This window comes from Lucilia sericata, unplaced genomic scaffold (assembly GCF_015586225.1).
Source record: "Lucilia sericata isolate MDLA Ls3-8-SP2 unplaced genomic scaffold, ASM1558622v1 Contig000160F_arrow, whole genome shotgun sequence".
Taxonomy (NCBI): domain Eukaryota; kingdom Metazoa; phylum Arthropoda; class Insecta; order Diptera; family Calliphoridae; genus Lucilia; species Lucilia sericata.
This window is the reverse complement of record NW_023994190.1, coordinates 1-569,792: the sequence shown is the minus strand read 5'-3', so window position 1 is coordinate 569,792 and position 569,792 is coordinate 1. Positions and strand designations below refer to the sequence as shown.

At 31.7% G+C, this 569,792-nt stretch overlaps 4 protein-coding genes and 2 long non-coding RNA genes across 8 annotated transcripts; 1 reads left to right on the top strand and 5 right to left on the bottom strand.

Annotated features, from left to right (window-relative positions):
* Positions 1 to 19,374: 19,374 nt before the first annotated feature.
* On the bottom strand, positions 19,375 to 19,800 carry LOC119601381. The gene is made up of 2 exons (XR_005231220.1): positions 19,646 to 19,800; positions 19,375 to 19,592 (listed from the first exon to the last, which is right to left on the bottom strand). It is a non-coding gene; the product is annotated as an uncharacterized LOC119601381 (long non-coding RNA).
* Positions 19,801 to 32,258: 12,458 nt separating this feature from the next.
* On the bottom strand, positions 32,259 to 33,110 carry LOC119601384. The gene has a single exon (XM_037952302.1). It carries the CDS (start codon positions 33,108 to 33,110, stop codon positions 32,259 to 32,261), a length of 852 nt encoding a protein of 283 aa, XP_037808230.1.
* A 238-nt stretch (positions 33,111 to 33,348) lies between these two features.
* Positions 33,349 to 35,250, bottom strand: LOC119601383. Its single transcript, XM_037952301.1, has one exon. It carries the CDS (start codon positions 35,248 to 35,250, stop codon positions 33,349 to 33,351), a length of 1,902 nt encoding a protein of 633 aa, XP_037808229.1.
* A 20,869-nt stretch (positions 35,251 to 56,119) lies between these two features.
* LOC119601382 lies at positions 56,120 to 96,592 on the top strand. Of its 3 annotated transcripts, none has more exons than XR_005231223.1 (9): positions 56,120 to 56,250; positions 56,348 to 56,381; positions 56,461 to 56,507; positions 56,566 to 56,621; positions 64,807 to 64,866; positions 65,221 to 65,294; positions 65,412 to 65,492; positions 96,338 to 96,463; positions 96,517 to 96,592. It is a non-coding gene; the product is annotated as an uncharacterized LOC119601382 (long non-coding RNA). The 3 variants fall into 3 exon arrangements; XR_005231221.1 differs by lacking the exons at positions 56,120 to 56,250; positions 56,348 to 56,381; positions 56,461 to 56,507; positions 56,566 to 56,621 and adding exons at positions 59,920 to 60,050; positions 60,148 to 60,181; positions 60,261 to 60,307; positions 60,366 to 60,421; XR_005231222.1 differs by having other exon boundaries at positions 56,461 to 56,621.
* An 85,759-nt stretch (positions 96,593 to 182,351) lies between these two features.
* LOC119601380 (neurocalcin homolog) lies at positions 182,352 to 502,911 on the bottom strand. Its single transcript, XM_037952299.1, has 5 exons — positions 502,710 to 502,911; positions 468,906 to 469,000; positions 452,920 to 453,038; positions 342,295 to 342,483; positions 182,352 to 182,606 (listed from the first exon to the last, which is right to left on the bottom strand). The coding sequence occupies exons 1-5, from the start codon at positions 502,757 to 502,759 to the stop codon at positions 182,412 to 182,414; spliced, it is 648 nt and encodes a 215-aa protein (XP_037808227.1). The 5' UTR covers positions 502,760 to 502,911; the 3' UTR covers positions 182,352 to 182,411.
* Positions 502,912 to 567,628: 64,717 nt separating this feature from the next.
* On the bottom strand, positions 567,629 to 568,513 carry LOC119601378. The gene has a single exon (XM_037952298.1). The coding sequence runs from the start codon at positions 568,511 to 568,513 to the stop codon at positions 567,629 to 567,631; it is 885 nt and encodes a 294-aa protein (XP_037808226.1).
* Positions 568,514 to 569,792: the final 1,279 nt, after the last annotated feature.

Below are 569,792 nucleotides of genomic sequence, written 5' to 3'. Positions count from 1 at the left end.
ATATATATAATTCTGAAGTGTAGACTTACAAAAAACGTAGTGCAACAAATGGGTAAAAAGCATCGCAGATAGAAAAAGGATGTAATTTTGTAAAATAATTTAAAAGTTTTATGAACTTTTAGTTGCATTTTCTGGAAAAGCTACTTATCTGGTGCAGGCCTTTATTCTATATTTGACTCTAGCCCCTGTATGAAGCCACTTTCAGAAAATTAGTTTTTCTTCAATATGTCGCAATTGAAATAAAATTCAACATAAATATTTTATTTGCTAAATAAAAACATTTTAAATAAACTCACAACTGGTGCAGGGTATCATATGGTCGGCCCAGTCCGGTTATACTTTCCTACTTGTTTAAATATTTATGTATATCGTGGTGTACTAATTGCACATTATATACCTTCGCCCTTTTGTATTTTTAATGAAAATTATATAATAAACTACTTTGAAAACATTATTGGGAGGTCAAAGATATTTTAAAAGATATAGAGAATTTAGAATAACTATAGAGTTCGGAATAATTGTGTTAAATTAAAAAGGAAAATATACTACCCAGAAGGTAGCTTTAAAATGAAAGGATACAAAATGCAAGATATCCTTAATCGATTTTTTTATCCTTTCATATTCTTCAAAGTTCCCACTTTTTTAACTTTTTATCATAGAGATAAAGAAACTCGGTTCCACAATATCAAATTTCTCATTTTCTACATAATATTTTAACAAAAAAAGGACTTTGAAATTTTCAGAGGAGAAAATTTTATTAATTTATTAAAAAAATATATATAAAAATATACATATAGCTATGAAGACCAAATTTTTTACTCTTAAAAATAAAACAAAATACGATATATAAATACTGCAATTGTCCTCTTTAGTTTGATACCCATATTGTTATAATAGGGTGGCTAAAAATATTTTATAAACATTTTTGAAAATTGTATGTACCACAAATTTGAAAGTCCTTTAAAAAGGACAAACGATCAGAAAATGAAAAACTGAGTACGCAGTTTACCACATAAATTATGTGCTTTCGTATGTAAGTATATGGTTTGGATCGTGTGTGAAAAATGGTGTTGGACGGTGTTATATTTGCATGTGGCTTTAAGTGTTAGTGCAAACTCTATGTTATTTTATCGGTTTCGATATGACTATACCATTTATTGTTAAAAAAAACAAAATTATCTTTCATTTTCAAATTTTGGATTTTTTGTTCGTGAGGAGCTTTTATTGCTTGGACAAAAAAATAAATACATTTAATTATATTTGTATTTTTTAAGTTTTTAATCGGATTTTTTGGAAAGATTTGTGATTTTTATTGAATTCCCTTTTAGTTATTATAAAATAAATGGGAAAATATTTAATAGATGAGTTGAGGCAAGCTTTGTACTACCGAAAAGAGGAGAACTACGTTGACGCTAAGAGATAAGGAAAAAAGTCTTGGTTTTATGGCCGGAACCTTGGATCGATCCTTATCTTTTGTCAAAATGCGCTTAAAGACAACAATCAACTGAACACCGTGGAAGACCAAAGAAAACATCAACAACGGATAATCGTTTAATTCTTATGGCAAAAAAAACTCTTTCATCTCTTTCATCTGCAGATAATGGTAACGTAATTTCGTCCCGAACGGCTCGTTGAACGGCCAGAAGAATTCATTTGCTTCGGCAAAAAATAAAGAAACGGCTAACTTTCGCCAGAATTCACTCAAATTGGTCCGGACCAAAAGGTGAAAAAATATGGCGTAATATCGTATAGACCGACGACACTAAAATTAATTTGTTCGGAAATGGCGTAGTAGGCAATGTATTTGTAGATGTTGTAGGCAATGTAGGGTTGTCTTGATGTACTTGCTTTGGAATATGAGGCAGTAAAGCTGGATTTTGAAGAATTTGTTGATCTGTATTAAAACTATCTTCTGAATTAGAATCGGGATTTGAACATGTTGGTGTGTCAGGTGATTGTATGTTAGTAAGGCGTAATTGGTTTATGTGGCGCTTAAATACAAACCCATTATCAAGACGAACAATATAATGTAGGTAACCAAGTTTTTTAACGATGGTACCAATTCTCCATGAAGGCTTATTTACGACATAATATCTGGCTTGAACACGATCTCCCTCACATAGCTGTCTAACTAGTGTACCTGAATTTGAAGTTTTGCAGGATTTTAAAGGTTTTAAGGCATCAAGTTGTATTCTAATCTGCCTTCCTAGATACTGCTCAGAGGGTGATTTTCCATTTCGCAGCGGTGTTGCTCTGTATCTAAAAAGTATCTCACGAATCTTTTTGGGAATAGGCGATGAATCGTCAGACATGGCCGCTATGCGCTTCTTAAGAGTCTGGACATTCCTTTCGGCCAAACCGTTTGTTGCTGGATGTCCAGGGGCAATAAATTTTTGAAAAATGCCAGAATTTCCACAAAATTTTGTAAATTCGTCACTTTTAAAGATGGTTGCATTATCCGATACCATAACATCTGGATATCCGTTTCTGGCGAAAATGTTTAATAACATTTCAATGGTTGAAGAAGAAGTTGGTGCGGAGGAGCATACGCCAACTTCTGCCCATTTTGATTTGGAATCAATGACTACTAGAAATTGATACCCTTGGTAAGGTCCTGCATAGTCAATGTGAATACGCTGCCAATTTTCTTGTGGTTCATCCCAAGGATGCAAAAAAGCTTTTGGTGGATTATTCTGTACAGAAGCACAAGCAGCACACGAACGGACGAAATTTTCAATATCTTTATTTATTGAAGACCAGAATACGTACCTTCTCGCCAGTTGCTTCATTTTGGTTATACCAATGTGAGTATAATGAAGTTCATTAAGCACAGCTTGTTGAAGTGAAGTTGGAACCATAACCCTTTTTCCTTTAAATAAAATATCAGAATCAATAGTATATTCCGTATCGGCAACATTTGAATGGCGTAATTCGGCGATGATTTTTGAAAGTTGTGAATCTCTATTTGTAGCATTTCGAATTGAATTATAATTTAATTCTAATGAACTTATTTGAAACAAGGTTGAATTACAAATAGTGTGCACTTCATCGTCTATAAAATTTATGTGATCCATACTTGTAGTTAAAGGGGCTCTTGACAGGCAATCAGCATTGATGTTTTCCTCACTTTTCTTCGTAGCAACTTCATAATTATAGCCAGTCAAAAACGCAGCATACCTCTGAAGTCTCGATGATGTCATTTGTGGTAATTTAGAATTTTGGTGGAAAATGCGGGATAATGGCTGGTTGTCAGTTACAAGCTTAAAAAGTCTACCATACAGGTATTCATGAAAATGTTGAACAGAAAACACAATCGCTAAAGCCTCTCGGTCAAGTTGAGAATAATTCTGTTCTGCTGGTATTAATGACCTCGATGCGAAAGCAATCGGCCTTTCCGTACCATTAACTACATGTGACAAAACGCCCGCTATCCCTGTGGGACTAGCGTCGCATGCAAGCATAACTTTTAACTCAGGATTGAATGGCATTAACACACGCTCACTAGCAATTTCCTTTTTCAGCAATTTGAATGACTTTTGGCAGCTAGAATTCCATTTAAAACTTACATTTTTACGTAACAAAAGTCGTAACGGTGTTGTTATTGTGGAGGCGTTGGGTATAAATCTAGAATAATAGGTCACCATGCCAAGAAATTGACGAACATGCTCCACACATTTTGGTTGGGGCATCTCAACAATAGCCTTTACTTTAGAAACAGATTTCTGGACTTTGTTGTACTGCACAGTATGACCCAAAAATTCGATTTCTTCCTTGTAGAATGTACATTTTGAAAGGTTTAAGTGAAGGTCGTATTTTTTTAATTGAGTCAAACAAGACTTTAAATTGGCTTTGCACTCAGCTAAAGATTCACCATGAACCACAATATCATCAAAATACGATTCTGTCTTCGGAATTTCACGTAATATTTGATCTATAATTCTATTAAATTCAGCAGGAGCTGTTTTGATGCCAAATGACAGGCGATTCATTCTAAAGGTGCCTCGATGAGTTGAAATAGTTTGAATTTCGGATGAAAGCTCATCGACTGGGACGTGTAAATAGGCTTTGTAAAGATCAAGGCGACAATATATTTTGAATCCTTCAGGCTATTGAATATTTGATCTATTTTTCGTATTGGATAATGTGCACTTACTAACCTTTGATTTACGCCCACCTTATAGTCTACGCAAAGTCGCACGCCTCCGTCAGCTTTTGGAATAACTACTAGGGGAGAACCCCAGTCACTATTGGCCACTTTGGTGATGATCCCACCTTTTTCCAATTCGTCAAGCTCCTTATTAACTCGTTCTGTTAATGCATACGGAATTTGGCGCTCTTTTGTGTAGCTAGGTGTGGAATTTTCACGCAATTGTAACGAAATTTTGTAGTTAGGGATACACCCAATTTTCTGATCAAAAACTGACGCAAATTCGGTCATTAAATCTTCAATTTGATTCGAATCTGTAATAGAATTAGTGACAAACATAGCTGAATTACCATTATCTAATTCATTAAGATTTATGCCTAAGCGACGTATCCATGTCCTTCCTATTAGAGCCGTACACCCGTCCGGTACCACATAAAGGTCATCAATTATAGAAATGTTGTGAATTTGACATGTACATGTACCTTGCCATCTGGAGTAAACGTATTTTGTGTGTAGGAACGGAACACGATATTTGTTGGGGTTATTACGTTAGACAAACGCAGTTCTTTGAACATACTTCGGGGTAAAAATGAATATCCAGAGCCTGAGTCTACTTCAAATTTTACAGTTTTTCCTTCTATTGAAATATTTGCATAGTAACGATCAGAATTTCTATTTGAGTAGTCATTGCAGTAAACATCAACAATTTTATAAATTCCGTAATTGGAATTATCACTTCGAACTTGATTTGTTGAGTTGCCTCTGGTACTCTGAGTGTTTTTAGGTCCGGCATTAGGACTATCCGCCAAAAGAGAAGCAATGCAGACTTTTGCTACATGCCCGTGCTTTGCACATAAATTACACTTTAATTTTGAACTGGATCGACAGTCTTTTGCAAAATGGTCATTCCTGCCACATCGCAAACATAACCCAGCAATACCCAATTTCTCGTAATTTACTTTACGCTTGTGTTGATGTTGAATTCTGGGGTGTATTGGTACTTTCCTCTTATTGAAAATTTTATTGACAGATGCGTTTGATGAATTTGCTGCAGCCTGCGATAATTCCTTTGCATCACACTTAGCTGCTTCGAGCGCCAACGCCTTTAACACAATTTCTTCAAATTTAGTTGCATTTGATTGCAGTAGTTGTTCACGAATGCCATTGTCATTAATGCCACGGATAAATTGTGCCCTTAAAAACACATCAGAAATTGAACTTTTGCACGCACAATCTGACACAAACTCACAATCGATGATATCGGTACGAAGTACTGCGACAAAATCTGCCACCGACTGTCCCTCACTCTGATATTTGGATAAGAATTTGTGTTGGGCCACAAGTACGTTCCTCTTTGGAGCTAAATAATTTTCTAATAGCTTTAATAAATCATCGTACTGTAGTTCAGCTGCAATTTTTGGTGCCGCTAATGCCGTCACCCTATCAAAATGCTTTGCACCAATTGAATTGAGGAGGAGCTTCGTACAATACTCCTTATTATTTTCGACGTTCTTCATGTTCACGTAATTTGTGAACCGCTGTATGTAATTACGGAATGTCTCCTTGGCCGTATCAAATGCTTCGAAGTTTGGAACTAATGCTGTGTTGATGATGTTACTGTTCGGTACTGCACTTGAGGAGGATGCACCAACAGTCAACTTGGATATTTGTGTTATCAAATCTTGTTGCGTCTTCATGAATATTGCAAATTGATTGGCATCCATCTTGATTTTTTTTTTTTTTTTCTAAGCTTGCACTTGCTTAAATACAAAAAAAAAATACAAAAACTTATTTATTTTTTTTTTTAATAACAATTTTACTCTCGTCGCCAACTATTGTATTTTTGAGTGCTGTTGAAATTTGGTAGTCGAATCTAAATAATAATGTACGTCTTCTGTTTATTATAACTATTTATTAATAATATTCAAAACTACATTTTATAAAGGTGTTATTAAATGGCGCTCAGTTTATAGAATAACGAAAGAACTACTCGATAAAAGAAAGTCAAAAGATGTTTGATGGTGTGGTTGCCATATTAATTTGTTTACAAAAGTATTAACACTACAACTGACATAAAAATATAACAAAAATTAATTAGGTTCACTTTTTAATTTATCTTCAATAAATATTTTAAGCTATTAAACAGAAATTTTACTGGTGTATTTTTTTTGTCCATATGTGTATAAAAAGAAAAATTGGAATAGATAATGCGGAAGATATTCTACATTATATTATAAATGATTAAATGTCTGTAACTCCTAAACCAAATGAGAGCAAGAAAACATTTTACACCAGTTTAAACACAGTTTCAAATTAAGTTTGCAACATCTGCACACAGGGCCAGAGAATTTGATTTTTGGCCAAGTCGTTCGCATAACCATTCACACCAATATGTTGAGCACGCTTTGAAGCAGGTTTCGTGAAAATCTTATATAAATCTAGCAGTGGATCTACATAATAAATAAATATCAGGGACGCTTATTAAGATTTTGTGAGAAAAAATTAAAATGGCGGATCTAAAATGGTGGTCAACACATATGAGTCACATTTGATTCGAATGCGAATTAAAATTTTCAAAATTTAACAAACTGAATCCAATATGACGGATCAAACATAGACAATAATTAAATTTCGGGGACGCTGATTAGCATTTTGTAAGAAAAAGAAATAAAAATTTAAAATGTCGGATCCAAAATGGCGGTCAACATTTTTAAAAAGTGGCTAAATGGAATATTTAATGCGAATACAGATTTTCAAAACTCAATAAACTGAACTCAAGATGGCGGATCAACAAAGCCTAAAATGAAAAAATTATTTTTTAAAAGTATTTAACATCAACAAAGTAAAAAATATATGTATGCGTAAAGTATATCGGGACATATACTAAGAATCTTAATTAAAAGATATAATGACAGATCACAATGATAAAAACTTTAAAGCCTCCAAATAAAGAATGCATACCTTTTTTTCCTCTCCACTTTAGTCTTAAAAACCATTAAAAAAATTGTGATATTCATAAACAAATAATAAACCCATAACAGCTATTGTGCTGTTTTATGTTTTTCTTGACAGCACTGTACAATTTGGCTGTAATTTTTGCGCACAATTTCATATTTTATTATACCCTACACCACCATAGTGGGGAGGGTAATATATGGTTGTGCTGATGTTTGTACGCATAAAAATATTGGTCCTACCCCACCTTAAAGTATACCGATCGACTCAGATTCACTTTTGGACAATAAAAAAGAACTTTTATGCAAAATACATATATATATGGCTATAATTAATGTTTATTTAGTTCAGATGTATAAATGTAACATATAATTTGTAATTATTATTAAAAGTATCCGAAACGGATATTTTGCGTCAAAATAAACATCACTATTGCACATTTTCTTATTTTTATTTATTTTCCTTGAAATTTTTGATAAATTTTTGGAAATATTGATAAATTTCTTTGATATTTGAATAATTTTAACCCGTCGAATATATTTTGCTTTAATATAACACTTATCAATATAATTTACATGATTACTTACTTTATGGCATTATATTTAACCAACAAACTTTGAAAAAGGCAAATCAAATGATTTTATCCATTATTTGGTTGACAGACGGGTATTTCGAAATTGCCTAAAAATATGCTGGCCAATTGAAAAATTGTCAAAATATTCATGCATTAATCCAATAATGCCTAGATTTGAGTTTTTTCCCAAAATATAATCGTTTAAAAATTTTCTATGATTTAATTTACAAATTTATATACGTTAAAATTTGAATTTTTAGATTTTATTTTAAAAGAAACCATACATAATTAGTTTTCGCTATCAACCTAAAATTACCGAAAAAACTTTATCTGAGAAAAAAAATTGTTAAAGATTTACTTATTGTTGGCTTAAAGAAGGGTCGAGCCTACAATAAAATTCTTATATTTGTCAATGGTTTATTGAAGGTGTTTTAAGCTATTTGACGCTTATGAATGCGGGTTTCCTGAAATTTGTCTAAAATTGTTTAATAAACCCAAAATAAGTTTTTATTAGATTAATAGATATCCAAAACTTAACGATTTTCATAGCAATTTTTGGCAAATTTTGCACTACTTAACAATTCTAACACCTTAGAATGGGTATAAGTGGAATTAAACATTAAGGTATTTCGATGAAATGTTAAAAATGTGCTAAAATAAGTAAAATTAAATAGAAAAAGACCAATAAGCATCGAAAATTCATGACAACTCGTAACGCAATAGAGGGTTTAGAGTTTGGGATCAATACACTGAAAATAATCCATGCCTAATATACACGAAAAATGTTGTACGTTGTACGAAATGCTTCGTGGTTTCGCACCACGAAATTCTTCGTAATATATACGAAATTGTACGAAATATTTTAGTAAAATGCAAAATAATTTTATATAATTTTAGAAAAAAAATTTGTTCATTTCACGATTTTTTTAAAGACATAAATATTTTAGTTCTTTTAAAATAATTATTGTAAATTTAGAAAAAGATTGCGAATTAAAAAAAAAAAAAATTTTTATGTTTTTTAAAAAACATACAAAATTTTACAGGAAATTAGGCAGCTAATTTCCTGTATATTAAAAATTACGTTTAATTTAACTCCCTTAAAATTGCGAAAATAACAAAAAAAATCGTAACAAAATAATTTTTTTATGAAATCAAAAATAATTCTTAAAATAATTCGTTAAATATTACATGCCTTAACGAAATTATTTTTGTAAAAGAAAACAAAGTTTCTTAATATATACGAAAAAAGATATCACGACAGGTTTTTGTACTTTCGTAAAATTAGAAAAGGGGTTGATTAAACAATACTGCGTATTATACACGAAATTTTCGTATATATTACGAAAAAAGTAGTTACGAAATTTTTTTTTCGTAAAGTTAAGAATGGATTATTTTCAGTGTACCATAGTAGAAATGATATATTCTATTAAATAAAAACCAAAATATTTGTAATAGTTTTCGTTAGATTATATATTTTGGGAATCTTATAAGCCTTTTTTATAAAAAATAAAGAAAAAATTTTGTTATATTATTTATTTAGATTTTATATCATATAAAAAATAGTTTCTATATTGAAATTAATTTCCAATGTTCAGTCCCCTACGACATTTTGATTTGTCAAGAATTATCGATACTTATTCGACTTTTTTGTATTAAACTTATTTTAGCATATTTTAAAGTTTTTATCAAAATACCTTTATATTTAAGTCCATGTTTTTCCTTCTAAATTGTTTGAATTGTTAAGTAGTATAAAACTGTTCTAAATCATTTCAAAAAATAGTTCTATAGGTGATTTTAATACTTTTACCAATTTATTTTATTTTTTTTTTTTTTATTTTTATTTATTTATTATTATTATTTATTATGAAATGTATAAAAAATAATAAAGTTTGCTGAGGTTAAAATTTATTATAATAGAAAATTGAAATGTACACTCTTAATTTCTCGATATGATGTATAAAATTTGTTTAAGACTCCCTATCAGTGCTTACGCTCATTCTACAACACTTTCTATTAGGGTAGACATTATAAATTTATTGATCATTAAAATGATCGAGAAGGCGTTTACGAAATAACCTGCAAGAAAAAGAAAACTTTCTAAGATTTAATGATTTTATAAAAGTATATTAAATTACGGAGTTTTATATACTGCTTGAAAGAACAGGATAGAAAGTTATTAATTATTAAGCATTAGATCATATACCGGCGGATAGAGAGGCAGATAAAAAAATCACCACTACACACACACTACCCTGCAAAATTTTTTGGAGTACTTGTTCCATTTTAAGTTAAACGGAGTAGTTACAATATGGTCCCATGTAATGTAGTCTTGGACCATGTTATTTTCAAACAATATACATATTAAGCAATGTGGAAACCCTAGCACGATATGTTTTATGAAAATAAAAATACACCATTGGTAATATTGGTGTCATCCATTTTTTAATATATTTCAAATTAATTAGTGTATATACAAATTTGAAAATAAAATTGAAAAAAGAGTGGAAAATTTTGTAATAATAATTGATATATTGTGTAATAATTAAATAATTGTGTAAGATAATGGATTGGAGTTCGCGTCACAAGAGAAGACTTGTGAAAGCGGAAAAAGAAAATTGTCTAAAAAGATTAGACAGCGCAAACGCGATAATTGAGTGCACCGAAAGGGCCGAAATTCTTGATTGTATTGAACCTGCAGGTGGAGAAGCTTTTATAGAAGAAGATGATGTGCCTGTAGAGTTAGAAGATACAATTAACATTCGAAATGATTTAAAAACTGATTTAGGGCAATGGCAGATGGATAGTCGAACTTCACATAGAAATATGAGAGAACTGTTGTGCATTTAAAAAAAATATGGTATGGACCTGCCGATCTCTCCAGTGGCACTTTTAAAAAAGAACTATACTAAAGTGAATATAGTGACAGTACAACCCGGGCAATACGCGCATTTTGGAATTAAAGAAAGCTTAATGAAAGCAGCCAATTTAATAGAAAAATATGAGGAAATAATTTGCGATATAAATATCGACGGTTTACCAATCTTTAACAGTTCAAATGCACAACTTTGGCCAATATTAATTAAAGTTATAAATATAAAAAATGTAAAAGTGTTTGCTGCTGGTGTATATTGTGGTAAACAAAAGCCGTATGATGTAAATGAGTTTTTAGAAAAATTCGTAGAAGAAGTATCTGATTTGCAACAAAATCCTTTGGAAATCGGTATTAAGAAAATAATATTTAAAATACGTGCCGTAATATGTGATGCACCCGCAAAATCATTAGTTTGTGGAATAGCTCATCATTCATCAGCCAATGGATGCTCAAAGTGCACACAAGTTGCAAAAAAAATTTGCAATGTTTTATCTTATAGCACAGAAAGTTCTGTAGTTATAAATGATGAGAACTTTTCTAAAAGAAAATATAATAATCATCACCAATTGAAGTTTATGAATATTAAAACACCTTTGGAGAAAATTAATTTAAATATGATTAGCCAAGTTCCTTTGGATCCCATGCATGTCATTGATTTGGGTGTTACTAGAAAAATGCTTAAAAAACTTATGCAAAATAAAGTGTCTGAAAGAAGTTCCAGTTTAGAAAAATTAAATATATCAAAATTGCTAGTTTCCCTAAAAAAAGCATTACAAATGATTTTACAAGACTGCCTCGGGGTTTAGACGAACTTGCCAACTGGAAGGCTACGGAATTTCGAACTTTCTTGCTGTACACAGGCGTATTAGTATTAAAAAACAATGTTAGTGATGACTTTTATTACACATTTCTGCAGCTGCATTGTGCTGTTAGATTATTGTCGTGCCCAAAAAATTTTAAAAATAACATCCAATCTGCAGAAGATCTGTTAAAACTATTTGTTCAAAATTTTAGTATTGTTTTTGGCCCTCAAGGTGTAACATACAATGTGCATAGCATGCTTCACATATGCGAGTGCGTCAGACAACACGGCTTGCTATACAACTTTTCAGCATATTTTTTGAAAATTTTGAAAATCATTTGCAGATGATTAAAAAAGATGTTCGCAAGCCTAATTGCATTTTGGAGCAATTGTATGCAAGAAATTTTCATACATGTATAGTAAAGGAATCAAAAAATTTTGGATTTAAAGAGAAAAACGGTGTAATATATAGCTATTCATCCGAGGAATTTAATTTGGACATAAAAGCTCCAAATAATGTGTGTTTGGCACTGCCTTATGAACCTATTACAATTAAATGCTTCAAAATTGGGCAAAATAATGAAACTTTGGTTATAGGAAAACGTTTTAAAAATATTCAGCCATTCTTTGAGGAACCTTTAAATTCATTGTCGGCATTAGGCATATGTTCGGCTGATAAACTGCTGGAAGAAGAAGAAACGACATTTGAAATAAATACCATTCACTGCAAGCTTCTGTCATTGCCCTATGAAAATAAAGTTCTTTTAATACCTATCTTACATAGCTCCACATAAAAATTATTACACAAATATTGACAATAAATTCAAAATAAATTAATAATCATTAAATAGCTATCATAGCTGCACTTAATTATTACAAATATCTACAACCAAGTAAAGAAATTTGAAAAGACTAAATGCTTGTAGCGAGCTCTTAAATTGTAAGTATAAAGTATCCATCCGTGCGATTACTCAAATATACAACAAATGAACAATGTGTCTTCTTTTAGATCGTACCAAAAAAAACCCTTGTAATAACTGTATCGAATTTAAAGGTATGTCACTAAAAACTATTTATACTTGTTCACTTTCAATAACATAATTTACTTACGTTACAGAAATGATCATCAAACAAAATCAGATCATTACAGAAATAAATGGCGAACACAAAGTTTTAAGAGAACAGATATCAAAATTGCAAAGTATACTATTATCTGCTTTTTAATGAAATCTGCTTTTTAATGAATCATTAAAATTACTTTTTTTAGCAACAATGGTTGACCAAAACAAAATAATAGTTGAAATGCTGGCTGAGCAAAAAATTCAGTTGCAAGGTTTACATAATGTACGGAAAAATATTAACAACCTAATAACGGTATATCCAATTAAAACTGAAGAAGATCTTCAGAAAATGAAAACTCAAATAAACGAAGCTAATGAAGACAAATATGTAATTATTGAGAAATGATCAACTTTTAAAACTGGCAGTGAATATTGTTCAATTTGTATTTTTTCAGATATCAGCTATTAAATATTTAGTAGATGGAAATGTTGTAAAAAATCTAGAACGTGTATTATCCCGAGAATTGTGCGTATTATATAATACAGACGGGATATGTGGAAAAAAGTGTTTAAGACATTATAAAAACGTATACAAAACTATTATATGTAAGCTTTTTATTAAAAATTAATCAGACTATTTAATCGTAAAGATACATTTAACTTCAGCTGCAATAAATAGTTATTCAACCAACGCTGAGAAAGAAATAAGGACCGCACTTCAAGTGGTAAAGAAACGTCACTTTCGTTCCGTTTGTGCAAAAAAAAAGGTATCTGCTAAAACCTATGTGGTTCTAGAAACTAATGAACTTTAAATAGAATTTTAAGTTTTTATAATAATTCCTTATTAACACAAAAATAATAATTAATAGGTGAATCATAATTATGTTTCACCAGGAATTAAAAAATTGAATTGAAAATAATGCATTTTTTGTTATTATTACATTTTATTGTTGTTATGTAATTTTTTAGTTTTTGTTGCTTCTTATGTGATCTTTATTTGAACTATTTGTATTACTTACTTATATTCTGTAAATAATATTGTTAAGTTTGCAATTAATATTTTTTTAATAAATTAATTAATAATTAATATAAATAATTTAAAAAGTAATTTTTTGGTGTGTTCAATTAAGTATTACCAAAGAGTAGTTTCAAAACTAGTTTTCTGTGGTATTCTATGGAGTATTAACATTGGAGTAGTTTAAAAACTAACCCTATGTTGATATTCCTTGGAGTATTACCATAAAATAGTTTCCAAACTAGTTTCCTGTGGTAATTCTCAGACTAGTGACATGGAGTAGTTTTGAGATTAGTCCGATGTAATGCATAGATGGATTACGTGGTCCTCACCTAGGACATCACAATGTTAAATGGAGTATGTTTTTTGTATATACTTGGATTAGTTTTGGACTACTCCTAGTCTTTTGAGGAGTACTCTTTTCACGCGTGTAGGGAGTAGCCTAAATTTTTGCAGGGTATTGGCATTTTTTCATTGAAATTGCACTGAAAAAAATATTTGTTTATTTTTAATTTTGAAGATTAAATTGCATTACTGTAAAATGCGAATATTTATAAACAAAGTGTAATCAATGTACTTAAGAATGATAATTTCTTCACATAGAAACAACATTTCTAATTAAAATGTACAAAAAAAGTATGAAACAAGATTAACTTATTTACTTTCATTGTTATGCATTCTAGAAAATTATTTAGAGTGTACATTGTTTTTGTAAATTATGCTCTTGCTTTTGCAAGTTGTTTTTGTTTTTTCAAGTTGTGTTTGCAATTTCTTTAACAAAGCGACATCAACCCGCTTTGTTGAATGCTGTCAAGCAACTAAATAAAATATTTGTATTTTTGATGCTCTTGTTTAGAGGTTCGTATGCGATCGTGTTGTGTACATGTAATTTGCCGAAAATCTTCGTTGTCAGAACAATACTAGCGCCGACGTCTGCATTAGATATGTGTTCATAGTATTTAATACAATAGACAAACCGTACAATTCTCTTGATCACACGATATATCCTACCTAAGATAAGAGAACTGACACCAGAGTAGACCTCAATACAGTAATTTATATGTGAGATTAACAGTGCGTGGGGTAGGGTAAATTTAACTTTTGTGGGGAAGTATATAACAAAGGGGTATAGTCATCTGAGTGCAAAAGTTAAACGAGATGAAACAATATCAATCTGTTCATCAAATTCCAGAAATTGGTCCATTACCACACCAAGACATTTAATAGAATCAACATAGTCAATTTGTTTGTTGCATAATTCAATTTTCGGATAAGTGTAATTTCTACGAGCTGTGCGAAACATTATAGCCTTGGTCTTAACAGTATTTACTACAAAAGAGTTAAGCATCATCCAATCATACAGACTATCAAGAGTAAATTTTATAATGGCCTCCAAAACATCAGGAAACTCCCTGGAGCCACCAAACAAAAGTTGTATATCGTCGGCATAAATGGTGTTACAAAGTTCGAATCAGAACATTCAGTGCATTCATTCATGTATAAAAGAAACAGAATAGGTCCAATAATAGATCCCTGTGGGACTTCACATGTAATATTGACAATGTCCGAATAGATTTCTTGTACACTAACATATTGAGACCTTCCTTGTAAGTAAGAATTAATAAGTCTACAAGCCATTGCAGAGAACCTAAATTTTTCTCTTAACTTACGAATAAGAACTGAATGATCTAGACGGTCTAAAGCTTTAGAAAGATCTAAGGAAACCATGACACAACTCTTGTTTTTATTTAAGTAATCTCTGATAGTTTCGGTTATACCTATAAGCATGCCAGTGGTATTGTGTCCTGTTTTGTATGCGTACTGAATATCACTAATGAGATTGTGTTGAGAAATATAATCAAGAAGGTAAAATGCTTATTGGCCTAAATTCAGTAGCGGAGTCTCTTTTAGGTACAGGAACGACGCGGGAAAGTTTCCATTGTTGAGGGTAAGTAGATGCAGTAATTATCATATTAAATAAATGCAAAACAGGCTGTAAAATACATGGAAAAATAAGTTTAATAAATTTAATTGTAAACCCTTCAGTTCCAATGGAATTTGATTTAACTTTGCATAGGGCAAAAAGTAGTTCATCCGCGTATATGGGTTTCAATGAAAATCCGTCAGTATGTCCACTCAAAGATCCGAAATCAAATATGTACATTAGTAACATTATTATTTACAACAAAAGACCGATTCAAAGTCTTTATATCAATTTCTGAAAAGTTAGATACATTTCTGTTGCCACATCCCGCATTATTAAAAACTCGCCACATTTTTCTGTTGTCAGCATTATCAAAAATATTAATATAGTAAAGTCTTCTAAATTTTCGAATTAACGACTTCAACTTGTCTCTAAGAGCCAATCTTTAGGTGAAAGATTAGCGATTAAATTAAAATTAATCCTCGAAAGATGTTTTTGAGTACTCAATTAGTTAATTTTGTTTGCAAGTTTAAGCGCCCAATGGAGGTGGTTTAATCTTAAGCACGAAATGCAAAAGTGTAAACAGCTGATGCAAAAAAATTAATAAAATTTTTATAAATATAAACATTAAAATGTTCTATTTATTGATTAGTATAAATTATGGACACTTCAAAATACATTTTTTGTTTTTAATTTAAGTTTTCATATTAAATTTACAATTGTCTTCTTCTTTTTTATAAAATATGCATTGTTTTGATAACAAACAGTGACGTTTTCTGTTGTTTTGTATGGCAACACTGCGAAGTTTAATCTTGTACTCAAAAACATCAAAGGGGATTAACATAAGATTAAATTTATTTTTAGATTAACTAATCTGATTATTAATTGGCATTTGATTACCACTTCAAAAACCCGCTTAGGCGACAGTAAATTATGCGATCATCATCTCTAAAATTTCTGTAAGCACGATTTCTAAGAGACCTAGCTACAATAGCTTCTCTCTTTCTCATCCATGGATCTTTTTTCCTCTTAATTTTAAATCTAATGATCGGAACAAACTGATACAATTCGGACAGAAGAGAGTTTAAAATATTTAGTTTATAATTTACAGAATTATTATTGTAAAATGAGAAAAAGTTAAATTGATCCACATGAGTTCTAATGATATTGATGTCAGTATCATCAAACTTTCTGTATTCGATGATTCGATGATTCTAGATGTGGTGAATGGCAATGAAATGTAAATTAAGGCATGATGACTGCAGAAACGGAACTGACGCCTGACCAGATAAGGAATTGTTACATTGACCACCAAAGTTAAAGTCACCCATTATCATTATATTTTCGTACTGAGAAAATATTTCTCCAAGCGTATCTTCCAATGCATTAAGATCTCCAGTGGGAAGATAAATAGTACCTATTAAAATAGAAGTGTTGTGACTCATAACTTCAATTAAAATAGCTTCACATAAATTATACGCATTGGAAGAGAAGACATGGCTACACTTTATCCTATTCGACACTAAGAGACCAACCCCGGTCGATCATTTCTATATAACGTATATCCTGGTACATGTAATGATTCATTAGGCATGTCTGGTTTGAGCCACGTTTCAGAAAGACTAATTACAAGTACGTTGGAATTAGTTAATAAATCACTTAGTTCATCAATTTTAGCATACTGTGATAGAGGATTAATGCTTTGACAATTTACATAGCAAATGTTTATATGATTATCACAATGGGTAAATATTCGCCCTAAAATAGCGCCATCACTGATAATGGGTCCCATATTACTATTATGGGACATCATGTAGAGAACTATAACAACCAACATCAATATCAAGAAAGAAAAAGTCTACAAATCTATCAAACATATTTTAGTGAAATACATAATTTAGGTAATATAGGAAAATGTGTCTAAAAAAAGAAATTATCATAAAAACAAGTTTTCTCAAAAATAAATATTCAATGATTGTATAAATAACAAATAAATAAATATATGCGACGATTCCTAATAAAATCTTTATATTAACTTTCTTTAATTTGAATTCAAAATTTAAACATCAAAGTAAATAATGTTTTAATATTTTTTATTTTAAATAAAATGTTATAAAGCTTCGTCACATATGTATGCATGTTAACACACTTAATTTAAAACAAGTAGGAAAGTATAGTCGGGCATGGCCGACCATATAATACCCTACACCATGAGTATATTTTAAAAATTTAAATTTTTCACAAAGAAACTTTTATGTTGAATTTTACCTTAATTCCAAAGTATTTAAGCAATTTATTGATAAAAAACAAATTTTCTAAATGAGGCTTTATATAGGAGTATAGGTCAAACATGGGCCGATCCTCATTAAATTTGGGAAAAGGATATATTGTTAAATAATAGTTAATTATGTTGAGTTTCATTGCGATACAAATGGTTACAAGTCAGTTTTAGACGTTTAAGACATTTTTTGAAGGGGGGTTTGTATGGGGGCTAGGGTCATTACGAAAATCTGCAGTGTAATTTATACTTATATAAAACTTATTTGTGCCAATTTTTAGAGAGATAATAGCATATTTGACGTAATTATGGCATAAAAAGCCCAAATCAGGAGGTACGGTTGTATGGGGGCTAGGTGAAATAATGGACCGATTTCAACCATTTTCAATAGGCTTCGTCCTTGTGCCAAAAAACATGCCTGGTCCAAATTTCATCAAATTATCTTGAAAAATGCGGCCTGTACCTTGCGCACAAGGTTTACATGGACAGCCAGCCAGCCGGACAGACGGACGGACGGACATGTCTTCATCGACTCAAAATGTGATTCTGAGTCGATCGGTATACTTAAAGGTGGGTGTAACATTTTTGTGTGTTACAAACATCAGCACAAACGTATAATACCCTCCCCACTATAGTGGTGTAGGGTATAATTAGGGTATATGTATATAAAATTTAATTGTACATAAGATCAGTGTAGAATTTCTAGACATTTCAAGCACTAATTAAAAATTAGCAGTTTGAAAGACATACAATTATTTTATATTCATGTTATTTAAGATATTTTGAAAGTGAGACTCGATTCAGCTGTCAGGTTCCATATATTCAATAAATTGCTGATAAAACTAACTTAAATGCGAAAAATCTAAGCAAAAAGTTATTTAATTTTCAGAAATACATTTCTATTTAAATTTTTTCGAAAGAAATGAAAAACAAATATTTTTCAAATATCGTTAGCTTAGTACGCAAACGTAACAAGTCTACTTTTTATAGAAATTAAGATTTTAATGCAGAATGGTAGTATAACTTGAAATACACAAGTTACAATAAAAAAAATCCTTATTTTTACTTTCAACATGTACTAAGTCCTCAAAACAATAAAAATATACAAAGAAAAAGTACTAAGTCCTTACAATTTGCTATTATAAACGCATTAATTAGTCATGTAAAAAGAAATAACAAGCATTTTGTACATCAACGTCTAGGAAATAGTTGTAGTTTGTAAAATCGATTCGATTGAATAAGAAATCATAGAATACTTTTTAAAGTAAAATAAAACAAGTAAATATTGCCAAAAAAAAACTGATTTTATTTAAGAGGGATGATATAGAGTATAGCGTAAATTATGGACTGAATCTCATAGTAGTTAGTACGGAAATTTTGATTCCTATAAAACTTATTAACGTTGAATTGCATTGCTATACTGATATTTTAATCCAGTTGTGCGCTTTAATATCGTTGGGAGTAGGGTCAAACATTCGGAAGGGTCAAACATATGGAAGCTATGGTCAAATATGGACCGATACTCATAAAAATTAAAATTAAGTTCACTAAAGTTTTGTCTATATAGAATTTCAAAGCTTACTGATGCATTTATGAGCGTTTTTTAAAATTTGTTATTTTACAAAATACATTTTTATTTGTAGTTTTCTTTTAGATTTTAATTTAGAAGTCAATTTTTATTCATTTTTCACCATAATTTTCTTTATAATCCATTTTCTTCGAAATTGAAAATAAACCAAAAAAAAATAGTTCTCATAATACATGAATGAAAATTGTCCAATACATTTTGACAACAAATTTGATTTTGTTTTAAAAACAATGAAACTCTTATATTAATACAAAGTATTGTAAAGTAAAACCCCTCAAGCGAAAAGTACTGTATGAATTTAACTTACATCGTCGTCGATTTCAATGCACTCATTTCTTTCAGTATGCTCCTGACTAATTGCAAACTTCAAAAGATCCTGAAAATTAATTCTTTCTATTATTAATTCATAAAATTACTACAATAAAAAACCTGCAAATTTTTTGGTGTTCGCTTGTCCATTTCAATACGACCGTTTATGTATTTATACAATACAATGTTTTATAAAAAAAAAAAATTTACACGTGCAAACTAATACCCGTTAACAAAAAAAATCTTTTGATAAAACAGCAAACCCTAACAGCTGTTTTCGATTGTTGTGTGGTGAGTTTCTATAAAAATATAAACAAAAACAAAATACATGACAAATTTATTTTGTGTTTACCCCATGTCTATATTAGACAAACATTTATTATACTAAACGTCAAATTGTTATCATGATACAAAATTAGCAGCATTTATTAGCGTTATAGCGTCGTTATGACAGTGTTGTCTAAACAATTGTTTAGACAACGTTGTCTTGATAACAAACGTCATTGTATTGTAAAATTTGTATAGAATTTTATTTTTGTCCAATTAAAATTGATTTTTAACATAAGTTTTAGTGAAATTAGTATTTATTTATATTTATTAGGTAAACGTCAAATTGTTATCATGATAAAAAATTAGCAGATACAGACGGAATTTATTAGCGTTATAACGTCGTTATGATAACAAAGGCCATTTTATTGTAAAATTTGTTTAAAATTTTATTTTTCTGCAATTAAAATTGATTTTTAACATAAGTTTTAGTGAAATTAGTGTTTATTTACAAAATTTGCATTTAATTTTAATTGTTTTTATAAAATATTTTCAATAAGATATCTGTGAGTTGTCGTGATAAAATCAACATTTTGTTACCCCTATGCATTAACATAAACAAAAAACTGACAATTTTCTGCCAACGTTTTGTCAAGTGCCGTGATAAATATTTGTCTAATATAGACACGCGGTTAGGGGTTAAGGCTCCGTTAGTTTGAAAGTTCCGTAACGTTTCCGTTCTGTGACGTTCCGTTGGCTGTTTATGTGTAGTCAGTTTCTACGTAAGAACGCTCTTTTAAGAATAAGCAAAAAATAAGCTCTTTTTAAGAATAAGCAAAAAAAGGCAACTTTGATTTGTTGTGTCAAAAATCAGAGTGGATTTTCTTTCTTTGTGTTTATAGATAAAGTAATATAATTTAATTAATATTGTTATAAATTAATTAATATTGTTATTAATATAATTATAAAAAGTAAAAATTTTTAGTTTCTTTCTTGGTCTTTTCTTATGGCGTATTTCATATTTCGGAGCTTTTTCTCTCTAACTTTTTAATTTTCGATTTTTTTATTTTTAAACTTCATCGCATTTAGTATGATAATTTTTTTAATAGATATTTACTAATTAAAAATGTACATTAATTTATATGTTTAATTTTTCAATTAATCATAATAATTACAATTTTCTGATGTACATAATTTTTAAAACTTTAAAAACACTGTTTTTTTTTCTTGTTAACATCTTTTTGAATTTTATGTCAGCTGTTTACAGCTGTCACATAACATTGCGGATTAAATTCTATTTTCTACAAGTTCATCTGCAACGTAACTTCAACGCTACGGCAAAACTAACGAATTACACAGGTTTTCGTAAGCCAAAAACGAATCAGCTGATTCATCACGCAGCGGAACGTAAAAACCAAAGGCTCAGTTAGTTGCGGATGAACCTGTAGAAAATAGAATTAGTAAATATTTATTAACAAAAATTATCATACTAAATGCTATTAGAAAATTTAAAAGTAAGAGAGAAAAAACTCTAAAATATGTCAAACGCATAATAGCCCCGTGTCTATATTAGACAAATATTTATTATGCAAAAAAAAAATAGCAGGTACAGACGGCATTTATTGCGTTATAACAGTGTCTAAACAATTGTTTAGCCATTGTTGTCTTGATAACAAACGTCACTTTATTGTAAAATTTTTTTAGAATTTTGTTTTTGTGCAATTAAAAATAATTTTTAACATACGTTTAGTGAAATTAGTGTTTATTTACAAAATTTGCATGTAATTTTAATTGTTTTTATAAAATATAGCATTATTTCAATAAAATTATCTGTGAGTTGTCGTGATAAAATCAGCATTTTGTTACCCCTATGCATTAACATAAACAAAAGACTGACAATTTTTCTGCCGGCGTTTTGTCAAGTGCCGTGATAAATATTTGTCTAATATAGACATGGGGTAAGAAACAAGTAAATGCTCACTTAGTTTCTACATTCCGTTCCGCGATGAATCAGCTGATTCCTTTTTGGCTTACGAAAACCTGTGTAAGTGGTTAGTTTTGCCGTAAGGTTGAAGCTACGTTGCGGATGAACCTGTAGAAAATAGATTTCAATCCGCAACGTTAAGTGACAGCTACAAACAGCTGACATAAAATACAAAAAAAAAAAATAAACAAGAAAAAATAGTGATGTTAATAATGTACATCCGAAAAATTTTATTTATTACTATTAATTGAAATATTTAATAATTAAACAAAAAAATTAATAATAATATTATAGTACATATTTATTAAAAAAGATATACTAAATGTTATGAACTTTAAAATTAAAAAAAAGCGAAAAATATAAACTAAGAGAGAAAAAACTCTGAAATATGTCAATGAAAATATAAGAATTGACATTAGTTTCAACATAAACGCCATAAGGAAAAAAAAAGAAAAGTCCAAGAAAGAAATTAAAAAAAATCGTGTTTAGTGTTTTTACTTTTTATAATTAATTTAATTATTAAAATTCGTTAAAAATTTATCTGTTAATCATTGGTCAAGAAGTTTGTAGATCGTTTTTTTTTTTAAATGGACGACGAGAAATTATTTTTTTTTAGTTGAACAAAATTATATTTTGTATAATAAATTTAACAAGGAATATAGATTGCCGGAAAAAATGATCGTGTGGACAAAAAAAAATTTCTTATATACCCTTTACCATGATGTGTTAAATAGAATAGCCAGTAAAAAATTAATTAAAAAAAATACCAGTTGTAAAACGAAAAAGTATCAGAAAGTCCCCTTTTATAGATTTTCGATCAATCAGGTTCCCTACAAGAACAGTGACAGTCATTTGATAGGTCATTTGACTGGCACTGCTGATGTATTATTTCTATCACAGCGTAAAGCAAAGTTTCTATCAGTTTCTTAAGGCAAATGGACAAAAGTGATGGAAACATTTGTGTACATGTGATTTTTCTTCTCCCTTGCACTTATGAATTCTATCGACTTTAAAACATATATTTGAGCTCCTCACTCTTTTGTTGTTTACTAACCAAGGATGACATAAATATTAGTCAGGATTGACTGATCATGCTTGATGGATATATCTATCACAGTTAACAAATTAAAAATGATGTAGTTTAGTTTAGTTTAGTTTAAAAGGGTTGTATATCAATGTATACATCCACTCGGAGACCCAATGGTCCATTGTGAATCCCTTTAATAAAGAACAAGGAGAAAACAGAAGAAAACAGAAGAAAGGAGAGATGAGAAGAGTGAGATTTTCCCTCCAAAAAGAGAACAGAAAAAAGAAGTGGTCATGGAAGGGAAATCCTTAATTGTCTATTAACTGAAAATCCAAAAAGTTCCCCTAATGAAGCCCATAATGTCGCCTAGGTTACACCCTGCTACATCTCCTAGTTCATCGTGGAATCCTTTACCTAGCCATTTCAGTCTCAGACTCTGTAATCTGGGACAGTGGCATAAAATATGCTCTACTGTCTCCAGTTCTTCTTCGTCCTCACACAACCTGCAAAAATCCTGTGTGTTACCGACCCCATTACCCCTAAAGGCTCCAATTGAGCAGTGTCCGGTTATTACCCCTACTAAAATCCTTGTACTCTTCCTGTCCAATCCTAATAGCATTCTGGTTGCTTTTGGATTTAACTTCGGCCATAGTGTCCTAGAAACCCTACAATCCAGTCTACTGTACCAGGATTGGTTGGTGGTTTTTCTGAAATATTCGGAAATTAGCCTATAGTAATGACAAATGGGGGGTTTTACCGAACTGACCCTTCTATCGAGCTCCAGATCCGAGCCCTGTCGGGCCAATTCATCTGCAATCTCATTACCCTGTATGTCACAGTGTCCCGGTACCCAACACAGCCTGAGTGTGTATAACCTGACTAACCCTTCCAGGTCTCTTTTGCAGCTGTTTACCAAGCTAGAATGTAACGTTTTACACTGCAAAGCTTTAAGAGCTGCCTGACTATCAACATAAATCGTCACTTCCGACCCCCTGGTAATGTGTGTCTTAATAATATCCACGGATTTCCATATAGCCAGGATTTCCGCTTGAAAAACGCTACATTCGTCCGGAAGTCTGTAGGACACTCTTATATTGTTGTCTACCAAATAAACCCCGGCACCTGTGCCAGAGTCCATCTTGGATCCGTCAGTGAAAACTGCACACCCCTCAAACAGTACTTCGGATCCTTCCCACTCATCCCTACTAGGAATCACTATTGAGGGTGTTACTCCGAAGTCCAGGGTCGTAACCAAATGATCAGAAATACCCTCCGTACTTCCCTCAATTCCTGTTAGACCTACCTCGTACAGTATTCTAGTGTGGCCTACCCGCTTTGGTCTTACTAGAGCTGATTCAAACAGTCTGAATAAGTTCCTAGCCGCTACACTCTCAACATATTTCTCAATTGGGAGCAGATTTAGAATAATATCCAATGCTGCTTGCGGTGTACTGCCCCTGGCACCTGTTATGCCGATAGAAGCACACCTTTGAGCCTTACTGAGTATTAATCTATAGCTGCATTTCCTCATTCCTACCCACCACACAGTACAACCATAGGTAATGATGGGCCTTACTACCGACGTGTAAATCCAATTTACCATGTCTGGTCGCAAACCCCAATTCTTACCAATAGAGTTTCTGCACGTGTAATAGGCATTGAGCCCCTTTTTAAGCCGTTCCTGTATATTCTTCTTCCAAGACAATTTTTGGTCGAGGAAGGTCCCTAGATACTTGGCTCCATCCGATAATTTCAGTTCAACGCCGTCTAATCTCGGCAAGCTAAAACTCTCAACTTTATATTTCCTAGTGAAAAGTACTAGCTCCGTCTTAGATGGATTCACACCCAACCCATTCCTGTTTGCCCAGGTTGATAGATCACTTAGTGCTGACTGCATGACCTCACTGATTGTCGGGAGAAATTTACCTTTGACCAGTAGCACCACGTCATCCGCATAAGCGACTATCTTCCTACCTTTAGATTCAAAGATCCTTAGGATAGAGTTGACCGCCAGTAACCATAGTAGGGGAGATAACACTCCTCCTTGTGGTGTACCCCTGGTAACTCGTTTGCGAATCCTATCATCCCCTAAGGTTGAGTTGATAATTCTGCTATCAAGCATCGATACTATCCAACTCACTAGGAAATCCTGAACTCCGAGTACGACTAACGACTCTCTGATGGCCTCTATTCTAATGTTGTTAAAGGCGCCCTCTATGTCTAAAAACGCGGCTAGAGTATATTCCCTATGCTCTAAACCGTGCTCAATACAACCAACCACCTCATGTAACGCACTCTCAACCGACTTACCCTTTAGGTAGGCATGTTGAGCGTTGCTAATAAGACGGGTATCTATATTGCTCCTGAGATAAAGATCTATCAGACGTTCTAAAGTCTTCAGTATAAAAGACGATAGGCTGATAGGCCTGAAATCCTTAGGTTTCGAGTGGCATGCCCTACCGGCCTTAGGAATAAAGATTACCCTAACCTCTCTCCACCTTCTTGGAAGGTATCCCGTGAGGAGACACCTCTTGAAAATATCAGCTAGAAGTGCCAATGCGTCTTCAGGAATATTACAGAGCATGGCCGGAAAAACACCATCCGGACCCGGTGATTTATATGGGTCAAAAGTGTTCACCGCCCAGCCCAATTTGTCCCTAGTGACTATTTCATCAATATGACCAGATGAATAACTAGAAGCCCCAGGTCCTTGGACCCCCTGACTTAAGTCCCTATCATCTATATCAGCACAACCTGGGAAGTGAGTTTCCATAAGTAAAGAGAGTGTCTCTGAGCTGGACTCCGTCCACGAGTTGTCTTCACGCTGAATGTAACCTAAGGCCTTGGGGTCTTTGGCTAAAATTCTACGGAATCTAGACATCTCATTTACGTTGCCAACAGATTCACAGTAGTTCCTCCATGATATCTGTTTTGCTCTTTTGATCTCTCCCTTATACTTATTGAAACTCACTTTGTAGTTGTTCCAATCTGTTGGAAGTCTAGTAAGCTTTGCCTTATTAAACAACCTTCTAACCGTCGACCTTTGATCACGTAGTTCCCTGGTCCACCACTTAGGTTGCTTATGCCTACCCGGAAATCTCAACGGGCAGGATAGCTCATAGCTCTCCGTTAACACACTGGTAAATTTGTCTACAACCTTATCCAATTCGAGGGACCGCAGAACATTTGTATCCATCTGCGAAAATCCTGACCGGACCCTGTTGTAGAATTTTAACCAGTCGGTTTTCCTACGGTCCCTAAAGGGTTCCTGCTTGGGATGTATGTATTTATGATGTATTTATCGGTCATTTTTGACTAATCATATGTGATGAATATATCCATCAAATTTGACGGCTATACCAATTTATAATAAAACACAATTTATTAATATATTAAGATATATATTTGTTAATTTTATTTATATAATAAGCATGTACATAAATTAACAATTATTTCACCATTTTACATACCTCGCAGGATCTTAAATCCGCTGATGCTCCTTTTAATTTGTGGAAATAAATTGTCTGTAAGAAATACATATAAATATCGAAATATAAAAATTAAAATTAAGTAATCATGTTACCATAGATTGATTAAACTCCGAAGTGTTTATCTTCAGCTCCACTTCCTGCACTATTTTTAAATTCTGTTTATAATAATTCTCTTTATTTTCAATAATTTATAGACTTTGTAAATTGTTAAATTTTTCGCTTCTTGATCTTTGGCTTTTACAGAAATAATTAATTTATAACGTCGAAAAATATAACTCTAAAACACAGTAACAGTCAAATGTAGTTGTTTCACTCTTTCATATGCAAATGAAACCCTTTACCACACATTAGGTACATCAACAGTCATTTTACCGGTCATTTGACTGTCATTATTGATGGAATTATCCATTAACTATTTTTTTTTTGCAATTTTATAAAAAAAATGTTGCAAGAGTGTTAGTGAAATCATTTTTTATGTGTTAGTTTCGGTCATACATTTCTTGTAGGGTTGTAGCGTATGTCCATAAATACCAAAGAGTGTACGATTCAATATTGTAGAAATTTCAAAAAGTACCTTTTGAAGAACGAAAAAGTGCCAAAATATCTCTCTTAATAGGTTATCTCTTACTCCGGGCCCCACATACTTAATTTTATGTCGCAAGGGTCAATATTAAATAATAATCAAAAAGTACCTTTTGAAAAACGAAAAGTACCAGAAAGTCCCCTTTTTATAGGGCCCTAATCCGGACCATACATACTTAATTTCATGTTTCTAGGTTCATTATTATAAATATTTTAAAAAGTACCTTTTGAAGAACGAAAAAGTACTAAAATATCCCCTTTTACAGGTTATCACTTACTACGGGCCCTATATACTTAATTTTATGTCTCTAGGGAAAATATTATAGGAAATTCAAAAAGTACCTTCTGTAGAACGAAAAAGTACCAAAAAGTCACCTTTTATTAGGGTTCTATAAATCGACTTTCGAATAATCGAACAATCGACTTTTTGTCGAAAAAAGTCGAAAAGTCGAAGTCGACTATTTTGTTCCAAAAAAGTCGATAACTCAACTATCGTCTATGAAAAAAGTCGACTTTGTAAATAAAAGTCGAAAAGTCGGAAAGTCGAAAAAAGTCGAAAAGTCGAAAAAAGTCGAAAAGTCGAAAAAAGTCGATAAGTCGAAAAAAGTCGAAGAAAGTCGAAAAGTCGAAAAAAGTCGAAAAGTCGAAATAAGTCGAAAAGTCGGAAAAAGTCGAAAAGTAGGAAAAAGTCGAAAAGTCGAAAATAGTCGAAAATTTTAAAAAAGTGGAAAAGAGGTCAAAAACTCTAAAATAGTCGGAAAAACTCGAAAAAAGTAAAAAAATAGTCGAAAAAAGTCGAAAAAAAGTCGAAATAAGTCGAAAATAGTCAAAAAGTCGTAAAAAATCGAAAAGTCGAAAAGTCGGAAAAAGTCGAAAAGTCGGAAAAAGTCGAAAAAAGTCGGAAAAAGTCGAAAAAAGTCGAAAAAAGTCGAAAAGTCGAAAAAAGTCGAAAAAAGTCGGAAAAAGTCGAAAAAAGTCGGAAAAAGTCGAAAAGTCGGTAAAAATCGAAAAGTCGAAAAGTCGACCATATATAAAATACTAAAAGTCGAAAAGTCTAAAAGTCGACTTTTAAGTAAATGAAAAAGGTCGAAAAGTCGAAAAATCGACTTTTCATAAAATGGAAAAAGTCGAAAGGTCGAAAAGTCGACTTTTAACTAAATGCAAAAAGTCGAAAAGTCGACTTTTCGTTTCAACTATAGAACCCTACCTTTTATAGGTTCTCACCTAATCCGGGCTCTACACAGGCCTGTCAGATTTGCCGGCATTTTGTCGATATTTTACCTTCAAAATAGTAAAGTGCCGATTTCCCGATTTTTGCTTCAAAAATGCCAATCAAACCCAATCGAACAAACTAACGAATTTATTATAATTTTACAAAAGCAAAAATTACATGGAGCTTTTAAAATTATTGGGAAAGGAAAATTTACATTATGGAGAACACAATTTGCTCCATTACCAATGTCAATTGGATCGATTATGAAAAGGAAACACAATTTATGTATGAAAATCCTGAATAGGTTCCCAAAAGTCTGATCTAATACCCCATTTACACATACACGAAATCTACTAGATTTCATTTAAAATCTTATACAAATCTAGACCGTTTACACTTACTATTTTTAACATTTAACTGCCGGTCCACACTAGGAAACTTTTTTTGGGAAAATTTGATTATGCGTGAGAGAGAAAGAGAAAAAATATCATTCATCTCTCTCGCGGCGGTACGGAGTTTCCCGTACTCGGAAACTTGTTTTGTTTTGTTATTCTTCTCATTCGTACAACAACAAATCAATGCAATTAATACGTAGTTTCTGAAACAAAAGTTTTCATGTGTGGACATTAAGGAAACTTCAATAGAGAATTAAGAAAAAGTTTCTCAACAAAAGTTTCCTAGTGTCGACCAGGTTTAAGCGTAATAATTTCGCAAAAGCAGTACTCTGTTATTATTGTGAAAAACATTATTAAATTTATCTGGCAACCTTGTTTTCCAACTTACGAAAAAACATAAGCAGCACTTCTTTCGCACGAAATTAAAACAAACAGCTGCTTACATTTCATTGTTTTTCCCAAAATTATTATTTCTCGAGTCAAAAAAATAAAAAAATTACAAAATCATTAAAAAATGATAAACAAAACACTAAATTTACTGCACAAGCGGTCAATAATATATTTTCATTAATTTTAAATAAAAACACTGAATAGTTTATATAATTAAGATTTATTTTATTTTCAGCTTTCAAAAAACATATGGTTTTTGTTTACGTATTTAAAGCAATGATGCATACTTTATAGCAATAAAAGCTAAAAACTTTCCAAAATCGCGAGATAGACTACATTTGTGGCACATCAAATTTTTCGCATGAAAAAACAATAATTTTTCGCAACTTTGAACAGAGTACCAGGCTTTAGGAAGATTTAATTTTTGCTAATATTTCATGTATTGTGTTTAATATGAAAAATAAGATGGAGAAATGGGATATTTATTAAAATTTTATTTATAATAAAAAATAGATATTTAAATATAACATTACCTTCTATTTTGAATAAACTTTTCATTAATGTTTTTCAATTTATTACAATTTTGTTGACATTTTAATTTTTTGTTTCCTTTTGTACGAGATTTTAACTTTTCTAAATTAAAATAATTTTCAATATTTTTTATTTAAACGGAATAAAAATCCTTAAACTCTTATGTAGGGTATTTATTTAAACCGTTATTTAATTTTATTAAATATTTGAAACTAATTACATATAATTAAATGTATGAAAAATCTTCTGTTCGCAGCGAGGCAGTAAAAGCAAGTGAGTTTTAATAATCATTTCAATTTAAAAAGAGCCAAAAAAAGTGCGTATCAATATTTAAATATAGCTTACGCATATAACATACATATTTACATACATGCGAATATGGTAAAAAGTGCGTAGCAAAAAACCAGTATTTTTCTCACTTCTTTTACTGCATTTACTTTAATGAGAGAAATAAATCTCATTTAAGTAAATCTGCATAGAACTACCAAAATTACACAAAAAAGCGCGTAAGCTTTTATGTGCATTGTTCACACTAGCAATGAAATTAAAAAAAATAACTTAAATTGTTAAAGAGAAAAATAACAAATTAATGCAAATAAAATAATACAAAATATAAATATTAAAGTTGTTCTCCAACATTCTCCCCCACTAAGGACGACAGTGCTTAAACCGAGGAAGAATCATCATCACCATGTAGTTTAAAGTTGTAATCATTTTCTTCGGCATTAAAGCTATCATTTGTAGGTAACAGGGCAACTTTAGAAATTGGGCGTTTAAATGTTTTTCTGTTTGAAAATAGAGTGACCACCCTTACACAACCATCTTTGCCGGGATGAATATCTTGGATTCGGGCAAGCGGCCATTCTCCAGGGGCACCTCGTTCATCGAATACGACCACTAAATCACCAATTTTAGGGTTTTCGGTTATTTTGAGCCATTTGGGCCTAGCTTGAAGTCGACACAGCCATTCGTTACACCAACGTCGCCAAAAAAGTTGCTTCAGCTTTTCGACGGTTTTCCATCTATTTAGTCGATCAATGTTGACATCCAGTAAATCTTCTTCCGGTACACATAGAGTAGGTTCCCCAATCAAGAAATGAGCGCATTGCAGTCAGATGGTTCGGAATTTAGAGGGCACAAGGGTCTGGAATTTAAACAGCTCTCAATCTGGGCTAAAAGCGTTGTAAGCTCCTCAAATGTCAAAATACGGTTCTGCATCACTCTCTTTCAGTGGTGTTTTGTAGACTTCACTCCAGCCTCCCAAAGACCACCAAAGTTTGGAGAGGCTGGAGGTATAAAATTCCATTTCGTACCATTTGCGGCCAGGCAGTCGCTTATCTCATATGAAATCGATGATTTGCTGCGATTATAAAGAATTTGTAGCTCCTTATTAGCTCCAACAAAGTTCGTACCACAGTCTGAGTACAAGTCGGTACAAGGGCCACGGCGGGACACGAAACGCCTGAAAGCGGCCAAAAAAGCATCGGTTGACAGGTTTGTTTCTGCTTCCAAGTGTAAAGCTTTCGTAGTCATACATCAAAGTAAATTTATAAAGTAGACTCATTTGAACAGCTGACTATTTTTTTAAACTTGCTATTTGTGGACTTACTTGTCAAAAATGTTTATGTTGCCATATTTGTTTTTATTTTAACGCTTGCTTTTGTACAAATTTCTGAGTAATTTGTTGTATTTAATGTGAAAAAGTGTATTTTAAGTGTATAATATTTTTAAAAATGTTCTAATTTTTAAAAAATAAAGAAAACTCTGTGACTTTTAATATAAATAACAACATATTTTTGGAAAGTACAACAATAATGCCATATTTTCCATTAATTATTGGTTCATTTTTGTAAACAAATTTTGACAAGTGAGTATTTCGAACAAAAACAAATTGCCTGTGGTTTTTGTAGACGTTTGTTGTACAACAACTCGTGTCGCTACTTTATTAATTTACTTTGGTCATACATATAAACAAACAAATGTAGCCCTTTGTAGTAACTGAGTTTCTTGCAGTGGATTGTTTTATAGATATTGGACCGGCATAGTCGACTACACTGTGCTTAAACGGACGAGCAGGTTTAAGACGAACACTAGGGAGATTTCCCATCATCTGCTGGGCTGCCTTTGCGTTATATTTGAAACACGTTATACATTTTCGCAAGACACGTTTAGCAATACTTCTACTTGGTATTATCCAATATTCCCGTAGGACGTAAGCTTGCATTTTGATTAAACCGCCATGTAAAGTTTCTATGTGTGCATCTAGAAATAATAAATTAGTCAAAGGATTTTGCTTTTTAAGTAAAATTGGGTGTTTAGAACAATAATCAAGGTCAGAATTTTGTATTCTACCGCCAACTCTAAGTATTTGAGAGGAGTCAAAAAATGGGCAAAGTTAAGCTAAAGCGCTATTTTTTATAATTTGACCTCTCTTATGAAGTTCAGAAATCTCTTGCAAAAAATCCACCTCTTGTGAAAGTTTAACAAGCCTTAAACGAGCAAATTTTAGATCTTCGGTTGAAAGAAACCCTGTCATCTTACCGTTACCTTTTATTTGTGAATGTTTATAGTTTTGAGTATTGTGTTTAAAGCGAAATATGTATGCAGTAACACGTATCAATTTGCAAAGTGAAGAAAATCTTGTTAATATTTCTGGATATTGTTTTATTTCAGCTACAACCGAGTGCATATTTAAAGTTGGTTCAGTAAAAACTTCATCCATTTCATTTAGATTTAGTTTCGGTTGTTTTGGCCAATTTTCTGCAGATTCCGATAGCCATTTAGGGCCATGCCACCATAGTTCATGTTCAACCAATTCATTCTTTTTTCCATAGCGTCAGGTAAGCGATCATTCTATTCAATGCCAAGCAACCACAAATTTTGAAATTCAATTTTAGCCAGAATTGTAGTAGGGGAAAGCCAGCCTAAAGGGTCATAAAGTTTTGCTGAGTCTGAGAGTAAACTTCTTTTGGTAACTACTGATGTATCTTCAATATTGATCTTAAATGAAAAGCAGTCGCCTATCGTGTTCCACTCGAGTCCAAGAGCCTTTACGGTATTAGGTTGATTTAGTTCAAATATATCAGATTTTTGTCTGTAGTCTACAGGAATCAATTCTAGCAATTCCTTCGAGTTTGTTGTCCATTTACGTAAATTAAACTTGCCTTCATTAAGTAAACTACATAATTGAGTATGCAAATGGTAAGCTTCAGATAGACTATCAGCTCCAGAAATTACGTCATCGACATAAGTATCTGAATTGAGCACACTACATGCCATCGGATATTTTTCCTTTTCGTCCAACGCTAGTTGTTGTAAAACCCTAATCGAAAGAAAAGGAGCGGGTGTAGTACCATAAGTAACCGTTGATAGCTTATAAATTGATATCTGTTCAGAGCCACTATTTCTCCACAAAATTTGTTGAAACTTTCGTTGTTCCTGTACCACAAGTATTTGTCGGAACATCTTCTCCAAATCTGCCCGAAACCCAATTTTAAAACGTCTCCACCGATTTATAATTGTGGGCAAATCATTTTGCAATGCAGGACCAGGTAGTTCCTCATTCAAGGAAGATTGAGCAGACCTTTTACAGCTACCATCAAAAACTACCCTCAATTTAGTGGTAGAACTACTCTCTCTTAACACACCATGATGAGGCAAAAAGAAACCATTTTTTTCTAAATCACGTATGTCCGAGACATTCATACTCTTTCATAAAATCTAGATAAAGTTTTCCAAAGTTCTTATTCAATTTACATTTTGACTCAACATTCTTTAAACGAGAAAGTGCTGCATAATCCATATGACCAAAGACTGGAAGCGGGAGGCCTTTAAGCAATGATTTAAATGGCAGTGATACGGTGTAACGCCCAGATGAATCACGAGAAGTAGTGCTTTTGAAATGTTGTTCGCAAAGGATTTCTTCTTCTGTCAAAGCTCTTTTTTACAGCAATTCTTCTTGTTCCCAAAAGGACAGCAATTGCTTATCTAATGAACAAACATTTACTGTGATAATGTGCTCAGATGAGTTATCATGTGAGGGGCCAGAAACTATCCAACCGAAATGTGTGAGTTCTAAGAATAAACCACTTTCAAATTTTAGTTGCTGAGGTAATATGATATCTCCTCCTAACAAAAGGTCAATTTCACCAGGTTTCGAAAAATAAGGATCAGCTAATGAAAATTTCTTTAAATCCGGTAATAATGTTTCGTTTATAGCCATAGGTTGATATGCCGTTATTTTCGGAAGAACTAAAGCCTCGCAATCTATTTTAAAATTTGTTTCGATTCTTGAGAATATTGCAAAATTAACGTATTGCTTTGAAATAGTAGATTGGTTTCCACCTACACCGCATATTTCTACAAAGTTCCTTTCATAAGATAAGTTTAAGGCATCTGCAGCCTTTTTGGTTATAAAGGTTGCTTGAGCACATTGATCAAGAAGAGCACGCAAAACAAAATCTCCCTGAGAGGTTTTTAAAACAACACGCATCGTAGCGAGGAGAACTTGGGGCCTTTTCCTCCTGTTAGATGTTTTACTATTGTCAACGACATGAGCGGTAACGTTTTCAATACCTTGAGAAGACGAGGATGTTTGAGAAGGTATAACAGGTTCAGGGGTCGGAGTATTAGAAACATGATTTATAAAATACTCATGATGAACATGACATTTGTTACTAAAGTGGCCTGGGGTTAAACAATTTCGACATATTCGCTTTGAATTCAAAAAATCTCTTTTTTCACTAGATGGTAAAGCAGAAAACTTGAAACACTTGAAAAGAAGGTGACGCTTATTGCAGCAGGGGCAGTTGTAGTCGGTACTTGTGGAAGCAGCATTTACATAACGTCGAAAATTGTTTCTACTTTTATTTTGATGTTGTGGGGTTTTTGGTTTCGAAAAAGGAACATTAGGGCTTGAATCAGTCTGATCAGAAATAGTTTCTAATGTTCGAAAAGTTGATTCCAAAAATTTGAACAAATCTTCAATAGGAGGGATTTGAGTCGAGGCATTAAGCGATTGCTCCCATTCCTTTCGGGTTTGTACATCTAGCTTATTTACTGTCATATAAACAAGCATAGCATGCTCACCTTCGGTGTTTATTTCTAAAGTACGTAGTAGGGCAATACTAGTTCGTGTTGTGTCTAAAATCGTCTGAATGCTTTTGGAAGAGCCATCAGACGAAGGTATAGCAAACAGTTTTTTAAAAATAGTATCAACTATTTTTCTTTTATTATGATATCTATTCTGTAGAGCGGTCCATGCTAAAACGTAGCTTGAATCCGTTGCTGGATATTCGTTCACGATATCCAAAGGAGTTCCTTTACAAGAATTTTTCAAAAAACAAAATTTTTGAACATCGGTTAGCCCAGAATTATTATGGACTAACGAAACGAACATGTCCTGATAAGACATCCAAGTGAGGTAATCACCACTAAAAACTGGCAAATCAATCTTCGGCAAACGAGCCTGAAGCGAAAAGGTTTCATTTCTAGAATGAGAGGGACCAGCAAACGTACTGGACTGAATTCCAGGAGAACGAGTAACAGAAGAATCCATGAAATCAAGCAATTGGCTTTTAAGGGTAAGAAACTCGTCTTGAAATTGATAATAAACATCGTCTTCGAAATACGGAATATTTTCTGTATTAATAGTATTGTCACGGACTACAGCGCATAATTGGGTATTCCCGTCTTTAAATTGCAAAAAAATTGATTCTATTTCGTCTAAAACAGATTGTGCGAAGCCATGCGTTTTATGCTGTCTTGAATTATATAACCTATCAGTACGTTTTAAATTTAAAAATAAATCTTTTTGATCCTCAATAAGATGGTGAATATCCGCCATTTTTGTTCAAAACACTTTTTTTATTTTCAGTATTGTATAATACAAAATGTTATGCATACATACAGTTTTCCAGAAACCACAAATTAAGGTAACTGTAACGCAGAGTTCCAAACCTTTTTTTATTTGTTGCAGCAAGTTTTACTTTTCAAAATATCTTCAAGACTACAAGCGATATTTCCAAGAAGTTCTAGAGCCAAGTTCCGATTGCAAAGCAAGCAGTTCTAAGGGCAATAAGATTCCAATTCGTTACTCCAAATAGCACACAATTATTCACCAGTCCCGGGTTTCGGCACCATATAATGTACGAGATTTTAACTTTTCTAAGTTAAAATAATTTTCAATATTTTTTATTTAAACGGAATAAAAATCCTTAAACTCTTATGTAGGGTATTTATTTAAACCGTTATTTAATTTTATTAAATATTTGAAACTAATTACATATAATTAAATGTATGAAAAATCTTCTGTTCGCAGCGAGGCAGTAAAAGCAAGTGAGTTTTTATAATAATTTCAATTTAAAAAGAGCCAAAAAAAGTGCGTATCAATATTTAAATATAGCTTACGCATATAACATACATATTTACATACATGCGAATATGGTAAAAAGTGCGTAGCAAAAAACCAGTATTTTTCTCACTTCTTTTACTGCGTTTACTTTAGAGCCAAAGAGCCAAAAAAGTGCGTATCAATATTTAAATATAGCTTACGCATATAACATACATATTTACATACATGCGAATATGGTAAAAAGTGCGTAGCAAAAAAACAGTATTTTTCTCACTTCTTTTACTGCATTTACTTTAATGAGAGAAATAAATCTCATTTAAGTAAATCTGCATAGAACTACCAAAATTAAACAAAAAAGTGCGTAACATAGAAAAATAATTAGAACTGAGACTGAGAATAAGAAATATTACTCTCTCACATGTACAGGTTCTGTGTGAATTTAATACAATTGTATGAGTATTTTTATTTTTGTTTACATAAAATAACAAAAATATGAAAGTACAAAATGTATCCGAATACATCATAGCCTACCACATTGCGAGTAAGTAGCAATAAGTTATTTAGTATTTTTTAATGTAGAAGTTATATTCAAGAGATTGATGTTTGCTTAATTAATGAATGTACTACTCATTATAACAATATATAGTCAAAATTTCGTATATATAAAATTTGTTGAGTCGAATTTTATAAATACCCTATTCTTGAATAGCATGTACCGCTTACAAAAAAGATCAATAGGCTAATTTATGGACGGATTACATCAATACATTGACGCAGGTATTACAAACTTTAAGACATAAACAAAATGCCGTTCCCATTAGTGTGGTGTAGGGTGTATTTTGACTGCATTTGGGCTGCTTTGAAATTAACAATAATCGTTCATATCAAGCGTTAATTTTAGCATTAGCACCATTCCTTTAGCAAAATAGCACCTGCTGCTGCAATAAACACTGCTAAAAGTTATGTTGTTCCTATAAAATTATTGAAAACATTTTCAGAAAAAAAACAAATTTTTCAATCGTTTTTATTTTTTTTAATATAATTTTCAAGTGTCAATATTGACTCAACCCAGCAAACACAAAGAGTTTATTTAAAATTAAGAATAATTTTTAATGAAGATCTTTCTTACATTGGTCAACTGATATTGAATAAAAATGGTTAATTCAAAACATTATTTCATAAAATATCGAAATATAATATCAAACAAAAATATAAAAACTTTTTAAACGAAAGAGACTTAGGTTTTGTCATACTCAGTTTCAGTTCTATGTATACCTTTTCTATGGTGCGTAAGATTTTATGTGCATTGTTCACACTAGCAATGAAATTAAAAAAAAAAAAAAAATAACTTAAATTGTTAAAGAGAAAAATAACAAATTAATGCAAATAAAATAATACAAAATATAAATATTAAAGTTGTTCTCCAACACCTTTGTTTTTCTCTTTTTTCTTGTGCAGCGTCGTATTTTTTAGTATTATTTAGGAAAAAACAGAGTTGCATTACTAAAAACAAGATTTTGGGTAGATTTCAACGAAATCTAGTTACGAAGTAGATTTTGTTTTGTATGGGAAATCTAGTTAAAATCAACTAGATTAGGCTCGAAATCTCACAAGTTCTAGATTTCGTGTATGTGTAAATGGGGTATAAGGGTACTAAAATTTTTAAATTTTTAAGAAACTTTTAATGGTTCTACACATTTTTGTAGAAAAGTTAAAAGATCTGGAGAAAATTTCTTATTATAAAAATTTACTCAGCAAAATCTTTACCTATCCGGTTTTTGTTCGACGATAACCAGGAAATAACTGATTACAAATGTGATTACCCCACTTTCCTGGATTTAATAACCTCTTTGCAGTAATTTTCTGTGCTTATTAGTCTATTCTCTTTCTCAATGCTTCATTAACAAGTTATTTGATCGTGCAATTTGGAATGGTTTCAACAAAAATGTAAAAAACAATATTTTTTCAAAAAGATTATAATATCGACCAGGATTAGAACCATTAACTAATTCCATATTATACACACACTCTAGACAATTATTTACAAATCCTATTGAAAAAATTAATTAATATTGTTGATAACGATCGCTCATTGTCAAGTAATGTATGAAATAATTACATCACTCATAACCAAAATTTGAAAATTTTTTACAGAGTTGTTATGGATACACAATCCATGCACAATAGTAAACTCCCGTTTGCTTGTTGATTTGTAAGTGTTATTGTTATAATACATAAATACATTGTCAGCATAAATAAATTCAAATATGAAAACAACTCATATTTCTTTCAGCATAAATAAATTCAAATATGAAAACAACTCATATTTCTTTTCAAATGTAAAACTGCTGACTGAATGTCTGTCAGAGTTTTAGTTGATAAACAAATGATATAATTTAAGTTAGTCACGACAATAAAGTCGGGAAAAAAATAAAGAAACGGTTTTTATTTAATTTGCGCAGTCGGTAGGATACTCGAGTATCCTCGTGTATATTTCGTATATATAAGCGCAAATTATATATGCTGAGAAGCAAGCGATATTAAGTGTTTCAACATTTTTCACCGAGTATTCGAAAAAAAAATATATATATATATATATATTAAGAACCGTTTTCACACGGATTCCGTTTTACGTGTTCCTTTAAAGTTGTGAAAACATGGCGGTAAACCAACCGAACCCAATCCTAGCAATCAGCAGGTATACGGACTCTAGATATTAATCCGCTAAAATATCTGGAAAAAATTCAAACCTTTGATGGAAGGAAGGAAGATTTGTGCACTTTTTGCACCAACGTTGATGATATAATTCCTACCATAATGTTGTATAATGAACAAGCACAAAGGATGTGCATAACATATAAAAAGCAAACTGATGGGTAAGGCTCGAAGAGCAATGGAAATACATCCACACTTAAATAACTGGAGTGAAATAAAGGCAATGTTGGAAACCAATTTTGGAGGTTTCCAAACAGCTGATCAATTGTATCAGGAACTGCGAGCGGCGCAATACAGAGGAAGTACAATAAACTTCCACAACTACATACTACAAAAGTTGGCAATTTTGAACCAAAAAAGCAGACAAGAAGGAAATATGCAGGATGTTGAAAGGAACATACAAACTGCACTAAAGGTGTTCACAACAAGATTACCCGTACACACGAGAACAGTTCTTTGTTCTCTAAAACCTCGAACCATGGAGGAAGCTATGCATGAGTTGGCCCAATCAGGGTTTTTGAATGAAGAAAAGGGCACCGATAGGAAGGAAGGAAGAAATAATTGGCAGCCTAAGACCAATTATAACAAACAACACAACAACGGGCAACAAAACAATAGATGGCTACAAAATAATGATCAACATAACAAGTGGCAACCTAAGCTATACTTACCAACAACACAGCAACAACCGGAACCGATGGACGTTTCAACAACTCAGACGAGAAGACAAAACCATCATGGTCAGCAGTCCAAGGAAGCGGAATGTAATTGTAAGTGTTTGAATTTTGATTATAAAAATTATGTTAGACAAGACAGACAGAGTTACGGGTCTCATGAACCAGGAAATTTTCCTGTAATGGCCTCTCACATAAAAGACCCGGGAGACTCGGACTCACATATATCCTGTTTAGAGGAAAATCAAGGTCCTTGCGACTATTAATTGACACATGATCGAGCGAAAACGTTTTAAATTTTGACCATTGTCCCCCACAATTTATCAAAAGGTTGGAGAACCCCATATCGATTAAAACAGCATCAGGAATTTTTAATATTTCCCACGAGGGTATTATACCAAAAGACAGTATGCAAATACCATTAGTTTCAGATACGACTTTCGGTTTATACGAATTTCATGATTTTTTCCATGGACTTTTGGGACATTTGACTTTAAGATTAAACAGAGAAACAATTAATTACGAAGAAAAAACTTTAAAAATAAATGGAAGGACATTAAGGTTATATTATGAAGGAGATGATGAGGAGACGACAGTTTCAGATGATATAAATCGGTTACCAGAATTTTATAGTATTGAGCAATTAGGTAATACTAATAATCCTTTACGTTTACACCATTTGAATTCCGAAGAATCAAAAGCTATTCGTATCTTAATTCAGAAACATGAAGATGTTTTCTATCATAAAGGTGATGATTTGACCTTTACAAATGAAGTAAAGCATAAAATTGATACAGGACTGACAGGTCCCATATATTCTAAAGCATATAGATATCCTAGTATTCATACAGAAGAAGTAGAAAAACAAATGAACGAAATGTTAGAACAAGGAATCATAAAACATTCAAATTCACCATATAACGCACCTATATGGATTGTCCCTAAAAAAGAGGACAAAGTAGGTAACAAAGAATGGCGTATAGTCATAGATTACAGCAAATTAAATCAGGTTACTAAGGAAGATAAATATCCTATACCACGAATAGATGACATACTAGACAAACTAGGTAGAGCGAATTATTTTTCGACATTAGATCTTACCAAGGGATTCTATCAAATAGAAGTAGAACCTGAAGACCGCGAACTTTCTCTACGCATAATGGTTATTTTGAGTTCGTTCGAATGCCTTTTGGGCTTAAGAACGCTCCTTCGACTTTTCAGCGCATGATGAACAATGTTCTTAGGGAACATGTTAACAAAATCTGTGTTATTTGCATGGACGACATCTTAGTATTTTCGACTTCTCTACAAGAGCACATTAGTAACTTAGAAAAAATATTTATTACATTGAGGAAAGCAAACTTAAAAGTGTCTTTAAATAAAAGCGAGTTCTTGAAAAAAGAAACTGAGTTTCTGGGACATATAGTTACGAACGAAGGCATAAGGCCAAATCCTAATAAAATAGAAGCTATTAAAAAACAAACCATTCCAAAAACGGTCAGGGAAATACAAAGTTTCCTAGGACTAAGTGGTTATTATAGAAAATTTATTCCCAATTATTCTAAAATTGCAAAACCTTTAACGATCCGCCTTAAAAAGGACGCAGTTATCAACGTAAATGATAAGGATTATAGGGAGAGTTTTGAAAAATTAAAAAATATTCTTATGTCAGATATGATATTAAGGTATCCTGACTTTAATCAGAAATTTATATTAACAACGGATGCGAGTAATTATGCCTTGGGCGCAGTACTTTCACAAAAGAAAGGGCCAATACCATTTGCATCAAGAACGCTAAATAAACATGAATGTAATTACTCAACTATAGAGAAAGAATTGCTGTCAATAGTATGGGCAGTAAAACAATTTAGACATTACCTTTACGGAAGAAGATTTGATTTACATACAGATCACAAACCTTTAATATGGATAGCAAACCTAAAAGAACCCAATTCTAAACTTATTCGATGGAAAATCAAGCTCAATGAATATGAGTTCGATATATCCCATGTACAAGGTAAAGAAAACAAAGTAGCGGATGCACTTTCAAGAATTAGGGAAACTAACGTAAACCAAAAATATTATTCACAATGCCAAATATGTGGTAAAAATAACAGAGATAAAACTAGCGAAAATCAACATATGTTGACGCATGAGGGAAAAACAAATTGCCCTTTATGTGGAAAAACTTATGCAACAATAAGTGCATTAAATAAACATTTAAGAGAAATACACTCTAGGGAAGATCTTGCGAAAAACCCAAGAAACCCTTATAGTAAAAAACAAACAACTAGTAGAGTAGACATTTTGGAAAGTATTCCAGTCATTGAAGATGACAACCAAACTGTACATTCTGCTGAAGAAGACAGTTCAGACTTGTTTAAGGTTACAGAAAAACCTTTTCAAAGTTTCAAGAATCAAATTATCCTTAAAAAAGGAGATTTATCTAAAATTGATGAAGATATAATATTTTCTAATAATAGAATAATATATAACTATACAGAACTTGATTCTGATCTGATAGCGCAAATATTAGACAAGATCATACTATTTAAAGCAGTGGCATTATATTGTCCTGACAAAGAGGATTTAATAAAACTCCAAAATGAATTCAAAAACAGAAAATCTAACCCTAATAATATTATTGAAGCTGAAGTATTCTTAACTAATCATATTATTGAAGAAAAGAATGTTGAAGAAATATTAGAAATAATAGCCAAACATCATAGGTTTGATAATAATCACCCTGGAATAAACAAAACTTATGAAGATTTAAAACAATTATATTACTATCCAAACCTGAAAAAAGAAATAACGAAATTGCCACATTTGTAACTTTAAACATGAAAGAAACCCTATTAAGCTACCTTTGGAGAAAACAGAAACTCCAACAGGTCCTTTTCAAATATATCATTCAGATATATGGTATATAAATAACAATCAAATGTACGTAACAATGATAGATAAATTTACAAAATACGCAATGATTGAAGAAATTCCTGAAAGAACAACTTTGACATTAATTAAAGCTTATTTAAAACTGTTTCTTTTGATGAAAAAACCGAATAAAATTATATTGGATAATGAAGGTGGTTTTAGGTCACCATTGTTTACAGATTTTTTGGAAAAACAAAATATTGAATATAATTTTACTACTCCAAATAGACACACAGGTAATTCTGATGTCGAAAGACTTCATAGGACCTTGAATGAACAGATAAGAATTTTGAAGATTAGGGAACAGGAAAATGACATTAACTTTAATATTGATTTACCCATACAAGCCTTAAGTGCTTATAACAATTTGACACATTCAACTACTGGCAAAAAGCCAATAGATTTACATTTTTCAAATAAAGTTGACACAAAAGAAATATATATGAGAATGGACAGTAAAAAACAAAAAACTTTAGATTACATAAATAGAAATAGACATGATCATAGTATTAATACTAAATATGCCAAAAACGTAGGAAAAGATGGAAAATTGAATCAAAAAATTAAGAAAGTTAAGGCAAAACAAATTAATCCTAGAAAGTATATTCATAAGGAAAATCTTTATCATAAAGATCAGTTTATTAAAGAGAAAAAATATATTTCTAGATCTTTGGAGGTTCTTGTTGACGATGCTGACGATCAACCTGGCCCTAGCACAAAAACTACTGACAACTGATTTGAGTTATGGAAACGGATTTACTTTAATACAAACGGGAGAAGTGGCTCTTATTGAAAATTATTTTAAAATACTACATATATTCAACACAGAAAAATATTCCGACTATGTGAAGGAATTGAAGTTTAAAATAGAACCATTAAAAGAACGAATACTTAAATCATCAAATCGAATTGAAATAGAAACTAAATTAAAAATCATAACAGAAAATAACAGAAACATTATCGAACTAGTTAATAAACAAGTTACAATAAACGAACATTTTGAAAATCAACTAGTAAAACTGTCTGACTTGGAAATTTACAAACTATATCTATTATACAAAATAAACAATTAATCAATAAAACTCTAACACAAGTTAGAAAATTCGAATTACAATACGAATTAGATCATATAGAAAAAATAATTGAACAAGTTAGAGAATTATTATTGGCTTCTAAATTAAGGACTCTTACTTGAGACATACTTACCGATCAAGAGATTAACGACTTTAACATTACAATAGACAAAATTAAAAACATCGAATTGGATGTTGCATTGCATGATAAAAACTTAATTTTTATAATTAGGATTCCTAATATGGAAACTGAAACATATAAAGAAATTGTTATCCAACCAATTCCAAACAAGAATAAAAAACAAATTGTATTAGATAATAAGAACTATATTGTTAAGCAAAACACTGTTTATAAAAAAAACTAACAAAAATCAGACTTAAAGAAAGTTCAAGATAACTGTATTCAAAATATATTTAATCAAAATCAAATGACATGTAATTATGAAATTAACACTTTAACGGAGGTGATAGAGATTGGAATTAATGCTATTGTAGTAATTAACGGAAACTTTGATGTAAATCATACTTGTAATAAGTTCCCACTTACTTTAAATGGAAACTATTTAATTTGTATTGAAAATTGTGAAATTTATTTGGATAAATGGTATAATAAGAAAAACTATCAAGACACTATTATTGTTCCAAATCCTATTAGAAATATAACCACTATCAAAACCTTTAGAAGAATTACATTACAAACATATGGAAAATATCAAAATTATCAAAGAATTAAAATATCATGAGAAAATACAGTATGTATCTATTGCCACTGTTATAATAATTATTATTGTTGTCTTATGTATCTACACCTATATTAAGATTAAAGAAAATAAGAAAACTCAAGTTACAGTTAACTTACCCATAATTCCTTTGGAAAATGGGCAAGCATCTTCGTCCGGGGGTGATATGGATACACAATCCATGCACAATAGTAAACTCCCGTTTGCTTGTTGATTTGTATGTGTTATTTTTATAATACATAAATACATTGTCAGCATAAATAAATTCTAATACGAAAACAACTCATATTTCTTTCAGCATAAATAAATTCAAATATGAAAACAACTCATATTTCTTTTCAAATGTAAAACTGCTGACTGAATGTCTGTCAGAGTTTTAGTTGATAAACAAATGAATTTAAGTTAGTTGTTTAAGAACATCACGACAATAAAGTCGGAAAAAAATAAAGAAACGGTTTTTATTTAATTGAGTAAATGTATAGTATTCCACAAATAATTATACATTTACATTTTTCTGCAAAGTGATACATATTGTAATAGATTTTTTCCAGTAAACCGAAACCGAAACTTCCGTACTCTTACAAAAGGTTCTTTTATTAGACCTATTCTGAATAAAAATTCCTTGAGTTATGTATGTAAAAACAATATTGTGATTTTTGAATTTATTTGTGATATGTTTCTTTGGTACAAAATAGTGTTTCTTTCAATTGCCGATTTTTAAAATGTAAGTGCCGATAAATGCCAATTTTTTAGAAAAAAACTGTCGATATTTCTACAAATTTATCTGGCAGCCCTGGCTCTACATACTAAATTTCATGTTTCTAGCATAGAATAGGTATACATAGAACTGAAACTGAATATGACAAAACGTAAGACTGCTGTCAAAAACCTAAGTCGTGAGAATGCATTAGTTGAAAAATATATAACCCAACAAACACAAACCCTATCATTTAAAAACTTTTAATATTTTGGTTTGATATTATATTTTGATATTTTCAGAAATAATCGTTTGTGTACGCGAAAATTAAAAGATGTTGATCGACTTGTTGTTATGTAATCATAAACTGACTTGTTATTTATTTGCAAGTTGTCCATCAACTTGTTTGTCTCATCAACAATGTTTATATATATATATATATATATATATATATATATATATATATATATATATATATATATATATATATATATATATGTGTATATATATATATATATATATATATATATATATATATATATGTTTGCATGTATATATAATTGATACAATGTAAATAAGGGACAAAACAATAATAATAGTAATAAAATCACTTAAGAGAGTGTCCTTTAAAAATATAAAGGTTTATGTATAAAGAGTATTGCAGTAGATGCATCGTATAATTTAACGGTTAAATTCTGGTTAAACATACATAAATGCAAAATAAGATTTTTTAAGAGAAAATTACGGTTTCTCAACAAATAAAAAGTATAAGTTTTTATAAAATTAACAAAATATAAAATATTGCATATATTAAAACATTGTCAACATCCCGCCAGCCTTGAACAGAGCATAGGATGTTCAACCATCTTTCGGCAAGGGGTATAATTTCGTCACAGGTCTTCGGAAGGTTGATGTTGCTGTTTTTACGGTAGCAACTCTGACTCGACCATCTGAACCAGCGTGGGTTTCTAATACACGACCAAGTTTCCACCAGGTGGGTGGTAAATTATCTTATCGTAGCAAGACGACATCATCGATTTGTAGGTTTGATTCTTCATTTAGTCATTTCGCTTTAGGTTGTAGGGACAAGAGATAATCACTTGACCAGCGGGACCAAAATAAGTCTCCATTTGGAAATAGCAGGCGTCTTTAAATGGGTCACATCAACTTCAGGTAGAGCATCTAGGGGCCTGCCTATCGAAAAATGCCTTGGGCTTAAATAAGGCATGTCGTCTGAGTCAGCTTGGACTAGTGGCCGTGAGTTCAGAATAGCCTCGATTCTTGTTAGCTTGACCAACGGTTCTTCTTAGATGATATTTTATACTTTTTACCTTAGACTCCCATGAAATGCCATTGAATGTCTTTAGTAGATAGAAAATTCGAAATATTATTATTAAATTCAAATTTTGTTACCGCTTTGTAAATTTCTCCCAATTTTTTAGCAGCGCCTTGAAAGTTGGTACACAGATTTTTTATTTGTCTTAATAATCTCGTTGTTTAAAACCTAAGTTTACAAATTTGATTAAATTTTTAATTGATTCAATTAGTTTTTTAATTGATTGAAAAAAATTTTCTGGCCAACTTTTCTATTTTAACTTTTTTTAAATATTTTATTTTGATTTCTTATGCTAACAATGTTTATAATTCTTAAATAGTCAATACGATTTTAGGCATATAATATTCAAGTTTCCTGACATTTTATAAAACACTTAATATGTTCAAATTTGATAATAAAGTGATATTTTTTGTAAATGCTCAAAGCATTGTTAAAGGTCAAGCATTCCTTTAACATTGTGAGTAATCAGTTAATAATTTGATTGTTTTAATCATCAACTTAATTGGTTTTTAATACATTTTCTACCAAACAAACTAATTCATTTGATTAATAAATTAATAAAAATTAGATTTTATTTTTATTAAATATTTAATTTATACAATTAATGAATTAATCAATTTTAAATTTTGTCTCAATTATTGATATTAATTGTTCTGATTAATTCGTTATTTGGAAAAAAAAGTATTTTTTTATTTTTTTTTTACAAATTTGATAATTGATATCATCATTGCTTGATACAATTATTTTAATAATTGAAACATATTTTTAGTTTTTTCTGTGTACCATTGTCACTGTGTATGTGACCACAAAGTCCTCTTCGTGCTACGAATCGGTCTAGAGCAGCTAGAAAGGCATCAGAGCTTAGATCGGTCACCAGTTCGAGATGTACAGCTTTAGTCACTAGACAGATGAATACAGCGATATATGCTTTAACTATATAGGAGATTTGCGTGCATTATGTTGCTTGTACATTATGGGACCTGCATAATCACAACCGACTTCATAAAATGGATAGGAAGCATTAACACGAAATTTGGGAAGGTCGCCCATAAGTTGGTCGTTAGCTTTGGCGCTGTAGCGTTGAAAGTCCGGACAATTATCACAAATTCGTTTAGCTAGTTCACGTAGACCCACTATCCAAAATCTTTGTAGGAGTGTAGCGACGAGTAGAATTATTCCAGCATGTAAATTCCTCAAATGACAATAATGAACAATTTTATAGGCAATAGGGCTGTCTTTATGCAGTATAATTTGATGTTGACTATGATAGGGTAAATCAGCTTTATTAAGTCTGCCGCCTACTCGTAAAATTCCATTGCCATCTGGAAAGGGGGATAGTCGTTTTAGTTTTTTACTCTTCACAGGGACCTTTTTTCCGAATGGATGATAGACATCAGCGAAATCAGATTCTTGGTAGAATTTGAAAAATTCATTTTCAGCATCCCTTATTTCATTCACTTGAAGTGGTTATTTATTTTTCGATTTGAATCGAAAAATGTTGTATGCTCTATAATAGTAAGCAAGTGCACGGACCATACGAGTGAAACGTGACATTCTTTCATTTAATATTTCAATCACATTCAAAGATAGTGTTGTAGTCAAAACAACCTGCTCTTCCAAACGTAATTCTTCATTAGTTTTTAAATCTTTTACAAGACTTGGCCAATCAGTTGAGTCCTTCAGTAGAAAAGATGGCCATTGAAACCACATTAGATTATCAACTAGATAGCTAAATTTAACTCCTCTACTGGCGCAATCAGCTGGATTTAATTTAGTTGGAACATATTGCCACTTGACATCAGGAAGTATGTAAAGAATATACCCAGTTCGATGACCAACAAAAGTTTTCCATTTGGTGGGATGTGATGATAGCCAGGCCAACACAGTTTTATTACACCTATAGCGTAGTAGGACTGCCATTAGGTCTTGTTGTAATACGGAACCTCTTAGTAAATTATCATTTAGAGATTGTCTGTTTGATGATTGGCTAGAACCATCAAAAACCACACGAAGTTTAGTGGTAAGACTTGAATCTTTTAACACAGCATGGTGTGGCAAATAGTACGCCTTTGCTGCGGGGCGATTAATTTCATATTTAGGAACAAGTGCCATATGGCCCAATGAAACATATTCATTCATAAATTCAGAATACGCATTTTTTTTAATTAATGTTAAATTTAAGCTTACGTTCCATAGAATTTAGTCTTTTTAAGGCTCCAGTAAAGGAGTTGCCCAGCTCAGGGGTTTGCTTAAAAGGCTATCTAACCGCATATCTTTCACCTCGGGTTGTTGTAGTGCAATATAAATCTTCTGCCGTTGATCTTCCGCAGGACGGCTTTTCAATATTGCTAAGGCTCTCGACTTCCCAAAATAATCTTAAGGCTTTGTTAAGATCTTCTTCAACATTAATTTGACTAGTTGCATTACATACAGTGACTGATTCTTCCATAGTATATCCGCTGCAAATTACCCAACCAAATGAAGTATTTTGAGCCAATAAATTGCCGTCCTTTAAAATCCTTCCCTTTCTAATTAGGGAAAAGAAATAGTCAAATCCAATTAAAATATCAATTTCTTTAGGAATATAAAATTTATTATCAGCCAGGAGGAGGTCTTTGATCTCATCCCAGCAATTAATTTTTAAATTTATACAAGGTAGTTTATAGGTTAATTTTGTAAATATATGAGCAAGCATATGAATAGTTTGGTCTTCGTAAATAGATTTTACTTCTAATTTGACAGCTCCTCGGGTAGCTCCAGCTTTATTATTGCCGAGTCCACTTACAAAGATTTTATTCGGTATTCGGGGCAGCCTTAGCCTTTGTGCACATCTTTCTGAAAGTAAAGTGTTTTGGCAACCAGAATCTAATAAAATGTTACATGTTTGATAATATCCCATATTATCTTTTACAAACACCCTGGCGGTTGGTAAGAGCATATTAAAAGAGTTTACCTCTGAAGACTCAGCCAAATTTACCTTTGTATCAGCAGCAATCGTAAATGTTGTATTAAGGTCTGATGAACTTGTTGAGCGAGCATCCGTTTGTTCTGGTCCTGGCTTAATTGAAACAGGCAACTTACTTACAGCTGTTGACGGCTTTCGGTCAATGTGGATTAGAGAGTGATGTTTACCTTTGCATGTCTCGCAAACATGTCTAGAAGTGCAATTGTATATGTTATGATTTTTTTTTATTGGACCAGCACTCAGGGGATGACCCCTACTTATGCGAAGCATTGTGTTGGAACTAGGAAAATAGGCTGTGGGAAGGAGGATAGAGGGGGTAGTGTTTGTGGACATTTGATTTAAATCTTCTTATATCGAAAGTGGCAGGGAATACCTCCGCAGAAAGTTTATTCCACATACGAACAGTGCGGCTGAAGAATGAATTTTTCCTGTAATGTGTTCTCTACCATCTATCAATATACCACAAATGGGTGTGTTCTTGAAGAAAGACGTGTGTTACGCAAGAATATACGGGTATCGGGAACAAGTTCCCTAATTTCAAAGGAACACATTCCATTATAGTATCGATAGAACAGTGAAATACACCCCACGTTGCGACGGTGCTCCAGTGAATCAATAGAGTTGGATACCCTACTGTCACCGATAAGTACCTTCGCCCTCTCCTGTACGCGGTCGAATAGCTCCAAATAGATGGAGTGAAGTATGTCTTACACCGTTTCAAAAAACCGAGACACTTGAATGCTTCTTTCGACACTTGAAAAATGTGTTTAGTCCAGCGGACATCGCACTGAATTTTCATGCCCAGAACATCAAGAGTTTCTGATTCCTTAATATTTACACCACCCATATATATAGACGGAACAACAATATCTGCCAAGCGTTTATGTGTTAAAAAACAACATTGAGTCTTACGGGCGTTAAAATCGACTCTGTTAACACGACCCCATTCGGAGACTTTTATCAAGTCGTGATTAAGCGATTCATTCATATTGCGCCTCATTGCCCCGATCACTAGAGGGCTTGGCCTATGATTGAATGAATAAGAATAGCAGATACTGCTGTCATCCGCAAAAGAGTAGATAGAGTTGGAAGTTTGACATAGAAGGGTAGGGGAAAGAACGGAGCCTTGCGGTACCCCTGAATTAATCTTGAACTCGTTTGATGAGATCCCATCTATAACAACTCGTATAGTGCGATCTCTGAGAAAGCTCGAAATAAATCGAGAGAAGTTATTACCGACACCAAATGCAATTAGTTTTGATACAAGTGCACCATGCCACACTCTATCAAACGTCTTTGAAATATCTAGAACCACCACTTTACTTTCGCCAAAATTGTGAATGGAATGACACCATTTCTCCGAAAGGAAGGCTAGTAAGTCTCCCGTAGAGCGACCTCTACGAAAGCCATACTGGCGGTCGTTAAGTAAATTGTTGGTCTCTAAATACTTGACAAGATGTAAATTGACCATAACTTTAGAAAGTGCTGAACAAATTGCTATTGGACTGTAATTTTCAGGATTATTAGCCTCTCCCTTTTTAGGAATTGGCGTTACATTAGCAATCTTCCAGCATACAGGAAATTTTCCGGCATGGTATAGAATGCTGAAAAGATTAGCTAATGGACGAGCTAGCGGCGAAGAGCACTGCTTCAAGACCAGTGCCGGTATGCCATCTGGTCCAGGAGACTTGTTAATGTTGAGATCTGTTAGAACCTTTTTAAAGGCACGCGCTCGAAAGAATATATTTGGCATAGTTACTGATACCCTTTCGAGCTCGGGCAGTGGTTGACCGCTAACCGGCAAGCAAGAATTGTTTGCGAATAACTCAGCTAAAAGGTTAGCTTTATCAACCGGGTGTGAATGTTTGGTCGTCCTTGAAAAGCGTCAGAATTGAAGAACTAGCATTATCCTTTACACTTTTAACGAACGACCAAAAGGTTTTGCTGCCCCTAGGAGCACTCTGACACACGAAGACCTCGTTTTTTGCGCAGCTTATCAGTTTGGACGTTTTTGTTATTACGCCAAATTCTGAAAGCTTTTCTCTGGATCTGATTGCATTTTTGCACTTCTGATTAAGCCAAGACTTTTGCCTAGGCCTAATCGACGATTTTTTTGATGGAATGAATATTTTCATTCCCAGCATAATTATATTTTCAAACATTCTCGCCATGGCATTGACATTATTGTCTAGGAAACAAAGTTTCCAATTGAATTGCCTATAGAATTAGTTGAGCTGAGCCCAGCGAGCCTTTTCGTAAATAAAAATTAAACGTTTCGGAGTTGTTTTTGAAACGTTACGAAGCTCAGAGAGCGAAAAGGATGGTGATCCGAATTTCCGAGAGGTGCAAGAATATCCACTTCATACTTATCAGGATGTGAGGTGAGAAAGAGGTCGAGGGTATTATTTTGGTGCCCTTCAACACATGAAATATGTGTTCGTTCATTCACTAATTGCGCAAGGTGGTTGTGCGCGGCAAATAACTCAACATATTGGCCTTCCGGAGTTGTATGACTTGAATGACGAAGCCAAGATGAGTTGTGAGCATTGAAATCACCAGCAACTACAATTTTACTGTTCGGACAACTCTCAAGAATCTTCAGTATGGAATCGGGAAGGGCGTCGAAGTTCAATATGGTAGCATCCTTTCCCGCGTTTGGACTTCTGTATCATTTGTGCCTAATGGTTGCTGGCACTGGTACACAACTTCATTGCGAACGTACATAGCAATGCCCCGATGGAAGTTGAAAAGCGATAGAAGGTGATACCCTGGTATATAAAAATCCTGTGGATCAGCATTCTCAGATACCTGGGTTTCACATAAGGCGAAAACATCCGGCTGATGGAGACAAACGTGAGCATATACAGAGAAAAAATTCACTCTCAACCCGCATATGTTGCAAAAGTCGATGCGAAAGCGACTCGCCATTACGATACAAGAAGAGATTCAAATCAATTGTCTATTTCCTATGATATAGTGTTCCTATAATTGATTATTGTTAATGAAACTGCTTGGTGACCTTGTTAATGAAACTGCTTGACCTTCGTCAATAAACAGTTCAACAACAATCAATATATAACACCAATATCACAAGAAATTAGTGGTCAGAGGATAGGGAAAAGGTTTCACAATGACGCAATTCAAAGGAGCCATAAAAGCCCTGATGTGGTCATTATGATAAAAAACGGCCTATTGTGTCAACACTATTAACAAGTGGCAACACTGTTGGAAATGATGATTTGTTCTGCTGTGGCTATTGTTGTTGCATTTAGCGATATTTTTATTTCTATTTTAAATTTCTCTTTCTGTTTAGTTGTGAAATTGTTCTTGTTGCATTTAAATTGCTTTTTTATGTTATTGTTTTGTATAAGAGAGTGTTGTATTTGTTTTCATTCCATATGTGTATTTATTGTGTTTTATTATTTTTAATTTTAAATATACTTCACTATTTCTTTTTGTTCTTTTTTGATTGTTTGTTTGTAAATTTTCTTGTTTTTCCTTTTTTAGTTTTTCCGACGCGGACACAACGGTGGGGACAATATAAACATTAAATCACACGATAAACAACGTTCAATTGCGGACAGAGTAAAAAACACATGTGAACAGGACAGTCGACAGAACACTACTGAACGTCTAGTTTGTTGAATTTGGGACAATACGATAGGTGATGGATTTGTCTACAAGCAGCACAGGCTTTTTTCATACCACTAGTGTAAGCACGAGCATGGCGCACCGCTTTTGAATTCATTTTATTTGATTTCTCAGATGTTGTTGGTTATCTTTCCAGTGCGTCACAACGTTCATTTATGAAGGTAAAAAATGTGTCCAGTGAAGGAAACGACATCTTACCAATGTACTCTGTCCAAGCTTGTAGAGTAATACGATCAAATTTCTTGCATAACAAGTTGATCAGCCAAGGATCTCTTTTTTCTGCGTCAGGGCTTTGGGCACGAAGACCACGAATTACATCATCCACGACATTTGACAACTTACGTAATACCATTGAATCTTCAGCCTTGGGAATTTGAAGAAATGTCTCAATAAGAGAATCCACAAACAGCAACGGTTTGTCGTATCGCTCTTGCAATTTTTTTAGTGCCTCCTCATAATTCTGATCAGACACTGGCAGATGGCGAATAAGATCCTCTTTTAACAATCCCTTCAAGTATTGAAACTTTTGAGCCGCGGACAAATAATGATTATTATGGATGGAGCTATAAAGAGGTCGAAAAACGATTTAAATTCCGAATATTTGCCATCGAATACCGGAAAGTTAAGTTTTGGTAAACGTACATCAGCGACAATATTTGAAGTATTCATCGTCTGAGACAGCGAGGCCTATGATACTGGTAATTGTCAGCTTGACAATTTTTCCAACAGGGCAGTTTGAGTTTCAACGAACATGACATCTAAGTTATTGGTGCGCAGTTTGGCGTCAATTAACTCACTACATTGGCCTTTAATTCGAAAATATTTTGCTTCGAATTCTTCGTACGGTCAGCCATTTGATCACCTTAAGCTGGCATTTGTATGTCCAATGCCTGAAACTGGTCATAAATATTCTCCAATTTTTCGAAACACGCGCGTAAGTCAAACAGCGAGGGTTGATCATTAGACTGCGATACGAAATTTTCTATGCGTGTCGCGGTACGCTTTAGATGTGCACGTTTGTTTTTAAGAATTTCCTATTTACTCATTGTTCACTTTTCTTAATAGTTCAATATATTATTGCAGCTATGGCATTTAAAAAGAAAAAAAAAAACACTAGAGTTTTCCACACACCAGTATTGTTTTATTTTATTGAAGCACAGTCAGGAAAAAAACTCGAACAACAACCAATTGACTTTTTTAATTTTCTTTGCAGCTAGGCGCGTACGTCACAAATTAATAAGTTCTTAAAACCGCATACAAAGATGTATGTGTATACTGCGATTTATGATCACGTCGGGGTCACCAAAAAATGTTCGCGAAAATTAAAAGATGTTGATCGACTTGTTGTTAATCATAAACTGACTTGTTATTTATTTGCAAGTTGTCCATCAACTTGTTTGTCTCATAATTGATACAATGTAAAAAAGGGACAAAATAATAGTAATAAAATCACTCAATAGAGTGTTTTTTAAAAATAAACAGGTTTATGTATAAACGGTTAAATTCTGGTTAAACATACAGAAATGCAAAATAAGAATTTTTAAGACAAAATTAAGGTTTCTCAACAAATAAGAAATATAATACTGCAATATTAAAACATTGTCAACAGTTTGAATTAGCCATTTTTATTCAATTTTAGTTGCCCAATGTAAGATAGATCTTCATTGAAAATTATTCTCAATTTTAAATTAACTCTTTGTGTTTGCAGGGTTGCATCAATATTAACACTTGAAAATAATATTAAAAAAATTAAAACAATTGAAAATTTAATTTTTTCCTGAAAATGCTTTTAATAATTTTGGGGCAAAAACACAACTTTTAGGAATGGTTATTGCTGCAGCAGCGGCTATTTAGCCAAAAGAATTGTACTAATGCTTAAATTAACGCTTAATATAAACGATTATTGTTAATTTCAATGCAACCCAAAAGCAGTCTATATACACCCTACACCACATTAAAGTGAACGGTATTTTGCATATGTATTGAAGTTAGTAACACTTACATGAAGTAACGACGTTATTCGTCCATAAAATAAGCCTTTTGAATTTCTTTGGAAGCGGTACATGGTATATAAGAATAGGCACTTTATAAATTTCGATTCAACAAATCTTATTTATACAAAAATTAGACTATATATTGTTATATTGAGCAGTACATTCATGAGTTAATCAGACAACAATTTCTTAAAAATATGTAGTGGTTGTGTATGTTTGGTATGGTAAAACCATACCAAAACAAAGGAAACTGGTGTTGCCAGAGTGGTAGCGGCGCTGGTATGCTCGCGTTTGCCGGGCTTCGAGCTCGCCGGATGGGGGTGGTTCTTGCTACCACTCTAGACATCTACACACATAAAAAATCATACCAGCTAAAAAAAAAATAAACAAAATAAAAAGATAAAGGGGCACCGAGTAGGTTTTTATCTGTCTCCCTGATGCAACGTACCTATGAAAATGTCTGGCAGATGTTGTGCCAGGTTAAACCCTGCCACTCGGGATTGGATAATCCCGCCATGACATCCTAATATTAGGGATGTCCCAAAATTTACCCTGCAAACTTTCCTTTCCCTACTTACCGCCGGTTATATTAGATTTAGCCGATCATTTTAATTGATTAAGACTTTTAAAGAATTCATTTAAACATTATAAACGTTAGATTTTATTATCGTAATTATTCCAAGTAAACTTTAACAATATTCGATTTATATTAAAAATTTAGTTTAGTTTTAATTTTAAGTTCAGCTTTAGGCTGAATCCTTACGAGGTAAGGATTCCTCAAGAATAAAGATATCTTGCCCTAACTAATAATTTCTTTTATAAAGAAAAGGAATTTTGTACGTCCGTCTTGTCGTCCAGGTAAAAACTTACAAAAGGTCGGAAAACCAAAAAAAAACCCAAAGCATCCCAGGCTTGGTGGTGCTGGAAAACAGCTTCTCCCTCGTTGTATGGAGTCGGTGTTGCAGTGGCTTAGCAGGTTGGTTTATGGTTTTTTATAAAAATGTTCTTTGTTTTTGAGTTTAAATTTTAAAATTTAATATATTTGACAATATAGAAAATAAATATTTAATTTAAAATAAAAGTTTGTTGTTGCTTTCTTTATTACGATGGCCACGGACTCCACCTTCTTTTTGTCTCCGAGCAAAAATCAAAAAGGAACGACATTTTCCCTTTTTGGTACCGAGAAACCTCGGTTACCAATATGGCTTCCCAGCTTTAATAAATTGCTCAGCCATTTGTTTGTCTATATACATTTTTTCTAAAGCTATTTGTTTTTGTTTTCATTTTCTCTTCTTCTTTCCAAACACAAAAAAAGTCCCTTTTTCTTACAGTTGCCACCTGTTTCATGTGCTTCTTCTTTAATTTAGTAGCTCTACTACAGGGTGCACACGACAAACCCCACCATTCCTGTTATTCATCCCTGGATACAGGATGGGAGGGAAAAAACGCACCCTAATTTTTCTGAACTACCCTAATGTCCTAGAACTTTTCTGGGATTTTGGGTATTTCATTATTCCCTTACAAAAAATTTGAACTATGGCAACCCTTATTCATTCGAGAACAGAAGTACAACTCTGTACCGCCGTCAGGCGGCGACGTACTCTGAACAGCTGCTTGAATGAATGGAAAAGGAGGAGGCAAATAAGAAAAATACTACGCGTGGTTGAAGAAGAAGCACCCAAACAAAAAAATTATCAATGGAGACAACGAGGTAAGTATTTTTTTGGTTAATAAACAATAAAATATTAAAAATATTAATTTAAATTGTTTAAAATAATATAATAATTTTTCCTTTTGTTTCTTTACAGGTTCTGGTGGCCAATAAAGGAGAGTTTAAACAAGGTAAGTAAAAGTGTTATACAAATGGAAATTTTATTAGTGGTGTTGTTAACTAACACAACCAAATTTTTTTTCTTTACAGGGGTCATGTTGGCTGCATTGGGCCTAAAAAAAACTTGATGGAAAAATGTGGAAATTATTTTAATTTTATATAAAAATTTCTAATAATTTCGTTTTAAATTTACAGGTTTTGTTCCCGATGGACCGGTGGACTAAGGATTAAGGTGGTTCCGGAAATTTAAGGTAAGTGAAATGAATTATTTTTGAGATATAAAAAGTTGGTTACAGTGTGTCAAAAGTGTGAGTGCCGGGTAAAAAAAATTAATCGAATAAAATAACAAAAATTAATAAATTTAAAATAATTTCGGTTCGGGTTTCGGAAAACGTGGTATCGGCAAAAATTTTTTTTTGGAAGTTACAGTGCGGGTAAAAGTAAACGGACGAACAAAAAAAAAAAAAATACTAGAAAAAAGATTTTAAAATCATTTCGTACATCTATATATATAAAATTCTAACGTTACTGACTGACTGACTGATTCACTGACTGATTCATCATCGCACAGCCTAAACGGTTGAAGCTAAAGAGCTGAAATTTGGACAGGAGGTTGGTCTCCCGCCAAATAGATCCACTAAGACGGGATTTTTGGAAATTCAAATGTTTAGGGGGTAAAAAGGGTAAAAACGGGTAAATTAGGTAACCTTATATCTCCTAAACTAGAAAAGATACAAAAACAGTTTAAAGCTTATCGCCTTTCATTTAAAAAATAAACGGACAGGTGTCTGGTACTTTTTTAAAATTCGGCCCCTTTAGGGAATAAACGGGTAAAAACTGTATTTTGGTACTTTTTTCGCACCCCATGTATCTTTTAAACCAGTGCAGATTCAAAAAATATTTTTGACTCCTTCATAACTTAACGAAAAAATAAAAATACGAATTTAGTACTTTTTGGATATTCGGACGTTTAAGGGGTTAAAATTGTACCTATTTTTGGTACTTTTTTCATAAAACATTGTTTTTGGTTTATTAACTTATACATATGAATACATAATAACGGGCTCACACTACGATGTTGCAACTTTTTGGAATAGAATTTTTATTTCGTTAATGGGGAGGAAAAAAGTATCAAAAGGGGTAAAAACGGGAAATTTGATTTTATTCAACCACAATGATCCAATTTAGATAAAATTTTTAAATTTAGAAACACTAAATATCCTAATGGGGTGTTATTTGGAACCCCGGTACCAAGTGATATTTTTTGGTACTTTTCATTCTCCAACTGGTCCTTTTTGAGTTTTCTATGATATTGAAATAGAAACATGAAATTAATAATAAAGGGACTTTTCGCTACTTTTTCGTTCTATACAGGTACTTTTTTGAGTTTTCTTTAAAATTAAAACTAGAAACATGAAATTAAGCATGTAGAGCTCGGAGTAAATGAGAATCTATAAAAGGGGACTTTTTGGTACTTTTTCGTCCTTCGACTGGTACTTTTTGAGTTTTCTATAAAATTTAACCTAGAAACATGAAATTAAGTATGTAGAGACCGGAGTAAATGAGAATCTATAAAAGGGGACTTTTTGGTACTTTTTCGTCCTTCGACTGGTACTTTTTGAGTTTTCTATAAAATTTAACCTAGAAACATGAAATTAAGCATGTAGAGCCCGGAGTAAATGAGAATCTATAAAAGGGGACTTTTTGGTACTTTTTCGTCCTTCGACTGGTACTTTTTGAGTTTTCTATAAAATTTAACCTAGAAACATGAAATTAAGCATGCGGAGGCCTTAGTTAATGAGAATCTATAAAAGGGAACTTTTGGTACTTTTTCGTCCTTCGACTGGTACTTTTCGAGTTTTCTATAAAATTTAACCTAGAAACATGAAATTAAGCATGTAGAGCCCGGAGTAAATGAGAATCTATAAAAGGGGACTTTTTGGTACTTTTTCGTCCTTCGACTGGTACCTTTTGAGTTTTCTATAAAATTTAACCTAGAAACATGAAATTAAGCATGCGGAGGCCTTAGTAAATCAGAATCTATAAAAGGGGACTTTTTGGTACTTTTCGTCTTTCGACTGGTACTTTTTGAGTTTTCTATAAAATTTAACCTAGAAACATGAAATTAAGCATGTAGAGCCCGGAGTAAATGAGAATCTATAAAAGGGCACTTTTTGGTACTTTTTCGTTCTTCAAAAGGTACTTTTTGTGTTTTTTATAATATTGATCCTAGAAACATGAAATTAAGCATGTGGAGCCCGGAGTTAATTAGAATCTATAAAAGCAATCAGGGACTTGAGTGAATGAAAATTTAAACTGGAATATTTTCTGGTACTTTTTGAATTTTCTATAATATTGAACTTAGGAACATGAAATTAAATAAAATAGCTTTCTAAAATATTGAATATATAAACATAAAATTAAACACGCAGTATCCCAATTGAACGAAAATTGAAAAAGGATACTCTGGTACTTTTTTGTTCTTTTACTAATACTTTTCGAATTTTCTATAATATTAAACCTAAAAACATAAAATTGGACATGTAGCTTCCTGATTATATAAAAATCTTTATGCGATTTTTTGGTTTCTGGTTGAAAATTAAACGTGCGTCATCCTGATTTAATGAAAATATATAAAATGGCACTGTCTGGTACTTTTTCGTTCTTCAACTGTTTTTTTTTTAATTTTCTGTAATATTGAGACTAGAATCATAAAATCAAACTTAGATTCAAAAAATATTTTTGACTCCTTCATAACTTATCTTGCCCTAACTAATAATTTCTTTTATAAAGAAAAGGAATTTTGTACGTCCGTCTTGTCGTCCAGGTAAAAACTTACAAAAGGTCGGAAAACCAAAAAAAAACCCAAAGCACCCCAGGCTTGGTGGTGCTGGAAAACAGCTTCTCCCTCGTTGTATGGAGTCGGTGTTGCAGTGGCTTAGCAGGTTGGTTTATGGTTTTTTATAAAAATGTTCTTTGTTTTTGAGTTTAAATTTTAAAATTTAATATATTTGACAATATAGAAAATAAATATTTAATTTAAAATAAAAGTTTGTTGTTGCTTTCTTTATTACGATGGCCACGGACTCCACCTTCTTTTTGTCTCCGAGCAAAAATCAAAAAGGAACGACATTTTCCCTTTTTGGTACCGAGAAACCTCGGTTACCAATATGGCTTCCCAGCTTTAATAAATTGCTCAGCCATTTGTTTGTCTATATACATTTTTTCTAAAGCTATTTGTTTTTGTTTTCATTTTCTCTTCTTCTTTCCAAACACAAAAAAAGTCCCTTTTTCTTACAGTTGCCACCTGTTTCATGTGCTTCTTCTTTAATTTAGTAGCTCTACTACAGGGTGCACACGACAAACCCCACCATTCCTGTTATTCATCCCTGGATACAGGATGGGAGGGAAAAAACGCACCCTAATTTTTCTGAACTACCCTAATGTCCTAGAACTTTTCTGGGATTTTGGGTATTTCATTATTCCCTTACAAAAAATTTGAACTATGGCAACCCTTATTCATTCGAGAACAGAAGTACAACTCTGTACCGCCGTCAGGCGGCGACGTACTCTGAACAGCTGCTTGAATGAATGGAAAAGGAGGAGGCAAATAAGAAAAATACTACGCGTGGTTGAAGAAGAAGCACCCAAACAAAAAAATTATCAATGGAGACAACGAGGTAAGTATTTTTTTGGTTAATAAACAATAAAATATTAAAAATATTAATTTAAATTGTTTAAAATAATATAATAATTTTTCCTTTTGTTTCTTTACAGGTTCTGGTGGCCAATAAAGGAGAGTTTAAACAAGGTAAGTAAAAGTGTTATACAAATGGAAATTTTATTAGTGGTGTTGTTAACTAACACAACCAAATTTTTTTTCTTTACAGGGGTCATGTTGGCTGCATTGGGCCTAAAAAAAACTTGATGGAAAAATGTGGAAATTATTTTAATTTTATATAAAAATTTCTAATAATTTCGTTTTAAATTTACAGGTTTTGTTCCCGATGGACCGGTGGACTAAGGATTAAGGTGGTTCCGGAAATTTAAGGTAAGTGAAATGAATTATTTTTGAGATATAAAAAGTTGGTTACAGTGTGTCAAAAGTGTGAGTGCCGGGTAAAAAAAATTAATCGAATAAAATAACAAAAATTAATAAATTTAAAATAATTTCGGTTCGGGTTTCGGAAAACGTGGTATCGGCAAAAATTTTTTTTTTGGAAGTTACAGTGCGGGTAAAAGTAAACGGACGAACAAAAAAAAAAAAAATACTAGAAAAAAGATTTTAAAATCATTTCGTACATCTATATATATAAAATTCTAACGTTACTGACTGACTGACTGATTCACTGACTGATTCATCATCGCACAGCCTAAACGGTTGAAGCTAAAGAGCTGAAATTTGGACAGGAGGTTGGTCTCCCGCCAAATAGATCCACTAAGACGGGATTTTTGGAAATTCAAATGTTTAGGGGGTAAAAAGGGTAAAAACGGGTAAATTAGGTAACCTTATATCTCCTAAACTAGAAAAGATACAAAAACAGTTTAAAGCTTATCGCCTTTCATTTAAAAAATAAACGGACAGGTGTCTGGTACTTTTTTAAAATTCGGCCCCTTTAGGGAATAAACGGGTAAAAACTGTATTTTGGTACTTTTTTCGCACCCCATGTATCTTTTAAACCAGTGCAGATTCAAAAAATATTTTTGACTCCTTCATAACTTAACGAAAAAATAAAAATACGAATTTAGTACTTTTTGGATATTCGGACGTTTAAGGGGTTAAAATTGTACCTATTTTTGGTACTTTTTTCATAAAACATTGTTTTTGGTTTATTAACTTATACATATGAATACATAATAACGGGCTCACACTACGATGTTGCAACTTTTTGGAATAGAATTTTTATTTCGTTAATGGGGAGGAAAAAAGTACCAAAAGGGGTAAAAACGGGAAATTTGATTTTATTCAACCACAATGATCCAATTTAGATAAAATTTTTAAATTTAGAAACACTAAATATCCTAATGGGGTGTTATTTGGAACCCCGGTACCAAGTGATATTTTTTGGTACTTTTCATTCTCCAACTGGTCCTTTTTGAGTTTTCTATGATATTGAAATAGAAACATGAAATTAATAATAAAGGGACTTTTCGCTACTTTTTCGTTCTATACAGGTACTTTTTTGAGTTTTCTTTAAAATTAAAACTAGAAACATGAAATTAAGCATGTAGAGCTCGGAGTAAATGAGAATCTATAAAAGGGGACTTTTTGGTACTTTTTCGTCCTTCGACTGGTACTTTTTGAGTTTTCTATAAAATTTAACCTAGAAACATGAAATTAAGTATGTAGAGACCGGAGTAAATGAGAATCTATAAAAGGGGACTTTTTGGTACTTTTTCGTCCTTCGACTGGTACTTTTTGAGTTTTCTATAAAATTTAACCTAGAAACATGAAATTAAGCATGTAGAGCCCGGAGTAAATGAGAATCTATAAAAGGGGACTTTTTGGTACTTTTTCGTCCTTCGACTGGTACTTTTTGAGTTTTCTATAAAATTTAACCTAGAAACATGAAATTAAGCATGCGGAGGCCTTAGTAAATCAGAATCTATAAAAGGGGACTTTTTGGTACTTTTTCGTCTTTCGACTGGTACTTTTTGAGTTTTCTATAAAATTTAACCTAGAAACATGAAATTAAGCATGTAGAGCCCGGAGTAAATGAGAATCTATAAAAGGGCACTTTTTGGTACTTTTTCGTTCTTCAAAAGGTACCTTTTGAATTTCCTATAATATTGAACCTAGAAACATAAAATTAAGTATGTAGAGGATGGATTAAGTGAGAACCTCTAAAAGGGGACTTTTGGTACTTTTTCGTTCTTCAAAAGGTACTTTTTGGATTTTTGTATAATATAGAACCTAGAAACGTGAAATTAAGCATGTAGAGCCCGGAGTAAATGAGAATCTATAAAAGGGGACTTTTCGTTCATCAAAAGGTACTTTTTGAATTTTTTATAATATTGAACCTAGAAACATGAAATTAAGTATGTAGAGCCTGGATTAAGTGAGAACATATAAAAGGGGACTTTTTGGAACTTTTTCGTTCTTCAAAAGGTACTTTTTGGATTTTTGTATGATATTGAACCTAGAAACGTGAAATTAAGCATGTAGAGCCCGGATTAAGTGAGGACCTATAAAAGGGGACTTTTTGGTACTTTTTCGTTCTTTAAAAGGTACATTTTGAATTTTCTATAATATTGAACCTAGAAACATGAAATTAAGCATTTAAAGCCTGGATTAAGTGAGAACCTATAAAAGGGCACTTTTTGGTATTTTTTCGTTCTTCAAAAGGTACTTTTTGTGTTTTTTATAATATTGATCCTAGAAACATGAAATTAAGCATGTGGAGCCCGGAGTTAATTAGAATCTATAAAAGCAATCAGGGACTTGAGTGAATGAAAATTTAAACTGGAATATTTTCTGGTACTTTTTGAATTTTCTATAATATTGAACTTAGGAACATGAAATTAAATAAAATAGCTTTCTAAAATATTGAATATATAAACATAAAATTAAACACGCAGTATCCCAATTGAACGAAAATTGAAAAAGGATACTCTGGTACTTTTTTGTTCTTTTACTAATACTTTTCGAATTTTCTATAATATTAAACCTAAAAACATAAAATTGGACATGTAGCTTCCTGATTATATAAAAATCTTTATGCGATTTTTTGGTTTCTGGTTGAAAATTAAACGTGCGTCATCCTGATTTAATGAAAATATATAAAATGGCACTGTCTGGTACTTTTTCGTTCTTCAACTGTTTTTTTTTTTAATTTTCTGTAATATTGAGACTAGAATCATAAAATCAAACTTAGATTCAAAAAATATTTTTGACTCCTTCATAACTTAACAAAAAAATAAAAATATGAATTTAGTACTTTTTGGATATTCGGACGTTTAAGGGGTTAAAATTGTACCTATTTTTGGTACTTTTTTCATAAAACATTGTTTTTGGTTTATTAACTTATACATATGAATACATAATAACGGGCTCCCACTACGATGTTGCAACTTTTTGGAATAGAATTTTTGATCCTTTTTGAGGAGCCCGGAGTTAATTAGAATCTATAAAAGCAATCAGGGACTTGAGTGAATGAAAATTTAAACTGGAATATTTTCTGGTACTTTTTGAATTTTCTATAATATTGAACTTAGGAACATGAAATTAAATAAAATAGCTTTCTAAAATATTGAATATATAAACATAAAATTAAACACGCAGTATCCCAATTGAACGAAAATTGAAAAAGGATACTCTGGTACTTTTTTGTTCTTTTACTAATACTTTTCGAATTTTCTATAATATTGAACCTAAAAACATAAAATTGGACATGTAGCTTCCTGATTATATAAAAATCTTTATGCGATTTTTTGGTTTCTGGTTGAAAATTAAACGTGCGTCATCCTGATTTAATGAAAATATATAAAATGGCACTGTCTGGTACTTTTTCGTTCTTCAACTGTTTTTTTTTAATTTTCTGTAATATTGAGACTAGAATCATAAAATCAAACTTAAAGAGTTCTCTAAAAGGGGAATTTTTGATATTGCAGATATATATACATTTACAATAATGATATTTATTTTATTCCATTACGATGAGGGTAGCGAAGCACACTGGGTATAGCTAGTATTAATTAAAAGTGAAAATGTTAAAAAATTATTTGATTGGAATTTACAGTGAGTGTCAAAAGTGTACGGACAAAAAAATATTAAAAATTTTAAAATTTATTTAAAGTGAAGTTGGAACATACCGTGAGTGCAAAAAGTAACCAAATAAAAAACTTGTCAAAGAGTGTTGTTTAATTGAAATATAAACAAAAACTTATACTGAGAACCAAAAGTGAAGAGACGAAAAAATTTTTTAGTGAACTGAATAAGTGAAATCGGAAACTAAAGTTTGAAAATTTACAGCGGTGAACAGAATTTGTGAATTAGTTAAATTTAAAATAAAAAATAAAAAAATATTTGTGTAAACAAAATTTAGTTAGTTAGTTTGAAAGGAGGATGTATATACATCAAATCTGAAGAAATACATCTAGGCCTCTATCGGGCCTGTTGTGCGCTCTTTAACCAGTGCCTCAGGTGGGAATCGAACCCACCACCTCCGGTCTAACAGACTAGAACACTAACCACTAACCTACCGGAGGCCACTACTAACTAACAACTAACTAACTAAACAAAATTTAAATGACTATTGACCAAAACCTTTTGTAACCAAACCAAAAGAAAAATTTTTAAAGAAAACTTAAAAAAAATTTAGACCGATCCTAAATGGATAGAATAAAAAAAGTGGAAATAAAATTATTTCTCCAATTAAAATATCTTTTTGCTTTAATTCAAAATTAATAATTTTATAAATTTTCTTTTACTTTCAGCTAATAAAATTCAATTGGACCTGGGATTTGGCCTTGGTTTACTGCTTCCGTTCAGAAAAGGTAAGTAATTAAAACTAAATAATAACAAATGAAATATAATTTCATCTATATTAAGTTTATTCTATATTTAAGACTTAATTGTAGGAAATTTGGTAGAAATGTAAGGACTAAGTTCACCAAAGCTCATAGACTAATGTCTAGAGACTTTGGCGAGAAATACCCCTTACAATTTCTCCAGAAATAAAGGTAAAAAGATTTAAAAATTAAATTATAAATAAAATAGAAAGTGTAATTTTCTAAAAGGAATAATAAATAAAAATTATTTGATTTTAGCTTGTAATTCAGTTTGTTCTTTTAGAAGATTACAAAAATCTAAATTAACTTTACTAATTATATTTTATTTATCTTCCACAGGTTATAAATTCAGATGGAACCTGGACCGGAAGACTACCGATGAAATTATTTGGATCAAATTATATTTCAAAAAGGTAAGTACTAAATAATAATAAGGTTATCTAAATCAATTGATTAGATATCGTAAATGATTTGTATCATTAAAACTTATTTTAGACCAAATACTAATCGTTTTGTTTTTCTTTTCACAGGTTTTAAGTTCCTGAAGAAAATCAACAGCATTAACTGTAAGATAGAGAGAAAAATATCTCCAATCAATGAAATTTTAATCGGTAAGTGAAAATTTTATATTTCTATTATTAACATCTAATTTTAAGTTATTCTGTCTAGTCTAATATAAGATTTCGTATTTAAATTATATTTAACAGCAAACTATCGATATATTGCCTTATTTCTTGATCGTTAAGATCATAATGTTTTCCATTAGAAAAAACTATTTTGCCAGGAATAGTTCGTGTTGTGAGAACAACTTACCGTAGCGATAGATTTCCCTGTTAACGAGTAATTCACGTGTTTCTACTCGAAACGCTTGTTGGATATTCGCCGTAGCTTTGCTCCCAGACAACTCAAATTGCCAAATTTTAGTCAGCGCTTAAATGACTAATAATTCATAACCCTGAGTGCATGGTTCCAAAGGGTGCTATGACTGAATTGCATCTATGACTAGCGTCTGACGACCACAACGTGGTCATAAACGAAAATTAATAGACTTATTCTGGTTGAGCACTCGGCGAACTATTCGTTAACGGGCAAACTATTGTTCCACAACACAAATGAACTTTCCAGGTCATAGGTTTCCACTAAAAGAAAAATAAACAACTGTTAGATAGAATCAAGGCAAAAATATATTAGTAACAAAATGTTTTGTGTATAAAAGTATCTACTAACTCATTTATACAAAATAAAGAAAATAAAATAGGTTTTATCATTTTGGTTAGAGCTAGGAGTAGGTAGAATCGTTGGGACTAGAACCACCAAAGATGTTGAAGCTATTGTTTCTAATCTTTGGCATGAAATACCCCCAGCGATTCTTTCATTCTTGGAAGGAAACTGCATGTCAACAATTTATTTTTGATGTTAATTAAAATCAAAATATCAAAATAATTAAAAAACTAATCGCACGATTTCTACAATATTTTTGCACAAATAAAATTGTTAAGAAAATTATTTTTGCGAAAACAGATTTTTGTTGTGGCAAAGAGGCCACTTAAAAAGAAAAATTTTTCATAAAAATATCGAATTAACACATGCAATGACAATTACATATTAAAAAAATTGAATAGTTGTAGAAACAATTACATATTATTCGTACACTATACTAGAGCTAGTATTGAGAAAATAGTTTTTGCGAAAATAAACTTCGAATTTTTCCAATTTACAACAATGAGCCAAATTTCGAACCCTACAATGTATAAAAACGAATCACTGTGCTGCCGTTGAAAAAAATCAAACTTTTTTGACCATAGCTGAGATCAAGTTTTGCGTTATCTTATAAGGACAAAAACTAATATTCGAGTAATTATAGATATATTTTAAGTAAAAAAAATTTTTTAGAATATATCCAAAAAAGTATATTTTTTTTGTCACATTTCGAATTCATGTGCTGTGAAACACGTTAATGGCCTGGGTAATTTGCAATAACTTTAAAATTTTTCAAGCAATTTATGTGCTTTATATCTCTCCTAAATACTTAGTCTCTGCACATTGCAATAAAGTGCAAAATGTATTACTAATTGGCCAAATTTGAACAAAAACTGAAAAAATCAATATTTTCCCCTTGTAAATATACTTGGAAACTTCAGAGCCTGTTAACATTATCATATCAGCCTAATTATTCCCTTCACCTTCGTGAGAAGGGTTTATATAAGTTTGTCATTCCGTTTGTAATTTCTATAATATAATTTTCCGACCCTATAAAGTATATATATTCTGGATCCTTATAGATGGCGGAGTCGATTTAGCCATGTCCGTCTGTCTGTCTGTATGTATGAAGTCGAAGTGCTTTACGTGAGTACCTGGCGTGTAGCCCTATCTCACGGTGGTACTTTTTCAACCACTCGATGAGTATCAAGTAAACAACTCACCACTGCCCCTTTGTGTTTGTTACACGCAGGTCGCAATTTTTGTACATGGATATGCCGGTCCATGTACCAGCACTTTGCTCAAGTACTCGAGCTATCTAATCTCTTGCCAAAGTAGTCACGTTGGGGAAAGACAGGTGTCATGAGCAAGCTCAATCTACCCCGACATAATGTCGCCCAACCACACTACTATGGCTCTGTTAATTCGGCAACAGCACCTAGGGGACGTAATTGGTAATCCGAAAAACACAGATCATATGTATTAATTGACAAGACTTTATTTCAGTGGTCACAAAGATCCACTATGATAAGTTGAGCTTGCACTCAACCATGTTGGAAAATCGCTTTTAAATTAAAGAAAGGGCAGTGACGACTTCGCACTCCATTGGCTTGCTAGACCGTAGTCTAACTCTCATTCATCGTTCATCTTACATCGGTTCCCCATTATCACTCATCCGTCAAATCCATCAATCACTCCATTCTCTTTATAGAATCAAAGTAGACATCAGAAACATCGTTCATCTTCGTCTACCAATTCTTCGCATTATCAGCTCAATTCCAACATTTTATTAATCCACTGTCATGCTCTGTAATTTGTACCGCTCCTTGCATCTAGGAACGATAACATAAATGTATCTTGAAAATTTATATTTCACCGTGTATCAGTCTTTTAACCAAGCACCCCCTTCCTGCGATTTAGGTTTCAACCACAGCCACTACGTGGATCACGAAGGAACCTCAACCAACTGATCAGCCAGGAGAAGTCCTGTGGGCAACTGGCCACCCGTAGTACCAGATTAAGTGGTGCTCTGGTTAGACCTCTTTCCAATTTATGCAAGGACTAGGCCAAGCAGTAAATTGTCAACACCAATTTATAGTCCCGGAAGACTACAGACTGCAATACACCAAGATGCGGTCTGACATCAAGGAAACATGCCCGGGGGGGGCTGTCTGTGTGTATGTTGAAATCAGTTTTCAGAAGACCCCTGATATTTGCAAGATCCGAATTTTCAATAATTCTATCGGAAACACGATCGAATAGAACGCTATTTTAAATCAGCCCAATCGGTCCATAAATAACGAAGATATGAGTAAAAATCCGAGACCACCTCTGAAAATTTCATGAAAAATTTACATTTTTCGTGCACGCTTATACAAAGCAATAAACAAACAAAAACAAAACACAGTATCAAACGGTAATTTTTTTTGTTATTGTAATTTCTTGTCTATAAACACAAAGCAAAGAATGAACATCACGTTACGTTGTTATTGCCTAGAAACATGAAATTAATTATGTAGAGCCTGGATTAGGCGAGAACACATTAAAGGGGATTTTTTGGTACGTTTTCGTTCTAAAAAAGGTACTTTTTGAGCTTCGTATAATATTGAACCTTGAAACATGAAATTAAGTATGTAGAGTCTAGTTTAAGTGAGAACTCATAACAGGGGACTTTTTGGTACCTTACCGTTTTGCAATTGGTATTTTTTGATTTTTTGTATTAAAATTCATACTGACTGTTTTTTAACACATCATGGTGAAGGGTATATTAGATTCGGCACAGCCGAATATAGAACTCTTACTTGTTTTTGGTATGACATAGTTTTACAACACAAAGAACAATTCTAGAGAGGCGGCCTGTCAGACAAGCTTGAATCACTCTACTGTTACATACTACTTACTAAATTTAACAAATGTTAAACTATGATAGGTAGGTAGGTCGATAGGATGTATACTACATCAAATCCGAAGAAATACACCTAGGTCACTATCCTTATCATGAAAACAAAAAAAAACTGAAAGAATTATTTTTCAGTGTTCAGAAACTCAGTTTCCTGAACGTAATTCCTAAGAATCTTCCAATCAGTGTTAGTCAGGAATGTTATTTCCGGAATAACATCACTTCCAAGATACTTGGATCTAACTTCGACGAATGCCTGGCAGTGGCAAAGAAAGTGCTCCAGAGTTTCACTGTCCTCTCCACATGCTCTACATTCGTCTGAATCCGCACGTCCAATTTTGCATAGATGTGCTTGTAGTCCTGTGTGTCCACTCAGAATACGTATCATAATACTAACTTCAGACTTGCTCTTGGGAGAGTATTCAGTTAAAGCTTTCTTACAATCCAATACGGTCTTAGATTTAGTTCTATCGCCTGATATCGCCCTAATTGCCTTCTGGCTGTCGGTAAATATATTAAGCGCTGTGGGCGCCATATTTATTATAATCCAATTTACACATTCCGTTATTGCTCGTACTTCTGCCTGGAAGCTTGTGTTATGATTTGGTAAACGGTGGTATAATTCTGTTTCTGGGTCTTCAATATAGAAACCCAGCACCACTTTGTCCCCCAATTTAGAGCCATCCGTGTAACAACGGATTCCTACTGGTATTTGCTCTAATGTTCCGCTTGACCAAGACATTCTATCTGAGATCAGCGTTTCAAAGTTTCCGACATATTCTGTGTCTGGTATACGGTCACGCATGTCCGATGATTGTGTATAACCTTCCAATGTGTCCAGTATACATTGATGACGTGTCCTATAACCGCTTTTGGCCAGTACGCCTAAAGTAAAGAGCCGTTCGGCTGTAAGCGCCGCCTCATATCTTAAATATGTTTCTATGGGTGGAATATCTAGCAACGTTTCCAGAGCTTTGGTTGAAGTAGTACACATGGCACCACTTATACACAATCAGCATGTCCGCTGAACTCACTGTAGTAGTTTGATATTGCACTTTTTGTCTAAAGCAGTCCACCAGATTATTGAAGTATAAGCTAGAATTGGTCTAATTACGCTTTTACAAAGCCAATTTCTCATAGTAGGACTAAGACGACATTTCATGCCTATAGTTCTCCTACATATCGCCCAGCACCGATATGCCTTGTTGATCCTATCCTCTATATGGTGTCTCCATTTTAATTTCCGGTCGAGGATTACATCTAAGTACTTAACTTTGTCTGTCACTGGTATCTTCTTGCCCAGGAAGCAAGGTTCAGTATACGTAGACATTTTTGTCTTTCTTGTGAGTCCAGCTCAAGGCCGTATTCAGAGTCCCCTCAGCTCTTCTACACAAGTAATTTGGATCCTTTCCCTTTAAAAGTATTACGACATCGTCTGCATAGCAGACAGGTCTAAGTCCTTTCTCAGTTAGGGTCCTTAGGAGGCTATTAATCATGGTAACCCAGAGTAAAGGTGACAAAATGCCACCCTGTGGTATACCGCGAAATACCTTTTTCCTGATAGTTATATCGTACATCTCGCAGCTTATCCATCTGTTCCTTAGCATGTGGTTGATCCAGTTACGGAGCACCCGGTCAACATAAAACTGGTCTAGGGATTGTATAAGGGTATCAGTGTGCACGTTATTGAAGGCGCCTTCGATGTCAATGCATACCGCCAGTGTATACAGTTATCTATCAAAGGATGCACCTATGTAGTGGACAACTTCGATTAAAGCGGTTTCCACCGATCGTCCCTTTACATAAGCATGCTGCTTAAATTTTAGGTCTTTGTCGGGTATACTGCTTTTCACCATACTATCAACTATCTGTTCCAAGGTTTTAAGTAGGAATGACGTAAGACTCATCGGTCGATAAGACTTAGGTGTCCTGGTTTAGGTATAAATATTACCCTTTCATCCTGCCATTTTATAGGAGTATATGTGAATTTCAAGCATGCAGTGAATATCTGAGACAGATGTACGGAAACCAGTCCCGCCTCCATCTGTAAGAGTGCCGGGAAAATGCCATCCGGCCCTGCAGCTTTATAGGGAGCGAAGTTCTTGATTGCCCCTTTAACCATATCAGATGTAATTACAATTTCCGTGTTAAACTCTCCTTCCTCCAATATCGGTTCATCTATGTTATTCGATATACCGGGTGGAAAATGAGAGTCAATTAGGAGTTTCATTGTCTCCTCCATATCCTCCAGCCTCCTGCCCGTATCATCGACCATAGATTCTGGTTGGACATGAGTTTTGGATAGGATTTTTTTTTATCTTCGATACGTCATTTACGCTGTCTACCTGTTCACAGAAAAGTTTCCAGGAGTCTCGTTTGGCTTTACGAATAATTTTCTTATATTCACCAAGTTTACTACCAAACTCATCCCAGTATACTGCGGTCTTTTTACGCCGTGCTCGGTTAAATAGTTTGCGAAGAGTCTTACCAAGGTTCCGGATCTCCCCGGTTACCCAGGGTTTCTCCTGGACAGATCTCCGCTCTCGCAGAGGGCAGCTGTCCTCGAACGATTCAACCAAGGCACTTGTGAGCATTTCTACTTTGGCGTCTATGTCCTCTTTATTTCGACATTGAAAAGTGTTCTGACATAAACGAACCGAACATTGTCCAATTAGTTATAGACTTATTCCGAAACTTTATCGGCTTTGGTGGCGGCCGTAGTATTTTGAATCTTATGTACCGATGGTCCGATGGTCCGAAACTCTCCAATCCTGAATTTCGTTTATAAGCTCTTCTGAACATATAGTTATATCTAATACTTCTTCTCTGATTCTATTGACGAAGGTAGCTTTATTACCTAAGTTCGATGTGATCAAGTCTTTAGTATTAAGGAAATCCATAAGGGCTTGTCCCCTGCGATTGGTGTTTGTACTATCCCAAGCTACATGGTGGGAGTTGGCATCACAACCTATTACAATTTTCTTATTTTGCCTTTGTGCCTCTTCGACCAGTTTCATCAGCTCCGACGTTGGTGGTAGTGTCGGAGAATCGAAAGGCAGGTAAACAGATGCAAGGTATATGTTGCCACGACCTTGCTTCAGTACCGTTGCATCCGATGTGGATAATCCGGTTGAGAGGAGAAAACATAAATTCTTGTGACATAAGATACATGTTATCGGTCGAGACCCTGTATCAGCGTAGAAAAGTTGGAAATTTACGTGATTTAATCCAGAAACCTTGTTGCGAATCGTCCAAGGTTCCTGGATTAAAGCTATATGTATCTTACCTGTGTTAATTTTAGCCATCAGAGCGTTGGTAGCTGTCTAGCTCCGATGGATGTTTATTTGGATAACCTCAATCATTGTCATCCATTTAAACTGTCTTCCAGCGAGTTAGTGATCACATCTACGCTCGTTGGATTTGACTCCTCCGGGTAACCTGAAGTGGCTATTGATGCAGTGGGTACCATTGATGGCACTGCGGTGTCCTTATCAGGCATAGGAAGAGCAGTCTTTTCAATCGACACTTTCCCAATTTTGGACAGCACTGCTGTTCTGTCTTCTGGCGAGTGAGGGATTTCCTCCTCGCTTTTAGGATTTGACTCCTCAAAATTACCAGTACTTGCTAATGATGCTTTGGGTACCGTCTTAGGTGTTTTGGTGTCCTTATCGGGGCCGGTTTTGACATCCCTTTCAATCGGCACCTCCCCAATTTTGAAAAGGGCGGCTGCACCTTCTTTTGGCGAGTTAGTGGTATCTTCCTCGCTTTTAGGATTTGACACCTTAACGTTATCAGTAGTTGCTACTGATGCTGTGGTCTTAGGTATTTTAGTGTCCTTTTCGAGGCTTGTTGTAACAGCCCTTCCAATCGGCACCTTCCCAATTTTGAATATGACAGCTTTAGAGGCGAAGTAAGCCCTACCTTTATTCTTGGCAAGACTAGCCATAGATTTCTGGTCGATACCTATTACAAATAAATTTCCCTCAGGTTCTTCTTTCCTGTAAAAGACGTCCCATTTTTCCACGGCCAGCTCAGCATTTTGACCACCAAGATTTTCCAGTATACGTTCATTAGCCAGTTTACTGCCCCATCCTTTTATGTAGATAGTGGACTATAAGAGCACCGGAAGCTCGCTCTTCTTTGCCAGTCCCAACTTGCGCCGTCCCAGGGAGGAGGGATACTTTCTACCAAGTTCTTTAGGGTGCTCACACATTGGTGAGATGCCAACCTCATCAACATCACGCCCATTCTGAACTCGCAGCTCACGCTCTCTATTGGTTGTTGGCCCTTTGAAGCGATTGCGTGGTCCACTATCTTATTGTTCACCAGATCTTCTACCTTACTCTGTTGGTCTATTAGAATTTTGCCTGTCGGATTACCGGCATCGTAAACTGCATAACAGAGATCGTCCCGGTGTCTCCTTTTGGCAACTTTGGCGTAAGATGGCGGCTCTTTTCCTTTTCCACTGTCAAGCCTACCTTTCCTCGCTTTTCGGGGTTTCTTTTGAGATACCCTTACCTTCGATGTTGATTTCGCCGACGTGATCGTCTTCGGAATATCTATCTTGGCGTTGTCATCCTTACTCTCAGGATTCTGACTTGAGGTTCCTTTGAGTGAAGTATGGCTTGGCTTCGACTGTGTATTAGAAGACGGGGAGCTCTTTTTCTTCTTAGGTTTATTCTCAGTTGTCAACTCTTCGGGAGACCTGATCCTCTTTGCCTCAGATCTTCTGAGAGAGTCCGATTTTTCCTTTGGAGTGTCGTTGGATTGACTATCTATGATTTCCTGAAGCATCTTTTTCAGCTTCCTCCTCTGTGCTCCAGATAGTCTTTTCTTAGTAATAGGTAGTTTAGCTATGCTATCACTCACCTGTTTCACCATTTGCCTTACTTTATCCTTTTTGGGATTTGCTATAATGGTGTTGTTATTATCTTCTGATGATTCAGAGTCGGAACCCTCACCTATATTTAAAGGCTGAGGTAGCTTAGAGCTCTCTCCGAGTACATCCTTCTCTTTCACCCCTATGTTTTTGCTAATGGTATGCTGTACACTTGACGCATTGTCCGCCACGGAGGCCAAGGTACCCACCTCCGTAGTATTATTTTGCTGACGATTGCAGGATGACGACGACACGTGACTCGCGAGTGGATCAACACTTGCCGCCGGTACTGGGTTATTTAGACCCTGCACCGTAACTTTCATCTTTTTATTTTATTTTCCATGTTGTTTTTTTCCAGTTTTTGGTCCGCGGGGAATTTAATATTCCCAGGTGGTGGACAATCTGCCCTCCCTCAGCTTGATTCAAACTAATACTGGGGGAGGACAGATGGTCCATCACCACCCCCTATCCGCCACCCGGGGACGCGCTCGGTAGGAAAAACGGGAAAACTCCCCCGAGCGTAAGAAACTTACGAATGTCTAATTTCAGCGCTGTACTCTTAATTTTAAGCCAGTAGTGAGCGTTAAAGTGTGGGGACAATATATGAGGGGTAGGGTCATTTAGGGGCCGATCCTCATAAAATGTTATTTATTTTCCACTTGTATGGGGGCTATGCGAAAACGTTGACCGATATTCCCCATTTTCAATACCAACAAACCTTACCTATGAGAAATATTTGTGGGAAATTTCAACTCTCTAGCTCTCTCCGTCCCACAGTGGGGCAGAATCGAAATTTTTTGGAAAAAAATCTGGTATTTCTAAACGGCTGATCCGATCGGGATAAAATTTGGCGTGAGCATAGCCAAGGAGTATTCGAGTTTAAGTTTTGAAGATGAAACCTGCAAATGCCCCATGGACGGCGCTGTGGCGGCTCAAAGTAGGGTACCTACGACATGTAAAATTTTTAAACTCGTGCCAACATGCTTGGACATACTACTAATCTCTTATAATATCCGAGTTATAGGCATTTAAAAATTTAGTGATACAAAATTTACCATACCTTGGTCCGCCTTTTTTGAATACCGGGCGTAATTTTGGACCAAATGGACTCAATTTTTTTCTTTCCAATAATATACAAAAAATTTCAGATCAATATCATTTACAGATCCAAAAATATACGTTTTTTAATTTAAAAATTCAAAAAATTTTAGATTTTTGCCGTTTTTTTGCCAAAAATGTGTCTTAACTCTTTTATTAATAAAATAAAATTTTCTTTAAGAATATATAACAATTTTATAGTTTTCTAAAAGGTATCTTTACGCAGAACGCTTTGGCGTAAAAAACTTGTCCTATTTTTTGAAAATGTTGCCACTGCGTCCTTCCGAATATGACCTATTTTTTATCAAAACTTCAACTTTGGGCGACATGTTCTAAAATCCCAAAGCTTGGATCAGAAAACTGAAAGCAGTTTTGGAAACCTCAATATGTTTTCTATTTACTCCAAAAGTATTTTCCCAGCCCTGAAAGAAATGTGGACCCTATGGGCAAAAATGTAAAAAATCCCATTTTTGGGATTTTCATTCCCATTTTCGGGAATTGCGGGATGCCCTTTGACCTTTTCAATTTTTTTTTGCATTTTCTTATTTGAAATGACAAATTTAACAAGCGTTGAAAATTTCATTGAGTTTTGTTCATAAATAATGATTTGTCATATATTACATATTTGTTTAATTTCTAAAACTATGATGTATATCAAAATTTTTAATAGGGTCGCAGATAGCTACAGCAATTTAGTCCATATTTATCCCTTAATATCTTTTTTTAGTTAGATATGGAAATTCTCGATTCTTTACAAAAATTTTCAAGCCAATATCTCAATTACATTCAAAAATATGTTCATTTAAACCTGTATCCTTTAATTTCATATTTTTCATATTTTAGTATTAAATATGACAGAACATATTTAAATCTTATATTTACCTATTTTCTATTTGTTTTCTTATCCTTATAATTGAAAGGTCCTATTATGCTTAAATTTTCAGAAATTTATAACAATTTTTACCTACATTTTTTCGTTCTGTTTCGTTTATGATCATGTAGGTAAAAATATACAGGTAATGATAATTTCGATTCATACACTAATAAGAAATATCAATGACTGAATTACAGGTTATAGTAATATAGTCCTAAATGTTAATAGGTAGACAATTCGTAATTTTTACTTTGGAATACCTGTATCGGAAATGACAAGAATTGGTATATAAGTGTAGTGATGGTCATGGATTATTATTTTTTAAACTGATATTTATAATACTTTATTATTTGTTAATTTTGTTTGATCTAGTAATGTTTGGAAATTCAATTTAAAAAAAGATTCATTTTTTAATTGTAATTGGATTAAAAATTTTATAAAATAAAGAAGCATTTTGCTATACAAAATAAAATAAATAAATATAAAAATAATAACTAAAATTGGCGATCCTGCCAGGAGATTTGTAAAACAACATATTTATGTTATAAATCTGTAATCTTCGATTACACTAAATTAAAATTGCCTCGATGATGATTATAATTATAAAAATAAGAATTTACAACTATTTTACTTAATTAAAATACCAGTGGCCTCTGAGAAAATTGAAACAAACGAGAAAAACTGCAAAACTTCTTAAACTTAATTTGGCGCAAACAATAATCATTATCACATATTTAGAATTATCACAGATTGTGAGAATCTAAAGGAAAACAACAAATGGAAACAAATAGAAGTCAAGATTCAAGATTGTATTGAAATTTCAAGATACTAATTACACGATCGAGAATCTCCACAAATTACGATAAGTCCTTCCAATTTATATATAATTATTAATTTCAATATAAAACATACATATAGATATAAGTTCTTACTCTTATTTTCACACTTTTTGGAACTTTAACATCATAACAATTTAGTTACAAGATTTTTTTTTGTGATTATCTACACAATTTTTTTTAAATTATTATTGTAAACCTCATTACGATTACCAATATGATTCGGTCCCCGGTTATTTCTCCAACTCGTTCTAATAATATAAATCCGCAAGTTTCCGGTAATAGTACTAATAGTTCATCTTTAAATGTTACATCTAATAATTTAAATAGCAATGCACAATTAGAAATTTGCGCTACTTCATTGAAATTACCTCCCTTTTGGGTCGATCACCCAGAAGCGTGGTTCATTCATGTTGAAACTCAATTTAATACTAAGGGTATAACTAGGGATAATACAAAATATGAACACCTTATTGTATCGCTTCCTCAAGATGTAATAGTATCAGTTATTGATGTTATTCAGAAAATGAAAATCGTTATTTAAACCTTAAAACAAAACTTCTTGAACGTCACTCTCTTAGTGAACAAAGGAAGCTCGATAAGTTATTATCAGATTCCGAAATAGGTGATCGTAAACCTTCGGAATTTTACAGATCTTTGATTCAATTAGCCGGGAATAATATAAATTCTGATTTTGTTAAAAGTTTATGGTTGCGAAAATTACCAAGAAATCTTAATATTGCGTTGGTAGGGTCTAATGTTGTCAATATTGAGGATTTGCTTAAATTAGCTGATAATATTTGGGAAGTTACAAATAAGGTAGAATTGTGTACCCTGGAACCCAAAGATTCGGTACAAAGTAATTGCAGGTTAGATAAAACAGTAGATAATTTGGTTAAAATTACATCAGCGATGCTAGATAAATTTACCCAACTATCTATGGAAATAGCCGACGTTAAACAATCTTTTCAAAATAGTCGTTCAAGGACACCATTTAGAAATAGGAGTCGTTCTAGGGGACGTTCATTGAATCGTAAATGGCTTTGTCGTTATCATTATCGGTTCGGTAGCAAAGCTAGAAGATGTGAACAACCATGTTCATATGAAACATCACAACAGGAAAACTAAATTGTCCTATTATCCTGACGGCTGATAATAGACACAATAATTCTACACGCCGTCTTTTTGTATATGATTCGGAAAATAAATTAAATTATTTAATAGATAGCGGCGCTGAAGTATCAGTAATTCCATTGTCTAAGTTTAGGATGTTTAAACGGTCATCAGATGTAATTTTAACGGCTGCAAATGGCAGTAGCATTAAAACATACGGTAAGAAATTACTAAAGGTGAATTTAGGTTTGAGAAGAGAGTTTCCTTTTATTTTCACGATAGCAAATATTTCCAAACCGATAATAGGAGCTGATTTTCTTTCGAAATTTGGTCTACTAATTGATCTTAAAAGGAAAACATTAATCGACCCTTTAACAAAAATATCCATTAACGCAATAGAATCATTTAGTAATATTTCTCTTCCAAAAATTTTTACAGTTGACAATAAATATACAGATCTATTAAAGGAGTTTAGTTCGATTACAGGATCCCCAGACTATAACAAAGAGGTTAAACATAACACAGTTCATAGAATTGAAACTAACAGTACACTTCCATTTTCGAAACCACGACGATTAGATGCAATTAAGTATAAAATTGCGAAAAATGCATTTGATTTTTTAGTGTCTTCGGGTATATGCCGCCCATCAAAATCACATGCATCATCTCCATTACATCTAGTTCCAAAAAAGGAACCAAATGATTGGCGTCCTTGTGGCGATTACCGCAGGTTAAATTGTGTCACTGTGCCTGACAGGTATCCAATTCCACATATACACGACCTTGGTATAGATTTAAGGGATAAATATATATTTTCTAAATTAGATTTGGTCCGTGCCTACCACCAAATTCCAGTAGCAGAATGTGATATTCATAAAACGGCTATTACAACTCCTTTTGGCTTATTTGAATTTGTTAGAATGCCTTTTGGATTAAGGAATGCCGCACAAACATTCCAAAGATTTATTAATGAAGTTTTTCAAGGTCTAGACTTCGTTTTTGTATATTTGGATGATGTTTTAGTTGCTAGTAAAGATGAGGAAGAACATGTTGACCACCTTCGTGTTGTTTTTGAAAGACTAAGTAAATACGGATTAAACATTAAAATATCAAAATGTGTTTTTGGAGTGCCAAATATTGACTTTTTGGGTTACAATATTTCACACGATGGGATAAGACCATCAGACGAAAAAGTGAAGGCAATTCGTGAATATGATAGACCAAAATCAGTAAAACAATTACAAAAGTTCGTGGGAATGGTCAATTACTATCACAGGTATATACCGAAAATAGCAGAATTACTAAGTCCTATACATAAAATGTTGAATGATGCAATTAAGGAAAAAGCTAAACTATTGACATGGTCAGAAGAGGCAAACGGTTCATTCACAAAGGTTAAGGATAGTTTTGCTAAAAATGTAATGTTGAATTTTTTTAATCCCGATGCTAATTTATCTTTGACTGTAGATGCTTCAAACATAGCTATCGGGGGAGTCTTACAACAACAAATAGGCAATAAAATTGAACCTATAGCATTTTATTCGAGGAAACTCACGCCTTCCGAAGTGAAATATAGTTCATTTGATAAGGAGTTATTAGCAATATTTTTGAACATAAAGCATTTTAGACATTTTTTGGAAGGGAGACCTTTTGTTGTTTATACAGACCACAAACCGCTTACTCAAGTTTTAAACTCACGTGTTGAACGTAGTCCACGACAGACACGTCATCTTGAATTTATTGCACAATTTACAGATGACATTAGGTACATTAAAGGAGCTTCAAATATTATTGCGGACACCTTATCAAGAACTCCAGAGATAGATTCTTTTGATAGTGACATATTAAACATAACCGAACTATATAATGAACAAACTAAAGACGTAGGTTTAAAAAAACTTATCGAAAACAGTCCATATAACTTAAGGAATGTTTATATACATACACATAAAGTTTCTATATGGTGCGAGGAGTCTAATGGGAAAATTAGACCATATATACCTTTGGAAATGAGAAAACGTATTTTCAATAAACTGCACAATATTTCACATCCAGGAACTAGAGCTTCAAGGCGATTAATTGTTTCGCGATATTTTTGGCCATCAATGAATAAGAATATAAATGAATGGGTCACTAATTGCTTGCATTGTCAAAAAGCTAAAATTTTTAAACATACAAAATCGGAAGTTAAAAAGATTGATATCCCTATAGGACGATTTGAACATATTCATATCGATATTGTAGGTCCGTTACCAGTATCAAATGGATACCGTTATATTCTTACAATAGTAGATAGAACTACGCGATGGGCAGAGGCTTATCCACTTAGGAATATAACTGCTAAATCTATATGCAAAATTTTTTTAAATGAATACATTTCTAGATTTGGAGTTCCCTTGCGTATTACAAGTGATCAGGGCACACAATTCACTTCCTTTATATTTAAGGAACTTTCAAAACTGTTAGGTATTGACAATATTGTGACTACTGCATATCATCCTCAGGCCAATGGGCTAGTTGAACGATTTCATCGTCAATTAACGCGTCAATGCATACCGCCAGTGTATACAGTTTGCTATCAAAGGATGCACCTATGTAGTGGACAACTTCGATTAAAGCGGTTTCCACCGATCGTCCCTTTACATAAGCATGCTGCTTAAATTTTAGGTCTTTGTCGGGTATACTGCTTTTCACCATACTATCAACTATCTGTTCCAAGGTTTTAAGTAGGAATGACGTAAGACTCATCGGTCGATAAGACTTAGGTGTCCTGGTTTAGGTATAAATATTACCCTTTCATCCTGCCATTTTATAGGAGTATATGTGAATTTCAAGCATGCAGTGAATATCTGAGACAGATGTACGGAAACCAGTCCCGCCTCCATCTGTAAGAGTGCCGGGAAAATGCCATCCGGCCCTGCAGCTTTATAGGGAGCGAAGTTCTTGATTGCCCCTTTAACCATATCAGATGTAATTACAATTTCCGTGTTAGACTCTCCTTCCCCCAATATCGGTTCATCTATGTTATTCGATATACCGGGTGGAAAATGAGAGTCAATTAGGAGTTTCATTGTCTCCTCCATATCCTCCAGCCTCCTGCCCGTATCATCGACCATAGATTCTGGTTGGACATGAGTTTTGGATAGGATTTTTTTTTATCTTCGATACGTCATTTACGCTGTCTACCTGTTCACAGAAAAGTTTCCAGGAGTCTCGTTTGGCTTTACGAATAATTTTCTTATATTCACCAAGTTTACTACCAAACTCATCCCAGTATACTGCGGTCTTTTTACGCCGTGCTCGGTTAAATAGTTTGCGAAGAGTCTTACCAAGGTTCCGGATCTCCCCGGTTACCCAGGGTTTCTCCTGGGCAGATCTCCGCTCTCGCAGAGGGCAGCTGTCCTCGAACGATTCAACCAAGGCACTTGTGAGCATTTCTACTTTGGCGTCTATGTCCTCTTTATTTCGACATTGAAAAGTGTTCTGACATAAACGAACCGAACATTGTCCAATTAGTTATAGACTTATTCCGAAACTTTATCGGCTTTGGTGGCGGCCGTAGTATTTTGAATCTTATGTACCGATGGTCCGAAACTCTCCAATCCTGAATTTCGTTTATAAGCTCTTCTGAACATATAGTTATATCTAATACTTCTTCTCTGATTCTATTGACGAAGGTAGCTTTATTACCTAAGTTCGATGTGATCAAGTCTTTAGTATTAAGGAAATCCATAAGGGCTTGTCCCCTGCGATTGGTGTTTGTACTATCCCAAGCTACATGGTGGGAGTTGGCATCACAACCTATTACAATTTTCTTATTTTGCCTTTGTGCCTCTTCGACCAGTTTCATCAGCTCCGACGTTGGTGGTAGTGTCGGAGAATCGAAAGGCAGGTAAACAGATGCAAGGTATATGTTGCCACGACCTTGCTTCAGTACCGTTGCATCCGATGTGGATAATCCGGTTGAGAGGAGAAAATATAAATTCTTGTGACATAAGATACATGTTATCGGTCGAGACCCTGTATCAGCGTAGAAAAGTTGGAAATTTACGTGATTTAATCCAGAAACCTTGTTGCGAATCGTCCAAGGTTCCTGGATTAAAGCTATATGTATCTTACCTGTGTTAATTTTAGCCATCAGAGCGTTGGTAGCTGTCTAGCTCCGATGGATGTTTATTTGGATAACCTCAATCATTGTCATCCATTTAAACTGTCTTCCAGCGAGTTAGTGATCACATCTACGCTCGTTGGATTTGACTCCTCCGGGTAACCTGAAGTGGCTATTGATGCAGTGGGTACCATTGATGGCACTGCGGTGTCCTTATCAGGCATAGGAAGAGCAGTCTTTTCAATCGACACTTTCCCAATTTTGGACAGCACTGCTGTTCTGTCTTCTGGCGAGTGAGGGATTTCCTCCTCGCTTTTAGGATTTGACTCCTCAAAATTACCAGTACTTGCTAATGATGCTTTGGGTACCGTCTTAGGTGTTTTGGTGTCCTTATCGGGGCCGGTTTTGACATCCCTTTCAATCGGCACCTCCCCAATTTTGAAAAGGGCGGCTGCACCTTCTTTTGGCGAGTTAGTGGTATCTTCCTCGCTTTTAGGATTTGACACCTTAACGTTATCAGTAGTTGCTACTGATGCTGTGGTCTTAGGTATTTTAGTGTCCTTTTCGAGGCTTGTTGTAACAGCCCTTCCAATCGGCACCTTCCCAATTTTGAATATGACAGCTTTAGAGGCGAAGTAAGCCCTACCTTTATTCTTGGCAAGACTAGCCATAGATTTCTGGTCGATACCTATTACAAATAAATTTCCCTCAGGTTCTTCTTTCCTGTAAAAGACGTCCCATTTTTCCACGGCCAGCTCAGCATTTTGACCACCAAGATTTTCCAGTATACGTTCATTAGCCAGTTTACTGCCCCATCCTTTTATGTAGATAGTGGACTATAAGAGCACCGGAAGCTCGCTCTTCTTTGCCAGTCCCAACTTAGCGCCGTCCCAGGGAGGAGGGATACTTTCTACCAAGTTCTTTAGGGTGCTCACACATTGGTGAGATGCCAACCTCATCAACATCACGCCCATTCTGAACTCGCAGCTCACGCTCTCTATTGGTTGTTGGCCCTTTGAAGCGATTGCGTGGTCCACTATCTTATTGTTCACCAGATCTTCTACCTTACTCTGTTGGTCTATTAGAATTTTGCCTGTCGGATTACCGGCATCGTAAACTGCATAACAGAGATCGTCCCGGTGTCTCCTTTTGGCAACTTTGGCGTAAGATGGCGGCTCTTTTCCTTTTCCACTGTCAAGCCTACCTTTCCTCGCTTTTCGGGGTTTCTTTTGAGATACCCTTACCTTCGATGTTGATTTCGCCGACGTGATCGTCTTCGGAATATCTATCTTGGCGTTGTCATCCTTACTCTCAGGATTCTGACTTGAGGTTCCTTTGAGTGAAGTATGGCTTGGCTTCGACTGTGTATTAGAAGACGGGGAGCTCTTTTTCTTCTTAGGTTTATTCTCAGTTGTCAACTCTTCGGGAGACCTGATCCTCTTTGCCTCAGATCTTCTGAGAGAGTCCGATTTTTCCTTTGGAGTGTCGTTGGATTGACTATCTATGATTTCCTGAAGCATCTTTTTCAGCTTCCTCCTCTGTGCTCCAGATAGTCTTTTCTTAGTAATAGGTAGTTTAGCTATGCTATCACTCACCTGTTTCACCATTTGCCTTACTTTATCCTTTTTGGGATTTGCTAAAATGGTGTTGTTATTATCTTCTGATGATTCAGAGTCGGAACCCTCACCTATATTTAAAGGCTGAGGTAGCTTAGAGCTCTCTCCGAGTACATCCTTCTCTTTCACCCCGATGTTTTTGCTAATGGTATGCTGTGCACTTGACGCATTGTCCGCCACGGAGGCCAAGGTACCCACCTCCGTAGTATTATTTTGCTGACGATTGCAGGATGACGACGACACGTGACTCGCGAGTGGATCAACACTTGCCGCCGGTACTGGGTTATTTAGACCCTGCACCGTAACTTTCATCTTTTTATTTTATTTTCCATGTTGTTTTTTTCCAGTTTTTGGTCCGCGGGGAATTTAATATTCCCAGGTGGTGGACAATCTGCCCTCCCTCAGCTTGATTCAAACTAATACTGGGGGAGGACAGATGGTCCATCACCACCCCCTATCCGCCACCCGGGGACGCGCTCGGTAGGAAAAACGGGAAAACTCCCCCGAGCGTAAGAAACTTACGAATGTCTAATTTCAGCGCTGTACTCTTAATTTTAAGCCAGTAGTGAGCGTTAAAGTGTGGGGACAATATATGAGGGGTAGGGTCATTTAGGGGCCGATCCTCATAAAATGTTATTTATTTTCCACTTGTATGGGGGCTATGCGAAAACGTTGACCGATATTCCCCATTTTCAATACCAACAAACCTTACCTATGAGAAATATTTGTGGGAAATTTCAACTCTCTAGCTCTCTCCGTCCCACAGTGGGGCAGAATCGAAATTTTTTGGAAATAAATCTGGTATTTCTAAACGGCTGATCCGATCGGGATAAAATTTGGCGTGAGCATAGCCAAGGAGTATTCGAGTTTAAGTTTTGAAGATGAAACCTGCAAATGCCCCATGGACGGCGCTGTGGCGGCTCAAAGTAGGGTACCTACGACATGTAAAATTTTTAAACTCGTGCCAACATGCTTGGACATACTACTAATCTCTTATAATATCCGAGTTATAGGCATTTAAAAATTTAGTGATACAAAATTTACCATACCTTGGTCCGCCTTTTTTTGAATACCGGGCGTAATTTTGGACCAAATGGACTCAATTTTTTTCTTTCCAATAATATACAAAAAATTTCAGATCAATATCATTTACAGATCCAAAAATATACGTTTTTTAATTTAAAAATTCAAAAAATTTTAGATTTTTGCCGTTTTTTTGCCAAAAATGTGTCTTAACTCTTTTATTAATAAAATAAAATTTTCTTTAAGAATATATAACAATTTTATAGTTTTCTAAAAGGTATCTTTACGCAGAACGCTTTGGCGTAAAAAACTTGTCCTATTTTTTGAAAATGTTGCCACTGCGTCCTTCCGAATATGACCTATTTTTTATCAAAACTTCAACTTTGGCGACATGTTCTAAAATCCCAAAGCTTGGATCAGAAAACTGAAAGCAGTTTTGGAAACCTCAATATGTTTTCTATTTACTCCAAAAGTATTTTCCCAGCCCTGAAAGAAATGTGGACCCTATGGGCAAAAATGTAAAAAATCCCATTTTTGGGATTTTCATTCCCATTTTCGGGAATTGCGGGATGCCCTTTGACCTTTTCAATTTTTTTTTGCATTTTCTTATTTGAAATGACAAATTTAACAAGCGTTGAAAATTTCATTGAGTTTTGTTCATAAATAATGATTTGTCATATATTACATATTTGTTTAATTTCTAAAACTATGATGTATATCAAAATTTTTAATAGGGTCGCAGATAGCTACAGCAATTTAGTCCATATTTATCCCTTAATATCTTTTTTTAGTTAGATATGGAAATTCTCGATTCTTTACAAAAATTTTCAAGCCAATATCTCAATTACATTCAAAAATATGTTCATTTAAACCTGTATCCTTTAATTTCATATTTTTCATATTTTAGTATTAAATATGACAGAACATATTTAAATCTTATATTTACCTATTTTCTATTTGTTTGCTTATCCTTATAATTGAAAGGTCCTATTATGCTTAAATTTTCAGAAATTTATAACAATTTTTTACCTACATTTTTTCGTTCTGTTTCGTTTATGATCATGTAGGTAAAAATATACAGGTAATGATAATTTCGATTCATACACTAATAAGAAATATCAATGACTGAATTACAGGTTATAGTAATATAGTCCTAAATGTTATAGGTAGACAATTCGTAATTTTTACTTTGGAATACCTGTATCGGAAATGACAAGAATTGGTATATAAGTGTAGTGATGGTCATGGATTATTATTTTTTAAACTGATATTTATAATACTTTATTATTTGTTAATTTTGTTTGATCTAGTAATGTTTGGAAATTCAATTTAAAAAAAGATTCATTTTTTAATTGTAATTGGATTAAAAATTTTATAAAATAAAGAAGCATTTTGCTATACAAAATAAAATAAATAAATATAAAAATAATAACTAAAATTGGCGATCCTGCCAGGAGATTTGTAAAACAACATATTTATGTTATAAATCTGTAATCTTCGATTACACTAAATTAAAATTGCCTCGATGATGATTATAATTATAAAAATAAGAATTTACAACTATTTTACTTAATTAAAATACCAGTGGCCTCTGAGAAAATTGAAACAAACGAGAAAAACTGCAAAACTTCTTAAACTTAATTTGGCGCAAACAATAATCATTATTACATATTTAGAATTATCACAGATTGTGAGAATCTAAAGGAAAACAACAAATGGAAACAAATAGAAGTCAAGATTCAAGATTGTATTGAAATTTCAAGATACTAATTACACGATCGAGAATCTCCACAAATTACGATAAGTCTTTCCAATTTATATATAATTATTAATTTCAATATAAAACATACATATAGATATAAGTTCTTACTCTTATTTTCACACTTTTTGGAACTTTAACATCATAACAATTTAGTTACAAGATTTTTTTTTGTGATTATCTACACAATTTTTTTTAAATTATTATTGTAAACCTCATTACGATTACCAATATGATTCGGTCCCCGGTTATTTCTCCAACTCGTTCTAATAATATAAATCCGCAAGTTTCCGGTAATAGTACTAATAGTTCATCTTTAAATGTTACATCTAATAATTTAAATAGCAATGCACAATTAGAAATTTGCGCTACTTCATTGAAATTACCTCCCTTTTGGGTCGATCACCCAGAAGCGTGGTTCATTCATGTTGAAACTCAATTTAATACTAAGGGTATAACTAGGGATAATACAAAATATGAACACCTTATTGTATCGCTTCCTCAAGATGTAATAGTATCAGTTATTGATGTTATTCAGAATCCACCGGATGAAAATCGTTATTTAAACCTTAAAACAAAACTTCTTGAACGTCACTCTCTTAGTGAACAAAGGAAGCTCGATAAGTTATTATCAGATTCCGAAATAGGTGATCGTAAACCTTCGGAATTTTACAGATCTTTGATTCAATTAGCCGGGAATAATATAAATTCTGATTTTGTTAAAAGTTTATGGTTGCGAAAATTACCAAGAAATCTTAATATTGCGTTGGTAGGGTCTAATGTTGTCAATATTGAGGATTTGCTTAAATTAGCTGATAATATTTGGGAAGTTACAAATAAGGTAGAATTGTGTACCCTGGAACCCAAAGATTCGGTACAAAGTAATTGCAGGTTAGATAAAACAGTAGATAATTTGGTTAAAATTACATCAGCGATGCTAGATAAATTTACCCAACTATCTATGGAAATAGCCGACGTTAAACAATCTTTTCAAAATAGTCGTTCAAGGACACCATTTAGAAATAGGAGTCGTTCTAGGGGACGTTCATTGAATCGTAAATGGCTTTGTCGTTATCATTATCGGTTCGGTAGCAAAGCTAGAAGATGTGAACAACCATGTTCATATGAAACATCACAACAGGAAAACTAAATTGTCCTATTATCCTGACGGCTGATAATAGACACAATAATTCTACACGCCGTCTTTTTGTATATGATTCGGAAAATAAATTAAATTATTTAATAGATAGCGGCGCTGAAGTGTCAGTACTTCCATTGTCTAAGTTTAGGATGTTTAAACGGTCATCAGATGTAATTTTAACGGCTGCAAATGGCAGTAGCATTAAAACATACGGTAAGAAATTACTAAAGGTGAATTTAGGTTTGAGAAGAGAGTTTCCTTTTATTTTCACGATAGCAAATATTTCCAAACCGATAATAGGAGCTGATTTTCTTTCGAAATTTGGTCTACTAATTGATCTTAAAAGGAAAACATTAATCGACCCTTTAACAAAAATATCCATTAACGCAATAGAATCATTTAGTAATATTTCTCTTCCAAAAATTTTTACAGTTGACAATAAATATACAGATCTATTAAAGGAGTTTAGTTCGATTACAGGATCCCCAGACTATAACAAAGAGGTTAAACATAACACAGTTCATAGAATTGAAACTAACAGTACACTTCCATTTTCGAAACCACGACGATTAGATGCAATTAAGTATAAAATTGCGAAAAATGAATTTGATTTTTTAGTGTCTTCGGGTATATGCCGCCCATCAAAATCACATGCATCATCTCCATTACATCTAGTTCCAAAAAAGGAACCAAATGATTGGCGTCCTTGTGGCGATTACCGCAGGTTAAATTGTGTCACTGTGCCTGACAGGTATCCAATTCCACATATACACGACCTTGGTATAGATTTAAGGGATAAATATATATTTTCTAAATTAGATTTGGTCCGTGCCTACCACCAAATTCCAGTAGCAGAATGTGATATTCATAAAACGGCTATTACAACTCCTTTTGGCTTATTTGAATTTGTTAGAATGCCTTTTGGATTAAGGAATGCCGCACAAACATTCCAAAGATTTATTAATGAAGTTTTTCAAGGTCTAGACTTCGTTTTTGTATATTTGGATGATGTTTTAGTTGCTAGTAAAGATGAGGAAGAACATGTTGACCACCTTCGTGTTGTTTTTGAAAGACTAAGTAAATACGGATTAAACATTAAAATATCAAAATGTGTTTTTGGAGTGCCAAATATTGACTTTTTGGGTTACAATATTTCACACGATGGGATAAGACCATCAGACGAAAAAGTGAAGGCAATTCGTGAATATGATAGACCAAAATCAGTAAAACAATTACAAAAGTTCGTGGGAATGGTCAATTACTATCACAGGTATATACCGAAAATAGCAGAATTACTAAGTCCTATACATAAAATGTTGAATGATGCAATTAAGGAAAAAGCTAAACTATTGACATGGTCAGAAGAGGCAAACGGTTCATTCACAAAGGTTAAGGATAGTTTTGCTAAAAATGTAATGTTGAATTTTTTTAATCCCGATGCTAATTTATCTTTGACTGTAGATGCTTCAAACATAGCTATCGGGGGAGTCTTACAACAACAAATAGGCAATAAAATTTAACCTATAGCATTTTATTCGAGGAAACTCACGCCTTCCGAAGTGAAATATAGTTCATTTGATAAGGAGTTATTAGCAATATTTTTGAACATAAAGCATTTTAGACATTTTTTGGAAGGGAGACCTTTTGTTGTTTATACAGACCACAAACCGCTTACTCAAGTTTTAAACTCACGTGTTGAACGTAGTCCACGACAGACACGTCATCTTGAATTTATTGCACAATTTACAGATGACATTAGGTACATTAAAGGAGCTTCAAATATTATTGCGGACACCTTATCAAGAACTCCAGAGATAGATTCTTTTGATAGTGACATATTAAACATAACCGAACTATATAATGAACAAACTAAAGACGTAGGTTTAAAAAAACTTATCGAAAACAGTCCATATAACTTAAGGAATGTTTATATACATACACATAAAGTTTCTATATGGTGCGAGGAGTCTAATGGGAAAATTAGACCATATATACCTTTGGAAATGAGAAAACGTATTTTCAATAAACTGCACAATATTTCACATCCAGGAACTAGAGCTTCAAGGCGATTAATTGTTTCGTGATATTTTTGGCCATCAATGAATAAGAATATAAATGAATGGGTCACTAATTGCTTGCATTGTCAAAAAGCTAAAATTTTTAAACATACAAAATCGGAAGTTAAAAAGATTGATATCCCTAAAGGACGATTTGAACATATTCATATCGATATTGTAGGTCCGTTACCAGTATCAAATGGATACCGTTATATTCTTACAATAGTAGATAGAACTACGCGATGGGCAGAGGCTTATCCACTTAGGAATATAACTGCTAAATCTATATGCAAAATTTTTTTAAATGAATACATTTCTAGATTTGGAGTTCCCTTGCGTATTACAAGTGATCAGGGCACACGATTCACTTCCTTTATATTTAAGGAACTTTCAAAACTGTTAGGCATTGACAATATTGTGACTACTGCATATCATCCTCAGGCCAATGGGCTAGTTGAACGATTTCATCGTCAATTAAAAGCGTCAATTTTAGCACGCGGAAATGTGATTAATTGGTCTGAGGAACTTCCTTTGGTTTTATTAGGGTTACGTTCAGTAGTTAAAGAAGATTTAAAAGCGTCACCGGCGGAAATGGTTTACGGACAATGTTTACGATTACCTGGCGAGATGGTTGTGAATTCCACGAAAGAATTTGATAATTCTGAATTTTTAAGAAAAATCAGGAATCATTTTAATAATTTTCGTTCCAATATTTTACATCATAAAAATTCATTTAAAGTTTTTATACCAAAACATCTTGAAAATTGCCAATATGTATTTGTTCGCGAAAATGTAGGAAAACCAGGTTTATGTTGCCCATATGTAGGACCATTTGAAGTGGTAAAAAAAAATCCGAAATATTTTAAACTTCAAATGAACAATAAAACGAAGAGTGTTTCAATTGATAGAATAAAACCCGCATTTTTAGAAGATGAATCATTAAATACTACAACTGGAAATAAGAAAACGGTTACCTTTAATTTAAATAATATTACTTTTTCGAAAGGGGGGGGGGGTAATGTAGTGATGGTCATGGATTATTATTTTTTAAACTGATATTTATAATACTTTATTATTTGTTAATTTTGTTTGATCTAGTAATGTTTGGAAATTCAATTTAAAAAAAGATTCATTTTTTAGTTGTAATTGGATTAAAAATTTTATAAAATAAAGAAGCATTTTGCTATACAAAATAAAATAAATAAATATAAAAATAAAAATAATAACTAAATAAGTAAACTTCTCAGATTTTAAGTACCACATTTATTAAATTTTTGAATTTTTAAATTAAAAAACGTATATTTTTGGATCTGTAAATGATATTGATCTGAAATTTTTTGTATATTATTGGAAATTTTGTTGTCTAATTAACAAAATTACGCCCGGTATTCAAAAAAGGCGGACCAAGGTATGGTAAATTTTGTATCACTAAATTTTTAAATGCCTATAACTCGGATATTATAAGAGATAAGTAGTATGTCCAAGCATGTTTTTTCAAGATCTCGTCGAGCGCTTTCAGAAAATATTAAAATTGTATTTGTTTTGGGTGAAAAACAAAAAAATTGCACGAGTTTAAAAATTTTACATGTCGTAGGTACCCTACTTTGAGCCGCCACAGCGCCGTTCCTGGGGCATCTGCAGGGTTCATCTTCAAAACTTAAACTCGAATACTCCTTGGCTACGCTCACGCCAATTTTATCCCGATCGGATCAGCCGTTTAGAAATGCCAGATTTATTTCCAAAAAATTTCGATTCTGCCCCACTGTGCGTCCGTGCTTTCAACAGACAGACAGACATGGCTAAATCGTTTTAATGCCAGATTCATATTTTAAGTAGCAATCCTTCATTTCGATTTATAAAATTTTTTGTTGGCCTGTGTTATTAAAAAATCAGTATAAATTAAACTTTTTATACAGCAGTTTTCATATGTTCCTCGAATATTCTGCCTAAAATCTAGGAATCATAGTGTATAAGAAAAATTCGATAAAATCACTCTGAAATATTTGTTAAAAAAATAAAACAAATCAGAATGAGACCACAAATAGAACTAATTATACCCTACACCATCAAAGTGGGGAGGGTATTATACGTTTGTGCTGATGTTTGTAACGCACAAAATATTAGTCCTACACCTTAAAGTATACCGATCGACTCAGTATCACTTTCTGATTCGATTAAGCCATCTTCGTCCGTCTGTCCGGCTGGCTGTCCATGTAAACCTTGTACGCAAGGTACAGGCCGCAATTTTCAAGATAATTTGATGAAATTTGCACCAAGCATGGTCTTTAGCACTGGGACGAAGCCTATTGAAAATGGTTGAAGTCGGTCCATTATTTCACCTAGCCCCCATACAACCGTACCTCCCGATTTGGGCTTTTAAGTTCATAATTATGTTAAATATTGTAGTATCTCTACAAAAATCGGCAAAACTTAGTTCTATATACGTCTTAATAATACTACCGATTTCCGTAATTATCGGACTTTATTTGACCCTAGCCCCCATACACAGTCCCCTTCAGAAAATTACTTAAATGTCCAAAATTAACTTATAAACAAAAATATCACGATGAAATTCAGCATAAATAAATGTTATATAAATATAAAAATATTCACAAAATTTTATCGGACTTGGTCCACATTTGCCTCTAGCCCCCATATAAAGCCTCTTTCAGAAAATTAGTTTTTCATCCATAAATTGTTTAAATGTATCGGAACAAGGTAATATTGAAGATATATGCTTTATTATGAAAAATAAATCACATTTAATATTTATAACTGGTGTAGGGTATAATATGGTCGGTCACGCCCGACTATGATTTCTTACTTGATTTTTCTCCTGATTGTTAAATATTAGTGTGTTCTGATAGAACAGATACACAATCACTTTATGTGAGAATAAATTCAATTTTCCAGCTTTATAAGTTAAAAGTCATGGGTCCAAAAAGTCAATCTTCATTTGTCACTTAAAATAATAATTTTTTTAGACCATTAACTTTAAAAATCAACTTTTTTTATTTTTAACTTTTAAACTTTTTTGATTACAATAAAATTAAGGACAATAGACCTGTTAAAAGCGGGATTTGTAGCAAAAAGCGGGATTTGTTATTAAAAAGGCGGGATTGAAATCTAAGTCGGGATCAACCTTTAAAAAGCGGGATAATCCCGCTTTTGGCGGGATGTCTGGTCACGTTAGCTATTACCAATAGGTCTGACAATTCGGCATTTTAAATATTTCTTGGCTAGTTTAGCATTAAAATTATTTTTGAAATCGCTTTGCTGAAAGTTGCGGCGATAAACCTCTTGACCTGGTGCAAACTTGACTTGACGGCAACGGGTATTGTATGTCTTCTCGTTTTTCAAATAAGTTTTGTGCAGATTCTCACGAATTTTGTGCCGTACTAAGTTCATTTTTATGGGTTTTGGTACTATATCGATTTCCGGATCATGAAGACATTGTAGTTTCTTAGCAAGCTTATATACACTTCCGTGCGAAATCATATTCATACCGAACAGTGCGAAGTACGGCGTAACTCCAATAGACGTTTGGACTGACGACCGCAGCGAAAACTCAATTTCGGACAGGTACTTATCCCACTCAGTGTGGTCCTCCTGCAGGTAGGAACGAATTGCGGACAGGATGGACTGGTTAACCCGTTCCGAAGCGTCGGCTTGTGACCAGTGTGTGGCAGTTTTTACATGCTTTACGCCAAAATTCGTTACTATATCCTGAAACTCTTTACTAATTTATCGGACAAAATCGTCTCAGGTGTACGAAATTTGTGGAACACTTCGGATATTAGAAACTTGATGACGTTTTTCGTGTTAGCTTTCGGCATAGCAAAAACGGAATCTACAACGGAACGGTCGTTCCCATTTGTGGTCTTAGGATCGAATTCGCGGGTGGTATCTCGCGACAGGTTTGGCAATTGGCCACAAATGATCGGACCTGAACATTCTGGTTGGGTCAGTAGAAAAATTCCCTTAACCGGTAACCGAATAGTTCTTCTGTGCGCTGGTCAATTTATGAGAGAAGAAAGCTACTGGATGTTCGCCGTCGTTTTCATCCTTCTGGAACAGAACTGCTCCCAAACCTATGTCTCATGCATCGCATTGGACATAAAAGTGCCTGTTGAAATCGGGATGCATAAGCACTGGTGCTGTTGTGAGGGCGGATTTTAGCTTGTCGAAGGCTTCCTTAGCTTCGTCCGGAAAGTTGAAACCTTTTCCTTTCTTAAGTGTGTTAGAAATAGTTGTTGATATGAAAGCGTAGTCGGGGATGAAGCGCCTATACCAACCCGTAGCTCCCATGAAGCTTCGGACCTGTTTGGCGGTTTTTGGGTAGGTATATTTTAAAATCGTATCTATCTTATCTGGGTGAGGCTTTAACTTCCCTCCTCCTACTATATACCCTATGTACTTCAACTCTTTGAAGCAAAATTTTGACTTCCCTACGTTGATGGTCAGACCCGTCGAATCCAGACAAAGCGCTACCCGATCCAGCAACTCCAGGTGAGTTTCAAAGTCTGGAGATACGATCTCCAGACAAAGTGATCCTCTCAGCACGAGAGGATAGTCTGACTAATACCTCTCTTGGTAAAGCACGGAAATTTTGCTACAACGACCTCTAACGACGCATTTTGCTCAGGAGTATGAATATGGGTTTTGGTTACATCCTTCGTCTCCTCAGACTCCGGACACAAATTAACCCCATTAGTAGTAATGCTACATAGACTAGGAAACAGACCAAAACTTTTCATAAAAAAATCTACCCCTAAAAATAGACTCCGAGTGTTGGTACCAAATATAAGGTAACTTCATTAGAATGATTATAAAATTTTATGACCGTTTTTACCCTTCCAACAATTTTATGTGGACTGCCATCGGCCGTTTTAACGTAGGACAGAAACTTTTTGACTGGTAGACCCGTACTCTCCACTAACACCATACAACCTTTACCCAGACAGGAAACGGTAGCTCCACTGTCCAATAGACCATCAACCTCATGCCCATATATAGGAATTTTCAAATAAATTCTGGCATCTTTACCTTCATACAAACTTGTTGACGTTATTTCATGCTTTATACTTTTTCTAATCTTGTACCGCTGCCTAGCTTTCTTTATCTTGTTAGAGACCTGCCCGAAAATTCTTAACTTTGCTTCATTATATTCATGTATTCTCTGATGTAGTGGTTTAATTACGTGAACTTGTGGCTTTTCAGCTTCAGGAGTCAAACGTACTGAATTAATTAGAATTTGGGAAGGTCTGAACGGTGTATCATCCGGGATTAGGCTTAGTTTGAACGAGTCTCCCCCGTTTGGAACTCGCTCCCCTTCAGGTTTCCCTGGCATTTAGGGCACTTAGGCGTGACTACATCATCCCTAACACATCTAAAACAAAATATACGTCTATTAGGTGAAGGACAATCCACGAAACTATGGCCTGGCTGCTTACAATTCCAGCAAATATACCGGCTACTAGTGGCTAAGGCGTCGATTTCGAGGATTGGTATAGGGACTTCATCTCCAACCTGGAGTTCATGGAATCGAGCTGGAACGGGTTGTCTAGACTGGAAAGTCTGTCTTTGACTGTTGATTAAATTTTCGGCTCTTTTCGCCTGTTAACAGAACTCATTGAGACTAGAAGTGGTCACGGAAAATAGTAGATGTGACAATGACGGCTTTAGATTACTTTTCATAATCTCCACTAGGTCTCGTTCAGAATAGGGATTTCGCTGTTGATTTCTTAGCTTCATTACACCATTGTAAAAACTCTCAAAACTCGTTCTACAAAGAAACTTAAAATCTCAATCCAAAAGGACCAAAGATAAATCTTGAAATCTTTCTAAACCAAATCTAATTAAAATCTAACATCGGCGGTGTATTTCAGGAAAGTAAAGTTTGCAGGTAATGTAAAAAAGTATTATTGTTCGTAGATATGTTTCTAATTGTTTATTTTCTATTTTGGTTTCAGGAGATGCAGACAAGGAAAAAGTAAAATGGATAAACATTTAGTAGTTCTTTTCCACAGAAAATTTTTAAAGGTGCAACTAGAAGATGGTTTGATAACCTAGAACCTCTAGGACTACCCTTACTACTTCACTGCGGACAAAACGCATGTTTTTAAAACAAATACTCTATGGACTATTGCTAAAGAGGGTGCTGGCCTTAGCTATTCTTTCTTCACAACTTGAGCTTTCTCAGATTTGCTATGGAAAGCTATTCTGAGAGCCTCAAATTGTTTGGAAAGGATCGTTTTTTGAAGAATCTATAATTCTGCATGACCATATTGTTCATACAACAAGTCGCAACGTGAACTAGACTAGGGTTGTCCTGCTGTTCGGGACTTACGTAGATATGCACAATATTGACCATGCACAATTATAGCTTCCCATCTATTGAAATGGAGAAAAGTAAAAACTAAATTTACTATTTCGTCCGACGACGTCGCTACAATTAGGGAAGTCCCAAAATTTACCCTGCAAACTTTCCTTTCCCTACTTACCGCCGGTTATATTATATTTAGCCGATCATTTTAATTGATTAAGACTTTTAAAGAATTCATTTAAATATTATAAACGTTAGATTTTATTATCGTAATTATTCCAAGTAAACTTTAACAATATTAGATTTAGATTAAAAATTTAGTTTAGTTTTAATTTTAAGTTCAGCTTTAGGCTTTACAATTTAGCTTTAGGTTTAAATTTAGATTTAGCTTTAGGTTTAAATTTAGCTTTAGTTTTAGATTTAGGTTTAGGTTTAAAAATTTAAAATTTAGATTTAGCTTTAGTTTTAGGTTTAGGTTTAAATTTAGGTTTAAATTTATGCTCTCAAATTTATGTTTACGTTTCAAAGGTTCATAATTTCGCTTTGGCAAATGCTTTTCTGCGGCAACTAGCTGGTTTACATAAGGCAATTATAGAGCGGGAAGAGGCGGATGAGGCTTTCCTGTCCGTATTAGTGTCCGTTCGGGTAAATCGGGTAAGTAAACAAAATATATTTGTTTTCACCTTATTCCTTTTATTTATTTTCAGGGAAACTACCTTTATAATATTACAGGAAACCTAGGACTCAAACACCTTAAACTACTATAATTCTAGGCCAGAGCTCTACCTTAATGTTCGCGTGGTTTGAATGAGAATTTGACGCGGGATGGTGGCGGTCAAGCAATACGAGGTAAGGATTCCTCAAGAATAAAGTTATCTTGTCCTAGCTAATAATTTTTTTTATAAAGAAAAGGAATTTTGTACGTCCGTCTTGTCGTCTAGGTAAAAACTTACAAAAGGTCGGAAAACCAAAAAAAAAAACCAAAGCACCCCAGGCTTGGTGGTGCTGGAAAACAGCTTCTCCCTCGTTGGATGGAGTCGGTGTTGCAGTGGCTTAGCAGGTTGGTTTATGGTTTTTTATAAAAATGTTCTTTGTTTTTGAGTTTAAATTTTAAAATTTAATATAATTGACAATAAAGAAAATAAATATTTAATTTAGGGTCCTTAGGAGGCTATTAATCATGGTAACCCAGAGTAAAGGTGACAAAATGCCACCCTGTGGTATACCGCGAAATACCTTTTTCCTGATAGTTATATCGTACATCTCGCAGCTTATCCATCTGTTCCTTAGCATGTGGTTGATCCAGTTACGGAGCACCCGGTCAACATAAAACTGGTCTAGGGATTGTATAAGGGTATCAGTGTGCACGTTATTGAAGGCGCCTTCGATGTCAATGCATACCGCCAGTGTATACAGTTTGCTATCAAAGGATGCACCTATGTAGTGGACAACTTCGATTAAAGCGGTTTCCACCGATCGTCCCTTTACATAAGCATGCTGCTTAAATTTTAGGTCTTTGTCGGGTATACTGCTTTTCACCATACTATCAACTATCTGTTCCAAGGTTTTAAGTAGGAATGACGTAAGACTCATCGGTCGATAAGACTTAGGTGTCCTGGTTTAGGTGTAAATATTACCCTTTCATCCTGCCATTTTATGGGAGTATATGTGAATTTCAAGCATGCAGTGAATATATGAGACAGATGTACGGAAACCAGTCCTGCCTCCATCTGTAAGAGTGCCGGGAAAATGCCATCCGGCCCAGCAGCTTTATAGGGAGCGAAGCTCTTGATTGCCCCTTTAACCATATCAGATGTAATTACAATTTCCGTGTTAGACTCTCCTTCCTCCAATATCGGTTCATCTATCTTATTCGATATACCGGGTGGAAAATGAGAGTCAATTAGGAGTTTCATTGTCTCCTCCATATCCTCCAGCCTCCTGCCCGTATCATCGACCATAGATTCTGGTTGGACATGAGTTTTGGATAGGATTTTTTTTTAAGTTTACTACCATACTCATCCCAGTATACTGCGGTCTTTTTACGCCGTGCCCGGTTAAATAGTTTGCGAAGAGTCTTACCAAGGTTCCGGATCTCCCCGGTTACCCAGGGTTTCTCCTGGGCAGATCTCCGCTCTCGCAGAGGGCAGCTGTCCTCGAACGATTCAACCAAGGCACTTGTGAGCATTTCTACTTTGGCGTCTATGCCCTCTTTATTTCGACATTGAAAAGTGTTCTGACATAAACGGTTCTTTAGTAAGGAACCGAACATTGTCCAATTAGTTTTAGACTTATTCCGAAACTTTATCGGCTTTGGTGGCGGCCGTAGTATTTTGAATCTTATGTACCGATGGTCCGAAACTCTCCAATCCTGAATTTCGTTTATAAGCTCTTCTGAACATATAGTTATATCTAATACTTCTTCTCTGATTCTATTGACGAAGGTAGCTTTATTACCTAAGTTCGATGTGATCAAGTCTTTAGTATTAAGGAAATCCATAAGGGCTTGTCCCCTGCGATTGGTGTTTGTACTATCCCAAGCAACATGGTGGGAGTTGGCATCACAACCTATTACAATTTTCTTATTTTGCTTTTGTGCCTCTTCGACCAGTTTCATCAGCTCCGACGTTGGTGGTAGTGTCGGAGAATCGAAAGGCAGGTAAACAGATGCAAGGTATATGTTGCCACGACCTTGCTTCAGTACCGTTGCATCCGATGTGGATAATCCTGTTGAGAGGAGAAAACATAAATTCTTGTGACATAAGATACATGTTATCGGTCGAGACCCTGTATCAGCGTAGAAAAGTTGGAAATTTACGTGATTTAATCCAGAAACCTTGTTGCGAATCGTCCAAGGTTCCTGGATTAAAGCTATATGTATCTTACCTGTGTTAATTTTAGCCATCAGAGCGTTGGTAGCTGTCTAGCTCCGATGGAGGTTTATTTGGATAACCTCAATCATTGTCATCCATTTAAACTGTCTTCCAGCGAGCTAGTGATCACATCTACGCTCGTTGGATTTGACTCCTCCGGGTAACCTGAAGTGGCTATTGATGCAGTGGGTACCATTGATGGCACTGCGGTGTCCTTATCAGGCATAGGAAGAGCAGTCTTTTCAATCGACACTTTCCCAATTTTGGACAGCACTGCTGTTCTGTCTTCTGGCGAGTGAGGGATTTCCTCCTCGCTTTTAGGATTTGACTCCTCAAAATTACCAGTACTTGCTAATGATGCTTTGGGTACCGTCTTAGGTGTTTTGGTGTCCTTATCGGGTCCGGTTTTGACATCCCTTTCAATCGGCACCTCCCCAATTTTGGAAAGGGCAGCTTCACCTTCTTTTGGCGAGTTAGTGGTATCTTCCTCGCTTTTAGGATTTGACACCTTAACGTTATCAGTAGTTGCTACTGATGCTGTGGTCTTAGGTATTTTAGTGTCCTTTTCGAGGCTTGTTGTAACAGCCCTTCCAATCGGCACCTTCCCAATTTTGAATATGACAGCTTTAGAGGCGAAGTAAGCCCTACCTTTATTCTTGGCAAGACTAGCCATAGATTTCTGGTCGATACCTATTACAAATAAATTTCCCTCAGGTTCTTCTTTCCTGTAAAAGACGTCCCATTTTTCCACGGCCAGCTCAGCATTTTGACCACCAAGATTTTCCAGTATACGTTCATTAGCCAGTTTACTGCCCCATCCTTTTATGTAGATAGTGGACTATAAGAGCACCGGAAGCTCGCTCTTCTTTGCCAGTCCCAACTTATCGCCGTCCCAGGGAGGAGGGATACTTTCTACCAAGTTCTTTAGGGTGCTCACACATTGGTGAGATGCCAACCTCATCAACATCACGCCCATTCTGAACTCGCAGCTCACGCTCTCTATTGGTTGTTGGCCCTTTGAAGCGATTGCGTGGTCCACTATCTTATTGTTCACGAGATCTTCTACCTTACTCTGTTGGTCTATTAGAATTTTGCCTGTCGGATTACCGGCATCGTAAACTGCATAACAGAGATCGTCCCGGTGTCTCCTTTTGGCAACTTTGGCGTAAGATGGCGGCTCTTTTCCTTTTCCACTGTCAAGCCTACCTTTCCTCGCTTTTCGGGGTTTCTTTTGAGATACCCTTACCTTCGATGTTGATTTCGCCGACGTGATCGTCTTCGGAATATCTATCTTGGCGTTGTCACCCTTACTCTCAGGATTCTGACTTGAGGTTCCTTTGAGTGAAGTATGGCTTGGCTTCGACTGTGTATTAGAAGACGGGGAGCTCTTTTTCTTCTTAGGTTTATTCTCTGTTGTCAACTCTTCGGGAGACCTGATCCTCTTTGCCTCAGATCTTCTGAGAGAGTCCGATTTTTCCTTTGGAGTGTCGTGTAACGGACGAAAACGACTTCTAACTTCAAGAAAACGATATGCTACCTATGGTTCCGGCTGTGCTCAGGGAAAATGGAGTGGATAACTTGTTTTCCGAAAATAGAATGCCCAGTTACAAATAATTAAAGATATATGTAGGTAGCTGCATAATTTTTCCAACATTAGTACCAACATAAACAAAAAAAACTAAAACTTGAAACAAAACAAACCAAACAAAAAAATAAAGAAGATACAAACGAAAGATGTTAATATCGTGAAGCATACTGTAAAGGGGAATTAGATGATGTTACCCCTTAATGTTCTTTACCCTCCCTACCTTTGCTATCTTTGCTTAACCCCATAAGATAGCCCAAATTCAGTAACTAGCTGTTTTCTAAACCTTTCGTGGAATAATTAACGATATATATTTAAAACATTATAAATGTAAACAAAATTTATTTAATAAAATTGATAAAATTTAAACAAGATTTCATATTCAAATTAATAATATTCATATTTGAAATGTCTTAAAAACAAATAATAATAATGTTATTAACATTGAGTTTGTTAGAATTGAAATTAAATTAAAATAATGTAAATAATGTTTTCCTCATATGTTATTGAAATCTATTGGGTTTCAATATAACATACTTATGTTATGTTAATAATTAACATTAAAAGGGTTTGTTAAATAATAATTTAAGTTTTACAGAATATTATTATGTTGTTAACATAACAATGAAACATGTTAGTTAAACAAAATATTGTGTCATTTGTATTAAAAAAATGAGAAAAAGAACAAAGTTAAATAAATTCAAAAACACTCACCAATCTTGAGTCCGATGATACAGCAGGCCTGTTGTCCATGGATTTGAGTTATTGAAATAGATGAAATGTTAAAGTTCTTTTCTCATTTTATGGCAATTTATGTGTAATGTTCAAAATAATGTGTAATGTTACTATATGCTGACAATTTCAAAATTTTAACATTTTAACGGCCAAATTATAAAAACAACAATAACAGACAGTATTATGACAAAAAAAAAATATATATAACAATTAAACAATTTACAAGTTAATATGACTTTTAAAAGATACTTATGGAAAACTTTTAGTAAATTATACTGTGATTTGTCGGACAAGGATAACACAACCAACACTTATAATGTTCCCGCACTCAATTTTTGGTTATATCATAAATTAATCAAATTCTCAGTTATTGCGATTAAAATACACAGATCTTGTTGTCATATTCCTTCCAATATGTGGAAAGAGGGAAAATTGTCCCAAATTTATAGATCACGAACGAGAATTTTAAACAGAAATTGCAGAATATGTATAATTTCGAAATATAAATGCCACTAGTAAAAGTGAGTCGGAATAAAACACTGAACTTTTATGAAATTTTAGGTTGTACGGCCAAATAGTCGATTAAAGGATCTCTCAGAACTGAATTATATGCGTTCTCAGTATAAGTTCACAATAGACTTCTGGTTCTCTCTCCCCACCTCATCAACTAGGAAGCGAATCGTCCTTTTCAAAATTATAGACTACTCCTTTGACCTCTTAGTATATTCCATACAAGAATATGAAGTCTAAAAAAAATTTTAGAATTTTCACCACATAATGTAGAAACCAAATTCAAAATCATCTTACCCTAATCCTTATATCCTTCTTCTTATAATAATTTCCTTCCAGATGTCTCAAAGAAAATGTAACAGAGACTTGTAGTAATAAAATATCTTAATAAAATTTCCGTGCTACTCGAGCCTTCAACGTTATATTTCAAAATGAAAATTTTCACAAATTTCAATTTAATTTTAAAGTGACAAAAATTTCAAAACTATATAATGAGAACAAATAAAATTCGAATTTTATGAAATAAACATTTTCCTTACATAATATTAGAGAAACCAGACCTCACAAAACTGATACTGCTTCGCTGAATTCAAGCTGATGAACATGATCAGGAAAAGGTCGAAATTAAATTTGCTAAATGGAACCTAAACCCAAATATCCTTCGAATGGTAAACACCAATATTACCACTTACTAAATCCTTCAATTCATAATAAACGTTACCAATCTTTTTTAAAACAACTGCCTTAATTCCAACAGGTGCCAATTTTGAATTGAAGTTATCAACTTTTGAACTCTGGGTAAAGTTTCGCCTAATAACTTCCTGTCCTGCATAAAAATTCTTATATCTAGATCTCAAATTATAAATTCTCTGGTTCTTTTCATAAGCTTGTTTCATTAAATTCCGAATATCATTTCTTAAAATCGAAAATCCGTCCTGTCTTTCAATATGTATGTCCGAATCTGCCAAAATATTTAATCTTTCCAAAAGTTTATAGTCTTGTCCATGTGTCAACATAGTCTGTCCGAATACAATTTGGTACGGTGTTCTTCCAATCGTTTGGTGAACACTATTCCTTATGAAACAGTTAATACTAGGAATATATTTATCCCATTCCCTTTGATCTCCTCTAATATAGGAACGTAATGCTTCGTTTATTGAGCGATTAACCCGTTCGCTCGCATTTGCCTGAGGGCTGTAAACTGCAGTCAAAACATGTTGTATACCAAATTTGGACAAAAGATTCTCAAACTCTTTGCATTTAAACTGCGTACCATTATCCGATACAATAATTTCGGGAACTCCAAAGCAATTAAATATTTCCGTTTCCAAATATTGTATAATTAATTTAGAAGTAAATTTCCTTAAAACTTTCAAAAATGTAAATTTGGAAAAATGATCCAAAACTATCAAAATGCCAATGTTTCCATCTCTTGTCCTCGGAAAAGGTCCAATAAGGTCGACATAAAGTCGCTGGAAAGGTCTTTCGGAATTCACAATCTGTCCCATAGGTGGTCGTAAAGTAGTTGTAGGGGTCTTCGAAGTTTTGCATAACTCGCAATTTTGAATATAGTCACGTACGTCTGTCACCAATCTAGGCCAATAAAAGTATCGTCTTATCCGTTCTAAAGTCTTTGCAATTCCGCCGTGAGATGAGTTCGGAACGTCATGAGCAGCATATATTACGTCATGTCTGAGTTCAGAAGGTACTAACAATTTCCATAAGTCCGATTCGTCCGTCTGTCCAGTTGAAAATTCCGTCCGCTTATAAATATAGCCATCAACGACCTTAAAGTCAGGAACATCATCCGTTATAGAATCCCTTAATTTCGAATATTCGTCACTTTTAAACGCATTAGAATTTAAATCAATAGATGGTAAACATTCTATTTCTACAGAATCCACATAAACTTCACCCTCATGTGCTCTTGATAACACATCCGGGACAACATTATCTTTTCCTTTACGGTGTTCAATTTTAAAATTGAAACCTTGTAACTCAAGAGACCATCTTGCTAGTCTTCCGTTCAAGTCTCTTTGGCCCATAAGCCAGTCTAGCGTGGTCTGTCACTACCTTAAAATCTTGTCCCTCAATGTACGATCTAAATTTCTTAATGGCCATAACAACTGCTAAGCACTCAAGTTCGGATATGGTGTAGTTACGTTGAGCCTTATTCAATTTGTGTGACATATACGCTATGGGCCTTTCCACACCATTCTCGTCTTCTTGGGCCAAAACAGCTCCTATGCCACAAGTGCTAGCGTCACATTGTAGGATGAAAGTTTTTGAATAATCCGGATGGATAAGTAAAGGTGCTGTAGTCAATTTAATTTTCAAGTTGTCAAATGCTTTTTGTGCTAAGTCATTCCAAACAAAGGTCTTCTTCTTGGTCAAAAGTTCAGTAAGTGGAAATGTCAACGTCGAGTAGTCTTTAATGAATCTTCTGTACCAGCCGGTCATTCCAAGGAAACGTCTTAGGTGTCTTATAGATTTGGGTTGTGGAAAATCTCTAATTGCCTTTACCTTATCATCATCTACTTGTAGTGTACCATTCCCAACTATATATCCCAGATATTTAACTTTGCTTAAAGCAAAACTGCTCTTTTTAATATTAATGGTTAAACCAGCCATCCTCAACCTACATGCTACCTCAGCAAGATGTCTTAAATGTTCATCAAAGTCCTTAGATACGATTAGTAAGTCGTCCAAATATACAAAAATATTAGTTTTTAAGTTAAACGGAATAACCATGTCCATCAGTCGGCACAACGTTTGCGGTGCGTTACATAGTCCAAACGGCATTCTTGTAAATTGATACAATGGCCGATTAGGGACTGTAAATGCTGTCTTAGGTCTCGAGGATTCCTCCAACTTGATCTGCCAAAAGGCATCTTTCAAGTCTATCTTTGAAATAAAGTATACTGGAGGAAGTCTCGATATAATTCCGTCGATGTTCGGTATAGGTTAATTTACGACTGTCCACACACATTCTGATCTTGCCTGGTTTCACTACGACTACTGTTGGGGATGACCACGATGAGTTTGGTGCCTCCTCTATCACTCCTAAAGAAATCATTCGATCTAACTCTTGACATAATAACTTTTCAACTGCCGGTGAAATGGGGTAGTAACGCCGTTTAATTGGTTTTGCGTCCCCTGTGTCAATAACATGTTCCAACAAAGTTGTACATCCTAAACCCTCAACTTCCGAATCCGGAAACATTGACACTACCTTTCTAAGTTTCTCATTTTGTTCAAGAGTTAGCGAAATTTTATCTGGCTCTGTTTCACTACAACTAATTTCACCAATCTCTGGGCACGAAATCTTAAGGCCAAATGCAATCCAGAAATCGTAACCACAAATCAAATTTTGACAAATACTTGGTACAACTAAAAATTCAAAGCGTCTTAATTGTCCTTGATAATTTACGTTCAAAGTCACTGTCCCTAGTACATGCTGTCTTTGTCCGTCCGCTGTCCGCACATTACCAAAAATTTTCTTAAAATCTGTCCAATTCTGTACATCCATCGCTAACTTCCCTCCTATAACACTCCTGTTTGCTCCACTGTCCAAAAGAGCGAAATAGTTTTCCCCATTCACTTCCAAATTTATATAAGGTCTACTATCTGATTCTCTCGAAACTATTGATGAAACAACGAATTTTCTGAACACTTTCAATTTATTATAAAAATCACGAATTCTCTTTGACGATCTATTTGTTTTCGTTTTATTAGTCTCATTAAATATCCTTGCCCTAACCTTTTCATAATTTGCCAATCGGATATGAAATGGACGTTGCAATGGATGTATATTCAGTTTATTATCTTCTTTAGAATTTTGGCTAACACTGGATGCCCGCTCTACTTTCGTCGGACATCCTGAAGTCCGTTTCCCTGAGATCTAATTCTACATTTAGGGCAAGTAGGTTTGTAATTATCCTTAAGGCCACAACCGTAACAGAACACACGCCTAACCTCCATACAATCCGTATACGTGTGTCCTGATTTCTCACAATACCAACAGTTTGGAATATTCTGAATTGCACAAAGGTCATTATCTAAATTTTCATCTAAAACCTCCAAATTTTCCTGCACTAACAATTCTGTTATTCTAGCCTTAACAGGTTTTCGCTGATTCGAGTTATTCAAATCTTTCATAAATTTTTCGTGTTTACGAACTTCACGTCGAAGATCCGAAACACTGGAGATATTCAGGTGTAACAATTCATGTCTTATTTCTAATTTTAAGTTGCGTATAATGGTCTCTACAAATTCAGTCTCAGAAATAGGATTCCTCAATTTGTCACACAAAGCAGATATAATTTCGAAATAATCATCAAAACTTTCGTTCGATTTTTGCTTTCGCTTACGAATGTCATCCAAAATGTCATAGTCACTGTACTCGGTCTTATATTGTCTACGTAAAGCGTTTGTTAGGGAAACCCAATCCAGATCATTGTCCTGTCTATGGTACCGCCAATACCACTCTAAGGCCTTCCCTTCGAACAAAATGTGAGCGTGTTTGCACAAGAGACTAAAGTCACCTCTCAATGTATTGGTAGTCAAAACATTAATACGATATACAAACTCGTCAACTGAAATCGAATCATTATGTCCCGTAAACTTTATCCTACAATTCCGAATGATGTTGAGAACTTTTTCCGCATAAAGCGGCTCTACTGAATTTTCAGGATTTGGATTAGGAGAAGTGTTCAAAGAATTATTAGGGTTGTCATTATTTAAATTATTTGAAAAATTAATGTTCCGCAACAATGTACTTAGTTGATCGGAAATCACACTAGTCATTTCTTCACGGAAACTACTCAAAGAGTTATTAATCAATTGTCGAATTCTAGTATCATTGTCATTGTTCGTATTATGCGAAGCGTTAGTTTGAGGCCTATTTTTAGGTCGAGCTCCTGTTTGAGATCTTGTTTGTATATTCGATTCTGTCCATGCTTCGTGTCAAAGGCATTATTAATTGAAATATTTATAATTAAAAAAAATCAATAAGTATATTCAAAATTCCACTACTCGATTTAAACAACAGCTAGCAAAAAATATAAAAAAAATAGACATATACTCCACGAAAACAAAACACAACTAAACAAAATTAAAATTTAATGTTCGAATACCAATCGGTATATTATACGTACGTCATACGTATATATAAAATCCAAAAATTGATACTCAAGCTAAAAGGATCCAAGTTATACATGTGAGTATCTAATCGATAAAAACCAAATAGATAAATCTCAAACACATATTAACTTAAACGGATAAAACAAAACAAAGTATTAGAATTTGCGAGTAAGTTATCGATAAATACCAATAACAAAAATCTCAAACAAATTTCCAACACAAAATAAATAAAATTCCCCTCTATTTAGGTTTAAAATTCGTCACTATAGACAAAAGTTAAAATTCCATAAAATATCAGATCATTCAAAACAAAAACATAACAAATTAAAAAAAATGTACCAATATCACAACAAGTTTTGAAGCTTCAGCTAGATATAAATAGTTTTTCAGATTTTTAAAACAAGAAATCAAAGAAAACAAAACGCTGAGGCCCCACGTTGGGCGCCATTTATTATTATGTAACGGACGAAAACGACTTCTAACTTCAAGAAAACGATATGCTACCTATGGTTCCGGCTGTGCTCAGGGAAAATGGAGTGGATAACTTGTTTTCCGAAAATAGAATGCCCAGTTACAAATAATTAAAGATATAGGTAGCTACATAATTTTTCCAACATTGGTACCAACATAAACACAAAAAAAACTAAAACTTGAAATAAAACAAACCAAACAAAAAAATAAAGAAGATACAAACGAAAGATGTTAATATCGTGAAGCATACTGTAAAGGGGAATTAGATGATGTTACCCCTTAATGTTCTTTACCCTCCCTACCTTTGCTATCTTTGCTTAACCCCATAAGATAGCCCAAATTCAGTAACTAGCTGTTTTCTAAACCTTTCGTGGAATAATTAACGATATATATTTAAAACATTATAAATGTAAACAAAATTTATTTAATAAAATTGATAAAATTTAAACAAGATTTCATATTCAAATTAATAATATTCATATTTGAATTATCCAATATAAAATGTCTGTTGGGTGTGAAAAAAAAAAAATAACTAATAACTAATAATAGAAAACAAATGTTAAATGTTATGTAAATGTCTTAAAAACAAATAATAATAATGTTATTAACATTGAGTTTGTTAGAATTGAAATTAAATTAAAATAATGTAAATAATGTTTTCCTCATATGTTATTGAAATCTATTGGGTTTCAATATAACATACTTATGTTATGTTAATAATTAACATTAAAAGGGTTTGTTAAATAATAATTTAAGTTTTACAGAATATTATTATGTTGTTAACATAACAATGAAACATGTTAGTTAAACAAAATATTGTGTCATTTGTATTAAAAAAATGAGAAAAAGAACAAAGTTAAATAAATTCAAAAACACTCACCAATCTTGAGTCCGATGATACAGCAGGCCTGTTGTCCATGGATTTGAGTTATTGAAATAGATGAAATGTTAAAGTTCTTTTCTCATTTTATGGCAATTTATGTGTAATGTTCAAAATAATGTGTAATGTAACTATTATACGGACAAATTATAAAAACAACAATAACAGACAGTATTATGACAAAAAAAAATATATATAACAATTAAACAATTTACATGTTAATATGACTTTTAAAAGATACTTATGGAAAACTTTTAGTAAATTATACTGTGATTTGTCGGACAAGGATAACACAACCAACACTTATAATGTTCCCGCACTCAATTTTTGGTTATATCATAAATTAATCAAATTCTCAGTTATTGCGATTAAAATACACAGATCTTGTTGTCATATTCCTTCCAATATGTGGAAAGAGGGAAAATTGTCCCAAATTTATAGATCACGAACGAGAATTTTAAACAGAAATTGCAGAATATGTATAATTTCGAAATATAAATGCCACTATTATTATGAAATTTTAGGTTGTACGGCCAAATAGTCGATTAAAGGATCTCTCAGAACTGAATTATATGCGTTCTCAGTATAAGTTCACAATAGACTTCTGGTTCTCTCTCCCCACCTCATCAACTAGGAAGCGAATCGTCCTTTTCAAAATTATAGACTACTCCTTTGACCTCTTAGTATATTCCATACAAGAATATGAAGTCTAAAAAAATTTTAGAATTTTCACCACATAATGTAGAAACCAAATTCAAAAGCATCTTACCCTAATCCTTATATCCTTCTTCTTATAATAATTTCCTTCCAGATGTCTCAAAGAAAATGTAACAGAGACTTGTAGTAATAAAATATCTTAATAAAATTTCCGTGCTACTCGAGCCTTCAACGTTATATTTCAAAATGAAAATTTTCACAAATTTCAATTTAATTTTAAAGTGACAAAAATTTCAAAACTATATAATGAGAACAAATAAAATTCGAATTTTATGAAATAAACATTTTCCTTACATAATATTAGAGAAACCAGACCTCACAGTCGTTGGATTGACTATCTATGATTTCCTGAAGCATCTTTTTCAGCTTCCTCCTCTGTGCTCCAGATAGTCTTTTCTTAGTAATAGTTTAGCTATGCTATCACTCACCTGTTTCACCATTTGCCCTACTTTATCCTTTTTGGGATTTGCTATAGTTAGTTAGTTAGTTAGTTTGAAAGGAGGATGTATATACATCAAATCCGAAGAAATACACCTAGGCCTCTATCGGGCCTGTTGTGCGCTCCTTAACCAGTGCCTTAGGTGGGAATCGAACCCACCACCTCCGGTCTACCAGACTAGAACACTAACCACTAACCTACCGGAGGCCGGGATTTGCTATAATGGTGTTGTTATTATCTTCTGATGATTCAGAGACGGAACCCTCACCTATATTTAAAGGCTGAGGTAGCTTAGAGCTCTCTCCGAGTACATCCTTCTCTTTCACCCCTATGTTTTTGCTAATGGTATGCTGTACACTTGACGCATTGTCCGCCACGGAGGCCAAGGTACCCACCTCCGTAGTATTATTTTGCTGACGATTGCAGGATGACGACGACACGTGACTCGCGAGTGGATCAACACTTGCCGCCGGTACTGGGTTATTTAGACCCTGCACCGTAACTTTCATCTTTTTATTTTTATTTTCCATGTTGTTTTTTTCCAGTTTTTGGTCCGCGGGGAATTTAATATTCCCAGGTGGTGGACAATCTGCCCTCCCTCAGCTTGATTCAAACTAATACTGGGGGAGGACAGATGGTCCATCACCACCCCCTATCCGCCACCCGGGGACGCGCTCGGTAGGAAAAACGGGAAAACTCCCCCGAGCGTAAGAAACTTACGTATGTCTAATTTCAGCGCTGTACTCTTAATTTTAAGCCAGTAGTGAGCGTTAAAGTGTGGGGACAATATATGAGGGGTAGGGTCATTTAGGGGCCGATCCTCATAAAATGTTATTTATTTTCCACTTGTATGGGGGCTATGCGAAAACGTTGACCGATATTCCCCATTTTCAATACCAACAAACCTTACCTATGAGAAATATTTGTGGGAAATTTCAACTCTCTAGCTCTCTCCGTCCCACAGTGGGGCAGAATCGAAATTTTTTGGAAATAAATCTGGTATTTCTAAACGGCTGATCCGATCGGGATAAAATTTAAGTTTAAATAAGTTTAAGTTTTGAAGATGAAACCTGCAAATGCCCCATGGACGGCGCTGTGGCGGCTCAAAGTAGGGTACCTACGACATGTAAAATTTTTAAACTCGTGCCAACATGCTTGGACATACTACTAATCTCTTATAATATCCGAGTTATAGGCATTTAAAAATTTAGTGATACAAAATTTACCATACCTTGGTCCGCCTTTTTTTGAATACCGGGCGTAATTTTGGACCAAATGGACTCAATTTTTTTTTTCCAATAATATACAAAAAAATTTCAGATCAATATCATTTACAGATCCAAAAATATACGTTTTTTAATTTAAAAATTCAAAAAATTTTAGATTTTTGCCGTTTTTTGCCAAAAATGTGTCTTAACTCTTTTATTAATAAAATAAAATTTTCTTTAAGAATATATAACAATTTTATAGTTTTCTAAAAGGTATCTTTACGCAGAACGCTTTGGCGTAAAAAACTTGTCCTATTTTTTGAAAATGTTGCCACTGCGTCCTTCCGAATATGACCTATTTTTTATCAAAACTTCAACTTTGGGCGACATGTTCTAAAATCCCAAAGCTTGGATCAGAAAACTGAAAGCAGTTTTGGAAACCTCAATATGTTTTCTATTTACTCCAAAAGTATTTTCCCAGCCCTGAAAGAAATGTGGACCCTATGGGCAAAAATGTAAAAAATCCCATTTTTGGGATTTTCATTCCTATTTTTGGGAATTGCGGGATGCCCTTTGACCTTTTCAATTTTTTTTGCATTTTCTTATTTGAAATGACAAATTTAACAAGCGTTGAAAATTTCATTGAGTTTTGTTCATAAATAATGATTTGTCATATATTACATATTTGTTTAATTTCTAAAACTATGATGTATATCAAAATTTTAATAGGGTCGCAGATAGCTACAGCAATTTAGTCCATATTTATCCCTTAATATCTTTTTTAGTTAGATATGGAAATTCTCGATTCTTTACAAAAATTTTCAAGCCAATATCTCAATTACATTCAAAAATATGTTCATTTAAACCTGTATCCTTTAATTTCATATTTTTCATATTTTAGTATTAAATATGACAGAACATATTTAAATCTTATATTTACCTATTTTCTATTTGTTTGCTTATCCTTATAATTGAAAGGTCCTATTATGCTTAAATTTTCAGAAATTTATAACTATTTTTTACCTACATTTTTTCGACAGATCATTTCTTTCTGTTTCGTTTATGATCATGTAGGTAAAAATATACAGGTAATGATAATTTCGATTCATACACTAATAAGAAATATCAATGACTGAATTACAGGTTATAGTAATATAGTCCTAAATGTTAATAGGTAGACAATTCGTAATTTTTACTTTGGAATACCTGTATCGGAAATGACAAGAATTGGTATATAAGTAAACTTCTCAGATTTTAAGTACAATATTTATTAAATTTTTGAATTTTTAAATTAAAAAACGTATATTTTTGGATCTGTAAATGATATTGATCTGAATTTTTTTGTATATTATTGGAAATTTTGTTGTCTAATTAACAAAATTACGCCCGGTATTCAAAAAAGGCGGACCAAGGTATGGTAAATTTTGTATCACTAAATTTTTAAATGCCTATAACTCGGATATTATAAGAGATAAGTAGTATGTCCAAGCATGTTTTTTCAAGATCTCGTCGAGCGCTTTCAGAAAATATTAAAATTGTATTTGTTTTGGGTGAAAAACAAAAAAATGGCACGAGTTTAAAAATTTTACATGTCGTAGGTACCCTACTTTGAGCCGCCACAGCGCCGTCCCTGGGGCATCTGCAGGGTTCATCTTCAAAACTTAAACTCGAATACTCCTTGGCTACGCTCACGCCAATTTTATCCCGATCGGATCAGCCGTTTAGAAATGCCAGATTTATTTCCAAAAAATTTCGATTCTGCCCCACTGTGCGTCCGTGCTTTCAACAGACAGACAGACATGGCTAAATCGTTTTAATGCCAGATTCATATTTTAAGTAGCAATCCTTCATTTCGATTTATAAAATTTTTTGTTGGCCTGTGTTATTAAAAAATCAGTATAAATTAAACTTTTTATACAGCATTTTTCATATGTTCCTCGAATATTCTGCCTAAAATCTAGGAATCATAGTGTATAAGAAAAATTCGATAAAATCACTCTGAAATATTTGTTAAAAAAATAAAACAAATCAGAATGAGACCACAAATAGAACTAATTATACCCTACACCATCATAGTGGGGAGGGTATTATACGTTTGTGCTGATGTTTATAACGCATAAACATCATAAACACCCACCTTAAAGTATACCGATCGACTCAGTATCACTTTCTGATTCGATTAAGCCATCTTCGTCCGTCTGTCCGGCTGGCTGGCTGGCTGTCCATGTAAACCTTGTACGCAAGGTACAGGCCGCAATTTTCAAGATAATTTGATGAAATTTGCACCAAGCATGGTCTTTGGCACTGGGAAGAAGCCTATTGAAAATGGTTGAAGTCGGTCCATTATTTCACCTAGCCCCCATACAACCGTACCTCCCGATTTGGGCTTTTAAGTTCATAATTATGTTAAATATTGTAGTATCTCTACAAAAATCGGCAAAACTTAGTTCTATATACGTCTTAATAATACTACCGATTTCCGTAATTATCGGACTTTATTTGACCCTAGCCCCCATACACAGTCCCCTTCAGAAAATTACTTAAATGTCCAAAATTAACTTATAAACAAAAATATCACGATGAAATTCAGCATAAATAAATGTTATATAAATATAAAAATATTCACAAAATTTTATCGGACTTGGTCCACATTTGCCTCTAGCCCCCATATAAAGCCTCTTTCAGAAAATTAGTTTTTCATCCATAAATTGTTTAAATGTATCGGAACAAGGTAATATTGAAGATATATGCTTTATTATGAAAAATAAATCACATTTAATATTTATAACTGGTGTAGGGTATAATATGGTCGGTCACGCCCGACTATGATTTCTTACTTGATTTTTCTCCTGATTGTTAAATATTAGTGTGTTCTGATAGAACAGATACACAATCACTTTATGTGAGAATAAATTCAATTTTCCAGCTTTATAAGTTAAAAGTCATGGGTCCAAAAAGTCAATCTTCATTTGTCACTTAAAATAATAATTTTTTTAGACCATTAACTTTAAAAATCAATTTTTTTTATTTTTAACTTTTAAACTTATTTTGATTACAATAAAATTAAGGACAATAGACCTGTTAAAAGCGGGATTTGTAGCAAAAAGCGGGATTTGTTATTAAAAAGCGGGATTGAAATCTAAGTCGGGATCAACCTTTAAAAAGCGGGATAATCCCGCTTTTGGCGGGATGTCTGGTCACGTTAGCTATTACCAATAGGTCTGACAATTCGGCATTTTAAATATTTCTTGGCTAGTTTAGCATTAAAATTATTTTTGAAATCGCTTTGCTGAAAGTTGCGGCGATAAACCTCTTGACCTGGTGCAAACTTGACTTGACGGCAACGGGTATTGTATGTCTTCTCGTTTTTCAAATAAGTTTTGTGCAGATTCTCACGAATTTTATGCCGTACTAAGTTCATTTTTATGGGTTTTGGTACTGTATCGATTTCCGGATCATGAAGACATTGTAGTTTCTTAGCAAGCTTATATACACTTCCGTGCGAAATCATATTCATACCGAACAGTGCGAAGTACGGCGTAACTCCAATAGACGTTTGGACTGACGACCGCAGCGAAAACTCAATTTCGGACAGGTACTTATCCCACTCAGTGTGGTCCTCCTGCAGGTAGGAACGAATTGCGGACAGGATGGACTGGTTAACCCGTTCCGAAGCGTCGGCTTGTGACCAGTGTGTGGCAGTTTTTACATGCTTTACGCCAAAATTCGTTACTATATCCTGAAACTCGTTACTAATTTATCGGACAAAATCGTCTCAGGTTTGTGGAACACTTCGGATATTAGAAACTTGATGACGTTTTTCGTGTTAGCTTTCGGCATAGCAAAAAGTCTATAAAAATCTTCTGGAACGGTCGTTCCGTTGTAGATTCAGCTCCCATTAGTGGTCTTAGGATCGAATTCGCGGGTTGTATCTCGCGACAGGTTTGGCAATTGGCCACAAATGATCGGACCTGAACATTCTGGTTGGGTCAGTAGAAAAATTCCCTTAACCGGTAACCGAGTAGTTCTTCTGTGCGCTGGTCAATTTATGAGAGAAGAAAGCTACTGGATGTTCGCCGTCGTTTTCATCCTTCTGGAACAGAACTGCTCCCAAACCTATGTCTCATGCATCGCATTGGACATAAAAGTGCCTGTTGAAATCGGGATGCATAAGCACTGGTGCTGTTGTGAGGGCGGATTTTAGCTTGTCGAAGGCTTCCTTAGCTTCGTCCGGAAAGTTGAAACCTTTTCCTTTCTTAAGTGTGTTAAAAATAGTTGTTGATATGAAAGCGTAGTCGGGGATGAAGCTCCTATACCAACCCGTAGCTCCCATGAAGCTTCGGACCTGTTTGGCGGTTTTTGGGTAGGTATATTTTAAAATCGTATCTATCTTATCTGGGTGAGGCTTTAACTTCCCTCCTCCTACTATATACCCTATGTACTTCAACTCTTTGAAGCAAAATTTTGACTTCCCTACGTTGATGGTCAGACCCGTCGAATCCAGACAAAGCGCTACCCGATCCAGCAACTCCAGGTTGCTGGATCGGGTTGCTGGATCACTTTCCAGGTTGCTGGATCACTTTGTCTGGAGATACGATCTCCAGACAAAGTGATCCTCTCAGCACGAGAGGATAGTCTGACCAATACCTCTCTTGGTAAAGCACGGAAATTTTGCTACAACGACCTCTAACGACGCATTTTGCTCAGGAGTATGAATATGGGTTTTGGTTACATCCTTCGTCTCCTCAGACTCCGGACATAAATTAACCCCATTAGTAGTAATGCTACATAGACTAGGAAACAGACCAAAACTTTTCATAAAAAAATCTACCCCTAAAAATAGACTCCGAGTGTTGGTACCAAATATAAGGTAACTTCATTAGAATGATTATAAAATTTTATGACCCTTTTTACCCTTCCAACAATTTTATGTGGACTGCCATCGGCCGTTTTAACGTAGGACAGAAACTTTTTGACTGGTAGACCCGTACTCTCCACTAACACCATACAACCTTTACCCAGACAGGAAACGGTAGCTCCACTGTCCAATAGACCATCAACCTCATGCCCATATATAGGAATTTTCAAATAAATTCTGGCATCTTTACCTTCATACAAACTTGTTGACATTATTTCATGCTTTATTCTTTTTCTAATCTTGTACCGCTGCCTAGCTTTCTTTCTGCCCGAAAATTCTTAACTTTGCTTCATTATATTCATGTATTCTCTGATGTAGTGGTTTAATTACGTGAACTTGTGGCTTTTCAGCTTCAGGAGTCAAACGTACTGAATTAATTAGAATTTGGGAAGGTCTGAACGGTGTATCATCCGGGATTAGGCTTAGTTTGAACGAGTCTCCCCCGTTTGGAACTCGCTCCCCTTCAGGTTTCCCTGGCATTTAGGGCACTTAGGCGTGACTACATCATCCCTAACACATCTAAAACAAAATATACGTCTATTAGGTGAAGGACAATCCACGAAACTATGGCCTGGCTGCTTACAATTCCAGCAAATATACCGGCTACTAGTGGCTAAGGCGTCGATTTCGAGGATTGGTATAGGGACTTCATCTCCAACCTGGAGTTCATGGAATCGAGCTGGAACGGGTTGTCTAGACTGGAAAGTCTGTCTTTGACTGTTGATTAAATTTTCGGCTCTTTTCGCCTGTTAACAGAACTCATTGAGACTAGAAGTGGTCACGGAAAATAGTAGATGTGACAATGACGGCTTTAGATTACTTTTTATAATCTCCACTAGGTCTCGTTCAGAATAGGGATTTCGCTGTTGATTTCTTAGCTTCATTACACCATTGTAAAAACTCTCAAAACTCGTTCTACAAAGAAACTTAAAATCTCAATCCAAAAGGACCAAAGATAAATCTTGAAATCTTTCTAAACCAAATCTAATTAAAATCTAACATCGGCGGTGTATTTCAGGAAAGTAAAGTTTGCAGGTAATGTAAAAAAGTATTATTGTTCGTAGATATGTTTCTAATTGTTTATTTTCTATTTTGGTTTCAGGAGATGCAGACAAGGAAAAAGTAAAATGGATAAACATTTAGTAGTTCTTTTCCACAGAAAATTTTTAAAGGTGCAACTAGAAGATGGTTTGATAACCTAGAACCTCTAGGACTACCCTTACTACTTCACTGCGGACAAAACGCATGTTTTTAAAACAAATACTCTATGGACTATTGTTAAAGAGGGGGCTGGCCTTAGCTATTGTTTCTTCACAACTTGAGCATTCTCAGATTTGCTATGGAAAGCTCTTCTGAGAGCCTCAAATTGTTTGGAAAGGATCGTTTTTTGAAGAATCTATAATTCTGCATGACCATATTGTTCATACAACAAGTCGCAACGCGAACTAGACTAGGGTTGTCCTGCTGTTCGGGACTTACGTAGATATGCACAATATTGACCATGCACAATTATAGCTTCCCATCTATTGAAATGGAGAAAAGTAAAAACTAAATTTACTATTTCGTCCGACGACGTCGCTACAATTAGGGAAGTCCCAAAATTTACCCTGCAAACTTTCCTTTCCCTACTTACCGCCGGTTATATTATATTTAGCCGATCATTTTAATTGATTAAGACTTTTAAAGACTTCATTTAAATATTATAAACGTTAGATTTTATTATCGTAATTATTCCAAGTAAACTTTAACAATATTAGATTTAGATTAAAAATTTAGTTTAGTTTTAATTTTAAGTTCAGCTTTAGGCTTTACAATTTAGCTTTAGGTTTAAATTTAGATTTAGCTTTAGGTTTAAATTTAGCTTTAGTTTTAGATTTAGGTTTAGGTTTAAAAATTTAAAATTTAGATTTAGCTTTAGTTTTAGGTTTAGGTTTAAATTTAGGTTTAAATTTATGCTCTCAAATTTATGTTTACGTTTCAAAGGTTCATAATTTCGCTTTGGCAAATGTTTTTCTGCGGCAACTAGCTGGTTTACATAAGGCAATTATAGAGCGGGAAGAGGCGGATGAGGCTTTCCTGTCCGTATTAGTGTCCGTTCGGGTAAATCGGGTAAGTAAACAAAATATATTTGTTTTCACCTTATTCCTTTTATTTATTTTCAGGGAAACTACCTTTATAATATTACATGAAACCTAGGACTCAAACACCTTAAACTACTATAATTCTAGGCCAGAGCTCTACCTTAATGTTCGCGTGGTTTGAATGAGAATTTGACGCGGGATGGTGGCGGTCAAGCAATACGAGGTAAGGATTCCTCAAGAATAAAGTTATCTTGTCCTAACTAATAATTTTTTTTATAAAGAAAAGGAATTTTGTACGTCCGTCTTGTCGTCCAGGTAAAAACTTACAAAAGGTCGGAAAACCAAAAAAAAAAAAAAACCAAAGCACCCCAGGCTTGGTGGTGCTGGAAAACAGCTTCTCCCTCGTTGGATGGAGTCGGTGTTGCAGTGGCTTAGCAGGTTGGTTTATGGTTTTTTATAAAAATGTTCTTTGTTTTTGAGTTTAAATTTTAAAATTTAATATATTTGACAATAAAGAAAATAAATATTTAATTTAAAATAAAAGTTTGTTGTTGCTTTCTTTATTACGATGGCCACGGACTCCACCTTCTTCTTGTCTCCGAGCAAAAATCAAAAAGGAACAACATTTTCCCTTTTTGGTACCGAGAAACCTCGGTTACCAATATAGCTTCCCAGCTTTAACAAATTGTTCAGCCATTTGTTTGCCTATATAAAAATTTTTTCTAAAGCTATTTGTTTTCATTTCCTCTCATTGTTGTTAATTTATGTAAACAAAAATAAATTTCCTCACACTGTTGCCAGATTCGACGATTTATCGTCATTTTGACGATTTTCACTGCAAAAAATGGCCTGTTGACGATTTGACGATTAACTCTATATTTGACGATTTCTTAAAATGGGATTTTTGTACTAATATTAATACATTTTATAATTTTTCTATTTATAATTTTAAAGAAAATCGATGTATTTAGTATATCCAATGAAAATGTTAATAAAACTGAACATTATAATGGATCTGTTCAATAACTGAAAGTTCTTACTAATTGTTACTAATTTTCACAAAAATATTTCAAATTTGTATTGAAATACCAAAACAATTTATGATAATTTGTAACAATTATTTGTTATTGAACATACATAATGTTTTAGAGTATGTCCATTGATCAAATGATTTACGTAATAACGAACTCAACATTTTTTGAGAATTTATCTTTTTATGGGCCAGCACATAGGGGTTATTGAATCTAGAATAATTGGTAGTGGAAAGAAGGATAGAGGGAGTAGTGGACATTTGATTTAAAGGAGGAAATTTGTTTTGTATACGAATAATTGAAACATTTAATATACATACATTTACTAGAGATCATACCAAGTTAGTTTGCAACTCAATGTAAAGTATTTTAAATCATCGAAGATCGTCTCATGCGTCGTTGCCATTATCGCTTTTTGCTCTGCCTTCGAGAGTTTTACGTTGCAAACCGCATTGGTCAAATGTGTGACATCGAATAACTGTACCGAGTTACGGTTTTTGAAGTGCATGTTGACCATATGCATTCGTGTTAACTTAACTTAAAATTAAAGTACAAACAAAACTAAAATCTATCGAAATTGATAAACATTTCTCGATAGTTAAAATAATTACTATAAAATCATAAAAATACAATCAAACACGTATATAATATAAATGGAAAATTGCTTTGACGATTTCGAAAAATCTGTCGATTCAAAACATCTGCCAACTATGCACAGAACCTGTACATGTGAGAGAGTAATATGTCTAAGAGCACTTTTAGCTGAGGGGTCATGTCGCAGGGTCTTTTCTCCATTCTTTTTTAAATGCCCTTCGTAAAATAATAAACGTTTAGATGGAGACTCAAAAGGCGTGCGACATTTTTTGTTAGTGTTGCCATATTTATGATTCTTAAATATTGTTTCTATTATTTTGTTTAATCCTATATATATAAAACAGACTGTTTGTTTGTTACGCTTTCACGGCAAAATTACTGAACCGATTTACATGAAATTTGGACCGCTAATAGGCCCAACCCCAAAAGGAACAATAGGCTATATAAGATCTTGATCGGATGCTACGCCCCTTTTTACGCCCACTTTTTGTGAAACTATTATTACACCAATTTTGCAACCACAATATGCAAAAACTACTAAATCGATTAACTTGAAATTTTGCATAACGATAGGTAAAAGCTTGGAAAGAACTATAGGCTATATATAAGAACTTGATCCGATACCACGCCCTTACCTATATCTTATCCTATACTTATATGAAAGAGAAAGTCTGTTTGTTACGCTTTCACGGACAAACTGCTGAACCGATTTTCGTGAAATTTAGAACATTTATAGTTCTATTTTAAAATGGAACAATAGGCTATATAAAAACATTATTTTTTGACTCTTTCACTACATGACTAATAAACTTATTTTCATAAAATTTTGCATTTAATAGGTCTAACCTCAGAAGTTAAAAAAACTCTACATGATATTGATTTGATGCTACGTACATTTTTATTTTTTGAATAACAATGAACAGCTGTAACACCAAATTTCTGGGCTAAATATAAAAAAACATGAACCGATTTTCAAGAAATTTGGCAACAGACAGTGTAATTTTAGAATCAACTTTCTGATCTGGATTTTATGCTTCATGAAATTTTGCATGACAACAGTTCTATCGTGGAAAGTTAGGTTAGTTTGAGGAAGAGAATGTTTAATACATTAAATCCGAATAAATACACCTATACCACTAATTTCGGGCCTGTTATACCAATTCAAGAAAAAATAATGATCCGTAATCACTCATATTTTTCATACAAAAATATAAAATTTAAATTTATTGTTAAATCGAGATAACAATAAAAATCTGCAATAAGTTAAAAAAAACCATCAAAAATTATCTTGATATAAATTCGGTTGCCATTTATTAAATGCAGCTCAAATCTGTATGAGTATTTGACTTCTCATTAGAGTGTCCTGAAAGACAGAACTTTTGCAAATCTTATATAGGTATACCTCTGAAACGATGCATATAAAACATTGTTCATATAAAATATAGATGAATTCATCTTCCAATATCGTTTTATACTTTTAGAAAATTATCCACCAAAAATTCTGCACGTATGTAGCACCGTATTTATTCCATGCTTTTCAAATAATAATGATTTTGAATAATTCCAGCACACATTTTCTTTGATCTTTAAACCTTTATTTCTTCGGATTTAATAAGTGGTGTCTAAATCAATCTAAAACTTAAGTGTGGATGCATAAAAGCTAATGAATAGAAATAATATTTATTTTTTGAGAAACAAAGACGAAAAACGGTGGCTTTACTATTTAATGAACAACTCAAAATTGTTTGTCAAATTGTTTTCTCTGTCAATATTTGAGGATTCTTCACATTTTCCTAGGGCAGAAAAAAACGTAATTTTGTTCTTTTTAAAGGAATTTGAAATCAAAAAGCCCAAATTTTGTGCAGAATTTCTCATAATCGTTTCAAAGTTTTTTTCAATTGCATGTACTTTTTCAAACAGCAAAAAATCGCTTGAAATTTTATATTATATAAAAACCGAAGACTTTTGCCTCTTCACACCAGGGGCACTACAATTCAAAGTACGGTTTGACGTAATTTAAACTGAACAGTTCTTTAAATCTACTGCAAAAATAAAACAAATCATTTGAAAGTGTCCTTAGTTCCCTACAAGTGATTGAAAATGCTGATTTCAGTATAATTTCTCAAAAAAAAGTTTTTTAAATTTTTCTACAAATTAGTCAAAATTTCCCAATTTAATCTTATTTTAAACTTCTAAACTTTTAAGGGCATTTTTGGTCCAGAAACTAACTTTAAGGATTAAAAAGAGGCAGAAAAATAAAATAACTATTTTATCGTTATAAGATAAATTTTGATATCTATTTCAAAAAAAGTCATTACGGATAGAAAAATATTTTCTTTAATTTTTGAAGAAACCCGGGCAACGCCGGGTGCACGCAGCTAGTAATATATATGTTTATTATACCCTTCACCTTCGTGAGAAGGGAATATATAAGTTTTTCATTCCGTTTGTAATTTCTATAATATAATTTTCCGACCCCATAAAGTATATATATTCTGGATCCTTATAGGTAGCGGAGTTGATTAAGCTATGTCCGTCTGTCTGTCTGTCTGTCTGTCTGTCTGTCCGTCTGTGTGTTTGTTGAAATCAGTTTTTAGAGGACCCCAGATATCGGCGAGATCCAAATCTTCAATAATTCTGTTAGACATGCTTTCGAGAAGATCGCTATTTAAAATCAGCAAAATCGGTCCATAAATACCGGAGATATGAGCAAAAATCCGAGACATCCTCTGAAAATTTCATAAAAAAGACAATTTTTTTCATGCTTTGATATACGCAACAACAACAACACTGCTATTCATTTAGTATTTCGTTTCATGTGTTTGGATGGCTGTGTGTTTCATTGCCTTGTGTATATTGTTTTTGTTTCTTGGTGCATTCAGTTTCGTTTGTTTGGATGTCTGTTGGTTTCATTGCGTTGTGTATTTTGTTTTTGCTTTTTTTTTTGAGTATTTCGTTTCGTATGTTTCATTGCTTTGTGTATATTGTTTTTGTTTTTTGGTGTATTCAGTTTCGTATGTTTGGATGTCTGTTGGTTTCATTGCGTTGTCTATTTTGTTTTTTGTGTATTTCGTTTCGTATGTTTGGATGTCTGCTGGTTTTACTGCCTTGTGTATTTTGTTTTTTTTTGTGTGTTTATGTCGTTTAGCGTTGTTGTTGTTCGTTTTGCTATTGCTATAATGATATAAACGGGAAAATTAAATAAATTAAAATTTTATAGAATTGATATTTTTAAATACACTGTGGTGAAGGGTATATAAGATTCGACACAGCCGAATATAGCACTCTTACTTGTTTTTTAAATATTTTTTAATTAAATGTTGTGTTAAATATGTTTAACAAATATACTTTAATAATTTATACAAATTTGGTGACATAACGACCAACTGATTATTAAAATATGGGTTTAGTTGAGAAATATTGTTATTTTTATAGTTATTTATTTAACTGTTTATATTTTTTATAAAAATAACTAAAATTTAACAAGCAAATATCTAAAATATTTATTATTTTTGGATTAAATGTAATGAAAATAAAATTCAAAATATTGATATTGATAAAATTCAAAATATTGCAAGTGGCAACGCTGATTCGAGTGATCGCACACGATCTTCACTATTTGACCACTTTTAGCTTAGGCGACACCAATGTGCGTCACGAGCCATGCGACACAAATTGGTCGTTATTTCACCAAATTTGTATAAATTATTAAAGTACATTTGTTAAACATATTTAACACAATATTTAATTAGGTAGGTAGGTAGATAGGAGGATGTGTATTACATCAAATTCGAAGAAATACACCTAGGCCACTATCGGGCCTGTTGTGCGCTCCTTGTCATGAAAAAAAGGGAACTGAATGAATTATTTTACAGTGTTCATAAACTCAGTTTCCTGAACGTAATTTCTAAGAATCTTCCAATCAGTGTTAGTCAGGAATGTTATTTCCAGAATAACATCACTTCTAAGATACTTGGATCTAACTTCGACGGATGCCTGGCAGTGGCAAAGAAAGTGCTCCAGAGTTTCAATGTCCTCTCCACATCTGAATCCGCACGTCCAATTTTGCATAGATGTGCTCGTAATCCTGTGTGTCCACTCAGAATACGGCTTGCTCTCATCAGGGTCATCCCATAGGATCTTCGTGGTTCTACCCACTGTTTCATTATTCCAAGAGGCCTTATGGGACTCTTTCACCCATATTTTTAGTTCAGCTTTTGTTGCGTCGAATGGTTTCACGTTTGTCAGGTTAACTGCCTCGAGCTCCCTACCTTTTAAAGCTATTTCATTCGCCCTTTCGTTACCGACTACTCCCGAGTTGGCTGGTACCCATATGATGTGAACCTTACCTCTGGGAGAGTATTCAGTTAAAGCTTTCTTACAATCCAATACGGTCATAGATTTAGTTCTATCGCCTGATATCGCCCTAATTGCCTTCTGGCTATCGGTAAATATATTGGGCGCTGTGGGCGACATATTTATTCAAATCCAATTTACGCATTCCGTTATTGCTCGTATTTCTTCCTGGAAGCTTGTGTTATGATTTGGTAAACGGTGGTATAATTCTGTTTCTGGGTCTTCAATATAGAACCCCAGCCCCACTTTGTCCTCCAATTTAGAGCCATCCGTGTAACAACGGATTCCTACTGGTATTTGCTCTAATGTTTCGCTTGACCAAGACATTCTATCTGGGATCAGCGTTTTAAATTTTCCGACATATTCTGTGTCTGGTATACGATCAGGCACGTTCGATGATTGTGTATAACCTTCCAATGTGTCCACTATACATTAATGACGTGTCCTATAACCGCTTTTGGCCAGTTCGCCTAAAGTAAAGAGCCGTTCGGCTGTAAGCGCCGCCTCATATCTTAAATATGTTTCAATGGGTGGAATATCTAGCAACGTTTCCAGAGCCTTAGTTGAAGTAGTACACATGGCACCACTTATACCCAAGCAGCATGTACGCTGAACTCCCTGTAGTAGTTTGATATTGCACTTTTTGTCTAAAGCAGTCCACCAGATTATTGAAGCATAAGCTAGAATTGGTCTAATTACACTTTTATAAAGCCAATTTGTCATAGTAGGACTAAGACCCCATTTCATGCCTATAGTTCTCCTACATATCGCCCAGCACCGATGTGCCTTGTTGATCCTATCCTCTATGTGGTGTCTCCATTTTAATTTCCGGTCGAGGATTACACCTAAGTACTTAACTTTGTCGGTCACTGGTATCTTCTTGCCCAGGAAGCAAGGTTCAGTATACGTAGAAATTTTTGTCTTTCTTGTGAAAAGACAGATTTCCGTTTTTGCCAGGTTGACATTGAGGCCTCTCGGTTGAGCCCAGCTCAAGGCCGTATTCAGAGCCTCCTCAGCTCTTCTACACAAGTAATTTGGATCCTTTTCCTAAGTCCTTTCTCGGTTAGGGTCCTTAGGAGGCTATTAATCGTGGTAACCCAGAGTAAAGGTGACAAAATGCCACCCTTTGGTATACCGCGAAATACCTTTTTTCCTGATAGTTATATCGTACATCTCGCAGCTTATCCATCTGTTCCTTAGCATGTGGTTGATCCAGTTACGGAGCACCCGGTTAACATAAAACTGGTCTAGGGATTGGATAAGAGTGTGTGCGGTGTGCACGTTATTGAAGGCGCCTTCGATGTCTACACATACCGGCAGTGTATATAGTTTGCTATCAAAGGATGTACCTATGTAGTGGACAACTTCGTTTAAAGCGGTTTCCACCGATCGTCCCTTTACATAAGCATGCTGCTTAAATTTTAGGTCTTTGTCGCGTATACTGCTTTTAATCATATTATCGACTATCCGTTCCAAGGTTTTAAGTAGGAATGACGTAAGACTTATCGGTCGATAATACTTAGGTGTCGAATAACTAGGTTTCCCTGATTTAGGTATAAATATTACCCTTGCATCCTGCCATTTAATGGGGTTATATGTGAATTTCAAGCATGCAGTAGTATTTTGAATCTTATGTACCGATGGTCAGAAAAGGAGTGCTCGTTCGAAACTCTCCAATCCTGAATTTCGTTTATAAGCTCTTCTGAACATATAGTTATATCTAATACTTCTTCTCTGATTCTATTGACGAAGGTAGCTTTATTACCTAAGTTCGATGTGATCAAGTCTTTAGTATTAAGGAAATCCATAAGGGCTTGTCCCCTGCGATTGGTGTTTGTACTTCCCCAAGCGACATGGTGGGAGTTGGTATCACAACCTATTACAATTTTCTTATTTTGCCTTTGTGCCTCTTCGACCAGTTTCATCAGCTCCGACGTTGGTGGTAGTGTCGGAGAATCGAAAGGCAGGTAAACAGATGCAAGGTATATGTTGCCACGACCTAGCTTCAGCACCGTTGCATCCGATGTGGATAATCCTGTTGAGAGGAGAAAACATAAGTTCTTGTGACATAAGTTACATGTTCTCGGTCGAGACCCTGTGTCAGCGTAGAAAAGTTGGAAATTTACGTGATTTAATCCAGAAACCTTGTTGCGAATCGTCCAAGGTTCCTGGATTAAAGCTATATGTATCTTACCTGTGTTAATTTTAGCTATCAGAGCGTTGGTAGCTGTCTCGCTTCGATGGAGGTTTATTTGGATAACCTCAATCATTGTCATCCATTTAAACTGTCTTCCAGCGAGTTAGTGATCACATCCCCGCTCGTTGGATTTAACTCCTCCGGGTAACCTGAAGTGGCTATTGATGCAGTGGGTACCTTTGATGGCATTGCGGTCATTGCATTATTAGGCATAGGAAGAGCAGTCTTTTTAACCGACATTTTCCCAATTTTGGACAGCACTGCTGTTCTGTCTTATGACGAGTGAGTGATTTCCTCCTCGCTTTTAAGATTTGACTCCTCAAAATTACCAGTACTTTCTAATGATGCTTTGGGTACCGTCTTAGGTGTTTTAGTGTCCTTATCGGGGCCGGTTTTGACATCCCTTTCAATCAGCGCCTCCCAGATTTTTGAAAGGGCAGCTGCACCTTCTTTTGCCGAGTTAGTGGTACCTTCCTCGTTTGTAGGATTTGACTCCTTAACGTTATCAGTAGTTGCTACTGATGCTGTGGTCTTAAGTATTTTAATGTCCTCTTCGAGGCTTGTTGTAACAGCCCTTCCAATTGGCACTTTCCCAATTTTAAATATGGCAGCTTTAGAGGCGAAGTAATCCCTACCTTTATTCTTGGCAAGACTAGCCATAGATTTTTGTGCCGGTGTTCTGTAACTCTCGTATCGAGAAATTTCTCGCATCAAACAGTGAAATTGAAGAAAAAACACTGTGAATTGAAACAAAATATCATTTCTCACACACAAGTGTTTCTGTGATTTATTTTTGTGAGAACTATCTATCATTTAAGTTTTTTGAAGTAGGATATTGGAAGTTTGTGAGTAAAAGTGTTTCTGTAAGAAAATTTTGTGAGAAGTTTCTCACATGAACTGTCAAAAAAACTCACATCTTAAAACGGTGCGGAAAGGAAAATTTTATGAAAAAAGTTTAGTTTAAACATGTATTGTAAGAAATACAGAAAAGATAATGCTGTTTTTATAATGAATTGAGATTAAAATTAATATTATTAACTAATTTTTAGAAAATAGGAATAATTTCTAATATACAGAAGCTAAAGCTGGAAAAGTACGTGGGCATAAACCTATAATTTACCTGGGGATAATTTCAGTGGGATAATTTTTTAAATATTTTTAATTTAAATATTTTTGTTTATTTAATATTTGTTTATAAATTTGTTTGGCAATTTTTGTTTTTATCTTTTTTGACAGGTATTTTATTGGAAATTTCCATGTTTCCTCTTTTCACTTTAAGTTACAGAAACACTTTTTTTACTCACAAATCGAGAAACGATGGAATTTTTTGATTTATGCCTACTCGATGCGAAAGCTTTTCGATCAAGTTACAGAACACAGGCACTGGTCGATACCTATTACAAATAAAGTTCCCTCAGGTTCTTCCTTCCTGTAAAAGACATCCCATTTTTCCACGGCCATCTCAACATTTTGACCACCAAGAATTTGCAGTATACGTTCATTAGCCAGTTTACTGCCATATCCTTTTATGTAGACAGTGGACTTTTAGAGCACCGTTGACGCATTGTCCGCCACGGAGGCCAAGGTACCCACCTCCGTAGTAGTATTTTGCTCACGATTGCAGGATGACTACGACACGTGACTCGCGAGTGGATCAACACTTGCCGCCGGTACTGGGTTATTTAGGCCCTGCAGCGCAACTTTCATCTTTTTATTTTTATTTTCCATGTTGTTTTTTTCCAGTTTTTTGGTCCGCGGGGAATATAACATTCCCAGGTGGAGGACAATCTGCCGTTTATAGTCATCACTGTTATAGTCACATTAGTCATATTGTCAATTTTATTAGATTTAAATGTCTCTATCGATCAATTTCATATAAAAATCTTGCTTTATAGTCCATTTTTGATATAAGCACTTTTTACATATATTCCATCTACCCGCGGCTATTAAAAGTCACGTTATATGAAAAAACTTCACGATATTGTCACACACGAATTTTTTTTCTAAAAAATTAGTTTTCAATGTGGCTGTCCACTACTACTACAAAGAAATGTATCGTAAATTAACTAGTAACGGTCCAAATGAAGAAGATTTTGTTGAAGAAAAACGACTTTCGATTAAGAAATTTTAAATGCAGTAGATATTTTGCGACATTTTTGCTTAGATCAAGTTATAAATTCAAATTTTTTATTTGAAAAAATATAAGATACAACTGTAACCAACATGCTCAAGCTAAAACTGACTAAAATTATAGATTTTTTTATATTCACAAAAAAATAATATATAAGATTTTCTTTATAAGCACATTGTGGCATATACAAAAAATTAGGTTTATAATCACTTTGGCGATATAGTCCTCAATTTGTGTGCAATTAAGAGTTGTGACTATAAGCGAAAAGTACTGTATATATTATTAAACAAAGTAATAGAAACAACATGGAGAAAAAACCCTGCGACATGACCCCTCAGCTAAAAGTGCTCTTTGAGTGCAGAATAAAAATAAAGCAACTGCCAAAAATACGAACGCTTAACAAAAGAGATACCAAAAAAATCCCTCAAATTACGATTCGTGCGCCTTTTGCTACTTCTTTTTCGTCTTTGCCCCCTTTGCCTACAAACTCGTGTCGCATGGCTCGTGTCGTACGTTGGTGTCCCCTCAGCTAAAAGTGGACTTACGCTCAGTTACAGTTCTATTTATTTTTCTATGGTTTCTAGGTTTAATCAAGGCGAATTCAGATAATGTGGTGTTATTCAATCAGCTGATTATTTTTTTTCTTAACTTGACTGGCAAAGAAAAATGGATTGGCTAATTGGGAGAAATCTAACCTTTCAGCCCATAATAAGCTAATTGTCTATAAACAAATTCTAAAGCCAGTACGGAGCTATGGCATTCAGATATGGGGATGCGCTAAAAACGATGTTATTAAAATTATACAAAGATTTCAAAACAAAATCCTAAGGACCATCCTGAATGCCCCATGGTACGTTAGAAACTCTGATATCCATAGAGATCTCAAGATGAACACAGTAACAGAGGGAATTATTATGAAAGCAGAACAACATAGGCGTAAACTTATACTCCACCCAAATGAAGAAATAACGTCCTTATTAAAAACCACAAATGACCTCATCAGGCGTTTCAACCAACATAATGTTTTATAAAATGTTAATACTAAATTATATTTTTAAATAATTATCCTCAAACTGCTAGTTAGTCTATTTTGACTAGTCGCAGTATTTTAAGAAAAATTTTATATATCAATTTACACCGTTTTAAATAAAAAAACTTGACTGGTACGCACTGATTTCAGAGTTTGTTATTGTTTACATTTTCATATTTAAAAATTTCCGTTAAAACAGAGAAAAACTTCGTTAGTATTTTGAATAATTTATGTAAAAAATCTGAAAATACCAAGCATTTTGTAAATAAATATTTTTCTTATATAAATTATGAATAATTGGTACGCATGTACAAACTTAATATAACAATAATATTTTTTCTATTAAATGTTAACAAATTAAACAATATTGTTTTATATTTTATATTTACACTTTCTAGTTAACGCGATTAACCAAAAAAATTCTGTTCCGGAACATTTTATATAAAGAACCCACATGAGGTATTTACCAGACCGGCGGCAGCTGTCTTCTACGTTATGGTCAAATTTCCAGATCTAAAAAAAATTTATAAATTGTTTTATATTTACACTGTGTATATAATGTGATTAACTAACAAAATTCTGTTCCGGAACACTTTTTATAACAAAATCCATATGGGGTGTTTACCCGTCCGGCGGCAGCTTACTACAACGTGTAAATCTTAAAAATTACTCCGCCGGAGTAGAATTTTCCTTTTACAACAAAGATTCTTTCACCCGGTATATAATTTTTCCATAAATTTTTACATTTTTATGTTTATTTTTCCGAAAAATATTAATTTTACATAATTTTGGGCACAAACTTAAGTTTTGAAAATTTATCTGCCGGATTAGATTTTTCATTTGGAACAAACATTCTTCTACTCAGGGTATATTATCTTCACAAATTTTAATATTTTTATGTGTATAAAAATATAAAAATTTTACAAAATATTTTCATTAAATGAATTCGCCGCAATTATTGTTTTTGGCATCAGTGCGCACCAAATGCAAAAACAAATTACATGGAAAACTTTGTTGTTGCCGAACTGTCACCACCAATGCGAATTCAGATAAGGTGGTGACAGTTCGGCAACAACAAAGTTTTCCATGTAATTTGTTTTTGCATTTGGTGCGCACTGATGCCAAAAACAATAATTGCTGCGAATTCATTTAATGAAAATATTTTGTGAAATTTTTATATTTTATAAAAAATACACATAAAAATACTTAAATTTGTGAAGATAATATACCCTGAGTGGAATAATGTTTGTTCCAAATGAAAAATTCTACTCCAGCAGCTTAATTTTACAAAACTTAAGTTTTTGCCCAAAATTATGTAAAATGAATATCAAGGCGAATTCATATAAGGTGGTGTTATTCAATCTGATAATTTTTACATTTTTATATTTAAAAATGTCCGTTAAACGGAGAAAAACTTCGTTAATATTTTGAATTATTTATGTAAAAAATCTGAAAATACCAAGCATCTCGTAAACAAATATAATTTTATTGAAATAATGGCATAATTGGTATGTTATTTAAGAAAAATATTTTTTTCTACTAAATGTTAACATATTACACAATATTGTTTTATATTTTATATTAAAATTGTGTAGATAACGTGATTAATTAAAAAAAATCTCTTCCGGAACACTTAATATTAAGAAACGCATATGAAGTATTTACCCGGCTGGCGGCAGCTGACTTCTACGTTATGGCTTAATTTTGAAATCTATTAAATGTTAACAAATTAAACAATATTGTTTTATATATACACTATGTAGATAAAGAGATTAACTAAAAAAAGTCTGTTCCGGAACGCTTTATATAACAAAACACAAATGAGGTATTTACCCGTCCGGCGGCTGCTACATTATGGCCAAATATTGAAAATTACTCCGCCGGAGCAGAATTATCCATTCGCAACAAATATTCATTCATTCGTAATATATTTTCATGAATATGCACTTTTTTATGTTCATTTTTCACAAAAATTAAGTTTTACTTAACTTCAGGCACTCACTTAAATTTTGCAAATTAAGCTACCGGAATAGAATTTTTCGTTTGAAACAAACATTATTAAATTCAGAATATATTTTCCTCACAAATTTTAATATCTTTATCTTTATTTTTTAATATAATATAAACATTTTACAAAAATTTTTCGTCAAATGAATTCGCCGTACTTATGGTTTTTGACATCTACGTAAACCAAATGCAAAAACAAAATACATGTAAAATGTTGTTGTTGCAGAACTGCCACCACCATATCTGAATACGCCTTGATTAATATTTTTGTGAAAAGAAAAAATAAAAATGTAAAATTTTATGGAAAAATTATATACCGAATGAAAGAATATTTGTTGTGAATGGAAAATTCTACTCCGGCGGAGTAATTTTTAAGATTTACACGTTGTAGTCATCTGCCGCCGAACGGATAAATACCTCATATCGGCTTTGTTATAAAATTCGTTCCGGAACAGAATTTTGTTAGTTAATCACATTATATACACAGTGTAAATACAAAACAATTTATTAATTTTTCTTTCAGATCTCAAAATTTGACCATAACGTAGAAGACTGCTGCCTCTGGTCAGGTAAAAACCTCATGTTTTTTTTATATAAAGTGTTCCGGAACATATTTTTTTTAGTTAATCGCGTTATCTGCAAAGTGTAAATATAAAACATAAAACAATATTGTTTAATTTGTTAACATTTAATAGAAAAAATATTATTGTTATATTAAGTTGGTACATGCGTACCAATTATTCATTAATTATATAAGAAAAATATTCGTTTACAAAATGTTTGGTATTTTCAGATTTTTTACATAAATTATTCAAAATACCAACGAAGTTTTTCTCTGTTTTAACGGAAATTTTTAAATATAAAAATGTAAACAATAACAAACTCTGACATCAGTGCGTACCAGTCAAGTGAAGACAAAAATAATCTGCAGATTGAATAACACCACCTTATCTGAATTCGCCCTGAACTTATTTTAGGTTTATTAAACAATTTTAGGCAAAATTTAGGAAAATCGTATTCATAAACGTCAAATAGCTAACCCCTTCATTAAACCATAAATCAAAGAAATTTATCAATATCTGCAAAAATGTATCAAAAATTACAAGGAAAATAGGTAAAAATAAGAAAATGTGCTATAGTGATGTTTATTTTGTAGTAAAATATCCGTTATTCGGATAGTTTTATGATAATTAGAAATTATATGTTATATTTATACATCTGAACTAAATAAACATTTATTACAGCCATTTATTTATTTTTCTTAAAAGTTCGTTTTTATTGCCAAAAATCTGTTACATATTAACAAAAATATGAAATTAAGAAAACCGAATCAACGAATATTTTATATTATGACAGCCAAATTGTACAGTGCAGTGCACAGTGGGACAGAATGGAAATTTTTTGGAAATAAATCTGGCATTTCTAAACGGCTGATCCGATCGGGATAAAATTTGGCGTGAGCGTAGCCAAGGAGTATTCGAGTTTAAGTTTTGAAGATGAACCCTGCAGATGCCCCAGGGACGGCGCTGTGGCGGCTCAAAGTAGGGTACCTACGACATGTAAAATTTTTAAACTCGTGCCATTTTTTGTTTTTCACTCAAATACAAAGATTTTTATATTTTGTGAAAGCGCTCGACGAGATCTTGAAAAAACATGCTTGGACATACTACTTATCTCTTATAATATCCGAGTTATAGGCATTTAAAAATTTAGTGATACAAAATTTACCATACCTTGGTCCGCCTTTTTTTGAATACCGGGCGTAATTTTGGACCAAATGGACTCAATTTTTTCTTGTTAGTTAGACAACAAAATTTCCAATAATATACAAAAAATTTCAGATCAATATTGTTTACAGATCCAAAAATATACGTTTTTTAATCTAAAAATTCAAAAAATTTTAGATTTTTGGCGTTTTTTTGCCAAAAATGTGTCTTAACTCTTTTATTAATAAAATAAAATTTTTATTAAGAACATATAACAATTTTATAGTTTTCTAAAAGGTATCTTTACGCAGAACGCTTTGGCGTAAAAAACTTGTCCTATTTTTTGAAAATGTTGCCACTGCGTCCTTCCGAATATGACCTATTTTTTATCAAAACTTCAACTTTGGGCGTTCTAAAATCCCAAAGCTGGGATCAGAAAACTGAAAGCAGTTTTGGAAATATCAATATGTTTTCTATTTACTCCAAAAGTATTTTCCCAGCCCTGAAAGAAATGTGGACCCTATGGGCAAAAAAGTAAAAAATCCCATTTTTGGGATTTTCATTCCTATTTTTGGGAATTGCGGGATGCCCTTTGACCTTTTCATTTTTTTTTTTGCATATTCTTATTTGAAATGACAAATTTAACAAGCGTTGAAAATTTCATTGAGTTTTGTTCATAAATAAAGATTTTGTCATATATTACATATTTGTTTAATTTCTAAAACTATGATTTATATCAAAATTTTAATAGGATCGCAGATAGCTACAACAATTTAGTCCATATTTATCCCTTAATATCATTTTTTAGTTAGATATGGAAATTCTCGACCCTTTACAAAAAATTTCAAGCCAATATCTCAATTACATTCAAAAATATGTTCATTTAAACCTGTGTCCTTTAATTTCATCTTTTTCATATTTTAGTATTAAGTATGACAGCACATATTTAAATCTTATATTTACCTATTTTCTATTTGTTTGCTTATCCTTATAATTGAAAGGTCCTATTATGCTTAAATTTTCAAAAATTTATAACTATTTTTTACCTAAATTTTTTCGACAGATCATTTCGTTCTGTTTCGTTTATGATCATTTAGGTAAAAATATACAGGTAATGATAATTTCGATTCATTCACTAATAAGAAATATCAATGACTGAATTACAGGTTATAGTAATATAGTCCTAAATGTTAATAGGTAGACAATTCGTAATTTTTTACTTTGGAATACCTGTATCGGAAATGACAAGAATTGGTATATAAGTAAACTTCTCAGATTTTAAGTACCATATTTAATAAATCTACAATGAAGATTACATTAAAGTACGAAGAGTTGTGTTCCGTTTTATGGAGTATATCTTCAAAAGGGCCAGAAAGAATTGAAGACATTTCAAATGATATAAAAACTACATATAGTAGAAAAGTAGACAAAACAGGCATATCAAAAATTGAAAACTTTTTAAAACTTTTTGATGTAAAAAGTAAGTCTGTGGATGGAAATCAAAAGAAATTTCGATTAAAATTTTGTAGTTGGATGGAAACTACTACAGAAATCTCAACTTACAACACATCAATAGGAGCGCCTTGCAAGTCATACGAAGACTTATGTTCAAGGTAAAAAATAAGAGGGTCACACAAAAACTTTTTTCAATCTCAAATGAGGAAATTGCTGATACATTTAACGAAATGCTGAAAAAGGAAAACCAACATATGGATGTCGTACATATTGCAACTATTCTTCCTAATGCATCACCAAAACGACTTAAGCGAATTGTGGAAAGTATACCAACTCCAACATCATAATCAAATTTTACTGAAGAGGAAGCAATAGCGCTTATGTTGGAACTGGGTCTCAGTCGAAATAAGTACCAAATATTAAGGAAAGCTCTGCATGAAAAAGGACACAATATATTACCATCATACAAGGCGATCCAGGAAAAAAAAACAAACTATCCTACTAAATCAACAAAAAATAATGAAGAATTGAAAGAACTGAGAGCTGCGGAAAAAAGCAGAATCCAAGAAGAATTTAAAGTTCAGATGGGATTAAACATCGACAAACCACTTTCAAGTTGCGGTAGTACAAATGACGGTAATACGTCGAGAAGGTTTTTTCGTGATTTTGAAATTACTTCAAAAATAACTGGAATCGACAAGGAGTTGCTTCGAAGAGTTAAAACTATTTTAATGGCACTGAATAGTAAACATAAAATTAATGAAAATCGATTTGGGGAATACACATCTGAAATTTCTAAATTACTTGTATCTCTGTATCCATGGAGGGAACTAACACCAACAGTACACAAAGTATTGTGTCATGGTCAAATAATAATTGAATCGAATATTCTTCCACTTGGAGAGTTAACAGAAGAAGCCCAGGAAGCGAGGAATCGAGATTTTAAGCATGTTCAACTATTCAGCTCAAGAAAATGCTCCAGGCAATCACAGAATGAAGATATTTTTAATAGTTTACTTCTATCTTCTGATCCTGTTCTTTCAACTATGCGAAAAAGATGGATTTGTTATGAAACTCTATCATCTCAAAACAAGGAAGATTTAAAGGACTTATATTACCTTCTGGATATGTATACCGATATGACAGATTATTTTATAGAAAATAAGTAGTGTTAGGAATTAACTATATAAGTAGGTTGTAAGAATTAATTGTATTATGTTTAAGATAAACAGTTCAAATAAAAAAAGCTATTATACTAACTGATGATATTGTATTAAATTGTGTTTTATATTTCGGTGGGCGGGAAAGGTAATTTGTGTGGGGTGATTTAGGTGTTGTTGTGCGTGGCTCATAATAAAATTATAATTTTTTTTATTTTATATACAATATTATAATAAAATAATTAACTAAATAATTTTTAAAAATTGTCCAAATATTTTATTCAACACCAAATGTATGTTCTGTCATACTTAATACTAAAATATGAAAAAGATGAAATTAAAGGACACAGGTTTAAATGAACATATTTTTGAATGTAATTGAGATATTGGCTTGAAATTTTTTGTAAAGGGTCGAGAATTTCCATATCTAACTAAAAAATGATATTAAGGGATAAATATGGACTAAATTGTTGTAGCTATCTGCGATCCTATTAAAATTTTGATATAAATCATAGTTTTAGAAATTAAACAAATATGTAATACATGACAAAATCTTTATTTATGAACAAAACTCAATTTCATTTTCAACGCTTGTTAAATTTGTCATTTCAAATAAGAATATGCAAAAAAAAAATTTAAAAGGTCAAAGGGCATCCCGCAATTCCCAAAAATAGGAATGAAAATCCCAAAAATGGGATTTTTTACTTTTTTGCCCATAGGGTCCACATTTCTTTCAGGGCTGGGAAAATACTTTTGGAGTAAATAGAAAACATATTGATATTTCCAAAACTGCTTTCAGTTTTCTGATCCCAGCTTTGGGATTTTAGAACATGTCGCCCAAAGTTGAAGTTTTGATAAAAAATTGGTCATATTCGGAAGGACGCAGTGGCAACATTTTCAAAAAATAGGACAAGTTTTTTACGCCAAAGCGTTCTGCGTAAAGATACCTTTTAGAAAACTATAAAATTGTTATATGTTCTTAATAAAAATTTTATTTTATTAATAAAAGAGTTAAGACACATTTTTGGCAAAAAAACGCCAAAAATCTAAAATTTTTTGAATTTTTAGATTAAAAAACGTATATTTTTGGATCTGTAAACAATATTGATCTGAAATTTTTTGTATATTATTGGAAATTTTGTTGTCTAACTAACAAGAAAAAATTGAGTCCATTTGGTCCAAAATTACGCCCGGTATTCAAAAAAAGGCGGACCAAGGTATGGTAAATTTTGTATCACTAAATTTTTAAATGCCTATAACTCGGATATTATAAGAGATAAGTAGTATGTCCAAGCATGTTTTTTCAAGATCTCGTCGAGCGCTTTCACAAAATATAAAAATCTTTGTATTTGGGTGAAAAACAAAAAAATGGCTCGAGTTTAAAAATTTTACATGTCGTAGGTACCCTACTTTGAGCCGCCACAGCGCCGTCCCTGGGGCATCTGCAGGGTTCATCTTCAAAACTTAAACTCGAATGCTCCTTGGCTACGCTCACGCCAAATTTTATCCCGATCGGATCAGCCGTTTAGAAATGCCAGATTTATTTCCAAAAAATTTCCATTCTGCCCCACTGTGTGCTGCTAAGTTAAACATGAAACAGCACAATAGTTAATATAGGTTTATTATCTGTTTATGAATATCACAATTTTATTAATGGTTTTTAAGGCTAAAATGTGCTTTAACTATTGTGTGCATTAAAAACAAAATAAGATTTTTTTTATAAATACAAGCGGTAATTTTTAGATAACTTGACACATTTTATGTTACCGTAGTGAGGGTACTAATAGTTATGCATATGTCGAACTAATTTTGATTAGGTCCAGAAAAATTTATATAAAAAAGGCCAGTTCAAAAACATTTTTATAGAGTAATTTATCTATGCACAGAACATACTCATGTAGAATTTTATCCGTAAAACCTTACGGCTGTATTTATAAAAACTTATTTTAGGTTTATTAAACAATTTTAGGCAAAATTCAGGAAAATCGTATTTATAAACGTGAAATAGCTTAAAACACCTTCAATAAACCATTGACAATTAGAAGAATTTTATTGTAGGCTCGACCCTTCTTTAAGCCAACAATAAGTTGATTTTTAACAATTTTTTTCTCAGATAAAGATTTTTCCGGTAATTTTAGGTTGATTGCGAAAACTAATTATGGTTTCTTTTAAAATAAAATCTAAAAATTCTAATTTTAACGTTTACAAATTTGTAAATAAAATCCCAGAAAATTTTTAAACGATTATATTTTGAGGAAAAAACTCAAATCTAGGCATTATTGGATTAATGCATGAATATTTGACAATATTCCAAATGCCCGTCTGTCAACAAAATCATTTGATTTGGCTTTTTCAAAGTTTGTTGGTTAAATATAATGCCATAAAGTAATTAACCATGTAAATTATATTGATTAGTGTTATACTAATGCAAAATATATTCGCCGGCATTAAAATTAGTCAAATATCAAAGAAATTTATCAATATTTGCAAAAATTTATCAAAAATTACAAGGAAAATAAGTAAAAATAAGAAAATGTGTCATAGTGATGTATGTTTTGTCGCAAAATATCCGTTATTCGGATACTTTTAATAATAATTAGAAATTATATGTTATATTTATACATCTGAACTAAATAGACATTTATTAAAGCCATATATATATTTATTTTTCTTAAAAGTTTGTTTTTATTGTCAAAAATCTATTATAAACAAAAATATGAAATTAAGAAAACCGAATCAACGAATATTTTATCCTAATTGTACGCAACACTAACACATAAAATGACAGCCATATTGTACAGTGCTGCCAACTTAAACATAAATCAGCACAATAGTTAATATACGTTTATTATTTGTTTATGAATATCACAATTTTATTAATGGTTTTTAAGGCTAAAGTGTGCTTTAACTATTGAGTGCATTAAAAGCAAAATAAGATTTTTTTATAAATACAAGCGTTAAACCGTAAACCTTATATGGGAGCTAAGGCAACTTATGGACCGATCCGGAAAAATTCCATATACCGATTTATATATACAAAATACACATTTATGTCGAATTTTATCCCGATAACTTTGATTGTCAATGTCCATTTAGGTAATTTTCTTTATATGGGAGTTGTGACCAGTTATGGACCGATTAGTAATAAATTTTGTATATGCATAAAAAAATCAAGTCGAATTTTACTCGAATTTTTTCGGAAGTGGATTTTATGTAGGAGCTATGACCAATTACGGACCTATCCGAAAAACTTTCGTAAAGTGATTCATATGTACACAAAACATATTTGTGTCAAATTTTATCAAGATAGCTTTATTTGATAATGAAATATGTGCGTTTAAATAATTTTTTGAAGTGGACCTTTTTTTTTCCGAATCGGAAAAAATTTTGTAGAATGATTTATATGCACACTAACCATATTCAAGTCGTACTTTATCCCGATAGCTTTATTATTCAAAGAAATATATGCGTTTAAGTGATTTTCGGAAGTGGACCTAATAATGGACCGATCCGGGAAAAAATTGGTAGAATGATTTGTATGTACACAAAACCTATTCAACTCCAATTTTATCAGAATAGCTTTATATATCACCGATTATGCTGATTTTCAATACCATACTGCTTAGGATAATAACAAATGTTTCTGGCGAATTTGGTTGATTTCCTTTTCTTAATTTTAACGTGTTTTACGCAGACAGACAGACGGACATAGCAAAATCGACTCAGAATTTCACAAGTACCCAGAATATATATACTTTGCAGAGATGGGCGTAGTGCACTAATTTTTAACTATCACTAAAAATTAGTGTTAGTTCAAAATTATTCACTACTTTTATTTATGTTTAGTGATGAATTGAAAAATATAAGCCTCACACAATAATAGTGATATTTAAAATTTTTAACTAAAAATATTTTAAAAATAGTTAAAATATTTGTTTTTACAGCCTACACAGAAAAAACTGAAAACGATTTCAATTACCAAAACCTCGTTTTCAATTATTTTATTTTTTGAAGTTCAACCTATAACAAAAATTGTATATTCAATTACTACTTATAATTGATTTCGTACACAAAATTTTTATTTTTTTCTATTTTTGTTGTTGTTAAATACGTATTTGATTATACATTTTTATGAATCAAATACAAAATGAATTGAACCCTTTTAAAATTTTTGATTAATCGATTAATTGAAAATTTTTTGAAATTAATTTTTCTGTGTAGTGAAATAATTATTAGTTCAAAAAATATTCCTGCACTATTTTTTTTTCAACGGAGAAACGTTTCACTCATTTGAAAGTTTAAGTTAATAGGTCAGTCTAGAAATGGTTTAAGTCAACCAAAAACTCATTAGACGAATATTATGAATGAATAAAACGTTCATTATTTACAAAGTTTCCAAGCTATTGCCTAAAAAACATCCAGTAACCACATCATTTTGGCAACTGGCAACACAGCTGAAGTGGCAGTCGAGATACATAATTGACCTATTTATTTCTCCGACGGAAGTCCGCCATCCCGCTAAAGGAAAAAATCGTTATACTTGAACAGAAGAAGGCAAAAGTTTTGGAATTCAGGTGTTTCAACCATTTATTTTTAAAGCATGAGATGTTGTTGGGGTAACTGCATATGTAGGGTCCATCATTTCACAAGTACCCAGAATATATATACTTTGCAGAGATGGGCGTAGTGCACTAATTTTTAACTATCACTAAAAATTAGTGTTAGTTCAAAATTATTCACTACTTTTATTTATGTTTAGTGATGAATTGAAAAATATAAGCCTCACACAATAATAGTGATATTTAAAATTTTTAACTAAAAATATTTTAAAAATAGTTAAAATATTTGTTTTTACAGCCTACACAGAAAAAACTGAAAACGATTTCAATTACCAAAACCTCGTTTTCAATTATTTTATTTTTTGAAGTTCAACCTATAACAAAAATTGTATATTCAATTACTACTTATAATTGATTTCGTACACAAAATTTTTATTTTTTTCTATTTTTGTTGTTGTTAAATACGTATTTGATTATACATTTTTATGAATCAAATACAAAATGAATTGAACCCTTTTAAAATTTTTGATTAATCGATTAATTGAAAATTTTTTGAAATTAATTTTTCTGTGTAGTGAAATAATTATTAGTTCAAAAAATATTCCTGCACTATTTTTTTTTTCAACGGAGAAACGTTTCACTCATTTGAAAGTTTAAGTTAATAGGTCAGTCTAGAAATGGTTTAAGTCAACCAAAAACTCATTAGACGAATATTATGAATGAATAAAACGTTCATTATTTACAAAGTTTCCAAGCTATTGCCTAACAAACATCCAGTAACCACATCAGTTTGGCAACTGGCAACACAGCTGAAGTGGCAGTCGAGATACATAATTGACCTATTTATTTCTCCGACGGGAGTCCGCCATCCCGCTAAAGGAAAAAATCGTTATACTTGAACAGAAGAAGGCAAAAGTTTTGGAATTCAGGTGTTTCAACCATTTATTTTTAAAGCATGAGATGTTGTTGGGGTAACTGCATATGTAGGGTCCATCATAGTGTCATCGCTAACAAAATCTGTATTTTCCATTTTAATAGATGTATCTTTTAAAAAATTGAATCATTTATTGTCTTACAAATTCTTTAATTTTCCTAAAAAAATAGTGCAATGAAAATTATTGAAGCCTTTTGTTAGTGACTGTTCAAATGTTTAACTATTTGAGTGTAGTGCTTTTTTCTACACTACCACTCAATTGAGTTATAAGTTGTGTTTAGTGCTAGTTAAATATTGATTTAACTAATAATTTAGTGCACTACCCCCATCTCTTATACTTTGTTGGGTCAAAGATGAATATTTCTTGGTGTTACACACGGAATGATGGTGGTGGATGGTAGAAAAACACAGAATAGTTTATATTATTATTAAGTTTTTTCTTATATTCATCTTTCAAAAAACATATAGTTTTTGTTTACATACCCAGCAGTTCGACAAAGAGTCAATGCATACGTAAAAGACAGTCATAGTGCAGGGCCAATGTACGCGGCGTGCGGTTTCAAGAGGCAGCAACATTAGCTTTAATAAAATTAATGTGTTTATAATTTTCCATATAAAAATACTGACACATTACAAATATTTTGATTTGGCAATGATGAGCGACGCGGCAATGCGGCAAAGTTGAATATTGTTCAACTTTTCCGCACGGCCGCTTGAAAATCAATTGTCATACAAAATTTTTTATTTTAACGTTTTTTAAATCAACAAAGAGGAAAAAAAATAGGTAGGTAGGTTGATAGGAGGATGTATATTACATCAAATCCGAAGAAATACACCTAGGCCACTATCGGGCCTGTTGTGCGCTCCTTATCATGAAAAAAAGGGAACTGAATGAATTATTTTTCAGTGTTCATAAACTCAGTTTCCTGAACGTAATTCCTAAGAATCTTCCAATCAGTGTTAGTCAGGAATGTTATTTCCGGAATAACATCACTTCCAAGATACTTGGATCTAACTTCGACGAATGCCTGGCAGTGGCAAAGAAAGTGCACCAGAGTTTCACTGTCCTCTCCACATGCTCTACATTCGTCAGAATCCGCACGTCCAATTTTGCATAGATGTCCTCGCAATCCTGAAACTTTGAACAAAAAACATTTAAATAAGAAATACAAAATTCAATTGGAATTAATTGGTTTCTTTTGAAATTGAAAAGTCATTAATTTATATGATTTTGTGTTCGACTGATTTCGCATACATTGGCGCTTCACCAAAATTTTCAAGTGGTAAGCAGAGCAGCTGATTGCCGCATATGCCCGCATGCCGCGCACATTGGCCCTGTACCTTCATTTACACTAATATGTAGCCATATGGTTGATCATAATTTCGATATAATGGGTTATTCGTCACCAACGTACTCTTCGTAAACGAAGGCGAAGACAATCGTCACTTTACTGTACCCTAGGTAAACGAGTGAGGGGACACTTAAAATATTTTTTTCACTTGTACTTCAGAATGTACATATTTTGCACATCTATTGGAGACACTATTATCATTTTCCACTAAAGTTTAACCATCTAGTTATACCCCATTTGAAAGTTTTTGGTTATTCGTCACGAATGTACTCTTCGTAATCTAGAGCAAATACAGTCGCCAGTATACTGTACGCCAAGTAAGCAAGAGAGTGGACAGTCGTCACCAAAATTAATCTTTCCTTGATATAACAAATTCTATTCTTTCAGAGTCATTTATGTGTAACAATAAATTTCGAAAAAGTCGGATTTTACTGAAGATGCAACGTATATTATGTAAATCTAAATCATATTACTAAATTTTGTTATGGCCAATCCATAATTGTCCCTAGGCCCAAAACAAGGCCCCTTAACAAAATATGTTTAGCAATTATAATTTGCTTAAAAATTTTATTACCTCGATGAAATTCAACATGGACATATTTAATATGAATCATTTTACTTGATTTTATTATGAACGGATCATAACTGCCCATAGGTACTATATAGGGCCCATTAAGAAAATCAAACATACATCTCTTATTGTTATATTGTGCGTTTCGTTTTTTGGTAGAATAATGGTAAATTTTTCAAAAAAAAAAGTAAAAATTTCGAAAAAATCCCAAAAATATTTGCTCAAATTTTTTTTCTTGTTTTTGGAAATAGAGATTTCATATTTTATTACGGTCAGTGTTGCCAATTTAGCATTTTTTAAACTCATTTAGCGCTTTTTAAACTCATTTAGCACACGTGTTGCCAATTTAGTGCTAGATTAGCCTTTTTTAAACTCATTTAGCACCCAAAAATGTAATCTAGCACCTAGCATCTTTTTTAACATTTTTCAAATGTTTTTTGGCACTTTTTTTAGCACATTTTAGGATTTTTTGTACATATTCTTGTATGCCAATTTAATTTTTCTTCTGTAAAAATAGGGTTAAAAATTAATTATTAATTTATTATGTACAACATAAAAATTAATGTTCACTGGTTCTCTGTAGAAATATCGGTTCGTATTTGATGAGCTTAAGTTACATTTTAAAAGGGCCACTTCCTATGGAACAAAGCTAAACTAAAATCTTATATTTAATATACATTTCCTAAAATTTTTTGAATTGTAATATTCTTTACAAAGGATTTCATTTGTGTCTTCCCTTTAGACTTTTAATTAGAAATATCATTATAATTGTAAACATAATTTCAAAAATATTCACAAGCAAAATTTTTGCGCTACGCATCAACAAACTCGTTCAATGAAACGTTTCTGGAACTAGTTCTTTAATAAATGATTTATGTTCGAGTTTGCTATCCTCAGATATAATTCTAGAGAAGCTTTAGAGAACATATACACCTTCTTTAGAACTATATCTTTTTCCAGCGATTTATGATTCAAATTGTTAAGATTGAAATAAATTTTTTGAAACCGTCAATTATAATTAAAATTTCTTACAATAAATTCGATATATTTTTCTACTGGTTTGAAGTAGTTGTTTTTAAAATCTGGACTAGTATTCCAATGTAAATATTTGTAACAATGGAAATATTGAAAGAAATGATTTCATCGGAACTTTTTAATCACAACATTTTTCGACAGAACTGTTTCGAGAATTAGTGGCGATATTATTAGTTGCAATGTCGCAGTTCCAGAATCTGGTTGTTTACTTCCGATCCAAAAAATTCAAAAACATTTATTGAATAAGCATTTCTAATTCCGTATTAAAATCATCCCATAATAAGTGGATTTATTACGTTTGCATATTAAGGTAAAAACATATTTATGCAGTTAAAAAATTTATTACGTTTGCATATTAAGGTAAAAACATTATTTATGCAGTTAAAAAATACCAAAAAATAAAGCTATATCAGAAAAATTCTAGGGGAGCCATATAAAAAATCCTCTTTTTGGGATAAAGTAAGAATCGAAAAACTCTAAAACTAGTTATTATAAACATTTTGTTCTGTATTAATCGACCCATAATAAGTGGAGTTGGTCCATTTGCGTACTGAGATAAAAATATTATTTATGTAGTTTATTTTAAAAATTTAAATTTAAATACAATACAATAAAATTAGCACTTTTTTTAGAATTTTTTTCTTTATTTTTAGCACTTTCTAGCATTTTTTTCAAAAGAATCTAGTACTTTTTCGCAATTAGGTTTTGGCAACACTGATTACGGTATATAACAATTTTTGAAAACTTGCTACTTCAAGTTTCAAACATTAATTAATTTAGTATTTTTTTTAAATTTAAAAAAATACAATTTTCATAAAATCGCCAAAAATAATTGCGCAAATTTGGGCAAACTTTTTTTCTTATTTCCGAAAGTAGAGATTTATTTTTTATTGCGGTATATAACAAATTTTGAAAACTTGCTATTTTCAGTTTTAAAAATCTTGTGTGTTTCGTTTTTTGATAGAAAAATTGTTAATTGTTCCAAAAAAAGTAAAAATTTCGAAAAATTGCCAAAAGTAATTACGCAAATTTTTTTCTTATTTTCGAAAGTAGAGATTTCACATTTTATTATGGTATATGACAAATTTTGAAAACTTGCTACTTTCATTTTTAAGAATCTTGTATGTTTCGTTTTTTGGTAGAAAAAGGGGTAATTTTTTTAATTAAAAACAAGTAAAATTTTCAAAAAATCGCTAAAAATAATTGCGCAAACTTGTTTTCTTATTTCCGAAAGTAGAGATTTCATATTTTATTACAGAATATAACAATTTTTGAAAACTTGCTACTTTCAGTTCCAAAAAAGTAAAAATTTCGAAAAATTGCCAAAAATACTTGCGCAAATTATTTCCGAAAGTAGAGATTTCATATTTTATTACGGTATATATACGATGATCTTATTTTTTCAGCAAAATACAGAGCAGGAGAAAAAAAAATACACTAACCACCATTTTCTAAATCAGGTTATTTTTATCACCATCAGTGGTGATAGAGGGTATATATAAATTTGTCATTCCATGTGTAACACCAAGAAATATTCATCGGAGAACCAACAAAGTATATATATTCTGGGTCTTACCCAAAATGTTCTTCATTTTCCTAAATTTTTCGGTATTGAAAATAAACTGTTCACATCAGGAAAATTTATGAATTAAAATTTAAAAATACTCCGAAAAAATAAGCATTTCTTGCACATTCTGATGTAATGTTCACGAAAACTATGCAATATAATTCCATGAAAATCATCATACATTCGTTTCTACACGAGAGCTTGATTTGGCAGAAATATTACTTTTATACACAGAAAAGATAAATTTTTCGGTATTGAAAATAAACGGTTCACATCAGGAAAATTTATGAATTAAAATTTAAAAATACTCCGAAAAAATAAGCATTTCTTGCACACTCTGATGTAATGTTCACGAAAACTATGCAATATAATTCCATGAAAATCATCATACATTCGTTTCTACACGAGAGCTTGATTTGGCAGAAATATTACTTTTATACACAGAAAAGATATCGTTATTTTTTTTTCGATCGGTCTATAATTTTACGACCATCCTTAGACAAAATTTTACCTTTATATATATAAATAAATATTAATATTAGTGTGAAACGATCGGCCCATAATTGGTCATAGCTCCCATACAAGGACCTCTTCCGAAAATCTCTTAACTCACATTACTCATTTCCAAATAATGATATCCTTACAAAACTTGCCACAATTATTAGTTTTGTATACAAAAATGCTATTTCAAGATTTTTTCACGATCGGTTCATAATATAGGTGCGATCGGTCCCATACAAGCTCCCCTTCTGAAAATCACTTAAACACACTTTATTTGCACTACCAAATAACGATATACATAGATACAAAATTTTACTGAAATATAGCGTTTATATACAGAAATTTATGCTGTTTAACTATTGGAGTTTTTCTATTAAAAAGCATAAGAAAATTTATTTCTACAAATATTTGATCAATTAAAAAAGTAGTAATATAAAAGCAGTTGGTGGAGGTAGGTATGTAGGTTGATAGGAGGATGTATATTACAACAAATCCGAAGAATACACCTAGGCCACTATCGGGCCTGTTGTGCGCTCCTTATCATGAAAAAAAGGGAACTGAATGAATTATTTTTCAGTGTTCATAAACTCAGTTTCCTGAACGTAATTCCGAAGAATCTTCCAATGAGTGTTAGTCAGGAATGTTATTTCCGGAATAACATCACTTCCAAGATACTTGGATCTAACTTCGACTGGCAAATGAAAGTGTGGCAGTGGCAAAGAAAGTGCTCCAGAGTTTCACTATCCTCTCCACATGCTCTACATTCGTCAGAATCCGCACGTCCAATTTTGCATAGATGTCCTCGTAATCCTGTGTGTCCACTCAGAATACGTATCATCATACTAACTTCAGACTTGCTCATTTTGAGGAGATTTTTCGTCTTGCTCTCATCAGGGTCACCCCATGGATCTTCGAGGTTCCACCCACTGTTTCATTATTCCAAGAGGCCTTATGAGATTCTCTCACCCATATTTTTAGTTCAGCTTTTGTTGCGTCGAATGATTTCGAGTTTGTCAGGTTAACTGCCTCGAGCTCCCCACCTTTTAAAGCTATTTCATTCGCCCTTTCGTTACCGACTACTCCCCAGTTGACTGGTACCCATATGATGTGAACCTTACCTCTGGAAGAGTATTCAGTTAAAGCTCTCTTACAATCCAATACGGTCTTAGATTTAGTTCTATCGCCTGATATCGCCCTAATTGCCTTCTGACTATCGGTAAATATATTAAGCGCTGTGGGCGCCATATTTATTCTAATCCAATTTACGCATTCCGTTATTGCTCGTATTTCTGCCTGGAAGCTTGTGTTATGATTTGGTAAACGGTGGTATATTTCTGTTTCTGGATCTTTAACATAGAACCCCAGCCCCACTTTGTCCTCCAATTTAGAGCCATCCGTGTATGATGGGATGGGATGAGCGTTTCAAAGTTTCCGACATATTCTGTGTCTGGTATACGCTCAGGCACGTTCGATGATTATGTATAGCCTTCCAATGTGTCCAGTATACATTGATGACGTGTCCTATAACCGCTTTTGGCCAGTTCGCCTAAAGTAAAGAGTCGTTCGGCTGTAAGCGCCGTCTCATATCTTAAATATGTTTCTATGGGTGGAATATCTAGCAACGTTTCCAGAGCCTTAGTTGAAGTAGTACAGATGGCACCACTTATACCCAAGCAGCATGTACGCTGAACTCCCTGTAGTAGTTTGATATTGCACTTTTTGTCTAAAGCAGTCCACCAGATTATTGAAGCATAAGCTAGAATTGGTCTAATTACACTTTTATAAAGCCAATTTGTCATAGTAGGACTAAGACCCCATTTCATGCCTATAGTTCTCCTACATATCGCCCAGCATCGATGTGCCTTGTTGATCCTATCCTCTATGCGGTGTCTGCATTTTAATTTCCGGTTGAGGATTACACCTAAGTACTTAACTTTGTCGGTCACTGGTATCTTCTTGCCCAGGAAGCAAGGTTCAGTATACGTAGAAATTTTTGTCTTTCTTGTGAAAAGACAGATTTCCGTTTTTGCCGGGTTGACATTGAGGCCTCTCGGTTGAGCCCAGCTCAAGTCCGTATTCAGAGCCTCCTCAGCTCTTCTACACAAGTAATTTCGATCCTTTCCCTTTAAAAGTATTACGACATCGTCTGTATAGCAGACAGGTCTAAGTCCTTTCTCGGTTAGGGTCCTTAGGAGGCTATTAATCGTGGTAACCCAGAGTAAAGGTGACAAAATGCCACCCTGTGGTATACCGCGAAATACCTTTTTCCTGATAGTTATATCGTACATCTCGCAGCTTATCCATCTGTTCCTTAGCATGTGGTTGATCCAGTTACGGAGCACCCTCAATCATTGTCATCCATTTAAACTCTCTTCCAGCGAGTTAGTGATCACATCCCCGCTCGTTGGATTTGACTCCTCCGGGTAACCTGAAGTGGCTATTGATGCAGTGGGTACCTTTGATGGCACTGCGGTGTCCTTATCAGGGATAGCAAGAGCAGTCTTTTTAATCGACACTTTCCCAATTTTGAACAGCACTGCTGTTCTGTCTTCTGGCGAGTGAGTGATTTCCTCCTCGCTTTTAGGATTTGACTCCTCAAAATTACCATTACTTGCTAATGATGCTTTGGGTACCGTCTTAGGTGTTTTAGTGTCCTTATTGGGGCCGGTTTTGACATCCATTTCAATCGGCGCCTCCCCAATGTTGGAAAGGGCAGCTGCACCTTCTTTTGGCGAGTTAGCACCTTCCCAATTTTGAATATGACAGACTAGCCATAGATTTCTGGTCGATACCTATTACAAATAAAGTTTCCTCAGGTTCTTCTTTCCTGTAAAAGACGTCCCATTTTTCCACGGCCAGCTCAGCATTTTGACCACCAAGAATTTCCAGTATACGTTCATTAGCCAGTTTACTGCCCCATCCTTTTATGTGGACAGTGGACTTTAAGAGCACTGGAAGCTCACTCTTCTTTGCCAGTCCTAGCTTCTTTGCCAGTCCCAGGGAGGAGGGATACTTTCCACCAAGTTCTTTAGGGTGCTAACACATTGGTGAGATACCAACCTCATCAACATCACGCCCATGCTGAACTCGCAGCTCACGCTCTCTATTGGTTGTTTGCCCCTTGAAGCGATTGCATGGTCCACTATCTTATTGTTCACCAGATCTTCTACCTTACTCTGTTGGTCTATTGGAATTTTGCTTGCCGGATTACCGGCATCGTAAACTGCATAGCAGAGATCGTCCCGGTGTCTTCTTCTGGCAATTTTGGCGTAAAATGGCGTTGTCACCCTTACTCGCAGGATTCTGACTTGAGGTTCCTTTGAGTGAAGTATGGGTTGGCTTCGACCGTGTATTAGAAGACGGGGAGCTCTTTTTCTTCTGAGGTTTAATCTCAGTTGGTGGAGGGTATTTAAGATTCGGCTCAGCCGAATATAGCACTCTCACTTGTTCCTATTGTTATTTGATCTATCAAAGTATGCCAATTGTCATTGTTGATTTTGTTGCAACTTTCATCAGCTACGTTATTTTAAACTGGCTGTACACTGGGTACCCTGATCATATATCTGCAACATCAAAAAGTCCCCTTATAGAGATATTATGTTTCTAGGATCTATATTACAAAAAATTCGGAAGTACCGTTTGAAGAACTTAAAAGTACTAAAAAGTCCCCTTTTAAATGTTTTCAATTAATTCGGGCTCTACATGCTTAATTACATGCTTCTAGGTTCAATATTATAAAAAATGCAAAAAGTTCCTTTTGAAGAACGAAAACGTACCAAAAAGTCCCCTTTTATATGTTCCCACTTATTCCGGGATATACGTGTTTAATTTCATGTTTCTAGGTTCAATATTATAGAAAACTCAAAAAGTACCACTTAAAAAACGAAAAGGTAGAAAAAAGTCCCATTTTATACGATCTCATTTACTCCGGACTCTAGGTTCATTATTATAGAAAATAAATATAATTAAAAAAACGAAAAAGTACCAAATATTTCCCTTTTATAGATTCTCATTAACTCCGGGCTCCAATGCTTAATTTCATGTTTCCAGGATCAATATTATAAAAAACTCAAAAAGTACAAGTTAAAAAACTAAAAAGTATAAAAATATTCCTTTGTGTCGGAGTTCCAAGTAATACTCCATTGGCATATTTAGTGTTACTAAATCTACCAATTTATCCAATTTTATTAAAATTAGGTCAATGGGTTTGAATAAAATCAATTTTCCCTTTTTTCCACCTTTTGGTACTATTTTCCCCTATTGAAGTTGTTCCCGAACACCCTAAAGTAACAACCCTGTTCGTATTTATTGTGAATTAATTAATGTTTGACGTTTGTTTTGTAAACCGCATTATTGCACTCTTCTTTGCGATTCTATTTCTTTTGCAAACTTTTTTTTTTATTTAATTGGCAAGAATGAAGGAGGTACAAAACTGCGGTATGTATGTATGTACGTCTTTTCCTAATGTGATTATTAATAATTTTGTAATTTTAGAAATAAACGATTTATTGTTTAACGCAAACCTCTCCGTGTTTTTAATAACCCAAGTTACAGCCGTAACAGTTTTATTTCGCAAGTTTGTTTATTGCGAAGTGTTGCACCCGCCGTGTTTATTGTGAGGTTAAGTTAGACTAGACAAAATGCCTCCTCCAGTAGTCCGGAGTCCACCATTCTTGAGAAGTTCAGCCAGTGCTGACACAGTCACTGATCAAGAAGTAAATTTTACAGTTGAGCACAGTGAAAGTTCAGCAAACACACCAGCAGATATACCTCAAAAAAGGATGCAGCCAGCATCAAATACGAGTTCAAGTGCTAATGCCGCCAGAACAGAAACGCAGAGTGTTCTTCATTTGAGTTCCGATTTAAAAAAATTTCGTATATAGAATCTCCTCATCGAGCACTATAAAAAATGTCGTCGTAGCAGTAAATTATCTCTTATAGTTTAGGAGATATTCGCATTTGAAAATTAAAACTTTTTTTTATTCGCTTAACAACAAGTTTATATATCAAGCATTGAAAGAATTACGTAAAAATCATGACTGAGTCCAAAGTTATAGGCATTTTAATTTAAAAAATTAAAAAAAGGCGATTTTTTGTCATTTTTTTGGGAAAAAAGTATCTTTTTCCTTTTAAGTTATCTAAAAAGTTTCTAAGAAGATGTATATAGAATTTATACTTTTTGGAAAGCTGACTTTACATGAAATACGATAAATGAAACAAAACCTAAAAATTTTTGATACCGAGGGGACCAGGTCCATCCAAAAAAACCCTATTTTTTATGGAAAATTAAATTTTGAGCAAAAATTCTCAAATCGCATAGTCGATATCAAATTATAGTGACCTGTTTTATATGACCCAATATGTTCTTAATCATTTTGTAACGGGTTTCGATAAGCCCGCCCCTGGTATGGATATAATAGGCAAAAAACCAAAAAATACCATTTTTGGGCTTTTTTAAAACTTTTTTGGGAATTCCGGGATTTCTAATAAGAAAATTCGAAATTTTTATTTAATTTTGGATTTTGAGTAAAAAAATCTACCTAACTGTAAAATTTCATCAAAAAATATTCATAAATAAAATTTTTATTGCAATTTGAAAATTTTGTATCTTCGCAAAAACTGAATAAAAAACATTTTTTAATTTTTTTAAAAAAAGTATTCCGCGAATTTTTTTATGAAAAAAAATTTTATTTATGAATATTTTTTGATGAAATTTTACAGTTAGGTAGATTTTTTTACTCAAAATCCAAAATTAAATAAAAATTTCGAATTTTCTTATTAGAAATCCCGGAATTCCCAAAAAAGTTTTAAAAAATCCCAAAAATGTGATTTTTTGGTTTTTTGCCTATTATATCCATACCAGGGGCGGGGTTATCGAAACCCGTTACAAAATGATTAAGAACATATTGGGTCATATAAAACAGGTCACTATAATTTGATATCGACTATGCGATTTGAGAATTTTTGCTCAAAATTGAATTTTCCATGAAAAATAGGGTTTTTTTGGATGGACCTGGTCCCCTCGGTATCAAAAATTTTTAGGTTTTGTTTCATTTATCGTATTTCATGTAAAGTCAACTTTCCAAAAAGTATAAATTCTATATACATCTTCTTAGAAACTTCTTAGATAACTTAAAAAGAAAAAGATACTTTTTTCCCAAAAAAATGACAAAAAATCGCCTTTTTTTAATTTTTTTAAATTAAAATGACTATAACTTTGGACTCAGTCATGATTTTTACGTAATTCTTTCACTGCTTGATATATAAACTTGTTGTTAAGCGAATAAAAAAAAGTGGCGAAAATCGGGAATATTTGGACCCGCTATTATCAAAAAACTAAAGTAAGGACGGTAAAAATTTAAAAATTTCAATTTTCAAATGCGAATATCTCCTAAACTATAAGAGATAATTTACTGCTACATTTTACTGCGACATTTTTTATAGTGCTCGATGAAGAGATTCTATATACGAGTTTTTTTTTAAATCGGAACTCAAATGAAGAAATAGGATCGTTTTAAAAATTTAACATAGCCGAGGTGTCCTAATTTGAGGACCCCCCGCCGGGCCCCTGGTTGGCCTATAAGGTCCAAATTCAAAACCTAAACTCGACAACACCTCCTCTTTGTGCATACCAAATTTCATTAAAATCGGATTAGAAGTTTAGAAGTTACCGAATTATTTCCCTCTTTTTTTTTCCTATACCACTGTGCGGTAGTGCGACTAAGACATTAGAGGTATCAAATAAGCCAAGCTTAGCATCCAAGCAACCATCATCATCATCATCGAGAGAAGAAACTCCTCTTAGCAGATATGCAAAAGCAGATCCAATATCTGAAACGCCAGCTTTCAGAAACTCAGTCACAACTCATAGAAAGCAGACGTAAGTGCCAACAGCTGGAATCACAAGAATCATTACAAACGGTAAGTGACCATAACAACAGCCTTCAGCCACCAGCGCCGCCATGCCGTCGACGCAAAATTTGTCAACGTCATTTAGCCGTCATGCCGTCGACGCAACCTGCAGCAATATTATTTAACACAAACCAGTCAAACACAGCCTCCAACTAATAATTTCACTATATATGGTATGCACAATGGAGCTAACGACGTAACGTTCCCAAGAAAAATATTTGATTTGCCAGAGTTTAATGGTGAACCAGAAGACTGGCCATTGTTTTTTACTTCCTATAACCAATCAATGGCCACATTTGGATACACCAATTTTGAAAATAATCAACGTCTTCTAAAATGTTTAAAAGGTGAAGCGAAGGAAATGGTTAAGTCATTATTAATTCACCCCGACAATGTAAATGCTGTAATTGAACAACTAAAATTTTAGAGCAACAAATATTAGACCGTATCCTACAATTGCACATTTTAGTGAGTGGCTAAGTGAAGTAGCATGACACAAGAAGTTAATCACAGTGAACCAAAGCGACGAGTGCTACATACAACAGAGAAAATCTTGCAGTGTCCAGTATGTAAGGGTAACCACAAAATATATGATTGCAGCAAATTTTTGAATTCTAACGTGGATGAACGCTGGGCATTAGTAAAGAAAATCCTTGTTTAAATATGGGGCACTCATCTCGAGAATGTCGTAAAAAGAAAGCATGCTCTGTAGAAGGATGTCAACGCAAGCATAATAAGCTGCTTCACCAGAATATGTCTAGTGTGTCGACCGAAGAACAGCCGAATACCAGTGCCGCAAGAGAAGTTAACCAAAATGTTTTAAGTTGTTGTGATGAAAATAAAAAGATGTTGTTTCGTGTGTTACCAGTTACTTTATATGGAGAAAAATTCAGTTTGGACATTTATGCTTTATTTGACGATATCTCTTCTGTAACAATGTTAGATAAAGAGATTGCCGATAGTATTGGAATACGTAGAAAAAATAGCAATCTGAACATCCAATGGTTTGGAGGGTGTTCAGCAAGAGAACCCTCGATGACCTTCAAGCAAAAGATAAGTGGTACTGGAAAGAAAAAGATTCATCTACTGCGAAATGTTTATGCCGTATCAAACTTAAACTTGCCAATGCAGAGCCTGACAGCAAACAGCCGTCCTTGGAACGAGAATAAAACAAAATGTGCTTACCGAACACAAAATAGTGGCACTATCTACAGTCATGTAGAGTGATTCAACAATATTAAAGTGGATCTCAAGTAGCCATAGAAATTACAAACCGTATGTAGCCCATAGAATAGCGGAAATATTAGCGTCAACAAATGTGAATAATTGGAAATGGATTTCCACCAAAGAAAATGTAGCTGACGATGCCACTAGATGTTATGATAAGGTTGATTTTTCTATGTTTTGTCGTTGGATAAATGACACACCCTTTTGAAAGCAACATGAAGATGATTGGCCATGCGATAATGTTTCAGTTTCCCATTCGGAGGGACCTGACGAAGAAGAAATTCGTCCAAAGGTGTCGCTTTTAGTTTTAAAAAATGATTTTATAAATATCGAACGTTTTTCATCTTATAGTAAATTAAAAAGATCGACTGCTCAGATTCTTCGATTTATAAAGTTATGCCTGAAACAATTGGATCGTTATGGATTAACAGCCAAAGATCTGGAAAACGCCGAAAAAATACTATACAAACAAGTTCAGAGGGAATCACTTGCCGATGACATCAAATGTCTAGAAAAGGGGGAGCCAGTTTCAAAAGCAAATAGCCAATTTAATGCCGTATATTGACGCGGCCAGCAGTTTACCGTTCAGCACTCGCCGACCAATTATTTTGCCTAAAGATCACTACTTCACAAAACTTCTTATCATGCATTATCATGGATCCGTATGTTGCCCATTGAACGTTACGATTGGACGCAGGCAAGAGAAAAGAAGAAGGGTAGAATTGTTCACCTGCTTAACGATTCGTGCTATCCATTTAGAAATTGCTCATGATCTATCGACAGACTCTTGTATTATTGCTTTAAAGAATTTTTTGAATCGCCGTGGCGTCCCAGTAAGGATTCGTTCCGATAATGGCAAAATTTTTGTAGGTGCAAATGAGGAAGCAAAACGGTTTGAGGAAGTTTTTGAAGCCGAACGGATTCAAAATGAATTGGCATCAAAGGGTGTTGAGTGGATATTTAATTGCCCAACAAATCCGTCCGAAGGTGGATTATGGTGAGGATGGTGCGGTGTTTTAAGCGGGTTTTACGCCAAAAAATGGAAGGTGAGTCTCCCAAAGAACAAGGTGAGTCTCCCAAAGAACACGTTTTGCAGTCCCTTCTCATTGAAGCAGAAAATATAGTGAATTCGAGGCTATTGACGCATCTACCTATAAGCCCACATGAAGATCTGCCTCTTACTCCAAATCATTTTTTAATAGGTGTTATAATATTCATCAGACACCCCCAGTAAGTGCTGTTGATGAAAAGATCTTTAAATTAAAGAAGCAATGGCGAATCGTGAGAACTTTAAGGAATAGATTTTGGAAGCGCAGGATACTAGAATATTTACCTACTCTAACTCGAAGACTTAAGTGGTGTGTGCATACTACGCCGATAAAAGAAGGAGATGTTGTGTTTATTTGCGACCCTAACATTCCATGAAATCAATGGCGAAGAGGTATGGTCAGTCGTTTGTATACAGGATCGGATGGTGTCGTTCGAAGAGTGGACGTTAAGACAACAAGTGGTGTGTTGCAAAGAGCAGTTTCGAAATTGGCTGTTTTGAACTTAGTAGAGGGTGAAGCTGATCGCTCCACGGGGGAGGCAGTGTTGCCGAACACCCTAAAGTATCAACCCAGTTCGTATTTATTGTGAATTAATTACTGTTTGACGTTTGTTTTGTAAACCGCATTATTGCACTCTTCTTTCCGATTGTATTTCTTTTGCAAACTTACTTTTAATAATCGCGCCATTTTAAATTTAATTGCCAACATAGAAGGAGGTGCAAAACTGCGGTATGTATGTACGTCTTTTTGTAATGTGATTGTTAATAATTTTGTAATTTTAGAAATAAACGATTTCTCCTTTAACGCAAACCTCCCCGTGTTTTTAATAACCCAAGTTACAGCCGTAACAGAAGTAATAAACATTTTATTCCGATGAGTTGCAATATCATCATTAAGTATTCATTTACATGTACAAATCAATACATAGGAAACAATGTTTTATGCAAAAAGTACCAAAAATAGGTACAATTTTCAGCCCTTAAACGAACGAATATCCAAAAAGTACTAAATTCGTATTTTTATTTTTTCGTTAAGTTATGAAGGAGTCAAAAACATCTTTTGTATGTTCACTGGTTTAAAAGATACATGGGGTGCAAAAAAGTACCAAAATACAGTTTTTACCTGTTTACTCCCTAAAGGGGCCGAATTTGAAAAAAAGTACCAGACACATGTCCGCTTATTTTTTAAATGAACGACTATAAGCTTTAAACAGTTTTTGTATCTTTTCAAGTTTAGGAGATATGAGGTTACCGAATTTACACGTTTTTACCCCCTAAACATTCGAATTTGCAATAATCCTGTCTTAGTGGATCTTTTTGGTGGGAGACCAATCTCCTGACCAAATTTCAACTCTTTAGCCTCAACCGTATAGGCTGTGCGATGATGAATCAGTCAGTCAGTGAGTCAGTAACGTTTAAATTTTATATATACAGAAGATATCAGTTGATACCGTCACTACTTAACAGTGTTAATAAATGTTTATATTTGAAAAAACTGTATTACCTACATTTGTGTTAGAATTTTTAATATTCATGTATTTCTTACGTATCTTTCAATGCGTTTTTATGTAAAACTGAAAAAATAACGAAATACTGAACAAATACTTTTTTCAGCAAAGAATAATTTATACAGAACAGGGCTCTAAAATACAGTACTGTTCTGTATAATACAGAACGTATGGTCACCGTAGGTATATAACAATTTTTGAAAACATGTTACTTTCATTTTTAAAAATCTTGTGTTTCGTTTTTTGGTAGAAAAAGGGTAATTTTTTAAAAAACGTAAATTTTTTTAATCGGCAAATCGCCTTTTTTTATTTCTGAAAGTAGAGAGTATTTAACAATTTTTGAAAACTTGCTACTTTCAGTTTTAAAAATCTTGTGTGTTTCGTTTTTTGGTAGAAAAAGGGTAAATTTTTCAAAAAAAGTAAAAATTTCGATAAGCAAACTTTTTTTGATTATTTCCGAAAGTAGAAGTTCAGATAGCTATTTCTTCATTCTTTCCAAAAAAATAAAAAAAAAAAAATTTTAAATAATTTTTTAAAATAGCACCTCTTTTCTTTTTTGCTCAAACGAAAGCTTAGACAATTTACTTTAAGAGCTTAATAGTCTCATAATGGGATGCGAGTGGGATATCTATCAAAAAAAATATTTTTTAACTCAAGAAAAAAATTTTTTTCAATATTTGACAATAATTTACCCTATTTTTTCAAAATGGACATTTTTGTTGTATTTTTTGCTCAAACAGCTTTAAGAGCTTTTTGATTACTTAGTAGGATGCGAGTGGGATATATATATTAAAATATGTTAACTCCAAAAGCAAAGTTTTTAAGTTAAAATATTATTTTTTGTTTCACATATGCAACTTATATACCACTAAGTGACCACAAAGCTCTTCGAGCAAAAAAATACAACAAAAACGTCCATTTTGGAAAAATAGGGAAAAATTTAGTGCCAAATATTGAAAAAAAAAAATTATTGTTGAGTTAAAAAATAATTTTTTTGATAGATATCCCACTCGCATCTCGTTATGGGACTATAAAGCCCTTAAAGTAAATTGTCTAAGCTTTCGTTTGAGAAAAAAATAAAAAAGGGTCCATTAAAAAAAAAAATAAACAAAAAAATTAAATAAAAAGAAAAATTAAAAAAAAATTGGAAAGAATGAAGAAATAGCTATCTGAACTCCTTTGGACAATGAAATGTTACACTCATTTGAATGAAACCCTGACCCCGTCTGACTCCGGCAGTTCTTGACCGATAGAGCTGAAAATTTGTGTCTGGCCTACTATCCCATAGTTCTAACCTGGGTCCAAATCGGAAGACATCGATTTTTAAAGTTGGGTCATTTGACACAAAATTCCCCATACGTGTAAAATTTTTTGAAAACTGGCTACTTTCAGTTTAAAAAATTTTAAATTCATTTTTGCCGTTTTGGCCAACTTTTCAGGGTAAATGTCGCTTAGTGTGCCGCCTCAACGATTCAGATGATGCAATTATTCCTCTTTCACGCTTTCATTCATCATTCAACCTGAATGACATACTGAATGACATGACTGGCCATACAAAATGTCAGCTGTGAATTACAAAAGCTGTACGAATCAGAGAACTGCAAAAATCAATTTTTTTCCTGATTTAATCATACAATAAAATTTTTATTCAGTTTTGTTCATTCAAAAAAATTCAATATTGAATAAAATCAAATTCAAATTTTTCAAAAAAACACATTTGTATAAAAAAATCATAACAAAAAAAAAACAATTTGAATTATTGTATAATCAAACACAATTTTTTATTCACAGATTTGAATAAAAAATATGGTTTAACATAAAATCAAAACATTTAAAAATTAATGAATATAATCAGAATGTTATGATTGAACTGTTTAATGTGAATTTAAGATATGTATATGGACATGAAAAAACTACTTTTAAAAAATGTCAAATGACCAATATGAAGGTTTAGAGCAAATTTGTAAAGATTTGTATACAAATCTCCAAATGTTTAAAAATTGTTGCAGCAGAAGAGAAAGAGCATTATTGTGAATGGGATTACTAAAGATGTCCAACGAATTTCATACCTCTATAGCTTCATAAAGCTCCCAAAGTTTTTAATAAATATTTGAGCAATAAATCATACACATTGATTGTTGCCTTTTTGAGTTTTATTTCTAATCAAAAAAATAATTTTTGAGTCGATCGAATAAACACTCAAATTGATTAGAATGAATTGAGCAATTATTTTATTCATAAAACAAAACAAAAAGTACAAGTTTGATTTATTTAAAAACAAATTTGATTTTTTTTGTTGAAACAATTTTGAACATTTGAATTTTGAACACAAAAATATGTACAATCATTTTTAGGGTGCGAATATTTTTCAATCACCTATTGCAGATCTCTGGTACGAATTAGGAATGAATGAGTGTCATCTCTAATTTTTATCGGGTATTTATCATAATCAGCTGTTTGTTTTAATTGGTTGAAGATAAATAAAAAATAAAATTACAAAAAAAAAAAAAAACAAGAAAGTATAGTCGGGCGTGACCGACCATATGATACCCTACACCAGTTATGAATATTAAATGTGATTTATTTTTCATAATAATTCATTGTTCAGATACATTTAAGCAATTTATGGATGAAAAACTAATTTTCTGAAAGAGGCTAAATCGACTCAGAAAACGATTCTAAGCCGATTGGTATACTAAGGTGGGTATAGGATGAATATTTTTGTATGTTACAAACATCAGCACAAACCCAATATACCCTCCCCACAAAAGTGGTGTAGGGTATAACAAGTAAGAGTGCTATATTCGTGTGTAGGGTCAATTATGGGTCGATCTCCATAAAATTTGGCAGAGAGATTTTAGTTCCCGGAAACCTTGTTTAAGTCGAATTTCGTTGCTTTACTATAATTGTGCAGCAAATTATGAGCGGTATAGTCTTTTTATGAGGGGACTTTATATCGTCCTCATAAAATTTGGTACAGAGATTTATGTTCCTCTAAAACTTGTTTATGTTGACTTTCGCTAATTAACTGGAGTTTTGAAGCAAGTTATGAACTTTAAAGTAATTTTTAGAGGGGAACCTTATATAGGGGGTAGGTCTTTATGTTCTTCTAAACATAAATCGTTGCATTGCTATCATTTTGAAGCAAGTTATCAGCGTTATTATCGTTTTCTGAGAGAGACCTGAGGGGGTAGGGTCAATTATGGACCGATTCTCATAAAATTTGGAATGGAGATTTTGGATCATATAAAACTTCTTTACGTTACAGACGGACATGGCTAGATTGTCTTAGAATTTAATAAGGACCCAGAATATATATACTTTTGTGGGTCTATGACCAATATTTCGATGTGTTACAAACGGAATGACAAAAACAATATACCCCTATCTTTTTTGATGGTGGGTATAAAAAACTTAATTAATAATAATTAATAAAACTTAATTTGTAAAAAATAATGTAATAAACGTATTTTCGTATCACACACACACACAAATATTTCAAAAAATTACAAAATAATATTAAAAAAAACAACATGGCGATGAACTGTCAAAACGAATTACGAATGTGTCGTAGAAACGGGTTAATTAGTTACTGTCACTCAGAGGCCGAATTAAGTAATTCAACTGCTCGTGTGATATATAATTTTTATTGCTTCATTTTAGCTCAAGTTAAATACAGACGAACCAGACCTGCCAGAATTGCCGATTTATCGACATTTTGTCGATATTTTACCCTAAAATAGTAGTGTCGATTTCCCGATTTTTAATTCAAAAATGCCGATTTTTTACCCAATTCAAAAATATTGTAATTTCGTTATATTTTTTTGCAATTCTAACGAATTTATTGTCAAAACCAAACTTCAGAAAAGCAAAAATTACATGGAGCTTGTAATGTGCTTGCACGTATTTTTGATATATTTTTGTTTTAATTCTTGTTTTAATGAGCATTTTTATTTTTTTCACCATTTTGACCATTTTGGCATTTTTGCAGCTAGATTTAGCATTTTTTATTTTGATTTAGCTGTAAAATTTTAATTAAGCATTTGGCATTTTATTTAGCATTTTTATAAAATATTTTTAACAATTTTTGCGTTTTTTTTTTTCAATTTTATTATATAAACAAAAAAAAAAAAGACAAACTTTTGCAAAAAAGATTTATATTGGAAATAGGTTTAACCGGAAAAAATCAGAATTAAATGTCTACCCAAACACAAGCAACAAGAAATTTGAGAAATGTAATAATTTATACTGTAATTCAAAATAATGCAAAAAGATTCATGAAGATAATAACTTAAAATTACGCCAATACAAGTGAATACTTTAAAATGTTGTATTCTAAAATATTTTTCTGGAACCCAATGCTTTTTTAAATTCGAGGTGATAGAAATAATTCAAGAGATTTCATATATTTTTACAAATACGTTCAGTACGCTATTTTACAAACTAATACTTTTTGTTTACTCATGGAATGAAACATATAATTTGGAAAAGGCTATGTATGACGTTTAATTAACAAATTTTATTTTTTCCTATACGAAATAAAGAGGTTTTAATTTTTATCATACTTCAGGAGTTCTTGTTAATTTATTGAAAATAAGTATTGAAAAAAAATCAATACTTCTCATCCTATTTTCTGTTCTTTTTATTTTTACCAAATTTTTAGTAATTTTGTTGTCACGTTTTTTTTTAATTAAAAAAAATACATAAATTTCGATTTGAATATATCTCTCAATTCATTTCATACATTCTCATATATATTTTTCCGAAAAAATCTTGGAAGTATGAGTTATAAAATGACATCTATTCACCGAGATTTAAAATTATTTCAACGGAATTTTCAATATTTTTGTGACATGAAAACCATTTTTAAAGTGTTTTGAGAAAGACAAATAAAATTGTTTATATAAAAAAAAGTAAAACTAGAAATATTATACTTTTCCATCCGAAAACACATATAGCTTTTATACCATGAGCAACTAGTGTAATTAATTTAGTTTTAATGTAATTTTTGCATTCAGAAATATTTTAAAGTTAGAGACATACATATTGCTAAATTTACAAAAATTTTGAAATAATTTTTAGCATTTCTGTTTATATTAATACCACGGAACTTAATTTTTTACCCTACTCCACTATACTACGTTTGAGTATACTAATCGGTTAAGAATCATTTTCTGAATCGATTAAGCCATGTAAGTCTGACCGTCTGGTAGAGGTTGAAATTTTCAAAACAATAAGCACGTATGCTTTTTGATCCAATGACAAAACCTTTTAAAAATGGTTAAAGTCCGTCCTTTATTTTACCTAGCCCCCATACATATACAAATGTATAAAGCCTTTCTCAGAAAATTAGTTTAAATATATCGGAACCAATTCAACATAAATGCTTTATTACGAAAAATAAATCAAATTTTATACTCATATGGTCAACCACGGCAGAATATACTTTCTTACTTGTTATAAATTACAATGAATTTCAGTTACAAATTAATATGAATTGTTCATAAAAACACTTAAAAAATTTTAGCATTTTTTTTTGGCATTATAAAATCAATTTAGCATTTTTTCTAGCATTATTTTCGATGGGATTTAGCTGCAACATTTTTTGAGACCTGGTCACACTGGTTGCTACGCCACCTATTTGTAAAATACTTTTCATATAGTTTGTTGGTGAATCTTATAGTTGACATTTATATAATTTTTTATCAACTTTCTTTTAACATTTTTGGGGCGATATCGCTAATCATCGGTTCGCGCCAACTTAAGAACCAAAACCGAGCTTTAATGGTAACGAAAACGCAATTTGACAGTCATTATTTTAAACATTCTTCAAGAAGTATATTCCAAACTTTGATTCTTGAATTTAAATTAAAAAAAAACTTAAAACAAAATATAATTAAAAGTTATTCTAAGAATAAAACACACCTCAACAGTTTTCGCATACAAGTACATAAATTTTTCAATAGTGAGTATGCAATTAAGTATATTGTATTAAAATTCGAAATTTTATTGTATTTAAAATTTACACTTTATTAGTAAATTTTCTGGCTGCAATTTAAATTGGCGAAGCTGGTTTAAAGGTTAATATATAAAAAAAACAAAGCTTAAGAAGTCAATCTTTTATTTGCATGGTCAAAGTACTTTTCTTAAATACTTTATTCCATGCAAATTTTATATCTTTTTACTCCCTGGTGCCATTCCAAAGGGTAATATTTTAATTATTAAATTGCTCTTTTATCTAAAACTAGCTTTACCCAGTGTGCTTTGCTACCCTAAAAGCAGTATAAATAAAAAACCCACTTAACGATTTTGAAGATTCTAACTGCAATAGTTCTCTAGATTTACAATATGTTACATATTAGAGATGCCAAGCAAATTACTGAAAGTTCGCCAATTTCTATCTATCTATGAAAAATTTGAATAATATAATAGTTTCCAAGATATACGAAATTTTGTATTTAATACATTTATGTGGTGCCAAGCCCCCAATTGAAAGCTCGCCCGCTATTCTCTAAATGTTCACATGAATGTCAGAGTTTTTTATGTAAAATTTTAAGATTCTAGCTCTAATAGTTTCTCAGATATACAATTTTTCTATTTCATTCATGTGGGGGCTTCAAGCTCCCCAGATGAAAGTACGATCTTTTTCCTCCAAAATATTCAGATGATTATTGAAGTCATTTCTGCAAAATTTGAAGAATCTAGTTATATTAGTTTCCCAGATAAACGAAATTTTATATTTAAGTCATATGCGAGTTGTCAAGTTCCCCATTGAAAGTCCGCCCGTTATACTCTAATTGTTCAGATGAATGTCAAAGTTTTTCAAGTAAAATTTGAAGATTCTAGCTCTAATAGTTTCTAAGATATACGATTTTTTCTAATTAATTCATATGAAAGTCCGCTCGTTTTCCCCCAAAATGTTCAGTTGAATATTAAAGTAATTTATGCAAAATTTGAAGAATCTAGTTCTATTAGTTTCCCAGATAAATGCATTTTTGTATTTAATTAATATGGGAAATTTGAAGAAATCTAGTTATATTAGTTTCCCAGATAAACGAAATTTTATATTTAAGTCATATGCGAGTTGTCAAGTTCCCCATTGAAAGTCCGCCCGTTATACTCTAATTGTTCAGATGAATGTCAAAGTTTTTCAAGTAAAATTTGAAGATTCTAGCTCTAATAGTTTCTAAGATATACGATTTTTTCTAATTAATTCATATGAAAGTCCGCTCGTTTTCCCCCAAAATGTTCACTTGAATATTAAAGTAATTTATGCAAAATTTGAAGAATCTAGTTCTATTAGTTTCCCAGATAAATGCATTTTTGTATTTAATTAATATGGGAAGTGCCAAGTCCCCCATTTAAAGTCCGCCAATTATTCCCTAAATGTTCACATTAATGTCAAAGTACTTCATGTAATATTTAAAGATTATACATCTAATAGTTTCTCAGATATAAGAATTTTTCTATTTAATTCATGTGGGTGTTTCAAGCCCCAAAGATAAAAGCCCGCCCTTTTTTCTCCAAAATGTTTAGATGAATATTAAAGTAATTTGTGCAAAATTTGCAGAATCTAGTTCTATTAGTTTCCCAGATAAATGAAATTTTGTATGTAATTAATATGGGAGGTACCAAGTCCCCCATTGAAAGTCCGCCCGTTATACTCTAATTGTTCAGATGAATGGCAAAGTTCTTCAAGTAAAAAATTGAAGAATGAAGTTCTATTAGTTTCCCAGATAAACGAATTTTTGTTTTTAATTTATATGGGAGGTGCCACTCCCCCTTATGCTAGTCCCCCCACTTTTTGTCCTAAATAATCATATTGACACTAAAGTGGCTCCGACAAAATTTTAAGGACTCTAACTGTTATATTATCTCAAATATACGGATTTAATATTTTCTAATATGGGCGTGGCACCTCGTCCACTTGAAATTTCAAAATGAAAAGTAGCCTATTACCTATTCCAGACTGTGAAAATTTCAAGAAAATCGGTTCAGCAGTTTTGTAGTATATAACGTTCAAACATACAAACAAACACACATTCATTTTTACATATATAGATTGTTATTAGATTGCTTTTGTTTTTGTAATCTAGTGTAGAAAATTTAGAGACAAACTTCTGCACGATTTAAAGTTTTATATATATATATATATATATATCTATATATATATATGTGTGTTTGTTTGTATGTTTGAACGTTATAGAGTACAAAACTGCTGAACCGATTTTCTTGAAATTTTCACAGAGTATTCCTGTATGTCTGGAATAGGTAATAGGCTACTTTAAATCTTAAAAAATATTAAATCCGTATATTTGAGATAATATAACAGTTAGAGTCCTCAAATTTTGTCGGAGCCACTTTAGTGTCAATATGATTATTTAGGACAAAAAGTAGGTGGACTAGCATTAGGGGGAGTGGCACCTCCCATATAAATTAAAAACAAAAATTCGTTTATCTTAGAAACAATTACAGTTAGAATCTTAAAATTTTGCACAAATAACTTTAACATCCATGTTAACATTTTGGGAAATAAATTGGCGGACTACCCATGAGGGGAGCGGCACCTCCCATATTAATTAAATGCAAAAATTCGTTTATCTGGGAAACTAATAGAACTAAATTCTTCAACTTTTACACTAAGAACTTAAATATTCGTCTGAACATTTTGGATGAAAAAGATCGGACTTCCATCTGGGGGGCTTGGAGCCGCCATATGAATTAAATAGAAAAATTCGTATATCTGAGAAACTATTAGAGCTAGAATCTTCAAATTTTACTTGAAGAACTTTGACATTCATCTGAACAATTAGAGTATAACGGGCGGACTTTCAATGGGGAACTGGACAACTCCCATATGACTTAAATATAAAATTTCGTTTATCTGGGAAACTAATAGAACTAGATTCTTCAAATTTTGCAGAAATGACTTCAATAATCATCTGAATATTTTGGAGGAAAAAGATCGGACTTTCATCTGGGGAGCTTGAAGCCCCCACATGAATGAAATAGAATAATTGTTTATCTGGAAACTACTAGAGCTAGAATCTTAAAATTTTACATAAAAAACTCTGACATTCATGTGAACATTTAGAGAATAACGGACGAGCTTTCAATTGGGGGCTTGGCACTTCATAAATGAATTAAATACAAAATTTCGTATATCTTGGAAACTATTATATTATTCAAATTTTTCATAGATAATATGTAACATATTGTAAATCTAGAGAACTATTGCAGTTAGAATCTTCAAAATCGTTAAGTGGGTTTTTTATTTATACTGCTTTTAGGGTAGCAAAGCACACTGGGTAAAGCTAGTCTATATATATAAAAATGAATGTGTGTTTGTTTGTATGTTTGAACGTTATAGATTACTAAACGGCTGAACCGATTTTATTCAAATTTTCACAGCGTATTCCTGTATGTCTGGAATAGGTAATAGGCTACTTTTTATTTTGAAATTCCAAGTGGGCGAGGAGCCACGCTTTAATTAAGAAAATATTAAATCCGTATATTTTAGATAATATAACAGTTAGAGTCCTCAAATTTTGTGCAACTTGCAACTTTAGTGTCAATATAATTATTTAGGCACCTCCCATATTAATTAAATACAAAAATTCGTTTATCTGGAAAACTAATGGAACTAAATTCTTCAAATTTCGCACGAAGAACTTAAATATTCATCTGAACATTTTGGAGGAAAAAAAAGCGGGCTTTCATCTGGGGGGTCTTGAAGCCCCTACATGAATCAAATAGAAAAATTCGTATATCTGAGAAACCATTAGAGCTAGAATCTTTAAATTTTACATGGAGAAATTTGAAATTCATGTGAACATTTAGAGCATAACGGGCGGGCTTTCAATGGGTGGCTTGGCACAACATATATGAATTAAATACAAAATTTCGTGCATCTTGGAAACTCTTATATTATTCAAATTTTTTATAGATAGATAGAAATTGGCGATAGATAGAAACTGCAATAATTTGCTTGACATCTTTCATATGTAACATATAATAAATTTGGTATTTATTTATACATATTCCTTTAGCAAAGCACACTGGGTATAGCTAGTATAAATATAATTTACAAATAGTGTACAGTAATATTTTCAACACTCCCTCTCAAACCTTATACTAAACATATTTATTATTCTATGTAATAAGTTTAATTAATGTTCATTAGTTCGATAAACTTCATGTGTTTAATCTTATTTAGATTTTTTGTAAATATGTCAGCTATCATGTTGTCTGTACTAAGATACTTAAGATTAATTTGCTTATTTTTTATAAGTTTCGGCACATGATGGTATTTCATGTCAATATGTTTACTTCTGTTGTAAAATATATTGTTTGAAGCAAATTTTAGAGCTCCCTGATTATCCACATTTAATAAGACTGGAACATCTTCAACACTCTCTAGTTCAAGTAACAATCTCTTCAAGTAAACCGCCTCCTTTGCAGCATTTGACAATGAGATGTACTCCGCCTCAGTACTACTTAATGAAACCACACTTTGTTTTTTGGATTCCCATGAAATCAAGCAGTTTCCGTAGTAAAATACAAATCCAGTATATGATTTTCTATCTGGGGCATTTCCGCCCCAATCTGGATCTACATATCCGGTCAATTTCGGCTGACTGCATTTGTAATTCAGCTTAAGTTCAACAGTTCCGGATAAATACCTTAGGATATTCTTGGCAGCGTTCATGTGTTCACTATTGGGATCAGTATTTCTCTGTGATAACTTTGCAACTGAGTGTAATATATCAGAACGATTTGTGATTGCTAAATACATTAGTTCTTATTGTCTGGTATGACGTGACATCTGCTTTTACTGCTCGTTGATATCACTATTTAAATAAGCACTCACGATATCAATTTGGTGCAAATGCATACCTTTGTTAACAGCAATAGCAAATAAGAGTCGTATATTTTCGTAACGGATAACGGGCGAGAATGTTTCTTGATAGTTAACACCGTATTGCTGACTTCAGCCCTTCGCCATAAGTCTTGCTTTGCATCGCTCAATATCGCCATTTTTCGTTGTTTTAAGAGCGTATACCCATTTACAACCTATTGCAGTTTTTCCAACAGGCAAATCAACCATATCCCAAGTTTTGTTTTTCTTCAATGCATTAAATTCGACCATCATAGCATTTTTCCATTCAGCTGACTTATCACAAGATATTGCTTCTTCTGGAGTTTGAGGAATGAAATTCACATTTGTTGATAAACCATTTACCATGTTATATTGCTTCTTTGGTCTTCCTAGCTTACCATCTCTAATAATTTTGGGTCGGCCTCTTCCTCTTTTAGGTACCTCTTGACTTATATTTTCGGCATTAGATTGTTGCTGTTGCGATTGAATTTCTGAATCGATATTGTGTTGCAACTGACTTTCTAAATCAATATTCTCCTCCTCCGACTGAACTTCTCCCATTCTGACATTCTTGTTCATTAAAATTTCGTCAGATTCTTCCTCTTCATCATCTTCGTCAGCAGTATCAAATTCATCTTCCTCAGTAGTATTAAATTCATCTTCGCTCGGCTGTTCCTCAATTGGACCAGGCAATTGTTGGGAATAATTCTCACCAGTAAAATAAACCAAATAATCGTTACTGATGTTGTCTGCATTACAATCACCACCAGCACCATTGTGAATTTTCTTCAAATATTAAATCACGCTTCTCAACAATGTTATGTGATTCTTTATCATACAACCTGTATGCCTTCGCAACTTGTGAATATCCGACCATGACATACTGTTTTCCTTTAACTTCAAACTTTGGCTTCGGACGTTTATTTAAAGCTACTGCACAAGAACCAAACACTTTCAAATGGCTTACTTTTGGTTTTCTACCATACCAAGCCTCATAAGGGGTCTTGTTTGACAGGACTTTAGTTGGCGAACGATTTCGTAAATACACAGCTGTTGCAACCGCTTCAAACATAGATCGGGATCTCCACTAATGTGCGGTTTGCACGCTCGGCAACACCGTTTTGTTGCTTCGTGTAAGCAACTGTCAACTCACGCATAATGCCGTGTTCCTGAAGCTCAAAAGCTGTGTAAATATACTCACGGCCATTGTCGCTCCTTAAGAATTTTATCTTTTCTCCAGTTTGGCGTTCAACTTGTTGTTTAAAAATTTTAAACTTATCAAATACTTCATTCTTTGACTTCATGAAGTATGCAAATACCACCCCTGTTTTGTCATCAATAAAAGTGACAAAGTATTTCGAACCACCAATGGATGCTACGTCTATCGAACCACACACATCCACATTCAGAACGGCGTTCAGTTGCTTTAGGAAATGGCATAACATGGATCTTGCTTACCATACATGTCTTGCAACTATGCTCTTTTGCTTGTTTTGAAATCTTCATGCCACTTACAAGATCTTTTTTGGACATTTCTTCCAAATCTTTAAAGTTTAAGTGTCCATATCGGCAGTGCCATAACATGTCATTAGTACTAAATGCAAAAATGCGCTGTTTAGATTCTTGACACAAAACAAATAAATTATCCTTTTTGATTGCTCTTATAGCAACATAACCATCACAGTTCTTTATTTCCACACCATTAGAATTGAATGCAGCAGTGTATCCACTTTCAAGAGCCTTGCTTATGGAAATAAAGTTACCATGTAATTCAGGAGCAAATGAGACGTTTTTAAGTTGAATTTCGCATTCAGCTTTGAGTATAACTTCACCTTTGCCAGTAGCAGTTATGTACTTATCGGCGGCAAGAAAAATCTTTTCTTCGCATCTCTCAAGATTTTTGAACAATTTACTGTCATTGCACATGTGGGATGTTGCTCCACTGTCTACATACCACACAGCCTGCTTAAAACCCTTACCTGCCGCAATCAACGCACATGTCTTTTGATCCATTGATTTCTTATCTCGACATTCCCTTGCATAGTGACCTTTGCTACCATAGTTGTAGCATTTACCAGCGATAATATTATTTTCTTTAGCACCTTTTCCGTTCCAGTTCTTTGTCTTCTTATTGGAACGTGCAGCGTATGCTTGCTGTGATCCACCAGCTTCGGCCTCTTGCTGAATGTTTCCTCAACGATCACCTTCCTCCAACAATTTTAGCTTCAAAACATCAAATGATGGCAAACTGTCTCGTGTTTCCATCGCAATAATAAACGATTTATACAGCTTCGGTAAACTCGACAAAAGCACAATAACATTAACTCATCTTGAAGCTCGAAGCCCACATTAGCAAGTCTTTCTATAATCTCTTGGAATTTGTTTAAATACTGGACATTGTTCTCATTTTCGTCCATTAGATTCATCATTACTTTCTGAATAGGTCCTTTGGGTTTATAAACTTCAGCTAATTTGTTCCAGGCATTTCGTGCAATTTTTAACATAATTAAGTTGAGATGCTTTGATGCTCAAAATTATAATTGCTAACGACTTTTCTTCATTCGTTACCCAAACTGCTTTTTGTTCCGCAGTCCATGTAGACTCGCATTCCAACTGACCATAAGTCCACAAACCATTGGGAATCAATACACCCTTCATGTGTACATGCCAGAAATCATAATTTCGTTCATCTAGTTTTTCAATTTTCAAAACGGCGATGTCATCTTCTGAGTCATTTGTCAGAGTTTGCGAAATTTATTTAAATTTTTTCAAATATTTAAAACGTTTGTTAAACAACCTTGCTCTGCTACCAAATGTAGAAAATTTAGAGACAAACCGAAAAACTTCTGTACGATTTAAACTTTTATTGATGAATGACAAACTAGAAAATGTTCATAATTATACAAAATAACAAAACAAACTGCGATCTAATATAAATATAAATTCAAAGTATGTTATCTATTAGGTTTACAAATAGTGTACAGTAATATTTTCAACATCTAGATTTGGCACCTTGTCCATAATACAAAAGAATATTAATTACTCAATTACTCTTGATGATATAAAAGAACGAGAAAAAGACAAGCTTTAATCCTCTTATCAACTCTGACTTCAACAGTCTTTTCATCTCCACTTTACATATTTTGTTGTTCTACCAGTTTGATTAATGCCAGTGAACAAAGAACAATAATTAAAAATTGAAAATTAAAATTTAATTTAAGAAAACTAATATTGGTGATCATTAATTTTTGAACAAAAAAATGAAGAAAATTATTTAATATTTATATGATACGAAGTTATCTATCTATAATGTAGAAATTTGTTGGCGTAAGTCATAAAAGTTAAAACACAGTTAACATTAAACATTGCAATAGGAAAATTTAAATAACAGAATATATAAATATTAAATTCTGATAATTAAAAGTGTTAAAATTAGTTTAAAATTATTAAAATTGGTTGTTTAAAATTTGCCTAAGGGCCATTATTACAACTTGCCTTTAATGTTCGTAATAATAAAAGGTAACTTTAATTAAAGTGAGGAATAAAGTCAACTTTAAATATTTTCATTACTACAACATAATTTTTTATTATACAAAAACCGTAGCATACTTTTAGACGTTAATAATATTTTTCATGAAAATGACATTGAATTTATTTTTCATTCATATTTAAAAACAAGTAAGAAATTATAGTCGGGCGAGGCCGACCATATAATACCCTACACCTGTTACAAAATTAAAATGTGATTTAGTTTTCATAATAAAGCATTTAAGTTGAATTGTACCTTGCCTCAGCCATTTATTGTTGAATAAAATTGTGGACATTTAAGTCAAATTTTGAAGGGGGCTTTGTATAGGCTTAGAAAATGATTCTAAGCCGATTGGTATACTTTAAGGTGGGTATAGGACCAATATTACAGTGCGTTACAAACATCAGCACAAACCCAATATACCCTCCCCACAAAGCTTACGTTCAATGATAAAGGTAAGGTGATCTTCCCGTTAGCCTATCGGACACTTTTAGCTAAAGTTGACTCGTAATAACAAAAAAAACACATTATCTGTACGATAACTTCTTAACTTTAGTTATTGGCAAATTATAATAATGGGCCTAAAAATGTTAAACTTTGTCTAAATTTGTTAAAATTAATTATTAAAATTTTTCTATCATTGTAAAAAAATCCTATAATTGGTAAAATTTTCCTAAAATAGTTAATAATTTTTTTAAGTTGTTAAAATTTGCTTAAATGATAAAATTTGCCTAAAATATGTTAAAATTCTAAAAAAAATGCATAATCATTTTTGGTAATTTCTTTTATTCATATATTTATTTTTTTATTAAATCGTGAAAAGAAGCAAAAGTCATAACCAGGGATCGTAAATAATAATTATTTTTGAATTTTTAAAGAAAAAAATCAAATACAATAAAATATCGGAGAACATAGCATAGCATTTTTATTGGTTTGATAGCATAGCATTTTTATTGGTTTGAGCTATATTTTTATAAAACGCTATGATTTTTAAATTCCTGATTTTTATTTTTTGGCAAAAAATAATAATTATTTTTTGATTTTTATTTTTTGGGCAGAAATAAAAATAATTTTTTGATTTTATTTTTTTGGCAGAAATAAAAATCAGTTTATTGTAATATTTTCAGTTTATAACACATACATACATACATACATACATACATACATACATACATACATACATACATACATACATACATACATACATACATACATACATACATACATACATACATACATACATACATACATACATACATACATACATACATACATACATACATACATACATACATACATACATACATACATACATACATACATACATACATACATACATACATATTTCTGCCCGAAAAAATTAAAATCCAAAAATAATTATTATTTCTGCCAAATATAAATAAAAATCAAAAATAATAATTATTTTTGGATTTTTATTATAAAAATCATAACGGTTACGGTCCCTGGTCATAACTTATTATCACTGTTAACTATTTATTTATTTTGTTTTGTGCTTAATTTGATGTTATCAACATCTAAAAATTTGGATATAAAATATTGCTAATTATGACTTTTACTGCTGTTAGTTACTTATGTTTTTAAAAGTGTTTTTAAAGTTTGTTTTTAAATTTTAATTGTATCAGCATAAGTCAGTGCTTATAAACATTTATACAGCAACATCACTCAAATGTAAGAGAAAGAGAGTCGGCAGCAACATATACAAAGGTCTTTGGATATGTGAGCAGCTGGATAAAATGAGGTTTTATACGTTTTGTTAACTTTGTTCTTTCACTTACATTTTTAATGATTTTTGTACCGAAAGTGTTAACTTTTTTATTTAGGGTGACCAGCTAAGATAATGATTTTTAAAATTTTGCTTGTTGATCAATTTTATTTTTAATTTTATTGTATAAAATATCATTATTTTTGCTGGAAATCTTTATAAAGAAATTAATTTTTATTCTGCTTAAACTTTTGAAAACATTTTTGGTAAATTATTTTAACTTTAATTTGGTCTTAGCCCTTTCAGGGTCAAAAATAATTTATGTCTAGAAAAAAACTTGAAAACTTATATTTAAGATAATTTGAGTATGCTGAATGCGGGAAAAATAATATTTTTTGAATTTGAGTTTTCCCTAGTGAGTTATAGAAGGTCAAAGTTAAATGTCGAATATATTCGACATTCAAAAAACAGTCTCCAAAAAGTACCACCAATATTTTTTATGATTTTTTTTTTTGTAAAATGTCGTCTTAAACTTCTTTCAATACAATACAATTTAAATCTGCATAGTCTGATCTTGCAAAATCTCAATTATAAATATAATAAAGTCTTCATTTTCATCTAAAAAAAATTAAAACTAAAGTTAAATATTATACCCAAAAAATGCGACAAAACCACGGAAAGGGTTAATTTTTTTATTTCAAAAATTATTTTTTTATATTATTTCTTATTATGATTAAGTTTGATTCATTAAATATGTATGCTTCATTTGAATCTGTTTGTTTATTGGATTTGGAATATACGTTGTGGTAGAATGTTAAAGGGATCATAAATTGTCATTATACACCACTTTAGTGGGAAGGGTATATTGGGTTTGTGCGGATGTTTGTAACGCACAATAATATTGGTTCTATACCCACCTAAACGTATACCAATCGGCTTAGAATCATTTTCTGAGTCGATTTAGCTATGTCCGCCCGTCTGTCTGTCTGTCTATCTGTTTGTCTGTCTGTCTGTCCGTCTGTCCGTCCATGTAAACCTTGTAATCAAAGTACAGGTCGCAGTTTTGAAGATAATTCAATGAAATTTGGTACATGATCTTCTGTTTTCCCAGGGACGAAGCCTATTGAAAATGGTTAACATCGGTCCATTATTTCACCTAGCCCCCATACAACTGAACCCGCCGAATGGGCTTTTTAAGTTCTTAATTATGTTTAATATACTCTTATCTCGACAAAAAGCTGTAAAACCAAGTTCTATACTAGTCTTAATAACCCTCATGAATTTTATAATTATAGGTCCTCATTTGACCCTAGCCCCTACAAAAGCCCCCTTCAAAATTTGACTTAAATATCCACAATAAATGGCTCAGATATACTTATCTGAGACACTTGTTTTGTTTATGATCATGGTAGGGTGGGCAAAGTCGTTATATTCCATCTAATGTCATATCATTTAAATTGAGTTTAGTTTTATATACAGTTTGCATATGGGCATTTCCATCGTGACGAACGTGACGGTCGTACGTTTTAAAGAGATGAAAAATATATATATACATATATATTTTTTAAAAATTCTTGTATTTTTATATAGGGCTTCAATAGCTTTATAACTGGTCGGAAGAAGAAATTGGAAGATCTTAATGGCCCTAAGATATAAGTAGTTAAAGTGCGTGACGTGATGTGACAGAAATAGAAGTTGCTTATTTCTTTTTTGATAAAAATGTAAAAATCTGCGAGTTTCACCTCGCTATTTGGTTAAAACCTTTTTTATTGTAATTTGGAATATTTATTGATTGTTTTTCAGCTTTTAGAACTAAAAAATAGTTTTCAGATTTTTTTGTACAAGCCATTATGTGTGACGTGACGTGACATGACGTGATGTGACAAGAATTTCCAATGATGAAATTTGCAATATTATTGAAAATTAATTAGATTATATTAGATTATATAGATTGATTTTGGACGGACATTGTTGAAAGTTTTTGGAATCTGAGAAATATTTCGACTATTTAATAACATTTTAGTTGAAAATAGCTCCCGTATAAGAATAATATAAGAATTAACATTAATTAACATAAAACTTTTAAAAATGCTTATATCACCATAAAATTCAACACAAATAATTTTGACATACACAAAAATCGTTCATCCTAATTTTTTTTTAAATTGGTCCATGATTAGGCATAGCTTCCATACAAATCCCACATTTGATATACCCATAAACTTGGATATATAACTAAAATTTCGCCATCCTGATAATACAAACACACAAAAAACTTTAAAATGTACAACTACTGACCCTTCTGATGATAATACAATAATCTGTCATAACGCCCATATAAAGCCGATATCCGAAAATCACTTTTTTTCCATACATTTCTTAAAAATATCATTTGTTGAATTTCTGTACTTTTTCTTCCACTTATCAACTAAAAAATAATAACTATCACCTAATTGAATAAATTGCATAAATATCACATCATTTTAAATAACAATATTTCACAATTCGAAGGTTGCACTTGAGAAAATTTATGTAATGTGACGTGACGTGACAGACTTTGAAATTCTATAAAAAATAACCACGCATAGAATTATTTTTTTTTTCTTTTAAATTGAGTTCAATATACTAAACTTGATTTAGATTCAAAGTTTTGAATACTTCTGAATGCCAACTAAAAAGTTATCGGGATAAATCCTGTTTCAATGTGACGAACGTGACATTTAAAAGTCTATGAAAGAAAACCGAAAATTTGCCTTTTAAGGATCTTTATCTTTTTATATTTGTATGTTTTAAGATAACTATTATTCCAACAAATATTTTCCGATAAAAGTCCATTTAAATATTAGCCTTTAAAATAATAAAAACTATTAAAAGCAAATGCTACTAAAGGTGCAAAAATATGCCTGAAATATTATTGTAACTTTTAATTCCGATTTCTCATCATAGTGGTTAAGAAAAGCTTTGGGGTCTTTAATTTAATAAAATTTGAATCTTTTTCTATAATAATAGAAGTTGAAATTTTACTTTTGATGACTTTTAGTTTTTGAGCCACGGTGGACTTTTCGGTGGAAATGCCCATATGTTTGTAATATTTTTGAGCACGCATAATAATAAAGTTTGTTTCTGTATTCCGGTGGCTCTAATTTTCGACGAGCAATAAATGTCCTACATACCATCTGCCATTGTTTATTCTATGATTTCTGTGGATACATGTTACAAGCTTTTAAAATAATTGGGAAAAGAAAATTTACATTACAGTAAAACACAATTTGCTACATAGAAACGTCAATTGGAGCCAGATGTACTTATGTATATTATGAAAAAAACAAGTAAGAAAGTATAGTCGGGCTTGGCCGACCATATGATACCCTACACCAGTTATGAATATTAAATGTGATTTATTTTTCATAATAAAGCATTTATCTTGAATATTACCTTGATTCCGATTTATTTAAGCAATTTATTGACGAAAAACTTATTTTCTAAAAGATGTTTTATATGGGGGATAGGAGCAAATGTGGACCGATCCCGATAAAATGGGCTGGATAAATTTGTATTTATATAATACTAGCTGCGTGCACCCGGAGTTGCCCGGGTTTCTTCAAAAATTAAAGAAAATATTTTCTAGCTGTAATGACTTTTTATTGAAATACATATCAAAATTTTTCTTATAACGATAAAATAGTTATTTTATTTTTCTGCTTTTTTTTAATCCTTAAAGTCAGTTTCTGGACCAAAAAAGTTTAGAAGTTTAAAATGAGCTTAAATTAGGAAATTTTGACTAATTTGTAGAAAAATTTAAAAAACTTTTTTTGAGAAATTATACTGAAAGGGAACTAAGGACACTTTCAAATGATTTGTTTTATTTTTGCAGTAGATTTAAAGAACTGTTCAGTTTAAATTTACATCACACCGTACTTTGAATTGTAGTGCCCCTGGTGTAGAGGCAAAAGTCTTCGGTTTTTATATAATATTTCAAGCGATTTTTTGCTGTTTGAAAAAGTACATGCAATTGAAAAAAACTCTGAAACGATTATGAGAAATTCTGCACAAAATCATGAAAATTTTGGGCTCTTTGATTTCAAATTCCTTTAAAAAGAACAAAATTACGTTTTTTTCTGCCCTAGGAAAATGTGAAGAATCCTCGAATATTGACACAGAAAACAAAACTACTTTTAATTTGACAAACAATTTTGAGTTGTTCATTAAATAGTAAAACCACCGTTTTTTCGTCTTTGTTTCTCAAAAATACATCCATTTATAAAAAAGTATGTTTAAAAATATTATTTTTATTAATTAGCTTTTATGCATCCACACTTAAGTTTAAGATGGATTTAGACACCACTTATTAAATCCGAAGAAATAAAGGTTTAAAAATCAAATATCGTTAGATATACAAAAAAGTTACCAAATAATTTTACTTATTAAAATATTCACACCTTCCTCTAATTAAAAAATTTCGGAATTTGTTAATGGTAAATGGAAAATGTGTGCTGGAATTATTCAAAATCATTATTTAATTTGAAAAGCTTGGAATAAATACGGCGCTACATACGTGCAGAATTTTTGGTGGATAATTTTCTAAAAGTATAAAAAGATATTGAAAGATGAATTCATCTATATTTTATATGAACAATGCTTTATATGCATCGTTTCAGAGGTATACCTATATAAGATTTGCAAAAGTTCTGTCTTTCAGGACACTCTAATGAGTAGTCAAATACATATCATGGTTTTTAGATTTGAGCTGCATTTAAAAAATGTTTTTTTTTAACTTATTGCAGATTTTTATTGTTATCTCGATTTAACAATAAATTTAAATTTTATATTTTTGTATGAAAAATATGAGTGATTACGGATCATTATTTTTTCTCGAACTGAGAGTTATTTAAAGTAAATTTTTAAACAGTTAACAGGTATAACAGGCCCGATATGGTATAGGTGTATTTATTCGGATTTAATGTATTAAACATTCTCTTCCTCAAACTAACCTAACTTTCCACGATAGAACTGTTGTCATGCAAAATTTCATGAAGCATAGAATCCAGATCAAAAAATTGATTCTAAAAATACACTGTCTGTTGCCAAATTTCTTGAAAATCGGTTCATATTTTTTTATATTTAGCCTAGAAATTTGGTGTTACAGCTGTTCATTGTTATTCAAAAAATAAAAATGTGCGTAGCATCAAATCAATATCATATACAGTTTTTTTTAACTTCTGAGGTTAGACCTATTAAATGCAAAATTTTATGAAAATAAGTTTATTAGTTATGTAGTGAAAGAGTAAAAAAATTCTCATATATATTTATTATTATATATTATAGGTTTTGAAGATGTAATGTGTCGTACTGTTCATTCCACAACATTCATTATAACAGATTTCATGAAAATCGCCTCAGTAGTTTTTTGTATGCCTGAACGTAAATTTGGTTTAATAATTATTTTACAAAAAGTTTGTGTAAAAAGGGGCGTGGCGTCCGATCCAGATCCTGAGATCGGTATACCAAATTTCATGTAAATCGTGACGTCAAATCATGATTTTATATAGCCTATTGTTCCACTTCAGAATAGAACTATTAGTGTTCTAAATTTAATGAAAATCGGTTCAGCAGTTTGTCCGTGAAAGCGTAACAAACAGAATTTCTCTTTCATATAATTATAGGATACGATATAGGTAAGGATAGTTTTATAAAGAGTGAGCGTAGAAAGAGGCGTGGCATTGGATCCAGTTCTTATATATAGCCTATAGTTCTTTCCAAGCTTATACCTATCCGTATGCGAAATTTCAGGTTAATCGGTTTAGTAGTTTTTGCATATTGTGATTGCAAAATTGGTGTAATAATAGTTTTACAAAAAGTGGGCGTAAAAAGGGGCGTGACATCCGATCAAGATCCTATATATGGTCTATTGTTCCTCTTGGGGTTAGACCTATTGGCTGCCCAAATTTCATGTTAATCGGTTCAGTAATTTTGTCGTGAAAGCGTAACAAACAAACAGTCTGTTATATATATATATATATAGATATATATATATATATATATATATATATATATATAATATATATATATATATATATATATATATATATATATATATAGATATATATATATATATATATATATGTATATATATATATATATATATATATATATATATATGTATATATATACATATATATATATATATATATATATGTATATATATACACTATCGGACAAAATAAAGTGCAAAAGTACTCATGCTATATTGTTTCAGCGAAAAATCGGTTAAATGATTATTGAATATGCAAAATTTTTTCAAAATCATTTAGTTAATATACAATGCTACAAAAATAACAATAAAACTTAATTATTGTACTTAAAATATTTCTGTATAACATCTAAAATTAAACTAAATTCACTTCTTTGTCGGACAAAATAAAGTGTAAATTTTATATATCATTATTTAAATTTCTTGTATATCAAAATTTTTTATCTATTTTGGTTCTGATTTGCATATCTGGATATACTTAAGCCATTTTGGTAATTTTTTCCCCCATTGTTTTTCGCAATCGCCTCCCCTTCCCCTTGCTTTTCCCATATGATTATTTTCAAAAGAAATCCGTTTTTGATCACTATTTCATCGGAATTTTTTGATCATTGTGGCCCAAAATTAATCTATTGGATTCAGGGCGGTGCTCTGAGCAACTTATTCCAATTTTTCAGTATTCTTTCCTACAGTAATGTTATTTTTTAACTTTATCAAGTGCTTAAGCTTATTATCTTGCCGAGATATAAAGTTGAACAAGTCCATTTCGAAGGCACTGATCTTAAAATTTGACTGTAATGTGCTCACATGGTGTTCACTGGAGCTTTTTGAATAAATTTCCCCATAGGTTCCTCACACCTAACGTTAAAAATCGGACACATACGAAGAGTCAACTTAACCATATTTTCAATCTTTCACCAACATATTTAAAAGCATGAAAATTTTTTTCGATTTTAGTATTTAATTTTGTATTTTTTAGCTCAAATTTGCGTAGTTGGTCAGAGGGGTCCAATTTGTACCGAAAATTTTAAAATGTCGACAATGAGTGTGAATTCAGCCCAATATTTTAAAAACAATACCACAGGTTTTAAACATTATGGTGGATGGCTACCGGTATTGCTACATTATTCAACTTTAGGAGCGGGAATCGTAGTGAAAATGGAGTAAACAATAACAAATGAGCAATTCACGAGCGTATTTAATACAAATTTTGAAATAAATGCCGTAAAAAATGATTTGGGAGACTTAATGCCTCAACAGATTCATGGCTTCAAACACACGACAAAGGTTAAAAACATTTCTGTTTAAAAAATAAACACTGAAAAATTGGAATGACCTGCTCAGAGCATCGCCTTAAATCCAATTGATTAATTTTTGACAGCAATTGATTAAATATTCCGCTGAAATAGCGAACAAAAACGGATTTCTTTTGAAAATAATCGTATAGGGGAAAGCAAGGGGAAAGGGAGGCGATTGCGAATAATAATGGTAAAAAAAATACAAAAATGTCTTAAGTTGATCTAGATATTCAAATCAGAATCAAAATAGATAAAAAATTTGGATATACAAGAAATTTAAATAATGATATATAAAATTTACACTTTATTTTGTCCGACAAAAAAGTGAATTTACTTTTAGTTATTTATGTTATACAGAAAAATTTAAGATGGAATAATTTTGTTTTATTGTTATTTTTGTAGCATTGTATATAAACTAAATGAATATTTAAAGAATTCCATATTCAATAATCATTTAACCGATTTTTCGCTGAAAGAATATAGCATGAGCACTTTTGCACTTTATTTTGTCCGATAGTGTATATATATATATATATATATATATATATATATATATATATAAAGAGGGCGTAGAAAGGGCGTGGCATCGGATCAAGTTCTTATACATAGCCTATAGTTCTTTCCAAGCTTTTACCTATCGGTATGCATTTCAAGTTAATCGGTTTAGTAGACGTGGCATCCGATCAAGATCTTATATAGCCTATTGTTCCTTTTGAGGTTGGACCTAATAGCGGTCCAAATTTCATGTAAATATATATATATAGGATAAGATATAGGTAAGGGTAGTTTTATAAAAAGTGGGCGTAGAAAGGGCGTGGCATCGGATCAAGTTCTTATATATACCCTATAGTTCTTTCGGTATGCAAAATTTCAAGTTAATCGGTTTAGTAGTTTTTACATATTGTGATTGCAAAATTGGTGTAATAATAGTTTCACAAAAAGTGGGCGTAAAAGGGGGCGTGGCATCCGATCAAGATCTTATATAGCCTATTGTTCCTTTTGAGGTTGGACCTAATAGCGGTTCAAATTTCATGTAAATCGGTTCAGTAGTTTTGTCGTGAAAGCGTAACAAACAAACACACAAACAAACACACAAACAAACAAACAGTCTTTTTTATATATATATATAGGATAGGATTATTAGCTCAAAAGTCCTTTTCGGGGGGTTCAGTTGTATGGGGGCTAGGTGAAATAATGGACCCATTTTAACCATTTTCAATAGGCTTCGTCCTTGGGTCAAAACAAACGTGTATTCCAAATTTCATTAAATTACCTTGAAAATTGCGACCTGTGCTTTGATAGCAACGTTTACATGGACACACGGACGGTCGGACGGACGGACATCGTTAAATCGACTCAGAAAGTGATTCTGAGTCGATCGGTATACTTTAAGGTGGGTATAGTACTAATATTTTAATGCGTTACAAACATCAGCACAAACGCATAATACCCTTCCCACTATAGTGGTGTAGCGTATAAAAACACAATTTATTTTACACATTTTGAGGAAAAGCTAATTTTGAACAAAAATTTTGGATAATTTCCCATTATTGAAATTTACCAAACAAAATCTTACCCGTGTTTTGTTCGACGAAAAAAAAAATAATTGATTACAAATGTGCGTTCCCAACTTTCCTGGAAATAAAACCGGCTTTACAGTTATTTTCTGTGTTTATTAGTCTATTCTTTTAATTAATGCTTTATTAACAACTTATTTTATCTATTTGATATGGTTTAAAAAAAATGTAAAAAACAATATTTTTTCAAAAAACTTTTAATGTCGATTAGGATTAGAACCACTAACTAATTCCTTATTAGACATACGCTCTAGACAATTGGTTATAAATCCTATTGAAAAATGTTTATTAAGTTTGTTGATAACGACCACTCATTGCAAAGTAATGTAAGTAATTTTAAAATATTTTACAGGATAGTATTCAACAAATAATTAAAAATTAAAATTTTTCTGCAAAACTGATACAAATTCTTATCGAGTTTATTCCAGTAAAACAGAGTTTCGGTTTTCATTTTTATTAGACCTATTCTGAATAAAAATTCCTTGAGTTATGTATGTAAAAACAATATTGCGGTTTTTTAAATTAATTTGTGATATGTTTCTTCGGTTTAAAATAGTGTTTTTTTCAATTGCCGATTTTTAAAATGTAAGTGTTGACAAATGCCGATTTTTAAGGAAAAAATTGCCGATATTTGTACAAATTTATCTGGTAGCCCTGAGACGAACGCGTTCGTCTCCGTTCGAACGGAGAGTAAGACTGAATGTTAAAGTATTAAATAAAAAATATATAAAATAAGTTTAGATTTTATAAGTGGGTTTATTTAAATGAATCTTAAAGCTAACTTAATTATTAAATTGTGAAACTTACGAACTACTACAAATCGTTCAATTAATTTATATATATGTACATGTAATTTGTTATGATCTGCATTTGTCTAATTCTAGATGTTTTTCAATTGGCGTTAAATTGTTAAAATCACACCATTATGAGCCATGCTGATATTCTAGGAAGACTAACATCGATTACACCTTCTAAAATTAGAAATACTATTGTGGTTCGTAGGCATGCATAACTCACGTTATTAGAAAAACATTTTTGTTGTATCTCAAGAATAAAACAAACGATTAATTATTTAATTTCTATCATAATCCGAACATTTATTGCTTACTTAAACCATTTAAATGTAAGTTAATGTGATTGAGGATCACATTGTAATAAACGTACTATTGATGGATCACTTTTTGCTCCTTCTATAAATTCTTCAAGACTTAATTTTCCATCCTTGTTTCGATCCATTTGCCTAAATATTTTATCAGTTCTTTTTTCTGGTGTGCTTTCGTCTTCAGGCATTTTCATAACAGATCCAACCATTTTATATATAGCCTTAAATAAATAAATAAATAAATATTTTTATATTAATAGGTTTGTTTGAATATATTTTTAGTAAAAGTAGTAAAATAAGATGAAAATAGAAAATATTCTGCTGAGCCGAATCTTAAATACCCTCCACCAGCTACTTTTAACTGACCAAATATTTGTGGAAATAAGTTTTCTTATATTTTTAATAGAAAAATCCCACGATTTGATTAGCTTAAATTTGTTATGTTGTTGATTTATTGAACATTACGAACACCATTTTTATTTAAATTTTTATAGCGCCCTAATGGCTCCTATGGGAGCTACCACCAATAATGAACCGATAGTGAACCAAATATTGAAATAGCATTTTTGTATACAAAACTAATATTTGTGCCAAATTTTGTAAGGATATAATTATTTGGTAATGTGTAATATACGTTTATGTGATTTTCGGAAGGGGACCTTGACCTATGATCAAATAAGGACCGATCGTGAAAAACTTTTAAAATAAAATTTCTGAGTACAAAAGTAATTTTTGCTCCAAATTTTGTATGGATATCGTTATTTCGTAATAAGTTATGTGCGTTTAAGTGCTTTTCTGAAGGGTACCTTGCTTGAGAGCTATGACCAATTGTGGATCGATAAAACCGATATATAAAGGTAATATTTGTTCTAAATTTTGTATGGATATCTTAATTTAGAAATGAGTTATGTGCGTTTAAGTAATTTTCGGGAAGTACCTTGTATGGGAGCTATGACCAAATATGGACCCATCGAGAAAAAAATTTTAAAATAACATTTTTGTATATAAAGATAATATGTGTGACAAATTTTGTTTTATACAGACAGACAGACAGACGGACATAACTAGATCGACTCAGAATTTCATAAGGTCCAATAATATATATACTTTGTTGGTTCTCAGGTGATTATTTGGCGTCATGAAATAATTCCCTACGAAATATCTCCCCAAAACAAAAATGAACAACTTCCTAAAAATTTGTTCAGAAAGCAAAAACAACGAAATTTGGGGATTTAATTCGCTTTATCGCTGGGGCATTATTTCACATTTAAAATGGGGAGTTATTTCATTATGAAATAATTTCTCAAAATTCAAAAATTAAATAAATCCCTAAAAATATATTTGGGGAGTTATTACATTATATTACTTTTATCACAGGAAATAAAAAAATATATGTTTGATAGCCGGCCTTCTGCTGGGCGCAAGAGTTCTATCCTCAGGGGTATATTGGACGGCGTCATGAAATAACTCCCCACGAAATAACTTCCCAAAACCAAAATGAAATAAGTTCTCAAATTGGGAGACTTGTTTCATTATGAAATAATTCCCCAATTTAAAAACAAGTAAGAAATTATAGTCGGGCGTGGCCGACCATATGATACCCTACACCAGTTATGAATATTAAATGTGATTTATTTCTCATAATAAAGCATTTATCTTCAATATTCCCTTGTTCCGATACACTTAAGCAATTTATGGATGAAAAACTAATTTTCTGAAAGAGACTTTATATGGGGGCTAGGGGCAAATATGGACCAAGCCCGATAAAATTTTGTGAATATATTTAAATTTACATAATATTTTATTGTGCTGAATTTCATTGCGATATTTGTGTTTATAAGCTAATTTGGGACATTCAAGTAATTTTCTGAAGGGGACTTTGTATGGGAGCTAGGGTCATTTGGGGCCCGATCTTTATGAAATTTGGCAGGGTCATCAAGACTTCTATAAAACTTAGTTGTGCCGTATTTTATCGATATATCTGTATATTTAACATAATTATGAGCTCAGAAGCCCTTTTCGGGGGGTTCTGTTGTATGGGGGCTAGGTGAAATAATGGACCGATTTTAACCATTTTCAATAGGCTTCGTCCTTAGGTCAAATAAAACGTGCGTGCCAAATTTCATCCAATTATCTTGAAAATTGCGACCTGTACCTTGCGCACAAGGTTTACATGGACAGCCAGCCAGCCAGACGGACGGACATAGCTTAATCGATCAGAAAACGATTCTAAGCCGATTGGTATACTTTAAGGTGGGTCTAGGACGAATATTTTTGTATGTTACAAACATCAGCACAAATCCAATATACCCTCCCCACTAAAGTGGTGTAGGGTAAATTGAAAAGAAGCCCCAACAAAATCAAATAAATTCCTAAATTAAAATGAAATAACACCCCATTTTTGGGGATTTATTTCATATGAAACAAATGCCTAATTTTAAAACAAGTAAGAAAGTATAGTCGGGCGTGGCCGACCATATGATACCCTACACCAGTTATGAATATTAAATGTGATTTATTTTTCATAATAAAACATTTATCTTCAATATTCCCTTGTTCCGATACATTTAAGCAATTTATGGATGAAAAACTAATTTTCTGAAAGAGGCTTTATATGGGGGCTAGGGGCAAATATGGAATATATTTATATTTACATAATATTTTATTGTGGTGAATTTCATCGCGATATTTGTGTTTATAGGTTAATTTGGGACATTCAAGTAATTTTCTGAAGGGGACTTTGTATGGGAGCTAGGGTCAAATGGGGCCCGATCTTTATGAAATTTGGCAGGGTCATCAAGACTTCTATAAAACTTAGTTGTGCCGTAATTTATCGATATATCTGTATATTTAACATAATTATGAGCTCAGAAGCCATTTTCGGGGGGTTCTGTTCTATGGGGGCTAGGTGAAATAATGGACCGATTTTAACCATTTTCAATAGATTTCGTCCTTGGGTCAAATAAAACGTGCGTGCCAAATTTCATCCAATTATCTTGAAAATTGCGACCTGTACCTTGCGCACAAGGTTTACATGGACAGCCAGCCAGCCAGACTGACGGACGGACGGACGGACATAGCTTAATCGACTCAGAAAACGATTCTAAGCCGATTGGTATACTTTAAGGTGGGTCTAGGACGAATATATTTGTATGTTACAAACATCAGCACAAATCCAATATACCCTCCCCACTAAAGTGGTGTAGGGTATAATGAAATAAGTTCCCATTTAAAAATAACAAATTATGGAACAAGTCGGTTTTAGTGACATTTCTAAAAAAAGTAGGTCGCTCATACATTCGAGTGGGGCTTCAAAGTTTAATACATTTCAGTTTAATTGCTTAACAAAGATTACCTTAATAGTATGACATTTTTTATACCTTCCACCACCATCAGTGGTGATAGAGGGTATGTATAAGTTTGTCATTCCGTGTGTAACACTATCTGCCTGTTTCACAATATCGAAACAACATTTTCATTCTTATAAATATATTTAAGACAAAAACAAAATTCTTCTTCGAATTTCCGAACTTGTGTAATTTCGAATATTCGAACATAATGTCGTATTGTAACCAAGTAGATTTATGACTATCAAGTTTCAGCAATTTCGGTGTACGGGAACTGTATTTAGCTTTAAAAATTTTCGAACATAAGTTCGAAATTAAAAAAAATAGCTTTTATGATCCAAAGATTATTTTAAAAGAATAAAAATTTTTTCGGAATTTAATACGAATTTTCGAACTTAATTTCGAATATTCGAACATAATATTATATTTTCATCAGGGGTACTCATCCCTGATAAATTTCTATAACTTCGGTCTGCGGGAACTGGTTTTAACGGCTTTCAAAATTTTTCGAACATAGATTCGGTTTTTTTTTTCGAGCTTTACTTTGAACTTTCGAATTTAGTTTCGAATATTTGAAACATCATTCGCTTAAAAATTAGTTTTTTGTGTATTTTTTTTTTTAAATTTGTTTACTAACACTGAAAATAACCTGAAACTAAATAATTTCTATGCCAAGGGTAAGAAAATATTTTTTTTCGCATTTAGAGAAACCGGCAGCAAGAAATATTCATGTGAGACCCAACAACGTATATATACTTGGTCTTAATGATATTCTGAGTCGATTAAGCCATGTCTGTCTGTGTAAAACACGCTCACGTTATAACGAATCAATAGAAATTCACGAAATTCACCCAAAACATTCATTATTATCCGGTACAGTTTTTTGAGAAAATGTGTAAGTATTTGTGTAATTTCTCTTCAAAAATTTTGATTTCTGAAAGGAAAAATTCCGTATTTTTGTTTAAATTCGATTATTATAGCCTCCACCACCACCACTGGAGCAAGTTCGTTGTTATTCTGTGTGTAACACTGAGAAATATTAATCTCAGACCCAACAAGGTATAAACATACGAATATATTGGGTCCTTATACAATTTTGAGTCGATTTAGCTTTGTCCGTCTGTCTGTTAAAAGTAAAAATTTCGGTCAAGCTCGAAAAAATTATCGTTTTTCACTATTTCTTATGCATTTTGGTACTAGAATAAGCAATCGCCCATGTGATGACAACCGCATTTCGCCTAAAATTGGCGCTTGTGAAATCAAATCGCAAAATAGGTGGGCTATAGATACGGTGACCATATTTTTTCAGCAAAATACAGAAAAGGAGAAAATAAAATACACTAACTACCATTTTCTAAATCAGGTTATTTTTATCACCATCAGTGGCGATGGAGGGTATATATAACTTTGTCATTCCGTGTGTAACATCAAGAAATATTCATCTGAGAACCAACAAATTATATATATTCTGGCTCCTTATCAAATTCTGCTATGTCCGTCTGTCAGTGTAAAACACGCTCACGATAAAACAAAGCATTAGAATTTAACCAAATTCACCCAAAATGTTCTTCATTTTCCTAAATTTTTTGGTTTGGATTTTTTTTTTTTGAAAATGAGATAAAACGGTTCACATCGGGAAAATTTATGAATTAAAATTTAAAAATATTCCGAAAAAAACAAGTATTCTTTGCACATTCTGATGTAATTTTCACGAAAACTATGCAATATAATTCCATGAAAATCATCATACATTCGTTTCTACACGAGAGCTTGATTTGGCAGAAATATTACTTTTATACACAGAAAAGATATCGTTATTTTCTCGATCGGTCCATAATTTTGAGCCGTGACCAAGTCCATAATTTTGAGCTACGACTACAAACTTTTGCTTGTGTTTCTCGCATCAAGCTTCGCTTTCACTCTGACATGACACATAGGAATACACTAGGAAAGGTTTGTAGAGCAAAGCTTCGCATTGCTTGTAGCAGGCACTCTGACATCAGCCTTAGCTAAAATTTTACCTTTATATACATACATTAATATTAATGTTAGTGTGAAACGATCGGCCCATAATTAATCATAGCTCCCATACAAGGTCCTCTTCCGAAAATCTCTTAACTCACATTACTCATTTCCAAATAATGATATCCTTACAAAACTTGCCACAATTATTAGTTTTGTATACAAAAATGCTATTTCAAGATTTTTTCACGATCGGTTCATAATATAGGTGCGATCGGTCCCATACAAGCACCCCTTCTGAAAATCACTTAAACACACTTTATTTACATTACCAAATAACGATATACATAGATACAAAATTTTGCTGTAGCGTTTATATAAAGAAATGTTTATGCTGTTGTCTTGGAGTTTATCTATTAAAAAGCATATTTTATCAATTAAAAAAGTATTAATATAAAAGCAGTTGGTGAAGGGTATTTAAGATTTGATCTATCAAAGTATGCCAAATGTCATTGTTGATTTTGTTGTAACTTTCATGAGCTACGTTATTTTAAACTAGCTGTACCCAGTGTACTTCGCTACCCTGATCGTAATTCTGCAATATCAAAAAGTCCCCTTTTAGAGAATTAATGTTTCTAGGATTTGAAAAACTAAAAAGTACCAAAAAGTCTCCTTTTAAAGGTTCTCACTTAATCCCGGCTCTACATGCTTAATTACATGCTTCTAGGTTCAATATTATAAAAATGCAAAAAGTACCTTTTGAAGAACGAAGAAGTACCAAAAAGTTCCCTTTTATATGTTCCCACTTACTGCGGGCTATACGTGTTTAATTTCATGTTTCTAGGTTCAATATTATAGAAAACTCAAAAAGTACCACTTAAAAAACGAAAAGCTAGCAAAAAGTCCAATTTTATACGATCTCATTTACTTCGGGCTCTACAGGCTTAATTTCTTGTTTCTAGGTTCATTATTATAGAAAATAAAAAATACAATTTAAAAAACGAAAAAGTACCCAATATTTCCCTTTTATAGATTCTCATTAATTCTGGGCTCCAAAAAACTCAAAAAGTACAAGTTAAAAAACTAAAAAGTACAAAAATATTCCTCTGTGTTGGAGTTCCAAGTAATACCCCATTGGCATATTTAGTGTTACTAAATCTACCAATTTATCCAATTTTATTAAAATTAGGTCAATGAGTTTGAATAAAATAAATTTTCGCTTTTTTCCACCTTTTGGTACTTTTTTCTTCCTATTGAAGTAATAAACATTTTATTCCGATGAGTTGCAATATCATATTGTACAAATCAATACATAGGAAACAATGTTTTATGCAAAAAGTACCAAGAGTACAATTTTCAGCCTTTAAACGACCGGAAAGTACCGGACATATGTCCGCTTATTTTTTAAATGAACGAGTATAAGCTTTAAACAGTTTTTGTATTTTTTCTAGTTTAGGAGATATGAGTTTACGAATTTACCCGTTTTTATACCCTAAACATTAGAATTTTCAATAATCCCGTCTTAGTGGATCTTTTTGGTGGGAGACCAATCTCCTGTCCAGCTCTTTAGCTTCAATCGTTTAGGCTGTGCGATGATGAATCAGTCAGTGAGTCAGTAACGTTTGATTTTTATATATATAAAAGATATCAGTTGATACCGTCACTACTTAACAGTGTTGGTAAATGTTTATAGTTGAAAAAAATGTATTACTTACATTTGTGTTAGAAGTTTTTAATATTTATGTATTTCTTATGTATTTTTCTATGCGTTTTATGTAAAACTGAAAAAATAACGAAATACTGAACAAATACAGAAGACTAAATAAAATACAGAAAATTTTCACGTTTTTAGCAAAGAAAAATTTATACAGAACAGGGCTCTAAAATACAGTACTGTATAATACAGAACGTATGGTCACCGTAGGTATATAACAATTTTTGAAAACTTGTTACTTTCATTTTTAAAAATCTTGTGTTTCGTTTTTTGGTAGAAAAAGGGTAATTTTTTTATTAAAAAAAAAATTTCCAAAGAAGTTCAGATAGCTATTTCTTCATTTTTTCCAAAAAAAAAATTTTTAATTTTTTTTTTAATAATTCTTTTTCAAAATAGGTCCTTTTTATACCCTTCACCTTCGTGAGAAGGGATATATAAGTTTGTCATTCCGTTTGTAATTTCTAAAATATAATTTTCCGACCTCATAAAGTATATATATTCTGAATCCTTATAGATAGCGTAGTCGATTAAGCCATATCCGTCTGTCTGTCTGTCCGTCCGTCCGTCTGTCTGTCTGTTGAAATCAGTTTTCTGAAGACCCCAGATATCTTCGGGATCCAAATCTTCAATAACTCTATCCGACATGCTTTCGTGAAGTTTCCTATTTAAAATCAGCAAAATCCGTTCATAAACAACGATATAAGCAAAAATCCGAGAAAACCTCTGAAAATTTAATTAAAAATAAACAACAACAACACTGCTTATTCATTGCCTTTGTATTTTGTTTTTGTTTTTTTGGAGTATTTCGTTTCGTTTGTTTGGATGGCTGTGTGTTTCATTGCCTTGTGTATATTGTTTTTGTTTCTTGGTACATTCAATTTCGTATGTTTGGATGGCTGTGTGTTTCATTGCCTTGTGTATATTGTTTTTGTTTTCTTGGTGTATTGAATTTCGTATGTTTGGATGTCTGTTGGTTTCAATGCGTTGTGTATTTTGTTTTCTTTTCTGTATTTCGTTTCGTATGTTTGGATGTCGGTTGGTTTTACTGCCTTGTGTATTTTGTTTTTTGTGTTTATTTCGTTTAGCGTTGTTGTTGTTCATTATGTTTTGCTATTGCTATAATAATGATATAGTCGGGAAAATTAATTTTTAAATACACTATGGTGAAGGGTATATAAGATTCGGCATAGCCGAATATAGCACTCTTACTTGTTTAATTTTTTGCTCAAACGAAAGCTTAGAAAATGTATTTTAAGGGCTTTATAGTCTCATAATGGGATGCGAGTGGGATATTTATCAACAAAAATATTTTTTAACTCAAGAATAAATGTTTTTTCAATATTTAGCACTAAATTTTCCCCTTTTTTTGCAAAATGGACTTTTTTGTTGTATTTTTTTTTTTGCTCAAAAGAAAGCCTTGAGCTTTGTGATTACTTAGTAGGATGCTAGTGGGATATATAATAATAGAAACGACTTTATTTTGTGGTGAAAACTAAATTTCTTCAAAAACTACCCGTTAGAATTTGATGATTTGTATCTTAAATAAAAGGTATTTAAGTCTACTACTTTTAAATAATAGAAACGATTCACTGTATTACACTGGGGACACCAGCTGAGATTTCTTAAACTGCGTTTTGTATTTATTTTTAAAAATTTTAATTATAAATTAAATTCCTAATATAAAAGTATACTTTTTACTTTTATATTTATGTAAACATTTGTTTTTTCGAAGCTTGATTGACCATATGGATCCTGACAGCTGAATCAGAGGCCCGACTTTCAAGTTTTCTTAAATAAAAAGAGATAAAAACAGATAGTGGAAGAAAACACTTCTAATGTTTAAATTATCTAAAATAAGTTAAATTTAACTCAAAAAGTTCACAAAAACCAAAAAAAAATATATATAATTCAGTTTGAGTAAGATACACCGTATCATATTAAAACATCAGAAAGAATATTCTTTATAATTTTTTTTTCATAAAATAAACGTATTAGATCTTAGAAAAGGTAATGAAATAAAAAACATATTTTATTTTCCTCATTTAAAAACATTCTTTTTTATTTTATGCAATATGTCGTATTGGGTCTACATATATACTAGTATTAATCCTCCTATTCAGCCGTCAGAGCTCATATGATCAACCAGGCCTTGAAAAAACACACGTTAACATAAAAAACCTAGGATAAGGTATATTTTGGTATTGGGAATATCATTTACAATTAAAATTTTAAAATAAGTGCAAAAACGCCGTTTAACAAATCTTAGCTTATGTCTCCAGTGTAATATTACGAATCGTTTCTATTATTTTTTCCAATGCTAAATATTTCAAACACCAATAAGATACGATGGAGCAAAAAAACTGGTAAACTCTATATATCATAAGAAAATAGTGTTAAATAAATTTTATTGAAGATATAAAACATAGAATTCTAACGGATAATTTATGAGAAAAATTATTTTTTACCGCAAAATAAGGTCGTTTCTATTATTTTTTCCACCAGCAAAGTTTTTGAGTTAAAATATAATATATATGTGTGTATATGTATATATATACATAGTTTGAGACGTACAGTATTGGCCAAAACCCCCATAAAAATGATTTTTTAGATCAAATTTCCCATTATTCTTTTATAGATTTTAATTAGAATTAATTAGATTTTAATTATAAATTAAATTTTATAAATAAAAATATCCTTTCTACTTTGTTTCTTAATGTTAAAATAAATTTTTTCATCACTTTATTGGCCGTATAGCACCAGACATCTAAATCGGATGTACTACTTTCATTGTTTCTTAAATAAAATTAAGAAGCAATGAAAAATAAATTCTTCAAAATGTTAAATTATCTATAAAAATAATTTTTAAGAAGATTTTGAACTAAAAAAGTTTTAAATCCATCTACTGATAACAATAATATACCGATCTTTGGACCAAATTTCGAGCAAAATTTCAATATTTGGCAACTCAAGCCGTCCGCGGAAGTTAAAAAGGGACTTAAAAATCATAGAATCTTGATGAATTGATAGAATAATGCTAAACTAAGTTAAAGTGTCGTACGTAAATTACTGTTTGGTAATTTATACTAATACAGAAATGGTACGATTTATTGTAAAAAATATAGCATAAAATTCTAATAAAAGTAAATAAAATGTATGTTGTTTTATTTTATTATCCTTTTCTGCAGAAATATGCTTTTATTCTGTGAAAAAATAAAAGTGAAGATTGTATTGACATTTTGATACAATTATTGTACTATGTTTAATTCCTTCATCTGTAATATCCCTGCGGAGTTCTGAATTTTAAAAATTTTGATATTTGTTGAACTTTTAATATTAAATTTAACTTATTTCAGCATTATTATTATCATTAACATTCCTTTTAATTTCAGTCCATTTTAAACTTCCGAGAATGATTTTAACTGCCAAAAAATCGGTAGATTATCATTATCAGTAGACAAATATAAAACTTTTTCATCTCAAAATCTTCTCAAAAATTAATTTTATGGATAATTTATCATTTTGAAGAAATTTTTTCATTGTTTCTAAATCTTATTTAAGAAATTTTGAAAGTGGCACCTCCGATTCAGCTGTCTGGTGCTATACGGCCAATAAAATTTTGAAAAAAACAATTTTAACATTAAAGAATAAAGTAAAAAGGATATTTTTATGTTTAAAATGTAATTTCTAATTAAATTTTTTTAAAGAAATAATCGAAAAATCCGATTTAAAAAATAATTTTTAAGGGGGTGCTAATGTTTTGACCAATGAAATTTTTAATAATATGAATATTTTTTTTTAATTTTTTCTTTAATATATAACACAAAAATTTTTTGTTACAGTTTTTTAAAGGCCTACCAATACTATAAACAAAAAGTGTAATATCTTTCAAATTTGTCTTCTTTTTAATAACTGGAACTACTTTAAAGAAAACTTTAGTGATTAGGTGATTTTTTTCTCTATTTGTCGAACGGTGTATTATGAGCATCGGGCCACATTGGATCAAAGTCTTTATATAAGGCTTAGAAAATATTAATATTCACTTAATATACACTTTCCGAAATTCACTTGAAATTTAAGACACACGATTTGATGGTAGGTATATAAAATCTTTCTGAGTCGATTTAACGATGTCCATCTGTCCGTCCGTGTGTCCATGTAAACGTTGTTATCAAAGTCGCAATTTTCAAAATAATTTGATGAAATTTGCAATACACGTTTGTTTTGACTCCAGAAACTATTGAAAATGGTTAAAATCGGTCCATTATTTCACCTAGCCCCCATACAACTGAACCCCCGAAAAGGGCTTTTGAGCTCATAATTATGTATAATATAAATGTATCTCTATGAAAGTTCACATAACTATGTGTTATACAAGCCTTGATGACTTTGCCCCCTTCAGAAAGTGACTTGAATATCCGCAATTCATTTATTAGCACTCTTATTGCAATGAAATTTAGCACAGACAAATATTATATATATATTATATAAATACAAATCTATCCAGCCCATTTTATCGGGATCGGCCCACATTTGCTCCTATCCCCCATATAAATAATAAATCGGAATCAAGGTAATATTCAAGATAAATGCTTTATTATGAAAAATAAATCACATTTAATATTCATAACTGGTGTAGGGTATCACATAGTCGGCCAAGCCCGACTATACTTTCTTACTTGTTTTTTTGTAATTTTATTTTTTATTTATCTCCAACCAATGAAAACAAACAGCTGATTATGATAAATACCCGATAAAAATTAGAGATGACACTCATTCAGTCAAAGTTGGTCATTTTGGTCATACAGGGTTTTATTCAAACGAGTATAAGATTTCACCTATTGGTCCTAGCAAAAATTGTCCAGTTCAGATAGGTATTTCGTCATTCTTCCAAATTTTTTTAATTTAAAATTTTTTTTTTTTAATAATTTTTTATGAGATGCGAGTGGGATATCTATCAAAAAATTATTTTTTTTTTTACAGTAAATACAGTATCGACCGAAACTAAAGCACCCCCTTATTGAAGTTTTCTTTAAAGTAGTTCCAGAAAAAATTAAAAAAATATTCATATTATTAAAAATTTCATTGGTCAAAACATTAGCACCCCCTTAAAAATTATTTTTTAAATCGGACTTTTCGATTATTTCTTTAAAAAATTTTAATTAGAAATTTCGAACAAACAAATTTTGAAACGAATTCGCAGTACGAATAATTTGATTGTGTTCCATTCGACGAGTTCGTCGTGCTATACGAAATTCGTCGTTCGTCCAATTGTGCGTATACCATAAGTCGAATTTCGTTGCTTTATTATAATTTTGCAGCAAGTTATGAGCATCATAGTCTTTTTTTGAGATTTTAGTTCCTCTAAAACTTGTTTATGTTGACTTTCGTTGATTTACTGGGATTTTGAAGAAAGTTATTAGCTTTAAAGTAATTTTTAGATGGGAACCTTATATGGGGTTAATTATGGACCGATCATAATAAAATTTAGTATAGAGATTTATGTTCTAAACCTTATTTATGTCGAATTTCGTTGTATTGCTATCATTTTGAAGCAAGTTATCAGCGTTATTGTCGTTTTCTGAGAGGGACTTTATATGGGGGGAAGGGTCAATTATGGACGGATTCTCATAAAATTTGGAATGGAGATCATATAAAACTTCTTTACGTGGAATTTCATTGACATATTAATGTTTTTAAGCCAGCTATGACTGTTTACACTGTTTTTCGGGGGGCCACTTGTATGGGGGCTATACGAAAACATGGACCGATATGGTCCTTTTTCAAACAAACTGCATCAATAAAAAGTATTTATGCAAATTTTCAGCTCCTTAGCTCTTCTCGTTCAGACTCTATTGTGCTTTCAACAGACAGACGGACATGACTAGATCGTCTTAGAATTTAATAAGAACTCAGACAGAAAACAATAAACCACCATCTTTTTTGAACACTGCATCGGATCACAATTTTTTCACACGAAATATATAAAAAGTATAAAATCTTTTGTTTACATTTTTTGTTTTACGAAAAAAATTATATTTCTGTCAGTTTTTATCTGATTTCAACGTTTTATATCTTATTTTATTCATAAAAATATAAAAAATATGTTTTCAAATAAAGTGTGGGTCAAAAATTATACTGAATTGTAAAAAAAATGAAAAAAATATAAAAATTTGTATTTAGATCAAATATTTTACACATTTCCGTAAAAAATATAATATAAAAGTTATTAGTGTACTTTTTAAAAAGGAAAAAACCTGTCTCCGTCCGTGCTTTCAACAGGCAGACAGACGGTCGGACAGACATGGCTAAATCGTCTTAGAATTTAATAAGGACCCTGAATACACATATATACTTTTGATGGTGACAATAAAAACCTGATATGATAAAAACATTTTCATGCCAGATTATATTTTAAGTAGCAATCCTCCATTTCGATTTATAGAATCTTTTGTTGGCCTGTGTTATTAAAAAATCAGTGTATAAGAAAAAATTGATAAAATCACTCTGAAATATAAAACAAATCAGAATGGGACCACAAATAGAACTAAATATACCCTACACCATCATAGTGGGGAGGGTATTATACGTTTGTGCTGATGTTTATAACGCATAAACATCATAAACACCCACCTTAAAGTATACCGATCGACTCAGTATCACTTTCTGATTCGATTAAGCCATGTCCGTCCGTCCGTCCGGCTGGCTGGCTGGCTGTCCATGTAAACCTTGTACGCAAGGTACAGGCCGCAATTTTCAAGATAATTTGATGGGACGAAGCCTATTGAAAATGGTTGAAGTCGGTCCATTATTTCACCTAGCCCCCATACAACCGTACCTCCCGATTTGGGCTTTTAAGTTCATAATTATGTTAAATATTGTAGTATCTCTACAAAAATCGGCAAAACTTAGTTCTATATACGTCTTAATAATACTACCGATTTCCGTGACTATCGGACTTTATTTGACCCTAGCCCCATACACAGTCCCCTTCAGAAAGTTACTTAAATGTCCAAAATTAACTTATAAACACAAATATCACGATGAAATTCAGCACAAATAAATGTTATATAAATATAAAAATATTCACAAAATTTTATCGGACTTGGTCCACATTTGCCTCTAGCCCCCATATAAAGCCTCTTTCAGAAAATTAGTTTTTCACCCATAAATTGTTTAAATGTATCGGAACAAGGTAATATTGAAGATATATGCTTTATTATGAAAAATAAATCACATTTAATATTTATAACAGGTGTAGGGTATAATATGGTCGGTCACGCCCGACTATGATTTCTTACTTGTTTTTTCTTCTGATTGTTAAATATTAGTGTGTTCTGATAGAACAGATACACAGCCACTTTATGTGAGAATAAATTCAATTTTCCACCTTTATAAGTTAAAAGTCATGGGTCCAAAAAGTCAATGTTCACTTGTCACTTAAAATAATAATTTTTTTAGACCATTAACTTTAAAAATCTACTTTGTTATTTAAAAAGTGGATGTCTCCTTTTACCCACATTTTGAAAAATTATTAAAAAAATATTTCTGATAATTTGTAACAAATTTTTGTTATTGAATAGACATTCTATTTTCTAACAAAATTTCTAAATTTAAAGTTTAATTTTTAAACTTTTTTTTGATAACAATAAAATTAAGGACAATTGACCTGTTAAAAGCGGGATTTGTAGCAAAAAGCGGGATAATCCCCCTTTTGGCGGGATGTCTGGTCACGTTAGTTATACCTAATAGCTGATTTTTAATTTTTTTCTAACATATTACGTTTTTTAGCTATATTTTTTGACTCACTTGATTAGGTTCAGTCAGAATAAAATCAGTTTACTGCTGGCAGTTGGTAAAATCCATTCATATTCTAGTATCTGTGAATATATGCAATATATTTTTTAAAAAATAAGTCGCGGTAAGCCATTAACTAAAGAATAAAATGACAAATTTTAAGCGTTTTTGGAAACTGCCCAAAATCACAGAAATTTAAAAAAAAAAATTGGAAAATTAGAATGTTATTAGCAATTTTATAAGAAAACAGTCTGAATATTAAGAAACCATTAATAGACGTACATATGGAGTCATAACAAAAGAGGACAGAAGAGATTTCATAAAATCTGGCTCCAAGTCAAGTGATTCTGCAACAAAAATTTAATAAAAAGTAGGTGTTACAGCAGGCCTAGCTGCAGTAAAACGTATTGTAAGAAGGGCCAAGGCTTTAACAATATTAAAAAATTATAAAAGCCATTCCAAATGCCACTCGTAAAGAAAAAACCTCTTCAGTTTACACATGAACTATAAATGTCTTGTTTTTTCGGATGCAAAAAAGTTTAAATTAGAAGGTCCAGATCGATATAATCATTATTTTTATGATTTTTGAAAGGAAGAGCTCTACGTGAGTCGTCTGCATCTGCTGTGGGGGACGTGGAATGGGGGCAATTTCGTATTATGAAACATGTGAGCTTCAATTTCTTTCATCTAGTGAGAATTATAATGATTGTAATGCCATACTGGAAGCAGCTTTTTCACATTTTCGGATATCTTTGAATAATTGCCGTGGATATTTCAAATATATAGAGCCCCGATCCATACCGCCAGGGCTGTAAATGGATGGATTCTATGCCAGAATGTAAAAATTTTGGAGTAGCCTCCATAATCTTCTCACCTATTTATTATAGAAAATGTTTCGGATATTCTTTCTCGTAAAGTGTATAGGTCGGGCAGACAGTATGACACAAAAGAAGCCTAAATTGAAGGAACTAAAAAGGCTTGGACTGAAATTTCCTTGTCATTACTTAAATATTTTAATAACTCTTTATCACCTCGAATTTTCGAAGTTATATCAAGTAGTGGTGGATATGTTCCTCCCTAAATCTTTTCTAAAACATTGTAAAAATCTTTATAAAAATAAAAAAGTTTCATGAGAAATGCATTTTGTTGTTTATGTCAATTAAAGATGATGAACCTATTCAAATGAGTCAATAAAATATTGTTCAAAAACGTAGTGTTTTATAAAAAAATTATTAAAAATCGGTTATTAAGTATTGCACTAATGTACGTCTATCTAGTGATACATAAGACATTATGCTATTAATTGAAATTTTAATATAACCAATTAGTCAAAAAAAATGAATTTGAATGTAAACAAAATAGTGAACCTATTTAAGTGAGCGGAGTGTAAATATTCATTTTAAATTTTTACACAGTGTTAGAAAAACTATGTTTGCTACCAAGTATTATATCATTGCTTTAACTACTGTTCCAAACAATTGTCTGAAGTTGTAGCAGTAGCATTTGTTTTGTTTTATAATCATACGTTTTTAAAACTATTGCTACTTATAACAAGTTAGAGTGCTATATTCGGCTATGCCGAATCTTAAATACCCTCCACCAACAAGCTACTTTTTATTAAAACCCATTTAACTATCTAATTTTTATATAACTTGGCAAAATTTGTCTTTCCGTATTGAGGGTACTAACATTTATGCATATGTCAAACTAATTTTAATTAGGTCGAGAAAATGTATATCATGAATTCCATGAGAAATCAATTAAAAATTGACCGATGGTCTTCAGATTTCCTTTGTTGTTAACACATAATCTATTAGACGCATAAGACATATCAACGTAAAATTCTTAAAAATTTCAAGAAACGTGATTTTTATGACGATTTTAATTTGTTCGAAAACTACAAAAAATCAAAAAGGTATAAGACTTTGAACGGGTATATCTTTGAGAGTTTATATCGGATTTTTTTGATTTAGAACCCAATCTATTACTATGGATGAGCTCTTTCATTCTAATATAATTTTTATATTAAAAAGTTTAAGATAGTGCATTTTTTAAAGAAATGCACTTTTTGAATGCATTTTTGAAATCGTTCTCCCTGTTTAAAATTTTTTAAAAGTGCATAAGTCGATTATTTGAAGCTTTTTATGCAAAATATAAAAATATTTTGTTGTGACGTGCATTACATCTATTTTTGTCGGTTTTTTTAAATGTTTTATATTGAAAATTTTTTAAATTTTATTGATATTTTATGCATTTAATATAATGTAAAACTGTTTAAAATACACTACTGATCACTATTGGAATGCAAATTTTTAAATTCGATTACAACTAATGTACACTTTCATAAAAATGCATTTCTAAGTAATATTTGTTAAGATAAATGCATTTTTATTGCAAATGCATATTGGGTGTATTTTCTACATTTTACTCCATGTTTAACATATCTTGTAAGTGCATTATTGATAAATTTATATAAAATAAAAAATTATATATTTTTCATGGGCATTTGAACTAACTTAAATTAAAAAAATAAATTTTCAAAATATCGCGAAAAATGATGATAGCATATTCATTTAATAAAAAAAAAAGTAATTTTATATAATATAAAAAATAACAAGTTTTGATTTATGATATTTTAAAATACTTTCAAAACGCTCTCAAGGTGCATTTGCACCAAAAATGCATTTATCTAGAAAAATATTATTTAGAAATGCATTTTTATGAATGTGTACATTAGTAGTAATCGAATTTAAATATTTGCATCCCAATTGTGATCATAAATGTATTTTAAGTAGTTTTGAAATCTGATAAATTCTTAAAATGTCAATAACATTTAAAAATTTTCCAATAAGACACATTTAAAAAAATCGAAAAAAATAGATGTAATGGACGTCACAAAAAAATATTTTTATATATTGCATAAAAAGCTTCAAATAATCGACTTATGCACTTTTAAAACATTTTAAACAGGGAGAACGATTTTAAAAATGCATTCCAAAAGTGCATTTCTTTAAAAAATGCACTATCTTAAACTTTTTAATATAAAAATTATATTAGAATGAAAGAGCTCATCCATAGTAATAGATTGGGTTCTAAATCAAAAAAATCCGATATAAACTCTCAAAGATATACCCGTTCAAAGTTTTATACCTTTTTGATTTTTTGTAGTTTTCGAACAAATTAAAATTGCCATAAAAATCGCGTTTCTTGAAGGAAATTGGAAGACATGAGGTCAAAAATTGTCAGTTTTTCTGTGTTCTTTCCTGGAATTCATGATATTAATAGGCCAGTTTGAAAACATTTTAATATAATGATTTATCTGTATACAGAACATACTAATTTTGAATTTTATCCGGATATAATCATTTAATTACGAATAAAGAGATATTAAATGATTTTCAGAAGTATACCTTATATGGGAGCTAAGACAACCTATGTACCGATCCGGAAAAAATTCGTAGAATGATTTATATATACAAAATACACATTTATGTCGAACTTTATCCCGATAACTTTGATTGCCAATGTGCATTTGAATAATTTTCGGAAAGGGTCCTTATATGGGAGTTGTGACCAATTACCGATCGATAAGGAAAAAATTTCGTATAATATGCCAAAAAAATCTAGTGGAATTTTACTACAACAGATTTATTAATTAATGAAATATGTGCGTTTAGGTAATTTTCGGAAGTGGACTTTATATGTATAGGAGCTATGACCTTACACAAAACATATTTGTGTCGAATTTTATCAAGATATCTTTATTTGATAATGAAATATGTGCATTTAAGTGATTTTTTTGGAGTGGACCAATCCGGAAAAAATTTGGTAGAATGATTTATATGCTTACAAAACATATTCATGTGTTACTTTATCCCGATAGCTTTATTATTCAAAGAAATATATGCGTTTAACTGATTTTCGTAAGTGGACCCTCTATGGGAGCCTATTAGTTGAGTGATTCATATAAAGACAAAACATATTTGTGTCGAATTTTATAAATATAACTTTATTTGACAATGAAATATGTGCTTTTAAGTGATTTTCGGAAGTGGGCCTTATATGGGAGCTATAACCAATAATGGACCGATCCGTAAAAAAATTGGTAGAATGATTTGAATATACACAAAACATATTTAGAATTAGAATTCATTGAAATATATGCGTTTAAGGGATGGGCCTATCCGAAAAAAAAATTAGGAGAGTAATTCATATATAGACAAAATATATTTAATGTCGAATTTTATCACGATAGCTTTATTTGACAATGAAATATGTGTTTTTAAGTGATTTTCGGAAGTGATCCTTATATGGGAGCTATGACCAATAATGGACCGATCCGTAAAAAAATTGGTAGAATGATTTGTATATATACAAAACATATTTGTGTCGAATTTTATCCCGATAGCTTTCTAATTCAATGAAATATATGCGTTTAAGTGATTTTCGGAAGTGGACTTTATATGGGAGCTATGACCAATTATGGGCCTATCCGGAAAAAATTTCGTAGAATGATTCATATTTAGACTAAACATATTTGTGTCTTTTATTTTATCAAGATAGCTTTATTTGACAATCAAATATGAGCTTTTAAATGATTTTCGGAAGTGGGCCTTATATGGGAGCTATGACCAATTATGGACCGATTCGGAAAAAATTTCGTAGATTGATTTTTTACATATACAAAATATATTCATGTTAAATTTTATCTTGATAGCTTTATTTATCACTGAAATATGCGCGTTTGAGTGATTTTCGGAAGGGGGCCTTATATGGGAGCTATGACCAATTGTGGACCGATACTAATCTACGTTGGTAGTGTGATTTTTGTTGATATTTTATTTATATGTGTATTTTATTTTGAGTTGATACCGATATATTTGAGGAAGTTATTAACGATAAATCCATTTCCGGAAATATGTACCCTTGTATGGGGGCTACGGGAAATTTTGGATCGATTGTTTTGATTTTCAACATAATTGATCCCTGGGTAAAAAAATTACGTGTGACAAAATTCATCGAATTATCTTTTGTAGTTTCTGAGAAAACGACTTAAGAATTACGAAAAAAAACGTAATTTTTTTCGAGGTAGTCTGAAATTTTTACTCATAACTTTTAACGTTGTGAACCGATTTTGCTGATATTCAATACCAAACTGCTTAGGACAACAATGAATATTTTTTGGTGAATTTGGTTTATTTCTTTTGCTTAGTTTTAACGTGAGCGTGTTTTAGGCAGACAGACAGACAGACGGACAGACGGACATAGCTAAATCGACTCAGAATTTCATAAGGATCAATAATATATATACTTTGTTGGGTCTCAGATGAATATTTCTAGGTGTTACACACGGAATGACAAACTTATATATACCCTCTATCACCACTGATGGTGGTGGAGGGTATAAAAAAAGTAAATCTCAAAATATAGCAGTATTAATAAAACAATAGCAGTAGAAATAGTTTTAAATAAAACATAAACTACAAATGGAGTATTTGCTTAAAAATATAAATAATTTTATTGCTACTTTTGATAAGTAGCAATATAAATCTTTGCTACTAATTGATCATTCTATTGCTACCAAATTATTGAGGTAGCAATATAATAAAACAAAAACTTCGACAACAAACTAACAAATAAACATTACCAACGGGGAAAAGGTTCAGTATACGGGCCTTACTCAAGGCATTCACCCTTATTATGTATGTCGTAGTCGAAAATCGACAATCGTCGTATTAGCACATTCAATTAATAAGAACCATTAATAGTTTTTTATGACCAGAGATTATTCTAATAGCTTAAATTATTTTCCAACATTATTTTTTTGTATTTCGAACAAAAGTTCAAAATACATAGATTATTTTAAAATCTTTTGAACTTAATTTCGGATATTCGAACATAATATTGTAATACTACAGGAACTAGTTTTAATAGACTTAAATCACTATCGAACATATGTTCGACTTTTCGAAGTTTTTTTATTATTCAAAGATTATTTTAAAACCATCAAACATGTTTCGAACATAATTTCGAATTTTCGAACACAATAATATATTGCCACCATAGTAATCATAATTATCAAAACATTTTGGAACATATGTTCGAATATTCAGATTTTCGTTTTTAGGCTTTTATGTATTATTTTAAAACCATAAAAATTCTTTCGAAGTTTATTTCGAATTTTCGAACTTAACTTCAAATATTCGAACATTACGTTATATGTTCCCCTGGTGTACTCATAACTTACAAATTTCAGCAAATTTGAGCTACGGGAACTGATGCTAATAGCATTGAAAGTTTTTATCACCAGTAAAATACACATCGACACTTTCTGTCGAATTTTCCATTAAAATACGACATACATAATACCATTTTTAGTAATAGATTTTTAACTTAGTTATATTTCTATAGAAAATCGACATACATAATACCATTTTGAAAATTCCAGAGAAAATCGACGTGACTTCGACATACATACATACATACAGGGTGATTATTATATAGACACAAGTACATCCAGCTGCATTGCAGAATCGTTTCACTTTTACATGCTTACTTAAAAAGGCCTGTAGATAGATGGTCTTCCGTTGAAGGCTTTTTAGAAGATTTTCAGTCGAAGGATTTGTAAAATGTTCTTATAGGAAATTACATTAATAATCATATTGACTTATTCATTAGAACTTATAAAAATTGTATAAAGCTAATTTTCATACAAAATTTGATACATAATCCTTTGACAAATGCGCATGAATCCTTTTAGTAGAAGAAAGAAAGTCCTCCTAGAATATCTCTTGCGAAAAGGCAATGAGAAATTAATATCGCATCTTTATAATATGTAAAGTCCTAGCATTTTCCCGCTGTTTGTGCCTTATTTCTGAATTCGTATTTTAATAAAATGTCTATTTTTTATGTACCAATATTTTGGTAACACTGCTACCCAGTTGGAAATTGTGTCTTAAAGACAATGTCACAAGTGATTCCTTAAGTACATGATATATGAATGACATGACAACAGATGTCATTGTTTCTAACGTGAATAATTTAAATAAAACCAGGATCTTATTTGTTATTTGAATTAGATTTCTAAGTAAATTAAATAAAAAACATAACGTTAATGATTAGAATAAATTGAGGATTTTATTATTTATTTAAATTATATTTCTAAGTAAATTAAGTAAACAAATTAGTATAACGGTAATAACTACAAATAAAACCAGGATTTTATTATGTATTTTTATTTCATTAAATACAATTGTGTAAAATTGGTATCAAAACTTGCTTGTTTCCATATGGTAAACATATTAATTTTGAACTGATTTCTGAAACATTATATGATTCCAAAATATTGCCGGTGTTTTCAAAACAAATTATTCCAATTTCATCAGATTTTAACGGGGTTTCATAGTGTTGCAAATATTCTAGTTTTATTTCTAGTTTGCTGGGTTTGAATATTGCAGTTATCAACTAATTTTTTATAATTTATTTGTTTTTGTTTTATTAACCGTTTAATCTTGCATTAAATTGTTTATAATAAAATCAAAACGATATTTTTTACAAGTACGCAAACGATTGAAAATATTTAAATTTCTTATGAATAATTAGAAATATTGAAATATGTATAGATTAATGAAATTTCAATCAAAAAATTAAAATATTAATTTATACATATTAAATGTATTGAAAATTTGATCACCGGAAATTCTTAAAAAAAAATTGTTAATAAAATTGAAAATCAAGAAGATGGCTAAACAAAATAAAATTTCTCGTAAGTATTTTCATAAATGCATATTAAACGATTTTAAGTATCTCCATTTATTTTTTTAGAAATTTTAGAAGAGCTGGCTCAATTAAAAGAGCACATCAAGGAGTTGCAGACTGACACCAAGCGTATTTTGAGTCAATATACAGCTTTTACTGATATAGTTGGCGAAACTAATGTTCTGGTTCAAAATGCCACCGGTTTTAATACAGACCATTGCTACATTAATAAATTTCCTATGCGAAATCAAGAAGCATTTAAACAAATGGATGCATCAATTAACACAAATAATGTTGCTGATATTGTAAGTACTACTTCTTTAATAATCTAAAGAATCTTGTAAAAATCTTACATAAAAACATATTTACTTGTATTATTTACCTATTTCAATAAAGTTTTTAATAAAGGGAAATGTTTCAAATAATCTTGAAAATATATGGGACAAAAATATTATATTATCTCACAACTATGATGGAAGAAATGGTAAAATTGCTTTAACAAATTATAAGAACTTTATGTCAGCATTTTTTGGTAAGAATGTTTTTTAATAAAATATATGTATCTATGTGCTTTCCTTTCATAGATGCCGTAGACAAATCTCCCGAAGAATTTAAAAGTGATTTAAGAGTCGCAATAAGAAAAGTAAAAAACAAGATCCACACACAAAATTCAAGAAGAAATATCGTTAAAGAAGGCATAGTTTCTCCATAGTTTGTTAGAAAATTTTATAATTTTTGCTTATAAAATATAAATATAAATATTTATATAATGTAAATATAAATATTTATATAATGTAAATATAAATATTTATATAATGTTTCGTTATGTTACTTTATATTGTTATATTTCATACATTTGTCATCACTGTTGCCAATACAACGATCTTGTCTTTTGGAAATTTGACAAAATATATGAAAATGTCAGGGGGTGTCATGAAGTTTTTTGTACGGGAACACATGACGAATTCAGCACCGACTCGGACAAGCCATGAGGTATTTCCATAAGACGTCTTAATGAAATTTCCAACTGGGTACTTCATTTAGGTAGCAGTTGGCACCAAATTTTTGATTGTTGAAAAATATAATATCATTTATTGCTACTTTAGGAAAATATTTACTGCTACTATATGAAGTATTCAACTGCTACACTGAAACATTTAAATACCAATGACTGTACTACACTGCTATCAGTTTTGTTTGCTACATCTATAACTACTGCTACCAAAATCTAAAGGTAGAAGTAGTAATAGTAAATGATTTGCTGCTAGTTTTGGAAAATTTGTATACCCTACACCACTATATGGGGAGGGTATTATACGTTTGTGCTGATGTTTGTAACACACAAAAATATTGGTCCTACACCCACCTTAAAGTATACCGATCGATTCAGAATCATTTTTGAGTCGATTAAGACATGTCCGTCCGTCCGTCCGTCCGTCCGTCTGTCCGGCTGGCTGGCTGTACATGTAAACCTTGTGCGCAAGGTACAGGCCGCAATTTTCAAGATAATTTGATGAAATTTGGACCAAACCTGTTTTTTGGCACAGGGACGAAGTCTATTGAAAATGGTTGCAATCGGTCCATTATTTCACCTAGCCCCCATACAACCGTACCTCCCGATTTGGGCTTTTTATGCCATTATTACGTCAAATATACTATTATCTCTCTAAAAATTGGCACAAATATGTTTTATATAAGTATCGCAATGAAACTCAACATAACTAACTGTTATTTAAAAATATATCCTTTTCCCAAATTGAATGAGTATCGGCCCATGTTTGACCTATACTCCTATATAATTATATATTTATATTTAGAAAATTAGTTTTTTATCAATAAATTGCTTAAATACCTTGGAATTAAGGTAAAATTCAACATAAAAGTTTCTTTATGAAAAATAAAATTTTTTAAAATCTACTCATGGTGTAGGGTATTATATGGTCGGCCATGCCCGACTATACTTTCCCCCTTGTTTAACTACAAAAGTAGTTATTTTTCGTTACTACAGCTACTGTTTTTACACACATGCAAATTATTTTAACATTTATCATAGTTTAGTTTACTCGGGGGAGTTTTCCCGTTTTTCCTACCGAGCGCGTCAACGGGTGGCGGATAGGGGGTGGTGATGGACCATCTGTCCTCTCCCAGCTTTAATTTCACTTAAGCTGAGGGAGGGCAGATTGTCCACCACCTGGGAATATTATATTCCCCGCGGACCAAAAAACTGGAAAAAACAAATATGGAAAATAAAAATAAAAAGATAAAAGTTACGGTGCAGGGCCTAAATAACCCAGTGCTGATCCACTCGCGAGTCACGTGTCGTCGTCATCCTGCAATCGTGAGCAAAATACTACTACGGAGGTGGGTACCTTGGCCAGGTGAGTGATAGCATAGTTAAACTACCTATTACTAAGAAAAGACTATCTGGAGCACAGAGGAGGAAGCTGAAAAAGTCAATCCAACGACACTCCAAAGGAAAAATCGGACTCTCTCACAAGATCTGAGGCAAAGAGGATCAGGTCTCCCGAAGAGTTGACAACTGAGAATAAACCTAAGAAGAAAAAGAGCTCCCCGTCTTCTAATGCACAGTCGAAGCCAAGCCATACTTCACTCAAAGGAACCTCAAGTCAGAATCCTGAGAGAAAGGGTGACAACGCCAAGATAGATATCCCGAAGACGACCACGTCGGCGAAATCAACCTCGAAGGTAAGGGTATCTCAAAAGAAGCCCCGAAAATCGAGGAAAGATAGGCTAGACGCAGGAAAAGGAAAAGAGCCGCCATTTTACGCCAAAGTTGCCAAAAGAAGACACCGGGACGATCTCTGCTATGCAGTTTACGATGCCGGTAATCCGACAGGCAAAATTCCAATAGACCAACAGAGTAAGGTAGAAGATCTGGTGAACAATAAGATAGTGGACCATGCAATCGCTTCAAAGGGCCAACAACCAATAGAGAGCGTGAGCTGCGTGTTCCGAATGGGCGTGATGTGGTTGAGGTTGGCATCTCACCACCTAAAGAACTTGGTGGAAAGTATCCCTCTTCCCTGGGACGGCGCTAAGTTGGGACTGGCAAAGAAGAGCGAGCTTCCGGTGCTCTTAAAGTCCACTGTCTACATAAAATGATGGGGCAGTAAACTGGCTAATGAACGTATACTGGAAATTCTTGGTGGTCAAAATGCTGAGCTGGCCGTGGAAAAATGGGACGTCTTTTACAGGAAAGAAGAACCTGAGGGAACTTTATTTGTAATAGGTATCGACCAGAAATCTGTGGCTAGTCTTGCCAAGAATAAAGGTAGGGCTTACTTCGCCTCTAAATCTGTCATATTCAAAATTGGGAAGGTGCCGATTGGAAGAGCTGTTACAACAAGCCTCGAAAAGGACACTAAAATACCTAAGATCACAGCATCAGTAGCAACTACTGATAACGTTAAGGAGTCAAATCCTAAAAGCGAGGAAGATACCACTAACTCGCCAAAAGAAGGTGCAGCTGCTCTTTCCAAAATTGGGGAGGTGCCGATTGAAAGGGATGTCAAAACCGGCCGCGATGAGGACACTACAACACCTAAGACGGTACCCAAAGCATCATTAGCAAGTACTGGTAATTTTGAGGAGTCAAATCCTAAAAGCGAGGAGGAAATCACTCACTCGCCAGAAGACAGAACAGCAGTGCTGTCCAAAATTGGGAAAGTGTCGACAACATATACCTTGCATCTGTTTACCTGCCTATCGATTCTCCGACACTACCACCAACGTCGGAGCTGATGAAACTGGTCGAAGAGGCACAATGGCATAACAATAAAATTGTAATAGGTTGTGATGCCAACTCCCACCATGTCGCTTGGGGTAGTACAAACACCAATCGCAGGGGACAAGCCCTTATGGATTTCCTTAATACTAAAGACTTGATCACATCGAGCTTAGGTAATAAAGCTACCTTCGTCAATAGAATCAGAGAAGAAGTATTAGATATAACTATATGTTCAGAAGAGCTTATAAACGAAATTCAGGATTGGAGAGTTTCGGACCATCGGTACATAAGATTCAAAATACTACGGCCGCCACCAAAGCCGATAAAGTTTCGGAATAAGTCTAAAACTAATTGGACAATGTTCGGTTCCTTACTAAAGAACCGTTTATGTCAGAACACTTTTCAATGTCGAAATAAAGAGGACATAGACGCCAAAGTAGAAATGCTCACAAGTGCCTTGGTTGAATCGTTCGAGGACAGCTGCCCTCTGCGAGAGCGGAGATCTGCCCAGGAGAAACCCTGGGTAACCGGGGAGATCCGGAACCTTGGTAAGACTCTTCGCAAACTATTTAACCGGGCACGGCGTAAAAAGACCGCAGTATACTGGGATGAGTATGGTAGTAAACTTGGTGAATATAAGAAAATTGTTCGTAAAGCCAAACGAGACTCCCGGAAACTTTTCTGTGAACAGGTAGACAGCGTAAATGACGTATCGAAGATAAAAAAATTCCTATCCAAAACTCATGTCCAACCAGAATCTATGGTCGATGATACGGGCAGGAGGATATGGAGGAGACAATGAAACTCCTAATTGACTCTCATTTTCCACCCAGTATATCGAATAACATAGATGAACCGATATTGGAGGAAGGGGAGGCTAACACGGAAATTGTAATTACATCTGATATGGTTAAAGGGGCAATCAAGAACTTCGCTCCCTATAAAGCTGCAGGGCCGGATGGCATTTTCCCGGCACTCTTACAGATGGAGGCGGGACTGGTTTCCGTACATCTGTCTCAGATATTCATTGCATGCTTGAAATTCACATATACTCCCATAAAATGGCAGGATGAAAGCGTAATATTTATACCTAAACCAGGACACCTAAGTCTTATCGACCGATGAGTCTTACGTCATTCCTACTTAAAACCTTGGAACAGATAGTTGATAGTATGGTGAAAAGCAGTATACCCGACAAAGACCTAAAATTTAAGCAGCATGCTTATGTAAAGGGACGATCGGTGGAAACCGCTTTAATCGAAGTTGTCCACTACATAGGTGCATCCTTTGATAGCAAACTGTATATACTGGCGGTATGCATTGACATCGAAGGCGCCTTCAATAACGTGCACACTGATATCCTTATACAATCCCTAGACCAGTTTTATGTTGACCGGGTGCTCCGTAACTGGATCAACCACATGCTAAGGAACAGATGGATAAGCTGCGAGATGTACGATATAACTATCAGGAAAAAGGTATTTCGCGGTATACCACAGGGTGGCATTTTGTCACTTTTACTCTGGGCTACCACGATTAATAGCCTCCTAAGGACCCTAACTGAGAAAGGATTTAGACCTGTCTGCTATGCATAAGATACCAGTGACAGACAAAGAAGAAGATACCAGTGACAGAAGATACCAGTGACAGACAAAGTTAAGTACTTAGGTGTAATCCTCGACCGGAAATTAAAATAGAGACACCACATAGAGGATAGGATCAACAAGGCACATCGGTGCTGGGCGATATGTAGGAAAACTATAGGCATGAAATGGGGTCTTAGTCCTACTATGACAAATTGGCTTTATAAAAGTGTAATTAGACCAATTCTAGCTTATGCTTCAATAATCTGGTGGACTGCTTTAGACAAAAAGTGCAATATCCAACTACTACAGGGAGTTCAGCGTACATGTTGCTTGGGTATAAGTGGTGCCATGTGTACTACTTCAACCAAGGCTCTGGAAACGATGCTAGATGTTCCACCTATTGAAACATATTTAAGATATGAGGCAGCGCTTACAGCCGAACTGCTCTTTACTTTAGGCGTACTGGCCAAAAGCGGTTATAGGACACGTCATCAATGTATACTGGACACATTGGAAGGTTATACACAATCATCGGACATGCGTGATCGTATACCAGACACAGAATATGTCGGAAACTTTGAAACGCTGATCTCAGATAGAATGTCTTGGTCAAGCGGAACATTAGAGCAAATACCAGTAGGAATCCGTTGTTACACGGATGGGGGGACAAAGTGGGCCTGGGGTTCCATATTGAAGACCCAGAAACAGAAATATACCACCGTTTACCAAATCATAACACAAGCTTCCAGGCAGAAGTACGAGCAATAACGGAATGTGTAAATTGGATTATAATAAATATGGCGCCCACAGCGCTTAATATATTTACCGACAGCCAGAAGGCAATTAGGGCCATATCAGGCGATAGAACTAAATCTAAGACCGTATTGGATTGTAAGAAAGCTTTAACTGAATACTCTCCCAAGAGCAAGTCTGAAGTTAGTATTATGGTACGTATTCTGAGTGGACACACAGGACTACAAGCACATCTATGCAAAATTGGACGTGCGGATTCAGACGAATGTAGAGCATGTGAAGAGGACAGTGAAACTCTGAAGCACTTTCTTTGCCACTACCAGCATTCGTCGAAGTTAGATCCAAGTATCTTGGAAGTGATGTTATTCCGGAAATAACATTCCTGACTAACACTGATTGGAAGATTCTTAGGAATTACGTTCAGGAAACTGATTTTCTGAACACTGAAAAATAATTCTTTCAGTTTTTTGTTTGTTTTCATGATAAGGAGCGCACAACAGGCCCGATAGTGGCCTAGGTGTATTTCTTCGGATTTGATGTAGTATACATCCTATCGACCTACCTACCTATCATAGTTTAACATTTGTTAAATTTAGTAAGTAGTATGTAACAGTAGAGTGATTCAAGCTTATCTGACAGGCCGCCTCTCTAGAATTGTTCTTTGTGTTGTAAAACTATGTCATACCAAAAACAAGTAAGAGTTCTATATTCGGCTGTGCCGAATCTAATATACCCTTCACCATGATGTGTTAAAAAACAGTCAGTATGAATTTTAATACAAAAAATCAAAAAATACCAATTGCAAAACGGTAAGGTACCAAAAAGTCCCCTTTTATGGGTTCTCACTTAAACTAGACTCTACATACTTAATTTCATGTTCCAAAGTTCAATATTATACAAAGTTCAAAAAGTACCTTTTTTAGAACGAAAACGTACCAAAAAAATCCCCTTTAATGTGTTCTCGCCTAATCCAGGCTCAACATAATTAATTTCATGTTTCTAGCCAATAACAACGTAACGTGATGTTCATTCTTTGCTTTGTGTTTATAGACAAGAAATTACAATAACAAAAAAAATTACCGTTTGATACTGTGTTTTGTTTTTGTTTGTTTATTGTTTTGTATAAGCATGCACGAAAAATGTAAATTTTTCATGAAATTTTCAGAGGTGGTCTCGGATTTTTACTCATATCTTCGTTATTTATGGACCGATTGGGCTGATTTAAAATAGCGTTCTATTCGATCGTGTTTCCGATAGAATTATTGAAAATTCGGATCTTGCAAATATCAGGGGTCTTCTGAAAACTGATTTCAACATACACACAGACAGCCCCCCCGGGCATGTTTCCTTGATGTCAGACCGCATCTTGGTGTATTGCAATCCGGGGCTAGATAGGTGATACCAATACCTGTAGTCTTCCGGGACTATAAATTGGTGTTGACAATTTACTGCTTGGCCTAGTCCTTGCATAAATTGGAAAGAGGTCTAACCAGAGCACCACATAATCTGGTACTACGGGTGGCCAGTTGCCCACAGGACTTCTCCTGGCTGATTAGTTGGTTGAGGTTCCTTCGTGATCCACGTAGTGGCTGTGGTTGAAACCTAAATCGCAGGAAGGGGGTGCTTGGTTAAAAGACTGATACACGGTGAAATATAAATTTTCAAGATACATTTATGTTATCGTTCCTAGATGCAAGGAGCGGTACAAATTACAGAGCATGACTGTGGATTAATAAAATGTTGGAATTGAGTTGATAATGCGAAGAATTGGTAAACGAAGATGAACGATGTTTCTGATGTCTACTTTGATTCTATAAAGAGAATGGAGTGATTGATGGATTTGACGGATGAGTGATAATGGGGAACCGATGTAATATGAACGATGATTGAGAGTTAGACTACGGTCTAGCAAGCCAATGGAGTGCGAAGTCGTCACTGCCCTTTCTTTAAGCTCAACTTATCACAGTGGATCTCTGTGACCACTGAAATAAAGTCTTGTCAATTAATACATATGATCTGTGTTTTTCGGACTACCAATTACGTCCCATAGGTGCTGTTGCCGAATTAACAGAGCCATAGTAGTGTGGTTGGGCGACATTATGTCGGGGTAGATTGAGCTTGCTCATGACACCTGTCTTTCCCCAACGTGTCTACTTTGGCAAGAGATTAGATAGCTCGAGTACTTGAGCAAAGTGCTTGTACATGGACCGGCATATCCATGTACAAAAATTGCGACCTGCGTGTAACAAACACAAAGGGGCAGTAGTGAGTTGTTTATTTGATACTCACCCAGTGTTTGAAAAAGTACCACCGTGAGATAGGGCTACACGCCATGTACTCACGTAATGCACTTCGACTTCATACATACAGACAGACAGACGGACATGGCTAAATCGACTCCGGCATCTATAAGGATCCAGAATATATATACTTTATAGGGTCGGAAAATTATATTATAGAAATTACAAACGGAATGACAAACTTATATATACCCTTCTCACGAAGGTGAGGGGAATAATTAGGCTGATAGGATAATGTTAACAGGCTCTGAAGTTTCCAAGTATATTTACAAGGGGAAAATATTGATTTTTTCAGTTTTTGTTCAAATTTGGCCAATTAGTAATACATTTTGCACTTTATTGCAATGTGCAGAGACTAAGTATTTAGGAGAGATATAAAGCACATAAATTGCTTGAAAAATTTTAAAATTATTGCAAATTACCCAGGATATTAACGTGTTTCACAGCACATGAATTCGAAATGTGACAAAAAAAAAAATACTTTTTTTGGATATATTGTAAAAAAATTTTTTTACTTAAAATATATCTATAATTACTCGAATATTAGTTTTTGTCCTTATAAGATAACGCAAAACTTGATCTCAGCTATGGTCAAAAAAGTTTGATTTTTTTCAACGGCAGCACAGTGATTCGTTTTTATACATTGCACAGTGGTATAGGAAAAAAAAAAAGAGGGAAATAATTCGGTAACTTCTAAACGGTTAATCCGATTTTAATGAAATTTGGTGTGCACAAAGAGGAGGTGTTGTCGAGTTTAGGTTTTGAATTTGGACCTTATAGGCCAACCAGGGGCCCGGCGGGGGGTCATCAAATTAGGACACCTCGGCTATGTTAAATTTTTAAAACGATCCTATTTCTTCATTTGAGTTCCGATTTAAAAAAAATTTCGTATATAGCAGTAAATTATCTCTTATAGTTTAGGAGATATTCGCATTTGAATATTAAAATTTTAAAATTTTTACCGTCCTTACTTTAGTTTTTTTGATAATAGCAGGTCCAAATATTTCCGATTTTCGCCATTTTTTTTTTATTTGCTTAACAACAAGTTTATATACCAAGCAGTGAAAGAATTATGTAAAAATCATGACTGAGTCCAAAGTTATAGGCATTTAAATTTAAAAAATTAAAAAAAGGCGATTTTTTGTCATTTTTTTTGGGAAAAAAGTATCTTTTTCTTTTTAAGTTATCTAAAAAGTTTCTAAGAAGATGTATATAGAATTTATACTTTTTGGAAAGCTGACTTTACATAAAATACGATAAATGAAACAAAACCTAAAAATTTTTGATACCGAGGGGACCAGGTCCATCCAAAAAAACCCTATTTTTTATGGAAAATTAAATTTTGAGCAAAAATTCTCAAATCGCATAGTCGATATCAAATTATAGTGACCTGTTTTATATGACCCAATAAGTTCTTAATCATTTTGTAACGGGTTTCGATAACCCCGCCCCTGGTATGGATATAATAGGCAAAAAACCAAAAAATCCCATTTTTGGGATTTTTTAAAACTTTTTTGGGAATTCCGGGATTTCTAATAAGAAAATTCGAAATTTTTATTTAATTTTGGATTTTGAGTAAAAAAATCTACCTAACTGTAAAATTTCATCAAAAAATATTCATAAATAAAATTTTTATTGCAATTTGAAAAATTTGTATCTTCGCAAAAACTGAATAAAAAACATTTTTTAATTTTTTTTAAAAAAAGTATTCCGCGAATTTTTTAATTTTCAAAAATTATATACAGTTTTGAAAAATAGACAAAATTACCTTTCCATTGATATATAACATGCCTACCTAATGTTTTTTAAGTGACAAATTAATTACGGAAAACTCAACATCTTTTAGAAAATTTGCCTAGCACTATTATTTTCATCCATAAGGTTAACTCTTAAATTTGTTACATATATGGATGAAAATAATAGTGCTAGGTAAATTTTCTAAAAGATGTTGAGTTTTCCCTAATTAATTTGTCACTTAAAAAACATTAGGTAGGCATGTTATATATCAATGGAAAGGTAATTTTGTCTATTTTTCAAAACTGTATATAATTTTTGAAAATTAAAAAATTCGCGGAATACTTTTTTTAAAAAAAATTAAAAAATGTTTTTTATTCAGTTTTTGCGAAGATACAAATTTTTCAAATTGCAATAAAAATTTTATTTATGAATATTTTTTGATGAAATTTTACAGTTAGGTAGATTTTTTTACTCAAAATCCAAAATTAAATAAAAATTTCGAATTTTCTTATTAGAAATCCCGGAATTCCCAAAAAAGTTTTAAAAAATCCCAAAAATGGGATTTTTTGGTTTTTTGCCTATTATATCCATACCAGGGGCGGGGTTATCGAAACCCGTTACAAAATGATTAAGAACTTATTGGGTCATATAAAACAGGTCACTATAATTTGATATCGACTATGCGATTTGAGAATTTTTGCTCAAAATTTAATTTTCCATAAAAAATAGGGTTTTTTTGGATGGACCTGGTCCCCTCGGTATCAAAAATTTTTAGGTTTTGTTTCATTTATCGTATTTTATGTAAAGTCAGCTTTCCAAAAAGTATAAATTCTATATACATCTTCTTAGAAACTTTTTAGATAACTTAAAAAGAAAAAGATACTTTTTTCCCAAAAAAATGACAAAAAATCGCCTTTTTTTAATTTTTTAAATTTAAATGCCTATAACTTTGGACTCAGTCATGATTTTTACATAATTCTTTCACTGCTTGGTATATAAACTTGTTGTTAAGCAAATAAAAAAAAATGGCGAAAATCGGAAATATTTGGACCTGCTATTATCAAAAAAACTAAAGTAAGGACGGTAAAAATTTTAAAATTTTAATATTCAAATGCGAATATCTCCTAAACTATAAGAGATAATTTACTGCTACGACGACATTTTTTATAGTGCTCGATGAGGAGATTCTATATACGAAATTTTTTTAAATCGGAACTCAAATGAAGAAATAGGATCGTTTTAAAAATTTAACATAGCCGAGGTGTCCTAATTTGAGGACCCCCCGCCGGGCCCCTGGTTGGCCTATAAGGTCCAAATTCAAAACCTAAACTCGACAACACCTCCTCTTTGTGCATACCAAATTTCATTAAAATCGGATTAACCGTTTAGAAGTTACCGAATTATTTCCCTCTTTTTTTTTTCCTATACCACTGTGCATTGTAGGGTTTCGAAATTTGGCTCATTGTTGTTAATTGGAAAAATTCGAAGTTTATTTTCGCAAAAACTATTTTCTCAATACTAGCTCTAGTATAGTGTACGAATAATATGTAATTGTTTCTACAACTATTAAATTTTTTTAATATGTAATTGTCATTGCATGTGTTAATTCGATATTTTTATGAAAAATATTTCTTTCTAAGTGGCCTCTTTGCCACAACAAAAATCTGTTTTCGCAAAAATAATTTTCTTAACAATTTTATTAGTGCAAAAATATTGTAGAAATCGTGCTATTAGTTTTTTAATTATTTTGATATTTTGATTTTAATTAACATCAAAAATAAATTGTTGACATGCAGTTTCCTTCCAAAATTGAAAAACATAATTTATAAATAGAATTTTAATATACTTAATTAAAGTATGTATAAACATAAACAAATAATGATTTCTAGGATTAAAATATATTTATTTAACGCTTTAAAGTAAAACAAAAAATTAAAAAATATTTATAAATTAAAATTTTGCGAATACATATAGGAAAAAATTGGTTGTTTTTCTTAACGTTTCTCATAAAATACACTTATATAATAAATGTATTTTTGATTTTATTATATAAGGCTATAATAAAATCTAAAAATCTGAAAAAAATATTTACTAACTTTTTCAATTTATTTCATCAAACTCTGTCAGTTTTAAGTATTTTGTCTGCTCAAAATATTTCGAGTATAAAATCAATTTCAACAAAATAGAAATTACAAAAAAATTTTGAGATTTTTGAGATGAGATTGACACGAGAGTAGACATATTTTAATTGCTGTCTGCAAAAACTAATTTAAAAATGTACACTATCGGACAAAATAAAGTGCAAAAGTGCTCATGCTATATTCTTTCAGCGAAAAATCTGTTAAATGATTCTTGAATATGGAAAAATTTATCAAAATCATTTAGTTAATATACAATTTTACAAAAATAACAATAAAATAAAATTATTTCACCTTAAATTTTTCTGTATAACATCCAAAATTAAAGTAAATTCACTTTTTTGTCGGACAAAATAAAGTGTAAATTTTATATATCATTATTTAAATTTCTTGTATATCAACATTTTTTATATATTTTGATTCTGATTTGAATATCTGGATCTACTTAAGACATTTTTGTATTTTATTTGCCATTATTGTTCGCAATCGCCTTCCCTTCTCCTTGCTTTTCCCCATACGATTATTTTCAAAAGAAATCCGTTTTTGTTCGCTATTTCAGCGGAATATTTGATCAATTGCGGTCAAAAAATAATCTATTGGATTTAAGACGATGCTCTGAGCAGGTCATTCCAATTTTTCAGTGTTTATTTTTCTTACAGAAATGTTTTTTATCTTTGTCGTGTGTTTGAATTCATGAATCTGTTGAGGCATTAACGCTACCAAATCACTTTATACGGCATTTATTTCAAAATTTTTATTAAATACGCTCGTGAATTGCTCATTTGTTATTGTTCACTCCATTTTCACTAAGATTCCCTCTCCTAAAGTTGAATAATGTACCAATACCGATAGCCCTCAACCATAATGTTTAAAACCTGGGGTATTGTTTTTAAAATTTTGTATATTGAAGGGCTAAACTCACACTCATTGTCGACATTTTAAAATTTTCGGTGCAAATTGGGACTCATCTGACCAACTACGCAAATTTGAGCTAAAAAATACAAAATTAAATACTAAAATAAAAAAAAAAATGTCCATGATTTTAAATATGTTGGTGAAAGATTGAAGATATGGGTCAGTTGACTCTTCGTATGTGTCCAATTTTTAACGTTAGGTGTGGGGAACCTAAGGGAAATTTATTCAAAAAGCCCCAGTGAACACTATGTGGGCATATTACTGTCAAATCTTAAGATCAGTGCCTTCGAAATGGAATTGGGCAACTTTATATCTCGGCAAGATAATTAGCTTAAGCACTTGATAAAGTTAAAAAATAACATTACTATAGGAAAGAACACTGAAAAATTGGAATAAGTTGCTCAGCCCTAAATCCAATAGATTAATTTTGGACCACAATTGATCAAAAAATTCCGATGAAATAGTGATCAAAAACGGATTTCTTTTGAATATAATCATGTGGGGAAAGCAAGGGGAAGGGAAGGCGATTGCGAAAAACAATGGGAAAAAAATTACCAAAATGGCTCAAGTAGATCCAGATATTCAAATCAGAACCGAAATAGATAAAAAATTTTGATATACAAAAAATGTAAATAATGATATTTAAAATTTACACTTTATTTTGTCCGACGAAAAAATGAATTTACTTTAATTTTAGATGTTATACAGAAAAATTTTAAGTAAAATAATTTAGTTTTATTGTTATTTTTGTAGAATTGTATATTAACTAAATGATTTTGAAAAAATTTTCCATATTCTCGAATCATTTAACCGATTTTTCGCTGAAAGAATATAGCATGAGCACTTTTGCACTTTATTTTGTCCGATAGTGTATATTTTAATGTGCAAAAGTGTTTCAAAATATATAAAACTAGAGTATAAAGTATTAATGATGTAATGGAAACACTAATAAAAACCAAATAAAAAGGGAAAAAATGCATAAAAATTATTTACCTTAAAATAAAAAGCTAAATTATTTTGCTTAAAGATAAGAAAGACAAAAAAAATTAAAGTGCTATATTCGGCTGAGCCGAATCTTAAATAGCCTCCACCAGTTACTTTTATATTAATACTTTTTTAATTGATCAAATATTTGTAGAAATAAGTTTTCTCATGTCTTAAATAGTATACCCCAAGATTTAAACAGCTTAAATCTGTTACATTTTCTTTTATATTTTTACTAGCTGCGTGCACCCGGCATTGCCCGGGTTTCTTCAAAAATTAAAGAAAATATTTTTCTATCTGTAATGACTTTTTTTGAAATAGATATCAAAATTTATCTTATAACAATAAAATAGTTATTTTATTTTTCTGCCTTTTTTTATTCCTTAAAGTCAGTTTCTGGACCAAAAAGTCCCTTAAAAGTTTAGAAGTTTAAAATGAGATTAAATTAGGAAATTTTGACTAATTTGTAGAAAAATTTAAAAAAACTTTTTTTGAGAAATTATACTGAAATCAGCATTTTCAATCACTTGTAGGGAACTAAGGACACTTTCAAATGATTTGTTTTATTTTTGCAGTAGATTTAAAGAACTGTTCAGTTTAAATTACGTCAAACCGTACTTTGAATTGTAGTGCCCCTGGTGTAAAGAGGCAAAAGTCTTCGGTTTTTATATAATATAAAATTTCAAGCGATTTTTTGCTGTTTGAAAAAGTACATGCAATTGAAAAAAACTCTGAAACGATTATGAGAAATTCTGCACAAAATCATGAAAAATTGGGGCTCTGATTTCAAATTCCTTTAAAAAGAACAAAAATACGTTTTTTTCTGCCCTAGGAAAATGTGAAGAATCCTCGAATATTGGCAGAGAAAACAAAACTACTTTTAATTTGACAAACAATTTTGAGTTGTTCATTAAATAGCAAAACCACCGTTGTTTCGTCTTTGTTTCTCAAAAATACATCCATTTATAAAAAAGTATGTTTAAAAATATTATTTTTATTCATTAGCTTTTATGCATCCACACTTAAGTTTTAGATTGATTTAGACACCACTTATTAAATCCGAAGAAATAAAGGTTTAAAGATCAAAGAAAATGTGTGCTGGCATTATTCAAAATCATTATTTAATTTGAAAAGCTTGGAATAAATACGGTGCTACATACGTGGATAATTTTTTAAAAGTATAAAACGATATTGGAAGATGAATTCATCTATATTTTATATGAACAATGCTTTATATGCATCGTTTCAGAGGTATACCTATATATGATTTGCAAAAGTTCTGTCTTTCAGGACACTCTAATGAGAAGTCAAATACTCATACAGATTTGAGTTGCATTTAAAAAATGGCAACCGAATTTATATCAACATAATTTTTAATGTTTTTTTTAACTTATTGCAGATTTTTATTGTTATCTCGATTTAACAATAAATTAAAATTTTATATTTTTGTATGAAAAATATGAGTGATTACGGATCATTATTTTTTCTTGAATTGGTATAACAGGCCCGAAATTAGTGGTATAGGTGTATTTATTCAGATTTAATGTATTAAACATTCTCTTCCTCAAACTAACCTAACTTTCCACGATAGAACTGTTGTCATGCAAAATTTCATGAAGCATAAAATCCAGATCAAAAAGTTGATTCTAAAAATACACTGTCTGTTGCCAAATTTCTTGAAAATCGGTTCATGTTTTTTTATATTTAGCCTAGAAATTTGGTGTTACAGCTGTTCATTGTTATTCAAAAAATAAAAATGTGCGTAGCATCAAATCAATATCATATAGTTTTTATATAGCCTATTGTTCCACTTTAAAATAGAACTATAAGTATTCTAAATTTCATGAAAATCGGTTCAGCAGTTTGTCCGTGAAAGCGTAACAAACAGACTTTCTCTTTCATATAAGTATAGGATAAGATATAGGTAAGATAGTTTTATAAAAAGTGGGTGTAGAAAGGGGCGTGGCATCTTATATATAGCCTATAGTTCTTTGCATATTGTGATTGCAAAATTGGTGTAATAATAGTTTCACAAAAAGTGGGCGTAAAAGGGGGCGTAGCATCCGATCAAGATATAATATAGCCTTCTGGGAACGGTCCAAGTTGCATGTAAATCGGTTCAGTAATTTTGCCGTGAAAGCGTAACAAACAAACACACAACCAAACAAACACACAACCAAACAAACAAACAGTCAGTTTTATATATATATATATACAATATATATATATATAAAATTGCACAATTTTTAAATTTTGTCTATATATTAGGGTGATCGATTATTCGACATTTTCCAAAAACCGGTTTTCGAATAGTTCGAATAGTTGACATTTAAAAAAAACCGGTTGATATTTTTCAAATTCAGAAAAAAACGGTTAACCGGTTTTTCATTATAAATAAAAAAATATTTTAATTTGAAAAACTTAATGTTTATGTTTAAATTTGATTAATAAAACATGGCCAGAAATGATTTTTAACAGTTTAAAAGATTATAACTATAGATCTAGTCGTCTGATTTACATTATTTCATTAATATAAAAAAATTAGGAAAAAAGGTGGGACACTTCTGTTAAACATAAGGTACTATGTAATCCTAGCTTATTTCAAAAGCCCTGTTTAGGACAACACTTCCATAAAATTTCAGCCGTAAATTAATTATTGTAAATTGAATATAATCTTAAGATTGATAAAATTTTATCAAACAGTTATCAATTTTACAAATAAATTTTTTTAATTAATTAGGAAAATCAAAAAAGTTTTACCAAAGGAGCTTTAGAAAAATATACGCTAGTTCCTCGACTCAAATAATTTTCAAATTTAGCTGTATTATTATTTACTTAAAAATTTCATTTAAATAATCTTTGAACACAAAGCAAATAAAAGTATTCGAAACCGGTTTTTAAAAAGTGAAAAAACCGGGTTATTCGATATTCGAAAAATCAACATTAAGAAAAAACCGACACTGATAAAGCAGAAAAAACCGGTTTTAAAACCGGTTGAAAAATCGAGTCGATCACCCTACTATATATACATAATTGGTCATAGCTTCCATACAAGGTCCTCTTAGTTTTGCCACGATCGGTTCATAACATGGGTGCGGTCGATACCATACAAGGTTCCCTTCAGAAAATTACTTAAACACATATTACTTATTACTAAATTACGATATAGATACAAAATTTTAATGTTTGGTCAAATAATTGGTCATATCTCCCATACTAGGTCCTGCCCCTAAAACCACTTTAACCGTATTTAACTAGTTGCATTATCAATTTGTGTAGAACAAAATTATATATTATTAAATATCGCTAAAGATATGCTATATATATATATATATATATATATATATATATATATATATATATATATATATATATATGTATATATATATGTTTATATATATATATATATATATATATATATATATATATATATATATATATATATACATATATATAGCATATCTTTAGCGATATTTAATAATTTGCATGTATGTGAAAGATTTAAGGATTTTTTAAATATATATAATTTTGTTCTACACAAATTGATAATGCAACTAGTTACATACGGTTAAAGTGGTTTTAGGGGCAGGACCTAGTATGGGAGATATGACCAATTATTTGACCAAACATTAAAATTTTGTATCTATATCGTAATTTAGTAATAAGTAATATGTGTTTAAGTAATTTTCTGAAGGGAACCTTGTATGGTATCGACCAGGGTTTAATATTTAGTTTTTAGTTTTATTTTTTTAAATGTCGACTGAACTGAAGAAAGTTCAAGTATTTATTTTTCCCTCACAAGCTAACTGAAGTCAGTCAACTGTGTCAACGCACTGCTGCAATAACTTGCAAGTGGTTTTGTGTTTCTTCAGCAGCCAAACACACAAGCAGCGGCCATGTTAAGTTTTTCAACTCAGCCGAACTGAACACAACGACTGAACAGTAAAAACAGATTTGCGTGTGCTGCTTACGTATTGCTTAGTTCTTGGTTTCGTTTTCTTACTAAGGGACGTAAAAAAAAACTGATAGTTTGACTGGTTAGTACAAATCAAGCCGACTGAACAATAAAACTTGATGGGTTGTTTGTTCAGTAAGACTTTGTTATTGTATGCAATTTGTTTAGTATATTGTATGTTTTTGTGTTTAATGTTGACAAAAGTAAATAATGTAATTGATAATTATTGCTAATAGAAATTGTTAATTAATTAAAATTTATAAAATTATAAATTACTATACTTATAAATTTAGATATTTCTTTAAAAAAAATTGATTTAAATTTAAGCATTTTGATGATTTTTAGTGAGATTTTGTTATTGTATGTATGTATTTATGTATGTATGTATGTATGTATATGTATGTAGTATGTATGTATGTATGTATGTATGTATGTATGTATGTATGTATGTATGTATGTATGTATGTATGTATGTAGTATGTATGTATGTGTATGTATGTATGTATGTATGTATGTATGTATGTATGTATGTATGTATGGTATGTATGTATGTATGTATGTATGTATGTATGTATGTATGTATGTATGTATGTATGTATGTATGTATGTATGTATGTATGTATGTATGTATGTATGTATGTATGTATGTATGTATGTATGTATGTATGTATGTATGTATGTATGTATGTATGTATGTATGTATGTATGTATGTATGTATGTATGTATGTATGTATGTATGTATGTATGTATGTATGTATGTATGTATGTATGTATGTATGTATGTATGTATGTATGTATGTATGTATGTATGTATGTATGTATGTATGTATGTATGTATGTATGTATGTATGTATGTATGTATGTATGTACATATGTATGTATGTATGTATGTATGTATGTATGTATGTATGTATGTATGTATGTATGTATGTATGTATGTATGTATGTATGTATGTATGTATGTATGTATGTATGTATGTATGTATGTATGTATGTATGTATGTATGTATGTATGTATGTATGTATGTATGTATGTATGTATGTATGTATGTATGTATGTATGTATGTATGTATGTATGTATATTAGTCGAGGGTTAATGATTTTTAGTTTCGAAAATTTGATTAGAACTAACTTTCCATGGACACGGAAATAATAATCGCAATTTACTTGATCAAAATTAAGCAACAATTGGTAATAATATAATTTTTACTTAATTATTGGCAAAAATTGCCTTTTTCCCGAAATCCTTCAAATTCACATCGCAGGTACGGTAAAACTATGAGAGGTATTAAGCTCATTCTTTCTGTGTTTAATTCTTATATATATCCTTTATAATATCCAGCATAGAAAACTTTAATTTTTAATAATCCATTTAACAAAATTTTTTAAAGTTTGAAAATGGAGTTTTGGAGATGCTGTTAAAATAATGGCTTATTTTTGACCACAGACTAAACCGAGTAAGCGTTATCCAATTTGAACAAAAATTCGTACTAGCACATTTATGAACCTTATAAAGATAAACATAATATTTTTTTTTGTAAAATTTTTCAAAACTAACAAAAATTTTCTTATATTTACTTTTATATGTCTTTAGAATCACAAAATTCTCGGGGGAAATTTTAATAACTCAAAACTTTTTTAACCAATTTTGAGTTTTTCCATCTTTTTGGAAAGACAATTTTGTAGACATTACGATTTTGCTATAAAATGGTGCAATAATTAATACTTAAAGCATCATTTTGTGAAAAAAATCCAAAAAGTGCAATTTTTCCCATATAAACGCATTTACAAACTTTGGCGGCGATGCGCGGGCTCTTACCCTCAAAATAATTGAATAATATTTTACAGTCTTCCATTTGACGTTAAAATACAACATAATTTCACTATTAGATGTTGATCCGAGCGAAAAGCCTATTTTCGACCCACCCTAATATACATACATACATACATAAATACATACATACATACATACATACATACATACATACATACATACATACATACATACATACATACATACATACATACATACATACATACATACATACATACATACAACATACATACATACATACATACATACATACATACATACATACATACATACATAACAAAATCTCACTAAAAAATCATCAAAATGCTTAAATTTAAATCAATTTTTATTTAAAGAAAATATCTAAATTTATAAGTATAGTAATTTATAATTTTATAAATTTTAAATTAATTAACAATTTCTATTAGCAATAATTATCAATTACTTTGTTTACTTTTGTCAAATTTAAACACAAAAACATACAATATACTAAAACAAATTGCATACAATAACAAAGTCTTAATGAACAAACAACCCATCAAGTTTTATTGTTCAGTCGGCTTGATTTGTACTAACCAGTCAAACTATCAGTTTTTTTTACGTCACTTAGTAAGAAAACGAAACCAAAAACTAAGCAATACGTAAGCAGCACACGCAAAACTGTTTTTACTGTTCAGTCGTTGTGTTCAGTTCGGCTGAGTTGAAAAACTTAACATGGCCGCTGCTTGTGTGTGTGGCTGCTGAAGAAAAACAAAACCACTTGCAAGTTATTGCAGCAATGTGTTGACACAGTTGACTGACTTCAGTTAGCTTGTAAGGGGAAATTTTAACGAGTTACTATTTTTTAAGCATGGTACTAAATTTAGTCAAATATTTAGTAATTTGCGACTGCAATTAGCAGTTTTTTGAAACCCTGGTATCGACCGCACCCATGTTATGAACCGATCGTGACAAAACTAAGAGGACCTTGTATGGAAGCTATGACCAATTATGTATATATAGACAAAATTTAAAAATTCTGTATCTATATCATTATTTGGTAATGAATATTGTGTAAAGCTATGACCAAATATGGACCGATCGTAAAACAATTTTATAATGTCACTAGCTGCGTGCACCCGGCGTTGCCCGGGTTTCTTCAAAAATTAAAGAAAATATTTTTCTATCTGTAATGACTTTTTTTGAAATAGATATCAAAATTTATCTTATAACGATAAAATAGTTATTTTATTTTTCTGCCTTTTTTAATCCTTAAAGTCAGTTTCTGGACCAAAAAGTCCCTTAAAAGTTTAGAATTTTAAAATAAGATTAAATTAGGAAATTTTGACTAATTTGTAGAAAAATTTAAAAATTTTTTTTGAGAAATTATACTGAAATCAGCATTTTCAATCACTTGTAGGGAACTAAGGATACTTTCAAATGATTTGTTTTATTTTTGCAGTAGATTTAAAGAACTGTTCAGTTTAAATTACGTCAAACCGTACTTTGAATTGTAGTGCCCCTGGTGTAGAGGCAAAAGTCTTCGGTTTTTATATAATATTTCAAGCGATTTTTTGCTGTTTGAAAAAGTACATGCAATTGAAAAAATCTCTGAAACGATTATGAGAAATTCTGCACAAAATCATGAAAAATTTGGGCACTTTGATTTCAAATTCCTTTAAAAAGAACAAAATTACGTTTTTTTCTGCCCTAGGAAAATGTGAAAAATCCTGGAATATTGACAGAGAAAACAATTTGACAAACAATTTTGAGTTTTTCATTAAATAGTAAAGCCACCGTTTTTTCGTCTTTGTTTCATACATCTTTGTAAAAATACATCCATTTATAAAAAAGTATGTTTAAAAATATTATTTTTATTCATTAGCTTTTATGCATCCACACTTAAGTTTTAGATTGATTTAGACACCACTTATTAAATCCGAAGAAATAAAGGTTTAAAGATCAAAGAAAATGTGTGCTGGAATTATTCAAAATCATTATTTAATTTAAAAAGCTTGGAATAAATACGGTGCTACATACGTACAGAATTTTTGGTGGATAATTTTCTAAAAGTATAAAACGATATTGGAAAATGAATTCATCTATATTTTATATGAACAATGCTTTATATGCATCGTTTCAGAGGTATACCTTTGCAAAAGTTCTGTCTTTCAGGACACTCTAATGAGAAGTCAAATACTCATACAGATTTGAGCTGCATTTAAAAAATGGCAACCGAATTTATATCAACATAATTTTTGATGGTTTTTTTTAACTTATTGCAAATTTTTATTGTTATCTCGATTTAACAATAAATTTAAATTTTATATTTTTGTATGAAAAATATGAGTGATTACGGATCATTTTTTTTTCTTGAATTGGTATAACAGGCCCGAAATTAGTGGTATAGGTGTATTTATTCGGATTTAATGTATTAAACAGTCTCTTCCTCAAACTAACCTAACTTTCCACGATAGAACTGTTGTCATGCAAAATTTCATGAAGCATAAAATCCAGATCAAAAAGTTGATTCTAAAAATACACTGTCTGTTGCCAAATTTCTTGAAAATCGGTTCATGTTTTTTTATATTTAGCCCAGAAATTTGGTGTTACAGCTGTTCATTGTTATTCAAAAAATAAAAATGTGCGTAGCATCAAATCAATATCATATAGTTTTTTTCTGAGGTTAGACCTATTAAATGCAAAATGTTATGAAAATAAGTTTATTAGTTATGTAGTGAAAGAGTAAAAAAATCATGTTTTTATATAGCCTATTGTTCCACTTTAAAATAGAACTATAAGTGTTCTAAATTTCATGAAAATCGGTTCAGCAGTTTGTCCGTGAAAGCGTAACAAACAGACTTTCTCTTTCATATAAGTATAGGATAAGATATAGGTAAGGATAATTTTATAAAAAGTGGCCGAAGAAAGGGCGTGGTATCGGATCAAGTTCTTATGTATAGCCTATAGTTCTTTCCAAGCTTTTACCTACCGTTATGCAAAATTTCAAGTTAATCGATTTAGTAGTTTTTGCATATTGTGATTGCAAAATTGGTGTAATAATAGTTTCACAAAAAGTGGGCGTAAAAAGTGGCGTAGCATCCGATCAAGATCTTATATAGCCTATTGTTCCTTTTGGGGTTGGACCTGTTAGCGGTCCAAATTTCACGTAAATCGGTTCAGTAATTTTGCCGTGAAAGCGTAACAAACAAACACACAAACAAACAAACATATATATATACATAAACATAAACATATATACATAAACAGTATAAACATATATATATATATATATATATATATATATATATATATATATATATATATATATATATATATATATATATATATATATATATACCATATATACCATGTGTATATTTCTGTGCGTTAAGCAGCAGAGAGATGACTGCACGTTATAACAAAATGGTGGTACACTGAGAAAATACTTTTTACGACGAGAAAAACTCATGAACTTTTGGGCATTTTAAACAAAAATGGAATAAAGGGAAAGAGTTTCTCATTTAAGAAAAGTAGTAGTATTTTTAAAAAGTAGTATTAAATAAAACTACTGAAATATCATTAAGAAAATCACGACTTTCTATTCGATTTCGAACTTTTAAGGGATATTACCGAGATATTAACTGAACTTAATTTAAAGTTCAACTAATCTATCCAAATCAATGTTTCCTTTATATTCCTTAAAAATAAAGCTTTTCTACATATAATTTTATAACATACGACGCATTGTGCCTCACCGTCCATGTTTTCTATAAAAAAGAAATCATTTTCCCAATTTATATCAAACATTTTGCTAGGTGTAATAAAAGAGAAAAAATCATAAGCATAAAAAAATCCGCAACGTGATCTTGCTTCTACAAAAGCTGAACAGCAACTGATTTGATTTTGATCTCTGAGATCGTAACAAAGCAACAAACAAGTGGTCATTTTAGTAAAACACAGACACACTAATACACACAAGCTTATAGTGTAGGTGTGTCAACAAAGCGTCAGCAGAATTTCTTGGCCTATGCACGCGTGCATTAGAATTTCAGTTTTGCTCGTGACTGATATAAGAGCAATATTTGTGCTAAGTGTATGGATGTCAATATTTGGTAATGAGTTATGTGCGTTTAAGTGATTTTCGGGAGGGAACCTTGTATGGGAGCTATGACCAAAAATGGACCTATCCACAGTGGGAGAAATGGTCAATCTGGTGGATCTTTATTTATATCTTTATAAATAGTGATCTGATCTATTAGAAATGTTCAGTGAAATTATAGCCAAGGACATGGTCTTTAAAAAAAAATTTTTTGGGACATGCCACTTTCGTACAGGGTGCGCCATAAAGTGTTGTATCGGTCACCCTCGGTTGTTCATATATTTAATAGTAGTAATATGTTTATAATTTTTGTATTTCATTCGATTTGAACACTTTTTGAAAACGATATCATGTTTTAGACATTTTAAGTTATATTTATTGATATTTGGACTTATACCCTACAGTCAGTATGCACCGAAACTATTACTATTTTTTATTTTATTTTTGTATTTTAATATTTAAAACGTGGTTTATTTTTTATTTTTAAAGCATTTACGTTAAATTCTACGTTAATTCCTAAATATTAAGGCAATTTAATGGTGTACAATTTATTTTTTGAAAAAGGCCATATATGGGGACTAGGGTCAAACATAGGCCAATCTTCATTAAATTTGGTGGGGGTATTTATGTTTATATTAAAGTTATTTTTGCTAAATATAATCGATACACTAGTATTTATATGGGAATTATGGATATTTAAGTCATTTTATGAAGGGACTTTGTATGGGGGGTAGGGTCAAATGTGGTCCGATCATTATGGAAATGGACAATGTTATTTAGGCTTATATATAATTTATTTGTAACGACTTTTGTAGAGATACTAGCGTCTTTAAAAAAATTATGAGCTAAAAACCATATTCTAGATGTCCGTTTGTATGGGGGCTAGGTAAAATAATGGGCCGATTTGAACAATTCTCAATAGGCTTCATCCTTCAGCAGAATAGTGTCATGTATGGCTGTTAAAAGTTTTTTTGTTGGTACGGGTTCACTGTACCAAATGAAAAAAGTGTGCGTTTTTTCATTTGGAACACTCATTAAAAAACGTGATAAGTCAAAAAGTTGCAAAAAGTTGCAGCTAATTTTCTTACTTGACATAGAAAACAGACCAAAAAAACTAATAAACTAAACGATAGAGCGAATCTTGTCGAATCCACCCAACTTTTATTCAACAGAAGATTATGTTACACATAATAAAACACTCTCCTACAAAGGTCATTTTGTGTACCACAATTCAGAACTTACCCGTACAAGCAGAGGCCACAAACCAATTTTTTCCCTTAATAGATTCCCAATAATTTCAATTAAACAACTAATCCACTTAAACTGTAAAAAAGTGAAAAAATTATGAATTCAATTGCTAAAAAATATGCAAAGTTTGAAAGCTCACTAATGTGTGAATATTGCGAGTAAAATGAAATAAAAAAAATCAAAAATCACTTGGTTTCTTAGTTACCAGAAAATTAAAAAAAAATTTCAGAATTCTCAAATTTAAAATTTCCTTAAAGCGACACCAGATTGGCCATTTCTCCCACTGTGCTATCGTGTAAAAATATTGAAATAACATTTCTGTGTACAAAAATAGTATTTATGCGAAATTTTTTATGGGTATCACTATTTAATAATGAGTTATGTGCCTTCAAGTGTTTTTCTGAAAGGGATCTTGTATGGGAGCTATGACAATTTATGGTCCGATCGGAAAAAAATACTGTAATATTTCTGTATATAAGAGCACTACTTGTTATGTGCGTTTAAGTGATTTTCGGGAGGGGACCTTGTATGGGAGCTCTGATCAATTATGGAGCGATAGGAAAACAATTTCACAGTAATATATCTGTTTTCATAGTAATATTTGTGTATATAGGAGCAATACTTGTACCAAATTGTATATGGATATCTTAATTTAGTAATGAGTTATGTGCGTTTAAGTGATTTTCAGGAGGGGACCTTGTATGGGAGCTATGAACAATTATGGACCGATCGGAAAAAAATTTCATAGTAATATTTCCGTATATAAGAGCAATACTTGTACAAATTTTATATGGAAAACTAAATTAATTTAACAAAAGTTAAAAATTAAGCAAAAAAAAAAAAAAAAAACAAGTAAGAGTGTTATATTCGGCTATGCCGAATCTAATATACCCACCATCGAACCGTATGCCGTTCAACGAATGCTCTTCTATACACATGAGGGTGATATTACTCATCAAATTTACTTATTTATTTTTTTAGGCCGATTTTGGTTCATATAAACCATGTTTACATCGAGTACTCGTACTTTTAAGCAAGTAATGAGCGTCAAAGTAATTATCTGGAGGGGACCTTATATGTGGGGTAGAGCCCTGCATGAGTGACTCTATTTGTCACCCACAATGAGTAATCCACTGCATTGCACTCAACTCATTTTGTATTTTGAATATTATTTACAAAGAGTGTGTACATTTGATTTTAATAATTCAAATTTTTGTTTTACTCAATCATTGCGATATTACGTATATTAAAAGAATACAAAATAAATATTTTGAATCGAGTGAATCGAGTTTTAAATGCCAAAAGAAAAATAATTTAAAAAGAAAAATAATAAAAAAACATGATATCGCAAATTAATTTAAAAATGAAAACAATGAGGTATATCTAATTAATAAATACTAAACCGTATGATAATTTTTTAATTTATATTATATTTTATTGTAAATTGGAACAGAATTCTAGCGACGCCGTTGATAGCCCAGCATCCGTTTCCAGTGGAACTAGCTTGTTAAGCCATGATATAATAAAAACAAAAATAATTAACCAAGAATATAAATTAAGCAATAAAACGGGACGTAGTAATGTATGGAAAATTATTATAAACGACTCAGGTGAAGAATTGTTAAATGTAGTCGCGTGTCGATTTTGCTTTAGCGTGTATAAACATAACAGTAAATCTACTACAAACTTCGTAAGACATAAATGCTACATCGCCACAAAAGATCGGGATAACGTATACAACGTTTTAGTGGATAGTGACACAAAAAGGAAAGCATTGTATATATTTACCAAATGGATTATTGAAAACTGCAGACCTTTTACATTGGTGGAAGATTCCGGTCTTCATGAACTTGTTAGCTTCGTTTTGTCCATCGGCTCAAAATATGGTAAGCACGTCGATGTAAAATCATTACTTCCACACTCAACAACAGTAGGAAGAAATGTTTGTAAGCTTTACGATGTAGCATTTTCTGAGATAAAATCCGACATCACTAAAGTAAAGGACATTGGGTTCGCTCTAACCACCGATTTGTGGACGGACAGCTATTTACACAAATCATTTTTGGCAATAACAATGCATTATATAAAAGATACACAATTGAATAACGTTTTGTTGGGAATACGCAGCATGAATGGCGAAAAATGTACTAGTGAGTTGTATATACCATTATAAAATTTTAATGGCCACTGATTTTTTATCAATTATTCCGAAATCCTTTAGGTGATAACATATACTGCAAAGTTTGTAACATACTTAGCGAATTTGATTGTGTATTCACTGAAAATGTTACCGTCGTGACGGACAGAGGATCAAATATGGTTGCTGCTTTTCGCAGCACTGCCCATATATATTGTATTAACCATCTACTGAATAATGTTATTCAGAAATCCATAGATGCAGTCCCAGAAGTAAAATTTATTTGCGATGTAGCCACCAATATAGTGGGGTACTTTAAAAATTCTGGGATAAATTCAAATATAAGAAAGTCCTTAAAAAGCTTTTGTCCATCAAGATGGAATACTTTCTATTATCTGTTGTCGTCATTAAAAAGCAGCTGGGACGAAGTTGTTTTCATATTACAAGAAAGGCATGAAATCCATCGTATACAGAATATTGATTTAAGAAATATAACTGCTGTGTTGGATATAATTCAACCCTTTGAAGAAGCCTCGAAGATACTAGAGGGAGAGAAATATCCAACAATTCATTTGTTCTACATTTATGTAAACATCCTTCAAAAGAAATGCGCTGAAAACAACGAGGATATAAGTATCGCCCAGGCTTGGAAAAGCAAGCTTAGGCACTACTTGGAAACTGTCGTTTTTTCTAATTTGTCCATCTGGCATCGAGTTACACTATTCCTGTTCCCCCCTGCAAACAAATTGCTAAGTTTTTCTGAAGAAGATCGAAATCTTATAAAATTAAAATGTATCGAGTTGATACAAAGCCTAGTACAGAATTGTGAGCCTATAACAGAATCACAACAAATGTCAGTAGCCTCAATCTCATCGAAAAATTTAGAGCTGTTTTCAGATTTTATTCGATCATCTGATTTTCAAACCAACGAGGATTTAGTGGCCTCAGAGTTGAGACGATACGAAAACACAGAAGTGTCCTTTTTTGATGATTTCGACACACTTAAGTGGTGGGATTCGCATAAGAACGAGTTCCCCTTTTTACACAAATTGAGCTGCCGAATCTTAGCAATACCAGCAAGTAGCGCACCTTCAGAACGGGTTTTCTCTTGTGCCCGCAACGTAATTTCTGAAAAAAGATGCTCCATTGCCTCAAATGATATTGCGGTAAATCAAATTATTTTCTTACACATGAATCAGAAAAAATACGCAGTTGCACAAGAAGAAGGTGCTCTCAGTGTTAATATATAATTATAAAAATCCTTATATTTCATATTTTTTCACTTTACAGTAGTTTTGTTTACATCTCTAAATAATATTCAAATATAATTATTACATGAGTTACATTAATAAAATATACATATATACATAACAATAATGCATTTTATTTGTAATCTCGATATAAAAATTCATAAGAACGGTAATTCGTTCAAAGAATTGCATTCTAATTAAAACACATAATAAATCCTTCTATGATTCGATTCACTCGCTGTTTTGCACTCGATTTGAAACACAAAAACACTCTCAATACTCATATCATACAATACTCTTTACATTCATGTATTTTACTTTATTTGAATTTTTTGTCATATACATTTTTGTTTTGAATAAATTATTATATTCATTCAAAAAACAATGAGTGAGTCAAAAACAGTACTTACAAAAAATTAAATGTTTTAAAATATTATTTAAGTCACTCATGCAGGGCTCTAATGTGGGGTAGGGTCAATTATGGACCTATCCACATAAAATTTGCTAGAGAGGAACTGGCTCGTAAGAGACTTACTTATGTAAAATTTCATTACTATACTCGTATTTTCATGCCAGTAATGAGCCTTAAAGTCGTTTTTTGAAGGTGACATTATATGGGAGGTAGGGACAATTATGGACCGATAAACATAAAATTTGGTAGAGAAGTTTTGGCACGTCAGGGACTTACCTATGTCAAATTTCATTGATATACTCGTATTTTTAAGCCTTATAAAGGGGGTAGGATCAATTATTGAGCGATCCATATAAAATTTAGTAGAGACATTTTGACTCGCATGAAACTTTTTTGTGTCTAATTTCAATGCTATATTCTTATTATTAAGCCAGTAATAAGCGTTATAGTGATTTCCTAAGGGGGACCGTATATGGGGGTTGGGTCAATTATGGACCGACCCTCATAAAATTTAGTAAAAATTTTTTGGCTCATATGAAACTTATTTGTGGCAAATTTGTTCGCTATATTCGTATTTTTAAGCCAGTAATGAGCGTTAAAGTAATTTTCTGAAGGAAACCTTATATGGGGGGTAGGGTCAATTATGGACCGATCCTGTTTTCGGGAGGTCACCCATTTTCAATACCAAACAAACCTTACCTATAGAGAATATTTGTGGATAAATTCAACCCTCTGACTCATTCCGTTCTGACTCTATCGTGCTTTCAATAGACAGACGAACATGGCTAGATCGTCTTAGAATTTAATAAGGACCCAGAATATATATACTTTTGTGGGTCTATGATAGTGTTTATAAACCGGTTACCCGGTTAACCGAAAAACGGTTTTTATTGCATATTTCGGTTTTTCGCAAACCATTTTTTAACATTGGTTTTCGGTTAACCGGGTTATCCGGTTTTTAGGTCTCGGTTAACCGGTTTCAAAAAATTTTAACTTTTAGTACAAAATTGGATGTTTTTTTGATTTTGTATTGTGATTTTTAAAAAGTTTGGATAGATAACACTGGTCTGCAAATGAAAGTTTTTTTGCGCTCCTTTAAATTTTAATGACTGCTTGGGATAGATTTATTGCTCCTGAATACAGGTGTGGTAACAAAAAAAAAGTTTAAAAAATTAAATTTTTTGTTAAAATTTTAAGTAAAATTTTAATATGTTGACAAAATTGACAAAAACAACAACAATTAAAGCAAGTAAAATTTACTATAAGGATGTCTGGATGTAGATATACATGTATAAGTTATTACTTTTCATTTGTTTTTCTATGCATTGATGTTTCACGGCAATAGACCAACAAAAATCCGCAAGCATGTCTGACCATTTTCTGTTGTATCTTCTTCCTTTTTATAATAAATAAATAATAATAAATAAATCATTCTTGGACTAGATATGAAATATATTTTCGGTAGAAGTGTATCCAACCCTCATTGACAGCATTGAACAAATATCTTGTAAGCTTTATAAATATTATCCAAATGTTATAAAAAATACCTGAAAATTTCATAATTTTTTCAAAGTTTTTGAACTTTAAACGCTTATAACTGTCAGATGGAGCTACCTATGATCTTAAAAATTTGTAGTCTTATACTTTCAAATATTGTACGTACAATACTATTAAAAGTTTATCAAAAGTATTAATTGAAATAATGTTTGAGATTTGTGTTCGGTTTCATAAGGGGTAGTGAATTGTGACATGATGAAATTTTGATGAAATTTGGACATTATGAGTTTTTCGGCCCAACAACGAAGCCTATTGAAAATGGTTGAAATCGGTCCATTATTTCACCTAGCTCCCACACAACTCTACTTCCCGAAAAGGGCTTTTGAGTTCATAATTATGTTAAATATTGTAGTATCTCTACAAAATCGGCAAAACTTATTTCTATATACAGTGACTGTCATTAATACTCGGTTCTTACATTTCTGTTTTTTCTGTTCTTAATTTTTTAAAAAAAATTAAGGTATTTAAAAAAAATATTTTGTTGTACATATTAAGAGCTTTTAATACATACCAAATTTTTTGTATACATCCATTAAATATAATAAAAAATTTTAAAAACATGGAATATTACATAAATGTATGCTTCATTAATATTCGTTTTTTTTCTAATTTTCTTAAAATATGATTTTAAAAATAAAACTATTATTAGTTTTACAACATCAGATAGACGATTTGGCATATTAGAGATAATATTTTCAAATAATCTACCCCGATTTTATCCCATTCTTCTTGCAGTCTTTTTTAGGGCTCATTTTTAGAAGAAATTAGACTTGTACGATTTTGCCAATCTAAATGCTTCCATAAATTGTCTATGGAATCCATGTTGGGAGATTGGGCTAGTGTTTCAATCACTTTTGGACAAATATAAAACAACCATTCAAGGGCATCACATGCCCTCCTCCGTGTTTTACTATGGGAGAAATGTTTTTTCCATTCAGCTCCATTCTTTGATTTCCGCCACACCATTGTTCTTCCGACACTTGAAATATATTAAATACATTTTTATCAATGAAATATAACGTCGTCCCATCAAATTAAATCTTTTTTAAGACGTTCATTCACAAATCTAGTCGGTACGTTCCATCCTTATTATTTTCTATCGGCTTCTTACTAGACACTCGGCCATTATATCCTTGACTTGAAATCTTTCGATGAATTGTTGTTTCTGAAACAGTCTTTATTAATTACTCTTTCACTTCATAAACAATTTTAGGTGCATTTAACGCGAATTTGTCTTGCTTTTTCTAAGTTTTAGACACTCTTCTATATCTGTCAACTTTTTCGGCTATATCGTTTTTCTTTAAATGAATGCGGCCTTCATTTTTATACCTTTGTACAATATCACCAATATTTTTATATGATTTGTTCATTTTCATAATGCAAAAATACAATTAAATTTTTTTCTAGAGATGATTTTATTTCCTTACGATCGATTGTTTTTTATAAAAAAAAAAAACGTTTCTAAAATGATTACACGTGATATACGATCTTATTTGAACATCATAATATAAATTCGTCCATTATTCACACAATTTTTGAACGGTTGCATCGATTAATTTTTCATAAGAACAAAGAACCGAAAATTAATGAAGCATAAATTTATGTAATATTCCATGTTTTTCAATTTTTTGTTATATTTAACCGATGTATATAAAAAATTTGGTATGTATAAAAAGCAATTAATATGTACAAAAAAGTACAAAATATTTTTTTAAATACCTTAATTATACCCTTCACCTTCTTGAGAAGGGTATATATAAGTTTGTCATTCCGTTTGTAATTTCTATAATATAATTTTCCGACCTTATAAAGTATATATATATATTGGATCCTTATAGATAGCGGAATCGATTTAACCATGTCCGTCTGTCTGTCTGTCTGTGTGTATGTTGAAATCAGTTTTCAGAAGACCCCAGATATCTGCGAGATCCGAATTTTCAATAATTCTATCGGAAATACGATCGAATAGAACGCTATTTAAAATCAGCCCAACCGGCCAGACAAATAACGAAGATATGAGTAAAAATCCAAGACCACCTCTGAAAATTTCATCAAAAATTGACTTATTTTGTGCATGCTTATACAAAACAATAAACAAAGAAAAACAAAACACAGTATCAAACGGTAAATTTTTTTGTTATTTGTTATTGTAATTCGTGTTTATAAACACAAAGCAAATAATGAACATTGTTATTGGCTAGAAACATGAAATTAAGTATGTGGAGCCTGGATTAGGCGAGAACACATTAAAGGGGAATTTTTGGTACTTTTTCAAAAGGTACTTTTTGAAAACATATAAAAAGGGATTTTTTGGTACTTTTTCGTTCTACAAAAGGTACTTTTTGAATTTTCTATAATATTGAACATAGAAACATGAAATTTAGCATGTAGGGCCTTGATTTTTCGTTTTACAAAAGGTACTTTTTGAATTTTCTATAATATTGAACCTAGAAACATGAAATTTAGCATGTAGGGCCTTGACTAGGTAAGAACCTATAAAAGGGGACTTTTTAGTACTTTTTCGTTCTACAAAAGGTATTTTTTGAAATTTCTATAAAATTGAACCTAGAAACATGAAATTAAGTATGTAGAGTATGGATTAAGTGAGAACCCATAAAAGGGGAATTTTTGGTACTTTTTCAAAAGGTACTTTTTGAATTTTCTATAATATTGAACCTAGAAATATTAAATTATGCATGTGTAGCCAGGGTTAAGTGAGAACCCATAAAAGGGGACTTTTTGGTACCTTATCGTTTTACAATTGGTATTTTTTGATTTTTTGTAATAAAATTCGTACTGACTGTTTTTTAACACATCATGGTGAAGGGTGTATAAGATTCGGCACAACCGAATATAGAACTCTTAATTGTTTTTTATTTAAAAATTAAGAGTAGAAAACGCAAACGTAAAAACCGAATATTAATGACAGTCACTGTAAGTCTTAATAATACTGCCGATTTTCGTAATTATCGGACTTTATTTGGCCCTACCACCCATACAAAGTCCCCTTCAGAAAATGACTTGAGGGTCAATAATTCACTTATAAACACTAGTATTACAATAAAATCCAGCATACATAACTCTAATATAAATGTAAAGCCATGTACAAAAATGTATAAGGATATGTCCATATTTACCGTTACCCCCATATAACCCCGCTTTTAGAAAATCATTTTTTTCAAGAAATTATTAAAATATTTCGGAATTAAAGTAAACAACTTAAATGCATTATTATTAAAAATAATACACATTTTTAACATACACAATGGTGTAGGGTATCATATGGTCGGACATGCATTATATCTTCAAAGGTCAATTCCTATGACAACTTCCGTATACCTAACGAATCTATAATATCTTCAGATTTATATAAGTTTGTTTTCTTATGATATATTAATCCTTTCTCAGTTAGGGTCCTTAGGAGTCTATTAATCGTGGTAACCCAGAGTAAAGGTGGCAAAATGCCACCCTGTGGTATATTGTACACGCATGTAGTTGATCCAGTTACGGAGCACCCGGTCCACATAAAACTGGTTTAGTGATTGGACAAGAGTATCAGTGTGCACGTTATTGAAAGTGCCTTCGATGTCAATGCATACCGCCAGTGCATACAGTTTGCAATCGAAGGGTTCACCTATGTTGTGGACAACTTCGTTTAAATTTTAGGTCTTTGTCTGGTGTACTGCTTTTAACCATACTATCGACTATCCGTTCCAAGGTTTTAAGTAGGAAGGACGTAATACTTATCGGTCGATAGGACTTAGGTGTTGCATAGATAAGTTTCCCTGGTTTAGGTATAAATATTACCCTTGCATCCTGCCATTTAATGAGGGTATATGTTAATATCAAGCATGCAGTGAATATCTGAGACAGATGTACGGAAACCAGTCCCGCCTCCATCTGCAAGAGTGCCGGGAAAATGCCATCCGGCACTGCAGCTTTATAGGGAGCAAAGCTCTTGATTGCCCCTTTTAACCATATCAGATGTAATTACAATTTCCACATTAGTCTCCCATTCCTTCAATATCGATTCATCTATGTTATTCGATATACCGGGTGGAAAATGAGAGTCCATTAGGAGTTTCATTGTCTTCTCCATATCCTCCAGCCTCCTGCCCGTGTTATCGACCATAGATTCCGGTTTGACGTGAGTTTTGGATAAGAATTTTTATCTTCGATACGTCATTTACGCTGTCTACCTGTTCACGAAAAGTTTCCAGGAGTCTCGTTTGACTTTTCGAACAATTTTCTTATATTCATCAAGTTTACTATGCTACTCATCCCAGTATACTGCGGTCTTTTTACGCCGTGCTTGGTCAAATAGTTTGCGAAGAGTCTTACTAAGGTTCCGGATCTCCCCTGTTACCCAGGGTTTCTCCTGGGCAGATCTCCTCTATCGCAGAGGTCAGTTGTCCTCAAACGATTCAACCAGGACACTTGTGAGCATTTCCACTTTGGCGTCTATGTCCTCTTTATTTCGACATTGAAAAGTCGAATAAAAGTGAAATAAACGGTTCTTTAGTAAGGTATTGAACATTGTACAATTAGTTTTAGACTTATTCCGAAACATTATCGGCCGTAGAATTTTGAATCTTATATACCGATGCTCAGAAAAGGAGTCCTCGCCCTAAACTCTCCAATTCCGTTTATAAGCTCTTCTGAACATATAGTTATATCTAATAATTATTCTCAGATTCTATTGACGAAGGTAACTTTATTACCTAAGTTCAATGTGATCAAGTCTTTAGTATTAAGGAAATCCATTAGGGGTTTGTCCCATGCAGGGAGTTGGCATCACAACCTATTACAATTTTCTTATTTTTCCTTTCCTTCCTTCAACCAGTTTCATCAGATCCGACGTTAGTGGTAGCGTTGGAGAATCGAAAGGCAGGTAAACAGATGCAAGGTATATGTTGGCACGACCTTGCTTTAGCACCGTTGCATCCGATGTGGAAAATCCTGTTTAGAGGAGAAAACAAAGGTTCATGTGACATAAGATACTGTTCTCTGTCGAGACCATGTATCAGCGTAGAATAGTGGAAATTTACGTGATTTTATCCAGAAACCTTGTTGCGAATCGTCCAAGGTTCCTGGATTAAAGCTGTATGTATCTTACCCGTGTTACTTTTAGCCATCAGAGCGTTTGTAGCCGTCTAGCTATGATGGAGGTTTATTTGAATAACCTCAATCATGATCATCCATTTAAACTGTCTTCCAGCGAGTTGGTGATCATCTCCTCGCTCCTTGGATTTGACTCCTCCAGGTAGCCTGAGGTGGCTATTAATGCAGTGGATTCTATTGATGGCACTGCGGTCTTCTTATCAGGCATAGGAATAGCGGTATTTTTGATAGACACCTTTTCAATTTTTTAAAGCACTGTTGTTCTGTCCTCGGGCGAGTAAGTGATTTCCTTCTCACTTTTAGGATTTGACTCCTCCAAATTATCAGTTCTTGCTAATGATGCTTTGGGTACCGTCCTTATCGGGGCCGGTTTCAACAGCCCTTTCAATCGGCGCCTTCCCAATTGTGGAAAAGGCAGATGCACCTTCTTTTGGCGAGTTAGTGGTAACTTCCTCGCTTTTAGGATTTGACTCCTCAACGTTATCGATAGTGGCTACTGATGCTGTGGTCTTAGGTTTTTGTCCTTTTCGAGGATTGTGGTAACAGCCCTTACAATCGGCACTTTCCCAATTTTGAATATGACAGCTTTAGAGGCAAAGTAAGCCCTGCCTTTATTCTTGGCAAGACTAGCCATAGATTTCTGGTCGATACCTATTACAAATAAAGTTCCCTCAGATTCTTCCTTCCCGTAAAAGACGTCCCATTTTTCCACAGCCAGGTCAGCATTTTGACCAACATGAATTTCTAGTATACGTTCATTAGACAGTTTACTGCCCCATCTTTTAATGTAGACAGTGGACTTTAAGAGTACCGGAAGCACCGAAGCTCGCTCTTCTTTGCCAGTCCCAGCTTATGGCCGTCCCTGGGAGGAAGGATACAGTCACTAAGTTCTTTATGGTGCTAACACATTAGTGAGATGCCCTTTGAAGCGATTGCGTGGTACACTATCTTATTGTTAACCAGGTCTGCTATTATACTCTGTTGCACAGTGGGGCATAATGGAAATTTTTTGGAAATAAATCTGGCATTTCTAAACGGCTGATCCGATCGGGATAAAATTTGGCGTGAGCGTAGCCAAGGAGTATTCGAGTTTAAGTTTTGAAGATGAACCCTGCAGATGCCCCAGGGACGGCGCTGTGGCGGCTCAAAGTAGGGTACCTACGACATGTAAAATTTTTAAACTCGTGCCATTTTTTTGTTTTTCACCCAAATACAAAGATTTTTATATTTTGTGAAAGCGCTCGACGAGATCTTGAAAAAACATGCTTGGACATACTACTTATCTCTTATAATATCCGAGTTATAGGCATTTAAAAATTTAGTGATACAAAATTTACCATACCTTGGTCCGCCTTTTTTTGAATACCGGGCGTAATTTTGGACCAAATGGACTCAATTTTTTCTTGTTAGTTAGACAAAAAAATTTCCAATAATATACAAAAAATTTCAGATCAATATCGTTTACAGATCCAAAAATATACGTTTTTTAATTTAAAAATTCAAAAAATTTTAGATTTTTGGCGTTTTTTTGCCAAAAATGTCTTAACTCTTTTATTAATAAAATAAAATTTTTATTAAGAACATATAACAATTTTATAGTTTTCTAAAAGGTATCTTTACGCAGAACGCTTTGGCGTAAAAAACTTGTCCTATTTTTTGAAAATGTTGCCACTGCGTCCTTCCGAATATGACCTATTTTTTATCAAAACTTCAACTTTGGGCGACATGTTCTAAAATCCCAAAGCTGGGATCAGAAAACTGAAAGCAGTTTTGGAAACCTCAATATGTTTTCTATTTACTCCAAAAGTATTTTCCCAGCCCTGAAAGAAATGTGGACCCTATGGGCAAAAAAGTAAAAAATCCCATTTTTGGGATTTTCATTCCTATTTTTGGGAACTGCGGGATGCCCTTTGACCTTTTCAATTTTTTTTTTTGCATATTCTTATTTGAAATGACAAATTTAACAAGCGTTGAAAATTTCATTGAGTTCTGTTCATAAATAAAGATTTTGTCATATATTACATATTTGTTTAATTTCTAAAACTATGATTTATATCAAAATTTTAATAGGATCGCAGATAGATACAACAATTTAGTCCATATTTATCCCTTAATATCATTTTTTAGTTAGATATGGAAATTCTCGACCCTTTACAAAAAATTTCAAGCCAATATCTCAATTACATTCAAAAATATGTTCATTTAAACCTGTGTCCTTTAATTTCATCTTTTTCATATTTTAGTATTAAGTATGACAGCACATATTTAAATCTTATATTTACCTATTTTCAATTTGTTTGCTTATCCTTATAATTGAAAGGTCCTATTATGCTTAAATTTTCAAAAATTTATAACTATTTTTTACCTAAATTTTTTCGACAGATCATTTCGTTCTGTTTCGTTTATGATCATGTAGGTAAAAATATACAGGTAATGATAATTTCGATTCATTCACTAATAAGAAATATCAATGACTGAATTACAGGTTATAGTAATATAGTCCTAAATGTTAATAGGTAGACAATTCGTAATTTTTTACTTTGGAATACCTGTATCGGAAATGACAAGAATCGGTATATAAGTAAACTTCTCAGATTTTAAGTACCATATTTAATAAATCTACAATGAAGATTACATTAAAGTACGAAGAGTTGTGTTCCGTTTTATGGAGTATATCTTCAAAAGGGCCAGAAAGAATTGAAGACATTTCAAATGATATAAAAACTACATATAGTAGAAAAGTAGACAAAACAGGCATATCAAAAATTGAAAACTTTTTAAAACTTTTTGATGTAAAAAGTAAGTCTGTGGATGGAAATCAAAAGAAATTTCGATTAAAATTTTGTAGTTGGATGGAAACTACTACGGAAATCTCAACTTACAACACATCAATAGGAGCGCCTTGCAAGTCATACGAAGACTTATGTTCAAGGTAAAAAAAGAGGGTCACACAAAAACTTTTTTCAATCTCAAATGAGGAAATTGCTGATACATTTAACGAAATGCTGAAAAAGGAAAACCAACATATGGATGTCGTACATATTGCAACTATTCTTCCTAATGCATCACCAAAACGACTTAAGCGAATTGTGGAAAGTATACCAACTCCAACATCATAATCAAATTTTACTGAAGAGGAAGCAATAGCGCTTATGTTGGAACTGGGTCTCAGTCGAAATAAGTACCAAATATTAAGGAAAGCTCTGCATGAAAAAGGACACAATATATTACCATCATACAAGGCGATCCAGGAAAAAAAAACAAACTATCCTACTAAATCAACAAAAAATAATGAAGAATTGAAAGAACTGAGAGCTGCGGAAAAAACAGAATTCAAGAAGAATTTAAAGTTCAGATGGGATTAAACATCGACAAACCACTTTCAAGTTGCGGTAGTACAAATGACGGTAATACGTCGAGAAGGTTTTTTCGTGATTTTGAAATTACTTCAAAAATAACTGGAATCGACAAGGAGTTGCTTCGAAGAGTTAAAACTATTTTAATGGCACTGAATAGTAAACATAAAATTAATGAAAATCGATTTGGGGAATACACATCTGAAATTTCTAAATTACTTGTATCTCTGTATCCATGGAGGGAACTAACACCAACAGTACACAAAGTATTGTGTCATGGTCAAATAATAATTGAATCGAATATTCTTCCACTTGGAGAGTTAACAGAAGAAGCCCAGGAAGCGAGGAATCGAGATTTTAAGCATGTTCAACTATTCAGCTCAAGAAAATGCTCCAGGCAATCACAGAATGAATTTATTTTTAATAGTTTACTTCTATCTTCTGATCCTGTTCTTTCAACTATGCGAAAAAGATGGATTTGTTATGAAACTCTATCATCTCAAAACAAGGAAGATTTAAAGGACTTATATTACCTTCTGGATATGTATACCGATATGACAGATTATTTTATAGAAAATAAGTAGTGTTAGGAATTAACTATATAAGTAGGTTGTAAGAATTAATTGTATTATGTTTAAGATAAACAGTTCAAATAAAAAAAGCTATTATACTAACTGATGATATTGTATTAAATTGTGTTTTATATTTCGGTGGGCGGGAAAGGTAATTTGTGTGGGGTGATTTAGGTGTTGTTGTGCGTGGCTCATAATAAAATTATAATTTTTTTATTTTATATACAATATTATAATAAAATAATTAACTAAATAATTTTTAAAAATTGTCCAAATATTTTATTCAACACCAAATGTATGTTCTGTCATACTAAATACTAAAATATGAAAAAGATGAAATTAAAGGACACAGGTTTAAATGAACATATTTTTGAATGTAATTGAGATATTGGCTTGAAATTTTTTGTAAAGGGTCGAGAATTTCCATATCTAACTAAAAAATGATATTAAGGGATAAATATGGACTAAATTGTTGTAGCTATCTGCGATCCTATTAAAATTTTGATATAAATCATAGTTTTAGAAATTAAACAAATATGTAATATATGACAAAATCTTTATTTATGAACAGAACTCAATGAAATTTTCAACGCTTGTTAAATTTGTCATTTCAAATAAGAATATGCAAAAAAAAAAATTGAAAAGGTCAAAGGGCATCCCGCAATTCCCAAAAATAGGAATGAAAATCCCAAAAATGGGATTTTTTACTTTTTTGCCCATAGGGTCCACATTTCTTTCAGGGCTGGGAAAATACTTTTGGAGTAAATAGAAAACATATTGAGGTTTCCAAAACTGCTTTCAGTTTTCTGATCCCAGCTTTGGGATTTTAGAACATGTCGCCCAAAGTTGAAGTTTTGATAAAAAATAGGTCATATTCGGAAGGACGCAGTGGCAACATTTTCAAAAAATAGGACAAGTTTTTTACGCCAAAGCGTTCTGCGTAAAGATACCTTTTAGAAAACTATAAAATTGTTATATGTTCTTAATAAAAATTTTATTTTATTAATAAAAGAGTTAAGACACATTTTTGGCAAAAAAACGCCAAAAATCTAAAATTTTTTGAATTTTTAAATTAAAAAACGTATATTTTTGGATCTGTAAACAATATTGATCTGAAATTTTTTGTATATTATTGGAAATTTTGTTGTCTAACTAACAAGAAAAAATTGAGTCCATTTGGTCCAAAATTACGCCCGGTATTCAAAAAAAGGCGGACCAAGGTATGGTAAATTTTGTATCACTAAATTTTTAAATGCCTATAACTCGGATATTATAAGAGATAAGTAGTATGTCCAAGCATGTCTTTTCAAGATCTCGTCGAGCGCTTTCACAAAATATAAAAATCTTTGTATTTGGGTGAAAAACAAAAAAATGGCACGAGTTTAAAAAATTTTACATGTCGTAGGTACCCTACTTTGAGCCGCCACAGCGCCGTCCCTGGGGCATCTGCAGGGTTCATCTTCAAAACTTAAACTCGAATACTCCTTGGCTACGCTCACGCCAAATTTTATCCCGATCGGATCAGCCGTTTAGAAATGCCAGATTTATTTCCAAAAAATTTCCATTCTGCCCCACTGTGTGTTGGTCTATTAAAATTTTTTCTGTCAGGTTACTGTCATCGTAAACTGCATAGCAGAGATACTCCTGGTGTCTTCTTCTGGCAACTGTCTCCTTCCTCGTTTTTCGGGTCTTCTTTCTAGTTAGTCAATTGTGGGATTGACTATGATTTCCTGAAGCGTGCGCACAAGCTTTACATGGACACACAGACAAACGAACGGACATTGCTTAATCGACTCAGGAAGTTATTCTGAGCCGATTGGTATACTTGAAAGTGGGTGTAGGATCAATATTTTTGAGTGTTACAAACATCAGCACAAAAGCATATACCTTCCCCAACAGGCGCAGATCCACGGAGGGGGGGGAGGTAAATTTAAAAATTTTAATTTCCTTAAAATAGTTTTTACTTAGATACATTTTTTATGTATTGTATTTTTATTAAAAATTCTCAAAATTCATAAAGAATGTTGTCGAAATTCTCTATAGTGGTCGCTACCTATATTGGAGCGGTCCAGTTTGTCTGGAGAAAATAAAAGATGTTGATTTTCCTTACTAAAATTCGAAGATAGCATTTTTTAACAAATTTTTTGCTTTACATTCGAAATTACATTATTATTTACTGCTTTTTTCATTTAAAATTGTCCGAATTTTTTGTTTCGAAATAAATGAAACATTTCAACAGTCCTTTTCTGAAATTCAAATGAATAATATCGCTGCAGGAAATGGAACTAGTACCAAACTAGTATTTTACTAATACAAAAATCACCAGTACTAGTTCCCAACTGTAAACTTTCCCATACCATCTTAATTCTCAAATTAATATTGAGTGTGTTTCAAAAATTACTAATTCTAGACTTATACTAGTACATTTGGACCCAATTGGGTGCTTTAGAACCATTTAATTACTAGTTCTAATGTTCATAAAAAGTCCTCATAATTGGTAATTTTACTCCTTTGCAATCCTCCTACTTGGCTCCAAGTAAAAAATACTACAAAATTAATTTGTTTGTATATTGTTTTATTTATAAAAATTAAAATCAAATAAAAAATTTTGTAAATACATTTACAAGTTAAAATTTTTAAGATATTATGGTTTCTATCCGCACCACCAACGTTGATATCGTGGATTATACATAATGTCCACAAAATTGCCTTAAATACATTTGCTTATGATCAAAAAAATATGAAACTCATCACAATTTTTAAATTTAACAGGCGTACTTACATAGGGCTCTGCATGCAAGTAGACCTAAACAGTCATTCACTATTTATCCTCTAGGAAGTGTTGAAGAATATGTTTACCGAATTTCATCGAAATCGGAGAGGATCATATTCAAAATCCTACGTTTTGTTTTTGAAATTACCCCTTCCATTAAAATTATATTAACAATATAATATAATTTTAAATTTTATGCTCCTCGAAAAAAATCTTAAAAATATAAACTTTGATTCTCGAGAAAATCTAAACTGTAATGAATTTGGAAAATTTGGAATACCTTAAAATTAGTATTTACAAAATGAGTGTGTGTACAAATTTTCATAAAAATCTAAAAAATCTAGAATTTTTGAAATGTCTCTGTTTATTTTAACTAAAAACTAATACAAAATCGTCAAAAAGTTTCGACTTTCATATCAAAAATTGCGTATAGTTATCAAAATCAAATAAAATACCATAACTGGGTGTTAAACAGACTTAAGATTGTTAAACAAAAATTAGGGAAGTTAAATTCTGGAAATTCTTGTAGGTCAAAATGCTGAGCTGGCCGTGGAAAAATGGGATGACCTTTATAGGAAAGAAGAACCTGAGGTAACTTTATTTGTAATATGTATCGACCAGAAATCCATCCATCAACAGTACCCACTGCAATAATAGCCACTTCAGGCTATCCGGAGGAGTCAAATCCAAAGAGCGAGGAGGTGACCACCAACTCGCTGGAAGACAGTTTAATGGATGACAATGATTGAGGTTATCCAAATAAACCTCCATCGGAGCGAGACAGCTACCAACGCTCTGATGGCTAAAATTAACACAGGTAAAATACAAATAGCTTTAATCCAGGAACCTTGGACGATTCGCAACAGGGTTTCTGGATTAAATCACGTAAATTTCCAACTTTTCTACGCTGATACAGGATCTCGCCCGAGAACATGTATCTTATGTCACAAGAACTTATGTTTTCTCCTCTCAACAGGATTATCAACATCAGATGCAACGGTGCTGAAGCAAGGTCGTGGCAACATATTCCTTGCATCTGTATACCTGCATTTCGATTCTCCGACACTACCACCAACGTCGAATCTGGTGAAACTGGTTGAAGAGGCACAAAGAAAAAATAAGAAAATTGTAATAGGTTGTGATGCCAACTCGCACCATGTAGCTTGGGGTTGTACAAACACCAATCGCAGGGGACAAGCCCTCATGGATTTCCTTAATACTAAAAAGACTTGATAACATTGAACTTAGGTAAATTCAGGATTGGAGAGTTTCGGACGATCACTCCTTTTCTGATCATCGGTACATAAGATTCAAAATACTAAGGCCACCACCAAAGCCGATAAAGTTTCGGAATAAGTCTAAAACTAATTGGACAATGTTCGGGACCTTACTAAAGAACCGTTTAGGTCAGGACACTTTTCAATGTCGAAATAAAGAGGATATAGATGCCAAAGTGGAAACGTTCAAAAGTGCCCTGGTTGAATCGTTCGAGGACAGCTGCCCTCTGCGAGAGCGGAGATCTGCCCAGGAAAAACCCTGGGTAACTGGGGAGATCCGGAACCTTGGGAAGACACTTCGCAAACTATTTAACAGGGCACGGCGTAAAAAGACCGCAGTATACTGGGATGAGTATCGTAATAAACTTGGTGAATATAAGAAAATCGTTCGAAAAGCCAAACGAGACTCCTGGAAACTTTTCTGTGAACAGGTAGATAGCGTAAATGACGTATCGAAGATAAAAAAATTTCTATCCAAAACTCATGTCCAACAGGAATCTATGGACAATGAAACTCCTAATGGACTCTCATTTCCCACCCGGTATATCGAATAACATAGATGAACCGATACTGGAGGAACGGGAGGGTAACACGGAAATAGTTATTACGACTGACATGGTTAAAGGGGCAATCAAGAGCTTTGCTCTCTATAAAGCTGCAGGGCCGTATGGAATTTTCCCGGCACTTTTGCAGATGGAGGCGGGACTGGTTTCCGTACATCTGTCACAGATATTCACTGCATGCTTAAAATTGGCATATACCCCAGTTAAATTGCAGGATGCAAGGGTAATATTTATACCCAAACCAGGGAAAACTAGCTATGCGACACCTAAGTCCTATCGACCGATAAGTCTTACGTCCTTCCTACTTAAAACCTTGGAACGGATAGTCGATAGCATGGTTAAAAGCAGCATACCATACAAAGACCTTAAATATAAGCAGCATGCTTATGTAAAGGGACGATCGGTGGAAACCGCTTTAAACGAAGTTGTCCACTACATAGGTGAATCTTTCGATAGCAAACTGTATACACTGGCGGTATGCATTGACATCGAAGGCGCATTCAATAACGTGCACACTGATACCCTTATCCAATCCTTAGACCAGTTTTATGCTGACTGGGTGCTCCGTAACTGGATCAACTACATGCTAAGGAACAGATGGATAAGCTGCGAGATGTACGATATAACTATCAGGAAAAAGGTATTTCGCGGTATACCACAGGGTGGCATTTTGTCACCTTTACTCTGGGTTACCACGATTAATAGCCTCCTAAGGACCCTAACCGAGAAAGGACTTAGACCTGTCTGCTATGCAGACGATGTCGTAATACTTTTAAAGGGAAAGGATCCAAATTACTTGTGTAGAAGAGCTGAGGAGGCTCTGAATACGGCCTTGAGCTGGGCTCAACCGAGAGGCCTCAATGTTAACCCGGCAAAAACGGAAATCTGTCTTTTCACAAGAAAGACAAAAATTTCTACATATTCGGAACCTTGCTTCCTGGACAAGAAGATACCGGTGACAGACAAAGTTAAGTACTTAGGTGTAATACTTGACCGGAAATTAAAATGGAGACACCACATAGAGGATAGGATCAACAAGGCACATCGGTGCTGGGCGATATGTAGGAGAACCATAGGCATGAAATGAGGTGTTAGTCCTACTATGACAAATTGGCTTTATAAAAGTGTAATTAGACCAATTCTAGCTTATGCTTCAATAATCTGGTGGACTACTTTGGACAAAAAGTGTAATATCAAACTACTACAGGGAGTTCAGCGTACATGCTGCTTGGGTATAAGTGGTGCCATGTGTACTACTTCAACCAAGGCTCTGGAAACGTTGCTAGATATTCCACCCATTGAAACATATATAAGATGTGAGGCGGCGCTTACAGCCGAACGGCTCTTTACTTTAGGCGAACTGGCCAAAAACGGTTATAGTACACGTCAGCAATGTATACTGGACACATTGGAAGGTTATACACATTCATCGGACGTGCCTGATCGCATACCAGACACAGAATATGTCGGAAACTTTGAAACGCTAATCCCAGATAGAATGTCTTGGTCAAGCGGAACATTAGAGCAAATACCAGTAGGAATCCGTTGCTACACGGATGGCTCTAAATTGGGGGACAAAGTGGGCCTGGGGTTCTATATTGAAGACCCAGAAACAGAAATATACCACCGTTTACCTAATCACAACGCAAGCTTCCAGGCAGAAATACGAGCAATAACGGAATGTGTAAATTGGATTAGAATAAATATGGCGCCCACAGGGCTTAATATATCTACCGACAGCCAGAAGGCAATTAAGGCGATATCAGGTGATAGAATTAAATCCAAGACCGTATTGGATTGTAAGAAAGCTTTAACTGAATACTCTCCCAGAGGTAAGGTTCACATCATATGGGTACCAGGCCACTCGGGAGTAGTAGGCAACGAAAGGGCGAATGTAATAGCTTTAAAGGGAAGGGAGCTCGATGTAGTTAACCTGACAAACGCAAAACCATTCGACGAAACAAAAGCTGAATTAAAAATATGGATGAGAGAATCCCATAAGGCCTCTTGTAATAATGAAACGGTGGGTAGAACCACAATGATTCTATGGGGTGACCCCGATGAGAGCAAGACGAAAAATCTCCTCAAAATGAGCAAGTCTGAGGTTAGTATGATGGTACGTATTCTGAGTGGACACACAGGATTACGTGCACATCCATACAAAATTGGACGTGCGGATTCAGACGAATGTATAGCATGTGGAGAGGACAGTGAAACTCTAGAGCAGTTTCTTTGCCATTGTCAGGCATTCGTCGAATTTAGATCCAAGTATCTTGGAAGTGATGTTATCCCGGAAATAACATTCTTAACCAACACCGATTGGAAGATTCTTAGGAATTACGTCCAGGAAACTGAGTTTCTGAACAATTTTTTTTTCTTGAATTGGAGCGCACAACAGGCCCGATAGTGGCCTAGGTGTATTTCTTCGGATTTGATGTAGTATAAAACAAAAAAGAAGGTGCTAAACTATCAAAAGAATTTATGTTTACGGTTAATTTTGAAGCGTTTATAATGATTTGTGCAAATGTATAAATACTTTTGAAAAGAAAATAATTTGTATAAATAATTTTGAAAACTGAGATTGTTGACTGTTGACGGATTTTTACCAAGAGCCACCACTTTTTTTTTAAAAAGTTTTAACTAGCTCAATCTATACACTTTAAGGAATAGTATAGGAACTATTTTTTGCTGCAAAATTACAAATATTGTATCAAAATTTGAAGCATACTTAAATTTTCAGTATGTCTAAATAAATATGACTATGTATGTCTGTATAAAACGATATATTTTGACACTAAGCATTCAGCCAAAGATAATATAAGACGTTTTAGTAAAAAATATTTGGACTTTTAAGCAAATTATTGTTTCATGTCATATTCAGAATGGAATGTACGTGTAAATATCCTATGTACGTATTAATTCAATAGATCATATTTAAGCAATTTATTAACAATGAACAGTCGATACTAATACTTGTAGCTCAATTATTAGCATTAAGTTAAAATTCTAAATTCATCCTTGTATAGGGCCAAATGTGGCCTGATTTTAATTAAGGCCGGATTTATTAAAATATAACAAATTATATTATGACAGTTTTAAATTTAACATATTCACAAAATTACTAATATTTGTATGGTAGCTATGAGATGGCAGGTACCCATTTCCTATAAAAGGTTAACATTGAGTGACGGACAAGAATTAATCATATCAACATATAATACCCTTTCTACTTCCGTTATGGATTGTTTAAAAATGTCTAAATGTAAATGTAATTAAGAAATTATCCACATTTAGAAAAAAAAATATTAGTACTTTGAGATCCAAACTCAGTTTCCTGAACGTAATTCCTAAGAATCTTCCAATCAGTGTTAGTCAGGAATGTTATTTCCGGAATAACATCACTTCCAAGATACTTGGATCTAACTTCGACGAATGCCTGGCAGTGGCAAAGAAAGTGCTCCAGAGTTTAACTGTCCTCTCTACATGCTCTACATTCGTCTGAATCCGCACGTCCAATTTTGTATAGATGTGCTCGTAATCCTGTGTGTCCACTCAGAATACGTACCATCATACTAATTTCAGACTTGCTCATTGTGAGGAGATTTTTCGTCTTGCTCTCATCAGTGTCACCCCATAGGATCTTCGTGGTTTTACCCACTTTTTCATTATACCAAGAGGCCTTATGGGATTCTCTCACCCATATTTTTAGTTCAGCTTTTGTTGCGTCGAATGATTTAGCGTTTGTCAGGTTAACTGCCTCGAGCTCCCTACCTTTTAAAGCTATTACATTCGCCCTTTCGTTTCCGACTACTCCCGAGTTGGCTGGTACCCATATCATGTGAACCTTACCTCTGGGAGAGTATTCAGTTAAAGCTTTCTTACAATCCAATACGGTCTTGGATTTAGTTCTATCGTCTGATATCGCCCTAATAGCCTTCTGGCTATCGGTAAATATATTGGGCGCTGTGGGCTCCATATTTATTCTAATCCAATTTGCGCATTCCGTTATTGCTCGTACTTCTGCCTGGAAGCTCGTGTTATGATTTGGTAAACGGTGGTATATTTCTGTTTCTGGGTCTTCAATATAGAACCCCAGCCCCACTTTGTCCCCCAAGTTAGAGCCATCCGTGTAACAACGGATTCCTACTGGTATTTGCTCTAATGTTCCGCTTGACCAAGACATTCTATCTGGGATCAGCGTTTCAAAGTTTCCGACATATTCTGTGTCTGGTATACGATCATGCACGTCCGATGATTGTGTATAACCTTCCAGTTTGTCAAGTATACAGTGATGACGTGTCCTATAACCGCTTTTGACCAGTTCGCCTAAAGTAAAGAGCAGTTCGGCTGTAAGCGCCGCCTCATATCTTAAATATGTTTCAATGGGTGGAATATCTAGCAACGTTTCCAGAGCCTTGGTTGAAGTAGTACACATGGCACCACTTATACACAAGCAGCATGTACGCTGAACTCCCTGTAGTAGTTTCATATTGCACTTTTTGTTTAAAGCAGTCCACCAGATTATTGAAGCATAAGCTAGAATTGGTCTAATTACACTTTTATAAAGCCAATTTGTCATAAGAGGACTAAGACCCCATTTCATGCCTATAAATCTCCTACATATCGCCCAGCAACGATGTGCCTTGTTGATCCTATTCTCTATGTGGTGTCTCCATTTTAATTTCCGGTCGAGGATTACACCTAAGTACTTAACTTTGTCTGTCACTGGTATCTTCTTGCCCAGGAAGCAAGGTTCAGTATACGTAGAAATTTGTATCTTTCTTGTGAAAAGACAGATTTCCATTTTTGCCGTGTCGACATTGAGGCCTCTCGGTTGAGCCCAGCTCAAGGCCGTATTCAGAGCCTCCTCAGCTCTTCTACACAAGTAATTTGGATCCTTTCCCTTTAAAAGTATTACGACATCGTCTGCATAGCAGACAGGTCTAAGTCCTTTCTCGGTTAGGGTCCTTAGGAGGCTATTAATCGTGGTAACCCAGAGTAAAGGTGACAAAATGCCACCCTGTGGTATACCGCGAAATACCTTTTTCCTGATAGTTATATCGTACATCTCGCAGCTTATCCATCTGTTCCTTAGCATGTGGTTGATCCAGTTACGGAGCACCCGGTCAACATAAAACTGGTCTAAGGATTGGATAAGAGTATCAGTGTGCACGTTATTGAAGGCGCCTTCGATGTCAATACATACCGCCAGTGTATATGGTTTGCTATCAAAGGATGTAGTGGACAACTTCGTTTAAAGTGGTTTCCACCGATCGTCCCTTTACATAAGCATGCTGCTTAAATTTTAGGTCTTTGTCGGGAATACTGCTTTTAATCATATTATCGACTATCCGTTCCAAGGTTTTAAGTAGGAATGACGTAAGGCTTATCGGTCGATAAGACTTCGGTGTCGAATAGCTAGGTTTCCACCAAGGCATCACCACCTATTACAATTTTCTTATTTTTCCTTTGTGCCTCTACGACCAGTTTCATCAGCTCCGACGTTGGTGGTGGTGTCGGAGAATCGAAAGGCAGGTAAACAGATGCAAGGTATATGTTGCCACGACCTTGCTTCAGCACCGTTGCATCCGATTTGTATAATCCTGTTGAGAGGAGAAAACATAAGTTCTTGTGACATAAGATACATGTTCTCGGTCGAGACCCTGTATCAGCGTAGAAAAGTTGGAAACTTACGTGATTTAATCCAGAAACCTTGTTGCGAATCGTCCAAGGTTCCTGGATTAAAGCTATATGTATCTTACCTGTGTTTATTTTTATTTAATCATTGTCATTCATTTAAACTGTCTTCCAGCGAGTTAGTGATCACCTCCCCGCTCGTTGGATTTGACTCCTCCAGGTAACCTGAAGTGGCTGTTGATGCAGGGTACTATTGGTGGCACTGCGGTGTCCTTGTCAGACATAGGAAGAGCAGTCTTTTTAATCTACACTGTCCCAATTTTGAACAGCACTGCTGTTTTGTCTTCTGGCGAGTTAGTGAATTCCTCCTCGCTTTTAGGTTTTGACTCCTCAAAATTACCAGTACTTGCTAATGATGCTTTGGGTACCGTCTTAGTGTCCTTATCGGGGCCGGTTTTGACATCCCTTTCAATCAGCGCCTCCCCAATTTTGGAAAGGGCAGCTTCACCTTCTTTTGGCGAGTTAGTGGTACCTTCCTCGCTTGTAGGATATGACTCCTTAACGTTATCAGTAGTTGGTACTGATGCTGTGGTCCTAGGTATTTTAGTGTCTTTGTATTTTAGTGTCTTGTTGTAAATAAAGTTCACTGTTCCTTTCCTGTAAAAGACGTCCCATTTTTCCACGGCCAGCTCAGTATTTTAACCACCAAGAATTTCCAGTATACGTTCATTAGCCAGTGGGACAGTAATCATTCTTTTATGTAGACAGGGGACTTTAAGAGCACCGGAAGCTCGCTCTTCTTTGCCAGTCCCAGCTTAGCGCCGTCTCAGGGAGGAGGGATAATTTCCACCAAGTTCTTTAGGGTGCTAACACATTGGTGAGATGCCAACCTCATCAACATCACGCCCATGCTGAACTCGCAGCTCACGTTCTCTATTGGTTGTTTGCCCTTTGAAGCGATTGCATGGTCCACTATCTTCTTGTTTGCCTGTCGGATTACCGGCATCGTAAACTGCATAGCAGAGATCGTCCCGGTCTCTTCTTCTGGCAACTTTGGCGTAAGATGGCGGCTCTTTTCCTTTTCCACTGCCTAGCCTCTCTTTCCTAGCTTTTCGGGGCTTCTTTTGAGATACCCGTACCTTCGAGGTTGATTTCGCCGACTGGTCGTCTTCGGAATATCTATCTTGGCGTTTTCACCCTTACTCTCAGAATTCTGACTTGAGGTTCCTTTGAGTTAAGTATGGCTTGGCTTCGACTATGTATTAGAAAGTTTACTCTCAGTTGTCAACTCTTCGGGAGATCTGATCCTCTTTGCCTCAGATCTTGTGAGAGAGTACGATTTTTCCTTTGGAGTGTTGTTGGATTGACTAACTATGATTTCCTGAAGCATCTTTTTCAACTTCCTCCTCCGTGCTCCAGATAGTCTTTTCTTAGTAATAGCTATGCTATCACTCACCTGTTTCACCATTTGCTCTACTTCATCCTTTTTGGGATTTGATATAATGCTGTTGTTATTATCATCTGAGGATTCAGAGTCGGAACCCTCACTTATATTTAAAGGCTGAGGTAGCTTAGAGCTCTCTCCGAGTACATCCTTCTATCTCACCCCTATGTTTTTGCCAATGGCATGCTGTACACTTGACGCATTGTCCGCCACGGAGGCCAAGGTACCCACCTCCGTAGTAGTATTTTGCTCACTATTGCAGGATGACGACGACACGTGACTCGCGAGTGGATCAACACTTGCCGCCGGTACTGGGTTATTTAGGCCCTGCAGTAACTTTCATCTTTTTTTTTTTTATTTTCCATGTTGTTTTTTCCAGTTTTTTGGTCCGCGGGGAATATAATATTCCCAGGTGGTGGACAATCAACCTTAGCTTGAGTCAAACTAAAACTGTGGGAGGACAGATGATCCATCACCACCCCCTATCCGCCACCCGGGGACACGCTCGGTAGGAAAAACGGGAAAACTCCCCCGATATTTTATTAAAATACCAGATGGAACCCTTTTTAGATGAATATGGTGCTATGAATTCATTTCAATCGGGATTTCGGAAGGGGTTTAATACCTTAATGCTAGGCATCACAGAGTCTATTCGAGAAAATTTCGATAAACATTTAGTAAGTGTTTTGGTGTTTTTAGATTTATATAAAGCATTTGACTCTTTATGTCATGAAATGTCGTACATTGTACGAATCCTTCGTTGTTTCGCATTACGAGATTCTTTCGTAATATATACGAACTTGTACGAAATATTTAATATAATGCAAAATAATCTTGGAAAAATGAATTTACATAAATTGAAAAAAGTGAATTTTGAATAAATATGGTAAAATTTACGAAATATTAATTTATGCAAACACATTTTAGTTCAAAATTATTCTTCACACGAATTTTTAATTTTTTTTATGAAAATAATTCGTGAATAATAATATACTTTTTCTTAAATTTTTTTGAAAATGTAGTTTTATTTAGTTAGTTAATATCATTATGTTTAATTTCGCTAAAATTTAAGAAAAAATATTACGAAAGGTTTTCGTACTTCGTAAAAATAGAAAAGGGTTTTATTAAATAATATTTCGTATTATACACGAAATTTTTGTAAATATTACGAAAATAGAAGTTACGAAATTTTTTTTTCGTAAAGTTGAGCATGGATTATTTTCAGTGTAGGAAAGTATAGTCGGGCATGTCCGACCATATGATACCCTACACAATTGAGTATGTTAAAAATGTGGATTATTTTTAATAATAAAGCATTTAAGTTGTTTACCTTAATTAGTTGGTTGCAGTAAGCTGTGTGAATGGGAGGTCATAAAAAAACAAAAAAAATCACGTAAAAAGATGAGCGTGTGTGTGCATGCTTGTGCAAAAAAATATGTGTTTTAATATTATAAAAGTCCCGAAGAATTCATTTGTACTCGTATTATGAAAAAATGTATTTTCCGTCTTTTAAATTTAAATATTTCTCTTAAGATTTATCATTTAAACTCAGGAGAAAAAAGATATATTCACAATAAAGTAAATAATTTATTTCGCTTGAATTAATATCCCTCGAGAGTGAAATCAAGTTGAACGCTCTTCTTACTCTGTTTCTAAGTAACCGCTCACAATATTTTAGTCTGTACAGGGGTCCATTTTGGGAAACTTGCTATTCTTATTCAGTTACTGGCAAGCTCTCATATTGATAATTTGAAGTCATTTGAACGGGAAACATTGAATTAGACAATGTTGTTACCTGGTCTAGGCAAAATTTCCTTGATCTTAATCCTAATAAATGCTTCTTTTCAGGAAATTCGGACTGTCGCATTTCGTACAAAAAATTATTTAAATTCTGTTCATAAACTATAATAAACACATACTTTTATAAATTAAAAAAAAATTTTCTTACATTGAAAATGTATTAATTAATTGAAATCACTTTATAGATTTATATTTATAATAAAATCTTTTTATTCACGTCTTATCTGCACAAATGCAACTCGATGACTAAACATTTTATATTATGTAATTTAAAATGTGTTTTTTTTTTTTTTTTTTTGTCAGAAAATACTCGGTAAAACTGCCGATTTCAATAGTCTTTGCAATACAACCTGCTTACTTGAAAGGGACCAGAGTAAGCTCAAATATTATTTAAATACTTCACTTACAACCTGCTTCTATGTAAGGGATAGAAGTAAGCTATTAATTTTTTTCAGCTTACATTATAAAATTACTCCTATCATTGGTATTCTGTAATCTGCAGATTTCCACTGTTTTCGAAGGACAAAGTACATTCTAGAAATAGTGTGATTTATATGGTCTTTACAGCTGAGTTTTGAATTAATTACAAATCCAAGATTTTTCACAATGTTAGTATATTTTATAGTTTCATATTTCATGCGTATAATCTCTAACATGAATTACAAGGGCTTGAGTTTTCGAGGCATTAATTGTAAGATTATTATTTAGAGCCCAATTAATATTCTGTAAATCTTCATTTAGACGAAATACTAAGTCTTCAACTAGACGAATAGGACGAGATAAATAAATTAGGGCATCATCTGTATATATAAAAATGAAAGTGTGTTTGTATGTATGTATGTATGTTTGTTTGTTTGTGCTTTATAGACTGCTAAACGGCTGGACCGATTTTCCTGAAATTTTCACAGTTTCTTCCTGTATGTCTGGAAGGAACTATAGGCTACTTTTTATGTTGAAATTTCATGTGGGCGACGTGCCACGCCCATATTAAGAAAATATTAAATTAGTATATCTGAGATAATATAATAGTTAGGGTCTTCAAATTTTGTCGGAGCAGCTTTAGTATCAATACAATTATTAAGACAAAAAGTAGGCGGATTAGCATTAGGGGGCGTGGCACCTCCCATATAAATTAAATACAAAAGTTCGTTTATCTTGGAAACTATTACAGTTAGAATATTAAAAATTTGCACGAGTAACTTTAATATCTCGAGGGAGTTTTCCAGATTTTTCCTACCGAGCGCGTCCCCGGGTGGCGGATAGGGGGTGGTGATGGACCATCTGTCCTCTCCCAGCTTTAATTTCACTTAAGCTGAGGGAGGGCAGATTGTCCACCACCTGGGAATATTATATTCCCCGCGGACCAAAAAAACTGGAAAAAAAGAAAAACCAAATATGGAAAATAAAAATAAAAAGATAAAAGTTACGGTGCAGGGCAAGTGTTGATCTACTCGCGAGTCACGTGTCGTCGTCATCCTGCAATCGTGAGCAGAATACTACTACGGAGGTGGGTACCTTGGCCTCCGTGGCGGACAATGCGTCAAGTGTACAGCATGCCGCTGGCAAAAATATAGGGGTGAAAGAGAAAGATGTACTCGGAGAGAGCTCTAAGCTACCTCAGCCTTTAAATATAGGTGAGGGTTCCGACTCTGAATCCTCAGATGATAATAATAATAATAATACCATTATAGCAAATCCCAAAAAGGATGAAGTAGAGCAAATGGTGAAAGAGGTGAGTGATAGCATAGCTAAACTACCTATTACTAAGAAAAGACTTTCTGGAGCACAGAGGAGGAAGTTGAAAAAGATGCTTCAGGAAATCATAGTTAGTCAATCCCACGACACTCCAAAGGAAAAATCGGACTCTCTCACAAGATCTGAGGCAAAAAGGATCAGGTCTCCCGAGGAGTTGACAACTGAGAATAAACCTAAGAAGAAAAAGAGCTCCCCGTCTTCTAATACACAGTCGAAGCCAAGCCATACTTCACTCAAAGGAATCTCAAGTGAGAATCCTGCGAGTAAGGGTGACAACGCCAAGCCAGATATTCCGAAGACGAACGCGTCGGCGAAATCAACCTCGAAGGTAAGGGAATCTCAAAAGAAGCCCCGAAAAACGAAGGAGAAGCTAGACGGAGGAAAAGGAAAAGAGCCGCCATCTTACGCCAAAGTTGCCAGAAGTAGGCACCGGGACGATCTCTGCTATGCAGTTTACGATGCCGGTAATCCGACAGGCAAAATTCCAATAGACCAACAGAGTAAAATAGAAGACCTGGTCAACAATAAGATAGTGGGCCATGCAATCGCTTCAAAGGGCAAACAACCAATAGAGAGCGAGAGCTGCGAGTTCAGCATGGGCGTGATGTTGATGAGGTTGGCATCTCACCAATGTGTTAGCACCCTAAAGAACTTGGTGGAAAGTATCCCTCCTCCCTGGGACGGCGCTAGGCTGGGACTGGCAAAGAAGAGCGAGCTTCCGGTGCTCCTAAAGTCCACTGTCTACATAAAAGGATGGGGCAGTAAACTGGCTAATGAACGTATACTGGAAATTCTTGGTGGTCAAAATGCTGAGCTGGCCGTGGAAAAATGGGATGTCTTTTACAGGAAAGAAGAACCTGAGGGAACTTTATTTGTAATAGGTATCGACCAGAAATCCATGGCTAGTCTTGCCAAGAATAAAGGTAGGGCTTACTTCGCCTCTAAAGCTGTCATATTCAAAATTGGGAAGGTGCCGATTGGAAGGGCTGTTACAACAAACCTCGAAAAGGACACTAAAAAACCTAAGACCACAGCATCAGTATCCACTACTGATAACGTTGAGGAGTCAAATCCTAAAATCGAGGAATTTACCATTAACTCGCCAGAAGAAAGTGTAGTTGCCCTTTCCAAAATTGGGAAGGCGCCGATTGAAAGGGCTGTCAAAACCGGCCCCGACAAGGACACTAAAACACCTAAGACAGTACCCAAAGCATCATTAGCAAGTACTAGCAATGTTGAGGAGTCAAATCCTAAAAGCGAGGAGGAAATCACTCACCCGCCAGAAGACAGAACAGCAATGCTCTCCAGAATTGGGAATGTGTCTATTAAAAATACTGCTATTCCTATGGCTGATAAGGACACCGCAGTGCCATCAACAGTACTCACTGCATTAATAGCCACTTCAGGCTATCCGGAGGAGTCAAATCCAAAGAGCGAGGAGGTGACCACCAACTCGCTGGAAGACAGTTTAATGGATGACCATGATTGAGGTTATCCAAATAAACCTCCATCGGAGCGAGACAGCTACCAACGCTCTGATGGCTAAAATCAACACAGGTAAAATACATATAGCTTTAATCTAGGAACCTTGGACGATTCGCAACAAGGTTTCTGGATTAAAACACGTAAATTTCCGACTTTTCTACGCTGATACAGGATCTCGCCCGAGAACATGTATCTTATGTCACAAGAACTTATGTTTTCTCCTCTCAACAGGATTATCAACATCGGATGCAACGGTGCTGAAGCAAGGTCGTGGCAACATATTCCTTGCATCTATTTACCTGCATTTCGATTCTCCGACACTACCACCAACGTCGGATCTGGTGAAACTGGTTGAAGAGGCACAAAGAAAAAATAAGAAAATTGTAATAGGTTGTGATGCCAACTCGCACCATGTAGCTTGGGGTTGTACAAACACCAATCGCAGGGGACAAGCCCTCATGGATTTCCTTAATACTAAAAAGACTTGATAACATTGAACTTAGGTAATAAAGCTACCTTCGTCAATAGAATCAGAGAAGAAGTATTAGATATAACTATATGTTCAGAAGAGCTTATAAACGAAATTCAGGATTGGAGAGTTTCGGACGATCACTCCTTTTCTGATCATCGGTACATAAGATTCAAAATACTAAGGCCACCACCAAAGACGATAAAGTTTCGGAATAAGTCTAAAACTAATTGGACAATGTTCGGGACCTTACTAAAGAACCGTTTAGGTCAGGACACTTTTCAATGTCGAAATAAAGAGGATATAGATGCCAAAGTGGAAACGTTCACAAGTGCCCTGGTTGAATCGTTCGAGGACAGCTGCCCTCTGCGAGAGCGGAGATCTGCCCAGGAAAAACCCTGGGTAACTGGGGAGATCCGGAACCTTGGGAAGACTCTTCGCAAACTATTTAACCGGGCACGGCGTAAAAAGACCGCAGTATACTGGGATGAGTATCGTAATAAACTTGGTGAATATAAGAAAATAGTTCGAAAAGCCAAACGAGACTCCTGGAAACTTTTCTGTGAACAGGTAGATAGCGTAAATGACGTATCGAAGATAAAACAATTCCTATCCAAAACTCATGTCCAACCGGAATCTATGATCGATGACACGGGCAGGAGGCTTGAGGATATGGAGGAGACAATGAAACTCCTAATGGATTCTCATTTCCCACCCGGTATATCGAATAACATAGATGAACCGATATTGGAGGAAGGGGAGGGTAACACGGAAATAGTTATTACAACTGACATGGTTAAAGGGGCAATCAAGAGCTTTGCTCCCTATAAAGCTGCAGGGCCGGATGGAATTTTCCCGGCACTTTTGCAGATGGAGGCGGGACTGGTTTCCGTACATCTGTCACAGATATTCACTGCATGCTTAAAATTGGCATATACCCCAGTTAAATGGCAGGATGCAAGGGTAATATTTATACCCAAACCCGGGAAACCTAGCTATGCGACACCTATCGACCGATAAGTCTTACGTCCTTCCTACTTAAAACCTTGGAACGGATAGTCGATAGCATGGTTAAAAGCAGCATACCATACAAAGACCTTAAATATAAGCAGCATGCTTATGTAAAGGGACGATCGGTGGAAACCGCTTTAAACGAAGTTGTCCACTACATAGGTGAATCTTTCGATAGCAAACTGTATACACTGGCAGTATGCATTGACATCGAAGGCGCTTTCAATAACGTGCACACTGATACCCTTATCCAATCCCTAGACCAGTTTTATGTTGACCGGGTGCTCCGTAACTGGATCAACCACATGCTAAGGAACAGATGGATAAGCTGCGAGATGTACGATATAACTATCAGGAAAAAGGTATTTCGCGGTATACCACAGGGTGGCATTTTGTCACCTTTACTCTGGGTCACCACGATTAATAGCCTCCTAAGGACCCTAACCGAGAAAGGACTTAGACCTGTCTGCTATGCAGACGATGTCGTAATACTTTTAAAGGGAAAGGATCCAAATTACTTGTGTAGAAGAGCTGAGGAGGCTCTGAATACGGCCTTGAGCTGGGCTCAACCGAGAGGCCTCAATGTTAACCCGGCGAAGACGGAAATCTGTCTTTTCACAAGAAAGACAAAAATTTCTACATATACTGAACCTTGTTTCTTGTCAAGAAGATACCGGTGACAGACAAAGTTAAGTACTTAGGTGTAATACTTGACCGGAAATTAAAATGGAGACACCACATAGAGGATAGGATCAACAAGGCACATCGGTGCTGGGCGATATGTAGGAGAACCATAGGCATGAAATGGGGTCTTAGTCCTAATATGACAAATTGGCTTTATAAAAGTGTAATTAGACCAATTCTAGCTTATGCTTCAATTAAGCTTCCAGGCAGAAGTACGAGCAATAAAGGAATGTGTAAATTGGATTAGAATAAATATGGCGCCCATAGGGCTTAATATATTTACCGACAGCCAGAAGGCAATTTGTGCGATATCAGGTGATAGAATTAAATCTAAGACCGTATTGGATTGTAAGAAAGCTTTAACTGAATACTCTCCCAGAGGTAAGGTTCACATCATATGGGTACCAGGCCACTCGGGAGTAGTAGGCAACGAAAGGGCGAATGTAATAGCTTTAAAGGGAAAGGAACTCGATGTAGTTAACCTGACAAACGCAAAACCATTCGACGCAACAAAAGCTGAATTAAAAATATGGATGAGAGAATCCCATAAGGCCTCTTGGAATAATGAAACGGTGGGTAGATCCATAAAGATTCTATGGGGTGACCCTGATGAGAGCAAGACGATAAATCTTCTCAAAATGAGCAAGTCTGAGGTTAGTATGATGGTACGTATTCTCAGTGGACACACAGGATTACGAGCACATCTATACAAAATTGGACGTGCGAATTCAGATGAATGTAGAGCATGTGGAGAGGACAGTGAAACTCTGGAACACTTTCTTTGCCATTGTCAGGCATTCGTCGAAGTTAGATCCAAGAATCTTGGAAGTGATGTTATTCCGGAAATAACATTCTTAACCAACACCGATTGGAAGATTCTTAGGAATTACGTCCAGGAAACTGAGTTTCTGAACATGGAAAAATAATACATTCAATGAACAATTTTTTTTTTTTTTTTCTTGAATTGGAGCGCACAACAGGCCCGATAGTGGCCTAGGTGTATTTCTTCGGATTTGATGTAGTATACATCCTCCTATCAACCTAACCTAACCTAACTTTAATATCCATGTAAACATTTTGGGAAATAAATTGGCGGACTACCCATGAGGGGAGCAGCACCTCCCATATTAATAAAATACAAAATTTGGTTTATCTGGGAAACTAATAGAACTAAATTCTTCAAATTTTGCACTAAGAACTTAAATATTAATCATATATTAATAATAACGAGCGGACTTTCAATGGGGTTTTGGCCTATATGAATTAAATACAAAATTTCGTATATCCGAAAAAATATTAGATTTTTTTTTTAATTTGTCATCGATTACATTAAAATCTTAAGTAACGTTCGGAAAAAATTTATCTCTGGAAAACATTACAGTTAGAATCTTCTAAATTATTAAGAAGATTTTTTATTTATATTGCTTTTAGGGTAGCAAAGCACACTGGGTATAGCAAGTATATCTATATATATAAAAATGAAAGTGTGTTTGTATGTATGTTTGTTTGTGCTTATAGACTGCTAAACGGCTGGACCGATTTTCCTGAAATTTTCACAGTTTCTTCCTGTATGTCTGGAAGGAACTATAGGCTACTTTTTATGTTGAAATTTCATGTGGGCGACGTGCCACGTCCATATTAAAAAAATATTAAATTAGTATATCTGAGATAATATAATAGTTAGAGTCTTCAAATTTTGTCGGAGCAACTTTAGTATCAATATAATTATTTAAGACAAAAAGTAGGCGGATTAGAGTTAGGGGGCGTGGCACCTCCCATATAAATTTAATACAAAAATTCGTTTATCTTGGAATCTATTACAGTTAGAATATTAAAAATTTGCACGAGTAACTTTAATATCCATGTAAACATTTTGGAAAATAAATTGGCGGCTACCCATGAGGGGAGCAGCACCTCCCATATTAATAAAATACAAAAATTGGTTTATCTGGGAAACTAATAGAACTAAATTCTTCAAATTTTGCACTAAGAACTTAAATATTCATCTGAACATTTTGGAGAAAAAAGAGCGGACTTTCGTCATGGGGGGCTTGGAGCCCCCATATAAATTAAATAGGAAAATTATTATATCTGAGAAACTATTAGAGCTAGAATCTTCATATTTTAATTGAAGAACTTTGACATTCATGCGAACATTCAGAGAATAACGGGCGGACTTTAAATGGGGGGTTTGGCACCTCACATATGAATTAAATACAAAATTTCGCTTATCTGGGAAACTAATAGAACAAGATTCTTCAAATATTGCAAGAAGAACTTTATTATACATATGAACATTTTGGAGAAAAAAAAGGGCGGACTTTCATCTGGGGGCTGTGAGTTCCCATATGAATTAAATAGAAAAATTCGTATATCTGAGAAACTATTAGAGCTAGAATCTTTAAATTCTACATGAAGATCTTTGACATTAATGTGAACATTTAGAGAATAACGGGCGGACTTTCAATGGGGTCTTGGCCTATATGAATTAAATACAAAATTTCGTATATCCGGAAAAATATTAGATTTTTTTTTAATTTGTCATCGATTACATTAAAATCTGAAAAAATGTATCTCTGGAAAACATTACAGTTAGAATCTTCAAAATTATTAAGAAGATTTTTTATTTATATTGATTTTAGGGTAGCAAAGCACACTGGGTATAGCTAGTCATTTATAAATATCATATCATTTATAAATAAACTAAACAATAAAGGCCCAAGAATTGATCCCTGTGGTACTCCGGAAAGAACAGGCTTGATTGAAGAAAAAGACATCTTAGTTTTGACTCTTTGAAAACGCTCAGATGGGTATGACTTAATAACCTTAATGGCAGAAGTACTAAATCCAAAGTATTTTTCCAGTTTCAATAATAAAATATTATGATTAACATTGTCGAACGCTTTAGAAAAATCAATTAAAACAGCAATTGAAACATCACCTTTATCAAATGATTGGCAAATGTCCTCTAAGACCTTAAGTAATGCAGTACAAGTGCTTCTCCAGGGCGATAACCGGATTGATTTTCAGTAAGAAGATTTTCCTTAACAAGATGTTGTAAAATCTGATTCGAAATAAGGCGTTCAAAAGACTTATATATTGACGAAAGGATACTTATGGGTCTATAATCTGCTGTTAATGTAGGTTGATTTTTCTTTCCCACAGGAAAGACATTGGCAATCTTCCAACAATTAGGAAAAATTGATGTTGTTATAATATGGTTGAAGATGTGTGTAAAGGGTGGTAATACAACAGGAAGTATTAATTTTATAAATTTAATGTTGAGCTCATCATAACCAACTGCAGTCGACTTGATAGCAAAATTTTTCCACAAATCTTTAGACGAAATATTACTGTTAAGTTTTATTTGATAGTATATTCGTTTCATCTGTTTTGTAATTACATGTACTTTATTTCTCGCAACACAATATTTTTCCCAATTATAGTTATTTTGTCTTCTTTTCCAATCTGCATAGAACTTTTCACGTGTTTTAGTGGCAGATTTAACTTCATTGTTAAACCAAGGTTGCTTATTATTATTAATAGTGATCCTTTTCTTAGGGACATGCTTTACAAATAGAGAAGAAGGATTCTCAATAAAGCTATTCAGTTTGTCATTCACATCAGTAAAAAACCAACAGTCATTCCATTTACAATTTGCTTGTTCTTAATAAAAGCATTCAAAGTCAATATTTACATTATTTTTTAAATATTTTATGTATTTTTTAATACATAAATAATAATAAAATTTAACGAAATCACAATTTCAAATATATATTTTCAAATATTGCAAGTAACTGCAGAAAAAATAACACATTCTGATTCAACATTCTACGTTTTATTTTTATACCCACCATCATAAAGGTAAATATGTGAATATAGTTATATACATATAGTAGGGATATAGGCGAAACTGAAGGGGTTGTCAAACAAAATTTGTTATTCTCTTCACACAGACGAGTTTTTAGAGAATAAAACACACTTGAGAGAACTAAACGCACTCACAAAACTTCAAATTTTCTTCGCGAAAATGCGAGAATATTAGCACTTAATAGTTTTTCTTATCACTTAAACTCAATATTTATTATTTTTTGCGACACTTTTATTGTATTTAAAACCCCGAAAATAATTTATATTTTACAAACAAAAAAAAATATTTTTTATTCTTTGACATTTCATTTTAATTAAAACTGAAAAAAAGAAAAGTTGTAAATTTTCGTATTGAAAATGAAAAAAGTATTTCACATACTTTTTTTTTCTCTTTCCATAAGTGCAGAAAAAAATAACAAAATGACGTGTTTATAATATGTTTTAAGTTTTTATGTTTTAATTAATTAACTAATATTTTCATACCCTAGTATATGAAATCCCAGTAATAACATACAAAAAATAACCTATCAAAAATACATTTATTATTTAGTACATTTTGAACAACTGGGTTTATTTTTGTGCTTCTACTAATACATTGCAGAAAAAATTCTGGAAACATTTCGTTTCAACATTCTACGTTTTATTTTTATACCCACCATCAAAAAAGATGGGAGGTATATTGTTTTTGTCATTCCGTTTGTAACACATCGAAATATACCCACAAAAGATATATATTCTGGGTGCTTATTAAATTTTAAGACGTTCTAATCATGTCCGCCCGTCTGTCTGTTGAAAGCACGATAGAGTCGTAAGCACGATAGAGTAGGAGCTGAAGTTTTGCATTTGTAGTTTGTTTGGTATTGAAAATGGATCATGTTTTCGTATAGCCCTCATACAAGTGGCCTCCCGAAAAACGTCATAGCTGGTTTAAAAATATAATATAATAAGTTATATATGATCCAAAATCTCCATTCAAAATTTTATGAGAATCGGTCCATTATTGACCCTACCCCCCATATAAGGTCCCTCTCAGAAAACGACAATAACGCTGATAACTTGCTTCAAAATGATAGCAATGCAACGAAATTGGACATAAATAAGGTTCAGAAGAACATATATCTCTATACTAAATTTTATGATGATCGGTCCATAATTTGCCCTACCCCCCATATAAGGTTCCCCTCTACATAAATATGTCTTAGATTAACATAAATCTCTGTACCAAATTTTATGATGATCGGTCCAAAATTGACCCTACCCCCCATATAAGCTCCCCTTCAGAATATGACATTAACGCTTATCTTGCTTCAAAATTATAGTAAAGAAACGAAATTAGTTTTAGGGGAACTTAAATATATACCCAATATTTAATGGAGATCGGCCCATAATTGACACTACCCCCCTATAAGGTTCCCCTCAAAAAATTACTTTAAAGCTAATAACTTTCTTCAAAATCCCAGTAAATCAACGAAAGTCAACAACAAGTTTTAGAGGAACTATAATTCGCAACGAAATTTGACTTAAACAAGGTTTCCGGGAACTAAAATCTCTCTGCCAAATTTTATAGGGTATTGACCCATAATTAAAATCGCTCTCACGAGAAAATAACATTGTGAACATAAATTCTTAATAAAAATATAAAAATAGGTAAGCGAATGGACGCTAATTAAATACATACTTACATATATATTTTTAATATTAAAAATACATATAAATTAAATATATTGTCGTTTTTGTACGTACTTATATATATACAGTTAATCACAAAAATAAGTATACAGAAATACTGACGATTGGTTTTATTAAAAAAAATATATTATTTTTTCAAAAAACAAAAAAGTGACACATTTATTTATTAAAAACAATTATGATAATTATTATTTACTACTTTTTTATTCATATTTTGGTTCTTTGAGTTCTCATTTAAGCTGAAGTTAAAAAGGTGCAAAATTTACGTTCCAAAGCATACAATAATGCTACCAATCATATCTTGATATAGTCGATACAATAACCATGTTTTATGGATCGGACATTTTATTTGTTCTAGCAACAAATTAAGATGTATCCGTGTTCAAAATTGTTCAATTCGTATTCATACCACCAATTGAGCCTGATTTAATGTAAAAATCTTACTATTTTGGACAATAATCAATTTGATAACCGATATGTAGTGTAAGTTATTGACATGGTCACCATTTGACGATTATTGGTAGTATTTAGGAGTGTGTAATGGATGATTGGAACCAAAAAACTTGTTTTAATTAATGGATACTAGTACAAATATTATTAATATCGCATTTTAAGATATATATTTTAGGAAATCGCCATTAAATATCGAATATGAACGCTATACTATGTTAAAAACGGCAATGTTCCGCAATGGATTGCAATTATTGTAAAGAAACAATTAATTTAAAAGTTAAAATATCGTCTTCTAATGTATCATAATGAACAAACGAGGGATGTTATTGAATACCCGATCCAAACCTCCGGGGGTTTAAATAGTCAGATGTTCTTAAATAGGAAAAAATGCTCCTATAAATAATATTCAGATCAATTACCAAAAACTTCAATTTTTCGGAACAAAAAGTGAATTTTTTCCATGTTATAGTGTACAGAATATTTTATTATAAAATAATTACATTCAAACAGGTAAAATTTTCATGAATTTTTATTGTTATACATATTTTTATTATTATACATATTGAAATTATCTGTATACTTACTTTTGTGACGTAAATTTTGCACCTATGTAACTACACCTTAAATGAGAACTTAAGTAACCAAAATAACCCGGAAAAAAGTAGTGAATAATAATTATCATAATTGTTTTTAATAAATAAATGTGTTATTTTTTTGATTTTTGAAAAAATAATATCCTTTTTTAAATAAAACCAATTGTCAGTATTTCTGTATACTTATTTTTGAGATTAACTGTATATTTTTAATATATATAAAAAATATAATAGAAGAAATAAAAATATAATAGAAGAAACCCGGGCAACGCGCGAACCCGGCGTTGCCCGGGTTTCTTCTAAAATAAAATTATTCTGTCTGTACTGACTATACTTTTTTTAATAGATGTCAAAATTTAGCTTATAACGATAAAAAAATTATTATATTTTCCTGCATTTTATTTAATACTTAAAGTCAGTTTCTGGACAAAAATATCCCTTAAAAATTTACAAATTGAAAATGAGCTTTAATTAGGAAATTTCGACCAATTTTTAGAAACATTTAGGAAACTTTCTTTTGGAAATTATACTGAAACCAGCATTCTCAATCACTGGTAGGGAACTAAGGACACTTTCAAATTAGTTGCTTTATTTTTCCCATGTGACACTGTACTTTGAATTGTAATACCCTGGTGTATAGAGACAAAAGGCTTCGGGGCATTTTATTAACTACAAAAATACGTACCATTAACCGTACAAAATTTCAAGCGATTTTCTTTCTATTATTTTTGAGATTAACTGTATATTTTTAATATATATAAAAAAATATAATAGAAGAAATAAAAATATAATAGAAGAAACCCGGGCAACGCGCGAACCCGGCGTTGCCCGGGTTTCTTCTAAGATAAAATTATTCTGTCTGTAATGACTATACTTTTTTTAATAGATGTCAAAATTTAGCTTATAACGACAAAAAAATTATTATATTTTCCTGCATTTTGTTTAATACTTAAAGTCAGTTTCTGGACAAAAATATCCCTTAAAAATTTAAAAATTGAAAATGAGCTTTAATTAGGAAATTTTGACCAATTTTTAGAAACATTTAAGAAACTTTTTTTTAGAAATTATACTGAAACCAGCATTCTCAATCACTGGTAGGGAACTAAGGACACTTTCAAATTAGTTGCTTTATTTTTCCCATGTGACACTGTACTTTGAATTGTAATACCCTGGTGTATAGAGACAAAAGGCTTCGGGGCATTTTATTAACTACAAAAATACGTACCATTAACCGTACAAAATTTCAAGCGATTTTCTTTCTATTTGAAAAAGTACGGGCAATTAAAGAAACTCTGAAATGATTATGAAGCATTCTGCACAAAATTATGAAAAATTTGGAAGATTTCAAATTCCTTTAAAAATAATAAAATTAAGTTTTTTTCTGATCTAAAAAATATGAAGAATGTCGTCAGATGTACAAAGCAGATACCCAAATAATTTTACTTATTATTTGTAAATGGTAAATGGAAAATGTGTGCTGGAGTTATTCAAAATTATTATTTAATTTGAAAAGCTTAGAATAAATACGGCGCTACATACAGAAAAAGTTGTGCAGAATTTTTGGTTGATAATTTTCAAAATATATAAAAAGATATCAAAAGATCAATTTATCCAAATTTTATATGAACAATGCTTTCTATGCATCGTTTGAGATGTCTACCTATTTAAGATTTGCAAAAGTGCAGTCTTTCGGGACACTCTAATGAGTAGTCAAATACATATCTTCATGGTTTTTTAGATTTGAGCTGCATTTGAAAAATGGCAGCCGAATTTATATCAAGATAATTTTTTGATGGAATATTTACCTGATCATAGATTTTTATTGTCATCTCGATTAACAATAAATTTAATTTTTTTATTTTTGATATAAAACTCGATTTGTATGGAAAATATGAGTGATTACGGTGTTAAAGGAAGGAACCACAGCCGATTTAAAATTCGAATTTAAGTGAAAATGTAATATGATTATATTATTTTCCCTATTTTAGAAGCGGTTTTTTTTCATTAGTTTTTATTCAGCATACAAATGTGGCATCGTAGACATTCATTTAAGATCTAATAAAGATTCTGTTTTAAAATAGTTATTTTCTGAGAATATTCAGCAGATTTAATTAAATAATAATTCTCATATACTATGGGAATTATATATCATGTTCTTTAGCATTATAAATGTAACAAAAAGTGGACGGAAAAAGGTCATTGCATTTCATTAAGATCACAACAGGCCCGAAATTAGTCCTATAGGTGTATTTATTCGGATTTGGTGTATTAAACATTTTCTTCCTCAAACATTGTATGTTGCCAAATTTCTTGAAAATCGGTTCATGTTTTTTTTATATTTATTTTTTATATTTAGAAATTTGGTGTTATAGCAGTTATTCAAAAAGTGAACATAAAAATGTGCGTATCATCCACTCAATATCATATAGAGTTTTTTTATACCCTCCACCATCATCAGTGGTGATAGATGGTATATATAACTTTGTCATTCCGTGTGTAACACCAAGAAATATTCATCTGAGACCCAACAAAGTATATATATTCTTGATCCCTATGAAATTCTGAGTCGATTTAGCTATGTCCGTCTGTCTGTCTGTGTAAAACAGGCTCACGTTAAAACAAAGCAATAAATATTCACGAAACTCACCCAAAACATTCCTTATTATCCGGTACAGTTTGGTATTGAAAATCAGTAAAAGCGGTTCACGACATAAAAAGTTATGATTAAAAATTTCAGACTACCTCGAAAAAAATAATTTTTTTTTTCCCAATTCTTAAGTAGTTTTCTCAGAAACTACCAACGATATTTCGATGAATTTTGTCAGACAATATTTTTTGTGCCAGGGATCAAGTATGTTCAAACTCATAACAATTGATCCAATATTTCCCATAGCCCCCATACAAAGGTGTATATTCCCGGATATAAGTTTATCGTTAATAACTCCCTCAAATATATCGGTATCAACACAAAATTATGTACATACAAATATAATATGAATATAAATCACCCACGTAAATCTCAGTCAGTCTACAATTGGTCATAGTTCCCATGTAAGGTCCACTTCCAAAAATCACCTAAACACACGTATTTCATTGACAAATAAAAATAAAAATAAAATTCGAGCTGAATATGTTTTATGTACATACAAATCATTCTACCAAATTTCTTTTCGGATCGGTCATAGTCATAGCCCCCATATAAGGCTCTCTTCCGAAAATCATTTAAACTCACATATTCATTGTTAAATAAAGCTATCTTGATAAAATTCGACACAAATATGTTTTGTGTACATACATATGAATCACTCTACGAATTTTTTCTGGAGAGGCCCGTAATTGGTCGTAGCTCCTATTTGAAGTCAAGTTATCTAAAAATAAGATAGTTAAATGGTTTTTAATGAAAAGTAGCTTGCTGGTGGAGGTTATTTAAGATTCGGCATAGCCGAATATAGCACTCTAACTTGTTAACTTCTGAGGTTAGACCTATTAAACGCCAAATTTTATGTAAATAAGTTTATTAGTTATGTAGTGAAAGAGTATAAAAAGAGTTTCAAAAATTAAAGAAAATATTTTTCTAGCTGTAATGACTTTTTATTGAAATAGATATCAAAATTTATCTTATAACGATAAAATAGTTATTTTATTTTTCTGCTTTTTTTTAATCCTTAAAGTCAGTTTCTGGACCAAAAAAGTTTAGAAGTTTAAAATGAGCTTAAATTAGGAAATTTTGACTAATTTGTAGAAAAATTTAAAAAACTTTTTTTGAGAAATTATACTGAAAGGGAACTAAGGACACTTTCAAATGATTTGTTTTATTTTTGCAGTAGATTTAAAGAACTGTTCAGTTTAAATTACATCACACCGTACTTTGAATTGTAGTGCCCCTGGTGTAGAGGCAAAAGTCTTCGGTTTTTATATAATATTTCAAGCGATTTTTTGCTGTTTGAAAAAGTACATGCAATTGAAAAAAACTCTGAAACGATTATGAGAAATTCTGCACAAAATCATGAAAAATTTGGGCTCTTTGATTTCAAATTCCTTTAAAAAGAACAAAATTACGTTTTTTTCTGCCCTAGGAAAATGTGAAGAATCCTCGAATATTGACAGAGAAAACAAAACTACTTTTAATTTGACAAACAATTTTGAGTTGTTCATTAAATAGTAAAACCACCGTTTTTTCGTCTTTGTTTCTCAAAAATACATCCATTTATAAAAAAGTATGTTTAAAAATATTATTTTTATTAATTAGCTTTTATGCATCCACACTTAAGTTTTAGATGGATTTAGACACCACTTATTAAATCCGAAGAAATAAAGGTTTAAAAATCAAATATCGTTAGATATACAAAAAAGTTACCAAATAATTTTACTTATTAACACACCTTCCTCTAATTAAAAAATTTCGGAATTTGTTAATGGTAAATGGAAAATGTGTGCTGGAATTATTCAAAATCAATATTTAATTTGAAAAGCTTGGAATAAATACGGCGCTACATACGTGCAGAATTTTTGGTGGATAATTTTCTAAAAGTATAAAAAGATATTGAAAGATGAATTCATCTATATTTTATATGAACAATGCTTTGTATACATCGTTTCAGAGGTATACCTATATAAGATTTGCAAAAGTTCTGTCTTTCAGGACACTCTAATGAGTAGTCAAATACATATCATGGTTTTTAGATTTGAGCTGCATTTAAAAAATGTTTTTTTTAACTTATTGCAGATTTTTATTGTTATCTCGGTTTAACAATAAATTTAAATTTTATATTTTTGTATGAAAAATATGAGTGATTACGGATCATTATTTTTTCACGAACTGAGAGTTATTTAAAGTAAATTTTTAAACAGTTAACAGGTATAAAGGCCCGATATTAGTGGTATAGGTGTATTTATTCGGATTTAATGTATTAAACATTCTCTTCCTCAAACTAACCTAACTTTCCACGATAGAACTGTTGTCATGCAAAATTTCATGAAGCATAAAATCCAGATCAAAAAATTGATTCTAAAAATACACTGTCTGTTGCCTAATTTCTTGAAAATCGGTTCATGTTTTTTTATATTTAGCCTAGAAATTTGGTGTTACAGCTGTTCATTGTTATTCAAAAAATAAAAATGTGCGTAGCATCAAATCAATATCATATAGAGTTTTTTTTTAATTTCTGAGGTTAGACCTATTAAATGCAAAATTTTATGAAAATAAGTTTATTAGTTATGTAGTGAAAGAGTAAAAAAAGTCTCATATATATTTATTATTATATTTTATAGGTTTTGAAGATGTAATGTGTCGTACTGTTCATTCCACAACATTCATTATAACAGATTTCATGAAAATCGGCTCAGTAGTTTTTTGTATGCCTGAACGTAAATTTGGTTTAATAATTATTTTACAAAAAGTTTGTGTAAAAAGGGGCGTGGCGTCCGATCCAGATCCTGAGATCGGTATACCAAATTTCATGTAAATCGTGAATCGTGACGTCAAATCATGATTTTATATAGCCTATTGTTCCACTTCAGAATTAAACTATTAGTGTTCTAAATTTAATGGAAATCGGTTCAGCAGTTTGTCCGTGAAAGCGTAACAAACAGAATTTCTCTTTCATATAATTATAGGATACGATATAGGTAAGGATAGTTTTATAAAGAGTGAGCGTAGAAAGAGGCGTGGCATCGGATCCAGTTCTTATATATAGCCTATAGTTCTTTCCAAGCTTATACTTATCCGTATGCGAAATTTCAGGTTAATCGGTTTAGTAGTTTTTGCATATTGTGATTGCAAAATTGGTGTAATAATAGTTTTACAAAAAGTGGGCGTAAAAAGGGGCGTGACATCCGATCAAGATCCTATATATAGTCTATTGTTCCTCTTGGGGTTAGACCTATTGGTAATTTTGTCGTGAAAGCGTAACAAACAAACAGTCTGTTATATATATGTATATGTATATGTATATGTATATGTATATGTATATGTATATGTATATATATATATATATATATATATATATAAAAGAGGGCGTAGAAAGGCCGTGGCATCCGATCAAGATCTTATATAGCCTATTGTTCCTTTTGAGGTTGGACCTAATAGCGGTCCAAATTTCATGTAAATATATATATATAGGATAAGATATAGGTAAGGGTAGTTTTATAAAAAATGGGCGTAGAAAGGGCGTGGCATCGGATCAAGTTCTTATATATATCCTATAGTTCTTCCCAAGCTTTTACCTATCGGTATGCAAAATTTCAAGTTAATCGGTTTAGTAGTTTTTGCATATTGTGATTGCAAAATTGGTGTAATAATAGTTTCACAAAAAGTGGGCGTAAAAAGGGGCGTGGCATCCGATCAAGATCTTATATAGCCTATTGTTCCTTTTGAGGTTGGACCTAATAGCGGTTCAAATTTCATGTAAATCGGTACAGTAGTTTTGTCGTGAAAGCGTAACAAACAAACACACAAACAAACAAACAGTCTTTTTTTATATATATATAGGATTATATTTATATTATAGGTTTTGACGATGTAATGTGTCGTACTGTTCATACCACAACATTCGTTATAATAAATTTCATGAAAATCGGATCAGTAGTTGTTTGTATGCCTGAACGTAAATTTGGTTTAATAATTGTTTTACAAAAAGTTGGTGTAAAAAGGGGCATGGCGTCCGATCCTGAGATAAGACCTATCGGTTCAGTAGTTTTCTGTAAGACTCGAATGCAAATTTTGTATAACAATTATATAGAAAAAAGTGAGCATAATAAGAATCGTGACGTCAAATCATTATTTTATATAGGCTCTTGTTCTACTTTAGAATAGAACTATTAGTGTCTTAATTTCATGTAAATCGGTTCAGTAGTTTGTCCGTGAAAGCGTAACAAACAGACATTCTCTTTCATATAATTATAGGATAAGATATAGGTAAGGATAGTTTTATAAAAATCGGGCGTAGAAAGGGCATGGCATCGGATCAAGTTCTTATATATAGCCTATAGTTCTTTCCAAGCTTATACCTATCGGTATGCAAAATTTCAGGTTAATTGGTTTAGTAGTTTTTGCATATTGTGATTGTAAAATTGGTGTAATAATAATAGTTTTACAAAAAGTGGGCGTAAAAAGGGGCGTGGCATCCGATCAAGATCTTATATAGCCTATTGTTCCTTTTGAGGTTAGACCTATTTGCTGTCCAAATTTCATGTAAATCGGTTCAGTAATTTTGCCGTGAAAGCGTAACAAACAAACAAACAGTCTGTTTTATATATATACTAGCTATACCCAGTGTGCTTCGCTACCCTCATCGTAATGGAATAAAATAAATATCATTATTGTAAATGTATATATATCTGCAATATCAAAAATTCCCCTTTTAGAGAACTCTTTAAGTTTGATTTTATGATTCTAGTCTCAATATTACAGAAAATTAAAAAGAACAGTTGAAGAACGAAAAAGTACCAAACAGTGCCTTTTTATATATTTTCATTAAATCAGGATGACGCATGTTTAATTTTCAACCAGAAACCAAAAAAATCGCATAAAGATTTTTATACAATCAGGAAGCTACATGTCCAATTTTATGTTTTTAGGTTCAATATTATAGAAAATTCGAAAAGTATTAGTAAAAGAACAAAAAAGTACCAGAGTATTCTTTTTCAATTTTCGTTCAATTGGGATATTGCGTGTTTAATTTTATGTTTATATATTCAATATTTTAGAAAGCTCTAAAAGTACCAGTACCAGTGAAGTACCAAAAAACCTATTTTATTTAATTTCATGTTCCTAAGTTCAATATTATAGAAAATTCAAAAAGTACCAGAAAATATTCCAGTCTAAATGTTCATTCACTCAAGTCCCTGATTGCTTTTATAGATTCTAATTAACTCCGGGCTCCACATGCTTAATTTCATGTTTCTAGGATCAATATTATAAAAAACACAAAAAGTACCTTTTGAAGAACGAAAATATACCAAAAAGTGCCCTTTTATACGTTCTCATTTAATCCAGGCTCTAAACGCTTAATTTCATGTTTCTAGGTTCAATATTATAGAAAATTCAAAATGTACCTTTTAAAGAACGAAAAAGTACCAAAAAGTCCCCTTTTATAGGTCCTCACTTAATCCGGGCTCTACATGCTTAATTTCATGTTTCTAGGTTCAATATTATACAAAAATCCAAAAAGTACCTTTTGAAGAACGAAAAAGTTCCAAAAAGTCCCCTTTTATATGTTCTCACTTAATCCAGGCTCTACATACTTAATTTCATGTTTCTAGGTTCAATATTATAAAAAATTCAAAAAGTACCTTTTGATGAACGAAAAGTCCCCTTTTATAGATTCTCATTTACTCCGGGCTCCACATGCTTAATTTCATGTTGCTAGGTTAAATTTTATAGAAAACTCAAAAAGTACCAGTCGAAGGACGAAAAAGTACCAAAAAGTCCCCTTTTATAGATTCTCATTTACTCCGGGCTCTACATGCTTAATTTCACGTTTCTAGTTTCCATATTATACAAAAATCCAAAAAGTACCTTTTGAAGAACGAAAAAGTACCAAAAGTCCCCTTTTATAGGTTCTCACTTAATCCATCCTCTACATACTTAATTTTATGTTTCTAGGTTCAATATTATAGGAAATTCAAAAAGTACCTTTTGAAGAACGAAAAAGTACCAAAAAGTGCCCTTTTATAGATTCTCATTTACTCCGGACTCTACATGCTTAATTTCATTTTTCTATGTTAAATTTTATAAAAAACTCAAAAAGTACCTTTTGTAGAACGAAAAAGTACCAAAAAGTCCGCTTTTATAGATTCTCATTTACTACGGGCTCTACATGCTTAGTTTCATTTTTCTAGGTTAAATTTTATAGAAAACTCAAAAAGTACCTTTTGTAGAACGAAAAAGTACCAAAAAGTTCGCTTTCATAGATTCTCATTTACTCCGGGCTCTACATGCTTAATTTCATGTTTCTAGGTTAAATTTTATAGAAACCTCAAAAAGTACCAGTCGAAGGACGAAAAAGTACCAAAAAGTCCCCTTTTATAGATTCTCATTTACTAAGGGCTCTACATGCTCAATTTCATGTTTCTAGGTTAAATTTTATAGAAAACTCAAAAAGTACCAGTCGAAAGACGAAAAAGTTCCAAAAAGTCCCCTTTTATAGATTCTCATTTACTCCGGGCTCTACATGCTTAATTTCATGTTTCTAGGTTAAATTTTATAGAAAACTCAAAAAGTATCAGTCGAAAGACGAAAAAGTACCCTTTTATAGATTCTCATTTACTAAGGGCTCTACATGCTTAATTTCATGTTTCTAGGTTAAATTTTATAGAAAACTCAAAAAGTACCAGTCGAAGGACGAAAAAGTACCAAAAAGTCCCCTTTTATAGATTCTCATTTACTAAGGGCTCTACATGCTTAATTTCATGTTTCTAGGTTAAATTTTATAGAAAACTCAAAAAGTACCAGTCGAAAGACGAAAAAGTACCAAATAGTCCCCTTTTATAGATTCTCATTTACTAAGGGCTCTACATGCTTAATTTTATGTTTCTAGGTTAAATTTTATAGAAAACACAAAAAGTACCAGTGGAAGGACGAAAAAGTACCAAAAAGTCCCCTTTTATAGATTCTCATTAACTAAGGCCTCCGCATGCTTAATTTCATGTTTCTAGGTTAAATTTTATAGAAAACTCAAAAAGTACCAGTCGAAGGACGAAAAAGTACCAAAAAGTCCCCTTTTATAGATTCTCATTTACTCCGGTCTCTACATGTTTAATTTCATGTTTCTAGGTTCAATATTATAGAAAATTCAAAAAGTACCTTTTGAAAAACGAAAAAGTACCAAAAAGTCCCCTTTTATAGATTCTCATTTACTCCGGTCTCTACATGTTTAATTTCATGTTTCGAGGTTCAATATTATAGAAAATTCAAAACGTACCTTTTGAAGCTAATGCTAATCCGCCTACTTTTTGTCTTAATAATTGTATTGATACTAAAGTTGCTCCGACAAAATTTGAAGACTCTATTATATTATCTCAGATATACTAATTTAATATTTTCTTAATATGGGCGTGGCACGTCGCCCACATGAAATTTCAACATAAAAAGTAGCCTATAGTTCCTTCCAGACATACAGAAAGAAACTGTGAAAATTTCAGGAAAATCGGTCCAGCCGTTTAGCAGTCTATAAAGCACAAACAAACAAACATACATACATACATACATACAAACACACTTTCATTTTTATAGATACAGAAGATAGATAAATCGGTCCAGCCGTTTAGCAGTCTATAAAGCACAAACAAACATACATACAAACACACTTTCATTTATATATATATAGATTTTGAAAATCCTTTAATTTTTCACACACATGCATACATGCAAATTACTAAATATCGCTAAGCGCTATAAAAATATAAAGAAAATTGCTTTTGTAATGTTCAATAAATCTTGGAATTATAATAGATTTAAGCTGTTTAAATCTTGGGATGAGAAAACTTATTTCTACAAATATTTGATCAATTAGAAAAGTATTAATATAATAGTAGCTGGTGGAGGAGGCTCAGCCGAATCTTAAATTACCGCTGGGTCTCTATCTTCTTTGTTCGTCTACTTTCAACAGCCCCAGTTGCTCTGCCACTCATTCTACTTCACTCAAAAGCTCTATCTATCTTACTTTACCTTCTGTTAGTCCATTGTACGTATGCACAGTGGGGCAGAATGGAAATTTTTTGGAAATAAATCTGGCATTTCTAAACGGCTGATCCGATCGGGATAAAATTTGGCGTGAGCGTAGCCAAGGAGTATTCGAGTTAAGTTTTGAAGATGAACCCTGCAGATGCCCCAGGGACGGCGCTGTGGCGGCTCAAAGTAGGGTACCTACGACATGTACAATTTTTAAACTCGTGCCATTTTTTTGTTTTTCACCCAAATACAAAGATTTTTATACATGCTTGGACATACTACTTATCTCTTATAATATCCGAGTTATAGGCATTTAAAAATTTAGTGATACAAAATTGACGATACCTTGGTCCGCCTTTTTTTGAATACCGGGCGTAATTTTGGACCAAATGGACTCAATTTTTTCTTGTTAGTTAGACAACAAAATTTCCAATAATATACAAAATTTCAGATCTATATCATTTACTGATCCAAAAATATACGTTTTTTAATTTAAAAATTCAAAAAATTTTAGATTTTTGGCGTTTTTTTGCCAAAAATGTGTCTTAACTCTTTTATTAATAAAATAAAATTTTCTTTAAGAACATATAACAATTTTAAAGTTTTCTAAATGGTATCTTTACGCAGAACGCTTTGGCGTAAAAAACTTGTCCTATTTTTTTGAAAATGTTGCCACTGCGTCCTTCGGAATGTGAAACTTCAACTTTGGGCGACATGTTCTAAAATCCCAAAGCTGGGATCAGAAAACTGAAAGCACTTTTGGAAACCTCAATATGTTTTTTATTTACTCCAAAAGTATTTTCCCAGCCCTGAAAGAAATGTGGACCCTATGGGCAAAAAAGTAAAAAATCCCATTTTTGGGATTTTCATTCCTATTTTTGGGAATTGCGGGATGCCATTTGACCTTTTCAATTTTTTTTTGCATTTTCTTATTATTGACAAATTTAACAAGCGTTGAAAATTTCATTGAGTTTTGTTCATAAATAAAGATTTTGTCATATATTACATATTTGTTTAATTTCTAAAACTATGATTTATATCAAAATTTTAATAGGGTCCTTTAATTTCATCTTTTTCATATTTTAGTATTAAGTATGACAGAACATATTTAAATCTTATATTTACCTATTTTCTATTTGTTTGCTTATCCTTATAATTGAAAGGTCCTATTATGCTTATATCTTCAAAAATTTATAACTATTTTTTACCTAAATTTTTTCGACAGATCATTTCGTTCTGTTTCGTTTATGATCATGTAGGTAAAAATATACAGTAATGATAATTTCGATTTTTTGTAATTTTTTACTTTGAAATACCTGTATCGGAAATGACAAGAATTGGTATATAAGTAAACTTCTTAGATTTTAAGTACCATATTTAATAAATCTACAATGAAGATTACATTAAACGAAGAGTTGTGTTCCGTTTTATGGAGTGTATCTTCAAAAGGGCCAGAAAGAATTGAAGACATTTCAAATTATATAAAAACTACATATAGTAGAAAAGTAGACAAAACAGGCATATCAAAAATTGAAAACTTTTTGATGTAAAAAGTAAGTCTGTGGATGGAAATCAAAAGAAATTTCTATTAAAATTTTGTAGTTGGATGGAAACTACTACGGAAATCTCAACTTTCAACACATCAACAGGAGCGCCTTGCAAGAGGGTCACACAAAAACTTTTTTCAATCTCAAATGAGGAAATTGCTGATACATTTAACGAAATGCTGAAAAAGGAAAACCAACCTATGGATGTCGTACATATTGCAACTATTCTTCCTAATGCATCACCAAAACGACTTAAGCGAATTGTGGAAAGTATACCAACTCCAACATCACAATCAAATTTTACTGAAGAGGAAGCAATAGCGCTTATGTTGGAACTGGGTCTCAGTCGAAATAAGTACCAAATATTAAGGAAAGCTCTGCATGAAAAAGGACACAATATATTACCATCATAGAAGGCGATCTAGGAAAAAAACAAACTATCCTACCATCACCTATTGCTGTTAATGATGTGGAAGCTTGTATTGATATATCATCTTTGCTCGAAAACACAGGATCAAGAATTGTGTCAGACTTTTCAGAAGACCAACTAAGGAAAATTCATAACTGTGATGTTGTCTTAATATGTAAGTGGGGATGTGACGGTTTATCAGCACTTCCAGAATACAAACAAGCTTGTGGAAGTCGGACATTAGCAGACTACAAAAGTGTGTTTATGTCATCATTAGTGCCATTACGAATTCGTTCATATTCCCTTAATCCATCATCGTCAAGCATCGGAAATTCATTTGAAGATATATATATCAATACAACTCCGTGCAAAAAATGTTTGTAGACCCATTGGATTTGAACATATAAAGGAGTCAAAGAAAACAACAAAAGATTTAGTGGAATATTTAAAAGATGAAATAAATGCACTGGAGCCCATTTGCATAAAAATAAAGGAATTCTCTATTAACGTATCATATCAGCTAAGCTTAACAATGATTGATGGAAAGGTCAGCAATGCCATAACAGAATATTCTTCCTTCTGGAGATGCTCAATATGTAATGAGAAAAAGTCGCAATTCTCAAATATAAACAAAAGCAGAAGTATTAATGAAGAAGACCTGTCTTTCGGAATTTCACCACTTCATGCCAGAATACGATTTTTGGATTACTTTTTACACATAGCATATGACCTCAAATATAGAAGTGTGCCAGAGAATCTTACTAAATCAACAAAAAATAATGAAGAATTGAAAGAACTGAGAGCTGCGGAAAAAAGCAGAATCCAAGAAGAATTTAAAGTTCAGATGGGATTAAACATCGACAAACCACTTCCAAGTTGCGGTAGTACAAATGACGGTAATACGGCGAGAAGGTTTTTTCGTGATTTTGAAATTACTTCAAAAATAACTGGAATCGACAAGGAGTTGCTTCGAAGAGTTAACATTATTTTAATGGCACTGAATAGTAAACATAAAATTAATGGAAATCGATTTGGGGAATATACATCTGAAATTTCTAAATTACTTGTATCTCTGTATCCATGGAGGGAACTAGCACCAACAGTACACAAAGTATTGTATCATGGTCAAATAATAATTGAATCGAATATTCTTCCACTTGGAGAGTTAACAGAAGAAGCCCAGGAAGCGAGGAATCGAGATTTTAAGCATGTTCAACTATTCAGCTCAAGAAAATGCTCCAGGCAATCACAGAATGAAGATATTTTTAATAGTTTACTTCTATCTTCTGATCCTGTTCTTTCAACTATGCGAAAAAGATGGATTTGTTATGAAACTCTATCATCTCAAAACAAGGAAGATTTAAAGGACTTATATTACCTTCTGGATATGTATACCGATATGACAGATTATTTTATAGAAAATAAGTAGTGTTAGGAATTAACTATATAAGTAGGTTGTAAGAATTAATTGTATTATGTTTAAGATAAACAGTTCAAATAAAAATAGCTATTATACTAACGTATGATATTGTATTAAATTGTGTTTTATATTTCGGTGGGCGGGAAAGGTGGTTTGTGTGGGGTGATTTAGGTGTTGTTGTGCGTGGCTCATAATAAAATTATAATTTTTTTATTGTATATACAATGTTATAGTCTTTAATAAAATAATAATTAAATAAATAATTTTTAAAAATTGTCCAAATATTTTATTCAACACCAAATGTATGTTCTGTCATACTTAATACTAAAATATGAAAAAGATGAAATTAAAGGACCCAGGTTTAAATGAACATATTTTTGAATGTAATTGAGATATTGGCTTGAAATTTTTTGTAAAGAATTTCCATATCTAACTAAAAAATGATATTAAGGGATAAATATGGACTAAATTGTTGTAGCTATCTGCGAACCTATTAAAATTTTGATATAAATCATAGTTTTAGAAATTTAACAAATATGACAAAATCTTTATTTATGAACAAAACTCAATGAAATTTTCAACGCTTGTTAAATTTGTCATTTAAAATAAGAAAATGCAAAAAAAAATTGAAGAGGTCAAAGGGCATCCCGCAATTCCCAAAAATAGGAATGAAAATCCCAAAAATGGGATTTTTTACTTTTTTGCCCATAGGGTCCACATTTCTTTCAGGGCTGGGAAAATACTTTTGGAGTAAATAGAAAACATATTGAGGTTTCCAAAAGTGCTTTCAGTTTTCTGATCCCAGCTTTGGGATTTTAGAACATGTCGCCCAAAGTTGAAGTTTTGATAAAAAATAGGTCACATTCGGAAGGACGCAGTGGCAACATTTTCAAAAAATAGGACAAGTTTTTTACGCCAAAGCGTTCTGCCAAAAAAAGTACCAAAAAGTCCCCTTTTATAGATTCTCATTTACTAAGGGCTCTACATGCTCAATTTCATGTTTCTAGGTTAAATTTTATAGAAAACTCAAAAAGTACCAGTCGAAAGACGAAAAAGTTCCAAAAAGTCCCCTTTTATAGATTCTCATTTACTCCGGGCTCTACATGCTTAATTTCATGTTTCTAGGTTAAATTTTATAGAAAACTCAAAAAGTATCAGTCGAAAGACGAAAAAGTACCCTTTTATAGATTCTCATTTACTAAGGGCTCTACATGCTTAATTTCATGTTTCTAGGTTAAATTTTATAGAAAACTCAAAAAGTACCAGTCGAAGGACGAAAAAGTACCAAAAAGTCCCCTTTTATAGATTCTCATTTACTAAGGGCTCTACATGCTTAATTTCATGTTTCTAGGTTAAATTTTATAGAAAACTCAAAAAGTACCAGTCGAAAGACGAAAAAGTACCAAATAGTCCCCTTTTATAGATTCTCATTTACTAAGGGCTCTACATGCTTAATTTTATGTTTCTAGGTTAAATTTTATAGAAAACACAAAAAGTACCAGTGGAAGGACGAAAAAGTACCAAAAAGTCCCCTTTTATAGATTCTCATTAACTAAGGCCTCCGCATGCTTAATTTCATGTTTCTAGGTTAAATTTTATAGAAAACTCAAAAAGTACCAGTCGAAGGACGAAAAAGTACCAAAAAGTCCCCTTTTATAGATTCTCATTTACTCCGGTCTCTACATGTTTAATTTCATGTTTCTAGGTTCAATATTATAGAAAATTCAAAAAGTACCTTTTGAAAAACGAAAAAGTACCAAAAAGTCCCCTTTTATAGATTCTCATTTACTCCGGTCTCTACATGTTTAATTTCATGTTTCGAGGTTCAATATTATAGAAAATTCAAAACGTACCTTTTGAAGCTAATGCTAATCCGCCTACTTTTTGTCTTAATAATTGTATTGATACTAAAGTTGCTCCGACAAAATTTGAAGACTCTATTATATTATCTCAGATATACTAATTTAATATTTTCTTAATATGGGCGTGGCACGTCGCCCACATGAAATTTCAACATAAAAAGTAGCCTATAGTTCCTTCCAGACATACAGAAAGAAACTGTGAAAATTTCAGGAAAATCGGTCCAGCCGTTTAGCAGTCTATAAAGCACAAACAAACAAACATACATACATACATACATACATACAAACACACTTTCATTTTTATAGATACAGAAGATAGATAAATCGGTCCAGCCGTTTAGCAGTCTATAAAGCACAAACAAACATACATACAAACACACTTTCATTTATATATATATAGATTTTGAAAATCCTTTAATTTTTCACACACATGCATACATGCAAATTACTAAATATCGCTAAGCGCTATAAAAATATAAAGAAAATTGCTTTTGTAATGTTCAATAAATCTTGGAATTATAATAGATTTAAGCTGTTTAAATCTTGGGATGAGAAAACTTATTTCTACAAATATTTGATCAATTAGAAAAGTATTAATATAATAGTAGCTGGTGGAGGAGGCTCAGCCGAATCTTAAATTACCGCTGGGTCTCTATCTTCTTTGTTCGTCTACTTTCAACAGCCCCAGTTGCTCTGCCACTCATTCTACTTCACTCAAAAGCTCTATCTATCTTACTTTACCTTCTGTTAGTCCATTGTACGTATGCACAGTGGGGCAGAATGGAAATTTTTTGGAAATAAATCTGGCATTTCTAAACGGCTGATCCGATCGGGATAAAATTTGGCGTGAGCGTAGCCAAGGAGTATTCGAGTTAAGTTTTGAAGATGAACCCTGCAGATGCCCCAGGGACGGCGCTGTGGCGGCTCAAAGTAGGGTACCTACGACATGTACAATTTTTAAACTCGTGCCATTTTTTTGTTTTTCACCCAAATACAAAGATTTTTATACATGCTTGGACATACTACTTATCTCTTATAATATCCGAGTTATAGGCATTTAAAAATTTAGTGATACAAAATTGACGATACCTTGGTCCGCCTTTTTTTGAATACCGGGCGTAATTTTGGACCAAATGGACTCAATTTTTTCTTGTTAGTTAGACAACAAAATTTCCAATAATATACAAAATTTCAGATCTATATCATTTACTGATCCAAAAATATACGTTTTTTAATTTAAAAATTCAAAAAATTTTAGATTTTTGGCGTTTTTTTGCCAAAAATGTGTCTTAACTCTTTTATTAATAAAATAAAATTTTCTTTAAGAACATATAACAATTTTAAAGTTTTCTAAATGGTATCTTTACGCAGAACGCTTTGGCGTAAAAAACTTGTCCTATTTTTTTGAAAATGTTGCCACTGCGTCCTTCGGAATGTGAAACTTCAACTTTGGGCGACATGTTCTAAAATCCCAAAGCTGGGATCAGAAAACTGAAAGCACTTTTGGAAACCTCAATATGTTTTTTATTTACTCCAAAAGTATTTTCCCAGCCCTGAAAGAAATGTGGACCCTATGGGCAAAAAAGTAAAAAATCCCATTTTTGGGATTTTCATTCCTATTTTTGGGAATTGCGGGATGCCATTTGACCTTTTCAATTTTTTTTTGCATTTTCTTATTATTGACAAATTTAACAAGCGTTGAAAATTTCATTGAGTTTTGTTCATAAATAAAGATTTTGTCATATATTACATATTTGTTTAATTTCTAAAACTATGATTTATATCAAAATTTTAATAGGGTCCTTTAATTTCATCTTTTTCATATTTTAGTATTAAGTATGACAGAACATATTTAAATCTTATATTTACCTATTTTCTATTTGTTTGCTTATCCTTATAATTGAAAGGTCCTATTATGCTTATATCTTCAAAAATTTATAACTATTTTTTACCTAAATTTTTTCGACAGATCATTTCGTTCTGTTTCGTTTATGATCATGTAGGTAAAAATATACAGTAATGATAATTTCGATTTTTTGTAATTTTTTACTTTGAAATACCTGTATCGGAAATGACAAGAATTGGTATATAAGTAAACTTCTTAGATTTTAAGTACCATATTTAATAAATCTACAATGAAGATTACATTAAACGAAGAGTTGTGTTCCGTTTTATGGAGTGTATCTTCAAAAGGGCCAGAAAGAATTGAAGACATTTCAAATTATATAAAAACTACATATAGTAGAAAAGTAGACAAAACAGGCATATCAAAAATTGAAAACTTTTTGATGTAAAAAGTAAGTCTGTGGATGGAAATCAAAAGAAATTTCTATTAAAATTTTGTAGTTGGATGGAAACTACTACGGAAATCTCAACTTTCAACACATCAACAGGAGCGCCTTGCAAGAGGGTCACACAAAAACTTTTTTCAATCTCAAATGAGGAAATTGCTGATACATTTAACGAAATGCTGAAAAAGGAAAACCAACCTATGGATGTCGTACATATTGCAACTATTCTTCCTAATGCATCACCAAAACGACTTAAGCGAATTGTGGAAAGTATACCAACTCCAACATCACAATCAAATTTTACTGAAGAGGAAGCAATAGCGCTTATGTTGGAACTGGGTCTCAGTCGAAATAAGTACCAAATATTAAGGAAAGCTCTGCATGAAAAAGGACACAATATATTACCATCATAGAAGGCGATCTAGGAAAAAAACAAACTATCCTACCATCACCTATTGCTGTTAATGATGTGGAAGCTTGTATTGATATATCATCTTTGCTCGAAAACACAGGATCAAGAATTGTGTCAGACTTTTCAGAAGACCAACTAAGGAAAATTCATAACTGTGATGTTGTCTTAATATGTAAGTGGGGATGTGACGGTTTATCAGCACTTCCAGAATACAAACAAGCTTGTGGAAGTCGGACATTAGCAGACTACAAAAGTGTGTTTATGTCATCATTAGTGCCATTACGAATTCGTTCATATTCCCTTAATCCATCATCGTCAAGCATCGGAAATTCATTTGAAGATATATATATCAATACAACTCCGTGCAAAAAATGTTTGTAGACCCATTGGATTTGAACATATAAAGGAGTCAAAGAAAACAACAAAAGATTTAGTGGAATATTTAAAAGATGAAATAAATGCACTGGAGCCCATTTGCATAAAAATAAAGGAATTCTCTATTAACGTATCATATCAGCTAAGCTTAACAATGATTGATGGAAAGGTCAGCAATGCCATAACAGAATATTCTTCCTTCTGGAGATGCTCAATATGTAATGAGAAAAAGTCGCAATTCTCAAATATAAACAAAAGCAGAAGTATTAATGAAGAAGACCTGTCTTTCGGAATTTCACCACTTCATGCCAGAATACGATTTTTGGATTACTTTTTACACATAGCATACGACCTCAAATATAGAAGTGTGCCAGAGAATCTTACTAAATCAACAAAAAATAATGAAGAATTGAAAGAACTGAGAGCTGCGGAAAAAAGCAGAATCCAAGAAGAATTTAAAGTTCAGATGGGATTAAACATCGACAAACCACTTCCAAGTTGCGGTAGTACAAATGACGGTAATACGGCGAGAAGGTTTTTTCGTGATTTTGAAATTACTTCAAAAATAACTGGAATCGACAAGGAGTTGCTTCGAAGAGTTAACATTATTTTAATGGCACTGAATAGTAAACATAAAATTAATGGAAATCGATTTGGGGAATATACATCTGAAATTTCTAAATTACTTGTATCTCTGTATCCATGGAGGGAACTAGCACCAACAGTACACAAAGTATTGTATCATGGTCAAATAATAATTGAATCGAATATTCTTCCACTTGGAGAGTTAACAGAAGAAGCCCAGGAAGCGAGGAATCGAGATTTTAAGCATGTTCAACTATTCAGCTCAAGAAAATGCTCCAGGCAATCACAGAATGAAGATATTTTTAATAGTTTACTTCTATCTTCTGATCCTGTTCTTTCAACTATGCGAAAAAGATGGATTTGTTATGAAACTCTATCATCTCAAAACAAGGAAGATTTAAAGGACTTATATTACCTTCTGGATATGTATACCGATATGACAGATTATTTTATAGAAAATAAGTAGTGTTAGGAATTAACTATATAAGTAGGTTGTAAGAATTAATTGTATTATGTTTAAGATAAACAGTTCAAATAAAAATAGCTATTATACTAACGTATGATATTGTATTAAATTGTGTTTTATATTTCGGTGGGCGGGAAAGGTGGTTTGTGTGGGGTGATTTAGGTGTTGTTGTGCGTGGCTCATAATAAAATTATAATTTTTTTATTGTATATACAATGTTATAGTCTTTAATAAAATAATAATTAAATAAATAATTTTTAAAAATTGTCCAAATATTTTATTCAACACCAAATGTATGTTCTGTCATACTTAATACTAAAATATGAAAAAGATGAAATTAAAGGACCCAGGTTTAAATGAACATATTTTTGAATGTAATTGAGATATTGGCTTGAAATTTTTTGTAAAGAATTTCCATATCTAACTAAAAAATGATATTAAGGGATAAATATGGACTAAATTGTTGTAGCTATCTGCGAACCTATTAAAATTTTGATATAAATCATAGTTTTAGAAATTTAACAAATATGACAAAATCTTTATTTATGAACAAAACTCAATGAAATTTTCAACGCTTGTTAAATTTGTCATTTAAAATAAGAAAATGCAAAAAAAAATTGAAGAGGTCAAAAGGCATCCCGCAATTCCCAAAAATAGGAATGAAAATCCCAAAAATGGGATTTTTTACTTTTTTGCCCATAGGGTCCACATTTCTTTCAGGGCTGGGAAAATACTTTTGGAGTAAATAGAAAACATATTGAGGTTTCCAAAAGTGCTTTCAGTTTTCTGATCCCAGCTTTGGGATTTTAGAACATGTCGCCCAAAGTTGAAGTTTTGATAAAAAATAGGTCACATTCGGAAGGACGCAGTGGCAACATTTTCAAAAAATAGGACAAGTTTTTTACGCCAAAGCGTTCTGCGTAAAGATACCTTTTAGAAAACTTTAAAATTGTTATATGTTCTTAAAGAAAATTTTATTTTATTAATAAAAGAGTTAAGATACATTTTTGGCAAAAAAACGCCAAAAATCTAAAATTTTTTGAATTTTTAAATTAAAAAACGTATATTTTTGGATCAGTAAATGATATAGATCTGAAATTTTTTGTATATTATTGGAAATTTTGTTGTCTAACTAACAAGAAAAAATTGAGTCCATTTGGTCCAAAATTACGCCCGGTATTCAAAAAAAGGCGGACCAAGGTATCGTCAATTTTGTATCACTAAATTTTTAAATGCCTATAACTCGGATATTATAAGAGATAAGTAGTATGTCCAAGCATGTTTTTTCAAGATCTCGTCGAGCGCTTTGTATTTGGGTGAAAAACAAAAAAATGGCACGAGTTTAAAAATTGTACATGTCGTAGGTACCCTACTTTGAGCCGCCACAGCGCCGTCCCTGGGGCATCTGCAGGGTTCATCTTCAAAACTTAAACTCGAATACTCCTTGGCTACGCTCACGCCAAATTTTATCCCGATCGGATCAGCCGTTTAGAAATGCCAGATTTATTTCCAAAAAATTTCCATTCTGCCCCACTGTGGTATGTTATGCACTTTCCGACAAGAAATAATCTGTATGTAGGCTACTTTTTTTTTAAATTTCAAGTGGGCTTGGAACAAACCCATATGAATCAAATAGAAAATTTCGTATATCTGAGAAACTATTAGATCTAAAATTCAAATTTAGCAAGAACAACTTTGGGTAATAAATTAGAGTTTGTCTGGGTAAATAATTGGAATTGTCGGGAAAACTAATAGACCTAAAATCAAATTTTGCACGAAGAAATTTAACATTTATTTCAACACTTTGGGGAAAATGGGCGGACTTTCATTAGGGGTGGTTGGAACCTCTCATATGGATTAAATAGAAAAAATCTTATGTGTATATTAGAGCAAAAATCCTTTGACAATAATGTAAACATTTGGGTAATAAATTGACGGACTAGAAAATTGGAACCTCCCATATGAATTAAAAATAAAAAATCGTATTTCTGAAAAACTTTTAGAGCTAGAAAATTCAAATTTTACATGAAGAACTTTGACATTCATGCGAACATTTTGAGAAAAATGGGCGGACTTTCAATGGGACCTTGGCATATCTAATATTAATTAAATGCAAAATTTCGTATGTCATAGGTTACATAAAAATCTAAATTAACATTTGGATAAATTGGCGAACTTGCAATAATCTTGAAAACTATTATAGTTAGAATTTTCAAAATCGTAGTGTTTTTTATTTACATAGCTTTTAGGGTAGCAAAGCACACTGACTATAGCTAGTTTTTAATATTAATTAAAATTTAAAGACGTAGTATTTTATTTGATAAGGGAAACAAGATTGAGACTAGTCGGTTGACAATATCGTCACAGTATTCTTTTTCCTACAGAAGTATGTAGTGAAACACTACAATTACAAACACCATTAAATATATTTGAAACAGATATAAGTATCGTTAAGAGAAAAGAAAAAATTCAATGTGAAAAAATTACTGATTTAAAACAGTTATTTAGTTTTATATCTGAAACTGGCAAAAATTATTATTTAACTCAAATAAATTGAGATGTTAATTTTTTATTTGTGATATTCTATAATAACATTGTAAATAGTTTTTAATTTTGGTTTATTGTAAATGAATAAATTATTATTTTTTTTAAATAATTTAAATTTTTCTCAGAATCTTCATTTCAAAACAAATATATGGTAAAAAATTACAAACTCGTATCGAACAGTTTTAGGGAAAAATAATTTTAAACTTCAACATCGATTTATTCGAAATGCATTTTTGGCATATAGAGCACTTAAATCCCCGGGCGACGAGCTGAGAAAAAGTTTGTGTTATCTTATAAGGGCAAAAACTAATATTCGAGTAATTATAGGGGCATTTACAAAAATTTTTAAACAGATTTTGTACCTTACCCTTTCCGATTTTGATGATACTTGGTACACACATTCTTTGTACAAATAGTTTAGAAAATATACGATTTCAAATTTAATGCTTGTGGAAAAAAATCGTAAAACATATGAACTTTAAAATCTGAACCGTAACGAATAAGTCATGTCCAAAATCCTACTTTTTTGTTTAAATTACCCTATAGATATATTTTAAGTAAAAAATGTATTTTTTAAGAATTTATCCCAAAAAAAAGTTAATTTTTATACCCTTCACCTTCGTGAGAGGGGTTTATAAAAGTTTGTCATTCCGTTTGTAATTTCCATAATATAATTTTCCGACCCCATAAAGTATATATATTCTGGATCCTTATAGGTAGCGGAGTTGATATAGCTATGTCCGTATGTATGTTTGTTGAAATCAGTTTTTAGAGGACCCCAGATATCGCCGAGATCGAAATTCTATCGGAAATACGACCGGCAAGAACGCTATTTAAAATCAGCAAAATCGGCCGATAAATAGCGGAGATATGAGCAATAATCTGAGACCATCTATGAAAATTTCGTCAAAAATAGAAAATGTTTTGCATGCTTTGATAAATACGCAACAACAACACTGTTTATTGGAAAAGAGATGTGTATTTGGATGTACATACCCAGTAAACAATTTTCTAATACTTTATCAGAATTTTTAATGAATTTCTAAATTTCCTTAAGACATTTTACAGAATAATCGGCAAACTGTTTGTTAGACTTTTCTGCACATTTTCTGAAGTATTAAACGATTAACATCAGGCTTGTCTGCACATTGTCCGAAGGGAATTTCAGTGTTACGACAATTATGAGACTAATCTGCACATTGGCCGAGGACAATTTGTTTTTTTATTCCTATATTATTTTTTAGACATAAATGAGAATGATCTGTACATTTTCTGAAGTAAAATATAAAATGGCTTAAGAATTATATCTTTATATTATATATTTTGAAAGTATTTTATGTAGGAACCGCGTACTATTTATTAATTGATTAGAAAACTCTGTCTATTTATGAGAAAAACGCAACTTTGTTTTTAAAAATCCGTTAGCAATTGGCCACGTTATTGATCTTTTTCTTAATACAAAATTGTTCATAAACTGATTTTCTGAATGATGCTTTATATGGGGGATAGGGTTAGACCGATCCTCGAAAAATTTGGTGGAAGGATTTATGTTTATATAAAAGTTATTTATGCTGAATTTCATCGTGATATTAACATTAAGAGGAGAATTATGGAATTGAAGTCATTTTCTGAAGGAGGGTTTGTATGGGGACTAGGGTCAAATAATACCGTATTGTCTAAAGAATCAGTATTATCACTAAAGATTACAGCAAACTCATTTATTCAGCTTAAATAACTTTTATATAAATCTAAATTCTTCCTCCAAATTGTAGGAGGATCGGACCTTATTTAGCCCTATCCCCCATATAAAGCATCTTTCGGAAAATCAGTTTTGAACAAATTTTGCATTAAGAAAAAGATCAATAACATTGTCAATTGCTAATGGATTTTTAAAAACAAAATTGCGTTTTACTCATGAATAAACATGGGTTTCTAATCAGTTAATAAATAGTACGGTTCCTACATAAAATACTTTCAAAAAACATATCCAAACTTGGACAACGGTGCAAAACTAAAATAAAAAATATGTTTTCTGATGAAATTCACACATATCTCCCCAGGTTATTTAAATGTTATATATGTCATTATATAGGCCTCTGCTTCTACTTTCTATCGGTTCAGATTCAACTAAGTTACTGACTTATAAGTGCTTAAAGGTACGAAAAACCGGGTTTTTACCCGTAACTCAAGATTTTGGAGGTGTTTGGCAAATTTCAAAAACATATCGAGGGACTATATTCAATAGTCTCTATCTAAAATAATACAAGTTTTCAGGAGAGCAAAAAAAAAAAACTGTTTATTTCGCTAGTTCGTGAAGATTTTTTAATTTTTTCTTTTACAATATATTTTTACGACCATATTCTAAACCATTATATAAAAAGAATTTTAATTTTTGCATTATTTACAAAATTATTCACAAATTTATATCAGATAGAGCTTATTTTTCTACGAAAATGTTCATTCAACCAACAGATAGAGAGTTTTTCATGGAAACATAAAATTTTTATTTGAATTAAAATCAATAAATATTATATTTTATACAATTTAATGGAGGAAAAGAAAATTGTTGAAAAAGCAACAGATTATAATGTTTTGGTCCAAAATCAATGTTATATGGTTAAACACGACAATAAAATTGATTTAATTAGTATCATAATGGGCGATATCTCAAAAACTATTAGACCGATTTTAAATATTTTGACGGATTTGTGTTCAGCATGTCCAAATTATTAAGAAGACTTGTTTTGCAACAGAAAATTATACAAAGGGATCGAGTTTGAAGCAATTTTTGGATAAGATAGAGAGTTTTGCATTCAGAATTTTTCTTTTTTTAAGATAGAGAAATTTAAAAAATGCTATAAAATTGCCAAAAAATATTTTTTTTCTTTGAAATTTATATCACTGATGCGCGATAGTTTGCTGAATATTTTGCCATCAAAATCTCATTTTCATAAAAATGAGAGATAGCGACTATTGAATATAGTCCCTCGATATTCTTGTTCTACTCGGATCCACCTTTCAGAAAAATAGTATCACTTCCCAGGTATTTATTTTTGTCGCATAGTGTCTGAAGAGAATTGTTTTTGTAACATTGTCAGATAATTAAGCGAATAATATGAATTTCTATGTGCAGAATATTCTGTTAAATATAACAGAATATTCTGCACATTTTCTGATATTTTTTGCTCGGTCATTTTGTTCCCATTTTCAGTACATTGTAAGAAAACTTTGCGACAACTCTGCACATTATCTGAAGGAAATTTTGTTTTTTTTTTTAATAAAAATCATGCACAAACCTGTTTATATTTTGAAATTCGTCAACTGTACTTTAAAAGGGAATTTAATTTTTATTTTTCCAGTTGGTCTTCGGAAATCAAGTAAACAACATCGGCATATGTGATGATTATTGCTTAAATTTCTTTAAACTTTGTTAATACACAAAAATTAGCAAAAAATTACATAATTTTTTATGGTTTAATTTGATAATTTAAATATATGTATATAATGAACTCTATTATTATATATAATGCTAGCTATACCCAGTGTGCTTTGCTACCCTAAAAGCAATATAAATAAAAAATCTTCTTAACAATTTTGAAGATTCTAACTGTAATGTTTTCCGAACGTTAATTAAGATTTTAATGTAATCGATGACAAATTAAAAAAAAATATCTAATATTTTCCTTGGATATATGAAATTTTGTATTTAATTCATATAGGGGGTGCCAAGACCCCATTATTCTCTAAATGTTCAGATTAATGTCAAAGATCTTCATGTAGAATTTGAAGATTCTAGCTCTAATAGTTTCTCAGATATACGAATTTTTCTATTTAATTCATATGGGAACTCACAGCCCCCAGATGAAAGTCCGCCCTTTTTTTCTCCAAAATGTTCATATGTATAAAAAGTTCTTGCAATATTTGAAGAATCTTGTTCTATTAGTTTCCCAGATAAGCGAAATTTTGTATTAAATTCATATGTGAGGTGCCAAGCCCCCCATTGAAAGTCCGCCCGTTATTCTCTGAATGTTCTCATGAATGTCAAAGTTCATCAATTAACATTTGAAGATTCTAGCTCTAATAGTTTCTCAGATATAATATTTTCCTATTTAATTTATATGGGGGCTCCAAGCCCCCCATGACGAAAGTCCGCTCTTTTTTCTCCAAAATGTTCAGATGAATATTTAAGTTCTTAGTGCAAAATTTGAAGAATTTAGTTCTATTAGTTTCCCAGATAAACCAATTTTTGTATTTTATTAATATGGGAGGTGCTGCTCCCTCATGGGTAGTCCGTCAATTATTTCCCAAAATGTTTACATGGATGTTAAAGTTACTCGTGCAAATTTTTAATATTCTAACTGTAATAGATTCCAAGATAAACGAATTTTTGTATTTAATTTATATGGGAGGTGCCACGCCCCCTAATGCTAATCCGCCCACTTTTTGTCTTAATAATTATATTGATACTAAAGTTGCTCCGACAAAATTTGAAGACTCTAACTATTATATTATCTCAGATATACTAATTTAACATTTTCTTAATATGGGCGTGGCACGTCGCCCACATGAAATTTCAACAGAAAAAAGTAAGCCTATAGTTCCTTCCAGTACATACAGGAAGAAACTGTTGAAAAAGCACAAACAAACAAACAAACAAACATACATACATACATACACACATACAGACAGACAGACAGAAGACAGACAGACAGACAGACAGACAGACAACAGACAGACAGAAGACAGACAGACAGACAGACAGACAGACAGACAGACAGACAGACAGACAGGACAAAACAGACAGACAGACAGACAGACAGACAGACAGACAGACAGACAGACAGACAGACAGACAGACAGACAGACAGACAGACAGACATACAGACAGACAGACAGACAGACAGACAGACAGACAGACAGACAGAAGACAGACAGACAGACAACAGACAGCAGACAGACAACAGACAGACAGACAGACAGACAGACAGACAGCAACAGACAGACAGAAGACAGACAACAGACAGACAGAACAGACAGACAGACACAGAACAGACAGACAACAGACAGACAGACAGACAGACAGACAGACAGACAGACAGACAGACAGACAGACAGACAGACAGACAGACAGACAGACAGACAGACAGACAGACAGACAGACATACAGACAGACAGACAGACAGACAGACAGACAGACAGACAGACAACACAAGACACAGACAGACAGAAGAGACAGACAGACAGACAGACAGACAGACATACAGACAGACAGACAACAGACAGACAGACAGACAGACAGAAAGACAGACAGACAGACATACAGAAATACAGACAGACAGACAGACATACAGACAGACATACAGACAGACAGACATACACAGACAGACGACATACATACATACAGACAGACAGACAGCATACAGACAGACATACATACAGACAGACAGACATACAGACAGACAGAATACAGACATACAGACATACATACATACATACATACATACATCATACATACAGACATACAACATACATAAACATACAGACATACATACATAACATACATACATACATACATACAGACATACACATACATACATACATACATACATACATACATACATACATACATACATACATACATACATACAAACACACTTTCATTTTTATATATATAGATAGATAGATGTAATGGTTTAATTTTATCAATTTTAAAAATTTTCTATAGGTAGGTAGGTTGATAGGAGGATGTATACTACATCAAGTCCGAAGAAATACACCCAGTCCACTATCGGGCCTGTTGGGCGCTCCTTATCATGAAAAAAAGAGAACTGAATTAATTATTTTGCAGTGTTCAGAAACTCAGTTTCCTGAACGTAATTCCTAAGAATCTTCCAGTGTTAGTCAGGAATGTTATTTCCGGAATAACATCACTTCCAAGATACTTGGATCTAGCTTCGACGAATGCCTGGCAGTGGCAAAGAAAGTGCTCCAGAGTTTTACTGTCCTCTCCACATGCTCTACATTCGTCTGAATCCGCACGTCCAATTTTGCATAGATGTGCTCGTAATCCTGTGTGTCCACTCAGAATACGTACTATCATACTAACTTCAGACTTCCTCATTTTGAGGAGATTTTTCGTCTTGCTGTCATCAGGGTAACCCCATAGGATCTTCGTGGTTCTACCCACTGTCTCATTATTCCAAGAGGCTTTATGGGATTCTCACACCCATATTTTGAGTTCAGCTTTTGTTGCGTCGAATGGTTTTGCGTTTGTCAGGTTAACTGCCTCGAGCTCCCTTCCCTTTAAAGCTATTACATTCGCCCTTTCGTTACCGACTACTCCCGAGTGGGCTGGTACCCATATGATGTGAACCTTACCTCTGGGAGAGTATTCAGTTAAAGCTTTCTTACAATCCAATACGGTCTTAGATTTAGTTCCTGATATCGCCCTAATTGGCTTCTGGCTGTTCGATTGACCAAGACATTCTATCTGGGATCAGCGTTTCAAAGTTTCCGACATATTCTGTGTCTGGTATACGATCAGCAATGTGTCCAGTCGCCTCATATCTCAAATATGTTTCAATGGGTGGAATATCTAGCATCGTTTCCAGAGCCTTGTCTGAAGTAGTACACATTGCTAAGACCCCATTTCATGCCTATAGTTCTCCTACATATCGCCCAGCACCGATGTGCCTTGTTGATCCTATTCTCTATGTGGTGTCTCCATTTTAATTACCAGTCGAGAATTACAACTAAGTCCCAGGAAGCAAGGTTCAGTATACGTAGAAATTTTTGTCTTTCTTGTGAAAAGACAGATTTCCGTTTTTGCCGGGTTAACATTTATGCCTCTCGGTTGAGCCCAGCTCTAGGCCGTATTCAGAGCCTCCTCAGCTCTTCTACACAAGTAATTTGGATCCTTTCCCTATAAAATTATTACGACATCGTCTGCTTTGCAGACAAGTCTATGACCTTTCTCCGTTAGGATCCTTAGGAGGCTATTAGTCGTGGTAACCCAGAGTAAAGGTGACAAAATGCCACCCTGTGGTATACCGCAAAATACCTTTTTCCTGATAGTTATATCGTACATTTCGCAGCTTATCCATCTGTTACTTAGCATGTGGCTGATCCAGTTACGGAGCACCCGGTCAACATAAAACTGGTCTATGGATTGGATAAGAGTATCAGTGTGCACGTTATTGAAGGCGCCTTCGATGTCAATGCATACCGCCAGTGTATATAGTTTGCTATCAAAGGATGCACCTATGTAGTGGACAACTTCGTTTAAAGCGGTTTCCACCGATAGTCCCTTTGCATAAGCATGCTGCTTAAATTTTAGGTCTTTGACGGGTATACTGCTTTTAACCATACTATCAATTATCCGTTCCAAGGTTTTAAGTAGGAAGGACGTAAGATTTATCGGTCGATAAGACTTAGGTGTCGAATAGCTAGGTTTCCCTATTTAAGGTACAAATATTACCCTTGCATCCTGCCATTTAATAGGGGTATATGTGAATTGCCAGCATGCAGTGAATATATGAGACAGATGTACGGAAACCAGTCCCGCGTCCATCTGTAAGAGTGCCGGGAAAATGGCATCCGGCCCTACAGCTTTATAGGGAAGCTCTTGATTGCCCCTTTAACCATATCAGATGTAATTACAATTTTCGCGTTAACCTCCCCTTCCTCCAATATCGGTTCATCTATATTATTCGATACACCGGGTGGAAAATGAGAGTCCATTAGGAGTTTCATTGTCTCCTCCATATCCTCCAGCCCGTATCATCGACCATAGATTCCGGTTGGATATGAGTTTTGGATAGAAATTTTTTATCTTCGATACGCCATTTACGCTGTCTACCTGTTCACAGAAAAGTTTCCAGGAGTCTCGTTTGGCTTTACGAACAATTTTCTTATATTCACCAAGTTTACTACGATACACATCCCAGTACACTGCGGTCTTTTTACGCCGTGCCCGGTTAAACAGTTTGCGAAGAGTCTTACAATGGTTTAGGATTTTCCCTGGTTAAACACGGTTTCTCCTGGGCAGATCTCCGCTCTCAATCGATTCAACCAAGGCACTTGTGAGCATTTCTACTTTGGCGTCTATTGAAAAGTGTCCTGACATAAACGGTTCTTTAGTAAGGAACCGAACATTGTCCAATTAGTTTCAGACCTAAGTTCGATGTGATCAAGTCTCTAGTATTAAGGAAATCCATAAGGCCTTGTCCCCTGCGATTGGTGTTTGTATTACCCTAAGCTACATGGTGGGAGTTGGCATCACAACCTATTACAATTTTCTTATTTTTCCTTTGTGCCTCTTCGACCAGTTTCATCAGCTCCGACGTGGTGGTAGTTTCGAAGAATCGAAAGGCAGGTAAACAGATGCAAGGTATATGTTGCCACGACCTTGCTTCAGCACCGTTGCATCCGATGTGGATAATCCTGTTGAGAGGAGAAAACATAAGTTCTTGTGACATAAGGTACATGTTCTCGGTCGAGACCCTGTATCAGCGTAGAAAAGTTGGAAATTTACGTGATTTAATCCAGAAACCTTGTTGCGAATCGTCCAAGGTTCCTGGATTAAAGCTATATGTATTTTACCTGTGTTAATTTTAGCCATCAGAGCGTTGGTAGCCGTCATAACCTCAATCATTGTCATCCATTTAAACTGTCTTCCAGCGAGTTAGTGATCACCTCCCCGCTCGTTGGATTTGACTCCTCTAGGTAACCTGAAGTGGCTATTGATGCAGGGTACTATTGATGGCACTGCGGTGTCCTTATCAGGCATAGGAAGAGCAGTCTTTTTAATCTACACTTTCCCAATTTTGAACAGCACTGCTGTTCTGTCTTCTGGCGAGTGAGTGATTTCCTCCTCGCTTTTAGGATTTGACTCCTCAAAATTACCAGTACTTGCTAATGATGCTTTGGGTACCGTCTTAGTGTCCTTATCGGATCCGGTTTTGACATCCCTTTCAATCAGCGCCTCCCCAATTTTGGAAAGGGCAGCTGCACCTTCTTTTGGCGAGTTAGTGGTACCTTCCTCGTTGTAGGATTTGACTCCTTAACGTTATCAGTAGTTGGTACTGATGATGTGGTCTTAGGTATTTTAGTGTCCTTTTCGAGGCTTGTTGTAACAGCCCTTCCAATCGGCACTTTCCCAATTTTAAATATGACAGCTTTAGAGGCGAAGACTAGCCATAGATTTTTTGTCGATACCTAATACAAATAAAGTTCCCTGTTCCTTTCCTGTAAAAGACGTCCCATTTTTCACGGCCAGCTCAGTATTTTAACCACCAAGAATTTCCAGTATACGTTCATTAGCCAGTGGGACAGTAATCATCCTTTTATGTAGAAGGGGACTTTAAGAGTACCGGAAGCTCTTTCTTGTTTGCCAGTCCCAGCTTAGCGACGTCCCAGGGAGGAGGGATACTTTCCACCAAGTTCTTTAGGGTAGTAACACATTGGTGAGACGCCAACCTCATCAACATCACGCCCATGCTGAACTCGCAGCTCACGCTTTCTATTGGTTGTTTGCCCTTTGAAGCGATTGCGTGGTCCACTATCTTATTGTTCACCAGATCTTTTTTGCCTGTCGGATTACCGGCATCGTAAACTGCATAGCAGAGATCGTCCCGGTCTCTTCTTCTGGCAACTTTGGCGTAAGATGGCGGGTCTTTTCCTTTTCCACTGTCTATCCTCTCTTTCCTCGCTTTTCGGTGCTTCTTTTCAGATACCCGTACCTTCTAGGTTGATTTCGCCGACGTGGTCGTCTTCGGCATATCTATCTTGGCGTTTTCACCCTTACTCTCAGAATTCTGACTTGAGGTTCCTTTGAGTGAAGTATGGCTTGGCTTCGACTGTGTATTAGAAGACTAGGAGCTCTTTTTCTTCTTAGGTTTATTCTCAGTTGTCTACTCTTTGCCTCAGATCTTGTGAGAGAGTACGATTTTTCCTTTGGAGTGTCGTTGGATTGACTAACTATGATTTCCTGAAGCATTTTTTTCAACTTCCTCCTCTGTGCTCCAGATAGTCTTTTCTTAGTAATAGGTAGTTTAGCTATGCTATCACTCACCTTTTTCACCATTTGCTCTACTTCATCCTTTTTGGGATGCTATAATGGTGTTATTATCATCTGAGGATTCAGAGTCGTAGTCCTCACCTATATTTAAAGGCTGAGATAGCTTAGAGCTCTCTCCGAGTACATCCTTCTCTTTCACCCCTATGTTTTTGCCAATGGCATGCTGTACACTTGACGATTGCAGGATGACGACGACACGTGACTCGCGAGTGGATCAACACTTGCCGCCGGTACTGGGTTATTTAGGCCCTGCACCGTAACTTTCATCTTTTTATTTTCCAGTTTTTTTGGTCCGCGGGGAATGTAATATTCCCAGGTGGTAGATAACCTGCCCTCCCTCACCTTGAGTCAAGCTAAAACTGGGGAGGACAGATGGTCCACCACCACCCCCTACCCGGCACCCGGGGACGCGCTCGGTAGGAAAAACGGGAAAACTCCCCCGAGAAAATAATCTATAAGTTTCTATTATTTATTTATTTAAGAAGTCGTGAATAATGGAAGCTTATAAATTATTATTAAAATTAATAAAATTAAACCATAATAAATTATATATATGAAAATAGTTTTCATCAGACGTTGATCAGAATAGTCAGGCGATTTTCATAACCTTGATCAGACTTTTGTACGAACTGTCGGGCATTTTATCATTTTATTTTTTATGATCAGACTTTCATACGAAATGTCGAAAGAATGTCAGATATGGTATCAGACATTTGTCCGACTTCAATCAGATTTGTCGAAAATTCCTTCAGAATTTCCCCAGCAATTTACATCAGATTTCGTATCGAATTCTGACCGACAACTCCGAACATTTTTCCTCAGACGAATTTCCTCAGACAAAGAGTTCCGAATTCCGAGTAACCTTTCATACGATTTACGTAACGAATTCTGACGGAATTCAGATACGAAATCGACAACTTGTGCAGACTGTCGGTAAGAATTCGTTACGAATTCAGCAAACATTGTTTAGTGGGTATGTATGTTGGTTTCATTGCGTTGTGTATTTTGTTTTTGTTTTTTTATGTATTTAATGTATTTTATTTCGTTTAGCGTTGTTGTTGTACCTTTAGTTTTGCTATTGCTAAAATAATAATAATATAGTCGGGAAAGTGAAAAAAATTTAAATTTTATAAAATTTATATTTTTTAAATACAATATGGTGAAGGGTATATAAGATTCGGTAAAGGCGAACATAGACTTCTTACTTGTTTTTTGTCACATTTCGAATTCATGTGCTGTTAGACCTGGGGAATTTGCAATAACTTTTAAAATTGTATGTATTTTATATGTTTCCGAAAAGCTTACTCTGTGCTCATTACGATTCCTTTACAATAAAGTGCAAAATTTATTACTAAATGGTGTGTAGCATAAAACATGTATCGCTTATGCCGACAGAATATTGAAAAAGCAATTAAAAATAATATCATATTACAAAGTCGATTAAACAGTCAATACTTTAAATACCCAGCGGTAAATGAAACAAAGTACTTAGATAATATTCGATGACATCAGTATGACGTTCTAAGCGAGCAATCTAAGTACTTAGAGTGCAATGTATGCGTAATCCAACATATCATGCACTTTAATTATAACATAGATTGCGATTTAAGCAGAGAGTTAGCTGCCTTTTTCATTTTGTTTTTTGTTTTTATTTCTTAAAAAAAGCCTAAAGTACCGTTTTATTTTTCTTTTGTATACTACATGAAAAGAAGAATCTTTTTGTATCAGTTTAATGTTGATCTTTTGTAAGTGAATTTGTGTTTTGTTAAAAAAGTTATTTTATTGTAAAAATTTAAAATAATTGTGGTGATCTAAACGGCAGAAATGGATTTAAAAATTGGTGTAAATTTATTTCATACATTCTAGTTTTAATACTGATAATTTCCTCCTGATTGTTTACAGGATCTGTAAAGGAAGATGGCCGAAAGTTTCAAAAGAAAATTAAGATTAATTTCATTTATCTTCGTTAAAATTGTTTAATTATATTTTTATTGAATTATCTATAATACATGTTTATTATTTGATAATCATTTTTAAATAAACTTACATAATTTTAAAATAAATATAAAAAAATATATATTTTTTCTATAACATAAAGGGAAGACAAATGCAAATAGGATTGTAATCTACATACATTACATTACTATTTGCAAGCGTTTATAGGCGTCTCATTAACTTCGCTTAGAACTCCACACATTATGTAAGTGAAATTTTAATTTGTCCTAATGATATTGTGGCTTACATTCTAAGCGAGAGCACATCGATGTGGCAGCCTAGGACACTTTTATGTTAAATCTAAGTAGAAGAATAAGTGAAAGCATCACCACTGACTGCCACGAAATATCACTTAGATAAGCGAGTACATAATGTATATTTTTACCGCTGGGTATTTTACTGATCGTGGCTTTGTTTGTATGTATTTCTTGCGTTCAATGTTCTGTCCAATTGTTACACTATCCACTTTATGAATAATGCTGCACAGTGGGGCAGAATGGAAATTTTTTGGAAATAAATCTGGCATTTCTAAACGGCTGATCCGATCGGGATAAAATTTGGCGTGAGCGTAGCCAAGGAGCATTCGAGTTTAAGTTTTGAAGATGAACCCTGCAGATGCCCCAGGGACGGCGCTGTGGCGGCTCAAAGTAGGGTACCTACGACATGTAAAATTTTTAAACTCGAGCCATTTTTTTGTTTTTCACCCAAATACAAAGATTTTTATATTTTGTGAAAGCGCTCGACGAGATCTTGAAAAAACATGCTTGGACATACTACTTATCTCTTATAATATCCGAGTTATAGGCATTTAAAAATTTAGTGATACAAAATTTACCATACCTTGGTCCGCCTTTTTTTGAATACCGGGCGTAATTTTGGACCAAATGGACTCAATTTTTTCTTGTTAGTTAGACAACAAAATTTCCAATAATATACAAAAAATTTCAGATCAATATTGTTTACAGATCCAAAAATATACGTTTTTTAATCTAAAAATTCAAAAAATTTTAGATTTTTGGCGTTTTTTTGCCAAAAATGTGTCTTAACTCTTTTATTAATAAAATAAAATTTTTATTAAGAACATATAACAATTTTATAGTTTTCTAAAAGGTATCTTTACGCAGAACGCTTTGGCGTAAAAAACTTGTCCTATTTTTTGAAAATGTTGCCACTGCGTCCTTCCGAATATGACCTATTTTTTATCAAAACTTCAACTTTGGGCGACATGTTCTAAAATCCCAAAGCTGGGATCAGAAAACTGAAAGCAGTTTTGGAAATATCAATATGTTTTCTATTTACTCCAAAAGTATTTTCCCAGCCCTGAAAGAAATGTGGACCCTATGGGCAAAAAAGTAAAAAATCCCATTTTTGGGATTTTCATTCCTATTTTTGGGAATTGCGGGATGCCCTTTGACCTTTTAAATTTTTTTTTTGCATATTCTTATTTGAAATGACAAATTTAACAAGCGTTGAAAATGAAATTGAGTTTTGTTCATAAATAAAGATTTTGTCATGTATTACATATTTGTTTAATTTCTAAAACTATGATTTATATCAAAATTTTAATAGGATCGCAGATAGCTACAACAATTTAGTCCATATTTATCCCTTAATATCATTTTTTAGTTAGATATGGAAATTCTCGACCCTTTACAAAAAATTTCAAGCCAATATCTCAATTACATTCAAAAATATGTTCATTTAAACCTGTGTCCTTTAATTTCATCTTTTTCATATTTTAGTATTAAGTATGACAGAACATACATTTGGTGTTGAATAAAATATTTGGACAATTTTTAAAAATTATTTAGTTAATTATTTTATTATAATATTGTATATAAAATAAAAAAAATTATAATTTTATTATGAGCCACGCACAACAACACCTAAATCACCCCACACAAATTACCTTTCCCGCCCACCGAAATATAAAACACAATTTAATACAATATCATCAGTTAGTATAATAGCTTTTTTTATTTGAACTGTTTATCTTAAACATAATACAATTAATTCTTACAACCTACTTATATAGTTAATTCCTAACACTACTTATTTTCTATAAAATAATCTGTCATATCGGTATACATATCCAGAAGGTAATATAAGTCCTTTAAATCTTCCTTGTTTTGAGATGATAGAGTTTCATAACAAATCCATCTTTTTCGCATAGTTGAAAGAACAGGATCAGAAGATAGAAGTAAACTATTAAAAATATCTTCATTCTGTGATTGCCTGGAGCATTTTCTTGAGCTGAATAGTTGAACATGCTTAAAATCTCGATTCCTCGCTTCCTGGGCTTCTTCTGTTAACTCTCCAAGTGGAAGAATATTCGATTCAATTATTATTTGACCATGACACAATACTTTGTGTACTGTTGGTGTTAGTTCCCTCCATGGATACAGAGATACAAGTAATTTAGAAATTTCAGATGTGTATTCCCCAAATCGATTTTCATTAATTTTATGTTTACTATTCAGTGCCATTAAAATAGTTTTAACTCTTCGAAGCAACTCCTTGTCGATTCCAGTTATTTTTGAAGTAATTTCAAAATCACGAAAAAACCTTCTCGACGTATTACCGTCATTTGTACTACCGCAACTTGAAAGTGGTTTGTCGATGTTTAATCCCATCTGAACTTTAAATTCTTCTTGGATTCTGCTTTTTTCCGCAGCTCTCAGTTCTTTCAATTCTTCATTATTTTTTGTTGATTTAGTAGGATAGTTTGTTTTTTTTTCCTGGATCGCCTTGTATGATGGTAATATATTGTGTCCTTTTTCATGCAGAGCTTTCCTTAATATTTGGTACTTATTTCGACTGAGACCCAGTTCCAACATAAGCGCTATTGCTTCCTCTTCAGTAAAATTTGATTATGATGTTGGAGTTGGTATACTTTCCACAATTCGCTTAAGTCGTTTTGGTGATGCATTAGGAAGAATAGTTGCAATATGTACGACATCCATATGTTGGTTTTCCTTTTTCAGCATTTCGTTAAATGTATCAGCAATTTCCTCATTTGAGATTGAAAAAAGTTTTTGTGTGACCCTCTTATTTTTTACCTTGAACATAAGTCTTCGTATGACTTGCAAGGCGCTCCTATTGATGTGTTGTAAGTTGAGATTTCTGTAGTAGTTTCCATCCAACTACAAAATTTTAATCGAAATTTCTTTTGATTTCCATCCACAGACTTACTTTTTACATCAAAAAGTTTTAAAAAGTTTTCAATTTTTGATATGCCTGTTTTGTCTACTTTTCTACTATATGTAGTTTTTATATAATTTGAAATGTCTTCAATTCTTTCTGGCCCTTTTGAAGATATACTCCATAAAACGGAACACAACTCTTCGTACTTTAATGTAATCTTCATTGTAGATTTATTAAATATGGTACTTAAAATCTGAGAAGTTTACTTATATACCAATTCTTGTCATTTCCGATACAGGTATTCCAAAGTAAAAATTACGAATTGTCTACCTATTAACATTTAGGACTATATTACTATAACCTGTAATTCAGTCATTGATATTTCTTATTAGTGAATGAATCGAAATTATCATTACCTGTATATTTTTACCTAAATGATCATAAACGAAACAGAACGAAATGATCTGTCGAAAAAATTTAGGTAAAAATAGTTATAAATTTTTGAAAATTTAAGCATAATAGGACCTTTCAATTATAAGGATAAGCAAACAAATAGAAAATAGGTAAATATAAGATTTAAATATGTGCTGTCATACTTAATACTAAAATATGAAAAAGATGAAATTAAAGGACACAGGTTTAAATGAACATATTTTTGAATGTAATTGAGATATTGGCTTGAAATTTTTTGTAAAGGGTCGAGAATTTCCATATCTAACTAAAAAATGATATTAAGGGATAAATATGGACTAAATTGTTGTAGCTATCTGCGATCCTATTAAAATTTTGATATAAATCATAGTTTTAGAAATTAAACAAATATGTAATATATGACAAAATCTTTATTTATGAACAAAACTCAATGAAATTTTCAACGCTTGTTAAATTTGTCATTTCAAATAAGAATATGCAAAAAAAAATAATTAAAAGGTCAAAGGGCATCCCGCAATTCCCAAAAATAGGAATGAAAATCCCAAAAATGGGATTTTTTACTTTTTTGCCCATAGGGTCCACATTTCTTTCAGGGCTGGGAAAATACTTTTGGAGTAAATAGAAAACATATTGATATTTCCAAAACTGCTTTCAGTTTTCTGATCCCAGCTTTGGGATTTTAGAACATGTCGCCCAAAGTTGAAGTTTTGATAAAAAATAGGTCATATTCGGAAGGACGCAGTGGCAACATTTTCAAAAAATAGGACAAGTTTTTTACGCCAAAGCGTTCTGCGTAAAGATACCTTTTAGAAAACTATAAAATTGTTATATGTTCTTAATAAAAATTTTATTTTATTAATAAAAGAGTTAAGACACATTTTTGGCAAAAAAACGCCAAAAATCTAAAATTTTTTGAATTTTTAGATTAAAAAACGTATATTTTTGGATCTGTAAACAATATTGATCTGAAATTTTTTGTATATTATTGGAAATTTTGTTGTCTAACTAACAAGAAAAAATTGAGTCCATTTGGTCCAAAATTACGCCCGGTATTCAAAAAAAGGCGGACCAAGGTATGGTAAATTTTGTATCACTAAATTTTTAAATGCCTATAACTCGGATATTATAAGAGATAAGTAGTATGTCCAAGCATGTTTTTTCAAGATCTCGTCGAGCGCTTTCACAAAATATAAAAATCTTTGTATTTGAGTGAAAAACAAAAAAATGGCACGAGTTTAAAAATTTTACATGTCGTAGGTACCCTACTTTGAGCCGCCACAGCGCCGTCCCTGGGGCATCTGCAGGGTTCATCTTCAAAACTTAAACTCGAATACTCCTTGGCTACGCTCACGCCAAATTTTATCCCGATCGGATCAGCCGTTTAGAAATGCCAGATTTATTTCCAAAAAATTTCCATTCTGCCCCACTGTGTGCTGTGTAAGCAATTAATTACTATATAATCTAAGAACTTTTTCAATAAAGACACACTTCGCTTAACACAAGGGAGCTGTAACTTAGCTCTTGCGAAGAAATAAAAGAACTTAAAACATCTTTTAATTTGCAAAATACTATATGGCGATCCTGCCAGCCTTTTTGGAGTGCTAAAAAAAAAAAATAATAAGCACCCAAAAGGAATAAAAAAAAAAAGACCTTGGGAGTGCTGTTCTAAAGCACCTAAAGGCAATTGTTTTATTATAAAAAGTCTTTTGGAGTGCCAGAAAATAAAAGGACACCCAAAAGCAAAATTGTGGTACCTGGCGGACAGCTAAGTCTCCGTCAGAAGCCTGTACGGCCAAGGTATAGAATGGGTACACCTGGCCCAAGAGCTATAACACTGGATGAGTATTTTAAAAGGAAAAATAAACCAGTAGAAGACCTAACAAAGATACCACCAACAACAAAACCAAAACGAAGGGGTGGTTTTAAGACAAGGTTAAGACGAGAAAGGGCAGTCCTGATCCGGCTGATAAACCAGGATCCACCACCTCCTTGGAACCAGGCGTCGGCCATGTGGGAAAAGATCGGTAGAATCGATCTTCTATTAAAAACAAAAAAATAAAAAAAAAAAATATAATTGTGCATTCAGTTGCACATTTAGGTCAGTAGGCGTTAACCGCCATTTGACAAAGATTTTTTTTACTTTATACATATAAATAAGAATAATGAATAATAAAATAATATAGAGAATATTTAAGCACAATTAAAATTTTTTAAGGTCCTTTGTAATGGGAAAACACCAATCCAAAATAGAAAATCCTTCGGCCAATGTGGTGAATGAAGTAGAGGTAGTACAGGGAAATACAAGTCTTGAATTAATTGAATGTTGTTTAGTAATAACAACTGTTTTAATAGGTTTAAATACATTGTTGCGTCTTTACGCCTTACATAATAAAAGATTAAAGAAGAAATATACAAGCCGAGCTAACAATTTGGATAGAGTATAGATGGAGTGGTTGGATATAGTAAAAAGGGTTAGAATAATTAGAGATAAATTTGACCGGTCTTACAAATGTTTGAATATTGATAGACCAACTAAGGAACAAACAATTCACCAACATATGCAAACTTTGCTACGTTGTTTTGAGGATATAAGAGTAATACTTAACGTAAATTATAACAGACTAACTAAAGCACATCAAACAGCAGCAGAGGGATTTTTTCTGGATTTAAAAGAAAGAGTTTTTAAAGTTGCCATTAGAAAGGATATAAAAATTGACTTACCAGAAAATTTGCATGAAGAGATAATTATAAAACCTAGTTTTTCACAGCAAGAATCAGGAACAGTTAAAACAATGTCGCAAACAGTAGTGGAATTTTTGAATTCAGCCTCAAGGCTAATTACAGATTTTGATGGAAAATCTGAAAACTTACGATCTTTTCTTGATTCATTGGCTTTGGTCGACTCAATAAAGGGAAGCCACGAATCCACAGCAGTGTCTCTTATAAAAACTAAACTAAAAGGAACTGCTAGAAATTTAATTAACAATGAAGCGACCATAACAGAAATTGTTGGCAAATTGAATAGTACTGTTAAGGGAGAATCGGTGGAAGTATTATCAGCAAAAATAATGAACATAAGACAAAATAATAAAACAGCAAATGCATATTGTACAGAGATAGAAAATCTTACAAAATCATTAGAAAACGCGTATATATCGGATGGCTTGTCTTGCGAATTGGCAAGCAAATATTCAACGCAGGTTGCCGTAAAGGCACTTACTAAAAACTGCACAATTGATAAAGTAAAACTTATCATGGAAGCAGGTCAATTTAACAGTATGAACGAAGTTGTTAGTAAGTTTGTAAACAGTTGCACCGAAGCAACAGGACAACAAAACGCCGTACTGTATTATGGACAAAGACAGAATAATTATGATAGGAAAAGAAATTACAATAGAAGTAACAATAACTTTGTAGACAACCACGGCTTTAGAAATCCGAACAGAAATGGATTTAGAAAAAATAATAACAATTATAACAACAGAAACAGAAATAGATTGCAGCGAGGCAACAACCGCGGAAATTATGTGAGAGCAGCCAATCTATCTGACAGCGATTCGGAAAACCAGAACGCTCCCCTAGGATCAGAACAGTAAATAAAAAAGTGTACAATCGTAACCTCAACTTAAGCATTTTCATAAAACTACAGATTAATCAAACTAAAGAATTAATAACATTGCTAGTAGACACAGGTGCAGACATATCCTTGCTAAAACTCCAGTATGCCTTTAAAAAATTAAATACTAAACATATAACAACATTAAGTGGAATAGGTGAAGGCAAAATTAGATCCCTTGGTACGATATTTTTTGATCTAAGATACACGCAGTTTTTGATTCCTCATCACTTTCACGTAGTGAAAGATGAATTCCCGATACCATGTGACGGTATTATAGGAATGGATTTCATTAAAAAATATAACTGCATTCTTGAATTTAGCCAAGATCATGATTCTTTTATTTTAAGGCCTGAAAACATTCCACAGCAGATAGAAGTACCAATTATATCTGCTCACAGCGATATTACTTTGCCAGCCAGAGCAGAGGTCGTTCGTCAAGTGAAATTCACTCATGCTGAACAAGAAATATTGGTTCCAAATCAGGAGCCCCAAGAAGGTGTATTTATAGCTAACACATTGGTTAAAACTGACAAAGCCTTTATTAGGATTTTAAATACCAATAATTGCCCTGTAGTATTAAAGCAATCTAATATAAAAACAGAAAATTTTGCAAGCTAAAAATTGACCCACATACATTTTATATTAAACGTGGTAAATCGAAACTTGCATGTATGAAAATAAATGAATTGTTTATCAATGGGAAATTTGACTTAGGACAATTTTTCCCAAGGCTCGAAGAAGTGGCCGGTAAACTAAAAATTAATAAATTACAAGTGGCACCTAGTGAGAAAATTTTCGAATTTGTCTCTATTAATGAATTTAAGGAAATGGGCAATAAATTATTAAAAGTATTGAAAGTAGCGCTACTTAATGAGGTGATCCACGTAACAAATGCTAAGTTAATAACAGAGATAATGAAACGATATCATGATGATCCAGCGGAGGGCGGACATTCTGGTGTTTCAAGAACTCTTAGTAAAATAAAAAGATACTATTTCTGGAAGAACATGACTCGTGATATTACGAAATATGTTAAAGTGTGCCAAAAATGCCAGTCGGCTAAAATTACAAAACACACAAAAATGCCATTGACTTTGACAAATACACCAGCTAAACCATTTGATACGGTAATAGTGGACACTATAGGTCCACTACCAAAATCATATAACGGAAATTCATATGCTGTCACAATAATATGCGACATGACAAAATATCTTGTAACGGTACCTATTCAAGATAAAAGCGCAAAATCAGTTGCGAAAGCCATATTTGAACATTTTATTCTTACTTATGGACCGATGAAGACGTTCATTACGGACATGGGTACAGAGTACAAAAATTCGGTGCTTAATGAATTATGTAACCTTTTGAAGATAGAAAATATTACATCGACTGCTCATCATCACCAGTCGCTAGGAACTATAGAAAGAAGTCATAGAACCTTCAACGAATATGTAAGATCATACATATCCGTTGACAAAAGCGATTGGGATGAATGGCTCAGGTATTTCACTTACTGTTTCAATACCACGCCATCTACGGTGCATGACTATTGCCCTTATGAGTTAGTTTTCGGTAAGACTCCTAATGGGTTTCAACAATTTGATAAGGTTCATACAATATCACCTTTATATAATGTAGAAGATTATGCTAAGGAAGTTAGATATAGGTTAGAAATAGCACATAAGAGAGCACGAGAAATAATTGATAGGAATAAGTTAAAACAGAAATTAAATTATGATAAGACATTGTTAGATTATAAATTAAAAGTGGGAGATTTAGTTTTAGTTAAAAATGAAGTAGGTCACAAATTAGATCCACAATATAAAGGACCTTACGAAATAAAAAACATAGATTTAAGAAATAATGTAACTATAGTAGATAAGAAAAATAAAAAAGAGCAAATAGTTCATAAGAATAGACTTAAGATTTTCAACAAATAATATAATTAACATTATCCTTAGTAACATATGCGCATGTGTTTAAGTAATAAATAAGATGTTTATTCCCATATTTGTAATAAAATTAATTATTAAGATTATAGTAATAATTTGTTAAAGAATGTCCATACATTTAAAAAGGGTATGAACATTCTTCCGTAAAAGGGAGGTGTAGCATAAAACATGTATCGCTTATGCCGACAGAATATTGAAAAAGCAATTAAAAACAAGTAAGAGTGTTATATTCGGCTATGCCGAATCTTATATACCCACCATCAAGCCTCGTTTGACTCGAATGAAACTTACTTATATCTAATTTCATCTATATACTTTTTAGGCCAGTTATAAGCGTTAAAGTAATTTTCTGAAGGGGACCTTAAATAGGGGAGTAGGGTCAATTATGGGTCGATCCTCATAAAATTTTGTAGATAGAATTTGGTTCGTATCAAATTTATTTGTGTCGAATTTTATCGCTACACTCGTATTTTTAAGTCATTAATGAGCGTTGCAGTCATTTTCTGAAGGGGACCTTATATGGGGGTAGGGTCAATCATGGACCGATTCTTATAAAATTGTTTAGATAGATTTTTGACTCGTATGAAACTTACTTATATCGAATTTCATCTATATACTAGTATTTTTAAGCCAGTATTGAGCGTTAAAGTCATTTTCTGAAGGGGACCTTATATGGGGGGGTAGGGTCAATTATGGACCGATCCTCATAAACTTTTGCATAGTGATTTTGGATAACAAGAAACTTACTTATGTCGAATTTCATCGCTATATTCGTATTTTTAAACAAGTTATGGCTGTTAAAGCTGCTTTTCGAGGAGCCACTTGTATGGGGGCTATCCGAAAACGTGGACCGATATTGCCCATTTTCAATACCAAACAAACCTTACCTATAAGAAATACTTATGTGAAATTTCAACCCTCTAGCTCTTTCCATTCGGACTCTATCGTGCTTTCAACAGACAGACAGACGGACGGACGGACAGACGGACAGACATGGCTAGATCGTCTTAGAATTTAATGAGGACCCAGAATATATATACTTTTGTGGGTCTATGACCAATATTTCGCTGTGTTACAAACGGAATGACAAAATCAATATACCCCCCATCTTTTTTGATGGTGGGTATAATAATATCATATTACAAAGTCGATTAAACAGTCAATACTTTAAATATTTTACTGATCGTGGCTTTGTTTGTATGTATTTCTTGCGTTCAATGTTCTGTCCAATTGTTACACTATCCACTTTATGAATAATGCTGTGTAAGCAATTAATTACTATATAATCTAAGAACTTTTTCAATAAAGACACACTTCGCTTAACACAAGGGAGCTGTAACTTAGCTCTTGCGAAGAAATAAAAGAACTTAAAACATCTTTTAATTTGCAAAATACTATAGGTGAAATTTGAGCAAAAACTGAAAAAATCGATATTTTCCTCTTGTAAATGCACTTGGAAACTTCACAGCCGTTGCGGCACCTGTTCACGTTATCTTATTAGCCTAATTTTTTGTATGAAATAGTTTTACAACCCAAAGAACAAGTTTAGAGGGAGAGGACGGGCAAAATTCGCAACTTCGTTTTTTTGGTGCACTCTAATGTAACAGTCTGTTAAGTGTTAGTTCTGTTTTACATGGTATATTTTATGACGTAATGAAAATGAAAGATACGTTTTGGTAAATTTAAATACATCGTTAAAATTTGATGTGTTATATAACCGGTGGAGGGTATTTAAGATTCGGCCAAGCCGAATATAGCACTCTAACTTGTTCAATCTTAAAATTATCTCTTATACTAACTCTAAATTTCCAACATACCTAACTTAACCAAACATCCCACCAAAAACGGGATTATCCCGATTTTTAAAGGATTATCACGACTTAGATTTTAATCCCGCCTTTTAATAAAAAATTTCGCTTTTTATAGATAACAGGTCAATCATGCTTAATTTTATTGTAATCAATTTGGGATTTATTATTAATATGTTTAAAATTTTAACTTTAAATTTAGATTTTGGGCAAAAATGGAGATTCGAATGAAATAGTATTGTATTTTTTAATAACTTTTCAAAATGTGGGTAAATATAGATATTAAAAAAAAAAAAAAATAAATCCAATCAGTGTTAGCCAGGAATGTTATTTCCGGAATAACATCACTTCCAAGATACTTGGATCTAACTTGAACGAATGCCTGACAGTGGCAAAGAAAGTGCTCCAGAGTTTCACTGTCCTCTCCACATGCTCTACATTCGGTGAATCCGCACCTCCTATTTTGCATAGATGTGCTCGTAATCCTGTGTGTCCACTCAGAATACGTACCATCATACTAACTTCAAACTTGCTCATTTTGAGGAGATTTCTCGTCTTGTTCTCATCAGGGTAACCCCATAGGATCTTTGTGGTTCTACCCACCGTTTCATTATTCCAAGAGGCCTTATGGGATTCTCTCAGGTTCAGGTTAGCTACATCGAGCTCCCTTCCCTTTAAAGCTATTATATTCGCCCTTTCGTTGCCGACTACCCCCGAGTGGCCTGGTAGCCATATGATGTAAACCTTACCTCTGGGAGAGTATTCAGTTAAAGCTTTCTTACAATCCAATACGGTCTTAGATTTAATTCTATCACCTGATATCGCCCTAATTGCCTTCTGGCTGTCGGTAAATATATTAAGACCTGTGCGCGCCATATTTATTCTAATCCAATTTATACATTCCGTTATTGCTCGTACTTCTGCCTGGAAGCTTGTGTTATGATTAGGTAAACGGTGGTATATTTCTGTTTCTGGGTCTTCAATATAGAACCCCAGCCCCACTCTGTCCCCTAATTTAGAGCCATCCGTGTAGCAACGGATTCCTAATGGTATTTGCTCTAATGTTCCGCTTGACCAAGACATTCTATCTGGGATTGGCGTTTCAAAGTTTCCGACATATTCTGTGTCTGGTATGCGATCAGGCACGTCCGATGAATGTGTATAACCTTCCAATGTGTCCAGTATACATTGATGACGTGTCCTATAACCGTTTTTGGCCAGTTCGCCTAAAGTAAAGAGCCATTCGGCTGTAAGCGCCGCCTCATATCTTAAATATGTTTCAATGGATTAAATATCTACCAAAGTTTCCAGAGCCTTGGTTGAAGTAATACGCATGGCACCACTTATGCCCAAGCAGCATGTACGCCTGTAGTAGTTTGATATTGCACTATTTGTCCAAAGCAGTCCACCAGATTATTGAAGCATAAGGTAGAATTGGTCTAATCACACCTTTATAAAGCCAGTTTGTCATAGTAGGACTAAGACCCCATTTCATGCCTATAGTTCTCCTACATATCGCCCAGCACCATTGTGCCTTGTTGATCCTATCCTCTATGTGGCGTCTCCATTTTAATTTCCAATCGAGGATTCACCTAGGTTATGTGAGGTTAGGTTGATAGGAGGATGTATACTACATCAAATCCGAAGAAATACACCTAGGCCACTATCGGGCCTGTTGTGCGCTCCAATTCAAGAAAAAAAAATTGTTCACTGAATGTATTATTTTTCCATGTTCAGAAACTCAGTTTCCTGGACGTAATTCCTAAGAATGTTATTTCCGGAATAACATCACTTCCAAGATACTTGGATCTAACTTCGACGAATGCCTGACAATGGCAAAGAAAGTGCTCCAGAGTTTCACTGTCCTCTCCACATGCTCTACATTCCTCTGAATCCGCACGTCCAATTTTGTATGGATGTGCACGTAATCCTGTGTGTCCACTCAGAATACGTCATACTAACCTCAGACTTGCTCATTTTGAGGAGATTTCTCGTCTTGCTCTCATCTGGGTCACCCCATAGAATCTTTGTGGTTCTACCCACCGTTACATTATTCCAAGAGGCCTTATGGGATTCTTTCATCCATATTTTTAATTCAGCTTTTGTTGCGTCGAATGGTTTCGCATTTGTCAGGTTAACTACATCGAGCTCCCTTCCCTTTAAAGCTATTACATGATGAATGTGTATAACCTTCCAATGTGTCCAGTATACAATGATGACGTGTCCTATAACCGTTTCTGGCCAGTTCGCCTAAAGTAAAGAGCCATTCGGCTGTAAGCGCCGCCTCATATCTTATATATGTTTCAATGGGTGGAATATCTAGCAACGTTTGCAGAGCTTTGGTTGAAGTAGTACACATGGCACCACTTATACTCAAGCAGCATGTACGCTGAACTCCCTGTAGTAGTTTGATGTTACACTTTTTGTCCAAAGCAGTCCACCAGATTATTGAAGCATAAGCTAGAATTGGTCTAATTACACTTTTATAAAGCCAATTTGTCATAGTAGGACTAAGACCCCATTTCATGCCTATGGTTCTCCTACATATCGCCCAGCACCGATGTGCCTTGTTGATCCTATCCTCTGTGTGGTGTCTCCATTTTAATTTCCGGTCAAGTATTACACCTAAGTACTTAACTTTGTTTGTCACCGGTATCTTCTTGCCCAGGAAGCAAGGTTCAGTATATGTAGAAATTTTTGTCTTTCTTGTGAAAAGACAGATTTCCATTTTTGCCGGGTTAACATTGAGGCCTCTCGGTTGAGCCCAGCTCAAGGCCGTATTCAGAGCCTCCTCAGCTCTTCTACATAAGTAATTTGGATCCTTTCCCTTTAAAAGTATTACGACATCGTCTGCATAGCAGACAGGTCTAAGTCCTTTCTCGGTTAGGGTCCTTAGGAGGCTATTAATCGTGGTAACCCAGAGTAAAGGTGACAAAATGCCACCCTGTGGTATACCGCGAAATACCTTTTTCCTGATAGTTATATCGTACATCTCGCAGCTTATCCATCTGTTCCTTAGCATGTAGTTGATCCAGTTACGGAGCACCCGGTCAACATAAAACTGGTCTATGGATTGGATAAGGGTATCAGTGTGCACGTTATTCAAAGCGCCTTCAATGTCAATGCATACCGCCAGTGTATACAGTTTGCTATCGAAAGATTCACCTATGTAGTGGACAACTTCGTTTAAAGCGGTTTCCACCGATCGTCCCTTTACATAAGCATGCTGCTTATATTTAAGGTCTTTATATGGTATGCTGCTTTTAACCATGCTATCGACTATCCGTTCCAAGGTTTTAAGTAGGAAGGACGTAAGGCTTATCGGTCGATAGGACTTAGGTGTCGCATAGCTAGGTTTCCCAGGATTAAGATTACACCTAAGTACTTAACCCTGTCTGTCACCGGTATCTTCTTGCCCAGGAAGCAAGGTTGAGTATACGTAGAAATTTTTGTCTTTCTTGTGAAAAGACAGATTTCCGTTTTTGCCGGGTTAACATTAAGGTTTCTCTCTCGGTTGAGCCCAGCTCAAGGTAGTATTCAGAGCTTCCTCAGCTATTCTACACAAGTAATTTGGATCCTTTCCCTTATCGACTATCCGTTCCATGGTTTTAAGTAGGGAGGACGTAAGACTTATCGGTCGATAAGACTTAGGTATCGCATAGCTAGTTTTTCCTGGTTTGGGTATAAATATTTAACTGAGATATATGTTAATTTCAAGCATGATGTGAATATCTGTGACAGATGTACGGAAACCAGTCCCACCTCCATCTGCAAAAGTGCCAGGAAAACGCCATCCGACCCTGCAGCTTTAGAGGAAGCAAAGCTCTTGATTGCCCCTTTAACCATGTCAGATGTAATAACTATTTATATATTAGCCTCCCCTTCCTCCAATATCGGTTCATCTATGTTATTCGATATGCAGGGTGGGAAATGAGAGTTCATTAGGAATTTCATTGTCTTCTCCAAATCCTCCAACCTCCTGCCTGTGTCATCGATCATAGATTCCGGCTGAACATGAGTTTTGGATAAGAACTTTTTTATCTTCGATACGTCATTTACGCTATCTACCTGTTCACAGAAAAGTTTCCAGGAGTCTCGTTTGGCTTTTCGAACTATTTTCTTATATTCAGCAAGTTTATTACGATAATCATCCCAGTATGCTGCGGTCTTTTTGCGAAGTGCCCGGTTAAATAGTTTGCGAAGAGTCTTCCCATGGTTCCGGATCTCCCCGTTTACCCAGGGTTTCTCCAGGGCAGATCTCCGCTCTCGAGGGCAGCTGTCCTCGAACGATTCAACCAGGTCATTTGTGAACGTTCCACTTTGGCGTCAATATCCTTTTCATTTCGACATTGAAAAGTGTCCTGACCTAAACGGTTCTTAAGTAAGGTCCCGCACATTGTCCAATTAGTTTTAGACATATTCCGAAACTTTATCGGCTTTGGTGGTGGTCTTAATATATTGTATCTTATGTACCTATCGTCAGAAAAGGAGTGATCGTCCGAAACTCTCCAAACCTGAATTTCGTTTATAATCTTTTCTGAACATATAGTTATATCTAATACTTCTTCTCTGATTCTATTGACTAAGTTCAATGTGATCAAGTCTTTACTATTAAGGAAATCCATAAGGGATTGTACCCTGCGATTGGTCTTTGCACTACCCCAAGCTACATGGTAGGAGTTTGCATCACAACGTATTACAATTTTCTTATTTTTCCTTTGTGCCTCTGCAACCAGTTTCATCAGATCCGACATGGGTGGTACAATAATGTAAAATTTAGGACGTTCTTAACCCATTTTTAGCAGTTCTTTTTGTTTTCACAGGATTTTTAGAAACTTTTATAAAATGTTTTTAAAAAATAAAATAAAAAAATTTCAAAAAATTTTTGATACTTTATTCCAGTACTAGCTGCGCGGACCCGGCGTCGCCCGGGTTTCTTCCAAAAGAAAGAGAATATTTTTCTATCTGTAATGACTGTACTTTTTTTAATAGATATCAAAATTTAGCTTATAACGATAAAATAGTTATTATATTTTTCTGCATTTTGTTTAATACTTAAAGTCAGCTTCTGGACCAAAATGTCCCTTAAAAATTTATAAATTCAAAATGAGCTTTAATTGGGAAATTTTGACTAATTTGTAGAAACATTTAGGAAAGTCTTTTTGAGAAATTATACTGAAATCATATTTGTTGTTTTATTTTTCCCATGTGCAGTAGATTTAAAGAACTGTTTAGTTTAAATTCGGTCACACTGTACTTTGAATTGTAGTGCCCCTGGTGCACACATCGGCAGAGCGAAAAAATTTTCGTTCCAAACTGACACTACTTCACTTTGTGTTTTTGCATTCCATGCACTGAAAGAAAAGTTTGTAAAATTTTTTAGTGTAATGACTTCACTACTTTACAGTATACAATATTATAAATAACAAAAAACATTAAAATTTCTGGATTTTTTGTGAATAGGATTGGAAAAAATATAAACACGACCTATTATTTTTGAACATTGCTCCCGGAAATGCATTTATTTGCAATTTTAGATACAAAATGAATCTTAATATATACTCCATGTAAAGTAAAGAAATAATGGAAGATTTTGAAAAATGAAACAAATAATGGATCGTTAGGTGTATAAAAATATCCTCCAACAACTTTTGCGCTCATATACAGTACTATAAATTTCAATTAACTGACAATATTTACAGGATAATGTTGTAAATAGGCTTGTATATCAAGAATTAATTAACATTGAGCGGATATTACATTTGTTTAGGAGTTTATGTCGTTGATTCACATTTATTAAAATTCCCATTATTTTTTACAATTACTCAGAAAAAAATTCTTCAAATAAATTTGTTTACGTATTTAATGATATTTTTTCTTGAGATATTTTAAAATTAAAATAAATATTAAATATCAAATATTCTCATATGCAAAAATAACTTTCGACAAACAAGAACCTACCTTTATGTTTAACAACAGAGATTTCTCTATGTGTAAATCCATCAAAAAACTTCCAAGCTCTCATTCTCTTAGTTTGGTAGTTACTTACGTGTGTTGGAAAATAAACCAGAGAGCTCAATTGAGAGCTCGCTGCGCTTGTATGGTTTAAACATATTATTTTTATTCATTAGCTTTTTTTTTGCATCCACACTAAAGTTTTGGGCTGAATTTAGACACTTATTAAATCTGAAGAAATAAGGGTCAAAGGTCAAATACAAAGCAGATACCCCAATAATTTTACTTATTAAAATATCCACCTCTTCCTCTAATTAAAAAAATTTCGGAATTTGTAAATGGTAAATGGAAAATACTTGCTGGAGTTTTTCAAAATCATAATTTAATTCGAAAAGCTTGGAATAAATACATATAGAAAAGGTTGTGTAGAATGTGTGGTGGACAATTTTCTAAATTTTATATGAACAACGCTTTCTATGCATCGTTTGAGAGGTCTATATAAGATTTGCAAAAGTGCTGTCTTTCGGGAAACTCTAATGAGTAGTCAAATTCAAATCTTCATGGTTTTTTAGATTTGAGTCGCATTTAAAAATTGGCAACCGAATTTATATCAAGATAATTTTTTGATGGCATATTTACCTGATCATAGATTTTTATTGTTATCTCGATTAACAATAAATTTAAATTTTATATTTTTTCATATAAAACTCGATTTGTATGGAAAATATGAGTGATTACGGATCTTTAATGCTTTCTCAAATTGAGAGTTATTTAAAGTACATTTTTATAGAGTTATATAAATAAAAATTTTAAGGGGAGATATGAATGATTTTTTAGATAGATTTAGGTGTTATAAAAGGAACCACAGCCGATTTAAAATTCGAATTTCAGTGAAAATGTAATATGAATATATTATTATCCCTATTTTAGAAGCGCTTTTTGTTCAGTAGTTTTTAATCTTTTTTATTTTCATTCATTCAAGATCTAATAAAGATTCGGGTTTAAATAGTTATTTTCTGAGAATATACAGCAGATTACAGGTTTTGAAATAAACACAGTTTTCCGGTGGAAAACGCTTTAGATGAAAATCGATTTTTTGTAATAAATTAAATTGAATACAGATTTTAATTTTACCTAAGGATCTACAAACATTTTAGAGTTTTCATATAAAAATAAATTTTTGATTAAAAATTTAACTAAATAGTAATTCTTATATACTATGAGAATTATATATCATGATCTTTAGCATTATAAATATAACAAAAAGTCGACTAAAAAAGGTCATTGTATTTCATTAAGGTCAACAGGCCCGAAATTAGTGATATATGTGTATTTATTCGGATTTGGTGTATTAAACATTTTCTTCCTTAAACTAATCTAACCTTCCACGATAGAACTATTGTCATGCAAAATTTCATGAAGCAAAAAATCCAGATCAAAAAGTTGATTCCAAAAATACACTGTATGTTGCCAAATTTCTTGAAAATCGGTTTATGTTTTTTATATTTAGCCTAGAAATTTGGTGTTATAGCTGTTATTCAAAATGTGAACATAAAAATGTGCGTAGCATCCAATCAATATCATATTGAGTTTTTTTAACTTCTGAGGTTAGACCTATTAAATGCCAAATTTAATGTAAATAAGTTTATTAGTTATGTAGTGAAAGAGTAAAAAAAGCGTCTCATATATATTTATTATTATATATTACAGGCTTTGAAGATGTAATGTGTCGTCTGTTCATTCCACAACATTCATTATAACAGATTTCATGAGTAGTTTTTTGTATGCCTGAACGTAAATTTGGTTTAATAATTGTTTTGCAAAAAGTTTGTGTAAAAAGGGACGTGGCGACCGAACCAGATCGTGAGATCAGACCTATCGGTATACAAAATTTCATGTAAATCGGTTCAGTAGTTTTCTGTAAGTCTCGAATGAAAATTTTGTATAACAATTATATAGAAAAAAGTGAGCATAAGAAGAATCCTGACGTCAAATCATGGTTTTATGTAGCCTATTGTTCCTCTTTAGAATAGAACTATTAGTGTTCTACACTTCACGTAAATCGGCTCAGTAGTTTGTCCGTGAAAGCGTAACAAACAGACTTTTTCTTTCATATAATTATAGGATAAGATAAAGATAAAGATAGTTTTATAAAAAGTGGGTGTAGAAAGGGGCGTGGCATCGGATCCAGTTCTTATATATAGCCTATAGTTCTTTCCAAGTTTATACCTATCGGTATGCAAAATTTCAAGTTAATCGGCAGTTTTTGCATATTGTGATTGCAAAATTGGTGTAATAATAGTTTTACAAAAAGTGGGCGTAAAAAGGGCGTGGCATCCGATCAAGATCTTATACAGCCTATTGTTCCTTTTAGGGTTAGACCTATTAGCGGTCCAAATTTCATGTAAATCGGTTCAGTTTTGCCGTGAAAGCGTAACAAACAAAACACAAACAAACAGTCTGTTATATATGTTTTGTACTAGCTGCGTACACCCGGCGTTGCCCGGGTTTCTTCAAAAATTAAAGAAAATATTTTTCTATCTGTAATGACTTTTTTTGAAATAGATATCAAAATTTATCTTATAACGATAAAATAGTTATTTTATTTTTCTGCCTTTTATTAATTCTTAAAGTCAGTTTCTGGACCAAAAAGTCCCTTAAAAGTTTAGAAGTTTAAAATGAGCTTAAATTAGGAAATTTTGACTAATTTGTAGAATTTGGACCTTATAGGCCAACCAGGGGCCCGGCGGGGGGTCCTCAAATTAGGACACCTCGGCTATGTTAAATTTTTAAAACGATCCTATTTCTTCATTTGAGTTCCGATTTAAAAAAAAAATCGTATATAGAATCTCCTTCGTATATAGAATCTCCTCATCTCGTAGCAGTAAATTATCTCTTATAGTTTAGGAGATATTCGCATTTGAAAATTAAAATTTTAAAATTTTTACCGTCCTTACTTTAGTTTTTTGATAATAGCGGGTCCAAATATTCCCGATTTTCGCCATTTTTTTATTCGCTTAACAACAAGTTTATATATCAAGCAGTGAAAGAATTATGTAAAAATCATGACTGAGTCCAAAGTTATAGGCATTTTAATTTAAAAAATTAAAAAAAAGGCGATTTTTTGTCATTTTTTTTTTTTTTTTTGGGAAAAAGTATCTTTTTCTTTTTGAGTTATCTAAAAAGTTTCTAAGAAGATGTATATAGAATTTATACTTTTTGGAAAGCTGACTTTACATAAAATACGATAAATGAAACAAAACCTAAAAATTTTTGATACTGAGGGGACCAGGTTCATCCAAAAAAAAACCCTATTTTTTATGGAAAATTCAATTTTGAGCAAAAATTCTCAAATCGCATAGTCGATATCAAATTATAGTGACCTGTTTTATATGACCCAATATGTTCTTAATCATTTTGTATGGATATAATAGGCAAAAAACCAAAAAATCCCATTTTTGGGATTTTTTAAAACTTTTTTGGGAATTCCGGGATTTCTAATAAGAAAATTCGAAATTTGTATTTAATTTTGGATTTACCTAACTGTAAAATTTCATCAAAAAATATTTATAAATAAAATTTTTATTGCAATTTGAAAAATTTGTATCTTCGCAAAAACTGAATAAAAAACATTTTTTATTTTTTTTTAAGTATTCCGCGAATTTTTTAATTTTCAAAAATTATATACAGTTTTGAAAAATAGACAAAATTACCTTTCCATTGATATATAACATGCCTACCTAATGTTTTTTAAGTGACAAATTAATTAGGGAAAACTCAACATCTTTTAGAGAATTTATTTATTTTCATCCATACATTTGTTAGGCATGTTTTACTACCTAAATTTTTATGAATTTTTACAGCCACTTTTTACGATTAATCTTTTATTCTTTATCCCTAAAAAAATTAACAAGTATTTACTTTATATAAAAATAGTCTTTATTTATTTTTTTATAAATTAATATAATTTTGTAAAAAAATCGGTATCACAGTAGTCCATATCTAAAAGATAAAGTAAATCTTTAAATTCATTAATATTTTCAAATGCTAACGTTTTGTATAAAATCCAACGTTTCCTTATAGTAAATAAAACAGGATCAGAAGATAGAATCAGATTATTATTAAAAATATCTTCATATCTTCACTGCCTAGAACACTTCCTTGAGCTAAACTGATGAATATGCTTAAAGTCTCTATTCCTCGATTCTTGGGGTTCTTCTGTAAGCTTTCCTAAAGGCAGAATATTATGTTCTATGATGACCTTTCCATGACATAATATCCTGTGAACTGTAGGTGCCATTTCTTTCCAGGGATATAATTCCAAAAGTAATTTAGAAACTTTTGTAGAATACTCTCCAAATTTTGTTGCGTTCACTTTATGCTTGCTATTTATCGCCATTAGAATAATATTGACCTTTTGCAGTAAATCCATATTAATTCCAGTTATTTCGGAAGTAGTTTCAAAATGTTTGAAAAAACGTCTAGCGGTATTACCATCGTTTGTGCTTCCATATCCTGTGAGTGGTTTATCAATATTTAATCCCATCCGCTTTTTAAATTCCTCTTGAATTCTTCTTTTCTCACTGGCTCTCATTTCCATTAACTCCTTATTGTTATTTGCACTTTTGTTTGCATTTTCCGGTATGCTTCTGTACTTTAAATCATATGCTAAATGTAGAAAATGTTCCAGAAATCGTATGCGAGCATGTAGGGGGGATATTCCAAATTGTAATGTTTCCTCATTTATTGACCTTTGCTTGGAAATATTCGAAAATTCTGATTTTTTATCACCACATATGTAGCAGTACCAAGTAGATGATGTTCCTGTAATGGCATTTCCAACTTTCCCATCAATCATTGTAAGTTTTAAATCATAGGACATGTTAAACGAATAATTTTCTATTTCGATTGCTATAGGTTCCAAGTTTTTAATTTCTGCTTCAATACGATTTATCAAATCTTGCGTTGTTGTTTTGGATTCCTTTATATACTCAAAGCTTATTGGCCTACAAAAAGCTTTGGATCCTGGAGTCGAATTCTTCCAAATATCATCGAAACTGGTTGATGGAGAATCGCTGTCAGCATACTTTCGAATTCTTAATGGAACTAGCGATGCCATAAATACACTTTTATTCTCGGAAGATGATTCACTTGTGTTGATTTGTTTATATTCCGAGAGTGCTGATAATCCATCACATCCCCACTTACAAATGAGTTGAAGATCACAAGAATTTATTTTTTTAGTTGGTCTGAAGAAAAGTCAGAAGCAATCCTTAAAGCAGTATTTTCGAGTAGAGCGCCGAGTCCAATAACAGCCTTCTGATCAGTTATTTCAATAGGAGATGGTATAATGCTTTTCTTCTTTTCATTATACCCTACACCACTTTAGTGGGGAGGGTATATTGGATTTGTGCTGATGTTTGTAACATACAAAAATATTCGTCCTAGACCCACCTTAAAGTATACCAATCGGCTTAGAATCGTTTTCTGAGTCGATTAAGCTATGTCCGTCCGTCCGTCCGTCTGGCTGGCTGTACATGTAAACCTTGTGCGCAAGGTACAGGTCGCAATTTTCAAGATAATTGGATGAAATTTGGCACACACGTTTTATTTGACCTAAGGACGAAGCCTATTGAAAATGGTTAAAATCGGTCCATTATTTCACCTAGCCCCCATACAACAGAACCCCCCGAAAAGGGCTTCTGAGCTCATAATTATGTTAAATATACAGATATATCGATAAAATACGGCACAACTAAGTTTTATAGAAGTCTTGATGACCCTGCCAAATTTCATAAAGATCGGGCCACATTTGACCCTAGCTCCCATACAAAGTCCCCTTCAGAAAATTACTTGAATGTCCCAAATTAGCTTATAAACACAAATATCGCGATGAAATTCAGCACAATAAAATATTATGTCAATATAAATATATTCACAAAATTTTATCGGGCTTGGTCCATATTTGCCCCCAGCCCCCATATAAAGCCTCTTTCAGAAAATTAGTTTTTCATCCATAAATTGCTTAAATGTATCGGAACAAGGGAATATTGAAGATAAATGCTTTATTATGAAAAATAAATCACATTTAATATTCATAACTGGTGTAGGGTATCATATGGTCGGCCACGCCCGACTATAATTTCTTACTTGTTTATTTTGTCATATGATGGTAAAACATCCACTCCTTTTTCAGATAGCGCCTTTCTTAACGTTATGTAGTTATCACGACTTAATCCCAGCTGCAACATAAGCGCAATAGCTTCTTCCTCAGTGAACGTTGTATCAGATGATGGTGTGGGTATACTCTTTACAATTCTTTTCAGTCGTCTTGGTGATGCGGTTGGAAGAATATTTGCAATTTTTATGGCATCCAAAGGCTGTTTTTCTTTTCTTAACATTGCTTTAAAAGTGTCCGAAACTTCTTCGTTAGATAAGGTTTCTAGTGAAGTTGATAACCTTTTCCTCTTTGATTTTGAGCTTGATACGCAAATAGCAACTTCTACACATTCATCCAGACAATCAGAAAATTTCGATCGAAATTTAGCAATGGAATACCGAACACTCTTCAGTTTTATATCAACTGATTTTATAAAATTTTCAATTTTACATATATCAGTTTTATCCACTTTATTTTTATGTGCAGTTTCAATATATTTCAATAAGAAGTTGACTTTATCTTGAAAAGGAGCTGAATAGTGTTCAAATAAAATGAAGCACAAGTCAACAGATATAAACCTGTTTTATATATTAATTACAGTACTTAAATTAAATTATTTTTTAAAGGGTTATGATATTCTACCTAATATGTCTAACGTTTCCTTATGTAATGAATTTTTCCTCAATAGGTCACTTTAATAAGCTACCTATTAAAGTGACCTATAGGGATAAAAATCACTACAGTTTAAAAAATAATACCTGAACATTTTTTAATATATGTATGTAACAAATTTAAAGGTTAACCTTATGGATGAAAATAATAGTGCTAGGTAAATTTTCTAAAAGATGTTGAGTTTTCCCTAATTAATTTGTCACTTAAAAAACATTAGGTAGGCATGTTATATATCAATGGAAAGGTAATTTTGTCTATTTTTCAAAACTGTATATAATTTTTGAAAATTAAAAAATTCGCGGAATACTTTTTTTAAAAAATTAAAAAATGTTTTTTATTCAGTTTTTGTGAAGATACAAATTTTTCAAATTGCAATAAAAATTTTATTTATGAATATTTTTTGATGAAATTTTACAGTTAGGTAGAAAATCCAAAATCCAAAATTAAATACAAATTTCGAATTTTCTTATTAGAAATCCCGGAATTCCCAAAAAAGTTTTAAAAATCCCAAAAATGGGATTTTTTGGTTTTTTGCCTATTAATCCATACCAGGGGCGGGGTTATCGAAACCCGTTACAAAATGATTAAGAACATATAGGGTCATATAAAACAGGTCACTATAATTTGATATCGACTACGCGATTTGAGAATTTTTGCTCAAAATTGAATTTTCCATAAAAAATAGGGTTTTTTTTGGATGGACCTGGTCCCCTCAGTATCAAAAATTTTTAGGTTTTGTTTCATTTATCGTATTTTATGTAAAGTCAGCTTTCCAAAAAGTATAAATTCTATATACATCTTCTTAGAAACTTTTTAGATAACTCAAAAAGAAAAAGATACTTTTTCCCAAAAAAAAAAAAAAATGACAAAAAATCGCCTTTTTTTAATTTTTTAAATTAAAATGCCTATAACTTTGGACTCAGTCATGATTTTTACATAATTCTTTCAGTATAAACTTGCTGATAAGCGAATAAAAAAATGGCGAAAATCGGGAATATTTGGACCCGCTATTATCAAAAAACTAAAGTAAGGACGGTAAAAATTTTAAAATTTTAATTTTCAAATGCGAATATCTCCTAAACTATAAGAGATAATTTACTGCTACGACATTTTTTATAGTGCTCGATGAGGAAATTCTATATACGAAATTTTTTTTAAATCGGAACTTAAATGAAGAAATAGGATCATTTTAAAAATTTAACATAGCCGAGGTGTCCTAATTTGAGGACCCCCGCCGGGCCCCTGGTTGGCCTATAAGGTCCAAATTCAAAACCTAAACTCGACAACACGTCCTCTTTGTGCATACCAAATTATTAATTAAAATCGGATTAACCGTTTAGAAGTTACCGAATTATTTCCCTCTTTTTTTTTCCTATACCACTGTGTGACGTATCGAAGATAAAAATTCCTATCCAAAACTCATGTCCAACCGGAATCTAAGGTCAATGACACGGGCAGGAGGCTGGAGGATATGGAGGAGACAATGAAACTCCTACTGGACTCTCATTTCCCACCCGATATATCCAATAACGTAGATGCACCGATATCGGAGGAAGGGGAGGCTAACGGAAATTGTAATTACATCTGATATGGTTAAAGGGACAATCAAGAGCTTCGCTTCCTATAAAGCTGCAGGGCCGGATGGGATTTTCCCGGCACTCTTACAGATGGAGGCGGGACTGGTTCACATATACCCCAGTTAAATGGCAGGATGCAAGGGTAATATATATACCTAAACCTAGCTGGGCGACACCTAAGAATTTCGCGGTTTACCACAGGGTGGCATTTTGTCACCTTTACTCTGGGTAACCACGATTAATAGCCTCCTAAGGACTCTAACTTAGAAAGTACTTACCTGTCTGCTATGCGGACGATGTCGAAATATTTTTAAAGGGAAATGATCCAAATTACTTGTGTAGAAGAGCTGAGGAGTCTCTGAATACGGCCTTGAGCTGGGCTCAACCGAGAGGCCTCAATGATAATCCGGCAAAAACGGAAATCTGTCTTTCCACAAATTTCTACGTATACTGAACCTTGCTTCCTGGGCAAGAAGATATCGGTGACAGACAAAGTGAAGTGTAATTCTCGACTGGAAATTAAAATAGAGACACCAATAGAGGATAGGATTAACAAGGCACATCGGTGCTGGGCGATATATATGAGAACTGTAGGCATGAAATGGGGTCTTAGTCCTAGAAGAGCTGAGGAGGCTCTGAATACGGCCTTGAGCTGGGCTCAACCGAGAGGCCTCAATGATAATCCGGCAAAAACGGAAATCTGTCTTTCCACAAATTTCTACGTATACTGAACCTTGCTTCCTGGGCAAGAAGATATCGGTGACAGACAAAGTGAAGTGTAATTCTCGACTGGAAATTAAAATAGAGACACCACATAGAGGATAGGATTAACAAGGCACATCGGTGCTGGGCGATATGTATGAGAACTGTAGGCATGAAATGGGGTCTTAGTCCTACTATGACAAATTGGTTTTATAAAAGTGTAATTAGACCAATTCTAGCTTATGCTTCAATAATCTGGTGGACTGCTTTAGACAAAAAGTGCAATATCAAACTACTACAGGAAGTTCAGCGGACATGATGATTGTGTATAAGTGGTGCCATGTGTACTACTTCAACCAAAGCTCTGGAAACGTTGCTAGATATTCCACACATTGAAACATATTTAAGATATGAGGCGGCGCTTACAGCCGAACATTTCTTTACTTTAGGCGAACTGGCCAAAAGCAGTTATAGGACACGTCTTCAATGTGTACTGGATACACGTGCCTGAGCGTATACCAGACACAGAATATGTCGGAAACTTTGAAACGCTGATCCCAGATAGAATGTCTTTGTCAAGCGGAACATTAGAGCAAGTACCAGTAGGAATCCGTTGTTATACGGATGGCTCTAAATTGGGGGATAAAGTGGGCCTGGGGTTCTATATTGAAGACCCAGAAACAAAAATATACCACCGTTTACCTAATCATTACACAAGCTTCTTGGCAGAAGTCCGAGCAATAAAGAAATGTGTAAATTGGATTAGAATAAATATGGCGCCCACGGCCCTTAATATATTCACCGACAGCCAGAAGACAATAAGGGCGATATCAGGTGATAGAATTAAATCTAAGACCGTATTGGATCTTTAACTGAATACTCTCCCAGAGGTAAGGTTTACATTATATGGGTACCAGGCCGCTCGGGAGTAGTCGGTAACGAAAGGGCGAATGTAATAGCTTTAAAGGGAAGGTTGTTCGATGTAGTTAACCTGACGAACGCAAAACCATTCGACGCAACAAAGGCTGAATTAAAACTTATGGAGAATCCCATAAGGCCTCTTGGGGTGACCCTGATGAGAACAACACGAGAAATCTCCCCAAATGAGCAAGTCTGAAGTTAGTATGATGGTACGTATTCTGAGTGGACACACAGGATTACGAGCACATCTATACAAAATTGACGAATGTAGAGCATGTGGAGAGAACAGCGAAACTCTGGAGCACTTTCTTTGCCACTGTCAAGCATTCGTCGAAGTTAGATCCAAGTATCTTGGAAGTGATGTTATTCCGGAAATAACATTCCTGATTAACACTGATTGGAAAATTCTTAGGAATTACGTCCAGGAAAACTGTATATCAAACCTAACATAACCATGAACATTGAAAAATAATAAGCTCAGTGAAAATTTTTTTATTTTTTTTTCTTCATGAAAAGTAGCGCACAACAGGTCCGGAAAAATTTCGTAGAGTGATTCATATGTACAAACATATCTGTGTCAAATTTTATCAAGATAGCTTTATTGAATAAAATATGTGCTTTTAAGGGATTTTTTGAAGTGCACCTTATTTTTTCCGATCCGTAAAAAAGTTTATAGAATTATTTATATGCACACAAAACATATTCAAGTCATACTTTATCCCGATAGCTTTATTATTCAATGACGTATATGCGTTTAAGTGGTTTTCGGAAGTGGACCTTTTATGGACCTAATAATGGACCGATCCGGGGAAAAATTTGATTTATTCCTATAGCTTTAGAATTTAATAAAATATATGCGTTTAAGTGATTTACGGAAGCAGACATTAAATGGGAGCTATGATCAATTATGGGCCTAAAATTTCGTAGAGTGATTCATATTTACACCCTTATTCACAAACAAAATTTTTATTTTATAAAAGGTTTATAAAACAAAATTTCCATACAAAATCTAATTTATAAACCGTTTATAAAATAAACATTTTGTTTGTGAATAAGGGGGTTAGACTCGTGTTGAATTTTGTCAAGATAGCTTTATTTGACATTATCTTTTGTAGTTTCTGAAAAAGTAATTTTTTCGAGGTAGTCTGAAATATTTACTCATAACTTGTTACTTTTTTACTTTTAACGTGAGCATGTTTTACACAGGCAGACTGACATAGCTAAATTGACTTAGAAATTCACAAGGACCCAGAATATATATACTTTGTTGGGTCTAAGATGAATATTTCATGGTGTTACACACGGAATGACAAACTTATATATACCCTCTATCACCAGTGATGGTGGTGGACGATATAAAAATATTGTATAAAACCTTTTCAGAATATAAAATTCAAGGTAATAGGAAACATACATATATCTGAAATTTTAGTAAATACAAATAATATTGACCCAAAAACTGTGAAGGTCAAACTCAATGCAATGTAGTGAAATTGTCTTGATTTAAATGAAACTTAGGAAAAATATGTATATTATATATTTTTATATTATAATGACCTGTACTTATAATGACATCGACAATAACCCTTAAACGTAAATATATTGTTATAATCTATATATATAAAATTCTAACGTTACTGACTGACTGACTGACTAATTCATCATCGCACAGCCTAAACGGTTGAAGCTAAAGAGCTGAAATTTGGACAGGAAGTTGGTCTCCCACCTGCAAATTCGGTAACTTCATATATCCTAAACTATAAAAGATACAAAAACAGTTTAAAGCTTATCGTCGTTCATTTAAAAAATAACCGACAGGTGTCTGGTACTTTTTTCAAATTCGGCCCCTTTAGGGAATAAACGGATAAAAACTGTATTTTGGTACTTTTTTTGCACCCCATGTATCTTTTAATTCATTTTTGACTCCTTCATAACTTAACAAAAAATTAAAAAATTTTATGTGGTGAAAATTTTACCTATTTTTGGTACTTTTTTCATAAAACATTGTTTTTGGTTTATTAACTTATACATATGAGTACATAATAACGGGCTCCCAATACGATGTTGCAACTTTTTGGAACAGAATTTTTATTTCGTTAATGGGGAGGAAAAAAGTACCAAAAGGGGTAAAAACGGGAAATTTGATTTTATTCAAACACACTGATCCAATTTATATGAAACTAGCTGCGTGCACACGGCGTTGCCCGGGTTTCTTCAAAAATTAAAGAAAATATTTTTCTATCTGTAATGACTTTTTTTGAAATAGATATCAAAATTTATCTTATAACGATAAAATAGTTATTTTATTTTTCTGCCTTTTTTAATCCTTAAAGTCAGTTTCTGGACCAAAAAGTCCCTTAAAAGTTTAGAAGTTTAAAATGAGCTTAAATTAGGAAATTTTGACTAATTTGTAGAAAAATTTAAAAAACTTTTTTGAGAAATTATACTGAAATCAGCATTCTCAATTACTTGTAGGGAACTAAGGACACTTTCAAATAATTTGTTTTATTTTTGCAGTAGATTTAAAGAACTTTTCAGTTTAAATTACGTCAAACCGTACTTTGAATTGTAAAGAGGCAAAAGTCTTCGGTTTTTATCTATATATATAAAATTCTAACGTTACTGACTGACTGACTGATTCACTGACTGATTCATCATCGCACAGCCTAAACGGTTGGAAATTCGAATGTTTAGGGGGTAAAAAAGGGTAAATTCGGTAACCTTATATCTCCTAAACTAGAAAAGATACAAAAACAGTTTAAAGCTTATCGCCGTTCATTTAAAAAATAAACGGACAGGTGTCTGGTACTTTTTTAAAATTCGGCCCCTTTAGGGAATAAACGGGTAAAAACTGTATTTTGGTACTTCGCACCCCATGTATCTTTTAAACCAGTACACATTCAAAAAATATTTTTGACTCCTTCATAACTTAACGAAAAAAAAAATATGAATTTAGTACTTTTTGGATATTCTGACGTTTAAGGGGTTAAAATTGTACCTATTTTTGGTACTTTTTTCATAAAACATTGTTTTTGGTTTATTAACTTATACATATGAATACATAATAACGGGCTCCCACTACGATGTTGCAACTTTTTGGAATAGAATTTTTATTTCGAAAAAAGTACCAAAAGGGGTAAAAACGGGAAATTTGATTTTATTCAACCACAATGATCCAATTTAGATAAAATTTTTAAATTTAGAAACACTAAATATCCTAATGGGGTGTTATTTGGAACCCCGGTACCAAGTGATATTTTTTGGTACTTTTCATTCTCCAACTGGTCCTTTTTGAGTTTTCTATGATATTGAAATAGAAACATGAAATTAATAATAAAGAGACTTTTCGCTACTTTTTCGTTCTACACAGGTACTTTTTTGAGTTTTCTTTAAAATTAAAACTAGAAACATGAAATTAAGCATGTAGAGCTCGGAGTAAATGAGAATCTATAAAAGGGGACTTTTTGGTACTTTTTCGTCCTTCGACTGGTACTTTTTGAGTTTTCTATAAAATTTAACCTAGAAACATGAATTTAAGCATGTAGAGCCCAGAGTAAATGATAATCTATAATAGGGGACTTTTTGGTACTTTTTCGTCCTTCGACTGGTACTTTTTGAGTTTTCTATAAAATTTAACCTAGAAACATGAAATTAAATGAAATGAGAATCTATAAAAGGGGACTTTTTGGTACTTTTTCGTCTTTCGACTGATACTTTTTGAGTTTTCTATAAAATTTAACCTAGAAACATGAAATTAAGCATGTAGAGCCCGGAGTAAATGAGAATCTATAAAAGGGGACTTTTTGGAACTTTTTCGTCTTTCGACTGGTACTTTTTGAGTTTTTTATAAAATTTAACCTAGAAACATGAAATTGAGCATGTAGAGCCCTTAGTAAATGAGAATCTATAAAAGGGGACTTTTTGGTACTTTTTCGTCCTTCGACTGGTACATTTGAGTTTTCTATAAAATTTAACCTAGAAACATGAAATTAAGCACGTAGAGCCCTTAGTAAATGAGAATCTATAAAAGGGGACTTTTTGGTACTTTTTCGTCCTTCGACTGGTACTTTTTGAGTTTTCTATAAAATTTAACCTAGAAACATGAAATTAAGCATGTAGAGCCCTTAGTAAATGAGAATCTATAAAAGGGGACTTTTTGGTACTTTTTCGTCTTTCGACTGATACTTTTTGAGTTTTCTATAAAATTTAACCTAGAAACATGAATTTAAGCATGTAGAGCCCAGAGTAAATGAGAATCTATAATAGGGGACTTTTTGGTACTTTTTCGTCCTTCCACTGGTACCTTTTGAGTTTTCTATAAAATTTAACCTAGAAACATGAAATTAAGCATGTAGAGCCCAGAGAAAATGAGAATCTATAATAGGGGACTTTTTGGTACTTTTTCGTCCTTCGACTGGTACTTTTTGAGTTTTCTATAAAATTTAACCTAGAAACATGAAATTAAGCATGTAGAGCCCGGAGTAAATGAGAATCTATAAAAGGGGACTTTTTGGTACTTTTTCGTCCTTCGACTGGTACTTTTTGAGTTTTCTATAAAATTTAACCTAGAAACATGAAATTAAGCATGTAGAGCCCGGAGTAAATGAGAATCTATAAAACGGGACTTTTTGGTACTGTTTCGTTCTTCAAAAGGTACTTTTTGAATTTCCTATAATATTGAACCTAGAAACATGAAAATAACTATGTAGAGCCTGGATTAAATGAGAACCTATAAAAAGGGACCTTTTGGTACTTTTTTGTTCTTCAAAAGGTACTTTTTGGATTTTTGTATAATATGGAACCTAGAAACGTGAAATTAAGCATGTAGAGCCCGGAGTAAATGAGAATCTATAAAAGGGGACTTTTTGGTACTTTTTCGTCCTTCGACTGGTACTTTTTGAGTTTTCTATAAAATTTAACCTAGAAACATGAAATTAAGCATGTAGAGCCCGGAGTAAATGAGAATCTATAAAAGGGGACTTTTCTGGGTATAGCTAGTATAATATAAAATTTCAAGCGATTTTTTGCTGTTTAAAAAAGTACATGCAATCGAAAAAAACTCTGAAACGATTATGAGAAATTCTGCACAAAATCATGAAAAATTGGTGCTCTGATTTCAAATTCCTTTAAAAAGAACAAAATTACGTTTTTTTCTGCCCTAGGAAAATGTGAAGAATCCTCGAATATTGACAGAGAAAACAAAACTACTTTTAATTTGACAAACAATTTTGAGTTGCTCATTAAATAGTAAAACCACCGTTTTTTCGTCTTTATTTCTCAAAAATATCTCCCTTTTTTATAAATGGATTTATAAATGTTTAAAAATATTATTTTTATTAATTAGCTTTTATGCATCCACACTTAAGTTTTAGATGGATTTAGACACCACTTATTAAATCCGAAGAAATAAAGGTTTAAAGATCAAATATCGTTAGATATACAAAAAAGTTACCAAATAATTTTACTTATTAAAATATTCACATCTTCCTCTAATTAAAAAATTTCGGAATTTGTTAATGGTAAATGGAAAATGTGTGCTAGAATTATTCAAAATCATTATTTAATTTGAAAAGTTTGGAATAAATACGGTGCTACATACGTGCAGAATTTTTGGTGGATAATTTTCTAAAAGTATAAAACGATATTGGAAGATGAATTCATCTATATTTTATATGAACAATGCTTTATATGCATCGTTTCAGAGGTATACCTATATAAGATTTGCAAAAGTTCTGTCTTTCAGGACACATTAATGAGTAGTCAAATACTCATACAGATTTGAGCTGCATTTAAAAAATGGCATCCGAATTTATATCAAGATAATTTTTGATGGTTTTTTTTAACTTATTGCAGATTTTTATTGTTATCTCGATTTAACAATAAATTTAAATTTTATATTTTTGTATGAAAAATATGAGTGATTACGGATCATTATTTTTGCCGAAATTAGTGGTATAGGTGTATTTATTCGGATTTAATGTATTAAACATTCTCTTCCTCAAACTAACCTAACTTTCCACGATAGAACTGTTGTCATGCAAAATTTCATGAAGCATAAAATCCAGATCAAAAAGTTCTAAAAATACACTGTCTGTTGCCAAATTTCTTGAAAATCGGTTCATGTTTTTTATATTTAGCCTAGAAATTTGGTGTTACAGCTGTTCATTGTTATTCAAAAAACAAAAATGTGCGTAGCATCAAATCAATATCATATAGAGTTTTTTTAACTTCTGAGGTTAGACCTATTAAATGCAAAATTTAATGAAAATAAGTTTATTAGTTATGTAGTTATTATTATATATTATAGGTTTTTAAGATGTAATGTGTCGTACTGTTCATTCCACATCATTCATTATAACAGATTTCATAAAAATCGGCTCAGTAGTTTTTTGTATGCCTGAACGTAAATTTGGTTTAATAATTATTTTACAAAAAGTTGGTGTAAAAAGGGGCGTGGCGTCCGATCCAGATCCTGAGATCGGTATATCAAATTTCATGTAAATCGGTTCAGTAGTTTTCTGTAATTCTCGAATGAAAATTTGCTATAACAATTATATAGAAAAGAGTGAGCATAAGAAGAATCGTGACGTCAAATCATGATTTTATATAGCCTATTGTTCCACTTTAAAATAGAACTATAAGTGTTCTAAATTTCATGAAAATCGGTTCAGCAGTTTGTCCGTGAAAGCGTAACAAACAGACTTTCTCTTTCATATAAGTATAGGATAAGATATAGGTAAGGATAGTTTTATAAAAAGTGGGCGTAGAAAGGGGCGTGGCATAGGATCTAGTTCTTATATATATCCTATAGTTCTTTCCAAGCTTATACCTATCCGTATGCAAAATTTCAGATTAATCGGTTTAGTAGTTTTTGCATATTGTGATTGCAAAATTGGTCTAATAATAGTTTTACAAAAAGTGGGCATAAAAAGGGGCGTGGCATCCGATCACGATCTTATATAGCCTATTGTTCCTCTTGGGTTAGACTTATTAGCGGCCCAAATTTCATGTAAATCGGTTCGGCAGTTTTGCCGTGAAAGCTTAACAAACAAACACACAAACAAAGAAACAAACAGTCTGTTTTATATATATAATATATTATAGGTTTTGAAGTTGTAATGTGTGTAAAAAGGGGCTTGGCGTCCTAGCCATATCCTAAGATCGGTATACCAAATTTCATGTAAATCGGTTTAGTAGTTTTCTGTAAGTCTCGAATGAAAATTTGCTATAACAATTATATAGAAAAAAGTGAGCATAAGAAGAATCGTGACGTCAAATCATGATTTTATATAGCTTATTGTTCCACTTTAGAATTAGTGTTCTAAATTTCATGAAAATCGGTTCAGCAGTTTGTCCGTGAAAGCGTAACAAACAGAATTTCTCTTTCATATAATTATAGGATAAGATATAGGTAAGGATAGTTTTATAAAAAGTGGGCGTAGAAAGAGGCGTGTTATCGGATCAAGTTCTTATATATAGCCTACAGTTCTTTCCAAGCATATACCTATCCGTATGCAAAATTTCAGGTTAATCGGTTTAGTAGGTTTTGCATATTGTGATTGCAAAATTGGTGTAATAATAGTTTTACAATGAGTGGGCGTAAAAAGGTGCGTGGCATCTGATCAAGATCCTATATATGTCTATTGTTCCTCTTGGGGTTAGATCTATTAGCTGCCCAAATTGCATGTAAATCGGTTCAGTAATTTTGTCGTGGAAGCATAACAAACAGTCTGATTTATATATATATATATATATATATATATATATATATATATATATATATATATATATATATATATATACGATAAGATATAGGTGAGGGTAGTTTTATAAAAAGTAGGCGTGGCATCGGATCAAGTTCTTATATATAGCCTATAGTTCTTTTCAAGCTTTTACCTATCGTTATGCAAAATTTCAAGTTAATCGGTTTAATAGTTTTTGCATATTGTGATTGCAAAATTGGTGTAATAATAGTTTTACAAAAAGTGGGCGTAAAAAGGGGCGTGACATCCGATTAAGATCTTATATAGCCTATTGTTCCATTTGGGGTTGGACCTATTAGCGGTCCAAATTTCATTTTGGTACTTTTTCATTCTCCAACTGGTACTTTTTGAGTTTTCTATGATATTGAAATCGAAACATGAAATTAATAATAAAGGGACTTTTCGGTACTTTTTCGTCCATTTAACCTAGAAATATGAAATTAAGTAAGTAGAGCCCGGAGTAAATGAGAATCTATAAAAGGGGACTTATTGGTACTTTATCGTTCTTCGACTGGTACTTTTTTGAGTTTTCTATTAAATTGGACCTAGGCACGTGAAGCCCGGAGTAAATGAGAATCTATAAAAGGGGACTTTTTGGTACTTATTTGTTCTTCAAAAGGAACTTTTTGAATTTTCTATAATATTAAATCTAGAAACATGAAATTAATCATGTAGAGCCTGGATTAAGTGAGAACCTATAAAAGGGGACTTTTTAAAACTTTTTCGTTCTTCAAAAGGGACTTTTTGAATTTTCTATAATATTGAACCTAGTGATAAAATATAAAAGGATAATTTTTCGTTCTTCAAAAGGTACTTTTTGAATTTTCTATAATATTGAACCTATAGACATGAAATTAAGCCCGGAGTAAGTGAGAACATATAAAACGGGACTTTTTGGTACTTTTTCGTTCTTAACTGGTACTATTTGAATTTTCTATTATAATGAACCTAAAACCATAAAACTAAGCAATCATGGACTTGAGTGAATGAAAATTTAAACTGGAGTATTTTCTGAAACTTTTTCGTTCTTTAACTGATACTTTTTGAATTTTCTATAATATTGAACTTAGGAACATGAAATTAAATAAAAGAGGTATTTTTGTACTTTTTCGTACTTCATCTGGTACTTTTTGAGTATTATAAAATATTGAATATATAAACATAAAATTAAACACGCAGTATCCTGATTGAACGAATATTTAAAAAGGTTACTTTCTTTAATAATACTTTTCGAATTTTCTATAATATTGAACTTAAAAACATAAAATTGGACACGCAGCTTCCTGAGTGTATAAAAATCTGTATGCGAGGAATTTCTGGATGAAAATCAAACATGCATCATCCTGACTTAATCAAAATCTATAAAAAGGCACTGTCTGGTACTTTTTCGTTCTCAACTGTTTTTTTTTTTTTAATTGTCTGTAATATTGACACTAGAATCATAAAATCAAACTTATATAAAAGGGGACTTTTTGATATTGCAGATATGTATGTGTATATACTTTTACAATAATAATATTTATTTTATTCCATTACGATGAGGGTACCGAAGCACACTGGGTATAGCTGTATAAAGTAATTCCGTTTTAAATTTAAAAGATTTTTCCTATAGTCTCCGATTTGGACAAAATTTCGTAAACACGTAAAGAAAAGTCCACGAGAGTGAGAACTGAAATATTTTCACTTAAATTTTAAAAACTGCGGCAACCCTATAGCTTTAAAAGTGTTTAAAAATTGCATATAAAGTGCCATAACGTGTTAAAGATAATTAAAATTTTATTTTTGTATAATTTTTTCTTTTTTGAGAAATTATATAAAAATTTTATTTACATTTTTTTTTCTAAAAATAAAATTCAGAATCATATAAAAGAAAAAAATCTATCTTTATTTTTTTTTAATTTGTATATTATGTTTGTATATTACATAGTTTTTTTAGCCTTTAAAATTGGGTTTCTCCGAGATATGACCAAAAATATCCATATATCTTTAAAAAAAATGTATAAAATTTATATAATTTAATTTAAAGTTTTCAATATTATAAATTTTACTGAGTTGGAAAATAAAAAAAAATTATGAAATAAAAAAGATTTTTAATATTTTAGGACCTTTTTTGCAGATGTACATGCACATTTTTGGTCATATCTCGGAAACTAGTAGGAATCCCAATCTAAATTTTTAAAGAAGTAAAAATAGAGTTTTTCTTTTGTATGATTTTTGAATTTTGTTTTTAGAAAGAAATGTGCAAACAAATATTTAAATAAAATTTTTATATAATTTCACAAAATGGTTGTTTTGGAAATTTTACGCAAAAATAAAATTTTAATTATCTTTAATACGTAAAAAGTTATGGCGCTTTTTACGCAATTTTAAAACACTTTTAAAGTTATAGGGTTGCATAGTTTTCGAAATTTCAATAAAAGGATGTCATTTCTCATGATTGTGAACCTTCTTTTACGTGTTTACAAAATTTAGTCCAAATCGGTGACTATGGGACTATGGAGGGTGATAGAGAAAAACTAGCTAAGATAAAAATACACTAAAATCAGTGGAATTGGTTTTAAAAGCTTTTACAAACCTTCATTTCGTTGGCCTGTGTAATTGGCCCAATCCCTATTCCGAAAATTTACTTCATCTGTACAACATACATATGATTTCATGGTGGGAATATGGGATACGACATAGCCAAATACATATAACACTTTTGTTGTGTGTTTTATTGTTACTTAAAACGTAATTTTACGTTGCTAAAGGTGGTTAGGGTTTAGTTAACATAACATATTTTTAATATAGAATACATACCGTGACAATTTCAAGCATTTCTTGTCGTGATATGTAGCCATTTCCATCTAAGTCATACATAGAAAAGGCCCATTTAAGTTTTTGTTCCAATTTTCCCCTTGAAGTTACACTAAGAGCACAAAGAAACTCTCTAAAGTCGATAGTACCATCACCATTAGCGTCAAATGTGCGAAAAACATGTTCGGCAAACTGTAATTAATAAAACATTTAAAATTCATAAATCAATATTTTCCAAAATATTATCTGTTGATGACAAATAATGGTTAAACAGTAAAATACAACAAAGGAACGAAAGAACCTATTAAACTGAAATTTAGCACAGATACATACATGCATATATGGGCAATTTCGTGTCAAGTGACCTAACTTTAAAAATCGATGTTTTCCGGATGAAATTTGCACCAATGTTAGCAATATAGGATAGTAGGCCAGACACAAATTTTCAGCTCTATCGCTTAAAAACTGCCGGACTTGGAGGGGGTCAAAGTTGGACATTTTGGATTTTATTTAAATGAGTGTAACTTTTCACCTATTGGTCCAAGCAAAAATTGTCCAAAGGAGTTCAGATAGCTATTTCTTCATTCTTTCAAAAAAAAAAAAAAAACAATTTAGTTTTTTTTAAATAATTTTTACCCTTATCCTTCGTGAGAAGGGTACATATAAGTTTGTCATTCCGTTTGTAATTTCCAAAATATAATTTACCTACACTATAAAGTATATATATTCTGAATTCTTATAGATAGCGGAGTCGATTAAGGCTGATGTCAGAGTGCCTACAAGCGATGCGAAGCTTTGCGCTACAAACTTTTGCTTGTGTTTTCTAGCATCAAGCTTCGCTTTCACTCTGACATGACACATAGGAAAACACAAGGAAAGGTTTTTAGCGCAAAGCTTCACATTGCTTGTAGCAGGCACTCTGACATCAGCCTAAGCCATGTCCGTCTGTCTGTCTGTTGAAATTAGTTTTCTGAAGACCCCAGATATCTTCGGGATCCAAATCTTCAATAATTCTATCAGACATGCTTTCGAGAAGTTTCCTATTTAAAATCAGCAAAATCCGTCCATAAACAACAGAGATACGTATAAGCAAAAACCCGGACAACCTCTGAAAATTTCATAAAAAAGACAATTTTTTCATACTTGGATAAATAAGCAACAACAAAAATACTGCTTATTAGAGTGCTCCAAAAAAACGAAGTTGCGAATTTTGACCGTAAACTTTAAAAGTTATTGCAAATTCCCCTGTCCATTAACGTGCCCCACAGCATATGAATTCGAAATGTGACAAAAAAAAAATACTTTTTTTGGAATATATTTTAACAAAAACATTTTGTTACTTAAAATATATCTATAGTTACTCGAATATTAGTTTTTGCCCTTATAAGATAACCCAAATTTCTTCTCAGCTATGGTCAAAAAAGTTTGATTTTTTCAACGGCCGTTTCAAATCTGCAATTTCAGTTTTTTTGTATCTCCCCATGAGAAGATATCATGGGGATTTATGGTCAATAGATAAGAGACTCGATTTCGGGAAAATCGATTTTTTTGTAATATTTTAGAGAATACGAATTAATTCTTTACTGGTGCATATTTTAAATAAAATATATATCCGAAGTTTTATTAAAATCGGACATTCTTAACACACAAACTGTAGAGATCAAAGGTCAAATTTTGCAATATTTGGGAATTCTTAGTGTACCATATCGAAATAATATTTATTTGTCGGCCATCTTTACCAAAAAATTCGACGTCATATTCCATGCGCGACTTCTGATATCTCGGATCCTTCCCCTAAATCTAAAATTGTGGCTGTACTGCAATAAAGTACATTAAATTATATGAACTATTAGATTTTAAAATGCTCACTTTTATGCATAAACACCTATTTTATAGATATTTAAAAATGTTCAAGTGTTTATCAACCGTTCTCACAACAAACAATTAATTTTCCAGAAAAAACAGTCGATTTTTTTTAAATGGACTATACAAACAGTTCAAACTATGTATGTATATCCTACAGCAATATAGTGGTTTAGCTATGTCCGTCCGACTGTCCGTCCATGTAAACCTTGTAATCAAACTGCAAGTCGCAATTTTCCAGATAATTTGATGAAAATAGGCTCAAATATTTCATTTTACCAAAGGTTGTTTGAAAATGGATTAAATCGGTGCTCTTAACTATGGCTTGTCGTTATTTCCCTCTTAAACACTACCATTATGATGAAATTCTACATATCTAACTCCTATATGAACATAAATCGCTCCACTAAATATTGATAGGATCGGTCTATAATTGATCCTATCTCCCGACTAATATTTTTTTATTAGTTTTTATTTCAAGAACTTCTTTAAAAATATATACTATTTAAGAAAAGTTAATATATCATTAAATAAATGTATTAACTCTTTAATTTTTCATCGATTTTTATAAAATAAAATGTTTAGTTTTTATGTACCTATGTGATTTTGTTATAAATTGAAAAATTAAATGCTGAATAAAATTATCTTTCTTGTGTTAAGATAGGGGTAGGATGCAATTTTAGTATTGTGAATTGAAAAAATAGTTTTCGACCATATCCCTAGCAAATTAATTGTTTGTAGTTAGATTGTTTGTAGTTAAATACCTGTAAAATAGCTGTTTATGTATAAAAGTGAGCATTTTAGAAGCTAATAGCTCATATAATGAAATATAATTTATTCCAGTATAGAGATATCAGTATAGAGATATCAGAAGTCGCGCATTGAATATGACGTCGAATTAAAAAATGGTCTAAGAGTGAACATTTTAGAAGCTAATAGCTCATATAATGAAATATAATTTATTTCAGTATAGCCACAATTTTAGATTTTGGGGAAGGATCCGACATATCAGAAGTCACGCATAGAATATGACGTCGAATTAAAAAATTGTCTAAGAGTGAAATATTGCTACAGTCAAGCCATAAATATTGATATATTATATGTTACGATCGGACTTAAAATGGCGACGTTATATATAAAAAACAAAAAGGGCGGTATTTCTAGGCGTGGCAAAAAAATATTTTTTATATTTTTGGAAATGTTATTAACATAATTTAATCGCAGGGGGTGACTGACTCAACTTTTTTTTTTCGACCCACCCTAATATCCCTTCTTATCTACAATTAACTGCTTTTTTCATTTTTAGATTTAAATGAATTATTAATCCAAAAAACCGTTAAATGTCAGCTACCGGTTGATGTATAATGTCCCCAATTTAAATTAGCAGCTTAGGTGTGCTTAATCTATTTTTGTTGTGAAAGAAACCCGCGTATTCAGTCCACGAAAGGCCTTGATAAAATTGTTTTGATGCATACCAATTTTATACTGATAAAATTCAGTATTTAAAATTTGTTTATAATGCGAAAATTCGCTAATGTAAAAAATTAAAAATTTGAAATTTTTTTGTATTCGCTCTAACATCTTTGCATGCTAATATTTTATCGCGGCTTTAGGATTTCAACATGTAAAATTTAAAAGTATTTCGATCACGCGATATTTTGGGTATATTGGAAAATCCCTTTTTTCGAAACTTTCACGTTTATTTTTCCAATATTTAAGCTTCTCCCAGAGTGATATCTTCAAGAGCACATATTAGAGATATACATCAAACGACGCGTAATTACTTTGTCTACTTTTTCTTATTTCTAAATTTTGCATACCCGAGGAGCCGCAAATATTCTATCCAAAAAACTGCAAATTTTGGAAAATCGTATAAATTTGGTTTCAAAACATTCAAAATACAACAATATATATATATATATATATATATATATATATATATATATATATATATATATATATATATATATATATATATAGATATATAGATATATAGATATATATATATATAGATATATATATATATATATATATATATATATATATATATATATATATATATATATATATATATATATATATATATATGTCATCTGCTCAAAATAATAGATACACCTAAATGTATTTTTTTTAAACGTAGAACAATAATAGTCTATTGTAAAATTATAAAACAAATTCATGCGATTTTATTAAAGTTGAAAGGAAAGTAAAAAACAAACACAAAATATTTAAATATTAATAATAAATATTATAAAGTAAATTAAATTTCTTAAATTTCGAAAAATTTGGTGCTCATAATAATAGATACATTTTTAAAAATTCTTATTAAACAAAAGCTTATAAATTTTTTCTTACAAAAAGTAGTTAAGTATTAAAGTAAAACTAGTATCCAGTATATCCACCTTTGTTTTGTAAAACTTTCTCCACTCTTCTGGGTATACTGGATATCAACTTCCGACACTTCTCCAATGGAATTTCGTACCATATTTTTTGCGTTTTCTCCCACAAATCATCTTTATTTTTGAAAACTTCCTTCGAAAGCCTTATCTTAAATTCACTCCACAAATTTTCAATTGGGTTTAAATCAGGGGATTGGCTGGGCCAGCTTAAAACACGTACATTATTCTCCAGGAACCAGTTTTTGACCAATCTTGAACTATGTTTTGGGTCATTATCCTGCTGGAATGTCCATATTAATGGCATATTTTCCGATGCATATGGAAGCATTACGTTTTCCAATATGTCTCTATACCCACTTGCGTTCATTGTATCTTCTATTCGGTATATCGGACCAACACCGTTCCATGAAAAGCAACCCCAAACCATTATGTTTCCTCCGCCATGTTTTACCGTCTTTTTTGTAAATTTAATGTGGAATTCTTTTCCTTTTGGACGGCGTACATTTCTTTGGCAGTCGTTTCCGAACAAATTTATTTTTGTTTCGTCGCTCCATAAAATATTTCTCCATTTTTTTTCGCCTTCACACCCATTGTATGTGCTCTTTAGCAAATTCTAAGCTCGTCTTGATATTTTTTTGGCGCATTGGTGGCACTTTTCTGGCAATTCTTCCGGGCAATTTACCTTGTAAAAGACGACGACGAACTGTTTGTGGACTGATTTCATTACATAACTCCGCAGAAATAGCTTTCGATGATATGAAAGGGTCTTTTTTAACCATTAGGACGATCCGTCTATCTGTTTCTGGACTTGTTTTTTTTGGTCTACAGCGAGTTTCCCTTTTTTGTTTTTTGGATAAAGCATTTTGGACAAAATGTAATGATCTTCCTATGCTCTTTGCTATTTCTCGCAATGATTTTCCTTGATTTCTCATTGTTTGAACAATTTTTTTCTCATCTTCAGAACAATGATGATTTCGTCCCATTTTCTTCAAAAAAGTCCTATTTTTTATAAAATTGTTGCTAAAATTTAAATTACACTTACCGTTTCACGTAAAAAGAAACAAAAAATTGCACAAAGATAAAATTTAATATAAACAAATTACAAATTACTGATGTGTATCTATTTTTATGAGCAAACAATTTTTTGTAATTCAAATAAATTCGTTTTTTTAAATCAACATGAAAACAAACAGTTGCCAGCTTTTTGGCCTAAATGACATTGCCAGATAGAACTTTTAACAATATGATGTATTCATAACGCTTGAGTGGAAATTTTTTATGTTACCGTCATTTAAATGGTTTCCAGTTAGGTGTATCTATTATTTTGAGCAGATGTTATATATATATATATATATATATATATATATATATATGTAAAACAGACTGTTTGTGTGTTTGTTTGTTACGCTTTCACGGCAAAACTACTGAACAGCCAATAGGTCTAACCCCAAGAGGAACAATAGACTATATATAGGATCTTGATAGGATGTCACGCCCCTTTTTACGCCCACTTTTTGTAAAACTATTATTACACCAATTTTGCAATCACAATATGCAAAAACTACTAAACCGATTAACCTGAAATTTTGCATGCGGATAGGTATAAGCTTGGAAAGAACTATAGGCTATATATAAGAACTGGATCCGATGCCACGCCTCTTTCTACGCTCACTCTTTATAAAAATATCCTTACCTATATCCCATCCTATAATTATATGAAAGAGAAATTCTGTTTGTTACGCTTTCACGGACAAACTGCTGAACTGATTTTCATTAAATTTAGAACACTAATAGTTCTATTCTGAAGTGGAACAATAGGATATATAAAATCATGATTTCACGTCACGATTCTTCTTATGATCACTCTTTCCTATATATTTGTTATAGCAAATTTTCATTTGAGACTTACAGAAAACTACTGAACCGATTTACATGAAATTTGGTATACCGATCTCAGGATCTGGATCGGACGCCACGCCCCTTTTTACACCAACTTTTTGTAAAATAATTATTAAACCAAATTTACGTTCAGGCATACAAAAAACTACTGAGCCGATTTTCATGAAATCTGTTATAATAAATGTTGTGGAATGAACAGTACGACACATTACATCTTCAAAACCTATAATATATAATAATAAATATATATGAGACTTTTTTTACTCTATCATTACATAACTAATAAACTTATTATCATAAAATGTTGCATGTAATAGGAATAAATACACCTATACCACTAATTTCGGGCCTGTTATACCTGTTAACTGTTTAAAAATTTACTTTAAATAACTATCAATTCGAGAAAAAATAATGATCCGTAATCACTCATATTTATCATACAAAAATATAAGATTTAAATTTATTGTTAAATCGAGATAACAACAAAAATCTGCAATAAGTTAAAAAAAAAAACATTTTTTAAATGCAGCTCAAATCTAAAAAACCATGATATGTATTTGACTACTCATTAGAGTGTCCTGAAAGACAGAACTTTTGCAAATCTTATATAGGTATACCTCTGAAACGATGCATATAAAGCATTGTTCATATAAAATATAGATGAATTCATCTTTCAATATCTTTTTATACTTTTAGAAAATTATGTATGTAGTACCGTATTTATTCCAAGCTTTTCAAATTAAATAATGATTTTGAATAATTCCAGCACACATTTTCCATTTACATTAACAAATTCCGAAATTTTTTAATTAGAGGAAGATGTGAATATTTTAATAAGTAAAATTATTTGGTAACTTTTTTGTATATCTAACGATATTTGATCTTTAAACCTTTATTTCTTCGGATTTTTTAAGTGTGGATGCATAAAAGCTAATTAATAAAAATAATATTTTTAAACATACTTCTTTATAAATGGATGTATTTTTGAGAAACAAAGACGAAAAACGGTTGTTTTACTATTTAATGAACAACTCAAAATTGTTTGTCAAATTAAAAGTAGTTTTGTTTTCTCTGTCAATATTCGAGGATTCTTCACATTTTCCTAGGGCAGAAAAAAACGTAATTTTGTTCTTTTTAAAGGAATTTGAAATCAAAGAGCCCAAATTTTTCATGATTTTGTGCAGAATTTCTCATAATCGTTTCAGAGTTTTTTTCAATTGCATGTACTTTTTCAAACAGCAAAAAATCGCTTGAAATATTATATAAAAACCGAAGACTTTTGCCTCTACACCAGGGGCACTACAATTCAAAGTACAAGGTACAAAGTAAATAAAACAAATCATTTGAAAGTGTCTTTAGTTCCCTACAAGTGATTGAAAATGCTGATTTCAGTATAATTTCTAAAAAAAGTTTTTTAAGTTTTTTACAAATTAGTCAAAATTTCCTAATTTAAGCTCATTTTAAACTTCTAAACTTTTTTAGTCCAGAAACTGACTTTAAGGATTAAAAAAAGGCAGAAAAATAAAATAACTATTTTTTCGTTATAAGATAAATTTTGATATCTATTTATATATATCACAATAAAGTTCAAGTTATTACTAAATGGCCAAATTTGAGCAAAACCTGAAAAAAATCGATATTTTCCCCTTGTAAACGCACTTGAAAACTTCAGAGCCGTTGCGGCACCTGTTATCCAGTTAATCTCAAAAATAAATATACAGAAATACTGACGATTGGTTTTATTGGTTTTATCAAAAAACAAAAACGTAACACATTTATTTATTATTCACTACTTTTTCAAGGGTTATTTTAGTTATTTGAGTTCTAATTTAAGGTGAAGTTAAATAGGTGCAAAATTTAATCTTGAAATTTGGGCCGATTGACTCTGGAAATAATTAGTAGAGCAGTTTTTCTGATTTCTACGAAATTTTTTTCCACTTAGGCCCCAGATTTTGGATCTTTTGGCCATTGAACCTTCCAAATGATGCATTAGAAATAGAATTTTTAACTCCTGAAAAGAGCTCTTGTTTTGAAATTAATGAGATATGCTTGGATTTGGCCATTTTGAATACAGTACGTTCCTATAATCCGAAATTTAATTCCGATTTCTTAAACTTGAAAAATTGAATAATTATATATATTTCCTTTAATTTAATCAGGTTTTTCAAATCCTCCGATTTCCAAAGTATACAATAATGCTACCAATCATATGGATCGGACATTTACTTTGTTCTAGCAACAAATTAAGACGTATCCGTGTTCCAAATTGTTCAATTCGTATTCATACCACTAATTGTGCCTGATTTAATATAAAAATCTTACTATTTTGGACAATAACCAATTTCAGAACCGATATGAAGTGTAAGTTATTGACATGGTCACCATTTGACGATTATTGGTAGTATTTAGAAGTTTGTAATGGATGATTGGAACCAAAAAACTTGTTTTAATTAATGGATACTAGTACAAATATTACTCATTTCGCATTTTAAGAAATAAATTTTAGGAAATAGCCATTAAATATCGAATATGAACTCTATACTATGTTAAAAACTCATTCAAATGAATTTCCGATGCTTGACGATGATGGATTAAGGGAATATGAACGAATTCGTAATGGCACTAATGATGACATAAACACACTTTTGTAGTCTGCTAATGTCCGACTTCCACAAGCTTGTTTGTATTCTGGAAGTGCTGATAAACCGTCACATCCTCACTTACACATTAAGACAACATCACAGTTATGAATTTTCCTTAGTTTGTCTTCTGAAAAGTCTGACACAATTCTTGATGCTGTGTTTTCGAGCAAAGATGATATATCAATACAAGCTTCCACATCATTAACAGCAATAGGTGATGGTAGGATAGTTTGTTTTTTTTTCCTGGATCGCCTTGTATGATGGTAATATATTGTGTCCTTTTTCATGCAGAGCTTTCCTTAATATTTGGTACTTATTTCGACTGAGACCCAGTTCCAATATAAGCGCTATTGCTTCCTCTTCAGTAAAATTTGATTATGATGTTGGAGTTGGTATACTTTCCACAATTCGCTTAAGTCGTTTTGGTGATGCATTAGGAAGAATAGTTGCAATATGTACGGCATCCATAGGTTGGTTTTCCTTTTTCAGCATTTCGTTAAATGTATCAGCAATTTCCTCATTTGAGATTGAAAAAAGTTTTTGTGAGACCCTCTTTTTTTTTGACCTTGAACATAAGTCTTCGTATGACTTGCAAGGCGCTCCTGTTGATGTGTTGTAAGTTGAGATTTCCGTAGTAGTTTCCATCCAACTACAAAATTTTAATCGAAATTTCTTTTGATTTCCATCCACAGACTTACTTTTTACATCAAAAAGTTTTAAAAAGTTTTCAATTTTTGATATGCCTGTTTTGTCTACTTTTCTACTATATGTAGTTTTTATATAATTTGAAATGTCTTCAATTCTTTCTGGCCCTTTTGAAGATACACTCCATAAAACGGAACACAACTCTTCGTACTTTAATGTAATCTTCATTGTAGATTTATTAAATATGGTACTTAAAATCTGAGAAGTTTACTTATATACCAATTCTTGTCATTTCCGATACAGGTATTCCAAAGTAAAAAAATACGAATTGTCTACCTATTAACATTTAGGACTATATTACTATAACCTGTAATTCAGTCATTGATATTTCTTATTAGTGAATGAATCGAAATTATCATTACCTGTATATTTTTACCTATATGATCATAAACGAAACAGAACGAAATGATCTGTCGAAAAAATTTAGGTAAAAAATAGTTATAAATTTCTGAAAATTTAAGCATAATAGGACCTTTCAATTATAAGAATAAGCAAACAAATAGAAAATAGGTAAATATAAGATTTAAATATGTTCTGTCATAAATGAACATATTTTTGAATGTAATTGAGATATTGGCTTGAAAATTTTTGTAAAGAATCGAGAATTTCCATATCTAACTAAAAAAAGATATTAAGGGATAAATATAGACTTAATTGTTGTAGCTATCTGCGGCCCTATTAAAATTTTGATATAAATCATAGTTTTAGAAATTAAACAAATATGCAAAATATGACAAAATCTTTATTTATGAATAAAACTCAATGAAATTTTCAACGCTTGTTAAATTTGTCATTTCAAATAAGAAAATGCAAAAAAAATTGAAAAGGTCAAAGGGCATCCCGCAATTCCCAAAAATAGGAATGAAAATCCCAAAAATGGGATTTTTTACATTTTTGCCCATAGGGTCCACATTTCTTTCAGGGCTGGGAAAATACTTTTGGAGTAAATATAAAACATATTGAGGTTTCCAAAACTGCTTTCAGTTTTCTGATCCCAGGTTTGGGATTTTAGAACATGTCGCCCAAAGTTGAAGTTTTGATAAAAAATAGGTCATATTCGGAAGGACGCAGTGGCAACATTTTCAAAAAATAGGACAAGTTTTTTACGCCAAAGCGTTCTGCGTAAAGATACATTTTAAAAAACTATAAAATTGTTATATGTTCTTAAAGAAAATTTTATTTTATTAATAAAAGAGTTAAGACACATTTTTGGCAAAAAAACGGCAAAAATCTAAAATTTTTTGAATTTTTAAATTAAAAAACGTATATTTTTGGATCTGTAAATGATATTGATCTGAAATTTTTTGTATATTATTGGAAATTTTGTTGTCTAACTAACAAGATTAACTAACAACAATTGAGTCCATTTGGTCCAAAATTACGCCCGGTATTCAAAAAAAGGCGGATCAAGGTGTGGTAAATTTTGTATCACTAAATTTTTAAATGCCTATAACTCGGATATTATAAGAGATAAGGAGTATGTCCAAGCATCTTCAAAACTTAAACTCGAATACTCCTTGGCTACGCTCACGCCAAATTTTATCGGATCAGCCGTTTAGAAATGCCAGATTTATTTCCAAAAAATTTCGATTCTGCCCCACTGTGTGCTGTGACACACGTTAATGGCCTGTTAAAAAAACTGTAAAAGTTTTCAAGCAATTTTTGTGTTTCATATCCTTCCGAAATGCTTACTCTTTGCACGTTACGATTCCTTCACAATAAAGTTCAAAATTTATTACTAAATAGCCAAATTTGATAATAGCCATACAAGCTTGAAGCACTCTAATAAATAAATAAATAAATAAATATATATATATATATATATATATATATATATATATATATATATATATATATATATATATATAGATATATATATATAGTACTTCAACGATACTATGTGTCGACATTGTCTAACATCTGAGAAGTACAATTATCTTCTCGTGAATAATTTTTAGCAAAAGCCGCCAAAGTTATAGCGGTTTAAAGTTTAGGTAAGAAGGGCAGCCACTCAATCAAATATGAGTGGCTCACATGGGTCCACCTAGTTGCGGTCCCGTTGTGTTACCCTAGTGGTCGTAGGAGTTCAATTGATTTTTACTCTCTACTTCCACTTTTAAACCATCCAGTTTGATTTACAAAGTTTAGGATATTCTTTACACATATCCCAGATAGCTCATCCAGACAAGATAAAGCAGCAAGGTCGAAACATTGTTCTCTGCTTTCATTGAATGATGGGCAATAACAGAGAAGGTGAGGTATTGTTTCCTCTTCCTCCTCATTATTACAACTTCTACAGTAGTCATTATATTCGAGACCCATTCTTCTGGCGTGATTGCCAATAGTACAGTGTCCCGTTATGACCGATACCAGAACTCTTATCAGTTCCCTTCGAAAGCTTAATAGTAAGCTTGACCATGGAGCATCGTATAGAGGCCAAATTGACCTCGAGTTGAGACAGGTGGTTTCACTGAACCATCTGATTTGAGCCATATCATATAGTTCAGTCTGAACCAGTAGCTTACAGTTAGTAAGAGAGATAGCAGTAAATGCGTCGATTTCATCGTCCCCTCTCATCGCACCATTCCTGGCAAGTTCGTCAGCTATACAGTTTCCCCGACAATTACTATGTCCAGGAACCCATATTAGCGTTATCCTAGAATGTCTCGCTATCTCATTCAAAGATACCCGGCATTCTCCGGTTAACCTAGATGTCGTAAAGACACCCGCTAGATTTCTGATCGCAGCTTTGCTGTCCGTATATATACATATATCACCCGATATTTGATAATACCTCAGCCTATTGGCGACTTGTTTAATAGCAGATATCTCTGCCTGTAAAATACTACAATAATTAGGTAGCCTAAAAGAGGATTTGATTCCAAATCTTTCAATGTAAAAGCCACCAACCACTCTTCCACTCCTCTTGGAGCCGTCAGTGAAAACATTTGTTACACCATCAGTTGAGTGTGACTCGTGTACTGAATTCCTATTGGGAATTCGGATGTGAAAGCGTCTGTCTGGTTTCGCAACGCAATAGTTTACATTAAGATGCAAGGACTCGAAGTGTTTAATTATTCGTGAGTGCCCTACACCTCTACTACAGGACCACGAACCACACGCGTTTAGTCTGATTTCAGAATTAAGGGCTAGTTGAATCGCCATCAGGTCAGCTGGTAACCAATTCATTATGGTTAGCAGGGCCTTTGTTGGCGTCGTCCTCATTGCTCCCGTGATCAGGATTGCAATATTTCGTAAGGTTCGATGGCTGCACAATGAGAAGCGATTTCCAATGCCTGCCACCATACAATAACACCATAGAATAGTATGGGCTTAACAACTGCTTTGAAGATCCAGTTGATACCTTTAGGGCTGATGCTCTAGTTTGAACCAACTGCCCTCTTGCAAGTGTAAATAGCTATAATACACTCGACTTGCTAAGCAAATTAAGAGCAGATTCCATGCAGTTTGATATAGTATCCAGGAATTTGCCAGATACCACTACCGCGACATCATCAGCATAAGCGACAGTCTTAATTTTCCTTTTATCCAGTTCATTTAGTAAGGAGTTCATAGCCACATTCCATAGTAGGGGCGATAGGACTCCCCCCTGCGGTGTGCCACGACTAGCAAGTCTTGAGACATTGACTCCGCCCATCGTTGCACTTATGACCCTATTACTCAGAAGTTTTTTAATAAGCTGCTGAGTTTGATGATCAACCCCTAGTCCATCAAGTGCGTCTATAATGGCATAGGGTTCAACATTGTTAAAGGCACCTTCGATGTCAAGGAATATATATATATATATATATATATATATATATATATATATATATATATATATATATATATATATATATATATATTTATTTATTTATTTATTTATTAGAGTGCTTCAAGCTTGTATGGCTATTATCAAATTTGGCTATTTAGTAATAAATTTTGAACTTTATTGTGAAGGAATCGTAACGTGCAAAGAGTAAGCATTTCGGAAAGATATGAAACACAAAAATTGCTTGAAAACTTTTACAGTTTTTTTAACAGGCCATTAACGTGTGTCACAGCACACAGTGGGGCAGAATCGAAATTTTTTGGAAATAAATCTGGCATTTCTAAACGGCTGATCCGATAAAATTTGGCGTGAGCGTAGCCAAGGAGTATTCGAGTTTAAGTTTTGAAGATGCTTGGACATACTCCTTATCTCTTATAATATCCGAGTTATAGGCATTTAAAAATTTAGTGATACAAAATTTACCACATCTTGATCCGCCTTTTTTTGAATACCGGGCGTAATTTTGGACCAAATGGACTCAATTGTTGTTAGTTAATCTTGTTAGTTAGACAACAAAATTTCCAATAATATACAAAAAATTTCAGATCAATATCATTTACAGATCCAAAAATATACGTTTTTTAATTTAAAAATTCAAAAAATTTTAGATTTTTGCCGTTTTTTTGCCAAAAATGTGTCTTAACTCTTTTATTAATAAAATAAAATTTTCTTTAAGAACATATAACAATTTTATAGTTTTTTAAAATGTATCTTTACGCAGAACGCTTTGGCGTAAAAAACTTGTCCTATTTTTTGAAAATGTTGCCACTGCGTCCTTCCGAATATGACCTATTTTTTATCAAAACTTCAACTTTGGGCGACATGTTCTAAAATCCCAAACCTGGGATCAGAAAACTGAAAGCAGTTTTGGAAACCTCAATATGTTTTATATTTACTCCAAAAGTATTTTCCCAGCCCTGAAAGAAATGTGGACCCTATGGGCAAAAATGTAAAAAATCCCATTTTTGGGATTTTCATTCCTATTTTTGGGAATTGCGGGATGCCCTTTGACCTTTTCAATTTTTTTTGCATTTTCTTATTTGAAATGACAAATTTAACAAGCGTTGAAAATTTCATTGAGTTTTATTCATAAATAAAGATTTTGTCATATTTTGCATATTTGTTTAATTTCTAAAACTATGATTTATATCAAAATTTTAATAGGGCCGCAGATAGCTACAACAATTAAGTCTATATTTATCCCTTAATATCTTTTTTTAGTTAGATATGGAAATTCTCGATTCTTTACAAAAATTTTCAAGCCAATATCTCAATTACATTCAAAAATATGTTCATTTATGACAGAACATATTTAAATCTTATATTTACCTATTTTCTATTTGTTTGCTTATCCTTATAATTGAAAGGTCCTATTATGCTTAAATTTTCAGAAATTTATAACTATTTTTTACCTAAATTTTTTCGACAGATCATTTCGTTCTGTTTCGTTTATGATCATATAGGTAAAAATATACAGGTAATGATAATTTCGATTCATTCACTAATAAGAAATATCAATGACTGAATTACAGGTTATAGTAATATAGTCCTAGGTAGACAATTCGTATTTTTTTACTTTGGAATACCTGTATCGGAAATGACAAGAATTGGTATATAAGTAAACTTCTCAGATTTTAAGTACCATATTTAATAAATCTACAATGAAGATTACATTAAAGTACGAAGAGTTGTGTTCCGTTTTATGGAGTGTATCTTCAAAAGGGCCAGAAAGAATTAAAGACATTTCAAATTATATAAAAACTACATATAGTAGAAAAGTAGACAAAACAGGCATATCAAAAATTGAAAACTTTTTGATGTAAAAAGTAAGTCTGTGGATGGAAATCAAAAGAAATTTCGATTAAAATTTTGTAGTTGGATGGAAACTACTACGGAAATTTCAACTTACAACACATCAACAGGAGCGCCTTGCAATTCATACGAAGACTTATGTTCAAGGTCAAAAAAAAGAGGGTCACACAAAAACTTTTTTCAATCTCAAATGAGGAAATTGCTGATACATTTAACGAAATGCTGAAAAAGGAAAACCAACCTATGGATGCCGTACATATTGCAACTATTCTTCCTAATGCATCACCAAAACGACTTAAGCGAATTGTGGAAAGTATACCAACTCCAACATCATAATCAAATTTTACTGAAGAGGAAGCAATAGCGCTTATGTTGGAACTGGGTCTCAGTCGAAATAAGTACCAAATATTAAGGAAAGCTCTGCATGAAAAAGGACACAATATATTACCATCATACAAGGCGATCCAGGAAAAAAAACAAACTGTCCTACCATCACCTATTGCTGTTAATGATGTGGAAGCTTGTATTGATATATCATCTTTGCTCGAAAACACAGCATCAAGAATTGTGTCAGACTTTTCAGAAGACAAACTAAGGAAAATTCATAACTGTGATGTTGTCTTAATGTGTAAGTGAGGATGTGACGGTTTATCAGCACTTCCAGAATACAAACAAGCTTGTGGAAGTCGGACATTAGCAGACTACAAAAGTGTATTTATGTCATCATTAGTGCCATTACGAATTCGTTCATATTCCCTTAATACATCATCGTCAAGCATCGGAAATTCATTTGAAGATATATGGATCAATACAACTCCGGGTTCAAAAAATGTTTGTAGACCCATTGGATTTGAATATATAAAGGAGTCAAAAAAAAACAAAAAAAGATTTAGTGAAATATTTAAAAGATGAAATAAATGCACTGGAGCCCATTTGCATAAAAATAAAGGAATTCTCTATTAACGTATCATATCAGCTAAGCTTAACAATGATTGATGGAAAGGTCAGCAATGCCATAACAGAAACTTCTTCCTTTTGGAGATGCTCAATATGTAATGAGAAAAAGTCGCAATTCTCAAATATAAACAAAAGCAGAAGTATTAATGAAGAAGTCCTGTCTTTCGGAATTTCACCACTTCATGCCAGAATACGATTTTTGGATTACTTTTTACACATAGACCTCAAATATAGAAGTGTGGCAGAGAATCTTACTAAATCAACAAAAAATAATGAAGAATTGAAAGAACTGAGAGCTGCGGAAAAAAGCAGAATCCAAGAAGAATTTAAAGTTCAGATGGGATGAAACATCGACAAACCACTTCCAAGTTGCGGTAGTACAAATGACGGTAATACGGCGAGAAGGTTTTTTCGTGATTTTGAAATTATTTCAAAAATAACTGGAATCGACAGTTAACACTATTTTAATGGCACTGAATAGTAAACATAAAATTAATGGAAATCGATTTGGGGAATATACATCTGAAATTTCTAAATTACTTGTATCTCTGTATCCATGGAGGGAACTAACACCAACAGTACACAAAGTATTGTGTCATGGTCAAATAATAATTGAATCGAATATTCTTCCACTTGGAGAGTTAACAGAAGAAGCCCAGGAAGCGAGGAATCGAGATTTTAAGCATGTTCAACTATTCAGCTCAAGAAAATGCTCCAGGCAATCACAGAATGAAGATATTTTTAATAGTTTACTTCTATCTTCTGATCCTGTTCTTTCAACTATGCGAAAAAGATGGATTTGTTATGAAACTCTATCATCTCAAAACAAGGAAGATTTAAAGGACTTGTATTACTTTCTGGATATGTATACCGATATGACAGATTATTTTATAGAAAATAAGTAGTGTTAGGAATTAACTATATAAGTAGGTTGTAAGAATTAATTGTATTATGTTTAAGATAAACAGTTCAAATAAAAAAAGCTATTATACTAACTGATGATATTGTATTAAATTGTGTTTTATATTTCGGTGGGCTGGAAAGGTGGTTTGTGTGGGGTGATTTAGGTGTTGTTGTGCGTGGCTCATAATAAAATTATAATTTTTTTATTGTATATACAATGTTATAGTCTTTAATAAAATAATTAACTAAATAATTTTTAAAAATTGTCCAAATATTTTATTCAACACCAAATGTATGTTCTGTCATACTTAATACTAAAATATGAAAAAGATGAAATTAAAGGACACAGGTTTAAATGAACATATTTTTGTAATTGAGATATTGGCATGCAATTTTTTGTAAAGGGTCGAGAATTTCCATATCTAACTAAAAAATGATATTAAGGGATAAATAAGGACTAAATTGTTGTAGCTATCTGCGACCCTATTAAAATTTTGATATAAATCATAGTTTTAGAAATTTAACAAATATGTAATATAAGACAAAATTTTTATTTATGAACAAAACTCAATGAAATTGTCATTTCAAATAAGAAAATGCAAAAAAAAAAAATTGAAAAGGTCAAAGGGCATCCCGCAATTCCCAAAAATAGGAATGAAAATCCCAAAAATGGGATTTTTTACATTTTTGCCCATAGGGTCCACATTTCTTTCAGGGCTGGGAAAATACTTTTGGAGTAAATATAAAACATATTGAGGTTTCCAAAACTGCTTTCAGTTTTCTGATCCCAGCTTTGGGATTTTAGAACATGTCGCCCAAAGTTGAAGTTTTGATAAAAAAATAGGTCATATTCGGAAGGACGCAGTGGCAACATTTTCAAAAAATAGGACAAGTTTTTTACGCCAAAGCGTTCTGCGTAAAGATACCTTTTAGAAAACTATAAAATTGTTATATGTTCTTAAAGAAAATTTTATTTTATTAATAAAAGAGTTAAGACACATTTTTGGCAAAAAAACGGCAAAAATCTAAAATTTTTTGAATTTTTAAATTAAAATAACGTATATTTTTGGATCTGTAAATGATATTGATCTGAAATTTTTTGTATATTATTGGAAATTTTGTTGTCTAACTAACAAGGTATGGTAAATTTTGTATCACTAAATTTTTAAATGACTATGATTCGGATATTATAAGAGATAAGTAGTATGCATGTTTTTTCAAGATCTCGTCGAGCGCTTTCAGAAAATATAAAAATCTTTGTATTTGGATGAAAAACAAAAAAATGGCACGAGTTTAAAAATTTTACATGTCGTAGGTACCCTACTTTGAGCAGCCTCAGCGCCGTCCCTGGGGCATCTGCGGGGTTCATCTTCAAAACTTAAACTCGAATACTCCTTGGCTACGCTCACGCCAAATATTATACCGATCGGATCAGCCGTTTAGAAATGCCAGATTTATTTCCAAAAAATTTCGATTCTGCCCCACTGTGCAGCACATAAATTCGAAATGTGACAAAAAAAATTACTTTTTTGGGATATATTCCAGAAAATCATTTTGTTACTTAAAATATATCTATAATTACTCGAATATTGGTTTTCGGCCTTATAAAATAACGCTAACTCGTTCTATGGTCAAAAAAGTTTTGCATTACAAGATTCTTCAATTCGGATAACTGACAAGGTCGTGTGTTTCTGTGTTTCTTTACAAGTCCTATGGAAAACATGACTACACTCGTTAATTATTAAACAGGCCTGACCCTCACTCATCGATTACAAATCTGACATACCGATGGTTCCATAAGGAAGGTATAATAGTCACATATCTCTTCTTGATTTAATATATTCACAGCTCTGCGCCCTATTTGCTATCAAAAGTTAGTGAATAAAAGGCCGGATGGGGGTTCGTGTCTTATTTCCTAACTTTTGCAATCCAGACATTGCTCTTATTATAGACTCCCGTAAAATTTAATTGAAAAACTATGAAAAACTAATATAGTAAATTGTTCTGGTCGGTGTACTCAATCATATGATTTAGTTGAACAAAAACGTCCCAGACAATCTAACTTTGTTTGTGTTGCAACATCAGCACTAACTCTTCTCTTCAACAAACATGGCCACAGCCTTAAATTATTATCGGATCTTTACTAACATTTTACGGGATATATATATATATATATATATATATATATATATATATATATATATATATATACTAATATATAATATATATATATATATATATATATATATATATATATATATATATATATATATATATATATCCCGTAAAATTTAATATTACATTTTTTTTTTGAAATCTACTATTCTACAAAACAAAAATTTAGAGCAACTTTGTTTGTGTTGCAACATCAGCCCTAACTCTTCTCTTCAACAAACATGGCGACAGCCTTAAATTATTATCGGGCCTTTACAAAAAGGGTATGTTATATATATATAATATTGGTTTTTGGCCTTATAAGATAACGCTAACTCGTTCTATGGTCAAAAAAGTTGAAATCTCCAATTTCAGTTTTTTTGAAACTTTGTTAAACAAATTTCAATATTTATAGGAGATCTCATGGGGTTTTAGGTCAATAGATAAGGCTATTAAACGGTAAAAATATTAGATCAATATTTCTTACAATTTAGCTGTACCTGCGATTTGAACTCGGCGGATTTCGGGAAAATCGCATTTTTTTTAATATTTTAGAGAATACGTATTAATTCTTAACTGTTGCACATATTACATAAAGTATTATCAGAGAAGTGTTAATGAAGAAGTCCTGTCTTTCGGAATTTCACCACTTCATGCCAGAATACGATTTTTGGATTACTTTTTACACATAGATAAAGATAAAAAAAGCTATTATACTAACTGATGATATTGTATTAAATTGTGTTTTATATTTCGGTGGGCGGGAAAGGTGGTTTGTGTGGGGTGATTTAGGTGTTGTTGTGGATGGCTCATAATAAAATTATAATTTTTTTATTGTATATACAATGTTATAGTCTTTAATAAAATAATTAACTAAATAATTTTTACAAATTGTCCAAATATTTTATTCAACACCAAATGTATGTTCTGTCATACTTAATACTAAAATATGAAAAAGGTGAAATTAAAGGACACAGGTTTAAATGAACATATTTTTGAATGATATTGGCATGAAATTTTTTGTAAAGGGTCGAGAATTTCCATATCTAACTAAAAAATGATATTAAGGGATAAATATGGACTAAATTGTTGTAGCTATCTGCGACCCTATTAAAATTTTGATATAAATCATAGTTTTAGAAATTTAACAAATATGTAATATAAGACAAAATCTTTATTTATGAACAAAACTCAATGAAATTGTCATTTCAAATAAGAAAATGCAAAAAAAAAATTGAAAAGGTCAAAGGGCATCCCGCAATTCCCAAAAATAGGAATGAAAATCCCAAAAATGAGATTTTTTACATTTTTGCCCATAGGGTCCACATTTCTTTCAGGGCTGGGAAAATACTTTTGGAGTAAATATAAAACATATTGAGGTTTCCAAAACTGCTTTCAGTTTTCTGATCCCAGCTTTGGGATTTTAGAACATGTCGCCCAAAGTTGAAGTTTTGATAAAAAAATAGGTCATATTCGGAAGGACGCAGTGGCAACATTTTCAAAAAATAGGACAAGTTTTTTACGCCAAAGCGTTCTGCGTAAAGATACCTTTTAGAAAACTATAAAATTGTTATATGTTCTTAAAGAAAATTTTATTTTATTAATAAAAGAGTTAAGACACATTTTTGGCAAAAAAACGGCAAAAATCTAAAATTTTTTGAATTTTTAAATTAAAATAACGTATATTTTTGGATCTGTAAATGATATTGATCTGAAATTTTTTGTATATTATTGGAAATTTTGTTGTCTAACTAACAAGGTATGGTAAATTTTGTATCACTAAATTTTTAAATGACTATAATTCGGATATTATAAGAGATAAGTAGTATGCATGTTTTTTCAAGATCTCGTCGAGCGCTTTCAGAAAATATAAAAATCTTTGTATTTGGATGAAAAACAAAAAAATGGCACGAGTTTAAAAATTTTACATGTCGTAGGTACCCTACTTTGAGCAGCCTCAGCGCCGTCCCTGGAGCATCTGCGGGGTTCATCTTCAAAACTTAAACTCGAATACGCTACGCTCACGCCAAATATTATACAGATCGGATCAGCCGTTTAGAAATGCCAGATTTATTTCCAAAAAATTTCGATTCTGCCTCACTGTGCAGCACATAAATTCGAAATGTGACAAAAAAAAAATTACTTTTTTTGGGATATATTCCAGAAAATCATTTTGTTACTTAAAATATATCTATAATTACTCGAATATTGGTTTTCGGCCTTATAAGATAACGCTAACTCGTTCTATGGTCAAAAAAGTTTTGCATTACAAGATTCTTCAATTCGGATAACTGACAAGGTCGTTTACAGATAAGACATTCAGATGAGGTGGCCAAATGTGTTTCTTTACAAGTCCTATGGAAAACATGACTACACTCGTTAATTATTAAACAGGCCTGACCCTCACTCATCGATTACAAATCTGACATACCGATGGTTCCATAAGGAAGGTATAATAGTCACATATCTCTTCTTGATTTAATATATTCACAGCTCTGCGCCCTAATTGCTATCAAAAGTTAGTGAATAAAAGGCCGGATGGGGGGTTCGTGTCTTATTTCCTGGATAGCAAAAGTTAGGAAATAAGACACGAACCCCCCATCCGGCGCAGAGCTGTGAATATATTAAATCAAGAAGAGATATGTGACTATTATACCTTCCTTATGGAACCATCGGTATGTCAGATTTGTAATCGATGAGTGAGGGTCAGGCCTGTTTAATAATTAACGAGTGTAGTCATGCTTTCCATAGGACTTGTAAAGAAACACATTTGGCCACCTCATCTGAATGTCTTATCTGTAAACGACCTTGTCAGTTATCCGAATTGAAGAATCTTGTAATGCAAAACTTTTTTGACCATAGAACGAGTTAGCGTTATCTTATAAGGCCGAAAACCAATATTCGAGTAATTATAGATATATTTTAAGTAACAAAATGATTTTCTGGAATATATCCCAAAAAAAGTAATTTTTTTTTTGTCACATTTCGAATTTATGTGCTGCAGAGTGGGGCAGAATCGAAATTTTTTGGAAATAAATCTGGCATTTCTAAACGGCTGATCCGATCGGTATAATATTTGGCGTGAGCGTAGCGTATTCGAGTTTAAGTTTTGAAGATGAACCCCGCAGATGCCCCAGGGACGGCGCTGAGGCTGCTCAAAGTAGGGTACCTACGACATGTAAAATTTTTAAACTCGTGCCATTTTTTTGTTTTTCATCCAAATACAAAGATTTTTATATTTTCTGAAAGCGCTCGGCGAGATCTTGAAAAAACATGCATACTACTTATCTCTTATAATATCCGAATTATAGTCATTTAAAAATTTAGTGATACAAAATTTACCATACCTTGGTCCGCCTTTTTTTGAATACCGGGCGTAATTTTGGACCAAATGGACTCAATTTTTTCTTGTTAGTTAGACAACAAAATTTCCAATAATATACAACAAATTTCAGATCAATATCATTTACAGATCCAAAAATATACGTTTTTTAATTTAAAAATTCAAAAAATTTTAGATTTTTGCCGTTTTTTTTGCCAAAAATGTGTCTTAACTCTTTTATTAATAAAATAAAATTTTCTTTAAGAACATATAACAATTTTATAGTTTTCTAAAAGGTATCTTTACGCAGAACGCTTTGGCGTAAAAAACTTGTCCTATTTTTGGAAAATGTTGCCACTGCGTCCTTCCGAATATGACCTATTTTTTTTATCAAAACTTCAACTTTGGGCGACATGTTCTAAAATCCCAAAGCTGGGATCAAAAAACTGAAAGCAGTTTTGGAAACCTCAATATGTTTTATATTTACTCCAAAAGTATTTTCCCAGCCCTGAAAGAAATGTGGACCCTATGGGCAAAAATGTAAAAAATCCCATTTTTGGGATTTTCATTCCTATTTTTGGGAATTGCGGGATGCCCTTTGACCTTTTCAATTTTTTTTTGCATTTTCTTATTTGAAATGACAATTTCATTGAGTTTTGTTCATAAATAAAGATTTTGTCTTATATTACATATTTGTTAAATTTCTAAAACTATGATTTATATCAAAATTTTAATAGGGTCGCAGATAGCTACAACAATTTAGTCCATATTTATCCCTTAATATCATTTTTTAGTTAGATATGGAAATTCTCGACCCTTTACAAAAAATTTCATGCCAATATCCTAATTACATTCAAAAATATGTTCATTTAAACCTGTGTCCTTTAATTTCATCTTTTTTCATATTTTAGTATTAAGTATGACAGAACATACATTTGGTGTTGAATAAAATATTTGGACAATTTTTAAAAATTATTTAGTTAATTATTTTATTAAAGACTATAGCATTGTATATACAATAAAAAAATTATAATTTTATTATGAGCCATCCACAACAACACCTAAATCACCCCACACAAACCACCTTTCCCGCCCACCGAAATATAAAACACAATTTAATACAATATCATCAGTTAGTATAATAGCTTTTTTTATCTTTATCTATGTGTAAAAAGTAATCCAAAAATCGTATTCTGGCATGAAGTGGTGAAATTCCGAAAGACAGGACTTCTTCATTAACACTTCTCTGATAATACTTTATGTAATATGTGCAACAGTAAAGAATTAATACGTATTCTCTAAAATATTAAAAAAATGCGATTTTCCCGAAATCCGCCGAGTTCAAATCGCAGGTACAGCTAAATTGTAAGAAATATTGATCTAATATTTTTACCGTTTAATAGCCTTATCTATTGACCTAAAACCCCATGAGATCTCCTATAAATATTGAAATTTGTTTAACAAAGTTTCAAAAAAACTGAAATTGGAGATTTGAAACGGCCATTGAAAAAATCAAACTTTTTTGACCATAGAACGAGTTAGCGTTATCTTATAAGGCCAAAAACCAATATTATATATATATAACATACCCTTTTTGTAAAGGCCCGATAATAATTTAAGGCTGTCGCTATGTTTGTTGAAGAGAAGAGTTAGTGCTGATGTTGCAACACAAACAAAGTTGGATTGTCTGGGACGTTTTGGGTCAACTAAATCATATGATTGTGTACACCGACCAGAACAACTTACTATATTAGTTTTTCATAGGAAATTTGTATTGGTTTTTCTTAATATATACATTATTAACTTTTTATTCAAACATAGTCTTTAGTTGTTTATGGGGTTATTTATGGTGAACTTTAAACTTTATTTGATAGCTCTCTTACAGGTTCATTACAATAAATGGCCCCCAACGTGGGGCCCGAATGAATGGCTAGTTCTTTCTGGCTCTAAATTTGTTTTGTAGAATAGTAGATTTCAAAAAAAAATTTAATATTAAAATATTTTTCATTGTAACAATATTTAGTATGGAATATCATTTGAGCCTTTTATGGAATTTTAGTTACCTGAAGTTTTAAGATGCGAGAAGACTAACTGATCAGATTACAAGTGATTTTTCCTTATTATATGGAGTACAATGAAAGACATTTTTATACCCTCCACCACCATCAGTGGTGATAGAGGGTATATATAACTTTGTCATTCCGTGTGTAACACCAAGAAATATTCATCTGAGACCCAACAAAGTATATATATTCTGGATCCTTATGAAATTCTGAGTCGATTTAGCTATGTCCGTCTGTCCGTCCGTCCGTCTGTCTGTCTGTCTGTGTAAAACACGCTCACGTTAAAACGAAGCAATATAATTTAACCAAATTCACCCAAAATATTCATTATTATCCGGTACAGTTTGGTATTGAAAATGAGCAAAATCGGTTCACATCGGGAAAATTTATGAATCAAAATTTAAAACAACTGCGAAAAAAATAAGCATTTTTTACACATTCTGATGTAATTTTCTCGAAAACTATGCAAGGTAATTTCATGAAAGTCATCATACATTCGTTTCTACACAAGATATTGATTCCTGCTGAAAATTGCCAAAATCGGTCCATAATTTCATATACCTCCCATACAAAAGTACATATTCCCGGAAAATGAGTTTTTTTGTTAATAACTTCCGTTAGAATGTTGATATCTTCACAAAATTTTACAAATTAAAATCTTATGTCAATAGAATTCATTGGGAGAAAACATTTTCTGGATCTGTCCATAATTGGACATAGCTCCCATACAAGGTCCCCTCCCGAAAATCACTTAAACGCGCATAACTCATTACTAAATTAAGATATCCATATAAAATTTGGAATAAGTATTGCTCATATGCACAAAAATATTACTGTGAAAGCTTTTCCGATCGGTCCATAATTGGTCATAGCTCCCACACAGGGTCCCCTCCCGAAAATCACTTAAAAGCACATAACTCATTACTAAATTAAGATATCCATATAAAATTTGGTACAAGTATTGCTCTCATATACAGAAATATTTTTCTGCAATTTTTTTGCGATCGGTCCATAATTGGTCATAGCTCCCATACAAGGACCCTTAACGAAAATCACTTAAACGCGCATAACTCATTACTTAATTAAGATATCCATATAAAATATGGAATAGGTATTGGAAATATGCACAGAAATATTACTATGAAATATTTTTCCGATCGGTCCATAATTGGTCATAGCTCCCATACAAGGTCCCCTCCCGAAAATCACTTAAACACACATAACTCATTACTAAATTAAAATATCCATATAAAGTTTGGTACAAGCATAGCTCTCACATATGGAAATATTACTATGCATTTTTTTCCGATCAGTCCATAATTTGTCATAGCTCTCTTACAAGGTCCCCTTCCGAAAATCACTTAAACGCACATAACTCATTACTAAATTAAGATATTCATATAAAATTTGATACAAGTATTGCTCACATATACAGAAATATTAGTATGGAAGTTTTTTCCGATCGGTCCATAATTGGTCACAGCTCCCATACAAGGTCACCTCCCGAAAATCACTTAAATGCACAATATTCATTGCCAAATAATGATATAGATACAGAATTTTGAAATTTTGTCTTTATATACATAATTGGTCCTAGCTCCCATACAAGGTCCTTTTACGAAAATCTATTAAACGCACATTACTCATTACCAAATAATGCTATTGATATAAAATTTGGCACAAATATTAGTTTGGTATACAAAAATTCTATTTCAAGATTTTTTCATGATCGGCCTATAACATGGGTGCGGTCGGTCCCATGCAAGTGTCCCTTCAGAAAATCACTTGAACACACATTACTTATTACTAAATTACGATATAGATACAAAATTTGACTGAAATATAGTTTTTATGTACAGAAATTTTGCTTAAAGAATACTAGGTCCTGTCCCTAAAAACAATTTGTGTAGAACAAAATTATATATATGTATTTTGAAAATCCTTAAATCTTTCACACACATGCATACATGTACATTATTAAATATCGTTAAAGCATATCTAAGGGCGCTATAAAAATATAAAAGAAAATGGGGTTTGTAATGTTCAACAAATCTTGGAATTGTAACAGATTTAAGCTGTTTAAATCTTGGTGTTTTTCTATTTAAGACATGAGAAAACTTATTTCTACAAATATTTGATCAATTAAAAAACTATTAATATACCCAGTAAAAACTTTCATTACCATGTAAGGAGTTAAAATGCGAAAATTTACTTACACAATAGCATTTTAAGTCATTATTTTAACAAGGTGATGTGATTGGAGGCAAGTACTTACCACATACGATTACAAGTAATTAGAAAAAGTAATCATTGAAATCGCATGAAAAAACGTATACAGCTTCTATATCTTCACTGGCAAGATGATTAACGAATTATAAAGTATTTATATAACACATTATTAGTAAGACCTTATAAAACTACTTCTATGTAATCCAGTCGATATGTAGAAGTCATTGAAAAGTATGTAGTTAGGTAAGTAATTACAATTGAAAGCCATTACCTAGTTTTTGCTGGGTAAAAGTAGCTGGTGAAGGGTATTTAAGATTCGGCTCAGCCGAATATAGCACTCTAGCTTGTTTTTATTACTAAGTTCTATAATAGACCAACATAGTTATAAATAATCAATCCGAATTTTAGCATATTTTCATACAGTGGAAATCATATCCTAGCTATCTGCAGTTTATGACCTGGCATGAAAATCAATGGTTTTTGGGATAGGAAATAAACTTAACTTTACTAATGGGAAAAATTTTTATAATATATTGGTCTCATTATCGAACTCAATAGACTGATTATTATTTGCCTTATAGTTGACGTGTTCTTAATGTCTGCCTAAAGTATTATATTTTTTTTATTATTTGTCACATTATACTCTAAGAGGACCTATTATTTTTGATATTTATTTATTATTCAAGATTTGGAAACCGAATCTCATTTCGTATATTTCTTTTTTTTTTTTTTTGGAAACATACATAGCAAACAAAATGTTCTTATTGATTTTTTACAATTAGGAAAATTTCTTCTTTTTTCGAGAGGTTTTTTTATTAAAAGTTCTATAAAATACAAAATTTAACGCTTTTTAACATCAATTGAAACTTCAATCCTTGAAAATCTACGATATTTTTTTCCATTAAATAAAGTTTAATAAAAAACATTGAATATATAAACGATTTCTTTTGTTTACCAAAACATCAAAATCTTTTTGATATTTTGTAAATTTTATTGTAGGTTTTGCAATTCATATGTTTATAAATTGTATATTTATTTTAACAAAATTATAAATATTACCTTAATAGTTTAATCACAATATAAATAAGGAATAGATTTAAGTCTGCCAGGTGTTTAGTTGAAATTTACGTAAAATATTATAATTATTATAGATTTTTCTTACGTGTTTGTCTGCAAGAACCTTTTTCCTTATTTATTATTCCTTTTGGGAATAGATATATTGATTTTTGCATGTTTGGATTTTTGTTATGTGAGTCAAGAAGATATTTTCCTTTAAGCCATAAGTTCGCTTTAATATTCATTGCTTTTCAATTGATCCCAGAATTTTATTATTTGAAACTTGTTTTTTATTATTCTTTCTATTTTGAGATATCTAAGTGGATTTTGCTTTAACTTGAACTTTAGTCACAATGGCTACCGGTCCTACATCTCCTAAAATCACTTAACCACCCCCTTTACCTTTGGCTCCGGTCCTTATGGAACCATCGGTATGTCAGATTTGTAATCAATCGATGAGTGAGGGTCAGGCCTGTTTAATAATTAACGAGTGTAGTCATGTTTTCCATAGGACTTGTAAAGAAACACATTTGGCCACCTCATCTGAATGTCTTATCTGTAAACGACCTTGTCAGTTATCCGAGTTGAAGAAACTTGTAATGCACTCAAAAGGTACTTTGAGAAACCCGCCATTTCAAAGCCACGAGGTGCCATGGCCAAGCACTATAATACCAGAAGCTTGAGTCGTAATGTAGGTCAACCGACCGCCTTCTGATATTAGTTATAGTATGGAACATAATGATGACCAAATGGCACTTACTATAGCCAATGCATCTAATCCTACAAGTGCCTCTGTAGATGAGCAACATAACCCGGCAATAATTGTTAATAATGGTATTGATTACCAAAAAAATAAACCGAATGATTGAACAAAACTTAACTCGACTTTTGGCTAATATGAATTTTGCCTCAAATATTAATCCTAAGGTAGTTCAAAATCCAAATAGGCCCGCTAGTCTTTTCAACTCTTTGACCAACCTAATGTTAATATATTGTCTTCCCCAAGTCGTGGCAATTCAGCAGACAACTCCTGTCATAGCACTATAAATGCTGACAAAATTTCATTAATTATTCAAAACTAGAATGTTAAATTTGATGGTACATGCAGTGGGTTAAATATTTTTGAATAGGATCCGAACACTAACTAAGGACTATTTCAACAATGATTTCTCTATTATTTGTAGAAATTTGCATATCCTCTTAACGGGTAAAGCCAGAGAGTGGTACTGGCGATACCATAAAAGAGTACAGGTTATTGAGTGGAATGACTTCTGTGAAGCCATAAGATGTCAATACCGAGAGTTTAAATCGTCCTTTGACATAAGGGAGGAAATATGTAATAGAAAATAAAAACCGGGGAAAGTTTTGACTCTTTCTTTGAAGCGGTTTCCACTATTATGGATAAACTACCTACCCCAAAGCCTGAACTAGAACTGATTGAAATTTTAGCGAGAAATTTATGGACCGAGGTCAGACAAGACCTCCATTATGTCCCCATGTATTCTATTCCCCATTTGAGAAAATTAGTTCAAATGCGTGAAAATTTTCTTTCTGAAGAGCATGTACGCAAAAACATGTATTCTAGATTGCCTATGCAAAATCCTTCTAGACGTATAGCTGAAATAATAAACGAAAGTATAGATGAAAACGTTTGTAGCAATGATGAAGTTGATACAGATCTTTCAGTTAATGCTGTTCATGGTTCTGAGTTTAATGTTAAATGGTGGAATTGTGAACAAATTTTTCACCATTGGCAGGACTGCCTTAAAGAGATAGGGCCATATTCTGTTATGGGTGTGGGGAAAAACAGATCTACAAACCAAATAGTACTAGATGTGCTTCGAAAAAACAAAATCCAACAAACAACTTCAAAAATCATTTTCCGAACGAAAATAATGATTATTTTAACATAAACAAAAATCTCCCAGATACTTACCCTAGCAAACTCAACGGATATGACGATAAAACTAGCTTTGATTACGAATTTGGAAAAATTAAAGTACTACAATATTGATAATTATAGGCCTTCTAATGATTCAAATTACATAATTTACCCTCGTTGGTGGCAACTATATTGTGAAATTTTCAACATTTCTTCTCTTTCTGAGCTTTTAACAAGGAAACCTAAAAGATCTGCAGTTCGGATAAGAAAATATTTTAAAATGAAAGTTTTTTGTAGGAAATTTTTGATATCTACGATAGTTTCTGATGCCAAAGATATGCCATACAATGCTAAAGTGTCGTTTTTAAAATTTTGCGAATATGGCCTTCTGGATACGGGTCCAAAAATAAGATGCATAGGTTCATCATTAGCAGATCATGATTTTTCAAAATATTCCAATTATAACAAGTGTAAATCATACGTAAAAATAGCGGATGGTAAACTGCAACCAGTTTTAGGATGGCTAGATGCCGATATTGCTTTTAAGAATTGTATAAAAACCATAAAATTATTTATAATTCCATCCATTTCCCAGCGTTTAATTTTAAGACTAGACTTCTAGAAGTCATTTAACTTATGCCCTGAATTAATAGGCTCCTCTAACATTATCGCTATAAATAGTCCGTCTAACAGTCCTTCCGATTTAAATAGTACGTCTGATGTTTTGTCCGATTTTGTGAAAACTTCCAATCCTATTGAAGAAAACTCTTATCCCCTGGACAATGAACAAAAGAAGCAATTTGACTAGATTTGATTTTGATTTGATTTACACTATGCAACAAATTTTGGGTCTCCGAATCATTCCCGAACAAGGCCAACGGAAAATGAAAGAAGACAAGTAATAGACTCAATTTCCCGAAGGGGTTTAAAAATTTTGCTCGTATTGTTAACTTATAGGCATTTTAAACTTAGCTTTTTTCAGTAAAATTTTCTCATATGTAATATCAAAAAATTTTTAGCATGATCCTCTCTAATTTTGATGAAATTCGGTGAACAGATTTTTTTCATATATACAAAAATTTTGAGTTCTCCAAAATTTCCAAATTCGTTAATATTTTGATTTGATCGAGGTTCAAAGTTCATATTTCAAACAGTTCTTCTAAAAAGGATTAAATTTGATATTGTATATATTCTAACACGCACAACAGGCCCGATAGTGGCCTAGGTGTATTTCTTCGGATTTGATGTAGTATACATCCTCTTATCAACCTATATATTCTAACATATTTATCTGATTTTAATAATTTTAGACTGTAATTAATGCCTACATGTTGTAGTTTGACAATACTTTATTTGTAATATTATGGTTTTAAAATAAGGATAATTATATCAAAAAATGTCCTTGAGTCAAGGATATTTAAAAAAAGGTATCTCCCATCATTATTCCTTTACTAAAATTTGTTTATAATTCTACAACAACATATAAAAAATCAGAAGATTTGCAAGGCAAACTTGTCGGTACTTATCACGGCAAAGATATTAGACTATTAACGACATCTTTTCTGGCTATTTTCCATGGAAAAACATGGAAAATATCCTGTTTTGTAATGGACGTTTATGTCCAGAAACAAAAATATAGAAGAAAATACATTAGCTCTTACCTTATTTTGCAACTATTTATTAAATATATAAAATATCTTCAATGTGGCCATCATAATTGCTACACATTTTTATAAAAATTTGTAATTTTTGATAAACATTTGGTGTCGATGATCATAAGGTTTACATTATAATGTTTTGTTTTGGTTACTTTATTTTTTTTTGTATTGTTGATTTAAGAACTGGTCAGTAGAAGAGTTTTGTCGGAGATAAATTACAAGGTGCAGTGTTATAAAGCCATAGGCAATAAAGCCATATGGCCTTATTTCTCAATGGAATGAGAAATGGAACCATATGTCTTTATTGCCTACACTCGAGTGCAACATCACCATAATCGTTTAATAACCAAAGTGGAAATAACACCATAATAGCGTAATTGTTACAGTTTCAAATTGCCACAAAATTGAGTTGACATTGTCGACGTGAAATAACTCCCCGCGAAATATCTTCCCAAAAAAAATAATGAAATAACTCCCTAAAAATTTGTTCAGAAAGCAATAACAACAAAATTTGTGGATGTAATTCACTTTTTGGGGCATTGTTTCACATTTAAAATGGGGAGTTATTTCATTATGAAATAATTCCTCAAAATTCAAAAATGAAATAAATCCGTAAAAAATGAAATAAATCCCACACGACATATAAAAATATATGTTTGATAACAACTTATGAAACAATTTGATTTTAATGATATTTCTAAAGGAAGTTGGTAGCGCATACTTTCGAGTAAGGATCCAAAGTTGAATACATTTCAAGTTAATCGCCTAATAAACATTTCCTAAATAGCCGGCCTAAGCCGGGCACAAGGACTTTATTCTCTATGGTGTGTCCAACAACGGCTTCACTTAATAATTATTTCCTAAAAAGCAGGCCTTCGGCCGAGCGCAAAGGTTTTTTCCTCTGAGGTATATTGGACACCGGCTTCGTGAATCCAGAGCGTTCGGCCTTAGCCTTCTTTACTAAGCGAAGCCGGTGTTGGACATATTATGTGGTAAATCCTTGCGTCCGGCCCTAGGCTGGCTATTTAAGAAATATTTATTAAGCGAAGCAGTTTTTGAATATACCATAGAGAAGAAAGCTCTTGCTTCCTATTTAAGAAGTCTTTATTAAGCGATTAAACTGAGATGTGTTAATCTTTAGAGCCTCACTCGATAGTTTTCGCGAACTACTTTCTTTTAGAAATATCATTAAAAACGAATTGTTCCATAATTTGTGTATTAATTTAGGGAGTTATTTCATTTCGTTTAGGTTTTCTTAATTTTTAAATTGGGGAGTTAAAACATGGAGAGTTATTTCATGACGCTGCCATTGTCAAGTGCTCTCTATATTGCATTTAAAATAAAAGAAATCAAATAAATTTTAATTATATAAAAAATTTAAATGAGCAACAACACCATAATGGTTTTATTTCATTCCTTACATGGAAATAAAGCCGTATGCCTTATCTCTTATTTCATTGAGATGTAAGGCCATATGGCTCTATAACACTGCACCAAATTACAACAGGGTTCGGAAAATTTATTCATGCATATGAAAAAAAAAATTATAAGCAACATGTGAAAAATAAATATTTACGAAACTTTTGATATTATAAATAAATGCAATTTTTTCTATATCGTTAATGCAAGGAAATACTGAGGAAGATTGTGGTCTTGGCTAACTCAATATTCTTGGGGTCTTTGATGTCTGGTAGATTTATATTTTTCTGTAAAATTTTGACAATAAACGTAAAGCTTTATTTGACAAAACTGACTTAAAATGTTCAATTGTTTAAATTTCGGATAAATATCTCTCAATCTTGGAGACATCCATAGATATTTGGTGTTGAAAACCATCAAAAAATCTTTAATTAATTCGTAATTATTGCTCCTTGAAGTTAATTTTACGAATTAACTGCACTAATTAATTTGATTTCAGAAAGAACAGGTAATCGCATTCGAATGCCATTATGTTTAAATTAAATAAATTTTTAATAATATATGTATATTATTTTTCATGTTTGCTTTCTCAAAGAATCACTTAAAATTCTCAGCGAAATATTTCCAAAACCTGTCTGGGGAATTCCTATTCCAAGGAATTCCTCCTGCATTCGACGAGTCACCAATTAACCTCAACTATACTCAAAAATCACAACAACCATAAGAACCAAACCAACTTCTACTGCTCAACTACTCAACAACCAAAAGAATCAAAACAGAATTTCTAAATCAAACAAACTAAAAATTTCGCAAAAATAAAACAACAAACAAAAAGTTAGAAATTGTCACCCTACAATATGTATTAACGGTGTAGCTAAATTAACACAAAATAAAATTAAAAAGTAAAAAATTGAACTAGATCTAAAACAGAAAAAACCCTTAAAATCTAAACTAACTTATAAAATATAAATATACCCAGTGTGCTTTGCTACCCTAAAAGCAAAAAAACCCACTTACAAATGGGAGATGCCACTCAAATTATTGCAAGTTCGCCAATTTTTCCGAACGCTAATAAGGATTTTAATGTAAGCTATGAAATTGTATTGCATTTAATTCATATGGGAGTGGCCAATCCCCTGATGAAAGTCTGCTTTTTTAACCCAAAATCTTCAGATGAATATGAAAGCCTTTTTTGCAAAATTTTAGGAATCTAGTTCTATTAGTTTCTTAGATAAAATATGTTGTATTTAATTCATTTGGGAGGTGCCGCTCCCCTCCATTGGTAGTCCTCCAATTTAATATCCAAAATATTTACATGGATGCTAAAGTTCTTCGTGCAAAATTTGAAGGTTTTAAGGTATTTCTAAGCGAAAAGGTTAAAAATTCCACTCTTTTTATTAGTACTTTCCACTATGATAGAATTTATATCACTTTTGGTACTTTTTCTTTCATCAAATAATACTCTTTGTATGTTCTATAATATGAATTCAAAACACATGATTATTAAACATACACGGCCCTCATTGAATAAGATTATTTAAGAGAGAACTTTTTAGTACTTTTTATCTCATAAGTACTTTTTGAATTTTCTAAAATATTCAACCTAGGAACATAAATTTTAACATACATGGTCTTGACTGAATAATATTCTGTAAGTGCTAACTCTGATACTTTCCATTATTCAAATGGTACCTTTTGGATTCTCTATAATGGTTAGCCAGAACAAATGACACATGGTCCTTATTAAATGAGAATGTATTAAGAGAGATTTTTGTACTTTTTAGTTTTTCCGATGGTACTTTTTGATATTTTACGATATTGAACATAGAAATATAAAAATTTAAACGTAAAGACCTAAAGTGAATGAGAATCTACTGAAAGGGACTTTTGGTACTTTTTCATTCATCAAATTATATTTTTTTTGAATAGTATATAATATTGAACACAGAAACATACAATTTTTGATTTAATGAGAATCTACAAGAGGTATTATATAGTACTTTTTTCAAATAGTACTTTCGAAATTTTTTATAATGTGGAAGCTAACGAATGAAACTCAAAATACAAGCTTCTTCCTGAATGCGAATTTATTCGAGTGATATTGAACGTAAAAAACTGAAATATTAAAAAAATTTAATTTTTCTATAAAAGTAAACAAAATTTAATATGGGTTTAATTTTGGTTAGGGTAGCGAAGCACCGAGGGTATGCTAGTTATTTAATAAGTAGGCGTGGCACATCGCATACTTGAAATTTTAAAATAAAAAGTAGCCTATAGTTACTTCCAGGAAGGTACTGTTAAAATTTCATGAAAATCGGTCCAGCCGCTTAGCCGTCTATAGACTTCAAACAAACAAACCCACAAACAAATAAGCACACATTCATTTTTATATATATATGGATAAAATCTAAAACTATAAAATCTAACTAGCGAATCTAAAACAATGTAAAATCACAGTAATGCAAGTAAATGTATAAGGAAAATAAATCTTACTTTCATATGATATAGCGAACATCGAATTCATGGAGAAGGCCATGATCGGTGAGTAATATATTTCATTATTTGTTTTATTTTCTTTAATTCTTGCATTATTATTACTACCAGTGTGACCATTTTAGCATTTTTGCAGCTAGATTTAGCATTTTTTATTTTGATTTAGCTGTAAAATTTTAATTTAGCATTTGGCATTTTATTTAGCATTTTTAGAGTTTTTTGCAATTTTAGTATATAAACAAAAAACGACGATTTTTTGCAATCAAAAATTGTATTACATATGTATTTTGTTCTATAAATGTTCCCAGATGACCAGAAAAGATTTATATTGGAAATAGGTTTAACCGGGAAAAATCAGAATTAAATGTCTACCCAAACACAAGCAACAAGAAATATGAGAAATGTAATAATTTACACTGTGATTCAAAATAAAGCAAAAAGATTCATGAAGATAAATAACTTAAAAATTACGATTTCACATAAAAGTAGAATTTGTCATTTGAAGTTATCGAGGTTATTTTAAAAACTTTATATTTTCGTCAATACAAGTGAATACTTTAAAATGTTGTATTCAAAATATTTTTCTGGAACCCAAAGCTTTTTTTAATTCGAGGTGGTAGAAATAATTCAAGAGATTTCATATATATACAAACACGTTCAGTATTTTCAAATATATATGTAAATAACGCTATTTTACAAACTTTTTGTTTGCTCATGGAATGAAACACATAATTTTGGGAATAATTAATTAATTAATAAAAATAAATATAATTAATTTTTTAATAAAAAAAAAATACATAAATTTTGAAAATATTGACAATTTTTTTTTAGAATTTCAATCTTACGGATTTGAATATATCCCTCATAATTCACTTCATACATTCTCATTTATATTTTTTCCGAAAAAATCTTGGAAGTATGAGTTATAAACCTGACATCTATTCACCGAGATTTAAGATTATTTCAACGGAATTTTCAATATTTTTGTGACATGAAAACCATTTTTAAAGTGTTTTGAGGAAGACAAATAAAATTGTTTATATAACAAGAAAGAGTGTTATATTCGGCAATGCCGAATCTTATATACCCACCATCAAACCGTATGCCGTAAAGGGAAACATTAGGGTGATATTTGGAATATGGCTTAACTCAATTATAGACCGAGCTCTTTTGAAGTAACAAAGTATTAATTTTTAAAAACAAAATATATTTTTTTAATTTCTATACTGTGAGCGTAAGAGTAATTTACAAATAAAATTTTGTACATAGATTTTGTTTTGTATAGAACTTGTTTATGTCAAATTTCATCGTTATACTCGTATTTTTAAATAAGGAAAACTAGTATTTTAAAAAGCACCTCTAATATAGGGTCAGTTATAGAATAATCCTCATTAAATTCGGAATAAAGAATTATCTTCCTATGTATATACTTTTTTATGACGATTTCCATCGCGTACTCGTAATTTTCTGAATAGTCCTCATGAAATTTTCTGAAGAGGGGGTAGGGTCATTTATCGACCGATCCTCATAACATTTTGTAGACTGATTATGGTTCATATTAAATTTGTTTACGTTGAATATCATCGCTGTACTCGTATTTTTATGCCAGTAAATAGCGTTAAAGTAATTTTTCGACACATTCCGCATGAAATTCCGTAGAAAAATTAACGTTCGTATCAGGGTGCACTTATAAGGTGAAGTCAATTCTACAAAAACAACAAAAGTAGATACCGCTGTCAAAAAATTTACATGTTGCCACCGTGTTTTTTTTTTAATTTACCTTACAAAAAGGCAATCCCACATGCCCAAAAATCTCTTCACGTAAAGTAAATATGTATTATAAAATAAAATTTTTTAAAAATTATACATGAATTGAAAAATTATTCACAAACAAAATTTTTATTTTATAAACGGTATTTTGTATGGAAATTTTGTTTTATAAACCTTTTATAAAATAAAAATGTTGTTTGTGCATAAGGGGGTAGAATATTATTTATTATTTACTTATTAAAAAAGTAAATAAATTATCAATTAAAATAACAAAAAATTAGTATTAGATTACAAAATTGTAAGTAGTAGCAAAAATACAAATTATATATATATTATTTTTTATCAGTCAATATTGGGAACTTATAATACCGTGTAGGTCTCTACTATTGTCGTATAAGAAATATATAATGATCTTAATAGAAATGTGACCAAACCACTACCATGGAAAGTTGTTAAAAATTAAGATATCTATGATAAAATCGAGATTTAATAATTTTATTTACTGATGTATATCGAATTTCATCGCTTTACTCGTATTTATAAGCCAGTAATGAGTGTTAAAGTAATTTTGTAAAGTGGACCATATACATACGTGGGGATGTTTGTACTCTCAAGCCGATTCTTATAAAAGGCAGTAAAGAGGTGTTGGCTTGTAAAAAACTTTTTCTGAAGGGGACCTTAAATGGGGGATTAGGTTACTTATGGACCGATCCACATACAATTTGATAGAGAGATTTTGGCTCGCATAGAACTACTTAATTGTGTCTAATTTCATAGCTTTACTCGTATTTTTAAGACAGTAATTAGCGTTAAGGTCATTTTCTGGAGGTGACCTTATTTGGGCGGTAGGGTCAGCTATGGACCGATCCGCATAAAATTTGGTAGAGAGGTTTTGGCTCGTAAGAGACTTACTTATGTCAAATTTCATTTAAGCCACTAATGAGGGTTAAAGTCGTTTTCTGAAGGGGATCTTATAAGGGGGGTAGAGTCAATTATTGACCGATCTATATAAAATTTAGTAGAGAAATTTTGACTCGCATGAAACTTAATGTGTCGAATTTCATCGTACTTATTTAAGTCGTATACTCGTACTTTTTTAACAGTTATGACTCTTAAAGCTATTTTTCGGGAGTCCGCTTGTATGGGGCTATCCGAAAACATGAACCGATATTGCCCATTTTCAATACCAAACAAACCTTACCTATAGAGAATATTTATACAAAATTTCAACTGTCTAGCTCCTTCCGTGTGGTGCCTATTGTGATTTCAACAGATAGACGGACGGAAATGGCTAGATCGTCTTAGAATTTAATAAGAATCCCAGAATATATATACTTTTGTGGGTCTATAACCAATATTTCGATGTGTTACAAACGGAATGACAAAATCAATATAATTCCATCTTTTTTGATGGTGGGTATAAAAAAACTATAACTCGAAATATTAAAATTTTCCTCCCAAAAACCCATATAGGTTTTATATCATGAGCAACTAAGTAATTAATAGAGTTTTAATGTAATTTTTGCATTCAAAAAAATGTTTAAGTTAGAGACATTACATAATTGCTAAATTAAAAAAAAAAATTGAAATAATTTTTAGCATTTTTGTTGTTTTATCTTAATGCCACGGAACTTAATTTTTTACCCTTCACCACTATACTAGGTTTGAGTATACTCAGAATCATTTTCTGAATCGATTAAGCCATTTAAGTATGACCGTATGGTACAGGCTAAAACAATTTGATGATGTTTGGCACGTACAAAACCTTTTAAAAATATTTAAAGTCCGTCCTTTATTTTACCTAGCCCCCTACATATACAAATGTATAAAGCCTTTCTCAGAAGGTACAAATCAACATAAATGCTTTATTACGAAAAATATATCACATTTTATACTCATATCTGGGGTATTTTATCATATCATTAACCACGGCAGAATATATTTTCTTACTTGTTATAAATTACAATGAATTACAGTTACAATTTAAATAAATTTTAAATCCATTTTAAAATAAATTTAGCATTTTTTCTAGCATTATTTTGGGCGCAACATTTTTTGAGATCTGGTCACACTGATTACTATCTACAAACAAATAAACAAATGTATAAAATTTAGTAAAGAAAGCTCAAACCTCATTGAACTTCCAACTCCAATCTAAAGAGAGAGATCGAACATGTTGTAAACTATTTAAGTAGTATGGAAATGGGAAGGCAGAAGAAAATCTGCCTTCCCATCAGTGTTGCCAACATTGGTCAAGCAAAACGCGCGCAAAAAATATTAAAAAGGGGTAAAAAAGCGTAATTTTCTAACTGAAAATGGGTAAAAAAGCACTAACGTTTTTTTTAGTCAAATATTGTTTATTTTAATAAAAATTGCACATTATTTCGCTCATTTCCTACAAGACTCCAAAATTCGTTTTTTAGAACATTGGGCAAAACAAAACAAAACATGTGTCATACTAAAGTCTTTCATCTGTGTGAGTTAGATTTTTAGTAACGTAAGAACTAAAACTAATGTTTGACGAATATTAGATAAATAAGATGAGAATTTTAAAAGTTATTTTAAAAATAGTAAAATGTCATTAAACATTCAAACTGACAGGCACACTACCAACTGGCCAACCGATGTACCCACACCCAAATTGTAAAATTGTACAAAACTTATGAAATATATTTTTTTTGCAAAATCTATATATATTATTTTTAAGTTTTTTGAGTTCTGGAAAAATTGTTAATTTCACTGATAGTGAATAACATAACTTATTGTAAAGTATTTTGAATATTTTGTTTTTTGTTTTTGAAGAATATTTGCTTTTAAAACTTAACACAAATAAAAAAAAAAACTTTGGAGCACCCGTGTAAAAAAATTTAAAACAGTTTTTAAGAAAAATTTAGTCCTTAGTGTAAACTGATCGTATTCTAATAAACAACAAAAAGTGGTACAAATAGAAAGATCAAAGAATGATCCCTCAGTTTTCTTAACATTATAGAGAAAATGTTTAATATTAATTAAATAAATTACCTCCTGAAATTCACAAATATTTTAAAATATTTTAACAAGAGTGTTATATTCGGCTGTGCCGAATCTTATATACCCACCATCAAATCTTATGCCGTAAAAGGAATGCTCCTCTGTAAACATCAGGGAGATAAGGCTTAATTCAATTATGTACGTGATCTTCAAATTAACAAAATATTAATTTTTAAAAACAAAATATTTTTGTCCAATTTTTTAACCATGAACATATATCAGAGGTAGTGTCAATTATGAACTGTTTGTCGTAAAATTTGGTAGAAAGATTTCGTATAACACTTATTCGTTTCGAATTTCATTGCTGTTCTCGAATTTTTAATTCAGTCATAAGCGTAAAAGTTATTATCTAAAGGGGAACTTATATGGGGTTGGGACAATTATATATCGATACCCATAAAATTTTGTACATAGATTTTGTTTTGTTGGTCAGTTATAGACCAATCGTCATAAAATTCGGCATAAAGAATTATAATAAAAATCTTTTTATTGCGAGTACAACGATGAAGTAATCATGGAGGCTTTATATATGAGGGATAGGTGTAAAAAAATTATATAAAACTTATTTTTTGTCAATTTTCATCGCTGTACTCATATTTTTAAGGGGACCTTAATAGGGGGTAGGGTACGCTACCGACAAATCCGAATTAAATTCGAATTTCTCCGCTATACTCGTATTTTTAAGTCGGTAATGAGCGTTAAAATCAATTTTTGAAGGTGACCATATGTGGGGGTAGGGTCAATTATGGACCGATTGCCGTAAAATTTGCTAGAGAGATTTTGGCTTATATAAAACATATTTATGTCGAATATTTTTAAGTCGATAATGAGTATTAATGTCATTTGGTAGAGAAATTTTGATGCATATAAAAGTTACTTATGTTGAATTTCAACGCTGCACTCATAGGGGGACCTTATTTGGGGGTAGGGTCAGTTATGGACCGATTCCCATAAAATTTGGTAGAGACATTTTGACTTATATAAAACTTATTTATGCCGAATTTCATCGCTATAACGTATTTTTAAGTCAGTAATGACCGTTTAAATCATTTTCTGAAGGAGACCTTATATGGGGGGTAGGGTCAATTATAGACCAATTTCTATAAAATTTAGTAGAGATTTTGGCATATATAAAACTTACTTATGTTGAATTTCATCGCTATACTCGTATGGGGGGTAGGGTCAATTTTGGACCGAATCCCATAAAATTTGGTACAGAGATTTTGGCGCATATAAAACTTATTTATGCCAAATTTTATCGCTATACTCGTATGTTTAAAACAGTTGTGACTGTTAAAGCTGTTTTTCGGGGGGGCCACTTGTATGGGGGATATGCGAAATTGTGGACCCATATTGTCCATTTGCAATACCAAACAAACCTTACCTATAAGAAATATTTGTGGAAAAATGTAACTCCCTTGCTCTTTCCGTTCTAACCCTATCGTGCTTTCAACAGACTGACGGACAGATGAACAGACGGATGGACATGGTTAGATCGCCTTAGAATTTAATACTTTTGTGGGTCTACGACCAATGTGTTACAAACGGAGTGACAAAATCAATATACCCCACTCATCTTTTTTGATGGTGGGTATAAAAAGCACTAAATGCACTGTCATAAAATTAGAAAGCACCACTGTAGTGCCTTTTTGAAAAAAGGCACCATGAGCAAAATTTTCCGCGTTTGGCACACCAAAAAGCACCGCAAATAGTGCTAAAAGCACTAAGTTGGCAACACTGCTTCCCATTTGTTTTCAGTGAAGAAGAAAATATTTTTTTGAAATTGTGGGCAAGAAAATATTTTTTGTAAAATTGCAAACTTGCAGAATGGGAAGAAATTATTTTTAGTGAAAATTGACAGCAATATATTTATTTTCTATAATACATACATATGTATGTAGTTATGCTAATTGTTTTCAATGAAGAAGAAAATGAAATGGGAAGACAATAGTTAGAAAATGAAATGGGAAAGCAATAGTTGTTTTTTGTTTTCAATGAAGAAGAAAATATTTGTATTTTAATTTGAAGATGTAAATATTTTTTTATAAAATTGTGAACTTGCAGAAGGGGGGAAATTGTTTTTTCTAAATATTTTTTTATAAAATTGTGAACTTGCAGAAGGGAAGAAATTATTTTTTTTTACTGAAAATTGTAATAATGTTAAAAGTACATACAAACAATTCTTTAGCAGGGAGGCAATTTTTTTATTTTTTGCACTTTTAATTGTGACGAAATTAGAAACTGATGACTTGCAAAAATAGTGTTTTGGTAGTTTTTGGTTAAAAAAACGGAAATTTAATTTCCGTTGTATTTAACCTTGAATTTGAATACTTATAAAGTCCGATGGAGTTGGGTTGTTGACCCAAATCAATTGCATATGAAAATATTTGTAATTAATCAGGAAGAAATTGATTTGTATAAAACTAAAAAATGTGCAGTAAGCTAAATTTATTAACTTTTACAGACAAACATATAATTATGTATGTATCTATAGATTGTTGATCGCCTGTTGCTATATTTGACAATTTCAATCATGTTCGTGCAAGATTTTTAGATTGAAATAAGGTGAACCTTAAAGTCTGAATCGATTCAATTTACTTTAGATGTGTTTGTATGTTTTGTTTTTAATTTTTCTTATAGAAGCATGAGGAAAAATTGTTTTGCATTATCCAATGTATGTAAATGCACTTTTGATAGTGATGAAATTGGAAACTGATGACTGGCATAAATAGCGTTTGAGTATTTTTGGTTTGTTTATTGAAAAAATATCCTAGAGAACTAGCGTAAGGCTGTTTATATAAAAAAAAAAACCTTGAGTAAGGCTGTTGACATTAATGAAGATACATATATTTTATGATGTTGAGTATGGTCATGATTTATTTTGAATACTCTAATAACAAATTAATGGCAGTGTTCTTTTCTATTTACATTAAACAGTTTCTTCTCTAGAATACTTTAAAAATATCAATTTTAAATATTAAAGAAAAATACTCATTTTGTTAATTATTATATTGCTACTGAATCACTAATATTTCTACTTTACTTTGCAATCAATACTCTATATACATACATATGTACATTAGGGATATAACTATTGACATACATTGTATATATTCAAGTTGGCATGGCATAGTCGAATAGGCCTTTACAAAATGTGAGAAACTACGTTATTATTTTTTCGCGATTATTAAATAAGTTCACGCATCAAATGTCTGTCCGTCTGATTTTTAAATTAATTTTTTGAAGGCCCCATAAATCTCGGGAATCCGAATCTTAAATAATTCCATTAGATATGCTTTTAAGAATTTAGCTGACTAAAATCAGTAAAATCGGTCAAAACAAATATGATCAACTAATATATATTATGGACTTTTTGATTTAGGGATGTAAAATAGTATATTTGCGTAAAAATCAAAAAGTCCAGAGATATAGGCAGTGATGAGTCGCGATATGACAAAAGTATACTTTTCGGTAAAAAATTACCGTATATAATAAATATTAAAATTTGAAAATAATAAAAATAAACATTTTAATAAAATTTGGTTTATATTAGAAATTGGGGTTGGTGAGCGATGTTTTTGATTCCAATTGACCTAAAAAAATTATTTTCATTACTTGTACAACATTGGCATGCCGAAAATTTCGCCAAATTAGTTATATCCCCAATGTTCATATTTTTGTTGTACTCTACGATACATAGTTTTATTAAAATTTAGAAATTCCAGATGTATTTCTCATTATTTTAGTCCGTATCATTAACTAAAACAATATTTGTGACCCTATAAAATTCTTGAATAAACATATTTCCAGTATTTATTAAAAAAATAATAAACATTTTCACAATAATAATTTTTATACAATATTAACAACATAAACCAAAAATGTTAAATATGTACTTGACAGAGAAAATTATACGATTTATAAAGACTGATTTTTCTTATTAGTTTTAAGCAATAACTTAGATAATTGCTGAGTAAAAATAATGACTTAAAATGCTAATGTGTGAGTCAATTTTGGTAATAAACATTTTTACTGGAAAAATTGAAAAATTACTTTCAAACATTAAAAAGTATTAAAGTTCATCTGTCATTTTTTTGAGTTTTTTAAATAAACTAAATTGTTATCAATATTATTTCTTGTTTACATTTAAGATTTTATATTATCAATGGATTTGTTTCATTATTCTAACAAAACTTTAGTACGTTTATCAAAATATTTCGAATAATTTCACTTATATGCAGGAAAATGTTAATAAACCAAATAGTTGATACTCAAATATGTATTATAAAAAAATAAAATTTGTTTGCTACGGACGGATAGAGCAACACATCTTTTGGCCTCTACGGCAAATCTTGTTATAACTTTATTAAAAAATCTAACCAAAATTTATGTCTTAAAGAAACTAATTTCTTAATATTTCTATGTTTCGCTTATTGCAAACATTTTAATAACAAATGTTTATAAATTGCAAAAATGAGTAAAAATTTACTTCTTTTTATACCCACCGTCAAAAAAGATGGGGGGTATATTGATTTTGTCATTCCGTGTATAACACATCGAAATATTGTTCACAGACCCCATAAAGTATATATATTCTGGGACCTCGTAAGATTCTAAGACGATCTAGCTATGTCCGTCCGTCTGTCTGTTGTTGGCACGATAGCGTCCACAAAAAAGAGATATTGAGATGAAATTTTCCCAAAATATTTTTTATTGATCAGAAATATTTGGTATTGAAAATGGGCAAAATCGGTCAACGATTTCACATAGCCCCAATACAAATGTACCCCCCGGGAATATTGTGTAAAAAGGTTCAAACATTCTCAAATTCGTTGTTTATGAAGCAAATGGCACAAAATTTCGCATAAGTCAGTTTTTTGACCTCCGAAATAAAATTCTGAATTATGTCGGACATAGGAATACAATTGGCCCTACCCCCCATAAAAGGTCCTCTTTTGAAAATTACTATAATTCTGATTACTGGCTTAAACATACGAATATAGCGATGAAATTTAACACACATAGGTCTGATGCAAGCCAATAAATCTCCAACAAACTATATGTGGATCGGTCCATAATTGACCCTAACCCCCAGAAAATGACTTTAACGCTCATTATTGGCGTAAAAATACGAGTATAACGATAAAATTTGACATAAGTAAGTTTCATACGAGTGAAAATCTCTCCACCAAATTTTATGTGGATCGGTCCATAATTGACCCTACCCCCCATATAAGGTCCCCTCCATAAAATTACTTAAACGCTCATTACTGGATTAAAAATACGAATATAGCGATGAAATTTCACAGAAGTAAGTTTTATATGAGCTTAAATCTCTTTACCAAATTTTATGTTGATCGTCCATAATTAACCCTACCCGCCCATATAAGGTCCCCTTTTGAAAATGTCTTTAACGCTCATTATTGGCGTAAAAATACGAGTATAGCGAAGAAATTTGACATAAATAAGTATGTTAGGAGCCAAAACCTTTCCACCAAATTGTATGTAGATCGGGCATTAAATAGGGTCCCGCATATAAGGTGCCTAACCGCAAATTACTTTAACGCTCATTAATGGCCTAAAAACAAGTAAAGCGATGAAATTCGATATAGTTTTATGGACCTCTTTCAAATATTATAATGTTCTCATTAATATCGATACATAACACTATGCGACAAAAATAAATACCTGGGAAGTGATACTATTTTTCTGAAAGATGGATTCGAGTAGAACAGGAATATGTTTTTGAAATTTGCCAAACACCTCCAAAATCTTGAGTTAGGGTAAAAAACCGGTTTTTCGTACCTTTAGGCACTTATAAGTCAGTAAGTTTGTTAAATTTCGACCGATTTTAAGTTTCTCCACGGATTTAGAAAGCAGAAGCTGAGGCCTTTATAATGACATATATAACGTTTAAGTAACCTGGAGAGATATGTGTGATTTTATCAGCAAACATATTTTTTATTTAAGTTTTCCGATAGGGTTATGGGATAAGGTTAAATAAGGCCAATCCTCGAAAAATTTGGTGTAAGGATTAATATTTATATTAAAGTTATTTATGCTGAATTTCATCGTGATATTAATATTAAGAGGAGAATTATGGAATTCAAGGCCCTAGTGCCCATGCAAATCCTCCTTCAGAAAATGACTTGAATTCCATAATTCTCTTAATAACATCAATATCACGATGAAATTCATAATAAATAACTTTTATATAAATCTAAATATTTCCACCAAATTGTATGAGGATCGGCCCATATTTAGGCCTATCCCCCATATAAAGCATCTTTCGGAAAATCAGTTTTGGAAAAATTTTGTATTAAGAAAAAGATCAATAACGTCGTCAATTTTTAGAGGTGTTTGGCAAATTTCAAAGACATATTCTTGCTTTACTCTGATTCACCTTTCAGAAAAATAGTATCACTTCCCAGGTATTTCAATTTTCGTTTATTTTGTCTCACTGTGTAATAATAAAATATTCAAAATATCAAAGTTTATTTATATGGCTGTGATTTGATGGTGGGTATATAAGATTCAGCATAGCCGAATATAACACTCTTACTTGTTTAAATTATAAAAGATCTCTAGATATATTACTCGTTTTTTAACATGTTAAGTTAATTCTTTATTCAATACTATAATAAAATATTAGTAAAAAGTAGCTTTAAAATTTTATTCAAATATTCGATTAATCGAGAAAAATTTTTCGAATTATTCTTTAATCTAAATAAAAAAATTATATTAGTTCGAAGAAAAAATATTTTTAATCTATTAATAGAATAATTTTTATTCGAATGACAACCCTAATACATATGCTTGAGATCATTGTGATCATAGAAGACAACTTTTTACAAACAATTTTTAAATCTTACTAAATTTAAAGTTTTTAAATGTATAGAACTTTTGATTCAGTTACTACATACATATGTATATTCATAATAAATTTATAGTTCCTTTGTAGATCTTGCGCAGTTGTGTATAGTATAATTTATTCTAATCTTTAATTAAAAATAATTGTGAAATAATTTATTCTAATCTTTAATTAAAAATAAGTGAGACATATTTCCAGTATTTACTAAAAGCATAAACATATCTTAAACAATAAGTTTTCTGCAATATTAACAATTAAAGGAAAATTAAAATATAACAATTGAAATATGTAGAAAACAAAAATAAAAAGTTTTTTAAGACAATTTTAACTATTTTTGAACAAAAAAAAAAATACATATCGTTTTTTACATCACTTTTTGTTATATTGCTATCTCAAAATATATTTTTTGTTGAAGAAAATAAGTGCTAACTTCCATACAAAATTTGCAACATTTAACTTTTTATACCCTCCACCACCATCAGTGGTAATAGAGGGTATATATTTCAGGGCAGTGAAATATATACCCTCCGAAAATCATTTAAAAGCTCATATTTCATTGTCAACTAAAGCTATTTTGATGAAATTCGACACACATATGTTTAGTTTAAATATAAATCACTCTACTCTACTCTACTTTTTCCGGATAGGCCCATAATAGCTCCCATATAAGGTCGACATCCGAAAATCACTTAAACGCATATATTTAATTGAATTATAAAGCTATCGGGATAAAATTCGACACAAATCTGTTTTGTATACATACAAATAATTCTACAATTTTTTTTACGGATCAGTCCATAATTGGTCATAGATCCCAGGCTCACTTACGAAAATCACTTAAAAGCACAATTTTTTCCCGAATAAGCCCATTACACGCATATATTTCATTGAATTCTAAAGCTATAGGGGTAAAATTCGACTTGAATAAGTTTTGTGTACATATGAATCATTCTGCCGCTTTTTTCTCGGATCGGTCCATTATTGGTCATAGCTTCCATATAAGGTCCACTTCTGAGAGTCACTTAAACACACATATTTCATTGCCAAATAAAGTTATCTTGAGAAAATTCGACACAAATATGTTTTGTCTTTACATAAATCACTCTACGAAATTTTTTCCGGATAGGCATATAAAACATTCTACCAAATTTTTTCTGGATCGGTCCATATTTGGTAATAGGTCCACTTCAAAAAATCCCTTAAAAGCACACATTTCATTATCAAATAAAGATATCTTGATAAAATATGATTTGTGCACATATGAATCACTCTGCGAAATTTTTCCGGATAGGCCCTTAATTGCTCATAGCTCCTATATGAAGTCCACTTCCTAAAGTCACCTAAACGCACATATTTCATTGATTAATAAAGCTATTGGAGTAAAATTAGACTTGATGTTTTTCTGCATATAAATCATTATACGAAATTGTTTCCTGATAAGTCCATAATTGGTCACAACTCCCATATAAGGACCATTTCTGAAAATTACTTAATCGCACATTTTATACATAGATATAAAATTTGACATATATGTATATAAATCATTATACGGAATTTTTTCCAGACCGGTCCATAAGTTGCCTTAGCTCACATATAAGGTCAACTTCTGAAAATCACTTAATAACACTTAATTCGTCATTAAATTATTATATCCGGATAAAATTCGACATGAGTGTGTTCTGTGTATAGACAAATCATTCTATTATAATGTTTTCGAACTGGCGTATTAATATAAATTTTTCTGGACCTAATCAAAATTAGTTCGACAAAAATTTTGGCAAGTTATCTAAAAATTAGATAGTTAGGTGGGTTTCAATAAAAAGTAGCTTGCTGGTGGAGGGTATTTAAGATTCGGCATAACCGAATATAGCACTCTAACTTGTTTTATTTATTTAGAAAAATCCTTCATACTTTTTTAATACTTTTTTTGGTCAACTATAAACAAATATCTTTGTTTGAGTTAGCATATTTTATTTAAATAATATGATTGTTTTTTCATAAAAAATGTAACGAAAATTTTATGGAATAATGTTGTTAAAGTAATACTCTGTTTGTGTTATTGAAAACGTGTGAAATGTTTCTAACAATATTCCAGCAACATTTTTTCAATTGTATGAATGTTTTCTAAATTAAATTTTAATATCTTTAAAAACATTTTAATAAACGCATACATGACAAATTCATCCAATATCTCACTCTTTTTACTTTAAAAACTTATTTTAATATTGTCTGCACAAAAACTTCTGATGTTTTCCTTATTAATTTTTAGACTTTCCTAAGTATGTATGTGAATCAATTAAGTAATTTGCGTATGTAAAATTAAAAAAAAAAAAAAAAACTTTATCTGAACAATTAAGCAATTTGTTTGTTGCATTTTTCAAAGAATGTCTTATATTTTAATTTTCTATCATAAAAACTAAAATCGTGATAATAATTAACGAGATTTTCTTTAAAATGTGAACGTATTGTTAATTTTTTCGGTCGATAAAGTAGTTTGCTTTTTAGGTTTTTTGTTCATTTTTTTAATATTGCTGCATTATTTTATAAAATTTTATATTTTTTATTTTTTATAACAATTTTTAGATATTTTTTAAATTTGGACATTTCTTAACCGATTTATTATCCTATATTCCTATAAGAATTTATCATTATTTGACTTAACGTGAAATCTATCGTTTCTTTGATTTTATATTAGATAATCAATGGATTTGGACCTAGAAACAATTTTTTTTGGGGTATAAATCTATATATTATAACAAAATAATCTGGGTTTTTAGTCATTTTGTATTGATAGACAAAAACTACATTACGGAAACCCCATCTATTTGGGGAGTACTGTGTGAATTTTATTTAGAATTGTATAATATTGATTCTCATTCAATAAATCTAACATTAAGTACCATCCGAGCCACCGTAAGTATGGGGACTTCACCATATACCACTATAGAACTATTACATGCTAAAATCTTTATTTTCTATCTCATAGTATAAATGCTTTACTTTATGAATAAAATACAGTAGGCGTATTTGGATTTGGATAGTTATTCTTTATTTGGGTTCTAAATATATAAAAGTGTATGTATTATGTATGTATGTATGTATGATAACCACCTCTATTTGTAAATTTTAATTACGTCTAACGGCTGAACCGAATTTAATGAATGAATGATGAAAAATTAGTACTTTTTTCTAAGTCAATAAATATTATTTATTCTAAGGAAATATATTTTCGTTATGCTTGGTCAATTTAGCTTTCAAAAGCTAATGTTTGAAGAGTTTAAATCATTTGAACGAGAAAAAGAGGATGATTCAGAAATTTCAAGTATTAATATTTTTGAACCTTTATGAAATTAGAAATTTTAGAAATACTTATTCACCATTAATGTCTAAATAATTTATAATTTTGGTACCTTTTGTTAGATTTTTGTTACTTTATAGTGTTTTTTGTTTGAACTATTCAAAAATCAAACAAATTTAATTTGTAAGTTAATAAAATGATAAACTTTATTTGTGAAGTTCTTTTCAAAAATGTGAAAGTTGTTCTAAATCAACCTAATTTGTATAATTTTATGCAATTACAAAGTTATATATTTTGAAGTTATATATTTTGAACGTATATTATATATAAAGCTAGTTTTTCAATATAATGATAATAAAACAATATTTACTTGAGTCTCGTTTGCTTACTTTTTATATTTCTGAGAATTTATTTACATTTCTCTTATTTTAGTTCTTTGTTTTTCAAACAAACCTAATGTTTATCAACATTTTTAATAAAATTATGTGCTAGATGGTAAAAATTTACTTGAAAATGTAAATTTTTGTCAGATATCAGATGAGTAAAATTTTACTAGCTAGGGCTACATAAATTTTTGACAAATGAAAAAAAATTGAAAATCCAAAAAATAAAATATTTTATAATACATTTGCGTCTGTAAAAATTTATTTCAATAATAAAAGATCAATAAATATGTTTCTTTTTATTAAAATAAATGCAGATTTTTTTGTGAAATTCGTGACAATTGTTAAAATTTAATGTAATCAAAACAAATTTAATTAAGAACAACAGGCACGAAAGGATCCAAATTTTTCTTAGCCATTTTAACCGTTGAGTTTGAATTAACCAAAAGCCTGATATCTGTAAATTTTTAGTTTCTTAAAATATTATAAACATAAACGTTGATGGAGATTGAAAATGAATAAGAATTATTTATTTTCAAACTAATTCAATGCTTCCAACAAAGGTAAAATTAAAAAATAAAATTAATAAGGAAAACATCAGAAGTTTTTGTGCAGACAATATTAAAGTAAGTTTTTAAAGTAAAAAGAGTGAGATATTGGGTGAATTTGTCATGTATGCGTTTATTAAAATGTTTTTAAAGATATTAAAATTTAATTTAGAAAACATTCATACAATTGAAAAAATTTTGCTGGAATATTGTTAGAAACATTTCACACGTTTTCAATAACACAAACAGAGTATTACTTTAACAACATTATTCCATAAAATTTTCGTTAAATTTTTTATGAAAAAACAATCATATTATTTATTTTTATTTATTATGGTATTATAAATTGTTTGCTTTACAGTAGTCTACTTTGTTAATTAGGAAAAATATTTATAACATAAGATATTTGTTTATAGTTGACCAAAAAAAGTATTAAAAAAGTATGAAGAATTTTTCTAAATAAATAAATAAAAGAATACTTATTCTTTTTTTCAGCATAATGCTTCTTGCAGACGATTTTTTCACATAAAGTGATCACAAAATTCACATAGGTGTTTTGGATATCATATAGTGAAAAACCATTAAAAAGTACAAAATTTTCAATTTCGTCTTTACTCGATAATCTTGATTTAGAGATACATACATATTTCTCAATAAAATGTAACAACATTATATTGAAAAGATAAAAACAAATTCTACGGAAATTTTTTTCCAAACAAATCAATAGAGAACAAATTTTATTTTACTACTTTCTACTCGAAAGAATATTTTTAGTAAAAAGAAAGAATATTTTATTTTGAAGAGCTTACTATCAAATATTTTTGAATATTCAATATAAAATTTATTTATTCTTGCATATTTAAAGATTTTTTTATTATGAAAATTATAAATTGGGGGAGTTTTCTAGTTTTTTCCTACCGAGCGCGTCCCCGGGTGGCGGATAGGGGGTGGTGATGGACCATCTGTCCTCTCCCAGCTTTAATTTCACTTAAGCTGAGGGAGGGCAGATTGTCCACCACCTGGGAATATTATATTCCCCGCGGACCAAAAAACTGGAAAAAACAAATATGGAAAATAAAAATAAAAAGATAAAAGTTACGGTGCAGGGCCTAAATAACCCAGTACCGGCGGCAAGTGTTGATCTACTCGCGAGTCACGTGTCGTCGTCATCCTGCAATCGTGAGCAAAATACTACTACGGAGGTGGGTACCTTGGCCTCCGTGGCGGACAATGCGTCAAGTGTACAGCATGCCACTGGCAAAAATATAGGGGTGAAAGAGAAGGGTGTACTCGGAGAGAGCTCTAAGCTACCTCAGCCTTTAAATATAGGTGAGGGTTCCGACTCTGAATCCTCAGATGATAATAATAATAATACCATTATAGCAAATCCCAAAAAGGATGAAGTAGAGCAAATGGTGAAAGAGGTGAGTGATAGCATAGCTAAACTACCTATTACTAAGAAAAGACTTTCTGGAGCACAGAGGAGGAAGTTGAAAAAGATGCTTCAGGAAATCATAGTTAGTCAATCCCACGACACTCCAAAGGAAAAATCGGACTCTCTCACAAGATCTGAGGCAAAAAGGATCAGGTCTCCCGAGGAGTTGACAACTGAGAATAAACCTAAGAAGAAAAAGAGCTCCCCGTCTTCTAATACACAGTCGAAGCCAAGCCATACTTCACTCAAAGGAATCTCAAGTGAGAATCCTGCGAGTAAGGGTGACAACGCCAAGCCAGATATTCCGAAGACGAACACGTCGGCGAAATCAACCTCGAAGGTAAGGGAATCTCAAAAGAAGCCCCGAAAAACGAGGAAGGAGAAGCTAGACGGAGGAAAAGGAAAAGAGCCGCCATCTTACGCCAAAGTTGCCAGAAGTAGGCACCGCACAGTGGTATAGGAAAAAAAAAGAGGGAAATAATTCGGTAACTTCTAAACGGTTAATCCGATTTTAATGAAATTTGGTATGCACAAAGAGGAGGTGTTGTCGAGTTTATGTTTTTAACTTGGACCTTATAGGCCAACCAGGGGCCCGGCGGGGGGTCCTCAATCTAGGACACCTCGGCTATGTTAAATTTTTAAAACGATCCTATTTCTTCATTTGAGTTCCGATTTAAAAAAATTTCGTATATAGAATCTCCTCATCGAGCACTATAAAAAATGTCGTTTTAGCAGTAAATTATCTCTTATAGTTTAGGAGATATTCGCATTTGAAAATTAAAATTTTAAAATTTTTACCGTCCTTACTTTAGTTTTTTTGATAATAGCGGGTCCAAATATTCCCGATTTTCGCCATTTTTTTTATTCGCTTAACAACAAGTTTGTATATCAAGCAGTGAAAGAATTATGTAAAAATCATGACTGAGTCCAAAGTTATAGGCATTTTAATTTAAAAAATAAAAAAAAGCGATTTTTTGTAATTTTTTGGGAAAAAAGTATCTTTTTCTTTTTAAGTTATCTAAAAAGTTTCTAAGAAGATGTATATAGAATTTATACTTTTTGGAAAGCTGACTTTACATAAAGTACGATAAATGAAACAAAACCTAAAAATTTTTGATACCGAGGGGACCAGGTCCATCCAAAAAAACCCTATTTTTTATGAAAAATTCAATTTTGAGCAAAAATTCTGAAATCGCATAGTCGATATCAAATTATAGTGACCTGTTTTATATGACCCAATATGTTCTTAATCATTTTGTAACGGGTTTCGATAACCCCGCCCCTGGTATGGATATAATAGGCAAAAAACCAAAAAATCCCATTTTTGGGGTTTTTTAAAACTTTTTTGGGAATTCCTGGATTTCTAATAAGAAAATTCGAAATTTTTATTTAATTTTGGATTTTAAGTAAAAAAAACCTACCTAACTGTAAAATTTCATCAAAAAATATTCATAAATAAAATTTTTATTGCAATTTGAAAAATTTGTATCTTCGCAAAAACTGAATAAAAAACATTTTTTAATTTTTTTTAAAAAAAGTATTCCGCGAATTTTCAAAAATTATATACAGTTTTGAAAAATAGACAAAATTACCTTTCCACTGATATATAACATGCCTACCTAATGTTTTTTAAGTGACAAATTAATTAGGGAAAACTCAACATCTTTTAGAAAATTTACATAGCACTATTATTTTCATCCATAAGGTTAACTCTTAAATTTGTTACATATAGGGATGAAAATAATAGTGCTAGGTAAATTTTCTAAAAGACGTTTAGTTTTCCCTAATTAAAATCGGGATTAAAATCGGGAATATTTGGACCCGCTATTATCAAAAAAACTAAAGTAAGGACGGTAAAAATTTTAAAATTTTAATTTTCAAATGCGAATATCTCCTAAACTATAAGAGATAATTTACTGCTACGACGACATTTTTTTAAATCGGAACTCAGATGAAGAAATAGGATCGTTTTAAAAATGTAACATAGCCGAGGTGTCCTAATTTGAGGACAACAATAAGATAGTGGACCATGCAATCGCTTCAAAGGGCAAACAACCAATAGAGAGCGAGAGCTGCGAGTTCAGCATGGGCGTGATGTTAATGAGGTTGGCATCTCACCAATGTGTTAGCACCCTAAAGAACTTGGTGGAAAGTATCCCTCCTCCCTGGGACGGCGCTAGGCTGGGACTGGCAAAGAAGAGCGAGCTTCCGGTGCTCTTAAAGTCCACTGTCTACATAAAAGGATGGGGCAGTAAACTGGATAATGAACGTATACTGGAAATTCTTGGAGGTCAAAATGCTGAGCTGGCCGTGGAAAAATGGGATGACTTTTACAGGAAAGAAGAACCTGAGGGAACTTTATTTGTAATAGGTATTGACCAGAAATCCATCCATCAACAGTACCCACTGCATTAATAGCCACTTCAGGCTTTCCGGAGGAGTCAAATCCAAAGAGCGAGGAGGTGACCACCAACTCCCTGGAAGACAGTTTAATGGATGACAATGATTGAAGTTATCCAAATAAACCTCCATCGGAGCGAGACAGCTACCAACGTTCTGATGGCTAAAATTAACACAGGTAAAATACACATAGCTTTAATCCAGAAATCATACTGTCAACGTAGATCTCAGTCGGTCCACAATTGGTCATAGCTCCCATATAAGGTCCACTTCCGAAAATCACTTAAACGCATATGTATATTTCATTGAATTCTAAAGCTATCGGAATAAAATTCGACAGAAATATGTTTTGTGTGCATTCAAATCATTGCACTATTTTTTTTACGGATCGGTCCCTTATTGGTCATAGCTCCCATATGAGGCCAACTTCCGAAAATAACTTAAAAGCACATATTTCAATGTCATACAAATAATTCTACAAAATTTTTTACGGATCAGTCCATAATTGGTCATAGATCCCATATAAGGCCCACTTCCGAAAATCACATAAAAGCACATATTTCAATGCCAAGTAAAGCTATATTGATAAAATTCGACACAAATATGTTTTACCTAAACATGAATCACTCTACGAATTTTTTTTCGGATAGGCCCATAATTGGTCATAGCTCCCATATAAGGTCCACTTCCGAAAATCACTTAAACGCATATGTATATTTCATTGAATTCTAAAGCTATCGGAATAAAATTCGACAGAAATATGTTTTGTGTGCATTCAAATCATTGCACTTCCGAAAATAACTTAAAAGCACATATTTCAATGTCAAGTAAAGCTATCTTGACAAAATGGGACACAAATATGTTTTGCCTAAACATGAATCACTCTACAATTTTTTTTTCGGATAGGCCCATAATTGGTCATAGCTCCCATATAAGGTCCACTTCCAAAAAACACTTAAACGCATATATTTCATTGAATTCTAAAGGTATTGGGATAAAATTCGCTTGAATATGTTTTGTGTACGTACAAATAATTTTACAAATTTTTTACGGGTCGGTCCATTATTGGTCATAACTCCCATATAAGGCTCACTTACGAAAATCACTTAAAAGCACAAATTTTTCCCGAATAAGCCCATTACACGCATATATTTCATTGAATTCTAAAGCTATAGGGGTAAAATTCGACTTGAATAAGTTTTGTGTACATATGAATCATTCTGCCGCTTTTTTCTCGGATTGGTCATAGCTTCCATATAAGGTCCACTCCTGAGAGTCACTTAAACACACATATTTCATTGTCAAATAAAGTTATCTTGAGAAAATTCGACACAAATATGTTTTGTCTTTACATAAATCACTCTACATATAAGGTTAACTTCTGAAAATCACTTAATAACACTTAATTCGCTATTAAATTATTATATCCGGATAAAATTCGACATGAGTGTGTTCTGTGTATAGATAAATCATTCTTCTAATGTTTTCGAACTGGCGTATTAATATAAATTTTTCTGGACCTAATCAAAATTAGTTCGACAAAAATTTTGGCAAGTTATCTAAAAATTAGATAGTTAGATGGGTTTCAATAAAAAGTAGCTTGCTGGTGGAGGGTATTTAAGATTCGGCATAACCGAATATAGCACTCTAACTTGTTTTATTTATTTAGAAAAATCCTTCATACTTTTTTTGGTCAACTATAAACAAATATCTTTGTTTGAGTTAGCATATTTTATTTAAATAATATGATTGTTTTTTCATAAAAAATGTAACGAAAATTTTATTGAATAATGTTGTTAAAGTAATACTCTATTTGTATTGTTGAAAAACGTGTGAAATGTTTCTAACAATATTCCAGCAACATTTTTTCAATTGTATGAATGTTTTCTAAATTAAATTTTAATATCTTTAAAAACATTTTAATAAACGCATACATGGCAAATTCATCCAATATCTCACTCTTTTTACTTTAAAAACTTACTTTAATATTGTCTGCACAAAAACTTCTGATGTTTTCCTTATTAATTTTTAGACTTTCCTAAGTATGTACAGTGAATCAATTAAGTAATTTGCGTATGTAAAATTTAAAAAAAACTTTATCTGAACAATTAAGCAATTTGTTTGTTGCATTTTTCAAAGAATGTCTTATATTTTAATTTTCTATCATAAAAACTAAAATCGTGACAATAATTAACGAGATTTTCTTTAAAATGTGAACGTATTGTTAATTTTTTCGGTCGATAAAGTATTTTGCTATTTAGGTTTTTTGTTCATTTTTTTATTATTGCTGCATTTTTTATAAAATTTTATATTTTTTATTTTTTATAACAATTTTTAGATATTTTAGTAGTGCTACGACTAAATTTGGACATTTCTTAACCGATTTATTATCCTATATTCCTATAAGAATTTATCATTATTTGACTTAACATGAAATCTATCGTTTCTTTGATTTTATATTAGATAATCAATGGATTTGGACCTAGAAACAATTTTTTTGGGGTATAAATCTATATATTATAACAAAATAATCTGGGTTTTTAGTCATTTTGTATTGATAGACAAAAACTACATTACGGAAACCCCATCTATTTGGGGAGTACTGTGTGAATTTTATTTAGAATTGTATAATATTGATTCTCATTCAATAAATCTAACATTAAGTACCATCCGAGCCACCGTAAGTATGGGGACTTCACCATATACCACTATAGAACTATTACATGCTAAAATCTTTATTTTCTATCTCATAGTATAAATGCTTTATTTTATGAATAAAATGCAGTAGGCGTATTTGGATTTGGATAGTTATTCTTTATTTGTTGACCTTAGATGATGATAACCACCTCTATTTGTAAATTTTAATTACGTCTAACGGCTGAACCGAATTTAATGAATGAATGATGAAATATTAGTACTTTTTTCTAAGTCAATGAATATTATTTATTCTAAGGAAATATATTTTCGTTATGCTTGGTCAATTTAGCTTTCAAAAGCTAATGTTTGAAGAGTTTAAATCATTTGAACGAGAAAAAGAGGATGATTCAGAAATTTCAAGTATTAATATTTTTGAACCTTTATGAAATTAGAAATTTTAGAAATACTTATTCACCATTTATGTCTAAACAATTTATAATTTTGGTACCTTTTGTTAGATTTTTGTTACTTTATAGTGTTTTTTGTTTGAACTATTCAAAAATCAAATAAATTTAATTTGTATGTTAATAAAATGATAAACTTTATTTGTGAAGTTCTTTTCAAAAATGTGAAAGTTGTTCTAAATCAACCTAATTTGTATAATTTTATGCAATTACAAAGTTATATATTTTGAAGTTATATATTTTGAACGTATATTATATATAAAGCTAGTTTTTCAATATAATGATAATAAAACAAAATTTACTTGAGTCTCGTTTGCTTACTTTTTATATTTTTGAGAATTTATTTACATTTCTCTTATTTTAGTTCTTTGTTTTTCAAACAAACCTAATGTTTATCAACATTTTTAATAAAAGTATGTGCTAAATGGTAAAAATTTACTTGAAAATGTAAATTTTTGACAGATATCAGATGATTAAATTTTACTAGCTAGGGCTACATAAATTTTTGACAAATGAAAAAAAATTGAAAATCCAAAAAATAAAATATTTTATAATACATTTGCGTCTGTAAAAATTTATTTCAATAATAAAAGATCAATAAATATGTTTCTTTTTATTAAAATAAATGCAGATTTTTTTGTGAAATTCGTGACAATTGTTAAAATTTAATGTAATCAAAACAAATTTAATTAAGAACAACAGGCACGAAAGGATCCAAATTTTTCTTAGCCATTTTAACCGTTGAGTTTGAATTAACCAAAAGCCTGATATCTGTAAATTTTTAGTTTCATAAAATATTATAAACATAAACGTTGATGGAGATTGAAAATGAATAAGAATTATTTATTTTCAAACTAATTCAATGCTTCCAACAAAGGTAAAATTAAAAAATAAAATTAATAAGGAAAACATCAGAAGTTTTTGTGCAGACAATATTAAAGTAAGTTTTTAAAGTAAAAAGAGTGAGATATTGGATGAATTTGTCATGTATGCGTTTATTAAAATGTTTTTAAAGATATTAAAATTTAATTTAGAAAACATTCATACAATTGAAAAAATTTTGCTGGAATATTGTTAGAAACATTTCACACGTTTTCAATAACACAAACAGAGTATTACTTTAACAACATTATTCCATAAAATTTTCTTTACATTTTTTATGAAAAAACAATCATATTATTTAAATAAAATATGCTAACTCAAACAAAGATATTTGTTTATAGTTGACCAAAAAAAAGTATTAAAAAAGTATGAAGAATTTTTCTAAATAAATAAATAAAAGAATACTTATTCTTTTTTTCAGCATAATGCTTCTTGCAGACGATTTTTTCACATAAAGTGATCACAAAATTCACATAGGTGTTTTGGATATCATATAGTGAAAAACCATTAAAAAGTATACAAAATTTTCAATTTCGTTTTTACTCGATAATCATGATTTAGAGATACATACATATTTCTCAATAAAGTGTAACAACATTATATTGAAAAGATAAAAACAAATTCTACGGAAATTTTTTTCCAAACAAATTAATAGAGAACAAATTTTATTTTACTACTTTCTACTCGAAAAAATATTTTTAGTAAAAAGAAAGAATATTTTATTTTGAAGAGCTTACTATCAAATATTTTTGAATATTCAATATAAAATTTATTTATTCTTGCATATTTAAAGATTTTTTTATTATGAAAATTATAAATTGGGGGAGTTTTCTAGTTTTTTCCTACCGAGCGCGTCCCCGGGTGGCGGATAGGGGGTGGTGATGGACCATCTGTCCTCTCCCAGCTTTAATTTCACTTAAGCTGAGGGAGGGCAGATTGTCCACCACCTGGGAATATTATATTCCCCGCGGACCAAAAAACTGGAAAAAACAAATATGGAAAATAAAAATAAAAAGATAAAAGTTACGGTGCAGGGCCTAAATAACCCAGTACCGGCGGCAAGTGTTGATCTACTCGCGAGTCACGTGTCGTCGTCATCCTGCAATCGTGAGCAAAATACTACTACGGAGGTGGGTACCTTGGCCTCCGTGGCGGACAATGCGTCAAGTGTACAGCATATAGGGGTGAAAGAGAAGGATGTACTCGGAGAGAGCTCTAAGCTACCTCAGCCTTTAAATATAGGTGAGGGTTCCGACTCTGAATCCTCAGATGATAATAATAATAATACCATTATAGCAAATCCCAAAAAGGATGAAGTAGAGCAAATGGTGAAAGAGGTGAGTGATAGCATAGCTAAACTACCTATTACTAAGAAAAGACTTTCTGGAGCACAGAGGAGGAAGTTGAAAAAGATGCTTCAGGAAATCATAGTTAGTCAATCCCACGACACTCCAAAGGAAAAATCGGACTCTCTCACAAGATCTGAGGCAAAAAGGATCGGGTCTCCCGAGGAGTTGACAACTGAGAATAAACCTAAGAAGAAAAAGAGCTCCCCGTCTTCTAATACACAGACGAAGCCAAGCCATACTTCACTCAAAGGAATCTCAAGTGAGAATCCTGCGAGTAAGGGTGACAACGCCAAGCCAGATATTCCGAAGACGAACACGTCGGCGAAATCAACCTCGAAGGTAAGGGAATCTCAAAAGAAGCCCCGAAAAACGAGGAAGGAGAAGCTAGACGGAGGAAAAGGAAAAGAGCCGCCATCTTACGCCAAAGTTGCCAGAAGTAGGCACCGGGACGATCTCTGCTATGCAGTTTACGATGCCGGTAATCCGACAGGCAAAATTCCAATAGACCAACAGAGTAAAATAGAAGACCTGGTCAACAATAAGATAGTGGACCATGCAATCGCTTCAAAGGGCAAACAACCAATAGAGAGCGAGAGCTGCGAGTTCAGCATGGGCGTGATGTTAATGAGGTTGGCATCTCACAAATGTGTTAGCACCCTAAAGAACTTGGTGGAAAGTATCCCTCCTCCCTGGGACGGTGCTAGGCTGGGACTGGCAAAGAAGAGCGAGCTTCCGGTGCTCCTAAAGTCCACTGTCTACATAAAAGGATGGGGCAGTAAACTGGCTAATGAACGTATACTGGAAATTCTTGGTGGTCAAAATGCTGAGCTGGCCGTGAAAAAATGGGATGTCTTTTACAGGAAAGAAGAACCTGAGGGAACTTTATTTGTACCTGGGACGGTGCTAGGCTGGGACTGGCAAAGAAGAGCGAGCTTCCGGTGCTCCTAAAGTCCACTGTCTACATAAAAGGATGGGGCAGTAAACTGGCTAATGAACGTATACTGGAAATTCTTGGTGGTCAAAATGCTGAGCTGGCCGTGGAAAAATGGGATGTCTTTTACAGGAAAGAAGAACCTGAGGGAACTTTATTTGTAATAGGTATCGACCAGAAATCCATCCATCAACAGTACCCACTGCATTAATAGCCACTTCAGGCTATCCGGAGGAGTCAAATCCAAAGAGCGAGGAGGTGACCACCAACTCCCTGGAAGACAGTTTAATGGATGACAATGATTGAGGTTATCCAAATAAACCTCCATCGGAGCGAGACAGCTACCAACGTTCTGATGGCTAAAATTAACACAGGTAAAATACATATAGCTTTAATCCAGGAACCTTGGATGATTCGCAACAGGGTTTCTGGATTAAATCACGTAAATTTCCAACTTTTCTAAGCTGATACAGGATCTCACCCGAGAACATGTATCTTATGTCACAAGAACTGGTTGAAGAGGCACAAAGAAAAAATAAGAAAATTGTAATAGGTTGTGATGCCAACTCGCACCATGTAGCTTTGCGTAGCACAAACACCAATCGCAGGGGACAAGCCCTCATGGATTTCCTTAATACTAAAGACTTGATAACATTGAACTTAGGTAATAAAGCTATCTTCGTCAATAGAATCAGAGAAGAAGTATTAGATATAACTATATGTTCAGAAGAGCTTATAAACGAAATTCAGGATTGGAGAGTTTCGGACGATCACTCCTTTTCTGATCATCGGTACATAAGATTCAAAATACTAAGGCCACCACCAAAGCCGATAAAGTTTCGGAATAAGTTTAAAACTAATTGGACAATGTTCGGGACCTTACTAAAGAACCATTTAGGTCAGCACACTTTTCAATGTCGAAATAAAGAGGATATAGATGCCAAAGTGGTAACGTTCACAAGTGCCCTGGTTGAATCGTTCGAGGACAGCTGCCCTCTGCGAGAGCGGAGATCTGCCCAGGAAAAACCCTGGGTAACTGGGGAGATCCGGAACCTTGGGAAGACTCTTCGCAAACTATTTAACCGGGCACGGCGTAAAAAGACAGGAGTATACTGGGATAAGTATGGTAATAAACTTGGTGAAATGACGTATCGAAGATAAAAAAATTCCTATCCAAAACTCATGTCCAACCGGAATCTATGATCGATGACGGCAGGAGGCTTGAGGATATGGAGGAGACAATGAAACTCCTAATGGATTCTCAATTCCCACCCGGTATATCGAATAACATAGATGAAGCGATATTGGAGGAAGGGGAGGGTAACACGGAAATAGTTACTACAACTGACATGGTTAAAGGGGCAATCAAGAGCTTTGCTCTTGATAGTCGATAGCATGGTTAAAAGCAGCATACCATACAAAGACCTTAAATATAAGCAGCATGCTTATGTAAAGGGACGATCGGTGGAAACCGCTTTAAACGAAGTTGTCCACCACATAGCTGAATCTTTCGATAGCAAACTGTATACACTGGCGGTATGCATTGACATCGAAGGCGCTTTCAATAACGTGCACACTGTGGGCTTAATATATTTACCGACAGCCAGAAGGCAATTAGTGCGATATCAGGTGATAGATCTAAGACCGTATTGGATTGTAAGAAAGCTTTAACTGAATACTCTCCCAGAGGTAAGGTTCACATCATATGGGTACCAGGCCACTCGGGAGTAGTCGGCAACGAAAGGGCGAATGTAATAGCTTTAAAGGGAAGGGAGCTCGATGTAGTTAACCTGACAAACGCAAAACCATTCGACGCAACAAAAGCTGAATTAAAAATAGGAATGAGAGAATCCCATAAGGCCTCTTGGAATAATGAAACGGTGGGTAGAACCACAAAGATTCTATGGGGTGACCCTGATGAGAGCAAGACGAGAAATCTCCTCAAAATGAGCAAGTCTGAGGTTAGTGTGATGGTAGGTATTCTGAGTGGACACACAGGATTACGAGCACATCTATACAAAATTGAACGTGCGGATTCAGACGAATGTAGAGCATGTGGAGAGGACAGTGAAACTCTGGAGCACTTTATTTGCCATTGTCAGGCATTCGTCGAAATTAGATCCAAGTATCCTGGAAGTGATGTTATTCCGGAAATAACATTCTTAACCAACACCGATTGGAGGATTCTTAGGAATAACGTCCAGGAAACTGAGTTTCTGAACATGGAAAAATAATAAATTCAGTGAAAAAAAATTTTTTTCTTGAATTGGAGCGCACAACAGGCCCGATAGTGGCCTAGGTGTATTTCTTCGGATTTGATGTAGTATACATCCTCCTATCAACCTAAACTAGCCATAAATTGCAAGCATAGAATATTAAAGAGCACATGTACATGTATAGAAGGTCTTAATTTTTTTGCTAGTATTATAATAATAAATTCAAATTAAATTTTAAATAAAAAACCAAATGTTGCAAATTTTGTATGGAAGTTAGCACTTATTTTCTTCAACAAAAAATATATTTTGAGATAGCAATATAACAAAAAGTGATGTAAAAAACGATATGTATTTGTCCAAAATGGTTAAAATTGTCTTAAAAACTTTTTATTTTTGTTTTCTACATATTTCAATTGTTATATTTTAATTTTCCTTTAATTGTTAATATTGCAGAAAACTTATTGTTTAAGATATTTTTATTCTTTTAGTAAATACTGGAATTATGTCTCACTTATTTTTAATTAAAGATTAGAATAAATTATTTCACAATTATTTTTAATTAAAGATTATAATAAATTATACTATACACAAATTAACTGCGCAAGATCTACAAAGGAACTATAAATAGATTATGAATATACATATGTAGTAACTGAATCAAAAGTTCTATACATTTAAAAACTTTAAATTTAGTAAGATTTAAAAATTGTTTGTAAAAAGTTGTTTTCTATGATCACAATGATCTCAAGCTTATGTATTAGGGTTGTCATTCGAATAAAAATTATTCGATTAATAGAGTAAAAATATTTTTTCTTCGAAGGAATAAAATTTTTTTTATTTAGATTAAAGAATAATTCGAAAATTTTTTCTCGATTAATCGAATATTTGAAAAAAAATTTTGAGCTACTTTTTACTAATATTTTATTATAGTATTGAATAAAGAATTACCTTAACATGTTTAAAAAAAACGAGTAATATATCTAGAGATCTTTTATAATTCAAAAAGAAGTAAATTTTTACTCATTTTTGCAATTTATAAACATTTGTTATTAAAATGTTTGCAATAAGCGAAACATTGAAATATTAACAAATTAGTTTCTTTTAGACATAAATTTTGGTTAGATTTTTTAATAAAGTTATAAGAAGATTTGCCGTAGAGGCAAAAAAATGTGTTGCTCTATCCGTCCGTAGCAAACAAATTTAATTTTTTTATAATACATATTTGAATATCAACTATTTGGTTTACTAACTTTTTCCTGCATTATTCGAAATATTTTGATAAACGTACTAAAGTTTTGTTAGAATAATGAAACAAATCCATTGATAATATAAAATCTTAAATGTAAACAAGAAATAATATTGATAACAATTTAGTTTATTTAAAAAACTTAAAAAAAATGACAGATGAACTTTAATACTTTTTAATGTTTGAAAGTAATTTTTCAATTTTTCCAGTAAAGCAATTATCAGCAATTATCTAAGTAATTGCTTAAAACTAATAAGAAAAATCAGTCTTTGTAAATCGTATAATTTTCTCTGTCAAGTACATATTTAACATTTTTGGTTTATGTTGTTAATATTGTATAAAAAATATTATTGTGAAAATGTTTATTATTTTTTTAATAAATACTGAAAATATGTTTATTCAAGAATTTTATAGGGTCACAAATATTGTTTAGTTAATGATACGGAATAGGGAAATTTAAATAATGAGAAATAAATCTGGAATTTCTAAATTTTAACAAAACTATGTATCGTAGAGTACAACAAAAATATGTACATAGGGGATATAACTAATTTGGCGAAATTTTTGGCATACCACCACATGATTGCCAATGTTGTACAAGTAATGAAAATAATTTTTTTAGGTCAATTGGAATCAAAAACATCACGCACCAACCCCAATTTCTAATATAAACCAAATTTTATTAAAATGTTTATTTTTATTATTTTCAAATTTTAATATTTATTATATACGGTAATTTTTTACCGAAAAGTATACTTTTGTCATATCGCGTATCATCACTACCTACAGCTGCGTTCAAAAAAATAGGAGTGAGACTTAAAAATAATTGTGCAGCTTAATTTAAAAAAGAAAGATTTACATAAAACAAATATTTTTTCACGATATTTATTTGTTAAGTCTTTAAAATACAAAACAAATGAAATTTTGTAAATAGGTTTATTAGTTCTTTTGGTATTCACTTTTTTCGAAATCCATATCCGATTACGACTGTTCAAAAAAATAGTAGTACCGTATATTATCTAACCAATGTTAGATTAATTTCCTTTATTCGTACACTGAAAATAATCCATGCTTAACTTTACGCAAAAAAATTTCGTAACTACTTTTTTCGTAATATATACGAAAATTTTGTGTATAATACGAAATATTGTTTAATCAACCCCTTTTCTAATTTTACGAAAGTACGAAAACCTGTCGTAATATCTTTTTTCGTATATATTAAGAAACTTTGTTTTCTTTTACAAAAATAATTTCATTAAGTCATGTAATATTTAAAGAAAGTAACGAATTTTTTTCGTAACAAAATTATTTAGTAATATACAAGAATTATTTTTGATTTTACAAAAAAAATGATTTTGTTACGAATTTTTTTTTTTGTTATTTTCTTAATTTTAAGCGAGTTAAATTAAACGTAATTTTAAATTTACAGGAAATTAGCTGCCTAATTTCCTGTAAAATTTTTTATGTTTTTTTAAAAAACATAAAAAATTTGTTTTTTTTAATTCGCAATCTTTTTTTAAATTTACAATGATTATTTTAAAAGAACTAACATATTTATGTTTTAAAAAAAAAATCGTAAAATGAACAATTTTTTTTTTTCTAAATTTATATAAAATTATTTAGCATTTTACTAAAATATTTCGTACAATTTCGTATATATTACGAAAGAATTTCGTGGTGCGAAACCACGAAGCATTTCGTACAATGTACGACATTTTTCGTGTATATTAGGCATGGATTATTTTCAGTGTAGTAAATATTAAAAATATCACATAAAACTGTTATATTTAGATGATTTTGAGCTCAGTTCACAATTATTTCATTTAAAATCCTGAAAGAAAATGTCAGAATTGACGAAAATTAAATATGTACAAATATCTTGAAAATTATAAAAATATCGCGAACAAAATATGAAAATTCTCATGGTAATTTCATTAAAAGACTTTTTGAGTACTTTAGGAAGTCAAATATTTTAAAATCTCTCATAACTAATAGACATTTCATTCAAAAATTATAAGAGTTTCCCATAAGCGCTTATCATTTTTTTAAAATTAATCCCATTAGGGCGCCCCAAATTAGTGAAACTATGCCAAATTGTAGTTATTAACCATCGTGATTAATATTCAGTTAGTTCAGATTAATTTTTAAACAAATCTTTCTTAAAAAAAATTGAATTTCAGACCATAAAGCATATTGTGAAACCCATAAAGTTTGCCAAGTAACACATTTAGAGGTGGTTTCATAAATGGATGAATTTTTAATGCATAAATACGACAACAAATTATATTTTTAAATCTAAATGAATTCAGAAAATATATTCGAAGTCCATTAATCGAAAAATATTAAGCTCTAACCAACTTTTAAGGAAGTTGTATAATAGGAATGATTCATGATGGGTCTTGACAAAAAGGGTATGGTCTAATAAATTGTAAAATGGTATCGTACCCCAAATGTTGTAGGTACACATATTAGCCCAAGATATGCTCTCATATTCCCAATAAACAAATTTGATAAAATGGCGGTGTTGTCGTATGAAAACATTATTGATTCTAAATTGGTGGAAGCTCGTTCCATAGGAAGTAGGCCATTACATGGTTGCCGATTTACTGATTCTAAAGCAAAACGTTAAAAGACCTTGCGTATAACAACTTTTAACGCTTTCTGAATCAATTACTGCATATTTGTTGGTAATCGGCCACGACATGTGTCATCAAGCCCCTCAAAACCGTTGTCGGAAAGACATTAAGTTCCGGAGGCTCATATGCCCAAATTCTAAATAAGATCTTTACAAAAATGACTGATGTTGTACTGCCACACATTAATTAATAATATTTTAGATGAAAGTGCTTTCGTTTTTGTTTTTATTTAGAATATAGTTGAACTTAAATCGAATACTCCTATTATTTTGAACAATAGATTTTGTAAATAAATTTAAAAAAATATATATTTTTGTATATAAATTTCTTCAATATTTAAAATAACGATTATAAAAATTAGAGAACAAGTTAAATAAATAAATTATAAAAATATTTAATTAAAAATCTAAATCTTTCACAAAAAAATTTATATTCAAAATTTTTCAAATTTTCACTCCTATTATTTTGAACGCAACTGTATATCTCTGGACTTTTTGATTTTTACGCAAAAATATACTATTTTACATCCCTAAATCAAAAAGTCCATAATATATATTTGTTGATCATATTTGTTTTGACCGATTTTACTGATTTTAGTCAGCTAAATTCTTAAAAGCATATCTAATGGAATTATTTAAGATTTGGATTCCCGAGATTTATGGGCCTTCAAAAAATTAATTTAAAAATCAGACGGACAGACATTTGATGCGTGAACTTTTTTAATAACCGCGAAAAAATAATAACGTAGTTTCTCACATTTTGTAAAGGCCTATTCGACTATGCTATGCCAACTTGCATATATACAACGTATGTATGTCAATAGTTATATCCCTAATGTACATATGTATGTATATAGAGTATTGATTGCAAAGTAAAGTAGAAATATTAGTGATTCAGTAGCAATATAATAATTAACAAAAAGAGTATTTTTCTTTAATATTTAAAATTGATATTTTTGATATGTAAATAATGAGCCATATACTAATTTTAAAAGTATTATATTTCAATCAGAAGAAACTGTTTAATGTAAATAGAAAAGAATACTCCCATTAATTTGTTATTTGAGTATTCAAAATAAATCATGACCATACTCAACATCATAAAATATACAGTGTCTCACATAAATATTCGAATTTATTATTTTTTATGAATTACTGTGTTATTTTATGATGCTACTTTAAAAATAATAATGGTATTTAAAATTTTTTAATGAACTTTTATTAATTTATAATATTTTTACTAAATACAAGAAAAAAGTAATAAAAACTCATTAATGGTTTCCAAAAAATGGAAAAAACCCAAAAAGGGTCATTGCAGGTACTGCGCAAAAATATTCGAATTTTTTCTAAGAACTTTTTTAGAATCCTTGAACACGTGTTTTATTGCCCATTAATTAACCCATTATGCAGGTAGTGGTTATATGGAATATTTAACATTATATTTTTTGGAAATTTGCATAATTATGTTGTAAATCCTTCCTGTGTAAGCGCTTAAAATGTTCAAAGAAAAAGAGTTGATCAATTCAAATTAAAAAATTAATTTATATCTGTATAATCAAGGCCGATCAATTAAATACATATAGGGAATGTTTGATAGATTCCCATCGACAATATATTTTGTCAGTAGACGTATGGAACAAAGAATTCCATCGAGTATTTACCATTATCAAGTCGTCCAAAACTGCTGTCAATACAGGACGACAGAGAAATACTGCTCCAAAAATTAACAACGAACTCAGGACAGTCCTGTGAATAAAAATTAGTGTCGAAATTGTGCGCAAAGTACTAGGGAGCAATAATTTGCATGGTCAAGTACCAAGGTGGAAACCGCTCAGATCGAAGTTAATCGATGTTAAGTATCTTGAATCCGCAAATAGACTCATAAGTAAGAATATTGGATTCTGGAAGGAGGTTATCTTCGACAATTAGAACAAATATAATATGTGTGGCTCAGATGGTCGTCAAATGATATGGCGAAAGCTTGGAGATGCCTTGGAATTATCTAACTTAAAACGAACTGTAAAGGACCCAAGTTGCTCTGCCATATTTTGAGGTTCTGTGTCCGTCCACGGTGTTGGACTGCTAAAATTTATTATTGTAATTATAGACTAGAAGGTCCACTTGTCAATTTTAGAGCAGAATTTGCATGCTAGTACCACCAAAATGGGACTACAACCCATTCAATTTATTTTTCAACAGAAAAACGATCCAAAATACACGACCTGGTACGTGAAAATGTTGATCATTTACAACACTAAGTATCTTCTTTCATCAAATTTTCAATGGAGTTAATGTCTGGACTTAAACTCCATTGAAAATTTGTGGTTATATTTACAAGAACAACTTTTAAATCACTCATTATCCTCTAAAACCACCATACGGTTGCTTTGCATGAAGAATGGGACATAATAACGCCAGAACTATTTCATAAATTGGTAGAAACGGTCCCACGACTCTTGGAAGTTGTTTTTAAAAATAAAGGCTACTTACAAAACATTAATTTCGTTTTAATTATTTATTTTTACTTCATAATGCTAATCTAAATATGATTTATACAAAAAATTCGAATACTTTTGTGAAGCTATTTTTTGCACTTTTTTTAAAAAAAGTTAAATTAGTTTAAGTAAATTATCTTTTTTTTTAATTTTTAAAATGTGGTATAAAATTTAAGGACTGTCTGGACCACATAATAAATTTATTTATTTATTTTTCCCACAAAATCTATTATAAAATGATGTCTGTTTTCATAATATATTAAATTCGAATACTTATGAGAGACACTGTATGTATCTTCATTAATGTCAACAGCCTTACTCAAGGTTTTTTTCATATAAACAGCCTTACGCTAGTTCTCAAGGATATTTTTTCAATAAACAAACCAAAAATACTCAAACGCTATTTATGCCAGTCATCAGTTTCCAATTTCATCACAATCAAAAGTGCATTTACATACATTGGATAATGCAAAACAATTTTTCCTCATGCTTATATAAGAAAAATTACAAAAAAAAAAAAAAAACATACATACATATCTAAAGTAAATCGAATCGATTCAGGCTTTAAGGTTCACCTTATTTCAATCTAAAAATCTTGCACGAACATGATTGAAATTGTCAAATATAGCAACAGGCGATCAACAATCTATAGATACATACATAATTATATGTATGTCTGTAAAAGTTAATAAATTTAGCTTACTGCACATTTTTTAGTTTTATACAAATCAATTTTTTCTTGATTAATTACAAATATTTTCATATGCAATTGATTTTGGTCAACAACCCAACTCCATCGGACTTTATAAGTATTCAAATTCAAGGTTAAATACAACGGAAATTAATTTTCCGTTTTTTTAACCAAAAACTACCAAAACACTATTTTTGCAAGTCATCAGTTTCTAATTTCGTCACAATTAAAAGTAAAAAAATTGCCTCCCTACTAAAGAATTGTTTGTATGTACTTTTAACATTATTACATATGTATATATTGCTATAAAAAATAAATACATTGATGAAATTCAAAAATATTTTTCCTCTACAAGAAAGTTTTTCAAAAATAAATTCAATTCAATAGAGGAAAACAAACCAAATAAATTTCCTCACACAAATTCTTAAAAAATATTCGTCCCATAAAAATCAACTTGCAATTTTCCACACAAAATTTTCTTCCCAAAAGCAAATCCTCCCAAAAAATTCCTCTAGAAATTTAAAAATTACAATTTTATAAAAAAATATTTACATCCTCAAATTTCATAAAAATATTTTCTTCTTCATTGAAAACAAAAACAACTATTGCTTTCCCATTTCATTTTCTTCTTCATTGAAAACAAAAACAACAATTGCCTTCCCATTTCATTTTCTTCTTCATTGAAAACAAAAACAACTTTTTTTTTTGTATAACATAAGTACATACATACATATGTATGTATTATTAACATAAGTACATACATATGTATGTATTATACAAAATAAATATATTGGTGTCAATTTTCACTAAAAATAATGTCTTCCCATTCTGCAAGTTTGCAATTTTACAAAAAATATTTTCTTCCCAACAATTTCAAAAAAATATTTCCTTCCCCACAATATCTTCTGCCTTCCCATTTCCATACTACTTATTTATTTTTTAGTCTTCCTTTCAAACATGTTGTTATTTTTTTTTGTTACAACTTAAAGAACACATTTAAGAAACTTTGTTTTCTTTTACAAAAATAATTTCATTAAGTCATGTAATATTTAAAGAAAGTAACGAATTTTTTTCGTAACAAAATTATTTAGTAATATACAAGAATTATTTTTGATTTTACAAAAAAAATGATTTTGTTACGAATTTTTTTTTTTGTTATTTTCTTAATTTTAAGCGAGTTAAATTAAACGTAATTTTAAATTTACAGGAAATTAGCTGCCTAATTTCCTGTAAAATTTTTTATGTTTTTTTAAAAAACATAAAAAATTTGTTTTTTTTAATTCGCAATCTTTTTTTAAATTTACAATGATTATTTTAAAAGAACTAACATATTTATGTTTAAAAAAAAAAATCGTAAAATGAACAATTTTTTTTTTCTAAATTTATATAAAATTATTTAGCATTTTACTAAAATATTTCGTACAATTTCGTATATATTACGAAAGAATTTCGTGGTGCGAAACCACGAAGCATTTCGTACAATGTACGACATTTTTCGTGTATATTAGGCATGGATTATTTTCAGTGTAGTAAATATTAAAAATATCACATAAAACTGTTATATTTAGATGATTTTGAGCTCAGTTCACAATTATTTCATTTAAAATCCTGAAAGAAAATGTCAGAATTGACGAAAATTAAATATGTACAAATATCTTGAAAATTATAAAAATATCGCGAACAAAATATGAAAATTCTCATGGTAATTTCATTAAAAGACTTTTTGAGTACTTTAGGAAGTCAAATATTTTAAAATCTCTCATAACTAATAGACATTTCATTCAAAAATTATAAGAGTTTCCCATAAGCGCTTATCATTTTTTTAAAATTAATCCCATTAGGGCGCCCCAAATTAGTGAAACTATGCCAAATTGTAGTTATTAACCATCGTGATTAATATTCAGTTAGTTCAGATTAATTTTTAAACAAATCTTTCTTAAAAAAAATTGAATTTCAGACCATAAAGCATATTGTGAAACCCATAAAGTTTGCCAAGTAACACATTTAGAGGTGGTTTCATAAATGGATGAATTTTTAATGCATAAATACGACAACAAATTATATTTTTAAATCTAAATGAATTCAGAAAATATATTCGAAGTCCATTAATCGAAAAATATTAAGCTCTAACCAACTTTTAAGGAAGTTGTATAATAGGAATGATTCATGATGGGTCTTGACAAAAAGGGTATGGTCTAATAAATTGTAAAATGGTATCGTACCCCAAATGTTGTAGGTACACATATTAGCCCAAGATATGCTCTCATATTCCCAATAAACAAATTTGATAAAATGGCGGTGTTGTCGTATGAAAACATTATTGATTCTAAATTGGTGGAAGCTCGTTCCATAGGAAGTAGGCCATTACATGGTTGCCGACTTACTGATTCTAAAGCAAAACGTTAAAAGACCTTGCGTATAACAACTTTTAACGCTTTCTGAATCAATTACTGCATATTTGTTGGTAATCGGCCACGACATGTGTCATCAAGCCCCTCAAAACCGTTGTCGGAAAGACATTAAGTTCCGGAGGCTCATATGCCCAAATTCTAAATAAGATCTTTACAAAAATGACTGATGTTGTACTGCCACACATTAATTAATAATATTTTAGATGAAAGTGCTTTCGTTTTTGTTTTTATTTAGAATATAGTTGAACTTAAATCGAATACTCCTATTATTTTGAACAATAGATTTTGTAAATAAATTTAAAAAAATATATATTTTTTTATATAAATTTCTTCAATATTTAAAATAACGATTATAAAAATTAGAGAACAAGTTAAATAAATAAATTATAAAAATATTTAATTAAAAATCTAAATCTTTCACAAAAAAATTTATATTCAAAATTTTTCAAATTTTCACTCCTATTATTTTGAACGCAACTGTATATCTCTGGACTTTTTGATTTTTACGCAAAAATATACTATTTTACATCCCTAAATCAAAAAGTCCATAATATATATTTGTTGATCATATTTGTTTTGACCGATTTTACTGATTTTAGTCAGCTAAATTCTTAAAAGCATATCTAATGGAATTATTTAAGATTTGGATTCCCGAGATTTATGGGCCTTCAAAAAATTAATTTAAAAATCAGACGGACAGACATTTGATGCGTGAACTTTTTTAATAACCGCGAAAAAATAATAACGTAGTTTCTCACATTTTGTAAAGGCCTATTCGACTATGCTATGCCAACTTGCATATATACAACGTATGTATGTCAATAGTTATATCCCTAATGTACATATGTATGTATATAGAGTATTGATTGCAAAGTAAAGTAGAAATATTAGTGATTCAGTAGCAATATAATAATTAACAAAAAGAGTATTTTTCTTTAATATTTAAAATTGATATTTTTGATATGTAAATAATGAGCCATATACTAATTTTAAAAGTATTATATTTCAATCAGAAGAAACTGTTTAATGTAAATAGAAAAGAATACTCCCATTAATTTGTTATTTGAGTATTCAAAATAAATCATGACCATACTCAACATCATAAAATATACAGTGTCTCACATAAATATTCGAATTTATTATTTTTTATGAATTACTGTGTTATTTTATGATGCTACTTTAAAAATAATAATGGTATTTAAAATTTTTTAATGAACTTTTATTAATTTATAATATTTTTACTAAATACAAGAAAAAAGTAATAAAAACTCATTAATGGTTTCCAAAAAATGGAAAAAACCCAAAAAGGGTCATTGCAGGTACTGCGCAAAAATATTCGAATTTTTTCTAAGAACTTTTTTAGAATCCTTGAACACGTGTTTTATTGCCCATTAATTAACCCATTATGCAGGTAGTGGTTATATGGAATATTTAACATTATATTTTTTGGAAATTTGCATAATTATGTTGTAAATCCTTCCTGTGTAAGCGCTTAAAATGTTCAAAGAAAAAGAGTTGATCAATTCAAATTAAAAAATTAATTTATATCTGTATAATCAAGGCCGATCAATTAAATACATATAGGGAATGTTTGATAGATTCCCATCGACAATATATTTTGTCATTAGACGTATGGAACAAAGAATTCCATCGAGTATTTACCATTATCAAGTCGTCCAAAACTGCTGTCAATACAGGACGACAGAGAAATACTGCTCCAAAAATTAACAACGAACTCAGGACAGTCCTGTGAATAAAAATTAGTGTCGAAATTGTGCGCAAAGTACTAGGGAGCAATAATTTGCATGGTCAAGTACCAAGGTGGAAACCGCTCAGATCGAAGTTAATCGATGTTAAGTATCTTGAATCCGCAAATAGACTCATAAGTAAGAATATTGGATTCTGGAAGGAGGTTATCTTCGACAATTAGAACAAATATAATATGTGTGGCTCAGATGGTCGTCAAATGATATGGCGAAAGCTTGGAGATGCCTTGGAATTATCTAACTTAAAACGAACTGTAAAGGACCCAAGTTGCTCTGCCATATTTTGAGGTTCTGTGTCCGTCCACGGTGTTGGACTGATAAAATTTATTATTGTAATTATAGACTAGAAGGTCCACTTGTCAATTTTAGAGCAGAATTTGCATGCTAGTACCACCAAAATGGGACTACAACCCATTCAATTTATTTTTCAACAGAAAAACGATCCAAAATACACGACCTGGTACGTGAAAATGTTGATCATTTACAACACTAAGTATCTTCTTTCATCAAATTTTCAATGGAGTTAATGTCTGGACTTAAACTCCATTGAAAATTTGTGGTTATATTTACAAGAACAACTTTTAAATCACTCATTATCCTCTAAAACCACCATACGGTTGCTTTGCATGAAGAATGGGACATAATAACGCCAGAACTATTCCATAAATTGGTAGAAACGGTCCCACGACTCTTGGAAGTTGTTTTTAAAAATAAAGGCTACTATACAAAACATTAATTTCGTTTTAATTATTTATTTTTACTTCATAATGCTAATCTAAATATGATTTATACAAAAAATTCGAATACTTTTGTGAAGCTATTTTTTGCACTTTTTTTAAAAAAAGTTAAATTAGTTTAAGTAAATTATCTTTTTTTTTAATTTTTAAAATGTGGTATAAAATTTAAGGACTGTCTGGACCACATAATAAATTTATTTATTTATTTTTCCCACAAAATCTATTATAAAATGATGTCTGTTTTCATAATATATTAAATTCGAATACTTATGAGAGACACTGTATGTATCTTCATTAATGTCAACAGCCTTACTCAAGGTTTTTTTCATATAAACAGCCTTACGCTAGTTCTCAAGGATATTTTTTCAATAAACAAACCAAAAATACTCAAACGCTATTTATGCCAGTCATCAGTTTCCAATTTCATCACAATCAAAAGTGCATTTACATACATTGTATAATGCAAAACAATTTTTCCTCATGCTTATATAAGAAAAATTACAAAAAAAAAAAAAAAAACATACATACATATCTAAAGTAAATCGAATCGATTCAGGCTTTAAGGTTCACCTTATTTCAATCTAAAAATCTTGCACGAACATGATTGAAATTGTCAAATATAGCAACAGGCGATCAACAATCTATAGATACATACATAATTATATGTATGTCTGTAAAAGTTAATAAATTTAGCTTACTGCACATTTTTTAGTTTTATACAAATCAATTTTTTCTTGATTAATTACAAATATTTTCATATGCAATTGATTTTGGTCAACAACCCAACTCCATCGGACTTTATAAGTATTCAAATTCAAGGTTAAATACAACGGAAATTAATTTTCCGTTTTTTTAACCAAAAACTACCAAAACACTATTTTTGCAAGTCATCAGTTTCTAATTTCGTCACAATTAAAAGTAAAAAAATTGCCTCCCTACTAAAGAATTGTTTGTATGTACTTTTAACATTATTACATATGTATATATTGCTATAAAAAATAAATACATTGATGAAATTCAAAAATATTTTTCCTCTACAAGAAAGTTTTTCAAAAATAAATTCAATTCAATAGAGGAAAACAAACCAAATAAATTTCCTCACACAAATTCTTAAAAAATATTCGTCCCATAAAAATCAACTTGCAATTTTCCACACAAAATTTTCTTCCCAAAAGCAAATCCTCCCAAAAAATTCCTCTAGAAATTTAAAAATTACAATTTTATAAAAAAATATTTACATCCTCAAATTTCATAAAAATATTTTCTTCTTCATTGAAAACAAAAACAACTATTGCTTTCCCATTTCATTTTCTTCTTCATTGAAAACAAAAACAACAATTGCCTTCCCATTTCATTTTCTTCTTCATTGAAAACAAAAACAACTTTTTTTTTGTATAACAAAGGTACATACATACATATGTATGTATTATTAACATAAGTACATACATATGTATGTATTATACAAAATAAATATATTGGTGTCAATTTTCACTAAAAATAATGTCTTCCCATTCTGCAAGTTTGCAATTTTACAAAAAATATTTTCTTCCCAACAATTTCAAAAAAATATTTCCTTCCCCACAATATCTTCTGCCTTCCCATTTCCATACTACTTATTTATTTTTTAGTCTTCCTTTCAAACATGTTGTTATTTTTTTTTTGTTACAACTTAAAGAACACATTTTCTTTAAAAATTCCAGGGTAGGTAAAAATATCGCTCGCGATCGCTATTTTATTTATATCGCTCGTTTTAAAACTCAAAATCGCGAGTTTTATTTTTTAACACGAGCACAATTTTAATTAGAGTTTTATGTGTTTTGTATTCGCTTCGTAAGCGATATTTACATGTTTTTGTTTTTTCAACTCGCTTACGAGCGTGTGGAAAACGAGTTGAATTCGAGCCGAAAATCAGCAAAATGTGTGTGCAAGAAACAGGTTCTGTGGCGGTAGTAAAAAAGAGCGAATAATATGGAAAATAAATATGTACATATGTGTGATTGTGTAGCCGTAGGTTTTATGACGGACAGACAAAGCAAAAGTGGGAAAGTATAAGAAATATATTGTCTACCTTTTTATTTAAATGTTTATGTTTTTTTATCTGTAGTTACCCAGTAAAAAATTTTTAGACTTTAGGAAGCTAAAAAGGACCTAACTGCATCTGTATTCGCTTACTTACTAAGCCTTACTGAGAAGCAGGAAATAAGGGAATACCAATGATAGGAGTAATTTTATAATGTAAGCTGAAAAAAATTAAAAGCTTACTACTATCCCTACAGAGAAGCAGGTTGTAAGTGAAGTATTTAAATAATATTTAAGCTTACTCTTGTCCCTTTCAAGGAAGCAGGTTGTATTGCAAAGACTATTGAAATCGGTAGTTTTACCGAGTCTTTTCTAACAAAAAAACACATTTTAAATTACATAATTAAAAAATGTTTAGTCATCGAGTTGCATTTGTGCAGATAAGACGTGAATAAAAGTGTAAAAAAAATTCTTAGAAAATAAAAAAAGATTTTGTTATAAATATAAATCTATAAAGTGATTTTAATTAATTAATACATTTTCAATGTAAGAAATATCTTTTTTAAAATTTATTAAAGTGTGTGTTTATTATAGTGTATGAACAGAATTTAAATAATTTTTTGTACGTTTTGTCCATGTACAGTTTGTGTTGTTAACGGCGTTTTGTGTTTGTTTTGTTTTTTCTTTTTGAAATAGTTAGTTCTGTTGTTGTTAAATAATATGCCGAAAGTGGTTGGAAAAAGACAATTTAATAAATTAAAAAGAAAAGAGATAAATACAAATTTATTTAATCTCTTGAAGGCAACAGAAAATAGTCCCGAAGAAATTCCATATATATCAAATTGTTTCTAATTTTGAGAATTCAGAAGTAGATGTAATAGCTGATGATAAAAACGGGACATTAAGAGAAAATATAAGGGAATGGTATATAAAATATCGCCCATCTGTGACAAGCACATCAGCCATTTTACATATTTTAAATAGTTTACATTCAGAAATACCATTGAGTGTAGAATCCCATGAAGAAAGGGTTTCATATAAGCAATACTGTAATAGCTTCACATCAGCTATGAATTCACGTCTTCTGGAAAAGCATTAGGGAAGCTTTTTGTAAACAATGAAAGAAGTAATGCCATAAAAACATGAAATAAGTGCTTACTTATAGCTGTTACTCACAGCTGAATGTAATGAGTGAAAACACGCTTCATTTTTTAAAAAGTAATGCTTCCAAGTGGGAATTCGCTATATAAAAATCATGCCTTATCGAAGCAGGTTTGTAAGGGAGAAAATAGCTTCGTTCCCTTACAAACCTGCTTGCATGTAAGCTACTGGGTATGTATGTATATATGTATATTGATGGACAAGCAAGTGATCTTTAAAAAATGTTGATTTATTAGATTATTTATTGTGAGTCAATGGTTTGGAAACTTTTATTATGAAGATAATAAAACACGTGTTGAATGATTATATATACATATGTATATACATATATAGTTTTTGTTTGTATGTATGTATGTATGTATGTATGTATGTATGTATGTATGTATGTATGTATGTATGTATGTATGTATGTATGCATGTATGTATATGTATCTACATGCATAGATTCATTTAAAAAAACACTAAAACGCACAGTGGGGCAGAATGGAAATTTTTTGGAAATAAATCTGACATTTCTAAACGGCTGATCCGATCGGGATAAAATTTGGCATGAGCGTAGCCAAGGAGTATTCGAGTTTAAGTTTTGAAGATGAACCCCCCAGATGCCCCAGGGACGGAGCTGTGGCGGCTCAAACTAGGGTACCTACGACATGTAAAATTTTTAAACTCGTGCCATTTTTTTGTTTTTCACCCAAATACAAAGATTTTTATATTTTCTGAAAGCGCTCGACGAGATCTTGAAAAACTTATCTACTACTTATCTCTTATAATATCCGAGTTATAGGCATTTAAAAATTTAGTGATACAAAATTTACCATACCTTGGTCCGCCTTTTTTTGAATACCGGGCGTAATTTTGGACCAAATGGACTCAATTTTTTCTTGTTAGTTAGACAATAAAATTTCCAATAATATACAGTAAATTTCAGATAAATATCATTTACAGATCCAAAAATATACGTTTTTTAATTTAAAAATTCCAAAAAAGTTAGATTTTTGCCGTTTTTTTGCCCAAAATGTGTCTTAACTCTTTTATTAATAAAATAAAATTTTCTTTAAGAACATATAACAATTTTATAGTTTTCTAAAAAGAATCTTTACGCAGAACGCTTTGGCGTAAAAAACTTGTCCTATTTTTTGAAAATGTTACCACTGCGTCCTTCCGAATATGACCTATTTTTTATCAAAATTTCAACTTTGGGCGACATGTTCTAAAATCCCAAAGCTGGGATCAGAAAACTGAAAGCAGTTTTGGAAACCTCAATATGTTTTCTATTTACTCCAAAAGTATTTTCCCAGCCCTGAAAGAAATGTGGACTCTATGGGCAAAAATGTAAAAAATCCCATTTTTGGGATTTTCATTCCTATTTTTGGGAATTGCGGGATGCCCTTTGACCTTTTCAATTTTGTTTTTGCATTTTCTTATTTGAGATGACAAATTTAACAAGCGTTGAAGATTTCATTGAGTTTTGTTCATAAATAAAGATTTTGTCATATATTACATATTTGTTAAATTTCTAAAACTAAGATTAAATCAAAATTTTAATAGGGTCGCAGATAGCTACAACAATTTAGTCCATATTTATCCCTTAATATCATTTTTTAGTTAGATATGGAAATTCTCGACCCTTTACAAAAAATTTCAAGCCAATATCTCAATTACATTCAAAAATATGTTCATTTAAACCTGTGTCCTTTAATTTCATCTTTTTCATATTTTAGTATTAAGTATGACAGAACATACATTTGATGTTGAATAATATATTTGGACAATTTTTAAAAATTATTTAGTTAATTATTTTATTAAGGACTATAACATTGTATATACAATAAAAAAATTTATTATGAGCCACGCACAACAACACCTAAATCACCTCACACAAACCACCTTTCCCGCCCACCGAAATATAAAACACAATTTAATACAATATCATCAGTTAGTATAATAGCTTTTTTTATTTGAACTGTTTATCTTAAACATAATACAATTAATTCTTACAACCTACTTATATAGTTAATTCTTAACACTACTTATTTTCTATAAAATAATCTGTCATATCGGTATACATATCCAGAAGGTAATATAAGTCCTTTAAATCTTCCTCGTTTTGAGATGATAGAGTTTCATAACAAATCCATCTTTTTCGCATAGTTGAAAGAACAGGATCAGAAGATAGAAGTAAACTATTAAAAATATCTTCATTCTGTGATTGCCTGGAGCATTTTCTTGAGCTGAAAAGTTGAACATGCTTAAAATCTCGATTCCTCGCTTCCTGGGCTTCTTCTGTTAACTCTCCAAGTGGAAGAATATTCGATTCAATTATTATTTGACCATGACACAATACTTTGTGTACTGTTGGTGTTAGTTCCCTCCATGGATACAGAGATACAAGTAATTTAGAAATTTCAGATGTATATTCCCCAAATCGATTTCCATTAATTTTATGTTTACTATTCCATTAAAAAAAATCTCGATTCCTCGCTTCCTGGGCTTCTTCTGTTAACTCTCCAAGTGGAAGAATATTCGATTCAATTATTATTTGACCATGACACAATACTTTGTGTACTGTTGGTGTTAGTTCCCTCCATGGATACAGAGATACAAGTAATTTAGAAATTTCAGATGTATATTCCCCAAATCGATTTCCATTAATTTTATGTTTACTATGCCATTAAAATAGTGTTAACTCTTCGAAGCAACTCCTTGTCGATTCCAGTTATTTTTGAAGTAATTTAAAAATCACGAAAAAACCTTCTCGCCGTATTACCGTCATTTGTACTACCGCAACTTGGAAGTGGTTTGTCGATGTTTAATCCCATCTGAACTTTAAATTCTTCTTGGATTCTGCTTTTTTCCGCAGCTCTCAGTTCTTTCAATTCTTCATTATTTTTTGTTGATTTAGTAAGATTCTCTGGCACACTTCTATATTTGAGGTCGTATGCTATGTGTAAAAAGTAATCCAAAAATCGTATTCTGGCATGAAGTGGTGAAATTCCGAAAGACAGGACTTCTTCATTAATACTTCTGCTTTTGTTTATATTTGAGAATTGCGACTTTTTCTCATTACATATTGAGCATCTCCAGAAGGAAGAAGTTTCTGTTATGGCATTGCTGACCTTTCCATCAATCATTGTTAAGCTTAGCTGATATGATACGTTAATAGAGAATTCCTTTATTTTTATGCAAATGGGCTCCAGTGCATTTATTTCATCTTTTAAATATTCCACTAAATCTTTTGTTGTTTTCTTTGACTCCTTTATATATTCAAATCCAATGGGTCTACAAAAATTTTTTGAACCCGGAGTTGTATTGATCCATATATCTTCAAATGAATTTCCGATGCTTGACGATGATGGATTAAGGGAATATGAACGAATTCGTAATGGCACTAATGATGACATAAATACACTTTTGTAGTCTGCTAATGTCCGACTTCCACAAGCTTGTTTGTATTCTGGAAGTGCTGATAAACCGTCACATCCCCACTTACACATTAAGACAACATCACAGTTATGAATTTTCCTTAGTTGATCTTCTGAAAAGTCTGACACAATTCTTGATGCTGTGTTTTCGAGCAAAGATGATATATCAATACAAGCTTCCACATCATTAACAGCAATAGGTGATGGTAGGATAGTTTGTTTTTTTTCCTGGATCGCCTTGTATGATGGTAATATATTGTGTCCTTTTTCATGCAGAGCTTTCCTTAATATTTGTACTTATTTCGACTGAGACCCAGTTCCAACATAAGCGCTATTGCTTCCTCTTCAGTAAAATTTGATTGTGATGTTGGAGTTGGTATACTTTCCACAATTCGCTTAAGTCGTTTTGGTGATGCATTAGGAAGAATAGTTGCAATATGTACGGCATCCATAGGTTGGTTTTCCTTTTTCAGCATTTCGTTAAATGTATCAGCAATTTCCTCATTTGAGATTGAAAAAAGTTTTTGTGTGACCCTCTTTTTTTTTGACCTTGAACATAAGTCTTCGTATGACTTGCAAGGCGCTCCTGCTGATGTGTTGTAAGTTGAGATTTCCGTAGTAGTTTCCATCCAACTACAAAATTTTAATCGAAATTTCTTTTGATTTCCATCCACAGACTTACTTTTTACATCAAAAAGTTTTAAAAAGTTTTCAATTTTTGATATGCCTGTTTTGTCTACTTTTCTACTATATGTAGTTTTTATATAATTTGAAATGTCTTCAATTCTTTCTGACCCTTTTGAAGATACACTCCATAAAACGGAACACAACTCTTCGTACTTTAATGTAATCTTCATTGTAGATTTATTAAATATGGTACTTAAAATCTGAGAAGTTTACTTATATACCAATTCTTGTCATTTCCGATACAGGTATTCCAAAGTAAAAAATTACGAAATGTCTACCTATTAACATTTAGGACTATATTACTATAACCTGTAATTCAGTCATTGATATTTCTTATTAGTGAATGAATCGAAATTATCATTACCTGTATATTTTTACCTACATGATCATAAACGAAACAGAACGAAATGATCTGTCGAAAAAATTTAGGTAAAAAATAGTTATAAATTTCTGAAAATTTAAGCATAATAGGACCTTTCAATTATAAGGATAAACAAACAAATAGAAAATAGGTAAATATAAGATTAAAACATGTTCTGTCATATTTAATACTAAAATATTTAAAAGATGGAATTAAAGGACACAGGTTTAAATGAACATATTTTTGAATGTAATTGAGATATTGGCTTGAAATTTTTTGTAAAGGGTCAAGAATTTCCATATCTAACTAAAAAGTGATATTAAGGGATAAATATGGACTAAATTGTTGTAGCTATCTGCGACCCTATTAAAATTTTGATATAAATCATAGTTTTAGAAATTTAACAAATATGTAATATATGACAAAATCTTTATTTATGAACAAAACTCAATGAAATCTTCAACGCTTGTTAAATTTGTCATCTCAAATAAGAAAATGCAAAAACAAAATTGAAAAGGTCAAAGGGCATCCCGCAATTCCCAAAAATAGGAATGAAAATCCCAAAAATGGGATTTTTTACATTTTTGCCCATAGAGTCCACATTTCTTTCAGGGCTGGGAAAATACTTTTGGAGTAAATAGAAAAAATATTGAGGTTTCCAAAACTGCTTTCAGTTTTCTGATCCCAGCTTTGGGATTTTAGAACATGTCGCCCAAAGTTGAAATTTTGATAAAAAATAGGTCATATTCGGAAGGACGCAGTGGTAACATTTTCAAAAAATAGGACAAGTTTTTTACGCCAAAGCGTTCTGCGTAAAGATTCTTTTTAGAAAACTATAAAATTGTTATATGTTCTTAAAGAAAATTTTATTTTATTAATAAAAGAGTTAAGACACATTTTGGGCAAAAAACGGCAAAAATCTAACTTTTTTGGAATTTTTAAATTAAAAAACGTATATTTTTGGATCTGTAAATGATATTTATCTGAAATTTACTGTTTATTATTGGAAATTTTATTGTCTAACTAACAAGAAAAAATTGAGTCCATTTGGTCCAAAATTACGCCCGGTATTCAAAAAAAGGCGGACCAAGGTATGGTAAATTTTGTATCACTAAATTTTTAAATGCCTATAACTCAGATATTATAAGAGATAAGTAGTATGTCCAAGCATGTTTTTTCAAGATCTCGTCGAGCGCTTTCAGAAAATATAAAAATCTTTGTATTTGGGTGAAAAACAAAAAAATGGCACGAGTTTAAAAATTTTACATGTCGTAGGTACCCTAGTTTGAGCCGCCACAGCTCCGTCCCTGGGGCATCTGGAGGGTTCATTTTCAAAACTTAAACTCGAATACTCCTTGGCTACGCTCATGCCAAATTTTATCCCGATCGGATCAGCCGTTTAGAAATGCCAGATTTATTTCCAAAAAATTTCCATTCTGCCCCACTGTGAAACGGTTATTTCCCATAAAAACAACTTGCTTCTCAAAAATACAACGCAAAAACATTAACGGAAAATTTTTCAACATTCTACAAGAACAAATCCAAAACACCTTCAGCACTTCTGGTAAAAAGTAAAAAAGCGCAGCGAAGAAGTACAGCAAAAGCACAAAGAAAAATAGAAGTGCTGAAATACTGCAAGCTGTAGTGATTGTTTCAAATTAATCGCTATGACTGACTGCGTAAGCAGAAAACATTTCACTGAACCACTGCAGCTAATGAGTTTGTTTTCGTTTTATTTGCTTTGCTTTCTGCTTTTGCTTTGGATACAATTGCTGAAAAACTTTAAGCAAAGCATATATTTTGGTGCTTTTTCTTATTTTAAGCAAGCAATACAAACCTTGGATTTTGTGCAGAATTTCTCATAATTGTTTCAGAGTTTTTTCAATTGCCTGTACTTTTTCAAACAGAAAAAAAATCGCTTGAAATTTTCTACGGTTAATGGTACGTATTTTTGAAATTAATAAAATGTCCCCGAAGACTTTTGCCTCATTACACCAGGGGCACTACAATTCAAAGTACGGTGTGACCTAATTTAAATTGAACAGTTCTTTAAATCTACTGCACATGGAAAAAAATAAAACAAAAAATTTGAAAGTGTCCTTAGTTCCCCACCAGTGATTGAAAATGCTGATTTCAGTATAATTTCTGAAAAAATGTTTCTTAAATTTTTCTACAAATAATTCAAAATTTCCTAATTTAAGCTCATTTTTAATTTCTAAAGTTTTAAGTGATTTTTTAGTCCAGAAACTGACTTTAAGGATTAAACAATTTAGAGTGCTATATTCGGCTGAGCCGAATCTTAAATACCCTCCACCAGCTACTTTTATATTAATACTTTTCTAATTGATCAAATATTTGTAGAAATAAGTTTTCTCATGTCTTAAATAGAAAAAAACAAAGATTTAAACAGCTTAAATCTATTACAATTCCAAGATTTATTGAACATTACAAACGCCATTTTCTTTTAAATTTTTAAAGCGCCCTAAGATATGCTTTAGCGATATTTAGTCAATTTCTACACAAATTGATAATGCAAAAAGTTAAATACGGTTAAAGCGCTTTTAGGGACAGGACCTAGTATGGGAGATATGACCAAATATAGACCGATCGTAAAAAATACTTTAAGCAAAATTTCTGTACATAAAAGATATAAGTCAGTCAAATTTTGTATCTATATCGTATTTTAGTAATAACTAATGTGTGTTTTAGTGATTTTCTGAAGGGAACTTTGTATGGGACCGACCGCACCTATCGAGAAAAAATCATGAAATATAATTTTTGTATACAAAACTATTATTTGTGCCAAATTTTGTATCAATAGATTTTCGTAAACGGACCTTGTATGTGAGCTATGAACAATTATGTATATAGAGACAAAATTTCAAAATTCTGGGAACTAGTATGAGAGTTATAACCAAATAGGGACCGATCGTAAAACAATTTTATAGTGTAATTTATGTATATAAGAGCAATATTTGTGCTAAATGTATGGATATCAATATTTTGTAATGAGTTATGTGCGTTTAAGTGATTTTCGGGAGGGGACCTTGTATGGGAGCTATGACCAAGGATGGAGCGATCGTCAGAAAAAAATTTTGAAATAACATTTATGTGTACAAAAATAGTATTAATTTATATCATTATTTGGTAATGAGTTATGTGCCTTTAAGTGTTTTTCTGAAAGGGACCTTGTATAGCAGCTATGATCAATTATGGACCGATAGGAAAACAATTTCACAGTAATATTTCTGTGCATCTGAGTAATATTTATACCAAATTTTATATGGATATCTAAATTTAGTAATGAGCTATGATTTTCGGGAGGGGACCTTGTATGGGAGCTATGTCCAATTATGGCCCGATCCAGAAAATTTTTTCTCTGAATGAATTCCATTGACATAAGATTTTAATTTGTAAAATTTTGTGAAGATATCAACATTCTCACGGAAGATATTAACAAAAAACCCATTTTCCGGGAATATGTACTTTTGTATGGGAGGTATATGAAATTGTGGACCGATTCTGGCAATTTTTAGCAGGGATCAAGCTCAACCTCAAGTGATTTTCGGGAGGGGACCTTGTATGGGAGCTATGACCAATTATGGACCGATCGGGAAAAAATTTCTCAGTAATATTTCTGTGCATATGAGTAATACTTATACCAAATTGTATATGGATATCTAAATTTAGTAATGAGCTATGCGCGTTTAAGTGATTTTCGGGAGGGGACCTTGTATGGGAGCTATGTCCAATTATGGACCGATCCAGAAAATTTTTTCTCTGAATGAATTCCATTGACATAAGATTTTAATTTGTAAAATTAAAATTAAAAGAAAATTTACCTAGCACTATTATTTTCATCCATATATGTAACAAATTTAAGAGTTAACCTTATGGATGAAAATAATAGTGCTAGGTAAATTATCTAAAAGATGTTGAGTTTTCCCTAATTAATTTGTCACTTAAAAAACATTAGGTAGGCATGTTATATATCAATGGAAAGGTTATTTTGTCTATTTTTCAAAACTGTATATAATTTTTGAAAATTAAAAAATTTGCGGAATACTTTTTTTTTTAAAAAATTAAAAAATGTTTTTTATTCAGTTTTTGCGAAGATACAAATTTTTCAAATTGCAATAAAAATTTTATTTATGAATATTTTTTGATGAAATTTTACAGTTAGGTAGAGTTGTTTTTTAATTGACAAATTAATTAGGGAAAACTCAACATCTTTTAGAAAATTTACCTAGCACTATTATTTTCATCCATATATGTAACAAATTTAAGAGTTAACCTTATGGATGAAAATAATAGTGCTAGGTAAATTATCTAAAAGATGTTGAGTTTTCCCTAATTAATTTGTCACTTAAAAAACATTAGGTAGGCATGTTATATATCAATGGAAAGGTAATTTTGTCTATTTTTCAAAACTGTATATAATTTTTGAAAATTAAAAAATTCGTGGAATACTTTTTTTAAAAAAAAAATTAAAAAATGTTTTTTATTCAGTTTTTGCGAAGATACAAATTTTTCAAATTGCAATAAAAATTTTATTTATGAATATTTTTTGATGAAATTTTACAGTTAGGTAGATTTTTTTACTCAAAATCCAAAATTAAATAAAAATTTTCTTATTAGAAATCCCGGAATTCCCAAAATAATTTTAAAAAATCCCAAAAATGGGATTTTTTGGTTTTTTGCCTATTATATCCATACCAGGGGCGGGGTTATCAAAACCCGTTACAAAATGATTAAGAACATATTGGGTCATATAAAACAGGTCACTATAATTTGATATCGACTATGCGATTTGAGAATTTTTGCTCAAAATTTAATTTTCCATAAAAAATAGGGTTTTTTTGGATGGACCTGGTCCCCTCGGTATCAAAAATTTTTAGGTTTTGTCTCATTTATTGTATTTTATGTAAAGTCAGCTTTCCAAAAAGAATAAATTCTATATACATCTTCTTAGAAACTTTTTAGATAACTTAAAAAGAAAAAGATACCTTTTCCCAAAAAAATGACAAAAAATCGCCTTTTTTAATTTTTTAAATTAAAATGCCTATAACTTTGGACTCAGTCATGATTTTTACATAATTCTTTCACTGCTTGATATATAAACTTGTTGTTAAGCTCGGGGGAGTTTTCCAGTTTTTCCTACCGAGCGCGTCCCCGGGTGGCGGATAGGGGGTGGTGATGGACCATCTGTCCTCTCCCAGCTTTAGTTTCACTTAAGCTGAGGGAGGGCAGATTGTCCACCACCTGGGAATATTATATTCCCCGCGGACCAAAAAACTGGAAAAAAAAACAAATATGGAAAATAAAAATAAAAAGATAAAAGTTACGGTGCAGGGCCTAAATAACCCAGTACCGGCGGCAAATGTTGATCTACTCGCGAGTCACGTGTCGTCGTCATCCTGCAATCGTGAGCAGAATACTACTACGGAGGTGGGTACCTTGGCCTCCGTGGCGGACAATGCGTCAAGTGTACAGCATGCCGCTGGCAAAAATATAGGGGTGAAAGAGAAGGATGTACTCGGAGAGAGCTCTAAGCTACCTCAGCCTTTAAATATAGGTGAGGGTTCCGACTCTGAATCCTCAGATGATAATAATAATAATACTATTATAGCAAATCCCAAAAAGGATGAAGTAGAGCAAATGGTGAAAGAGGTGAGTGATAGCATAGCTAAACTACCTATTACTAAGAAAAGACTTTCTGGAGCACAGAGGAGGAAGTTGAAAAAGATGCTTCAGGAAATCATAGTTAGTCAATCCCACGACACTCCAAAGGAAAAATCGGACTCTCTCACAAGATCTGAGGCAAAAACGATCAGGTCTCCCGAGGAGTTGACAACTGAGAATAAACCTAAGAAGAAAAAGAGCTCCCCGTCTTCTAATACACAGTCGAAGCCAAGCCATACTTCACTCAAAGGTATCTCAAGTGAGAATCCTGCGAGTAAGGGTGACAACGCCAAGCCAGATATTCCGAAGACGAACACGTCGGCGAAATCAACCTCGAAGGTAAGGGAATCTCAAAAGAAGCCCCGAAAAACGAGGAAGGGGAAGCTAGACGGAGGAAAAGGAAAAGAGCCGCCATCTTACGCCAAAGTTGCCAGAAGTAGGCACCGTGACGATCTCTGCTATGCAGTTTACGATGCCGGTAATCCGACAGGCAAAATTCCAATAGACCAACAGAGTAAAATAGAAGACCTGGTCAACAATAAGATAGTGGACCATGCAATCGCTTTAAAGGGCAAACAACCAATAGAGAGCGAGAGCTGCGAGTTCAGCATGGGCGTGATGTTGATGAGGTTGGCATCTCACCAATGTGTTAGCACCCTAAAGAACTTGGTGGAAAGTATCCCTCCTCCCTGGGACGGCGCTAGGCTGGGACTGGCAAAGAAGAGCGAGCTTCCGGTGCTCCTAAAGTCCACTGTCTACATAAAAGGATGGGGCAGTAAACTGGCTAATGAACGTATACTGGAAATTCTAGGAGGTCAAAATGCTGAGCTGGCCGTGGAAAAATGGGATGTCTTTTACAGGAAAGAAGAACCTGAGGGAACTTTATTTGTAATAGGTATCGACCAGAAATCCATGGCTAGTCTTGCCAAGAATAAAGGTAGGGCTTACTTCGCCTCTAAATCTGTCATATTCAAAATTGGGAAGGTGCCGATTGGAAGGGCTGTTACAACAAGCCTCGAAAAGGACACTAAAAAACCTAAGACCACAGCATCAGTATCCACTACTGATAACGTTGAGGAGTCAAATCCTAAAATCGAGGAATTTACCATTAACTCGCCAGAAGAAAGTGTAGTTGCCCTTTCCAAAATTGGGAAGGCGCCGATTGAAAGGGCTGCCAAAACCGGCCCCGACAAGGACACTAAAACACCTAAGACAGTACCCAAAGCATCATTAGCAAGTACTAGCAATGTTGAGGAGTCAAATCCTAAAAGCGAGGAGGAAATCACTCACCCGCCAGAAGACAGAACAGCAATGCTCTCCAGAATTGGGAATGTGTCTATTAAAAATACTGCTATTGCTATGCCTGATAAGGACACCGCAGTGCCATCAACAGTACTCACTGCATTAATAGCCACTTCAGGCTATCCGGAGGAGTCAAATCCAAAGAGCGAGGAGGTGACCACCAACTCGCTGGAAGACAGTTTAATGGATGACCATGATTGAGGTTATCCAAATAAACCTCCATCGGAGCGAGACAGCTACCAACGCTCTGATGGCTAAAATCAACACAGGTAAAATACATATAGCTTTAATCCAGGAACCTTGGACGATTCGCAACAAGGTTTCTATATTAAATCACGTAAATTTCCAACTTTTCTACGCTGATACAGGATCTCGCCCGAGAACATGTATCTTATGTCACAAGAACTTATGTTTTCTCCTCTCAACAGGATTATCAACATCGGATGCAACGGTGCTGAAGCAAGGTCGTGGCAACATATTCCTTGCATCTGTTTACCTGCCTTTCGATTCTCAGATCCGACCAACGTCGGATCTGATGAAACTGGTTGAAGAGGCACAAAGGAAAAATAAGAAAATTGTAATAGGTTGTGATGCCAACTCGCACCATGTAGCTTGGGGTAGTACAAACACCAATCGCAGGGGACAAGCCCTCATGGATTTCTTTAATACTAAAGACTTGATAACATTGAACTTAGGTAATAAAGCTATCTTCGTCAATAGAATCAGAGAAGAAATATTAGATATAACTATATGTTCAGAAGAGCTTATAAACGAAATTCAGGATTGGAGAGTTTCGGACGAGCACTCCTTTTCTGATCATCGGTACATAAGATTCAAAATACTAAGGCCACCACCAAAGCCGATAAAGTTTCGGAATAAGTCTAAAACTAATTGGACAATGTTCGGGACCTTACTAAAGAACCGTTTAGGCCAGGACACTTTTCAATGTCGAAATAAAGAGGATATAGATGCCAAAGTGGAAACGTTCACAAGTGCCCTGGTTGAATCGTTCGAGGACAGCTGCCCTCTGCGAAAGCGGAGATCTGCCCAGGAAAAACCCTGGGTAACTGGGGAGATCCGGAACCTTGGGAAGACTCTTCGCAAACTATTTAACCGGGCACGGCGTAAAAAGACCGCAGTATACTGGGATGAGTATCGTAATAAACTTGGTGAATATAAGAAAATCGTTCGAAAAGCCAAACGAGACTCCTGCAGCATGCTTATTACGATCGGTGGAAACCGCTTTAAATGAAGTTGTCCACTACATAGGTGAATCTTTCGATAGCAAACTGTATACACTGGCAGTATGCATTGACATCGAAGGCGCTTTCAATAACGTACACACTGATACCCTTATCCAATCCCTAGACCAGTTTTATGTTGACCGGGTGCTCCGTAACTGGATCAACTACATGCTAAGGAACAGATGGATAAGCTGCGAGATGTACGATATAACTATCAGGAAAAAGGTATTTCGCGGTATACCACAGGGTGGCATTTTGTCACCTTTACTCTGGGTTACCACGATTAATAGCCTCCTAAGGACCCTAACCGAGAAAGGACTTAGACCTGTCTGCTATGCAGACGATGTCGTAATACTTTTAAAGGGAAAGGATCCAAATTACTTGTGTAGAAGAGCTGAGGAGGCTCTGAATACGGCCTTGAGCTGGGCTCAACCGAGAGGCCTCAATGTTAACCCGGCGAAGACGGAAATCTGTCTTTTCACAAGAAAGACAAAAATTTCTACATATACTGAACCTTGCTTCTTGGGCAAGAAGATACCGGTGACAGACAAAGTTAAGTACTTAGGTGTAATACTTGACCGGAAATTAAAATGGAGACACCACATAGAGGATAGGATCAACAAGGCATATCGGTGCTGGGCGATATGTAGGAGAACCATAGGCATGAAATGGGGTCTTAGTCCTACTATGACAAATTGGCTTTATAAAAGTGTAATTAGACCAATTCTAGCTTATGCTTCAATAATCTGGTGGACTGCTTTGGACAAAAAGTGTAATATCAAACTACTACAGGGAGTTCAGCGTACATGCTGCTTGGGTATAAGTGGTGCCATGTGTACTACTTCAACCAAGGCTCTGGAAACGTTGCTAGATATTCCACCCTTTGAAACATATATAAGATATGAGGCGGCGCTTACAGCCGAACGGCTCTTTACTTTAGGCGAACTGGCCAAAAACGGTTATAGGACACGTCATCAATGTATACTGGACACATTGGAAGGTTATACACATTCATCGGACGTGCCTGATCGCATACCAGACACTGAATATGTCGGAAACTTTGAAACGCTAATCCCAGATAGAATGTCTTGGTCAAGCGGAACATTAGAGCAAATACCAGTAGGAATCCGTTGCTACACGGATGGCTCTAAATTAGGGGACAAAGTGGGCCTGGGGTTCTATATTGAAGACCCAGAAACAGAAATATAACACCGTTTACCTAATCATAACACAAGCTTCCAGGCAGAAGTACGAGCAATAACGGAATGTGTAAATTGGATTAGAATAAATATGGCGCCCACAGGGCTTAATATATTTACCGACAGCCAGAAGGCAATTTGTGCGATATCAGGTGATAGAATTAAATCTAAGACCGTATTGGATTGTAAGAAAGCTTTAACTGAATACTCTCCCAGAGGTAAGGTTCACATCATATGGGTACCAGGCCACTCTAAATTTGTAATTTTCACGGACAAAACTTCATTAGACTATATATAGTCAAATATATTGGATCTCCGCTCCGGGACGACCCGAATTATACACTCTGCTTTAGTGAAGCTGCTACAAAATATTTTTAATATTTCTTGTTTATGGTATATCCCAAGAACATTGTTGATCACAATTAGTTTAATTTTTTATTTATGTTTTTTATTTTTTTTTTAATTTATATTTTGTCCAGGAAAATAAAAGTTTTACTGCAGAATTTTAGATAGCTAAATGAAATTTTGCATATACATACATAAGTAGCTTCTCCTTAGCATAATTAGTAAGGTATTAAAAGTCACCTAAAACATCGTATCGTCTCTTAATATGTGTCGTACGCATTTTAATGTAATTATAAATTCTATAGAGAATTAAATTTCCAACATTTTGGTTGAAGAATATTTTTGCGTATCATTAGTTGTTTTCGAGCTATAGTGCATTATTTTTTCATTGCAATGTTATTTTTAAATCTTAATATTTTTAACGCTGATACAGGTTATGACAGATTTTGTCTTTCTAATTTTAGCTAAAGAATAATTCGAAAATTTTTTGTCGATTAATCGAATATTCGAAAGATATTTTAATGTTACTTTCTACGAATACTTCATTATAGTATTAAACTAAGAAATACATTAATATTTTGTAAAACAAATACCAAATCTAAAGATTTGTTATAATTGAAACAAAACTTTTATTACTTTTTAATTTGGTTCTTTAAGTCTTAGATTTAGATTCGATTTAATTGACAACATTTAACCTTATTCCTCATATAAAGTATCTTTAAGAAAATTAGTTTTTGAACAACTGTATATTAAGAACAAGTTAGAGTGCTAAATTCGGCTGAGCCGAATCTTAAATACCCTCCACCAGCTACTTTTATATTAAGACTTTTCTAATTGGTCAAATATTTGTAGAAATAAGTTATCTCATGTCTTAAATTGAAAAATCCCAAGATTTAAACAGCTTAAATCTATTACAATTCCAAGATTTATTGAACATTACAAACGCAATTTTCTTTATATTTTTATAGCGCTTAGCGATATGTAGTAATTTGCATGTATGCATGTGTGTGAAAATTAAAGGATTTTCAAAATACATATATATAATTTTGTTCTACACAAATTGATAATGCAACTAGTTAAATACGGTTAAAGTGCTTTCAGGGGCAGGACCTAGATATGACCAATTATAGTCCGATCGTAAAAAATTCTTTAAGCTAAATTTCTGTACATAAAAGCTATATTTCAGTAAAATTTTATATCTATATCGTAATTTAGTAATGAGTAATGTGTGTTTAAGTGATTTTCGTAAGGGAACCTTGTATGGGACAGACCGCACCCATGTTATGAGCCGATCGTGAGAAATCTTGAAATATAATTTTTGTATACAAAACTAATATTTGTGGCAAATTTTGTATCAATAGCTTCATTTGGTAATGAGTAATGTGCGTTTAAGAGATTTTCGTAAAAGGACCTTGTATGAGAGCTATGACGAATTATATATAAAAACAAAATTTCAAAATTCTGTATCTATATCATTATTTGGTAATGAATATTGTGCATTTAAGTGATTTTCTGGAGGGGACCTAGTATGAGAGCTATGACCAAATATGGACCGATCGTAAAACAATTTTATAGTGTAATTTATGTATATAAGAGAAATAATTTTGCTAAATGTATGATATCAATATTTGGTAATGAATTATGTGCGTTTAAGTGATTTTCGGGAGGGAACCTTATATGGGAGCTATGACCAAGGTTAGACTAATCGTGAAAAAATTTTGAAATAACATCTATGTGTACAAAAATAGTATTAATGCCAAATATTTTATGGGTGATATTTCCTAATGAGTTATGTGCCTTTAAGTGTTTTCTGAAAGGCACCTTGTATAGCAGCTATGATCAATTATGGACCGATAGGAAAACAATTTCACAGTAATATTTCTCTGTATATGAGCAATACTTCTGCCAAACTTTATAGTTACTAATGAGTTATGAGCGTTTAAGTGATTTTCGGGAGGGGACCTTGTATGGGAGCTATGACCAATTATTGACCGATCGGAAAAAAATTTCACAGTAATATTTCCGCGCATATGTGCAATACTTGTACCAAATTTTATATGGATATCTTAATTAAGTAATGATTTATGCGCGTTTAAGTGTTTTTCGGGAGGGGACCTTGTATGGGAGCTATGACCAATTATGGACCGATCGGAAAAAACTTTCACAGTAATATTTCTATGCATATGGGCAATACTTATACCAAATTTTGTATGGATATCTTAATTTAGTAATGAGTTATGCGCGTTTAAGTGATTTTCGGGAGGGGACCTTGTATGGGAGCTATGACCAATTTGAACCGACCCAAAAAATTTTTACAGTAATATTTCTATGCATGTGGGCAATTTTCATACCAAATTTTATATGGATATCTTAAATAAGTAATGATTTATGCGCGTTTAAGTGATTTTCGGGAGGGGACCTTGTATGGGAGCTATGACCAATTATGGACCGATCGGAAAAAACTTTCACAGTAATATTTCTGTGCATATGGGCAATACTTATACCAAATTTTATATGGATATCTTAATTTAGTAATGAGTTATGCGCGTATATGTGATTTTCGGGAGGGGACCTTGTATGGGAGCTATGACCAATTATGGACCGATCGGAAAAAACTTTCACAGTAATATTTCTATGCATATGGGCAATACTTATACCAAATTTTATATGGATATCTTAATTTAGTAATGAGTTATGCGCGTTTAAGTGATTTTCGGGAGGGGACCTTGTATGGGAGCTATGACCAATTTTGGACCGATCGGAAAAAACTTTCACAGTAATATTTCTATGCATATGGGCAATACTTGTACCAAATTTTATATCGATATCTTAATTTAGTAATGAGTTATGCGCGTTTATGTGATTTTCGGGAGGGGACCTTGTATGGGAGCTATGACCAATTATGGACCGATCGGAAAAAACTTTCACAGTAATATTTCTATGCATATGGGCAATACTTATACCAAATTTTGTATGGATATCTTAATTTAGTAATGAGTTATGCGCGTTTAAGTGATTTTCGGGAGGGGACCTTGTATGGGAGCTATGACCAATTTTGAACCGATCGGAAAAAATTTTCACAATAATATTTCTATGCATATGGGCAATACTTATACCAAATTTTATATGGATATCTTAATTTAGTAATGAGTTATGCGCGTTTAAGTGATTTTCGGGAGGGGACCTTGTATGGGAGCTATGTCCAATTATACACCAATCCAGAAAGTTTTTCTCTGAAAGAAAAAGAAAAATTTTACAAAGATTTTAATTTGTAAAATTTTGTGAAGATATCGACATTGTGATGGAAGTTATTAACGAAAAACCCATTTTCCGGGAATATGTACTTTTGTATGGGAGGTATATGAAATTGTGGACCGATTCTGGCAATTTTCTACACGGATCAAGATCTTGTGTAGAAACGAATGTATGGTGATTTTCATGGAATTATCTTGCATAGTTTTGGAGAAAATTACATTAGAATGTGAAAAAAATGCTTATTTTTTTCGAGGTTGTTTTAAATTTTGATTCATAAATTTTCCCGATGAGAACCGATATTGCTCATTTTCAATACCAAACTGTACCGGATAATAATGAATATTTTGGGTGAATTTGGTTAAATTATATTGCTTCGTTTTAACGTGAGCGTGTTTTCCACAGACAGACAGACAGACAGACGGACGGACGGACGGACAGACGGACATAGCTAAATCGACTCAGAATTTCATAAGGACCCAGAATATATATACTTTGTTGGGTCTCAGATGAATATTTCTTGGTGTTACACACGGAATGACAAAGTTATATATACCCTCTATCACCACTGATGGTGGTGATAGAGGATTTTTAAAGCCCAAGTTGCGTTTTACGCAGACATAGTTTTATAATACATTAATCGTACTAACAATTATTATATAAAATAGTTTGTAAAAACATCCTTGGAAAACGGTGCAAAACTAAAATAAAAATATTTAAATTTAAAATCGGTTGAAATTCAACTAAGTTACTGACTTATTACCGTTTTTACCCTATGTATGTTCAATAACAAATAATTGTTACAAATTATCATAGATTGTTTTTGTATTTCAATACAAATTTGAAATATTTTTGTGAAAATGAGTAACAACTTTTAGTTATTGAACAGACCCCCTATCTTAAGATTTTCGAGGTGTTTTTGTAATACTCGAAAGCACTTTTAAGAAAAAACGTTGTCATTTTCAAGGTACATATACATATATTTTTCTCGCATAGTGTTATTCAGTTTTATTTATATTTTATTAAATCATTCGAATAAAAACTCCTATTCGTTTTTATTTAATCGACTACACGAATGAAAAATATTGTAGGAGAGAATACGCCATTTTATTGCGCGTCAAATAATGGTTTTCATATACAAATTTAATATTGTTTTCTTTTTTGTAAAACACAATTCATAACACGCAATTAAATAAAATGTGCAAACAAAATTACAAAGCCGAAAATAAAGTACTTCTATGTATATCATATTATAAGAAAGTCATTACTAGAGTACTTCTAAATATGGCAGAAGGTAATTAGTAGTCATTGAAAAGTAAGTCGTTATGTAAGTACAACCCATTACCGAGTTTTTGCTGGTTATGAATACATAATAACGGGCACCCACTACGATGTTGCAACTTTTTGAAATAGAAGAAAAATGTTCCAAAAGAGATAAAACGGAAAATTTGATTTTATCCAAACACAATGATCCAATTTAGATAAAATGTTTAGTTCTAATTCTAAACATTTTATCTAAATTGGATCACTAAATATGCCAGTGGGCGTTATTTGGAACCCTGGTACCAAGTTATATTTCTTGGTACTTTTCACCCTCTAAACATTAAATTAATAATATAGGGACTTTTCGGTACTTTTTTGAGTTTTCTTTAATATTAAACCTAGAAACATGAAATTAAGCATTTAGAGCCTGGAGTAAATAGGAATCTAACAAGTTAGAGTGCTAAATTCGGCTGAGCCGAATCTTAAATACCCTCCACCAGCTACTTTTATATTAAGACTTTTCTAATTGGTCAAATATTTGTAGAAATAAGTTATCTCATGTCTTAAATTGAAAAATCCCAAGATTTAAACAGCTTAAATCTATTACAATTCCAAGATTTATTGAACATTACAAACGCAATTTTCTTTATATTTTTATAGCGCTTAGCGATATGTAGTAATTTGCATGTATGCATGTGTGTGAAAATTAAAGGATTTTCAAAATACATATATATAATTTTGTTCTACACAAATTGATAATGCAACTAGTTAAATACGGTTAAAGTGCTTTCAGGGGCAGGACCTAGATATGACCAATTATAGTCCGATCGTAAAAAATCCTTTAAGCTAAATTTCTGTACATAAAAGCTATATTTCAGTAAAATTTTATATCTATATCGTAATTTAGTAATAAGTAATGTGTGCTTAAGTGATTTTCGTAAGGGAACCTTGTATGGGACAGATCGCACCCATGTTATGAGCCGATCGTGAGAAATCTTGAAATATAATTTTTGTATACAAAACTAATATTTGTGGCAAATTTTGTATCAATATCTTCATTTGGTAATGAGTAATGTGCGTTTAAGAGATTTTCGTAAAAGGACCTTGTATGAGAGCTATGACGAATTATATATAAAAACAAAATTTCAAAATTCTGTATCTATATCATTATTTGGTAATGAATATTGTGCATTTAAGTGATTTTCTGGAGGGGACCTAGTATGAGAGCTATGACCAAATATGGACCGATCGTAAAACAATTTTATAGTGTAATTTATGTATATAAGAGAAATAATTTTGCTAAATGTATGATATCAATATTTGGTAATGAATTATGTGCGTTTAAGTGATTTTCGGGAGGGAACCTTATATGGGAGCTATGACCAAGGTTAGACTAATCGTGAAAAAATTTTGAAATAACATCTATGTGTACAAAAATAGTATTAATGCCAAATATTTTATGGGTGATATTTCCTAATGAGTTATGTGCCTTTAAGTGTTTTCTGAAAGGCACCTTGTATAGCAGCTATGATCAATTATGGACCGATAGGAAAACAATTTCACAGTAATATTTCTCTGTATATGAGCAATACTTCTGCCAAACTTTATAGTTACTAATGAGTTATGAGCGTTTAAGTGATTTTCGGGAGGGGACCTTGTATGGAAGCTATGACCAATTATGGACCGATCGGAAAAAAATTTCACAGTAACATTTCCGCGCATATGTGCAATACTTGTACCAAATTTTATATGGATATCTTAATTAAGTAATGATTTATGCGCGTTTAAGTGATTTTCGGGAGGGGACCTTGTATGGGAGCTATGACCAATTTTGGTCCGATCGGAAAAAACTTTCACAGTAATATTTCTATGCATATGGGCAATACTTATACCAAATTTTATATGGATATCTTAATTTAGTAATGAGTTATGCGCGTTTATGTGATTTTCGGGAGGGACCTTGTATGGGAGCTATGACCAATTATGGACCGATCGGAAAAAACTTTCACAGTAATATTTCTGTGCATATGGGCAATACTTATACCAAATTTTATATGGATAACTTAATTTAGTAATGAGTTATGCGCGTATATGTGATTTTCGGGAGGGGACCTTGTATGGGAGCTATGACCAATTATGGACCGATCGGAAAAAACTTTCACAGTAATATTTCTATGCATATGGGCAATACTTATACCAAATTTTATATGGATATCTTAATTTAGTAATGAGTTATGCGCGTTTAAGTGATTTTCGGGAGGGGACCTTGTATGGGAGCTATGACCAATTTTGGACCGATCGGAAAAAACTTTCACAGTAATATTTCTATGCATATGGGCAATACTTGTACCAAATTTTATATAGATATCTTAATTTAGTAATGAGTTATGCGCGTTTATGTGATTTTCGGGAGGGGACCTTGTATGGGAGCTATGACCAATTATGGACCGATCGGAAAAAACTTTCACAGTAATATTTCTATGCATATGGGCAATACTTATACCAAATTTTGTATGGATATCTTAATTTAGTAATGAGTTATGCGCGTTTAAGTGATTTTCGGGAGGGGACCTTGTATGGGAGCTATGACCAATTTTGAACCGATCGGAAAAAATTTTCACAGTAATATTTTTATGCATATGGGCAATACTTATACCAAATTTTATATGGATATCTTAATTTAGTAATGAGTTATGCGCGTTTAAGTGATTTTCGGGAGGGGACCTTGTATGGGAGCTATGTCCAATTATACACCGATCCAGAAAGTTTTTCTCTGAAAGAAAAAGAAAAATTTTACAAAGATTTTAATTTGTAAAATTTTGTGAAGATATCGACATTGTGATGGAAGTTATTAACGAAAAACCCATTTTCCGGGAATATGTACTTTTGTATGGGAGGTATATGAAATTGTGGACCGATTCTGGCAATTTTCTACACGGATCAAGATCTTGTGTAGAAACGAATGTATGGTGATTTTCATGGAATTATCTTGCATAGTTTTGGAGAAAATTACATTAGAATGTGAAAAAAATGCTTATTTTTTTCGAGGTTGTTTTAAATTTTGATTCATAAATTTTCCCGATGAGAACCGATATTGCTCATTTTCAATACCAAACTGTACCGGATAATAATGAATATTTTGGGTGAATTTGGTTAAATTATATTGCTTCGTTTTAACGTGAGCGTGTTTTACACAGACAGACAGACGGACGGACGGACGGACAGACGGACATAGCTAAATCGACTCAGAATTTCATAAGGACCCAGAATATATATACTTTGTTGGGTCTCAGATGAATATTTCTTGGTGTTACACACGGAATGACAAAGTTATATATACCCTCTATCACCACTGATGGTGGTGGAGGGTATAAAAAGGGGACTTTTTGGTACATTATCGTACTTCGACTGAATTTTCTATAAAATTAAACCTAGAAACATAAAATAAACATGTAGAGCCCGGAGTAAATTAGAATCTATAAAAGGGGACTTTTTTGTACTTTTTCGTTCTTCAACTGTTTCCTGAGCAAGAAGATACCGGTGATAGACAGAGTTTAACCCTTCACCGAAATGGAGACACCACATAGAGGATAGGATCAAAAAGGCACATCGGTGCTGGGCGATATGTAGGAGAAATATGGAATGAAATGGGGTCCTAGTCCTAAGTACTATGACACATTGGTTTTATAAAAGTGTAATTAGACTAATTCTAGCTTATGCTTCAATAATCTGGTTGACTGCTTTGGACAAAAAGTGTAATATCAAACTACAACAGGGAGTACAGCGTACATGCTGCTTGGGTACAAGTGGTGCCATAAGCCCAACGTCAAGTAGGGCTCTAGAAACGTTGCTAGATATTAAACCCATTGAAACATATTTAAGCTATGACGCGGCACTTACAACCGAACGGCTCATAATCAAATAATTTTTATTCGAATAATTTTAAACACGAATAAATGACAACACTACTAAATACCCTCCATTTTGATATGTAGATTTTTATCCAGTTTTAGCCACATCAAATACTAATATGAAAAGTTACTTCGAAACAAGTAAGAGCGCTATATTCGGCTGTGCCGAATCTTATATAAACACCATCAAATCGTGTATCTTAAATTTCAAGTGAATTTCGGAAAGTGGACCTATACTATATAAATCGATGTTTTAGCTACCACAATTTAATCATTTATTGATTTAAACTGATTTATCATATATAAAGGTATATCGAAAGTGGAATTTTATTTCCTATTTGTCTCCATAAAAAAGGTAAAATACAACTTTTGCGAAATGAAACCACCTAAAATTTTCAAAGTGGGACTGTTTGTTTAAAGTTATTGTTTTTTAAGTTTTAGTCAATTGGATCGGTCGGAATGGAATTTTGTGACAGTCCTAATAGTCAGGGTGATTCAGCATATTTAATAATTTTTTTTATGATTTGATTTCCTGCAAATTTACTTATAGTCAAATTTGCACCGAAGATTTTACAAAGATTTTGATTTCAATAAAACTTGTTACGTCGAATATCAATATATTCTAAGCCTTATACATATAAAGCAGACGTCGGCGCTAGTATTGTTCTGACAACGAAGATTTTCGGCAAATTATATGTACACAACACGATCGCATACGAACTTCTAAACAAGGGCATCAAAAATACAAATATTTTATTTAGTTGCTTGACAGCATTCAACAAAGCAGGTTGATGTCGCTTTGTTAAAGAAATTGCAAACACAACTTGAAAAAACAAAAACAACTTGTAAAAGCAAGAGCATAATTTACAAAAACAACATACACCCTAAATAATTTTCTAGAATGCATAACAATGAAAGTAAACAAGTTCATCTTGTTTCATATTTTTATACCCTTCACCTTCGTGAGAAGGGTATATATAAGTTTGTCATTCCGTTTGTAATTTCCAAAATATAATTTTCCGACCCCATAAAATATATATATTCTGAATCCTTATAGATAGCGGAGTCGATTAAGCCATGTCCGTCTGTCTGTCTGTCTGTCTGTCTGTCTGTCTGTTGAAATCAGTTTTCTGAAGACCCCAGATATCTTCGGGATCCAAATCTTTAATAATTCTATCAGACATGCTTTCGAGAAGTTTCCAATTTAAAATCAGCAAAATCCGTTCATAAACAACGGAGATATAAGCAAAAATCCGAGACAACCTCTGAAAATTTCATAAAAAATAAACAACAACAACACTGCTTATTCATTGCCTTTGTATTTTGTTTTTGTTTTTTTGAGTATTTCGTTTCGTATGTTTGGATGGCTGTGTGTTTCATTGCCTTGTGTATATTACTTTTGTTTCTTGGTGCATTCAATTTCGTATGTTTGGATGGCTGTGTGTTTCATTGCCTTGTGTATATTGTTTTTGTTTTCTTGGTGTATTGAATTTCGTATGTTTGGATGTCTGTTGGTTTCATTGCGTTGTGTATTTTGTTTTTGTTTTTTTTTTCTGTATTTCGTTTCGTATGTTTGGATGTCTGTTGGTTTTGCTGCCTTGTATATTTTGTTTTTTGTGTGTTTATTTCGTTTAGCGTTGTTGTTGTTCATTATATGTTTTGCTATTGCTATTATAATGATATAGTCGGGAAAATGAATTTTTAAATACACTATGGTGAAGGGTATATAAGATTCGGCACAGCCGAATATAGTACTCTTACTTGTTTTTTTGTACATTTAAATTTGAAATGTTGTTTCTATGTGAAGAAATTATCATTCTTATGTACATTGATTACATTTTGTTTATATATATTCGCATTTTACAGTAATGCAATATAATCTTCAAAATTAAAAATAACCAAATATTTTTTTCAGTGCAATTTCATTGAAAAAATGCCAATAGTGTGTGTTTATTGGTGTTTTTTATCTGCCTCTCTATACGCCGGTATATGATATAAAGGCTTTGATCCAATATGGCCCGATGCTCATAATCAGTTTTGCCACTTTGGTTATTATTAACCAAAATTGGTTATTTTTATTTTGCATGTGTACATGTGAGTTATTTTTTCGGTTTGGTGGTGATAGAGGGTATATATAAGTTTGTCATTCCATGTGTAACACCAAGAAATATTCATCTGAGACCCAACAAAGTATATATATTCTGAGTGCTTATGAAATTCTGAGTCTATTTAGCTATGTCCGTCTGTCCGTCCGTCTGTCTGTGTAAAACACGCTCACGTTAAAACGAAGCAATATAATATTCATTATTATCCGGTACAGTTTGGTATTAAAAATGAGCCAAATCGGTTCACATCGGGAAAAGTTATGAATCAAAATTAAAACAACTCCGAAAAAAAATAAGCATTTTTTACACATTCTGATGTAATTTTCTCGAAAACTATGCAAGATAATTTCATGAAAGTCATCATACATTCGTATCTACACAAGATCTTGTTTATTGCTGAAAATTGCCAGAATCGGTCCATACATACCTCCCATACAAAAGTACATATTCCCGGAAAATGAGTTTTTTGTTAATAACTTCCGTCAGAATGTTGATATCTTCACAAAATTTTACAAATTAAAATCTTATGTCAATAGAATTCATTGAGAGAAACAATTTTCTGAATCGGTCCATAATTGGACATAGCTCCCATACAAGGTCCCCTCCCGAAAATCACGTAAACGCGCATAACTCATTACTAAATTAAGATATCCACATAAAATTTGGAATAAGTATTGCTCATATGCACAGAAATATTACTGTTAAAGTTTTTTCCGATCGGTCCATAATTGGTCATAGCTCCCATACAAGGACCCTTCCCGAAAATCACTTAAACGCGCATAACACATTACTAAATTAAGATATCCATATAAAATTTGGTACAAGTATTGCTTATAAGCACAGAAATATTACTGTGAAATTTTTTTCCGATCGGTCCATAATTGGTCATAGCTCCCATACAAGGTCCCCTCCCGAAAATCACTTAAACGCACATAACTCATTACAAAATATTGATATCCATACATTTAGCACAAATATTGCTCTTATATACATAAATTACACTATAAAATTGTTTTACGATCGGTCCATATTTGGTCATAGCTCTCATAATAGGTCCCCTCCAGAAAATCCCTTAAATGCACAATATTTATTGCCAAATAATGATATATATAGATACAGAATTTTGAAATTTTGTCTTTATATACATAATTGGTCATAGCTCCCATACAAGGTCCTTTTACGAAAATCTCTTAAACACACGCACATTTCTCATTACCAAATAAAGCTATTGATACAAAATTTGGCACAAATATTAGTTTGGTATACAAAAATTCTATTTCAAGATTTTTTCACGATCGGTCCATAACATGGGTGCGGTCGGTCCCATGTAAGTGTCCCTTCAGAAAATCACTTGAACACACATTAGTTATTACTAAATTACGATATAGATACAAAATTTGACTGAAATATAGCTTTTATGTACAGAAATTTTGCTTAAAGAATTTTTTCGGATCGGTCTATAATCTCTATAATCTCTCCCATACTAGGTCCTGCCCCTAAAAGCAATGTAACCGTATTTAACTAGTTGCATTATAAATTTGTGTAGAACAAAATTATATATATGTATTTTGAAAATCCTTAAATCTTTCATATACATGCACATTAAATATCGTTAAAGCATATCTTAGGGCGCTATAAAAATATAAAAGAAAATGGGGTTTGCAATGTTCAATAAATCTTGGAATTGTAACAGATTTAAGCTGTTTAAATCTTGGGGTTTTTCTATTTAAGACATGAGAAAACATATTTCTACAAATATTTTAAAAAGTATTAATATAAAAGTAGCTGGTGGAGGGTATTTAAGATTCGGCTCAGCCGAATATAGCACTCTAACTTGTTATTACTGCAATTTGTACATCTACTGGTTATACTTATGTGCACAAAGGTATTTTTCGATATCTTAATTGGTTTAGGATTTAGCAAAAGTACTTATGCGTTTTCCACATATTAAATGAGTTGATTTAAATCATAACAACACCGTAATATTATTTTATTTACACTAGCCAATCTAACAGCGTGAATAATGGATCTTCTCTCTCCTTTTGGTGCATCCATGGACTTAAAATCACTTTTTGGGTCGATTCAAACTCGTCCGTCCTTCCATTAATATTCCTATTGGAACTTTTTATGTAAAGAACTCGCGGTACTTATGGGGCATTTCACGACAAGTGAACCAACTTTTGAAATCGATGTCTTCCGATCGCGATGAAATTTGCACCATAGTTAGTTCTATTGGATAGTAATTCAGACACAATTTTTCAACAAGATCGCTCGTGAACTTTCTAAGTTAGAGGCGGTCAAAATTTGACATTTTGGCCATGCAGGTGTTTTTTCTCATCCATGTAACTTATTACCTATTGTTCTTAGCAAAATGTGTCACAAATAGTTTAGATAGCTATTTATGCAATCTTTCGAAAAAAAAATTAAAAAAATTTAATAAAATATTTTTGATTTTTTTTTTTTTAAATCAAAAACATTTTTGACTTTTTTTTCAAAATGGGCCCTTTTTTTTTTTTTTTTTTATTTTTTTTTAAGAAAGCTTAAGTCTTTTCCTAAGCGACCTATATGGTCGCTTAGTGGGATGCGAGTGGGATATCTATCAAAAAAAATATTTTGTAACTCAAGATTTAAAATTTTTGAATTTTTTTGCAAAATCAATAACTTTGTTGACTTTTTAAAACAAATTTTACCCATTTTTTAATTTTTTTTTTGCTCAGAAGAAAGCTTATGTATTTTCCTTTAACACCCTTTTTGTCGCTTAGTGGGATGCGAGTGGGATATTTATAAAAAAAATGTCTTTTAACTCAAGACATACAATTTTTTACTTTTTTTTGAAAAATCAAAAACCTTTTTGACTTTTTTTTTCCAAAATGGACTCTTTTTTTATTAATTTTTTTTTCTCAAAAGAAAGCTTAGGTCTTTTCCTTTAAAACCTTTTTGGTCGCTTAGTGGGATGCGAGTGGGATATCTATCAAAATAAATGTTTTGTAACTCAAGACAAATGTTTTTAAATTTGCACTATTTTAATTTTTTTCATATTTGTGTGTAAACCTTAAAAATTAAACTTACGCAGAGAAACTAGACACATTAGCCTTTCCGATGGTATGTAACATACCCAACTAAAATTTCATAGCCTCGATACTGTAATACCCATAATATGTTAACCTCAGGAATAAAAATCACTTTTTTCTATGGAAATGTTGAATTAATTATAATTAATAAGTAATAAATAATTTAATAATAATATAATAATAATAATAATAATAAGATAATAATAAATAATAATAATAATAATATAAATAATAATAATAATAATAATATAATAATAATAATAATAATAATAATAATAATAAAATAATAATCATAATATAATAATAATAATAATAATTATAATAAGAATAATAATAATAAGAATAATATAATAATAATAATAATAATAAAATAATCATATAATAATAATAATATAGTATATCACTAAGAATACTCATCCATACTAATATTAATAAAAAACAGCTGAACTTTAGTAAAATTTAATCTTAATCACAATAGATCAAGTTTTTAAATTTTCAAATATCCATACTTTATCCACCTTATTTGTCACCTTATTAGCTGCTTTTTTTTTGTCAATCCTTTCTTGGCGTTATTAGATTCAGCACCTGATATTTTAACAATGAAAATCACGTGCGCTGAAAACTACCTCTAGGATTGACTAAAAAGCCGCAAGATACAAAACTCAGACAAATTTTGGGGGTGGAAAATTAATAGCGGTCGGCCTCATATTGCACCCCTCCAATGGCTATTATCGGTCAGTTGTTGTGGTTTTTATTTTTAAGGTTTTAGAAACACTTACACAGAAATATGAAAAAAATCAATTTAAAAACATTTGTCTTGAGTTACAAAACATTTATTTTGATAGATATCCCACTCGCATCCCACTAAGCGACCAAAAAGGTTTTAAAGGAAAAGACCTAAGCTTTCTTTTGAGAAAAAAAATTAATAAAAAAAGAGTCCATTTTGGAAAAAAAAAAGTCAAAAAAGTTTTTGATTTTTCGAAAAAAAGTAAAAAAATTTATGTCTTGAGTTACAAAACATTTTTTTTATAGATATCCCACTAAGCGACAAAAAGGGTGTTAAAGGAAAACACATAAGCTTTCTTCTGAGCAAAAAAAAAATTAAAAAATGGGTCCATTTTTTTAAAAAAAAGTAAACAAAGTTTTTGATTTTGCAAAAAAATTCAAAAATTTTAAATCTTGAGTTACAAAATATTTTTTTTGATAGATATGCCACTCGCATCCCACTAAGCGACCAAAAAGGTTTTAAAGGAAAAGACCTAAGCTTTCTTTTGAGAAAAAAAAATTAATAAAAAAAGAGTCCATTTTGGAAAAAAAAGTCAAAAAAGTTTTTGATTTTTCAAAAAAAAAAAAAATTGTATGTCTTGAGTTACAAAACATTTTTTTTATAGATATCCCACTCGCATCCCACTAAGCGACAAAAAGGGTGTTAAAGGAAAACACATAAGCTTTCTTCTGAGCAAAAAAAAAAATAAAAGATGGGTCCATTTTTTTAAAAAAAGTAAACAAAGTTTTTGATTTTGCAAAAAAATTCAAAAATTTTAAATCTTGAGTTACAAAATATTTTTTTTGATAGATATCCCACTCGCATCCCACTAAGCGACCATATAGGTCGCTTAGGAAAAGACTTAAGCTTTCTTAAAAAAAATAAAAAAAAATAAAAAGGGTCCATTTTGAAAAAAAGTCAAAAATGTTTTTGATTTAAAAAAAAAAAAAAATCAAAAATATTTTATTAAATTTTTTTAATTTTTTTTTCGAAAGATTGCATAAATAGCTATCTAAACTATTTGGGACACATTTTGCTAAGAACAATAGGTAATAAGTTACATGGATGAGAAAAAACACCTGCATGGCCAAAATGTCAAATTTTGACCGCCTCTAACTTAGAAAGTTCACGAGCGATCTTGTTGAAAAATTGGAAGACATCGATTTCAAAAGTTGGTTCACTTGACGTGAAATGCCCCTTATATGAAAAAACGAAGTAGGCTGTATTTCGCATTTCGATTTTTATGGAATTTGGTGGGAATAGTCTACGTACTTAGCAGATTATGTCCTCCAAATTTAATTTAAAGTATAATTGCAACTGCTATACCTATTTGAAATTTTGCATAAACAGATACTGTGCTAATTTGCCGAAATTCTAAGATAAATGATTTAATAAGAATTAATTTAAGTATTTTCTGCTAATTGATGCAAGAATAGTATCACAATATCTTTAAAGTATTGATCGACTGATATTTTTAAGTAACACAGCTAAGGAAAATTAAATTCTATTGTCTAAAAAAGTTGTAATAATATCTAATCTCGTACGACGAACAATAATCGCGATATATGCAAAGATTTGATACTCATGACCTTTGACTTCTACTAAATATCTCACCATGACTTTTAGTTCTTTCTTTATATTTTCTAGATGATGTTGTATACTTGTTTTTATTTTACCGTCTTAAATTCTAAATTTTGGTCAATTTGTCGGATAATTTGGATCGATTACGTTTACAAATATTGCTGAAGTTATGAATGTAAAACTCAAATATTTTGCCAAAATATTTTTAGTTGACCCAGTTTGCTTGGTATTGAAAATGCGAAATATCAGTCACAATTTCACCTAGCCCACATATTATGCCCTATTCAGAAAATTACTATATTGCTTAAAAAAGCATGTATAGCGATGAAATTCAATATAAAAAATTTTTTTTGGAAATGTATTTGTCAAAGTTTATGAGGATCTCTATAATTGACTCTATCCCTCATAAAAAGTCTCCTCAGAAAATGACTTTAAAGCTCATAATGTACTGCAATATAGCAACAAAATTCAATATAATCAAGTTTTGAAGAAACTAAAATATCTCTGTCAGATTTTATGAGAATTGGTCCATAATTGACCATACGTCTCATATAAGATCCCCTACAGAAAATTACTTTAACGCTCATAACTGTCTTCATAATACCAGTTTAGCGACGAAATTTAACATAGTTACAAGTTCCACTTCAGAAAATGAATTTGTTATTTTAATGTCCAAATGTAAACATGAAACAAATAAAAATAATTTTGTTTACTTTTTTCTTAATTTGGTTATTTTTTATTCGAATTTTGGTTACAAAAAAAAATTTGTTGTGGCAACACTGCTCATAATACACAAAAAGAGAAAAAATCATTAGACACGAACCGGATGATATACGTCTGAAACTATAAATTTAATGGAGAAATACTGCGTTTTTTTTTTTTTTTTTTTTTTTTTTTTATTTTCATTTCGTGATCTTGTTTTCCTTTTAAAGGATTTCATAGATTTAAAAGGTAAATTTTTCAAAAAATGTTTAAAAATTAAATTAAAGACCGATTCTCATAAAATTTGGAACGGAGATTTTGGATCATATAAAACTTCTTTACGTGGAATTTCATTGACATACTAATGTTTTTAAACCAGCTATGACCGTTTACACTGTTTTTCAGGGGGCCAATTGTATGGGGGCTATACAAAAACATGGATCGATATGATCCATTTTCAATACCAAACAAACTGCATCAATAAAAAGTATTTATGCAAAATACTCCTTGGCTCTTCTCGTTCGAACTCTATCGTTCTTTCAACAGACAGACGAACATGGCGAAATTGTCTTAGAATTTAATAAGGACCCAGAATATATACACTTTTGTTGGTCTATGTCCAATATTTTGATGTGTTACAAACGGAATGACAAAAACAATTTTTGATGGTGGGTATAAAAATCAATAAAATGCTAATCTGAGCACCAAGATAGTATAGGAAAGTTTATAATTAGGAACTTGATTCGATTATTTTAAATACATAATAGCCTTATTTATTATGGTAAAGAAATTAATCAGGTATGTGATGAAATTAATTTTTAAAATCGTATCGATTTGATATCGACAAAAACAATTTCTTGTGTTATTCAATATTAAATTTCAGCAGTTTTTCATAACATTTATCATATTTTTTAAAATGATTCTCTTAAATAATTTATTGTAATGTAGTATTTTGCAAGAAAATAATAAACCATTCCTCGATCGAAATTCATCACACCTTTTCAAATCGCTCGAATTCCATTCCATACCGGAATATTCATATTAAACAATTTTATTTTTCATATATTCTTACCTTACTAGCATCTCCATAGGGGAAAAAATTTCCATATATTTTTTTGAACTCTTCAACCGACAAATGTCCACTTGGACAATCTTTAAGGAATCCTTTGTACCACTCTTGTATTTCAGCATCTGAAATGTGTATATTTATTTATTAGTATTATAAATGTTAGACATAAATATTATTAGTCTGAATATTATATTGTCTACACCATTCTTAATTGCAATCGCGAAATTAACAAATATTTTATATTTTATAAAAAAAATGTTTTATAAATCAAGTTTTGCAAAAACTTTTGACGCCAATTCGAAGGATTTTCATGTTTTTTTAGCTGTTTAGTTCATATAAAACGGAACGGCTATCTATACCCAGTGTGTTTCGCTACCCGGTACAACGGGTGTCCCGTGTACCATTTTTTTGGATGACTACCTCTCAAACGATGCGTTTTAATGTACTACATACGAGAAAAAAATAAAAGGTCCTCAGTTCCCTACCTGCGATTGAAAATCTTGATATCAGTATAATTTGTTCAAAAATAATTTTATGCAATCTTTTCGAAATAAGTGCCAAAAATTCCGTCATTTTGAGCTTATAGCGCGAAAAATAATTAAAATTTTTCCTAGTGTATTGTGGAACAAGGGGCATATTATTTTCAAAAAAACTAAAAAAATCTGAAATAGACAATACCAAATGCCAAACTGTTTTTTAAACATTTTTCAGTATAAGCTAAAAAATAGGACATCTCCAACCCACTAAAACTCATTTTGTGGACCAGAAATACTCTACAAAAATTTTAAGATTAATTTTCCCGTAATCAGAAGAAAATTACGGAATTTTTGAGACCCATTTTGAAGACCATTCAAAAAAAATATTTTTTATTTTTCTCGCATCGTTAGATACGTATTCCTACATGAAATTCTTAAAAAAGCTTTTCCTCGGGACACTCTAACGTACATTAGGGTGGCCTCAAAATGTAAGTTGCTGACAATCCCGCCGAAAATTAAAATTTAGTTCATTCTAAGATACCATTTCTCAATTTTTTTGTCCTGACATCAATATTTGGTGAGCTGGATCAAAAGATAACAAGTAAGTGTGTTATATTCGGCTATGCCGAATCTTAAATACCCATCATCAAACCGTATGCCGTAAATGGAATGCTCTCCTATAAACCTAAGGTTAGACGGAATAACAAAATACACTTTTTTAAAGCAAAATATTTTTGTCCAATTTTTAAACCATGAACATATGTATGTATATGGGCGGTATGTAAATTATTGACCGATTGTCGTAAAACACTTATTTCATTCATCAAATTTCAACACAGTACTCGATTTTCATCGTTGTACTCGCATTTTAATGCCAGTAATAAGCGTTAAAGTTTTTTCGAAAGGGTACCTTATATGCCGGTATGATGAATGAAAAGATTAACGTTCCTATGAATGTGGCCTATGTCGAATTTTATAATTTCATCGATATACACGTATTTTTAAGCCAGTAATGCGTTAAAGTAATTTTCTGAAGGGGACCTTATATGGGATGTAGGATCAATTATGAACCGATCCTCATAACATCCGGTAGAGAGATTTTGTCTTGTAAGAAACTTATTTATGTTTATCAAATTTCATAGCTATAATAGTATTTTTAAGCCAGAAATATGCTTTATAGTAATTTTCTGAAGGGGGACATATATGGGGGGTAGGATCAATTATGGACTGATTCTCATAAAATTCGGTAGAGAGTTTTTAACTCGTAAGAAACTTACTTATGTCGAATTTCATCGCTATACTCTTACTTTAAAGGCAGTAATGAGCGTTAAAGTCATTTTCTGAAAGGGATCTTATATGGGGAGTAGGATCAGTTATGAACCGATCCTCATGAATTTCGGCATAGAGATTTGTGCTCATAAGAAACTTATTTATGTCGAATTTTAGTGCTATACACGTATTTTTTCAGTAGTGGGCGTTAAAGTAATTTTCTGAAAAGGACTTTATATGGGAGGGTAGGGTCAATTATGGGCCAATCCTCATAAAATTTAGTAGGGAGATTTTGGATCATATAAAACTTACTTATATGGAATTTCATTGCTATATTTCCATTTTTAAAAAAAGTTATTATTGTTAAACTGTGCCAAAAGGTTGAAATTTTCCACAAATATCCTCGATAGGTAAGGCTTGTTTGTTATTGAAAATGGGCAATATCGGTCTACGTTATCGGATAGCCCCCATATAAGTGGACTCCTGAAAACAGCTTTAACGGGCATATCTGTTTTAAAAGTACGAGTATAGCGATGAAATTCGACATAAATAAGTTTCATATGAGCCAAAATTTCCTTACTAAATTTTATGAGAATCGGTGCATAATTGACTCTATCCCCCATTTAAGGTCCTCTTTAGAAAATCACTATAACGCTCATTACTGGCTTTAATATAAGAATATATATAAGATGTAATTCGACACACATAAGTCAAAATCTCTCTACTAAATTTTATATGGATCGGTCAGTAATTTACCATACCCCCCTTATATGGTCCCCTTAATAAAATTAATTTAACGCGCATTACTGGCTTAAAAATACGAGTATATCAATGAAATTTGACATAAGTAAGTCTCTGACGAGTCAAAACTTCTTTACCAAATTGTATGTGGATTCGTCCATAACTGACCCTACCCCCATTAAAAATACGAGTATAGCAATGAAATTTGACATACATAAGTAACTCCCTGAGGAGCTAAAAGCTCTCTATTAAATTTTATGTGGATCGGTCCATAATTGACCCTAACTCCCAAATAAGGTCCCCTTCAAAAATGACTTTAACGCTCATTACTGGCTTAAACATACATACGAATATAGCGATGAAATTCGACACACAAAAGTTTCATGTGAGTTCAAAACGCTCTATCAAATTTTATATGGATCGGTCAACAATTAAACCTACCTCCCATATAAGGTCCCCTTCAAAAAATGACTTTAACGCTCATTACTGGCTTAAAAATACGAATATAGCGATGAAATTTTATGTAGATCGATCCATAATTGCCCCTACCCCCCATATAAGGTTCGCTTCAAAAAACGGCTTTAACGCTCATTTCTGGCTTAAAAATACTGAAATTTGACATAGGTCTCTTACGAGCAAAATCCTAGCAAATATAAAGTCCCATATAAGGTCCCCTCCAGAAGTAAGTAAGTTTCTTGTGAAAAAAACCTAAGAAACTTTTATAGCGAAGTAAATCTTCCTACCGAATTTCATGCGGAAAGTGTCGGGAACTAATACTCGATGTAAACATGTCTTATATGAACAAAAATCGGTCTAAAAAAATTTACCTAGCTCTCATATAAGGTCCTCTTCGGTAAATTTGATGAGTAATAATAACTTGATGTTTATAGGAGAGCTTTCCTTTTATGGCACGTTTTGATGGTGTGTATATTAGATTCGGCATAGCCGAATATAACACTCTTACTTCTTTAGGTTTTTTGCGATTTTTTCCATATTTTTTACAAAGAAAATATACGCAATTTTGATATCATATCAAAGGGGTTTGAAGGGCGCTTTCAATGTCATATCAAACATTAATGTGCGATTGCAATAGTATTAAAGATTTTTGAATTTTTCGTAAAAAGTTTTAGATTTTAAAATTTTTTCATAGAATTTTTTAATGTAGATAATAGAAATTATTACATATTAAATATTATACAATTTCACCGAAATGGTTTTTTCAGTTTTTCAAAATTTCATCTAGTTCAGCGGTTCCCACCGATTTTTACTTCGCGGACCCCTTGAAGAACTTATTTAATTTCGCGGACCCCCATACATATTTTGATATCTTATTGTTCTAAATAATTGTCCATCCGAAAATTTACCTAGTGTAGCGATGTCATATCTATAAAATATTCCCGTATATTGAGAACAGAGATGGGGGTAGTGCACTAAATTATTAGTTAAATCAATATTTAACTAGCACTAAATATTATTTCAAAAAATATATTTTTCACTAATTTTCAGGAGCTTAGTGGTAGTGAAGCTTATATTTTTAGCACTAATATTTTTTAGTGATAATGTTATTTTTTTAACTATAACTCAATTGAGTGGTAGTGTAGAAAAAAGCACTACACTCAAATAGTTAAAAATTTGAACAGTCACTAACAAAAGGCTTCAATAATTTTCTTTGCACTATTTTTTTTATGAAGATGAAAGAATTTGTAAGACAATAAATGATTCAATTTTTTAAAAGGTACATCTATTAAAATGGAAAATACAGATTTTGTTAGCGATGGCACTATGATAGACCCTACATATGCAGTTATCCCAACAACATCTCATGCTTTAAAAAGAAATGGTTGAAACAAAACTTTTGCCTTCTTCTGCTCAAGTATAACGATGTTTTCTTTAGCGGATTGGTGAACTCTCCTCGGAAAATTAAATTAATTGGTTAATTTTGTACCTCGATTGCCACGTCATCTGCGTTGCCAGTTGCCAAAATGATGTGGTTACTGGATGTTTTTTAGGCAATAGCTTGGAACCTTTGTAAATAATGAACGTTTTACTTATTAATAATATTCGTCCAATGAGTTTTTGGTTGACTTAAACCATTTCTAGACTGACCTATTAACTTAAACTTTCAAATGAGTGAAACGTTTCTCCGTTGAAAAAAAAAAATAGTGCAGGAATATTTTTTGAACTAATAATTATTTCACTACACAGAAAAATTAATTTCAAAAAATTTTCAATTAATCGATTAATCAAAAATTTTAAAAGGGTTCAATTCATTTTGTATTTGATTCATAAAAATGTATAATCAAATACGTATTTAACAACAACAAAAATAGAAAAAAATAAAAATTTTGTGTACGAAATCAATTATAAGTAGTAATTGAATATACAATTTTTGTTATAGGTTGAACTTCAAAAAATAAAATAATTGAAAACGAGGTTTTGGTAATTGAAATCGTTTTCAGTTTTTTCTGTGTAGGCTGTAAAAACAAATATTTTAACTATTTTTAAAATATTTTTAGTTAAAAATTTTAAATATCACTATTATTGTGTGAGGCTTATATTTTTCAATTCATCACTAAACATAAATAAAAGTAGTGAATAATTTTGAACTAACACTAATTTTTAGTGATAGTTAAAAATTAGTGCACTACGCCCATCTCTGCAAAGTATATATATTCTGGGTACTTGTGAAATGATGGACCCTACATATGCAGTTACCCCAACAACATCTCATGCTTTAAAAATAAATGGTTGAAACACCTGAATTCCAAAACTTTTGCCTTCTTCTGTTCAAGTATAACGATTTTTTCCTTTAGCGGGATGGCGGACTCCCGTCGGAGAAATAAATAGGTCAATTATGTATCTCGACTGCCACTTCAGCTGTGTTGCCAGTTGCCAAAATGATGTGGTTACTGGATGTTTTTTAGGCAATAGCTTGGAAACTTTGTAAATAATGAACGTTTTATTCATTCATAATATTCGTCTAATTAGTTTTTGGTTGACTTAAACCATTTCTAGACTGACCTATTAACTTAAACTTTCAAATGAGTGAAACATTTCTCTGTTGAAAAAAAATAGTGCAGGAATATTTTTTGAACTAATAATTTAGTGCAGAAAAAATTATTTCACTAGGCTGTAAAAACAAATATTTTAACTATTTTTAGTTAAAAATTTTAAATATCACTATCACTATTATTGAATGAGGCTTATATTTTTCAATTCATCACTAAACATAAATAAAAGTAGTGAATAATTTTGAACTACCACTAATAATTAGTGATAGTTAAAAATTAGTGCACTACCCCATCTCTGATTGAGAATATATAATATTTCAGATAGGTTTTCAATTGCATGTTTTAAAGATAGAATGACTTCTTTGTTGATATGTTAACATGATGTTTAATTTTATGATCGTGAGATCTTTCATGTTCATTTTTCTTCAAGGTAGCGAAAAGGTTTCTTTATCAAATATTGTCACATGTGCTTAAGGAGTCACGTTTCAAAAATTTGTTGCGATTGCAAAGGGTGAACTGAGTAAGTGAGCTATGTTTTCGGGAAAATAATATAAGAAAGTTGGACTTCTTCTATGTCGTTGCGGAATGCGTTATCCGCATAATATATTATTTGAACTCTTTGTTAAAGTACTGTGAATTTGGAACTTAAATTTGAATTTTAAAATACCAACGAATTATTTTACTTCATGGTTTTTGGCTACATATTTACCCGAAACGCTATGGATTTTCTGATGTTAATTTAATAATATGCATTGGTCGACAAAATCAAGATAAAATCTGTGTATCAAGTCGGATTGGAATATTTATAAAGAGATGCATAAAGAGTCACCTCTGTTTTGGATATATATAATTTTAGTCCTTTCAAACAAGAACACTTTTGCTTACAATTTGATAAACTTAAATCTGTAATAAGCTTGTCTTTGAATTGAACTTCATACTCCGGAATACCAGTATCCCTAATTTAATTGTAAGGCAGAGTATTATTTGTCTGAAATAAAAACCATTATTTCAGTACATATACAGGAAATAAAAATTACAAATCACGCAATACTTTACTTTATAAAAGTTATACAATAAATTTGTAGGGCCTAGCTTCTTCCTGATAAACAACCGAAACAATAAAATTCAAAAAGTCACAAAAAAATTTGGGATTATTGCACAAAAATTGGAGATATTTGTACATACATATTCATGTTTTTTTTCGTTCGTCTTCGCGGACCCCCTAGGATTTTACTACGGACCACTAGGGTTCCGCGGACCCCCATTTGGGAACCGTTGCTTTAGATAAGTCAAAATCCCTAAAAAATCCATAAATTTTCCAGAAAATGCAATAAGATGAAAATTTTGCAAAAAAAAAATGCATTAAGTGCAACTTTTTCATTTCTCACTTCGTATCTAGAGGACTTCCTCTATCCATCGATGCCCATAATTTATACCAAAACATTGTAGCTTAGTTAATGCCAACTTTTGTTCAGGGAGACCCCACTGTGCACACCCAGTCACCTTGGGAGACCACAAAAATTCGATATGTTCTAGAAATATTGAGTCTCTTATAAAAGAAAAGAGACGTCAATGGCAACGATCGCGATCTCCGAATATCAGAGATAGGATAGTGCACTAAATATTTAGTTAAATCAATATTTCACTAGCACTAAATATTATTTAAAAAAAATATATTTTTCACTAATTTTCATCAGTTTAGTGGTAGTGAAGCTTATATTTTTAGCACTAATATTTTTTAGTGATAATTTTATTTTTTTAACTATAACTCAATTGAGTGAGTGTAGAAAAAAGCACTACACTCAAATAGTTAAAAATTTGAACAGTCACAACAAAGGCTGCAATAATTTTCTTTGCACTAATTTTTTTAAATGAAAATTAAAGTATTTGTAAGACAATAAATGATTAAATTTTTTAAAAAATACATCTATTAAAATGGAAAATATAGATTTTGATAGCGATGACACTATAATGGACCCTACATAAGCAGTTATTCCAAAAACATTTCATGCTTTAAAAAGAAATGAAACAGAAATACCAAAACTGTTCCAGTAGAACGATTATTTTCTTTTAACGGAATGGTGGACTCTCCTCGGAGAAATAAATTAATAGGTCGATTATGTATCTCGATTGCCACTTCAGCTGCGTTGCCATTTGCCAAAATGATGTGGCTACTGGATATTTTTATTAAACAATAGCTTGGAAACCTTGTAAATAATGAATGTTTTATTCATTGACTTGAACCATTTCTAGACTGACCTATTAACTTAAACTTTCAATTTAGTGAAACATTTCTCCGTTGAAAAAAATAATGCAGGAATATTTTTTGAAAAATATTAAAAAAAAAAAAAATTTCACTAGGCTGTAAAAACAAATATTTTAACTCTTTTTAAAATATTTTTAGTTAAAAATTTTAAATATCACTATCACTATTGTTGAGTGAGGCTTATATTTTTCAATTCATCACTAAACTTAAATAAAAGTAGTGAATAATTTTGAACTACCGCTAATTATTAGTGATAGTTTAAAATTAGTGCACTACCCCCCATCTCTGCCGAATATAAAGGTTAAACTTAATCAGTACCAAAGAAGGCTCCACATCGCCTTAAAAATAATAAGGAATCTAATCTGAGAAATTACCTCAAAAACATAGAACCAACTAAGGAAACAGAATATAGTCTCTGGAAGGCTGTAAAAAATATGCAGCACTGAGAATTATTTTGTTCATTTTTAACTCGATGCTACGTATTGGATATTTTCCTTTCTCATGGAAAATATTCGAGATAGTTATGATACCAAAACCGAGAAAAGATGTCACTCAAGTGACTTCATACCGCCTGTTGTCTATATTCTCAAAACTTTTCGAAAAGTTATTGCATGAAAGCCTTATAGTACACCTAACGATCATCAGTACATCGAATAACCACTCTTATTCGGAAGGCCTTCGAGAGCAAGCAATATTGTTCAGCATTATTCATAGATATTTCTCAAGCTTATGATAAAGTCTGGCACGATGGACTAATACACAAAATTATCACATTGCTACCTGCGAATGTTCACAAACTGCTTAAAAATTACATATATGAAAGATTTTTTCAAATCAGATCTAAAGAGTACCCCAGGGAAGTATTCTAGGTCCGTTCCTATATATTTTATACTACAGACATGCCAACGAGCACAATGACTCACACATCTACATTTGCGGACGATACCGCAATTGTAAATATATGTACATGAAAACCCTTCAATAGCTTCTGCACAACTCCAGTCTCACATTGGCGAATTGGAAAAATGGCTGGACAAATGGAAAATAAAAGTCAATGCAACAAAATGTACTCACGTTACATTTACTCTAAGACTAGAAAACTGTCCTCCAATACAGATAAACAGCGTCAAAATTCCAGAACAGAGCCATGTGAGATAACTTTGTATCCATCTTGATCGCCGTTTAACATGGAGCCCCCATATTGAAGCTAAGGTTACACAAATAAAATTAAAGTCAGCTCAATTGTACTGGCTAATTGGCCCACGGTGTGATCTAGACTTAGAGTACAAAGTACTTTTGTACAAGAGTGTCATTAAACTGATATGGCTATACGGCATTCAGCTCAACAGGGATCTCAATGTCACCATAATACGTGAGGACATTGAGATCCCAGTTTAACCTACCTTGCCAGGGAGTTGCTGCTATTTGAGGGTCATAAACGACTGAGGAGAATGGAAACCCTGGATAATCAAATCTAGAACTTGTGTTGAAACTGCAGTTGCAGTAACGTTTGTTATAATTAAGGTTAAGATTTTAATAATTATTGTAAATTTCTACTTAAGAAAGATTCAATAAAGATAAAATAAAAAAAATATATGAGCAAAAATCTTCCTATAAAATTATTAAGGTCCCCTTCAGAAAATTACTTTAACGCACATTACTGACCTAAAAATAAGAGTGTATCAAAGAAATTTGACATAATCAAGTTTCTTGTAAGCCAAAACTTCTCTACCAAATTTTATGTGGATCGGTCCATAATTGACCCCCCATATAAGAGTATAGCAAAGAAATTTGACAGAATCAAGTTTTTTATAAGCCAAAACCTCTCTAACAAATTTTGTGTAGATTGGTTCGTAATTGACCCTTTTCCCTGAAAGCAAAAATCTCTAAAACCAAATTTTATGTAGATCGGTCCATAATATACCCCGCCCGCCTTTTACGGCATACGGTTTGATGGTAGGTATATGAGATTCGGCACAGCCGAATATAACATTCTCACTTGTTATACCCTTCACCTTCGTGAGAAGTGTATATATAAGTTTGTCATTCCGTTTGTAATTTCTATAATATAATTTTCCGATCCCATAAAGTATATATATTCTGGATCCTTATAGGTAGCGGAGTTGATTAAGCTGTGTCCGTCTGTCTGTCTGTCCGTCTGTGTGTTTTTTGAAATCAGTTTTTAGAGGACCCCAGATATCGGCGAGATCCGAATCTTCAATAATTCTGTTAGACATTTAAAATCAGCAAAATCGGTCCATAAATACCGGAGATATGAGCAAAAATCCAAGACAACCTCTGAAAATTTCATAAAAAAGACAAATTTTTCCATGCTTTGATATACATATTAGGCTTCGTTTCAAAAAATAAATTGTTTCCCGTTTTTGTGATATTACAACTTTTTAGAAGGTTTTTGTATCAGTGATTACTATGCTGTAATCATTTTTTCAAAATTCCAACTCCTTCCTCTGCATATCTGAGGCGGAAAACACTGATTTTGAGCGACATTTTTTACAGAGCAGATACTGTAGAATTTATAGGAAATCATGCTCTAATAATTGATTTTATAGGAAATATCAATAAGAATGAGCTTAATTTCACACTTTTATAATGCTTCAAAAGTGCATTTAGTATTATCCAAAGATGCCCTTTTTTCAAAAAATATTTCAAAAAATTTTTTTCTTTGTGCATAATCAAGTATGCTTTTTGCTGAGACAAATGGTGCAAAAACAAAAATTTTATCATTAACCCTTTAGATGTGATGAGACTTTAAATTTTCAGATTTTAAACTTTACAACGCTATATTTCGAAAACCACGAAAGTTATAAGGCCCAAGATTTGTCATTATACAAGTTATATATGGAACATTAATTCGATGGAGTTTTATTAAATTCGGAGATGATGAGGAAAAACACCATTGTTTGATGGGAAATTATTAAACTACAAGCCAACATTATAACTATCATAACTCCTAAAGGGATTACAATAAATTAAAAATTTTAACACTATTTTTTTAAGGGCATTGAATATTATATTTACGAATGATAAAATCAGGTTTTTGATTTTTTTTTTTTTTTTAATTGCATTTTTTCATTTGCTCTTATGCATTTATAGTGCATCTAAATTCTGTCAAATTAAGTTTATATATCTTAAATTTTCCTGTAGAATAGTATACTAAAGTCAGATTTGAAATATGTACAGCAGTTTTCGGACTATAAAAAATGTCGCCCAAAATCGGTATTTTGGCCGCAGATATGCAGATGAAGGAGTTGAAATTTAAAAAAAAAATAATTACGCCAATATTAGCGCTGTTCCAAAAACTACATAAAAGGTATGATACCGCAGATATGCAGATGAAGGAGTTGAAATTTTAACAAAATAATTACGCCAATATTAGCGCTGTTCCAAAAACTACATAAAAGGTATGATATCACAATTTCAAAAGTATTGCGTGAAGCCTAATACATATAGCAACAACAACACTACTTATTCATTGAGTATTTCGTTTCATATGTTTGGATGGCTCTGTGTTTCATTGCCTTGTGTATTTTGTTTTTGTTCATTTTGTTTTGCTATTGCTATAATAATGATATAGTCGGGAAAATGAAATACATTTAAATTTTATGAAATTGATATTTATTAAATACACTATGGTGAAGGGTATATAAGATTCGGCAAAGCCGAATATAGCACTTTTACTTGTTTTTATTTTATTTTGTAAGGATCAAATAATGTAAAAATTGTCTTTCAAAAATTTTTCGAAAAAGAATGTTGAAAACCTAAATAGATATTGAAGGATACATATTTAAAAGACATTTTTGACATCTTTTATCCTGACAGTATAAAATAAAAATAATACAAAATGTTTCCCAAATCTTCTTGCTCGCTTGACATCACATTTTAATGATCAGTAGAAGTATTTTAAAATATTTCGTGAACAATTTAATTTTTAAAACTTTGAAGCCCTTTAAAAGGGACACAGAATCGCGAAATAAAAAAACGCAGTTTTTCTCCATTAAATTTATAATTTCAGACGTATATTATCCCGTTCGTGTCAAACGATTTTTTTCTCTTTATGTCAGACGGTGTTACAAATGAGATCAAACAATCCCAAAAATGTAATTATTGTACATTAAGTAGACCATTGGATTTACGTAATAAATATCACATATAAGGTTTTTGGGGACACTAATTAAGATTTTGAAAGAAAAAATAAAAATGGCGAATCCAAAATGACGGTTAACATTTTTAAAAAATAACTTACTAGAATATCTAATGAACACATATTTGTTCAATTCACAATCAAGTTGTATATTGTACCTACTAAAATGTAGTAACAGGGATTGTGAACAGATATTTGCAGCAAGTCATAAGTTTATGTTCTCAATGAAAAAAAAAAAAAAAAAAAAAAAACAATCAAAACAAATATACATAACAATATCAAAAGATAAAAAAATCAAAAATATTAAATTAATTAAACATGCGAAGTAAACCTTAAGTTTTTTTGTTTTGGTAAACAGCTGTTTGTTTTTGATTTCAGTGTTACCACTTTATCGTTTTTTTATGCTAAAAACGTTTGAATTTTTTGTTTATATGTTGAAATAAACAATTGGCAACACTAAATTTTCTTACAACATTCGAAAAACATATGAAAAATTGTCGTAGGAGTTGTATAGAGCTTTTGCATAGAAAATACCAACAACATTGTTATGACTATTGTAGCAGCTGCTGACATACAACGCAAACAACGCTACAACATCGATTGTGAATTGAACAATTGTAGATTTTTAACCACTAAGAACAATTAAGAATTCAGATTTTTGAAATTTAATAAACTAGATCCTAAAAGGCGGAAGCACCGAAAAATCAATACTCATTTTAAAATATTTAACCAGCACTACTAAAAGGTTAGGTTAGGTTGATAGGAGGATGTATACTACATCAAATCCGAAAAAATACACCTAGGCCACTATTGGGCCTGTTGTGCGCTCCTAAGAATTTTCCAGTCAGTTCTGGTCAGGAATGTTATTTTCGGAATAACATCACTTCCAAGATACTTGGATCTAACTTCGACGAATGCCTGACAGTGGCATAGAAAGTGCTCCAGAGTTTCACTGTCCTCTCCACATGCTCTACATTCATCTGAATCCGCACGGCCAATTTTGTGTAGATGTGCTCGTAATCCTGTGTGTCCACTCAGAATACGTACCATCATAGTAACTTCAGACTTGCTCATTTAGAGGAGATTTCTCGTCATAGGATCCTTGTGGTTCTACCCACCGAGTCATTATTCCAAGAGGCCTTATGGGATTCTCTAACCCATAATTTTAATTCAGCTTTTGTTGCGTCGAATGGTTTTGCATTCGTCAGGTTAACTACCTCGAGCTACCGTTTATAGCTATTACATTCGCCATTTCTTTGCCGACTACTCCCGAGTGGCCTGGTACCCATATGATGTAAACCTTACCTCTGGAAGAATAATAAGATAAAGCTTTCTTACAATCCAATAGGGTTTTAGATTCTATTACCTGATATCGCCCTAATTGCCTCCTGGCTGTCGGTAAATATATTAAGCCCTGTGGGCCCCAAATTTATTCTAATCAAATTAACAAATTCCGTTATTACTCGGACTTCCGCTTGAAAGTTTGTGTTATGATTAGGTAAACGGTGTTATATTTCTGTTTCTGGGTCTTCAATATAGAACCCTAGGCCCACTTTGTCGACCAATTTAGAGCCATCCGTTCCGCTTGACCAAGACATTCTATTTGGGATCAGCGTTTCAAAGTTTCCGACATATCCTGTGTCTGGTGATCGCACACCACGTCCGATGATTGTGTATAACCTTCCAATGTGTCCAGCATACCTAAAGTAAAGAGACGTTCGGCTGTAAGCGCCGCCTCATATCTTAAATATGTTTCAATGGGAGGAATATATAGACACGTTTGCAGAGCCTTGGTTGGAATAGTATGGCACCACTTATACCCAAGTAGCATGTACGCTGAACTCCCTGTAGTAGTTTGATATTACACATTTTGTCCAAAGCAGTCCACCAGATTATTTATAGTAGGACTAAGGACCAGACTTTTATAGTAGGACTAAGACCCCATTTTATGCCTATAGTTCTCCTACATATCGCCCAGCACCGATGTGCCTTGTTGATCCTATTCTCTATGTGGTGTCTCCATTTTAATTTCCTGTCAAGGATTACACCTAAGAATTTTACTTTGTCTGTCACCGGTATCTTCAGGCCCAGGAAGGAGGGTTCAGTATACGTAGACATTTTTTTCTTTCTTGTGAAAAGATGTCTGTCTTCGCCGGGTTAACATTGAGGCCTCTCGATTGAGCCCAGCTCAAGCCCGTATTCAGATCCTCTTCAGCTTCTTCTACACAAGTAATTTGGATCAATTCCCTTTAAAAGTATTACGACATCGTCTGCATAGCAGACAGATCTAAGTCCTTTATCAGTTAGGGTCCTTAGGAGCAGCGTAGCCAATTTAGCGCTTTTGGCGCTAGATATAGCGCCTTTTAACAATCCAAAAGTCGCATTTTTTCCTCTTAACGCTTTTTTGGAAAAAGGCGCTAAATTAGCGCTTTTTTTTAATAAAATAAAATTATTCTAGTTTAACAATAAAGATAAAACGGAATAATTTTAGACAGTACTCTGCCGTACAAATTTATTAAAGTTCCTTTTTCTAAACTTTCCATATTATGAGTAATTCAAAGATCTTTTAGTATAATGAGTTATTTTAAAACTTTAAAACTAAAATAAAAAATATTCACCTTTTTCGCCAAAAGAATTGAAATTTGTTTCTTCTTAAATTTTCATTCCCTTCGAAGGGAAAATTGATTTCGTGAAATTCCACAACAGTTGATTTTGATCGTAACAGCTTTTTATTGATCAGAAAATTCTATAAAAAATTCACAACAAGGGAAGTTTTTTACGTCAAAAAAGGGAAAAGTTGTAAATTGACTTAATTTCAGTTAGGTTAACTTGAACTTGAAATTAAAATTGCATTTCGTGAAAACTATTGATATTTTAATGTGAATAATACAAAAATAATTTTGATCGCACAAAGTTTGATTCACAAAAATTTAGCATTATTTTTTTATAACTTCACTGTGAAGGAAACAATTACTTGACGATTACTTCAGTTTTTTTCACAAAGTTTTGGCTCTTGGTATTTTTGGAAATGAAGAGTTCAATTAAAATTTATTATGGGGAATTTCAAAAAATCTCTTTAACTAGTTATTGAGATCTTGATCGATGATAGCAATTAGTCATTGAATAAGAAAATCGAACATATTTGTATTACCCTTAATTTTTTAAATTTCGTTCCCGAATCAAAATTCCAATTAAGGAGTAATTTTTTAATAAAAAAATTTTAGCTAAATACTATATTTTTTAAGACTGTGTAAAAATATAATTTTAGCGCTTTTTAGTGCGTTTTGAGTGAATGGACGACGCGTTTTAGTATAAAATAGTTGACAACACTGCTTAGGAGACTATTAATAGTGGTAACCCAGCAGCTTATCCATCTGTTCCTTAGTATGTAGTTAATAGCTAGGATTTCCTGGTTTTGGTATAAATATTACCCTTGCATCCTGCCATTTAACTGGGGTATATGTTAATTTCAAGCATGCAGTTAATATTTGTGTCAGATGTATGGAAACCAGTCCCGCCTGCATCTGAAACTGCCGGGAAAAAGTCATCTGGCACTGCAGCTTTATAGGGAGCAAAGCATTTGATTGCCCCTTTAACCATGCCCTCTCCTTCCTCCAATATCGGTTCATCTGTGTTATTCGATATACCGGGTGGGAAATGAGAACTTGAATATTATATGCCTAAAATCTTATTAACTATTTAAGAATTATAAACATTCTTAGAATAAGAAATAAAATAAAATAGAAAAGTTAGCCAGAAAATATATTTCAATCTATATTAATGTTAATTGAAAATAAACTACAGGTAATTTTTTTTGTGTATTTTAAAATAAATTTCATAAGATTTTTAATGGTATAAAAAGATAAAATAATGAACAAAAAGAGTTAGCAATTGAGATGTCAGTTAAAGGGGCATTAATAAACTTTGTTTATAAACAGTAACTTGCAATTTTTTTTTTAATTATCGTTCGCGACTTTGTAGAATAGTTTTTTGATTGGGAGCACATTAAAAACACTGAAAAGTACGGAAACACACATAATGTTGGCATAATGTACTATATTTACCTGTGAATTCGGTGTTTTGTTTTAAATCCTCCAGTACTTCTGGTTTCAGCTTGCTGTTTTGCTTTCCCATTTTCTGCACACATGCCGAGTAAAATCTTAAATAACAAATAATACAAATATTTATATGTTAGGATTATGCAAATTTTGTAGCAGTTCGTTGATAGACAATTTTTGGTTTTACTGGATATTTTTTCTCCAGTAAAAGATATCAAACATGTATTTACGACATATGCATAGTTGATATTTGAAAATCTAACGTGGGCCTTACACTATGAGACTTTACGTTCGACTTTACTTATGGAAAATCAAATTAAATTCCATCCGTATATTATATAAAAAAAGAATATATACATATGTATATATAATATAAAATATCTCCATATAATATAAAACATGTTAAAAAAAATTTCTGCAATCTTTTCGAATTGGGTGTCAAAAATTCCGTAATTAAAGTTATAGTTAGAGTATTTCTGGTCCGCAAAACGACTTTTATTGTATTATAAGAGCCATATACATTTCAAAAAATTCTGAAACGGACTAAACCAAATACCAAACTATTTTTTAAATATTTTTTTGTATTAGCTAAAAATTACGAACATTTTGACACTAATTTCGATAAAAAGCGAAAACAATATGCCTCTCCAACCCACTCAAAGTATTCTACAACAAGTCAGATTTCTATATTCGGCTGTGCCGAATCTTATATACCCTTCACCAAGAATGTTTTAAAAACAGTTTTTATTTATTTTTAGATTTTAATTTTATAAAATTCCAATTAAATTAATTTTATTTTAAATTTAAATGGATTTAAATTTACCCAGCGTTTAAATATCCAGTACTAGCACCATCTTTCTTGTATATGGCTATAAAATCCTTTATAATTTCTGTATCACTTTGCTACTAAAAATTGCAGTTTTGTTTACATTCAAATTAATTTTTTGCAAAAAATAATGGACTAATTGGTTATATTAAAATTTTAATTAATAAATATTTTATTATAACATATACATAAACAAATATAACCTGTATTAGCACAGAAAGAAATAGTGACTGTTTTATCTATCCACTGTATTACCACCCTCAAACAAATATGCATCAAAGTAAAAAACAACAATAACAAATAAATACATAATTTCTAGTACAAGCCGCATTTTGCATCGAATTGTATTCTTGCACACATGTCGCACATAACATACACACAAACAAATATAAACTATATTAGCGCAGAAAGAAATAGTAACTGTTGTGCCTATCCACTGTATTACCACTCTGAAACAAATATAAGCTGTATTACCAAAATATTACTGATTTATCTCGTTGTCATTGTTTTTTATGCTTTTTCTAAATTTATTAAAACAATTTTCAGAGGTATCGATCAATTTTGCTGATTTTCCATAGGAAACTTCTCGAAAGCATGTCTGACAGAATTATTGAAGATTTGTATCCCAAAGATATCTGGGATCCTCAGAAAATTGATTTTAACAGACAGACAGACGGACATGGCTTAATCGATTCCGCTATCTATAAGGGTCCAGAATATATATACTAAAGACGTGCACAGTTACAACTGTTTGCACAAGTTTTGTAGTGTCTACTACTATGAGTGCGTATTGATGAGTAGTTGAGTAGTTCTGGTACAAGTTGATATTGTTATTTTCTCAACTATAGGTTGTGTGAGTGAGTACAAAGAGAATAAGAGTAACATACTTGTTTTGCTATACCCCTGCCAGCAAATTTGAGTTTAATTTTGGATACATGAACTGAATAGTCACTATAAAGGCTCAATTTTATGTTCCTTAGTGCTAAGTTAAAAAAATTACAAAAACAAAATACAGTACTTTCTAATTTTGATCATAATTTTGTTAAATTTTAGTGCGTTTTAATATACCAAAAGCAAGATTAAATGATAATAAGTAGATAGAATAAAAATTTCAAAAACTAACACTTTTTAATACACTAAGAAGATAGTTTAATGCAGAATCATTCTTGATCTCAAAATTCAGAAGGAAAAGTGTTTTCACATTTCAGTAAATATATTTATTTCATTGTGATCAGTTGTGTGATATATTGTGAACTTTAGATTTTGTAATAAATTGTGTTAATTTAAAATTTAATATATCTAAAACATAGTTTAATATAAAATAAGCATCAGTGAGAGATTAGTGAGTGCAAAACAGTATAATAAAGAAGAAATAAAAAAAATTATTATAAAGTCGCTTTTATAACATAAAAGAGTATAAAATTATAACACTTTCCAGCTTCTCTATTGTTATGGCAAAACTGGAAATTTACTACATTTAGGAAATTTTATGTTATAAAAAAGTGACTTGAAACTGAAACGAAATGGGCACATCAAGTAAGTATTAAACAGGCGGAACAGTTTCTTCCGAACGGGGTCACTTTTCATTCACTCAGATTATATCAAATTAGATTGTTTTAAACATTAAGCTGTAACGTTATGGTTACAATTTGGATAGAAATTGTTGGCAGGGTCATTATCTATTTTATTTGTTTGGCAAAAGTCCCTGCCAACAATTTCTATCCAAATTGTAACCATAACGTTACAGCTTAATGTTTAAAACAATCTAATTTGATATAATCTGAGTGAATGAAAAGTGACCCCGTTCGGAAGAAACTGTTCCGCCTGTTTAATACTTACTTGATGTGCCCATTTCGTTTCAGTTTCAAGTCACTTTTTTATAACATAAAATTTCCTAAATGTAGTAAATTTCCAGTTTTGCCATAACAATAGAGAAGCTGGAAAGTGTTATAATTTTATACTCTTTTATGTTATAAAAGCGACTTTATAATAATTTTTTTTATTTCTTCTTTATTATACTGTTTTGCACTCATTAATCTCTCACTGATGCTTATTTTATATTAAACTATGTTTTAGATATATTAAATTTTAAATTAACACAATTTATTACAAAATCTAAAGTTCACAATATATCACACAACTGATCACAATGAAATAAATATATTTACTGAAATGTGAAAACACTTTTCCTTCTGAATTTTGAGAGCAAGAATGATTCTGCATTAAACTATCTTCTTAGTGTATTAAAAAGTGTTAGTTTTTGAAATTTTTATTCTATCTACTTATTATCATTTAATCTTGCTTTTGGTATATTAAAACGCACTAAAATTTAACAAAATTATGATCAAAATTAGAAAGTACTGTATTTTGTTTTTGTAATTTTTTTAACTTAGCACTAAGGAACATAAAATTGAGCCTTTATAGTGACTATTCAGTTCATGTATCCAAAATTAAACTGAAATTTGCTGGCAGGGGATGGTTGTACAACAAATAACTTATTGTATGCTGCAAGCGTATAAAAACACAGTTGTTTAGAAACATTTTTTTATTATTTTATAATGTATATTCGGTATCTCGTGATCTATAGGAGATATCGTAGCAAAATTTAACATAGTTAGAGCTGAGGTGTCTGCGTATCTACTTTCAATCTGTAGACTCCGTAGGTCCAATGGAGTCCAGTGGTAAGGCCCTTAAAAAATTGGTCACCTCGAATCAATTTTTTTAAAATCAATAAAAATGATCCGAATTAAAAAAAAAAACATTTTAATGAAAAAATACAAAACAAAACTTTTGAAAGGGTCCTTAGTTTCCTAATTGAAAATCCTGATCTCAGTACAATTTGCCAAAAAATAAATTTTTAAATTTTGTCGAAATTCATCTCAAATATTCCCTAAATTATAAAATTTGTAAGAATATTTTTGGTCCACAAAAAGACTTTTATTTAGCGCATTACAAAGGACACAAAGATTTTGAATTTTTTCGAAATATGTAAAAATTATCGTAATTTTAAGAAAAGTTTACAAATATATTTAGCTTTTTACTTAATGACTTTTTTAATTTATGTAGGAATTCTGAAGCACTAAAAGTAATTCTGTGGAATAAAAGTACTTCAAACAATTTTATGATTATTTTTTCTAAAAAATGTAGGAAACTTTTTTTATAATTTGTACTGAGATCATTATTTTCAATAGGTGGGAAAATTATTTTTTATTTTTTTCGAGTTCACTACGACAATACACATCATTTGAGACTTGTGCCCACTTTAAATCACAAAAAGCTGTTTCTCGTTACCCTTTTCTTTAGATCAGATATTAGGCTTAGACTTTTTTTGAGATTTTTTGAGAGACATTTTTCAAAATTAAAAAAAAAAAAATGTTCTTTTAATGTTGTATTTTAATTTTTTTTATCAAATAAATGATGATAAGGAATATATTTATATTTTCTTTTCATTAATTATTGATTTTATGTCGATTAAAAAATATAACTCTGGAGACCACCTAAGAATATTTATGTAAAATTTAATTTCAATATCCACAATAGTTCACTAGAATTATTTTCAGAAAATGTTGAAGTACTATCAGAAAATATCACAGAAAAAACAGATTTTAAAAAAAATTCAGTTAAACGATAAATCGAAAATTTTAAAATGGTTCAATTCATTTTGTGTTTGAATCATAAAAATGTATAATCAAAGACGTATTTAACAACAACAAAATTAGAAACAAATAAAAATTTTGTGTGAAATCAATCAAAAATGAAACTTCAATAAATAAAATAATTGAAAACGAGGTTTTGGTAATTGAAATCGTTTTTCAGTTTAAATAAATATTAAATAAAAAAACTGAACTAGAATATTAAATAAAAATATAAATAAATAAATATTCACTAATTTATTATTCATTTATTACATATTTTTCTTTTGTTTTGAAATAATCTTATTTAATATAAATAAATATACTGCATTAATAATGTATTACTATAAGTAACAACAAATAGTCAAAAATATTTATAGTACAACAGTTATTTGAGAGCAAGAAACAAATACAATACAGTATTCAACTCAAAACCATAAGCAACTGGTATTGTTTTTGTGGATAGAGTGGATGAGCACAAGCAAAAGCATACAATATCAGTTACACTCATTCTCTCATTTATACTTATAGTATTAGGTACTCACCATGGTGTATTTGTTTTACAAATACTTTGTGGTGTACTACTGCACGTCTTTAATATATACTTTATAGGGTCGGAAAATTATATTGTGGAAATTACAAACGGAATGACAAACTTATATACTTGGTAACGCTATTTTAGCGGTAATGGTAGTTTGATAAAAGGGAATTTTAAAGGTGTATTATAGGAAAAAATATTCAAAAATAATATTAAATAACGGTAATTCGGTAACGATATTTTAAGATGGAAGTACACAATACGCATTGTACGCGGCAGCGCGTTATAAGCTTCAGTCAAAAAAAGTTAAAATAGTGTATTTTCATTTATACCCCATTTACACTACAGCGAAATCTAGTACTTATGAGATTTCGAGCAACTCCAGTTGATTTTTACTAGATTTCCCATACAAAACAAAATCTACTTTATAAGCAGATTTCAGTAAAATCTACACAAAATCTACTCAAAATAGAAATGCAACTTTGTTTTTTTTTTTTTGCAAATAGTATTAAAAATACGACACTGCAGAAGAAACAAAACAAATAAAAAATGGAAATGAACAAATTTTTCAAGAAAATTTCGTACAAAACGGAAAACATGAATGAAAAGTATTTTGAAGGTAAATAAATTAAATATTTTTCACTATTTTTTGCTGTTAAACAAAATTTATTTTTAAAATGAAATCTAGCCAATGTCAAAAAGTGAAGTTTAAACAATCTAGATTTTGAGCAAGATTTGAAATCTAATCTACTAGAATTCGCTGTTGTGTAAATGCGGTATTGTAGTTTGTAACGCGTCTGCCGCCAAAAGTTCAGCAACTTTCAACATTTGACGCGTCGGCAGCTGATCAGGGTTGTATTTTGATTTGTGTAGAATAAACAAAAATAAATTTTTGTTGAATAAAATGTGTTACAGTAATCATGATTGCATTTTTATTAGTTTTTAATTCCCGGGATTCCCGACTAAAAATCCTGGGAATTTTTTCCAGGCGCTTACCGGAATAATGTAAAAAGGCCTTAAACGAACCTAACAACAAAACATTTGCATTTTAAAAACAATGCTGCCTCATCGGTGTGCTCCCGCTTAGAATGTGTGTAAGCCACAATTTCATCAGGGTATATTAAAATTTCACTTACTAATGTGTGGAGTTCTAAGCGAAGTTAATGAGACGCTTATAAACGCTTGCAAATAAAAATGTAATATATGTAGATTACAATCCAATCCTTGTAAGTTAAAGTACCATGCCTTTCGATGTTGTTATAGAAAAAATATATTTTTGTTTTATATTTATTTTAAAATATGCAAGTTTATTTAAAAATTATAGTCAAATAAAGTTAATATATAATATAATTAAATAAAAATATATAAAATTAATAGTAATTTTCTTTTGAATTTTTCGGCCATCTACCTTTACAGCTTCTGTAAACAAATGCCACGGTCGTAGAATCTAGTGGCATACTTCGTCTTAAAAAGTTGGGTTAAAATCGGGAGATATTGCATTTTAAAGTTTAAAATGTTTCTGAGCTGTTTTTTATTATTAAATTTAAAAAAACAAAACTCTCACGCATAGAAAAGTAAATAAATACATGAAAGTAGAGTCCATTTGAATTATCTATATATATAAAAATGAATGTGTGTTTGTTTGTATGTTTGAACGTTATAGACTACTAAACGGCTGAACCGATTTTCTTGATTTTTTCACAGCGTATTCCTGCATGTCTGGAATAGTTAATAGGCTACTTTTTATTTCGAAATTTCAAGTGGGCGATGAGCCACGCCCACATTAAGAAAATATAAAATCTGTATATTTGAGATAATATAACAGTTAGAGTCCTCAAATTTTGTCGGAGCCACTTTAGTGTCAATATGATCATTTAGAACAAAAAGTAGGCGGACTAGCATTAGGTGGTGTGGTACCTCCCATATAAATTAAATACAAAAATTCGTTTATCTGGAATACAAATAGAATTAAATTCTTAAAATTTAGCACGAAGAACTTTAATATTCATCTGAACATTTTTAAGGAAAAAAGAGCGGACTTTCATCTGGGAGGGCTTGGAGCCCCCATATGAATAAAATAGAAAAATTCGTATATCTGAGAAACTATTAGAGCTAGAATCTTTAAATTTTACTTGAAGAACTTTGACATTCATCTGAACATTTAGAGTATAACGGGCGGACTTCCAATGGGGTACTTGGTACCTCCCATATGAATTAAATACAAAATTTCGTTTAACTGGGAAACTAATAGAACTAGGTTCTTCAAATTTTGCACAAATTATTTTATTATTCATCTGAATATTTTGGAGGAAAAAGGGCGGACTTTCATCCGGGGAGCATGAAGCCCCCACATGAATTAAATTCGTATATCTGAGAAACTATTAGAGCTAGAATCTTCAAATTTTACATGAAGAACTTTGACATTCATGTGAACATTTAGAGAATAACGGGCGGACTTTCAATGAGGCGCTTGTCACCACATATATGAATTAAATACAATTTTTTCATAGATAGATAGAAATTGGCGAACTTGCAATAATTTGCTTGGCATCTCTCATATGTAACATATTGTTAATCTGGAAAACTATTGTAGTTAGAATTTTCAAAATCGTTAAGTGGGTTTCTTATTTAATCAGTTTAAACGGCTAAACTGATTTTCTTGAAATTTTCACAATATCTTCCTGTATGTCTGGAAGGAATTATAACTGCTTTTTATGTTGAAATTTCAAATGAGCGAGGTCCCACGTATAGAGTTCCCAAATTTTGTACAAGTAACTTTTGTTTAAATACAAATATTTTGGACAAAAATAGGGAGTTCAGCAAAAGCGGACGTGGCACCTCCCATATGAAGTTAATACTAAAATCGAATTATTAAAATCTGTATATCTAGAAAACTATAACAGCTAGAGTCCCCAATTTTGGTGCCTCTCACGTGAAGTAATTACAAAAAATTGTATATTCTTATCTCTATCTATATATATAAAAATGAATGTGTGTTTGTTTGTATGTTTATATGTTTGTATGTTTGAACGTTATAGACTACTAAACGGCTGAACCGATTTTATTCAAATTTTCACAGCGTATTCCTGTATATCTGGAATAGGTAATAGACTCCTTTTTATTTTGAAATTCCAAGTGGGCGCCTATATTAAGAAAATATTAAATCCGTATATTTTAGATAATATAACAGTTAGAGTCCTCAAATTTTGTCGGAGCAACTTTAGTATCAATATAATTATTTAGGACAAAAAGTAGGCGGACTATCATTAGGGGGCGTGGCACCTCCCATATAAATTAAATACAAAAATACGTTTATCTTGGAAACTATTACAGTTAGAATCTTCAATTTTGCACGAAACACTTTAACATCCATTTAAACATTTTGGGTAATAAATTGGTGGACTACCCATGAGGGGAGCGGCACCTCCCATATTAATTAAAGACAAAAATTCGTTTATCTGGAAAACTAATGGAACTAAATTCTTCAAATTTCGCACGAAGAACTTAAATATTCATCTGAAAATTTTGGAGGAAAAGAAAGCGAACTTTGAAATTCATGTGAACATTTAGAGCATAACGGGCGGACTTTCAATGGGTGGCTTGGCACAACATATGGGTATAGCTAGTTATGTATAAATATTTAGTTTTTCATACTTAGTTCGTATGACTATGTATGTAAGCTTTTTTCAAAATTTAAAAAAAGAAAAAAATCACCTTATAAAAATTCATACTTTAAAACGCAATATCTCCCAATTTTGACCAAACTTTTCAAAACGGAGTATGCCACTAGATTCTACGACCCAAAATTAAGTTTAGGTGTCTCGGCGTTTTTCTGTGTCTTTTTGACATACTTACAGTGTAATTATTCCTTATTTTATAAAATACTAGCGATACTAAGTGTGCTTTGCTGCCCTAAAAGCAATATAAATAAAAAAATCTTAAGCTACGTTCAGACCTATCAAACATTTTATGAAAAAGATGTAACCACTAATTTTTGTAATTCTTTTTTTGATTCTGCATGATTTTTGTAATTGCAAATATTGTCGAAACAAATAATAAAGACGTTCTGAACTGATGTCGTCAAAGATATATTGTGCAAATAAATATATATTTTAAGGAAATCAAAATGTAGATTTTTTAGGGGTCACGTCATTTTCGTCAAACATTTGATAGGTGTGAACGTAGCTTTACACATGGTAGATGCCACGCAAATTATTGTAAGTTCACCAATTTTTCCGAACGCTAGTAAGAATTTTAATGTAAGCTATGAAAAATGTGAATAATATTGTATTGTATTTAGTTCATATGGGAGGGGCCAATCCCCCCATTGAAAGTCCGCTCATTTTTCTCTAAATGTTAACATGAATGTCAAAGTTCTTCGTGTAAAATTTGAAGATTCTAGCAGATATACAATTTTTTCTATTTAATTCATAAGAGGGTTCCAAGCCACCCCCCTGATGAAAGTCCATTTTTTCCCCCAAAATGTTCAGATGAATATGAATGTCCTCTGTGCAAAATTTTAAGAATCTAGTTCTATTAGTTTCCCAGATAAAAGATTTTTGTATTTCATTCATATGGGGGGTGCCGCTCCCCCATTGGTAGTCCACCAATTTATTACCCAAAATGTTTACATGTATGTTAAAGTTCTTCGTTCAAAATTTTAAGATTTTAACTTTAATAGTTTCCAAGATAAACGAATGTTTGTATTTAATTAATATAGGAAGTGCCACGCCCCCTGCTGCTAGTGCGCCCACTTTTTATACTAAATAATCATATTGAAACTTAAGTGGCTCCGACAAAATTTGAGGACTCTAACTGCTATATTTTCTGAGATATAATGATTTAATATTTTCTTAATATGGAAGATGCCACGCCCACTATAGCCATTCCGCCCATTTTGTCCAAAAATATTCTTATGTATGTCAAAGTTGTCCATGCAAAATTTGAGGACTCTAATTGCACCAGTTTTCAAGATATACGACTTTTAATAGTTATTTAGTAAGTAGGCGTGGCACCTCGCCCACTTGAAATTTCAGTAGTAGTAGTAGCCTATTTTTCGTTCTAGCCATACAGGAACACACTGTTAAAATTTCAAGAAAATCGGTTTAGCCGTTTAGGCGGCTATAGACTTCAAACAAACATACAAACAAACAGACATTAATTTATATACACTGATTCAAACTCAAAATCGGACAAGCCTAAATGTTTTACATTAAACTACTTTACAAAGCAACCACAGATTTTTATAAAAAAAAAACTTGTATTTATATTAATTCAGGTAGTATTTAGATAATTAACAGAAAAAAAGAACAAAAAAATTATTTTTAAATGAAAAATTGCCAAAAAATAAATTAATCTAGTTTTGTTGACTCAAATACAAAATCGGACAAAATAACATATTCTTTATAATATTAGCACGATTCTTGAGAAATAGATAAATAATTAACTATTCAGTACTTAGTAACATTGCCTTTAGATTCTATAACTTTTTGTAATCTTTTTTGCATAGAATTAACCAAATTTGCACACACTTCGGGAGGTATTTTATTCCACTCGGTTTTCAAAGCTGTTTTCAATTGATTTATATTATTAAAGGTGTTTTTCTAAACTCTTCGTGCCAATTCATCTTATAAATGTTCAATGACATTTAGGTCAGGTGATTGGGGGGGGAGGTTTCAGTAGTTTGGGGCAGTGATGAATGAGCCACATCTTGCAAACTTCTGATGTGTGCTTTGGATCATTGTCTTGATAAAAAGCAAAATCATCTTTTATGCCTAATTTTTCTGCGCTTTGCTGGACATTGTTTTTTAAAATGTTTAGATAGACAAATCTATCCATTTTTTCATATATAAAATGTAAATTCCCCACTCCAGCGCTAGACATACAGCCCCAAACCATCACGGAACCTCCCACATGTTTTACAGTAGCTTTAGTATTTTTTATCTCAAATTTTCGCCACACAAACCTCCTTCCATCTGATCCATGTAAATTGAATTTGCTTTCATCTGTATAAAGAACCTGTAAGGAGTATATACATAATTTTTTTCCAAGAAATTGTCGCTCTAAGACCATTTTTACCGTATTCCAAAAATCCTTTGTTTTATTAATATACTCTTTGGCAAACTTTAAACGCATTATTTTATTTTTTGGGCTTAAAATCGTGCCTTCTTAACACATTTCTAACAGTTTCAACACACACTGACTTGCCTATATTGGTTTCTATAAACTTTTGTAGCTCAACAGCAGATTTTAATGGATTTTTCTTGACTTCGATTAAAATACGCCTTTCATCACTTAATATCTTTCGCTGACCTTCTTTGCTTTTGTTCTCCACTCTATATTCTTTTCTATATCTTTTAATAATATCATGAACGGTTGAACGACTTCTACCCACGATTTCTGCAATATTTCTTACAGTTTTTCCTTCTCCATACATTCGAATAATAATATGTCTCATTTCGACCGTTGTTTGCTTGCCCTGTGGAGACATTTTTATGTTTTTTCGGTAAATACACAATAAATTACACTTAAATAAGATAACTGAATAGTTTTTTCACGTTTTTATTACAAAATTACAAAAAAATCTATACCTACTTTGCTTGTCCGATTTTGCGTTTGACTTTAAATTTTGAAAGTTTTTGTTTATCAATGTATATTTTTTTAATTGCAAAATATTTTTTGCAAATTGGTATCAAAATAATCTTCTAATATTCTGAAAAAAACATTCAAATAGTTAAAATATTAAAAAAGTTAAAAATTTTTTTTATAATTGAAAATTCCTGTGAGCCATGTCCGATTTTCCGTTTGAGTCACTGTATATATATATATATAGATTAATGGCTTATTTTCTTTGAATAAAGAATATATTATGCTTATTGTAATGAAAAATTTGAAAAAAAAACTATACATTTCAATTGAAAGAGGTTAAAATAATGTCAAATAATAAAAAGAATTATATAACACGTTATTAATTTAGCCACCAAAATTTTGTAGTACATATTTAATCTTGTAATGTACAAATGAGCCCTTCTAAAATTATGATAAAATATTGATACATAATTTTCATTTTGATTTATATTTTATTTATTTTATCTGAGTATAGCCTTCTGGAGGTACAAAGGCTTTTTCCAATATCTCGATAACATATTCTTCATTCGTGGTGAATGAAACTAACATTGTGATTATAAATAATTAATAAAAATATAAACAAAAATATAAAAGACAAGTAACAGCGAATGGACGCTAATTAAATACTTATATATATATATATATATTTTTACATATATATTATTACAACTTGTCTTTAATGTTCGTAATAGTAAAAAGTAACTTTAATTAAAGTGAGGAATAAAGTGAACTTTAAATATTTTCGTTATTACAACATAAATTTTTATTATAAAAAAACCGTAGCACACTTTTAGCCTTTAATAACATTTTTCATATAAAAATTGACATTTAATTCATTTTTCTTTCACATTTTTTCAAAAATTCTTAATGCTTACGTTAAAGTTGATCTTCCCGCTAGCTTATCGGACCCTTTAGTTAAAAGTTGACTTGTAATAATGAAAAGCACATTATCTGTACGATAAATTCCTAACTTTAGTTATTGGAAAGTTGTAATAATGGGCATTAGAAAATAAAATTAATGCTTTCGAGAAGTTTCCTATTTCGAATTTTTGGCCCATTGGTCCACAATTTTGGGGCATTTGTACCATCTTTTCATATAATATCATTAAAATGGCGATTTTTGGCAATATTTGTATTTTTTCTCTAAAAATAATATTTTTGTTACAAGAATCTATATTTAAACGTTCCAATATATATTATTGGGATCATTCTTCTATCGCTAATTCAATTTATTTGAACTTAGGTCCATTTTTATAATACTAGGTCACAAATTTTCCGGGAAACTTGTCTTCTATATATTGTTTTAGATATCAGCTTTTATACATTTTAAGTTTTCAATATATTGTGGAAGTGTACAACTCCAAAACATGCCTCGAAGAAACGCCATTCAATATAGTGGAATCATTATTTTCATAACCAATGGCCTCCAAGCCATATCATTATGGTCTAACTCAAAAATATTGATATCTGTTTTAATATTATTTACTATGATCAAAATAAACCCAACATTTTGGACTTACAGTGTTATTGTATTGGGCAACATAACCGTGAATGTTATGAGTAGTAAAAACTGAAATCTACTGTGTAGGATGACGTTTTGTTAAGGCATATTTTGGAGTTGTATACCGCTACGAAGTCTTGAAAATTTAAAATACATTAGTGCTAATATCTACAATAATATATACCAGCCAACTTTGTCGGAAAATATCGACCTAGCGGTACGAAAAAAGACTTAAGATCCAGATAATGCAATTAAAAAACGGAAGAAGCATACAAAAATATATCTTGTGACGTTTAAGTACAGATCCTTATAACAAAAATTATTATTTTTAGATACCTCAAGGAGTCTATTAAATCCCAATATTAAATTTTGGTTTAACCTCTGGAAAAAATTGCAAATATGGTAAAAAATTGTCATTTTAATGATATTATATGAAAAGATGGTACAAATGCCCCAAAATTGTGGACCAAATGGGCCAAAAATATATCATTTCGGTTGATAGTAACCCCTTAAAACAAGTTTAAGCAAAACGACCATTCGGTTCTAATTTTTGTGTTTCGCAAAATATGGTCAAGTATGAAATACAGGACCAAATGGACTTTTTTAAAAAAAGTTAAATTTATTTAAGTAAATGTAATTTATCCAAATTTTAAAGAGTGTAATATTAAACCTTAGGACTCTCTACACAATATATCAAATTTAATTATTCATTTTACACACAATAAATATTATTAAATTATCTTTCTGTTTCTTTGTAAAGTACACCTAAATTCGAGACACTGTATAAGCAAAAAACCGAGACAACCTCTGAAAAATTCATAAAAAATAAGTAACAACAACACTGATTATTAATTGCGTTGTGTATTTTGTTTTTTTTTTTTTTGAGTATTTCGTTTGGTATGTTTGGATGGCTGTGTGTTTCATTGCCTTGTGTATGTTGTTTTAGTTTCTTGGTGTATTCAGTTTCGTATGTTTGGATGGCTGTGAGTTTCATTGCCTCGTGTATATTGTTTTTGTTTCTTGGTGTATTCAGTTTCGTATGTTTGGATGTCTGTTGGTTTCATTGCGTTAATTATTTTGTTTTTGTTTTTTTTGTGTATTTCGTTTCGTATGTTTGGATGTCGTGTGTTTATTTAGTTTAAGAGTTGTTGTAGTTCATTATGTTTTGCTATTGCTATAATAATGATATACATAGAGAGGTACATGGTCAAGAAAATGAAATAAATTAAAATTTTATAAAATTGATATTTTTAAATACACTATGGTGAAGGGTATATAAGATTCGGCACAGCCGAATATAGCACTCTTACTTGTTTGTTAATGCAATTATTTACAATAACAAATTGTAGCATAACAAAAAAATATTAAAAAAGAAAAAAATGAGTAATGAGCGTTAGAATAATTTTTTGATGGGGACCTTATATTATGGACCGATCCACATAAAATTTGGTAGAGAGGTTTTAGATCATAAGAGACTTATTTATGTCGAATTTCATCACTATACTCGTATTTTTAAGCCAATAATGAGCGTTAAAATAATTTTTTCTGAAGGGGACCTTATATGGGGTCAATTATCGACCGATCCTCATACAATTTGGTAGGGAGATTTTGGATCATATGAAACTTATTTGTGTTGAATTTCATCGCTATACTCGTACTTTTAAAACAGATATGCCCGTTAAAGCTATTTTTCGGGGGTCCACTTGTTTGGGGCTATCCGAAAACATGGACCGATATTGCCCATTTTCAATACCAAACAAACCTTACCCATAGAGAATATTTGCGGAAAATTTCAATCTTCTAGCTCATTCCGTTCGGACTCTATCGTGCTTTTAACACAGACATACAGACGGACGGACAGACATGGCTAGATCGTCTTAGAATTTAATAAGGATGTGTTACAAACGGAAAGACAAAATCAATATACCCTCCATCTTTTTTGATGGTGGGTATATAAATGACACAAATTCTTCTTTTCGTGCTAACTTTATAAATAATGTGGTTCCACACCCAATAAAATTCCCGTTCTATATCATAAAGACGACAATCAATGGTCTTAAGGCAGGAAAATCACCTGGTACAGATAATATACTACCACGATGATAAGTAACCTGCCCAATTCAGCACTGATAATTATTTTGTTCAGATAGTTATGATATGTTTTGTTTAGATAGTTATGATACCAAAACCGGGAAAAAATGTCACTCAAGTGACTTCATACCGCCCCATTTGCATGTTGTCTATATTCTCAAAACTTTTCAAATGTTTCAATTAGAGTTTCCAAATATTGCTAAATTTGACCTTTGAGCTCCAAAGTTTACGCTTTAGGATTTCCCGATTTATATATAACTTTAGGGACATATTTTATATTATCTGAGAAATAATATTCCGTATATATTTTGTTTAAAATGTATAACAGAAAAGAATTAGGACATATTTTGTAAAATATTACAAAAAAATAAGTTTTTTGCGAAATTCGCAGAGTTCAAATCACAGGTACTATTAACTATAAGAGGTATTGCCCTAATTTTTTCACTGTTTTATTCCCTAATCTATTGACCATAAACTTCATACCGCCCCATTTACATGTTGTCTATATTCTCAAAACTTTTCGAAAAGTTATTGCTTGAAAGCCTTATAGTACACCTTAACGATAATTGCATTATTCCTGATCATCAGTTCGGTTTCAGAAGAAAGCACAGCACTATCGGACAGGCCCCATTTGCATGTTGTCTATATTCTCAAAACTTTTCGAAAAGTTATTGCTTGAAAGCCTTATAGTACACCTTAACGATAATTGCATTATTCCTGATCATCAGTTCGGTTTCAGAAGAAAGCACAGCACTATCGAACAGGTACATCGAATAACCACTCTTATTCAGAAAGCCTTCGAGAGCAAGCAATATTGCTCAGCATTATTCATAGATATTTCTCAAGCTTTTGATAAAGTCTGCTCGATATACTAATACACAAAATTATCGCATTACTACCTGCGAATGTTCACAAACTGCTTAAAAATTACATATATGAAAGATCTTTTTAAATTATATCTAAAGACGTGATTTCTTCACGTCGTGAAATATTTGCTGGAGTACCCCAGTGAAGTATTCTAGGCCCGTTCCTATATATTTTATATACTGCAGATATGCCAAAGAGCGCACTGACTCACAGATCTACATTTACGGACGATACCGCATTTGTAGGTTAGGTTGTTGTTATTTTAAATATCGGAGCATATGCTATAAATTCTTGTCATTTTAGAAAATGTGGCCAACAAATAAATAATATTTCGATATGTTTCAATGAGAGTTTCCAAATATTGCTAAATTTGACCTTTGAGCTCCAAAGTTTACGCTTTAAGATTTCCCGATTTATATATAACTTTAGGGCAGCGTTGCGCGATCATATTGTTCAAATTACGAAGATTTTCGGCAATTCACACGTACCCTACCCGATCGTAAACAAAACTCATTGCAAGAGCGTAAGAATAAAAAAATGATTTTCAGTTGCTTAACAGCATTCAACAATGTAGGTTGATGTCGCTTTGTTTCAAAAATTGCAAAAACAATTTGTAAAAACAACAACACAATTTGTAAACAATAGAATTACTTGCAAAAAACTCGTACACTCCAAAACAATTTTACTAATGCATAAGAATGAAAACACATAAAACAGTATTTTTAATACTTTTTTTACACATTATAAATAAAAAACTTTATCTTTGTGAAGAAATATATATATATTTTTTTTTCTTTGAATATGTTTTATCTGTAAAATTTACTATTTTCCTTGTTATGAAATTTGATCATAACAAGCGTAATTAGGCAATATTTTTTCTAAGTGTTTTTTTAGCATTTTCTCACCACTACAATAACAGTTTCTTCGCGTCTCTCTTTCTGCGCTTTGCTGCTTTAGGGACATATTTTATATTATCTGAGAAATAATATTCTGTATATATTTTGTTTAAAATGTATAACAGAAAAGAATTAGGACATATTATGTAAAATATTACAAAAAAAAAAAGTTTTTTGCGAAATTCGCAGAGTTCAAATCACAGGTACTATTAACTATAAGAGGTATTGCCCTAATTTTTTCACTGTTTTATTCCCTTATCTATTGACCATAAATTCACCGTTGATATTTACAAAATTTTAAAATTTGTTTAACAAAGATTTTAAAAAACTGAAAATGGAGTTTTGAAACTGCCGTGTAAAAAATTTTGTTTATCATAGCTGAGAACAGGTTCACGATATCATTTAAGGACAAAAACTTATATTCGATTATAAGATATAAGAATAAAGATATATTTTATGTAATATAATAGATTTATTAGAATATTTTCCAAAATAAGTTCATATTTTTTCAACATTTCCTAATCAAGTGATCTGAGACACGTTAATGGCCTGGAGAATTTTTAATAACTTTCACATTTTTCAACCAATTTTTATGTTTTATATTTTTTGAAATACTATATCTATGTACATTATGATTCTTTAACAAAAATATGTAAAATATTTGCCTAATAGCAACATTTATCATATAATATCAAAATAAACGAAGAGAGACAAAATCTGTTGTAACTCTGTTTGACTTAAAGTAACAAGAATTATGTATATAATATAAATAAGTAGAATATTAGCTTTGTTTTGAGGTACTAAGCGAGTTTCTATTATTTACCGTTCTGGAGTTATAGCTTCATATGTTAGCTTTTTGGTCAAACATTTGGATTTATTCAAACTTTGAGCGGCACGTGTAAACGTCTATTAATCGAGCTATCTCAATATCTGGAAAGGTGAATCATTTTGTGTGGTTGAGACGAACAAGATTCCGAAATTTTTTCTCCCCATATAAGATCCAGTCAGTCTAAAGCATATATTGAAATATGAAATAAATACATATTTATTGAGTAGACTAAAATGAAAATATAAAAGCGTTTACTAATATTTAAACTCATATTAAAACACATAGCCTATAGCTATAGCCTTGGGCACCATTGGATTAGACTATAGACTGCAATATAGACCAGTGGAGCTCAAACACATACTACCATAGTTTTATTTGTGTTGATAAAGCAGCAGAATTCAACTCAAAATAAATGTATACTAATAAATACGTATATGCTAACTGTCAAATATTTATTATGGATTTTGACAGTCAGCGTATATCAAAGTCTATATATAAACAAGTAAGAAATTATAGTCGGGCGAGGCCGACCATATAATTCCCTACACCTGTTGCAAAAATAAAATGTGATTGAGTTTTAATAATAATTTTCAGATATAAATACTTAAGCAGAGACAGAAAATAATTATTATCAATGAAATTTTTGCTTAAACAAATCAGCATTAAAGAATCGTCATAGAAATGTTTTGAATGTACCAAAATATTTCCAAACCCTTTTTTAATCGATTTCTTCAATAAACTTTTTTCCTGATTTTTATAATAAAAATTATTTTTGATTTACATTCTATTTGTTTCAATGGAAAATTATTTGTTTTTTTTTTAATAATACTCACTCAGTAATTTTTATTTATTCAAACAAAAAATAGAAATCAATCAATGATTTTTATTTTTCAAAACAAAGAATAAAAATCACCTAAAGAATTTTAATTTTCCAATTTTCGAATATAATTTCTGTACAATTTCAGCAAATTCGGTTGGTGATATCAGTGGTAAAGAAATTTTACCAATTTTCTATTAATATCTGTTCTCTGACAATGTACGCGGCAATCAGCTGCTCGGCATACCGCTTGAAAATTTTGGTGAAGGGCCAATGCACGCGGAATCAGTTGAACACAAAATCATATAAATGAATCACTTTTCAATTTCAAAAGAACACCAATTAATTCCAATTGAATTTTGTATTTGTTATTTAACGGCTGTATTTATAAAAACTTATTTAAGGTTTATTAAACAATTTTAGGCAAAATTCAGGAAAATCGTATTTATAAACGTGAAATAGCTTAAAACACCTTCAATAAACCATTGACAATTAGAAGAATTTTATTGTAGGCTCGACCCTTCTTTAAGCCAACAATAAGTTGATTTTTAACAATTTTTTTCTCAGATAAAGATTTTTCCGGTAATTTTAGGTTGATTGCGAAAACTAATTATGGTTTCTTTTAAAATAAAATCTAAAAATTCTAATTTTAACGTTTACAAATTTGTAAATAAAATCCCAGAAAATTTTTAAACGATTATATTTTGAGGAAAAAACTCAAATCTAGGCATTATTCGATTAATGCATGAATATTTGACAATATTCCAATTGTCCAGCACTATTTTTAGGCAATTTGGAAATGCCCGTCTGTCAACCAAATGATGGACAAAATCATTTGATTTGGCTTTTTCAAAGTTTGTTGGTTAAATATAATGCCATAAAGTATTTAACCATATAAATTATATTGATTAGTGTTATACTAATGCAAAATATATTCGCCGGCATTAAAATTAGTCAAATATCAAAGAAATTTATCAATATTTGCAAAAATTTATCAAAAATTACAAGGAAAATAAGTAAAAATAAGAAAATGTGTCATAGTGATGTATATTTTGTCGCAAAATATCCGTTATTCGGATACTTTTAATAATAATTAGAAATTATATGTTATATTTATACATCTGAACTAAATAGACATTTATTAAAGCCATATATATATTTATTTTTCTTAAAAGTTTGTTTTTATTGTCAAAAATCTATTATAAACAAAAATATGAAATCAAGAAAACCGAATCAACGAATATTTTATCCTAATTGTACGCAACACTAACACATAAAATGACAGCCATATTGTACAGTGCTGCCAACTTAAACATAAATCAGCACAATAGTTAATATACGTTTATTATTTGTTTATGAATATCACAATTTTATTAATGGTTTTTAAGGCTAAAGTGTGCTTTAACTATTGAGTGCATTAAAAGCAAAATAAGATTTTTTTATAAATACAAGCCTAAATGTTTTTTGTTTTAAAATTTATTTTTTTCCTATTTGTTGATTTTAAAAATGCTAAAATAAAAAATTTTTTATGACAATTGATTTTCAAGCGGCCGTGCGGAAAAGTTGAACAATATTCAACTTTGCCGCATTGCCGCGTCGCTCATCATTGCCAAATCAAAATATTCGTAATGTGTCAATATTTTTGTATGGAAAATTTTGTAAACACATTAATTTTATTAAAGCCGGTAATGCTGCTGCCGCTTGAAGCAGCACGCCGCGTACATTGCCCCTGCACTATAATGTGTTTTAAAGGTTAATATCGCATAATGAGTTTTATAATTAATTTCAAAAAATAAAAATCATTAACTGATTTTTATTTGGGCCTTATGTTAAAAAAAATTATTTGTGTTTTTAATTTTTACGGAAAATATAAAAAATACAAATCAAAGCAATTTGTACTTTTTTGAGAAATTAAACTCAAATCAAATAAAACTTTTAAATTAAATTTTTTTTAATAAAAATAATAACAATTACTGTCTTTGAACTTAAGCTATTTATTGTTGAATAAAATTGTGGACATTTAAGTCAAATTTTGAAGGGGGCTTTGTATAGGGGCTAGGTTCAAATGAGACCCTATAATTATAAAATTCATGAGGGTCATAAAGGCTAGTACAGTTTTGCAGCTTTTTGTTGAGATACGAGTATATTAAACATAAATATGAACTTAAAAGCTCTCTGAACCCGCCGAATTCAGTTGTATGGGGGCTAGGTGAAATAATAGACCGATGTTAACCATTTCCAATAGGGTTCGTCCTTAGGACAATAGACAATCATGTACTAAATTTCATTGAATTATCTTCAAAATTGCGACCGGTAGTTTGATTACAAAGTTTACAAGCAATATTCGGGGGTTTCAGTTGTATGAGGGCTAGGTGAAATAATGGACCGATGTTAACCATTCTCAATAGGCTTCGTCTCCGGTACCATAGAAGATCATGTTCATTAAATTATCTTCAAAATTGCGACCTGTAGTTCGATTACAATGTTTACAAGTTCAGTTGTATGGGGGCTAGGTGTAATAATAGACCGATCTTAACCATTTTCAATAGGGTTGGTCCCTGGGCAATAGAAGATCATGAATTATCTTCAAAATTCGACTCAGAAAATGATTCTAAGCCGGTATATTGGTATTGGTATACTTTAAGGTGGTTATAGACCAATATTATACAAACATCAGCACATACCAGGGTATACCCTACACCACTTTATAAAAACTATCAACTATTCCCTCTTGTTCTTCTAAATTAATTCGGTTATCCCAAAATTTTGTTGTTGTATTTCAGTGTGTATTAAAAAAAAACTGATCAGCAACAGATTTGATTTTGGTTTTCAAGATAAGAGCAAACCAAATAATGTTGCTCATTAAAAGAAGAAGAAGAAATAAACCTATAGTGTAAGTGTATTAACGTAGCGTCAACAGAATTTTCTTACCCCATCATCCTGCTAGCAAATTTCAATAAAATCGTCGTTGATATAGACTGGACAATTGACTAGACTATAGACTAGACTAAAAACTAGAGTATAAATATCCTATATTCTAGTCTATAGTCTAATCTTTAGTCTGGCCTAGTTTAGAATCTAATCTATATATCGCTCGTAAGCAAATTTTATATTGCTTTTTGGGATTTATTTCATTTATCACACGAAATAAAAAAAATATATGTCAGATAGCCGGCCTTCGGCAAGGGTTTTATCCTCTGGGGTACAAGAGTGTTCAGCCTTAGGCCGGCTATTTAGGAAATCTTTACTAACGCCCATTATGGAGGCGGCATGAAATAACTCCCCACGAAATAACTCCCCAAACCAAAAATGAAATAGCTCCGTAAAAATTTGTTCAGAAAGCAAAAACAACGAAATTTGGGGATTTAATTCGCTTTTTGGGGCATTTTTTCACATTTAAATGGGGAGTTATTTCATTATGAACTACAGTGTGTGACAAACATGTGTAAATGATGGTCAAATATTTAAACTTTCGGTCATTTTTATTACCCCAAAAACATTATTTAAAAAAGTTTTATGTTTTTTTAAAGATATTTTTAAACTAAAATAAACAAAAATCCACTTAATTATACTTCAAAGAAAATAAATTTACACATATTTGGCGCGTAGTACTAAAGGAAAATTTTTATTATAAATTAACATTTTCTAGTGCAAAATTTTGAGTAATTTGTATCTTCTGTTTGGGTTCACGGAAGATTCAACTCTGAAAGTCATAATATCGATCAGTTCTGTTGTGTTTTTACATGAGAGTTCGTAATTGTTAACCCGATTTTACCATAAATTCTTAAAATTTTAACAGTTTTTGGAAGAAATTGAGTGATTCTACCTTATTTTTGGGGTCATTATCCAGTTCCATCATAGCTTTTTCAATGTTTCGACCCCAATCATTAAAAATGTTCAAATTAAATTGCTTGATATCAATAGATATTTCGACATTCATGATTCCATTCATTTTATGTAGGGTGATCGACTCGATTTTTCAACCGGTTTTAAACCCGGTTTTTTCTGCTTTACCAGTGTCGGTTTTTTCTAAATGTTGATTTTTCGAATATCGAATAACCCGGTTTTTTCACTTTTTAAAAACCGGGTTATTCGATATTCGTTTATTTCTTTTCTGATTTTCCTAATTAATTAAAAAATTTTATTTGTAAAATTGATAACTGTTTAATAAAATTTTATTAATCTTAAGATTATATTCCAATTACAATAATTAATTTACCGCTGAAATATTATGGAAGTGTTGGAATGCCTATGAAAATTTCCTAAAAGGGCTTTAGAATAAGCTAGGATTACATAGTACCTTATGTTTAACAGAAGTGTCCACTTTTTTCCTAATTTTTTTTTTTATATTAAAGAAATAATGTAAATCAGACTAGATCTAAAGTTATAATCTGTTAAACTGTTAAAAATCATTTCGGGCCATGTTTTATTAATCAAATTTAATCATAAACATTAATTTCTTCAAATTAACATATATTTTTTTATTTATTATGAAAAACCGGTTAACCGGTTTTTTCTGAATTTGAAAAATATCAACCGGTAATTTTGAAATGTCAACTATTCGAACTATTCGAAAACCGGTTTTTGGAAAATGTCGAATAATCGATCACCCTAATTTTATGCCATCCATCAATTCTATCCATGCTAGAGAAAGGGCTATGAAGCCTCTTTTCACGGAAAACTCAGAGCTCTTCTATTAGAATTCTCTAAAAAGTTTCAAAAACGATATGATAAATGTTATATAGACAGATGACCCAAATTAATCTCCTTGGACATGATCGGCCAAAGTATATATATAGAAAACCAAACGAACCATTAAAAGACCGCGACATAATGTTCATTGTGAAATTTGGAGATGGAAATTTTTTATTTTAGGGATATTTTTCAGCGTACGAAAAATTTATAAAATAAATGGTAACATGAATACCGAATTACTGATATTATGAAGCCATTTTATCGGGTTATTTTTAATGATTGGGGTCAAAATCTTGAAAACACTATAATGCAACTGGATAATGACCCCAAATATAAGGCTATATAGCTATATTGGCTCCTACAGTCGCCAGAGTAAAACCCGATTGAGAATTTATTGTAAAATAGGGTTTACAATTACGAACACCCATGTAAAAACACAACTGACCTCTGAGAGAGCTGCCATGAAGTATGGATGTTCATAACGCAAGAAGGAACTCTTTATTAAGATAAAAAACTGAAATGTATTAAACTTTAAAGCTCGAAAGTTGAGCGACCTACTTTTTTTAGAAATGTCACTAAACCCGATTTGTTCCATAATTTGTTATTTTTTATCACTAGATGTCAACTTATTTCATTTGTTTCATATGAAATAAATACCCAAAAATGGGGTGTTATTTCATTTTAATTTAGGAAGTTATTTCATTCCATTAGGTTTTTTTTCATTTTTATATTGGGGAATTATTTCATAATGAAATAAGTCCCCAAATTTGAAGAGTTATTTCATTTTTGTTTTGGGGAGTTATTTCATGTCGCCCATTATGGGACTATAAAGACCTAAAAGTAAATTGTCTAAGCTTTCGTTTGAGCAAAAATAATTAAAAAAAAAATAATTTTAAACAATTAAAAAAATTTTGGAAACATTGAAGAAATAGCTATCTGAACTCCTTTGGATAATTTTTGCTGGGACCAATACATAGGTAAAAAGTTACACATATTTGAATAAAACCCAGTATGACCAAATTGCCAAACTTTGACCTCTAAGACCGGCAGTTCTGGACCGATAGCGTTGAAAATTTGTTTGTGTCACTTGATATGATATTACGCATATACATATGACATAACCAAAAAGTTTCCCATTGTATGTAGTAGACATATTACACTTTTCTATAAATTTGAAATACTCACCAGAGAAATGCAAAAATTAATTGTTTCCTGATTTAAGTATACAATAAAATCTTTATACAATTTTGTTCATTCAAAAAATTCAATCTATATATGTCAGAGAAGTTCAATATTGAGATTTCATAGCAGGTGTGATAAGGAAAGAAAATTCTGTTGACGCTACGCTGGCACACCGACACTGTAGGTTTATTTATTCTTCTTCTTTAAATGAGAATTTGATGTTGATTTGCTCTCAACTTGAAAAACAAAATCAAATCAGTTGCTGATCAGCACTTGTCAAAGCAAGGTCTGTGTGCGACTTTTTTAAATTACACACAAAAATACAACAACGGAATTTTGAGAAAGCCGAATTAATGTAGGAGAATATGAGAGAACAGTTATTTTAGGGCCCGCATTCAGAAAGAAGAATGTAAATCAATATTTAAAATTTTATATGAAAAAAAAAATTTAAAAATTATTTTCTTTTCTTCTTTCTGAATTCGGGCATAAGTCTTTGGATGACTAAATCTAACATATATCTATGTGTATGAAATATAAATTGCGAATTGTTGAACATTTTTAAAAGATTTTGTAATCTTAGACTGTTTCTTTTTTTAAGAATTTACAATAAATTATTCTATTTTTTCAAAAAATAAGTTTGCCAGTTTGTTTAGAAAAAGTATTAAAAAACTATACTATATGAAATTTTTTTTCTATACAATATTAGTTATGCATGCAAAGAAAATTTGGCCTTTAAACGAAAATGGACTATAGGCGAAGTGGACTTAAGTACAAATAATTTGTATGAAAATCGAAGAAACCTGCAAGTGAATAGGATTGTTTTGGCTTACATCCGTTTTTGGCCTTTAAGCGGAATAGACTATGAGCAAAAAGTACTGTTTAGACTTTAAAATACGCTGGCTGTCAAAATCCATAATAAACATTTGACAGTTAGCATATACTTTTTAGTTTGTAGTCATTTTATTAGTATACTTTTATTTTAAATTGAATTATGATCTCATACAAAATATATATTAAAATTAGCATATATCAGAAACTGCAATAGCTAGAGTACTTAAATTTTATATGGACAATTTTGACATCCGTGTGAACATTTGGCTACAAAATGGACGGTATGTCTGTAGGCGGCTTGGGACCTCCCATATAAAGAAAATATTAGATCAGTACTTATATCTGAGAAAATATAACAGTTATAATCCTAACGGAGCCACAGTGAGTGATGCTCATTATAATTGTTTAAGACAAAATGGGCGGACTAAAAATAGGGTGCGAGACACCCCCTCATGAATTAAGTACAAAAATTCGTATATCTGAGAAACCATCAGAGCTTGAATCCTCAAATTTTGCACGGGCAATATTAAAATCCAGATGAACAATTTGGGGGATAATGGACAGACTAGCAATAGGGGGCGTGAGACCTCCCATATGAATTAAAGACAAACATTTTTATATCTGGGAATCTATTGGAGCTAGAATATAGAAATTTTGCACGAAGAACTTTGACATCCATTTTAACATTTGGGTGCTAAATTGACGGACTAACAGTAGGGGCCGGGCCGTACCTCCATTAGAATTAAATACAAAAATTTGCATGTCTGGGAAACTACTAGAGTTAGAATTCTCATATTTTTCACAAAGAACTTTGACATTCATGTGAACGGGGAAAAATATCGGACTTTCAATAGGGGCTTGGCACCTCTTATATGAATTAAATGCAAAAATTCGTATATTTTTCACAGGTTACATTAAAATCCAAATTGAGTCACAACCCTTAACTGCACACAAATTGAGGACTATATCGCTAAAGTGATTATAAACAAAATTTTTTGTATATGCCTCAATGTGCTTATAAGGAAAATAAGATTAATATGATATTGAAAATAAGATAAATATGATTAATTTTATTGCAGTGTTTAACCATAAAACATTGATTTTGGACCAAAACCTTTTAATCTATTGCTTTTTCAACAATTTGGTTACTATTACTTCATTAAATTGCATAAAATATAATATTTATTGATATTAAATCAAATAAAAAATTTATATTTCTAAGAAAAGCTCTCTATCTGAAGGCTGGAAAAAAAATTTCGTAGAAAAAAGGCTCTATCTGATATAAATTTGTGAATAATTTTGAAAATAATGCAAAATTGTAATTTTTTTATATAACGATTTAGAATATGGCCGTAAAAATATATTGTAGAAGAAAAAATTAAAAAATTTTCACGAACTAGCGAAATAAACAGTTTTTTTGCTCTTCTGAAAACCTGTATTATTTTAGATAGAGGCTATTGAATATAGTAACTCGATATATTCATTTTTTGTGAATATAAATCAATTAATAATTCATGATTATTAAAGAAATAAATACTATTAATTACATTAAAAAATATTATTTATATTATTTAAAAAAATCTATATTTTTAGTCTCTTTTAGCTTGAGGTAGTTGGTTACAGTTGTATCTTCTATATTTTTCAAATAAAAAATTTTAATATATATCTTGCTCTAAGCGAAAATGTCGCAAAATATCTACTGCATTTAAAATTTCTTTAACATTCTTCAACAAAAACTTCTTCATTTGGATCGTTACATTTGTTGTCGTTGTATTGGCGTACGACTTTAAAAACTAATCGATAGAGGCATTTAAATCTAATAAAATTGACAATATAACTAATGTGATGATGATGACTATAGTGATGACTATAAACGAAAACTACTGTATCTGGGAAACAATTACAACTAGAATCTTTAAAAATCATAAAGTGGATTTTTGTTTATATCGTTTTTAGGGTAGCAAAGCAAACTGGGTATAGCTGGTATTGAATAAAATCAAATAAAAAGAGCAAATTTGTAATGATTTTTATACGTTATCGACTCAGCGCAAGAATAGACTTCAATATTGACCAAGTTATTGGCAATTAGAAGCAATATAGAGTTATTTTTGCAATTTAAGAGACAAAGTGTTTAAAAATTGTTGCAGCGGAAGAGAATGGAATTACTAAAGATGTCCAACGAATTTTAGACTTCTACGGTTTCGTAAAGCTCCCAAAGATTTTCATAAATATTTGAGCAATAAATTACACACATTGATTGTTTCCTTTTTGAGTTTTATTTCTAATCAAAAAATTCATATTTTAGTCGATCGAATAAAAACTCAAATTGATTAAAATGAATTGAGCAATGATTTTATTCATAAAACTAAACAAAATGTACAAATTTGATTTATTTAAAAACTAATTTGAATTTTTTTGTTGAAACAATTTTGAACATTTTAAAAAATACACAAAGTACAATCATTTTTAAGTTGTGAATATTCAATCACCCATTGCAGTTCTCTGATACTCACCCACTCACGCTGAACCCGTTGCCAAAGCAAATTGATGGGGTATTGACGGTATTGTCCCTACCGTTAATTCAAGCTTCTTACAAATTTTCAATCGGATTAAGGTCCTTGCTTTTAACTGACTTCTACATCAATAAAAATTTTTGCTCGGAACATCATTCCGTGCGATTTTAAAAATGTCAGATAGTCTTCTTTGCTCAATATTTCATCGATTATTTGCATTGGTCTAAGGTGGCACTGTGTAAAACATTCCCATGCCATAATCTTGTTTTACTGTTTCCTTGCAATCGTTCATTTGATTTCGATACATGTCGCAGACTGATCATCCCATCTTTATAGATTTATCATTCCAAATTTGTAGACTCATCATCCTGGTCATGTAGATACGAGTGCCAATTCTGCAGAAAAATTAATATTTCAGCAGGATGACGACCCAAAGCACGCTCAAAAAAATCGTGAAAAATGGCTTAGCGAGCAAATTTTTCTATTGTTAGCAGTGTCCAGATGTCAAAAATCGTGAAAATGTCTTAACTGACAAAATTTGATTAAATGGTCAGCCCAATGTACTGGCCTCAAAATATATCTATATTTACTCGAATATAACTGAAACAGGCAGTAAGTTTTTGTCCTTAAAAGACGACGTGCACCTGTTCTGAGCTATAATAAAAAATAATTTTTTACACGGCAGTCTTAAAGTCAGTTTTTTTAAACTTTGTTAAACAAATATTAAAATTTTTGAATTCTCACCGTGGGATTTATTGTGAATAGATTAGGGAATAAAACAGTGAAAAAATTAGCTCAATTCTTCTTATAGTTTTGCTGTACCTGCGATTTGAATTCTGAGAATTTCGCGAAAAACTAATTTATTTGTAATATTTTAGAAAATATTTCCTAATTCTTTACTGTTATATATTTTAAACAAAATAGTTACAGAAAATTATTTCCCAGATAATAAAAAATATGTCCCTAAAATTATATATAAATTGGGAAATCTTAAGGCGTTAACTTTGGAGGTCACTGGCCAAATATTGCAATATTTGGAAACTCTCATTGAAACATATCGAAATATTAATTGTTGGCCAAGAACCAGAATTTTGTTTATAATATAAATTTTGAAGAACAGTATTAGCTTTGTTTTGAGATACTAACCTTGTTTTTTTATTATTTACAGTTCTGGAGTTATAGCTTCATATGTTAGCTTTTTGGTCGAAAATTTTGAGCGACGAGCGGCATGTGTTAACGTCGTTTAATCGAGTTCAAATTTCGGCTATCTTAGTATCTGGAAAGGGGAATCGTTTTATGGGGTTCAGACGAACAAGATTCAAACATCTTTTTAAGAATTTCATGTAGGAATACCACTCAATCGATGCGTATTAATGTACTGAACGCAAGAAAAATAAAAAATATATATTTTTTGGGAATGGTCCTCAGTTCCCTACCAGCGATTGAAAATCCTGAACTCAGTATAATTTTTAAAAAATAAAATATTTTAGATTTTTTCGAAATGGGAAAAATAATTTAAAAATTTTTATAGAATATTTTTGGTCCACAAAATTTCTTTTAGTGAGTTGGAGAGGCATATTGCCTTCGCATTTTATCGAAATGGGTGTTTTTTTAAATTTGTTGAAATTTGTATGCCCCTTAAAATAAAATAATAGTCGTTTTGCGGACCAGAAATATATTAATAAATATTTTTATTATTTTTCTCGCGACAATCGGAATTTTTGACATTTTAAACAAGAAGATTTGGGAAATATTTTGTATTTTTTTTATTTTATACTGTCAGGATAAAAAGTTGTCGAAAATGTCTTGAAATTCGTAACCTTTAATATCTATTTAAGTTTTAAATATTATTTAAAGCTTAAATCCTGACAGTATAAAATAAAAATAATACAAAATATTTTCCAACTCTTCTTCTTCGCTTGACATCAAATTTGATATTGTTTGATCAGTAGAAGTATTTTAAAATATTTTTTAAAAAATGTACCTTTTAAAACTTTGAAGTCCTTAAAAGGGACACAAGATCACGAAATGAAAAACTAAAAACGCAGTTTATAGTTTCAGACGTATGTATAACATCCGGTTCGTATCTAACGATTTTTTTCTCTTTTTATCTAATAAATCAACAATTGAATGAAAGTGCTACATTTTTAAAGATAATTTTTCATGTCCATCAATATACATACATATAAACAAGTCAATCTTATATACCCTTCACCAAGTATGTTTTAAAAAACAGGTTTTATTTATTTTTAGTTTTTTATAATTTAATTAAATTTTATAAAATGTTTTGGTATTTTTCACATAATTTTACATTTTATATCTGCATCAAAGTAAAAAACAACAATAACGGTATGCTTTTATTTATAATTTGTTGAGGAAATTTTCAGAGGTAGTTTCAGATTTTTTTTTTTTTTTTTTTGATTTTTTAATAGGAAACTTCTCGAAAGCATGGCTGAGAAAATTATTGAAGATTTGGGTCACAAAGATATCTGGGGTCTTCAGAAAATTTATTTCAACAGACGGATATGGCATAATTGACTCCGCTATATATAAGGATCCAAAATATATATACTTTATAGGGTCGGAAAATTATATTGTGGAAATTACAAACGGAATGACAAATTTATATACAAAGCATGGAAAGAATGAATTCTATTTGGAATTAATTCCTTATATTTTTAATTCGGCTTTAAATTTTTTAATGTACCATTCTTTAAAATCATTCTTTGAATTTAAATTCTAAAGCTGAATTCCTTGGCTTTATATTCCATTGAATTAATTCCTAAGAGAATTCATTCTTTATAGGAATGAATTCAATTGAATGATCATTCATATTTGTTTAATTCCTTCTATTACAAATTGAATGAAAGAAAAAAAATGTAATTCAATTTTTAATATACAGAATGCTTTTGAATTATAAAACAAAACTTTCATTCAATCTATTTCAAATTGAATGGTTGAAAATTTTTTAAATTCAATTTGTAATAGATTGAATTCAAACAAAATTTATATCATTCAGAGGGAATTTAAAAATCAATAGGAATTGTTGAAATTTATTTTAATTCAATTTGTAACAGATTGAATGCAAACAAAATTAATTCATTCAGAAGGAATTTAACATTCTATAGGAATTAATTCATTAGAGAATTAATTCAACTACATCGAAAGCTTTAAGAATTAATTCTAGGAATTAAATCAAACGGAATGAGTTTGAAGAATTGTTAATTTTTTAAAATATAACTCAATTTCAAAAAAAGAATTAGGGAATGAATTCTTTTAGAGCTTTGTTTATATATACTAGGATGATCGATTCGGTTTCTTCGAAATATTGCAATTTAATATAAACCGGTTGCGGTTTTTTAATAATAACCGGTTTTTTGGCAAAATATTAAAACGCCTAGAAATAATAAGAAAAAAAGTTTTATATACTTAAAAAACAGTTCATTGAAAAACATAACAAAACAGAAATATCATAGATATAATTATGATAATGAATATACACTGATAAACTTTTGTTTGTTTATTGAAGAGATTTTTAATAAAGAAATGGTTTCACTGGATAGAGAGACTAGTTTTCCACAAAATTCACTTTCTTGCATTTTATAATTAACATCATATAATAAGGAAAAAATATTGCAACACTTCATTAAAACTATTTGATGTTGGTTATTTGCGATTTTTTTTTTTTTTGTATTTAATTGCAAATCCATTTTGTTTTATAACTTATTTGTTTTTCATTGTCAAATAAAAATGCTTCCTTGAAACGCAGCATGACTCTCCGAATGAAATCTATTTATCATATACATGTATATATAGTCCAATATATCATTTCTTATTTAAGCAAAAAAAAAAAAAGAATCATTTTACTATGGGACTCTGCGGATTCTCTTTGTCTTTAAATTTTTTTTTTATACGTTAATTTTATGAATATTTTAGGCACACTGGCCATTTCACTTTGGCACATGATAACTGTTCATTTTAGGAAGTATAAATAATCGCGATTTCACCAAAAAAAAATAGGACCATACATTTTTAAGATAGTTACTCTTACCAACTATCTTAAAAATGTTAGTATTTTGTTCAGGAAAATTGGGTACTTTTTTGAATCTCCATTGTTTAATAATAAGTGAATTTTGTGGAGAACCTATCATTCTATCTAGTAAAAATGCCTTTTTATTAAAAATCTATGCCATAATGCCATTTTTATTGAATGTTTATTAAAACAGCTTTTGTTTATAGGTTGCCAGATGAACATACAAATAAGAATATTATACATTAAAAGAAAATATTTTTTAGTGTTTAAAAAACCCCGGTTTCTTCGATATTCGAAATGTGAGCTTTTCTGAAAAGCTTTTCTTATAACCGGTTATTAAAAACCGGTCCGATCACCCTAATATATACCTTTCTCACGAAGGGTATAAAAACATACACATTTACATAGCGTAGAAAATTTATTTTTTAGACTTTCCCACTTTAATTTTGTGTGATCGTCACAAAAACCTACGGCTACACATGCATAACTTTTTCCATTATTCGCTATTTTTACTCCACACACTTATCAGATTTTCGGCTCGAATTGAAGGTATGTATATAAAACCGATTTCTGCAAAATTTTATCACGATTGCTACATAAATAACATATTTATTTTGACTGTATTCCGAGGGGCATTTGTTTGGGGGCTAAGTAAAATCATGAACCAATGTTGACCATTTTGAATACCAAATAAAATTTGTCATCCATGAACATTTTTAAAGAATTTCAGTACTTCAGCTCCTATAGGTCGGAACAGGGAAAATTAAGTGCCATATCGCATATTAAAAAAAAACAAATTTAAATATTTTTTTTGGAAGCAATGAAGAAATAAATGAACTCCTTTGGACAATTTTCGCTTGGACCAATAGAAAAGTTACATTCATTTGAATAAAACCCTGTATGACTAAAATGTCCAACATTGACACCCAGTCTGGCAACTCTTGACCGATAGAGCTGAAAATTTGTTTCTGGCCTACTATCCAATTTCATCAAAATCGATTTTTTGAGTTGGGTCACTTGACATTAAATTGCCCATATGTATTGGGTTTGTGCAGATGTTTCTCAATCTCGTAATCAAACCAATGACCGCAATGTTTATGATAATTTGATGAACTTTATTGCAAATGATATAAATCCGTCTATTATTTCACCAAGCCCTCATAAAATTGTACCTCCCGTATAAGTGTTACTATAAAAATCTGCATAGCTTAGTCTTACATAAGCCTAAATGACACTGATCGGGCCGCATTTGACCTTTCCCGCATACAAGGCGCCTAATTCCCAAATTTTATGTTAGTTATCGAACGGTCTTTCATTACTTTACTTAAAAGAAATATAAACTGAAAAACGTTTTTATCCCAAACACAGAAAAGACGATAAATTCAAGAGATTTTGGAAAAGCACTAGGCACTAACTCGAAATTTTCTCGCGTCGAAAATTTTTAAAAGCACTAAAGGCAACGGTGATACTAGTCTTGTAGTAAATGAGCGATATATATTAACTCAAGCGGAAATTAACACCAATATTGTGATTGTTGTACCCAATCAAATGCAATGTGGCAATGTGTGACCGTTGGAACGACAAGCATGAGTCAAAAAAAAAAAAATGGCGAAAATACATCAATATTTATTGCGATCTTGTGCGGCAATAATAAAAACCAATAACGGGCGATTTTTATAATCTCAATCAAAAAAGATGGGATCGTATTAAATCAATATGAATATGAATATTGTATTTAATAATAATTGTAAATAACAGATTGTTTATTTCGCTTGAATTGATTTCTCTTTAGAGAGAAATTAATTAATAACTATTAATTCTTATAAAATTATCTGAAAAGCACCTGAATTTGCAAACATTTTTGTTTTAAATAGTTATGTTTATTGTGCATAGCTTATTATTAAGAAGTTTAATTTTAAAAATATTGTTTACATAAATGAGAATAAGTGTTTAGGGCGCCAACATTTTCGACAATTCTTCATCTTGAAGACAGCCTTTTAAAAATTCTTCCTGTGTTAATTGACCATCGTTATTCTCATCCATTTTAGAGAATATATTTTTCGCTCGTTCCTCAGCAGAATCAGCAGGCCTATTTGAAGAGCATGCTCCAAGCATATCGTAAATAGCCTAAAAGTACACATAAAAACAAATTACGATTTAGTATGTAGATTTAAAAAAAAATATTTAAATTTAGTTACTTTCCATTCAAATTATAAATCAGGGACAGAAAATAATGATTATTCGTAAAATTTAAAACAAAAAAATCAAATGCAAGGATTAAGAGTAAAAGTTAATTGATATACCATTTGTTTTCTCTAATGATGCATTATCGGTTAAAACATGATATTTATTTTTTAAGTTTTATTTAAAAAACGTAATTTTAATTCTTTTAGTTTTATATATTACTCAGATAATAATAATTTTTCTTAAGTTTTATTTTTTAGTATGTAGATTTAAAAAAAAATATTTAAATTTAGTTACTTTCCATTCAAATTATAAATCAGGGACAGAAAATAATGATTATTCGTAAAATTTAAAACAAAAAAATCAAATGCAAGCATTAAGAGTAAAAGTTAATTGATATACCATTTGTTTTCTCTAATGATGCATTATCGGTTAAAACATGATATTTATTTTTTAAGTTTTATTTAAAAAACTTAATTTTAATTCTTTTAGTTTTATATATTACTCAGATAATAATAATTTTTCTTAAGTTTTATTTTTTTTTTTTTTTTTGTTCAAATCATAACGATTATTTTTGATTTTTATATTTTTCATTGAAAAATAAAAATCAATTTTAAGTTTTATTTTTTTACTTGAAAAATAAAAATTATTCTTGAGTTTTATTTTATTTTTTTTAAATAAAACTCAATATGAAAACATTTTCTTTTATAAAATGTTTAGAGAAATGACTTTTTATAAAATTTTCAAAAAAAAGGGAAAGTATATATTTTATCTCTTCACCATCTAAAACGCATAGCTATGGAATATGTACATTAGGGTTATGACTTTTTTTGGGCGGCAAAATATCATAGCACTGCCTTATAGTTAATACTGCCCTGATAATATAAGGCTATTTTTTAAGTCAATTCGGTCAAAAAACTTCCCGCACCGAAAGCAATTTATAAAATACATTTGTTCGATATTTTTAAAAAATATTTTAACAATTTCGTATAAAAGTATACTATTTTCTATAACATGCAATATTATCGCGATTTGTTAAAATTTCCATAACAAGAATTTAAAGAACAATCTTCTCTTTAAGATAATGTAATACAAATGCAAAAATTTTGGAAAAATTATTTATTTTTCTCATATAGAAAAAGTAAAATTGATACAAAACTTCATCGCCTTTGGTGCGTGAACTTTTTTCACGATCACGAAAAAATAATATCATATTCCTTAACATATGTTCACGCCCTACAAGCTCTTGCTATGGTATTTTTGATATTTGCAAAAATTGCTAAGTCGTAGACTCACATAAGTTCATACATATATATATTCTGGGTCCTTATAATATTCTAAGACGATGTAGTCAAATACGAACGTCTGTCTGTTGGATGCACTGTATAGTGCAAACGGGATGCTGAAATTTATTCTGAAAAGTCCTTCCAGAATAAAGTTTAAAAACTTATAAATATGTTTATTATATAGCAATTATGATCAAATAATACCCAAGAGTATAAGTAGTCCGAAATCACATGTAAAATGTGGCGAAAATTAGGTCTCATTTGAAAAGTTGAAAAAGTTAGTTTAACGCAGAGTTCGGTACATAAATAACCTAAGTCCCATAAAAGATACTCTTTCGAAAATCGCGTAGGTACTGTGTTAATCCAATAAGTGAGTTAATAGTAACAAAGAATTCCGAATAGATCGATACACAATAATCTTAAGACCTCCTTCCAAACTCACATTAAGTTTATTAGATACGTTTAGATGGTGATATTACATATAAGATTCGGCTTGCCTGAATATAACTTCTTTCTAATGTTATAATAATATTTTAATCAAAATTTATTTATTTATTTGTAAGAATATATTTTCATATTAAGTTTTATTTTTGAAGAAAATAATATAAAACTCAAGAATAACTTTTATTTTTCAAGCAAAAATATAAAACTTAAAAATGGTTTTTATTTTTCAAAAAAAAAAAAAACTAAAAAATAAAAATTATTTTTTGAACGAAAAAAAAAGATCAAGAAACAAAAAAATGAAACTTAACATTATGTTTTATTTTTGAGGGAAAAAATGTTTGCTTGAAAAATAATTATTAAATTTTAACAGTTGTATTCATAAAAAATGCTTATTTTAGATTTAAATCACACAATAGTTAAAGTACACTTTAGACTTAAAAGCCATTAATAAAATTGTGGTATTCATAAACAAATAATAAACCTACATTAACTATTGTGCTGTTTATTGTTTAACTTGGCAGCACTGTACAATTTGGCTGTCATTTTCTGTGTTAGTGTTGCGAACAATTAGGATAAAATATTCGTTGAGTCGGTTTTCTTAATTTTATATTTTTGGTTATAACACATTTTTGAAAATAAGAACGAACTTTTAAGAAAAAAAAATGTATACATGGCTACAATAAATATATATTTAGTTCAGATGAAAGAATATAACATATATATTTTTAATTATAATTAAAAGTATTCGAATAACGAATATTTTGTGACAAAATAAACATCACTATGCACATTTTGTTATTTTTACTTATTTTTATAGCAATTTTTAATAAATTTTTGCAAATACTGATAAATTTCTTTGATAAAAGACTACATTTTATTGCCGGAGAAGATATTTTGCATTGATAGAACACTAATTAATATAATTTACACTCTTAATTACTTCATGGCTTTATATTTAGCGAATAAACTATGAAAACGACAAATAAAATGATTGTGGCCATGATTTGATTGACAGGCCGGCATTTCCAAATTGCCAAAAATAGTATTGACCAACTGGAATACTGTCAAATATTCATCTATTAATCCAATAATGCCTAGATTTTAGTTTTTTCACCAAAATATAAACTTTTACGCTTGTATTTATAAAAAAATCTTATTTTGCTCTTTATGCACTCAATAGTTAATGCACACTTTAGCCTTAAAAACCATTAATAAAATTGTGATATTCATAAACAAATAATAAACGTATATTAACTATTGTGCTGATTTATGTTTAAGTTGGCAGCACTGTACAATATGGCTGTCATTTTATGTGTTAGTGTTGCGTACAATTAGGATAAAATATTCGTTGATTCGGTTTTCTTGATTTCATATTTTTGTTTATAATAGATTTTTGACAATAAAAACAAACTTTTAAGAAAAATAAATATATATATGGCTTTAATAAATGTCTATTTAGTTTAGATGTATAAATATAACATATAATTTCTAATTATTATTAAAAGTATCCGAATAACGGATATTTTGCGACAAAATATACATCACTATGACACATTTTCTTATTTTTACTTATTTTCCTTGTAATTTTTGATAAAGCCAAATCAAATGATTTTGTCCATCATTTGGTTGACAGACGGGCACTTCGAAATTGCCTAAAAATAGTGCTGGACAATTGGAATATTGTCAAAAAATATTCATGCATTTATCCAATAATACCTAGATTTGAGTTTTTTCCTCAAAATATAATCGTTTAAAAATTTTCTGGGATTTTATTTACAAATTTGTAAACGTTAATATTACAATTTTTAGATTTCATTTCAGAATAAAATTAATAATATATGCATATAATAAATTAAATTATATATATTAAATTCTAAGACGATTCATAACTAGCTTAAAATATCAGCACAGCAATGAAATTTGACATAAATAAGTTTTATATAAATATTAACCTCTGTACATAATTTTAGGAGGATAATGCCATTATTGACCATACCCGCCCCTATAAGGTCCTCTCCAGAAGATGACTTTAACGCTTATAAATGGCTTAACCGTTATAACCCACAAACACGCACATGTTTTCCATATTCGAAGTGATATATCTCGAGATCTATATGTCGTACTGGCTTGATATTTGGGGTATTTCTTCCAAATAATGTTTTTTACAAAATTTCGAAAACTAATTTTAATAAATATTTTTTAACCGATTTCCAAAGAACACGGTGATGTACATCGAAAGGGTCACAATAATTTGTATCCTTTAAACATTTTGTGTAAAATGTTATGGTTTTTAACATAAAAGTGCTCTGTTTGTAACTAAATGTTAATTTCAACAATAGGTTTTTTGTAGAGATTCGTTTTTTTGTTTCTTTAAATTGCAGAAAAAAGAGATTTATGGAAATTCAAATATTTGGGGGATAAAAAAGGGAAAACAGGTGAAACAGGTGTTCTTTTACACACTATTAGAAATACAAAAGAAATTTTGCATTCATCTGCATCTACTCCTAAAAAAAGCAGATGGGTGTACGTTTAGGGTGCACTAGAGTGACCGCAAAAAGTCCATGTTGCAATCTTGTTCGTCTTAACCCCACAAAATGATTCCCCTTTTCAGATATTGAGATAGTCATAAAGACGTTAACACATGCCGCTCGTCGATCAAAGTCTGAAAAAATCCAAATTTTTGACCAAAAAGCTAACTTTAAATAAAGTAGAGTTACAACAGATTTTGCCTCCTAAAACGTGACCTGGTCGCGTAGGTCGGTAGGAGCATACTTCGTATATTTTTATATTATGTGATAAATGTTGCTATTGGGTAAATATTTTACATATTATTGTTAAAGAATCATAATATTCATAGATTTAGTATTTCAAAAAGGTATAAAAAACAAAAATTTGTTGAAAAATGTAAAAGTTATTAAAAATTCCTCAGAGCACTTGACTAGGAAATGTGGAAAAAATTTAACTTATTTTAGAAAATATTCTAAAATACTATTTTATTACATAAAATATATCTATATTTTTCTCGAATATAAGTCTTTTTCCCTAAAAGATATCGTGAACCTGTTCTCAGCTATGATCAAAAAAAATTTTTACACGGCAGTTTCAAAACTCCATTTTCAGTTTTGCCATACATATTTGAAAATTCACATATCGAAATATTATTTGTTTTATGTATATATTTACATAATTACAGGAGAGCATTATTTTAATTTATTTACTGTTATACATTTTAAACAAAATATTAAAGGAATATTATTTCTTAGATAATGAAGTTATATATAAATCGGGAAATCCTAAGTCTAAACTTTGGAGGTCAAAAGTCGAATTTTGCAATATTTGGAAATTCTCATTAAAACATATCGAAATATTATTTATTTTATACATAATTACAGGAATTTATAGTATATGGTCCGATATTTAAAATAACAACAAAAAAGGTAAAATTTACCCTCTAAAGCACTTGGGTCCAATATAATCCCAAAGTTATATAGAGCATTATTTTAATTTATTTGTTGAACCCAAGTGCTTTAAAGGGTTAATTTTAGTTTTTTGTTGTTATTTTAAATATCGGATCATATAATATAAATTTTTGAAATTTTAGTAAGGGACATATTTTATATCGTTTAAGAAATAACATTCCTTGAATATTTTGTTTAAAATGTATAACAGTAAAGAATTAGGGCATATTTTCTAAAATATTACAACAAAAATTAGTTTTTTTTTTGTAATTCGCAGAATTCAAATCACAGGTACAGCTAAACTATAAGAGGTATTGACCTACTGTTTTATTCCCTAATCTATTGATCATAAATTCACCATATTCACATCACTGAATATTTCAAATATTTCCGATATCAGTAGCATAGATTTAGCAGGTCCTAATTTCTTAGTTTCTGCTCAAATTGATATGATTTTAGGAAGCGATATAATTCCGCATATAGTTCTCAATGGTATGAAAAAGAATATATTTGGTAGTCTGATTGCTCAGAATTCAATATTTGGTTTGTACATATTTGGTCCAATAAGTTTATACGGCACTTCTCAAGTGACCTTAAATAGATCTTTGAAAAACTAACTTAACCTTAGCAAGACATGGTACTATACTTCCCAATTCCTTGGTGATGAGCGGAATTCCTAATACTGAAGAATATTCAAGTAATAGTGAAATTCATAGTTCAGTACTTGATATGACAATAATATATCGACAGTTATTAACTAATTGTAGATTAATGTCAATATTGCCCAATAGTTTCCCCCCCGCAGGGTGGCTTACGACCAATTTTCATAGAAAAGCCATTATACATTTAGTATATAATCTATTGTACAGGATTATACATGCGATCTATCTCGCTAATGTTGCGCCGTTGCAACATGCCAAAACATAGCAAATTCCTTTGCAATGAATTGTATACCATGCGATTCATATCGCTAATGTTGCGCCGTTGCAACATTCAAACATTGCAAATTCTATACAAAAATGTAGAGCCGCTGCAACATGTTGAATCATTGCAAATTCCTTTGTCAACAATTTTATTCAAAAACAAGCAAGAGTACTATATTCGGCTGTGCCGAATCTTAAATACCCTTCACCATAGTGTATTTAATAAATATCAATTTCATAAAATTTAAATTTATTTCATTTTCCCGACTATATCATTGTTATAGTAATAGCAAAACAAAATGAACAACAACGCTAAACGAAATAAACACACAAAATACATAAGGCAGTAAAACCAACAGCACCCAAACATACGAAACTAACTAAATACAGAAAAAAAACAAAATACACAATGCAATGAAACCAACAGACATCCAAACATACGAAACTGAATACACCAAGAAACAAAAACAATATACACAAGGCAATGAAACATACAAAACGAAATACTAAAAAAAACAAAAACAATATACACAAGGCAATGAAACCAACAGACATCCAAACATACGAAACTGAATACACCAAAAAACAAAAACAATATACAAAAGGCAATGAAACACACAGCCATCCAAACATATGAAACGAAATACTCAATGAATAAGCAGTGTTGTTGTTGCTAATATATCAAAGCATGAAAAAAATTGTCTTTTTTATGAAATTTTCAGAGGTTGTCTCGGATTTTTGCTCATATCTCCGGTATTTATGGACCGATTTTGCTGATTTTAAATAGCGATCTTCTCGGGCATGTCTAAAAAAATTATTGAAGATTCGGATCTCGCCGATATCTGGGGTCCAATAAAAACTAATTTCAACAAACACTCAGGCGGACAGACAGACGGACATAGCATAATTAACTCCGCTACCTATAAGGATCCAGAATATATATACTTTATGGGGTCGGAAAATTATATTATAGAAATTACAAACGGAATGACAAACTTATATATACCCTTCTCACGAAGGTGAAGGGTATAATGATGCGCAGTTGCACCATTCAATAAAGTTAAACTATATTTGCTTACGACGTCGCCCAGACATAAAGAAATCAGATATTTGTTTTAAAATTTGTACTGAAATTTTAAATGAAATTCAAAAATTCTTTGAATAACCAAAATGTAGTCCGACCATTTGTTCATATAAAAAATCGTATTGTGCAGCTATATACGATTTAGGAAATATTTTGCTTTCTCTGATCCAGAGACAGTACTTAGGTTTTCAACTAGAGTAGTATAGAGCTCATCTACTATTTAAAAAAATAATAATACGTTACTTTATCGGTCTATATTTTGAAAATATACAAATCAAGAGCACGTTCTAGTGCATAATACCTATCAAATGTCCAATTTGTTGTCGAAACGACTCTGCTGTTCTCTTTTCTTTTCTTATTTCTTTCCAGATAAATATGAACGCCTATCAGGATTCTTCATAGATAGCATAGCCTGCCCAGAGCTGGAAGACCATTCCGAAGTTTACAGCACTCCAGACAGTCTGCCACGAGTAGGGTGTCTTCAGCATTGCACTAGTGCAAGGGGGCCGCCATGTCGAAGATCGATCTGTCGTCATCGCCCGCATTGTAAACGGCTTGATTGACTTCGACTGAAATTGACACTTCCGTGTAAGAACGCCCTGTTCAAGACGCCAACATAAAGGAGAACAAGAGAACTCACTTGTCAGCGACACAGCGAACAAAAAACATCACCAAAAATCAAACAACAAATAAAACAAAATACAATTTACATTGTGCAAAATAAATAAACAAAACATTAAACTAAAACACTTTCAGTGAAACAAAGAATAAAAACAATTTCCAATTGTTTAATAAAAACATTCACAATAAAAAGTGTGACAAACACTAACAACAAAAAAATTAAAAGTGCATCGCACAAATAACAACAACACAAAGTGTAGTTTAGCCACCAACAAATAATTTTAAATTTCTTTCAAATTGCAAAATAAAAACATTTTCAAACCAAAAAGAAGTTATTTTCTTTATTTAACAACAAAAACTTCTCAACAGTTACATTGACACTATAAAAAGTTAGACCCATTCAAAGTTTATATTATTCTTTCTTCAATACAAATTTTCTTTAGGACTTTATACAAGTTTTATATTATCCGGAAAGAGTTCCTAATGCAGAAGCGTGCAAAATTGAATTTGGCTCATTTAAGCGGACACGGCCCACAACAGTCCTATCTAAACTTGGTCAAAAAAGTATTTTTACTATCACACGGTAAATAACGTCACACTTTTATCAAAGAACTCATTTTTTGGAACACATTTTTTTCGCTTTAGGAATTTTGGTATTTGTGTATAGAAAATGAGATACGAGTTATCTCTCTTATTTTAAAAAGACTTGGATCTGTATATGTTCAAAATTTTGTTTCGATATCTTTATCCGTTTAAATTTTACAATAATTAAAATTTTATATTTGTGATTTTAAAAAGTTTTTATATTATGATTTTTGAACTTTTTCGTAAATGCTGTTCTAATAAAAGTTTAATCCCTAAGTCATTAAGTTTTCAATGATACCATAGAAAAGATAGAAAACAAAAATTGTCTTTGGTGAGTCTTATTTTATTATATCGGATCCAAAATAGACTGGCGATAAGTTTTAACCCAATCGGATAATGAAATGTGGAAGAATTTGATTAATTATCACTGAATTGGTTAAAATTTACAAATTTTTTCCTTTTTAACCAAAATTTTTACATAAGAGATACGAAAAATAAAACTTTCTAGACCACTGTGCAGCATAAGAATAAAAAAAAATTGATTTTAAATTCAAACATATTTAACAAAGAAATACTTCTTATCAATGCACATATAATTATTTTACTAGGGTATATATATATACTAGAGTTCGCCCCGCGGCCGAAATTCGACCGGAACCATTGAAGAAAAGATTGCATACTTATGCTGCAAAATAAATCCCTATTTTTATAGTTCAAATGTCTTTAAAAAAATATTCCTATTACTATTATCAAAGTGTAAAACTTGCTTTGATAAACGTATTCTTTTAGAAAATGTGATAAAATTTTGTTAAATTCTGAAAGAAGTTTAAAATCTAAGTTCTAAAATTATTTATGCAACATACTTTTCAAAAATATTTCGATTTATTATCATCTACATAAATGTTTATAAAATCTATGCAAAACTTACAATATGATATATGTATTCATTCTTTACAATATGATATTTTCCTATGTTTAACAATCTGCCAATTCCTCCAGCAATCATCCATGCCCCTTGTCGTAAACAATGTCGAACCTGCCCAGCACTATTCCTATTCCTATTGTAACCTGTAATAATATTCAACCTATATCTCTATATCCCAGCAAAAAAAGAAAAGACCTACAGAACTGATGATTTTTACACAGATTATTTATAGGCGGAATGTCTCTTTTATTTGATTCCAAATTCATTACTCCTGAAGTCATTCTCAAGAATTTATTTTTATAATATATTTTTTATAGTTATTTGGAAGTGAAATTGTAATTTTTTAAGAGGAATCAGAAAAGTACAAACCCCTAAAAATATTTTCAATAGGGCTGTAACAATTGAATTCGAAAAATCATTATTTGTTTATGAAACTATCCAATTTTGTTTTTTGGTTTTTATAGCTGACAGATAACAAAAACAAAAATAGATTAATATTCTCAAGAGCGCACAGAATCCAAACCTATAAGCTTTTTTTCAAAACTGGACATAGATTTTAATAACCAAAATTCAACATATCTTCATCTTTTGTAACTATATTTTTGCGCAGAAGGTAGACTTGAATTAGTCCTTCAAAAGTACATTGCAAATTACGATCTAACAAAATTTCATTTAAAATTCAATTTTTCAATTATTGCTATTAGGACTGTAAAAGGATTTCATTCCGATCAAAACCACTTTCAATTTTTAAAGTGGGATGTTTTAAATTATTGTTTTTTTAAGTTTTAATAAATATCTTTACTTAAATAACTCCATTTTAGATCGGAATGTGTTTTTGGAACAGGAGTATATATAGTATATATTATCTCTATAAGAAATAAATAAATTTTGCTGCCTTTTGTATAAAAAGTCCATCCTTCAGGTTTATGTTGTATAAATTCTCCCTTATAACACACGATAAAGACTTCTTTCAGCTGACTTACTACTTATTTGGCTTAAATTTAAATGTTTTTTAATCGAATTTAATAGTAGATATTCTATGAAGCTGTACTACTTATAGGCCTTTAAGCGAAGATCTTTTAATAGGCATTCTATTAGCTTTCGCATAGAAGTGCATAGGTAAGAGAGATTTTGCAACAGGGATAGATTCTTGTATCTGGAGAATAAGACTTAAACGCCTCTTTACTTCAAGAGTTTGTCCATGATTCAGTTATTATTTAATTTTTCATAATTATTTAAGTACTTCTTAAGAAATTTTTGAAAGAAAACGTTAATAAACTACATACAAATTCCAGCCTTATATTAACATATGTAAGTTTAATTGCAAGTAAAAGAATAGTAAACGATAAATTGCTAAAGGTGGTATTAGACGATATGTATTTTACTCTAATACCACCTTAAGAAAGGGCAGTCATCAACCATCTATTTTTATAAAAAATATAAGTAACCATCGCCTACACAAACTACAGTTTTCACTTTACACTACTATTTCAACAACCGCCTTATTCCTAATTGGTTAGAATAACCCGAAAAAGAAGAATATCATCAAATCCTCACTGTGCTAAACCTACGTATTAGCGATATACTGATTCATTTATTACGGTGTATCATGTACCGACATGACAAACTAAACTATCCTACTTATATTTTAAAAGGCTTTGTTTTTGTCCATCATTAAAATCTTTAAAATCAATAAAAACTAACATTTATGTAGAATTGTTGTCCCACCAATGATTCCCTGGTCAAACATCATCATCCTCTTGTATCTTACATCACGAATATAATAATATATCATTATTACATTCAAAATGTATCACTTTACACTTTTAAAAAATAAAAAACAATAAAATCATATTTTCGCTTTGTCTAAGCCTGTATACTTATTAGTTTACAAATATCTTATTAAAAACAACAACAAAAATATCATTGCAATTTGATAAATACAAAAATAAACCATCAACAGAGAAGTAACATGTTTCTACACTCTCCTCTCTTTTATGAAAAAAACAGTGTTGTTGTTTTGCTTACTTATTTTGTTTTCTATTTTTTAATTCAAGCACATGTTTGTGTGATTGTGTATTGGTAGAAACTTTAAACGCTTATATTTCCGAAAATACTGAACCAATTTTGATCATATATACATTCTGCAGTGAGGCTCGCGAATCTGCATTCATTAAAAAAAGAATCAAGAAAATCGGTCAAGTAATAGAGCCGGAAAATGTTCCCAATCGTTTTGGCTTTGCGTATTAATATATTAATATATATGATGATGATGATATGGTTTCAAACCAACACTGCTGCCTGATGTTTTTGTTAACTCCCCATTAATTTGCATATCTTTTCAGATGGAAAGTTAAAAATTAAAAAATTATACCAACAAAAAATCAGAACAGGTCCCCATGAACCTGTCTGAACATGAGCAGGGATCTAAAGATCCCATTACTCAGATTGAAATGGACGATACTTTAGTGGTGGGTAACTCGGGTCCCAAATCCGGTGAAGCATTTGTTCCCACGGATGAAGAAGATGCGCTGCTGAACTCGACACCAAACGCGCAGTCTTCTATTCCCGTTGACCAAGATGCCAAAGACACAAAAGCACTGAAGGCCTTTGTGTCTTTGTCTTTGAAAAGCCTAAACTCAGCGGACCTGCGCGCAGACGCCTCAAAACATATATTAGGCATGGTATGAGCATTGAAGTGATACGAAAACTATGTCAGAAACCAATAGAGGAGGTTCGTAACGAAATACGTGACTTAAAAATCCCGAGGAAGAGAGGCAGATCAGATGGTTCAGAGGGCAATGCCACACAATCAGCAATCTTACAAAGACGTTGCGGAAATTTTCAAACTTAGTCATACCACCAAACTTCCCTACAGAAATGTGGTCGGACTATAAACTGAAGATGATACAAACAGCAGTGTGCTCAATAAAGCCCCGGTGTGCAAGCTGCTCCTTTAAGCCGGGCTGGTTGATTTTCAGTTGCAAAGGCGCGGACTCGGCTAAATGGATTAAGGACCATGTCCAATTATTAAAGCCATGGACTGGTGCTGAGCTTCAAGTCCCGTCCGAAGAGGAAATTCCCAGGGCGGAGATCTACGCTGGCTGCTTTCAGGAAAACGGAAACACCGCGGGTGCTGTCTCTAATTGAGGGACAAAACACAGACCTATCGGTTGAATACGGGAAGGTATTGAACACTCAGCAAATGTAATATCCTTGAAATTACCTTTGCTATTGGCCCAAAATCTGCCTCCCAGCTCAAAGAAAAAATTACCATGTAGGTTATGGAACTATTCACATAAGACCCACAAATCGCCAAAACACAGTGGCGGTGAACGTCATGTCCAAAAAGGTGAACATAGCCATCAACGTAGAACAGGCTAAGGCAGACATGATTGATTCGGTGGAACCATCTTTGCCTGTCGACAAGCCATCCTGCTCGAAGATGACGGTGAACTCTGGCAGTTGGCCTAAGAAAATTCACTTTTACTCTGCCGAAGAGGCGTCCATCAATGGCTCTAGCCGTGGCGGAAAAGAGGTCTGGCAAACATTTAAAAATGCCCCAACAAGCCAGCAACAAACAGGGCCTAATTCACATTAAATGCCTACAGGCGAATTTACACCATGCCAAGGCAACCTCTTATTTGCTACGTCGCATGTGTGCTTTATCCAGAACCTTGGCTCAATTCGGGGGGCAATTAAAGGCCTCTAAAACGATCAAGGCAACTTCCAGGTTCACTTACGGAAAATACAGCTCAAACAACCTCATGGTTACCCTTGATGACCAAGAGAGATAGGAGCTCGGCCGAAAGAATCTTTAAGAAAAACAGGGCACTTTGGTGTATTTTAACTCAAAGGTGTACTTTAACTCAAAAACATTGCTTTTTGAGTTCAAATATTTTGTTTATAGTATTCCACAAAGCTGTTAAAGGAAATGGTCTAAGCTTTCATTTGAGCAAAAAAAATATGGGAAAATTATGTGTCAAATATTGAAAAAAATCTTATTCTTAAGTTAAAAAATATTTTTTTTGATAGATATCGCACACTCGCATCCCATTTTGGGACTACAAAGCCATTATAGGAAATTGTATAAGCTTTCTTTTGACAAAAAAAAAAGAAAGGCCCATTTAAAAAAAAAAATTGGAATTTTTTTGGAAACAACGAAGAAATATATATTTGAACTCCTTTGGACAATTTTTGCTAGGACCAATAGGTGAAAAGTTACACTCATTTGAATAAAAGCCTGTATGACCAAAATTTTCAACTGTAACCTCCTCTAAGTCCGGCAGTTCTTAAGTTTTTATAATAACCACTATTTTTAGTACTGATAATACCAACTTCCGTAATTTTGAGCTTATCGTGGGAAAAATAATACAAATTTTTGCTAGTATATTTTTGGTCCACAGAACGACTTTTATTTATTATAAGGGGCATATAAATTTCAAAAAATTAAAAAAAAATCTGAAATGAACTAAATCAAATGCCAAACTATTTTTTTAATATTTTTCAATATGACCTCAAAATTACGACAATTTTGACAACCATTTCGATAAAATGCGAAAACAATAACGGCTGTATTTATAAAAACTTATTTTAGGTTTATTAAACAATTTTAGGCAAAATTCAGGAAAATCGTATTTATAAACGTGAAATAGCTTAAAACACCTTCAATAAACCATTGACAATTAGAAGAATTTTATTGTAGGCTCGACCCTTCTTTAAGCCAACAATAACTTGATTTTTAAACATTTTTTTCTTAGATAAAGATTTTTACGGTAATTTTAGGTTGATTGCGAAAAGTAATTATGGTTTCTATTAAAATAAAATCTAAAAATTCTAATTTTAACGTTTACAAATTTGTAAATAAAATCCCAGAAAATTTTTAAACGATTATATTTTGAGGAAAAAACTCAAATCTAGGCATTATTGGATTAATGCATGAATATTTGGCAATATTCCAATTGTCCAGCACTATTTTTACGCAATTTGGAAATGCCCGTCTGTCAACCAAATGATGGACAAAATCATTTGATTTGGCTTTTTCAAAGTTTGTTGGTTAAATATAATGCCATAAAGTAATTAACCATGTAAATTATATTGATTAGTATTATACTAATGCAAAATATATTCGCCGGCATTAAAATTAGTCAAATATCAAAGAAATTTATCAATATTTGCAAAAATTTATCAAAAATTACAAGGAAAATAAGTAAAAATAAGAAAATGTGTCATAGTGATGTATATTTTGTCGCAAAATATCCGTTATTCGGATACTTTTAATAATAATTAGAAATTATATGTTATATTTATACATCTGAACTAAATAGACATTTATTAAAACCATATATATATTTATTTTTCTTAAAAGTTTGTTTTTATTGTCAAAAATCTATTATAAACAAAAATATGAAATTAAGAAAACCGAATCAACGATTATTTTATCCTAATTGTACGCAACACTAACACATAAAATGACAGCCATATTGTACAGTGCTGCCAACTTAAACATAAATCAGCACAATAGTTAATATACGTTTATTTGTTTATGAATATCACAATTTTATTAATGGTTTTTAAGGCTAAAGTGTGCTTTAACTATTGAGTACATTAAAAGCAAAATAAGATTTTTTTATAAATACAAGCATAAGTCTCTACAACCCACTAAAAATAATTTTGTGGGCCAAAAATATTCTACAAAAATTTTTAAATTACATATATACATACATACATACATACATACATACATACATACATACATACATACATACATACATACATACATACATACATACATACATACATACATACATACATACATACATACCATATAATACCCTACACCATGAGTATATTTTAACAATTATTTATTTTTCATAAAGAAACTTTTATGTTGAATTTAATTCCAAAGTATTTAAGGAATTTATTGATAAAAAAAATTCTAAATGAGGCTTTATATAGGAGTATAGGTCAAACGTGGGCCGATCCTCATTAAATTTGGGAAAAGGGTATATTTTTAAATAACAGTTGAGTTTAATTGCGATACAAATGGTTATAAGTAAATTTTAGCAGTTGTATTCATGAAAAATGCTTATTTTAGATTTAAATCACACAATAGTTAAAGTACACTTTAGACTTAAAAGCCATTAATAAAATTGTGGTATTCATAAACAAATAATAAACCTACATTAACTATTGTGCTGTTTATTGTTTAACTTGGCATCACTGTACAATTTGGCTGTCATTTTCTGTGTTAGTGTTGCGTACAATTAGGATAAAATAGTCGTTGATTCGGTTTTCTTAATTTTATTTTTTTGGTTATAACACATTTTTGAAAATAAAAACGAACTTTTAAGAAAAATAAATGTATACATGGCTACAATAAATATATATTTAGTTCAGATGAATGAATATAACATATATTTTTTTAATTATAATTAAAAGTATTCGAATAACGAATATTTTGTGACAAAATAAACATCACTGTACACATTTTGTTATTTTTACTTATTTTTATAGCAATTTTTAATAAATTTTTGCAAATACTGATAAATTTCTTTGATAAAAGACTACATTTTATTGCCGGAGAAGATATTTTGCATTGATAGAATACTAATCAATATAATTTACACTCTTAATTACTTCATGGCTTTATATTTAGCGAATAAACTATGAAAAAGACAAATAAAATTATTGTGGCCATGATTTGATTGACAGGCCGGCATTTCCAAATTGCCAAAAATAGTATTGACCAACTGGAATATTGTCAAATATTCATCTATTAATCCAATAATGCCTAGATTTTAGTTTTTCCACCAAAATAGGAACTTTTAAAATTTATCTGGAATTTTATTTACAAATTTGTAAACGTTAAAATCAAAATTTTTAGATTTCATTTCAGAATAAAACATAACTAGTTTTCGTCTTCAACCTAAAATTAATGAAAAAAGCTTAATCAGAGACAAAATTTGTAAAAAAATCAACTTATTGTTGGCTTAAAGTAGGGGCGAGCGTACAATAAATTTTTTCTATTTGTCATTGGTTTATTGAAAGTATTTTCAGCTATCTGGCGTTTATGAATACCATTTTCGTGGATTTTGCCTAATAATGTTTAATAAACCTAAAACAACTTTTTATGAATACAACCGTTTGTATGGGGCTAGGGTCAAATAAGGGCCGATCATTACGAAAATCTGCAGTGTCATTTATACTTAAATAAAACTTATTTGTGCCAATTTTTGGAGAGATAATAGTATATTTGACGTAAGGTACGGAGGTACGGTTGTTTGGGGCTAGGCGAAATAATGGACCGATTCAACCATTTTCAATAGGCTTCGTCCCTGTGACAAAAACACGTTTGGTCCAAATCTCATTAAATTATCTTGAAAATTGCGGTCTGTACCTTGCGCACAAGGTTTACATGGACAGCCAGACGGACCGAAATGTCTTAAACGACTCAATTCTGCGTCGATCGGTATACTTTAAGGTGGGTGTAGGACCAATATTTGTGTGTGTTACAAACATCAGCACAAACTTATAAAAACCATACGATTTTACTAAACATAACAAATTCCATACAGTAACAAAGTCTTACTAAACAAACAACCCATCAACAACGGTTTCTTTATAAAATTTCTATATACGCAAGATCAAAAAAGTAAAAAGTAATACATACAGTTGTGTGCAAATCTTTTTTTGATGGTGGATATAAAAAGAAGGTTGCCAACGTTTGAGAATGAAAAAACGGCAGTGATGTTAACAATATTAATAAAGTGACGAGTTACTCACTTTTTGGATAATTTAGTTTTTTAATAAAATATCTTTATTGGTATTTTAGCGTTACACAGTGGGGCAGAATCCAAATTTTTTGGAAATAAATCTGGCATTTCTAAACGGCTGATCCGATCGGTATAAATTTGGCGTGAGCGTAGCCAAGGAGTATTCGAGTTTAAGTTTTGAAGATGAACCCCGCAGATGCCCCAGGGACGGCGCTGTGGCGGCTCAAAGTAGGGTACCTACGACATGTAAAATTTTTAAACTCGTGCCATTTTTTTGTTTTTCATCCAAATACAAAGATTTTTTCTGAAAGCGCTCGACGAGATCTTGAAAAAACATGCTTATCTCTTATAATATCCGAGTTATAGGCATTTAAAAATTTAGTGATACAAAATTTACCATACCTTGGTCCGAATTTTTTTGAATACCGGGCGTAATTTTGAATTTTTCTTGTTAGTCAGACAACAAAATTTCCAATAATATACAAAAAATTTCAGATCAATATCATTTACAGATCCAAAAATATACGTTTTTTAATTTAAAAATTCAAAAAATTTTAGATTTTTGCCGTTTTTTTTTTCCAAAAATGTGTCTTAACTCTTTTATTAATAAAATAAAATTTTCTTTAAGAACATATAACAATTTTATAGTTTTCTAAAAGGTATCTTTACGCAGAACGCTTTGGCGTAAAAAACTAGTCCTATTTTTTGAAAATGTTGCCACTGCGTCCTTCCGAATATGACCTATTTTTTATCAAAACTTCAACTTTGGGCGACATGTTCTAAAATCCCAAAGCTGGGATCAGAAAACTGAAACCAGTTTTGGAAACCTCAATATGTTTTCTATTTACTCCAAAAGTATTTTCCCAGCCCTGAAAGAAATGTGGACCCTTTGGGCAAAAAAATAAAAAATCCCATTTTTGGGATTTTCATTCCTATTTTTGGGAATTGCGGGATGCCCTTTGACCTTTTCAATTTTTTTTTTTGTATATTCTTATTTGAAATGACAAATTTAACAAGCGTTGAAAATTTCATTGAGTTTTGTTCATAAATAAAGATTTTGTCATATATTACATATTTGTTTAATTTCTAAAACTATGATTTATATCAAAATTTTAATAGGATCGCAGATAGCTACAACAATTTAGTCCATATTTATCCCTTAATATCATTTTTTAGTTAGATATGGAAATTCTCGACCCTTTACAAAAAATTTCAAGCCAATATCTCAATTACATTCAAAAATATGTTCATTTAAACCTGTGTCCTTTAATTTCATCTTTTTCATATTTTAGTATTAAGTATGACAGAACATACATTTGGTGTTGAATAAAATATTTGGACAATTTTTAAAAATTATTTAGTTAATTATTTTATTATAATATTGTATATAAAATAAAAAAAATTATAATTTTATTATGAGCCACGCACAACAACACCTAAATCACCCCACACAAATTACCTTTCCCGCCCACCGAAATATAAAACACAATTTAATACAATATCATCAGTTAGTATAATAGCTTTTTTTATTTGAACTGTTTATCTTAAACATAATACAATTAATTCTTACAACCTACTTATATAGTTAATTCCTAACACTACTTATTTTCTATAAAATAATCTGTCATATCGGTATACATATCCAGAAGGTAATATAAGTCCTTTAAATCTTCCTTGTTTTGAGATGTTAGAGTTTCATAACAAATCCATCTTTTTCGCATAGTTGAAAGAACAGGATCAGAAGATAGAAGTAAACTATTAAAAATATCTTCATTCTGTGATTGCCTGGAGCATTTTCTTGAGCTGAATAGTTGAACATGCTTAAAATCTCGATTCCTCGCTTCCTGGGCTTCTTCTGTTAACTCTCCAAGTGGAAGAATATTCGATTCAATTATTATTTGACCATGACACAATACTTTGTGTACTGTTGGTGTTAGTTCCCTCCATGGATACAGAGATACAAGTAATTTAGAAATTTCAGATGTGTATTCCCCAAATTGATTTTCATTAATTTTATGTTTACTATTCAGTGCCATTAAAATAGTTTTAACTCTTCTAAGCAACTCCTTGTCGATTCCAGTTATTTTTGAAGTAATTTCAAAATCACGAAAAAACCTTCTCGACGTATTACCGTCATTTGTACTACCGCAACTTGAAAGTGGTTTGTCGATGTTTAATCCCATCTGAACTTTAAATTCTTCTTGGATTCTGCTTTTTTCCGCAGCTCTCAGTTCTTTCAATTCTTCATTATTTTTTGTTGATTTAGTAGGATAGTTTGTTTTTTTTTCCTGGATCGCCTTGTATGATGGTAATATATTGTGTCCTTTTTCATGCAGAGCTTTTCTTAATATTTGGTACTTATTTCGACTGAGACCCAGTTCCAACATAAGCGCTATTGCTTCCTCTTCAGTAAAATTTGATTATGATGTTGGAGTTGGTATACTTTCCACAATTCGCTTAAGTCGTTTTGGTGATGCATTAGGAAGAATAGTTGCAATATGTACGACATCCATATGTTGGTTTTCCTTTTTCAGCATTTCGTTAAATGTATCAGCAATTTCCTCATTTGAGATTGAAAAAAGTTTTTGTGTGACCCTCTTTTTTTTTACCTTGAACATAAGTCTTCGTATGACTTGCAAGGCGCTCCTATTGATGTGTTGTAAGTTGAGATTTCCGTAGTAGTTTCCATCCAACTACAAAATTTTAATCGAAATTTCTTTTGATTTCCATCCACAGACTTACTTTTTACATCAAAAAGTTTTAAAAAGTTTTCAATTTTTGATATGCCTGTTTTGTCTACTTTTCTACTATATGTAGTTTTTATATAATTTGAAATGTCTTCAATTCTTTCTGGCCCTTTTGAAGATATACTCCATAAAACGGAACACAACTCTTCGTACTTTAATGTAATCTTCATTGTAGATTTATTAAATATGGTACTTAAAATCTGAGAAGTTTACTTATATACCAATTCTTGTCATTTCCGATACAGGTATTCCAAAGTAAAAAATTACGAATTGTCTACCTATTAACATTTAGGACTATATTACTATAACCTGTAATTCAGTCATTGATATTTCTTATTAGTGAATGAATCGAAATTATCATTACCTGTACATTTTTACCTACATGATCATAAACGAAACAGAACGAAATGATCTGTCGAAAAAATTTAGGTAAAAAATAGTTATAAATTTTTGAAAATTTAAGCATAATAGGACCTTTCAATTATAAGGATAAGCAAACAAATAGAAAATAGGTAAAGAGATAAGATTTAAATATGTTCTGTCATACTTAATACTAAAATATGAAAAAGATGAAATTAAAGGACACAGGTTTAAATGAACATATTTTTGAATGTAATTGAGATATTGGCTTGAAATTTTTTGTAAAGGGTCGAGAATTTCCATATCTAACTAAAAAATGATATTAAGGGATAAATATGGACTAAATTGTTGTAGCTATCTGCGATCCTATTAAAATGTTGATATAAATCATAGTTTTAGAAATTAAACAAATATGTAATATATGACAAAATCTTTATTTATGAACAAAACTCAATGAAATTTTCAACGCTTGTTAAATTTGTCATTTCAAATAAGAATATGCAAAAAAAAATTGAAAAGGTCAAAGGGCATCCCGCAATTCCCAAAAATAGGAATGAAAATCCCAAAAATGGGATTTTTTACATTTTTGCCCATAGGGTCCACATTTCTTTCAGGGCTGGGAAAATACTTTTGGAGTAAATAGAAAACATATTGAGGTTTCCAAAACTGCTTTCAGTTTTCTGATCCCAGCTTTGGGATTTTAGAACATGTCGCCCAAAGTTGAAGTTTTGATAAAAAATAGGTCATATTCGGAAGGACGCAGTGGCAACATTTTCAAAAAATAGGACAAGTTTTTTACGCCAAAGCGTTCTGCGTAAAGATACCTTTTAGAAAACTATAAAATTGTTATATGTTCTTAATAAAAAATTTATTTTATTAATAAAAGAGTTAAGACACATTTTTGGCAAAAAAAACGCCAAAAATCTAAAATTTTTTGAATTTTTAAATTAAAAAACGTATATTTTTGGATCTGTAAACGATATTGATCTGAAATTTTTTGTATATTATTGGAAATTTTGTTGTCTAACTAACAAGAAAAAATTGAGTCCATTTGGTCCAAAATTACGCCCGGTATTCAAAAAAAGGCGGACCAAGGTATGGTAAATTTTGTATCACTAAATTTTTAAATGCCTATAACTCGGATATTATAAGAGATAAGTAGTATGTCCAAGCATGTTTTTTCAAGATCTCGTCGAGCGCTTTCACAAAATATAAAAATCTTTGTATTTGGGTGAAAAACAAAAAAATGGCACGAGTTTAAAAATTTTACATGTCGTAGGTACCCTACTTTGAGCCGCCACAGCGCCGTCCCTGGGGCATCTGCAGGGTTCATCTTCAAAACTTAAACCATTTGAAGATATTTTTAATAGTTTACTTTTGTCTTCTGATCCTGTTCTTTCAACTATGCGAAAAAGATGGATTTGTATGAAACTCTATCATCTCAAAACAAGGAAGATTTAAAGGACTTATATTACCTTCTGGATATGTATACCGATATGACAGATTATTTTATAGAAAATAAGTAGTGTTAGGAATTAACTATATATGTAGGTTGTAAGAATTAATTGTATTATGTTTAAGATAAACAGTTCAAATAAAAAAAGCTATTATACTAACTGATGATATTGTATTAAATTGTGTTTTATATTATAATTTTTTTATTGTACATACAATGTTATAGTCTTTAATAAAATAATTAACTAAATAATTTTTAAAAATTGTCCAAATATTTTATTCAACACCAAATGTATGTTCTGTAATACTTAATACTAAAATATGAAAAAGATGAAATTAAAGGACACAGGTTTAAATAAACATATTTTTGAATGTAATTGAGATATTGGCATGAAATTTTTTGTAAAGGGTCGAGAATTTCCATATCTAACTAAAAAATGATATTAAGGGATAAATATGGACTAAATTGTTGTAGCTATCTGCGACCCTATTAAAATTTTGATATAAATCATAGTTTTAGAAATTTAACAAATATGTAATATGTGACAAAATCTTTATTTATGAACAAAACTCAATGAAATTTTCAACGCTTGTTAAATTTGTCATTTCAAATAAGAAAATGCAAAAAAAAATTGAAAAGGTCAAAGGGAATTTTTAAATTAAAAAACGTATAATTTTGGATCTGTAAACGATATTGATCTGAAATTTTTTGTATATTATTGAAAATTTTGTTGTCTAACTAACAATAATTTTTAATTGAGTCCATTTTGTCCAATATTACGCCCGGTATTCAAAAAAAGGCGGACCAAGGTATGGTAAATTTTGTATCACTAAATTTTTAAATGCCTATAACTCGGATATTATAAGAGATAAGTAGTATGTCCAAGCATGTTTTTTCAAGATCTCGTCGAGCGCTTTCAGAAAAAATCTTTGTATTTGGATGAAAAACAAAAAAATGGCACGAGTTTAAAAATTTTACATGTCGTAGGTACCCTACTTTGAGCCGCCACAGCGCCGTCCCTGGGGCATCTGCGGGGTTCATCTTCAAAACTTAAACTCGAATACTCTTTGGCTACGCTCACGCCAAATATTATACCGATCGGATCAGCCGTTTAGAAATGCCAGATTTATTTCCAAAAAATTTGGATTCTGCCCCACTGTGCGTTATCACTATTTTGGCTTACTTGGTATTAGTATTTAAGCGTTAGCGGTATTTTAGCTTATTTTGGTTTTTTTTAGCGATAACGGAAATAATAATATATATCGCAACTCTCTAATGCCTGAGTATACGTGTTTTGCAACTGATGTCATAATTATTCTTTAATTAGCTATTTTTTGCAAACTAAATAAACTAAACTTCTGCTGTTCATAAAATTGTACTAAAACCTTATATTATTGAAATTATTGTTAATTTCTTGTTCTCGCTAGTTCCCATAGAAATTCTGCCAGCCATTTGCAGTTTTTATACCCTCCACCACCATCAGTGGTGATAGAGGGTATATATAACTTTGGCATTCCGTGTGTAACACCAAGAAATATTCATCTGAGGATCCTTATGAAATTCTTATTCGATTTAGCTATGTCCGTCCGTCTATCTGTGTAAAACACGCTCACGTTTCACCCAAAACATTCTTTATTATCCGGTACAGTTTGGTATTGAAAATTAGCAAAATCGGTTCGCGACGTAAAAAGTTATGAGTAATAATTTCAGACTACCACCTTTTTTTCGAAATCTTTAAGACGTTTTCTCAGAAACTACAGAAGATATTTCGATGAATTTTGTCACACATTATCTTTTTACCCAGGGATCTATTATGTTGAAAATCGAAACAATCGATCCAAAATTTCCCATAGTCCCATACAAAGTTATATATTTCTGGATATGGATTTATCGTTAATAACTTCCTCAAATATAACGGTATCAACTCAAAATTTTGCACATATAAATAAAATATGAACAAAAATCATACTACCAACATAAATTCGTATAGGTCCACAATTGGTCATAGCTCCCATATAAGGCCAACTTTCGAAAATCACTCAAACGCGCATATTTCACTGATAAATAAAGCTATTGAGATAAAATTCGAAATGAATATATTTTGTGTATATATAAATCACTCTTTTTCCGAATTGGTCCATAATTATCATAGCTCCAATATAAACGCTGATATTTCATTAACTAATAAAGCTATCGGGGTAAAATTGACATGAATATGTTTTGTATATACATATCATAACATATCTGAAACGCAAACGGCTCTAATTAACCAAAAAATCAAAATCGATTTTATTGTTGATTATAATGAATTGCATCAAAGCAAATGTCCGCAGAAACAATTGGACTCCTCCGACCAAAATTGCGATTTTATTGATAAAAAACTAAAGGCCCTATCTAAATAAATTTAAATATTAAAGGTAAAAAGTCCAATTTATCCATTTTTATACCCTCCACCACCATCAGTGGTGATAGAGGGTATATATAAGTTCGTAATTCCATGTGTAACACCTAGAAATATTCATCTGAGACCCAACAAAGTATATATATATTCTTGATCCTTATGAAATTCTGAGTCGATTTAGCTATGCCCATCTGTCTGTCTGCCTAAAACACGCTCACGTTAAAACTAAGCAAAAGAAATAAACCAAATTCACCTGAAAATATTCATTGTTGTCCTAAGCAGTTTGGTATTGAACATCAGCAAAATCGGTTCACAACGTTAAAAGTTATGAGTAAAAATTTCAGACTACCTCGAAAAAAATTAAGTTTTTTTTTCGTAATTCTTAAGTCGTTTTCTCAGAAACTACAAAAGATAATTCGATGAATTTTGTCACACGTTATTTTTTTACCCAGGGATCAATTATGTTGAAAATCAAAACAATCGATCCAAAATTTCCCGTAGCCCCCATACAAGGGTACATATTTCCGGAAATGGATTTATCGTTAATAACTTCCTCAAATATATCGGTATCAACTCAAAATTTTGCACATATAAATAAAATATCAACAAAAATCATACTACCAACGTAGATTAGTATCGGTCCACAATTGGTCATAGCTCCCATATAAGGCCCTCTTCCGAAAATCACTCAAACGCGCATATTTCACTGATAAATAAAGCTATCAAGATAAAATTTAACATGAATATATTTTGTATATGTAAAAAATCAAACTACGAAATTTTTTCCTAATCGGTCCATAATTGGTCATAGCTCCCATATAAGGCCCACTTCCGAAAATCATTTAAAAGCTCATATTTCATTGTCAAATAAAGCTATCTTGATAAAATAAAAGACACAAATATGTTTAGTCTAAATATGAATCATTCTACGAAATTTTTTCCGGATAGGTCCATAATTGGTCATAGCTCCCATATAAAGTCCACTTCCGAAAATCACTTAAACGCATACATTTCATTGAATTAGAAAGCTATCGGGATAAAATTCGACACAAATATGTTTGGTATATATACAAATCATTCTACAAATTTTGTTACGGATCGGTCCATTATTGGTCATAGCTCCCATATAAAGACCACTTCCGAAAATCACTTAAAAACACATATTTCATTGTCAAATAAAGCTATCGTGATAAAATTCGACATTAAATATATATTGTCTATATATGAATTACTCTCCTAATTTTTTTCGGATAGGCCCATCCCTTAAACGCATATATTTCAATGAATTCTAAAGCTATTATGATAAAATTTAACAAGAATATGTTTTGTGCATATTCAAATCATTCTACCAAGTTTTTTACGGATCGGTCCATTATTGGTTATAGCTCCCTTATAAGGTCCACTTCCGAAAATCATTTAAAAGCACATATTTCATTGTCAAATAAAGCAATCTTGAAAAAATTGGACACAAATATGTTTAGTCTTTATATGAGTCACTCTACGAAATTTTTTCCGGATATATTTCATTAAATTCTAAAACTATAAGGATAAAATTCGACTTGAATATATTTTGTGTACATATAAATCATTCTACCACTTTTTTCCTGGATCGGTCCATTATTGACCATAGCTCCCATTAGGGTTGCCAGATTCCGATTCGCAAAAAGCTGGACATTGGATTTTAAAAAGCTGGACAAAACAAAAAAAAAATACTGAGAAAATGTTAATTTTGGTTTGTGTAAATAATTTCACAATGATACACCAAAAAAATGCTGGGGTTCTCATATACCAATTCCGTTTTGTTATAGTCCATAGAGTAAGAATATATTTTTAGTTTTCCCCGATCACTTCGTTAACTTAGTTTTTAAGAGCAAAAGATGTGAAAAGCGCCATTTTTGAAGTTTTAAATTTAAAAAATCATAAGTACGTAAGATGTTCGTAAAGAAATTGACTATCGCTCGCAATAATAGGTCTTTTCGCGTACTTTCCTGTAAGAAATATCCAGTAACTTAATGATAGAGAGTAATTTTTAATTTATTCTCAATCAAATAAAATATCCAAAAAAGTACGCGAAAGCCAATTTTTTAAAAAAAATTTCCAAGTTTTTGTTTATAAACAAAGATTTTGCTGAAATCTCAATCGCTAACATAACACTAAAAAACAAATAATTGAAACTTTGATTTTTTTCCTATAAATAAATGAGTATTTAAAGTTAACAAAACATGCAGTATCATTAAAAATATATTATTGTTTTAAAACTTCATGATACTAACATATTATTAAAATAAAAATTTACAAAAATCGCTAAGAGAAAGACAAACTAAATTGTTTTAAAAACGCTAGATTGACAATATTTGATATGATTTTTCACAACAAATAAACTCTTTTAAAAACTAATTTATGATAAATAAAATTAAAATAAATCTAATTACAAATAATTTTTTAATATTCCTGTGTTATTAATTTATATATTTCTTTCAAAAAATGTAAAATTTACCAAATTTTCGATTTCTTTGGTTTGTTTACATATTCAAAAATCAAACATATGTTGTGAATATATGTTGGATATTTTTTACTGGGGAAAAAATTTCCAGTAAAATCAAAAAATTCTCTATCACGAACTGTCATTTTTATCGCTCTCTTGCTCTCTCGTTGCAAGTTTTCAAAAGTACGCGAACGGAATCCAATAACAATTGTTGCAAATTGTTACAAATTATCGAGTACGCGAACAGACCTAATATTTATTACGACATCAGCTGTTCAAGTGTTGAGGCATGTTGTCATTGATGATAGAAGAGGGAAATCATAACTTAGTTGTATAAAAATTATTATAAAAATTATTGCAGTGTACTAAAAAATGTGTATTTAGCTGGAAAAATTAAATTTTAGCTTGAAACTGGACAAGCATCAAAAAAGCTGGACAATCCAGCCAAATCCAGCCAGGCTGGCAACCCTAGCTCCCATATAAGTCCCTCTTCCGAAAATCACTTAAGTGCACATATTTAATTGTCAAATAAAGTTATATTTATAAAATTCGACACAAATATGTTTTGTCTTTATATGAATCACTCAACAAATTTTTTTCCGGATAGGCTCCCATAGAGGGTCCACTTACGAAAATCAGTTAAACGCATATATTTCTTTGAATAATAAAGCTATCGGGATAAAGTCATTCTACCAAATTTTTTCCGGATTGGTCCACTCCAAAAAAATCACTTAAATGCACATATTTCATTATCAAATAAAGATATCTTGATAAAATTCGACACAAATATGTTTTGTGTAAGGTCATAGCTCCTATACATATAAAGTCCACTTCCGAAAATCACCTAAACGCACATATTTCATTAATTAATAAATCTATTGTAGTAAAATTCGTCTAGATTTTTTTGGCATATTATACGAAATTTTTTCCTTATCGATCGATAACACCGTACAACAAATTGGGAAAAATTGTTGCACACATGAGCAAGACCATACTTGATATAGTTAAACTACATTTTTGGTTTTTTATTTTCTGATCGTTTCTTCCTTTAAAAAGACTTTAAAGTTTGAAAGGAAGAGTAAGTATAATTATATTTAGCTTAAATTTGGTTTGGTCTAGTAGGTCAATATAGGTATCGATTGAAAGAGGAGAATAACAGTATTTTTACAAATAAAATAGTTTTAAAATGTTAGAATAAATAAACTAAAAAAATGTCCTTTAACATTTTAATCCTTTAATATCCTTATTTTCTATAGTCAGTTTTTTTTTAGAAAAAAATATATGTTATATTTACAAATATGGAGTTGCAGACTCCCGAATTTAATGTCTTTATCTTTATTAGTTCTTTGTAAAAAAATTAAAAGTTAAGATGTATTCAAATTAAAAAAATTTTTGTTGAGAATATTTTGTTTAATTTAATTTATTATTTATACCAATTACCTACCCCCATTATCTCAATGTCTGTTAATTTTTTATCCTAACGTTAAATTGACAGTTTTCAGACAAAATATCTACCAATTAAACATAACCGGTGGTTGAGATAACAGGCCTTAAAATATATAAAATTTTATTTCGTATGATTATGATTAAAACATGCATATATATACAGTGAATCAATTAAGTAATTTGCCTATGTAAAATTTTATAAATTTTAAGAAAAAACTTTATCTGAACAATTACTTTTAAAGAATATCTTATATTTTAATTTTAAAGAATATCTTATATTTTAATTTTCTACCATAAAAAGCAAAATCGTGATATTAATTAACGAGATTTTTGATAAAATGTGAACGTATTGTTAATTTTAAAGGTCAATAAAGTATTTTGCTTTTTTAGGTTTTTGTTCATTTTTTTAATATTGCTGCATTATTTTATAAAATTTAATATTTTTATTACTCCTATGTATTCGAATAACATTTTTTAGATATTTTAGTAGTGCAACGACTAAGTTTGAACATTTCTTAACCGATTTAATATCCTATATACCTATAAGAATTTTTCAATATTTGACTTAACATGAAATCTATCGTTTCTTTGATTTAATTTCGAAAATAATAAGTAATTTTGAATTGGATACATGGTATATTAGGAAATCAATGGATTTGGACCTAGAAAAAAATTTCAGGGGGGTATAAATCTATAGATTATAACAAAAATAATCTGGGTTTTTGGTCATTTTGTATTGATAAACAAAAACTACATTACGGAAACCCCATCTATTTGGGGAGTACTGTTTGAATTTAATTTAGAATTGTATAATATTGACTCTTATTCAATAAAGCTAACACTAAGTACCATCCTAGCCACTCTAAGTATGGGGATATCACCGTATACCACTATAGAACTATTACATGCTAGAATCTTGATATTCTACCTCATATTTTGAATGCATTATTTTATGAATAAAATACAGTAGGCGTAGTTGGATTTGGATAGTTATTCATGATTTGGGTTCTAACTATATATACGTGTATGTATTAGCTGAAAAATATTGCTTTTGTGGATCTTAGGTGATGAGAACCGCCTTTATTTTTAAATATCTAAATTAAGTATTTTTCCCGTACCACACGATAGTTCACTTTATATTGTTTCCAAGCAACCTAAGGTCTGTTTAGAGGTCTAAATTTAAACATAGTGTTCTTTTAAGTTCGTATATGGACTTTGGAGAAGAAAAATGAGGACTTCAATGGTTTTTGCTTGGATACAAGTCGCTCTCCTTTGGCAGTTAAAGATTTTGAAAGACAACTCAGTGCGTTTTTTTTAATAATTCTTTGTGTTATTTCATCAATTTCTATATTTTATATTTTTTAATGATTGATTAAACATCTCATACTTGAATTTCATTGATTTATACTTGTCCTAAAAATCTAAACTAATTTTTTATGTTGGAATTGCCTCATCATTTCCCTTTAAACATTTTTGACGCAAATAACTACACAGTTTCACACAATAAGGATATGATTTTTGAAAATTACAATTGAAAAATACTTAACACGTGTCCTTTTAACAATAAAACAATAAATTCCAAAAAGCAATTAAAAAATAATTTGAAAAACCCAACGAAATTAACTGGAAATTTCAATATGCAAAATACTTTATTGACGTGCAAATTCTGATGAAAAATAATGAAATGCAACAACAAATGCACCAAAATTTTTATTTTAATATTTTTTTCTTGGTTTTCCCATTCTACACAATCTCTATTTTCAATTGGAAAACATAAATTTACTTTTTACCCGTTTTTTGAATTTTATTTATGAACAAAAAACAAAATTCTCTTAAAAAAAAGTAGGTAAAAAACTTAGTTGATTCACTGTATATACATATTAAAGGCCTGCACAAGACAACAATAATGCGACAATTTGTTAAAAAATTTCGTGTGCTTATGATGGCGCACACGATATTTGTTTAACAAATTGTCGCATTATTGTTGTCTTGTGCAGGCCTTTAACCTCTATTTGACTCTAGCCCACTTTCAGAAAATTAGTTTTTCTTCAATATGTCGCAATTGAAATAAAATTCAACATAAATATTTTATTTGCTAAAATAAATCACATTTGAAATAAATTCACAACTGGTGTAGGGTATGATATGGTCGGCCCAGTCCGGCTATACTTTCCTAACTTGTTTAAATATTTATGTATATCGTGGTTTACTAATTGCTAGGGTTGCTAGATTCCGATTCGCAAAAAGCTGGACATTGGATTTTAAAAAGCTGGACAAAACAAACAAATACTGAGAAAATCTTAATTTTGGTTTGTGTAAATAATTTCACAATGATATACCAAAAAAATGCAGGTGTTCTCATATACCAATACCATTTCGTTATAGTCCATAGAGTAAGAATATATTTTTAGTTTTCCCCGATCACTTCGTTAACTTAGTTTTTAAGAGCAAAAGACGTGAAAAGCGCCATTTTTGAAGTTTTAAATTTAAAAAATCATAAGTACGTAAGATGTTCGTAAAGAAATTGACTATCGCTGGCAATAATAGGTCTTTTCGCGTACTTTCCTGTAAGAAATATCCAGTAACTTAATGATAGAGAGTCATTTTTAATTTATTCTCAATCAAAAAAATATCCAAAAAAGTACGCGAAAGGCAATTTTTTTAAAAAAATTTGCAAGTTTTTGTTTATAAACAATGATTTTGCTGAAATCTCAATCGCTAACATAACACTAAAAAACAAATAATTGAAACTTTGATTTTTTTCCTATAAATAAATGGATATTTAAAGTTAACAAAACATGTAGTATCATTAAAAATATATTATTGTTTTAAAACTTCATGATACTAACATATTATTAAAATAAAAATTTACACAAAATCGCTAAGAGAAAGACAAACTAAATTGTTTTAAAAACGCTAGATTGACAATATTTGATATGATTTTTCACAACAAATAAACTCTTTTAAAAACTAATTTATGATAAGTAAAATTAAAATAAATCTAATTACAAATAATTTTTTAATATTCGTGTGTTATTAATTTATATATTTCTTTCAAAAAATGTAAAATTTACCAAATTTTCGATTTCTTTGGTTTGTTTATGTTGGATATTTTTTACTGGGGAAAAAATTTCCAGTAAAATCAAAAAATTCTCTATCACGAACTGTCATTTTTATCGCTCTCTTGCTCTCTCGTTGCAAGTTTTCAAAAGTACGCGAACGGAATCCAATAACAATTGTTGCAAATTGTTACAAATTATCGAGTACGCGAACAGACCTAATATTTATTACGACATCAGCTGTTCAAGTGTTGAGGCATGTTGTCATTGATGATAGAAGAGGGAAATCATAACTTAGTTGTATAAAAATTATTATAAAAATTATTGCAGTGTACTAAAAAATGTGTATTTAGCTGGAAAAATTAAATTTTAGCTTGAAACTGGACAAGCATCAAAAAAGCTGGACAATCCAGCCAAATCCAGCCAGGCTGGCAACCCTAGCTCCCATATAAGTCCCTCTTCCGAAAATCACTTAAGTGCACATATTTAATTGTCAAATAAAGTTATATTTATAAAATTCGACACAAATATGTTTTGTCTTTATATGAATCACTCAACAAATTTTTTTCCGGATAGGCTCCCATAGAGGGTCCACTTACGAAAATCAGTTAAACGCATATATTTCTTTGAATAATAAAGCTATCGGGATAAAGTCATTCTACCAAATTTTTTCCGGATTGGTCCACTCCAAAAAAATCACTTAAATGCACATATTTCATTATCAAATAAAGATATCTTGATAAAATTCGACACAAATATGTTTTGTGTAAGGTCATAGCTCCTATACATATAAAGTCCACTTCCGAAAATCACCTAAACGCACATATTTCATTAATTAATAAATCTATTGTAGTAAAATTCGTCTAGATTTTTTTGGCATATTATACGAAATTTTTTCCTTATCGATCGATAACACCGTACAACAAATTGGGAAAAATTGTTGCACACATGAGCAAGACCATACTTGATATAGTTAAACTACATTTTTGGTTTTTTATTTTCTGATCGTTTCTTCCTTTAAAAAGACTTTAAAGTTTGAAAGGAAGAGTAAGTATAATTATATTTAGCTTAAATTTGGTTTGGTCTAGTAGGTCAATATAGGTATCGATTGAAAGAGGAGAATAACAGTATTTTTACAAATAAAATAGTTTTAAAATGTTAGAATAAATAAACTAAAAAAATGTCCTTTAACATTTTAATCCTTTAATATCCTTATTTTCTATAGTCAGTTTTTTTTTTAGAAAAAAATATATGTTATATTTACAAATATGGAGTTGCAGACTCCCGAATTTAATGTCTTTATCTTTATTAGTTCTTTGTAAAAAAATTAAAAGTTAAGATGTATTCAAATTAAAAAAATTTTTGTTGAGAATATTTTGTTTAATTTAATTTATTATTTATACCAATTACCTACCCCCATTATCTCAATGTCTGTTAATTTTTTATCCTAACGTTAAATTGACAGTTTTCAGACAAAATATCTACCAATTAAACATAACCGGTGGTTGAGATAACAGGCCTTAAAATATATAAAATTTTATTTCGTATGATTATGATTAAAACATGCATATATATACAGTGAATCAATTAAGTAATTTGCCTATGTAAAATTTTATAAATTTTAAGAAAAAACTTTATCTGAACAATTACTTTTAAAGAATATCTTATATTTTAATTTTAAAGAATATCTTATATTTTAATTTTCTACCATAAAAAGCAAAATCGTGATATTAATTAACGAGATTTTTGATAAAATGTGAACGTATTGTTAATTTTAAAGGTCAATAAAGTATTTTGCTTTTTTAGGTTTTTGTTCATTTTTTTAATATTGCTGCATTATTTTATAAAATTTAATATTTTTATTACTCCTATGTATTCGAATAACATTTTTTAGATATTTTAGTAGTGCAACGACTAAGTTTGAACATTTCTTAACCGATTTAATATCCTATATACCTATAAGAATTTTTCAATATTTGACTTAACATGAAATCTATCGTTTCTTTGATTTAATTTCGAAAATAATAAGTAATTTTGAATTGGATACATGGTATATTAGGAAATCAATGGATTTGGACCTAGAAAAAAATTTCAGGGGGGTATAAATCTATAGATTATAACAAAAATAATCTGGGTTTTTGGTCATTTTGTATTGATAAACAAAAACTACATTACGGAAACCCCATCTATTTGGGGAGTACTGTTTGAATTTAATTTAGAATTGTATAATATTGACTCTTATTCAATAAAGCTAACACTAAGTACCATCCTAGCCACTCTAAGTATGGGGATATCACCGTATACCACTATAGAACTATTACATGCTAGAATCTTGATATTCTACCTCATATTTTGAATGCATTATTTTATGAATAAAATACAGTAGGCGTAGTTGGATTTGGATAGTTATTCATGATTTGGGTTCTAACTATATATACGTGTATGTATTAGCTGAAAAATATTGCTTTTGTGGATCTTAGGTGATGAGAACCGCCTTTATTTTTAAATATCTAAATTAAGTATTTTTCCCGTACCACACGATAGTTCACTTTATATTGTTTCCAAGCAACCTAAGGTCTGTTTAGAGGTCTAAATTTAAACATAGTGTTCTTTTAAGTTCGTATATGGACTTTGGAGAAGAAAAATGAGGACTTCAATGGTTTTTGCTTGGATACAAGTCGCTCTCCTTTGGCAGTTAAAGATTTTGAAAGACAACTCAGTGCGTTTTTTTTAATAATTCTTTGTGTTATTTCATCAATTTCTATATTTTATATTTTTTAATGATTGATTAAACATCTCATACTTGAATTTCATTGATTTATACTTGTCCTAAAAATCTAAACTAATTTTTTATGTTGGAATTGCCTCATCATTTCCCTTTAAACATTTTTGACGCAAATAACTACACAGTTTCACACAATAAGGATATGATTTTTGAAAATTACAATTGAAAAATACTTAACACGTGTCCTTTTAACAATAAAACAATAAATTCCAAAAAGCAATTAAAAAATAATTTGAAAAACCCAACGAAATTAACTGGAAATTTCAATATGCAAAATACTTTATTGACGTGCAAATTCTGATGAAAAATAATGAAATGCAACAACAAATGCACCAAAATTTTTATTTTAATATTTTTTTCTTGGTTTTCCCATTCTACACAATCTCTATTTTCAATTGGAAAACATAAATTTACTTTTTACCCGTTTTTTGAATTTTATTTATGAACAAAAAACAAAATTCTCTTAAAAAAAAGTAGGTAAAAAACTTAGTTGATTCACTGTATATACATATTAAAGGCCTGCACAAGACAACAATAATGCGACAATTTGTTAAAAAATTTCGTGTGCTTATGATGGCGCACACGATATTTGTTTAACAAATTGTCGCATTATTGTTGTCTTGTGCAGGCCTTTAACCTCTATTTGACTCTAGCCCACTTTCAGAAAATTAGTTTTTCTTCAATATGTCGCAATTGAAATAAAATTCAACATAAATATTTTATTTGCTAAAATAAATCACATTTGAAATAAATTCACAACTGGTGTAGGGTATGATATGGTCGGCCCAGTCCGGCTATACTTTCCTAACTTGTTTAAATATTTATGTATATCGTGGTTTACTAATTGCTAGGGTTGCTAGATTCCGATTCGCAAAAAGCTGGACATTGGATTTTAAAAAGCTGGACAAAACAAACAAATACTGAGAAAATCTTAATTTTGGTTTGTGTAAATAATTTCACAATGATATACCAAAAAAATGCAGGTGTTCTCATATACCAATACCATTTCGTTATAGTCCATAGAGTAAGAATATATTTTTAGTTTTCCCCGATCACTTCGTTAACTTAGTTTTTAAGAGCAAAAGACGTGAAAAGCGCCATTTTTGAAGTTTTAAATTTAAAAAATCATAAGTACGTAAGATGTTCGTAAAGAAATTGACTATCGCTGGCAATAATAGGTCTTTTCGCGTACTTTCCTGTAAGAAATATCCAGTAACTTAATGATAGAGAGTAATTTTTAATTTATTCTCAATCAAAAAAATATCCAAAAAAGTACGCGAAAGGCAATTTTTTTAAAAAAATTTGCAAGTTTTTGTTTATAAACAATGATTTTGCTGAAATCTCAATCGCTAACATAACACTAAAAAACAAATAATTGAAACTTTGATTTTTTTCCTATAAATAAATGGATATTTAAAGTTAACAAAACATGTAGTATCATTAAAAATATATTATTGTTTTAAAACTTCATGATACTAACATATTATTAAAATAAAAATTTACACAAAATCGCTAAGAGAAAGACAAACTAAATTGTTTTAAAAACGCTAGATTGACAATATTTGATATGATTTTTCACAACAAATAAACTCTTTTAAAAACTAATTTATGATAAGTAAAATTAAAATAAATCTAATTACAAATAATTTTTTAATATTCGTGTGTTATTAATTTATATATTTCTTTCAAAAAATGTAAAATTTACCAAATTTTCGATTTCTTTGGTTTGTTTATGTTGGATATTTTTTACTGGGGAAAAAGTTTCCAGTAAAATCAAAAAATTCTCTATCAATGAACTGTCATTTTTATCGCTCTCTAGCTCTCTCGTTGCAAGTTTTCAAAAGTACGCGAACGGAATCCAATAACAATTGTTGCAAATTGTTACAAATTATCGAGTACGCGAACAGACCTAATATTTATTACGACATCAGCTGTTCAAGTGTTGAGGCATGTTGTCATTGATGATAGAAGAGGGAAATCATAACTTAGTTGTATAAAAATTATTATAAAAATTATTGCAGTGTACAAAAAAATTTGTATTTAGCTGGACAAATTAAATTTTAGCTTGAAACTGGACAAGCATCAAAAAAGCTGGACAATCCAGCCAAATTCGCATTGTTGTATTTTTTAATGAAAACTATATAATAAACTACTTTGATAACATTATTGGGAGGTCAAAGGTATTTTTAAAAGATATATAGAATTTAGAATAACTATAGAGTTCGGAATAATTGTGTTAAATTAAAAAGGAAAATATACTTTCCCAGAAGGTAGTTTTAACATGAAAGGATAAAAAATGCAAGATATCCTTAATCGATTTTTATCCTTTCATATTCTTCAAAGTTTCCACTTTTTTTAACTTTTTATCATAGAGATAAAGAAACTCGGTTCCACAATATCAAATTTCTAATTTTTCTACATAATAGTTTAACAAAAAAAGGACTTTGAAATTTTCAGAGGGGAAAATTTTATTAATTTATTGAGATATTTAAAAAATATTATAAAAATTAAACAAATGGAGCTATGAAAACCAAATTTCAGACTTTTGTACTCCATTCTAATGTCTTTATTATGAATATTTTTTGTTGAACAATTTTGTATAAAATTTCAAGGATAATAAAGGATAAACTTTTATAAGGATTTTTTTACATCTTTTTATTCTTAAAAAATAAAACAAAATACGAGATAAAAATACTGCAATTGTCCACTTTAGTTTGATACCCATATTGTTATAATAGGGTGGCTAAAAATATTTTATAAAAATTTTTGAAAATTGTATGTACCTCAAATTTAAAAGTCCTTTAAAAAGGACAAACGATCAGAAAATGAAAAACTGAGTACGCAGTTATACCATATAAATTATGTGCTTTCGTATGTATATGGTTTGGTTCGTGTCTGAAAAATGGTGTTGGACGGTGCACAGTGGTATAGGAAAAAAAAAAGAGGGAAATAATTCGGTAACTTCTAAACGGTTAATCCGATTTTAATGAAATTTGGTATGCACAAAGAGGAGGTGTTGTCGAGTTTAGGTTTTGAATTTGGACCTTATAGGCCAACCAGGGGCCCGGCGGGGGGTCCTCAAATTAGGACACCTCGGCTATGTTAAATTTTTAAAACGATCCTATTTCTTCATTTGAGTTCCGATTTAAAAAAAAATTTCGTATATAGAATCTCCTCATCGAGCACTATAAAAAATGTCGTCGTAGCAGTAAATTATCTCTTATAGTTTAGGAGATATTCGCATTTGAATATTAAAATTTTAAAATTTTTACCGTCCTTACTTTAGTTTTTTTGATAATAGCAGGTCCAAATATCTCCGATTTTCGCCATTTTTTTTTATTTGCTTAACAACAAGTTTATATACCAAGCAGTGAAAGAATTATGTAAAAATCATGACTGAGTCCAAAGTTATAGGCATTTAAATTTAAAAAATTAAAAAAAGGCGATTTTTTGTCATTTTTTTGGGAAAAAAGTATCTTTTTCTTTTTAAGTTATCTAAAAAGTTTCTAAGAAGATGTATATAGAATTTATACTTTTTGGAAAGCTGACTTTACATAAAATACGATAAATGAAACAAAACCTAAAAATTGCCTAGCACTATTATTTTCATCCATAAGGTTAACTCTTAAATTTGTTACATATATGGATGAAAATAATAGTGCTAGGTAAATTTTCTAAAAGATGTTGAGTTTTCCCTAATTAATTTGTCACTTAAAAAACATTAGGTAGGCATGTTATATATCAATGGAAAGGTAATTTTGTCTATTTTTCAAAACTGTATATAATTTTTGAAAATTAAAAAATTCGCGGAATACTTTTTTAAAAAAAATTAAAAAATGTTTTTTATTCAGTTTTTGCGAAGATACAAATTTTTCAAATTGCAATAAAAATTTTATTTATGAATATTTTTTGATGAAATTTTACAGTTAGGTAGATTTTTTTACTCAAAATCCAAAATTAAATAAAAATTTCGAATTTTCTTATTAGAAATCCCGGAATTCCCAAAAAAGTTTTAAAAAATCCCAAAAATGGGATTTTTTAGTTTTTTGCCTATTATATCCATACCAGGGGCGGGGTTATCGAAACCCGTTACAAAATGATTAAGAACATATTGGGTCATATAAAACAGGTCACTATAATTTGATATCGACTATGCGATTTCAGAATTTTTGCTCAAAATTGAATTTTTCATAAAAAATAGGGTTTTTTTGGATGGACCTGGTCCCCTCGGTATCAAAAATTTTTAGGTTTTGTTTCATTTATCGTATTTCATGTAAAGTCAACTTTCCAAAAAGTATAAATTCTATATACATCTTCTTAGAAACTTTTTAGATAACTTAAAAAGAAAAAGATACTTTTTTCCCAAAAAAATGACAAAAAATCGCCTTTTTTTAATTTTTTAAATTAAAATGCCTATAACTTTGGACTCAGTCATGATTTTTACATAATTCTTTCACTGCTTGATATATAAACTTGTTGTTAAGCGAATAAAACAAAATGGCGAAAATCGGGAATATTTGGACCTGCTATTATCAAAAAAAACTAAAGTAAGGACGGTAAAAATTTTAAAATTTTAATTTTCAAATGCGAATATCTCCTAAACTATAAGAGATAATTTACTGCTATGACAACATTTTTTATAGTGCTCGATGAGGAGATTCTATATACGAAATTTTTTTTAAATCGGAACTCAAATGAAGAAATAGGATCGTTTTAAAAATTTAACATAGCCGAGGTGTCCTAATTTGATGACCCCCCGCCGGGCCCCTGGTTGGCCTATAAGGTCCAAATTCAAAACCTAAACTCGACAACACCTCCTCTTTGTGCACACCAAATTTCATTAAAATCGGATTAACCGTTTAGAAGTTACCGAATTATTTCCCTCTTTTTTTTTTCCTATACCACTGTGCGGTGTAATTGGTCACAACTCCCATATAAGGACCCTTTCCGAAAATTACTCAAATGCACATTGGCAATCAAAGTTATCGGGATAAAGTTCGACATAAATGTGTATTTTGTTTATATAAATCATTCTACGAAATTTTTTCCGGATCGGTACATAGGTTGTCTTAGCTCCCATATAAGGTATACTTCTGAAAATCACTTAATATCTCTTAATTCGTAATTAAATGATTATATCCGGATAAAATTCAAAATTAGTATGTTCTGTATACAGATAAATCATTATATTAAAATGTTTTCAAACTGGCCTATTAATATACATTTTTCTCGACCTAATTAAAATTAGTTTGACATATGCATAAATGTTAGTACACTCAATACGGAAACACAAATTTTGCCAAGTTATATAAAAATTAGATAGTTAAATGGGTTTTAATAAAAAGTAGCTTGCTGGTGGAGGGTATTTAAGATTCGGCATAGCCGAATATAGCACTCTAACTTGTTATATACGCCATTGTCAACTATCATAACAATTGGTAGGTTTCACTATTAAACAATTTGTTTATTTATTAAAAATAAATCGCGTTGATAGAAACAAACTTTTCAATTTCAATAGTTTTTTGCTTTTCCTGTAAAATGTTTAAAATGTTAGATAGGGCCGTTTGCGTTTTAGGTGAGGATATATACATCAATAAGGTAATTTTTTTTTATAATGTCCACTTGAAAATCACTTAAACGCGCATATTTCTTTGATAAATAAAGCTATTGAGATAAAATTCTGCACGAATATGTTTTGTGTATGTATCAATCACCCTTTTTTTCGAAATAGGCCCGTAATTGGTCATAACTCCCATATAAGGTCAAATTCCGAAAATCACTTAAACGCACATATTTTATTAACCAATGAAGTTATCGGGGTAAAATTTGACTTGAATATGTTTAGTATATCGAGGGACTATATTCAATAGTCTCTATCTAAAATAATATAAGTTTTCAGGAGAGCAAAAAAACTCTTTATTATTTTTAATTTATTTATTTATTTATTCAAATGTAATACATGTAGCCACTTGGCCAATAAAAATTATATTATTATGAGAACATCCACTCCTCCTAACGACCCCTACAAATACATACTTATATAAAATATAAAAATAAGATAAACAATGTACCCTAATTATCCAAATACGAGCAGATTGTACCACAAATGATTGTTCATATATTGAATTATGTATAGTAGATATAATAACTTGAGGATTCCGAACAGATCTTGTAAATAATAATTTTTGTACAATATACTGGGGTATTTGAAGGTCAATGATTTTATATAGGTATATTAACAAGCGAAATTTAAGATAATCATCAAAGTCAAGATTTAAAAAATTTTTCAAGTGTGAGGAAATATGAGCTCTTACCCTAAGTCCATATACAAATCTAATAATTTTATGCACAATAAATTTAATTCTTTTTAGTAGTCATGTTACAACGTGAATAAACCTCAATACAATAATTAACATGTGACATAAGTAATGAATGTGCAACTGTCATTTTAACATGTAAAGGTAGAAACAGATTTAGGTGATATAAACCACGTAAAGTCAGACAGACTCTATAGCATATATTATCAACATGTGGTCCAAAAGATAACCTATCATCAATTATAACTCCAAGGCACCGTAAAGAACTGACAATTTCAACATTAGAGCCACAAATCCTAAAAGCGAAGTCGAACAAATCGGTTCTGCTCGGTCTAAATACTAGAGGGTTGATATGTAGGCAGTTTGTTGTCATCCAATCATCCAGATTGGACAAATCATAGTTTATAGTGGCTTGTAAAGTATCAGAAAATTGTCTCTCACCAGACCATAAAATTTGTATATCATCAGCAAAAGCAAATGGTTTACAATTACTGTAACTTATTGATTCAAACAAATCATTTAGGTATAACGTAAATAGAATAGGGCCAATTACAGAACCCTGGGGAACGCCTGATTTTACAAATTTTAGGTCAGAAGATGAGCCATTAACAGAAACAAATTACCTACGATCACAAACATAAGACCAAATTAATCGACAAGCTGATTTTGAAAAATTATATCTAGTTCTTAGTTTATGAATCAACAAAGTGTGTCTAACTTGATCAAATGCTTTAGACAGATCAACTGATACTAAAACACTGATCTTACCCGCCTTAGAAAATTCTCTAATTGATTCAGTTAATTCAGTTAGAAGAAAATTTGTACAACGGCCATGACGAAAACCATATTGACATTCATTGAGTAATTTTTTGTCATCAATCAATTTTGTAATTTGATCCTTAATTAAATTTTTAACAACTTAGATAACGATGGCAAAATACTAATTGATCTCATGTTATCAATTGCAGGTTGACAACTGTTTTTAGGAATAGGAATGATCTTAGAAATCTTCCAGGCTCTGGGGTATTTAGACGAAGTAAAAATATTATTAATAAAATATAAAAGATACTTGCTTATATAAGGAAAAATAATTTTTAAAAATGTTATAGATATACCATCTGTTCCTACTGAGGTAGACTTTATTTTAAATAGAGCATTATACAAGTCAATTTCTGTTATATTAGAAAAGCTAAAGTCATTAATATTATTGGAAAACTGTGAAAATTCAGGTTCATCATCATTCACATTTAATTGATTAGAAGTAAAGTGTTCATTAATGCAGTTAACATCAATATCTGGATGAATAGTGGGGCCATTTAAAGCACCAGCATTACGCAAAACGTTCCACATCTGTCTCGTGTTATTCAGATTAAAAATCCGTGTACCATAATTTTCCTTAAATTTTCTAATTTCCGCCTTTGTCCTATAACGAAGTCTTTTATAAATATTCCACCTAAAGTCGCTCCTATCACTAAAATAATCCTTTAAAGTTATGTTCCTTAATGATCTCAAAGAATTAATTTCATTAGAATTTAAATTTTTTGTATCTTCTCGGAAGCAAAGTTTCCCTTAAGGGAACATAACAGTTCACTAAAAAGGGAGTTAAAGAAGTCAGATTGTTCATTGGTATCATTAGTTAGGTATAATTGTGTAAAGTCTACTTGAAGTATATGTTGCTCAATAGCCGTATTACATAAAGTAGTCACAGGAACAAAAAAGGAAGCACATATCAAAGAGTGATGAGAAATGAACGGTAACTGAAACTGATTAGATGTACTAACAGACAAATTTTGACTAACAAGGAAGTAATCAATAAGGGAAGTTGATTGATGATAAGAATCAAAATGTGTAGGAAGAGAATTATGCAAACAATTAAGACCATATCTAGAACAAAGCAAGTGGATCTCTTCAGACTTAGATGAATTAAAAAGGTCAATGTTAAAATCACCAACTAAAATGATGTTAAATTATTTGAATCATTAGAAAAAATACATTCAATATTTCCTCTGCTGATATGATGTCCTAGAAGTCATATGATGTCAAAGAATCTCTATGTAGGAGTCGTAAGGAAGTAAGAGTAGTGAAATATATACTAAATAACAATTTAAACATATTTATTAAAAAAATAAATAATTTTAGCGCTTTCAACCAAATATATACATAGTATATAGTAATATAAAGCAAATAAATTCATAACATTAATCGAGTTACATTAAATTCAATTCATAATTAATCAAAATTATAATCATATGTTCTAATATTTATAATCAATTGTTAAACCAGAGATCTATGAAACATATTTTTTAAAAAAAAAAATTTTGCCTTACAGAATATTAAACAATTCAAAAATCAACCATTAATAAACCATTATATATTGTCATCACTATTTAGAACATGTAAAAAAGTCCATCTCCTTTTCAGTACCATCGGGAAACTTAATTTTAGCTAAGGGTACATATCTATTTAAAATTCTAAACCAAGTTATATTTTTTTCTTTACGTAAAGAACGGCATAATATTTGTAGCCTGATGGAAGTAGAAGTTAAATTATCATTAAGATAAACTCTCGCAACTAAGCAATGGTTAATGTCCTTGACATCTGCAGTAACTTTATAATGTTTACAAATTGCCAAAACAGGCACAAGCAAGTCATCAACGCCGGAGGGTAACCCAGAAATGATTATATCTGGACGATTAATTCTACGTTGGAGTTTATTATTTTCTGCTTCAAGAACTGTTATACGCTCCTTAGTATTAGACTCAACATTTTTTATACTTTCGTTGCATTGTTTTAAACTGGTTCGAAATTCATTAAGAGATATCGATAGATCAGAACGTATATCATGAATTGAGGATTTAATTAAGTCCTTTAAACATTGTTGTTCATTCCGCATTTCAGCAGTAAAAGTACTAAAGTTGGCTATAATTTTTTTATCCAATTTATCAATATATTTACGCATTATGGAATCATCCCCGCTGGCATTAGGATTGGCAATGCAATGAGTACAATTAAAACTTATGTTGTCGTTGTTTCCTAATAGTGCATATAACTCATCTGAGACATTTATATACATAGTATGAAACCAGCTAGTTCATGAAGATTTTTTAATTTTTTCTTCTACAATATATTTCTACGACCATATTCTAAACCCTTATATAAAAAGAATTTTAAATTTTGGAGTAAAAGAAACCAAATTGTTGAAAAAGCAACAGATTATAATGTTTCTGTCCAAAATCAATGTTATATGGTTAAAATCGACAATAAAATTAATTTAATTAGTATCATAATAAGTGATATCTCAAAAACTATTAGACCGATTTTAAATATTTTGACGGATTTGTCTTCAGCATGTCGAAATTATCAAGAAGACTTGTTTTGCAACAGAAAATTATCTAAAATAATAGAGTTTGAAGCAATTTTTGGATAAGATAAAGAGTTTTGCATTCAGAATTTTTATTTTTTTAAGATAGAGAAATTTAAAAAATGCTATAAAATTGTCAAAAAAATCGTTTTTTCTTTGAGATTTATATCACTGATGCGGGATAGTTTGCTGAATATTTTGCCATCAAAATCTCATTTTCATGAAAATGACAGATAGCGATTATTGAATATAGTCGCTCGATATATATAAATCATTTTTCGAAATTTTTTCACGGATCGGTTTTTTTCATGAAAATGACAGATAGCGACTATTGAATATAGTCGCTCGATATATATAAATCATTTTTCGAAATTTTTTCACGGATCGGTTCATAATTGGTCACAAATCCCATATAAGGATCATTTTCGAATATAAATTAAATGCGCAATTATATTGACAATAAAAGTTAGGGATAAAATTCAACTTGAATATGTTTTGTATATTGGGAATTTCATGTCAAGTGATCCCAACTCAAAAAATCGATTTCGACTATTGGATAGTAGGTCAGACACAAATATTCAACTTTATTGGTCAGCTCTTTTGAGTAAAAAAATACAAGAAAAACGCCCATTTTGAAAAAAAATGGGAAAATGAAGTGCCAACTATTGAAAAAAAATATACTTGAGTTAAAAAATAATTCTTTTGATGGATATCCCACTCGCTTCCCATTATGGGACTTTTAAGCAAAAAAATAAAAAGGACCCATTTTGAAAAAAAATTTAAAAAAATATATTAAAAAAAAAAATTAAAAATAAATTTTTGGAAAGAATGAAGAAATGTCTACCTGAACTCCTTAGGTGAAATTTTACACTCATTTGAATAAAACCCGGTATGTCCAGTTGTTCTCGAAATCAAAATAACTCTATAAATGTATAAAGAAATTACTAAATGATAGTACCCTCACTAAAAAAACAAAACTTATGCCGAGTTATCTAAAAACTATATAGTTAAATGAGTTTTAATAAAAAGTAACTTGCTGGTGGAGGATATTTATGATTTGGCATAGCCGAATATAGCACTCTAACTTGTTCTAACTAAAATATTTTTAAGACACGATGGACTAATACACTAAATTATCACATTACTACCTACGAAGTTCACAAGCTGTGTAAAAATGACATATATAAAAGATCTTTTCAAATCAGATCTAAAGAAGTGATTTCTTCTGTCGAAAAATATCTGCTAGAGTACCCCAGGGGAGTATTCTAGGCCCATTCCTATATATTTTATATGTACTGCAAATATGTCAACGAGCGCACTGACTCACACATCTACATTTGCGGACGATACCGCTTTTGTAAGCACACATGAGAATCCTTCAATAGCATCTGAACAACTCCAGTTTCACATCGGCAAATTGGAAAACTGGCTGGACAAATGGGAAAAAAGTAAATGCAATAAAATGTACTCACTAGCTGGGACTTTTTTCACCCAATGTTGACCCTTAATTTTATCGGTTTGAATTTTGAACCATAAAAGCAAGTGCGTATGAAGAGTGTAGGTATACAAAAGAAGATTCGAAAGAATGATCCATCGATAATAATAAGCTTCGCGAACGTTTCAAAAAAGGTCTTTCTGCATACAAAACATGCTTAAGGTCAATCAATGCAGAAATTCAAGCAATATCAAACCCAAGCAAACGGATTTCTGCTGTTGGAAATCAATCAATAGAAAATAATGATTTTTTTGTGCGGCTACCACCTTGTGACACGGACACATTTAATGGAGATTTTGTGACATGGCCTACTTTTCGCGACCTTTTCGCCACGTTATACATAAACAATTCCAAACTTAGCAAAATTGAGAAACTTTTTCATCTGATACAAAAGACTGGAGGAGATGCTAGGAAAATAGTTTCAAATGCCCCATTGACCAATGAAGGTTTCGATATAGCCTGGAAAAATCTTATAGCTCAATACAAACACAATCGAATTGAAGTCAACGAACAATTGAAAATTTTATTTGACCATCCGAACGTTGCCGAAGACTCAGGCTCATCAATTCAAAATCTACAACGAACAGTCAATAGTTGTATTCAGACGCCTTAGGTATAGAAACCAGCACATTGGATCCTTTTCTGGTATAGCTTTGCTCAACAAAGCTCCCTCGGACCTATCTGAAGGAATTCGAAAATTCACTTCAAGAAATTACAAAAGTTTCGACTTGGGAACAATTCAACACTTTTTAAGCCAGTATTGATCGTTAAAGTCGTTTTTTGAAGGGGCGCGATCCGCATAAAATTTGATACAGAGATTTTGTCTCGCATGGAACTTATGTGTGTCGAATTTCATCCCTATACTCGTACTTTTAAGACAGTAATTAGCGTTAAAGCCACTTTCTGAAGGAGACCTTATTTGGGGGGTAGGGTCAATTATTGACATAAAATTTAGTAGACAGATTTTGACTCGCATGAAAGTAAGGAGTGTCCAATTTCATCGCTATATTCTTATTTCGAAGCCAGTAATGAGTGTTAAAATAATTTTTTGAAGGGGACCTTATATCGTTATATCGGGGGTAGGGTTAATTATGGACCGATCCACAAAGATTTAATAGACAGATTTTGGCTCGCATGGAACTTATGTATGTATGTCGAACTTGATCGCTATACTCGTATTTTTAAGACAGTAATGAGCGTTATATTAATTTTTTGAAGGGGATCTTATATGAGGGGTAGTCAATTATGGACCGATCCACATAAAATTTGGTAGAGAGGTTTTGGCTCATGAGGGACTTACCTATGTCAAATTTCATTGCTTTACTCGTGTTTGTAAGCCAGTAATGAGCATTAAAGTCATTTTTTGAAGAGGACCTTATATGGGGGGTAGGGTCAATTATGGACCTTCTTCTAAGATACTTACTTACGTCAAATTTGATAGCTATACTCGTATTTTTAAGCCAGTAATGAGCGTAAAAGTAATTTTCTGAAGGGGACCTTATAAGGCGGGTAGGATCAATTATTGACCGATCCATATAAAATTTGGTAGAATCAATTATGGGCCGATCCTCATAAAATTTGGTAGGGAGTTTTTGGCTCATATTAAATTTATTCATGTCGAATTTCTCCGTTATATTCTTATTTTTAAGCCAGTAATGAGCGTTATAGTGATTTTCCGAAGGGGACCTTATATGGGGGTAGGGTCAATTATGGACCGATCCTCATATTTCGTATGGAGATTTTGGCTCATATGAAAATATAAACCCTCTAGCTCATTCCGTTCGGACTCTATCGTGCTTTCAACAGACAAACAGACGGACGGACATGGCTAGATCGTCTTAGAATTTAATAAGGACCCAGAATATATATACTGTTGTGGGTCTATGACCAATATTTCGATGTGCTACAAACGGAATGACAAAATCAATATACCCCCCATCTTTTTTAATGGTACTTTTGAAAACTTGCAACGAGAGAGCAAGAGAGCGATAAAAATCACAGTTCGTTGATAGAGAATTTTTTGATTTTACTGGAAATTTTTTCCCCAGTAAAAAATATCCAACATATATTCACAACATATGTTTGATTTTTGAATATGTAAACAAACCAAAGAAATCGAAAATTTGGTAAATTTTACATTTTTTGAAAGAAATATATAAATTAATAACACACGAATATTAAAAAATTATTTGTAATTAGATTTATTTTAATTTTATTTATCATAAATTAGTTTTTAAAAGAGTTTATTTGTTGTGAAAAATCATAACAAATATTGTTTTTAAAACAATTTAGTTTGTCTTTCTCTTAGCGATTTTGTGTAAATTTTTATTTTAATAATATGTTAGTATCATGAAGTTTTAAAACAATAATATATTTTTAATGATACTGCACGTTTTGTTAACTTTAAATATTCATTTATTTATAGGAAAAAAATCAAAGTTTCAATTATTTGTTTTTTAGTGTTATGTTAGCGATTGAGATTTCAGCAAAATCATTGTTTATAAACAAAAACATGCAAATTTTTTTAAAAAATTGGCTTTCGCGTACTTTTTTGGATATTTTTTTGATTGAGAATAAATTAAAAATTACTCTCTATCATTAAGTTACTGGATATTTCTTACAGGAAAGAACGCGAAAAGACCTATTATTGCGAGCGATAGTCAATTTCTTTACGTACATCTTACGTACTTATGATTTTTTAAATTTAAAACTTCAAAAATGGCGCTTTTCACATCTTTTGCTCTTAAAAACTAAGTTAACGAAGTGATCGGGGAAAACTAAAAATATATTTTTACTCTATGGACTATAACAAAACGGAATTGGTATATGAGAACCCCTGCATTTTTTTGGTGTATCATTGTTCTCAGTATTTTTTTATGTCCAGCTTTATTTGTTTTGTCCAGCTTTTTAAAACCCAATGTCCAGCTTTTTGCGAATCGGAATCTGGCTACCCTAGACACAACACTTTGTAACATAAGAGATCAGAAACCCAGACCTCAGTTCAAAATTATGACGCGACCCATCCAAGCATGAGCATTGCAGCACAAAACCCCAACATACAGTCCACATCAGCATCAATCGTTTTAATCCCAAATATCACTTCCTGGATCCTCAAAGAGAGCAAACATTTCAATCAATCTCCCAACGAGAGGGAGACTTTTTTATTTACTGCAATTGTACAGATCGAAAATAGAGGCTAAAGATATCAGGCCAGAGCAATCATCGACCCTGGTTCACAATCAACTTTTATGTCAGAAAAGTTAAAAAATAGACTAAATTTACCCTCCAAACGAAATTTAGTTCATGTAAGAGGCTTAAGTCAAACAGTTTCAGAGACCTCAACCAAATCTTGTTTATTCAATCTCTGCTCTAAGGTATAAATTAGAAGTCTGGGCACCAGACCTGAAGACACTTCCATCTAATCTACAACCTCAGACTTTAGACTCGCAGATCCTCAATTCAATCAAAGCAGACCCATCGACTTGCTTATAGGCCTCGACCTGGGCCCCTCAATATATTGTATGGACACTCCGATGCGGTCTATTGGATCCCTTTTGGCACAAAAAACAGTATTTGGCTGGATTGTGGGGGGACCAATAGCAACAACGACACAACCTAGAGCAACAGTGTCACTTCTCAAAACTTCGTCCCTTTGTTGGGGTGGAGGAAACCCCAAAACAGGTTTTGAGGTCAGATGAGGACACATTTTGCGAAAACAATTTCAAGTCGACGACACGAAGAAACGACTCAGCAAGGTATATAGTTACCCTACCGTTTAAAGACAGCGAAGAAATTGGAACTTCGCGAAACATAGCGATGGCCCAGTTCTTGAGAATGAGAACCCGAACAAAAAAAAAAACTCAAATAATTGTTGAGTACCTCGACTTGGGATATATGATATCAACTCGAACCCAAATTATTACCTGCCGCATCACGCAGTAATAAAACCTGAAAGGCTGACAACGAAAGTTAGAGTAATTTTCAACGCCTCGAGTCCGTCTTCAAACAAGAAGAGTTTGAACGACATTTTGCATCTAGGATCCGTACTACAACTGGACTTAGTGCTTCTGATACTGAAGTGGAGATTTTTCCGTTTTGTGTACAATGCAGACATCACAAAAATTTATCGACAGATACTCATTGACACGACTCAAACCAAATATCAAAAACATTTCTTCAGACTCATTTACATACATACATTCACCGCACCAGATGTCGAATTAAAAGAAAACTACAACAAAAGAGATGTTTTATCTACAATTGCCAAATTATTTGATCCTTGTGGATGGATAGCACCAATAATAGTAGAAGCAAAACTAATTATGCAACATATTTGGATAGGCAAAGTAAATTGGTATAACATAATAAAACCTTCAACTTGTCTAAAGTGGCAAAAATTCATAAAAAAACTGCCCCACAATATATACATTGAAAATTCCCCGTTGGATACAATTTAACCCGAATTGCAATGTGGAAATTCACGGTTTCGGTGATGCTTCAGAAAAGGAAAACTCAGTATTCACGTTTCTTCTGGCTTCAAAGACCCGTGAAACTCCCATTAAGCAAATATCGTTTTCCCGCTTAGAACTGTGTGGATCCGTATTATTGACAAACCTTGTATGTGGACTTATACCAAGTCTTCAAATTGAAAATCTCAAGACATATTATTAGGCCGACTCAACAATTGTGCTGTCCTGGTTAAAGAAAGACCCTTGCTCATGGAAAACTTTCGTAGGAAATCGTGTCTCAGAAATACTAGACAAGGTTGGAAATCAAAATTGGCAACATATCGACTCAAAAGATAACCCAGCCAGATGTAGCCGAGGATGTACTCCCCAAGAACTGGAAAACTACAATCTATGGAGGTTTGGACCCTCCTGGTTAAAATTGCCTAAAAATAATGGCCTTAGAAGCTAAAACTGTAAAAACATTTACAACCACTACTCGCGAAGACCCATTAAATCGCTTCTCAAACGCGATTATCGAGTACGTATGTGTACGTTGCGTATGTCATGCGATTCTGGAGAAACACAGAAACCAACAGAACGCATATATCGCAAAAGTCATCATATGGACTCAACAAAATCATTTCCCAGGTGAGCACAAGCATTTGAGACTCAAACAGAAAATCTCCCCAAACAGCAGTGTTTTGACCTTAAATCCATTCATGGATCGCAATAGCATTTTAAGAGCCAATGGTCGACTCGCTCAATCACCAGCATTGACCTATAATGAACGCTACCCAATATTTTTTGAGACTCAAACAGAAAATTTCCCCAAACAGCAGTCTTTTGACCTTAAATCCATTCATGGATCGCAATAACATTATAAGAGCCAATGGTCGACTCGCTCAGTCATCAGCATTGACCTATAATGAACGCTACCCAATATTTTTTGAGACTCAAACAAAAAATCTCCCCAAACAGCAGTCTTTTGACCTTAAATCCATTCATGGATCGCAATAGCATTATAAATGCCAATGGTCGACTCGCTCAATCACCAGCATTGACCTAAATTGAACGCTACCCAATATTTGCTGCCTCATAACTCGAAACTATCTCGGCTTTTAGTTGAATTTATACATAAAATTACTCTTCATGGAGAAAATCAACTAATGACTCGAGTCCTACGCATAGAATATTGCATATTCAGATTGAAACCCTTGATCAAAAGCGTAATTCACAACTGTAAAACTTGTGTTTTGTACAAAAAGCAGACACAAAATCAAATCATGGCTTCATTACCACCAGAACACACAACTCTATCCAAACCCTTTGCAACAACAGGAGTAGACTGTGCAGGACCTTTTTACATAAGAAAACAAGTGAGATTATTATATTCGGCTGCGCCGAATCTCGAATACCCACCATCAAACCGTATGCCGTAAAAGGAATGCTCCCCTGTAAACATAAGGGTGATATTTGGAATATATCTTAAGTCAATAATTGACCGAGCTCTTTTGAATTAACAAAATATTTTTTTTGTTAAATTTTGTAAACCGTGAACATATGTACATACATATATGGGCAGTAGGGTCAATTATGGACCGATTGTCGTAAAATTTGATAGAAAGGTTTCGGTTCGTGCAATACTTATTCGTTTCGAATTTTAACGCTCTACTCGTATTTTTAATGAGCTTTAAAGTAATTTTCTGAAGCGGGCCATATATGGGGGTAGGGTCAATTATGGACCGATCCACACAAAATTTGGTACAGAGATTTTGGCTTGTCAGAGACTTATTTATGTGAAATTTCGTCGCTAAACCAGTATTTTTAAGCCAGAAATGGGTATAATAATCATGTTCTGAATAAGACCTTATATGGGGGGTAGGACCGATCCACATAAAATTTGGTAGGTAGGTCTTGGCTTACTAATTTAAACTAATTTATGTGAAATTTCATCTCTATACTCGTATTTTTAAGCCAGTAATGAGCTTTAAAGTAATTTTCTGAAGGGGACCTTATGTGGGGGGTAGGGTCAATCATGGACCGATCCTCAATAAATTTAGCAGGGAGATTTTTTCTCATATGGAACTTATTTATGTCGAATTTCATCGTTATACTCGAATTTTTACAACAGATATGCCTGTTAAAGCTGTTTTTCGGGAGTCGACTTGTATGGGGCTATCAGAAAATTTGGACCGATATCGCCCGATTTCAATACCAAACAAACCTTTCCTATAGAGAATATTTGTGGAAAATTTCAACCCTCTATCTCATTCCGTTCGGACTCTATCGTGTTTTCAACAGACAGACGGACATGGCTAAATCGTCTTAGAATTTAATAAGGACCCAGAATATATATACTTTTGTGGGACTATGACCAATATTTCGATGTGTTACAAACGGAATGACAAAATTAATTTTCCTCCCTCTTTTTTGATTGTGGGTATAAATTACACAGGCTGAGCATGTCTTATCACAAAGGGTACATTTGCATATTTATATGCTTCGCCACAAATGCCGTACATCTTGAAGCAGCAAGTGACCTATCGACCTAATCGTTCCAAGCCGCATTTTCCCGCTTCATAGGAAGATGTGGATTAACGCACTCATTTACTCAGACAATGGAAAAAATTTTGTCGGAGTAGCAGAACTCCTCAGAAAAGAACGTCTAGACTTTATAAAGTCTCTACAAAATCAAGTGACCCATCAATTTAGCCATCAAAATAGCGACTGGAAGTTTATTCCCCCAGGAGCCCTACACATGGAAGCCGGTGTAAAGTCATTCAAAACTCACCTAAAAAAGATGATACTAAACATGAAAATCAACACAGGTAAAATACATATAGCTTTAATCCAGGAACCTTGGACGATTCGCAACAAGGTTTCTGGATTAAATCACGTAAATTTCCAACTTTTCTACGCTGATACAGGATCTCGCCCGAGAACATGTATCTTATGTCACAAGAACTTATGTTTTCTCCTCTCAACAGGATTATCAACATCGGATGCAACGGTGCTGAAGCAAGGTCGTGGCAACATATTCCTTGCATCTATTTACCTGCCTTTCGATTCTCCGACACTACCACCAACGTCGGATCTGATGAAACTGGTTGAAGTGGCACAAAGGAAAAATAAGAAAATTGTAATAGGTTGTGATGCCAACTCGCACCATGTAGCTTGGGGTAGTACAAACACCAATCGCAGGGGACAAGCCCTCATGGATTTCTTTAATACTAAAGACTTGATAACATTGAACTTAGGTAATAAAGCTACCTTCGTCAATAGAATCAGAGAAGAAGTATTAGATATAACTATATGTTCAGAAGAGCTTATAAACGAAATTCAGGATTGGAGAGTTTCGGACGAGCACTCCTTTTCTGATCATCGGTACATAAGATTCAAAATACTAAGGCCACCAACAAAGCCGATAAAGTTTCGGAATAAGTCTAAAACTAATTGGACAATGTTCGGGACCTTACTAAAGAACCGTTTAGGTCAGGACACTTTTCAATGTCGAAATAAAGAGGATATAGATGCCAAAGTGGAAACGTTCACAAGTGCCCTGGTTGAATCGTTCGAGGACAGCTGCCCTCTGCGAGAGCGGAGATCTGCCCAGGAAAAACCCTGGGTAACTGGGGAGATCCGGAACCTTGGGAAGACTCTTCGCAAACTATTTAACCGGGCGCGGCGTAAAAAGACCGCAGTATACTGGGATGAATATCGTAATAAACTTGGTGAATATAAGAAAATCGTTCGAAAAGTCAAACGAGACTCCTGGAAACTTTTCTGTGAACAGGTAGATAGCGTAAATGACGTATCGAAGATAAAAAAAATTCCTATCCAAAACTCATGTCCAACAGGAATCTATGATCGATGACACGGGCAGGAGGCTTGAGGATATGGAGGAGACAATGAAACTCCTAATGGATTCTCATTTCCCACCCGGTATATCGAATAACATAGATGAACCGATATTGAAGGAGGGGGAGGGTAACACGGAAATAGTTATTACAACTGACATGGTTAAAGGGGCTTTGCTCCCTATAAAGCTGCAGGGCCGGATGGAATTTTCCCGGCACTTTTGCAGATGGAGCCGGGACTGGTTTCCGTACATCTGTCACAGATATTCACTGCATGCTTAAAATTGGCATATACCCCAGTTAAATGGCAGGATGCAAGGGTAATATTTATACCCAAACCAGGGAAACCTAGCTATGCGACACCTAAGTCCTATCGACCGATAAGTCTTACGTCCTTCCTACTTAAAACCTTGGAACGGATAGTCGATAGCATGGTTAAAAGCAGCATACCATACAAAGACCTTAAATATAAGCAGCATGCTTATGTAAAGGGACGATCGGTGGAAACCGCTTTAAATGAAGTTGTCCACTACATAGGTAAATCTTTCGATAGCAAACTGTATACACTGGCGGTATGCATTGACATCGAAGGCGCTTTCAATAACGTGCACACTGATACCCTTATCCAATCCCTAGACCAGTTTTATTTTGACCGGGTGCTCCGTAACTGGATCAAATACATGCTAAGGAACAGATGAATAAGCTGCGAGATGTACGATATAACTATCAGGAAAAAGGTATTTCGCGGTATACCACAGGGTGGCATTTTGTCACCTTTACTCTGGGTTACCACGATTAATAGCCTCCTAAGGACCCTAACCGAGAGAGGACTTAGACCTGTCTGCTATGCAGACGATGTCGTAATACTTTTAAAGGGAAAGGATCCAAATTACTTGTGTAGAAGAGCTGAGGAGACTCTGAATACGGCCTTGAGCTGGGCTCAACCGAGAGGCCTCAATGTTAACCCGGCGAAGACGGAAATCTGTCTTTTCACAAGAAAGACAAAAATGTCTACATATACTGAACCTTGCTTCTTGGGCAAGAAGATACCGGTGACAGACAAAGTTAAGTACTTAGGTGTAATACTTGACCGGAAATTAAAATGGAGACACCACATAGAGGATAGGATCAACAAGGCACATCGGTGCTGGGCGATATGTAGGAGAACCATAGGCATGAAATGGGGTCTTAGTCCTACTATGACAAATTGGCTTTATAAAAGTGTAATTAGACCAATTCTAGCTTATGCTTCAATAATCTGGTGGACTGCTTTGGACAAAAAGTGTAATATCAAACTACTACAGGGAGTTCAGCGTACATGCTGCTTGGGTATAAGTGGTGCCATGTGTACTACTTCAACCAAGGCTCTGGAAACGTTGCTAGATATTCCACCCATTGAAACATATATAAGATATGAGGCGGCGCTTACAGCCGAACGGCTCTTTACTTTAGGCGAACTGGCCAAAAACTGGTCGGAAACTTTGAAACGCTAATGCCAGATAGAATGTCTTGGTCAAGCGGAACATTAGAGCAAATACCAGTAGGAATCCGTTGCTACACGGATGGCTCTAACTTAGGGGACAAAGTGGGCCTGGGGTTCTATATTGAAGACCCAGAAACAGAAATATACCACCGTTTACCTAATCATAACACAAGCTTCCAGGCAGAAGTACGAGCAATAACGCAATGTGTAAATTGGATTAGAATAAATATGGCGCCCACAGGGCTTAATATATTTACCGACAGCCAGAAGGCAATTTGTGCGATATCAGGTGATAGAATTAAATCTAAGACAGTATTGGATTGTAAGAAAGCTTTAACTGAATACTCTCCCAGAGGTAGTCTATTATTGACCCAAGCTGAACCCGATGTAAGCAGTGAAAATCTAACTCTCATCAACCGTTGGAAATGCTTAAAGGTCATCTACCAGTCATTTTGCCAAAGATGGAAGTCCGAGTACCTAGTTCAACTCCATCGCAGATACAAATGGAAGATTCAGAGGGACAACGTTAAAGTCAACAATCTGGTTGTCATGAAACAACTTGCCGCATAACGAATGGTAAATGGGCCGAGTCATTAAAACCTACCTTGGACCTGACCAGAACTGTAGAGTTATCGACATCAAGACAAAAAATGGAGTCATCACCTGGCCAATAACAAAAATTGTGGTTTTGTTTGCAAATTTATATAACCCCTAGCTATTTACATACACTAATATTGTTCTAACATTTATACTTACAGTTATGGCATTCAAACAACCAACAAACCCAAACATTGGCGTCATTTATATGGCGTCTGGATGCCATTTCTGTCAAAGTCACCACAACATCCTAGTCACACCAACCTATGCAACTAAGAGGAGACTTAATCATCAAAATGGACCTGTTCATATTTTGGTAAACTGCACCTAGTCATGGGGGCCAGAATGTTTAGTATTAACACAATTGTATGGTACACACTCTCATTTATTTGTTATTTATTCACTTGTACTAAAAGTAACTTCTTATTTGTATAGCTAAATCTTGTAAGATTGATCATTGCAAGTGAAAGCAGTAAAGTGAAAAATAACAAATTGTAAAACAATAACAAAAACAATTGTGTCCTTTTTTAAATAAAACAAAAGGCATAAAAAGAATTGTAAAATACACAAATTATAACAATTAATAAACAAAAACAAGTTAGAGTGCTATATTCGGCTGAGCCGAATCTTAAATACCCTCCACCAGCTACTTTTATATTAATACTTTTCTAATTGATCAAATATTTGTCCAAATAAGTCTTCTCATGTCTCAAATAGATAAATCCCAAGATTTAAACAGCTTAGATCTATTACAATTCCAAGATTTATTGAACATTATAAACGCCATTTTCTTTTATATTTTTATAGTGCTTAGCAATATTTAATAATTTGCATGTATGCATGTGTGTGAAAGATTTAAGGATTTTGAAAATACATACATATATATAATTTTGTTCTACACAAATTGATAATGCAAATAGTTAAATAAGGTTAAATCGCTTTTAGGGGCAGTTCCTAGTATGGGAGATAGGATCAATTATAGACCGATCGTAAAAAATTCTTTAAGCAAAATTTGTGTACATAAAAGCTATATTTCAGTAAAATTTTGTATCTATATCGTAATTTAGTATAGCTTTATTTGGTAATGAGTAATGTGCGTTAAGAGATTTTCGTAAAAGGACCTTGTATGGGAGCTATGACCAATTATGTATATAAAGACAAAATTTCAAAATTCTGTATCTATATCATTATTTGGTAATGAATATTGTTCATCTAAGTGATTTTCTGGAGGGGACCTAGTATGACCGACCTAGTATGGACCGATCGGGAACAAATTTCACAGTAATATTTCTATGCATATGGGCAATACTTGTACCAAATTTTATATGAATATCTTAATTTAGTAATGAGTTATGCGCGTTTAAGTGATTTTCGGGTGGGGACCTTGTATGGGAGCTATGGACCGATCGGGAACAAATTTCACAGTAATATTTCTGTGCATATGAGTAATACGTATATCAAATTTTATATGGTTATCTTAATTTAGTAATGAGTTATGTGCGTTTAAGTGATTTTCGGGAGGGGACCTTGTATGGGAGCTATGACCAATTATGGACCGATCGGAAAAAACTTGCACAGTAATATTTCTATGCATATGGGCAATACTTGTACTAAATTTTATATGAATATCTTAATTTAGTAATGAGTTATGCGCGTTTAAGTGATTTTCGGGAGGGGACCTTGTATGGGAGCTATGACCAATTATGGACCGATCGGGAAAAAATTTCACAGTAACATTTCTGTGCATATGACTAATACTTGTACCAAATTTTATATGGATATCTTAATTTAGTAATGAGCTATGCGCGTTTAAGTGATTTTCGGGAGGGGACCTTGTATGGGAGCTATGACCAATTATTTACCGATCGGGAAAAAATTTCACAGTAACATTTCTGTGCATATGACTAATACTTGTACCAAATTTTATATGGATATCTTAATTTAGTAATGAGCTATGCGCGTTTAAGTGATTTTCGGGAGGGGACCTTGTATGGGAGCTATGAGCAATTATGGACCGATCGGGAAAAAAATTTTCACAGTAACATTTCTGTGCATATAAACAATACTTGTACCAAATTTTATATTGATATCTTAATTTAGTAATGAGCTATGCGCGTTTAAATGATTTCGGGAGGGGACCTTGTATGGGAGCTATGACCAATTATGGACCGATCGGGAAAATTTTTTCTCTGAATGAATTCTATTGACATAAGATTTTAATTTGTAAAATTTTGTGAAGATATCAACATTCTGACGGAAGTTATTAACAAAAAACCCATTTTCCGGGAATATGTACTTTTGTATGGGAGGTATATGAAATTGTGGACCGATTCTGGCAATTTTCAGCAAGCTCTTGTGTAGAAACGAATGTGTGGTGATTTTCATTGAATTACCTTGCATAGTTTTCGAGAAAATTACATCAGAATGTGTAAAAAATGCTTATTTTTTTCGAGGTTGTTTTAAATTTTGATTCATAACTTTTCCCGGTGTGAACCGATTTTGCCCATTTTCTATACCAAACAACTTAGGAAAATGAAGAACATTTTGGGTGAATTTGGTTAAACTCTATTGCTTCGTTTTATCGTGAGCGTGTTTTACACAGACAGACGGACAGACGGACATAGCTAAATCGACTCAGAATTTGATAAGGACCCAGAATATATATACTTTGTTGGGTCTCAGATGAATATTTCTTGGTGTTACACACGGAATGACAAAGTTATATATACCCTCTATCACCACTGATGGTGGTGGAGGGTATAATAAAACATTGTAAATTAAAGAAACTGAAAAGGAAAACAAAGATTGTAAATTATAAAAACAACAAAACACTATAGAAATAGAATTAAAAAAAAATAAAAATCAAAAATACAAAAACAACATAAATTTATTTAATAAAAGAACAAAAAGTTAACAACAAATAGAATAATAATAAATAATAATAATAATAATAATAATAATAATAATAATAATAATAACATAACAATAACAATAAATAATAATAATAATAATATAAAATAATATAATAATAATAATAATAATAATAAAATAATAATAATAATAATAATAAGAATAATATAATATAATAATAATAATAAAATAATATCTACTATATCCTAATCTACTCCATCTCCTCTCCATTCATCATCCTACTCATACTCCTCATATACTAATATATCCTCTCCATATCATCCTCTTCCTGTATCCTACCCTCCTTCTTTTATTATTCTCCTCCTAATCATTATTATTTTATTATTCTTTATATTATCCTCCTATATAATAATAATCTAATAAAATCCTACTCCTAACAATCCTCTTATAACGAAACCACTTCTTTTTATATCAGTGTTGCCCATACCATATTGTCACACATTCATTTGTATTGGTAAAGCAGCAGAGAACAAAATTTAACTCAAAATAAACCTGTACTAATAAAATGACTGCATACTAAAAGTATATACTAACTGTCAAATTGATATTATGTATTTTGACAGACAGCGTACATTAAAGTTCATATATAAAAAACTATCAGCTGTGCTCTCTCATTCACCTAAATAAATGCAGCTTTCTCAAAATTTTGTTGTTGTATTTCGGTGTGAATTTTAAAAAAATCGCGTACAGATCTTACTTCGACAAATGCTGATCAGCAACTGAGTTGATTTCGTTTTACAAGTTGAGAAATAATCAACTAACACATGCTCAAATAAGAAAATACACATACAAGCTTATAGTGTAGGTGAGTCAACGCAGTGTAGGTGAGTCAACATAACTGTTTTTATTTTTAAGTGCTTAGTGAGATGTAAGTTGAATTTGGAACGAGCAAGAAGCTCTTAATAAACATATTATAGTTCAAAAGGAACTTGAAGATTTTTTTGTATCACATTTTCTTTGGAAGAAAATAAGATTTTTATTGGCAAAGGAGTTACCGGCACCAACATTTGGTCCTTCGAACGTTCCTAGATTAGGCTAGGAATTGATTGGACTGGTGAAAAGAAGATCATCAGTTGACACATAAGTTGTTCTTCTACTATAACAACTTGAATGACAAAAAAAAAACACGCATTAGTTATGCAATCGGATGTTTTAAAGCTTCCCGAGCTTATGAAGAAGATTCCATTCCAGGTTCCATGCACAAGTTATCCATACAACGTGGAGGTGTAGCCAAACAAGAAGGAAGAATAAAATCCATCATCAGCACATATATTCAACATCATAAATTGTGCACTTTACAAAGAAACACGACTGGGTATGTACAGTGTATAAATTATATTATGTGCGATTTTTTTTATTATTATTCTGATTAAAGAGTGATTAATTTGCAAAGTACTAAGGAAAATATTAATAAGAAAGAAAAACAAGAATCAAACTTCACAACTCCACTAGAGTAATAAAAAGTACCATTTCTCATTATATGGCCATCTCCGTCAAAAAGTACCATCACTATTAAACAAAGATGAAATATAACGGAACTTTGTAGGCATACGCAGTAGTATAGAAATCTATTTGACATACTATTCTCACTTACAGTGTTTTGTTACCACACGTTCCCCTTGTATCAATCCAGAAACAAAAGCAAATTGCAAAATAATTATAAATCATAATTTAGTAGTGAACGGTGGTGGTAAAGATTTGCTAATAAATGCAAAAAAAATAAACAACAACATTCTTAGTGATATAAAGTAAATGCAAAAAGCAAAAACAATATACTAGTGGTTTAATTTTCTGCAAATAAAACATTTATTTTATCCACTTGATAAATTTTGTGCGCTGGAAAAGACAAAAAAGAAAGAAAAAAGTAGTCGCAAAACAACAACAAATTGTTTTGAATTTTTGCAATATTTTTTTTTTTTTTAATTCTGTTGTTAAATTTGTGTGAAAATAAAAGCTGTATCAACACAACAACAACATAGTTGTCTATTGTGGTAAAAATAATACACAGAAGGAAAAGGGAGAAGATAGAATATTTATTAAAAACTAATATTATCCACTTGATAAATTGGCTACGAATTCCGAAGGCTGTCTCAAGACAACAGCAACAACTTCAGCGTATACCAATTGGGAAAAAGGAAAACGGTTAGTCTTGAAATATTTGTTGTAAGAAATAAGCAATCCTTTGCATTAAAGTTACCACTATGTGACCACTTACGTAGCAAAACGAGGGGGGAAGCCAACCAAATAGTGAAAAGGTTTGATTTGGTTGATGATAATTTTTACTTGGCCTGGGATTTGAAAATCCACGAATTCTAGCTCATCAACAGATGAAGCAGATGTTTGGAATACAATCGACTCAAAATGAAAATGCAAAATGCATTCGTCATGTGCAAAGTGTAATTAGTGAGAGTTTAGCAATTTTCGAGGCACTCAAACTTACAGAGAATTGGGATGCAATTTTAATATATTTGTGTATTTCAAAGCTTCCTGAGGAAACTATGCGATCTTGGGAAAATTCCTTAACCGACCATAAGAATTGGCCCACTTGGTAAGACATGTCGGATTATCTTTCCAAAAGAATAGAAATGTTAGAAACTGTTTCTGATATGAAAAAAACATATAATAAGGATAACCATCCCTCAAGAAATCAATCATTTCATTTGCAAACAAAATCACCCCCTGCGTTTTTGTAAAAATTTTAAGGCATTATCAGTGAACGATAGAATTAAATATGTATTCTCCAACAAGTACTGCGTCAACTGTCTATCGCCCAATCATTTTAAGTCCAAGTGTCAAAGTCCCATTTTATGTGGCAAATGCGATAAGAAGCATAACACAATGCTACACATAGACCAACCTGATAAACCTAATAACAATATTGAACCTCGAGATCAATCCCAAAAATTTCCTCCTAGGGACGATAAGCCAACCACAAGTGGCTCCCAGCGTGCTAATTCCTCTTTTAATACTCAATCATCACCAAATGCTACCACAGTCAGCCCACAGGAAGATAATATTTTAAATCACTTTTCACGTAATGAAGGGACTACAGTTTTATCCACGCCTTAGTTACCATAGAACAATTTGGAGAATATTTTATGGTTAGAGCTTTGCTAGACGCAGATTCCGAGAAGTCATTTATTTGCTCACGAATTCAACAGAATCTTTCCATACCATTAGAAAGCCATAATTCTCAAATATCAGGACTTGGTGGAACGGTAGTAGGAAAATCAAACTGAAAATGTTCTATTATCCTTAAATCTAGGGTGTCTGATTTTAAACTCAGAATACAAGCAGTTGTGCTGCCAAAATTATCAAATTTCTTGCCTCGAGGCCTATTAAAATAAAAAATCTAAGGGAAATAAGAGGTCTTAATCCTGCAGACCCATATTTTTACAAGCCAGCTAGCATCGACATGATAATTGGAAGCGACTACTTGCCCCTTATAAATTTATCGGGTATAAAAGCAAACGTATTAAATTGTCTCGAAGCCAGAGAATCCCAATTCGGGTGGTATTTGTCAGAAAATTTATGTTTAGAAGCAGAGAATGATATATATTGTAAAGAATTTTACGAAAAAACTACAGTGCGTCGATCAGACGGTAAATACATTGTACGGCTTCCATTTAAAGAAGAGTATCCTCATGATATATATTACTATATATGTAACATCCCCCTGTTTTTAAATAAATGTATATAATATATATAATACTTAAAAATATTTTTTTTTTACAAATTTAGCCTATTAGGCGGTTTTATTTTTCTACCATATTTTGATGTATAAAATTCATTATTATCATTATTAGAAATGTTTTCATTATTTACATTTTCATTTTGATTCATATTATTTTCATTATTTATCATTGAATTATTGTTATAATTATCATTACTAACATTAAAATCAAAATAAATATTTTCATTATTACTATGATCAAATTTATGTTTTTTCATAGATTTATTCATAAAATTATTGGATTTCCCAGCTGTTGTCTTCATTATGTGTTGCCTATTTCTTCTGTATACTACACCCTTTTCATCCTCTATCAAAAATGATCTTAGTTCCTTACATTTTTTCAAAATTTTACCTTTAAACCAAACTGATTTTGGATTTGTCTTGAAATATATTTGTTCACCTATATCAATTGGCTTTAAAATAACTGAATTTCTATTGTAATTTTCAGATGATCTTAATTGTTTTTGTTTTAAAAATTCATTTAATTTTTTCCGATTTACCAATTTCGGTTTTAAATTATCCGTAACTGATGGTAATTTAGTGCGTAGTTTCCTGCTCATAAGCAATTCTGCAGGACTTGGCATATTGTTCTTTGATGTTGTACGATATTGTAATAAAGATACGTATGGATCTGAACCAGAGTCTTTACATTTATACAGAATATTTTTTATCGTCTGAATAGATCTTTCTGCAAGACCGTTAGATCGTGGTAAGTAGGGACTTGACGTTATATTTTCGATACCCCAATCAAGACAAAAATTTTAAATTCTTTCGAGTTAAAGGGCGGCCGTATCTGAAATTAAAATTGTTGGAATTCCGTATCTAGCAAAAACTGATTTTAATTTAGTTATCACATTTACGGATGAATAACCAGAACTTAAAAGTTCAATTTCAAAAAATTTTGAGTAATAATCAACAACTATCAAGTAAATCTTTTTACCAAATTCGAACAAATCACATCCTAAAATTATATGATAATAATCTCAACATAAATCTTTGTAGATGTGTATAAATGTTATACAAAGGTTTTTTGAATAACGGGACAAGAGGCTTGTGATTTGTTTTAACAGTCACATTTCTTCCATATATGTACTGATGGAAACGTGTGCACCCAAACAAAATGGCAAATAATTCATTTTCAATCTGCGCGTAATTTATTTGACTTTCTGTCAATGATGCAGATGCATATGCTATTGGGTTGTTACCATGCATAATAACTGCGCCTACTGCATATTTAGACGCATCAACTGATAGCGTTAACGGCTTGTCCGTATCATAATACGTTAAAACTGGGGCTTTGGTGATTTCTGTTTTTAAATTTTCAAATTCAATTTGTTGTTCATTATTCCAACACCAGACTGCATCATCTTTCAAAAGATCTCTCAAATGCTTATTTTTAGACGACAAATTATCTACAAAAGGTCCTAAATAGGTAATCATACCCAAGAACCGTTGTAATTCTTGTTTATTTGTTGGTACTGGCATTGCCAAAATAGGTTCTATTCGTCCTTCATCTGGTCTTACACCACTCCCACTAAAAATGTGTCCAATAAACTTAATTTCCTGCTTTAAAAAAATTGATTTTTTCTTGTTAAATTTCAAGCCTACCAACTTGCCTCTTTCCAGAACTTTATTCAAAATTTCATTATGTTTATCAACATTTGGTGCATGGATCAAAAAATCGTCCATATATATCACTAATCCTGATATATCACCAAAAAGTCTAACCATTTCACCATGAAATATTTCAGGTGCTGAGCTAATGCCAAACGGCAGACGTAAAACCGATACATCCCGAACGGAGTGTTAAATGTTCACAATCTAGATGATTCCTCATCTAGCTGAACCATCCAGAACCCAGAATTTGCATCTAATCGACTAAAAATATTGGAACCACTCATACGAGACTTATACTCGTCAATTGTAGGAAAATCGAATCTAGGCCTATTTATTACCTTATTAAGATTACGTGGATCTAAACACAATCGTAGACTACCATTTGCCTTTGTGACTAACACGACTGAGTTTACCCAGTCTGTAGGCTCTTTAACCTCAACAATTACTTTTAATTTTTTCATCCTTTCAATTTCTTCCTTTAAAGGCTTGTGAAGGCTAAATGGTACACGACGCGGTGGGTCAATAACCGGCTAACAATTTTCTTTAAGCTGTAAATGACATTTCTCTTTAAGACATCCTAAACCTTGAAACATATCTTTATATTTTTCCAAAATGGTTTCACAATTTATTGTATTGACTCTTTTGATTAAATTCATTTTCGAGGCCATTTCTAAACCTATAATATTGTTACACTTCATGTTAACAATATAAAAATAAGTTTCATAAACTATTTTATTAAAAGAAAATTCCGTGAAAATTTTTCCAACAACCGGTATCCTTTCACCACTAAAAATATATATATTATTATATACCTTATAATCGACCTTACGAATATCCAAATTGTTGACAGTGTTGATGGACATCAAATTCGCCTGAGCTCCGGTATCCACCTGGCAAACTACGTTTTTACCATTTACATCGATGTTGACATTGCATATGTTGTTGTTAGTCATTTGTTTGTTGTTGTTGTTTATCCCCTCGTTGGTGATTACTTCATTAAGCGATTTTCTTCATCCGAGTTTTCATTTTCACCAATCTTTTTGACAAACTTCTTTGGTTGTTGCTTTTTACCATAGGATTTTAGAAAACACATTTTTGCATAATGGTTTGCTTTTCCGCATGCATGACAAACTGCGCCCTCTGCTGGACATTTATTTTTGTGTGTTTGACCACATTTTTTACATAACACCGACTTATCATATTGTTGTATTGGTTTATGTTGTTGTTTTTGTTGATACGTATGGTTGTATTTCTTTTTTCTATGTTGTAGGGCTGCTATCATCGAGTCTTCTGTTTTTTCACCATGTATGCTGGCCATATTTTCTTTTGCCATTTCCATACTCTTGGCAATTTCCAAAGCTCTTGACCATTCTATTGAGCCTTCACTCAATAATCTTTCTTTTACATTTTTGTAACTATCGGACAGGCCGCAAATAAAAATATCTTTGACAAGACTTTGTCTTAGTGTGCCAAAACCACAGGTGTTACTTAGATTTTCCAAGGCTGTTGCGTACTGAACTATTGACTCCTCCGTTTTTTGTCGGCGGGTAAAAAACGTATGTCGTTCCATGGCCAAATTTACCTTCGGTATAAAATGTAGTTCAAACCTTTTTAGTAAGTTCTCATATTTAATAGTGTCGATCTCCTCATTAAATGAATTAAAAATCTCGAGGCACTGCGGTCCCATATTGTGCAACAATAACGCCACCTCTCTCTTATCGGACTGCAAATCTAAATTAGAAGCCAATAAGTAGATCTTAAATTGTTTGCTCCAATTTTTCCACTCCACGGCCAAGTTATGTGCCTTTATGTTAAACGGTAACATAGTAGAGGCAAACATAACCTCTTTTTCCGCTGGCACGTTGTCCGGCATCTTATACAAATATTATTGTTTTAATTTGTTTTATTAAAACGACAGAATGTCGAGGAATATGGCCCTTGCGCAGTACTACCGAATGGAGAAAACACTTGAGAAATCCCCCGAATTAAAAATTGAGTATTCAAAAGATCTTCAAGAATATATAGATTTTGATCATATGAATGCAGTGCAGCACTTTGAAAATAAAAGTGAAAAACAATACTCGTTTTATCTCCCACATCATGCGGTTATCCGCCCGTAGAGTAAAACGACTAAATTAAGAGTGGTCTTTAACGCATCGAAGAAAACATCTAGTGGGTTTTCTTTGAATGACGTGCTACATCAAGGTCCAACACTTCAGAATGATTTAATGAAAATTGTTTTAGGTTGGCGATACTACAAATTTGTCTTTACGGGCGGCATTCAGAAGATGTACCGAGTTAATTGCGCCCCTTTTTGGTCATACGGACTTTACAGAAGTTGAGTGAAGACACAACATTTCCTATGAAGAACATCACCGCAAATGAAAGATTTCTACTTACAGATTTGCCCCGGGAGGATCTTCTGGATGAAGATTTTTTGAGGTTTGATGATTCGAGTACAATGAAGACTTTGGGGATCCGCTGGAATACCAAGGATGACTATTTCTACTATATTCTAGATCCAATCGAAATTTCACCGTACACCACAAAAAGAAAAATTCTATCAGTAATTGCTAGATTGTTTGACCCGCTAGGATGGGTAGGGCCAATTGTGGTGAGTGCCAAAATTCTAATGCAAGAATTATGGAAAGCATAATGCGAATGGGACGAAGTGGTTTCTTCAGAAATTCTTACCAAATGGAATTTGTTTGCAGAAAATTTGCCATATATATCCGCAGTAAAAATTCCTAGATGGATAGAGTTTACCCCTAGCTACCGTATACAAATACATGGGTTTTGTGATGCCTCAGAGAAGGCTTATTGCGGTATGATTTTTATGAGAACTGAAGACCAAGAGGGTAAAATCAGTAGTAATCTGTTAGTAGCAAAGACAAAGGTTGCACCTCTAAAGAGAACTACCGTACCAAAATTAGAATTATGTGGGGCTCTTTTGCTCACTAAGCTATTCCGAAATTTATTAAAAGACGAAAATTTTCCATATAAATTATTCATGTGGACCGATTCCTCAATTGTCCTTGGTTGGTTACAAAAGGATCCAAACTCTCTAAAAACATTTGTGGGAAATCGAGTTTCACAGATTCTCAGCGTTGTTAGCACAAATAATTGGAAACATGTGAAAACTGAAGAAAACC

Excerpts from the sequence above, each read along its gene's own strand:
- LOC119601384 (XM_037952302.1), bottom strand. The coding sequence starts at position 33,110 with ATGAATGTCTCGGACATACGTGATTTAGAAAAAAATGGTTTCTTTTTG.
- LOC119601383 (XM_037952301.1), bottom strand. The coding sequence starts at position 35,250 with ATGGCGGATATTCACCATCTTATTGAGGATCAAAAAGATTTATTTTTA.
- LOC119601380 (XM_037952299.1), bottom strand. The coding sequence starts at position 502,759 with ATGAAGAATTGTCGAAAATGTTGGCGCCCTAAACACTTATTCTCATTT. Across the intron at positions 453,039-468,905 it reads ACAAAACACCGAATTCACAG|ATGCTGAAATACAAGAGTGG; the intron begins GTAAATATAGTA and ends TACACATTTCAG. Across the intron at positions 182,607-342,294 it reads AAATGCTTGAAATTGTCACG|GCTATATATAAAATGGTTGG; the intron begins GTATGTATTCTA and ends TATTTATTTAAG.
- LOC119601378 (XM_037952298.1), bottom strand. The coding sequence starts at position 568,513 with ATGCCGGACAACGTGCCAGCGGAAAAAGAGGTTATGTTTGCCTCTACT.